The sequence below is a fragment of the Opisthocomus hoazin genome, chromosome Z, assembly GCF_030867145.1.
Source record: "Opisthocomus hoazin isolate bOpiHoa1 chromosome Z, bOpiHoa1.hap1, whole genome shotgun sequence".
NCBI lineage: Eukaryota > Metazoa > Chordata > Aves > Opisthocomiformes > Opisthocomidae > Opisthocomus > Opisthocomus hoazin.
In genome coordinates, this window is record NC_134454.1 from 75,924,066 (window position 1) to 76,500,258 (window position 576,193).

The 576,193-nt window shown below is 39.2% G+C and overlaps 5 protein-coding genes across 13 annotated transcripts; 3 read left to right on the forward strand and 2 right to left on the reverse strand.

Moving 5' to 3' along the window:
* The first annotated feature begins 34,536 nt into the window (after positions 1 to 34,536).
* GDNF (glial cell derived neurotrophic factor) lies at positions 34,537 to 52,711 on the forward strand. 2 transcript variants are annotated; one of them, XM_075411751.1, is made up of 3 exons: positions 34,537 to 34,621; positions 36,015 to 36,212; positions 52,067 to 52,711. In XM_075411751.1, exons 2-3 carry the CDS (start codon positions 36,041 to 36,043, stop codon positions 52,549 to 52,551), a joined length of 657 nt encoding a protein of 218 aa, XP_075267866.1. In that variant the 5' UTR covers positions 34,537 to 34,621; positions 36,015 to 36,040; the 3' UTR covers positions 52,552 to 52,711. The 2 variants fall into 2 exon arrangements, with proteins under 2 accessions (XP_075267866.1, XP_075267867.1); XM_075411752.1 differs by having other exon boundaries at positions 36,015 to 36,113.
* A 24,156-nt stretch (positions 52,712 to 76,867) lies between these two features.
* On the reverse strand, positions 76,868 to 212,957 carry WDR70 (WD repeat domain 70). Its single transcript, XM_075447270.1, has 18 exons — positions 212,883 to 212,957; positions 212,736 to 212,798; positions 212,453 to 212,536; positions 208,381 to 208,495; positions 204,038 to 204,242; positions 174,053 to 174,112; positions 168,570 to 168,703; positions 163,183 to 163,336; positions 161,310 to 161,386; positions 137,720 to 137,894; positions 115,953 to 116,052; positions 109,795 to 109,879; positions 108,587 to 108,725; positions 92,223 to 92,323; positions 90,016 to 90,095; positions 87,065 to 87,181; positions 86,527 to 86,689; positions 76,868 to 78,618 (listed from the first exon to the last, which is right to left on the reverse strand). Exons 1-18 carry the CDS (start codon positions 212,902 to 212,904, stop codon positions 78,534 to 78,536), a joined length of 1,959 nt encoding a protein of 652 aa, XP_075303385.1. The 5' UTR covers positions 212,905 to 212,957; the 3' UTR covers positions 76,868 to 78,533.
* A 3,115-nt stretch (positions 212,958 to 216,072) lies between these two features.
* On the forward strand, positions 216,073 to 247,716 carry NUP155 (nucleoporin 155). Of its 2 annotated transcripts, XM_075447268.1 has the most exons (35): positions 216,073 to 216,301; positions 217,589 to 217,726; positions 218,025 to 218,121; positions 219,264 to 219,334; positions 219,953 to 220,045; positions 220,876 to 221,042; positions 221,491 to 221,596; positions 222,148 to 222,221; positions 222,531 to 222,622; positions 222,752 to 222,849; positions 222,942 to 223,094; positions 224,352 to 224,452; positions 225,701 to 225,871; positions 226,963 to 227,073; positions 227,981 to 228,075; positions 229,226 to 229,314; positions 231,722 to 231,784; positions 231,868 to 232,018; positions 232,875 to 232,941; positions 233,829 to 233,947; positions 234,152 to 234,255; positions 236,129 to 236,262; positions 238,071 to 238,262; positions 238,901 to 239,039; positions 239,699 to 239,834; positions 240,267 to 240,420; positions 240,695 to 240,799; positions 240,939 to 241,093; positions 241,606 to 241,735; positions 241,997 to 242,110; positions 242,590 to 242,710; positions 243,688 to 243,798; positions 245,062 to 245,198; positions 245,917 to 246,017; positions 247,263 to 247,716. In XM_075447268.1, exons 1-35 carry the CDS (start codon positions 216,166 to 216,168, stop codon positions 247,399 to 247,401), a joined length of 4,164 nt encoding a protein of 1,387 aa, XP_075303383.1. In that variant the 5' UTR covers positions 216,073 to 216,165; the 3' UTR covers positions 247,402 to 247,716. The 2 variants fall into 2 exon arrangements, with proteins under 2 accessions (XP_075303383.1, XP_075303384.1); XM_075447269.1 differs by lacking the exons at positions 216,073 to 216,301; positions 217,589 to 217,726; positions 218,025 to 218,121 and adding an exon at positions 217,857 to 217,907.
* A 3,106-nt stretch (positions 247,717 to 250,822) lies between these two features.
* On the forward strand, positions 250,823 to 311,144 carry CPLANE1 (ciliogenesis and planar polarity effector complex subunit 1). Of its 4 annotated transcripts, XM_075410666.1 has the most exons (54): positions 250,823 to 250,980; positions 251,121 to 251,261; positions 251,783 to 251,918; positions 252,105 to 252,224; positions 253,149 to 253,375; positions 253,726 to 253,832; positions 255,561 to 255,717; positions 256,476 to 256,579; positions 256,764 to 256,946; positions 258,381 to 258,630; positions 259,598 to 259,750; positions 260,629 to 261,389; positions 263,635 to 263,819; positions 265,370 to 265,450; positions 266,316 to 266,480; positions 267,227 to 267,400; positions 271,585 to 271,813; positions 272,054 to 272,187; positions 273,822 to 274,039; positions 274,354 to 274,518; positions 275,606 to 275,744; positions 276,145 to 276,254; positions 277,434 to 277,595; positions 277,756 to 277,864; positions 278,227 to 278,536; positions 279,002 to 279,935; positions 281,136 to 281,299; positions 282,271 to 282,407; positions 282,989 to 283,071; positions 284,263 to 284,345; positions 285,754 to 285,822; positions 287,338 to 287,530; positions 288,119 to 288,352; positions 288,547 to 289,296; positions 290,128 to 290,294; positions 291,586 to 291,727; positions 292,376 to 292,489; positions 292,714 to 292,768; positions 293,877 to 293,981; positions 294,465 to 294,557; positions 295,646 to 295,758; positions 296,017 to 296,215; positions 296,508 to 296,752; positions 298,436 to 298,529; positions 300,103 to 300,264; positions 301,683 to 301,713; positions 302,875 to 303,006; positions 304,784 to 304,946; positions 306,614 to 306,675; positions 307,127 to 307,291; positions 308,067 to 308,173; positions 308,513 to 308,596; positions 310,024 to 310,193; positions 310,603 to 311,144. In XM_075410666.1, the coding sequence occupies exons 2-54, from the start codon at positions 251,181 to 251,183 to the stop codon at positions 310,741 to 310,743; spliced, it is 9,651 nt and encodes a 3,216-aa protein (XP_075266781.1). In that variant the 5' UTR covers positions 250,823 to 250,980; positions 251,121 to 251,180; the 3' UTR covers positions 310,744 to 311,144. The 4 variants fall into 4 exon arrangements, with proteins under 4 accessions (XP_075266781.1, XP_075266782.1, XP_075266783.1 ...); XM_075410667.1 differs by lacking the exon at positions 292,376 to 292,489; XM_075410668.1 differs by lacking the exon at positions 292,376 to 292,489 and having other exon boundaries at positions 291,586 to 291,715.
* Positions 311,145 to 320,088: 8,944 nt separating this feature from the next.
* On the reverse strand, positions 320,089 to 493,234 carry NIPBL (NIPBL cohesin loading factor). 4 transcript variants are annotated; one of them, XM_075411746.1, is made up of 47 exons: positions 492,867 to 493,234; positions 429,343 to 429,486; positions 426,310 to 426,475; positions 425,022 to 425,152; positions 420,496 to 420,595; positions 418,720 to 418,871; positions 417,565 to 417,725; positions 411,780 to 411,873; positions 401,791 to 402,423; positions 387,541 to 389,145; positions 373,681 to 373,863; positions 366,921 to 367,118; positions 366,670 to 366,741; positions 366,494 to 366,583; positions 365,181 to 365,284; positions 363,517 to 363,603; positions 359,610 to 359,841; positions 358,707 to 358,858; positions 357,820 to 357,900; positions 356,699 to 356,799; positions 354,749 to 354,887; positions 354,458 to 354,540; positions 353,305 to 353,437; positions 352,250 to 352,393; positions 347,416 to 347,505; positions 346,965 to 347,179; positions 346,762 to 346,864; positions 345,763 to 345,861; positions 345,515 to 345,661; positions 344,184 to 344,318; positions 342,643 to 342,741; positions 341,393 to 341,446; positions 340,094 to 340,202; positions 339,374 to 339,510; positions 337,636 to 337,776; positions 337,222 to 337,315; positions 336,958 to 337,112; positions 336,597 to 336,687; positions 331,595 to 331,768; positions 330,870 to 331,060; positions 329,978 to 330,085; positions 328,477 to 328,677; positions 327,883 to 328,029; positions 326,183 to 326,478; positions 325,689 to 325,863; positions 324,882 to 325,067; positions 320,089 to 324,320 (listed from the first exon to the last, which is right to left on the reverse strand). In XM_075411746.1, exons 2-47 carry the CDS (start codon positions 429,404 to 429,406, stop codon positions 323,955 to 323,957), a joined length of 8,418 nt encoding a protein of 2,805 aa, XP_075267861.1. In that variant the 5' UTR covers positions 429,407 to 429,486; positions 492,867 to 493,234; the 3' UTR covers positions 320,089 to 323,954. The 4 variants fall into 4 exon arrangements, with proteins under 4 accessions (XP_075267861.1, XP_075267864.1, XP_075267865.1 ...); XM_075411747.1 differs by having other exon boundaries at positions 324,241 to 324,320; positions 324,841 to 325,067; XM_075411749.1 differs by lacking the exon at positions 401,791 to 402,423.
* Between the last annotated feature and the right edge of the window lie 82,959 nt (positions 493,235 to 576,193).

Below are 576,193 nucleotides of genomic sequence, written 5' to 3' on the forward strand. Positions count from 1 at the left end.
TTTGTGCATTAGCTTATGCGAAACCAGAATTTAATACAGAGTTCTTTCATGAGTCTGCTTACACTATGGTGCAAAATACCTGGAAACTAGATGTTTTGGTTTGGCCTGGATAAATGCCAGGTTCCCACCAAAACCACTCTATCACTCCCCCTCCTCAGCTGGACAGGGGAGAGGAAACATGATGAAAGGCTCGAGGGTTGAGATAAGGACAGGGAGAGATCACTCACCAACCAATTACTGTCACGGGCAAAGCAGACTGAACCTGGGGAGAAAAGGGAGTTTAATTCATCACCAATCAAATCAGAGTAGGATAGTGAGAAATAAATCCAGATCTTAAAACACCTTCCCCCCACCCCTCCCTTCATCCTGGCCTCAGCTTCACTCCCGTTTCTCTACCTCCCCCCGCCCTGAGTGGCACAGGGGGACGGGGAATGGGGGTTACCGCCAGCTGATCACACGTTGTCTCTGCCTCTCCTTCCTGCTCAGGGGGAGGACTCCTCACACTCTTCCCCTGCTCCAGTGTGAAGACTCACTGGAGACAGTTCTCCGCAAACTTCTCCAACAAGAGTCCTTCCCACGGGCTGCAGCTCTTCACAAACTGCCCCAGCGTGGGTCCTTCCCACGGGGTGCAGTCCTTCAGGAACAGGCTGCTCCAGCGTGGGTCCCCACAGGGTCACAAACCCTGCCAGCAAACCTGCTCCAGCATGGGCTCCTCTCTTCACGGGTCTGCAGATCCTGGCAGAAGCCTGCTCCAGCACAGGGTGACCACGGGGTCACAGCCTCCTTTGGGCATCCACCTGCTCCGGCGGGGGGTCCCTTCCATGGGCTACAGGTGCAGATCTGCTCCACCGTGGACCTCCATGGACTGCAGGGCGACAACCTGCCTCACCGTGGTCTTCATCACGAGTTGCAAGGGAAGACTCTCTGCTCCGGCATCTCGAGCATCTCCTCCCCCCTGCTTCTTCACTGACCTTGGTGTCTGCAGAGTTCTCTCACGTCGTCTCACTCCTCTCTAACTGCCGTCTCACCGCACTTTTTTTTCTTCCCCTTCTTAAATGTGTTATCCCAGAGGCGCTACCACTGTCGCTGATTGGCTTGGCCTTGGCCAGCGGCGGGTCCATCTTAGAGCCGGCTGGCACTGGCTTTATCAAACATGGGGAAAGCTTCTCGTAGCGTCTCACAGAAATCACCCCTAGAGCCCCCCCACTACCAAAACCTTGCCATGCAAACCCATAACATTAGATTATCTAGAAGTCAGGTTACCAAGAAGCCTCACAGTGTGGGCAAAACCATGGGTCAGATGAATTCAGTGGCAAAATATCCACTGACGCCAGCACACACAATATTTCTCGCTGTGAATATGTCATAAATCAGGCAGGGTTTAAAGAAGAGCGGAATGAAACAATTAGCTTCTAGGTGTGATATACTACGCTTTTGTCTAAGTGACACTGATCTGAGCCTGTCCACAGCCTATGATGTTCCCCCTTCCCACAGAGCGTCGTGGCTTTTGCGGCAAACCCTTCAATGCCCAAGTCTGTGTTTTTGCACAGCCTTCCATGGGAGCTGCAGCAGAGCGCAAGGCAGGGCTGATGCTGATAAACACACCGAACAAGCATCTGCTCTGTGGAGTAAAGGGAAGGGAGAAGACATCAAAATAACAGGAAACAGTACTAAAAATTTCTTTTCTTTACAGATTTTGATGCCAAAGGAACTGAATACTGTTAGGTAAAGCAGATGGGCCCCCATGGCTGTGCTGCGTCTCTGGAGGCCTGCAAGTGTTTCCATTACTTTCTCTTCACAGAACTCAATTTCGTTTTACATTTCAGCTTCAGGAAAGAATTTCCAGTTTCCATTTTTATTTGGTTCCTGAAGTATCCCACAATTTCTTTTGGATACCAAAACCATTAAATACCACCACTGCAATTTGGAGCTCTGCCCAAGGCAGGTCAAAAAGGCTGAGTCTTTGTGCCAAGTACCAATGCTGCTGGAGCACAAAAGGTCGTTGCCGTTCTAATTTTTATCTTCAATAGAGAACATACTTGATGATCAATATTTAGTGTCCTGCTCCATGGAAGTCTCTGTTTCCAGACCTACTTTTATCGGTTAGGGCTCCAAACAGCGAAATACTCAGGCACATGCATAACTTCAAGCAACCGAGTAATCCCAGCCCTTTGGGCTGCGCTGCTGAAGTGAGTGGGAGTCTTGCCATTGACTTTTATAGGAGCATTATCGGACCGTAAGTGCTTTGCTGGTTCAAGGCCAATATTTTCTCAGACTTTAGAGGAAGCCAGATTGGGCCCGATCTCTACACAGCCTCTCCTAGAAAGACCAAAATAAAAACAAATGATACTAAGCAACAGGAATGCACATAGCAAAGAGGAAAGGGTCACTGAACACAAGAGAAGCCGAGGAAGCATTAGTCATTGAAATACCAGTACGGGAGAGAGTGGTGGCAGGTTGTTTTCTTCACGATATCCTTCAGGCCAAGTCTTACAGACAATTTGTCCATCAAGCAAACCAGCATCTGTCTGACTGAGATCCAGGCAGATAAGTAAACCTGCCGCAGAGCCAGGGCTGCAACCTTTCTCCAGCAGAAGGGACTTACGCTGCACTGGTTAGAGAATGGGCTGTGTGAAATACTGTGTGCACGGGTCATCCATTGCACACCTCTAGCAGCAGTGAGTGGGGTCAGCCACAGCTACAGCCAGAGCAGACAACGAACTGTGGCAACCTCCAGCGGCAGCGGACGGAGCATGGCCCTTCTGCTCCGTTGGTCTGTACCTGCAGCCAGAGCGCAGGGAGAGGTGGAAGCAGGAGGGGCAGCCACCACTGGGTGCTGGGCGTCTACCCTCGCACCAGGCACCCGCACGTCGCTCCCACAGAAACTCAAGCTGCAGCCCAGAAACATCCACGTCTGCCCCTGGTGGGAACAATCTTCCCTGGTGGGAGCAGCAATAGCCACGTCCTGAGCCAGCCTTGCCCTAACACCTCCACAATAGTGCTTCAGGGAAGTCATTGGTTTGATATTACAGCACTGTTTGGCTTGATATATCTCTCTTCAAACTGTTCTGTGCTATGGGACTCCCCTCACATTGAGAAATTCTTCCCGTGTTAGGAATTACGGAGACACCCATTTTGTCCAATCATTGTATATCATTTGTATGCACTCAAAGCATGATATATTCTGTGTATGACCCACTGTAAATTTCAGTGTAGCATCTACCAAATAGAGACATAACCATGGCCAGTGATCAACATAGCTCCTCTGAAACAGCTGAATCCTGCAAGCACACAGTCTCTCAGGCTCAAGACTGCTGACTGATGTTAAATTAGGAATAAAGCAACCTCTTTTTATTTTTTTCTGGTAAGCGGGGCGGGGGAGGGGGTGGTTACCCTGTTGTGACTGCTTTAGCCAGTGCCTCTTTAGGCAAAAACCATAAGTTATACACTTTGGGTCTGATTTTGATACTGCTTTAAGAGTAATCCAGTCACATGTGTTGCTACTCCTATTGAAGTGAGTATGATTATTTTTCTGGGTGAGATTTATTCTTCTAAAGCCACAAAAGCCAGACACTTGATTTTCTGCATATTTCCTTCAGTGGGATAGCCCATTCTGGAAGGACATTTATTTACTCCTCTCATTCAATTCAGCCACACAGTTAGCCAACTCTTTTAGGCATATTTATCTCTTTATGAAACACAAAACAACTACCAAATGCTCTGTTGTTTCAAGCCAATTAAAATCAATGCTCTACAGAGCATACGAACAACTCAGCTCCATGAAAGGCACATACCTTGGATTGCTAACTAGCTCTGGATAGACCAGAGAATGCATTTTAAATGACAATGTCACATGCAGCTTGTGAGTGAGTGAGAAGCTATGCCACTATGATATCTCTGGAAATAAGTGCTACTGTTTTCCCTAAGCACTTCATGACCTTGTGTGTTGATCTCAGTCCATTTTCCAGGACTGTAAATAAGAGCACTTGGAAAAGCTTTTCTGTTCACACATTTGTAGTTACGAGGGAGAAGTCCTGAATGGAAGCATGGCATCCATCAGGCAAGCACAGCAGGTGGCACAGGACAGACTGCATTAAGCAGATCCTACAACTGGGACTTCAATAGCATCTTATTATGGCAACAAGTGAATATATATTTATCAAACAACATTAAATAGAAGAAAGTTGTTCCCATGCACAGTAGTAAGCTGGCAAGTTTCCAGTCAGCAGTTTTACTGTTGGCAACACAGAGGAGTCACTTGCTGGGGTCACCAAACTGCTGGGAATCTGCAATTATTTTTATCATATTATCTGGAAGCACTTCACTGACCCAGTGAGGAACACTTCGCTGACCCAGTAAGGAACTTTGGGCACCTATATACTTCCAGAGGAACTCAGATTTGCTTGAAAGAAACTTAGACTAGCTGAGCTGAACTGCTTCATTGACAGTATTGTAAACATGTTATAAAAGTGACTCTTCCCCTTTTTCAGTTTCACAAGTGGTGATATTTTCTGCTTTCTCTGTTAGTTTCTATCCATATTGTTCTGTTCAGGGCTGTCCATGCTGAACGGCTAAGAAGCAACTAAGATTACAAAGTGGCTTTTATTAATTACAGATTTTTTCATATTGTCCATACTACCACGATAGAAAAAAGGCTGCCAGCGTAGCGTCTGGGTGCTGATCTGAACTATCTCTAATCCTAAAGGCAGAAAAGAAGCCTCAGGAAACCACAGCCACTCTATCACTTTCACACAAGGAAAAGAAAACCCTGACATGGAAAATGACATCTACAGGGTAACATATGTGCTAAACATGCTGCCAAACTGAGGAAGCACTAAGTCCTCAACACCTGTACCTATCAAAAACACTAATGCAATTATAGTGAGTGCATCGCTATTTTTAAAGAAAAACCTCCATCATTCCCACCATTTCCTGGAATCATCTTTAGTAATTTCAGCCACATAGAAAAGAAGAAAAAAATAGAAGCAGAAATAAGTAAATGGGAGACAGCCGTGATTGTTGGCAAAGTTTCTGCTGCTTTCTTCCTGTAATCTTTATGCATTACATCACCTGCACATTGTTCTCTGTATGATCAGCTATAACTCCGTATCTGCACTTGCAAGGCCTACCTACCCCACCGTGCCTTGCATCTCCCACCCAATTTTGAGAGCCCAGATGAAACACAGGAGATTGGCCCTTTCTAATGGCCCCATTTCAAAGTGACATAATATATTGCTAAATTTTCCAACAGGTACCTTCTTTATTTCACCACGTTGGTCCTCACATTTGGGAGCAGCTCCCTGAAAGCAATCACAAAACTGCCTCACTGTTCTTCATATTCCTCCTTAAAATTTTCTTTTGTGGTGATGTCCACCAAGAGCTGACAACAGCAAAGCTCTGAGACTGTGGCTTAGCACCCTCTTCCCTGTCCAGCTGCAGCCTGATTTTCTCTCCTGTCCTTTTACACTAAGACCCTTGAGACATGAGGGCTTACCTCAATGGTCACTAGAACTAAGAAATGAGGATAGCTCTTCCTTTCACAATATCCATTCCCCTTCACACAGTATTGAAGGGTTTAATTAAAAGACATTATAGCCTGTCAATGGCTTCTACGATCTCAGAAACCTCCCCAAGTACAAGAGCCAAACTCCACATTAGGGAGGAGACTTCTCATACAGGGATGAGGGCAATAAGACCAAAACCCCTCAGCTTCCAGATATGCTAAATAGCATACCAAAAAGTGGACATACTAAATCCCCAGAGCTTCATAGAACAAAAAGTTCATTGGATTTAATACTAGAATACTATTCCTTCTCATCAAACAAAAATTCAGTGGTATCACCAGGCATTACTCGCCCCCTGAAGTCGAAGAGGAGAACCTTTGCCAGGAGGACAATGAGAAATGACAAAGATAAGCCAGAGAAAAGTCTAAAAATTATGCAAAGGGAGTGGTAAAGAGAGAATGTTCAAAACAATCCTTACATGCTGCAGAACTAACGATTTTTTTCCTGTAAACATCTTCCTCTCTAATGAAGTCCTTACTGGCTAGAAACATATTGTAGCCCTGCAGTACAGCATGGAGAGATGATGGAGAATTATAAAACAGAAAAATTGCACTGAAGAAAATGCCGAATTTCAAGTAGAAGTCTAAACAGAAGTAGCTTTCCTCTGAATTTCCACTCTGATAGGGTTAAATTTTTATCATCCTGTGGCATTACTAACACTTCAGAAATGTGGCATTTCATCTCAGTAACAGGGCAGGAAAGAGGAGATTGCCAGTAACAACACTGAAGAAAGGACATGTCTTTTCTCAAATCATCCAATGTTTGGTGTTTCTGTAGGATCTCCAGCCAAAGTCACTTGTGATACTGAGGGCTTGTCCATCAATGCCATTAGGTTTCTCCATTCTCTTTTGGAAAGAAAGAGAATGATAGTCAATTTTAATCCCTGCCAAAGACATGTTTTCCTATACAGTCTTCTAAGCTGCCAAACCTTGAGCCAGACCTTTCTATAGCAACAAAGCACAGTAGGAGTTATGCCTTCTGGAAGCTTGGAAGGGCAGGAAGAGAGATATGCCAGTGTCTCTCTATTTATACCTTTAAAGCCTATGAGGAGACTGGCGGGGCATGAGGACCATGGCCAGCTAGGAATTCCTTGCAGAGCTAGTATTGCTAGATACTCTGAACCTAAGTTTCTGTGTCTAAGCTAACTGCTGCTCAGTGGAAATTACAGTTGCAACTCGTGTGTTTTGCCAGTATTTTGAGACAAATAAATTAAGACAGACTGGAAGCTAAAGGACCGTGTGTTTTGTTAATAAATGCAGACCGCATTGTATTTTCAATGACTTAGTTAAGCCACACTAAATAATCCAATAATTGCAGTATTTTAAAAAATTCAAATATTCCCTGATGAAACTACCGGAAATCTATGGAAGAGGCTACCAAGACTGCCCACAGATATGGGCAAATAGTGGAGGGCCAGCTGCATGCAATAAAGGCGCATATTTTATACTAACAAACCCAATTTACTATACAAGGAAAAAATATTTGTTTGATCAAGATCTGCATCACATCTGATAAATATTTCTTGGTACATGAAGTTTTTCCCAAATGAGTCAAACACTTACATGCAATGTTAATAATGCCCATAAATACCAAAAAAAAAAAAAAAAAAAAGAAAAGAAGAAAATTCGGATTTGTTTCTGGAAGGCAGGAGGTGGAAAAAAAAAAAAAAGGCAGTCCTTTCTGAAGATAAAAGTAACCTGTTTAAAGCATACGAGTAAGTGAAAATACATTTAATGATGAGGCAAATCTGCTTGCATTTTATTCAAATAAACCAAAATTTGCTTCTATACCTTTCAAAATGGGAACGTCTGTTAGGTAGATCACTACAAACACTGAAAAGTGTTTTTAACTCTATTTTTAGAGCATTTCTTAATTGTTCCCATGGAAAAAAATGTCCTTTCAGTACAGATTCTGAGAAACTTTCAGCAGGTTATTTCATTTCTGTTTCTCTTCTGAGCCAAGTTTTTCTCTTTTTTTCCCCCCTCTTTCTTTTCTTCTTGTTTTGTTTTTCTCTTTTTTTAACTGAAAAAGCCAAATCTCTTTCTCATGTAACACTAGTCAGTACACGTCAGGAATTAAATTGCTCTGTTCAGCCCGTATCAGATAAAACTTTGCAGCTTTGGCTGTAGCAATGCCCTCATTGATTGATTTCAATGGTTTAAACAGTTGCACAAGCCCAGAGAATTTCACACACTTTGAATGTTTCATTTTACACTATTAGCTGATACAGGATCACCTGGTTGTTTCCTTCCTTCTTTGGTTTTAGCATATCTCCATTTTTCGGGCTCATGGAAATGAGGTTAATTTGTACTTGCAGCATAGCAGTATTCTTCCAGATTCAGATATATGTTCTTTATTGGTGCAATTCAGTAATGCAGCCCAGAGTATTCATATGTAATTTTGCATGGCCCTAGTTGTGGGAGCTTGACTCAAAGAGCTGTCCAAGAGCTTCACAGCTCCTCAGAACCACTATCTCCACACCTCAAAAGCAGCCCCAGGTCTGTACCGATGCCCTCATTCTGATCTGCCCTCTGCAAAGAGGAAGGGCAGTGAAAGGCTAGTCAAAGCTGGTTTTACGTCTTCGTATTGAGAAACTTCAGAGGACTTCGAATTAATGAACATGAAGAGCCATTATCCTCATGAACAACAACACAGGAGGGAAACGGCTCTTGAAGTTTGGTCCTAATCATCCAACTGTTCCGTTATCTGCCTTTAACGTTGAAGTCCAGAAGTAGATGGTACAAATGCAAGGGGAATAACCCAGCAGCAGACAGATGGAGGCATGATCTACTCCTTATGAGAGGTCTCATTCCCATCCGTAATTGTTAGCAGAAATAATAAATAAGATGCTATTTATTACACGATGCAGCATTTTGTCAACCTAAAGCTTTTTTCTTTTCTTTTTTCTGCTTCTTCTTTGTTAGTACCTGGCCTTTACCATCTGCTGAATAGAGATATGATAGCAAACACCAGATTATCTTCACCCGTATCTGATACAGTTTCATGTCAGAATTGCTTAAAATGTTTTTCTCTGAAAGAAATGATAAATCATAGCCCTCATTTTTCCGTACACTTTCCAAGGCAATGGTTTCCAAACTGGTTTGGACCTTGCCCCGCTGTCAACTCGCAGCATTACTTGCACACCATGAATCACCGTTACTGTCAAACATCTAGCCGAACTCCTAGGAAAGCATGGCTCTGTGTGCCAGCTGTATACTGTGCCCTCAAAGGCCACCATTTGGGACACTCTTCTGCTAAGAAACAGGTTATACACGGGCCACAGTACAGTCAGAACCAAGTCTTCCCTCACCACATAAGACGGAGATCTGAGACACAAGAAAATGTCCGTCTTCCTGTAAGTCCTGTATGAAGGCCAGGGATAAATGACAGCTGAGTGTTCAGATGAGCTCAGTGATCATTTTTTATTCTGGGTGATCCTTTTTTATTTCTGGCTGAAAGTCTAGTGACAAAATGCTTTTGTTTCTGCAGAGCACAGAACAAAACATTGGAAATCATCTGGTAGAAGGAGTCCACCAAGACACCCATACAAGGGTTGAGGTGCATGGAAGACATATGAAGGGTAGATGTTTATATACCCTCCCCATACCTCCCTGTGTGGACACAGAGGAGCTCATGCAGCATGCGTACCTGTGTCACTCAGCAGGAAGACCCTGAAGGTGCTGGTCTCTCCGGGACACTCTGCCACCTCCATGAAGAACCTTCCCCTCACAGCGCTGGCCCTAACCAGCTCTGTGAGGCTGCCTCCTGCTCCTGCACCCTGTCACTTGCAGGGCTGCTTTTCCCGTACTCATGGCAGTGCCAGCAGCTCCAAGGAGCTGAACAACAAGGCCACCAATTCACTGGGTTCAGTGACCATGAGGCTCCTGGTCCCCCTCAAACACATGGGCCAGACCCTACTGTCACTGAAGGCTGGGGTTTTGTGTTTGAGTTCTGTGAAAGGAACACCGAAGCCTGCTGTCTGCTCGAGGAACTTGAACCCTTCTGACCGGGAGGGTGGAAAGAGGGATGGCTTGCGTTACTTGCCAGCTTCATTGTTGAAACCTCAAATTTTGATGCTTCCAAGCTTTGCCCAGCAAGTCATTCTCCAAACTTGAAAATTACACAAGTGCCCAAAGAGAGGACACACAGGGAGTTTCCCTCCAGCTGACTGGCTGAGGATTTTTAACTTTCTGGCCTACAGTTGGCAGAGTGTCTACCAGTTCATGTGAAGCTGTAAGTGTGTCATCAGGATACCACATGCTTTGATAATTACTGTAGCGGGTATTAAAGTTAATCCTCTGCTGTATAGATCACTTACAAAACACAATAACTGAACCAGAAATCCTTATGTGAGACAGCCATAAAATCAGCGGCTGAAAGTGCCAGCACGTCTCTGACACGTCCGGCGTAAGCTGGAACCCAAAATTCCTGCCTAGTGCAGCCAGTTAGGAATCCAACTGTCCTGTGATTATGAAATCTGAGGCATGGCAGAGCAGCTTATGTCAGATCTACTGCGTATCCATGAGTCTTAAACCAAGACTTGTGAATATAACCCATGCCCTTCCTGGCTTGTGAGAAGGGTCATGAGCAACTGGTGAAATTTCAGACTGAAATAGCCAATGCATCATTCAGAGGATCCCGCTCTTCTTCCTTTAAAGACCAGACACCCATCCCAGATGCGCTGGTCCTACCCTGCTATATTCCCAGCATGAAATCTCCTGTTCTGCAGAAAGCACAGAGAAAAAACATTCTAGGCTTTCTCAACTTTGGCTCAAGGCAGGACACAGAGCTAAAGTCACCTTTGCAAGCATGACAGAGAGGCAAAGACAACCATCCTCCTCATCCTACTGCTCTTCTTAGCTACCTCCCTGCAGCAGCTGACACATTACTGTGTTTTCACAATACTTTCACCATACAAGTGGTTGAAGTCCCAAGAACCATGCTAAGATAGTTTCAGTCTTTCCCAATAGGAGAAACTCAGTGAACTAAATAATAATGGCAAACAGCATGTCACCTCCCTTAGATCAGTATTTTCTCTGGTTTTTCCTACATCTTTGTATCAAATTACATTCAATAATAAATTTGATAACAGTCAGCACGAAGTATCAATACCAAATATCACCACCTGCTGCCACCACAGCTGTGTGGTGCTTGGACAACACTGGCTTCAAAGTGAAGAATGGCTCTAACCCAGTAACAATGCTTGAAGGTAGTTTTATCCATCCTGAGTCATTTGCAGGCATAAAATCTTTGCCTGAAGATTTCCAAGTAGCTGCCTCCCCTGTGCTGTATTCACTGTGTGCTGTGAAAGCAGTATTCATGAATAACCCTTTGTATATCCTTGGTTAGGTACAAGAACCTTCCCATACTTTCAGATGGGAACTTCAGCTTTTAAGAGACATCAAAGAGTCCAAACACCAAAGCAGCACAATATGTTAAGAGGATATCAAGCCTATCCATGCTGTAAATTGGCTCAAATCAACTCCAAAGTCTTCATCATTATCTTTGAACAATTCTCTTCACCTAGGTCCAGGATATATAAAAGGCTATCAGCTAAGGATATGTAAGGGAAATTTCCTCAAAGACCAGGACTAAAGCCCTGGGTAACTCAATACTCACTACTCTACATATAAGGCTCTTTCTCTGGTCTTACCCTTCCCTTACTTTTAAACACACAGAAATATCCACAGTTAAAAAAAAAAAATCCTTACTAAATAAGTTATTTTACAGAAATAATTTCACTTCAAGCGAAGAATAAAGAAAACATATCAGAACCCAAGAGTTCAGACACATTATGAGATTCATTGTGTACCACAAGACGAAACAGCTTTACAATAAGCTGGCCCAGAGCCACAGGAGGCAAAGGCCAACCCAGACTGTGGAGAAGGCGAGGACACAGCTGGACTGGCAGTAACTGGAGTAGCTGAAGGATGCAGTGGCCTTTGGGAGCAGACAGAGGAGGTGCAACGTCCTACTGGTGCAGCTTGCCCTGAAGTGTGTTAAGCTAACCTTCCGACAAGCATCAGTACTCATGCAGGAGCTAGTAACGAATTACACTTACAATTTCACCCTAGATTATGTACAATGGCTCATTGTGTACATCCAGCCTTACCTACCAAGGAAGAGATGTGTCCTTCCAAAAAAGATCCATGCAATATGCGCTCAAGGAGGTAGACCTCTGTTCTTAATATCACAAAAGAGATGCAATTCTCAGTTTCATATTTAAAAATGCTTTAAAATTTAGAGCATTTGGGGTTTTTTTCCTTCTATTTCATAACCAAAAAGAGGTTGGAACGGGGTTAGAATTTTCTACCAATGTTTGGTTTTGCCTAGAAGTCTTTTTAAACATGTTCCCTACCAGTGTTATTTCCACTAGCCTTTATTATTTTAATCAGGCTCATTATCCTATTCATTAGACTTGAAGTAGAGGTAATTCTCAGTGAGTTCTGAGTAACAGTGCCACTAGGACTAAATAGCTATTAATATTGTAAATCTAAATGAGCCCTAAAAACCGGTCAAACTGAGGTTAAAACCACAGCAAATAGACAAATTAGCAGGAACATTGAAATTAAATGGCCATTTTGGTTAGGTTGTCAAACTGAAATGGCAGGGAATAAATCTTCATAAATCCTTAAACAGGAGGTTAGAAGAGGTAGTTATTTAGGTAGTTACAAATCATATGAGCAAATTTTTGCCTGCAGCAGTAAAATTAAATTTCAGCTGGGCGTACATTTTAGTGCTGGAACCAAATTACTGTTTATGTCTAGATCACAATCGCAAGGCCAGCAAAGGCTTCCTCCCTAGCTAATCTGTTTCCTTCTACCTCCCCACAGAAATTATAGACTTCAACTAGGAGATCTTTGAGGGAAATGTCTAGCAGCTTGCTCTCGCAGATATTTGTGTATATGTATAGAGAGGTATACACACACAAATATATATATATAGCTGACAGCTTACTTTCTCTGGAACCCTTCACAAAATGGGACAGAAGAATTCAGTCTGAGATTTAAGCTATAGAAGTCTAAGAGATTAACCTTGGTCCTCAGGTAAGGTTTTTGCAGGAATTCGTAGGCACAGGGCAGCATTGAGCCAATTATCTTTACCAACCTTCCCAAGACAGTTGGCAGTCCCAAAAGGTCAGGCCTTCACCACACACTTTGGCCCTCAGCTGGCCTCCCCTCAGAATCTCTGTTGGAGGCTCCAGGCAGCGTGAAGCATACCTTGGATTTGGAGAAGAAGCATACAGTCCAGACAGTTCCGTATATGCTGCTGAGCCAGAAGTTTTCTTAAAATAGTACTTGTGATTACAATAAATATAATCATAGCAATAGAAAGAAACATGTGAGGTCATCTCTGAACCCTCCTTTCTGGAACAGGTGATCTGAGTATACCTTTGGCATTACCGACATCTAGTAGAGTTTCTAAGAATCTGTAAAGAGCCAAAAAGACCTCTGAAGACGAGGAGGGCACAGAGCTACAGCAGCATGAATGGATCAGAACAAGTCTGAGTCCTTGCAATCTGGCACTGCCCGCCTGAGCACTCTACCTCCCTAGCACAGGGCATGTGGGAACAGATAGTCGCTCCCATTCCCTGCTTGCAAGCTTCTCAGGAGGCTTTAAAAGATAAGTTCTCATCCTCAGCATTTTACTGTTGCTCTTCAATGGAAGGGATCTGGAAAACTAGCTGTATAATCATCGGGAGGCATTATATGTGAAGGCGTACAAAGCATCTTCATACCCAACCTCACATTTCATTCTTTTGCTTACTTCCTAACCCATCTGAAAATTATGTCCCAGAAAAAAAGTTAATAGGAAGGAAGATGTGAAAGGAGCCAGGGAAGTTTTCAGTGATACTTTGGTGGAACTGTGTAGAATCATAGAATGGTTTGGGTTGAAAGGGACTGTATAGGTTATCTCATTCCAACCTCTGTGCCATGGGCAGGGACACCTTCTACTAGACCAGTTTGCTCAAAGCCCCATCCAACCTGGCCTTGAACACTGCCAGGCAGGGGGCAGCCACAGCTTCTCTGGGCAACCTGTGCCAGTGCTTCACCACCCTCTTTATCAAAAAAATATTCTCCCCTATGTCCAATCTAAATCTACTCTCTCTCCATTTAAAACTATTGGCACTTGTCCTGTCACTACAGGCCCTGGTAGAAGGTGTCTACCTTTCTTATAAGCCCCCTGTGCTGGCTGAAGAGCCACTCAGCCACTCCGGTTTTTCCCCTGCCTATACAATACTTAGATTACATTGAGGAAGTGATTATTCTCCTCCTAGCTAGAAGTGATTATTCTCCTCCTCTCCTGCGTAGATGTGACTGTGTATGTCCTGTCCCACTCATGCACCACCCCAAAAGCCATCCAAGCTGTGATTCATATCCTGTCCCAGGGGCTGCTTTAAAAATTCCTGGCCATGCTTGCCATGGGAAGCCTGTTTGTCTTCGGGCCACGAAAAAAGTGCTGTTACCCTGTGTGTTTTTAAATGGTATCCTTGCACAGCTTTCAGAAGCAATAGCAATTGTGGAAGAGCTTTTAAGGGTAAATGACATTCACTTCATAGGAAAAATAGTTTGGCAAAAATAAGAACCAAGTGGAAAACAGATGCTAAAATTGGTTCGTCAGTTCTTCAACCGTCTATGGCTCCATTAAAAGATGTGCATAGCCGTTACGGTCAGCCACCTGCCTCGTAACACTGGGTTTCTGTATCAGTCCCACATAGCCAGCTGCACCAGGATTTTCTATCACTTGTTAAATCAGAGAGCAAACTTATCATTCTCAAGGCAAAACAGACAGTATCCTGAACTGGTCACGCGGCAAATCCACTGGTGACTGAGACCTTTTTCTCCAGCTTGTTGAAAAGTTGCAAGTTGTGGAGATTCAACAAGCTTTACTCACTTTAAATGAATTGCTCTCCACACATACTTCAACAGGCTGCTGTGGTTTTCAGGGGGATTTTTGAGTAAGCCTAGAATTTCATTACTGTATGCAGATTATTTCAGAAAAGTGAAATCACTCTTAAAAGCTAGTACAGCCTGTTAGTCTCTCTCTTCTCCAACTCTTGCTCCATTCAATTGAGTTTTGCGTACAGAGGGAAGTGACTCAGAAGACAATCATTTTCTGTGGTAACTAGTGCTGGAAAAGCATCAGTGAAATCACTACCACATCAACCAGAACTCTCTTACAACCTCCTCAAAGCAGATGCAGGCAGAGGCAAAGCACTCTACTCTGGAGGAGTTCCTGGCACAGGACTTCACAGGGGGGCTGTAGTATTGATCCCACAGTGTGAAGCCACCTATTTTGGCGAGCTTTAGTTTTACCCTTTTTATATTTTGAACGAGAAGGGAAAATACCCTGCTTACCTGTCAGTAAGCCAGAGAGAGGCACGTGCTTCATGACAGAGTCCAGGAAGGACTCTCTCGTGAAGCCATGCAGCACGTACATTTGTAGAAACGCTGTTTTACTTACATCCTTCTGCATAAATTAAATAAAATGCTATGCAAATACTTCCTACACTACCACATATATAACCGAAATGTAACTTACTGTTTGAAGATATAATTTGAGGCCTTGTACTCAGCATATATTAGAACATACAGTTCTGTATATATCATTTTCTTGATTCACAGATGAGTGACAAACTTCAGAAATGTTACTTTTAGTGAAAAAAGAAACAGACAGACAGTTTCATATTCATCTGTAGAATACAACAAGACTCACGGGAGTTTTTCAAGAATTATCAAAGAACTACATTTGCCGCATGCCCACAGTTCAGAGTTATGGGGCGGGACTGCAGTCGCTACTGGCTACCCGGTGACTGGGGTGACTGCGCTGTTTATGCCAGCAGAAGATCTTGCATTTCTTTATGGACAGATATAAGGAAGGAGTGGATGCAGTCCCTGGTGGGTCTTTGCAGACATCCAGTCGTAAGAAATGACACAACAGTCAGCAGCTAGAGCAGCTAAAGCAGATGAGGTAATAAAATCTTCAGTAGCATTGTACTTGCAAACACAGGATGCCCAGACTGGGGACACCATGAGACGAGGACTTACAGAGCTCACACAGGTCTTATCTATGTCTTTGCTTACCGAGCTATACTTGGCTGCTTAAGGAATTTGTTTATGTTGTTGTAGATTTCATGGAGTTCTCTTTTGTCTCCCAGCTCAGTTCTTTCATTGGAATTATTGGTTATCTACCATCTGTCTCTTCTCCTTTTTTTTCCTGATCTGACTGATGTGGTTATTAATAGAAAATTTCTTCATTCCGTGATGGGAATTTGCACAAGTCTACATTATTTAGTTAGTGAATTCCAGTAGCTCAAATTAAAAGGATCAAACTCTGATATTGGCTAAGCTTATGTAAGCTTGGAATAACTCCACTGATTTGAGGAGAATTTGCCGGGATTTACATTGGTATGAGTAAGATAAAAATCTGGTCCAGAGTTTCTACTTCTTCACTCACTTTAGACTTCACCAGTCACACAGCCCTGGATGCTAACAGTCTGACTAAAACTGGAGACAGGCTTTTTAACAGATGCTGGCACTCCATGGTCTTTTCCAGCTATGGAATATCAATGGTCCATCCCAGGACACTTCTGTTAACTAAAGCAATTTAAACCTCCAGCCTAAATTCCAATTAGTAACTAAACTGTTGTTAGAATTTTTTAACAAGCTCTAAATGCATGACAAAATCCAAAATCAGCAAAATACTACTTGTTTGATCTCCATTTCTCATTTGTAAACTAACAAACACAGCTATACACTGGCTGTCAATTATTGCAGTATTCTCCCCTTTGAGGGCCACTTACACAGGGATATAAAGTGGCTTTGCTGTAAATGAGAATTGGGCACTTTGTTTAGCATTTATTTTGCTGTTTATTGTCAGTAATTCTCTGCAGTGCAGTGATTTCATCTTGTGGATAAGATGCATATGGTTGTTGGTTGGCTTCTGCTATTGAGACTTTTGTTCTCTGTTGACTCTGCCCGTCTGAGGGCACGCTACCCGGGCAGCAGCACCAGGGGTACGCACCACCACCCTTGCCTTGCAGCTCACTGTCACATACAGTCTCCCCCAGAGCAGCAGCAATTTTCCTGCAGCGATGACCACAGACACCAAGCGCTTTCGTGTCGTGGATCACTATCCACAAAAGGCTTCGTAAACACCACACAATCGAATGCCGCTGAAGCCAGCGGGAGCACCATCGGGCAGTAGGTCAGCAGAGTTTGGGTGGCAGCTCACGCATCTGGCTGCATCATGCGAGGCATGCTGGCTGCGCTTTACTGGTGCATTGAGTGATAGTCCCTGTAAGAAAATGGTTTTTCTCCTTGGTGGTTTATTCAAAGCACTTTGAAATCAGTGGAAAACCCGTGACACCCTGCAATTTTTACTTCAGCTGGCTGGCACAGCCAACTTCAGAGTTTAAATCAAGAAACTTACTGTAGCTGAAACAATCTGAACCCAGATCCATCAACAGGGTAATATCATTTTTAGCTTGCTGCCTGAGGGCACATAACTGACATTTTGTATATGTAAAGTATTGGCGTTCCTCATATGCCAAAGTTTAAACCACAGAAAGAATCTTCTGGCAGATTATACCAGAAGCTCCCCAGAGGCAGTTGAAACAGCATATTATCTGTGCGTGCCTGTGTTGACTAAAAGTTACACGTGGGCTGCACTCCACCATCCAGCAAGCAGAGGCACAATGCTGGCCTTATGCCTCCAGCACTTCAGAGCTCCCAGCACCATCAGGGTCGCTTTCCCACAAGCATCAAGGGAAGAGCTGCCCTCTGCGCAACGCAGCAGGAGATCACTACAGCTCTGCAAGGTCACCACGCCGCTCCGGCCACGTGATAAAAGGAACTAGGGGTGTACAGAGATGGGAGGATACCATGTTGGGTCATCCAGGATAGTATTTTAAAGGAGTCAGGGTTGGCAAAGGGTGGAAAGTCAGTGAACCAGCTTGCACAGAAAATACCAAGAAGTCTGTTCCTAACCTCTAACACTGTTTGTTTGGTTTTTACTCCCAGACAGCCCAAGGCCTAGGAGGGTAATTTTTCATTTATACCAGTTTCTTAGGGCTGCTTGAACGAGCTCCCTTCAATCTTTAATGTTTGTTTCTCAAATCCTCACTTTACTTATAAAGCAAGCCTGCAAATAATAAAAGCTACCAGAGAGAGCAGTGTTTGTCTTTATGTTGGTGTTTATAGAAAGAGCTTGAAGGTCTGTTTGCAGTAGTAAGTTTTGTGATTTAATTATAAGAAAGCTAGCCAATGTGGTGGGTCATTTTGGCGCTTCCATTTAAAATCTCAGGAGATGAAAAGGAGCAGAAATTGTCTGTTCAGCTAAGCCTTTCTCCCCATGTTAAAATGGCAACATTTTAGTACAAATGGATTTGTGTTATTAAGACAAGAGTTTGTATTAAGTTTTTTCTGCAGCACTTACTAAGTCGTACCAAAGCCCTCACTACTGTTCTTGTGGCAAAGAAAAAAAAGTCTTAAATTTGGAGTAATTGTAATTTAGATCCATTGTAAGTTTTATTTGTATTTTCAGTCAGACTTACTGTCAAGGAAGGTTTGCCACCACATAACTCGCTCTTCTGTCCCTGGCTCACGATCACAGTCAGCCACTGCAGGTAAAGCAGTTAAGCATGTGCAAAGCTAAGCCATGCTGGATGGGCCAAAATAACTTATTTATGTCTGTGTTTTGCTCCCTTTCTGTAGTATTTACCAGATTCATGCTTCTTTGTAGAGATCTTGTTTCCAATTTTACAAGAAATTGGCACTGAGAAATTCCTACCTCACCTACCAGATTTCCATATTCTGAGCAAACACTGCAGGAGGGTGAGATAACTTCTTCTATAGGTGTACATACTCACATGCAATAATATACCTAGTTAAGACGGCCAGCTTTTTTCCTATTGTTCAGAGTTATGATTCTGTTTTCTGGCTCTTCGAGTATTACATAGCTGCTGCCCTTCCCCCGCAAACATTAAGTTCATCTTGAGGGTAGGCTCAAGTGGTTGACCTATAACAAAGTAAACACATGTAGCTCGATCACATGAGCTCAACCCATGCTTGTGTGAGGTTGCTTGATAGCCTGGGGTCTGTGAAAGCAAACGTGTAGCTGCAGCAGTGCAGGCTGCTCCAGGGGGGGAAGTTTACATGAAAGCAAAGCAGAGTTTAGATTAATATCCTCTGGTACGGAGATGTTGCAACCTTGGCCAAGATCACTTACCTCGCAGAGCTTCATTTCACAGCCTCTAGGGTGGTGAAAACTACACTGTCTGCTCACCAGAGCACTCTCCCCTGCCCATCACCAGTCTGCCCTGACACTTCCCTCTTTAGGCATTCTCCTGGGCTGTTTTCTGCTCTAGCCATTGTCTTGGCATCACCACAGCTGGGCACATCAGAGAAAGAAGAAAGAAAAATTCAAGTGGCTGACCAGAGCATCACCCCGCTTCTCACACAGTGATGGAGAGGACATCTCCCAGGGTCCAGTAGGAAGCATTCAAGTGTAGCTTTACCTTTCCCTCCAAATACATTGACTTAAGAGCAAAACCACTCACATATATCAGAAACTGTATTAGAAAGGATCCATGAGCCCCAGTAACATTTCTGTAACGAGGCTGGACATTGTCTGCCCGATGCAGCTTGGTCCTGTTCTCCAGTCCCACCACAGCCGTTCCTGCTGCACTGCCCACAAGTCCCTTCAGCCCTTGCATGACACCGCCCCCCTCAGCCATCTCTCTTCTCCCCTTCTAGCCAAGCTGCTCCCAGCATATCTTTCCCCACCCCAAGGGGACTGAAACAGAACAAATGTGGCATTTACAGACATGGAGCAGTTCTCTCCACCTGTTTGTTGTCTTACCTGTTTCCCTCTACCTGTGTCTATCTGCAGCATTTGGGCCATGTTTCAAAATTCAGCAGTTAGCTTTCATTTTTTTGGTGCTTTTAACTTGTGAAACTGAAAAAATATCTTTCCTGTCCACCATGCGAACAGCTTGAAAAGACAAATTTCAAATTGCGCCAGCATTTAACAAAGAGACAAATTTTCAGGCACCGACCCTCCCTGTCATGGGGAGCAAACCAAGCACACAAGTCACTGTCAGAACAGACAGCATGGTGTCTAAGCACACCAACCTTTGGCTGCAGATAAGGATTTACTCCAAGATAGTTGCAAATGAAGGTGCAAATTATTCACTGCAAAAGTAACTCCAAATTTCTGTGTGACAGTAATGCCATACCTGATCATGTCAGGCTAAAAGTTTGGTCCCAGGAATTCAACATGTGCGTACACTGAGTGATGACTGGACCTTCAGTAAACTCGGGAAAGGTTAGTCATTTATGTGAAATAATTATTCTCTGCATGGACAAAACAGCTTTTTTCAGCATCTAGAGTCATTAATATATGTCGTTGGTTGTCTGCAGAAGGGTTCTTTCTAGTATATGGAGTTGATCAAAACGCAGATGTGAACACTGCTCATATCTAAACAGAGCTTCTTTTTACTTTTCAATTCTCCTTCCGTTCTGCTCATTTTCACCACAATGTGAAATGATGGATTATGATATTATGATTGCTGGTGGTGTAATATTTCAAACCCACCAGAAGTTAAGATTTCAGCTCATATAAGAATCTTAGCTAATGCTTTCTTAAAACAGAGTTTTTCTGTCAGAAAAAACTTGATGTGAACCAATGACTAACCACCATACCTAATATCAAGAACTCCAGCTTCTCCAACATGCTTTCCAGGGCCAGCGTTCAAGGTCTGACTGGTAACTTTTATAAAAGCCAGTGGGTTCTCTCTTAAAACACCCCCAAAAATGTATCTTTATGCTAAATACATACACAAGGAGACAACATGGTAACAGCAGCTAGATTGTCTAGTTCATCTTTTTCCTCTTTCTTTATATAGTGCCTAGTCTAAGAGAAGCCTGGCCCACGATGAGCTCTCCCATGGACATCCTGCATAGAGAAGAGAGGTGATCAAGCCTCCCACGGCAGAAGGGCATGGCAGCCTCTCTCGTGCCCTTCAGGTGGTGTTTTATTACTGCTGTCTACAGCAGCAGTGGTGTCTTGACAGTGTTACTAAAACTGTTTTGAACTTGTTGCAAAATTAATAAACAAACTCACTGGATTGGGAGCAGTCGTATACCTCTCCTCTTCACAAAACCCATCCTGCATCTCCCATGACATTGGCCAGGCTCCCACTGATGCTTCTGTGTGTTTCTGGGAGTGGGGGACACACGCATGTGAGCATGTGTGTTATGCTGGCACTTAAATATGGATCATTCGGCAATTCATATTGTGACTGGAAACGTAACTGTTGAATTTCTAATAGTTTTGACTCAATTGAGAGCTAAAGGTCAGTTTGCATCAGGTTTCATGTTTCATGGGTAAAACTTAAGTGCTCAAAAATATGGTCTTGTGCAAATGAATGTCCTTAGTCCAGTAGATTTATTTCAGAGTGGTGATGCTTTGAAAGCCTGTAAGCACGACAGTTGCTGTCCTATAACCAAGAAAACCAAAATCCAAGTGCTATCCTGAGAGGTTTTCAGGATTTTATCACCCACAGAAAGAAGCCAAACATTCTTTTAAAGGAATTGCCCTTAAAAATAGAAAAGCTATTTTAATCAAGCTGCTGGACTGCTTTATCTCTTCACCTGTGCCTAGCAATGGAACACTTTTTTCCTTTAATAGATATGTTTTTTAAAACATCCTGATCATAACTGACCTTTGGTTTTTAAGCAGAGCACAGCGGAACAGTTTAGTCCTGCTCCTCTTCAGGTCAGTGGGAAACCTGCCACCCCTTCCAGCACAGGGCACCACAGCCTGCAACGTGCTCAGGGCTCTACGCTGCAAAACCATTCCACCCCCCACCAAAGTTCATGGACGAGGGGGGCTCTCAGCCCCTCTGAGGATCATGGCTAAGAGATGCTTTCCAAATGATCCACAATAGAATAGCTCGGCATGCAGCAGCCAGCTGACAGATGAGAGCACTGTGGGAAAGAAGCTTTCAGTTTTGATTTAAAGAGTGAAAGGACAGCAGTATCTCTGGCATCTTTGGGCAGGGACTTTCATGGATGAAGCAGCAGATGCCCAGTGTGCATAAATTTATGAACTGGTGAGACAAGCGGGCTGGTATCTGCTGGCCCTTTGGAGAGTGAAAGGTGTGACCAGATTGCACAGAGAGAGAAAGAGCTCATGTTCAAAGCCTGAAGGGCTTTGTGGAGTCAGTGGAAAGCAAACTACCTCAAAGGAAATACTGAAACTGAACGTAAGCAAAGAAGTAGGATAGTATTCACTAGCGGCTGGTGGAGCCCTGGAAGCATGTGCAAAACAAATTACAGCAATTTTTTGTGTGCAGGAAACCAACGTAAGAGGCATCACAGTTAAAAGTGGCTAGAAACAGTTTGTTGCCAGAGAAATGTGCACTGGGAAAATAAACAGTTTTTCATTAATTCATGTCAGTCTCAGGAAAACCCCATTAAAGGGTTTAAAATACTTTTTGTCATCAGCTGTGAGAGCTCTTCCTTTTTCCTTTGAATTTTATTTTGTTTGCCTTGATATTTATGTTTTATCATGATGCTTTTGTGCACAAACTACTACTTACACCTCCTAATGCAATAGCTAGGAAATGCAATGCTTAACTTTTAAAAATTATCAGAAACTGAATATAATTTAAAGACACCTAATCAAAGAAATTACTATTATATTGTAAGAAGGAGCTTCAGCCAGCTTGATTTATTACAATGTATCCAGATGAGACAAACACAGAGTTAAGAATTTCAAATGGGAGAGCTGGAGGTCCAGGAGACAAAGAGCTGATCTTTCTAAAAAGGTTAAAGTCAGAGTTCATCCCAGGAAAAACCAGCGACTCAAACATTAAATCTTCCTCCAGCAACTATGCTTCTGTGATATAGGTCCTTAAGAAATGGCACCAAACAGACAGGACAGGAAGAAAAGGAATGCGGATCCCCACGCAATTGCTGAAGATGTAACCAAGGGTAAATTTTCAGATTATCTAGTCCCTGATACAGCACAGAGAAAGACGAATAATTTTGAAACAAAGCGATGACACAAGGGCTTATGAATAACATCTAATACCACAGTGAAACGCAAAATTTTCTTGGGTGAAGCATGTAGAAGTCTAAGAGCAGAAGCCAAGAAGATGACACAATAGCCTGAGGAGTGATCCCAAAGGAGACCCTGAGAGCCATCAGGGGGGATGAAGGGGTTCAGATGAGCAAGCGCCATCAGCCAAGAAGCTGCAAGCCTTTGGGGATCCCCACAGGCAGGGCAGCAAACAACGGACCTCCCAACACACGGGAAGCCCTAGACCATGTGTAACAGTCACAGCAAACAGCACCCAGCTCCTCTGAACACTATCCCAGGCTCAGCGGGCTGTCAGTCTAAAGTCAGCCCTGATACACTCTTTGATTTTCCACATTTCAGAGGCTTCATTACAGAGTTACTCCCCATGCAGAAGTTCGAGTTAGGTCTCTTACTGAGTAAAACACCGGGAATACAGCTGCTTACTGTGTTTTACAGTAGGATTTAATTTATCATTAATGACCACAGATGACAGTAAAAGCTTACCTATTAACTGACCTTTAGATAATTTCCCAAAACCAATCAGCCATTTCAGGCATATAATTACCTTTGCAGTCATTCTCTTTTCACAGACTGGCAGCAACACAAAATCTCTTGCGTGGATTTTATTGAAGTTTCCTAGAATTGCTTGTGCCAAGTTAACTCCAAGTCTTGCAGGAAAACTGATACAGCTGTGAGGAAGCCAAGGGGGCGTGCTGCTCCCATGTGTTTCCCATTTCCTAGTGAGCGTAAGCTGCAGGAGATACACGGAGAGCAGACAGAGAAATTATGCAAAGCTTGTTTCAGCTTTGATGGTTGTATGGCCCGTTATGGGGACTGCAGCTGTTGAAAGCTGAAGGCACTTCGCTTCCCACTGCCCATATCAGACAGGCGCTGACATCCCAAGGAATCCTACCTGAGAGAATGCATGATCATTACACTGCTGTTAGCATTTGTCTTCTAAGGTATCATTGGCTTAGCAAGAATTCATCAAACCTTGTGATTCTTAAATATTTCCTGCCGTGCTCGGTGCCTGTGCCCTTGCATTTTCCCGTGCACCTGTGCTGCTTTTCCCCTGGTGCCATGCAACAAGCCAAGATCCGTGTTTCTCCTTAGGCTATATCTTCTTCTGTGAGAAGCTGCCTGCAAGCTTTTTGCTGAGAAAACCTGGCAGAATTGAGGCCAGAGGAAGCACAACAAATTCCCCTCTGGCCACTGTGCTCTGGGGAATTACAGGGGAAGGAGAATCTACATCTTACACATACTTGTGCAGTGTATGCACGCAGCAAAGGCTGGACAAGAAGAGCACCCATCCCAGCGAACTGCTCAAGGAGAGCGGACGGGAAAAATTAGGCCAGAAATATCTCAGAAATTAGGTGGACAAGCCATACTGGCAGCAGCGGCTGCAGGGAGGGAGCCAGGGGAGGGAATGGCTTTCGGGACCGCAGCGCACTGCATATCAAGTGTGTGTGCGCGTTTCCATAGGATGCAAGTGTTTATATCAGCTGGCCTAGGACACAGAGCAAATGCTCTGTGTGAAACATACACCTCTGCATGCTCCTGACGATGTGTACCCAAGCATCAGAAAACAAGTCCTCTCCCCCCTGCTCCCATCCCACAGACCTGTTCTCATCCAAGCTTGTTTTGCGGAGATGCCTTTTTTTCTGAGACTGGTCCCCTCTGGTTTCCTCTAACGTCAGTGAAGAGACACAGAGCTGCTGCTCATCTCTTAGGGAGCTGAACTGGCCTCTGGAGAGGCTGTACCCTCCACGAACTACTGAAAATTCTGTGGCAGATTGGCTTGTCGCTTGACCACCCACAGTGCCTGCCAAAAGTTAGGTGGAGGGGGCTAACCCACAGTAACTCTCTCTGTCGCTCGCTCTCAACCTCTCTCAGTGGGCTTTTCCCAAAACACGGGAATGTCAAAGGAGCAGAGGATGGTCCAAGAGCATCAGCGTCAAGGGTCTGTGTGTGTCTACTCTACTTCCCTTTCCCTGGTCCCTCCCTCTCCCAAAAAAACCCACAGAAAAAACTCATTAAAAGTTGTAGCCACCTCAGCAGAAAGTGGGGAATGTGATAAGGACTGTTGCAACTCCCATAAAGAGATGAAAAGATGTATTCAGAAGTTTCAGTAGCAAACAGTTTTGTTGGTCTGGGGCTTGTTTTTCTTTGTTTTTTGGGGCGGGGGTCAGGTGTTTGGGAGTGGAGGGTGGGTTGATTTTGGGGTTTTTTTGAATGATTGCTTCCTCTTCTGTTGCCAGCAGAGAGGTAAGTGCTGGAGCCCTGAGCAGAGAGGACCAGTGCCTGGTATCTGCACCCTGCACTCCCATGGTCAGAGGAGGGGGTGCCAGAGCTGCACGCCCGCTGGCTGCCAGCACCCAGGCACAAGCCCTTCATGGCCCTGATGAGAGCATCACTGAAGATTAAAGACTGGGTGGCAGAGCAGGAGATAGCCAGCTTTAGGCACAGAAGAGAACCTATAAAGGGAGGGGTGAGCAGCAGTGCAAGGGGCCTGGAGAGAGTGAAGCGGTGGAGGTTGCAGTACGGAAAGGTGAGCGCTGCTGTGGCCATCCTGACATGGTCGGACAAGTGTGAAGGAGCATCAGAGGAGCCAAATGTCACTGAAATTTTGACTGAGACCGGAGCCAGAATTGGGCATGTGTCCTGGGTTGTCAGAAAATGAAGACTCCTTGATTTCAGGAACAGATAGTTTGACATCTTGGGAACGCCTCTGAGCTAAAGAATCTGTTTATGTTTTGGGGTAACCTGACTTCACATTAGAAGCTACCTTGATAAAAGCCTCCCTGGATTTCTCCTCACACGCTGTACTGTTCTGACGTCTGAACCCCGCTCCTATAGCAAAGGACTGCATTTTTTTTTTCTTTAACAGACAAAGGAAGTGTCTTGCAATATAGGTTGATCCTCCTTCTAAAAGTGCAAGTTTGGCTTTAAGCACGCCAAGCAAAAAAAGAATTGATTCCTTGAACCAACAACCTTTAACAGCTCCCACCATGATATCACATGCTCTTCCTGAGGAGACCTGCCAGTTTTTCCCTGGCTCCTTTCTAAGTGTCCCAGAAGAAAAACACAAAGGGAAACATAATGAAGGAAGGCTGTGGGGAAACTCCCCTTTTACCCATTTCCAGAAAAGTGAATTCCTTGGGATCTTAGCTAATAATGATATAATCCTAACTCCTGCACAAGAGTGAATTTCTTCTTGCAAGAATAAAGAACGTCTTCTTGTTTCTGTTTCTCATTTCCATTCCCCCAACAAAACTAGAAGTTCTCAAAAACCTGATACAGTGTCTTGGAGAGTGCAGGTGAGATATTTTACGGGAAGAGTGATGTTGGGAAAGAATCTGAAAAGGGAAGGAGTAGGAATGAGGAGTTGACTCAAGGCAACAATAATTCTCCATGGGAAACAGCTTTTGCACAAGTCTGCTGGAACTATCCCTCATCCAGCAGCAGCACACTGACTCTGGAAGCAACCAGTACCTGGGGAAATTGTCACAATCAAGCCAATGGAAATATTGCTGGAGTAAGAACAGCAGATACAGTTCCCAATATTGATTTTGTATTGACTTTTCTGGACAGGAAATACTTGGAAACTGTTGTAGGTTGTTTGGGTTTTTTTACCAACAGTTATCCATGAAACCTTGTAGCATCCTGCCATCCCACGATATACAATATGATTTTTTATTATTTTTAAGAAGCTGTGTTGCAAATTATAACATTTCTGACGTTTCTTTCCAGACTAAAAATGACTGTTTGTATATTTCCTGTGAATTTGGGATTCTTTCACACCCTCCCTCACTTACTCACCTCTACACTCCTAAATGGCTGCACTCTATTTCAGTTTGCTGATTAATACCGTCTATTTTTTCACTTCGCCTGCACAAAAGCAGTGTAAATATAACTCCATGCTGAGACATTTAAAGATCCAGGAACCAATTCAGCAAGAAGCTTGCATGTGTCTAAGTATGCTAATCATCCCTGGCTCAAAGTCAATGTTTCACTTGTTTGCTGAATTGAGATGCTAAACGTAATCTTCAGAGGAACTTCCTTGAAGATCACATACATCATTGCACTTCACAGTCACTAACTGTGGAGAGCTCAGAGATGCAGGCAACAGCATGGTACAGTACCCCACGCTTTTCCTTGCTGAAGGAGACAGAGGTCTATGCACGAATTCACGATTCACGCAAAGACTTCACGAAAGTCAAAGCAAAAGTGACTGGCTCCTACTGAGTGACTTTAAAAGGAGCCTGGTATAAATAAAATGTGTCAGTTTGCATTTTTGTCCCAGATTACAGCCTCGAGTTTTCAGAACTTTTTCCCTAACTGCTGAAGAAGATATTCAGATAGGTAAGTTCACAGCTCTATTAATCATTGTTATACCTATTTTACGTGTGAGCTGTTTCCCCTGAATTTGTAACAAGCCATAAGTCTTCTGAAAGTATATTCGTGAATGCCTCTTTCTGAACACAGAAACCAAATAATGTTTCCAGTTTCAGTAATAGTGAAGTTTTCCCAATGTAAGCCAGCATGCTGAAGCGTTACAAGCTGATAGTCATCACACATTATAACTGTTTCACGTAAAAAAATTTTAAACACTGCCATAATTCCACATTCACAAGGAGAGAAGAAGTATCATTTAATTGTCTCTACATGACAAAGCACACATAAGCAAGAAGCAGAAGATTTACAGCCCAGTTGTTCTCATAACCAATCCCAATTATGATGTGTCTCTGCTCACCCTAACAGAAACATCTGCCTAACCACTCAGGCTAGGGACAACTACTGCTATCTGACATTCCAGTGGTTCACAAGCACAATGCAATTACAGCTGCAAGTCTGCCATAAGCAAACAGCTGAACACTCTGCTGAATGTATCGCAGTCATTCAAACCGCTGAGAAGCTTCTTCCTGTCCTTAGTAACAGGCTGAGAGGGATGTTCATGTGAAAGAACCGAGCCTCTGCTACATGTCTTGTAAAATTCGATGGGTTTTGGTTCGGGTTTTTTTACCTACTTGGCCTGGCAGAAGTTAAGTTTAACAAGTTAATGAATACTTCTGAATGGCCTTCCTTATGTCTTACACCAACGTCTGACAGCAGAATACAAATCCAGAAATACGGAAAAAACCCTCGGGAGGGAGAATCCAAATGGAAACGCTCGGTGCTTTTGCAAAATGTCGCTGCTTGTTCCAGTTGTCCCTCCGCATGGCTCACTCCATTTGGCTGCTTTCGGCACAGATTAGTGACCTTCAACCCTGACAAATATGTTGCCCTCATGCTTTTATGATCTCCTAATCTCTCAGAAGGTGACACATTCTGAGATTAGAGTAAATACACCAGGATCCCAGGGGCAGCATAATGCAGATGCAGCTGTGATGAATGCCAATTAAAACAGTAGCAGCATGTGGCAGCTGTTTACAACTACTTTTAATTAGCAAGTTTTAAACACTCTGTTATTAGGCTCCTCTTTGAAGTACACAACTAGAATAGGTCTCGAGTTCATAATTCCTGAGACCTTTGAGTAGCTTTCTGCTAGAGAACTACTGCATGAGAGGCTTTGGCAGAAAAGCTTGCATGACCTGCTAGTATTTCTCTGAAAAATGCCTCCTACAGGATAGAGGATCTTCAGCTATGGGGGCAATCTGGGCATAGGATACTGCCTAGATGGGCGGTTAAACACCATTTGCCCACCATGTTCCCCATCACATGGAAAACTTTACCTATAAATATACAAGTTAAACAACATAAGCAGGTGTCTACAACAAAGTTCTGCAAACATCTACCCAAAGAGATGAAAAGTGGAGGCTGCTTTTCAGCCCTGTTTGCCACATCTCAGACCAATTCTAGAAACAGGGTGTCTTCTCCCTTCTCAGGGAGGTCTGCCTGAAGCATGTGGAGACACGCTGGCTGCACCTATCCTGGGAAAACAAACACTGCCAGGGAAGCTGCCAGGCCCAGCCATCGATACTATCGCGCCGGGAGAACGGTCGCTGGCATGCTGGGGCCCATGCCGTCCCAGGCAATCCCACCCCTACACAGGTGCCAGAGTCCACAGGGACCAGGAGCCACTCCAAGGCTACGTGCGTGCAGCCACCCTCTCCAGGAGGGAGCGGGAAGGATGTGGTCAAACGGCAGCAGCTGGCCCCCAGGCTAAAGAACAGACCTTGGCGCTGGCTCACAGTAATTCTAATAAACACAGCAATTAGGGCCAGCTTTAACTAGATTCTTTGAGCAATGCAGGTAGTCAGAGCTCCTGCACAGGCTGGGCGCCCGAGCAAATCCTCATGGGCCCCTACAGGCCTGCACTGCCCAGGAGGAGATCTGTGCTGCCACATTTCCACCCCGGTTCTTGTCTAAATTCAGATGTCACCCCGTGCCCACCGGTTAAGTCACCATAATACACGTATGTGTACGCAAGGAAAGGTAGGTCCAGCATCGGACGCCAGTGCAGAGCAGAACGGCCACCCATGTCCTTGTAACACATGAATTCATACAAACCTTAACCATCTTAAATCAAAGAAGGTGAACTCAGCTCAAAACTGAGTTTCATGCAATGGCTGAATCCCACAGGGACCTCCTGCAAGTCCAGGGGTGACCGAGGGGGTTTGACATCACACGGGATCGCGCAGCTGTAGCCCACAGCACAACTGCTTCCCCAGGCGCGCAGCACCTCGGCGCATTTCCCTGGTGCTCAGGCGACGTCCAAGCGCACTCGCTTGAACACCAGCGCAATCTCCGCTGTTACTAACACCAAAGAAACGAACGCTTATAGCCTGAGCAGTCATACTGTGACGAGGAAATCATGCTTCGTATGTCAGAGGTAACTTGGGAATCACAATATGGAGCACTTGACATCTTAAGAGATCGATACATCATGTTGACACATATAAACAAAAAAAGAGACCATACTGCATAATGTCAAGCAGCTTTTTAGCTTCTTTTAAACGAGGCAACCTTTACAATGTAAAGACATGCTTTATTTAGGTCTGAATGGGTCATTTTTCTCTTTTTTTTTTCTTCTGATAGCAGAAGTCCTTTTCTTCATAAAAAAAAAAAGTTTTATCTCAAGCCGCTCCTAAAAACTTGTGCTTAAAACTTTAAAAGTTTATGATGTCTATAGAAAAATGTAATAATTTATTAAGTTTTTGTAGCTTTTGCTAGCTTTAATAGAACTATGAAAATTTTCCAGCAGCTACTTTGGTTTCCGTGAAGCAAGAGGGCACAGGGCTCTTGCTCCCTACCAAGAGACTTGCAGTGGCGGTGCAGGGAGAGGCAGGTACAGTATTTCTGTGATTAAGAACTAGCAGGTTTACTCTCCATTTAGTTCGACCATCCTATCAGTGCAGCTAAGACATCTGCATAACATTTCCTTTTGCTATGGTTCACATGAGCTAAATAATGCGTATGTTAAAAACCGGGCTTTCAGCAGCTTTTAATAGCAAGGAAAAATAAACTCCTGCAGTTTTACAGATACACAGTCTCTGTCTTGGCTTCATTACCTGAGGTTATTTAAAGAAAATTAGTGGCTTTGCACTGACAAAACCCACGCAAAGGAATAATGCATTGAGCTCATTTTATCCTGTGTATTAGGTAAAGGTTTAGTTAATGGTCTTTTAGTTAAAACACTAGGACTCCATCTCACTGCATGCTAACAGGGTAACCAAGACATCAATTTCAACACGTCCCAGTCCCTGACCTCTAATAGAGGCCCCACGTCGTATCCATTCCTCTGGCCTTTCTGCCTGCTCTGTTCGGGCTGGGAGCCGGGAACGGGTCTTGGTGCATACGGCACTGGGTGCATACGGCACTTGCATCCATCGCTCAGCTCACAACTACGCATAAATAACTACATGGCAGAGGTAGCACAACCTGAGTGGTATCGCTGGGCCAAACCAACCACTTCTTGTTGTGATGACTTCTCCTGTCCCCTTCCGGCGTACACGTATATATACACAGATGCATTTATCAGATGCCTGTGTCTTTACTGTATGCATACCACATACCCTGTTTCTTCTTAAGAGATCTTTCTGTCATTATTCCGCCCATTTAACTTCTTCATCAACGACCTGGATGAAGAGTTAGAATGTACCCTCAGCAAGTTTGCTGACGACACCAAACTGGGAGGTGTGGTAGATACACCAGAAGGCTGTGCTGCCATTCAGCGTGACCTGGATAGGCTGGAGAGCTGGGCAGAGAGGAACCTGATGAGGTTCAACAAGGGCAAGTGCAGGGTCCTGCACCTGGGGAGGAACAACCTCATGCACCAGTACAGGCTTGGGGTGGACCTGCTGGAGAGCAGCTCTGCGGAGAGGGACCTGGGTGTGCTGGTGGACGACAGGTTAACTATGAGCCAGCAGTGTGCCCTGGCTGCCAAGAAGGCCAATGGGATCCTGGGGTGCATCAAGAAGAGTGTGGCCAGCAGGACAAGGGAGGTTCTCCTTCCCCTCTACACTGCCCTGGTGAGGCCTCATCTGGAGTACTGTGTCCAGTTCTGGGCTCCCCACTTCAAGAAGGATGAAGAGCTACTGGAGAGAGTCCAGCGGAGGGCTACAAGGATGGTGAGGGGACTGGAGCATCTCCACTACGAGGAGAGGTTGAGGGAACTGGGCTTGTTCAGCCTGAAGAAGAGAAGGCTGCGAGGGGACCTTATAAATGCCTACAAATATCTGAAGGGTGGGTGTCAGGAGGATGGGGCCAAGCTCTTTTCAGTGGTGCCCAGTGACAGGACAAGGGGCAATGGGCACAAACTGAGGCACAGGAAGTTCCGTCTGAACATGAGGAAGAACTTCTTCTCTCTGAGGGTGACGGAGCACTGGAACAGGCTGCCCAGGGAGGTTGTGGAGTCTCCTTCTCTGGAGATATTCAAGACCCGCCTGGACAAGGTCCTGTGCAGCCTGCTGTAGGTGACCCTGCTTCGGCGGGGGGGTTGGACTAGATGACCCACAGAAGTCCCTTCCAACCCCTACTATTCTGTGATTCTGTGATTCTGTGATTTGTTGTCATCTGTAAAGAGGCTGCACTTCAGAAAGTTTTATTTCAGATACTGGATTGTCTGTACTGAAAAAAAGTGAAGATGACTTTTAAGTGACTACTGATGTATACTGATAATGCTGTGTCAAATTTACAACAGGAGATAACTTTTGGGGAGTATTTTACTCTGCTGCTCTTACAAGAAATCTTTTGTGCAAATTAGCCTTTCCCCAAAGGACACGGTTATGAAAATAAATAGCCTGAAATTTTAAAAAATCTAATAAAGTAATTCAGATATTATTTGAGCCGCAAATCTGTTGCTCCTGTAGAGAGGGGGCCACGTTCCCAAGGAAGGCTGCCCCCTTCATCCTCCTCATCGCAAATGCCCCGTTTGGTGGAGGATAGCTGCAAAACCCCCTCAGCAGGTGGATGAGTGCAGCAATGGAAAAGCCGTCCTGCCCAGTGGGCTGCACAAGAAGGTCCGTGGTGGTCTCTCCATCTTGTCATCTGATGGAAATTTAGAAGATGCCTCCTGCAGAAACATTTGTCCTGGCAGCCCATCCGGGTGACGTTAGCAGACCGCTCCAAAATGCCAACCAACACGTCTTAAAAACCTTCACTGCTCCGACTGTGCAGGGCACAGGGATTGCACCTCACTCCCAGTACACCCAGTGCGCTGACCATGACCCCTTTACAGACCCACAGCCCCGGGCCCGAGATCTCCTCCAGCAGCGGATGCCTGGAGGATTCTGCACCTCTCACACGGATGAAGCAGTGCGAACGAGCGTCGCTGGCCTGCACGCGCCTGAGGTCCTCTCCTGTCTCCCAGCCACGGGGTGCGGAGAGGGTGCGGGGGCTGCAGCGGGGGCTGCCGCAGGGGCTGTGCAGAAAGCCCAGGACAGGCAGCGGGAGCTGGTCCCACCGGCCTCCTGCATCTTCTCCCTGTGGGGCCCGGGCTGGCCGGGACATACACTGCGGCGGGGGGCAGAGCGGAGGGGAGAGGGGTGCAGGTACACAGCGGACCAGGCAGACCAGGAGAGGCAGAGCAGGGGAAAGGCGGCCCGCGGTGCCGGGACCGGGCGGGGGTCCCCGGGGGGTCTGACCAGGGATGGTCTGCCCGGGGGGGTTCCCCGGTGGGGGCTCTGCCCGGGGGGGTCTGGCCGGGGGTGTCAGCTCGGGGGGGTCAGCCCGGGGGTGCTCTGCTCGGGGGGTGCTCTGCCCAGGGCTGCTCTGCCCGGGGGGGGTCTGCCCGGGGACCGCTCGCCTTTCCCGGGCGGGAGGGTCGAGCCGGTGCGCCCACGTGGGAGGGCACAACCGTAGCCACGCGCGTACGCACACGCGGAGCGGGGGGGAGGAGGGGCACGGAGGCGAACCCGCAGACAGGTGGCGGCTCTCGGGGCAGCTCTGCCGCCGGCCCGGCTCCGCCGTGCCCAGCGCGGTACCCTCCGTCCCCCCAGCTCGGCGAGGCTACCGGGGGCGGGGTGGCGGCTACCGGGGGGCTGCGCTCCCCGCACCCCCCCAAAAAAGAAAAAATGTCCAAAAAGCGTATTAAAAAAAAGAGCGGGAGCAGCGGAGGGCGGTCTGCGCGGCGTCGGTGCCGCGGCGACAGGAGGAGCCCGCTCATACCTCCGGACAACCGGGCGAGCCACCCGCACCCGGCGCCGGTCTGAAAGCCGAGACCGTGCAGGGCCACCTCGCCGCGGCCTCCGGCGGGCCCAGCCGCCGCCCCCCGCCCCGGGGCTGGGGCTGCGCCGAGGGGCCCCGCCCGGAGGCACCTGCGGCCGGCGAGGGGCGAGGAGGGGGCGGCCGGTCCGCTGGTCCGGGCGGGGAGAGCGGCGCCGGGGAGGGACGCCGGTGTTGGGTTACCCCGGCACCGGGCCGCGGGTCCGGCGGGGCTCCGCGGCGGCCGCGCGGTCCCCGCGGTATGTGGGGCCGGTGACTTCAGCCGGGAGATATTCGGCGGCTCCGCGGGGTCCGGTACGGGGGGCCAGCGTCTGTTTGGGTCTGAAAGCGAATCAGCGGAGGGCGCGTCACTGCCAAAGGGCCCTATAAATCCATCTGCCGCGCCGAGCCGCCCCGGCAAAGCCCCCGCGTCCGCGCCGGCGGCTCCGCGCTCCCCCCCGGCCCGCCGGCCCCGCCGCCACCGCCGAGGGCCGCAGCGGGCGCCCGGCGGCACCGGCCCGGCCTCCCGCCGCCCTCCCGGCTTGGATCTAAGCTTTCGCCGCGACGGGACCCGCGACCCGGAGGAGGAGGAAGCCTCGCCGCTGCCGCCGGCTCCGCGAATCCCAGCGCCGGCCTCTGCTTCTCCCAGCAGGCTGAGGGGGCTGGGTTCATTTTTTTTCTTTTTTCTTTTTTTTTTTTTTTATTTTATTTTTATTTCTCCCTCCCCTCCTCGGCTGGGGTGGTTTGGTTTTGTTTTTTCTGCTTTTGTTGGTTTTTTTTTTTTCCCCCATCGTTTTTTATTTTTTATTTTTTTTTCCCTTCCCGCCGTTGCGTGCGTGTCCGAGCGGTGCGCGGCTCCCCGCGGCGCTGGACCAGCTGGCGTTACAGGAGCCCTGATGTCTTCATCTGACTCCCCGCAGTTGTTGATGGAGTGTCTTTCTCAGATTTCCAGGCAGGGTCCCAAGAGCAGCACCCAGAGCCAGCTCCCGCTGCCAAGCGGCGCTCCCCGCGGCTCGGGCCGCTCCTGCCGCTGCTGAGCGCGGCCCCGGGGCCGGGGCGGGCGGAGAACCCCGCGGACGCAGCACCTGCGGCGGGGGAGGCGGCCGGGGCTTGTGCTGCCGGCTCCCCTCTGCCCCCCGTCCAGGCTTGCCACCTTGCCTCCTCCCCTCCCCGTCCTCCATACGTCTCTCCCCCCCCTCCCCACCGCGCAGAGAGGGTCCCGGCGGGGCGGTCGGACCCCGACCTGCCCCACATGCACCGCCCGTCCGGCCGCTCGGCTCCGCGGCGTTAATGTCCATCTCGGGGCCGACGAGACCAGCTCGGAGGTGAGGGCCAGGCGGGGGCCGCGGCGGGGCGGGCGGGACGGGGCGGGCACCCTCCCCGGCGGGGCACCGGGCACCCTCCCCGGCGGGGCACCGGGCACCCTCCCCCGCGGGCACCGGGCGGCCCCGCAGCCCCCTGGGCCCGGCGAGGTGCGAAGGCAGCGGGCGGCAGCCGCGCCCCGAGCCGAGTCCCCCCGGCCGGGCTGCGCCCCCCGGTCCGGGCCCTGCCCCGTGGCTGGGCCGAAGCAGGCTGGGGGCTGCGGCCGTCACCTCCGGGTGCGGGCATCGGGTGCGTGCGGGGCGAGCCGGGGGCGAGGAGGAGAGCAGAGAGAGGGGAAGGGAAGGGAAGGGAAGGGAAGGGAAGGGAAGGGAAGGGAAGGGAAGGGAAGGGAAGGGAAGGGAAGGGAAGGGAAGGGAAGGGAAGGGAAGGGGGAGACGAGGAGGAACGGGAAAGGAGAAGCAGAAAGAAAGAGGAACGGGGAAAGAAAGAAAGAAAGGGGAAAGTAGAGGAGGAGGAAATGAAGAGAGGGAAAGGACGAGGAGGAGGGGGAAAGAAGAAAGGGGTAAACAAGAAGGGAAGGAAGGGAAGGGAAAAGGAGAGGAAAATGAAAGGGAGAAGACAGAAACAGAGAGGGAAGAGAAAAGGAAAGGGGAATGGAAAGGAAAAGGGAAATGTTGATACAAGGGGAAAGGGAAATGGGAAGAGACGGGGAAAGGGAAAGAAGAAAGAGCGAGGAGAAAGGAAGAGGACAGGCAAAGGAAAGGTGACAAGTGAAGAGGAAAGAAGAGAGGAAAGAGAAAAGGAGAGAAAAATGAAATGAAAAAGACGAAAAGCAAAGAAAAGAAGGGGAAAGCAATAGGAAAGGGGAAGAGGAAAAAAAGAAGGAAAGGGAAAACAAAAACAGGAAAGGGAAAAGGAGAGGAGAGGGGAAGAGGGGGAAAGGGAAAGGAAGTTTTGCCTGTAGCCGACAGATCCGCGCAGCCCCGGTCCGGGGACAGGTGTCCTGGCGCCACTCGGGCGCTGGAGGAGGACAGGCCCAAGGTGACCTGGCTGCTGTCACACCCCCGCGTCCCTGGGCACAGGCTGCTGGGACCCGCCCGCACGCATCCCCCAGAGCAGCTCGCTTGGGCATGGAGGGGCTGTGGGATCCTCGGGGGTCCTGCGCCTTCCTCTGTCACACCGCCCGCTCGCTGGGGAGAGCCCACCTCCCTCGCTCTTCAGAGCAAAGCGGGTGGGAGGCCGAGCCGGGCACGGGTTGTTTCCCCACAGTCTTTCCCCAGGCCTGGCCGGGGCGGACCAGGCTGATGTGGGGGGCGAGGCCGCCCGGCTTTGTCTCGGGGCAGGATGGGGGGAGCGTGGAAGCTGGGGTCTAACCCTGCCTCTCCTCTCTGCCAGGGGCCCGTGTTGGAAGGAGATCTAAGATGAAGTTATGGGATGTAGTGGCTGTCTGCGTGGTGCTGCTCAACACGGTCTCCAACTCGCCCCTGCCCGCCGGTAAGACGCCTCCCAAGGGGCCCCCTTCAGTGGTAGAGGGGCCTGAAGACCATCTCTCCCCCATCAGCCTGCCGCCTCCCTATGCTGTGCACAGTGACTGTAAGAAACATTCCCCTTCGTAGCCACCGCTGTCTGTCTTGCTAAACCTGCTCCCCTTTGCCCAGGCATCAGGGTGAGGAAAGGACCCCCTGCTTTCTGCCCCCACTGCTCCCCCCAGGCAGGGTCGCTGGCTCTGGTCTGGCTCCAGCAAATCCAAACCAAGCCATCCTCCACAGCTCGGCAATTGCAGTGGAAATGCTTCCCTTCCCTCCCACCTCCAGACCTACCTTCCTGGCAGTTATAAGATCCCCTTGGTTGAAAAACCTGGAGAGATGGGAAAGTTAGTTGTACGCAAAGGAGCTGGGAGGAGGATGAGGTACACACACCTTGCGGTGCAGGCACTGAAACTGCTCCCCTCCCGCTTCAACCTCCTCTCCCTGCTCAGACCTGCCAATGCAATTATTCACTGTCTGTAGTGGGCGCGAGTCCTGGTGGAGTTTGCGCTGTGTGGTGGGAAGCACTGTGCACATCCTGGAGTGCTGCTGAGTGTCATTAAATCCTCCTTGGATCCTGATCCTGAAATTGGCGTGTCCGCACGGAAATTTGCGGAAGAGTAGTGGTGGCGGAGTTAGGAGCTTGATGCAGGGCAATCCACATGAACCAGCTCACAGTAAGACAGCTTACAATCCAAATGACAGATAATAATAATGCCTTGCTAATAATAGGTCTCCTACAATAGCAGATACAGGATTTTCACAGCGGTATGTGCATGTTATGTTAACTCTGGTGGCTTTTTAAAGTGAGACTTAATATGACGCAGTAAGAAGTGGCAAAATACTTACTTGAATTGTGGAGATACTCACTTAGCAAAGGCAGAGACATAGCCTGGAGGTTGCTCCCTTTGCCCTTGCTCAGCCCTCTCTGTTTAGCTCATTGCAGGATGCAGACAGTATCCAGTAATTGGGATTCATTTTTATCTCCTTATCTGGAGGCATGTCCTTCCCCTGAGCCTGCTGCAGATCCAGCCGTGGGCAGCCCCGCTCTGGTTTCTCCGGGAGCAGCCGGGCTAGTGCAGTGTGGAGGCACCGAGCAGGAATCGCGTGCCGTGGCTCTACTTTGCATCCTCTCCCCAGTACCCATCTCCTCTTCCATCTGTCCCCCCACATGCACATCTATGCCCTTCCCCATTTAGTCTTCTCTCTTTCCTTTCCTTGCTTGTGTTTCCGCCCTGCTGGAATCTTTCCTGGGCTGCCGCCTCCGCCTGTCCCACCCTGGGCTCCTGCAGCTCGCAGACCAGCAGCCCCTGACGTCTTTTCAGCCCCTCTGCACAGGGAGCTTGGCCAGAAATGCTTTGTCCCAGGGCTCCAGCCCGCCAAGCCTGCAGGGCCATCACACGCAGTGATCTTCTTCTCCATGGCGAGCTGCGTGGCGGGATAGGTACCATCCTGCAAAAGGCAGTGATCAGCCTTTCAGGCGGCTGCGCTGGTCCCTTCCGCACAGGCTTGCTGTGGCGCCGGGGGCGAGAGGAGCATTAGGGGGACAGAGGCGCAGGTCAGTTTGTAGCTCTGGCAGAAGGTGCAGGGTGGGAGAGCAGTGAAGCTCCATCTTCCCAGGGTGACAGTATTTTTAGGATGCCTGCTTGTATCTTGAAACTTACTTCTGGGACTGTGGTTCCTGAAGAGCTGGTTTCTCTGCAGCAGCTGGAGGAGACAGGCAGCAGTAGTGGTCCTGTCTGTTCCTAGTGTCCAAAACCTCTCATTGTTTCCTCCTCTTTTCCTGTGGATTGGGTAAGATAGAAGTGGGAAGAAAGACGACCTGTGTTTTACCTGAGCTACGGTAGTATCAATAGGCAACCTCTTCCAGAAATCTCTGTTTCCAGGGTATAGACGCAGGCTTTGCCAAGCAGAGCTGAGTCCCAGGTTATTGACCAGGATGGTGTTTTCAGAAAGGGATGACAGTTTAGTCTCGATCTCTTAACCCTGCGGATCAAACAGATGGGCCAGGCTGAAAGGGGAAAGCAAGCAGTGCTTTTCTTCACAGCAGGAATCCAGGAAAACCCAGGGAGTTCCTGTGGTCTTTGCACGGCAGTGGTTTACACAGCACCCACGCCCGAAAGTCAGAAACTCTTCTCCGTTAAGTTGCCAAGTTGGATGAGTCAGGGGAGACCTGCAGAAAGGCAGCTGTAAGAGAGCAGTGAAATACTTTGATTCACTTTTACGTTGTTTTTAATCGATTTAAAAGTGTCTGGAGAGCCATCTGCAAGCACAGAGCCCATGAGGCTGATCCTGTCTGGGCGCATCGCTGGCCTCCCACTGCAGCAGCGCTTCGTTTGAGTCACCACCGCCAGTGGCTGTGACATACTTGTTTCTCTCCGCTCTCCTTGTGGTGGCACGCGCCCTGCAGCACACAAAAGACACAGAACGATGTACACAAGAGGAGTCGTGTCCACACCGTGTAGACTTCCTTCTCCTTTTCGAGGTTTCTCTCACAAGCAGATGGCAGTGCTCCCCAAGCACGCAGGCGCGCTTGCAGCTCCCCGGATCATCTGCTGGTGGACCTACCGCGTGTTCATATCTCTGTGAGCAGCGTTGGCCAGCAGCTTCGCCAAGGGCCTCGACAGGAGGCACTTTACATCACCCTCGCTGGCTCATCTGCGTCGGGCGGTGCGTGGGCGCTGAGAGGGACCGGGTGCTGTCTGTGTTCGGAGGGGTGCACTGCTCTACCCCAAAGTGATCCCCATGCCGGCTGGTGCAGAGTAGTGGTTGTGCTCCGAGGCGTGTGTTGCTCTTACTCTGAGGAGGTCGGGTCTCCCATATGCCACTTGCAGTGGGGGTTAGCAGGGTTGTGAGATCAAGTCCCACTCCTAAGGGCAGGCCAAACACCTTGCTGGAGCGCAGGACTGTTTTCCCAGGCCCTGGACAACTTTTTGCGTCCTCATATGGTGGGATTGCTTTCTCTGCAAAGTGCTCTGAGGTCACCTCATGTTACCCCATCCCTTTCTGATCATCTTGAAACCTTCCTTCGTTCCAGCCTACAGGCAAGATCTTAACCTCCTGGGCTGATCAGGTGTAATGTGCTGAACTTCGCTGTTCAGGGCAGTAATTAGAGATGGCAAAGGGTGTTGGCAATTGCAGTCATCTCCTGCATTTTTTAGTGGACTGGAGGCTGGAGTGAGAGTAGCCTCTGTAAATGCAGTGCGTTTGAGATGAATCCAGCGTTCATAGGTGTTTTAGGCATCAGTTTCATGGGATAGCTTATTTTACACAAAGAAGAGTACCTGTAGACTTTGTAAGGTTAGAAAAGCCTTGCTTTGTTTCCCCTCATGCTACAGTCTGCTGGGGCAAGGACACCATTATCTTAAATAACAACTGCGAACAGCACAAATATAAACCAAATTGTTATAAACTAAATACTAAGTCAGCAGCTTCAGAAGCATGACAGCGCAAGGGAGCCAAACACTTGACTTGTACGCAGTTCCCAGCAAATACATTTCATAACTGCTTGCTGCTGTGTGGCCACAATCGACACATATGTGAGGGCTGGAGTATCCTAAGACCCAGGATATCATATATCGTCTCTTGACCAAGTGAGCATCTTTAGTAAAAACTAGTGGTAAGCGTGTAGAATTAAATGAAAAATCTCACCACGGGCTTTTCCCTCCTAATAGAAGGAAAAGGTGTTTTTTTGCATTATGACGTCTGAGTTACTCTACGGCCACTGGATGGTCATTTGTTGTTGGACCTCCTTTGGTATGTTTGTTATGCTATAACACACAGCGGTATGTGTGCGTTATACGTCGGTTAAAAATTCTTCATACCCCTGGTAAGAGGTGTTTAATGTTAAGTTGCTGCATTTAGCTGCAACATTATCAAATAACATGGAAAGTATCTAGAATAAGCAGTGATATTGTAGAGCTCTTAAGGCAAAAACAGTGTTAAATTATACTTCCAGCTGAATGCATTTCCTTCCCTACAATATTTATTAGGCACATTCAGCGTTACAAACCAGAACTCTCGTGTTGCTGTCCAGGCTTTCCTGCTCAGCACACCTACGGTGTGGTGTATGCGCTTTATTCTAAGATGCCTGGAAGGTAACCTGCCCAGACACTAGAGGAGACCTGCCCGTGCACCGTAGACCCAATGCATTGCAGAGGTATCTGCCACACCGAGCAGGTGCCACGCTGCGTCATTTGATCTGTGTGTATCCAATACAGCCAGTGCATCCAGCCGGTGTCAGACTGAGTGTGCTGGTGTCCTTGGGCCAGCACATATATAGTAAAGTTTGTTTGCATGGGCACGCCCAGGTTATCTAGGCGTTTAGAAATCTTGAGCATTCAAAGTAGCCTTTTTTTTTTCATGAGCAAAATGCTAAAAAAAGAAAGAACAGGACACATCTGGGTAAATCCAGATGCCTGTAGCCCTAGAAGCTGATTTCTCTGCAGTCTCGGGTATAAATACTGAACGTACTCCTGTGAAGGGTATTCTGGGACTTGAGGAGGAAAGGAATGAAATGCAAGAGAGTATGGTTTTATTCTCATTTGAAGAGTTATCCTTTGTTTAAAGTTTTATGTCTTTGCTGCTTTTCAATTTAGGGACCTCAAAAATTTCCCAGTGGAGGTGTGGATCCTTTTAGATGTTTTGCAGGTGTGGGTTGCTAGATAACATACCTGAACGTGCTTTTGTTGGTCACCTGTCATAGGCCTCTTCAATAGATTTTGGAAGTCCCCATGTTCGGGATCTGCAGATGACAAACTGGAAAACCCTTCTTGAAAGGCTGAAGAATTCAGCTGTGTAGTGGCTATTGATGAATTGGTGGGTGAGGCATTACTTGTGCACTAGAGGAGGATCCTCAGATTGATAGGCTGTAACTTCTTTGGAAATGAGATTGTTCCTGAGTAGGACTGCATAAAGTAGGTTTAAAATATTTAAAGGTACAGAGGCTGAGGGAAGCCATTGGGGTCATCGAGTCCCATCCCCCAGAACTGCAGATGATCGGGGTGGACATCTAGTGCTAATATCCAGTCTTCATCCCACACACACAGTCAAGCAACTGCAGCTTAAAACTCGTAGTGCGTAGGCCAAACCCCGCACAGCTGCACTTGTTGTGGCTTCTCATACTTCTGAGGTAGTAAGTTAATGACAAGTGGTAAGTGAGGAATACTAAATATTACAGCACAACCACGTTCAGGATCACCAGGCATCTGAAAAAGCCACTGCCACATTAGTGCTGGTGGAGTGGTTGACGCTGCAGAAAGGTCATTTTTGAACAAAACCACCTCTAGTTTCTGATCAGGTTATATTCAGCAAGGGGAACCAAAGGAAAGATTTCAATGATTCTTTGAAATCAGTCCTGATTACAAAGAAAAGAAAGAAAATAGAAACAAAAAAGATTTATTTGAGACAGGTACAAACAAAGCATTAAGACACAAAATATACGTTACAATCTGTCTGTTTTTAAGATCAAGGATGGAAAACTAATTATGTGAGGCATTTCAAATATCAGCATTCTTTTTTGGGAGTAAAGCCACATTGCATGGCTTAGATATTTAGGCTATATGTATCGGTACAACACTTAAACTGAAACCTGCAGGTACATTTCTTTGAAGTGAGTGGGACTTGTACAAATGCTTTAATGATTATTGAACAGGAATAGTCTTCAAAAGAAGCAAACACTGCAATCAAAATACTTGTCTTCCTGCATTGGGGCCAGGCAGTGTTACAGCAGTATGCCACAACCTCTCAGGTGGCCACGTTTTTGGAGGCAAGCTGGTTGTATCCCCCTTAACGAACGAGCTACCTAGAAACATCTGGCCTACCTCTGCTCCCGTCCCAAGCATGTAAGATTTCTTTGGCAAAGCCAGCTGTTAGTCAGGAAATTTCTGACAGGGAGGTGCGGACCTAGTGTAGCTGCTGGGAAGAAGCTTCCTCTTCGGAGCACACGCCAGTGCCGTCTGGCAGGCCGTAGTCCGCACATCCCAACGTGAGACCTTCTGCAGCGGAGCACGTGGCACCTGCCCTAGAGCCAGGGACTGATTATTGTAATAATAGCATTTTCCAAATGGCAACTTTAAAACTTTTCGTATCATTCCTATTGCAAACACATTGAAATGAAGGTAGTGAAAGGCAACAGTGGAAGAACACGTATTGTTTGTAGATCAGATCAAAATCTGATCGCAGCAGAGACTACCACAGGAGGGGCATCAGCGATGGTTTTGCCCAGACGGCTCTGCTTTACTGCCTTTCAGGAAGAGACTAGGATAGGGCCCCTTCCTGCTGCTTCGCTGCCTGTGCTTGCTCCTGGGGAACAGCCCTAAAACCCAATGGGAGATGCAGTGTAAGGGCACAGGCAGCCCAGGAACGGTTGCTGTTATTTGTTGAGGAATGCTGTTCCCATTCAGTGAGCTGGCACTAAAGTGGGGCTGGGTGACCCATGTGGGGTTTTACAGAAGTCATGCGAGGGGTCGACTGGATCACTTCTTCACCAGGGATGCTAAAGAGAATTTCTTTTTATTACCAACAGTATTTCCTCCATTAAAGTCTCAGTGCCATGCACGTTAGCTGGCTGCGTGCGTTCTTGCTGACAGAGGCCGCCGGTTTCGGGTCCCACTCACACATACCTCGTTTCAGCCTCTCGCAGGGTTGGAACAGAGCCAGTATTAAGTGTAAAGCCAGGTTTTCGTGGGAAGCTGGATATTGACTCAGCATGGCGTGGGTTTGGAGGGGTACAAGGCCTTAGTGAGGAGACAACAGGCCGGTGTGTGCCTTGCCCAGGTTTGGCTCTGGCTCCATTACTGGCTTCAGGCCGGGCATTGCCACTTTTTCTTTTTTCTTTTTTACACTCTTTATGCTGTAACTTCTTCAGATGCAGAGACTTCTTCGTGGGTGCTCGAGTACCCGCACAGCCCCGCACAATATGGTCCTAGTGCAGACGGGCTCCTAGCAGCTGCTGCAGGAGCTGTCACGAAACCTCGAGGGCGACTGCCTTGAAGCTGTCTGCTCCTCAGTGCCTCAGAGCTGGTTTTTCAAAGCTCTGAATCGGAGGCAAGACCACATCCTCCTGCTGCTCCTTTGCTGGTTGACTGCCAGATGAGGCACTCCATTGCCCACTCCAAAGAGGCCGTAGGAGGGGTCCAGCCCCAGGGGCCAGCACAAAGTCAGGCAGGATCTTCTAAGCAGCCCTGCCAGGACTGGATGAAGAACAAGAAACTCTTGGGGACAGGTCAGCTCGCAAGGCAGCTTCCTTTACTTCACCCAGTTCATCTGACCTCGCTGTTTGCCCCTGCTTTCAGGGAATTCCACTAGCTTGCAGCAGTTATGGTGGTCCTGCTGGTTCTCCCCTTTCTTCTCTTGGTGGGAACCAGTTTTGTATCTGTGAGAAAGTGGGCAAAGGATACAAGGGGAGGCACTGCCAAGCATGGCAGTGTGAAAATACAAAGTACTCTGCGGATCTGCTGTTATGACCAACACATGGGAAGTGGCAGGGTTATCTAGTGAGCTACAAATGCAAAACTTGGCTGCTCCATCTGGAGCAAGCACACCAGGAAGGTTAACCCCGTGCCTTTTTCCAGCGCTACCTTATTGTACCTGACCGGTGTGAGTGGCCCCAGAGTCATCCTCCAGGTTACTTAGCTCTTTACCTTGATGAGAGACAAGTGACACCGGTGAGAGGCTCCATTTCTGAGGGCTCTCTGAGTCGGAGGGGAGGATGCAGCATGTCCTGGGAGCTGGTGAGGTAGGGCATGAGGTAGTGAACCAGAACCGTATTAAACATTTAAAGATGAGCTGACCCTGGTGTGTTTGATGCTCTGTTTCCTGAAGGACACAACCAACCGGTTTCCATTTCACTCTTAGCCCCACAGATTTTCATGCAAGGCATGAAAGCAAAGTCATGCCTCTGAGAGGTGACATTTTAATTGCTGAAGTCCCGAAAACCTTTCAGCATAACTATTTTTAACACCTGCGCTTGCTTTGATGTCTGCGTGATGGACCTTGATTTTCATGAAAAATATTTCTTTTTCAATAAAATAAATGGTTGATCTCCACCCCAGTTGATGCTTTTTTACATTGCAAACCAGAATGATGATCACATTAGTAACTTTAACCTCACTGAGGTCTCATTTCCACAAACAGGTTACTCCGAGGGTCTCCTAAAGTACATCTTTGTGGTGTGAGATGGAGGGATTCTGTTTTTAGGCAGGGCATGTCCACTGGAATAAGTACATGAAAACACTACTGCAAAGCAAGCTAAATACAAAAATAATTAATGAATAAATGGTATATGGGAGTAATCTTTGTAAGCAACAAAAAAGTAAGTATGATTTGTTGCAGTCACTGTTAGAGGCACGTTAATCATCTATTTCCCACTAGCAAATGATCTAAGAAGAAATGTCTTTGTGAGTATAACCTTGGAGGAAACTTAAAAAATAACCAGGAAAGAAAGGAAATGAAAATACTTTAGTTACCAGGGGCCCAAATTAAAGTAGCAGAACTATTTTTGAAAAAGGGCCATTTGATCCTAACGCAGAACTGGATCTGAATTTTCTAAATAATACTTACCATTATAATGAGCTGGATTAACCCCCTTGAACTTTGAAATTGTATGTTAAGCCAGAGTCTGAAAGCTGCTGTTTGAACTTCTCTAATTGAAAGACAGCTGTGCTTAAGTGAAATGTCTGGTAATTTTATTAAATGTTTGGCCTGACGTTTTGATGTAGTAGCTATGCACTGCCACAAATGCATGCGTAAAAACTACAATGTAAAAGAAAAATCTAATTGTATCATTTTTAGTATACCTTATGAAACTTCTATTACATCACTTTAGCTCAGGATATGCAAAGTGCCCTTAAGACACTACAGTGATGTGATTACATTTTACTGAGATCAGTGTGGAAAACTATTCTATAAAGTATGAACAGTTTCAAATAACTTTGAATGTCAAGTTTCATGAGATTAAAACAAAAAAGGGAAAACCCACTTACATAAATTATTATTTTGCAATTAATAGAATTTAAGGTTTTCTTATAAAACGTAATAGGCAGCGTGGTCAGAAGAGACTGTAATTAGCTTATTAAATCCATAACCAGGCACCAAAATGAGTAACTGGATTTTTTTTTTTTTTCTCAAAAGCTGAAGATCCATCTGTTCCCACTGAAATCAATTTGTGGTCAGGTACAAACTGAGGGTTTCTTGCTCTACCATGCTGGGTTACTGCCACTGTGGGGGAATATTTGGCTTATAAAATAAATCTGTTGCTAGTGAAATCAAAGGAATAGTTCTACAAAATGTAATTGTGATCACATTTGAACTGACAGAAATAAATTGTCCATTTTTTCTTAAAGGAGACTCTTTTCTTGAGAATGTGATGAGTTTGGTTTGGATATTTGTTTAGACCTATTTTATGTAGAAGTCTATCTGAACACTATGATTTATTCTTCTAAAAAGCACAGGCATCAGATCCCAGTCCTGCTGGCTCATGGTGTCTCTAATTAATTGGAAATGCAACGGCAGGCTCTGGGGGTTTTGCAGCGTTCCTAACCCAAGAGGCAGGGTCAAAACTATGGTCTGAATGTGCCCGAAAGGTTCAGAAAGCAAGCAAACAGCTTGCAAATAGCAAGCAGAAGTTGCAAATATTCTTGAGGTTTTAATTAGTATTTTAAATGAGTCTCATTTCTTTTTTTGTTTGACTCCTGGGGTTCTGGACATTTGGCGTTCACCAGCTCTGCCTCTAGCCTGGTCACCCTTCTAGATTCCCATGTGCACCAGTCCTGTGATGTTTCATTCTTTCCTTCTTTGCTTTTTTATTAATTTTCTGGTCATGTGAGAAACTCCTCACATGATCAGGGGCCCTGGTTCAGCTGGACATGGGAGACAAAGAAGATGCCCAGAGGCAGACTGGCACATGGGCCATCATCCATACCCCTCCACTCTTGACACTCCAGCACTAGAAATCTGGTTACCACCAGAGGAAAAGACTCTGCCTGTGCCTGCCTGGGTGGTCAGGCCCTTGGAATGGCACTGAAAGAGGGAGCATGGAAGGGAGCTGCAGGAGAGCAAGTGGAGCAGAAGCAGGACATGCACGGTGGCTGCAGCTCCCACAGGCACCACTGCCTGCCCCACGCTCCTGCCGGAGAGGGGTTAGGCAGAGGCAATGCAAAAATGCATGCACATGCCCACGCACAGACTGCTGTCTAGGGATTTCCCCAGGGACCGCCAAGAAACAGCTTTCAGAAAAGTGACATAAAAACCCAGCGGAACCTCATGGCTTTGCACCAGTCTTGTCAGTGTTCATGGCAGCGCAGCTGAAGTGGTGGGGCTCAGCCCATCACACTGCCCCGGTGGGGTCTGTGAGCCTGTTTCCCACGCTGTGAACAAGATACATAGAGGCCCTGTGTTCCCTGAGGGTGGATTTTACATTTCCAGGACATATGATCCTATCCCTCAGGAAACACCTGCATTGAGGTGCATCACATGTTGTGGGCTATCCCCTCCTATCCTGTCCCATCCCATCCCGTGCTGTCCCATCTCATCCTGTCCTATCCTAGGTGGCTCTGGATTTTTAAATTCTAATTCCTTCACACCCTGGAGCCTGGGACCAGGGACTACTGCTTGGAGATGTTTACTGCTTTTATTGCCATAGTATCTGAGCATTTTCTGCTGGCACTTTGTACAGTGTGACAGGCATCTGTCATGTGTTTGTTCTCTCAGCTTTCCCACCAGAAGGCAAGTGTTGTCAGTAAACTAGTTTGTTTTGAAAAAATATGTGTGTGTGATTAGATATATTTGTATGTGTGTATGTGTAAATACAATACACATATACACACACATGCAAACTGTGTGTGTTACAGGAAGAAATAATAATATGTGCTTCTCCCAGGAGTGTGAAATCCCCATGGAAAGCTCTGTCTGCTACACAGTCAAGCCAGCACAGTCCGTGCAGTACTAGAGAAGCAAAGCTGCCAGGCTGTTGTTCTTTGTTGTGAGACTATAAACGTTTTATAAACAGTGCTGGAGACAGAGGGGTAACTAAGTACCCCTCCACAGAGTGGCTTTATTCAGGTTACAGACCAGCACTCAACGCCAAGGCAGCCCCATGGCAGTGGTGTTCCCTGGCCACACAGCTCAGCGCAGCACCCCCGTCACCCCCAGCAGCACTTACCACAGTGCAGAGACCAAACAAGCACTCAGCACGTGGTGGCTGTGGTGCAGAGACGCCTCAGCATCCCTGGAGCATATCTACCAAGTGTCCGTCAGGATGGGGTGGTCCTACTGTCAGTCTTCTCCACCTTCCCTTCTGTCCAGTAGCCTTTTACTATCTTTAGTCCTTGGTCAGTGGTTATTGCTTATTCATGTGTGATGTCTGGTCGCAGCTTCCTTAGCACTTACCCCTAGTGCCTTGTTTCAACCTGTCACGCCTGGTGTTAATGCTGGCATTTCCACTTGGTTGCCCACGGTCCTACTTCGGCAGGTTTTTGCAGCATTTGTTTCGGGCTCAGGCTTCGCACCCTTGCTTCTTGCACAGCTGAATATCCCTGCTAAGTCATGACTGACACCTTGGCGTAGGCTGCTGAGTTAACTCTCAATTCACTGCTGGCTGTCAAGGTTTGCTTGAAATGCCTGTGAGCCACTCCTAGTGACTGTAGTCACGCTGATGACTATGCTTCATTAAGCAGCAGAAAATTAGCACCAAGCCACATCCGATCAGTATGAGCCCCGTTGCTTGGGTCCATAGTTCAGTGGTTGCTGGGTCCAGATGAGCTTGTTGCAGTGCTGAGAGCCCAGGCCAATGCCGCCCAGCGCACACTGGAACTTGGCTTTGTGGGACTGTGTAATAATTCGGAGTTGTACTAGCCAGAGGCTGACTGATTGTGGGGTTTGGAGGCGTTCCTCGAGCAGTGCTCAATTACGGAAGCAAACTTGTGGTACATTGGCAGTCCAGTTGGAAGCTACCAAAAAGAGCATTGTTGCGTTGATCGTGACTAGTTTGGGGCTCCACAGGCAGAGGGTGTTGTTGCTTACAGCACCTTGCAAGGACTCACTGAGGAGTCCAGTCATGCAGCTGACATGGAGTTAGCAGTATACCCACACAGCTGCGTAAGAGCAAGTGTGTTTGTAGGTGGGCAGACATGGACCAGGGTCGGTAGGTACAGCACATTTTCTCAAGGGGGGGGCTCTGTGCCTGCTATTCCCACCAGTTCCCTAGTATCACCCATATGCCTTGTGCCTCCTCCAGTGTTGTAATCTCCAAATACTGGCAGTCACTGCAGGAGTCCTCGACAGATTTGGGTATCTGCTTGGGATATTTTCCAATCCCCTTGGCTGAAGGGGAAGTGTAGCCTGGAGATAGAAAATTGGCATTCATCTTACTCAAAGTGCTGGCATCCCTCCCAGTGAGTCTCCCAAGTGGCCTGATGTTGCAATAGAGGATAAGCTGAGCATTAGACGTATCAGCCACACACACCTCATCCCAGGTTACAGCTTGGAGTGCTTCTTGCATGGTTTGTGTTAGAGCCACAGTGAAATTAGCAGGATCGGTTGTGCTGCCAGTTACCCCATTTTCTGGTTGCAGCAAGTCTGCGTGTGTAAGTAGGGCTTCTCTACGTAGATACACTGTTGGCTTGATTACTTGATCTACTTTTTTCCCTACTGCTTCCACCTTCTGCAATGTTGACACCCCATACCTGCATTAGCAGCGTGGCCTAGGGCCCTTCTGTGGTGTGTTTCCTTCACTTTAAATGTCATCAGCCACTCACAGCGCAGAAGGCTCTCAGCAACATTAGATGCCTTGGAGCAGTTAAGGTATCGATCACGCATGAAGCAGGATAGGTGGGATAGATGTCAGCGTGGGCTCTGAGCATGTTCCACAACATGGGCCTTTGCTCCTCTTTATCTGCCCTCCAGGGCATACTTGGATTGGCTTGGTCAGGACAGTGCTTGAACCCTGTAACTGTCTGATTAATATTTAACCAAAGTAGACTCCTGCATATAGGACTGTTGCATGGGTAGGTGATTTTTTCTCACCTGAATTTCAAGCAGTTTAAAAATTATGTGCCTAGTTGGGTTATTATCTCTCTTCAGGTAATCCACAGTTTTGTTTCTCCCGTCTTCAGTGGGAGACACTTACTCCCCTCACTGTACTGGCAGCATACCAGGTTTGGGATAAGTATGAGGCTGAAGGCTGCAGACAAGAATCTCCACATATAGGTTGGGTTTCCCTGTGACAAACTCACTTCCCCTTCCTGATGGCTGGCCATTGCCTGAATTTCGTTAAACCCTAGTATGCTTCCCTGACAGTTGTATTTCACTCTCCACAGCCAACATCTCATTGCATCATACTGTTGCTACAAGGGTTGGGCTAGGAGTATGTGACAGAGGTGTGGGCTGGGGTAGTCACAGTAGAATGAGAGGGGTGATTTGAAGGTGAGAGTGGAGAATGGCACAGCTGTCTCCTCTGGGTTAGAAGCTAAGAAACCTAGTTTCTGTGCAAGAAACCACCCAGTCCCACAGCAACAATTGCCTCCTGCCAAACACCTCCCTATCTGTATTTGTGCCAGGGCCAAGCTTGTCCTTCAGCAATGGGGGCCATGCCAGCTCAACGCGGGTCATCTTGCTTTACTGAGTCTAGCAAGATATCCGTCCCTTCTTGCTTTCAAGGAAGGTAGTCCACCCATCGCTTTGACCTGGACCTTGCTCAGTAGGGCAGTATTTGTACGGTGTAGGCCCACCAGCCTGTCCTGCAACAGAGCTGGGTGGTGCATCCAATGGACACATCTATCCAACCTACCCCCCTCCAGCAGGTATGGCTTATAGTGAGTTTTTTGGTACCTGCTACAGAGGTAATGACAGAGGAGTGCAAGAAGGGTGCGCTTACCACTGGTGTCACAGCAATATGGGGCTTGGTGCAGGGTCCTGTCTTGTTCAGGTCCCATATAGCTGTATAGATAGCAGCCATCCCTCCTTCATGTCTTTTGACAGTCAGTGGTCTGCGCGATGCTTGCCTTAGCATGGATATCTGTAAAATAAGGTGTAACTCACGTTTCCCAGTCCCAAACTGTACAGTTTATAGCATCTCGCTTCCCATGTGTCACCCTCATTATGTGAAGGTGCAGGATGCCTGCCTTCACTACTCTTTTACCAGTCCATACTATTTTCCTGGAGCTGTCCATGAAAAGCCATATACTTCTGATTCATCACTGTTTTGTCATGGAGCGGGGCCTCTAGGATGTGGCTGCTTCAGGAAGGGGTCCATATTCCTCCTTACATGCAGATGCACTGTGTTTCAGCAGGTTTTTGCACTAACAGAGTGAAGAACCTGTTGCCCTCATCTTCTCTCTATTTGGTGCTTCTGTTGAGGATATGAAGGTGCACGTTTGCTAGGCAATATAAGGCAGCCTCATGTCTTCCTCTCCCCTATTAAAAGATTCCCTGACACTGTGTGTGGGCTGGGTACATGCATTGCCTGGTCTCCTGTCAGAGCTTCTGTCTGTTACAGTGCTCATTAGGGAAATGTGGCACTGAGCCTTTGCCTAAGGAGCTGTTTCTGTCTCAACACCTGACCCAGTGAGAGCCTTCATGGCTCGGTGGTGGTACCAACCCCTGGCCAGGTGCACTGCATTGGGTATCGCCTTTCCCAGTGTTTGCAGTACCTGGGATATTTGTAGCAGTCCATCTGGAGGTGGAGCTTCTGTACACACAGGGCTGGATGCGTGACACTGGTCTGTTATGTGGGTGGGCAGTAAGGAGCTAAGTACAGAAAGAAGCATCCTCTTAGGTCTTACTGCAAAGGAAGTGAATCCTCAAGTCTTAATTTTTGAAACAATGAATGAGGAAAAAAACACTTTAATACTGCAATGTACTTTATGTGTTTAAGAGACCATCATTGATAATACAACATAAGGGCACTACACACGGACTTCTGACAGCCTGACCCTCCATTAAATCACTGTATTTACTACAGCAAATCACATGGAGGGATTTAGTCCATGGGAAGTTTAAAGATTTCAAAATGTGATTTTTTTTCCAAATCATGTTGAAAAGCTGAAGTCAGAGAACGTTCCAGAACACGTTCAGTTTGACCTCCTTGATGAGGTTCATTCTGCTAGTATCAAAACATTTCATTGACTTCAACATTTAAGTTACTTGAATAATTTATCACTGGTAGAGTATATATCAAGTGAAAAATGAAATAGGTATTTTAACTTCATAAGAAGAAAATGCATTAATAACATTTCCCTTGAAAATTAACATAATACTTCTATTCTGACCTATTTCTACTCAGTCTCATCAGCATCTTGTGATACAAAATACTTTCATGAGAAGTTTTTCAAAAGCTCTGATAATAATTATCCTCTAGAAGCAGTAAAAAGCAGGCATTCAGCCAGGAATAATAGCTCAGCCTGATACCCCAGGAAATTCCTCTTTCTGTCCTGGCCAAAAACCTTATTGATAGGTGGCTTTGGCAATACTAACTGCTGCTGGTGTGAAAAGAAAACAATTAACAATTATAATCACAAAATTGCTTTAATGAAATCTCATCCTTTCGCTGGTTTGCTGGGAAGAGCCTGTATAACCTCTCTACAGTAGCTTTATCCACCCGTTAACTAATATTCTTGTCATGACATGCTTTTCCTTCCCTCGATTTTGACAGGGCTTATTCAATATTGAAAGATGTGTTGGAGTGCTGCCAAGCATCGGCAGACAAGTACAGAGATGCATACATATCTCATTTATTTTTCCCCAGATGAGTTTCTGTGGTGATCTAAACCATTGCAAATTCTCCCTGACTTCTGAGGGTCCTGAGCACGCACTCTGAAGTGATGGGCAGAGCAGCTTGCATGTGTCTAATGTTTTTGAGCCACAAATGGACAAAGTTAATGGCAACTGGCAAGTGACAAAGCCTTTTCTCTCTTTCCCAAACAGCTAATATGCCAGAGGATTATCCAGATCAGTTTGATGAGGTAGTGGACTTTATTCAAGCTACCATTAAAAGACTGAGGAGGTCACCGGATAAACAGACCCCAGTTTTTTCTAGGCGGGAGAGAAACCGGCAAAACGCAGCCACGAACGTAGAGAATTCCAATAAAAAGGGAAGGAGGAATCAAAAGAGCAAAAATCGAGGATGTGTCTTAACAGAAATACATTTAAACGTGACTGACTTGGATCTGGGATACGAAACCAAAGAAGAGCTAATTTTCCGGTATTGCAGTGGATCTTGCGATGCAGCTGAGACCACGTATGACAAAATTTTAAAAAACTTAACCAGAAAGAAAAAACTAGTCACTGACAAAGTGAGGCAAGCTTGTTGCAGACCCACAGCATTTGATGATGACCTGTCCTTTCTGGATGATAACCTGGTTTACCACATACTGAAAAAACATTCCGCAAAAAGGTGTGGATGCGTCTGAGGGCTGGACGCCAGAGGCGGCGCCAGTTTTGCATTCCTGCTACGATGCAAAGAGAGGGACCAAGGTTCCTGGGGAAAGCGTCTGCTCAGAGCAGAGAAAAGAGGACCAAGAACGCAGAACGAGGGGTTGTGAGAGCCTGGGGCGGGGGCACGAGGCGGCGTAGGAGGATGGAGGCTTTTGACATCCTACGGGAAAGTAAATAAAAGCTCGGGTGGAGATGCCGACGGCTGGATGGCATGCGCGCTGCCTTTCCCATTTGACACAGTCCGCCATCAGGGAGACTCGGATCCGTGAGGAATGTGCTTAAAAACACAACCCTGCCATACCGCGCTGTGTTGTAGTTCTACCATCCGTGCCAGGGACCCGAGCTGAGAAGTGGCTTAGGAGTACCTTCACTCATCCCCTGTGCCCTCAGCTTCACTGAAAGACACATTGTGCTACTGCTCGGTGAAGGGCAGTTCCTAAGCTCTTAGGACAACTTCTAAGCTGTAATAAGATTAACTTAGTAAGTAAGATGATATTGGACAAATATCACAGTTCCCAGGCTGAAGTTCTCTAGGGCCAGTATCAATACAATACAAAACGATTCCACTTACTGGTTAACTTCAGTTATTTCTATCTCATGTTTCTTCAAAACAAGTGTAGGATTTCATTCTGCTACCTATGAAAACAAGTTGAGTTTTTAAGCACTTCTTCGTAGTATAGTGAGAGAAATAACAAGCCCGGCCTCCACAAAAGGTGTTTCTTTTGGTTTAAAAAGGACTAACATCACTTGTGTAGCTACATTTCTATTTGGTCGTTGTAAGTGAGCAGAGACTACTTGATGCAATGCATCCATTCAGAGACATGAATATACAGAAGATATTTATTGAGATTAAGTTATTGTTATTTATTACAGTTCAGTAATGTCTTCTTTCCTTATTTATTAAAGTTTCTTTTCAAAGGTGCCAAAGTAGAAGGTGCTTGGAAGATACAGAGAGAAAATGAAGTTGGGAACATCGGTCCGTGCTTTTGATCGAAAGTGTTAACTTGAATGCAAAAAATCACTTACTTTACCTTTTTTTCTTTTAAACAAAATCCTGATTGTGTTCACAAAATGTAGTGCCAAAGCCTGCAGCCCTTCCTTCTGTTCACTAATACTTTTGATAAGCACTGCAGTCGTACATGCGCAGGAGCAGCAATGTCTCCGGACAAGTGAGGGTTGCAAGACTTGGCTCAGCATTAGCAATTTGTTAGAAAAACTAATTCTAGTCATATTTTAAATGTAGCCACATTTTTTTCTCACACTTTTTGCCAGCTGACCTCATATAACTATTGACAAATGGAAAATAATCACATTTAGCCTTATAATTTCTTGTTATATTTATTTAAGCTTTTCCTTCCGTATTTCCATAGTGGAAGAGGTTAAACCCCTCTTACTAGTTAGCCCTGGATTTAATATAGCCTGCAGGTAAAAAACTGTGTTAAATAACCAAAATGTTTTGTATAATTTGCTGAAGTGTTACAGGATCATACCCACGCAGCAGAACAGTCTGAGTTTCCTTAAGATGAGGGAGGTCATACAGCAAAGGTGTTCATACCTGACCACTAATGCAAGCTGTCATTCTGGAGACTTTTTTCCCCGAAGGAGCAGCAGTGCAGGTCACTAGACATACCTGACAACCAGTGAAGCATCAACTCCCACAAAAACAACAGGAAGAAAAAAAGCCCTACAGAAAATGGTGGTCCAACCTTTTATCTAATGCATGCAGTGTCTCTCTATACTCATTTTGCCCTGGGCCCCTTGGGATGCCACAGAAAAAAAGAGTCTGGAACAGGCATAGAAAGAGGTAACAGGTGTATGAAATGTAATTCAGCCCTGACCTCCGCAGCTTTCCTGGGTGGATGGAGGGCAGCACCCGAGCTCACCTGTGAGATCCGTTCTCACATTGCCACAGGGACACCTTACCCTCCACGCTGGGCAGGGGTGGCACAGCCGATACCACCACCAGCATCAGCATGATTTGCGTGGCAAAAGCCAGCTAAGCTGAGGGTCAGATGCACTGCTGGGTGGTTGACCAGGCGCAGTGCTCAGAGGTGTGCTTTCACTTGCCTCACTTGCTGAAAACCTGCCCCAAAGCCTGTTCTGCACAGCGGCAGGAGTCTGCAACCAAAGCAAATCACTACGTTCAAAACATAAAAGGGTAAAGTTTGTGATTTTTTTTTTTTTTTTTTTTTTTTTTGACCTTACTGAAGATAGGAGTGTGCTTTGGGGATATTTACTTCACCTGCAATTTATGTCTCAGTCATTTGTGTTAATCAACCAAAGTTCTCTACAGACTTTATTTTTGTACAATATTCATTTTATAACTTTTTACAAAATAAAATTCATTTCTATTGTTACCTGGTTGTTGCTTCTGCTTGTTCCCCTTGCACCACTTCCAAGTTACAGTATTGCGCAGTTCCCAGCTCACATGGGGCGGTGCTGAAGAGCCAAGTCCTCTGCACAGGGGAGCTTTTCTCTGCTATCTCCCCAGCATCTTTAATGTGGATCAGAGATGTCTGTAGCTTCTTAGCAGAACAGAACAGCACTGGACTTCTGCAGTAAATTACTTGAAAATGCATGGTAAGCAGTGAAGCAGTGACACAGTAATCAAATTAGTGGCAGCCTTGACGACTGGTGTTACCTGAGCTGTCCCTTGCTCATGTGGGGCTGCAGTGGCTTTGTGGTGGCCTTGGCTATGCACAGCCACAATTCCTGCACTTGGAGGAGATACGCATTTTGCATTGCTAATCCAGGCATTACAGCAATTGGACTAAATTCCATCCACTTTGGCAGTCCTTTTCCCTTCATCTTTAAATAGAAAAATACAACTTGAGGAATTTTCTTTTCCGCCACCATCATGGAAAAGATGAGGGCAGGTTTTGTGGCTGTGGCCAGCAACCTTTTCTCAACTGTTTTGTGTTAAGCGCTGCAGTTCCCATCACAGAGCTGATAAATGCATGCAGACTTACAGGTTTTGACACCAGGCTCCGTACTCCTCAAAACTGCTACAGAGGGGAAGAGCGAGCATCTGAGCAGTGAGCCAGTGAGCAGGAGATCAAACGCTCTTTCTCTTAATGTACAGCATATGGATGCCTTGGTTTCATTTGTGCCGAGCGAGGCCATGCACGCAGCTGGACCACAAAGCAAAGCTTGGAAGCACTGCATTTGAAGCACATGGTGCTGAAGGCATTCCTCTTCGCATGCCACTGCCTCCTCTTCTTGCAGCAGAAGCCCATCCGCCATGCACAAAGGCTGCCGATGGCAGTCTGGTTGAAGGCACACATTAAGTTTTTGGCATGAAAATAACCTGCAGCTTCACGTTCAGCGGAGATGGTGCACTTTCCCAAGAGCTGGAGAGAGTGTCTATGTAAACCACAACTGCAAGGTGCTCTGAAGATTAATCTCTAATCTTATAGCCCAAATCTTCTGTCTCCTATTACGTCGATGGGGAAGCACAATGCCAATGTTGAAGTCTTGCTTGGCCTTGTCAAAGGCTTTGAGTGGGCCACATAATAGCTGGCAGGAGCAAGTTTGCTTGCATGGAGCTGTTTCACTCCCTGTTCCAAACCTTCCTGGCAAGGATAATACTGAAGAGAGCAGATGTGGTTTTGCCATTGCAGCCCCACACTCACCACTGCTGGGTTGGCAGCTTCAGCCTCATTTTCTGGTTCAAGTAAGGCTTGCAGTATTTCCCTGGCATCCTACACATGTTAAAGCAGCTTGAAACCTTCAGCTGGCAGGTTGCATAAAATATTTCAAAAAGGACAAAGTTTCCTTTGTCACTAGGTAGTGCCAGCGCTGGGACAGACATTATGTTGGTGCTTGAGTAGCATGGACAGCACTACCCTGTGTCTCTTCTGGAAGAAGATGTGTCCCAAGTTAGATAGATTATTTACAAGGGAGAGGATGGACCAAACCCCGTAATTGTTTACACTTACTCTATACTGAAATCAGGAGGATGTCAAGTTTTATTACTCGACATCTTGATAAGAAATTTTTTTTTTAATTTTTACATTGGGTTTTGTTCCATCAGTTAGCATTATACTGTCAGACAAGAACAGCTGATGAGACACTTGGGACAAATTATGAGCATCTAAGGAAAAAGCAGGTATTTTGCAGGAGGGCATATTTAGTGACGCAACTTGGAAGTGTGGGCCTCAGAAAGTCCCCTCCAGCAGAAGTGGTGTACATCCCGTAGGCAGTGTCACTCAGAGGCAGGGCATCAAGAGAGAAACTGTAAGAACACCAGGTCCTTCTGCAAGCTCTCCATCCGCTCCGTCCGACAGCCATCTCGTGGGTCTGGTCTCAGTGCAGGGCAGATGAACTCAGCAAAACTGTGTTTGATTTTGGGTTATTTCACCTCTGCCCGCAAAAGGGGAGAAAAGCCGAAGGCAGCCAGTGCCTCCATCTGGAACAGTGCGGGAGGAAAGCAGCAGCAGCCTTGCTCCTTGCAATCTGGATGGCTAACCAAAAATACAGAGGAAAATATCAGGATGAAGAAAACAAATGGAGCTGACACATTGTATAAATAGGTCTTCAAATGTCATGCATGGCTGGAACAAAGATGTTTTGTTCCAAAGCAAGAGGCAGCTTGAAATGGCTCAGTAATACACATTGAGACGTTTGCTTATTTGGAACAGAGCTCTTCTAATGAAAAGGTTAATTGTGTTGCAATGGAAAAGAAAAAAGGCGAAGCAGAGGCCAGGCCTGCACTCCTCACCCTAGCAAAATTTCCCACTGGCTTAAAGTGAAGATTTTCTACAGCAAACCACAGGACTGAACTACTAATGTTACAATAAATTACACAGTAGGTATGTTCAAGGGTCAATAAAAATAGTTAAACAAACCGTATATTCTAGCAGTATTAATCCCCGTGGCTTTCAGACAAGCTACAGCATCAGCTGGTGAGAGAAACACGGTGCTCAGCTCAGCCTGATGAGGGGAAGTTTCCTTGGGCAGACACTGGGCGCCGGTACTCTAGGTCAGCACTGAGATGTCTTCACTTGCTGTTGGCTTTCTCTCTCTGAAACTGTGACATTTTGTTCACTTTTCCCCAAAATGGTAACTCACAAGTGTGGAAACCTTTCTGCTTTGCAGCTGAAGAAGCAACGAAGAACATGATGGGCTTTTGGAGGCCGCAAAGTGCTGCTGTATTTACCCACAGGGCTGAACTTCCATGGGCAACTTCCCTAGGTTTTTGACAGCAATCCCAACCCTGGGCCACGGGTGCAGGTTTCCTCCCACTGCCCCAAACCTTTGGTTTCGTGTCTGCCAGCAGACTGGATGAGGAACGCTTCCTTCTCTGTCACCCCAGGGAAAATATAAACACCAGTCCCTGGATCAGAGCTGCACACCTTATCCCCAGGTGGTCCTAGCAGGTCTAAAGCCATCAAAATCCTCACCAGAGCTGCTCCATTGACCTTCACAGAGTTATTCCAGTTTCACAGGAATCTAAAGAAGTGTTTCAGAGCTGTTGATTTTCTCAGCAATATTCACACACAAAGACTGGATCCTTGTACAATCCCCCTAGTCTTTCTGTTTCAAGTTTCTCTTACTTATTTTATGTGTCCTGGGATTTCCAGAGCTTCAAGACATTTTACTGTGCTCTTACCATATTGCTAATTGCCCCTTTTTTTCTCCCTTTGCATCGGTGCTCTCCCACAGCTTTCTCTTGCTAGACTGTCTCAGCACTCCCACATTAATGTCTGGCATCACAGATTCTATAAACATGTCCAAATATTTCCTTATTTCAGGTTAACATCATTCCCCTCTGAGATGATACAAACAGCAGTCAATAGGTACTCCTTGTTAGCATTTGGTATTGTTTTTGATAGCAGTTTTAATCTGGAGATGAAAAATTCCCTTAAGCCCCGCCACAGTTTTGAGATCAACTTTGGATAACTCTGAATTTTGAAAGATACAGAGGCTCCTTTCCCGCAGGACCAGCCAGGTCCTCTAGGGGTGAGAGTGGCTGCACAACCAAGGCAAGGATGGAGATCTCCCAACACCCCATCTCTGGTAGTGGCCTCTACTGGAGGGTCACTAGTGGAAAAGGAAAAAGTAGAATAAAAAGGCAAATTGGGATTGCTATTTTCCCTGGAAACCCCACCCCAGCTCCAACAATTTGCAGTTCAGGAACTTTCTGAGCCAGATGTTTTATCAGTGTCCAACAGCCCTTGGCAGGTCTGTCTCACTGGGAAGGCACCCAACATCCTCCTCTGTGAATTTGTTCTTTCAGGCTCCCCTGCACTCTGGGACAATTTAATTCTGTGCAATGTGAGCAAGCGCTTCTCTGCTGGCACCAAACCTCCATTTCATTGATTGCCCACTCGTTCCTGTGTCCTGAGGAATTGCCAGTCCTCCTCCACCTTCACAGTCCACGTGGGTCTGTCCAGTCTGAGGAGCCCTCATATCTCTTATCATCCATGTCTTCTCTTTCTTCCAATCAGACCATGGTCCTAATGAGGGAACGATGCTCCCATCATGATGCTGGATGGGAGCAAACCCTAACTTTCCACAGAGGCACATAGATATTTTCTGTTCTGCCTTCCATTCTGTTTCCAATAATTCCTTTCGGATGCTGGATGGGGAACTCATCAGAGACATGACTTCAGAGGTAACGTTGCATCTTTTTGGGAAACCCCTTCGTTTAACACCAAACCTTTTGCTAAATATCAGGTCTGAACCTGATGAGCTCCAACTGTGTCCATCTATACAAGATATCCTGTGGCAGTCAAAAGAAGATTTTGTCATACTGATGTGAAGCCATTGTGTGCAGTTGCTGTGGAACCAGAAGGCATTGTCCCAGGGCTGGGCCACCATGCTGTACAAACAGCTACCCTTCTGTCAGAGCTGTCAATGTGTGGAGACCCCAAGTGTCCAGGTTTGAGACACTCATCTGACTCAGGAACAAATCCTGTGTCTCGTTGCTCAAGAAGTTCATTAAAGGGATCTTGTCTCCCGGGAGCTACCCAGAGGGCTGTCTAAAATCAAAAAGAATCATAGACAATGAGCTGGCCCTTCTTGAAAATGGTAATTACTGGAGGAAGGGATATGGCAGTAGCCCAGGGACAAGCAACGGTGACCAAGTGCTGCTGCAAAAAGGGGTTTCAGGGAGAATGCGAAATGTGGCACAGGCCACCCCCCCCAAACTGTGATGATCAGTGAAAAAGAGTTTCTGTCAGGCCAGGAAACATATGTCTACATGCAAAAATGTATCCAAAAGAGAAAGTTTCTGTGGCTCTCACGTGGACCGGGTGCCTACCTTGATGAAGAAATGAAGACGAGCTAAGCCACAGATGTCTGGGAGGAGCTGAAGAAAGTCCTGCAGCAGTTTTTTCTGGTGTTTATCTAGGAGGTCAAATTCTGCTAACAGCAAATCTTTTCCTATCAAGGTGTTTGGTTTCATTTCAGCTACAAGTGGAAATCTCATTTAAAAACCCAGAGCAAGTCAGTGACAACAAGGCATTTTTGCAAGGAGTATTAAAACCTCCCTTTCTGATTCTGACAACTGGTGGAACAACATTTGGAATAGTTAAAAAATGCTCTCCAAAACCTTGGAATTTGTTCCATTAAACTATTAAGAAAGACTTGGTAACACCTTAGGCTGATTTCTGAGTGTCAGTAATACGTGGCTATTGTAGGACAATGTGAGTAAGTCTCAGTAGTAGACTGTGGTTTGTACTTGACTGTATGTGAGTCTGCACATTATGTGCCAGTATGAACCAAGCAAGCACCTCTGTGTCATGATATCTCTTTGGCTAGCTGCTCTGGGGACGTGTTTTAAATCCCTTTAAATGTTTGTCTGTTCTTTTAGACTAGATGTGATATTGGCCATGTTTAGTGCAAACAAGTCTCTCATAGATCTTTCCTACATGACATTGGTGACATGATATGACATGACATGACATTTCCCTACATGACATGATTTTTTGCACAGGGTGAAATAATGCACATCCTAAAATTGTTTCCCCATCCCCACCTTCTGAAGGATAAATGGAAAACAGGAGTGCCCAGAATCAGAGTCGCAGCGATGCTATTGTGTTTAGGACAGGCAAATTCATTAAAGGTTTCCTGTATTGGTTTAACTTACCCATCTTGTGATAAACCATAAATATTCTCTGTCTTCTTTGACACTAACTACAGACTCAGAAATGTACTTTAAAATTACACTGTGTGAAGATTTTTGAGCAAATATGGTAAAGCCTCTCTTAAAAACAAAGGTAATCCCTCTGAGCCCACACGGTCTCAGTCATGTTTATTCACCTCTTCCAGTGTTAGAACTCAATAAATACTGCCACAGTTCAGCTAGGACAGCCACTAAATGTATAGTTTTATGGCTGAGTCTGCTCTCTGGTGCACATTTAATCATGCGTTTCATTGTCAGCTCCTCTCAAACTGTCAAGTGTTCCTTATGAGAGAGAGACCTGCTTTCTGTAACACACATCCCCCCTAGTCCCACTCATCATTTGGTACTATTGCCTTTCTTTTCTCTAGCCTGTTGATGACATTTATGGCTGTTTTTTCCCAAGAAATAGCGTATTTTTAAAACAGGGCCTCTTTTTTCACTTTTTAGTGCTTTGGCTCAATAATTTCTCACACTCTAGAAACGGCCCAGCTGATATCTTGATCTTTATATCCATCCCTATTCAAGAGCCGTGAGCAGCAGTGAAAACTCACTGTGAATACTGATTTTGCCTTTCCTCAGGAGGCCCCATGGAAAACCCCTTTCCTGCTCTGCTCAGTAACACAAATGCAAAAGATGCACACACCATGGTCCACGGCACCGGGCTGCTGCTCTCCGTGGCCAGACTCTGTCACCCTCCCCGAGCACAGATGTTGTGACTGTGGGCAACAAGGCCAATCAAGTGGAGAAATACAAACATTTGCCCACATGCACATCCAACAGAAGTCTACTACCAGTGGCACAACACTGTAGACTGGTGGTATGTAAATCTGTAGTGCCCTCCATTGTGCACAGGATTTACCGACACTGTGGGGCTGTCTGTGTCCACACAAAGTCTGAGAATAGAATAGAACAGACTATTTCAGTTGGAAGGGACCTACAACAATCATCTGCTCCAATGGCATGACCAATTCAGGACCGACCAAGTCAAAGCAAGTCCTCTGAGCCTCATCCAAGTAATAGCAGGTAAGGGTCAGGCGAGATAGGTGCTTCCTCAGCGATTACCAGCCTCATTTAGACCTACAGGGATTCACACAGACAACTGTTTAGCAAGTCAGACCAAGCAAATAATCTGCTTTCTTCAACTTTCATGCATTTCCACGTACAAATATTTTGAGAAGAACAGTAAAGATTGACTGTTTTTTCTATGCTTTTTCAAACTCAGCAGTTTGTTTCTCCATCAGAAGAAATCAGCTCAGCAAAATGGAAATATTCTGTGATAAGTCACCCATTCAGCTAACAATTCCTATGGCAAGAAATAAAGGGAGAGAAGCTCACCTCTCCTGTGGATACCACACAGCATGTCAGGCTGTATAGCAAAGCTGAAAAAAAGCACTCTGGCATTGCAGAGATGAAATATCCCACCAAGCCTTGAAATAAATCCTTAGGTACCCACTCCTAGAACTTCACTTCCAATACTGGGTTGTGTCCATCCTGACAAGTCCTGTGAACTTATGGGATGCTAATCAGGACGCAAATATTCACACTTTCTGGGGCATGTGAAATAAAAAACAAAGCAGAGGAAAGCCACTCCTTTCTGATAGCTAACCACTACAAAACCATCCTGCTGAAGACAGTGGAAGACAGCAACAACTTTCACATCATCTGTTTAAGAGGAGCAAAATCATTGGAAAAGAGAGTCCAGTACAGTGTTAAGTAGCACAGTTTTAATCTCATCACCCGTGTGCTTTCTGAGTGTTACCCAAAAGCCCAGCTCTGGCTCCAGGCTGACTGTGGTGCCGAGAATTGCCAAAACTGGATGAGAGTGCAGTGAGAAAGCAGAAAGGTGCTTGGACTTGGGAGGTCGAGCTGCAGTATCACTATTTCAATCCAGCTGAAGAAAACGCTCTTTTTGAAATCTTACAGAGAGCAATAAATGTGTGTTTCCTGACCTCAGCAGGGGTCTGGCTGAGAGGAGCCCATTTCAGTTGCCGAAGCCGTGTGCGTCAGCTTTGCAGATTTGCCAGTTCCCTCTGCAAGATGGCCTGCAACATGTGTACACATGGTATCTGGCAACAATAATTCAGAGAAAATGAAAAATGCTTCTCATTCATTGCAAACAAATGGGTACAGTGCAATCCCAGGCAAACTTTTCCAAAGCAGGCAGCTTTCTGGATTAAAAAAGAAGGGAATGAAAAGAGAGTGTGGGGGCCCGGGGATCCCTGACAGTAAACGTGTGGGAACAGTTACTTCAAATACATGAGTAGATACCTTGGAAAAGAGCAAGTTTCTAAACACAGTCTTTGCTTTCTGCTCTGGAAGAGCAGAGCTCTGCCCGTGGCTCACACATGCACTGCTGGAGCTACAAACCACAGCCACCATCAATGCCCTTCTCCCAGCATGGACCCTTGCTGCTCACCACCAAGTTACCCCCAGAACAATTACTTCAGGTGTTTTAAAGCCCTGTGACTCTTCAGGTCTGGGCACTCTCTAAGAAATAAACAGGCTTTCATTTACTTCCAGGTTTCTTCCTTGCAGAGGCTTTGTCTGCCAGAGCCTGTGATATCAGCACTCAAAGCCACTGGAAGAGAAAACCTGTGGAGAAACTTTAGAGGGCAGCCCCAAAGCTCGTCTAAATGGGGACGTTCCAGACAAAGGCACAGAGCTATGACAGTGAGTAAATGATGTTGTGCCTCAGAGCCACTTAGCCACATAAAATTTGAGGAAACCAACCTGGCTCTGTCTGCATCCATGCCTTTACTTGGTGGTCCTTCTTGGTCTTCTGTGATATAAAATTTGTAACTATTCAGGAAAAGGTTCAGCACCTAGTTGGAGAAATGTATGGCATATATACCATTGCCAAGTGTGTAAAAGCTACAGCATATAACATAGGTGAGCAAATAAACCACTTTAAAGAAAGATGCGATAGGACATTCAATTTGGGTTTGGATTGTATCTGCTGTGAAAGTTAAGGCGTATTACTATGTGTGGATAAAATGTAACTCTCACTTTACCTTTGACATACACATATTTATATCTATGCATCAACAGCGTATACACAACAGTTCATAAATTGTATTAGCAATAGGACCTCAATGCAAACATCACCAATTCCACAGTCAACAGTTAAAATACTAAAATCAATAGCTCATCTGATCTTTCCAACCAATCGCAAACTGATAGATTCATCACAGCAGTTCTATTATCATTGGTTTTAAAGCTATAAATGTGCTTTTCTGAAGGTTTGCAGGGAATAACAGCTGGTGGCAACTTCACCTGGGAGTCATGACAGGAGACCTTTGGTTGGGAGTTGTTTTGCTTTCCCTTGTAAAAACTCTGTTGTGTTTACTTCACTAAAGTTTAACTTGGCTATGATTTCATGACTCCTGAATTCACACTGCCCCCCGGCCAAGCCATAGAATAGCTGAAGACTCAATAAAGATGAGTGACATCATTAACCCAATACAGTAGCTATTCAGATGTACGCTGTGGTCTCCTTACATAATCACCTAATTTTAGCTGCTGGGTGAGCCACATACAGTACCACAGTGTATTATGAGCTCTGAATAACCGTGTAATATCCAGATGCTTTTTCCAAGGTTATTTCATTTTCCTGGTTTAAAATTATTTCCTTACGCAAATCTCAAGGTGTTATTTTCCCCTAAGCAAACCCTCTCTTCAAAACATGTTCAAGGCTTCTGCTGCTCCTGATCACCTTGACACATCATTAGCTGGTCATCGCAGTTGTAATGGTGCTCATGGCACTAACATATGGCACAGCACCTTGGGATTTTATAATGACTGTCCGTAAGAACAGCCCTAAGAAAACGGTAGGGTGATACACGCCTTAATTCAAGCACCAGACAGACACATGCTCAAGTAAAGGCACCCGGTTTGCTAAAAGTAGCTGTTTATCATAGTTTTACAAAATATCTATGAAAATACTTTTTAAACCAGAAATATTTTGGGGCAAGGACTTGTTTTTGCTACGTGCTATGACAGCAGCATCTGCAAGCCCTACTCCCTGCAATTAACAGCAGACGCATGCATATTTGATGCCATTTATAGGTACAAACTCCAGATACAAATTAAATTTGGTAGCTTAGACATGCCAGCAGTAGTGCTGGAAATCTCTCGGATGTTCCACTTTTGAAAAAGCAGTAAGAAAGCTGGGCTTTTGTTGCAGGAAACCCACACTCAGTTTGCACCCAGAAGCTGCGCACACCTTCCAGGTAAGCTGCATATTATGGACAATGCACATACACACTCCACAGATTGCACCACGTACAAAATCAGTCCAATGATCCTATCAGATCCAACTTACCTCTCTTCAGCTTTTTGTCTGATATTTTTACATAACTGTGCTCTAGCAATGAGATTTGTAGCTTTGAAAAACTCCCTATTTCTATAGTGTTTTTCATCAAAACGACTTCTCTAAATGAATCCATGGTGACTGTAAAAAGGGAAATATTGCTCCTGTTTTTAAAAAAGGGTAGAAAGGAGGACCCTGGCAACTACCAGTCTGTCAGCCTCCCCTCTGTGCCTGAGAAGATCACGGAACAGATCCTCCTGGGAGCTCTGCTAAGGCTCATGAAGAACAGGGAGGTGATTCAAGACAACAAGCACGGCTTCACCAAGGGCAAGTCATGCCTGACCCACCTGGTGGCCTTCTCTGATGGAATGGCTACATCAGTGGACAAGGAAAGAGCTACAGATGTCATCTATCTGGACTTCTGTAAGGCCTTTGACACGAGTTGTGTCCCTCAGGGGTCCATATTGGGACCAGCACTGTTTAGTATCTTCATCAATGACATAGTGGGATTGAGTGCACCCTCAGAAAGTTTGCAGGTGACACCAAGCTGAGGGGTGAAGGTGACATGCCTGAGGGACAGGACGCCATCCAGAGGGACCTGGACAAGCTCGAGAAGTGGGCCTGTGTGAACCTCATGAGGTTCAACGAGGCCAAGTGCAAAGTCCTGCACCTGAGTTGGGGCAACCCCCAGTATCAGTACAGGCTGGGGGATGAAGGGATTGAGAGCAGCCCTGCCAAGGACTTGGAGGTACTGGTGGGTGAAAAGCTGGACATGAGCCACCAGTGTGTGCTCACAGACCAGAAGGCCAACTGTATCCTGTGCTACATCAAGAGAAGCATGGCCAGCAGGTCGAGGGAGGGGATTCTGCCCCTCTGCTCCGCTCTGGTGAGAGCCCACCTGGAGTCCTGTGTCCAGCTCCGGAGCCCTCAGCACAGGACAGACATGGACCCGTGAGAGTGGGTCCAGAGGAGGCCACAAAAATGATCTGAGGGCTGGAGCACCTCTGCTGTGAGGAAAGGCTGAGAGAGCTGGGGCTGTTCAGCCTGGAGAAGGCTGCGGGGAGACCTTGTTGCAGCCTTCCAGTACTTAAAGGGGCTTATAAGAAAGAGGGGAACAGGCTTTTTAGCGGGCGCTGTTGTGACAGGACAAGGGGTAATGGTTTTAAACTGAAAGATGGTAGATTCAAATGAGATACAGGGAAGAAATTTTGTGCATTAAGGGTGGTGAGGTACTGGCACAGGTTGCCCAGAGAGGTGGTCGATGCCCCATCCGTGGAAACATTCAAGGCCAGGTTGGATGGGGCTCTGAGCAACCTGGTCAAGTCGAAGACGTACCTGCTTACTGCAGGGGGGGTGGACTATGTGAGCTTTAAAGTTCTCTTCCAACTCAAACCGTTCTATGATTCTATGACTTTACATACTACATCTCCGAAGTTCTGTTTGCTAATTGCTCCAAACTTCCTGTGCCTGTAGAAACCTATTGAAAACAGGATGACAGATTTCTTCATGATTACAGAAAAGAAAAGATACAAGACTATCTACAGTGTTTGTACCAAGGCACTTTATTATGTAGCATGCAGAGGGAGATTACATGTAAAAGCCAATTCATGTGTTATGATCCCCAAAACCACAGTTCTTCTAATCCCCCCCATCCCCATACTGGACATTTGACTTTCTCTCTTGGCACACTCTCCCTCGCTGCTGCCCAGAGCTGTTCTCCAGCCGGGAGAGCTGGCAGCCGGTCCCCGTCCCTTGTGTAACCAACTAGCTCACCTCGGAGATATGCTCACGTTGTGCTGGCGCAGACTCACTTCTTCCACTTTGCAGTGCTACGATCTGCAGACAGAACTCTGGCCCGGCTTTCTGTCTAGTTAAAACAAAACTAGTGTCTTTGTGACAATTTCTGGAAAAACAAACATGCTAAAACCCAAGGCAACATCCTCTCCTGGCTTAAGTAACAGCAGCTTCTTAGCACTCATTTCCATTAGCAGAGGTGCTGGCTCTTGAACTCCAGTTCACTCTGTGCTACTGGCACAATATTTTTGACGGTGGTGTTAGTAGGAGTCAAATAATTATAATTTTGGGAGCTAAATGTTAGTGCTGCAGAGGGCAACTAGCTATGTACAGCTTTGCTCTCCCAAGCACCTACTCTATGTCTTAATGATAACATGGTAATTAATAAAAATTCTCCATGTGGTAAAAACTGACTGCAAAATTCCCTGTAAAAAAAATCATATTTAATTGACAGATTAAAAACTAAACCAAAGCCAAACAGCGCAGGAACGCTGAGCAAAGCAAACGGGAATGCTGATCATGCCTTGCGACAAGGAAGACAGTCTAGCTGACCCACTCGGGTCCTGCCTGTTTGTCCAGGCATTTATAAACAGCGTAAGTGAAATAGCAAGGTTTGATTCTGCCCAGGACTGTCGGATTGCAGCCCCTGCACACATTCCTGCAGGCAGAGGGCCCTACGTTTGAAATTCCAATCGTTTTTAATTAAAACAACCCTGGCTCCCAAGCAGTACAGCGTGATTCAGTCATAAACATCACGAACGCCAAGCCTGGGTTGTGGAGAGCCAGTTACATAGCGCTGTTGGTAACTCCGTTACAGGCACAAACCCACAAAAGTTAGATTACAACCACAAGATAAGACTATTTGCCTGGTTCATAAAGATGTCTTAGACTTCCCTGCAGCAGGGAGATGCTGGTAGAGAGCATTAAAGGGACACTGAAATAGCTGAACTATATTCCTAGATCTTCCACAAATCTGACTTTGACTAACTCTCCTCATCTTGTATTTCTGTTTCTTCAATCCTGCAGTAATAGTTGTTTTTCCCATTTAGACTCTAAGAGCAGATGATACCATCTCTGATCATAAGTTTGAGAAGCACCTAACAGAATAAAAGCCTGAACTTGAACAAGAATTCTTGAAGCACAGCAATAAGGAAAGGTGGGAAGTGGGAATACTCTCTAGAATTTGATGAAGTTTTTTCCCCCCACACCCCCACCAAAAGAAAAACATTTAACAACAACTCTTCCAGAACTGTTTAAACTCTGTTGTACGCCAGAGTAGGACAGTACGCTAAAAGAAACAGAAAGATTATATACCACTGTGATACTTATCTCATTTCCAGAACTAAGGCTTCCCATTTATTTTTTTAGTGTAAACATGAGTTAAAAGCTAGTAAAAATTAACAAAAGAATCTTACAAATGGACATGTTATAGACCCTCAGCCAAAAAGATTATCACCTTGCTAACAGTGAAATCTCTCACTGCATTTGGGAACGTGACAACTGCCATCTTCATTGAATCCTTCTTCTTCTGTAATCTTTCTTGCATTAAAGGATGATTTTACAATGTTTTTGGAAAATATTATGGGATCTTTGAAAGTTGACTCCTTATTTTTGACTATGGGCTGTAATGCATGGTTGTGCATCATCTTCGTCCCTCATCTTCATCCTACAGCTGGCCTGGGGTGCCCATCTGGCAGCCCCACCACTCTCAGGTTTCCTAAAAAAGCCCCAGTGCAACAGGACCCCACAAGCCTGAGCTTCAGAGCTGAAGTTAACTAAAAATGGATGCCTCAACACTGGAGAGAATCTCACCAAGAGAACAACTTTCAGCACCATGTCAGTGTAACTCTCTCCTTTTTTTTTTTTTTTTAATTTATTTTTCTTTTTCCATTTTGCGGCTCTTTGGGCTCCTCATTGTTCCATTCTGCAAAGGGTTAATATCAGTGTTTTGCCTAAGGGTACCCCAACCCAGGTGAAGGAGACTCACGTCTCAGATTAAAATACCTACTGCAGATTATTCCACTTGTTCCTTCATTGGCTGTGCCTCTTATGGGTTACATGGCCAGCTTCAGTTTCTCTGGTCCTCTACATTTCACCCAAGATACTGCCTTAATTAAGGTGAATATCCCCCAAGATAACTGCTCATCCACACAGTTAATGCACCACTTGAGATACGTAACATGTTACTTCATAGGTATAATTCCCTGCATAGCATGTCCCCCTCAATAAAAGAAACAATATATGTACGCATACACGTGTATACAAATGGTTGTCACAACAAAGACAAAGCTGATCTCAGTTCCTTTAGCATGTGACCTGTTAGTCTGCAGGAAGATTATATCTTGAACCATCAGGTTTTGTTGTATTTTTTTTGCCAGCGTAATACAGAAAACTCCTTTCAGAATAATTTTCTAGGCAATCCTTAGCATTCAAGGATAATCTGCCTTGTGGTGGTGTCACTGCAGGGTGAGGAAGAGTCTCCTGTGGACAGGGAGCCTGCTGTGCTGGCATTGTCCAAACATCGAATTTTACAAGGATCATGGATCTGGAACTTAAGCATGAGCTGTTTAGTAAATTAACAAACCAGGAAGTATTTTCCATCTTACAACATATGGACAATTTATAATGGGCTAGCAAGGCCAATATCAGGCTTACTTTTCCATTATCATATTTCCTTTACTTATCTTTCCTTGAAATCTCTATATACTGTTTACATGCGGGGGGCGGGGGAATCAAACCGCAAAATGTTTGAAGGCTGTTTTCACAAGGGAAAAATGTGTGTCCCAACAAATCCACATTCATGAGAAATTCCAAAACAGAGCACCTGAAGCACATCTGTATGGATAACAGCATGACTAGGAAGAGATCAGCAGAATTGCTTTCCAAAATGTGAAAATTTCAAAACTAGAAAGAGGAGAGAGATAAGAAGTCTCCTGTCTTCCTGCAACTTCTCTTCAAAACTCTAGGATTGTAAGGATGCAAAGAGCCGCAATTACAAGCAGGAGAAAGCTGATAGGACACAAGATTTTAGTCTCTCAGAGAGCCAGCTAAATTTGCTAAAATGCAAATAGAAAAGAGCACTTTTAACTTGTAGCACACCTGACATCAGCATCTGGTGGTAGCAAAAGGAGACCCCTCTACGCTGTATTTACCCAGCAGCTCTTCAGACGAGAGCCACCCCAACCATTTCCGTACTTCTCGGTGGCTGTGAGACGAAGGCACTCTGCTCCCAGCCCGGGTGTCACTCAAGCTGCTCAGCCAGAAGCAATCCTTTTGGCAAAAGCTCCATGAGCATTTTTTTATCTGCCTTGTCAGAGGAAACACAGAAACACAAACTGCCATCCACCAGCTCTGGTGTAGCTGAGAGTCATCCCACCACAGAGGAAAAAACAATCTGCGTTTTGAATTATTGTTTTCCAGATGTATTATCTTGCATTTGTCAGGGTGACTCCTTGTTATTTCCTGCTTCTCTTTTTTCGGTGGTGTTTGCAGTATTCATCTGCATCGTCTGTTAATTTCATTAACATCCTGTTTAATGATCTCGAAGGGGGCAGCTTAAAATGATGATATATAAAACCGGACATAAACTCCCTATTCCTGCAGCATCCCACCGATCACCTCCCACTCATCTCTGCGCCCTGTTATTTATCATGACCTGTCTCCTCATCTTCTGCAAGAGCTCATGCTGTGTTCGTATCACACGCCATTTTCAGGTGAAAATTCCTGAGTCACTCGGCCTTAGTTTCTTAGCCTGGGATAGCTTCTCTTTTTAACTTGACTGCTACATTGTGCCTTTAAGGATTGAATTAAACTTCTCTGCATTGTTACAATAACAACACAGTTCTGCCCCAATTCTGTGATGCGCCAGTCAGCTACGGGGACATGGCTGTAGGCACTTTATTGTCACAAATTACAGTGGTATTACTGTAACAAACTGGAAACATCACATTTTCCAAAAAATGTTATAATAAATGTATGTTTTTACTGTTAACTCAGCCACTTAATTAAAATATGTATCAAGGCACACTGAAAATTTTCTATGAATAATCAAGGAGATCGTACTGGAAAATGCCATAAAAACTTAGTGCCGTTCTTGACAGCATTGCTTGCAAAGGCTGTTTTGAAGATGCTGACCTCTCTATTTGGAATATTCCTGATGCTGGCCTCTGCTTAATCAGGTAATTTCAAATGAAGAGCCAACTGCAAACTTTATACCACCTTCATCACAGAGTGACCCCCTTGCTGATGCCACAAGTCATAGTGTTAGAAAATCTGGTTTGTTTGCCAAGAGATGTCTTTTATTAGAATCACACGCAGACTCCTAAGTTTCTGAGTCCTTTGCTTGCATAACCATCGCAAACTTAGGTTTCACTGCACTAGAGAGATGCCACCAGGTGACGAGGGAAGTGAATAATACAGGAAAAGGACAATCCCCAACTGGCAAAGAATGGCTGCACTACAACCTGTGCAGTTTCTGTGGGATGAAGAAGCATGACTGTATACAATGCCACAAAAATTCCTACTACTACTACTACTACAGAAAAAGTATACATAGCAACACATTTAAAATTGTTACACCCACCACCCTTAGTAGGTGCCCCTTCTCACCCACGTGCCATCCCTCTGGGTCCTAAGCTGATGGCTCGAGTCCGAGGGGCAATGGGGCAGACGGGTGTTGTGGCAAGTTGTTGGCATCTCTAGCTTTTTGCCAGGAGATTGATGTTGATTGAGGAGGGGGAAATTTTCTTCCTCCCTACTCTAGAATCTGCATGGGATTATTTTTATACATTTTTCAAGACATACTAACCTTTTGCTCTTTCTTTGCTGCTCTGTAGTTCCATGTTATGGTCAGATTTGCTATCTATGGGCTACTTTATATTTGTCAGATACTTGTTTTTTTTCCCCTTGGCCATCCCTGAAAACAGCTTACCCAGCTGTCAAAGCTGTGTTCTCTGAATGACCAGTAAATACCACTGGCAAGTTCCTATTATCCCTAGGGCTGCTGCTATAGTCCTGTGTCCACACCTTCAAAGCTTCCACTGTCACCCTCACCCATACTCCTCTATGCTGCATTTTAATTCTAGGGTCATAAATAGTTTGACACAGAACAACCACACAGAATTACTACTTCCCAGTTACAAAGCCATGAATGATAACATGTGTTTCCCCATCATTTTACAAACCTAAGCAAAACCTTCAACAAAAGAAGCAGTGGTCACCTGCTTGTGAGACAGCAGCTAAAGAAGCTCAGAGAAAGCTGCAGGCAGTCCAAGACAAGTCCAAACCCAGGCAAGTTCCAAGGCCTCAGCGTAACACAAAACCTCGCCCTGTTCCTAGAAACAGCAACCCCGTATTAAAGAGCATCCAACAGACCCACAGAATCAAGCTAGGTAACACAGGACAGGGATGGACAAGAAACGCAGGTTTCACAGTCAGGTGCAGACTCTGTAGAAATCAAGGAGAAACAGCACAAGACTGTTTCCAGTCTAGGAACAACGGTGCCCCTGAAGATGTGAGAAACAGAGATACTGGGTGATCAGGAGCATGCCAGGAACAGAAGTACAGACAGTGCTTGAAGACAGAGACTTCCAGGGAAGAGCTCTAACAACCTCCACGTTCCCCAGCATTTGAAGACTACAGAAACCTGGACAGTGTCACGTAACACCTGCAAGCTACGTGTCATGTACACTCCTATGTTCTTAAATCAGCTGCAATGCAATCCCAGTGATCTTGACAAGCATCAGTAATGGTCTAGAAAAGTGCCTAAAGATGATGATTTTCACTAAAAGGTTCCTGAGGCCAGTGGAAAAGCAGATGGTGAACAGGGAAGCCATGGAACAAGAAACATTGCTGCTTCCATCACGCTTGGAGTTTCGGGAAATCAATGTGTGGGCAACACAATCAGCACAAGCAAGGCAACCGCAGACCTCACTGCAGTGTCACAGCTCGTGGCAGGTGTGAAGGTAGTAATTCAACCCCAGCATACATCAGACTAGACGTACACCCACAGGTGTATGGATAGCCCTACTGCTACTTCACATATCATAGAATATTATAGCAGATTACATTTTTTATTATGGAAGGACAATTAAAGTAAGTGAGAATTCAAGATCAAAACATCTAAGGCTGGAAATCTGTTCAGAATGTGGAGTATTGAAATGCTGAACACAAGGAGGTCTTGAGGTCTCCCACATCTAACACTGTTCATGTCAGAAGGATTCATGCTGGACACAAAGGGACAGAGCCATTAAAAAAATCCTGAAACCAAAGGACATGAAAGGAATCCAGCAATTTCTAGGAAAGTCAACTGTTTTTCCAAAAATTTCTGAGTACATTAACTAGAAGCTTATGAACACTTAAGAACACTAACACTGTATGAAACATTCCCCTCCCATACATATGGGAAACCTTACGGATTTGCCACTAACTGCCAACTTCAATAGTGGCTTAGCTGAGTGAACAAAGAATACATTCGTTACACCCGCTGACAACCAGAAGCTGTACAAAGTTGCAGGCACTCTGGGGCCACAAGAAAATTCAAAATAATCTGAACAAAATGTTGATACATTTTGAAAAAATGCAATGAAGTTCAGTACAAAGGACAAAATTCAATGCTTAAGACTAATACAAAACCACTAGGCAGTGAATTGGCTGGGCAGCAGCTTTGCAGAGGAGGTTCTGGAGTTTGAGGGGCATTAGGACCTGAATGTAAATCCGTAATGACAAACTGCAGAGAAAAAAGTGACTGTAACGAGACACGCAATTATTTTTCCTGTATACTTGGTAGTGCTAAAAATGTAGCTTGATCTGAAACACCAAATACATTGTGGGCAGTACACTTCAAGAAACGCGGGCAATCAGAACAAGGCAGAGAAAAGCAAATAAATGATGATATGACAGAAAACATAAACTACAATGGAAAACTGAAAGAATAAGAGGAGACAGGAGAAGATAATAAAAGTCAAGCATAATAAAAAGCTGCTGCAAAGGCAATCATCATAAACTGACTTCCACGGCTGCTGGGAACAGGATAGGAAACAGTGGGCTTAAATTGTTGCAAGAACATTTTTCTTAGAGATTATGAAATTTTTTTCTACTTAGAAGAATGATGCATTGGAAGAGATTGTTTAGGGAGGTTGTGCAGTGTCTACCATGGGAGAGTATAAAGAGCTGATCCAATAAAGATGCCTGAACTGATTCAGGTATAGCTGTAACTTCAGTCAAAGATGGACTATGTAACTTCTCAAGGACCCATCTATTCTGTTCATCTACTACAGGTATTCATCTGCTGCATCTACTATTTCATAATACAACATGAAAGGCCAGAGCCTGCAGGAATACTTCTTTGAAAGAGTAAGAAAAATTATAAGTACTAGCTCTGACATACAACAGCCCTGCGTGATAGCTAAGGTTAAAAGAAAAGGAAAAAAAAAAAGAGACTTATTGGCTAAGCTTTCTGAATCAGCCTTCTTTTGAGTCATCTCTCAGAGTACAAGATGAACATACTGTCTGATCATCAGCCATTAAAAAAATCATAAGCTATTGCCAAGGCACTCAAGCAACACATAGGTTATGGATATTCCAACAAGCTGATCTGAGCATAAGACACTGCTGCCAACGTGGGAGACTGTCAGCATGCTCCAATACGTTTGCATGTGGGATGGGAAACTTTGACAACCAAAGCAAATTTCAACCAGGATGATATGCTAGAGAGAGAAGTATCTTGCATTTCAGAGCTATCCAGACTGCAGGAAGCAATTAGATGCTGGAGTCCCAGAGGATGGATGAAGTGCATATTGTATACAAAATTGTGTTTAAATGGGATTCACCAAAAATCCTAGCAGATTTAAAAACTGATGTAATAAGATGCATCTACATTTCAACACCAGGCAAGCATAAGGACATCTCTGCTAGCCAACTATCCAACTCTTCATTTACGTGTATGCAAAAACAGTTCAACAGATGAGAAGAGCTCAGGGATCAACAACAGGGGACAGAACCTCACAAAATCCTAGCCTACTCACAGCAAACAGTCAGAACAAGCCAGGTGATTTTTAATGAGGGTAACTGTAGTGCTTTCAGTAAGTTTCCATTGCTGAGAGGCAGGCTAGGAGGACATACAGGCATGACAAGGAAACAGAAGAAGGATTTTGCAATACTATTGTGACTAACAAGCCATATCAAAATTCAAATGATTCAGTATTAGAGGAGGTTTTAAGCTATAAATGTCTGAAGCTGGACACCCCCAAAGGCATCAGAGGTCAAAGAAACTAATGGATAAAGATCTAACCAGGAGGATGGCAGTTCGGCTCAGCAATGCCACTCATTGTAAAACACTCCTGAGGATCCAGCAGAGATCAAACTGATAAGACAAAGATTCACGGTTTCTCTTCCCATAATACCTATTTTTTTATAGCCCAACAAAGAAAAGGCAGGCGTGACAAAGAACATCAAACTAGTTGTAACTAGCATGTAACTATAAGCAAGGAGCCCATGACTGGAGGCCTCTGGGCACAAATTCACAGTTCTTGCTATCAATCACAAAAAACACAGGCAAAAGTATCATCTTCAGTAAATTATAGGTCATAGCAAGTAGACTATAGAGGAACTCAAGCAATCATAAAGTACTTGCAAACAGCCAGGGGAAAAGTGCTAGGACTCAAAGACAGCATTAGCAATCTTCTCACTGGATGCTGAAGACTTAAGAAACAAGATAGGACACAGGAATAAAAAGGACAGGACAAGACAAAGGACTAAAGGGTCAAATGAAGACCTCTAATACCAACAGTAAAAACAAAACCAAGGAATCGGACTCTCGGCTGACCACTAGCTGGTGGGCTGCAATGATCTGACAGGAAAAGCCCTGGTTCTGTGTTCAGGCACACAGTACATAACAGCTGGTGTTAACTAGTCATTAGCACAAAGAACAAAAGACTATAAATTGCTAAAATTTATAATTTCTACATCTAAAAGCTGCACAGAACACACAGAGAAAAATCCAGCTTTGGATAAAGCACCATGGAAGCCATTCAGCACACCAAAATGTTAGTGATGATTGTGGCACCTCTGTAAGCAAGGCTTCTAAGGAAGCCAAACAAACAAAAAAAGCCCACTTTGCTTCAGAAATATGGAAACAAAAGCCTATCTGGACTCTGGCCACATTAACACCAAATACGGACACATGGAGGTCCAAGATTACAACTTGGCAGCTACTAAAACCTAGTTCCTTTGTGAAATTTAGAAGAAAATTAGGTTCATAAAAAATTAATACAAGTACAGTTTCTAATATTCCAGTTTGCATATAGAGTTCCATCTTTCATACCAAATATTTAATCATGTTAGTGTTTTTAGTTAGATTTTTCCCTGGACAATTCAAAGGGTTGAGTCAGAGTGTTCTGTCCCAACTATGGTCAAGCAGACTGTTCATATCTCCTTCCTGACTGTATTAACTCCTATCATTGAGCTGTTCAAGATCAAAAACTGCTTTTAAAAATGTGTTAAGATTTGCCTGTTGGTGAACATGCCTGAAAATCCAGTGGTAGGAGTATGGCAAATAAACCAAGCCAAGTGTTAAAGTATAAGTACAATTTAAGTTAGTTTTAAATCTTTTTGATACGTATCTGCACAGGCACTGTTTTAAATTCTAGACTATTAAAATAGTCATTCAAGACAATTAATCACTGGAAGTAACAATGATGAACACTTGGAGAAATTCTAACACAACTTTTGCAGGGTTCACTTATAGTACTCATTCTTCTAAGAACTAGGAAACAAGATTTAGCTGACATGAATAAATAACAAAGCGAGAAGCTCCCCTCAAGCTGAGAGAACAGCTGCAGCATCTTTCCTCATCTGCCTTTCCTTGCAGTTCTGCTCCCTAAGCCATACTGCCTCGGTGAACAACTAACAATGGAAATGATACACTGTTAAGCTTCAGCCAAAAACCAAAGACATATTAATCCTTAAAAAATCTTATTCCAGATTTTATAGAAATTCATTTGAAAATGCATCATTTTGTAGTGCATTATTTGGATGAAAAAAGACAAAAAATAGCCTTAAATGAAACAATGCCATTCAATGTTTATTTGCTGAGGGGCACATTGCACTGGGAGGTCTTTAGCAGGTTTTGTTAACAACCACTGCTCTTCACCTGGTCCTTCATTCTACATATTACAGCTGCAATTCTAAATTAAGCATTGATTTGCTATTCTATGTAGGTATGGACTAAAATCTTTTTACAAGAGACAAAGACGAGTTGTGGATTTAGTGAGGTTTCACTCTTCAAAAGACTACACTGAGTGAAAGCAGTGGAAATATTTTGTCATGGGAATGCTATGCCAATGCTCATTATACCTTTTGAAGTCAGGCTTACTTTTCCATGAAGTATAAAAATTATAATCGAAAAAGAAAGATAAGCTTGGAAAAGGAAATCATACAATGAAATAGCGATGCAGAACAATGCTATAAAAAAAAAAATCCAAGCTCTGCTATCAGGAGCACATGCTTGAGGTTAGGAAGGTGATTAAGTGCTTTGCTAAATATAGCCTTCAAATATGCCTTCAGAATCTATTAATAATTAAGAAAGCTTGATTGTTTATGATGTCTATTGTTTTCTACTCTTAGTGGAAATGCCAAGTGCTGGCTATATTGCATGTTATTATAATCACAATACTTAGCATATTATGTATTATTATGATCACAATATAAACGCCTAAAACTAACCTAGGTTCCTTTCTCCTTCCTTAAAGGACATTAGTTTTAAATCTGTCCTTCATTTTATGAAATTCAGAATTGCAATTTTGTGTTAAAACACTGAAAACTTTCAATATTCAAGGAACCACTTTATAAAGGATAGTATCACTCTTCAGAGAGCGTGAGGCAGGATATAGACAGTTCAGGCATACAACAAAGCCAACACATACAAAGACCTGGTGAGAAATACACAGTTCTGCTCTATCCTAACACTTATCAATACAAACTAATAGGAACAGGAAGCCTGAACAAAATTCTGCATCAACTGGGCAATAAACATGTTACTTTTGTTAAACCAAAATAGATAATTTTCCATTCCAAATTCACATTGTTGAAAAATAAAAGCTGTATAAAATACTACTGTGAGATACTACACATACTTAAAATTAATATCATTCAGATAGATACTAGAAAATAAAATTTTCTAAAATTCACACAGAAGTGTGAACTAAATCGGAACTTACGTGAACACATAAATGAACTAAACTGGCTTAGTCCACATTAATTATCTAAATAAAAGTGTAAACTTATCTACACTTGTAATGAAGTGGGTAATTTGTTAGTTCTTAACTAGAAAAAACAAAAAAGGAGTCTGACAAACTGTATTATTTTATTTATATACTTAAAATCATTGAACACGCATGACAGCATTTGTAAAGTTGGCAGTAATTAAAAAAAAATTTGGTAACATAATGAATTCACTAGAGCTCTATTTATAAAGAAATACTTTTCACTTAAGTCACGAAGCTAAATAACTGACAGAAAAGCGTTCTTTGCACAACACAATTCCTTATTACAAAATTCAGATATGGGATTACAATCTGGTGTAATACAACAATGCCTTTTTACACTGCAGCCAGTTTTATGAATTGAAGTAATTGTTGCTTTCAAATTTTGATCCACTACCCAAAATACAGAAATAAAAGCTGAACTTTGTTTCAAATGCTCTAAAACAATTCTTTAAACCAAATTTTTCAAATTTTACGTTTTTTCCACTCTGGCTTGTCTGTTTCATCATCTTCTGGTTCCACTTCTGCAAAAACTGTTTTCGGCTGGGTTCTAGAAAACATTAAAAAGATTAAAATAATGGTCAGACTACAATTCTTTATCAGAAACCATAATGGACATGCACTAGACAAAAATTACATCCTTTTATACTTTAAAATAGAGCATCCTAGACTTTCCCATTTTTCATTTTCAGCATAAACCTATCAACTACTCTTCTAAGAACTGAAGAAACTTGCAGCTCTGAGGCAAGGAATAAGCATAACAAACACATATCTTTTGCAAGTACTATTTCCTCATCATCTCGTAATCATTATCTGCATATTCCACGAATAAAATTAAGACAGAAGAGAGAAACAAATCAATTTAACACAATGCTAGCAAAATGGAGCCACATGTCTTCTCATTCCACGATTTTAAAAAAAGAAGCCTCCATTTTGATACACTGTAGTGTGACAGCAGGCAGTAAGTGAAAACAGAACAGCTAAGCCAGGTTTCTGGCTTAGCCTATGCATGAAAAAAACAGCTTCTCCTCTAGAGACTTTATCCAGCACTACCGTTACACAAAAAACCTAATTATCTTCATATGAGAACACAGTGTATCCTACAGTCAAGCCTGATGGTATCTATTCCTCCACTGTTTACTTGTATTTTAAATAACACTTAAACTTTATAAAAATAATTATTGATTACTTTTTAAACGAACACGGTATCAAGTAGCATTTCAATAAACTGTTTGGACATTCAGTTCCCATTTTACACTCTAATCATTGCATGGTCCCCTTTTCCAGCCGAATTCTCAGCACAATCACTGCAGAACTGAAACTACTGGATTTCTGATGCTGGCTGTGCTCAACTTCTCATTACAACAGACATGACAACTTATAAAGCGCAGCCAAGGCAGTCATCATCTCATTAATGCATTAACTAATGTTTCTACAGCAGTCTAAGGATGTGAAGCACTATTATTATAACAACTGTTATTTGGCAGACTCTACAAAATGCATAAACCTTAACAAAATTGCGTCTGCCTTACTTAATACAATAGACATAATTCAGTGTTGTCACTGACTTTGAAGAGTAACAGCAAGCCATCGGCGACTAGAAAGCAGGATTCTCCACTTGTTAAATAAGTAGCACTAAACAGATTCAAAGTCACCAAAACTAGTCAAAGACAACCTCCCTTATATAGAGGATCTTTCTATTGGCTTGCCTTCTGCTCCATCCTCCAAACCTACCATGGAGATAAGGAGTATAGTAAGATGATCAAGAGATGGTCCTACTGCAAGGCTCTATTGGCTTATGGTCCATGGGTGTGGGCAGTACATCCCATTACACCAAAGCAGACCTTGTACCCTTACTAGAAGTTAGAGGAGTCATGCTGCTCTCCATAGAAAGCAGAACTACGATTAAAAAAAAAAAATTCTGATTTAAAAATTTTATTAGAAAATACTCTACTTAATCAATCACTGAAGGAGGAGTAAAAAAAACCCAAACAAAACCAACATTCAATCCAAACCAGACACGAAGGATGAAGGCTTCATTGGCCAAAATACTGGATTTTGTTAGCTGCTGAAGAGGTGGAATGTATGGATTCTTCTTCTCGTTTTTCAAAACCTATGAATTTTGTTTAGCTCATTTTACAGTGTACTATCCTTTTACAACAATAGACAAAAGGTATTGAAATGTCATCTGGGATCACATCAGGTCAGTATTGAGATGCTTGTTAGTAAAGTACAACTAATCAAGTGTAAACCTATCAGTTCTGACCACAAAACCTACAACTGTCATAATTTTGGTTAGAAGCTTCCAACCAAGAAGAATGACATAACTTGTGAAACAACCAGCAGAACCTATGTATTATCCAGGATAGGAGGGGCACAGACAAAAGTTATAGACATCAGCTAACGTAACTATGCTACTGAGTCCAGTAAAGCTGGAAGGGGCAGGAGAAACTGTAGCATAATCTAGCAGAAACCAGCTAAAGCAAAAACATACAGAGGAAATCAAGTCTGCTTGCTATCTCATTTTTTAAAATTAGCATGAAATATCTGTAGCCTCAGCTCAGCCGAAATGTAAACTGTTCCACCTACACAAGCTACACAGTGCTAACTGGGGCACCTAGGGTGATTCATATGCCTGACCATTTTAAAAACATAAGCATAGAAAACACTGTTTTTATTATAGCATTATCAGCAGTGATCATTTAATTTAAAGACAAATTGTTCTGCTTAGTAACTACACTAGAGATTTCTAGTGTAGTAGGAGTTTGCTGTATGATTAATAGTTTTACAAAAATTATCAAAACATGTTTACTATAAAATATTTTTATGTCTGAGGGCTAAATAATAAATGCAGAAAGCTGTGTTGTTTTTCCCCATCAACTTTCTCAATTTTACCCTTAACTTTGGGGGTTGATTTCAGTTTGCTAGAGATCTGCTTGGTAGACCCCACGGGAGACTGCCATGGAGGGCAAAGTGGCTCAAGAGAGCTGGTTGATCTTTGAGGACAACCTCCTAAAAACACATTCCATGCCGTGTGCAGAAAGTGAAGTCTGGCAAAAGCCTGGTACGGATGCGTGCAGATCTCCTGACTGAGATAAACCCCAAACGTCAAAAAGGAAGAATAGAGACAGAGGAAGCAGGGACAGCTTTAGCCAAAAGGAAAAGAGGCATTATGTGAACACATAGGAACAGAGCTAGGAAAGCCAAAGCTCAGCTGGAGTTGAACTGGAAAGAACTGTGAAAGGCAACACTAAGGGCTTCTACAGCTACATTGACAGCCAAAGGAATCATAGAATCACAGAATGGTTTGGGTTGGAAGGGACCTTAAAGGTCATCTCGTTCCAATCCCCCTGCCATGGGCAGGGACACCTTCCACTAGACCAGGTTGCTCAAAGCCTCATCCAGCCTCGCCTGGAATACTTCCAGGGATCAGCAGGAATGCTAAGCAAAATGTGCTCAATGGGTCAGGTAACCCACTAATGCAAGATACGGAAAAGGTCAAGATACTCTGCACTTTTTTTGGCTGCGTTTTCTCTGAGAAGGTCTGTTCTCAGGTCTTCGAGGACCCCTACACTACCAGCAGAGTCTTTGGGAGGGAATGAGACATTACCAACAGAAGAGGAAGAGAGAGACAGGGAGTATGTAGCTCACTGGACATACAGAAATCCATGAGATCAGATGGGATGGATACAAAGGTACTAAGGGAGCTGGCAAATGTCATTGCAAGGGCACTCTATCATCTTTGAGAGGTCATGGTGACTGGGGAAGGTTCTCGATGACAACAAAAGGCAAACATCATCTTTATGCAGGGCAAAAGGAGGATCTGGGGAACTACATGATGGTCTACCTAACCTCAGCTTCTGGGAAGACTATGGAACAAATCCCCATGCAAGACATTTCCAGGCACATGAAGGACAAGAAAGTGATAGGGAACAGCCAGCATGAGTTTAGCAAGGGCATACTATGCCTGCCAACGTGATTTCTGGAACAGGCTGCCCAGAGGGGCGTTGCGGAATCTCCATCCTTGAGGATATTCAAACTTTGCTGGGCAAGTCCCTAAACAACATGAATCTCATTGGACTTGAGTGACCTGACATAAATGAACATGTTTTAAGCAGGAGGCTGGACTAGATGACCTCTAGGGGTCCCTTTCTACCTAAATTATTCTATGATCCTGTGCTGCCACATGACTATTAGCTGAAACCAGTAACTCGTACACTGACAAATGCATTCCTATTGTGGGTTATGTTAACAGGCTGCAAACAAAAATGAGAAAATAAACTAACATGATTTATTCATATTACATACTTCTCTTTATTTTGGTGGTTTTCAACATATGCAGATATGCAGACCCCTAAAAAATTTCCAGGGGCCATGCAGACTGCTTTAAAGCCACCATAATCCCTCTGATAATGGGCTATTTTTCTAAGTTACCTTTCAGGGATCCAATAAAAGTGGCTCATTGACATCTGAGGTTCATAGATGAGCAGCTAAAAAAAATATGATACAGCTAAACCAGTTGAAGATGACAACTGCATATCACAGCATGTGACTCCTGTTGCAGTAACTTTTCAAATTTGTGCTTACACTGCACTGAAACAAAGAAAAAAGAAGACTTTGAAGCATGCTTGGGAACCAGAATAATGTCATAAAGGCTACTTCCAGACTGAAAAGTGAAGGTTTTCATCAACATCAGGCCCCTTTGCACTCCTTACCTCACCAGCCAGCCTGACTCTTCCCTGAATCTCAAGGGTTTCCCTCTCAAAATTATCAATTTCTAAAAAAGATTTAGCTTAAATATTCCAACATGCGCCAACAAAATCACTGTTACAAAACATTCTGTTCAGTCCTGCTTGTTCAACTAAAGGTACTTGAGGCACTATGTGACTAACACTTCACACGCTGGTAGCGCCACTGAGAAAAAGCTCAGTGAACACAGCTACATGCTGTTGCTTCAAGTGATTCTCTTCTGCCTGTGACAAGCAGCAATGACAAAGACAGCAAGATAGGTGCAACATGACTGAACTGAAAGGTGTTTTGTAAGAACCCTGGTCCATCTTGGTGGGGAGGGAAATTTTGCCTTCACCTTCCCTTATAGCACAGAAGAGTGCTACATCTGGGCCTGATTAGGCCCTCAGCTACAATGCCTAGTAATTCCTGCTGATCCTTCAGAGGGACATCTGAAGTCATTATAGTATCTCTGTACAGCTGTGTTAAAACAAACAGCTCACAAAGAATGTAATTTTCAAACATTTACAACTGATGCCTCAAGTTCCTTTCCTGTAGTTCTTGAAATGTTCAATCTGTCCTTCCTTTCCTTTCACTCCACTGGAATGGTTCTTGCCAAGGTCTCTAACAAGCTTTTTCCTGAAAAACTTCAAGATCTTTTCTGCATCCTCATCCATTATGACTTTTCTGCTGTGTTGATCACATCTTTTTTGGCACTTTATTCACATCAGGCTTCCGTGACATGTCATCTCCTGATTCAGCATGTACTTATTATCATCCTCAGTATCCTTGTCAGCAGCATCTGTTTTTTCACCCATCCTTTTTGTCTCTTACATACTCTTCTGGCTCAAATTTCAGGAGAAACAGAAAGGTCAGGCTAGTGATAAGAAGCCTGAAAAAATTTTCAAGTGATAAATAACGCAAATGACTTATTTGGCTTGAAGAATAAATCAGGCACCTTTAACTCCAAAAAAAAAAAAAAAAAAAAGAAACATTTTTACATACAATGTATAAACTAACAGCAAAAGTCATGTTGCAGGTATTTCTTATAAGAATAATTGAAGTGAAAATACAATTAAAAAAGCATGAAATCAGTTATCTGACTTTGAATGATCTGATCAGTATGAATCAGGACCAGACTAACTCTAAACCAGTCATCACAGAGCTATGAAAATTCTGATCAGCCAGAAAAAGTGTTTCTTAAGTCTTCTCAGTCTAAAATTATTTAATAACCATCACTGAAGAAATTAAGTAACTATAGTTTCCTTAGTTGTTTTCTTAAAAATGAAAAAATCTAAGTGAATAATCATCTGTTACACAACACAAAAAGAAAAGCCTTATCAAACAAGAAATATATCAGGTAGATAGTTTTATACCATATTTACGTGAAAATTTACTACAAGAAATGCGTAAAAACTGATAGCAGAGAAATAAAGTAGTAAAAAAAATAAGCACTACTTTAAAAAATGAAATGTATTAGATGTATGTTTTTTAGGTCTCAAGACAGCATGGGATTTTAAGTATGCATCAGAATATCACCTTTCCTAACCCAACAGCTGATCTTATGCTATAGCTAAAGCAGCCGGTTTCCCTAGGTTTGCATACTGCTCGTTATTAACTCCTGATTTTAACAGGGCCACTGGAGACACAATTCAGTATTACGTGATAATTTATACCGATTACCTGTAATTTGCATATTTTATTGAATCTGCATCCGTAAGAACATCCGTAAGATGCTTTATATACAGGGTAAACATACATGCCCTGTAAAGCCAGATACAGGATATAATTAACACAGCTTTCTATATTGTCTGTGTTTTCAGGCAAACAGCTAACAAAACCTATGACTGCCATTGGTCTGCAGCTGTTAATATACACCTTCGTTTCTGAAAATTAATAACAAAACACAATTACAAAGAAAGTTTTGCATTCCAGTCAGCCAATAATAACAAGAATAATAATTTTTAAAGCACCGTTTGCACAAAGTACATCTTAAAGACAAGCTTTTAAAGCAAGGATAACGGCACTCTCACTGGCATGAGATTTATCAGCTGACAGAACCACCAAGGCAGCATGCTGTTGGCTGCAGCCCAATTCCCCCACATACGTATCACCGTCTGGTGTGTAAGTTAATAGCTGTCTGGACTTGCATCCTCCCCACTTCTCAGCCAGTTCTCTTCTTCCCCTGCAGCTACATCTTTAACAAAAATCTGTAATGAGATCTGCCCACCTGACACAGTAAGTCTTCTGTTATACAGCTATGTTTTAAAACTTTCATGTCTACTACATTGCAGGTGTCAGCGATGAAACTTAATATACAATCAATGAAGTTACTGAGACAAAAATGCACTGAGGTATCTATCTACCTAACGGAATGTAGGATTGTATTTACTTTAGAGAATGGACAGTTGTGTATCTTAAATAAAATCAGGTGCCTACACATTCAAAGTAAATTTCATCTCTAGCAAACATGAACTCTCAAACAATTAAAAATCAATATTTAGCAGGCTGGGTCACTGATGTTCTCAAACTGATTTGGAACAGCTATGCAGTTCTCTGTGTGAACATGTGGGTCAAGTCAGAAAACAAGTGTCACCACTAGAAACAGCTATGAGTTTCTAGAAAGAGGTAGTGATTGTTTCACTAAGGAGGTAAACATTAATATAGAAAGTACAGTCAGTAAAGTACTAGCAAACGTACAGCCTAGGAGATAAAACACTGGGCTGCAAACAAGAAAAAATTGTTACTGGCAGGCTGTTCCGTGCAGACTATTTAATCTCTTCAAAACCTTTTCCTTACGCATTTTGAAAATACTACTTATACTAGATAGATGATTTCCTGTAACAAAAAGATCAATGATAATAACAAAATGTGAAAATTTTAGTAATTTTTGAAGCGGTAGTTTCTGTTCATTAGTATGAAATGCATTTATATAGTATTTATTTTAGTACTATTGTGAATGTATCTATTTAATGGTTTGAACTGCATTTATTTTTAGGACAAATTCTTTAGTGGAAAGCATTCTAGAAGCACATTGCACAATCTTCATTGTTACACATACACACAAATACCACGCTCACACATACAACTTAAACTGAGTAAGTTACCATCCGTGGGATTACCGAGATTTTACTACCATAATCTTGAGGAGGCTCTTTAATTTATGTAACAACAACTGGACACATATTTCTTTACACTGAATTTTCGGTAGGAGATTTCATTGGTGCAATTTAATATTGTTATATGTTTAACACCAAGTTAATTCAAGCAGGTACTCAGGTCCTTATGCAGAAAAATTCAAATAAGAATTTATGACATTCAAGAAATCATCTAAAATATGCTGTACCACCAAGTAAATAATTTGAAGTTTTAACCTAAGAACCAGTCAGAACTTGAGGGCATATTAGCAACCTTATCATTCCAGTCTGTCAGTGGGACGGTACTTTACTAAAAGGTATATTGCAATTTCCGACATTGATTTGGAGAACATTCTAAATTCTAATCAACTTAGAAAGCTTCCAAATAGTCTCCTAAGTGGAAATTTTAAAAATGGAAATGTCAAATTTCAGCAATTTAACCTCCTGGAAACACTTGAGGCACATCCTTGGTTTACATATTCGTGGCACCAATCCAGAAAAGGCAAAGTATACCATTAAAATGTGTCTTCTATTCTTACCAAACTCCCACTGGCCTCTAGAAATATTACTTGTGATTTTAAGTGTTTCCTTACTTAGCATATGCCGGAGCCACCCAGTATGGATTCTCCTCCGCTTCCTTTGCGTGACGTAAAATAGCCTCTCGAGGGTTGCTATCATCTGTCTTATCCAGTGCGATATTCTTCACTATATATGATGACAAGGTACCTCCATGTGTTCCAACACGCCCACCACGACCTGTAGCAAAAAAAAAAAAAAAAAAAAAAAAAAAAGAATGTTTAAGAAATAAACAGAGAAACATTGTACTTCATCTGTAACAGTGATCTGATAAAAATAAGTTATTTAATACTACAGGAAAAGTCTAATTTAGACCTGCATTCACATAAGTGTTTAACTAATCATATAACTTCAACTAAGTCATTCTGATTATTAATTTATTCTAGGTAAGCATTTCAAACAAAGACCAAGGCCTTGCAGTGCTGGACACTGCCCATACACACAAAGTAGAGGCACCATCGAAAAAACTTTGAACGCAAATGTGAATGAGTGTAGAACTCAAGCATGACCGTCCCTTTGGCACACAGCAGTCTGAAATGATTATGCCTAGATTACCTGGTCCTGCTACTGGAGGTTCAGGTTTGTGAGACTTCATGGGGTCCAGCCTATCCTTCTCCAGCTGCTTCCTCGTGCTTCGCTGTCGTGGTTCACGGAACATCGGAAGTGCGTGGGCTGCAGGGTCACAGTTTGGAGAAAAAGAAATGTGAGAAACTCCATTCTCTTTTTAAGATTTTAACTACAAGGACAAGGACTGGGATTCTTCCTTGCAAGGGAAAAGGTGGCAGAAGCAGCCCCCGAGTTCTGTATCCAAGCAAGGGTTTACTGAGGTAAAGAGGGCTTCTCTCTGATGAATTTTTCAAAGATGAAAGCAGCCAGACTTTTAGGGTTCCTTCAGACAGGAGCTTTCATCTGAAATACTGTTTGCATGGTTTATGCATATTTAATCTATTCCTCTGTCATTCAGTTCTCAACATTAGCATTGTGACCAACCAGTTGCTCTTTTCTGAACTTCACATGTTTCTACAGCTTTCTAATACTCCTAAGAGCATGATAAAACCCTACATATGTTCTTGGATCTGAGAGAGAGAGGGGCGGAATCCCCTCAGTGATCCAAATCTAATGTTTCTACATATGAAGTCACGATCATGTTCTTACTTAAATTATGAGATTAATCAAGGTTGGAAGAATACCCATAACTGTGACAATCTGGCTAAATTACCAGGATTTAAAACTTATTTCCTCATAATCCTGCTACAGTATCTTCAATCACTGTAATGGTTTTGGTCCACACAGAAAAGAGACACGTTTGTCAACAACAGAGAAACACCATGTTAAGGGACATGGCTTCCTTGCAGTGAGGTTTAGCTTTCACATGCAGGTGTTGCTGCTTCCCAAAATATGGGAAATTGTGTTGGCGTCAAAAGATTCAACAACAGCAAAAAACAAAGAAACAAATCTTAAATTTAGAGACATCAGCTCTATACTGAATGAAAAAATGGAAGGCAGCATCCAGGGACCTACCAGTTTGATTTTTCAGCTTATTTCTGGAAGCCTGCTCAATTTATTAGACTGAGTGAAGTCACAGCCAGATGACACACAGTAGATCTTTGGATATAAATGTTCAGGTTTTCTTTTTGTAGATTTCATGAAGTATGACATGCCTGGGATAATTCACAGGCAAGCACTAAGCTTGATCGGTTTGCACAGAGCATCTGAGGTGACTAATGCACAGATCCAAACTTTTGCCATTTGTGGTGTCAAGGTTGCCTAAGGGAAACCCAAACTGCATATTCGTGTGTTTTGAGAGTAACACCTAATACCTCAAAACAACATTCCTGCATTTTAAATAGCCATTACAGGCAATCCTGAGACCAAATTGCAGCCAGAAGTCCGAAGTGGAAAAAAAAAGGGGGGGGAGGGGAGGGAAAGAGAGAAGAATGAGAAGAAGGAAAAAAGGGTCGTTTCACTTTGCAAAAGGACTTCTGAGAACTTCAGTTCTTTCCAGTTCTACCTGTAAGCTTAAAAGACAGACTTCTAATGTCTGAAAATTTTCCAAAATATGCAACAAACTTAGATGTTTGCAAAGCAAATCCTTACATTATTTTTATGCATTGCTTTATAAGAAGGAACCCTTATTTAGTTTCAAAATGATGTGGCAGAAACAGTTAAACAGCTAAAGTAAGTGATAACATTCTGAAAATTTGCATAATTGGGACCCAAATCTTTGAATGGTATTTATAAATGCCATCAAATATACCAGTTCTATTGGATTTTAAGCAGAGAGTTTTTTAAAATTCACAAAAGTTCTTTACAGTATAAACACTAACAGTGCACACAACGTATCTAGATAACAGACCATGTGCTGATATGGTCAAGTCTGCAGTGAGGATGGATTCAGACGGGCACCCAAAGGAGGTAAATATCTCTGATCTTCGCCAGCTGCTACTTTACCCACTGCTACCGAAAAATGGGAGCTGGACATCTGCAGCCGTAGGGTTAATTAGGAGACAGCTATGGCTGGAAAGTACCTGAGATGGGAACCCAGAACCCAAGTGCCTTGATACAGGCCTGGTTACCAGGACTGCCCAGACTTTCTCATCCTAAACCTCTTTTTTATTTATTATGTTGTCAAACAACTACCTGGTTCTACGGAAATGTTTTTAGCTATTCTAAGACCAAGACTACTGGAAAACAGAGCTGAATCCAAACACTATGGTACTGGAAGAGAATGAAGAGAAGCAGGACAGCACAACTGTGTGATTCTTCTCATTTCACATGAGGAAACACTTCATATGGCTAATGAGGAGGGCCAAAATCTCTCATTTTATCCCCTCATCCCCTTGCAAAATTTGCGCTTGGGAAAAGGCAGATCACTAAACATTTCATAGTAAAAATGACAACTATTTCTTATGCACCAGTGAGCTTTAGTATGAACATAAGGTCATATACAAGCATAACCCTGCGGGTAGAGAGATATTTAAGCTACTTGAAATCCCATACAATTCTGGGCATGTTCTAAATTTTGAAAAATCACTTGGAGTTAGTTCAAGACCTGCCTCTAATGTCTCTGATTTTGCCACTGGTATTGTTAATGTTCCCAAGTGGCAAAACACTTCCTAAACCCATCCACCCTCACCAATTTAGTTCTGCAAAACTGAAGATTTAGGAAAACTCAAAAATTCTAGAGGTGGTTTTTTTTCTTGGTTAGGGTTGAGGTGTTACCTTTTTTTAAGGCAATTGTCTTTTCAGGCTTTCAGGTACATCAGAATCTAGAAACCAACCATAATTAACAACTTTACAGAACATACACAATATATACCTTTCTGGCTGTGCAAGGCTACAAAAATGTTTACACAACGCACTAAGGTCTCACACCAATGATCAACAGTTAATGCAAGACTGCAGCTTTTTAGAGGGGAAAATATAAAGCTAAATGATCTGCAAATAATTTCAAACCTGAGAAAGAGCTAAGGATGCTGCTGTAAAGATATGTTTAAATTCCTTACGTGTTATAATGTAATCCTGTGTAAGAGTCTCTGCTTGTCTCTCTTTTCGTTTTGTTTTGACCACGCATAATTTTGCTCCCCTAGGAGGAAACACACAGCAGTTCAGTTGGTCTGTTTATATCAATCAGAAACCATTTTTTATTCAAGAACCAGTCTCAACAAAATTATATAGCACTTCAAATATTCACGAATGTGTGTATCTTTGTCTGTCCATGCACATGTGAAGGAGGGTAGAGAGATTAGTATTTCTGTTATAGAGCAGTTTATATGACATGCGGAAAGAAGGGTGGAAGATTCATTTCACACTTCATCTTTCCACAGTACTTGCAGCGTGCGCACTGAAAGCGCTCCTCTCCAAACATGGGCAATGATTTTCTCCCAGTACTCTTCCTAAGCAGTAGAGGTGGCAGTTTTCTAACCAGAGGTGTCCATAACACTGCAGCGGGAAACACTGCGTAAGTCTGGCTGCAGCAAGACTGATTTAAACTGGTGGTATTTTCCTCCTCATCAGTACCAGGAAACAAACTGGGCACAAAATGGAGCTAGGGCTCTTGTGGTCTGTGCCTCGGAGATTCAGGCTGCCCTCTGGAGAGGGGTCTAAACAGTGATGACTGACTGTTGTTCTCTAAATTGACAAAGTCCAGAAAAATAAAACTTGTTTCTGGTAATTTTGTAAACCAGATTTTATCTTCATATCCAAGTGTCCAGGTCACAGTAAGTATCCAGAAACTGTGAACTGTAACACAGTATATTTGTGGATGCCAGTGAAACAAAGATAAGAACATACAGGTGAAGAGTATCTTATTCATTCCACTCACTATAGCTGAAGTGTACATCTCCCCCCTGCTGACAGGAAGGAAGCATGCCCCAGTTCTCCAGCCAATCCAGATGGTAAAAGCAAATTAATTGCAAAAGAAGTATTTATAGACTAGTGTAGAAGACCGCTACAAACTGGTTTTGTCTCGACATTGCTACTGCCATCTCTTGCTGGCCTCTGGAAGGAAGCCGCCACAACGACCTGCAGGAAAGCACTTGCGCGCAGAGTAGCCTGTGGACGGGCAAAAACAGACTTGTCTAAGCAGGCAACACGCATGGCAGGAACTGCACGTATGCAGACCTGCTCTGCGCATGCGAAAATGCCCCTATAAAAGGGCAACACATGCTCCTCGCCGCCCTCTTGCTCTCCTCGCCGCCCTCTTGGTCTCCTCCTCACCGCCTGGCTGCTGGGCCCTACTCTCGCCGGGGCTCCACGCCTGCACAGAGACTGAGCCGACTGGACATCACTGGACATCATCGAATCGTGGTGGTAACTGATCCTCTCCCCCCCCCCCCGCACTTCTTTTCCTCGCCCGCTGGGGTTTTTCTGACTTTACCCTTTTTTTTTTCTGTCTCGTCTTCTCTGCCCCCCCCCGCTGCTGTCCCCGACAGACCTCCGATTCCCGGTTCACCGAAAATAAAGTTTACAAGGTTGCACGGCACATGACTGCATTTTGCATCTTAATCTCATCTCCTGGGATCGAATCGAAACCTCCCCGATATCGGATCGGGACAACTAGTTAAGTCCTCTTCTTTTCATTCCAGGCTAACGAGTGACCTTGTGATGAATCACTACCACCCTTCCATTAGATGTACAAACAAAATTTAAGCATGATTAGACACACAGGCAAAATCCACATGTGATAGTCTGGGGTCGCTCAGAACACTAACAGCAAGATGGGAATGTGCGTGCTTGGTTTGTCCCCTCTCTAAATGGGTCTTCCAGTATTACTTCACAGGCACTGAAGTTTGAACTAATGCTTCTATACAAAATTTTTACTTCAGGAAAAAATAAAAGACATCAAAAAAGGTGAGTAAATACAAAAAATATCCTTTCAATAACAGTACACCAGCAACCTCCAAGAAGTCAGATAAAAGTATGGTTATTCTTACTGCAGATTTCCTGCAATTAAAACACAAAAGTGTGTGTAAATTCAGGTAGAACAGCCAGCATACCGCACCATGAAAAGCCCAGAGGAAAATGCACCACTTTTCACAAACAAACTGGTTTGGGTTTTTTTTAATTTCTAGTGTTACCAAATAAGTAAAACTCTGCAAAACAAATGTTACTAAACTAGTTTATCTCATTTCTTCATATAATCACAGAACCACAAAATCAGGCTAAATTTGAGAAAAAAAAATGTTCTTAATCATTAATAATGATTACATACCGCTGGCTTTTGACAGGATCATAGTACACTTTGGCCAAACCATTTCCTGTACCAACCATGATCTGGTTCAGCTTGGGATGCCAAAGGCAACGCACCACGCTCTGAAATAAAGCAACATATTGATAGTTAGTTGCTCATTCATCTAGATCTCAGAATTAGTATTCATATTGTCAAATAGTGAATCAAAGTCATACTGTAGCAGGACCAAGGTTAAGCACATGAATGAATATGTGAATGAATAAAAGTTCCTTTACAGAGCAGAATACAATGTAAAACGAGCGACAACACACGGATGTAGGCAGAGAAGGAAGTACAAATTGGTGACAGTGTGATTACCAGTGGTTTACACAGGCTAACTGCTCCAGGCTCTTCGTGGGCTTAATGGAAATGCAAAGTTGAAGGGGGATTTGAAGGAGAACAATGAAGGGCTTCAGATATAGCAATGCAGGCCTTCACAACTTCTGCATTTTTATTTTTAATTCTTAATTCGTCCACTCTGTTCTTTACTTTATCTGTTTTTCCCTTCTTCTCACACAGTGCTGACCTTTCACTTGCTGACTGAAGAAATGGAAGAGTAGATGATTGTCACTCTTGATTCTTTCTTCCCCACAACACTCAGAAGAACGTGGTATTTGAAGCTAATGTCTCACAGCTCTGTCACCCTTCTGGTCAGCAGAGAAACTCATTTTCAGACATTAAGAGTATTGTTCTTTTATACACACAGCGTGGTTCTCCGTGTGACTTTGAATCTCCATGTGATTACTGTATTCAGTCTGATTCAGCAGGCCAGTACAGAAACTCAAGCTTGTGACTCGAGAGAGCCAAAGAAGCGGGCACCATCTACCACGAAGGACAACGCATCTTAACACAAACACAAAACCTGTAGGTGAATCTTACTAACCAGGGGGAAACAAGTATCTATTTTTGAAAGATAGTAACTCTTTAAAGGGATACTGTCCAAGACGGAAGACAAGTCCTACCAGTGTTTGTGTGTTAGCTGTGTAATAAATGTCTCCAGAGCTAGCAGAATGCATCACCCCACTAGTATTTCATTGAACAATGCTCATTTTTCTAGCCCTTTTTTACCCCAAGCTTACTAAATCTCCTTTCTCAAAAACCAGGAATAGACTCTTAAATTGAATTAATAAATCAATATTCAACCACTATCATCCACCTATCATTAAAGTATCTCTATATATACACTTTTTTTTTTTTTTACATAATACAGCACATGAAATTCACAAAATGGGAACAACTAGGGTCTTAACAAGAGAAACACAGCAAAGATAAAATATAATTAGGGGTGCAATACAACCCTATGACTTGGGTGATGAGAACCATTTAATCTGGAAGAGAATGGTTATATATCAGTTCTAGTGACTCCTGAATCCCTTCCCATTTCATGCTCCATACTATTTCTGGTTTGGTACAGATTCCATATTTTTGAATGTTACGAGGCACATAATATAAATAAATATTGAAAAAATTCCGAAGCCCATTCAGCCATCATGAATCAGAACTTCACTTTACTACCATACGATAGATGATACTCTTCTGAGCTGATTTTCTGCTGAATGTTTTTAAGAAGAAAAATTGTGTGAGATGAGTTTACATGAATGAACTGACCATTCTTTACAAGGTTCCTTTGTACAACGTCTTCATTCCACATAGATATACATGCAACATTATACCTCCCTACTTACTTACAGGTACAGCTTATTACAAGACAACTAAAGGACAACAATCCTTTTACAGGTAACTCAAGTTCAAATTAGAATTCTTGTAATGGATTACATCCATGATCCCTGCCACAAGCGACCAAAATAACCAACACACAGTTGCTAGTTAGTAGTTTGATTTAAATAAGAGATTCTTACATACTGTTACATAACGCTCAAAATGCCATGGTAACTCTAAAACACACAAAGCTAACAACAAGTATTGAAGGTCAAAGGTGTCTGGCCTTCTCTTTTATTAATATTTATTGCATGTGTTTAGCCAGCCTTTTTAAACTTTGTAGTTAATGTGGTTCTCCGCTTTCTACTGTCAAGTAAATGTATTTTATGGCATGGTAGTGGATACCAGCCAACAAAAACAAAGCCTGAGACAGTGTGGCTCAGCAGTGATGGGGATTGCTAAGTTTCTAACTTGTCAAACATCCACAGCACACTTAAAACCACCACGGCACGTGCTCCAGAGCAGGCAAAAGAAACTGCCATTAATTCCAGCCCTATAAATCTTCTGAAACCAGAAAACATCCCCAGAATATAATCTGTCAAAAGCTAAACAAACACAAGCTCTGAACGTGCAAGTAATTTTATAAATCCACTGGCATATAAACCTACTTCATAAGAAATAATAAAAACTACTTATGCCGATTTTATTTTAGAAATGGGCAATACATTAAACAAACACTGAATTCCTGAACTAGATCCTAATAATTTTTCCCAGTCACGTAATCCTAAAGAAGTAATCTAAACAACTATACAGCAAATGGATCATTGTGGACGGGGTCTTAACATTAGGACTGAGAGGAAAGCAGAATCTTTATCATACAAAAGTAATTAATTCTTAAAGAGCATTTACTCTTTGATGCCTCTAACTTTCCTACTGTTTACACTTAGAATAACTCGGGTACACATCTTCATCAGTGGAAATGCTAAACATCAAATTCCAGTTGAAACAAGGTCCTACCTCCCAGCTCTCCAGGCAAACAAGTGTGTTAATAGCAGGAGAATAAGTGTTTTCCTGGCTTGGCCACCTGCTGATACTGATTTTTACACAATTACAGGATGGTCACAGTTGGAAGAAGTCATCTAACTGAATCCTCCTTCTCCGAGCATGGTCAGCTACTACAGATAGCTACAGACACTGTCCAGTTTGGTTTTGAATCCAAGGATGGAGACTCTAGAGCATCTCTGGGCAACCTGTTTCAATGTATGACTACCTCCACCATAAAAAAAAACCCAAAACCAAAGAAAACAAAAAATCCCCCAAAACACAAACAACCCCAAAACAAAGCTCAAACCATTTTGTTACATTTAAGTGGAATCTCCTGTAACTAGTTTTGTGCCATTGCCTCTTGTCCCGTTACTGTGCACCACTGAGCTTTGCTTTATCTGCTTCACCCTCCTGCCACCCTTCGAGTGTTTGTACATAAGACTCTCCACAAGCCTTCTCTTCTCCAAGCTGAGTGATCCCAGCGCTCTCAGCCTTTCCTTCTGTGCCAGATACTACAAGCCTTAACCACCTTTGCAGTCGTTCACTGGACTTACGCCAATATGTTCTTATCTCTCTTGTACTGGGAGCTCAGCACTGGACCAAGCAGTACAGATGTGTCTCACTCGGGCAGAGCAGAGGGGAATAATGGCCTCCCTCGAACTGCTGGCAACGCTCTTTCACCTGATGCAAATGCCTATGGGCTTCTTGCTGTCACTTTCTGTCTCTGAGATAGAAAGGGGATTTGCCATTCCACAATCACCTTTTCAGAATAAAAAAAAAATTGCCCTGCAATGGAATCCAACATAAACTAGGTGGTACTTCAGGTTTAATTGCCCCTGAGACTGGAACTCAGGCTGAAAGCAATAACCTCAGCAGTTAAAAGTAAACTGTAAGCTCTCACTCCACTTACCAAGGTGGTTTCATGTTTCATAAGATAAGTAGAAGAGCAGGGAATTAAATTGCCTAACATTACTTTATGGAAACCTGGCACAAAAGACTTGACCAACCATAAGTACTGGTTGTAAGGAAATCCTGTGGATGACAGCTTCAAGATTCAGAAAACATGAACACAAGAACAACAAAAAACTTCAGGTAACCCATTCTAGATTCAAACATTCAATGCAGAAAGACATAACCTGTTTGTTAGAACATCTAAAGCTGAAACAAAACAAATCTGTGTAGATTCTGAAATTAAAAAAATTCCACATCACATCTCAGCTTCGCAAATGGAATACAATGTGTTATCATAACAAATTTGAATGACAAAATGCAGAGTGTATCATTCCATAAACATCTTCAATATTTGAAAAAAAGATTTCTGTAATAGCTGCATATTTTGGACAGTATATCTTTGGAGTATGAAGTCTTGGAAGCCTGTCATAAAAATCCTGAAAACAATTTTATCCATGGAACTGCTGTGGTCACCTTTGTGACTGTAAGATCTGAAAATACAGCACTTACAAAAGACAGTTACTAGTAACGATTTAAAAGCTGTTTGGTACTTTCACTGTTGCAAAAGCCTTAAGTTCTTCAGATGAAATCAATCTGAAAAGCCTTTGGCAATGTCTACTGCATATACACACACACTAGCCCGTATTGGGAAATACTGGGAAAAGATTGTGAAAATATTTTTGTGAAGACAGGCAGAAAAAATACTAAAAATGTTAACAGAAAGAAAAACATTCCAAATTTACCTTCTTCATTGTCACTGGGAAAGAGGTTAGAACAGATTCTGTGGGTGTTCTTGACAGTAGGCCTTTCTAATTATTTTCAAGGAACAGACTGTCTTGTAATACTGACTTAAGATGAAAGTTGATAAAAAAAATATCTACACAATTTTAAAGAGATCTTTTTTTACAATCTGGATAGAAATGTTTATTTTCTTAAACAAATACCTCATAAAATAAGAACATCTTACTGACTGTTCTTGAAACTACCCATACCTTTTTCTAAACTTGCTGTACTATTTTTTCAAATACAAAATATTAATTACCTGAACAATACATAATTTCTACTTTATTTTTAAACTAAGTATTACACTCACTTCAAACTCCCAATTCTTTTAAAATAAACTCCAGTTTTAGAAAATTTTACCTATAATAATTGAAAAGCTTAATAATATGTGGTAATCTTAAACCATAAAACTCATAAAATGCGTAGAAAGGTGGCAGGCAAAAGTGATGATATCACTATTCCCTCGTGTGCTATTCCACCTGCATTTTTTCTGAGACATGTGCAGTCCCTGCTCACGTGCAGTTCTGGGGTAGTTCATGAATCATCTCACCCCTAACAGTCTGTTCTCACCTGTGTGCTTCCCTTTATATCATATAAGCAGAGCTGTTGCTGCAGGTAAACAGTGAACTACACCAAATAATTTTTCTGTTAGGTTATTCTCCATCGGGGACAGTTCACAAGACAACTACACACATGGTCTTGCTGGTACCATGCACAGTGCTTTGACAGGATTTAATAGTAGTGCCTCTGAAAGAGACACTGAAGCATGAAACATAATTTGTAACACAGAACAGGTGAAAGAAAGTGAAGAATAACTGAAGCAGATTTCTCAGCAAGCAAAAGCAAATTACCTCAACTGAAACTGGCCAGAGCATTTCGGTAACACCCTGACAGAGTAAACAATGCAGAGGGCATTTTACAAGGTCAGCAAGAAAAGATTAAAATGATTTGTGGCACAGGAATAGAAAATTTACCCCCAAGATGAAACTACGAAGCTGGTAAGGTCGTAAAACTACAGACTGATGTCAAGGATCAAAAGAAATCTTCTGGATCTTTGCTTATAAACATGGTTCAAGACTGCAGCAGCAAAGGCAAAATTCAGCTCCCTGGCCCACATTTCAGTTTCACAGCATGGGCTGACCAGATCTAGGACAGGAAGAGCAGTCTCAGGGGGGTGAGCAGTACAGGTTGGAGGCAGGAAGGCAAGGAAAGGTTAATAAATTCTAGTAAGAGGGACTAGGCAGGGTTGGAAATGTTTCACATTGGGAAGAGGGGCTGGCAGAGATTATGGGGGCTGAGAGAAGCTTTGGAGGGGATGCACTACGGAAAACACTGATAAAGGAAATTAAGAAAAAGTCCGAGCAGATAAAGCAAGCGTTCCTAGTTCCTACATATTGTAGCATATATATAGCCTTCACATAAATGTTAGTTCTTATGCCCAAAATATTTTTCTGCCGTATTCCAGAGTCTGAGCAGTCAATCTCACTAATATCTTTTGAATCTACCAAACTGTAAGGTTGCCCGTTACGTAACAGATTAAGGAGGGTGTATATAAAAAATGTCACATGAAAGTATTATTCATCTCTATCCTCTCTTACTCTGCTGCAAGAGAGCTAGAGAAAATTAAGGTTTCTTGTATTCCTACATGAACATTTAACATGTCTGTGAGCTGAAGCGGCACAAAAGCATTGATTTCTTATTTTTCCATTTCAGTTGAAACTTCGACTGATATTCAGCAACATGTAACTACCTTTGTATGTATACAAACCTGAAGATAATAGCCCATCTTTTGTTAACAACAAGCAGAATTTTACTAAACAGACACTTATGCATATGCATATACTGATCTAATGGAATATGGAGGTCATAATTTTCTGCAAAACTGGCATGATAAGTTCCATCATTTTCCAAAAAATTCCAAGGACATATTTTTAACATAAATAGGAATCACCACACAATTCTGCAGCCCTTAGGTCATCAAGGCTATATACTCTCTGTGCTACTGCAAAATGAAAAGTAAATTAGGAAGGACATAATTTACAATGATGTTTTAATTTCTTTTGCCTCCTTCAGGAGGTCTTACTTCTTCTCAATCAGACATTGTTTTCTTTGGCAACAACCCCTTCTCCCTGAAGACAGTTAGGTTTAATCTTAAAACACCATGCATTTGTCTTTGAAAATGAACACTTCAAAGTGTATTTTCAGATAATGCATGACAGTGTATCAGCTTTTTCACGTTCATTAGTAAAGCTCCTCCTGCCATGCAGGGAAGAGGAAATAAAAACATGCTTCCATATCAGTTATGCACTGTTGGAATAAACCTTTTCACTTCTTTCTCTTCACTTCAGGTACAGCCTTTCACTCTTCTATGGTAGTTCTCGACTCTCAGCCTGTTTGTATATTTCCTCCAAAATGCCAGCACTGATTATTCAGTTATGTGGAGCTACGAGACTTTTAGGCTAAGTTCACTAAATTAATATCTGCTGCCATGCCTATCAGCAAAAACCATTTAAATGAAAGTACAGACAAACAAATATGGTAAATGGAGAAGATGCATCTATCTACTTCCAAAACTACAGAAAACTACCCCAAGAGGGTGGAGGTCTCTACTGAATGATGCTGATATACAGCTAATATTTGTACTAGCTCTGTGGTGAGTGTGCAGCCAACATCCCACTTACAAACTGGAAAAAGCAAAAGAGATTTCCTTGCAAATTACCACTAGAAAAAAATACTGCTAATTCCAGATAAATACTGAAAAAGGAAATGGAACACACTAATCCTAGGCTATCAGAGGGCTGGAACACCTCTCCTCTGAGGAAAGGCTGATAGGGTTGGGGTTGTTCAGCCTGGAGAAGAGAAGGCTGAGGGGAGACGTGATTGCAGCTTTCCAGTACCTAACAGGGGCTTACAAGAAAAATGGGAACAGGGTTTTTTAGCAGGGCCTGTTGCGATAGGACAAGGGGCAATGGTTTTAAAATAAAACAGGTTAGATATAGACTAGATATAAGAAAGAAATTTTCTTACATTGAGGGTGGTGAAACATTGGCAAAGGTTGCCCACAGAGGTGGTCGATGCCCCATCCCTGGAAACATTCCAGGCCAGATTGGACGGGGCTCTCAGCCACCTAGTCAAGTTGAAGATGTCCCTGCTCATTGCAGGGGGGTTGGACTAGATGACCTTTAAAGTTTCCTTCCAACCCAAACCATTGCATGATTCTATGATTCACACATCTCTAACTGTCAAAGCAAGTATTTACGGTGTTTTGATGTTTCCTTCACGTGATGTTTCCACTGATTTAAAAAAAGCTTGTTAAAATTTAGATAAAGTCCTATAATCCTAAGGCGAAGTTGCTGCTGTTTTGACAGTTATGTTTGGAAATCAGGTGAAAGCTAGAGAGCACAGACTTGACTCTCAGTTAGCACAATCCTTTCACAGAGTGGCAGGCTTTCCCCCTGTAAATTGCCTACAGTCATAAATCCTTAAGTCAACAGAAACAAGTGCAAAAGTAACCCGCTGTCAACTACTTTGCTATTGGCAAGGTCAGAACACAAGCGATGAAATGCCCCAGTGCTTTAGCAGGAGAGAATAAACACCAATGGAGGGAAGTGAAGATCTTAGGTGGGACTTACGTCACCAAACTTAAGATGTCTACACCTCTGATCTTTAGAGGTCTACTCTACATACCTACAAACTTTCACCTCCCTTTACAGTTAACAGAAAGAAATCAGCATTTTACAGTGCCCTTCATCTAACCTATTTTAGATACCTATTATAGGACGAGATAAAACCACAGTCTGGATGTGTTTATTTTTCTCTGTTGATTAGAAAAGGAGCCTAGGGTGACTGGATCAGCTGTACACATGTATATTTGGTCAGGTGAATCCCTGCAGCCTACAGTGGCCAAAATAACTACATAAGAAAAACAGAAAACTAACAAGGACCTATATTACAGCATGTTGTGCTACGTACATAAAACTCTCCAGTTCAGGGATAAAGGATCCCAGAAGCCAAACTAAATACTCCTAGCGCAGAAAGAACACAGCAGATACAAGCTCCTAAAACTGCCCAACAAAGCTTCTGAATCTTAGCTCGAAAGATCAGGTCTAGCTCTGGAGATAGTTAAAAACTGAATGGGGACAAACCAGAAACAAACACAATCTATGTTTGCTCTTATTGCTTACCCCTTTCCTAATTTACAATCTGATACATAATTCCTTCAGAATCTGTTTTGAAGCTATACAATAAAAAAGTGATAACAAGAGCTGCTGCTCTAAGAAAATATTTTTGGTTAGGAAAAGAAAAACTTAAACAAACCTTCTCACTTTCCTATGTGCAAGCTTTGCTTCAGTGGCCATGACGGTATGTGATGGGTTCTGTTTGAATAGTGCTGCTCGGATTTGCTGTACTTGGCTGTCCAGACAGCCAGATAAGCAGCATGTCAGCACGAAGACAGTGAACATGTAAAATGACATTCTGACCATGGTCATGGACTCTGTAAGGACAGGTCACCACAGCAGTGGCCAAATGGAGCTTTTCTGACTGAACTGAATATTTAACTGTAATTTTTACAAATTCCAACATTGCTGAAAAAGACCCCAGTCTGTCAAAATCAGTGCAAATGTGTGTGCAACTAGTTTATTCAGCACATTTGCTCTGTCTTTTCTCCTGTAAACCCCTACATATTCATGGTGAGGAACTGCTTGTGTAATGCAATCTCTTTTAAAAATGTAGGAGCTTAAAACATCATTAAGCAATACTACTTAGGAAACTTAACTGCTTATTAATCATTTTTTTGGGTTTTTTTGAGACACAGTAATTACCTTTCAAATTAACATTATCTGTTATCTAAGCCTATAGTTATATTACATTATCTTTGTACATGAGAGGGGTAAGCAATTCCAAGCATGTACTGGACTGAGGGATCAAATCTCAGTGTGCCTTCCAGTTTAGTTTTCTATAGTTCTGGAATTTGCATATTAGGTCCACCTGACTTTAGTGATATGTCTTTCCAGAAAAGAAGCGAAATTTACAAATTTATTTCAGAAAAAAACATACTTATTTCAAAGGATTTCTATGTCTTTAAATAAAACATGAAAATATTTGGATGCTAACAGCTAAAGACAGCTTCCCACTACCAAAACAACTTTCAACAATTGTCCCCCATCCCTGTTTGGCTACCACCACTTTTAAACAACTTCTGTAACAAGGAAAGATATTCAAGCAGTGCCTTTCAAGTTTTTCCATTTTATAAGGAAGGAGTAGAACCATTTAGAAACTTCAGTTACTTAGGCTGCTGTACAGGAGATACAAATCTAGTCTTTGTACAAATCTTCATGGACACGTTTGAAGTGGCCCACAGTTTTCATGGATGGAAAACTTCTCTGTAACTGCTTATGAAATACATCCCAGCAAGAATGCGTACGCTGCTGTTAAAAGAGAGGAAAATGTCTCAGAGTATACCAAAATTTTCATGCAGGAAAGGCCCATAAGCATTCTAACTTTTAGGCAGCAGAGTGGCTCCTGCCTGTCTTCAAGATCTCAAAGCTTCAAAAGGAAACACTTCATTTCCTCCCTCTCATGCCCTCATAATCTATAAAGTTCAGAAACAGGGCCAAAAGAGTCTTAAGCAAACGTTTCAGCACATTTTTCCCCAAATGTACAAAAATATATTTTCTCTTCAGCTCTATGCAACTGGAATTTAAAGGAAAAAATGAGAAACTCGATATTCTTATCTGAAGCTAATGGCAATCTTACCTGCAGAAACACTGCTATTTCTACTTAATAATCAAGGATCATTAATAATGATGGTTGACATGCAGAATGGAAAGTAAAATCAACCAATAAAGTTGGCATAGTAAGGGAAGTCTTTTACATAGATAGGTCTTTCCTTCTCTTACAGTCACCTTGATTTCTCTGCAGCAGATCTGCATGAAGCATCAGCTACATTAACTGTCTGCTCACCTCCAAGAACAACATAAACTATACCTTAAGAATCATTGAAAGATAATGCTGCTCAGAGACAACATTAATTCCCACTGCGCACACTGTATCTCTCTTCGCGGGTGTCTTAGAGCACAGTGGTGATCCAAAAAGCCAACGACTTGGCTTGCCAACGCTGGTGTATCTGGGAAAGGCTGGCCTGTCTCCTGGATGCACCCACCGACCAGAGGAAGGAAAAAAATGTAAACTGAGTAATTCATACAAAACTGCTGTGTTTTTAATTTAAAAAATATTAAATAACTGATTTAGAACTATGCCATTTCCAAATGTCAGCAAAGGTGAACAAATGCTACCAGTTTGCTTCCATTTTGTTTCTTCTTTTGAGCAAAAAGATGGTTAACACTCATATGTTGATACTATGCATGCTCTCATCCAAAAACAAGGCTGCTCACACAATAAAAATATACTAATATGATATCAAAAATCTACTTTAAACCCCAAATGCAAAAATCTTCAGGTTTGAGATTCCCCTGGAGCTCTTCCAAGGAAAAGAGCCAACTACAATAAATAAGGTGGGAGGTTAGGGAATATCTAGAATGCAGTGACCTGCTATCATTAGATTTAAAACACTCATGAGAATATAGTAGTAGAGGAAACAACACTAATGTTTTTCCCTTGTGAAACATGACTTAGAAAATGTGTGGAAACATTCAATAGAAGAGGGACCAGAAACAGATAAAATTTACAGTTTTCTATGCAGAAACCAGAAATATCCTAAAAACATTTTCAGGGGCCAATAATTTAAAGCAGGATCTCAGTATAGAACATATGGATAGCAATGTTGTATCCCTTCTCTCTCAAGGTACAGCTATATAATATATTCTTAGAAGTGAATTGAGCCACTGAACAACAATTTTCCTTTTTTGTTAAATAGAAAAAGTGACATAATCAAGGTGGCAAACTGTTCTCCTTGTAATTGCAAGGTAGGACATTTTCAAGCACTTGCTCTGTTAAAATTACAGCCACACTTTCATCGCAGTATATCACGAAACTAAGTCAAGACAACCTCCACGTAGACCCTCTACTCCCCATTACACTGAGGAAACCTGCACAGATTATTTCTCTCACATACCTCAAACCTCTAGTGACAGCTCCCCCAAAACAAAGTACATGCTGCTGCAGGGTATACAATGGGAATGACCACATTATCTTTACAGAGATAAAAGCAGAGAACAAAAATTGACAAGTTACCTCACTATGAAAGAAAACACATTCTTGTGATTCACCTTTTCTAGTAGATTTTTTTTTCTTTTGTTACTTTAATCAGCACAAAAATTTACTGGACCTTAAATATTGTATTTACTTCCTTATCGTGGACAACGTGGATTTTCCTTTCAAATAAAATAAATGGCTTAAAAAAAAAAAACCCAGAAGTAGCACAATGATCTATTCCAGAAGTTAAAAGAATTTATTCTTCTTAAATTCAAAAGCTTTAAATCTTAGTGAAATGGGCCACAGTGGAAAAGCCCTTTACTATATTACTGCACCTTATAAATAGTAAATTATATCATTTGAGGTCAAGGAAAGAAATACTGCAATCCTATATCAACTGTGCATAAAGGATGCTGGAAGTTTCATATTCCTTACTCCTCCTTTCCTTTTCACTCTTTAGTCTAAAAAGAAGCTTTATTTATAGCTCATCTCCGAAGACCTTCCTGAAACATCCCTTAGTGGTATTTTCCGAAGTATTTGACAATTTAACTTTTGCTTATATTTGAGAAACTAAGAAAATACCAAAGAATCCTCCTAACAGAAACAGGTATCCCAAAACAACCATAATTCCATGGTTTTGGATTGTTGCTTATCTACAAAAACCTTTGGAATACTTTAAAAACTCGCACATCTCATTTTATAACGTACGCAAGCTCATAATCTTGGCTCAATTTTAAATTGAAGTATTACTTACATTTTCATTTAAAACTAGCAATTTCTGTAATAGTACAACTTCTATTTTTTATTTTTCAGTGCCCACTCTTGCTTGGCAGTAACGAGGTGTACTACTACTCCTTTCCATAGTGGGAAAATCACTGCTCTATTGCTGCCAGAATCAATCTCGTCTGTAATACGGATAAATGCTGGGTGATCTGTTTGAACTAGTCAAATTAATGATAGACATGTGAGAGTGATTCAAGTGGCTATCCACAGCTATTTTAAATTAAATTGATGTTGGGGGAAATGTTGAGTATCCAGCTCTGTTTCCCATACACTAGGTATTTATAACTGGTTCCCATGAAGATCTCATACTTACATAACCAAACCAAGAATTAGGAATAAACCGTCCCTGACTTGCATCTGACAATGAAATCTCCCTTCCATTCCAGAAAGAGGGTGCAGTTACAGACATCCCAAAAGATGAGACCTCATCCTAAAGCAGCTACAGGTCTTCCTTCCTCTTATACTACCTGAGTAAAGGAAAGGGAAATGGCCTCTGAGTTTCTATGCATACACTATGTACCCCTCTTCTGGCAGTTACATTTCCTGGCATCTGTTTAGTCTCCTTATCCATCTAAATGGAGTGAAGAAACATTCTGCATGCAATTATAAATCTTTAACATGAAATAAGCCTCCAATGCTCAAACTGAGAAAGTTTAATGTAAATATTTTCTTGATATTTGAGGTGAGAGCAAAAGAACCGTTCACAGATAATACTGTCAAGATAGAAGAAACAGAGACAGAAAAACTAAGAAAAAGCTGCATGTGCATAACAGGAGTTTTTAAAACCCAGTTCTTGTAGAAAAGAGAGGAATTCTGTCCAGTGTAACATATGTAACAATGGCCACAGTACAAAGCCCTCGTAACTTCCAATCACACCTGTACACACTGAGGCAGAGTAAGGCTGACATACTGTACGCAGAGCATCAGCATCCTTATGAGAGTAGGAGAGGCAGGAGCTCCCACCTCTGAGTTTTGATCTAATCTGCAGTAAGCAAATGACCCTGCCAATAACCTGCAACATGGGTAATTTCACTCCTTGATAAACTCTTGGAACTGAAATCCACTGAACGCTATTAACTGTAAAACTCCTACATCTGCATCAAGCTATCTCTCAGTCACAGATGACCAGAGGCAGAACAGTATAGTCAGAGACGCACCATTGTGTATTCGCCCTGTTCACGCCTTCTCTTGCTGGCACACAGCTACTGGCCAGAGACACAGCCCATGTTCTGCACCACTTCTGACATTTATCTGATTGTTCCTCAAAAAATATTACTTACCCAAGTAGCTTGAGTTCTACACTAGTCCCAATGCCTACATGGCTACAGATTGCGACAAAAAAAAATCCAACATGAAATGAAAAGCAAATTAATATTCTATACCTAGCCCCAACAGCAGAGACTAATCAGACTGTCAGTCTATCAGTAAAATTACAAGGTTTCACTCCAGCAGCTCAGAAACAGTAATGGGTTTTCCCATGAAAACTTGAAAGAAAAGGTGAAAAAAGGTTTGTGTGGTATGGTGGAAAGGAATGTCAGACATAGCTTTGGTCAAACATTCCCATTAAATATTTTCCCATTATCCCCTAGGTTCATTCACAGGCCAATTGCACTGGCTGTTTACCAAAGAGGTTTGAGCTAATGTTTACGGCTCTTTAGTGTTTTTCTATTTTCTAAGCTTACCGGCATTTCCTTTAAAAATCATTGTGAAATTAAAGAAGTAACACATTAATAGCTTATGTTTTCTCTTCACAGTAGATTTTCTGTTATTCTGATTATATACATTCTACCACCAAGCTCATATACAATTGCCTCAAAACCTCTTATTATTTTTGTTTTATATTTGAAATAAATGATGAATGATGTCCTTTTTCCTTAGCAATTTGGGCTGAATACAGCTGAAGTCACTGAAATTATTTTGATGAGGTGAGACAGCAGATCAAGCTCTTTGCAGAGATAGATATTGGTGTATCTGTTCTTGTACTACACACATTGGCACAGCGTATTTCATCTATGCAATGCCTAAAAAAACAATACTAGGAACACTGAAATTACATAGATAACATACAAAAGGTAAAGAAGTATGATATTTAGTTACAGAAGACAAACTGAAATATTAGAGAACAGCACATGTTTATCCTTACACTAACTGCTATCTGCATTTTGGAGAGAGTATAAGGAAAAAATGGAAACTAGGAAAGTAGTCTGTAGAAAGCAAGTAATTACTGCACCGCTGAAAAAATGCTTTGATAAACTACACACAAGATTTTAATCTACAGTTTACAGGCCAATGATCTTTCCAACAAACAGCATGTACTGCTTATAAAATACAAAAGCCAGTTTCCTGAGAATTAATTTGTTTTTAGCATGCATTTATGCATTTACATTTCATCAAACACTGCAACTTCAGAAGAACAAGAAAAGAACATTAATGAAAAAGCCAAAAAGATACAAACATTAGAAAGATCTTGAAAAAACAGACCACTTTTATAACACCACTTACATTAATTTTTCTTCTTTTAGATTGTTTGATATGCTTAACTCTGTTTTTCTTAGATGTGTAGAGTTGAAGCTGGAAGCTAGACAGACTCACTGTAGAGGTATTATTAGTGCTGACTCACTAAAAATTATGTCATAAGATCAGCATTTGTAAGTCTCAATTCTTCACTTATTATTTCCATTATTTTCATTTGATCCATTACATTCAAAGCAGGAGAATGGCAGTCTTAAATTTTATAACTACAAATGAAGAAAAACAGCAGCACTAAAACTCTACAGACAAAAGTAATTTACTACAGTCTTAAAAAGTACCATATAAATATCAGCACCCATATACATTATAGCATAAAATTATGAACCTGCTGAGATTTGTACACATACTTAAAATTTTACTAGGTGAGTGGCCCCACTGAAGTCGCTTACTGACCCCTAGTTTTGTTTTTCCAACAATTTCCTGCTGTTGGTCCTCAGCTCCCTCTCTCTATTGCATTTTGAAGCAGAACATCAGAAAATTACCTCCCAATTCTGAGTGAACTGACAGCAAAGCAGTATTTTCTGGACGCTCCTGCAGCATTATCCACCTCAGCAGGTAAACCAGACCAGCACAAGGGGTTTTGGTCCACTGTGCTAGGAAAGACTGCTGTGCTAGGTAAAGAAAACTGCAGAAGGAGAAAACAATATCCTGAAAGAAAGCAACAAAGTTGCTATCTGACAGACTACACCAACTAATGAGACTTCAGCATACATTGCCATTCTTAAGCAACGGCAATTCTGTTTGAATTTCTCCCCCTCTTGTTTGTTATAAACTATAAGCTTACTTGTGTATATAACATGAGTGAAAGGACCTTTTTTCAACTATGATATTAAGTTTTTTCCTTCTGCACAAGGAATAGGTAGGCAGTCCAAGTCATACACAGAGTCTTCTGTATTACTGATTCACAATTTCAGGTTTTTGTATTACTGCTGAGAATGCTATTTTTGATGGAGGGATTCTTAATGATGCCTGCCTTTTTGCCACAAAATTGTTGCATTTACACAAGCTAGCGTTTATTGAAATACGTTCTATAGTAACCACAAGGCTAGTTTCAGGGACAAGTAGGAGTTTTGTCACAATACGGCATTTCATCTTGGTAACTGGTGGAGTAAACAGCATAAACACGTAAGAATTTTAGGATTTGTGCCTCACTTTCACAGGTCTAGAAAGGCTCACAGAAATCCTTCAGAAACACAACAGTAACACCAAAGCAGGGATCTCCCAGTGCTTAAACACCTTGTCCCAAGATTTTATTTTGATTTTTTCAATTGAAAGGAGAATAGCATTCATTCAGGCCACTCTGTCTCTAGTTCTTAAATATGGAGTAGAAAAATGACAGTAGTGTTAGTAGGTCATTACCTGTGTAAGGGGAAAAAATAATATGAAAATAATTTCATTCAAATTTTGAATAGTTGACAAAAGAAAACTAAAATACATACTGCATCTGTAACTTCTATTTCATACAACTTCTGGAATGTCTCCCGATAAAAGAAAAAAAGCTTCCCACTGCCACCACCTTTCTTAACAGAGGTGCCTGTGACGAGTATTTTATCATCCGGGCTGAAACAACAATCTGTCCTGTTGAAGAAAATAAATCATCACACTGGGCAAATCAACAATTAAAGTACAGGGAACTTACATGTAAATTGCACTTCTTAAAAATAATTCTTTCTATTTGTTAATCCTTTCAAGGCAAAGCTTTAAAAAAAAATCTTTTGTCAACTGTCATCTATTACTACAGTCATCACATACAGTTCACATGTACAATTACAGCTGCGCACAGAATGTGCAACATTGGCAGATCCAATAAAAATACTCCTTCACTAAAAAGTCCTTCAAACTTTTCTACATTAGAAACAAACCAAAACAACTGTTTTCAAATCTGGTTATCATCATTAAGTAAAAAAATAAATCAATCATTAAATATGTTTTTGCTGATGATACATTTCTCAATGATGCAAGGCAGTGTCTTTACAAAGTGGCCAAAAATGTTTGTCTGTCCTTTTCCTCTATGCTACAACTGCAGTCAAGATAGAGTTGCCCATGACCTGCCTTTCTAAGACCTTATTTCAAATGTATAAATTGTCCTGAGAGTTGGACTTGGGTGTGCTACAGGTATAGAAATGCAGGTAATACCAATATAAACGTTAGATACAATACTTGGCACCATGCAGTACAATATAGTATTTTAGTACCAAAGAACACAGTCATCAGCACTTCTGAAATCATAACCTGAATTCATACCATGCACCTTCATGTTATGTCTACTTTTCAATCCAGCTCTTTTTTTTTATTAATCATAGACCAAATAAGAATGATGACTACTTATATATCTCATTACACGAACATAAGGCAATGAACTGGCCTCCTCCAGGAAAGCTGCTAATCTAATTAGGCATAAGACATACGAGACTAAAAAATGGCCTACAACATGCAAAACTAGCTATAAATTATCATAAAAAATACAAGATCTTTTAAAGCAATATGAAGTCCTAAAACAGCAAAGAATCCTCATTGCACAGTCCTCCCTGTGCAGTTGTTTCTGCACAGTTCTGGACCTAGCGAGAATGGAGAACTCCACTAGACTCCCTCCCATTCAACTCAACCACTGCTATTCCTGCTCACTGGAATAAAATAGAGTACTTACATTGGAAAGAAGCTGGGCAGTCTTTCTGCTGAATTAAGAGGCTTTTTAAATTGTCTAATATCCCATATCTTTAAAGTATCATCTCCTATGAAACAAAAGGGACGAAGGTTAGCAATAAAGGATTTAAGTCAAGAAATCAGACACGTGCAGAAAATTTCATCCTCTAATTCAGACACAAAAAGAACAGAATGATGTGGTACAAGCATTCAAAATGGGGATGGTTTGGAAGTTTTTTGTCCCTAAATGGCCATGAAAGGGCAAGAACGAGAAGTTCCACCTGGTGCACTCCAGTATACCAGAAACTTCGCTTCAGCGGCTCATCTCCATTATGACAATCCCCCCTATGAAGAACCATTATCCACAGTGGATCCAGATTCCCCAAATCCTAATTTATTCTGCATTTGTGAGCATTGGTGCTTTGCTACCAGGAGTAAATTTAACTTTGAAGATATCAAAGGAAATTAAAATGTTACCATGGATGGTCTAGACCAAAAACTACACAAGTTCTATGTGTCTGATTTCTACCTGCCCTGAAAAAATGATCAGGAAGAATGGAAGGTATATGAAGTCTTCCCCCTTCTTTAGCAGGCAAATAGCAACAAACTGCAATCTCAGTACAAAGAACAGGCCCTGGAATCAGCCAGAAATCTTTGGGTAAAGGGGAGAAGGCAATCTACACTTGTCATAATGAAACCTTTTCACATCCCTCCACACCACCTTTGGCCATAAAAGCCAAAATCGAGGTTACAGCAAGACATTTATAGCAATTCTCATCTGTGTTTGACAAACGTGGTATGACTATAGGACAGTACAAGTCAGGCTGTTTATTCTTTTTCAAGAAGTTACGACATATTAACAAAGTGAGAACAGGAAAAAAGAAGAGAGATACTAGTTATTCTCAGAGAGATCTACATCTCTGCTAATAACCTCTATGGGATACATACTTCCAGCATTGGACAAGCTACAGAAATAGAGCTTTGAAGCACCTCACTTAGGCACCTAGACATCATCTCCTTGCATTTGACATCAGTGCCTCAGCACTTTCAAGGATGAAAAGAAGGACTTTCAAACACAATTCTCTTTAAAAATATCCAGAGATTAATTTTAGACAAAAAGTTAGAAAATGTTCCTGATCTAGGAAAGAAAAGGAGGCAAGTGACTGGTAATCCACAGCCTGCTTCCTTCCAAAGCAGAAACCTTGCAGGGAAGTAATTTTATCGTCTAAAAGTATTTTGTGGATTCATAGCCTTTGAGCTCAAAAGCTTAAAGGAGGCCTTGGAAACAAAATGTTTAAAAAAAAAAAAGTAATATGCTGTAACGAAAGAAACCAAGGACAGCAGTACCCTTTACAGAGAAAGCAGTAATGTGTGGCCTCGTACATCATGTATGTTTACATTAAAGACTAGGATAACTCCTTACTACAAAATATTTTTAAGAGGTGGACAACTTAAATAAATAATGTCTAGAGTAGAGTATATTTCTGTTCACTGGGAAGTTAAAAAATGACAAGAAAGAAAAATGTTGAGTCCCTATTTTGGGAATATCTGTGTTCTTATTGTTTCCCAGTAGACTCCATACCAAGCACTTCAAAGCATTTGGTCTTGTAATCTGAACCACCCCACTTCCCTCCCATCCTCAACAAAAAAAACATTTATCGGCAAGATGTTACATCTAAAGCACCAGCAGTTTATATATATATAATGTACGCAAAGGATACCATTTGGCCACTCTGCAGATCTCCTGGATAGGGACAGATCTAAGGCTAGCAGCCAAGGCTGTTCTGTTGCCAGTGTAATAAGCCTTGACATGATCTTCAAGCTGCAGTCCTGCCAGGCTTTAGCAGGACACAGGCAGACGTTTAGCTATAGCTCTTCTGTTAACAAGAAAATGTATTCTGATGGTTTACAAAATTAGAAGATTCTAGAAGGACTCCAAAAGTCATGGCTGACTTCAGATCAACACTGTCTTACACTGTGCAGAAATAGCTGGTTAAATATGTGGAAAGGAAGAAATGCTAGCAGAATGATTTGGCCAATGAAACTGTTACTATCTTTAAGAATTTGCCCAAATTCACTTTTTCTAATTAAAATTTTCTATGTTGCAAATATGATACTTGTTCCTGAGTCTAATCTGCATTTGAAGTTGTCACATCATTGTCACTAAGTTGTCACATTACTGCCACTAAGAAAACAGACCAGTAGCATCCTTCCATCGATGCTTAAGGGGCTGCTTTACAAGAGCTGTTGCAGTACTGATCTATTTCTAATTACTTCATATATGGACAAAGCTAGTTATCCTTAAACAAAAACATATGAACAGAAGTTGTGCAGTCCAGTATGAAGTATTCAAAATAGTTCACTCAGATGATTCAGCATTTTTCCTCATGCTAAACTACTCCAAAGCCTGGTAGGATTATTTAAAGCTTTTTTAGCATTTTCAGAAGCCTCTCAAACTCTGTTCTTCGCCATTTTTAATAAGGATACCAATAAATAGGTTCTACTATGATGCCATCACGTCAGACACCATTATGCCAATGGTATTGAGCATTGGATTTATCAAGCGGTAACAATTAGGTCCTAGAAAAAGTCTTTGATGATCCAGGATAGGCATTTTGCAAACAGCTTTTAGTCTAAGCAAGGTCCATGCACTGATACTACGAAGATTTTACTGTTTTGGTTTTTCTATTTCTTTTCAGATGATACTGACCAGGAAGACAAGCACATGGATGCAAATAGGCCCAAAAGAAGCAAAAGTGCTGCCAGAAACCCAAAAGCCTGACGTCAGCAACACCCTTCCAGAAGCTCCGATTTTAAAGAGGGAGTCCTGCGTTGAAAGCAAAGCTCAAAAGACAGAAATTCACAAAGATCATTGCGGAAAGCAAAGAAACAGAGGAAATGGGAATTTAAAAAAGAAAATACAGCACAGGAAAGGCATAGTATAATAAGACTTATCATGAGGGAGCACCAAAGAATATTATGTTTATAAATTCTGAGCCCTTCTGTGAAGGATTGTTCTATGTAAGTGAGCGAGGAGAGCAAGGTATATGCTTCTTCATTCTGCACTCATTCTGCAAGAGGAGCTACAACAGCTAAAGAACGACCTTCAGAGGCACCACAGGCCAGGACCACACTCACCCGAAGCCAAAGGCCTTGGTAGGGAAATCACAAATTGGGGGTTCTGCACTTACATTTGCAACAGCTCTCACCATCACCTGCATCCATACCAGTCTGGCCAAGTATTTAAGTGCATCATCCTCTCTAAACATATAGAAGTGAAGGATACTGGAAGACTTTGAGAAAGCCATTTCAGCTCCAAGTGTTTCAAACAGTTGACCATGCCTATTAAAGCTAATGAATGCACTGTTTGAAATGAACATGAGCATTTAGCTCCTGAGAAATATTACTTGACACAAAACCATTTGATTTTTAAAATGTTACTGTTTGTATTTATCATAAAGAGAGATCTATTATTACTCTACACAAAACAGAAAGTCACTGCTGCATAATCCTTGAGCATACAGGAAACTGTACTCAAAGTGTTTCAATTTTTTAAACCAACTTCAGAACTAAACGTGTTATTTTTCCTGAAGAACACTGCGAAAAGAGAAATACAGCTAAAACTAAAAAAAAAAAAAAAAAAAAAAAGAAAAAAAACCAAAAAAAACCCCACAAAAAACCCACAGAACAAGAAAACCCTAGAACATCAAAAGGGAACACACACAAAAAATATTTTCTGAGCTCAAAACAAAGCAGTATCTGCATAAGCTACCCAATAGGCTTAGATGTGAATATTCTTTCTCGGATTTAACTGCAGTGCACTTATTTTGCTACAAAAGTTTACTGATTAAGATGGCACTGAGACTGCACATTGTTCATACAACAGAAAATGAATAAACCATCAAACCAAAAGCTGTCATGAGATTCATGGAATTAATGAAGTCACTGCTTCATTAGCCATAGAGAAAATCTAACTCCATAAATTCTGTACATACGAGGAATCAAAAAGAGTTTTCTTAAATTTTTATAACAGGACCTGAATTCTAGTTCTGATGCTTACCTTTTCACTGCTGAAAAACGAAAACATTCCCCATATACTATTTTCACTGTGTTTAGAAAAAATTACTTTCATTGTTACAAGTGTGCAAAAATATCACTTTCTTAAATTTCTGTCAAGTTACTACCTAATACCCAACAAGAGTAAGACTGGGAACTCTCATGAGCAGCTCCTTAGCTTTTCATTTTCCCCTGTGCTTGCAGCTGAGCCCTGCCTCATCTCTCTCATATCCAAAGCAGAATCTACATGAGATGCAGGAGAGTCAATCAAGCTTTCAGTGAAAGTCCCCATTCCCCAAACAACTCTTTGATCCTCAGCACTTGGCAGGTGCTGGATGCACATCTGCTTTTGTTGGTGCAGATCCAAAGCAATACTTGTATTAAAGCACTAACTAATTCAAAATAAGGTATGAACCCTCCTTATTCTCTAGCATAGCGCACACAGAGCTTTTTCTTTTAAATACACTAGACAAAGGTAGTACTTTTATCCACACTGAGGGGCCAAATTTCCATAAAGTCTTACATTCTGCAAACAATCAATCAACATTTTATATAGCTTAGAGCAGAACATGGCAGATAAAACATAAGTAAGCGAAAGTCTGTTTAACACGACACAAAATCTAGAGACAGATGAGGAAGAGCAGGCAACAAAAGTACCACATGCAGCAAAATTAAGCAAAGGTCATTTATGTGATCTACAGTTATAAACATGAAACACAAGAGAAATTATGTAAATGGAAGTTTCAAGACAGGACTAGTAAATATTCCTCACATAAGTATTAACCTTGTTTGCTGTTAATATTTAAAAGCACACTGAGGTTTCTCTTTCAATATTATGAAGCATGTCTGTGTGAACTTTTCAGAGCCAACACCACTGGCAGACAGATGCAGCATTTCAGCTAGCCCAGAACAGAAAAGACACATGGTTCACCTACTTCCAAAAGAGGAGAAGTTTCTCACACAGTAAGTATCTCGTTCAGTAAGGATTAGTAAGCTTGAGAGTTTTTACCTCAACCACTTAGGACTCATTCATGATGAGTACAGTGGCAGTAGAACTCTGGATCCAGGAGTCTGAACACCAATTAGGAAACAATCGAAGTGCCCTTGGCTTGGAAGCACATCCCCTGCTTCAGAGTGTTTGCCACCTATAAATACCTGTATCCTGGTATTTTGTAAGTGTCATCCCATTCTGTCTACATACCACACTGACCAGATGTCCTGTACATATGTTAGGCATGTTAGCTGACATTAACATAGACTGTCTCTCCCTAGCCCTGTTTTTTCGGCCTTGGGGCCATGCTAATGCATACACATAGCTTCTGGTTACAGCTGGTTTCCATCCAGACAGCTCGGACTGTAGTAGACAAATCTCTGGATGAAAAGCTGTCTTAGACAGACACCATCCTATCCAATACATCTAACACTGGAATGGACGAGTCTTCAAATATATCATTGCCTTCTCAAGATTGATTCCGTTATCCAAGACTGTTTTGATATAAATTTTATCTGAAGTTTAAAAAATAAGTGTTTGTTTCCTGTTTTGTAGACCTTACAAATTTTTTTCCATTTACGTACATCTTTGCTACTCCCAGTCATCATCTCTTGATGTTTGTAACACAAATTAGATAAAAAATCCAACTAGAACATAAAAGGACATTGCATAAGAAAGCTGCTTGAGGAATTAATAGCTCCAGAACAGAGATACTGAGAGGTAGTAATCTTCCTGGATAGAACTAAGAAAACTGGTTTCATTTTATATTTACTTAAGCTAATATTTTCCTTTTTGTGTATTATTAATGCTAGTCAAGAAGAAAGATCAGGTACTGTGTAATATAACCAGCAAAGTTCTCTTAACATAATCCTTAACTGACACAAAATGTGCTTTCTGGAACACAATATTGCATGGTGTATCAAAATAAAAGATGTAAATTGTGAAACACTTCAGGCTTAAATCACTAGTAGCTGATTTCACTATCTTACAATCACCACAAACAATTACATTTAATGATGATACGACTTAAATGATTTGTTTACCAAATTGTTTCACTTAGTAAAGTTAAAATTGTCTTACACGCCACACACCAAAGGGTTCTTTCCACCACCTACCTCCCCGGCTGGCAAGGACAGTACCATCATAGGAAAATGTCAGGCATGAAGTGTCAGTGCCTGGAGCATGGGCTTGCCTGCAGTGGAACTTTGTGTGCACCTGTTTGTCAAACAAATAAAACACCAGAAAATTTGCTTATTTCAAGACAGGACGAGCATTTCTTTATAGCATTTTGTGTACTCTGCTGCTATTCCTAAATTTAAACAGAAACCCCTGCATTTTTAGCAGGTACAGAAGCTAAATATTTCTACAGCCTTTTAAAAATGTCACATGTTTCAGAATAGGTTTTCATAATCAGAGCTTGAATGCAAAATCTGACTTTTTCGTAGGTTTAATTACACAGTCCACATTTACAAGCATCAGCGCTTTTGAAAAATTCCCCACTAGTGGTGAATAAAGTTAGTTGCACCTGGTTAAGATAAAAATACATTTTAAGACAGTTCTTAACACTCCCCTAAGCAGGCTTACAGTTACAAAAAATACCAAAATACAATATACATACTTTGCAAAGGACTTAAAACAAGCATTGGAAGGATTCACTTTTGCCAAATTTATTCCCTGCCAAAATTCATGGCTTATATAATAGAACAAAGCTTAGATATTCTCAGGTTTGTGTTCCATTTAGCTGCAATAAAATTCATGTTCAGGAATGACGTATTTTTATTTTCAAGTATTTCTGTTTTGCTGATAATACTAGAGAAAGGTAGCAATTACTTACAAGTTAACCGTTTCGATCTTGCTTAGAGTTGACTTCTAATTTATTAAGTCACTATTTTGTAAAATCCCTAAAAATTCTACTAAAAAGTCAGGAACCTCATTAAATTTTAGCATTTTTGTAAAATCAAGCTTTCCTATTTCCCAATCAAAAACAAAAGTCTCAGCTAAGATACCAAGACACCTTTCATACAAGGGAAGAGAAAATTGAAGAAAAGGGAAAAGACAAACAGAGACAAAGGAATTTGAGACAGGTTGACTCCTTTTTTAACAGCTAGGAAATTATACTTCTCATTTGCCCCCTTATCCTAACATAAAACTAATTCATATAGTTGTATAATAAAGCATTCAAGAATTTAAGGTTGCCTGTGCAACTGTGTCTCTGCTTCCCATCTGTAAGATGAGGTTTAAATCATGCCATTTCTTATAACGAGGGGAAGAAGACAAATCAGTGACTAAAGTCCTTCATTTACCATACTGATGAGCAAAACAGAAAAATATGCATAGAAGCATATATTTTCAGAAGAGAGTCTGCACAGTATGCACTAAGTCAGATCTAGAATCACATGCTGAACAGTAAGAGGACAAAATACTGAGCAGCTGCTTAGTGATTACTATTCAGTCTATACATTAAAAGAGACACAGTTCTACAGCAGAAAAAAGGAGGATATGATCACAAAATGCAAACACACGGATTGAATTAAGCTTGCACAGGAATCCTCAGTTACTGTAACTTCTTATTTTTCCCTATGCACCTTACTAAGGCTCTTTTCACGGGCTATTTTGTATGAGAAAGATCCAAGCTAGTAAACTAAATAATGCTGTTTACCCTTTCAAATATTTGTTCTAAATTTGGTCCAAAAGCTAAGGAATCTTTGTGTGATGACAGTAATAATGATTGCAAGCTTATCTTGGTGTGCAGATTTAGTCAAGTTTTGAGAGGAGTCACATAAATTATTCGCTCCACAAATGACTCTTCAACAGAGAAAGAAGGGCTTCAAACAGCAAGTAAATGCTTCTTACAGTATTTGGAGACAGAATGTAACAGCCTGCATTTAGCCACAGCACTTGTTTGGAAATGACTGTCACTTCCAACCAATTGTGCACATCCTGGAGAAACTCTATGAACAGACTGCAGTTTACAACTGTATGTCTTCGGTGGGTGTGTTTATAAATACAAAGAAACATATTTTATGCATCCTGTTGCATAGAATTTTCCAAGTGTATGGTAACATATAAAGGATAAACTCTGAATTGGCTATCAGAAAATAAATCTTCTGTAATATTTGTTTAACAAACAATTAAAATGATGTATTTTCTGTCTAAGAAATACCATAGACATAGCAAAAACATCATAAATGGTTAATAATCACACCTAAAAAAAATGATAGATTACAATGTGGTATTTAGCTGTTTCAAATAAATTGGAAAAACTACATTTGGGCTCACCAACACTTCTGTACTCAACACTCCCATCCCATCTTGACAATGTCATGCTGACATACCTGTATTAAATAACAGTTTTTTCATTTTGCTGCCCAACTTAATGCAATAGTGGTTTCCTTTCATTTTGTTTTGGATACAAAACAAAATAAAGAAAAAGATTTAGTGTTCAACCAATGCCTTTTCTTGTATGTTTTACTAGCAAAAAAACCAAGCACCTAGACGGATAGATATTAAATCAGATAAGGTTTCAGGAGTTTTGTTATTTTTCTATGGTCATAGATACTGATTTTATTCAGCATGAATTTATGAATCCATTAATCAAACCTATACTATATCTTTCAGTAATTAAACAGCTCACCTTAAACACGTCACCCACTATGGAGCCTTCTCAATGAAGTGCCTACACTTGAACCAGTTCTTGCCCTTTTTCAACTGTCCCACAGAAAAAGAGAAATAGCAACATACGGATATCCAAGACTCAGACATTATTTGCCCCTTAATCAGAAAAATGAAGACAACAGAACAAATTTAGCCCAAGTCTGTCCAGCTTCGATGCCTGAGCATTTCAAGGAAAACAAGATTTGTCTGAAAGGGACAGTAAGATCGCATCAGCAGTGCCATTTGTCTTTAAAAATAAATTTGTTCAGTTTACCAATAAAAAGATTGTTTTCCTAACTTTGAGCTCTGCAAGCTTGCCCTCCATATATTATTCTGCAAAGGAATATAACCCTGAATTGTAATACTAAATCAAATATTCTAAAATGATTGAAGGTTGCTCTAAAAATGATAGAAGGTTGAACAAGAAGTTTTTACATATACTGGCAAATGTTCATTGCAGTTTTCAAAGAAAATAATGTGTTTGGCCTCTGTCCTCTTAATATTTTTAACAGATGTCTAATTTGCTAACAAAGCATTAGCAAAAAAAATTATCAGAATGTTTCTTGCTGGAAAGACATGAAACAACAGAATTAATGTACACAATTCAGAAGTTTGATTCAGGAAGGGGAGAGCATTGAAACACTAGATAAAGACGTAAAGATAATTAGGGCAAAGTGTACCTACATTACTCCCTTATTACCCCTATCTTTTTGTTGCAGAGGTGCCTGCTATTATTGAGTATTAGTCATGCGCCACATGAAATTTGACAAGTTCATCAGTCCTTAAAGTTTTTTAAAGGTTATTTCAGCAATTTCTGCAGTAACACACTACCTTCTGCAACTTGTTTGAAGGCTTTCTAGCAAATAACTGCAGAAATGTAAGCACTTTGTTTCTAGCTTTGTATTAGCACATACATTTTTCTTAAGCAATTACAGCTGACTGGACTTCTGTGCAACACACAATGACAGACAGAAAACATAAAGCACATGTGAGAAAGGAAACAGTCGCATGTATCAAAAAAACTAAGATACCAGACAAACATCGGAGTTTGCAATATTGATGCAGTCTTTATAGAGAGGATGAGAACCAGAAGATAAAAGGAAGCCAGAGAAAGGAGTGTGGGTGAGGGTTTGGGAGGGAAGATACATGACTGAAGCATCATATTTAATGAATATCCTTTGTACAAAAACCTGGGTGGATTGAAGAGGACCAATATGGGAAGTGAAGAAGACAGTGCCCACGTGAAGTGTGTATCACAACGAATGACCTACAACAGAGCCACATGGTCAGAGTTCTGTGGCACACAATTGCTCTCTGTCTCCAGAATCCTAAATAAAACATGTTCCAGGAAAAGCAGAAGATAGACCTAGTCAGTTTGTTCACCACAGAAATTCCAGCCACGTCCATGAGAAAAACAACAACATGCTTAACTAATGAAATTTTTGAGCCTTCCACATTGTTTCTAGGACACAATATTTCACAAAGCCGACACTTTCTCAAGATTATAATGCTTCACACACACCCCTTCTTGCTTTTAACAAAACAATGAATCTCCCAGCCAAGAAATTCTTCTTCGTTCTTGCTCCTAATCCATGTTCAAGATTTTTTTAAGAGCAGAGGCAACAAATTGAGGACGGCCTTGGGGAAAGTGAGATCTACAAAGACTGTTATATCAATCTTTCTCTGTATTACAGATGCTTAACAAAATTTTACTTGTTTATTAGTGTGAATACAGTCAACCATCCAACCACAATCATGTCTACAGCAAAAATACTGAGTGCACCACTAGCAATGTGCAGTCTACTCCAGTTTGCTCCAGCACAAGGAAGGTGTATTCGGAACAGGGAATCTCATCTCTAGAGATGCCTCCCACACTCGCTTACCAGCTATTCCTTCTCTTTTACATCAAGGAACGTTTCCAAAGCTCCTCTTAAGAGCTGGAAATCGGGATTTACACTGGTTTCAAATGTGAGGCAGATGGACAGAGATACCAAGGTGGGCAGAGATACCAAACAGGCAAGTCCCAAGACACGTATGGCTGTTTGAGATTTATATGGGTGATTTCACCTGACTAAGATACTATCAGCAAAATAAATTAGCAGACACTGACAATAATCAACTGCAAAAGTGGTAATTTTTAATAAACATAAAAGCCTTCCAAGACAACATATTATCATAGGTCAGTCTCAAGGTGACAAAAGCATGAGCTATAAAACTCCAAGAAGAAAAGAAACAAATCTGAAACCTCCCTTATAGTCACAACTGAGCAAAGCTGTCCGGGTCTTTGTTGAAAGTGATCCCATAAGAGGCAGCCAGCAATCTCAGAGCTGGGATTACAGCTGACAAGACAGACAGGTTCCCAGGGCACGAGCTACACTCTCCAAATGGCTGTTTCCCCATCCCCCCCCTTCGGTCATCTCTACTGAAGGAAGCGCATTGGCTTTGCTCTCAATTATAATCCAGAAAAGAAACATAACTGTACTTTCCGGGTTTAGTATATCATTTACAAATTATCAGGTCTACATATGCCAGCTGAATTCAAGAATTTCTCAGGCTTTTTTCCTGAGTAGGCAGTTGCAGACTATATCAGATGCTTTCCTTAAGTCTCTGTAAACATGATCCCTGGACTTTCAATTTATGTGACAGCTCTTCAATACCACTTCCGTGCTGTAGAAATGGACGCTGTTTCAGTAATGACCATACTGATGCAAAACAAGATTAACCTGTGAAATCTGAGGTTTGAGTGTTTACATGATTACGTTGTTACATAATTTGCTCTGCTCCATGATTTTCTAACTCAGTGACATCTACATGTATCATTAGCAGACCTGAAACACTCCTTCCCTTCTCTCAGCCCTAATTAACCAATTATGAATACAGCAACCTAACTTTATTTGCCATAACCAGGACATCTGACTGGCAATTGTATTTAACTGTCCTGCGTGTCTATTATAGTCTCATCTGTTGCACCTAAGGCCTTTTTCTGGGTGGAGGGATGATATTCTACAGGAGGCAAGTCTTTGGGATTTACTTATCTCTCACACTCAGTAGTGGTTCAATACCCTCCAATAATCTTTCACATGTATTTCGTAGAGAAGTTTTCCTAGTTATTCGCAATTACTGAACAGATAAGAGACTTGGCGCTTTTTTCTTTTTTTAATATTTTGCAGTTTTTCTTGCGCAATTGTATTGTGAAGAAAATCCCACACAACCAGAAAATAAAATAGAAAAGATAACAGCCCTGTAACTATTTGTATAGTTTATAAAATCTTCAATTCCTTGCAATGAATCATCCATTATATCACAGAACTATGAACGAAAATAAAAACACAAGTGTGAAATGCTTAGTCTGAAAAAGTTGGGCTGTTAAAGCAAAGAGCATTCTTCGAAGAGACACCATACAGCAGCGTAGCCAGTCAAGGTGAAAAACAATGTAGCATTTTGTTACTGGCAATTGATACAAAAAGTTGATTTCTAGTGAGAAAAAAAATCTCTACCATTTACACAGAAGGCACCAAGGCCAGGCACTTGGTACATTTGACGAGATGTGGCCTCAGGCACAAGGAAGCAAGCAGGATGGTTTGCCTTAGAAATGTCTCTGAAGCACTGTAGCGTGATGAGAAAGTCCTTCCTATCTGCCCATGCTTCCTTCACCACTTGGAGCATTCAATTTCTAAGAATATTGCTGACCAAAGAAATAATTTTTTCTTCTTTAAGTTAATTAATCAAGAAGGACTTTAGGAAACCATTTTAGAAAGATGGCTTCTTAACAGCATTGCTAAATATTTGCCTAATGGTTCAAAAATTAAACCACAGCTGAATGTTTGGCTGCACTGTCAAACTTTGCATTTGAGAAAATAATATATCTTGGCCACAAAACTGATAAATATTACTAATAAAAATAGCTTTTGGAAACTATTCAGTTGGCTTCCTCTGCGGACTTTTTACGCTGCATGAGAAAAACATATAAGGATGTAAAAGAAATGTTCCTTTATATCTTTTCATAATTTATCTAACCCATCCCATGCTATCCTAGCAAATTTTTGACTATCTTCCTTTTTACTATCATAAATATGGCTTCTGTAAACAAAAAAAATACAGAGCACCCTTGTTTTGCCTCTTTCAAAAATACATTAATCACTCTTTGACTTGCCCAGCTGTCCAAGTTTCCTTCACCTTCCAGAAAAGAATAAAATCTGGTCAACGTTATTCTGTAAAAGTTTCATTAAAAAATTAGTTAAGATATACTGAAACCCTACTGAAAGTCCACTGCTTGCTTCAAACTCACCTATGCCAACACCAGATGTTTTATATCAATTAATAGTAGCTTTTGCCCATTGGCAATAAATAAGCAAAAGTTACAAACAAAAAAAAAAAACAAAACAAGGAAGCTACAAAGATGTCTTTAAAAACCAACTACGACAAAGCTATTCTCACTATAATTCTATATAATTTCTCATATTCTTTCAGTCTTCAGTGCTCCCAAAGCTTAAGACCTATTTTAGTGACCTTATAGAGGAAGAGTGAATAGACTCAAATACAACTGAAAATGTACAGAAATTCACAGAAGCTAGTATTTCTGGTTCAGTAACCCTTTAGCCAAAAAATACGTAGTTTGTAGTGAGTTATCAAAGGTGGCTGTATAATAAATTAACTAACTTGTTGAAAAAAGTAGCTAAAACATATATACTCCAACAAGATAGGTGTATTTCCCCAAGAAATGAAGTCACTTTCCCCAAACTTCTTGTAACATATAGTGAGCTATTATTTCTTCTATGTTATTTGATTTTTCCAATAAAAACATGCTGAAAACAGTTACGCTGTATTTTCTCATGTTATTAACTAATTTTTTTTAAAAAAACATGGATTTGGTTTTATTTTTTCAGGTGGAAAGCCGAAGAAGGAAGAATGCTTCAGTTAAAAGGGTCTGTGGTATTTCGCCACATGAAGTATTTCAGTGATAAAATGAGCATTCTTAACTCAGAGCCTCAGTGGTTTATAAGCAATGTTGCATAAGGTGGCTGAGACTATTAGTTCAATACACTTAACATTGATTTTCAAGGAGCATACATATATGAATTTTTTTCAAAAGCCTCTAGAAAACAAAATATGCCATCATCATTCAGCAGGGTAAGTCTTTGAGAGAAGCTGGTTTTGAGAAGTTAAAGGAAATTCCTCTTCTTCTGTCACTGGTCAGCCAGGCACTTGTGGATGGTGCGCAGCCTCACATGCAAAGATATGTTGCTATTAATTCACAAGACACAGAGTTGCTAAATGCCCTCAATTTCAGTTACCTTTAACTCAGGATTTTACCTAAGTTCAGCAACTTCAGGACTAGGCCCCAGAGTTATGTGTGAGTAAAATGTAAAAGTAAGAAACTGATTGGGGGAAAAAAAAGAAAGGGAAAAAAAAAAAGGTAACTCAAGTAAACTTTATTTTCTTTTCAAGCAATATTCCTATCTCAGTTTCATTATTACTTCTTTGGCATTGCTTTTTGTCTCACAATAGCTTTATATAATTGACTAGCTAAAAAAGCAAATAAAAAAACCCTACATATTTGTAGGTGAAAAACTGGCAAAGTGGAAAAAATTTTCAAAAATTGTTTTCTGCCAACAGTTTATGATGACTGAACACTGTGCTCCACAGGGAAAAGAAATAAATTTCCACTTAGCTTCAGAATCTGTAAACCCAGAGTACAGATAACAAATCTACTGGTTTTACAAGTAAAATCTTACACTGTTAATCACTGTTTCCATGCATACAATAAACAGTTGTTGAAAGCGCTATTGACAAAATGTGGTTTTGCTCAAATACAACAAATTGCAACTGAATAGTGCCTTTGAATTCATCCTGCATTTAGCTCAGAAACAACATGCTGTCTTAAATAACTCTGGCAGTTCAGGTTTTGGGGTAACATCAACTTCAACCCTCAAAACCCCCTTAAAATCTTTCACGATTAAAGATACTTTGTAATATAAGTTAAATTTAAAACCAAGACTTCACTGCTTCCGCAAGATGAGGCTCTGGTATATTTGGATTTGATTTCTGACACTCAATACTGAAATGACTTGACAATGAATGTTTCATTTTTAAAATACAGTGTATATTTATCCATATACACTGCACAACACCCTCTCATATCAAGTTTCCAAGCTAGCCTACGGAGAAGCAATGAAGTACCTAAGCATTCTGTAGAGCGAAAAGACTTGAAATATCTCTTAGAAAAATGTCGCTTGCTGTTCTATAGTGAGATTCCTGAATATATTTCAAACATGCATCACTTTTAACATTAGTATTCTTTTCTAACAGACATTAAAAACAGATTGCTCTTTAAATATGAAATAATAGAATTCATTGGTTGGAAATAATGTCCTAATCGATATCCAAGACTCCCCCAAACAGGCTGCAGTATTTCCATACCAAATTGTCTCTGAGGAGTACAGAATCATTACAGAATTTTTTGTTCTGCAATTAGCCTTTTCCTCCACTGTTAATGTTGCTTCAAAATCCTCTTTTCTCTTCTCTCATTTCTATTTTTTTATGATATTCTGTAGTACCTCTCCTTAGCATCTCTAAAACTCTTCTCCATCCAACAAAACTGTTACTTCCATTTTCTCATCATAGCCTTCCAGTTTCATTTTGGTACAATGTATCACATTCTGGCCTGGCAAGTATTTATTTCTTCTCCATCAGCCTTGGCATCTTCAGAACACAGCAATATCCAGAAATTGCTGTTTATGAAAGCCGTATCTCAGAAATCTCATTTAGGTCATCTGCTTTTCACCAAATAGTTCCATGTTTCTTTCTCTCCATTTCTCTTTTTCACACTTCAACCTTTTCATCCAACACTGCCTTCTCCATCCTCATTCCTTGTCAATCACACTTAGATTCCTTTCTGAGTCTCAGCAGACCTATCCCTGACAAATCCAACAATCATCCATCATCCTCCTTCTCATCAGCCTTGAAAAAAAGTTCCTGTTTTCTATTCCCCTCCTCCATTGTTTTATGAGGTCCAGTATCTCCTGAACACCTTCTACGTGTTAGCTCCCTTCTTCACTGTTTCCTTTGGTGTGTGATTCTCTCCCTTTCTCTCAGTTTTACTGGCTATTCACCATCATGCAACCCCCTTCATCACTGAACTCCTCACTCTGCAATGTATTTTTAAAAATATTATTCACAACCATGACTACTGATATTTTCATGCCATTAAACTACCTTCCAAGAAAAGGTACATCATTGTCTGAACGCTGAACGTCTTTATTCATCACTTTCTGAATGTTTAACTGGCAACTTAAACTCAACGTGATGAGAGCTGTTACCAATTTTCTTAACCTGGATACTGTATCTCCTCACGTGCCCTGGAAGATCTCACCTCCTTTAACCATTCATCATAAGAAAAACGTTGTTATGTGCATTACAATGTGTCATCTCCTTTCTGTCATATATTGCAAAATACACTGTAATAAATCTAATCAATAACCTGTTGCCAGTATTATTACTTTGACGTCTTTTCCTTCTTTGTTTCCCTGATAACGGTTCTTCACTTTTAGTGTCCACTGTCACCTCATTTTTCCTTCTTTAACAGCTGTATTTTACCAGTGACTTACATATATGTTCTTCAATAATAGCAATTACGGATCATTCACTTCATCTGCAAGGACATCTGTATTTTTCTCACATAAGGAAAAACAAACTTAAAACCAACAAAACCACCACTCCCTTCTCCATAACACATATGGACACTGTACTGGGTTTGTGTGGCAAGGTTTTGGGCTGCAGGGGTGGCTTCTGTGAGAAGCTGCCAGAAGCTTCCACTGTGTCTGACAGAGCCAGTGCCAGCCAGCTCTAAGATGGACCCGCTGCTGGCCAAGGCCGAGCCCATCAGCAACAGTGGTAGAGCCTCTGTGATAGCATAGTTCAGATGGGAAAAAAAATCTGCATAATGGCATGCAGCAGTAGGAGAGAAAAGTGAGAATATGTGAGAGAAACAACTCTGCAGACACCAAGGCCAGTGCAGAAGGAGGGGAGGAGGTGCTCCAGGCACTGGAGCAGAGATTCCCATGCAGCCCATGGAACAGAGCATAGTGAGGCAGGCTGTGCCCCTGCAGCCCATGGAGGTCCACGGTGGAGCAGATCTCCACCTGCAGCTGATGGATGACCCCGCAGTGGAGCAGGGGGATGCCTGAAGAAGGCTGAGAGCCGCTGGAAGGCCAGGGCTCCTGGCCAGGACCTGTGGTCTCATGCAGAGAGGAGTCCATGCTAGAGCAGGTTTTCTGGCAGGGCTTGTGACCCTGTGGGGACCCATGCTGGAGTAGTCCATTCCTGAAGGATTGCACCCCATGGAAGGGACCCATGCTGGAGCAGCTTGTGAAGAACTGCAGCCCGTGGGAAGGACTCATGTGACCCCATGCAGGAGCAGGGGAAGAAAGTGAGGAGGAAGGAGCAGCTGAGAACATGTGATGAGCTGATCGCAGCCCTCATACCCCGTACCCCTGCGATGCCCAGGGGGAGGAGCTGAAGAAATCAGGAGTGAAGTCAAACCTGGGAAGAAGGGAGGGGTGGGGAGAAGGTGTTTTAAGATTTGGTTTTATTTCTCATTACCCTACTCTGATTTGACTGGTGATAAATTAAACTGATTTCCCAAAATGGAGTCTATTTTGCCCATGATGGCAATTGGTGAGTGATCTCTCCCTGTCCTTATCTCGACCCATGAACCTTTTGTCATATTTTTTCTCCCCTGTCCAGCAGAGGAGGGGGAGTGATGGAGCAGCTTTGGAGGGCACTTGGAATCCAGCCAAGGTTAAACCACGACAGACATACAGTGAACTATCATTTAAAAATTACCAAAAAAAGAGACAAGTAGCAACGGACTTTGCACAACGCCTTGCTTTTGTTTGTCGGTATAAACTTCTTACCAACTAGACACCAAAGGATTCATTTTCTGACATAACCAAATTCATTTCGGAAGGAGAACAATGAAAACTGATGTTTGTTTCACACGCGCAGACACACAGCAGCACACATTAGCGCAGCCCTGCCTTGCCACCTCAATGCAATAGCCAAGAAACAACAGTGACCTATCTGGAGTACAGACAATATTCCTGCACTCCCATCAACTCCTACCCAGTTTGGCACCACACTTTCACACATCAAATATCAAAATCAACCAGGCATTTGCACATTTGTGAGAAGTGACAAGCCAATGGCTGGTAATGCAATGCTTTCTGCTGACAAAAACAGGTGTCCCTACTTCTGAAAAATCACTCAGGCTCTTGAAGATGGTCTTGAATATAAGCCAGTCCGCCCATTACAGAGCTAGAACACACTACCTGAACTAGCTGTGCTTTTGCAAGCCCTGGTGAAACAGCTTCTATAAAGGCCACTGCAGTGTACTTTGGTGACCTCAAAAAGACGAGGTTTGCTTACAGGTCTCAAGCTCAGTCTGCTCTCCAAACGAGACCACAGACCTGCATACGGGTGAGGACAATGAAACAGGCTAGGGAGCCAGGACACAGTGCCTGTTGATCACAGCAGCTAACATTCACCAGGAGTTCTTAGTGTCCACAAAAAACATGGTCTATGATAACATAATGAATTGGATTTTTTTTTAATATTTCACTCTTTGTATGTGAACTGGAACAGTCCCTTTCTGATTCTGCCATCCTATCCCAACATTAACAGAATGCATTAGACCGAAAATTAAATGTACCTTAAGTTTTAGCGCTGATTACAAGCGACTGCTTTGAGCACAAAACAGTCACAAGCCAAATCTCAAAGTGATACATATACATGGTAAAAAGTGAAATAGTAACCATACAGACATTTTTTTAAAACTCTACATGTTGCTCAATCTGAATGAAAATGACATACGTTGAATTTTCTAAGAGTACTTTGTTTAAATTACTAGAGCTTAGAACTATCATATACATTCAGAAATTCTATTAAACTAGAATTTCATTACAAATTTGTGGACATACTTACACACATAGAGACACTCTGTATATGTATTTAGGCAGAATGTGTGATATATATAGGTAGAAATATTGAACTCCAAATCCAGTTCTCTATCTCATGAGAAATTTAGAACTTGGTTTGAGGAAAGCAGCTGTTCCACTGATGTATCCGATTTCAGTCTGTTTAATATCACTGCAATCATACATTAAATAAAACACAGCTGGACAATGCTCCACCTATTTCACCACCCTCTGCTAACTGTTTAGCACTAACATCTGTCGAAAACAAACTTTAGGAAACAGGAGGATCATGAAAAAAACTCTTAATTTTAACATACTTTACAATAGACGAAGCTTTACTTACTTGTAAAGAAAGCCTCACATATCTTCAACTAGTTTTTAATTATGAGATTTATACATAGAGTTATAAGAAACTTGCTCACTGAAGGCTGTCTTACAAAAAATAGAATACTACTACAAATATTTTTCACTTCATATGATTATTTTAGTTCTGTAGCCGCTGCCAAGAGATTGTGTAGTTATGCGGTTTGTATTCTCATTGATAATCACAGACACAAAAATAACTTCTTTGGTTTATAATCGTATAATGAATTTTCTACAAATGGCATGCAAACTTTTTTTAATTAAAGTTAACTAGACTTCTGAGATGTTCTTTAGAAACTAAGGGCACTCTATAGTGTATTATGGCTAATTATTTCAGCACATTTAAAATGTATCCTCACAGAAGCAAATCTTTTAATGGATGCAGCCATGAAACAATTGTTCTCTGTGCAGAAATTGCTTGTTCTTTATCAGACTACCTCCGAGTCAAGTATATGTAACCTAATGTTACATACAAAAGCTACGCTTCGCTATAATTTATCTTCCTATTTTTGCTTCTCAATTTCCAACAGATTCATGGGGAATATTTTTGTATTAAAAATACGAGCATATTTCTTTATGTCATAAAACTTAACATATTTCAAAATAAATAACTTATTCAATTGAACTAAAGATTTTTTTTTAAATACTTTTGTGTCTGTTTCTCTTTGGTATGTTTATTTTTTCTAAATTAAACAGTTATGAAAAAGATTACGCAGAAGAACTGCACAACTTTAAACTATCAGTTTCCTAGGCCAGTATCCATTTTCTGATAATGGCCAGTGACAGAAGAGTAGATGAAAATCCCACAACTCTTAAATTGCAAGAATTAGTTACCCATCTTCTACATTAGATGGCTGGAAAAGTTAGAAATTTGTAATATATTTAAAATGAGAGCAGGAAAACATAAGAAGTAAAAGTTACTGTACTATAGTAATGAGAAGAATTGGAAAGGGAAATATAAAACACATTTCAAAAGTTTAGAAATTCCAAATCATTGTTTTAATTTTGAGATTTTGCATTGTCTGAAATAACCATTAAAAAACCCCCTACTTCTAACTTCTTTTTCTGTTAAAACACCCTGAAACTAAAAAGCCAACCCAGCTAGCTCTTACTACAGAATATATTCTAAAATTTACTTCATGTTATTCTTTATGAATACGCCAAAATAGAAAGTTTTCTATAAGTTATGAAATGATGAGAGAAGTGAAGCCTGCAAGAGATACATCCAAATACGAAGCTGGAAAGGGGTGAAGGGCCCATAAATTAATCCAAGAGACAGAGTAAGCATATGCAGACAGAAAGCACCTAATCTTCACTCAGTATGCTCCACAAATCAGAACTCATTATTTCCTACCTTTTTTGTTCTTAAATAAATCCTTAAATAAAGGCTCTTCTATTTCTGTTTCATTATTTTATCTTTCCATTTCTTTAACATTATTCATGTTACATTAATAACACTACAATAATAATAAAGCCAATCATGTTGCTATAATGCCTACTCTTTTCTTCTCAAATTGTCATTTTTACATTATTTCTGTAAGCTCTACTGTTATTTTTCTAAATAGTAAATAGAAGCTAGATATATAATCCTTGTGGGATAAGCCTTTTTCTTTTAAACATACATGAATCCAAAGTAAAATCCTTTATGTTATTATCATTGCGGTGCAACAGACTTAGAAATTCAGAATTGCCTTTCATGACTATATTAGATAGTGCAAACGTTTAGTTAATTCTTAACTGTAAACTGTTTATTACATACAAGAGAAATGCACTTAGAAATACAGCAGGGTACATTTTATCTTAGCATATGATTGTCAGATTCTTTACTGCAGCTAGCTTCAGGGTATAGATAGTGATGAACAGGCTAAACCAGACATATACAAAAAGGAGTAATATATGAATCTGTTAGTATTTGCTGCTGGCAAGCTTGTGTGTGATTTCCAGTTTCTGGAGCAGAGGTCTGGCACATACACATACGGAATGAAAGGGTGGGATATTACGGATATGGAAAACTTACCTTAAGTTTGAAAGGGGAATATAGTGTATTTGGATATCTTTCATCTTGTATTTACACAAGAAATTTCCAGATGTAGCCAGACTGCCCTCTTCAAAGCATGAAGCATGTTACATACTTGGGGAAAACTGGAAGATTTCCCTGCTGTTTAGCTGTAGTAGTGCTATTCAGTAAATTTAGGAATAGCCATTGTAAATTGTTTCTATTAAATATTGACATTTCACTGGAATAATTTTAATACTGTAAAGATATCAATACAAACCCAAAGCCCTATATAAGCAAAACCAAAACAAAACATCCAAATAGACAAGTGAATATTCCATGGCCAAAATAATGAATCAAATCTAGCTGGTGTGAAAAGAGCGTAATCCTGGAATGCTGTGATGGACCAGATGCCAAAGACACACTATGATCTTTGCCTGGTAGAAGCTGTATCTAAAAAGACATGTGCACACTAGTAAAGCTTTCTAGTAGACAGACATAAGACACACATTTCAAGAATTTATTACTGAACTATGTCTTTTGCATGTCAGCATACACAAAAAGCATCCTGTAACTCTGCAAAGATCCAACAATCTCATCTTCCCAAAGAATGGGTATAAATCCCCTCAAAAGACCTTCCAATTAATGGAGAAAATATTTACAGCAAGACTCAGGGCTTACTACTAGTTTTCATTACTCTGTCTTGGCAGCATCAGCTGTAAAATCCATCAAGAACAGCAAATTAAAGTTTACAAAAAAAATTTCCAAATAAGATCTGGGCTCGGAATCCCATTCCAAAACAAAAGGGTCACTCTAGTTAGGCAAAAATAAAATCAAAAAAGTGTCTTGCATGGTCTTTTTGCATTATCTAAATCTATGCCCTGAGTTTTACAGTATTTCTTCAAAATGGCTCCAACACTTGTTAAACTTCTCATCTCTGAAAACTCTACCTTAACACTTCACACTCCACACCACAAAACTAAAGCTTACAAAAACCCTTTCAAAGCAAACAGTCCCTAAATATAGACATGTATTTATTTTACATCTATAAATCATGTAATTATTTGGAAAATACTTTTAACATGAGTATTTGTAATTAAAATGTACAGAGCTTAGATCTGCTTAACTTCAGTGCATACTGCGACATCCCACTTTTCTTCCCTTTATATTTTGAGGATAGGGTGGCTTAAGGGCATGTGGAAAACAGGTTATTGGGATTACCACTTGATCACACCACTTTTGGGGATATTCATGCGGGCACTATATTAGTACAGGGTTGGATTTCATTATTAATGTGCATTTTAAGTTCTGTAAAATCACTTGGAGTTTTAGCTAAGTAATTTAAAACTGATAAAAAACCATAAATTATTCTAGCAATTTAAAATCAAAGTAAGATTTTAACACCAGGAAAAAAGAAAACACTAGCAAAGCCACGAAAAAAGAAAAAACTAGGTTCAGCAATATCATAGTAGATGCTCACTTTTGAGCAGGAAATAGCTGAAGAATGGAGTTAAACATACTACTAGCTCTTTTATGAAACAACAAAGCAAAATAATAGAAGTTAATCACTAGCTATAAAAATCTTTCCCTGAGCACTGAATCAATTTGTGTTTAATGATAATTATGTCAAAAATCATAACGCATTACATCTTTCCTGTTCAGATTAATGCTACATAAAAAGACAAACGTGTTACAGATATCTCTGTCAATGCTCATTCTTTACTACTTACAGTGCAGCCATAGACAGCAAAATGCTTATAAAAACTACTCAAGGTTTCCAAAGAGACTTAATTTAATATAGGTAGAAAAAAATTCAGACAAGATTTTTGGTGTACAAACTGTTTTCCTAAAGGCATTTAAAAGGCATCATCACTCCTTACAAACTCTGCCTCCTCAACTTCCGTATCAATATTTCTCTATCACAGCTGCAGTGATCGACCATAAAATATGTGATGTGTGAAACTGACAAACATGATTCAGGCTACCATATGCAGAGACGTTGTTTATGCAGTCCTGGGCTCAATGAACCCAGGAAAACTGGAGGGAAAATTCACATAATAGGTAGCCTCATCAGGTGGTTTGAAAGACTAAGAAAGACTAACTAAGAAGTTTTGCTTTCTCACCCTAATAAATCCTACTTGGAATGGATGAAAAATGTCTCGATCCTTTCCTGTTTAGTGTGGAAAACGAGGGGAGCTTTTCTGCGCATTAGAGAGATTTCTATCAATTTTAACTCACAATACATTTTTAACCTACCCACCAAGTGTACTAATCGCCTTTACAAAAATGACTTCACTCTTTTTGTATCTCTGTGAATGAGATACTCCCACTGCCACATGGAAAGGCTGGGCATACAGAGTAGAGGTCTACTGATTGCAAGACACACCTCATTCTTGATACTTGCTCCAAGGATCAGCTTGTTCAGCAATACGTATTACTATCAGTGTTGCAAAAAGCTCTGAATGGGGAAAGCATAGGCAAGATGAGGAATTTGAACTTATTTGAACAGCAGGTAAATCTAGTGGTTTTCCTGCACTGTCCTGAGAACAAATAAAATTCAAGGTCCCACCTTATTTTGACCGCTAACGCTGTCCAACTCTCCATATTTGCCAGACACTTCTCCACATCTCAGAACATTTAAAATAAGAGAGTTCTAATGTGTTATGCTATGATTGACTATTTCACACTATCATTTCCACTGTTCACTGGCAGTTTGAAGGAAGTTATTTTTTATGTCCTTTGAAGCTGTTATTTTAAGCCAAGTTGACAGTGTTCATAATATTTCAAACAAGCTGACAGATTGTTCTGCTAATGTGCACTGTAAATGCAGATGTACGTGAACCTTAAAGAAAAACCATGCACTGACAAAATAACATACATGAGAAAATAACACAGATTTATGACAAAACGAAAAAATCCTCTGAGGCAGGTGATTATAATGGATCATGATCATGCTGAGGAAGTTTGGAGAATGGCAAGACAGAGCTGGAATGCATTTGGCTAACTTCTGCATTAGCAAGTTACCAGTGTCAGTGTTGTGAAGACAAAAAAAGTCTTCCTCTAAAAGTTCCAAAAGTGTTTTTACTCTCATTACATACAGCTGGAAGACCTGGAATTGCACCAAAAAAAACAGTGGAAGCAGAAAACTGAATGAAACACTCCTGGTGTGCACTACTAGTCAGAACTAAAGAAGGGAATTGATCATACCCTAAAATCACTCCCTAGGTACAACATAATTTTAAAAAAGCAGATACTGAGGTGTCTTTAAATGGCTTGGAAAAAACAACTAACTCATGACCCTAACTTACAACAAAAAGCTACTTGACTTCAGCAGGGATGATAAAACAAGGCATAGGAAAGATCTTGTTTCTTTCTTGTTTCTTTCTTGATGAAAAAAAAATATATTCAAAGAATTATTTAGTCACACCATTCTAGGCCAAGTTCTACACTACTGAGCAGCAAACACAGTGACGCCACGGTGGTGATGGGGATGCCACCAGACAACGGGTTGTTTTTTAATTTGTTTGCCCTTTTATAGACACATCAGTAGGATTTCTGTAGTCAGGTGTAAAGCTATCAAGTCATGTGTGGAGCAGAGGATAATAAACCTATAACCAACAGTCACAAACTGCAGCTACAGTGGCATGGTCCTTATGAAGCCTCAGAGGCAGAGTGGCTTCCTACCAGCACTGCAGCAGTGTGCCTGCCTCTTAGCGAGTGCCCCGTTTTCACTAGGGAAGGGCACTACCAGACCCTCCTTCCTATCAGGGTATCCACCTCTGCCCCTGTTACTGCTGTTTTCATGACCCTTCTCCTGTGGGAAAGCAGGGGCTTTACGTTTTCACTGAAGCAAAGATAGATTTCCCTCTCTCTGAAGTGGGCTCTGGGTTTGACGGGAGTTTTTACTCCCATCAAAAATCAACGTGTCTAAAAACCTTCACAGACATCAGGATAACAGGCACTATGGATATTTAGTAACATGAGTCATAATATCTGGTACGAACACCTTCCTGGACTTAGTTTGTGCTGTCACCACCATATGCAGGAACAGTGATATGGGCATCCAACAGCAGGGCTGAAATGTTGTTTGTATTTTTGCTTAAATGCAAAAAGGAATTCAGACAGTCATAACAGACCTTTATCGGATCAGCTCTGGCATGACAGTATGGTCAACTAAGTTATGGTTAACTTTAAACACTGTCCTGAATCTGTCCTCCTTCCTGCTGCGTATGTGCCAAATCCATAGTCTAAAATAATGATGGCAGAATCATTCCTAACTGATCAAGTATAATAAATTATAGCAACTATTTTCTCCTTTCAAACAGCAGTGATTGTTTCAGATTCAGTAGAGCCTTCTCAAGTTAAACACAAATGCTGTCTTAATTTTGACTTGAAACAGAGCTGTACTGTAGTACAGCAAAATCTGTGTATACAGCTCCACACTTGTTTCCACAAAGTCAAATTCTATTTGCTAGATGGGAATTAAAAAAGTTCTTTTTCAAAAATTAAAAGTTAGTATTTCTACTATTTATTTCTTCAAGCAGCTTTACTCTCACGTCCTGATTCTCCACAGCTTTACCTATTTTCCTGTCACCTACAGTTCATAGCCCCAAAACCGCACCACTTCGTCATTACTTAACATTTTCTTGTTTGCCTTTGCAAGCATCTTTGCATCCTGTCAGGCCAGTAAGTGCTTTCACCATTCCACTGCAGAAGTCATGCCCATCCTCTTTTTCTAAATCCTACTTTGAACATGTTCCTTTTCAATTTTTTTCTTATCCCTGCCCCACTCCCCAAATGTAAGAGGAAGGCTGTTTCTTTCTTTAATTATTTCATCAAGATGCCACTTGAAACACCTGATTTTAACTGCACACAGAGATTTCCAGAGGGTACCAGCAGTTTTAGATAAGAATGCCACTAAAAGAACAATTTACATTGCTCCTTTACACAAAAATCCTGCCCGTTTCTGAATGACATGAACAAAAGCAAAGACAAAAATTCTTTAGGCTTTAAAAATACAAATCCAAGGACACTACCAACTTTCCACTAGGAAATCATTTTGGTCTTGCATTGTTATACAGCGGTCACCAGTTGGAAATTGCAGAAGATGCACAGGATGTATCTTTAAATTATTCATAATCACCTTAAACTGCACTCAATCAGCATTGCAATATGTCATCTTATAGACACACTAAAGTTCAAAAGGAAAAGCACATGAAAAAGCAGACTACCAAGAGCACTATTGTTAAAACTACACCAGAAAGCTTAATATTTCAATACTGTATATGTTAAAATAAACAACATACACAGGTGATGAAAGCCAGTCTCTGAAAAATTTATTATTCTGTTAGAACAAGTTTACACTTAGGATGAATTCTCAAGCTTCATGCCATTAGGAAGTTTTACTGAGTTTATAGTGGAAATAAAAACAGAAATAAAAATAGATGACAATCCCAAAATACCAGCTGTACTTCAAATATGATCAATGGGCTTTCTTCTCCTTTTACATCTATACATTTCCTCTTGCCTCCAGCAATCAAATTTTATTCAATCTTCATGAAAAGTTTCCTGAATTGCCTGTTTTCCTTTTTGAAATCAAATGTTTTGAAAGATGAAGTTGAACAGACTAACATAACTTGTGTTACTACAGTATTATTTCCCCAAAGCCATCCTATTGGAATTGCACAGCTTTCAAAGATTTATGATGTCAGTTTGATTCAAAGATCCTGTCCCCCCGCTCCCCCCCCCATTTCCTCGGTAATCCTACTTTGGCTTCCAAAAAAATCAACCCTAATCCAATTTTCACCTCCTATGCATGCCATAAGTACTTATCCCACCGAAGTGAAAGGGACTGGGCATCAATTCTTTGGGTAAGATCTGCATAAAGGAGGTATGGATGATTATTAGGATGATTGATTTTAAAAGCAGTAAAGCTTTACCTGGTGAATTTGCACTTGATATCGCAAAATTAAACTCTTAGAATTGGACCGGTTTGTAAACTATACTACACAAAGCAATAGGGAGCACTGACTGCTCTAAGCTTTGAATTATAAAGTAATAGCAAGAATTGTGCATATTCTTTGTCAGTTAGATTCACAACTACTGGAAATTCAATTTTAAGTTCAATGAGAACAGAAGAAATTACAGAGTACATGTCATAATTTTAAAGAATTTGAAATAGTTCCCATTCTGACTCTTTCTGACCACACTGCGTTTACATAAACTGTTCAAATTTGCCTCAGTGTTAATTTTCATTTGTTGGACAATGTAACGACACTTGGCATTTAACATGCAGGATTACCTTTATCCTCATCCACCTGGATGCTATTGTCCTCTGCCTATTACTGGACGAATAACTGGTTTCAGTATGAGGTTTTATGAGTTACTGCTTAATGTATTCAATATATCAAATAAAATACAGAAGTATACATTTTTTATGACATAAGAACCAACAAGACCTTACAGCGTATTTCACAAGCATTGCATCTTAAATGAATAGTATTCTAAATATTGGTATGTGGCCAAAAAAAACCCAAAACCAAAAAAACCCCAAAACCAAAAAAACCCCAAAACCAAAAAAACCCCAAAACCAAAAAAACCCCAAAACCAAAAAAACCCCAAAACCAAAAAAAACCCAAAACCAAAAAAAACCCAAAACCAAAACACCACACACACATACTGCCAAGAGTTTCCTCTGTGTTTTGAATGGAATAGCAGCACACTAAACCATCAGTTGTAGAAGGGCAGAACAATTATTTTTTCCTATGAATTATTTACTTGTTTGGGGGAAAAAAATAAAATGTAAGTATAAAAGTACCAAAATTGATTTTATCAGCTTTAACATTCAGCACTCAATATATTAGAAGCAGATATTGTTATCAAATACTTGACTTACACTCATATTCCTATCCCAGATCTGGATGGAGCCATCTTGACAGCCAGCTGCAATAAGTTTACCGTCTCTGCTGTACGTGCAAGTTGTAGGAATCACTCGTTTACCTTGAACTGATCGTGGTTTAAATACATTTTTGTGCTTTTTTTCATTGTTAACATCCCATGTCCTCACAGTTCTAGAAAAAGGTTTAAATAAAGAGTGATTTTAGACAAAGCTGACACATATGAAATAATTCCTCAGAGTTCTGTCATAAAAGTGTTCTTCAGATACTTTACAAAGACTCATTTATGTAACACTGTTTTTTCAAATTGAGTTTTTCCCACATTATTAGCAAAATAAATACATCCTTTTTCTTTTTAATGGAAAAAGAGTATCTGCCTGGATCTCCAATGTTTCTTAGATACACAAAAACATCCAAATGAGACAGAATTAAAACACTGAGATACAGGTGGAATCTTTAAACTGTCTCAGATACAAATGTTTTCTGTCCATTTAATATGTTGAGTTCTTTCCAAATAAAAATTCAAAACTCTTCTGGCATCTAATGCAGAGAAGAGTTTCAGGATTTGGCAAAGAAAGGAAGATCATTAATTTTGAAAGAAAAAAAATCACTAAGTTCTCAAGACAACCTCATTTGTTTAGACTATACAAACATTGCCTATGATCCAACAGCAAATAATTCACTGGTCTCTAGTAAAGCAAATGCCACTTTAACAAAGGCTGCCATTTCTCCAGAACAAGACAAGACACCATAGCATAACATTAGGAACTTCCATCAGAGCTACAAGACCAGACAGGCTACAGAGCTGATGTCCTTAACTCTTGAGCTAAGACTGAGCTCTTTAATACCTTCTTTAATGTCACTTGTTTTAAGTATTTTTATTCTTTATGGAAAGATCTCCAATTTTATTAAAAAATGGGCATTGTACTGCTAACACATCTCCTAATACCATGGACAAAATTTCAGCTTATCACATCAATCATTCAGCCCATAATTTCTGACTGAATTACCAGCAACCATGAGTCAACTATAAACTATATATGCTTTATATTTTCCTTCAGACCAGTGATGGACTAGAAACATAGTGATCACTGAAGGACAGAGAGGTACTTTCACTACCCCATGCTAAGGGCCTTCATCACACAGCCTGAGTACCACACAGACTGATTTGTTCCAACATTCCCCTTTTACCCTCTATGCTCCATCAATAACTATCTGAGCATCCTGTCTCCTCTTTCAGCAGGCACTGTGATGCTTTCCCCCTTGTCTACTGTTTACACTTGAAACTTACTTGAACGTTTTTGCTAGTCTCTTTCCTTCACAGACTTCATACTGCTTAACATTCAACTCCTTCCATTCTAGCCAGAAGGAAATGTGACAAACAAGGAAGCACAGAAACGCAAACAATCTACTTTCAGGGAATATGTCTTTAAATTGGCAAAATGGCAAACAAATGCTAACTAAGGCTGCTTTTGTATTTTCTCTCCTCTTCTGCTACTGACCTTCAGTCACCATACTGTATCACAGTCAACTCAGAGAGCACTCTGTTTTTTTACAGAGTATTTTGTACCATTTAATGATTCTTCCTCCTACTCAGACACAACAAAAAAATAACTGGGATTGCATTATTGAAGTCCCATTTTCACTTCCCAACCTACTCTGGGTCCAATCTGATGTTGTGTCAAAACAAATAAAAAATTTTACCCTTGGATCAATTAGATCAGTTCCAGGAGACTCATTTTGGTCAAAAGAGCCTCTTACTAACTGTATCTCCCTAGGCCTAAGTAAGTTTAAGATGAAAGAAAAACATTGTTTTCTGCTCTATATTGCAGCATTTAGGAGAAGTATAATACTGATATCTATCTGTTGATAGGTATAACCAAGATATTTTTTAACTCCACTGAAAACAAAAGGAAAACATTTCCTGAATTAGTCTTTCTTCCACCTGAAAACTAACTGTTTAATGAAAGTTTATTCTTTAGTAAAAAAAAACATATAGGGATTTTTTTTAAACTATCCCTCCTACACATAATGTTGTTCTTTCACCACATAAAATTTTAATATACTGAATGATATGCACTGCCACATAAATGTTTGTGATCTCTCATAAATTTCTTTTCAAAGAAAACTTCCATCAAATAGGTTCCACATACAAGTTTAAATTTAACTTTTTAAATAGTGGATTCCACATCTGCAAAACAGATTTTGTAAAGTTCTTGTATTTGCCAAGAGTAATTCAAAGCAACTTAGAAAAGGATGGGAATGTTCTTTTGGAAAGGTAATGTGGATATTTTCCTGACCACTGAGAAGTTAAATGACCCATAATAAAAAACTAATTTCATTACTGGGGTATGGGGGAGGTTTTTCTGTTTGTTGGTTTTTTTTTTTCCCCCACAAATAGATTCTCTCTTTTTTTCTCTCTTTTTTCCTAATGTTCTTATGATGTTACAACAATGTCAAAATTTCTAATAAAATTAATTATTGACAATGCTGTTGTATTACACAAATTATTAAGGGTATTTATGCAGCTGCATTTCCCATTCTACAAGCATGGAAAATTTCTCTAAGTCTTGATTCAGCAAGCCACTATTCTAATACAATCTGCTGAAATTCAAAGCGTGAACCAATTCAAAATTAAAAGCCTGACCTGCCAAATTCCACTAAGCTTCTCTGTCTATCACACCTCCTCTGTTTTTACTGTACTACAAAACTCTCTTCCACAATATTGAACGTTGTAGGCATTTAACATAGCATAAATATATTAAGTCTACTCTTAATAATTAAGTGTATTCTTATCACACTTAAAATACAAAAAAAGCAACAGAATACAATACTAAAAATAAAGATCAGGCTTAATGTTGTACATCTAGTAACTATATTATAATGCTTATCTTTGTAATGTATTATAATGCCTACCTTTGTAATATAACATTGCCCAAAAAGGCTACCTTGGAAAGCTGTAACATGCCTTAAAATCATCATACAAATACTGCTGCAATGGAATTTATTGGCAGAGCACAGGATTCCAAGTCATCTTCTCAGTGATAGAAAACATCTTTTAAAGTGTTAAATTAAGCCTCTTTATAAAAAGTAACTGATCTTAAAGCAAGATTTTTTTCTTCATCTATTTTACAGCCTAAAACAACCTTACCTACACAGCAATATAACAAAGAAGCTTATATAATATGGTGAAAAATTACCTAAAACAGAATATGTAAAGACAATAGACAGATAAGAACTAGCTGAAAAGTTCTATTCAGAGGCACTTTGCACATATGGTGGTACACAACTATATCAGCAAGAAAACTTTTATTATTGTATTCTCTTTGTCCTCTTTCAGCAGAAGTATGCTATAGTCTTCTGTTGAGCACATGGGACCCAATGAAGGTTGAATCACCTGCCAGATATTGACAAAATTTGTACACACAAACAGATGGAGAAATCCAGAGAAATTTTCCATACTTGTTTGGCAGAAAAACTTCTAAATAATCTACCTATTCCCAGTATCTGAACAGAGTTAAAATAATTTAAACCAGAATACAAGAAAAGTCACATCCAAAATAAGTAAAATCATAACTACGGAAGGAACTGCCAAAAAATTGACACAACTTTATAATTTATAACAATTCTTCAGCTTCCTTCCAACCCCTACTATTCTGTGATTCTGTGATTCTCTGTTACCTAAATAATCCCCAAATGTAAAAAACAAACAGAAACTTTAACAGATAAAACATTTTGCCAGAGTAAGAAACAAACAGAAAAATCAAAATTCATTTGCATGTTATATGCAGCAAATGGGTTGAAGCAACTATAAAACTATATTTTCCCATATTTCCAAATAAAATTGGTAGCCCCTTTTTTACAGGAGAAATTACTATCATTTAGGTAATTACAGCTGAAGTATAATTATTGGGTTTTAGTGGAAATATAAATTAAAAACTAATAACAATGAATAGGAACTACTCCTATTGCCAGTGCAAATGAATTAAAAAGCAACCAACACAAAATTAAAATAACACATAAGCGTGTCTGAGAGAGTGAGCAGACATTCTGAATTACCAAGCAAAAATCCTGATGCTGGCCAATATATGCAAGATTTTAGGAAAACTAAATTAGAAACGGAGACAGCGAAGAACTGACTATGAATGAGTATTAACTGGGCTAAGGAAACAGAACTCCCTAATGGAGGTCAGGGAGAAGAGTAGACATAGAGACAGACTGGGTAAGGAGAATAACAGCAAGGATCAGAATATAACAGTCATAATATCATGCCAGATTTGGCATGAGTGCTTTCAAGTCAGCTGTGCAGTATGTTCATGAGAGGAAAACAGCAGCAGCAGCAAATATTAGCAAGTTGCAACATACGATCACTTCTGGCTGAGGAACTGGCCAACAGATGCGTGCAGATACAAACAGTTACCCACCAGCACATCCATACAACCCCTTCCAGGTTATAATGAACACACAGTTGTAAAGACACAGTAGAGTACTTGACAACAGAACCTCTTACTTACGGCATAAGAAGTCTGTTTTTATTGAAATGCAAAGCTCACAAGCTTTCCAGACTGAGTAGTGTTTGTGTTTTCGCACATTAAACCACTACTCAGGCTAGCAATACAACACTTTCTTCAAAAGGGTAAAAATGTAAGAGCAACAAACTTCGCCAAAATAAGCTAGTAATTAATACACTACAAATCTTATCAATTTAGTATTGATGCATATCATCCAAGCAGTACTCAGAGTTAGAAATTATTTGTTTAAGTTATACAGCCATCCAGTCCCTTCCTTCCTGAAGGCTATCAAAAGAAGAAAGAATCTCTTCAGTCCATACAATTAATTAGGCCCTTGACCATGCAGTGATGAACAAGAGGACATCACCTATACATGCCTTCCTTGCTTCAGTTTTTGCATTACAGGAAGAGTGCCTATGGGGAATATAAGCAGAGCTGGAGACACAGCTAATGTACAAAGCAATCCAATGTGAAAAGACTAAGTTTTCTCAATAATTTTTTAATCAGCAGATATTGTATATAAAGTTATATTGTATTTGCATATGAATTACATATCTATTCCAGCTATACCCTTGTAAGGGCCTGTCCAAAACAATGGAAAAATACCCTGTGGAATTTTGTACAAAAATTTTTTTAAAATACATTGTTGCTTCTTTCAAAACCTGAAATTTCCCGCAAAGTATTTGCAAATCAGCTCATCAAAATGACGAACACCAAAATTCCATCATTCTCAAAGACCAAGACTATAGCAGACTTATTTTGCATATCACATTGGCAGAGAGAAGGAATGACAAAATATAACACACAAAAAAAATAATCCTACAATACTAATGTTGAAATTTATCAACTACCAACAGCAGCTGTTAACTGAAAGCACAAGAAAAAGCATCCAGTCACACAAACGGGGAGATTTCGGAATAGATCATAAAAGAAATTCCAAGATTCTGCTCTAGACTTTCTTTTTCTCCCTTAACAATTCCCACTAAACTATACTGCGCAATGCAAAATTCAGACAAATACTGTGCTATCTCCAGTCTTTAACTTAAAAGACTCTCAATGCTTTAATTCAAACCAGTAAGTTTCACCTGGGACCTAAAGTTTTACAAAGCATCTTTTCCTTTCTAAAGACATTTTTCTCTATACCTTCTTCACAGATTATCAAACGACTCTCAAGCTTCAAACTACACTTGCTCTTAACATACCTAAAGAAGAATACACTTGGTTTATCATACCTGATTTGTTTTGCTAAAGGTATAGGTCTTGAAACAGTTATTCGTAAATCAAGTGTTCTTACATAATTAAAACCAGCTAGAAAACACATTATGTATAATACATCATTTTTACTAACACATGAGGATATCAGCAATCTGCTTGGAATGTAATCACTACCCTGGAAGACAGCATAACTTATTAAAATATAAATCATATACAGAAAGGTAGAAGATCAAGAGGAAAGGAATTGATAGAATATTTTGATTAAAAACAAAACAACATTACTCTATGTCTTTTCCACTAAAAGTTATTGGGAAGAAAGGCTAGTTCCAACGTAGTTACTAATGGTCAACAGAATTTTCCTCACATCAAAACAAATAGTCTGAACATAAGTAAAACAAGAGGCTTAGTGGGAGAAACTTTACAATCTCAGAAGAAAAGATGTGAAAAGAAATATTATGGGAATGAACATAGAAGTAGGGGGAAAGAAGGAATACGGAAGTGAAAAACAGATCAACTGTGGAAAAACAAAAAACGTTAACTAAGCTAACTGCTGGACAGAAAGCAGTAGTACAGCGCATGCAGGCATGCAATCAGTATGCCAGTAAGAGTCTGTACTTCTAAAGAAGAAGGACTGAGATTCCACACACAAGTTATATTTAGTGCTGATTAGAATACAGAAAAATAGAAGACATATAAAAACAGTGAATTCAGAAGACAAGATAACTGCTTAAGGGGGAAGTAACGGAGAAGAAACAAAAAACCCCCACCAAACCAAACACAGAGCTTCAAGAACCAACATACAAGAACAAACTACATAAAAGGAAAATGATATTAAGCAAAGCTTTAGATGTTATTGAGAGGAGAATGCACTGCACTGAGCACTATCTTAAATACATTAAAATTCTGTAGAAGATAAATTGGAAGGCAAATCCCTGAGGCATTTAAAAACCCACAAACATGCTACAGAACATTATTTAGATTCCCAAAAGAGTGATACAGAAAAAAGCCTCTTCAGAGTAAGAAAATGGTCTTCGAATTAAAGGCATATACTGTACTGAAAACTGCAGTTGCAGACCTTATAGGTTAATAAAAAAAAAAAAAATCATTTAGGTGTTCCAAACTGTGTGGTTGGGATGGTTTCTTCCCTGAAGAAATTTTTCTCAAGATAAACTCAAGGCAGTTACAACGGATTCAGTCTATTTGACAAAACCCCTTCTGTAGGCCAATGTGCAGTCAAAAACTAAACATGTTCATCATGCCCAAATTCCTGTAAATCTTTCTCCCTTTGTATTTCCTTATGTATTTCCCTAAAACACTGAATACTTTTGATTGCATCAGTGATGAGCATTTGGGCAACTAGACTCCATTAAGAGCAAAAAAGCTTGTTAGTTCTGAATGACTTTCTTGTTGGGATTGACAGCTAATTTGCTTTGTTTCCTGTTGACGAAATCTTCACATAGAAACCTAACTGAAGAGGTTGTTATTCTTTGCATCAGCCATTAGATTGGCAATTATGGATGTCTGCATCAAAGCACATCACTTCTAGAGTTCAAATCAGCAAAATATCTAAGCAAGTCATCAGAAAGCCATCCATAGAGTAGGTCAGAGAACCATCCCCCTACGATCTTTTCATCCAATGAGTAACAGGTTCAGCGACTTTAATAAAGTATATTGAGCTCTCTAAAGAGTCAACATGCTTCTGAATTAGTAATAAATTAGAGTCTGTTAATGTTGTGCTGTTTAAAAAAAAATGAGCACTGGTATTTTCCTGAGACTATGTAGCACTTTGCACACAAGAAGTCCTTCATTTACTATTCCAGCAATATCTAACTTCAATATTACTATTTCTATACACAACACTAGATGAATTACAGATAACGTGATTGACTTCTGAAAGCTGTGACAGTAAAAGGAGGTAGAATTTTGTGCCATTTTCCACATGGGGCAAGACGGCAACAAACTGAGATCTCATCTCCCACTTAGTAAACGTAAGAGTGGGATGTAATCAATCTCCCTGTGGGGTACATCTGATTAAGATCAAAGGGGAAGACTTCTGATAAAGAACATCTCGACAGTTCAAGTTACTGTCACCTGCATGAACTGAAATGACTCAAGAGCAGTCTTGCATGACACTGCAAAAGCAGGAAGAGTAAATCACTAGGAAAACAGAATGCTTTCTAAAAAGCTGATTAGTCATGGCTATAAAACAGTAAATGCTCATTTGGATCTCAAATACTTCTTCACCCCAATAAATAACTTAGATTGGAACTAACAGCCACAGAACTCTCCATTAAATCAGTGAAAAATCACCTGAAATTAAATTAAAGCAGCCAAGCAATTAAGAGCACTCTGAAGCAACACCTCAGGTGATCCTATATGCATAACAATTAGCTTTAACCATTTGTACTGCTGTTTTATATCTCACTCGCAGCCACTTTTCTGGAGTTCCACTAGTAACGAACTACAATCTAACAGAGGTAAGTAACAAAAGAGAGCAAACTGTAAGTCTTAAATGTATTTTGATTTTTAAATTTACAGAATCTAGTCTAAACAATGAAATGTTTGACTCCACTGTACAGGTTAACTATGCGCTTCAGGCTACAGAAAAATTTAAAATTGAGTTTTACTTTGTATTTATGTATGAAGTTACAAACTTTGTATGTTATAGTACAATCTCCATAAGAACTTACAAAAGGCTTAGAAAGATCAGGCCAAACTGCAGCACAAAGCGTTAAGTAAATACAAATTTACTTACTTATCATGTTTTCTAGAATACACACAAAAGTGTGTGACACTTCCTTTCTCCTCCCAAAAATTCAGAAAGGAGGACAGCATCTTTCGTAGAGAAAAAATACAGTTCTTACAGTCCGGTCTCCAAAGAGTCATGCTACACTTCCGTATCTGTTTGGATAACCACGCAGAGCCATCATTACTCGTCACCATGGTCTGCTCACATCATAATATTGCTGCTGCTGAAGAAGCCCCTATAATCCTTTCCCGCTTCTATGTAAGGCTAAAAAGTCTAAAGCAAAAGATTAGTGGACAAAGTAGTATTAAATTTTATTTCTGAAGATGAAAACTAAGGAACCAATGCTCCCTTTTCAGTTATGTTCTCCACATGAGGGGAAATGTTTTCATTTTGCTGAGTTGAAAATGTGTAGATTTAAAAATAGCAAATCCAGGACAAAAACAACTAAGAAAGCGTTTTTAACAATTTGGTTTTCCTTTAAAATAAAAAAAAGATGAGAGAAGTGACCTGTTTCATAGCCCAATATGATAAAAAAATCAAGCATCTCTAGAGTTCGAACAAGTTACTTTGCAGTGCTCTAGCCTTCTGTTTGCCTTAAGACCTGAAATTTCAGTCTGTTCAGAAATTTACCTTTTAGTTCACTGCATGGCCTGCTACTGTATGTGTATTTCAAACTACTGTGAAGGAACTACAGTTTCTTAATTTATGATCCATCACCACTGGGTGGATTCCCTAGCCTTCCCTGTGTGAGTTTCTCTGTCTTACACTGACAAACAGAATGAGCCTCCCCTATTTAATATATGATAAACTTGGAAGCTGTGGATAACATGGAATTCTAAATTCATCAATTCAGACAAAAAAACTGATCTAGTCTTGGAATCAATATACGAGACCAGGGGCAGAATCTTGAAATTAAATGGGATGATCAAAGCATGATGCTTAACTGAAAACCTAGTCTTCAGCAAAAGTTTGTGTTTACATGACCTGCAGTGTAAAACCCACTTGATTAATCAATTTCACTTCAACCATGCTATGTGAGAATTTTGTTCCTGTCTATGTGTGTAAACACATCTGGGTTTTAAAATTAAAACCGTTCCACAGGGTCTGGGGACAAAGCACAAGCCACACTCACTTCCACAGAGCCATGGACAATATAATAGCAAGACTTGCTCAAATAGATGAGAAAAAAGAATTGGGACAATTTAGCATGCTTTGGTCCCCTGTTTTCTCTGCATTGCGGCAAGCATTTATTATGTTTTCAATTTTTAGTTCTAAGGATAATCTGCCTGAAATTGTGTGAAACATTTAAAAATGATGCTATGCAGTAAAAACATCAACTGAAACAGCTCTCACAACTGACTGCATTTTTTATTGCAGCAGCTAACTTTTTAATCAAGAAAAACTTCAGAAAAATATTACTATAAACGTACACAGTTTATAAAGACAAAAATAGCTTTACTAACCCTTCTGTAAACATACAGCTTTCAGCAAGGGCCAGCACAGTCATTATTCAAACTCTTCTTAACCAGGCCTGCTCATCTGCTGTGCTCTCTCAATCAGCTCTGCACTGCATATATATCTACAAATAGATAAGTTAGTCCAGGAAAAGCCATCCTCACATATCTGGAGTGGACTTCACACATTTACACATGTCAAGACAAAAAAGCAAACTACTATGCCTGTACTATTACTACACACATGTGAGACAGCAGCAATTTCTTGACGAAGGCACTCTTCCATTACAAACAAGTCTCTAGAGGTGATTTTTCCAAATACTTATAATTTTGACTAATCAGGGGAGATTATCACAACAGTAACAGAATTTTCCCCCTAAACAAGCACAGTGCTCCTTCTTCCTGCAAAATACCATGCTCCTATGCCAAAAGATGAGAACTCATGCTGTTCCAGAGACAGGAGAACTAAAAAAGTCACCAGAACTTAACACAGGTGACACATGTAATTGCTAACCCCCTCATTACTGGCAACAGCTGAAAAGCTACAGCCGAAATAAAAAAAATCAAACATCAACTATGTGAAGACAGATCAGGTGGATATAAAAATGCTCCTGTGTAATTTAATTTTCATAAATGCCAGTTATGCTTTACTTTTACCTCATGCAACTCTTGAGAACTTGTTTTTAGATAATCTGCATGGTATTTCAATGTAGATATTTAAGCAGTAACTCCACAGTACACAGAGTATAAAAAATACTGGTTAAACCAGGTTCGCGTGGAAGCAAAACTATTCTACTTTAATCTTGGGACCAGGTACCAGACTATCTGTTCCTTACTCTGTGTTCACTTGTGTGTGTGGGCACAAACACCTGGTTTCTTTGAAGCCATGAAATTTTGTTACTTCATGTACCCCTAAGCTTCCTCCTGCTTTGAATTTTATGAATGTAGCACTAGTCACATACATATGATATTTAATTCTAAATATTATCTGCAACAGTTTGAGAGTGCCTTATTAAGGTTAACTTCTAATTCACAAACAGTCATTACAAGAAATAAAGCTTGTAAGGCTCACTACCTTAAAGTCTTCCTATATTATTGCACTAAATATGCATGAAATACTTTTAAGTAATGTTCCATATAATCATATGCATTTCCAAACAAAGTGGGCAGATCTTTCACATTTCTACTGCTTTTGGAAGCCTTGCAATATTCTGTAATTTCCCAAGACGTTAGACACTTCAAATTGGTAGACTGCACAACTACTTCAGCTTTCACTTGAAAGAACTACAAAGAGCTTGAAATATTAATATTAAGCAAGTTCAGACTAAAGGCTCAGAAACAAGTAAACAAATCAGCAACCTGTTAAATAGTTAATTTATTTGTATTTTCAATAAATGGATGTTAATATATATCTACTTGAAAATCTGCCTGGCATTGTCTGAGATGTTATCATCTGGCTGTTTCACTGATAAATCATTCATCTGAATGTAACCCGATGAGGACGCTCTTTAAACCAAGCCACTAACTTTGTACCAATGCAGATGAGTAATGTTCACACCACTCATTCCACCAGTTCTGTTGTACGGGTGCTAAACTTCAGCAGAGGATTAAAAAAAATGGGGTTTTGCATGTTGAACAGCTACTTTACAACTGCATGGACTGTTCCCCAAAATACCAGAACCTGTGAAAATACACTATGATGCTATTATTTTTCATGTACAGTGCTCAGGAGACTACTATCATCTAGATCCTTCTACACGTGGATCTTGGGTTTAAAAATCAGCCATTCTAGAGCCACTGAGAGAGTTGTTACTCAATGGCTAAACTTCACGTAAATAAACGTGAGCTATGTAAAATACACTAGACACCTTTCGTCTACCTGGAAAAGTTTCTAGAAGAAACCTGCCCTGGCCATAGACTGTATGAGTCTGCTCTGGTCCACTGAGGTAGTCCCTCTGCATGAAAGAGCTGGAAGCATATATTCCACAGTGTATTTCAATGGCAATTTTGATTTAATGGTCCAAAAAGACAACTATGAAAACGTGGTTTTATATTAGCACTACACTCACTCGGTGTCCTGAAAAAATTGATTAAAAAATTCCAATGGAAAAGCAGTTCGTGCTGCGGACAGACACATGCTGGCATGAAACATCAACTCATAGACAAGTAGTTAAATCTATTTTCAGAATTATTATAACTTGGATGAAAAAATAAAATAGTTTTTAAAAAAACACTCCCTGAAAAAGTTTTAAAGCCAAGTTTTAACTCAAACCAACTTTGTTTAAAGTTAAATTATTTGCTATGATTTGTAATAAACACGTTCATAGAATAATTAATTTTTAAAGCTTAAGTGTGTACTACCAAATAACAGAAGACACCTTTTTTTCTTCTCTGAAATCTTCAGTACCTGTTATTCTGCTATTCATTTAAATCACTGTGAATCACACAACAGAAAGAAGCTACAAATGAGTATAAGTAAATTATTTATTTTGAAAGGAGGAATGTATATGGTCTAGTAAGTTTATGATGACAAAAGAAGATCTGCATCTTATCTCACCAAAAGTTCAACCTCAGGAGACTGAAATGTTTGCCAGCAGGTTCTAAATCACACAGACACCAATGCGTATAGATCCTAATTGTAGATTTTAGCTTACCAGAAGTTTCCACTATGATTAATGAGCTAAACTGAAGAATATCAATCAGATGTTTTCTGTCCTAGCATACTGAAGATTTCACAAATCACAGGTCTGGAAACATTTCAAGCAGAAGATGAAAGGTTTCCAAAACCAAACTAATCCCTCTCAAGAGAAATGCATTTAATATAAAGCTTTATTAGCAAATAATGGAATGACAAACTTTGCTTAAAAATTAACATTATTGCTATGAAGGGACTGTAAAACAATCTACTTGGGAATGATTTGGAGACAGCAAGCAGGGAGAAAAATCAGGCTGAAAATCTGTGAGGAATTGTTTGATAACACTGTGAAGGCAGACTGATTTTGAAGAGACAACACGCAACTAAAAAAGAAGAAAAATCTTGTAATTAATGTGCTACAGAAATAACTATTAGATCCATTTCCCATCAGAATTTCCACATGGACAGTTCTGACATACTCAGAAGGACTTTATACAGACTTCTTCCTTGACTTACAAAGTTGAATAACTTTAACCAACATTCACAGCTCAAGCCCCAAACCCTTATTCATAAGTTACTAAGTCACCTATATGAGGATCAGAGTTTTTATCATCAAGAAGTCTGCATGTCCATTCCAATCTCAGACTTACTAACTAGTGCTTTTTGAGCTCACTGGTTTATTTAATGATTAAAAGAAAAATTCCATCCACCAATTTCTATGTGAAGGCCACAAATGTTAAAGAAATTACTGCATTCCTTCCTTAACAATCATTTCCATAGTCATGCCATCCCTCTGTTGACAAAGAAATACTTTTTCTCTCCTATTCAAACCTTGCTAACTTCCAATGACTGGATCTAGTTGTCTTCAACATTTTTAAAGAATTAATTTAAAGAAATTTCAGACTTTTTTCTCTATTTCAATATTTCTTTACTATTGCCAAGTCTCTGAATATTAAGAATAAGCTGAAGACTCCTTCAGTCTCTATTAAGCTAAGTTTCAGGATTCTTCTCTGACATTTTTTCTTTTTGCTATCTTTCAACATCCATTTTGGCTGCTCTCATTGGAACTAGACACAGAACTCAAGTGCGGTCTGAATGGAACTGGTGAAACTAAACATTAACATCATAGACTTTACCAATGTCATTAATAAAAGTTAATTCTCTGTGTGTATGGATTTTTAAAAGATGTTTCTGCTCTTCCATAGCTGCATACTAAGACCTTATATACAATTGAGCCTACGTAACTTTCAGGAAATGTGTCTAATTTTGAAAATATTCCTCTCCATGTATGACCTTACATGTTGTCTTCACTCAAGTTCACTAACCAATCTGCTTTCATTATCAAGGGCTAATACTTAGTGTTCAGGTTTTATTAGAAACAGATTCACAATTTCTCTGACAAAATATGCTTCAATTAAAATAATTTATAAAAATACTAAAGTTTTGATGCAATAGTACAATCTTATGAAAATGCATTAGAAACTTGCTGTTTTGATTACTTCAGATTACCAGTTTTAAGGTTTCTTTCTATTATCCAGTCCATCTGATATATGATAATTGTCTTACATGTGTTTACAAAAATTAATCCTTTAAAAGTCACAAACAAAACTCACTGGAATTAACAGAAAAAATTTAAACAGGTTTTGGATTGTAGTTTACTGCTTGTGACTTACTAACGGCTACTATACAAAAATTTATAAAATGTTTGATTAAATAAACAGGAGAAGTTTATCTCACAAAAATCCATACAGAATTTCCACGATGTTCTATCCCACTTCCAAAATGGGATTTATCAGCCTTAAAAAGAATTCTCTGAACTGAAAGCATTTCCAGACCAATCATCATCCAGTGAAACCATACCTTTAAAAAGACTACCAGCTGAGAAATGCAACTTTAGATTGTTCCAATTCACTTCACAAAAAACAAAAACCTCTCCACATACATCTCTTAGGCACTAAACAAGTCACTTATCAGTGGGATTTCAACTAAAACATATATTTATATAACATGAGGGTGCTGATAAGAGGAACAATTATATAAACAATGAAATTATCCGCAATTCCAAAAGTCAAAAAGCCCTAAGCAAATATTTTCCCAGAATTTTGATCTATAGGATATTAACTATCATTAGTCATTACTGCGTAACTTTAATACATAATCAGATTCGAACATTAATCACGGCAATTTAATTTTATTTTCCTAGACAGAATATCTATTTTATCTTTGTAAGCAAATGTGCCAAAATAAATTATTGTCTACCCTACTTTACTTTCTCATTATCAAACAAAAACATTTGAGTTTAGTTTACTAAGTCTATTGTATTTCCCATTATTACTAGAATAATCAGAGAAATCTGGTCATTCAAATAAGATGCTTATCTCATGAGAAAATAGTCCTTTAAACTGAGTTGTAGGTTAAAATAACCAATGAGTACTTGAGAGACAGGAATTTCATCTTCATATAATAAAAGACATAACCAGTTCTTCGTGGGAGAAAATAGGAAAGCAAACTGCCAGAGTGAAAGATACTTTTGGAACAAAGTCATCACAATGGAAGCGTCTGCTCAACAATCTGTGCGGTACCCAGAAACATGGGAAGTTTCCTATCAGTTTTAAAAACTGTATATTCCTGTCTTCTTTCCTATCTGATATCAAGCTGAGCTGATGGAAATATTAAAACTTCCAGTCTCCCATAATTTCTATCCTGCCAGATGGTACTTACCCCTCAGATTTGCTAGCGGGGCTGTTCAATAACAAGGTTATTATCTAATCCACCTCAGTCAAAGTGAGCCAAGACCAGGAAAAGTGTAACAATTATACAATTTTTCTAATCTGTGTCATTTTTACAGAAAGCGTTTAGGGAACAATTCACCCCCCAAAAAAAGCTTATCTATATAACCTAAACTGTGCACAACACAGGTGAGAAGTGAAATATTACGTATTCTGGGACAAGAGAGGCAAAGATATGCACCAAAACTACTGCCTTCCTAACTACGCAAAAAAGAACTTTCAAGTTTCTTTTCCACAATAAAAAAACTTTACCTCAGTATGACCAAAAATAAACCATTGAACAGAATTGTATTCTTTTATGTTCTAAATTAATTCTGAAACTTCACCCAAGGTGTACCATTGTCCTAGTAAAAATGTATCTCCTAAAAATCTTGAAGAAAAATTTTCAAACTTCAGAACCTCATCTTGATATGGAATATTTCACATGAATTGAATAAGTACCTGTATATACAGCTATATATACATGTGCTGGAAACAACCTGGCAAGAACTATTTTCTTCCTAGGATAGAAGTGCAAGCTATACTACACCACTGGAAAATTCAGTTATTTCACCTCAATATTATTTGCACTCCCTACCCTATAAAGCAGTATGATGCAACTAAATATAATTCAAGGTGACCTTCTTGGGGAGTAATAACATTGGACCCCAAAGCAGGTTCTAGGCTCTATAGCATGCAGCTTGTTTTAAGGAGATCTAGAAACTGCACAAAAGCACAAGCCTAAGGCTTTGCAATAAAAAAAAGATTTTTAAATGATCCCCTAGATAAAGGTGAAACATTAGTAACTGTTTTCAAGTATGCTTTGCCAACTAGTCTTCAAATTCGTGAAAACAGATGCAGTGCTGAAAGTTAGGTTCTAACAAAAATTTATACAAACATCTTGGTAGTAGCCTTGGCATTACTATCTTAATGCTTTCAGTAGTTTTCGAAGTGGCAGACTGATCAGTGTTAACTGTATTCATGACACATAAAATGTTTAACACATTGAAATATTGAGACTAATAATATTTATCCAAAAGCTTCCTTTAGTTTTGTAGGTTGTTTGGTGCTTTGAAACAAAAAAAGGGTCAGCATACATAAAAGTTACTTGTATTTCTTCAAATCCATTTCTCACAAAATCTACACATTCTACATAGCAGCAAGACAATATAACTACACTTACACTGAACTGCTTAAGTCTAGATTCTGCTATCACCTGTGTTTTCATATGCACTGCATTACTGATACTTAAAACATTCAAGAAAAGTAAAACTATGGCTTCAGTTCTCCAGTTGTCAACCAAGCTATTCCAGGCCTTACGAGAGCTCACACAAACTCCAGGGTTGTATTCACTTCCAGTGTAATCAGCTTAGGCTGAGAAGCTATCAATCTAAAGTGAGCAGACAGTATATAACCTGAAGATTAGATCCTTTAAGTCCAGGAGAAATGCTATGCAATACAAATTTCAAAGCCAGCAGAGCTGCCCTTCACAGTGCCTGGCCAAGCAGGCTGCAGATACCAAATCTCTCACTCCCAAGAACATACTACTATGGCGGGGGAGTGGATCTAAGGAGCAAGTACGTGAACTGTGGCAGGTGACATGGCTCTAGAGCTTATGGAGCACAGATCTTATCAACTGAATGAAAATTGAATCATCTGGTCTGAAGGGAGCTTGCCAGTTCAAGACAAGCAGAACGGGGTCATAGGAGGAAGAGCAACCAACTGCTCTGTGGGCAGGAAAACTGACTGCTGGCCATTTTCAGCAGTACTATTCCAGACCTTACTCAAATATCTTTTCTGTCAAGCTATGAAGCCTTTGTGCAGTTCTGGGTCTAACTAAAGGAACAGTTGTCAGAAAACAATGGTCTTGAAGGAGAAGCCATACACTGACAGCTGCCACCCACACAGACACAGAAACAAGGCAGCTAATGGAAGTGAGATGAGGCAGCAGCTATTCTAGATGTGAACCTGGTTAACAGGACTATACTTGTTAATATACAAAAACTGAAAGGTAGCTGATATAAAGCGATCATGAAACAGCACTGTTCACTAAGATGTACCAAATTTACAAAGCCCCCACAAGTAGTACAAAGGATATAACGGATGTCCTAAAGGAAAGAAAACTCTTCTAAACAGCAATGCTTGCAAACATTAGATGGAAGTTGCACAAAGCTACTTTCTACACCACTCGTTCTTCACAAATTGTATTTCGCATGCTTGAAACTACAGATCATAGTTGCAAATTTCATTGTCTGTTGTCACCTGTTGCATTAAAAAAGGTAGTTGCACTACCATTGTCTAACTGTTAACAGTTTTAAACCTGAAAAAAAGGATTTTAAGAATGCATTCACTTTTCCTTTCTGAACACTGTCTGTGGTCATCACTTCTAATTCACATCACAAGTGGCACAAATCTCTCTCTCTTTTTTTCATTAACACATCGAGAGCATTTACTAAGCAACAGAATATGATTTAAAAAACCCATTTAACACTCTATCCCACAGAGCAGAGTAGCTTCATGTTTGAAACATATATTTGACAAAAGTCTCAGGATTAATTGCACCTTCAATGCAAAATTTTATTTCTGAAGATTTGAAGCTACTTCACTGAACTACCTCCATCTATTTAATTTGAGATAGATCTGCACTGAAGCACAATTTATCCCTAAACAACTTATTACAGATGTCACTTGGTGATGGTAGCCAATATTCTAAGACCCATTTTAAAGTGTATGGACATTAACTTAACTTAATAAAGGGTGAGAGAGGGAAGACTTGTGAGAGGTATTTTCTACAGCAAACCAGCTGTTAAACAACCATAGCCCTAGCTGCAATGACAAACCACAAAGTTCAGGACTGCTAAATTTCAAGTTTAGCTGTGATTCTGCTTCTAAAAGGAAAAAATATATGAAGAGTAGGACACAGAACACCTGTTGCTGGAACTTTTAATATTACTGAGCTCTCTTGCTTATTCATATAGCACTACCTATCACATTTGTGATAAGAAAACATCCAAATAAGAAAAACAGTATTATCCGTTTCCCCTTCCTCTTTTGTTTTAACACAGAAGTCAACTGGTATTTTGGAATGATATAAACAAGGAGATAGTTATGTCTTAAAACACAGGTTATTATTTTAGGTCACTCTGCTCAGATGTATTTCCAGAAAGGAGAATAATTTTTAAAGTCTTTCTCACTTTCAAAATTTTCTTTCACTTTTAGGCAATGCATTAATGTTGGCATTTCTGTTACAATAAACTCTACTGCAGTGCTGTAGACATGCTCAACAGACTGCTCATAAATTGCCAGATCTTGCCTTAATAAGTGTATGTTCCAAATAAGGGTGAATAATGTGGTAAAGGCATTACAAAGAAGACAAAGATGTTTTTGATCACACACTGTATCTGAGCCTTAGTGAAAATTGAAGATATCGTATCTGTAAGGCAAACTTTTAACAACAGAATTACTGCAGTTCCATGGAGAAGACTATTACATTTCTCTGTCTGCCTATTCTTTCAATATAATTTTAATCTAATCACTTGAAATGTTGGAAAGCTAAAAGCAACATTACACAGTTCTGAGAATACAGGCACAACATTTAACCTAGTTAAGAAATACATTCAAATAAAGAAGTCCTTAGTTAAAGCTCTAAGTTAATTAGTGTCATTCACCCATACACTTACTGTTTATCATCAGGTTACTTACAGAACTGACAATTTTCTTACTTGCTCCTGCAACTAAAAGCTAAGAAACTCTGAACAATCTGTAAAAGCCCAACAAAACTATTATTCACCCGTAAATCAACAAAAATGAAACTATTCGTTTAAAAATTTAGTGGTTTTTTTTAAAATGCACTATCACATGAAAAAAAGAAAGTATGGTATTGCACATTTTAACAAGCCATCACCTGGAATATTTTCAAGGAAAACAAAATTAAGCAAGCTACTGTAAGTTCTATGTATTCACTAACAATCACATAAGTGGACATGAACTCACACAAGTTAACAAGAGGAGTTTTCAGACTTATTCTATAACTGCTGGGTCTAGGGTCTGGCTCATTCCAGTGTGTAAGCTGACCAGCTTCTGTTTCTGTCATATATAGGAGTCAGAAGGAACTGTGTCTTTTTCTTATGCAGTCTTATCAGAGTTCAACATTGCGTCCTTGAACAGTCATATAAAACACACTGAGACTCCCTGCTGGTAATCCGTATATCTGCAGTCTGAAGTAATAAATTTACAAATAGCCTAATAACTACAAATTAGAATACATTATAGTCAAAACCTATTCATAGGATTTTTTTTTTTTAAATGTAGAGCAAATTTGAACCATTTTGAACCAAATTTGAGCATATTGAAGTGAACAAATCACAAGAAACAGACTATCTCTCTCAGGTATGTCAAAACTGGGTAGAGGCAGGTCTCCTGCCCTGTAGAAAGACTGATTCAGGACTGGGAGACGACTTTTTTTTTTTTCAACTAGATGAAACATTCTTACCTGAAATCTCTATGTACCAAAGTCACATAGAGATATATTCGGCTTTGTCTCAACCTTTTTCTCGAGATAGACCTTACCAACAGTTAACCTATTTGCATGAAAAACACATCAACTCTAGACACAAAACCACTACAAAAGCACTGCATCTTGAAACAATCCACACGCTGCACTTCCAACAGTAACGTAGCACAAAATTCCATCTTAATTATTAACTGTCACTGAAGAATATATAAAAACATAAGAAACATCCAACTTAAATCTGACCATAGATTCATTTAGCCCTGTTTTCAGTCTTTGATCAGAGCAATAGTAATGTTGACCAAGTCTGGCCATTATGGTTTATTCCCCTCATTCCCCCTCACTATCCACAACTGTCATATGAGATGCTATGATGCCTATTGCATTTGCTATCTGTTTATGAGCCATTCTAAACATGAAATTGTCTCACCCCTTTTTAAATCTGCCTCCACAAAGTCCTGTGACAACAGATTTCAAAATATAACGGGACAGCATCCAAAACCAAGTATTTTCTTTTACTTATTCTAAACTTTACTATAGCCACTTTCAACAAATGTCTCTTAATATAAGAGATTTTGACAAACAACAGTTCGACATTCAGCTCATCTACCATCCTGAACATTTTGCAAACGTTGATCATGTCCTATCCCCGTTTAGACTTCTTCTCCCTACGATAAAGACTGGCTGTCTTTTGATCTGACCCGATAAGGCCGCTGTCTCCAAAGCTGAAGTTCTGTTACAATTGTTTTGCTTGCTTTGTATGCAACATAAACCAAGTTTTCACACAGACTCTTCAACAGTTTCGTATTTCTGTGTTTCATTAAGTGCAAATCTATGACTCAAACAAAAAAAGCCAGCTTTACAAATCAATGAAACACAGTTTTTCAACACTTAAGGATCAGTTGTAAATACTGGAATAAACATAAAAAAATAGACAGGTAGATAGATAGGCAGTTCTAACATTTAATCACATCCATAAACATCCATTCTATGCAAGTTGTAGAACAATCAGTACATAGTACAAAATTTCTGGTTTCTAGAATGCTTGGTATAAATCAAAATTTTAAACTGCTTTTACTTAAAATTTAGAAAAGCCTGTTTCCTTTAAGGACAAATCAATAACATTCTCAATTATGTCTCACTGGTATGGTCCATTTCTTTCTTTAGCTTTAAACATCTTTGTTCTGAAAGCTAAGTATTCTAATATTACTTTACTGAGCAAAATACTGTATGAAATTTCCACAATAAAGTAATCGTACAGCGGTTATGTTTCCTCATTCAAAAATCACTAGACAGTACCTCCATTTATTTAGAGCGACATTTCCACTTGAACATTCTTCAACATTATAAAAGCAATAGGAAGACCCACCACCAAAAAGAAGTCAGAAAGTCGCCTGGTACTACATAACACTAACAGAACTGCTGTCACCTACTAATGAAACATAAATTTTCAAAGGTGTGCTACTCACTTATAAACCTTTACACAACTTAATTAATGAAAACAACACTTTTATTAATTTCTTTGAATTAATTGTTTTCTAAGCTCATTAGACATTGGCATCATCGGATGACTTTCCCTACTCAGACTCCTACTTTCTCAGTTCAGCAGGCTCAACAGGAGCCAGCAGCGTGTCCGGAGAGCAAACCCCATCCCGGGGTGCATCAGGCACAGCAGCACCGGCCGGGCAAAAGAGGGGATCACCCCGCTGCAGTCAGCGTTGGTGCGGCCTCACCTCGAGTGCTGTGTGCAGTTCTGGCCCCACCGTTTAAGAAGGATGCGAAGGTCCTGGAGTGTGTCCAAAGGAGGGCAACAAGGCTGGTGAGGGGGCTGGAAGGAATGTCATGTGAGGGGTGGCTGAGGACTCTGGGCTTGCGTAGTTTGGAGAGAAGGGGGCTGAGGGGCGACCTCATTGCTCTCTGCAGCTTCCTGAGGAGGGGACGCGGGGCAGGAGCTGCTGAGCTCTTCTCCCTGGGACCCAGTGACAGGACATGTGGGAATGGTTCAAAGCTGCACCAAGGGAGGTTCAGACTGGACACTGGGAAGCATTTTTTTTACCAAGAGGGTGGTCAAACACTGGAAGAGGCTTCCCAGAGAGGTGGTCGATGCCCCAAGCCTGTCAGTGTTTGAGAGGCATTTGGACAATGCCCTTCACAACATGCTTGAACTTCTGGTCAGCCCTGAAGTGGTCAGGCAGTTGGACTAGACAACTGTTGTAGGTCCCTTCCACCTGGAACTATTCTATTCTACTCTAGTTTACAGCTCCAATCTTAAGATTAATTACTGATTAAACTCTAGAGACTTTGTAGTTTGTGTTATTATTAAATTTCACAGATGGAATACTCTCTTTAACATTTAAGTCCTGTGTTGCAAATTAAGCAATCCAAACTGTTTCTTTTCACATGACGTGCTCAAATCCTGGAAAGATCTGACTAGCATGGAACAAAATGAAATGAGATTAAAACACTTTTCCTGTAATGTCAGCTATGTAGTGTCTCTGAAAATGCAATTAAGCAGCCATTTATACTAGTGTTTATCTGGACTTTACTTACTTGACCAGACCATTTCAATTCACAGCAATTCAAGCATCAGGGATGCACTGAATCCATATTTGGTATATTAGTTAGGCATTTGCTTAGATGGGACAAAATTGGACAATCTTCATAATTTGTAATATGTTAAGTTGTTTTTCACTGTCTACAAATTATTCAACATAATTAAGAAGGTGTACTATTGTCTAACTACATTCCAAAGCGCAACGAACTTTTTAAAGTATCTCTTCTACCATTTAATAAATATTTCGACTATAGAAGTAAAATCTTTGTGTCCACAAGCTGGAAAAAAATATATAGTTGGTTTAACTTCCATGTATTTTTACAATCAAACTGCTCCATAAAGCACATTGTAGTATCTAGGGTTTTTTTCCTTCTGCCACAAGCTTATCAGAACTTGTGACTTTTCCTATGAAAATCATTTTTTCATGTACTTGTGTGTTAAACCACCAAATTGGTCCCTTTTGGGAAAAAAAACCCACGCCATTTAAAGTAATTGATAACTGGAGTCTTCTGTTTACCATGGACCACACTACAAACACATTAGTGGGGCAATTCAGTCTTCCCACTCACTGTCACTCTGGCATAAAGGAGACTGCCTATTTGAAACATCAATTCAAAAATCATTCATGATCTTACTGCTGACAGTTACAGTAACTTTATTAATTAATGCAGTTGCCACAGTGACATTTTGCCATTTGATTCTAACCACAAAGATCAAGACTGAGGCCACAAAATAATTTTTAACAGTCTCTTTGACACTTGCCAAACAACACCCATCAATATTCGATTACACAACATAAAACTTGCCACTTCCAATTGAAACAGTTTATCTTCCCAGCAAATTCAGTTACATTTGAGGAATACTCAGGAATTATTCTACTCTGACAATACGCTGGGTAAAGCTAAATTTTGTCCAAGGATTTTTTTTAAAACGTATTTAACCAACAACTTTCATGAAATATCATTAAAAGTCATTTTAAATTACAAAACTAAAATAATACAGACAGAAGACATTTGTTATCTAGAGCCAAAACAAATAAAATTTTTGCTTCCAGATGTCACCTAACATTGTCCTGAGCACTTGCTCAAGATTTAAAAGGATGACATTTAAAGCAAATTAGGGCACAATATTAAAACACAAAAGCCAAATAAGTCTCTCAAAAAACCCTGGCAAAGGTAGACCTCAATACTCACCCATCATTAGAGCATGTCAAAAATTCTTCCTTTATTTTTGGATGCCAGCAGCCTGAGTTGAGCATTGCTGTGTGACCCTAAGGAAATCAACACAAAGAGGTCTTACAAGGTTTTGTTACATGTCTTGCAAGATTTTATAAATCTTACTCCAAATCCTTCAAGTGGAATCACGTGAAAGCTGAGGGCCAAATCAGACCCTTCTGATCACAGCAATGGCTGACTGACATTACAATGATTACAGATTTTATGTACTCTAATCTGTTTCATCATTGCTTGTTTATATTTGCAAGTTATAAAAACCCTGCCATTCTTCTACTCATATTTTTTCTTTCAGAAACTAGGATGGAATCACACTTCCCCTTTTTCTCATGGGAGAACTGTAGTGCAGAGAAAGGATGGAAAAATAGGCATCAATATGGTGTCATGCAAATTGTTTCAAGTTACACAAAAATGACAGGATTAACAAGAATTACCAGGGTAATACAGTATAAATACTCTATACCAAGCTATGCTAGCCAAAGACCTTGTTGCAAAAAACTGAAGAAACAGAATTCAAGAGTCAAGACGGATTCAACCTCAGGTGAGTTTTTCACAAAGGATTAGAAGTTGCAAACTGAGTGTTCAGCCCTGTTTCTTTAGGATGGAAAAGACAGAAAGTAAGGATTTTATCCAAAGTAAGCCACTGCCCTTATGATGACTAGAAATATAAAATGTCTTTGTCCAGTTGGCTTTACTTCTTTGAAGCACACGCACATGCTCATTGACTACATTCTAAGAGAAATTTGGAAACTACTCCTGCAACACTGGAATTGCTTCAGTTTGCTTTAAGCACAAACATGGAGAGAAATACTGAAAAGTTAATGGGGCGATATAACAAATATTTTAGCATTCTGACTGCTGGACCACAATACACTGGAATTCTAGAAGTTTACAAGAGAAAGAAAACCTGAATTATTCTCAAGTAAACAAGAACTAAAGCAGATGTTACCATTTGATGGTTTTATATACATACCACTAGCCAAAAGAAATAGTCATCTGACAAGAACAGCTTTAGGCAAAACAGCGTTTAGCCTAGTCATTTGGCAATATACTTTACAAGCAATACACAAATCAACTTTATCATCAGTTTGAGCAGTAGATTTTATCATTACTTTTTAGGCTTAAGCTATTTTAAAAACTGACCTGAATTTAAATCATCTATGTAAATAGTATCACTGTCTCATATAGCTCATGGAAATACGAAGGCTAAGTCGTCAAAACCCGGTCAACTGTTGTTAGAATACTTCAAAACTTATGAATCAGCCCTTTTCTATCTGCATTTTTAACTACCATTAAAAATGCATACATTGTTGCTTTTACACTCTTGTCATACAAGTAACAACAATAACAGCCTCCAAATTCTGCCTTGAAAGAGGTACACTGTATCAGCAAAAGAATGGAGGGTAGAAGAAAGTAAGAAGCTAGACGAGATCAATGGTTTTTAATTTTTTTTTCTAAGTTTTCCATTGTTTGGACAAGGGCATGGGAAAAAGATGACAATTATTACAAGATACACTTCAAAATAGATCAATTTGCTGTAGCATCATAGAAACATTACTTCAAAGAGACGTCTTGAGGTCACCTGGGTCAACCTGCTGCTCAAAGCCAGATTAACGCCAACACCAGATCAGGTAAACCACGGCTTTGTCTAGCTGGGTCTTGAAAATCTCCATTGCTGAAGGTCGCACAACTTCCAGCATACATCTATACATTGCGGTATCACATCCCAGAGACAGGGCTTTGCATTCTTGCTTACCAACATGAGGTTTCTTGTTAAGAGCAAAAATACACGACACTGTCAGTCATCTCACATTCAAATAATTTCTGACTTTACCTTTGTGTTTGTCATATCCACAATGTATTGGTCTCCTTTTATGCATTCCATTACTGGGAAGCCATCTCTGTCAAGAACTTTTGCCTGAGAGTTACCAGATACAACGAGAATAACATCTCCTGTGCTGCTATACTGTAAAGATTTGATCTGGTGACTAAAAAGACAAAAAGAAAGAAAAACATTTCAATTAACTTCAGTTCCTGTAAGCCTACACTATTACAAGTGTCAATGGTGAGAAAATGTATTGGAGAAATAGACCCATATACGTTCTTATACCAAAAAGACGAAAAAAAAAATATCTGAGATTAATGCATGAAAGCTTTTCATTCCTCTCTCTGTGTGCACGTCACGTTTCCTTCTTCAATCACACAGCACATCAAACAATATTATTTACAAAGTTGGCACCTAAATTGTCATTTCTCGCAAACATCTTTAAGAATGCTCTTATAACTCCAAGTGAAAAATTGTATGTGTCACATTCTACTCTTCAGGGCTGAAAATTCTTTTTCATCTTCTCAAAAGCAACATGTGGATTTACAGTAACCTATAAATTACTATTAAAGGATGCTGTAGCCCTACATAAAACTCCACTGTGCATTGTACACCAGGAAAGTAGTCATATGTCAGCATTCTTGCATCTTTTTATATGTTCAGGGTTACAGTTTCATCAGAATCTTAGTAAAGTTAAATATACCATCAACCCTGGAAACACAAGAGCAGACAACAATCTGCCTAGTCTACTACATCTAAGATGATTGCTCATTTGCTATAAAGGTTTTCTTACACATGTCTTCTATTGATTGAGAAAACCTGGGAGAGAAATCATGGAAAAGTACCAAGGTGACAAAAATTCTTAACTGAAAGTGGGAAGATGGCTGATGAGCGAGAAGTCCCTTTCCAGCTTCAGCATCTTCTCTCAGCACTCTGCTTTATGAACAAAGGTCACTGGAGTTGCTGCATCTGAAGCAGGTATCCCTTTGATCCCCTACCCGGCTATACTCCATTACAAGGACTGCAAAGAATGCAAAGCATTCTACCCACTCCACACACGCCAGAATTTGTATCCTGGCGCATTAACAGAAAGTGCACCATAACATTACTTTATATTAATGCTTCAGCTCTGCAGCTAAATTAACCCTGAATTATGGACTGGAATGCATTTGCCAGCTAGACTGGGATTCCCATGGCATCCAAACTGTCCTCAAATGAGTACCTTCCTTTTGGTGATGAACATAACCATATGCATTCAAATTCTAGTAATTTCAAGAAAACTAGTTTTTAACATGATTTTGCATTAGTAAAATTAATATTCAGATGATCAACAAAACGGGGTATAAAACTCATAACAATTTAATGTTTCACATCTTCTGTGGTAGTGGCTTCATGACTGACTCAGCGGTAGCTATTATCTGCTAAATCTGTCCTCGAACTGTGAGTTACTACACAAAACACATAAAACAGTTTAATACATATTTTAAAAGTTCTGCATTGATCATAGTAATGTAAACTAAGCATAAGTTTCTCATTCAAAAATGTTTGGCAAAACTGATTCCATTATAGTTCAAAAGCCAAAAATTGCTTCAAGCACGCTATTATGTAATACAAACTGGCAGCCAAATTGGCTGAAGTATAATAAACTCTGATTTTTGGTAGAAAGGAGACACTCCAATCTGGGAATTTCCGAAACAGATCACAGGCGATGTCTGAAAAAGCACCCTGAGCCTCAAGAGCAAAAATGGATACTTGCTCAGAAGAGGGAAATGAAGGCCAGCCACATTAAGCTTAGAGGAAACTGAAAAAAAATAAAAAAGAAACCCAGCAGAAAAAAAATATCTAAAGTCTAGAAGATTCTCTGCACACAGCTGATAAACCTAGACTAAAGAATTCATCACATTCAGCTTTAGAGCAACAAGCATATCTTAGGAATTAAAAAAATTTCCTCCGTTGTACTTCCATGTGCTCTTGCCATATCACATAATTCATACAAAGCTCAGAATATTCCTGCCCAACCCAAGTACTGCATGCAGAATGAAGTACTTATCTAGTCATATTTCTCACACTCTAATGCTGAAATTGTCCAAAGAGAATACCCAACACATATCCAAAGCACAAATTCATGTTCTGTACTTTTCATTGCTGAAATGTAAGAACCAAAAACAATAATTTAAAACCTACACTAAAAGATTATTCTAGCTTGATGCATGCCTCATGCATGAAGAGGATTTGGCCACTAGATATGATCAAACAGCTTACCCAGAAGTAAAATCTGATTTCTGAGAGAACCCACAATACCTAAAGGCCCACACAGTCTTCTGACAAAAATGTTTTTCAGACACTGGAGTACTAAAATTGAAGCTATAAACACTAATACTGGGTACATCCACCAGCACCCCCAAGTCCTTCTCGGCAGAGCTGCTCTCAATCCCTCCATCCCCCAGCCTGTATCGATAGTGGGAGTTGCTGCGAACAATGTGCAGGACCTTGCACTTGGCCTTGAACCTCACGAGGTTCACACAGGCCCACTATTCGAGCTTGTCCAGGTCCCTCTGGATGGCATCCCGTCCCTCAGGCACGTTGACTGCACCCCTCAGCTTGGTGTCATCTGCAAACTTGCTGAGGGTGCAGTCGATCCCACTGTCCATATCATTGATGAAGATGTTAAACAGCAGTGGTCCCAGTACTGTTGTTAAGGCACTTCTTAACGAAAATATTTTTGGTTCTTCTTAATGTTAAAGCAAAAGTCTTGGGAAACTTACAAAAATAGTTGCCTTCAAAAGCATTACTCCAAGACATTTTGGTTCAAAGATGCCAAATGTGCATATTAATTTCTATCAGAACCTGCAGAACAGAGCTACATACGTGGGTAGAATCATGACACACAAACAATTTCTATACACGTAACACAACTTTGCCTTACCCTTGCCTTTAACACCGAGTTGTGGTTTGAAAGTACTAGGTTTTTGTCAGGCTCTTTTTTTTTCCTTTTGGTCCCAAATCCAAGGAGAAATTAACAGAGTAACCTGATATTATGCTACAAAACAGAGCCTGGACAATACAGAATTGTTCTCAGGCTTTTTTATTCTTAAAATGAAGTTAAATTTATGGCTACAGAACTGATTTTCTGCTAACACTGAAAACTTCTATAACAGAACTCCTCAGAAACCTTTGAAATTAAGGTCTGTGAATGCTAATAGTCCTTGCAATAAATTCCATAGTGAAAAAAAAATATATATACATCTGGGCATAATTCATATAATATTCCACATAGTGCTCACCAGCATGCCTCAGTGTCAGCATGAAAGAACTTTTTCTTCAGTTTGGGTCTTTTTATCAGACTGAGCAATAGTTCCAGTTTCATGTTTACAGAAAGATAGAGAAGGGGTACTTAAATATATTTTTAAAGCCCCAAATTAGTACATGAGACTTGCAGCATAGTGAAATTCTCAAACTTTTCACCAGTCAATTCTTTTTTTAGTATTATTTTATATTTAAATTTTTATGTATTTCATTTACACTTCAACATACTCAAACCACAAGAAAGTACATTTCACCAAGAACTTTCACACACTAGTACTTATGAAAGACTTATAACACACTAAATGAACTGTGTCAGGGATAACAAGCACTTTAAGCTCACATTTTACCATCATTTTTTGCCAAAAGCAGGTTACAATGTATTCGCAAGCTGTTTTCCTTGAAATGGGACATTAATGTACACTGTACTTGTGGGTTTTATACTGTATTTATGTCTTTTACAACTGTTACCAAGTACTGATAAATCTGAATGCACTCTTTGCTCAATTTGCAAATGCTTCAGTTAAAATAATCTCCTACTGTGGGAGTGAAGACTGTCAGCTTTTTCTTACTTCTCAGTTCACAGAATCACAGAATAGTAGGGGTTGGAAGGGACCTCTGCGGGTCATCTAGTCCAACCCTCCTGCCGAATCAGGGTCACCTACAGCAAGCTGCACAGGACCTTGTCCAGGCGGGTCTTGAATATCTCCAGAGAAGGAGACTCCACAACCTCCCTGGGCAGCCAGTTACGACAGAAGAGAGGAAAATACCATTTCTCTCCTGCTAACTAGCCATGTAAATGAAACTCATGCCCAGAAAGTCTGAATGTGACTTCACATTTGGAGAATTTTATTTATTTGTTTATTTCAAAGGGGCATGTTTACTACCTTATGTTTTCAAAGTAAATGTGCCATTCATCCATTCATTATAACAAGGTAAGTCTGTCAAAGAGATCAGAATTGCATAATGAATCAAAGTATACTTCTTATTTTCCTAATTTTTCACAGTTTAGAAAGTTAGTAGAATCCCTTCCTACTTTGCTCCTTTTCAGGACAACAGCCCCAACTTCTTGTCTTTCGTTCTCTAGATTCTTGGCACATCTATAATTAGTCATACACATTCTAACCTTCCAAACTGACCAAAATTCAGCTGTAGCTTTTTAAGACAATAATGATTAAAAACAAACATTCTAAGGACTACTTACTATGCATAATAAATTTCAACCCCTTTTTTAAGCATACCGAAGTATCTCGAAGTACACCACACTAGCTAGACTTTAGAAAGTATCTTGCTAGAACAACTGTGTTATTAGTTTATGAATGTGTTTATCTGAAAGTCTGCTGTGCCTGAGACATGCGCTCCTTTTGAAGGAGTTCCATATTTCAGTTCTCTGGAAGAAGTAGATGAAGTCAGTTCATTTACTTGCTGAATTACCAGTGAACAGTGCAGGTAGTACGGAACTCACTCTCTGAAAAATGCATTCTGTACTTGTTTTTAAACTTGTGTATGTGAAAAGATAAATGGAAATAAATATATAGCTTTTTTCTTTAAAAAAGACAATAGACCTAAGACTTCTTTTAATTCGCACTATGCAGCTATTCAATTATCAGTGCAATGCAAAGGACCAGAAACAGAGAATTTAATGAAAATTAGATAACTCCCCACTCAGAGATACTGGCAGCAACTACAGAGGTTCTCCAAAAAGGGGTCAACTGCTTTAGCTTTCCTCTCATCTTCATTAATTTCATATAAGCAGAATACGTACAGAAAGGGTATTCTATTAATTTCAATTACAACTATGAAAGTCAACCTGTTTCTTTGAGAGGTTCATAATCTATTTGCTGATATGCTATTAACAAGTTCCTCTGCAAATTCACCTGTAGATTTCTAAAAGAGAAAAATACGTAAATTATTGGAAAAAGCATGAAAAGACAGAAGCAGGTAAGTTCTTCAGTTCACATTCCATTTATCTCAAAAAGGTCAATGGGATACAAAAGCCTTTTAAACAAGGTATGTTACAAGGCTTATGGGCATTTTATTAGGAGCTTAACATAGGCATAGTCTTAGGTGAAAAAGGCAGTCTTCACGCTTACCATTCACAAGGCTGGAGTGACCGAAAAGCTTGGAGAGAGGCATCCATCCCAGCAAAATCCCAAAATTTAACGTCATAGTCATATCCACCAGTTATCAAACGGGCACCTGAAGGATCCAAACCCAAAGCAGAAACCTGTGCAGGAATAAAAAAGGGAAAAAAAAAAAAAAAAAAAATTAAGACCAAGCTTTATTCAAGCTTTTTATTATTTTTCTTTCTACAGTTCTTCAGGTGTCACCAAAATATAAAGTAATACTAAAGTAAAAAAAACAATTCAGTGTGTTAGTTTCTTTCTAAAATATGTCAGCTATATTTTGTTCTCAAATTTTCACTACCTTGTATAATGTCTGAGTACTTTGGAAGGGACAGGGGGAATGGAAATTACATGATCTGAATAAACCACTGAAGACAGCCGAGAAAAGTTAGTTTACAGTGTTTGCTTTCCAGTCATCTCATTGCAGAATCTGGATATGCTTCACTTCCATGAAGAAAATTGCACTCCACATTTTTCTCAAAAGCACAAATAATATTTCTAGCAAGATACTGAAATGGCATTTAACATCCAGTAGTTTAAAGATTCTGTGCTAGTTTATTCAAGACTGTTCGTGTGCATATATACATCGTTTGATTAAATTTCTCTTCCAAAAAAAAAAAGAATAAACTTGATTTAAAAAAAATCACAAACTTAAAACAAAGATACTATCTTAACTAAAAAAGCTCAAAAAAAATTAGCAAAACCCATTTGTTTTACATACAAAGCTAGCTGCTTAAAGGTACTCAGAACTTTGACGAGAGAATGCTTAATGCTCATTTCTCCCATCTGTTATCCTCAAATCAAAGGTTGATTAAAATGGGATTTTTAGTGAAAATCCTATTTTAATTCTCTATTTGAAGAACTTTATTGCAGTATTATTCAAACCGCTATATGGAAAAGTGAGAGTAACAGAAAGCATCTTACTGATTAAACATCCTTTCATTTACCTTCAAAATTATTTCTTCTCTTTTCTCCTTTGTGAAAATATTATCTACTACCTTAATTTCAAGTATTAGTATCTACTACCATGATTTCAAGATTAGTTAGACAACGTGCTAGATTAACTCTCTAAAATTGTCATCTACATGAGATACATGAGTGTTGAAAAGTGATGTTAAAAACTGTAAATGAAAAGTATTTTTTGAATCAAATAAATTTTATTCATTTAGTAATTTATTATTAAAAATATTTGATTATTTGTGTAATAATTTATTACTAATAAAAACTATTTAATTTATAAAGTAGATATAAATTTTGTGTCTTACTGAAAGTTACATCCAACCTGAAATATTAAAATCACTGAAAAAGTTTTCATAAGCAGATAAAACTCCTATGGAATTCATCCTTAGGTTTTAACCCCTAGAACATAATTTAACCTCTACTTCAATTTCAACTTAGGCAGACCATGGGTAAAACCTAGACTCTAACCAGTGGATTACTCTTAACCATTGGACAAAAACCTGGGTCATCCCACATATACAAGACAGATTATCATCAGATTCAGAAACACTCTCACAACAAAGAACACAATCTTCAATACAAGAAAATAAAGTGATAATAACAATAATAATTGAAAAAAAAAGTTCTAGGAAGTACCTGGAAAGGTATTTGAAGAACTGAGCCAGAAAATTCTGAAGGGAAAAAAAAAAAAAATTTCCTCCATCGAGAACATTCAGATTTCTAGAAAAATTGTGTGTGGGGAAAAAAACAAACAAACAAAAAACCTGTATATACAACAAAAGAAGGAAAAGCCTTAATTTCTGAGAGACAGATAACGCCTGAGAATAGTGTCATGGCTATACGCTAGCAACACTGAATTTCTCGGGGGGTGGGTGTGAGAGAATCAGACCAACTACTTTCAGATGCCACAACCTGTATTAATAATTCCATATATTGATGTATAAAATTTACACTAATTTGCATAGACAGATGCTTGTCTGTATGTATTATCTTCTTTACGTGTTTATATGAAAAGTACTGTCACTATGATGTAATGCAGACACATAGAAATACCACCAAAAAACCTTGTCTCAAAGATATACCAGTCCACTACTGGACTTTTTTTTAAAGCTTTAGCATATACACTCTTTACGGAGACTTATAAAACTTATATAAAACTGTTAAATAGTTCCCACAGAAAACACTGTTTAAAAAATGGAATTTAGTATGAGGTATTCCCTTTTCCAAGCCCCACTGAAAAGTGACCTACAGAAAATAAATGTTTCAATAAAAGCACGTTATGAATGGAATTTTTTTTCAAGTTTAAGCTGGACAATCTCTTTTGCTAAAATTAAGTTTTCCTTATATGAAAGAGTATGGGCTGCTTTTGATTTTTCTTCTTCCAGTTTCATGTAGAAAAGGTTCACTTAGCTATTCCTTATTTTATCAAAGACTCCTTTCTAGTCATCTTCTTCTTAAGGCTCATGCATGCACCTCATTGTATTTCAAACATACAGTGCCATCATATCCCCAACAGTTTGAAAAAACTACTTTCAAGAAAACCAAGATGTTGAAGAAATGATACTGCTGTTCATCAGGCAACTGATGGCTCTTTAATCTAATTGTCCTGCTTTATTTTAGAGGCAATTCACTTGCAGAAGTCTCACCTTTTAGTCAAGGTCTAAAACTTAATTCTTCTAAAGAATGCAAAGGATCATCAGATATCCTAATCAGTGCCCCCTCCCAATCTAATTTACAGAGTTACTAATAGATTCAACATTTTTCTTTTCACTTCCCTGAATCAAATGTTTAAAAGCAGTGCTTTGCTCTATCCCAAAGAATGAATTAAAGTCCACTTAGTGATTATGTCACTGTGACATATTTGATTTTCAAATGAAACAGATGGAACCTCTTACGTGATTCCAAAATTAAAAAAGCCCCTTTTACCATTTAAATGCAGATTTTTAACCCCATTTGTTTCATTCATGTTTTCTAACATGCAGAAAAAATAGGCATCTCCAGATTAATCATGCATTCAATTAATAGACTCAAGTCTATTCTAAAATAACTACCACAGGAAGGAGCAGCTGGGATATGAGATATTAGAAAGCACACTGTTCAGAATACCTCTGATTACGTATTCTTTCTCATAGCCACCTACGTATCAAAAGTGTCAGGAGAAAAAAAAAAAAAACACAACCCTGAAGTGTCATTAGGAACAGTAACTCCTATTAAACTGTATAAGCAAGGCAACTGGGAAATTAATCAGGTTTCTGGAAAGACTCTCCAGCTTGGGAAATCTTTTCTGAGGCTTTTCAGCTGCACAGGAATAGAATCACCATCAAACCCACATTCATTACACTGAAGAGGTACAGATGGGATACATAAGTTTAGCTGAAATACAGTACATTGTATGAATTTAATCAGAAGACTGTACTTCAAAACATTGGGGTGAAACACCAATAAGAAGATATGAAGTTTCTCCCATCCTTATACATGTGTAATGACACAGGTAAGTACATTCATTATTCTAAAACAAACAAGAAAAACAAAAGGCCAGTCCTTCTACAGAAGAGCTGTTTTTTTGAACGATATGTTTCATTAACTGCATCCAGTCTAATCCAACTGTGCTGTATATACCCATACTAGAATTCACCTCCGCTCTACGTGATGACGGGTGCATCATCATGCAGTCAAAACACCTCAGAAGTCTTCCAAAACTGTAACTTCCACTTTACAAAGCTTTTTAGTTAGAAATAAGATGAGCTGATGCTTTCATAAGCCATCATAAGATTTACCGGTTTAATACAGAGAAAAATAATTCAAAAAATTTTACATAATAAAGTTTGTTAGGAAATACATTCAAGAAACATACTACAGAAGCAATTATGGTCACATGTAAAATGGGAAAGAGGTCTGCACCAGCACGCAAATCCCACTATGCACAGAAATTCATATGCAAAGAAATTACTTCCACTGTGTGCACAAAAATCCGCTCTACTTTTGTTTACTGTAATACAATATCTTTTACAGGTCTTAAAAGAGAATGTTTTTCTATTTTCACTTGTTTCTTCTTACCTCTCCTCCCTCTATGTCTGTATGTCTAGCACTATGATAAAACACAAATGGGTAAGCCTTATCACCTCTCCATACTCTAAGACAGACCACAAAGTTTGATGCCAGATTAATAAATAGACACTTCTGAAAATTACTATTTCTGAAAGCTTATAAAAAAAACTTCTGATCTTTACTGTTAAGTTTAAACTCCCCAAATGTTTACTAGACGTTTGAAAGGAATTTTAAGAAATTATTAAAAATTCTATTATTAAAGTCATAAATTTTGATATTTAATGTTTTATTTTTATACATGTTACCAAGTTTAGCCTGTAAAATAATTATTCAATATTACTGAATGTTAAATTAAGTGTATAATTACATTAATTACATAAACAGAAAATTAATGCACGAGTTTTCTTTATTGGATTTTTAAGAAAAGTTATACATTTCCTTACATTGTCAAAAACCTAATGAAAAAGCATTTTTCTCAAATAATTTTTTGTTTTCCTTTGCATTCCTTTGGTCGTGTCCCCCCCCCCCCCCCAAGAAATTCACAGGAACATCCTAAGTGTGAATTCTATTAACTGTCTGACAGTGCTTTCACAGGTATATAACAACAATAAAAGAAATACTAGTATTATTTTCTCATTGAAGCCTAAGTCATGGCCCAAACTGCAGAGGACAAACAGCAGTATGATCTTCTCTAATGATGGAAGAAGAATATGGGGAAAGGATCTGGGAACACATTCAGGGCTATTCATGGCCAGAAAATAAATTCCATTCTATATAAACAGAACTTTGACCAATCAGCATATAAAAGCAGTTTAATTTGTCTTGGAAGATGATATTACTCAAAGATCAAAATACTGAGAACAAAGAAGTTATTGCTCCCAATCGGACAGTAGTTCTTCGAAAGAAAGTGAAGGAGCAATACCGGAGGTGAAACCTAAAAAAGATGCAGCCAAAGACAAGGAACAACAAGGTTTCAAGAAATCAAGAATGGTATACAAAAAGCACTCAAAGAGAATTAAAGGAGAATTAAGAAGACCTGCACTCAGTACAAAGTAGTACTAGAAACTTCAGGAGTAACATTCTCTTTGAAACCCATAACCAGTCAAAGAAAGGTCTAGATTAGACCTACATCTAGATTAGCAAGGTCTAGCCTAGAGGAGGAACTCCAACCATTGCAGAGAGTACATCTGACAAAAAGGAAGCAGAAAGTAGGACTACAATTGAGTCAAACAGAGCCACATTTGGGTTATTACAAGAAAGCGAAGAGGCAGTACTAAAACACACCTTCAATTGCAGTATGAAAAGAGCTATACTAAAATAATAAAATAAGAAAAAGAACTAGCTTCTGCAACTTTGGCTGACAATAAGTATTTCTTAACTTCTTTCATAGACCGGCTTAGTTCTAGAAAAACAAGAAGTGTTGAAAATGTGTTATCACTTACTGTTTTTGTCCCATGTTGGAGTGTGATTTCATGAGAGTCTGGAATTCTCTTGACAGGGTTCTGGGAAAAAAACAGAAAATCCACCTTTGTGAAAATCGTGCTACAACAAAAGAAAACCCAACCAAACAAAAACCCCAATACTGCAACTTAAATAAAAGAAAGGCAGGCTTCCCCAACACCAGCCATAACCTGAGGAGGAGAAATCAAGGGGAAATCAGAAACACGAGACTGATTCCAGATTTTTATTTTCATGGATATACCCCTAAAAATATGAGGAATAATTGTTAAAAAAAAAAACAAAAACGAGACTACTATAATAAAGAATAAAAACACGAAAAGATTTCCTGTTTCTCCTCTTCAGAAAACATTAAAATTCTTTTTGGTTCATAATCAGCAATACCTAACAATCTTGAATTGTGTTTTAGTCATCCACAATTCTTATACAATGTCTTTTCAAATAAAAGGACTCCATGCAGTTAAGGAAATGTACAAAAAAAATCTTGACGCTCATTAAAGGAGCTAAACTTTCTATGTGGTTTAAGATCATGGACTGGCTTCCCACTTCCACTTGTGCCATTATCTCCAGCTGCCATGAGTTTTCACAAATGCCACTGATGGCAGCCGTAAGATAGTCAATCTAATTCAAGGAATTTAATAGCAGCTTACAGATTGAAGGCAATTACAGTTTAAAACATCTAACACATCACACTAACATTTGTAACACAAATATGAAAATAGTTAATTTACACAGGAAGAAATGTACTGAAAGTACTCCAGTGATTGCGAAGTTCTGAAAATGCTCACTTGTCTGATGCCGCTTAAGCTTCATAAAACAAACATAATCTATTATTTTGATGCCTGACATCTTTGTTATAGTTTTCTGTTGGCAAAATCTGATTTTGAAATAATTTTTGAGCATGTTAGATTGTACGATATATTTCTTTCCTTAACTATCTCTTCCCTTTTTTTGTGCTTGCCACAGAAAGTCTATATAGCATCAGGTCAACTTCCTTTATATTCATTTTATCCAGCAGTTCTATCAGCTTTATTTCTCTGCTAAAACTGAAACTCTCATTATCCTTTCTTTAGCCAAACCTACCCTGCTTCTAACTTCTTGCCACTAACCACAGCTCTGATTCCCAAAACAACTGTATAATTTCATTTCATTTTCACATATACACATACAGAGATAAGCCAGCAGAAGACTCATGCCCTCTGTTTTCACATTCACAGCGCATGCACATCTTCAGTTGTCACAGGTGTTTGAAGGCTAACTCAAGTATTGACATGGAAACCATACATGCACTTGAGAAAAAAAATATTTATGGGACTGTAGTCCATGCTAAGTCTGAAAAGGTAATAGTAAAGGTTTACATATAGCTACACATGACATTGTGAAAGGTATAGCCCACGTGGCATTAAGAGACACTTCTACAGACTCAGTGGCTTAGAAGCTGAGAAGCAGGTGTAACTGAAAATCCCCAAGTGAAGCTGTGATTATGATAACGAGTTTATTGTTCAATTGACACTGTAACACACTAAGACAAAGGTATAATTATAATAGGAATTAAGTTTTCCATGCCACATCATTTCCTGCACTATAAATTGGTATTTGCTGGTTTGGGGATGTAAAAAACTGCTCAACAGCTGCTGCCTGTACTTGCTATCCAAGCACATTCCATAAAAACGGAAGTGTGTAAAGGAAACAGCTTCCAAGATTCATACTGCCATCACCCACAAGAAAAGATGTACTACTTCTGCGAACCAAAGGCTTTCACAGAAACCATCCGTTGCTGGAATGAGAAACAGCATTTTGGTCATTCTCTTCTTAATCACTGCAAAGCTGCTTATTTTGTATTCTAATCCCCTTATTGGAGTATTATAAGGCTGCTCATTTCATACACCTTACCACAAAGATAGGTATTGTTTGTCTACATTGCATCACCAGTGAAATTAAATTTGAGAAGTTATCTTAACTACTTTAAGAGTTCCTTCAATAATTCAAACAAAAAAAACCTACTAATAAACAAAATGTGCTCGAACAAACCTATTTCCTTTTAACTGGCAGCTCCTCCAGGTGACAATAATCAAATCCCTCTTTTAAGGAGAAGAATGAACTACTCACATAAATATTTTTCCTTTACGTTGCACTCGTGTTGAACAATATTCTGGCTACTTATTTTTAAGGGAGAACAACAGATAGGAATACATTCTGTCACCTGACAAATCAAACAGTCTGAAAGCTGGACATCTGGTGAGAGCCAGTGGTGCTACACCCCGCAGTGTCCAAGGGATGCCTGGCAGTTAAAGTAACTGTTTAGACTATTCAAAACAAAAAATTAAGATAATAACATCCAGGAACATAACTTGGTGTAACATCTTGAAATCAGGAAAACATTTACAAACAAACAAGGTGGCTTACCCTATTTTAGCATCTCTGAACTTCCGAAATGACTGAGAATGCTACTAATACCTCTAACCTGCTACAACAAATGCCTATGTGTATACACAAAAATCAGATGAGGCTACCACTTTTCCAGTTATTATATTCCAAAGAATAAGGAATCCCATAACATTATTTTTTCACACACTCTTCAAGGAACATATAGTTAATACATTTCCTGCCAATTTGAATATCAGGAACACATGTATATTGGAATATTACTGTAAGTCTGAAAAAGTAAAAGGTAAGAGCTCGCCCAAAGTGATCCTGCACTTCCAGGTCTTCCAGTTGTTGCTCGGATTTCAGCTGTTAAGTTTACACAAATCAATTTTAATATTTCAGTAACGCTGTTGTGGAAAATTTGTATTGTAATTAAAACAAGAAGAGATGAAATCTTTACAGGATTTTTTTTGTTAGTTTTCTTTTTTCTTTTTTAAACCATATCAGGAAAGACAATATTTTAAATTTCTCCTTCAGCATAAACAAAGGAAAACAGTTTTGGTGTTGATATATTTCCTAATATTTTTACAAAAATTCTCAATTCCCTGGCTTAGATAAGATTAATACATATTAAATATGTGAAATAGCGTATTCCAGGAGTTCACAGTTTTTCTCAAAAATGAAAGTCTTACCTTTTAAATAATATCTGCAAAGGACACAGCAAGTCAGGCATCACATCTGCAGTTTGCAGTTACTTTTTTTCAGGCAATTCCAGCCCTAGCTGACTATTAAGCTCCTGAGCCTGACAACACTCTTCTATTCACAGCGCCACTGTCCCTAAATACTGTGGATTTTTTTTTCTTGTTCCTTTTGGGAGCTCCCCTAACCTCAAGCAATACTCAGAAAATATGCCCCTAGAAACCAAAGGCTGAAACTAGGCCAAAGTCTCCAAGATCTCTTGAGAAAAATCAAAGACAAAAACCAAAAAAATCCAATGAACCAATGATGCAGGTCAAACCAGACAAGTGAGAGAATAGACACAAAAAGGAAAAATCAGTTAAAATCTTGATTTCTACATCCTACAAGATACCCTTCAACATCCTCATGATTGTGAGTATGGGCAATAATAATCACCGGGACCTGGCAGAAGACTGGAGGATACAGGAGCTGGGAGAAGAATGAGCTGGTATCTACATGATAAACTACACATTCGGCTAGGGGAGAAAGTTAGGTCCTACTGAACTAATAAAAGAATCCACTACACTGTATCAGAGAGAGGAATTTACAATTAAAAAAGACCTCAACCTTTACCTTTTGCTAGCCTAATAGATTTATCATCCAAAAGTCATTTTAGAATGATCATTAGATTATGTTCATAGGCTTAAAAGGATAAAACCAAAGACTATGAAAAACAAAATAGAAATTCCACAATGACATTTTCTGCGGATCTCACGTACACAGCAACTTTGAACTGCACTTGGTGAAAAATAAATTCATCCACTACAATCTGACCTCTCCCTCCACAAAAATACCACTACAAACTAGAAAATAGGTCCTCAAATGACTCACGTTTTCATGGCCCAACCAGAGAAGAACAGAATGATGCATTTATGCTTAGAAGTACCTCTACTGCTCTGTCTGCAGAGGTCTGTATTTCACTAAATTGAAACTATCCTGTATGAAAAAGCTTTGCAAGCTATAGGTAATCTTTCACACACCAGGCTCTTGAATGGGATCTCCTCTGGGTACCCACAAGACTACAGTTTAACAGAGGAAACAATATTGGTTTTTTTCTGTGTTTGCAATTGTCCTTAGATTCCAGTAGAGAGGAACTTACCTTGCTTGACAATTTCAAGATCGTATCTTGCCCTGAAAAAAATATGACTTTCCTTTTCTGGATAGCTCCTATGTTCTTAGAGCTCTCCCAGTACACTGACTTGCTGGAGACTTGCAGAGATTTATCTTTTGTGTGAGCAGAGCATGGTACAGCACGGAGAAAAAACATGCAAAACTACAATTGGTTAAACTAAAGGTGAGCGCTTTCCTTGTCTTGAGCAGAAGAGGTTAAAGTTGGCTTGGCTACTATTTACTTTAAATACCTTAAGTACTACACCAAAAAATCCCTTCTGCTGGAAGTAAACACAACCTGCTCTTTTGAGCCTCTGCTTCCACTTGGAAGATACTGTCTGCTCGTGGGCAGAAGTGGAGGAGGCAAGAGCTACGCTTCGCAGAGATTTCCCCATTTCTGGTGAAACTGCGGGCTTCACTGAACAAATTTAACAGAGGTAGTCTGACACAGGTGACTGCTGTCTCACTAGAAGATGGATGGAATAACTGGGTTCCTAATGGACAGCAGGAATAGCTGGTGGAAGTGGGACAAAAAAAACTAGCATCAAATGGTGACGGAATTACCTTCATCCACCTAAGAAACTGCAACAACTGAAACTTTCAGATGAAGGACTCCCTGCAGAAAACCATGTTTTAATCATCCAAATCCCAGGCCTGCAGGCAATTAAGAAAAAAATAACTATTTTCAAGCTTTTTGTTTAAATACGTCATGATCATGTTTTCTTTTAATTTTTTTTTAAAGCCGCCCCTCTTCCCCTTCAAAATGACTGTATTATGGAAAAGCAAAAGCCGCACTGCCGGGGGCTGAGGTGGGGCAAGCAGGAAAGTTGGAAAGCCTTTGAAAGGTTTCTTTTTTAAACTGCAGCGTACAGACTGACGGTGCTTAAATCTTCTTCCTGGTGACCAGACAGTAGCAATTCTCCATATCTTCCATTCTTCTCCGGCAAAGAGTTCAAATTAGTAAGCATGATTAAAAGAGTAATCAAGAGTGACAGAAGTAATTAAAAAGAGATATGTAATGTCTCCTAATGAAAATGTTCATGCTGTAAATTATGTAACATATTGAAAGAAAATGCTCTTTAAAAGAGATTTTAAGAACACGGCTCATGGGCTGACAACTCCATCAACAATCACAACAGAAAGGTTGGGATTTCTGACATGGTACAACACTACAAGCTCTTCATTTTAGACAGATAAAATACCACAGAAAACCACTGAATTGTGCAGATAAATAATGCATCAGCATCACAGCATTCAGCATCACAGCAATCCAGCCCAACAGCTGCAGTATCTAGGCACAACAATATGCTAATCTTAACAGCGGAAGGCTTTAAACTACTTTTATTTTACAAGTTACAACATAAAAGCAACTCAGGCTTGTTGCTTGCTAATTTCTGTATCAAGTGTGTTCGGTTTACAGGACCAAGTATTCTCTCTGAAACACCACCTCAAATACAACCCAAATGCTTCTCTTTCCAGGGGAAAGAAGTTACAGAAGTTCATCAAACTTCACAGGGGAACATGTGCACAACCTCCCTCTAATGCAGTTAAGTTCAGAGCTACAAACATGCAGTTTTTCCTTTCTACCTTGCATACAATTTTGAAAGACACTACATCTGTGTCAGTGAATGAAATCAAGAGATTATTTTAGTGATGACGAACAGAGAGAATAGAATCTTGTCTCATCTTCCAATACTGAGTATGAAACACCATTAGAAGAAAGATAAAAGGGTGTGGAGCGGAGTATTTCACAGATCTGGAAGAAAACATGCCTCATTACTCTCTTCAGACTGAAAAAATGTTTTAACATGTTAAGCACCCAGCTGAATTTTCCATGACAGCAGTGAAAGCTGTAGTCAGTAATAAGAGTTTAAACTGATTTTTTTCTGTTCTTTTCTAAACTCGTTTTGCAAACAAACACACACTGATGTTCACGTTTCATTCCACAAGTTACTCCTCATGCACTGATTAAAGCCATGTTCCTTGTAAAATGGGCAGGTTTTCTAAGTCACAATTTGTCATTATTTTCCTCCATACTGAAAAGAAATGTGTAAGATATACACTAAGGTTGCACAAGTGTACACTCAAGAGAAAGCTGGAGAAAAAAAAAACAACAATGTGAGAGATAGCTAAGACGCTGTTTTACAGCAACAGAAAAAGAGAAACGTTTTTAGGTTTGTAAGAGTGCATTATCCACAAACTTGCATGAAGAAGGAAGCATCCAGATTTGAAAGGACGTTTCAACAACTTTTAATTTCCTCTCTTCTAGGTGTTAGAGTTGACAGATGTATTCTGATGCAAACTTGCATGTTATTAACCTCTGTTTGGCTCAGATTCATATAATCTGAGTTTCTGAATGTGATGCATCTAAATACGGAAAACACTTACTTCGGACTTCCTATACAGCCTTCAAAGAGAGACACATAACTCCAGAAGAAGAATCAGTGTATCAAAAAACAATTATCTGGAGACCTCTCCTCTTCTTTAATTAATCAGGGAGTGCAAGGCAACTAAATTCCTAACATAGATGCCTTGATTAGGTTGGATGAATCAGGGCCTGCGTGTATGTATTATCTAAAATTTTGGCCCCATAAAGATAAAGAAAAAGGAAAACATTACGGTAAACAGGAGGATACATGCAAACACTGGTATGAATCATCTTGGCTGATATTCTCATGAAACACTCACAATATCTGTTACTTACGGAAAAACATAGATAACTGGTAACTACGTGACAAATACAGAAAACCTTCAAAATTGACAGAAACATTGTAAGGGCCCTAAAAAATGCTCTCTCTCCCAGCTATCCTTTAACTCAGGTAACACTCAAAACGGCACAGAACTTATGTCTTTAATGTGAAGTATAGGAAGACTAACAAGAGGTCATTCTTTCCTTTAGCGAGCTACAATGCATTACTCCAGGGTATATTCAGGAATTAAGGAGGTGCTTAATTAGATGAACTTCCTTTCGAATGCCTACAGGAAGTAAATTTATTTCTTCAATATGGAAATGGTACTGTGGCTAACTTCTCTCAACATCATCTAATCCACAGCCTCACAAAATTTTTTCTTATGATCTGAACCAGAGTGTTTTGTCAGGTTTAACCAGCAAGGGAAAAGACATTAGATTAAATCTTCATTCCAACACATGACTGCCTAAAAATAATAAATTTGTAATGTTATTATAGGTCAGACAGAACATATTTTATTAGATGACAGGTCAAATGGCAATTCAGAGACTGTTCCCAGAGACAGCAGGTAACATGAATTAAATCTCTTCTTACCTTTCAAGCCACTTACTGGCATGTGCCCTTCTGAACACATTCCAATGGCTTAAGAATTTACAAAAGGTATTGCAGTTAAGAGTCTCAGCATGGTTTGAAAATATCTTTTTCAGATATAAACATCATACTTCTAAAGTACAGCAAAAAGCCTGCCTGATTTGTCTCCTAGGAGACAGACTTCAGGAGGTTACTATTTTTCACCTAGATTCTAAAATCTCCTTCAGATAATTTATAAATTTATAACAAGTTCTTGATTTATGAATGCATAGTTTATATTAATATTTATTGGTAATTGTTCTCACAATGTATACCAGAGAAATTCTCTTGAGCCATTTCTAAAGTAAGTTGTAATCACTGATAAAACTGATTTAAATCTAAAATTGCCTGCAGTGGTTTAAGTTTCCTTTGCAGTTTCTGGGAGATCGATTTACCTAAGCTGAGTGATCTAGTGATATTTCAGTTATGTCACATTCTGCTCCCATAACCACCTATGTATTTCATCTTATCAACTCAATTTCAAATGTGTATATTTCATATTTGCCAGAACAGTATGCATGACTGCCATGCACCACCAAAAAGCACCCATGTTCAGTCAAGACACCGTTTTACTACAGCAATGAGACATACAGAATTTCTACTACTTACTATGTTAAGAATGAAAAAATCACTAGCATTTTCAGTCAGACACTTCCTTCATTAAGATTACTCTTTACAGCTGAATAGAGTATTTCATTTTAACATAAAGGAATACTTCTATTTACTCTGAAACAGTAAAATAGCACACACAACTATCAGCTGACAACCAGCAGAAACAAAAAGAAGCAACTAAAACCTTTGCTCTGAAAGCTCTGCTCAGCCTGGTACCTAACCACAGAATAGCTTAATTCTGAAACCATAAAGGACAAATACTTGTGAACTTTCCTTGGCGTTTAAGTGCCAAATGCTTAGTTCACATGCAAACAGGCCTCACTTGTGCATTTATAAACTTCACATCCAGCCCGACAAGAATTTCTGTACCCTACAGATTCCACGTGGGATTTCTACCACAGGGAATATGCCCTAAAAGACATGTATGAAAGAATCTAAGAACACAACATAGGATGCAGGACCAGACCGAACTTAACTTCCATTAACACACAACATTTTTCAGCTTGCTAGCCAGTTCACTTAATTATTTACATTAAATTCACCCTAAAACATCCTTTATCTAAACTATACAGACTCTTTATCATTATCACCCTTTGGCAAACTTTAGAAAAAAAAAGCATGAAGTTCTTTCACTTGACCCACCAAGACAAACAATGAAAACCAAGATTACACTAAGAATTCCAGAAGCAGTATCCTTCCTTTTAATAATTAGAACACTTTTAGGTGTTTTTCAGTCATTAAAATAGCTTTATTGTTCTCCAGAATTACTTTCTGTCTTAAAAAAATTATTTATGAACTATTTTAGAATTTAGAAACCATACGTACGCAAAATTTAACATTTTTTTCAAAAAAAATGCCTCCCCTCTATATATTGTAAAAGTCAGTGATACCATTAAGCCTTTGTAATTCATGCAGCAAAAGGCAATTTTAGCTGCATGCACTTCTACAGCAGTACATTAAAATAATATATGCAATAGAATAAGTATTACTGATTTTTTTGCAAGTTTTGTAAGCAGTGGATTTAAGTTCATCAGCAGCACTACACTGTAAATTTTAATTTTTGATTCATCAAAAATAAAAAAGCCAATGCAACCAATACTCAATATTTGGCACTGCTGCCTAACACAGACGTGGAGATTACTACAACTGAAATAAAATGCATTTTTCCTCTCCTGAAAAAAACACCTGATGTTCACTTTAAGACTGTTGGTGATCATGTTAGCATAGAATTTCATAAGCATCAGCGATATAAGTAAGAACCTCTATACCAGTATAACAGCAAGCTCATTATTGTGAATTATACATATTTTAATGACCAAAATTAAAATATTACACCATTGGTGTAGACTAATCCTTGACATTTGACTTTGTGCAATTTATTTCATTCCTGCATATCCCAGTTTCCTCACCTGAAAAATCTGCATAAATAATATCTATCATAAAAAATCTGCTACAAGGTTTTATTCAGCGATGTTGGTGAAGTTCTTCAAACTCCTCAGGGATCCTATTACTCTTAGCAAACACACCACAGTCAGCAAAACTAAACAATCACATCTCGAGAGAGTGGTCCACAGACTATACTTTTCAACAGTTCTCCAACTGTGACTGTAAAAAGGTGTTCACTCAAACTTTTACTCCAGGATCTGAAGAAAGACACAAATTTATGCATATTGGCCCACTTAGTGACAAATATTCCAGTTGTCTACAAACTTACTTATCAATTAGGATAAGGAATTAAAACTGCAGGGAGAGGGGGCAAAGAGTCATCAGCTAGCCACGCAAAGATCTACAGTCACAGGGTGAAGGTAGGGGGGGTGGGGGTTGAAAATTACAGCATGTCTAAGTTACTGCAGGAAGGAAGGACAATTTCCTATCTAGCTCCCACAGCTGGTTCCAATTCTATTACTGTTTCGATTACTAATTCTCCCATGCCACCCATAAATTACCTTCAAAACATTAACATTTAAGCTGTCTTATAGCAGCACAATTTTATGTAATGTGACATGAGAATAAATTGCTAAGTGAATTTATGCATCTGGAAAGAGGAAAAGATACATTTATATTGCACACATGTGAGGTCCATGCTTGGAAGAAACACATCTTTCTCCATGATTCACTCAGGTATATTCCTTTAACTAAAGCTTATGTCAGAACAAGGTAGTGCATTATGGCCAGACAATGTAACTCATGTTGTTAAAACTGTTGTCATACCCAATGGCACTGCAAATAACTTTCAAAACGTTCAGAGCAAACACTAAGCACTAGGTTAAAAATCACAGCCAGTGTGAATATCTTGGTTTTATTTTTAAACATAAACCCCATCATTTTTTAAAGTTGTGCCCAAGAATTATAAAACATGCTTATCTTCTATACATATATATGACGTCTTACTATAGCAATTATAAATGTTTGAGACACTTCCAGCACACCGTATCAAAAATACTCACTTCTACACATGTAATGTAGTCTGAAAATTCCAAATGACTATAAATAAACCTGATAAGACACACAACTAAATAGAGAGCCATTGATTGCTATATAGCAACTAAACAACTATTACTGCTCAGCTGTACATTATACAGGAACAGAATAAAGACCCCAACACATTTTCCAGTGGAATGACACCCACATGTCAAATCTAACACTTATAGTCGTTCCTCAAGGAGCCTGAGGTATAAAAGCATACAGAAGAAATGCTTTCACTTTTTAAGCCAGACTAAGATTAAGATCCATTGTCTAGACAATACAGAAAATTTAGCTGTGTGCATGGAGAAAGCAGGCAAAAATTCAAGATCACACCTTACCGAAATGCCTCATTTCACAGACTTTTACTGACATTATGTTAAGACCTCATATATTCTTCTTACTCCATAACTGTTAGAAAATGTAAAACATTAGATACCTCCTGTGAGAGCTTTCCTTAAATTATTCAACAGGCTTCTTGAGCTCTACAAGGAGCTGCTGCAAATACTCCATAGCATACAAAGATAACATCAGTTATCAGAAAAGTCTTCTTCCTTTTACAATCTAAAATCTAAGTTTTGATTATACGACTCAGGTTAAGTCACTATTAACCATACACACAATAAGCTTATTAATCTAAGTGAGATGGATTAATAGCAACATGCGTCTTCAACTTTGTCATAACAGACAGTTAACAATATATTTTTAACTCACACTTACACAGAACAAAGATGACAATTTCGGATGTTCAGACGATGCTCCAAAATTACTTTCTTTTGGAGTCCGTGGAAAAAGGAACTCCAGAATTCAGATCTCACATCTACTACATATCTGTTGTGAGATTTTAAATAAGACAACTGCTTGTTGTCTTAATGGGATAAAAGGTCTCATCTTGCAGGTGTGCCACAATGATACATTAAAAAGTCTCGTAGGTTCACTCATGCATTTGAGCTGCTCAGATCCTACCAAGCCAGAAACCATTGTTAATGCCTGTTATTAATATAAAATCACAGAATAATTTGAGTTGGACAGGGCATTTAAAGCCCATCTAGTTCAACCCTCCTGCAGAGAGCAGGGATGTGTTGAACTCAATCAGGTTGCTCAGATCCCCGTCCAATCTGACCTGGAATGTTTTCAAGAATGGGGCATCGACCACCTCTACCAGGCAACCTGTTCCAGTGTTTCAGCACCCTCACAGTAAAGAACTTCTTTATATCCAGTCTAAATGTACCCTTCCTTATTTTAAAATCATTGCCCCTTATCCTATTGCAACAGGGCCTGCTAAAAAGCCTGTCCTCTACTGAAAGGCCGCAATAAGGTCTCCCCGCAGCCGTCTCTTCTCTGGGCTGAACAGCCCCAACTCTCTCAGCCTTTCCTCACAGCAGAGGTGCTCCAGCCCTCAGATCATTTTTTCTGGCCTCCTCTGGCCCTGCTCCAACAGGTCCATGTCTGTCCTGTGCTGAGGGCTCCAGAGCTGGACACAGGACTCCAGGTGGGCTCTCACCAGAGCGGAGCAGAGGGGCAGAATCCCCTCCCTCACTGTGCTGCCCATGCTTCTTTTGATGCAGCCCAGGATACGGTTGGCTTCCTGGGCTGTGAGCGCACATTGCCAGCTCCTGTCAAGTTTTTCATCCACCAGTACCCTCAAGTCCTTCTCCTCAGGGCTGCTTTCAATCCCTTCATCCCCCAGCCTGTATTGATCCCGGGGGTTCAGGACCTTTCAAGTGCAGGACCTTGCACTTGGCCTTGTTGAACCTCATAAGGTTCACATAGGCCAACTTCTCCAGCTTGTCCAGGTCCCTTTGGATGGCATCCTGTCCCTCAGATAGGGTACCTTAACATATGACATAAGTCCCTTACAAGCTCATTTACAAAACAAAGTAGAAAGAAATTAAAAAAAACACATTAGGAAACAAAAAGAGCTCTGTGCATAGTGCTTGTATTACAAGTGAAATCTTGGAATTGTTGACAAAATAGACCTGTATTATTTCATATTTCCTGGCTGACTGGTTGAAGTTACCAGGGAATGCACAATTCAATAAGTACTGTTTCCATAAATAAGCAAGCTAAATAAACCCTCCAGCAGTTCTTCCCCTGTAACAAACAAGTGCTTAAACATAGATCCAACTTGCTATTCTATCAAGAGAAATGAAAGCATAACATAAGCCAAAATTGGTGTGAGAGAAGCACAGAGCTTATAAACACTTGCTGGCTTTCGACAGGAAAAGATGAAGTGGTTGGAATGAATGTATAATCCATAAAATAATGTGAATCAAACGCAGTCCAAGATTATTTGCTCAGATTTGTTCAAATTCCCTGCTATGGACATTTTCCAGACAACTAATAAGGAAGTCAAAACAAGTATTCCCAATTTTGCACAGTTCACTGGTCTTGTGCAGAATTTAACTCCCATTTCTGGAACTTGTGAAGAATTCAGGCTTACAGAATATTAACGTTGTGTTTGACATCTGCCTTGGACATGTGACCCATGAAGTGATACTATTTAGTTTTGAAACTAATGCTATCTCACATAATACCTACAGCTGCCCCGGGCTTGACTGTTTCCCAGGCAACAATTTACACGTCACCTCTTGGGAGCCACACAGAATGGAGAACAGATAAGCTAACAAAACAAATTGTTTTGCCCTGAGCTCTTCAATGACATTATTCTGTTTACAGATAAAGTGCATAATACAAACCACTTGAAGGCTTTTCTTTATGTGCCTGCTTTTTAAGTTTACCTTGCCTGCTGTATCATACATTCTCTTACTCTGGATCCTCACTTCAGCTGGCCACCACAGGTCTGAGACAGCAAAAATGGACCTCGGAGTAGAGAATGATGGCATCGTCTTGTCTTCAGGTTCCTCTTGTGAGATGCTGATAAACCTCTACAGACAGGAAGAAACTCCTCCAGGGACGCTTTATTCAGGTGAAGTCTCCCTTCACAAACCAATTACTTCAGAAACCACTATATCGGGCAATCTATTTGAAATGGGAAAACCCTGACACTGATGGTAACCTGTTCTACGCATGAACCCCCTGCCTTTGAAATTTTAGTGTAACACAGAAGTTAGAAAATAGAGAAAGCAAAAGAATTCTGCTTTGAAAACACAATGATCAGCTTGACATAAACATGTACCAGAATTACTAAAACTTCATTATTAAATCAATTATTAAATAAACTTCATGCATTCTGAAATCCTCACAGTCACTATGACAATGAGCAATTCCAGTACCATGGAACATAGGTGAGGGAACAAGCTAGCAAGAGTGAGTAAATGCATATAAATAGATTTCTGCAGTTGGTTGTGGGTATCCAGAGCTTAGAAGTATCTATTAATACTGACAGGCACAGGGTAGATACACATTGCACTGTCAAAATTTTGCACAATAAAGGGAGTGGGAGAGCTCTGGCTAAGACATTGGAATTTTTCATAAGCTTAGATATTTGCTCTGAGACGATAATTACTGTTCAAGTGACAGTCTTATTTACAAACCTGCACTTCAAGAACTCATATAACCCATAAGCTATATTGTGAACCGCATGCAATTTAAACTACCTACCCCAATGGATGCAAAACCTGAGATGACCTCCCTAGAACTTGTAATTATAACAAGGTATGGTATGTTAAGCCCAACATTTACACAGTAAGCCCTTCTCACTGTGAAAGTGCCAAGCTGGGAGATTAATGTCAAGCGTGCCTCAGAGCTGCTCCTCCACGTCTCTTCAGAAAGAACAATGACATGGAGCGAAGTCAGGCAATATACTATCAGGGGCTGTCACACAGTGCTTTTAGAAAACTTGTGAAATCTAAAGCTGGGTTGTCTTTGATGAGAGATGAGTGGTTACAGATTAAAGATAATATTATTTGTTCATCTTATTTCAAATACAAACATGCCGCACATGTGTTTGGATTCTTGTATCAGCTCCTGGCCTGCAAGATATATTTCCTAACAAAGAAAGCTTAAAGCCACCAATAATCTTTCTTTTAGACTATTTGTGCCTCAACCACTCCTGATTTTATTTTTTATCTGGAAAAAGTACAATAAGTACAAACAGCTTTGAACCAAAACCAGTTATTAGGAAGTTCTCCTGCTCAATTTAGTTCTGAAAGTGAGCCAATTACATTAGTGGTTATGCAACCATCAGAAAAAAAAACATACCTTTAAGATTCTTTCCTGCCCACATATAAATCATGTCTCAAAAGCTAAAAAAAAAAAAATTACATCACTAACTACTATTCCAAAAAGGTGAACAAACAGGAATTGCCAGAGTCAGCTCCTAAAAAACAAAAACCTTCTTACTGTACTTAGAAAGCAAGTAGGTTTGATACTTACATAACCATCAGAAGAAAACATGAGCTTTGCAATCCCACGTTTTCATTATTTTTTCTCTCCATACTTTTAAGAGTAATACTTATGAGTAATACTAACTCTTCTTCTGACACTTCCCTCCCTGACAAACAGCAGAGGATCCACAGTCTTTTCTTACTCCACTGACTTACTGCACTATTAAGTGTTTTCTCATGTTATTGATTTTTATTTGCCTATTTCACCTCTCTATCATTTAACTGCTGTGTATGATCCATATCATAACAGGTCTTCTATCATAAATCTGACCATATACAGTACTTCAAAATGCAGCTAGACAAAAAATTTTCTCCTAATCAGCCAGACAAGTTGGGTAATTTCTACAATATTCTGCCACTCATACTTGGTTGCAGAATCCATCATGAGGTTACTCCCTAAAAGTATCAGACAGTATTGTGGCTTCCATTAATCGCAACATTGTGAGACAACTCCCAAGAGGTAAACTAATACAAATTGCGTTAAACTACACAGAATTAAACTACAGCTGACAACTATTATTTTCTGACAGGATAGAACTAGTTTTCATAACTATCATGTGATTTGGGCTGATGCTCATTTGAAATAGCATTATAAATAGCACAGTTATAACTAATTTAGGTTTAGTGACATTCATTTTACTCTGGGGAGTCTGCTGAAAATGCAGTGAGTTAGTTGACTACTGCTCATTGTGCATTCAAACACTGATTGCAGTTTCTTATTGGGACTATGAGACTTCAATAAGTCACAGAAAACTACCACTGGGCCTTCTTGTAAAGTCAGTGTCTAATCAATGTATCATAATTGCCTTCCCTAAGAAAAATATTTACAGACAGCAACTGGACTAAACCTCGTACTATTTATACTATTAATTTAGAGATAATTGAAAGTATCTGCCCTTAGAATTGCAGCTGTTACATGCAGAAACTTCCTTTATTACTTTATTACGTACATGCTTGCATTATCACAATACAAACATAAACATTTATTTGATATTTTAAAAACCTATTTTTCAGAGATTCCTTTTCAGAAAGGAGAAAAATATGACACGGAGCCACCAGAGATAGGGATACAAGCAGGAAAGGGACACAGAGGATGAACAGAATGCCTGATCCCTACATGGCACCTTAAAAAGAAATATCAGCTGCGACATAGCACAGGTCTGTCACAGAGAAAACAACAAAACAAAAGCCCCAAAATAACTGACTGCCCTCACCAAAGAAACTGCTAGATAAGGCAGCTTTTAACCACAGAACAGAGGAACAACTCTGAATGACTCTGAAAAGACAGGCAAAAAATTACAAGTTAAACAAATGAAGTCATTAAACAAGTTACAGTATCACTGGCAGAAAAGAGATCCATGTCAGAATTTTTAAATTATTTTCTATCGAGATACACTGAGGTTTACTCTAGCATAGTTATTTTTAGGATTTAATTCTGGATGACAGACATAATTCTATGCACTGCAGTCAGTCACAAAATTATCGCACACTTTATGCAACACAACATTTCACCTCGTGTGTCTGCACACCCATGTATGTCATCTAAACAAGGCAGGGAAAACCCGAGGAAAAGTAAACATCTGAAGAATACACAAGTGATATTAAAAAAGCAGCTAGCACATGGGAGTTCACATCTTCTGCAGAATTTTAATATTCTCCACAGGAAAAATTAATGGGAGTCAAAAAACAATTTATTTTTTAGATGGTCTTAAGACACAGAATGCTCACAAAGACCAAGACTTAAAGAAGGGTTGTGTTGTCTTTAAAATGATTCAGCACTCTGTGTCACACCAGTCTTGTGAAATAGGTATGTGCAATTTGTAGACACAGAGGATGATTAAGACAGTTATTTTTTCTTCTGAATTTCCATACCTGGTATTTTTGGTACTCAGTAGAAAAGGTAGTAATATGTACTTAAAGAAGGAATGTCACTGAAGAATATGTTTATGTTTAAATCTAAGACAATAAGAGCAGTTACATCATGACATTTACTTTGTAAGAGAATACACTATTTATATTGAAAAAGGTTACAAATCTGGTAGCACTGAAAGCCAGCTGATCCCTACAGATGTGGCTGCGCACTGATATGTAGGTTTGCTTTCCTTGTAGAGAACAGCATGTTCCAAGACAGCTTAAGTAACAGGTTGGTCAGAAAAAGGCAGATAACTATAAATGCAGATGATGCATGGAACTTGGAAGATTACCAGCTTAAGAAAGAAATAGTAATTATCCTATGAGCTATGATTCTTCTCATCCCAATGTATATTTCAAGGTCTTTATGTGTGTGTGTGTGTGTGTGTGTGTGTGCGTGTGTGTGTGCGTGCGTTACATTGTATCTTTACCAAAACACTGAAAGATTCTAGTTTGAAAATTGTGCACTAAATTTGTGAAAGGCTTAAGAATTTTCAAGTGCCATAATTGTTGCCATACAGATGTAGTTCAAAAGTTTAAGAACTAATCACTGTTTTTCCTTTCTGCTTAGAATGATCCCAGTATGAAGAATGAGGGTTCACTTTTTCCAAAGAATTGCAAATTCATCTTGAAATCTAATGCTGACATGATTTGCTTTTAAACTGAGCCGTCTGCATCAGCCATCACCTTTACAGATAGTTTATTTTTTGAATGAAATCTGATCTTTTACTCCTAATTCAGCTCTTTCAGTCCTGTCAAACCAGCATTTTTACAAAATTTGCTTTGTGCCTGCACATGTGTAGTGCAACCGCAGTATCTGACAGCAAAGCATTTACTCAACCTGCAGTAAATATAAAGGCAGGGTTCAAAGTAGGCCCAGAGATGAAGGCTCAATAACATACAGAAATTATGTTACCCATTTTTGCTAGTTGTCTTTTGGAGACAATGACTAATAGCCAAATAAGCAGGCAATCTCTGCGTATTGTAAGAAAACTGAATTCTTTCATTACTTTCATTTCTGGTATTTCAAAACAAGCATGAACCAGCACTGTGGTATACTGAGGGGTCAAGGAGGCTTTAAGACCCTCTAATCAACTTTGACAAATGAGAAAATGCTGAATCATAGGACACAGCAGCAGAGGTATACTACTTACAGACCCGTTTTTACTATGCGTGCATTTGTCCTGCCACGAGATTTTGTTTGCTCTGAAACTCCAGAGATTTAGCATCATCACTGTCATCATAAGACCCAACATGAAGAAATATTTTTTTTTCCCCCTCTTTAAATTAAAAAGTAGTAAGTCCTATGGTTTGCCTGTACTATGTGATAGGAAGAGAACAGCTAATTCATGTAAGCTAGTAGAGGCAGACATTAATATAAAATCTGTCATAACTCATAGGACATTGCAACTCTAATAAAGGTTCTCAGCTCTTTCTGACACCTGAATTAATCTACAAATACATACCATAGAGTGACAGGGAAATATCACCTATATTATGGTATTTGTGAAATACTTGACTTAAAAAGGTATTTTCTAGCATTTCCGTGCAAACAACCATGTATTAGTGAGAACTCTAGCTTTTGCTTTCATTCCAGAGACGACATTAATTAATTAATTGAATATTTTAACTCGCCAAAACCATTTTCTCCATGACAAAAGTTTTGGTCATGCATAGAAAAATAAGTACTATTTCTAATTTCTGTAGCTCTTCCAGGATTTATTTCCTGCATTCATACTCATTATTATATGAAAAATGACCCATAGGGCCTCCGTACTGTAAAAGGGCCACCGTGACGGAGTCCAACCATTATTTCAGAAGTTGTGTTTCACTACATGAGAATGTACATGTGTTCACTGCAATGAATTCCACGCATCTAAATAATCCAAATCAAAACCTTTACATAGTACTATTTATTCTGAAAACTGGTTTCAAGCTACTTGCTAAACAGGGCTGCATAAGCTATGCAAGACAAACAGAAATTCCAGGAAGGCTGGTGTACGTCTAAGCTGGTTTCAGTGCAACTGGGTGGTGGAGAATACTGATGTTAGCTGGCAGTATTTGGGTTAAGGTTTATAAAAGAAATCACAAAAAATTTTAAGTCAAGTACTGACTGCATTTCATGTAGACAAACTCAAACCTGTGTTATCACCTACATTAACTGGTGTATAAACTGCAACGCAGACACAACAGCAGAGAATGAACAATCCCCCCCATGCCCCTGCAACCGTGCTCCCTTCACAGCTAGCCTCAGCTAGCTCAGTGCTGTCCCAAGCTGCCCAGAATGCACAGTGGTTATTTTGGGAGTCTGCCACTGCTCTCACACAGACACATAGAAGACTGCTCAGTTCCATGAGCTCCTAATTGCACACTGAGAGCACACTTTGCTGCAAAATGTCATACACCTTTATTTACTAAACACTGGTAAATTAATTGAACCTGGAAATAAAAATGGAAATCGTAAATCACCCTCTTTCTGTTAGTAGCAAACTATGTTTTGTCTCTATCTTCCTCCTCATCAATACGTAAAAGCAAACGTACAATGCTGGTAGTTCCACTGATCACAGGTACTCACTCCCACTTACAAAACTGGAAGTCCACGTTTGTAGTCCCACTGAAGTCAACCCAAGCATCGACACCGAAAAGGATCTAATCCTCCAACCTTAAACAAAGAACCTGAGCTGCATGAGACAGGTATTTATTAGCTATTTGCATTAAATCCTATTTCAGAAAACTAAACAGAAAGCTCCTTATCCCTACTGTGTACAGGCCCTGTCTGAACTTTTTTTTTTTAAATATTGGGAAGTTAAGGTTACATAATTTATCACCTTTTCGCTATTCTTGCACATGATGCTTATGATATGAAAATAACTTATGCTTTATAAATTAATGTTTTACTTGAAACCAAATGCTACATCCAACTTATCTGACTTCTCAAAATACACTCATATAAATAGGTGTAAGATCTTAAAGGCTTCTTTTTCAGTTTTCTTCTCTCTTATCTCTCATTAAGTAGGTATTCTTTGAGACATTTCAAAAAGTTTCTCTACAAAAACAACAGATGTAAAACTGGTAATTTTCAAAATTCAAATAAAAGACTTCTATTAAAATAAAAATAAATAAATAGTTTACAAAATAGCAACAAGTGCTCTCACTGGAATCCAACTTAGAGCTTCAAGTGTACTTCAAAAGTCTCAGGACTGAACCATGAAGGGGGATGGTTAACAAAAACCTGTATGAATGATTCTTTATGACTCTTTAGTTCCTTGGGAGAAAGTAAATCTTTTGGCTTATGAAAGGAAATCAGAAAAATTTTGTAATATATTTTCATAACATTTGGTTATATGAACATTTACTAATCCTCAGTTACAATGCTGCATCAAATAAACATTTATAAACAGTAGCCAAGGTAACTCAGCAAAATACTTTTCAAGATGCTAATAATTTGAAAGTAATTGTATTGAGTATTAAAACACAAAAAAGATAAGCAGGAGTAAAGGAAGGTAGTTCAGTATGATTGTTGTACGATCTGTACAGTGTTAGCATCAACTATGTATATTCCCTACATACTGCTAAGTGTCCACCTGCAAGTAAGAGATGCCACTGCAGCAGTTATAAAACATTACAAGTGGTAGTCTCACATTCCTAAAAATCCAAAGCCATCTTTTAAACAAACAGCAGACAATTCAAGAGTCAATAAAATTGCTCTCCAAGGATATCACTGGAGCAGTCTGCAGTTCCAACAGTTTAACATAAATCATCTGTTAATCAAGAATCCTGTGAAGACTTGTTTTGTTAAGGAAATGTAACTGCATGTCACTTACACTCTTCCTTCAGATATAGCCATTTTAAATTATTTAATCACCCCCACCATAAATATTTCAAATACTTGTTATCAAGCACTTTATTCTCCTCTTCATTCAAGCAAGAATTCTCTATACCTGTATTTCTCATTATTCTGTTTAAAGCATAAACAACTTTTTCAAAAAGGTAAAATTCACTTGCCAGATACAAAGAAAACCTACTATCTTCCATTTACGTATTCCACAGTGATACCAACAGTGTCAAATACAGTGCTAGTATCAGTTAACTCCCTTTCCAAATTTAGAAATATTTTATATATTTTAACACAATATGCTATTTGTTCTTCTTTATAAAAGTACATTGGAAATTCATTGCAATTGCCAACAAAATCATAACGTAAAAAGGTAGTCACCACTTTCTTTTGACTGTGTGTTTTAGGTTCTCAGAGAGTAAATTCACTTCAGTCTCTTCACCTCCAAAGATCCCAAATTCTACTGAAAGTTAATAAAGTAATATTTAGGATCAGACGTTCACATATCATGGCATGAATGAATTTTCCTAACATTTCCAAGCACATATTCTTGTTAAATACCACTATATCAAAAGTACAATCTTGTGACAGATACGCATGTAGAGTATGTGCATGTAGAGTATGTGCTGTATCCAGCGTGACCTGGATAGGCTGGAAAGTTGGGCAGAGAGGAACCTGATGAGGTTCAACAAAGGCAAATGCAGGGTCCTGCACCTGGGGAGGAACAACCTCATGCACCAGTACAGGCTTGGGGTGGACCTGCTGGAGAGCAGCTCTGCGGAGAGGGACCTGGGCGTCCTGGTGGACGACAGGTTAACCATGAGCCAGCAGTGTGCCCTGGCTGCCAAGAAAGCCAATGGGATCCTGGGATGCATCAAGAAGAGTGGGGCCAGCAGGACGAGGGAGGTTCTCCTTCCCCTCTACACTGCCCTGGTGAGGCTTCATCTAGAGTACTGTGCCCAGTTCTGGGCTCCCCAGTTCAAGAAAGATGAAGAGCTACTGGAGAGAGTCCAGCGGAGGGCTACGAGGATGATGAGGGGGCTGGAACATCTCCCCTACGAGGAGAGGTTGAGGGAACTGGGCTTGTTCAGCCTGAAGAAGAGAAGGCTGCGAGGGGACCTTATAAATGCCTACAAATATCTGAAGGGTGGGTGTCAGGAGGATGGGGCCAAGCTCTTTTCAGTGGTGCCCAGTGACAGGACAAGGGGCAATGGGCACAAACTGAGGCACAGGAAGTTCTGTCTGAACATGAGGAAGAACAACTTCCCTCTGAGGGTGATGGAGCACTGGAACAGGCTGCCCAGGGAGGTTGTGGAGTCTCCTTCTCTGGAGGTATTGAAGACCCGCCTGGACAAAGTCCTGTGCAGTTTGCTGTAGGTGACCCTGCTTCGGCAGGAGGGTTGGACTAGATGACCCACAGAGGTCCCTTCCAACCCCTACTATTCTGTGATTCTGTGATTCTGTGAAAGACTCAGAATTTTTTTTCTTAGGAAGTAGGTCACAGAGTTTTACAGCTTCGAGGATACCAATGCCTCAAACATACCTGGCAAAAATACTCAACATTTTTACTCCCCCTCCAAGGACAATAGAGGACACTAGATTCCACAAAATATTCTGGCTATACAGAAACCAAGGGTCTCAGGAGAGATGAGCATGAGGATCCCATGTTTCAAGCACAGGAGTTCTACAGCCACAGTGTACCTGCCCCAGAGAAAAGAACATTTAGCATCACTCCATAGCAGTTCCCTTTCCAAATACAGAAGTGGTATCCACAGCTCCTAAAGAAGCTTTCTACAGGCTCAATCAGGGCAGGGTGACCTGATAAACTGTCTGTAAAGGAGCTGGCAAACAGCAAAAACAGGACACAAGATGTAGTGTCATCTTGTGTAGCAGCAATAAATTACATTCTATAGCACATTTTATTTAACACTACTATAAAGTCACCTCTAGTTTTTTGACAGACACCAAATATATGCCTATGAATTTTCTCACAAAATATTTCTAGAAACAAACTCCTAGGACTAAGTATCTATCTGTAAAGGAAACATTCTAAAACTTCTCATATTCAGTCATGCTACTAATTAATTAAAATCCTTATCATGCCACCAAGAAGGCATGGTATCACACATAGCAGAGAAGTCTTGGCCTTACTATGCTCTGCAGAATTGATAAATAGAGATCTTGTAAGTGCATTCGTTTTCTCTAGGGACAACTGGTAATCATGAACTCTGGGGCACTGGGCTGGAGAGGAGCAAGTACCTCATACCTTTTTATAAAAGGCAAACATTCCCTAAGGGAATTATCCTGTGAGCTTCCTCTTGTACTTTGTCCACATGATGCACTCAGTTGTTTATGTTAAGTATTCCTTCCCTTCCGGGTTCTGACTGGTCCTCTCATATTATTACACGGAGCTTCATTACACTAAATTTAGGGAGTTGATTTTATTTTTATTAAGCTTAAAAATCCTTTCTAACTCACTTTTGAGGCAATCTTTCTCATTCTTTGCAACGCCAGTAACCACATCAATGATTCCTACCAAAAATTCCATGACTTGTTACAAGTCTCATAGAAAGAAAATACATTTTCCTGATTTTTAGAGTAGAAATACTGTCAAGATCTAAGAAGATACTATGCATATATATGACAAAAGTATTTTCCTCTTGAATGTATAGGAAGGTAACACAAAACGAAATTGAAAACAACAGTATCTGCTACCTATTTTTCATCAATGACTAGAAGTAGTTAAAAAATAATGCCTCTCATCCTCAAACCCACACTTTTCTGTCTCTATTGTGCACATAAAATTTACTTTGTTCAGCTTGCTTCACTTTTCTTCTTTGGACAAGATGCAACATCACTGGTTAAATAAGATTCAGCAGTTGCTAGGACAGAACAATCCTCAGCCTAAATGTTCTAACTCCTTAGGACAACTAAAAATTCCCATAACATTTATTTTTACACCACCATGATTTTTAGCCTGGTACCATAGCCAAATCCTAATTGAAGCAATTATGGTCTACTTAAATTCTCAATCTAAATCAGCAGGAAATGGCTTTCTTCCATTCTGAACAAATGAGCATTGCTGGTATGTCCTGTTAGACCTCTGCAAAAATTTAAAAGTGTCTCAAAACAATTCTAAAACTTGGAATGTGGCTACACTATCATTTTGGAAACATGCCCAAATCAGAGTACAGCCTTGAAGAGGCCCGAGGCTGTACTTGTTTCATGGACATAATTACAACGTGATTAGTATCCCTTTGGTACTGCAGGGAGAAACAGTTCTCCATTCCTAAGAAGATTCAACTGTAACTAAGCTCCAGACAGAAGACAAAGCCTTGCAAATCCATTTGGCGAATTCTTCCAACAACCACCTCTATACTGTTGCTTCATGTGAGGAAGTGTCACAAGATTTTAGCGCTCCATTAAGTTCTGTTAAAGATCTTAGCACATTTTCTAATGCTGTGTAGAAGAGAACATTAACAAATACACACTTTCTTACTTACGCCTTTTAATAGGTGTCATTCATTACCTTGAAAAACGCTTATGTCCTAGATTTAAAGCTATCCACCCACCAACCCTGACATTACTGCTTTGGCTAGTCTCCTGTCCCTATCCAATCAGATTTTATTTTGCTTGCACAAACACCAGATACACTTTCAGTGCATCTTGCCCAGGCAAAAAAGGTGGCAAAGACTCTATTATATCACCCTACCTCAAAATTTACCACATGAAGTACCGCCCTCATTAAGAATCTGCCCTCTGAAAAAGAAGGCCTTTTCTCTTATGAAACATCCCTGCTTGGAAGCAAAAAGATTTTCTTTCAGTTTTTCAGAAAGGCATACTTCTCAGGGTAGAAACCAAACCTGAAATGCTTCAGACTACAGGGATGTTCTGCTTCCTTCCTTCCGCTCTCAGGTTACGGCCATGGGAAAAACTGGCACTGACAATCCAACCAGGTTTTTCCATCATTAGGAGAAAAAGTACTACAGAAAAGCACTGATCACAATTCAGAAAGACAACTCTTCGTCTCATTTTCCTCACTCCTCAAATTAATGTCTTTCATACAAAAAGGAAAAATACGAGAGAAAAATATCAAAGGGAATTGATACCAAGTGTACCTATCGTCCTTAAAAAATAATTGATACAGCAGTATTCCTTACATTACCTCAAAGCAAGCACTGTAAAATATTTGCATAAGTACTTAAAAGCATATCGTGTCTTGTGAAGAATTATCACTTCTGGAATGAATGGAGGTGAACTACACTAAATTAATAAGTCATTAAATCTAAATATTTATTTGTTATTAACACAGAATTCAATCAAACACAGAAAAATGCTTTACAACAGCTACCATGAAGACTTCAGTATGTAAAATGAACTTACTTAAGTTCAGAGAAAAAAGTTAGAATCCACATACGTCACACAGCATCTATGTCTCTCCTCAAAAATTTATGTTCAGTTTGTATTACACATAAATTACAGAAATGTATAATACTCAGAAACTAACAGTGCCAATTCAAAACATTCAGCAAATAACTGCTGTTACTCATCTGCCTATAAAAAAAAAAAAAAAAGAAGGCATGAAAAATTCCCATCAAAGATAATAACCACCAGCTACTCCTTCCACCTGATGATTATTCAGTAAAATACCCAAAGTGAGCTGGGCAGCCCTGGGCCAACTCTAGACTCAGAAGATGCTAATCTCATAGCAAGCAATTTTGACATATGTCTCTGTCGACAGTCCATCATAAGAAAGCAAAAAACAACTGAACAAGCAGTGGTGGAAAAACTATGTTCCTATAATAGACAACACATCTAAAGTCATGCTTGAGAGACAATGGCAAGCTACCAGGGTGAAGCCAGTATTGTGATACATCTTATCTGTTACGCAAAGTCCAAACAAGACTTTGGATTACAGAACTGCAACTTATATAACTATAAAAGAAAAATTTGTTTCCTTCAGGGTCAAAAATACAGATACTTCTGTTTTAAAGACAGTACTTCAGCAGCAAAAAACAGTAACAAGAGAGATAGTCTCACAGTACATCTGGAAACAAAACAAAGAAATTATCCAGTGGAGCTTTCTGTTTCTCCTCTCCTAGTTCTGCCCCCATGCGTACCACAGACTGATGTACAAGCAAGAACAAGGAATCAGAGAGTTCTCATAACAGCAACACCTGCCTTCCTCGGGGCTCACAGGATCACACTGTGATCACCAATCGATCAACAGGAAATCAGAAAAGCACAGCTGCTTCCTGATTCCCTTCACAGGAAAGAAACTAACTGAGTTCATGAGCAGCGGTAAGGGGCGGCTTTAGACCCCAAAGGCCTCTGGCATCCATGCTGACAAAAAATCTTCCCAGTTATAAATTAACTGTTTAGACTGAAAACCCACAAGTCTCATATTTCTGCTGCTCTGCTTATTCTCAACCAAGTCTATTCTGGATTGTTTTGTAACTATTGTCTTAAGTTCAGACAAACTTAAATCACACCAGTCTGCAAGTTACCTTTCTGCCTGAAACTTTTCATTGGGGTCTTTTAACTCTGGTTTCTGGTAACTCCACTTTACCGAGCCAGTTGTAGCATTATTCAAATACATATACATGAAAAATTAATACCACAATCTTGCTAGAAATGAATACAATCAACCAGTAAACAAAGCACCTACTGAGAAAGACAGGTTGAAGTAAAATTAACTGTTTCTGCACATTGTTTTCCCTTTGGCATTCTAGAGAAGCTTACAGAACCAAAGCAAGAGTTTTGCTAAACAAGATACCTACTGCCCTTTGGAGAGAGATAATGAAAATAAAAAATATTCAGGTCTCAGAATCCATAAATCTGACAGGCATACAAGCAATTCCATAATTTATTTTTAAAAATCCTTATCTCATTGGCATATAACAGACATCAGGTTGAAGAAGAATCCAGTTATTTTTTCCAAAATTATTTATATGTATTGTAGGCTCCATTTTGGAGATTCCAATGCACAAAGCCCTGCTAAGGTGCAGACATCTTTCATAGAGGACCACAGAAAATAGGTACCCAGCACACTACAGCACAGAGGGATTAAAAGAAATAGCTATGTTCTGTTACTTTGCTGATAACCCCCTCTGCTCTTCATAAGCTCCCTCTACTACTAAAAGCCTTACGCTGCCTTATGGAACATATATATTGCCTCCAAAAATATACAGCTTTACCACTTCAGAGATGTTGTGCATCTTCCCGCAATTTCTCAATTATCAGATAATACTGTTCTCCCACACTGCTATGCTACATAAACGAGTGCTTAGCATTTAGTTGTTTTCTCCTACAAGACCTCACCTATTCCACAAATATGAATAAATGAAGGACTCTGCTACAGCTTGGCACTAATCTACAGTTTGAATGTGATTACATTTAGGAATCCATATAGCACTCACTGAGATGAAAGAGATGCTTATGTCAAACTGGAACTGTAGTATGTGTAGAACACTTGATTCATCTAAACCGAATAAAAATACCCAACTAAAACTACTCAGTAGAAGAGATGTCAAAGGATGCTAGCATTCCACTGATGATGCAATAAAAAAGATGCTGAATATTTAGTGTATGTCTGTAATAGCCTACTTTACCAATCTGGTGAAACTTTCTTTGATGCAACACAGTAATTTTGCCAATTCAGTATAAGTAGGCAAGACCATCGCCAAAACACACAATTGAAAGGTATATATATATTTTACTCCAGAATGAAATTACAGCAAGGTAAATATATAATGGTTTTTGCTAATCACAGAAAGTGACATCTGTAACAGACCATGAAGCCAGGTGAAAAGTTGTCCCAAATTTTAATCCAGTCTTACAACAAAATTCTGGCTAAACCACAAGCTACTTCATCAATTCTCATTTGCAAAAGAAAACTCAAGTAATTTCTGGTATGAGTTACAAGAAAAATTTAGGTATATAAGTGAAGAATCATTATTTAGCTAATCTGATAAATGTGATTTTTAAGCAAAATCCTCTATGATTTTCCAACACACGCAAAATTCTCTTCATTATTAGGAAGACCGATCTGAAGATACTCAGTTTAGAAATCAACGTAATTCGTTAAGACCCTGACAAGAAGGTATTCCACAGAAATGTAACTTCCTATTTTTGTCCCCCTAAGACAATCGCTGCCTACAGTTCTGGTGTTTCCAAATCTCCATTGTTTACAAAAATAAGTAAGGACGTAACATAGAAACAAAGCAATGAACAATAAAGTCTGTTTAGAAAAGATCGGTATGAACAGCTACAAGAAAACTCTAACGTAAAGTTTTGTGTAATACTTCAATGAAATATTAGCAGACATGGGGCTTAACCATGTTTAGTTGCCAGGGCATAACATAATTTCATAATAATTTCAAGTATACACTGTTTCATTTTAGTGTCGTATACACTGAAATGCTTTGAGCACCCTGGACAATTTATACTCTCCTAAAGATTAGAGATACCCGAAAGTACTTTATTCCCAAGCCTGGTTGTTTCTCTCTGTGTGGCTTCAATTATTCAGCTATGAGGCAGTTACAAGCTTCAGGAGTGCTGACAGCAGAGCAAAAGATTGTTTTTTTTCTAGGAAGAGAAATGGGGACAGCTAGGAAAGCTGTGATTCAGAAGGGCATTCTAATGAGACCCCAAAAAAAGAACAAAACACCTGTGAAGAACAAGCATGCACTTTTTGAAATTTACCACTTCCTAGTACGTACATGCACAAACTTAGCAGATGTTAATAGGTACTTTCAAAAGTTCTTATTCTTTGTGTAAGATATTGTGGTTTTCTTCCGAAATGACAAGCGTCTGGGTTCACCACAATCTGTGTACACACTAACACTCTGGATGGCACTGAAATAAGTTGAAAAGCATTTAGAGACAAAACGGAACAAGCCCGAACATTTCCTTCGGCATCAATAAATGTAAGCACTTTTCAAGACAGCAAATCTTGTTCTGATAATCTGTTGGAGAGATTCATGTTTGACCATATTTCTTGATAAAGCACTGAATTTTACTATGAGATTAAAATGTTCGAACAAGCAGACCTGAGATGGAAGAACAGATGAAAATTGGCGGAAACGTAGTGACTTCGATATGACGTGATCCACAGTAACTGAAGTCTGCTGAGTCTACGACAGCCTCAGGAATATGGACTCACTCTATCGTGCCATAACAGATAAAAGTTAAGAGAATTCCTGACACACATCAATAGTAAGTCATAAGCTAACTCAAGGCTTACAACGTTGTCAAGGAAAGTTGGGGATTTATCCACAGTTGGTTCCCTAAGACAGAACAAGTCATGCGTGGGGTACAGATGAGATCACAGGAGATATGGCGCTAAATTGTATAGTTTGATAATTAGAGAAATCCATAGGCAACAGTGAATCAAGCAGATCAGACAACGTAATAAAAACTGAAAAGGAATTGACAAGAAACCCTTGAGACACTTGGGAATTTGTTTTTTAGGATTAGGTTTATAACTATGTAACACGACATACAGTATTTTTCTGCTACCGAATGGTTCAAAACAGCGTAAGGCTGTTTTTACACAACTTCTGCCATTGTTTCTACAAAACAACATGGAAACCATCATACAAAATCCACTGCCACAAAATATTCAATCCAGGAAGTTTTGGAGAATGAATATCAAACCATCAAACTTTCAACTAGATTTGTCAACAGAGTATCTGTGATACCCAAGTTAGGCTGTTACAGGTTTTCTTGCTTTTAACATAGAAAAAAGAGACAATCTACAACCACTCTAACGAACTAGTCTGGCAACTACTTAGATTTAGAAAAAAATACAAACCAAAAGAAACGAACAAACATAAGCCCTCAGTTATCACAGCTTATTTTCTCAGAACAATTTTAGCACAATTGATCTCCCTAGATTCAAGCCCACCTCTGCCTCCTCTTTCTTGTAAAAAAATCTACACATGCATTGGGAAACAAACCATATAAGTTACTTATATAAAATATTTATTTATAAAGTTTTTTCATAACATGCAAACAAAAAAGAGTAAACAATATACACACACTGATCATGAATTCTCCTTGAGAATGCAAACATTGTTCTAAAATCCTGATATTTTTAAATGAAAACAATTACTTGCATTTGTTGAATAATCATTAGAAAAAACACAAAACACCTGCACTTCAAACAACAGTTATATTTCACCTGCGAATTCAATCATAAAGGAAGAGCACACTTCAAAATCAGCGTCTACTCAAAGCATTAAAACGGAACAAAATACTTACATTATCTTCCTCCTCTGTATCATCATTGTCATTATCGTCATCACTATCCTTGAAACCAGGTGGAAGTGGTGGCCCAATGAATTCATCACCTTCATCATCATCATCACTATCCTCAGCTGGACCTTGAGCAGAAGTCTGGGATTGCATGGAAGGACCAATTAACTCTTCATCTGAGCTATCTCCACTTTCACTACAGGCTGTCTCTCTGTACAGCAAAAAATTTAAAATTACTATTCCAAGAACATCGACACTTCCATAGGAATTTTCACATAAAAGATGCTAAGCACTGTTGTAAAATTGATGTAAACACTGAAATTAGCAGCAAACATAAACTAATTTTTATTAGCAGAATGTAGGTCCACCATCATCTTGGAAGCATACACAAAGCTTTAAAAAAAGGAATACCATAGTGACAGACAGTTCAAAAAACTGCACAAAATCAAACAAAGAAAAAGTTAGACGGACTGTAAAACCAACAATGTCACGTCACTAGTATGGGTCTCAATATCACTTAGAAGCCAACAGGATATATTGTTACCAAGCTTTTTCAAGATTCCGCTTGAAGCTGCAGCTTGTGTAGGTGCTCTGCACCTCTGTTGCCTGGGTGGAACTCAAAATAGTAATCACCCAGGCTCACAACCGGAGTGAGAACCCAAAGCACCGCACTTGCTTTATAACGCTGTTAAAGCGTAACAGGGAATCAGGCACTTTCAACCAAATATTTGATACTGTGACAAACCTAGATTCTAAAAGGTACATTAAATTATTTTGCTGTTGTCCATATCAGTTGTGTGAACACACTGTTTTTGGCACTAGAAAACTGTTGAAAATTTAAGTAGAGCTATTCAGGCCATGTTCATTCCGTTTATTCAAAATAAACGTGCTCCCTCTGCTGGTAGTTATCAAGGAGGCAGTATTCTAACTGGCAGAAGGTCTATAAGTGATAAGCAGAAAACTTTGCCTTTTGACCAGATATAGTGTATCACTACAGTGCTGCCTTGTACTGGAAATCAGATTTGCCGTTCAGATTCAATGAGATAACCTCAAACTGCAAGACTTGGTTTAGGAGCTTGTATTTTAAGAGCGTACACGTGAGTTTTTACGTGAGGAGACTGCATAAGGCAATTCAACAAAGAAAATAAAAAAAGACTACAGAGGTATTGGGTTTTTTTTTTAATTTAGGTCATCACTTAAAAACTATAATAAAAACACACAAGTTTAAGAACATAATAAAAGATTAAGAAAATATGTTGCAAAGTATGTAATTGTGACAGACAACGCAGCCCCACTCCGCCCCCCAAACCAGCTGTACACCCAGCAGGTAGTAGGTCACAGAGCAAATGTTTGTGTCGGATAAGCAACTAACACTATTTTAGGAAGAAATCAAAACAAACTAAAACCAACACAAATCAGGTCCTCAGATGTTACAGTGATGAGAAGGGCTTGCATGCCTGAAAGCTTATCTAATTTTTCCAACTATATTTACTAGTGTAATAAAAGATATTACCTCTCCATACAAACTTTGTTTTGCATAGTGATGAGAGACATTTAAAGACCTAGATCAGGATCTGACTATCTAAGAAATCTAACTCAAATAAAAGAGCTTCTCTTACTCTACAACAACGGGACAACCACTACCCTTTTACCAAAATGAGGCTTTTCCAGCACGTGAAGAACGGGTTGGGACCTTCAAAGTCCTTCAAGTTAGGTATCCCCAAAACTAACAACTTTACCACACTATGCGCAAAAGAGTTGTGTCAATATGCATTCCCAGACTAGCAAACCACATATCTTTCCCCCCCAGAACAATCTATTTAATATTATAGTTTTGGAATGGAACCAAATACACACTGTAGCTGCCAGTGACCAGAACGTATGTAACACAATGATTCAAGGAGTCCTTTCCAGTCCTGGAGTCCCAGATTTTCAGATCTTCCTATCGACAGACAAGAACAACACCTAGCTCCTTCCCTAATTATCTACCTTTATCATTCCCTCATTTGCTAGGAAGGACAACTCAATTAAATCAAACATTCCAGTATTTTGAGGGGCAGTGTAATCACTCTGCACATGAAATGGCCAGAATTGCAGTGCTACTTTTCATCACATTCCAAGCTTGGCAGGCACAGCTAAGTACCTGAGCTACAGCTACCAGTATCCTCTGCTGTACTGGAAGAAAATCAAACGTAAGAACATCCCAATGCAGCCAGACCAAAAGCCCATATACCCTTCTGACAGCAACTGGGAGCGGCGCTGACAGAAAGGACGAAACAAGTGGCACTTCATTCAACTTTCAACTTTCCAGTCATACTCTGCCAGAGGCTGTAAAGAAACCATCAGTTTGCCAGTCCCTTTCCCAGGATTCAGAGAAGCGTAAGGAATTTTTTTTTGCTTCCCCTTATTACCTCCTCAGTAAGTGAAACAAGCTGTAAGGGCAGAAAAAGAAAGCTGCATTTAGAGCACATAGACAGGGGAAATAACAAAAAACATTCCGAGAGTTGTGCACGTATATGGGCATATCCCCACCATGTGTTCATTCTCCTCACATCATCCACTCTATTTTCTCAGGCTTTCCTAGGTTTTTTTCTTTTTATATACCAGGAGATTCAGGTTTCATTTCACAAAGCAAATTATTATTATACTTACACATAAACACTTAAGTACCATAACTATTCTAAAAATTTCTCTACAGCAAAGTAGCTCAAAAGCAAATAGAATCAGTAGCTGTTCTTCACATCTTTTTGGAGTGACCAATTCCTTTTTAAAAGTTAAAAAATTAGTAAGAGGGCTACTATGATTACTGAAATTACTTGGAATTTTAAAAAAAGTAATATTCAGGAAAGTGTTGCCATTTTCAGAGAACAGAACATATACATTAGGTCAGTTAAAAAGAACAACTACATTTCAGATTTAAATTGTCAGTGGTAGGATTGTTCCCCTGAACTAAGGCTGAGTCACAATGGCACGTCTGCTTCACTAGCTTCCTGTTTTTAGCAGTAAGTACAAGGGTACATATCGCATTTTACAAGCAAATATAAAAGTTCCAGGAGAGCTTTTAATGCCACGCCCTCCCTTCTCAATGCTTGGTAAAAACAAAAAAAAGAAAACTTCATATCAGCAGAACTCTGGCAAGTTATCAGGGTCTACCTAATAACTTCGAATACTTCAAGGTATTTGTTGTTTTCCTTTATGCAAAGTCCCTAACAGTTTTCTTCTGTCAAGTCCATTAGCAGAATGAGATAATTAGGGAAAGGTTCTGTATCACCTGACTACTTTCCACTTTACCATCTGTTTTAATTGAGTCTTTATATTGAAGTCACCCATCTACAGCACACGATCACATTACACTTACATTCTTGTGATCCTTCATTATTTCACCAGATAGGTGTCTAAGATCATCAAAAGCGAATCAGAGCACAGATTATTTTACTCTCATGCCCAAGACACAACACAGGATCTATAGGGTAGTATATTGTGCGATCAGTAATTTCATTGAGAGTGCACCACTCATCCAAGTTTTTCATAGAGCAACAGGCAAAAAGTAAATTTTGTGACAGAAATCTGTTCAAGGTCTGAAACACTAAGTTTGTCTCTAATAACCTACCACATATAGACTCTATCAGCCCATATGATACATATATATAGGTTATTAGACTTCCATAGATACAGAAACCCCAAAATTTACAGTGCACTGATCTCTGCAATCCCTGCCATGCAACACAGTTGTGTGTTCCCATCACTTTCAGCTACTTTTAGTTTCCTGGCATTTCAGAATTCAAACTGCCAAAGCACTAGCATTTGTTGTTTGTCAACAACAAACTAATATTGGCAAGTTTGAGAGTAAATTTCAGACTGAAGTCAAAACAAAATACTTTCTCAGCCTCACCACTACTCTACACAACACGCATACAGAGTTTCTTCGCTTTCTTCTTCAGCAGGCAGGAACAAATACATTCTATCTACAGGTGGGAACAATAGCTGCTCATTAATGTGCTGACTTAATTTGCCCTAATACTTTTAAAAAATCCACAGATAACATCATTGTTATTTCTTTTAAAAGTACGCTGAACAGGATTAGGGAGGAGATTGCAAAATTAACTACTAAATATACATAACATCAGTATTTACAAATATTGACTCATCTTTAAGAACGCACATAAAAAATTTTCAAAAAAACCCCCAACAGTATTTCCACTGAAATACTTCAGATAACACAATGTTCACACAAGCTAAATGACATTCATACTCTCAAAAAAAAAAAACCAAAAAACAAGCAACCAAACCCAGCACAACTCTTCTGATAAGAAAGCTGTTACACGGAATCTCCCACCATATCTAAGTACCTTTGGGTTACTGTGGACCCAGCTCCTGTTGCACTGGATGCTGACGCTGATGAATCAGTGCACGGACTTCGAAACTCTTTTTCAGCTTGGTCTTCCTTCTCTCTTTCACGAGCCTCTGAATACGGGGAGTACATAAATGAGAAATAATCAAGACTTTCAAAAAATAATGGAATTCAAGGCTTTCTGAGGATAGTAAAACACTTCTTTTTCAGAGCTATATGAAATATTTGAAAAGGTAACAGCAAATGAAGCATTCCACCTGAATATAGATTATTTTTCCACATAAATTAAATTTCTGTTGCTACTGCTATGACCACTCAGAAAAACAAAATGTCACAAGGAAAACACCTTCCAGCTGTTAGTTTGTACACGCTATCAAACATAATTTGATCATATACGGATGTTGCTATTTCAGCATTTTCAACACTATACTAAACCAGTACGACAGAACAGAGCAGAGAGTTCTTGAAGTTTTCACAGCGTAGGGAACTAAATTAGTACACAAATATACACAGGTATATATAAGTCCACTCTAAATATGACTTTTCAAAAATAAATACAAAGAGTTGTTTGCGTTAAGAGCTCATTCCCACTTCACTTACTGAAAAAGAAACCCTGTGGAACAGTGCAACAAAATCAAAGCAAACACAACCTCCCATTTCAAAGTGTAAGAAAGAATGGTGGGATTATGACAGGGTAACATATACAGCTACTGTATTTCTAAAAGTGCTTGAGAAAGTTCAATTAGGCAGAGAAAAGATACTTTCTCTCTAAAAAAAGTTACTTTCTTTATACACAAGAAACATAGAATCATAGAATGATTTGAGTGAAAGGATGTTGTTCCAACCCCCTGGCTATGTGCAGGGACACCTTCAACTTGATCAGGTTGTTCAAAGCCCCGTCCAGCCTGCCCTTGAACACTTCCAGGGAGGGGGCCTCCACAGCATCTCTGGGCAACCTGTGCCAGGGCCTCACCACCCTCAGAGTGAAGAATTTCTTTCTTACATCTAATCTAAACCTACCCTCTTTCAGTTAAAAGCCACTACCCCTTGTCCACTATGTGTTCTTGTCCAAAGTCCCTTTCCGGCTTTCTTGTGGGCCCCTCGAGTACTGAAAGGCCACAATAAGGTCTCCCCGCAGCCTTCTCTTCTCCAGGCTGAACAGCCCCAGCTCTCTCATCCTTTCCTCACAGCAGAGATGCTCCATCCCTCGGATCATTGTTGTGGCCTCCTCTGGCCCCGCTCCAACAACAGCTCCATGTCTGTCCTGTGCTGAGGGCTCCAGAGCTGGACGTGGGACTCCAGGTGGGCTCTCACCAGAGCAGAGCAGAGGGGCAGAATCCCTTCCCCTGACCTGCTTTTTCTGATGCAGCCCACGATACAGCTGGCTTTCTGGGCTGTAAGCACACATTGCCAGGTCACATTGAGCTTCTCATCAACCAACACCCCCAAGTCCTTCTCCTCAGGGCTGCTCTCAATCCGTTTCCTACCCAGCCTGTATTTGTGCTTGGGATTGCCCTGACCCACGTGCAGGACCTTGCATTTGGCCTTGTTGAACTTCACGAGGTTTGCACAGGCCCACCTCTCAAGCCTATCAGAGTTCCTCTGGATGGCATCCCTTCCCTCCAGCGTGTTGATTGCACCACTCAGCTTGGTGCTGTCAGAAAACTTGCAGAGGGTGCACTCAATCCCACTGTTCATGTCACTGACAAACATGTTAAACAGCGCCGGTCCCAACACCACTCCCTGAGAAATGCCACTCATCACTGGTCTCCACTCAGACACTGAGCTGTTGACCACACCCTCTGAGTGCGATCATCAGTGAACTCCTCATCCACCGAGTGGTCCATCCATCAAATCCATGTCTCTCCAACTGAGAGACAAGGATATTGTGCGGAACAGTGTCAAATGCTTTGCTCAAGTCCAGGTAGTTGCTCTACCCTTATCCACCAATGCAGCAGTAACCCCATCACAGAAGGCCACCAAAACTTCACTGTCTTTTTTTTTTGCTCACTGTTTGCTAACTAAACTAAAAAGAAAAAATGTGCTTTGCAGCAAAGCTAGGAAACATTTTACTCTCAACAGAAACACAAACATCTGCAAGATACAGAACCAGGAAACATATTTTGATCTCAGTTCTTTTTATCCAGGGTAGCAGAGATGACATTTCCAAAAGTTATCGTAGGTATTCCAAAAAGCTAAAAGTAAACTGTGTATCTTAAGGAATGTGAAAATAAAGTGCTTGCCTGACACCACCCCCACAAAAAGCTGTAAAACATATACTTTTTCGATTACTATATTCTGAATACCAAAATTTGTTTCCAAGTTAAACAGCCGAATTACACACAAAACTTTATCATTTTTGGTAAAACGATCAGACTTATAAACAACAAAATGTGTTGTGCTTCCTTTACTGGTAAGAGCCTGGAAACTTGGGGAATGGAGGGGAGCAAGGAAGGGACACATTCAAGATGCAGTTCAAGATGTCTTGCCTTAAAAACATTATGTTTTCATAATCACTTACTAGATCTCCCTCCTAAACCAAAACACGGTGTTAGCAAATGATCTCTTGTGAGGAGTGATAGCTTAACCTGAACCAGTATCAAACATGAAAAGGTTTCCAGCACGGAAACACACTGTTGTGTTTAGATTCAGCCAACAGAAAAAACAAACAAACAAAAATGTCCAAATCAAGCTTTGAAATCCCTTGTATATTTGAATTTCAGAGTGTCTTAAAGTCCACAAAGCCAACGAGGCTCCACAGAGGTCCGTTCTTGTGGCGCTGCATAGAATCAAAACAATAAAAACAAGCACCATCGTATTTATCTCATTCTTTCACACAGAATTGCTTTTTTCATAAAGTGCTTCAATTCTACTAATTTCATAGACTGTGACATTTTACAGAGCAGATTAAGTGTAATCTAGTAGGATAGAAGCTGCTCAACCATGATGTGACGGCATCACATAAAAAAAAAAGCCAAAACCAAAAACAAAACCCACACATTCTGCACAAGCTGTCCAAGCAGAGGGAGCATGCACAGACATGTGGGTTAGCAAAGGGATTACTAGAACCTACATGAGTGTCTCCCAAGGACCTTCTCTGGAATGGTGTTTGACTGGACACGGGCACCAAAAGACACAATTTTCTCCATCTCTCACTCTCAAACCACCACCTTGAAAACTTACCCACTCCCAGCACAGCAGAAGAACTGAGACAAATTTGTGGGCTGCTATATAACCTGCCATTCAGTATAAAGTTGTTAACTTGTTCTCTCTAGATTACAGCTGTCTGTATCAACTTCCCTTCCAAAATAAACAAACATCTAAGTAAAAGAAAAAAAATAACTCCTGTGTTCAAATTCACCTTTTTCTTGTGTCTGTAAGCTATGCCTCACTACAGGAACCTGACACACGCACACTCCTCTTACACACTCCGACAACATGTGTAAATTGATAACTTTACTGTTCACCAAGCCCCAAGCTGTTCAGGACCATCTTCCCTGAACAAAACTGCATCTGCTCGTTGCTCTCGAGACAGCCAGTATGACGCAGAAGGTATGGAATAAGGCGCGGATAATGTCCTGGGTTTGGCCAGGACAGGGTGAATTTTCACCAGGAGCCAGGACGGGACACAGCCGGGCGGGCTGACCCCACCTGGCCAAAGAGAGCAGGGTATTCCATACCATGTGCCGTCATGCTGGGTTCCGGTGGGTGGGAGCTGGGCGGTAAAAACTCACTCACGGCTGGGGAACTCGCGGCTGGGGAGCTTGCGGCGGCAGTCGTGGAGGGCGGCTCTCTGGGTTGTGCGGTTTGTGTTGTGTATTCCCCTTATCTGTATCGTTGTTGTTGCTGTTCCCTTTCTTTGCTGTTCTGTTAAACCGCCCTTATCCCGACCCACCGGTTTCTGCCTGTTTTCTTTTCATTCTCCTCCGCACCCCGGCGGGGGGAGAGGTGGCAAAGCAGCCGTGTGGCCCTGTTGTTGCTGGCCACGGCCAAACTATAACATTAAACTTGGCACCGAAAAACCAAACGCTTTCTAAAACGCATTGGCCGACCATGCTCGCACTTCTCACCCAAGACCTTCCTGCTCCTCTCCACCGCAGTTCTTCTCGTTTGCTCAAACATGGCTTCGAGGTCGAAAGTCCGAGCTTTCTTCCCTGAAAACAAAGAAACAGAGGACTGGAAGGCGGACCCGCTCTGGCAGCGCCCGGCCGGAGGCCGACAGGCACGGCCGCGCCGCTTCCCCTCCGGCCGCCGGCCTCCCCCGGGGCTCCCCACCCAGGGTCGCCGGCCCCGCGCCCCCGCAACTCCCTCAGCCGGGCGCCCGGCACCCCCCGGCCCCGCACCGCAACGCACCGAAGCCGGAGAAGCCCATGGTGGCCGCCAGCTCCGGGTCAAGGGCCCCCAGCATCTCGGCGTCTGCGAGAAGAAGGGAAAGAAAACCGCAGGAGTCAGCCGGGGGGGCGCGGGGTGGGGGTGGGCCGGACCCCCCCCGCCGCTCACCACTGTCCGCCGCCGGCTCCATGTTGCGGCCGCCCCGGAACCACAACAGGCGCCGGCAGGAAGCGGCCGGGCGCGGCCCGAGGCCCCCGGCGACGCCCTTCCGCCACCGCCGCCCCTCCCGGCTTCGGGCGTCCGCCGCCGGCCTTGTGCCGGCCTCCCGGCGCCGCTCGGAGGGGCTCGCCGGGACCTGCGCAGGATGAGGGAACGCCTCCAGCGGGACGGGGCCCCCGAGGCCTTTCGCCTCGCCCGGGGACACCCGCGACGCCGTGATGTCCCCCTCTCGCCCGGAGCTGCCCACGGCGGTGCCGTGCGGGGCGGAACGGCCGCGTCCCTCGCCTGGGGCGCAGGGCCCTGCTCCGAGCACCCCAGGGCACGGCTGGCCCTTGGGCTGCCAGGGCACGCTGCCCGCTCGCCTCCGGCTTGCCGCCAGACCGGAGCCCCAGATCTCCTTCCTCGGGGCTGCTCCCCGGCCTCTCGCCCCGCAGTTTGTACATATAACCGGGATTTCCCCATCCCAGGTGGAGAACCTGGCACTTGCTCTTGTTAAATTTCACAGGGCTGGCGATTGCCCAGCTCTCCACATCTCTCTGTAAGGCCTCTCCAACCTCGAGGGAGTCCACAGCTCTTCCGAGTTCAGTATCATCGGCAAACCTACTTCATACACACCCGATTCCTGCATCCAGATCGCTTACAAAACCATTAAAGAGCACTGGCCCTGAAACTGAGCCCTGGGGAACCTCACCGGTGACTGGCCGCTGGATCCTTAATATCGAGCAGACACAGGGAGATCTTCCTGCTCTGCCACGTACACCCAGCGGGGCTTGGGGCTTCGCTTCAGGTTCCCCACTTGCAAAGCAGAGCAGAAGGGGATCCTTTCTCATGCAAGGAGCCTCTCACACAGACGAAGCTTTCCAGAACGGGCGCTGGACCGACCCAGGGGCAGAAACCCCGAGCAGTCAGGGCAGCAAACGTGATTTACAAACCAGACCCGTTCCCTGAAATCCAGGTTTCACCCAGCCCTGAGGCTTCCTACGCCGATTTGGGAGTCCGGCGCACGTGTATCGCTCAGCAGAGGCTCAACCATGGTGACCAAACAGCATGTGCTATGGCCACGTCAATGCATCGTCCCCAGCTCGGGAAAAACAGCAGCCACGCCGGCTCAGCACTGCGTGGAGGCGACTTTGGGCCCCCGAGCAGCGGGGCCTCTGAGGGAGCCGGCTGGTCGCAGTTCGCGCATCGCCACGTGCAAAATCCGCCTATGTTGGAGCGGCTCTGACGCAGGCACAGTGCCAGGCTGGGCTGGCAGTATAAAACACCTCTGGGCTGGCACAGGGCCCCCCCGTGCTCCCCCCGGGAGCTACAGCTGTGACCGAAAATCCAGGAATAAAACCTCGTTAACACCAATGTAGCGTTAAAGGGGAGCATTCTTTATTGCAGCGCTGGATGCACGGGGGATAATTCCACCGAACGTGCATACCTCATACACCTTCCATGCCGTTTATATAAATCAAAAATATATATATTTATTTTATTCATGCATATTCAATATTATTCTTTTTGCCGATTGGTGTAAAATTCTCTCACTTCACATTTAAAGGTATAGTTCATGAAAAATCGAGAGTGCAGACTCGAAGAGAGGTGGTCGCACCTCGGAGGCGGGCAGCCTTCGGGATGGAGGTGTGTTTTGGTATTAAAACGATATTAAAACAAGCAAAGTTCATGAGAGGATAGCACTTTGGCAAGGTTTTGAAAACCTGTTGGCACAGGGGGCCAGAGGAGCTGCTTATCAGTTCTAGAGAACCATCTCTTCCCGCTTTATCATCACGGAGCAGGGCCATGGAATCTTCACTCCGCTCCATCCTTGCCGAGTTTCAGCATTCATGCAGGGACAGGAATGACTCTCACACATTGATGCAATGCACAGTCCGTTCACTTTATTGCTCCACTTGCGTGGTTATATACAGTTTTCATATCTGCACACGCGATCACGCTTATTCGGATAGGCTACAGACATAAATCACGCGCTGTTCACGCACCCAATATTCCATTATGATTGGTAACTATGCACTAACGCTAATAGCAACAGGCCGCCTCCACATCCTTGAACACGTCTTGTTTTTGCTAACCCACATCATGTGCACTGTCGGAACTTTCTCAATTGTTATTCTTAGCTGCCCTTTCCAGCGGCCTGTTCAGTTATGCTAACTGTTTTGCTTAAGCGGCCTAGTCATGCTAACCCTCAAGCTACATCAACCCCAACATCTCCCCCCTTTTCTTTCAATAAAAAGCTAAGCTATCTTATCATTGCTTTAAAAACATTTGCTCAATTGGTGTCAGTTGCATCACAAAAATTTTCTTCACAGTTGCCTCTAGTGCCTTTTGTGCTATGCATATGATACACGGGACCAATACAAGTGGATTGAATAGATCTCACTTATGGTATTGATTCTTTCACAACGAATGCACAATGGTGTTAAGGTGCAATTCAGATAAATGCGTTGGTTACCATTAAAATCATTTTTAACTCCTGATCATGTACTTGGCTCCTTCAGCACATCCATAAGTCCTGTTTACTTCAGCATTTTTCTCTTCTGTTTATTACAGCAGTCTGCTTTTGTCCCGTTCCTCTACACATCCCCTACGGTACGTTGCAGGGAGTTGCTGTCTTAGTGGATTCCTCGCATGCTTGCTGCAGCCGTGTCCCACGCCATCATTTCTCTTGATAAAAACACAATTACTTACTTAATGGTTACTTAGAGAACAGATCCTCCGTCCTAACGTCCGGGTGGCTCGGGTTGTACCAGGAACACAGCAGCACAGCAGCACTGTTCATGCTTATGGTCAACTGATTCCATCACCTTGGCTACACAGCGAGCGCCGGCCGGAGCAGCAGGCAGGGAGCGGCCCGGGGCCACCAACACCAGCCGGGAGCCGCTGCCCTCTGCCTCTCGGGGCCCTCACAACCGACCCCGCCGGCCCCTCCGTGAGGCGCCGCGGCCCCGCGGGCGGCCATCACCGCCTGCCCGACTTCGGCAGCTCCTCTCCGGCCAGGCTGGAGACCCGACCTCGCCCGCCGCCCGCTCCGTTCCGGCAGGCGGAGCGCGCCCCGCCCCTCCCCGCAGGCGGAAGCGGAAGTCGGCCACGGCGCAGCGGAAGCGCGTTGCGCGCGCGGGGCCCGCCGGGATTTGGCGGTTGGCGGAGCGGCGGGTGGAGGGCTCGCGCCTTCCATCCGCGTGCGGACCCGTTCACCGGCCCGGGCCCCGGCTCCGCCGTTGCCGCCGCCATGCCCGCCGTCATGAGCCCCGCCGCGCCCACGGCGCAGGAGGCGCTGGAGATCGCGGGCCGCATCGTCGACCGGCAGATCCAGGACGATCGCTGCTACCCGGACCTCTCCGAGCTGCTGGCCGTCCCGGCGCCCGGTGAGCAGGGCCCTCGCAGCCGCGCCGGTGCCTCCGCCGCAGGGCGGCCATGGCCGGCCCGCGTGGCGCCTCAGCGGGCAGCCGGCCTGGCGCGACCCCCGGCCTGGGCGGCTGCCGCCCTGGAAGAGCCCCGGGGGCGGCGGCTGGCGACCCTGCCTGCTCTGGGACGGTGGCAGGGCTGAGTCTCGCGCGCCTTCAGGCTTGGGGAGGAGGAGGGGTGGGGATGTGCGGTGGACGCTTTGGGTGGAGGTTGTGGGTGTGGGGTCCCTCCACGGCAGGAGGAGCGGGCTGGAGTTGGCTCCTCGGCCCCGTCTCCCGCCGGAAAGTGAAAAAAATGGCACACGTTGTCCATTTTGTCTGTTGGCAAGTCTCTTGCAGAATGCTTTTAGGGTCACTGATGGCCCAGCGCCATCCCTAAGTTACCAGCAGCCAGAAAATCTCTTTTAAGCGCCTTTGAGCGACTTTCATTTGTCTGTAGCGGTGTGTCACACGTAGTGGTGATGTCAGATATGTCTCCTTGCAAATAATTTGTTTTGTTCCTAAAACATAAAGACAGCTTTTCCCACTTCGTTGCTGCAAAGTGTTTGGCAAAGTGGGCTGTGAAGAGGCACTCAAGCGCTATAACTGGCCTAGTTAATACATATCCAGCAGGTGTCAGGATACAAGCAGAGCATGTCTCTTTTCTGTTATGATGGGACATGATCTGCATGGCCCAAGTGTAGCTGCCCTGGCAGCATCATGGGTACACGTCACGTAAAATAATGGCTATATATGGGTATTTTAACTTCATACTGGGAGCACAGAGCAGCTTTTCTAGGTGAAGGAATACGCTTCTGACTTGTTCACAAATACTGGCATATTTAATGTCTGGCCGTGCGAAGAAAAAAGGACTGAAGAGTATCACAGTAAAAATGGGGTAGAGGGTAAGCTAGGGTTCAAGTGAGTTATCAAAAGAGTTTGTTTGCAAATCCGTTTGCTGGTTTCTGGTTTGAGGTTTAGATTTCTTGTTTATGGTGCTGCTCTTACAGAAGCCTTTGTTCACGTGTGTGTTGTGAGTAGTGATATTTATGTGCTTACAGTCTCTTCGGTATTGAGGCATTTTTTTTTACACGTAGTCTGAAGGCCTGTATTATTCAACTAAAGTAGGGAACACAATTACTTTAATTTTCATTTCACAGATTAGGAAACAATCAGGTATAGATAGAGAAAGAGAATATATGAAACCTTCTTTGTAAGTTTCTCGTTCTTTATAAGAAGTCTAATCTTTTTTATTGTGCTTAATTGCAGGTAGCCCTACTGTTTCTGGTATGTCAGATATGGATTATCCTTTGCAAGGACCGGGTCTGCTGTCAATACCTAATCTTCCAGAGATCAGCTCTGTCCGCAGAGTCCCACTTCCTCCAGAGCTAGTGGAGCAGTTTGGACGTATCCTGATGAAAAACAATATGTTAGGTTGTGTTAAGGCGTAATATTAGAAACTAACTTTTTTCTTCCACAGTTTTCTTCCCTGATCTTTCTGTCAGACTCCCAGTGATGAACTTCGGTTCCATTTGCATAGAGTTGCTGGTGGAATTAGTTTCTGTATGAAGAACTTTGAATGTTTACGGTACGTGGTTTGTGTACTACTGTATATAAAGTAGTTTGGTTTTTTTTAAATGCTCCAAAGGGCATTTTGCCTTTGCTAGCCAAAATGCATTTAGTCCTTACATCAGCAGTGCCTCAGATATGCAGTGCAATTGTATGATGGGAGTATTTCCAGAAATCAGTCGAGCTTGGCTGACCATCGACAGTGACATTTTTATGTGGAACTATGAAGACGGGTATGTAGACAACACATTCCTGTTCATATTTTATTGGTATTATACTGGAATTAAGTGGTTGCAGTAGTGGCAGATTGTTTAGTGGTAGCACAGAGAGGTGCTGTTCAGTTTAAGATATCGTGATTCCGTTTAGGTTTTACTAAAACTTTTGACTAATAAGTGTTTCAGAATTTTTAAGAGTTAGTACTGTTGCTGCCAAATCATCTAGAGACAAAAGAAAGGAAAATGCGTTTCCTTAGGGTGAGACATAGCTAATATCCTAATGTTATTGCTGTATTTATGCTGGGGCTTTGCTTGCGCTGAAAAAGCAGAAAAATAGTAATACTGATTGCCTAACTTTTCTAAGTAGGTTTAGTAAGTACTCTGATGCACGTAGAGTGGCCAACTGTTCCCACAATGGCAAGTAATACAGCACTGGTACCTTGAAGTATTGTGATCGAAGCTGTCCTGTCTAACTTATTTTGTGGCTGCGTAAAACCAAAAATAATTTCATTATATTTTCAAATGGCAGTGAGATGTTTATAATTTGCAGGTTTGCCTCTTTGTTTCCCTATATGGTAAGAACTTCTTTATATGTGTTACTCTATTTCCGAAGAAGTTTAAAGGTCATACTGTGGCTCACATAGCTCCTTTCCATACATTTACATTGTGTCACAATGTATTAAATACGTTTGCCAAATAAAACAACACTGCATAGTGTTAATCGTACAGTGCACAGGAGGAGGTCAGGAATTCTTGCTTGAGATAATTTTCATGGGAAAAGGGAAATCATGTAAGTTCCTTCCTCTTGCTATTAATCAGCATTGCAGATGCTGCATTGTGTAATTCAGAGTAGACTGTATGAATTAACAAAATCCAAAAATATAAAGTAGTGCTATTAGATTTCAGGTCTGAAACTCAGCTATACAGGTTCCAGGCAACTCAAATGCTTGGCCTGTATAGTTGTACTGTGAAAGTTCTCTGTGATTCCGTTCTGTTAGACCTGCTTTCACCCAAAGCAAAAGATGTAGATGACTTCAGAGTGTTACAATAAGTATTAAGAATTTTTGAATACACAGAATCTACTTTTCTTTACCTTCTTATTATGTGATACTATGTGACAAGTTTTATGCAGGTTTTTTTTTTTCCTTGTTTGTTGACAGGGGAGATCTGGCTTATTTTGATGGCCTTAGTGAAACCATTCTTGCAGTGGGTCTTGTGAAGCCAAAGGGAGGTAAGGAATATATGGCAGTGGCTAAACTTAGGCAATTACTGAACCTTCTGTATAAGTTTTTTTGCATATGCATATGTGAAAATCTGTGGTTTGTGTGTGTGTATATAGGTATGCACAGGATACATGGGTTTGTTTCGGTTTTAGAAACATTACGAAATCAATTACAAGCCAAAAATAATATATAGTTTAACAATCATGTACACTGATGAGCTTGCATTTTTTGCCACATGATACTCTAGCATTTGTACTGTTCATAAATTTACACATTCAAGTGATAACCTCTGTAAGATCCTGATTTCTAACCCTCCCAATTCTTTTGGTAGCTACTACTACCAAAACTAAGCTACTGCTTAGATAACTTTGAAGTCAAAGCTGAATTGGCAATGGGGCTGAATTTAAATGAAGTAAGTTCATAAGCAAAATATCATTTTAAAGATCCTATATTTCGTGAACTGCGGAGACTCCGTTCTAATTCTAGAACTTCACAGATCATTAAGTCTTAAATATGACTGTTCCCTCTGATCAGTCGATGTGTCTTTCCAATGGATAAATTGGATAGATGATTGTGATCTGAGAGGTTGGCTGCAAATTAAAATTGTGTTTTCTCTCCTTCTTTAGGTATCTTCCAGCCTCATGTACGACACTTACTTGTTCTGGCTACCCCCGTGGATATTGTCATTCTAGGGCTCAGTTGTGCCAATATACAAGCAGGTAGTTCTCTCTTCTCCCCTCATTCTCAGTTGTGCATTAACAAGTATACATGGCTATTTTATTAGTAGCCATTTAAAAAAAGAAAAAGAAAACCAAAAAACAGACCATGTACTAAGTGCCTTGCTAATTTTTAGATCATGTTGCAGACAGGGGGAAATAATTCTTATGGGATGTGCACTGGCTGGACCCTGGACTCTCTCAGGAGCATTGAGTTGTACTATTCACCTGTGTAACGTAAAAAAGAGCTTTTGAAACAGGTACTCCTGTTAATTAAACAGCGTGTTGGAGAGGGAGAGAAGGGGTGGGTGTCAAGCTTGGAACTGGTGAATACAGTTCATTGACCTGGTTGGTATTTGTATTCCAACCACAGAAACTGAGAACCCAATACCACTTTTTTATGCCATATATATATTAATAGAGAAAATTCAAGACTGTTTGGAGGAAGTGAGAGGATTACAATCTCTTGCTGTCTTTTTATACTGGCTTGATGTGAAAAAGAAAAAAAGTAGAAATCTGTGTTTTAGACTTGTCACAATTTAGAGGAGCTGACAACGTATAGAAATGAAAAACATTGCATTTCCTTACTTGGAAACTTAGAGAATTTATTGGGGGGAAAACAAACAAACATACAAACAAAAATGAAAACAGAAGATGTGTTACTCTGCACTTCACTTTGGAGAATAGCTATTCCAGAATGTGTTTAGTAATTATGAAATTTGCTGTAATTTCTCCTGTTTTCTGAAATGCTTCTTATCACAGACCGGCAATATTTATTAGAACAACTTAAAAACTGAAGAGGATTTATTCATTCATTTATGTATTTATTGAAGGTACTGGATCGCTCAATGACAGTATGTCTGGCGGGATGCAGCTGCTACCAGACCCTCTCTATTCGCTCCCTACTGACAATACTTACATTCTGGCAATAACGTCCACTGATAATGGGCGTATCTTCTTGGCTGGAAAAGATGGCTGCTTGTATGAAGTAGTATACCAGGTGACTATAGGTTTTATGCACAGATGTTGTTTCATGGTTGTGGGATCTAGGCACTGAGAGGTCAAAATCAAGTCAGCTTTGCTGTCTTTTTTCTTCTATAATTGTGTTAGGTGGCTTGGTTGCACAACAGCTCTGACGTCTTAGTGTAGATGCGTTTTCTTTGATGAAGTAGGAATTAGGCGAGGAATAGCAACACAGCTTTGGTCAACCTCAAAAATAAGATTAAAATTCTGACATTCTGCAACCGTTTTTTAAGTGATCATTGGAAGGGCAATTTTACATATTTCTTTCAATTGAATACTACATACTTTTTCAATTAAATCAATTGTGTGTAGTTAGATTTTTACTTGCTTTCATACTTCCCTGGTTAATGACTTTTTTAATATAACTACTGGTTTGGTTTTTGTTTTGTTTTTTCTTTCAACTCAGTGTTTGTTTTAAATTGCAGGCTGAAGCAGGCTGGTTTAGCCAGCGCTGTAGAAAAATTAATCATTCAAAGAGCGCGCTGTCTTTCCTTATTCCTTCTTTGCTACAGTTCACATTCTCAGAAGATGGTAAGTACTGGTGTTAATTACTTACCCAATAATGTAATGTAACCTTTTAAATAATACTACCAAGAAGTCAGCCTGAATAGTTTCCTCATGCAGATCTTTTAGTTATTGTCAATGAAACTTGCAGTAGTTGATGTTTATAAAAATCAGGTTGCTTGTTTGTTTGTCTAGTTCAGGATACAGATACCAAAGCCTGGAAAGTTTGACATTTATGATGAAAAGTTAGTGCTCTGTAGTACAAAATCAGTATGTGCTTAGTTGGATCACTGCAAATGTTAGAATCTGTAAGTAAAGAATGTCACTCTGTTTCACTGTTTAGTGAAAAATTAATATGAAATTATTGTATAAATTTTTGCACTTTTTTTTTTTTAACAGTTGTGTGAAATTGATTGCTATTTTAAATCGTTGCTGGTGGGAGTCCTGTGTGGGACTCCTGCAGCTTTTGTTAACTTACAAGTAATTAGTTTATAGATACTCTGTCTTCTGTCTTAACCTTGTTTTCACCAAATCCAGTGTTGATTTGCTGGTTCTCCTTTTTTTGCCCCCCTGCTCAGATCCTGTGGTTCAAATCGCCATTGACAACTCTCGAAATATCTTACACACCCGCTCAGAAAAAGGAGTGCTGCAAGTATGTGACTTCTGCTATTGATTGCTGGCTGTGTTGCTAATGTGTGTACAACTTTTTTAGTTTTCCTTGGTACCTGGGAATTCTCTGTAGGTATGTCAGGATATTACTCTAGTTTATCTTTTTGTAACAGAGTGTTTGCTGAAGATGTAAAATACTTTCTTCTGAGGAAAGAGTAGTGTTTTGATCTTCCCCTCAATTATATGGAAACATGAGAAAGAAGTAAAAATAGAGTTTCAGTTGCTGTTTGATAGGTGAGGCTATATTAATTAATTCAACCATAAATCACTAACCTTTATCATTGAATTGCAGGTTTACGATTTGGGACAAGATGGTCAAGGAATGACCAGGGTTACTTCTCTTTCACAAAATGCTATAGTTTCTGCTGCTGGGAGCATTGCCAGGTATATTTGTGACAATCATAATGTAAGAGTCTTCCTTTAAGGCCAATAGTTTCACACTGTATTTTTGAAGAAAGTTGTTTGGTTATTTCTTCGGATTGAGAGTACGGATTTGTTTTGTTTTGTTTTTAGAACAATAGATCGTTCTGTATTTAAGCCTATCGTTCAAATAGCAGTGATTGAAAATTTTGAATCCATAGACTGTCAACTACTCGCAATCACACATGCAGGTAAAAAGCAATGCTAATTCCTTCTATTTCAAACTGATAAGTGGCATTTGCACAGTTTAGAAAAATTGTGACCTTTTTTATCTTTTGTTCAGGCGTCCGACTGTACTTCAGTACTTCACAATTTAAGCATCCAACAGCTCGTCCCTCCACACTGACCTTGGTTCATGTCCGTTTGCCACCTGGATTTTCAGCTTCTTCTAATGTGGAGAAGCCCGCAAAGGTTCACAGAGCTCTTTATAGCAAAGGTAAGCAATGGAACATGGCTCAGATGAGAATGACTTCCCCACCCCACCCCGGATAGTCACTTTTACATTGGTTTTATGCTGGGGAGTTTGAAGCAGTGGGAATAACTAAGAACTAAGCATGACTTCTGTGTGTTAATGGGAGAGGTTTTGGAAGTGGAAGGTTGTCATATTTTTCGGGATTTAGTTCTTCTGCAATGTGCAGTGTTTGAGTAGAAAACTCTGTTCATGTGTGGAACAACCTTTTTTTCTTCGAATCTCCCCATAAAATAGATTTAATGTGTTCAAATACGCCTATATGTATCTAGTCTTGTGTGATTAGTTCTTGAAAGCAGGGGATAGAATAGTGTTCTTACCCATTTGGTGCTTCTCGTGCTCTTACCTATTCTGTGCTTCTCATGCAGAGTTTAGCATGTGCTGACTGTTGTTTGTTTTTTAACTCATGTACCTACTGATACTGTATAGGATACCAAAGAGTTGCTAGACGGTTCCAGCTTTATGTGACTTCTGATTGTAGGCTGTATTTTTAGAAGTGCTGCAGGAATGCAGGGGAAAAATGTCTCTGTGTTGCTGAAACTTTTCATCATACATACTGATTTTTATCCTTGAAGTCATTGTTGACTGAATTTAGTCTGGAGAAGAGGAGGCTGAGGGGGGACCTTATCGCTCTCTACAACTACCTGAAAGGAGGTTGTAGAGAGGCAGGTGTTGGTCTCTTCTCCCAAGTAACTAGCGATAGGACGAGAGGCAATGCGTCAAGGGAGGTTTAGATCAGAGATTAGGAAAAATATTTTTACTGGTCAGGCATTGGAACAGGCTGCCCAGGGAAGTGGTGGAGTCCCCATCCCTGGAGGTGTTAAATACGTGTAGATGTGGCACTTCGGAATGTGGTTTAGTAGGCGTGGTGGTATTGGTTGGATGGTTAGACTTCATGATCTTAGGGGTCTTTTCCAACCTATGATTCTGTGAATGTCTTTTCATCCACAGTCTGTTTAAACATCTCATTTTGGAGGCATGTTCTACTTATTTTAGGCTCATTTTTGTTTGTACCTTTTAGACTATATGGCAGATGGTGTTATAAGTGATGTTCTGAAGAACCCTATGTTGTACAAACTCAGGAGATATTATTTGTTGTTCAAATTGTATGATTAGGACTTAAAGTTTGGGGTTTTTTTACTAAATAAGGAATTAATTAATGAATTTGCATCTAATCTGTGATTATTGCTCCTAATTCAAGCTTCGTATCACTGTTCTTGCTAGGGGTCTTGCTGATGGCAGCTTCAGAAAATGAGGATAATGACATCCTGTGGTGTATCAATCATGATTCTTTCCCTTTTCAAAAACCAATGATGGAAACACAGGTACTAAAGCAAACTTTTATACAAGTTTGATGAAATTTAGATATTATTTTTTCCTTTCTGCTAACAGATACTTGAATAATACTGTGTGCAAGAAATGGGTAATTCACAGAAAACTTCCACGAGGAGTTTGGAAACACTTAGAGAGCTACTAATCAATATACTTCAAAGAAAAAGCAAATTAGTCAGTGAATGGGAACTGATCTCTTAGTAGCAATTCTTAGTTCAACCATACTTTCGAGCTTGATGAAAGCTTGTATCAAAAACGATTGCCTTGACTTCTGATTAACGTATTTGAAGATATAGTGGTCTGTAGCATGCTGCATAGCATGCGCAAGCACAGGAAGCTGTGGTCCAGAGTCTATAGTGGTGTCTGTTGATGAGGACAAAATCTGGCAAAGATCTTTTAAAATGTAGGTGCTAGAGACTTTGGATTTCTTTATTTAAACTGGTATGCCACATCTTCATTCAATTTCAGACATGATTAATCTCTTCATTATTTCACGAGGTGGGGGGGGGGTGTTCTGATTGTTTTTCCTAATTGTTATGTAAATGGATTTGTAAGAGGGCCTTGGGAGGGGGTTAGTCGCCTTATGCGTCACTTCAGGGAGAACATTCCACATATTCCATCTCAGAAGGAACTCTGAAGTCTGCTGCTGAAGTAGAGGAGTGACATGTCAACAACAGTATTATTGGAGGAGCAGTGGTAGAGTTGGAGTGAATGGAGAGACTGTACAAAAGTTTCAAAGTCAAGTTTTGATTTATCTGCTGTTTGAGTAACTTAGAAAGGAGCTTTACAGTTACTGCAGATCCCTGTGAAAGTCTTGTAAACCTTTATGATTCAGTTGCATCGTTTTTTTGATTCTTTAAGGAATAGTTTAAATTCGTTCCACCTTTGGTGCTTATTTCTGTTATGCTTAGCAGATTGTTGTTGTTTGTATTGTAGCAGCATTAAAGGATTCCACTTTGCAAGTTGTTATACATCTAAAGGCAAAACACTATCCCTGTCCTCCAAAAGAAGCAGTACATTATTCCCTGTCTACCAAAAGCAAGAGTAGAGATATAGCAGTAAATGCTGTGATAACCTTCTGTTAGACAATACAAGAACTTGCTTATTTTCTTTGCGTTTTCTTGTGTCGAGAGCAGATTCTATTCTGTGTCATTTTAAATAGTAAATAGTAAAATACCACTGTGGATGTACAAAATCCATGTCTGTTACCAAACTTTGGGTAATATCTGTCTGTTGTTCAGATGACCACTCGTGTTGATGGACACTCATGGGCTCTTTCTGCAATTGATGAAGTTAAAGTTCAGAAGATTGTAACACCGCTAAATAAAGACATTATTCCAATAACTGACTCACCTGTTGTTGTGCAGCAACACATGCTGCCACCTAAGAAGTTTGTTCTGCTTTCAGCCCAGGTGAGTATAATTTTTTTCTTAATGTAGGAAAGCAGAAAACTATAAAGTTGGAAGACTGATCTAAATGTGTGTTTGTTCATTTGAGATGTGTTTTAAGGATTATGTTCTGAAAATAAAAAGGAGTAAGGAAGAAGATTGCTGAAACCATCTGCACCGATTTTAAATTTACTCAAATCTGTTGGGCCAGCTTCTCTTGTGCAGTGTGTTAATAGTTTTTTTTGGTCTCCAGAGACCCTTGTGGATACATGTGGATACAGATCATCTGAGAAGTTCTTTTAACTTTGGTTATACTCATGAATATATGAAATTGAAACAGAAACTGGCTGTCCAGAAAATACAGTTTGAGTAAATATTGTAGGCAACTGAAATTTGAATAAATAATTTATTTGTCATAGAAGTCCCAAAATGGGGTGGGGGGGGTGGGGGGGTGAGGAGTTGAAAAGTTTTTAAAAAACAAAACCCACTAAAATAAAAAAGACGTTCGTGTCCCTACTTCTTTTTTCTGATTAAGTTTAGCAATATTTTAGGGCACTTAATACCTTAACCAATAGGCAATCTAAAAAAAAATACGTTTAAGCATTAGTGTGTTGCAACCTATAGACTCAACTTGCATTTATTGAATGGCAGCTGTTTTGTTAAAGGCACTAATCAGACCCTCTCCAATAGTTAGTGTGGGTGCAGGCAATATGGTGCAGTGTAGAGTCTTACCATGCCCTTGATACTGAATTCATCAAGTGTTTTTCTTCCAGGCAGTTTTGAGGATTTGCAAGATACATAAAGCCTTTATTTTCTCTATATACTTGCTGTATGTTTGTATTGTATGCTTGGTCTTAGGCTGAGAACAGCAAAATTAACTCAGTTTATGGAAAGTTTATAACCATGACTGTATTTTTCCTGCCTTTCCTAGACTCACTAGAGAACTTTCTGTGCATGAATGGGAAGTGGGCTTTAGACAGCATTCAGGTTATACTTTGGTCCAGTAGTGTGACGAAGGAAAATTCAGAATGTTAAAGAGAAGCATTGTGGGGAGAAAGTGTTGCATGGCCAGAGTAAAGACAGCTTTATTCTAACCTATTTTGGGTTACTCCTAGGGGAGCTTTATGTTTCATAAACTCAGACCTGTCGATCAGCTGCGGCATCTGCTTGTTAGCAATATAGGTGGGGATGGAGAAGAGATCGAAAGATTTTTCAAGTTGCATCAGGTAAGAACTTTCAACCCGTTAGGAAAAATGGAAGATATGTAATATTTATGTAAATCTAGTCACTTTCTTTAGCGTCTTTTTGTTGTTGCTATAAAGTTTTAGTTAACATTTCATTTATTGATTGAAGTATAAGGTTTTCCTTCTGTATTTTCTACATAAAACAAGATTGTGTAGTGAGAAATGACTTCTCCTTTTATGATATCTAAAAATGGAAGTGTAATTCACTTTTCTCTGAAATTCTTGTATGTCTTATACACAGAAGTATAATGCAGTTCTTGGTTTAGGGAAGAAGTTCATTTAAGAGGGGGGGAGGAAGAGTTTCTAAAATAGTTAAATTCCTGCCACCACTAGAAGTTTTTACATTTTGAATGCCAGTAGGAATGTGTATAATTGGTGTATTTTTTTCGTTTGTTTAAGGTAAATAACAAACAAGCAGGAAGGAAGCTATCATGGATTACAGTTTTAATTTGACTAGTACTGATTAGTATCTGTAGTGAATGTAATCTCTGTGCTTTGATCGGACATACTAGGTGATATTTTAACATGCCATTAGAATATGCAAACCATTCTTTGTGTACATTTTTTTTCTTCAAACACAATCTTAATTCACATTTCTGTAGAAATTACGTGAATCTTAGTCCTAATTAGGTGGCAGACATGGAGATTGTTTCCTACCAGTAATCGTCTGAGTTTGCAAAAACTGCGTGTAACAAAAACTTACCTGCTACAGTGGGATGCCTCACTGAGATTCACTTCCTGTCTGTAACTGGGAAGAGCTGATTTCCTTGCCTTCTGAATGAAATGATGCAAAAAGTATTTACTGTTTAGTTATTGAGCAATATAACTTCTGTATGTTTCTTACCAACTTGAATATAACTTGCCACACTAATAGTGTAATATGCTTTAGGAGGATCAGGCCTGTGCCACTTGCCTTATCTTGGCCTGTTCTAATGCTGCATGTGATAGAGAAGTATCTGCCTGGGCTACTCGAGCGTTCTTCAGGTACGTTTCAATTCTGTACTTTTACATCCTCTTTAGCCTGCTGGCTAAGCGAGCATTGTTTTAAAATGAGCATGAACTGCTAAACCTGGTTCAGTATGCTTTTGCACTAATTTAGGGTTCATCAATGAAGGAGCCTTCCTGTAATGGTGATTTCTGGTTAGTTCCCCTCTTGGATGCTTGTATTCTATATGTAGAGGAGGCTATTGAAAATGTAGTTTAATCTGCTTGAAATACACTTACCTGTACATTGCAGTATCCCAAGTTCTTTGAAGCCCATTGTGTACGAATATCTTTAATGGGACCAAGTCACATAGCTGGAAAAAGAGAAGATAAACTTTTTATTTTTTGTGGAGGTTTTGGGTTTGGTTTTTGTTGTTTTGGTTTGGTGGTTGTGGTTTTTTTTTTTCCTTAATACGTTGTAACTCTTCATGCTCTTCACCATTGCACCAAGGAAATCGACATTCAAATGGACATATCCTTTTCAGGGCCTGATGGCTCATGGTCATAGATGTTGATTTTTTGGGGTGGTTTTTTTTTTTTTGGTTGTTGAGTTGTGTTGTTTTTTCCATTACAAATTGAGTGAGGAAGTATGGGATACTGCATATCCTTGGCATGGTGCAGATATGTGTATTTTAATTAGCTGCCTTAAATAACTTGGTATATTTTGGGCCTCTTGGCTGTCCTCACAGGGCAAGTAGCCTGTAGGAAAAAAGGGTTTTGGTAAGATCCAGCTGTTGAGAGTGATGATAAAATGTGCAGCTTTTTGCGCTAGAGTTTGAGTGTTACATTCCCAAAAGCTTACTTGTTCTTTTCTGAAAACTTGTGCAGGTGTTAGATCAAGTCAGCTCTTCTTAGTAGACTGTGAATAGTTGCTCTTTGTTAAAACATCCACAAAAAATCCCACCTTACTTGTTACAAACTTATCTTTGCAATTTTTTGTGTTAACACTTTTCATATAACATGTATGCAGTTAGTTTTCTTTTCTTCTGCCAAAAGTATCAGTCACAAATATTTCTGAAAAGTCATGCTGGTTTTTTTATTCCCCATTTTAAAAGAACCCCAAAATTGCTGTTAATTCTCAAAGACATGCAAAATTAAATGGACTGTGTATGAAATGTGAGGAATTTTTGTCTTTGCATATAAACTTTAGATATGGTGGAGAAGCACAAATGAGATTTCCATCAGCTCTGCCTCCTCCAAGCAACGTTGGACCTATTTTGGGTTCTCCTGTTCCAGGTGGTAAGTAGCAAACATTTCAGGGTTTTGGACAGGTGTTTTTTCCTTAAATATGTTGTGTTTTGTCTGCTCACAAGTACCTGTGTTCTTTTGTCTGAAATAGTACTTCATTTTCCACTCACTGGCTAATTAATTACAGATTTTTGTCCATTTCTTGTGAGTGATTTTTGGATGTAGTGAGAGGGTGATGTGATCTGAAACTATGTCTGGGTGTTGCATAGAATCTATTAAGATTATGTGAAAAAGGTATATATTTTTTTGCTGTCAGAGCCACTTCAGCAGCCAGAGAACAATTTATCGATATTGTAGTTCAAACTTTTAATAGATTAGTTGGTTGTTGTGTGGCTATAGCAAAGTATCTTACAGTGTCATTGTCATGCCTCTGCAGATACAGTTTATGAGAAGAAGAGAAAAATTTTGATCAAGATATGAGTTAGTCGTTTGAAGTGATTTCTCCCTATAAAAGTTCTGTCTTCAACATTTGGTTTCTGCTTAGATCATCAGTGCCACCTACAAATAAGAATGTTGTGTATTCTTTCTCGTTAGAACTTGACACTTATTGGCTTGGAGGCCTTTCTGTGTTACTCAGATTCACTTAAATTTCTGCAGTTGCTTCAGGAAGTTGTCCCTTAACATGTGTTACTCAATTCCAGTTCTTAAGAGTTTTTAAAAAATAAATCCATTATGACGAATTTGGAACTCTGAATTACTGAATTAAATTAACTATTTTTATTTTAGTTGGGAACTCGTTACTTTCCAAGATCCTTTACCCTTATCTGACATGGCATTCAATTTTACACATCAGACTTAGGAAAAAAATTAGTTGCCTGAAATGCAAAGAAAGTCCATTTCAGTACCATTTTTTACATGTATCCAAATTCGTAAGCCTTGGAGAAGTATGTGCTGAACTCACATGAAGTTGTGGGAAAACAGTTGACCCTCTCTTTGAGAATCCTTAAATGGTTTTAAACAACTAAGAAGAGTGGCTATTTTTAGTGCATCAGTGACATCACTTTCCAAGCCTGATGGTGTGGAACAACAGCAATGTGGACAGGAGCGGAGGCGAGCCATGAGAATGTAAAATTAAGTATGAGTTAGAGAGGATAGCAGCTATGGGGAGAACAGGTGCTAGACGCAGACTGAGAATGCAAGTAAGGTGTGGGGAAAATGACAGGAAGCTCTGTAATCAATAAGGTGACTAGGAGTAAATGTATTTTTCCCAAGCCTAAATGTTTGGATATTTTTACTGTTTACTGTTACTGCCTCTTTGCAACCTAGTATCAAAGCACATGTTTCCATTTTGCTTCAGTGATGGGTCCAGGTGGAAGATGGCACCATTCTTCTGCTACTACTTACTCCATTTGCTCAAAGGGTAGAGAACTGTCATGTGAGATTAAGACTGATATTGTGGATGTCCGTGTGGTGGGTCAGACAGTGCTGACAGAAACACCTTGAAATTTTGCATGTGAAATTACATTACAATAATGTTAGCATTAAAATGCCACTCTATATGTCTTTTTCTCACTGTGAGGTATTCTTGTGATGCTTTTCTGCAAGTTTGTGCTTTGCTTGGCGCACAGGATGATGTGGTCTGAGAATGCATTGCCACTGTTCAGTGCAGTCCTTTGTTATCCTTTGTGCTGTTATGTGTTACCAAGTTGAGAGAACAGTAGTGAATGAAGAAAGACTGATTGTTTGATAAGAGCCGAATTTTCAGAGTGCATATTTTCTTGCCCCTTCCGTGCTATCTCTTTGTTCTGATGGTACACAGATATTTTTGTTGATGACCACGTGTTCCTCATATTTTGGGGTCTTAATTATTCAGACAATTTGCACAAAGTTTGAGTATTCACAGCTAAATCTGAGGCCATGTATAGTCTCAAACTCAATGTTCCAGGTGAACAGTGTTGCTGTAATATTTTCCCAGCTGCCCTATGTAAAGTAAGAGTAATAATATAAGTTTCTTTCAGTTGAGTGCTTTGAAGGTAAAATTGATATTCTCTGAAAATACCTGAATGACTGAAAGTGAGTGTCTTCAGAATAGGTGCCCATATCAGGAATGGGAGCACTCAGAAGGTGAAGAACAAGAAAAGGTGTATAGACAGTATTGTAGTCAATGCAACAAACACTTGGTGTGCAATAAATACCACATGAATGCTGTAAAAAAATGCTTAATAACTGTTCTTGAAAGAAGCATATCCATTTGCTTCACGTATAGAGTGTTGGGTTGGGATTAAATTAGTGCAATTTGGGATTTGACTATACATAGAAGCTGTTGGAGTGGTTCTAATTTTAAAATAGCTGATTTAACAACAACTTTGCTGCTTTTGCACTGGGATTTTATGGGGTGTGTTTTTTTTCTTATATGTTTGTTTTTAACAAAATTACCTTGATTTCTTTTCCCTTCTAGGTTCCCCCTTGACTGTTGATACTCCATATCCTAATCCTAGCTTTTTGACAACACCTGGGCAAGGTAACACCTTCTTTTCTTTTGTTTCCACTAAGTTTATTTTTATTTGCATTCAAATGAGTAATATTTACCTACTTTTACCCTAGGTTTGCAACATCTTGGTATGTCAACTCCCATATTTCCTCCTGGGAATTCCATGTCGCACCCTGGTACATCCATTAGTGGAATGATGGGTCCCGAAATAGTATTTTCTGGAAGACACAATGGCATCTGCATATACTTTGCTCGGATTATAGGGTGAGATGTTTGCGTAAAAACAGATTCTGTCACTCAATTAGTTTCACAGTTTTTCTTTCCCCTAGTGCTTGTAGGTAGTGAATTCTATCTTAATAGCATTTAAATTTGAAGTTGGTAAAGTGCATTTTTATGTTGTGTTTATGAAGTACATGTTGATATAATTCGTTCTCTTTACTGCTCTATTAATAATAGTATGTTCATTGAATGGCTAGGACAGGGAAGTTGCTTAGATATTCATCCTGCAATCAAGTTTATGTGCACAGCTCTGACAACTGCAGCATTATTTTTCAAACCTAGGAGCTGTGTGTTTCAAACTCCTACTAAAGGATGAAACAGAAATGTAGAAGGACTTACAGAATCGAAGTCCTAGCTTGAAGTCTTTTCTGTTCAGAAGCTGTATACAGAATGCTCAAGTCAGAGCAATGAAGCAAGACTAAAGGGGATTATGTTACTTGGATGTTATTAAACACCTTGAGCAAAACCAGAGCTCTTCGTATGTTGATTATCTCTCTGCATGCTGGTTGGGAAAGAAATTTTTGTTATGACACTTGTTTGCCTACACTATATTTCCAGAGAATAATATTGGCCTATATTTAAAGTATTTGAGAACATCAAACTTCATTTGATTAAAGATTTAAAATTTGAAATTTTGTTAATTATCTGTATTTATGCCATTCAGAAATGTATAATGGTAACTTTCTTTGGATGTTCAATTTTCATCCAAAATAAATCCTTATTTTAGACCTTGAAGTAAAAAGCATTACCATTTCTTCCTGAAGAAATTATACATAGAAGACTTGCAAAAGTACTTGCTTAAATTACTTGGCTTTCAACACAGTACTGTTTTGTGTTGCAGAAATATTTGGGATGGCAGTATAGTTGTGGAGAGAGTCTTCAAAAGTGGCAATCGGGAAGTTGTTGCAGTATGTAAAAGATTATTTTCTATTTTTTAAAGTTCCTTGTATTATATGTCTTAAGCCATGTTTATACTTCTGTTACCAATTATAAACGGATAAGGAAAAAAACGATTGTTGTCATTTGAATGTTTTCTTAAGTGCTGCACCCTTAACTGAGGAGTAGTTGTAGGTTTTAAATCTTTTTAAGGTACTATTTTGAATGTTACTTTTTAAGAAACCTAACTGTAATTTGATCTCTATTGTTAAATGGAACTGGCTGTTTTTCTCTCTGTTTAGTGATTGCACTTCCTTCATTTCTGCATACCTCCTCCAGACAAAGCCTAATGCTTTAGTGGGTTAGGATAAACTTTGCAGTTAAGTAAGGGCTTACAAAAATGTCCATGATTTTCCTGACTAACATCCTGGTGTTTCACTTTTTGTTCGTGATCAATTTAACAAAATCTTTTGTGATTGTCGATGTTATTAGAATGCTGAACTGAGTAATTTCAGTGATGCAAATTAACTGCTACGTAAACTTTCCTCCTCCAGTTTTAACGTAACTGGGAGGCTCTGGCAAACCTTGGCAATTATACTCTGTCTTAGCAATGCTCAATCGTTGTTTTAGTTCAGATTTAGAAATAGTAAAACAGCTGATTTGGTTATCAGAGGGGCAAAGAAAGTGGCATATTGTGCTGTATCTCTTCAGAGGACTACTGCCTCTTCACATGTGTGCACCCTCATCAATGACTGCAGTATCATAAAGTTGAGTTCTAGTGATAGCATCATTATTAGCTATTTATTTGTTGTACCCTCTTCGCGTTTGTCTTTTTAGTGGCTTTAGCTTAAAATCATAAAATTTTGGAAAGAAGTTTGTAAACTAAGCTTTTCGTAAAGAAGTCTGCTTTCATTTGCAGGTAGAAAGCAGTGTTCCGTCCCACGTGCTGGAATGTGTACTACAAGAACTAAAAGGTTTACAAGAATTTCTGGATCGAAACTCACAGTTTGCTACAGTAGGAGCCCTTGGAAACCCAAGGTATTATTCATTGTGTTATGTTTAGTAGTCGTATTGAAGGTCCAGCTCTTGAAAAACTACACCATGCATATCTACGTTGAGTTGAAGTGTATGTGCGGTCTCCAGCTTCAACTATTCAGATAATAAAAATGAGTTGTTAGATTTCATCTTTAAAAGGTTCAGCACTTGTAATCATATTAGCGTATTTTTATTTTGGAATTGCAGTTTCAGCACACCAGCCAATCTGCAACAGAGGCTCCTGGGTTTCATGCGGCCTGATGGTGGAAGTTCTCAGCAAGTCCAGCAAGAACTCCAGAGGAAATACCATGGTATGTAATTACTTTTGAACAGGAAGCATCAGGGAATGGTGCATTTGGGTGTTGCCTGTCTCACTTTTCTTGTTAAAACCTCTGAATAAAAATGCCTTTTTTCCATACAAATTTTACATTAATCAATATGCCATGCTCCATAGTAAGTTCTTCAGAAAAAGCACTATAGTTTGGAAACAAGCTTTGTTAGCACTTTGCGTTTGCTTCCATACCATATCATACTCTTCTATTAGGAGCAGTGCTTCTGCAGTGACATTTATGTGAAAAATCATTTACATAGGACTGGACTCAAGATAATGTCTATACACAGAATGAAAATTCAAATCTAGACAGAGAAACGTTCCAGCCTTTAGATTGACTGTGGCAAGAGGCTTTGTTTGTTACACGCTGTAGATGTTACTTTTCAGTTTGATATTGGAAGTTTTAACACTGCAACTACTTAAAGCACTCCACAAAGGAGCTTATCTTTCTATGAAGAGAATCTGGATTTCAGCATGATAACATCTACTGGTCTTGAGCCACTGCAAAACACAAGTTGTAGCTCTCAATTTATTAAGGTAAATAAAAATGCTTCGACTTTAAAGCACTTTTAAACTTCTCTCTCTCATATAAAAAATTGAATTTCAACTCTGTGTAGATATGTGTCCTTTTTATCCTATTTTACCCATTCAGACAATTTTGAAATATAAAAGTACAGGTTTCTTTGCACGTTTACCTGTCTTCTTTTTTCTTTTCTTCTCAACGTTCTCCATATTTCATAAGATTTTTTCATGTCCTCATTATAGTACTCAGTAGCTGCACACCCCTTTATATTTTCAGGATAGCAGTGGTCAAGCAATTTGTTTGTGAGACAAGTGAGTGTGTTGTCATATGAAAAAGAAATAGCGTAATGCAAGTTGCCAAAGTCACTGAAGTGTCCACAGAAGTTTTGTTTAGAAAAAAGAAGCCTGTCACACAGCTCATTTGGACTCATATCCTCCTATAGTGTAGCTTTTGCCCAGCGCTTGCAGGCAAATTGGGAAGTGTTGCTGATGTGTATACAGAATTGAAGATGATTGTGGTCCATGTGGGTATAATCATGGGTTTTAATTTCTACTTCTTTTTCTGTACTGCTCACTTTCAATAGTGTGAATGTAATTTTTTTATGTTTAAGTCATTATGTAGAATTTGGTAGATGTTTAATAATTTCATTTTTTATTTTTGTGCATTCCAAAGCTCATAAACCCTTTTAGATTGCTAAATGACACAATATAATAATTGCTGCCTCATTTCTGAATGACAAGCACTCAAAAGTAAACACTTAATTTGTTGCAATTGTGTTCCACCAGTGTAATAAGTATGTCCATATTATTCTTTCAGTGAATGCAATACATCTTACCAGATTTAAATGTTAGCAGTTTTCAGAGTAGTTGTTGTTCCTTTAAAGAAAGTGCAGACCAAAGCTGTAATTTTAATTGTTCTTTCTAAAAGCAAATACAGGTAATCAAACAAAAAGGGAATATGTATGGTTTTGTTTTTCTTTTATGTTTATCATAAATACATTTATAATAATTATTTATTAAAAAAAAACAAGCAAAAATTTAGGACAGATATTTAAATCCAGTAGACTCACACAAAGTCATACTTTTTTTTCAGAAAGCACTCCTCCTGTGTTGCGTAGTTTGAAATAAATGTTAACAGATGGTATTTGTTTTGGGGAAATTTTAACATGGCACTTTCCTCCAAGGAGAGCTCGACAGCATTAATCAAGAGTGGAAGAGGAAAAAAAAAATTAGAAAGTTAAGAAGATTGTTATTGGAAAACCTCCAAAAATTTACATGCTGCTTTGAACATGTAGAACAGTTACTTATTAACAATCTCTCTGCTTTTTCAGCGGAGGCACAGCTAACTGAGAAGACCTCACTTCAAGGCATCCAGCAGCTTGTTCGCAAAACGTGCCAGGCATTGGCTTTATGGAAGTTGCTGTGTGAGCACCAATTCAGTGTTGTTGTGGGTGAGCTTCAGAAGGTACGATCTGAATCATGTGATTTTATTTTGTTTGTATTTAACATCTGAATTTCTTTTGCTACCTAAATATTCCCAAAGGAGTATTACTTTAATTCATTGAGAAGCATACCATGAATTTTAAAACTCATACGGATTTTTCATTCAGGTTGCAAGTGTTTATTTTTAAGAGACTGACATGTGGTATTGACCTCATAACCCAATTTTAGCAAATTGGAGGTGTCATTAACAATAGATTTTATTTTATTTTACTGACAGTTAATAGTGAGTCTGGTTTTATAAATGACTCTGTTTTCAGGTTAAGCACGTTCTGCAAAATGTGCTGAAAAGAATAGACCAATATTGTCCAGCCAAGAGGAATTCACTCTGCATAAATGTTGGTAAAAGTTTAACAGTGGAGAGCAATAGGGTTGCAGAGTCTCAAACCCTTGCACTTTCGTGTAAGTAGGGGTCCAGAATATATCACAGAACAGCTGAATTTGGAAGGGACTTCTGGAGATTATCTGCCCCCTCTGCTCAAAGCAGAGTCAGCTAGAGCAGATTGCCCAGGACTGTGTCCAGTGAGGTTTTTAATATCTTCAAAGATGGAGACTCCACAGCCTCTCTGCGCAACCTGTTCCAGTGTTCAACCGTGTTTAGAGTAAAAAAGATCTTTCTTATGTTCAGGTGTAATTTCCTTTGCTTCAGCTTTTGACCATTGTGCCGTGTCCTGTGACTGAGCACCGCTGAGCAAAGTCTGGCTGTGCCTGCTTAACACCTTCCCATAGATATCAGTAAGATCCCACACACTACCCCCTGAGCCTTCTCTTCTCCAGGCTAAACAACCCCAGTTCTTTCAGCCTCTCCTCGTTTATAAAGAAGGCAACCTACAGAACTATGGATGCTGCTGCTACATACTCTTTGCTCGTGTTAAATTTGCATTCAGCTGTTGAAGTTGTTAATTTGAATACTAGGCATTCTGTCCTAGCACTTGATAGGAAAATAAATTCTTTGAAAAGTTGTATTCTTTGTCAATAAAAAGAACAATTGTTAAACTTTACAAATGCACAGAAGCTGGGGCTCTTCACACTGTTGCTTTGGGGAGTTAGCATGATTTCTAACATGGGCAGCTTCTCTCTGGTGTTTGGACAAGGAGTGAACTACTTGTTTAAGAAATGGAACTTTTTCCTCTGTCTTCAGTAGTTCTAGATTTTTTTGTAATAGTATTTTCACACTGTTAGTGATCATCCATAGACACTACATAGACACAACTGGCAAGTCTGTGTGAGCAAGTATTGCTAGTACTTAAAAAAAATTAATAACCTTCAATGTAATTTAGTATAAAAAAGCATAGAGAGTACGGACCCCAAATTTTTAAAATGCCTCTTTTTTATCATCTTTTTTTTTCAGCTGTGACAGTACTCAGATGGTCCCCATTATTAAAAACTGTGATATACTCATTTTATAGTGTGTGCATTCTGACAGTGCCCTGTGAAGTAAGGGAACTAATTCCATCCTTACTCGCAGAGATCTGAAACAAAAGTGACACGTAGTGAAGACGGCAGAGGAAGTCTGATTAAGAGGAGTTCTCGCTGTCCGTTGGCATCCAAGGGTGTAGTGCCTGCATTGATAGGGCTTTCTTTGTTATTTCCATTTTGCTATGAAATGGTTATTTTAAATAATGTATTTCTATGCTGCGCACTTCATTCATTGGAGCTCTGTGTGGTTTTATTTACTGGAAACAGTGAATTTTTCTGCTGTAACATTGTGATGTTTCTAAACAATATAAAGTAAAAACTTTGGTAAACTAATGCAATCCTGTTTATCTTCAGGAACTTCAAGAACATCTAAAGATTACTGCTTTCAAAGACTTGGTAATTAGAGACAGAGAGTTGACTGGAGCACTCATTGCTTCTCTCATAAACTGTTACATCAGAGATAATGCTGCTGTGGATGGCATCATTGCCCATTTGCAGGATATCTGTCCTCTTCTTTATAGCACTGATGATGCTGTGTGTTCCAAGGTAAGCACACTTCCAGATTTTACAGCACCAAAACAAGACTTTAGAACATGTTCAAATGAGAGAAGTTTGGCAGCTTGTAAATCATTATGCTCAAGTAGTTTCAGGAGCACAAGAACTAATGAAGGCAGGTCGTATGCATGTTTGTGTCTTGTAGTTGATTAATGCTGAAAATTATATGATCTGTAATTTGAAGCTTTTGCAGTTATTTGTTGTGTAAATAGCGTCTCTACTTCTAATGTGATGTCTGATAAAACTCTCTTATTGACATTGATAAAATGTGTTCTTACTCCAGTCTTTCCTCATCAGAGTCGCTTATTTTCTGTCTGTTGCCTGGTTTCATGGAATTTGTGGAAGGATGATTGTGTTTAAAAACTTCACTCTTTGAAGCTCTTCACACAAATTTGAAAAAATGTCTGGTGAGGGGAGAATGGGGAACCGGTTGGTTGTTGAAGTCTTAAGCCCTTTTCTCTACTGCTACATTCTTTCTGCTGGAAACTTAGTGTTATGAAGTGAGAGCAGAGTTCTGTAGAGAGGAGTTGAAGTTGGGGATAATAACGCATTAACCTACAATAATGTCCATGATCCGTTGATGATGTGTTTATGTGAATAATTTCCATTTTACCATCGTTTGTCTTTAGGCAAATGAACTGCTTCAGCGGTCTCGACAGGCTCAAAGCAAAATGGAAAAAGAGAAGATGCTAAGAGAGTCACTGAAAGAGTACCAGAAGATCAGCAATCAAGTAGACCTTGCTAATGTTTGTGCGCAGTATAGGCAAGGTAAGAGGCAAGCACTGATCATGTGCTAGTAAATAGTTTCTTTAGTATCCTTTCATGCCATCTTTTTTGTTTTTGTTTACTAACTTTCAATGAATTTTTATAGTGTTTTACCATGAACAGTTTCTTAATAACTCCACAATTAATATACGTCAGCCTATTCTTGTTCAAAGCCTTTCTAGATTTCATCAGCCAATCAAATACAGCACTTCTATATAAAAATATTCCCATCCACTTATTTCACATTGTGGTGTCCATTTGTTTCATATATGTGGTAAAAATATTTTTAGAAAAATTGTTGGGCTGTATGTAAGCAGAGGGTGAATGACTGTACTTTTGCAGGTAAGGTTTTATACCAAATATGCTGTTTGAAAGACGGTTCTGAATCCTGTTTTGTGCAGTAAAAGCTAGTACATAATTCAAATTTAGGTGTAGCTTTTGCAACACTCAAGATTTCAGCCTCTGTACAAATATGTAATGTCAAACTTGCATATGATCCCACAGGTTAGGAACAGGCATAAATCCTTATGTGATACAGACCAGAGTGAATAAGGTTTATTTTTTCTTGATTGCTAAAATGGGAAGTGTTTAATGTCACTTACCATTTTGTCGTAGATTTAATAAATGAATGGTGATATTTGCTGTTTTTTTTTTTTTTCTAGTGCGTTTCTATGAGGGAGTAGTAGAACTCTCTCTTACAGCTGCTGAGAAGAAAGATCCCCAAGGTCTTGGCCTTCATTTCTATAAAAATGGAGAACCAGAGGAGGATGTTGTTGGACTCCAAGCTTTTCAAGAGAGGCAAGTTTTCAGGATACCTTATTACTGTTATACGGGGTGCTTTGTTTTGAGTGACTGGAAAAGTAACTCTTTTGGGGAAGGCATGCAGGTTAATGACAAACAAGCATTTTATAAGAAGCAACACAATATAGCTGGTTTTGCCCAGCATGCCCTCCTTGATTATCATTACTATGGCACCGACTTTATCTGGAACAGAGGGTGAACGGATAGATGCAGAAAACATTGTGATCTGAACATTACAGAGATACTGGTTAGAAAGATGATTGAGAACGAGCTAGATTGTGGCAACTAGCTGACAATAATCTGTGACCTTTTTCAAATCTTAGTAAGTGTGTTTACAAAGGCATACAATAACAATATTTGAGATGAATATGTCATAGAGAGTTGCAATGAAAATTCTGAGACTTCTGTTTTCTTTTGCTCCATTTACAGATTGAACAGCTACAAGTGTATCACTGACACCCTTCAAGAGTTAGTGAATCAAAGTAAAGCTGCTCCTCAGTCTCCCAGTGTACCCAAAAAGCCAGGTCCTCCAGTGCTATCATCTGACCCCAACATGCTAAGCAATGAAGAAGCAGGGCACCATGTAAGAAACTCACAAAAAACTCATGACTGCACTCCAGAAGAAAGCATGATTTTGAAGGGGTGTAGAATTAACTTTTTTTTTTTTTAATTATGAAGTAGTTATGCGAAGTAGATAAAAGTCAGGATTTGTCATTAATTGGCTTCTTTATGTACAGAGTGTTCATAGCAATGATGACACGCAAATAACAAGAAGCTAAATATTGTCTGGTGCGTATCAGTGCTTGATGTGATGTAACCACTTCTGGAGTAGCAGCTTTGGCCTTTTCTTCCCTTAGTTTGAACAAATGCTAAAGCTGGCTCAGCGTTCAACAGATGAACTTTTCAGTATTGCACTTTACAACTGGTTGATACAAGTTGACTTGGCAGACAAACTGTTACAGGTGAGCTCATCTCTATACAACAAAATAATTTGGAGGGTTGGAGGGTTCCAGTGAACTGTTAGAGTTAATTGTAAAATGCTGATGCTTGAAAAAAGAGGAGAGAGCAAGAATATAAATGTTACCTTTATGACTTTTGCAGGTTACTGCCCCCTTTTTGGAACCCTACCTTGTGCGGATGACCAAGATTGACCAAAACAAAGTCCGTTACATGGATTTACTGTGGAGATACTTTGAAAAGAACAGAAATTTTAGTAACGCAGCCAGAGTCTTGGCTAAGTTGGCTGACCTGCACAGGTATGGACTGTGTGTGATCTGTTGCATATATTGAGGTAATTGGGGAAAAACAAAAAAAAAACTGAAATCCAAAACCTTTTGTGTAGGTATTTTAAGAAAACGACAAGGGCGAGAAGAGGCCAATGCCCAAGGATATTTGCTAAAACAATTTTAAATGAGTGGAATATATTAGCTTTTAATCCAGCCCATTATTTGAAAAAAATTATATGTTTATTTTATGTGTTACACATTTGCTTGCAATGTGTTCCCTGTTGTAAGCACCAGATATTAAGTAGTACTTTCTTACGTAGAATTTTATAACATGATAGTGTAAATGTGGAGCAGTGGATTGAGAAGGACACTAGAACAGAGCCTGCAGCAAAGATGGGGTTACATGGCTGGGTAATGTCCTGCATTATTTAGAGAAATCAGGAGAATTCACATACTAATTCCCAGAGTCTAGTTAGAATGTAACTAACCCTCAAATAATTTTATATTAAGTACCTATTTTATTTTGAATATTTGTTTTGCAGCACAGAAATTTCTCTTCAGCAGCGTCTTGAATACATTGCACGTGCTATCTTGAGTGCCAAAAGTTCCACTGCCATATCATCTGTAGCTGCAGATGGTGAATTCCTACATGAACTAGAAGAGAAAATGGAAGTAAGAAAAAGTATTAATCTGAGCTACAGATGCAAATGCATTATTTCTCTTTGTCTCCCTGGCACATGACATTTTTATTAGCAACTTTGTAGAAGCAATTTTCTGTGCTTTCTTCCCCATGTGGCAAAGTTATGCAGGTGGTAGGAGACTAAGGTGTAAGGCAGTAGTGTTTCTGCATTTAAATAAGTTAAAGTTAATTCTGGCTGTATTCTTAAGTTGTGATTAAGTTAATCCAATGTTTTATTTTTCTTTTTAAACAAGGTTGCAAGGATCCAGCTTCAAATACAAGAAACATTACAACGGCAGTATTCCCATCATTCTTCAGTGCAAGACGCAATCTCCCAGCTTGATGCTGAACTGATGGATATAACCAAGGTGATTAAAATTACTCTGTATTAAAAGTCAGTTTATCACACTGGGGGGATGGGAGGTGGAATTTTTGCAAAGAATGATACTATACTGACTAGGAGAAGCAATAGGGAACAGTTTAGCATTCCTGGTCTCAGAATGTCTGTTACTCTAGACCTTCTTTTTCTATACTTTGATATGCCTTCAATCTGTAGTACTTTAATTTCTTCCTTATCTTCTTTATATGTCTCCTAGATTTCTTCATTTATTGGGAAAACTGTTAGAAAATTAAAAGTATTAATTAAAACTTCATATAAAATTAGGGATTGTATTTAAGAAGTGAAACTAAATGTAGTAAAAAAAAAAATCATTTAGTGTGTCACAGTAGTTATTTAAGTTGCACCTTTACTAGTCTGATGTCTACCATACAAAATAAAGAAAAGCTTATTTTTAAAATTTCCTTTTTATCCTACTTGAAATGTAAAGCTTGGTAATTTTTCTTTCAGCTTTATGGAGAATTTGCTGACCCTTTTAAGCTCTCAGAGTGTAAGCTTGCAATTATACATTGTGCGGGTCATTCTGATCCTATATTGGTGCAAACCCTCTGGCAAGAAATCGTTGAAAAAGGTAGGTCTTAATGGACTATGAGTAAGTACAAAGTGGAACTGTAGGCAAATGGTACAATTAAAGCTTTTTAAGACTGACTATGTGCTGCTACTGATATGCTGTCTAAGTGAGATGCATCTTTTCTGGACTATTCTGTAATACATGTGGTAAGTGTAGTTAACTAGTAATTCATTAATGTTACTGCCTTTGGCTTGTGTGCCTAAAGGACAGAAAAGTAATATTTTTACATATATGTTGGAGTATATTGTATTTATGTCTTGAATAATCACATTCCAGATAACATTTAAGGAGTAGTTACATCCCTTCTTGTTCTTAGATGCCATTCTATGTGGATTTCAGAATACCTGTGAAATTTTGCCTGAAAATTTCACTACTGGGGAATTGTAATAAAAATGTTGAATTTATCGTGACAAAGTTTAAAGAATGTTCAGGGAGTTCAGCATTTTTATAGTGTTGACAGGACTGGAAGCGTAAGGGTTTAATCCATTTATAGAGAAGCAGAGCAGTGGGCACAGTTCTGCAAGCCTAGCCACTCAGCTGTGATGATCTGCTGCACCCTTTACCATGAGTTGTTAATTCACTCTCTTCTTGGTTTTGTTTTTTTTTTTTTCTCCTTGCATTTGGTGCTCAAGGTTGCCATTGTATAAACAACATTGACATTGATTTGAGGGAAAAGATTTGTGGTAGTGGTTTTTTTGTGGTTTTGTTGTTGTTGGGTTTGATGGTAGGGTTTTGGGAGGTTGGTTGGTTGGTTGGTTTGTTCAAAGCAGATTTGCATGGAACTTCCTAAAAATCTGAATATATATGCATACACACCAGAAAAAATTGTACTTTCACTTCTGTGTGCTGATGTTGCACTGACAATAGCATAAGGTTTTAATGTGCTAGTAGTAAATTTAAGTACCTTAGCGTAGCTGTGTATAAATGTGCAACTTTTTTTCTGAAATTCTCTCTGAATGATTTCTTCTCACTATCAGAGTTGAGCGATAGTGTGTCTCTGAGCCCCGCTGACAGGATGCAAGCGCTTAGTCTGAAGATGGTATTGCTTGGAAAGATATATGCTGGCACACCTCGTTACTTTCCTCTAGGTAAGTTGTTTAGCTTGCGTAGTAAACAAACACACTGCATGAATGGATCTCAGCTTTCTTTTTAGTCTCTTAAAAAAAGTTTTAATCTAAGAAATGTCTTATTTTTTCAATCTAAAAGGAAACCATAATGATAATTTTGTGATACATAATTACTGTAGTTATTTGTGAAATTTTTTGTTGTAGCTGAAGCAATGAATTATTTCAACTGTCAGTAGTGGTGGAGTTGATCTTGAGAGTAGCTGGGTAGTACTTCTCAGTTTTGTCCAGGAAATCAGGAACAAAAGCACTGTGATACTTGCTCATTATTACAGTGACTTTGACAAGGGATTGAGGAGAGGCAAATTACACAAAAAGTAGAAATAGGATTCCTATTGGCCTGTAATTTTGTAAGCGCTGTATAATTGTGTGATTAAAAAACCATTACAGTTTTTACAGGTGCAGTTTTTCCTAGAATTTTGCTAGGGATTTAAACAGAATTTACAGTTTTTCACCCTGAATGGGAAGTAAAGAAAGCTTAGAAGGCAGCAACAGCTATTTTTGGATGGCTGTGCAGATCGTATTTTAAAAACTAGTAAAGTTTCTTTGTAACCAAGTACAAAGTAAAAGTGCATAGTTATAATGAGATTTTAGGCAACCACATTTATCTGCTGTCTTTTGAAGTTTCTAATGCTATCTGTAGAGGCAGGTTCTAAAAACATAATTCAGGAGATTTCTGGATCCTTTTCGGAGCTTCTTCCTGCTTTTGAGATGCTCACACGTTTTGACAACTTGGTATTATATAAAAACCAGGAAAATATACTGTTCAGCAGTGAATGTTCTTTCACAATTGTGAAAGAACATTTACTGCTGAACAATATGTTGTTACTTGTTACTGACACTTCAGCATGATAAAAGATGTAGTAGTGTTGCTGGCTATTCTAGCAAACGAAATGATAGTATGTTCTTTTGTGCTGAAACAAAAGTTAATGAACTTTTCATATCAGCATAGTTTCGTGGCAGTACTGTAATAGAGTACTTAGTATGAGTAATCCCTGTCATGCATTGCTTATAGCTTAATGTCATCTTTGGAGCTAGTTACATTTTGCATATGCTTCCCTCAGTGCAGGCTGGGGGAAACTGTTGCACGTGCTTCACGTGAGAAAGGTAGCAATTTTGTGTAAGACAGAAAAGTAAACTTGGAGTAAATCACTTTGAAATGCCTTTCTTTGCTGGACTCCTATTAAGAAGTTGGAATCTGAACATCCCATTATTTTTGTCCTGCAGATTTTTTAGTGCAGTTTCTAGAGCAACAGGTCTGCACTTTGAACTGGGATGTAGGTTTTGTAACCTATACCATGCAAGAAATTGGAGTGCCATTGCCAAGACTGCTTGAAGTATATGACCAGTTGTTTAAAGCACGGGTAAGGAAAATAGCCACAAAGGTCTGTCTTTAGCAGGAAACATAAAATAATGTAAGGTGGGATATGTCAAAATATCAACTTCACAGTTTTTGTTCTCCCTTTTTACTCAAAGGCTCTACATGCTCCTTTTTTTTTCCCTGTTGATTTTACTTATTTCAATCCAAAGTATGAGGAAAATTGTTAATGATTTTATATCACCTACAGCTGATTTAGGATTAAATAGGATTAGAAGTGTTATGTTGCAGAAGGAACAGCATATCTTGACTATATTAATTTTATTTGTTTCCTATTAATGATTAAAATTTGCTGTATTACTGTGTCTCGTCTAATCTACTGATGCAATAAGCACCGAGAATAAGAAGCCGTATTTTTAACTTCTGTTTTATAGAGCAGGCTTAAAGAGAATTAAAACAAAGAGAGTTGACTTGCTTCTTTTCACCCAGATTCCTTATAACGTAAGGAAATCAGAACTTCCTAAAATCTATACTTTACAGACTGTTAGGTAATGGGAAACTGAGTTAAATGCATGTGTGTCTTGGTACTCAAAAGTCAAAATAGTGCTTAAATATAGACGTAAGTTAGATTAAGATAGAGTTCCCATTTCTGTTATGTTTTTGTTACAATTAAGAAATAATTACCACAGCTGGCAATTTGTGTGTACACACACACACACTTCTTTTTTTGCATTGTCTCCTTAATATTTTGACATCTTTTTTAGGACCCATATTGGAATAGAATGAAAAAGCCTTTACACCTTTTGGAGTGTATTCATGTATTGTTATCAGGATACGTACATGATCCAAGCAGAGTCCTTCTGAGGTAAGAAAGGCAACTATATCCTAATAAATAGTGAAAGATATGAAATATTCTAAAGCACTGCACTTCAGCAATCCCCAAAGCTTTTTCTCTTTTCTTTTGGGCAAATTTAGTGTTTCTTTCCTAGCAGTGATTATGGAAACTTTGCATTTAAAACCAGATGGTAAAAACTTGTAGCGTTGTCCCTATAAACTGTTTCAACAAAGATAATTTTCTCCACTTCACTGAAGATTCATGAGGAACTGAGAGGATGATTGTGTAAATTTTGGCAACATACTTTAAGGAGTAGTACAGAGAAATTTGAGGGAATCTGGAAGGAGTGGGGGAAAATGAGAATCAGGTGTTTTGTTAATGAAACTGTGAACTGTTTAATGAAGAAAGGCTAGAAGCACTGAGTTCTTGTATTCTGGTGAAGAGAAAGACTAAACATGGGGATAGATCTTCCCAAATTCTAAGAGTTTGGTGATGAATCGCTCTCCAAGACTAAAATTTAGCTTAGTCTGCAACAGGAAGGAATTCAGGTTTTAAACATTTCTAGCTAAAAGAATAGCTATGTACTTGAACCAGTTGCCTGCATATTATGGAATCTCTAGCTTTGGCAACTTTTGTGAATAGACCATAAACTTCACTCAGAACTATCTTGTCTCAGAAACAATGAGCAGAAATAGGTGAAGTCTTGAGAACTATTCTATCCATAAATTTTTCTGATTCTCTTCAAAATGCAATGTAAGTACCCCCTGTTCACATATACAGTTTACATCTAGCCTCACTTTATTGTTTTTTTACGATTAGCTGATATAATACTCTTAACTTCTTAGAACTTTTGTGAATGTTTTCTAATTTTAATATCTACTTAGATATTAATACCTAAATTGTTGTGATTTGATACTAGTTTTACATATTGAAATTGCTATCTAAATTAATAACTTACACATTGATTGTATTAATATCTAAAGTATTTTGAAATACTAAATATTTCACATTGCTCTTATCATGTTTTATTGTTTATATTTAATATTGGACAAATAGTAATGATTCACTTACTTCCCCATTATGCCTTAGTCACAACCATTAGATTTCAAAAATCAATTTTTCTAATAAATAGTTAAATACTTAGAAGTAGCTGACAGATGGCTTGCTGATATGTTGTTCCATTAAAACTCAAAGAACGCTCACTTTCTATTTCAGATTAATTCTAATATACGGAAACAAAAAGGAGCTCATTATTATTCTGTGTTTTCTTTACAGGCGACGATTCACAAATGTTTGCTTGGATGCTGTGAGTTGCTACCTGGTTGAACTTCAGTCTATGAGCCCAACGCTAACGGTGCAGACTACTATTGGGAATTTTAAATCGCTACAGGCTAAATTAGAACGGCTTCACTGATTGGCTAATATAGTAATGGAATTATTATCTCAGATAAAATGAACTGTGAAAAAATAGTTCAGATGCCTGCACTGAATCTCTGGAAGAACAAATCCTCAGAAAGAAATTCTGAGGAAGTTGTACTTCCTGCTGCAGTTATCAGTTATGGGGCCTGCATTCGTGCTATTCTAAAGGTATCTACAAATTGTAGAATGTAAATGTGACAAACGGAGTTTCTTTTACTACTACCAAATTTTTTAACAACAGAAAGCTTTTTTTTATACTGTTGAAATAAAATAAAATACATTGTGTGATCTTTCCCTTGACAATTAAAAATATTTGGAAAATGTTTTTCTTTATGTAACATAAAGTAATGGAGAGAAGTAGGATGTAAAGTCTTCTTGGTAGCTGTTTTACAAGTATCAAACCAAGAAATGACAACTGCAGAAGGCAAGATGATGATAAAAGCGCATGTAGGCGAGTCAGGTTCTGAATATGGTCGTACCAGCAAGCAGTGATTCAATCAGAACTCTCTGCATGAGTTTATTGGCAGGTCTTTCAATAACTAAGATAATGATTGTTTCATAACTGTAACTTTAAACGCAGCCTACCTTTGTAAATAGAAGGTTTGGGATCAAATTGCAGAGACCAGCAATCTAATTTGCATTGCAGGAGAAGGAACAGTATTAAAAGCCCATCAAATTATTTTCCTTATTCCGTTTTAATTAATATGTTGTATCTGTTAAAATAAAGAAGTCAAGAAGTGACTTCTGTCTACTTTTATTACGCGCACACAAGCACCAAATTGTGTATATCCCTTAAAAGGAGCAAGGCATGCACATCATCATGTATGCATCCTTCCTAAGATTTTAAAACCTTGTCCTACAAGGAAATTTGTTATGTCTAGGTTTTACTGCTATGCATTGTGTACATACTCAGCAACATGAATTCTATGTAACATGCACAAGAAATAACCAGTTCATGCTGGTCTTTAGTCTTTCTCAAATAACTTCTTCATGTAAGTAAATAATCAAGAGTTCGGAGAGTTTTTTGATGGAGGGGAAAGAAGCAAGTATCTTTATGCCTACAGAGAAGATTAATGTGTTTTTTCCCAGTATAATGAGTAGTTGATACACATATCATAGGTGTTCAAAAAACAGAAAAAAGAAGTATGGCTTAAGACATTTATTTACATGCAAGTTAACTATTATAACTTGATATATATCGGTATAGTATTAGAACTAGATATGTATCATCCATTTACAGCCTTTACTGCCAGATCTGATTACAATGCTCTTAAAAGTTTTGTTTAAAGTAAAGCCATTAAATTTCTTTCCTGTGAACTGCCAGGTACATTCTGATCATTTTCAGCTAAAGACTACACCCAGTGAAGTAATATGTAAATTGAAATACATCTCTTTTTTACCTCTTATAAGATCAAAATACAGCTGAAATCTTAAAACTAGCTCTTCTGTCAATGTTGAAATTTCCTCACAAAGTCTTCTGACAGAGGAATTACTGTATGCCCAGAGAAGAAGATTTGCATCTTTCATGTAAAGCATACTATCTTTAAAAATAACAAGCTATTTTCTGCTGATGGCTATGTTTCACACCAAGGATGTAATGTAGATTTACCCCAGTCTTGTTACCGCAGTTCTGTTCATACTCCATCCAGGTGATGTCCCAAGTCTTGCCTGATGTATTTTTTTATTTCTAAATTTTAATATTTGCATGAAATTATGTTCCATAGTGTAGGTAAGTAGATTTCTGCTTTCAGATCTAGAGAAATGACTGAAGAGTTGGGAACAGACACAAGTCACAGACTTGAGTTTCAGCTCTTTTTTTTGCTCCAGTTAACAGAATAAGAACACCTCTGCCAATATTATAAATGTTTCAAAATAAGGGTATTTCAAAGTGTATTAAGAGTTATCGTTGATAATTTTCAGATGATGGCAGGCAATTTCAGTGTAGACATTGCTGTTTGTTTTCATGGCACTTGCTATGCTCTCAGGTGGAGAAGGGGTAGATTCTGTTCCCAGTTTAAATTTGGAGGGATTTGGAAACCTGCAGTCAGAGGAGAGGGGTGCATGGGTGGGTTAATGCATCGAGTCAAACAAATAATGACTACTTCAGGGAAGAAGTTGACCACCTTCTCAGTGACAAAATTAATGACAATTGGAAAATTGCTGGTCTTTTTTTTTCCCTGTCCCAGTGTTACACATTCTCGATCAAGATTGCATGTCCAGAGAAGGGCAAGAAGGCTGATGAGGGGGCTAGAGTGCAAGCCTTACGAGGAGCGGCTGGGGGAACCGGGGCTGTTTAGCCTGGAGGAGGCTGAGGGGGGACCTTCTTGCTCTCTACAACTACCTGAAAGGAGGTTGTAGTGAGGCAGGTGTTGGTCTCTTCTCCCACGTAACTAGCGATAGGACGAGAGGCAGTGGCCTCAAGTTGTGTCAGGGGAGGTGGGGAGGTTTAGACGGGGTATTAGGAAAAATTTCTTTACTGAGAGAGTGGTCAGGCATTGGAACAGGCTGCACAGGGAGGTGGTGGAGTCACCATCCCTGGAGGAATTCAAAAAACGTGTAGACGTGGCACTTTGGGATATGGTTTAGCAGGCATGGTGGTGTTGGGTGGATGGTTGGACTTGATGAGCATAGAGGTCTTTTCCAACCTCTGATTCTATGATAGGGAGGGTAGGACAGGACTTGGTCTAAAGTGATCTGAGGAACAAGAGCCAGGCTGAGGGAATAGCTACTTTAAGGGAATCAAAGGCACTTCTTCAAGGTGGTAAACAAAGTGACTGTCCGCTCACCCTACTTCTAATACTTCACCTCAATTCCTGCAGTGGATAGGGAGGGTTGGTCTCTTACAGCTGCGTCTCTCTCACCCCCCCACATCTCCGACACAATTTCTCCACGTGGAACCGCGGCCGGCTTCCTCGAAGTGCAGTGCACTCCCAGCCCACCCGCCACGCCAGCAGGCTGCGAAACGGAACGGCCGAGCGCAGCCGGACGGCGGGCCCGCCCAGCGGCCCCCGGGAGGCGGCGGGCGCACCCCCAGCGCGGCGGCGCGGGCGGGCGGAGGCGGTCCCTCGGGCGGGGCCCAGCGCCGCGCCTGCGCACTGCGCTGCCCATGCCGCGCCCCGGTCTTTCGCTGGCGGCTTTCGGCGGTGGCGGCGGCTGCGGCGCGGTCCGCCTGGGGCGGGGGGGCGCCCGGGGGGTGCGGGCCCGTCAGCTCTCTGGCTCTGCTGGCGGTGGCGAGCGTCCGTCTGGGCCCGCACCGTCTCCCTTTGTCGGCGCGCTGAGGGCCGGAGTTGGCCTGGCGCGGGGGAGGCAGCGGTGGGGCTGTGGCGGGTGGCGCCTGGCGGAGGGAAGGGAGGCCCGGCCCGCGCCGCGCCGCTCCGCTCCCCGGCGGCGAGGAGGAGCGGAGGGGCGTCCCCCTCGCCGTCTGCGCCCCGGTCCGAGCTTGCAGCGAGGCGCGTTGCGCTGTGGCTCCTCTCGCTGCGGGCTGGGGAAGGCGCGGGCTCCGCGCGGCTGAAGCGCGGGCGGGCTGCGGGCTGCGCGGGTGAGGATGGCAGTGCTGGGTCGGAAACACGGGCAGGTGAGCGTCCCGTCCCTTGCTGTTCCTCAGGGAGCTGCGGCGGGGAAGGGCTCGTGTCTGCGTTCCCCCCAGGTACTCCCAGCCCCCAGATAATAAAAACTGCCTTGTTTGATTTTTTGCTTTCTTCGAATTCCCTGTAGATACGTGAAAAAGCAACTGTTTGCTTTTCTTTATAATGGTTACCTAGAGGTTTGATAAAAATGGAGATTAAGCTAGATGTTCTCATCTGTACGTGTATCAAGCAAAGAAAACCATGGCCTCGCATCTCGTGGATTGGGCAGGTAGGTGTAACGAACTTCCATTTGAATAAAACCCCCTACTCTTGGCAGAGTTTTAACCACCTAGTACTTTTCACTTCCTTTGCTGGGCGGGGGGATAAAAGCATCCTCGGGAAGTCATTTGAATGTACCCCACGTAAGAGTTACTGAAATAAATCTCATTAGGTAAAACACTACAAAGTGAGAAAACTAGTGTCTAATTTGTCGTTCTGTTGTCGTTTGTTGGCAGGTGTTTCAGTTGAGGAACTTCGAAGTCCTTTTTAATAATGATTGTAAGATTAGTTTGATAGTTTGAAACCTGTGAACCACATTCATCATCAGTGTAGGCTGGTGCTAGGTATGATGTTGTACTGTAAAGCAAATATGCCAGAGATTGAGGTTAATATGGTAGTTGCAGCTGTAACATCTTTATCTTTTTTTTAAATATTATTTTTCCCTAGTACTTTTTATCTCTTCATTATTTTGCAGGCTTACATAGAAAGTAACATTTTAAGAAAATGACATACTGTTTTTTCTTTCAACAGGAAAAAGAGGCTGTTTTTCTTCTCGATGATAAACATATAAATGAAATTAACCTGGCATCAGGGAAGACAAAGAAGAAAATCCCTCGGCTGCAGTCATTGTTGAAAAATGTAGTCGTGTTAACAACATCAAGAAATGGTTAAGTATAATATCTTGAGTATTATAACTGCTGTTATTTTAGTTGGAACAGTTTAGAAAGGTAGAATACCTAAAGGATCTGCCAGTTCTGGGTCAGCTTTAGAACTGTGGCTAAGATGTAAAGGAAGTAATTTTAGGTACTTCACAGTAGTGTCCTTCAAAACATCTCTCCTCTGATGAACACAGGTGCTTGGTTGGCAGGAGTACTTACAACAGGAGAGCTATTTCTTTGGAATAAAGATCAGGACTGCTTGAAAATTGTCCCAGCAGTCGAAGAGTCTAGGAAAGTAGTTGCAGCAGCACAAGGTAGGTTTTTTTTTCAATTAGTCTTTTAAAAAATGGAATAGAATGAAAGTGGTTTTCCTTTTGTTAATTGTTATTGCACAAATAAAGGTTATATTCTGACATCATTTTGGATTTGTATGATTTACGTGCTAGCTAAGCTCTGACAAAAGGCCTTTTTGTCACTTGAATGATGTATTTTTTTGCATTTAGTAATCTCCTGTAAATAGTAATTAATTTTTAAATATAGTAAATACTTTCTTTTTTAATGGTTAGGTTTTAACTGCAGAAAAGCGTTCCTTACTGGGTGATCAGTGCCTTTGAGCAGACTTCATCTGATGTAAAACTTATACACGTAATTTGAAGTTTATTCTGTGGGTAGGTTTTTATGAAAAATGCTAGCTGGACAGAATAATGTGAAGACACATATTTCAAACTTAAGTATCAAATATTGTTGTGTATTGAATAATCTCACTGATATCAGGTTGTAAAGTGAAGTGTTGTACAAGCAATTCTGTCATTTCAGGGAAGATCAGTGGTGCATTTGGGAGCTGGAGGTAGTAGACAGTAGAGCACTTAGGCATTTATGAATAGTTTTCATGAAAGATGGATTTCAGCAACTGTAATGGTTGGAAATAAACCAACTATTGGAAATAATGGTTGGAAATAAATGGAAATAAACTGACTCAACTGTCAACAACTGTTGAGTCTTGTGGGAAAGATAATTCATAAAATACATAAAAATGGACATCCCATCTGACATTACTGATGCCCAGGGTCTAGTATCAGTGATAAAGCTAGAAATGAAAGATACTTAAGGTGGCAGCTTGGATTTGTTGTGATAGAGGAGAAATTTCCTTTCTCTTTTCTTTTTAAATCTAAATCTAACAGAGGAGCAGAAGCTATTCTGGCATATCGTTGTGTTTGTTGTTTTTTCTTTTTCCGTAGAGTGTTCAATGAGATTGTACTTGTATGTATCTGGAGATGGCAGAAAGGCAGTACTGACTACTCCTACAGCATGTGTCTTTTTGTGGGAGAGCATGGGACATGAAAATACATCATTTTATGAGAATTCCTCTGGGCATTGGACACAAATTTTGCCTGATGAATCAGTCATGTTGCCCTCTACTGAAGAAAAAGAAGTTGGAGTGCATGCTGCTTTCATAGAAAATGAGGTAAGAAAAAAAAGCCCTAAAGCAATCATTTAATCTCTTACGTAAAGTAGAGCCACAGCAGCTACAGTGAATTTTGAGAGCGTTGCCTGCCTCTTTTTAGTGTTGTGTTAGGCTTAATCATTCAGTTTCTATTAGATTTAATGACAACATAGGAACAGCCATATCAGATTAAAGTTTGTCTGGCCCAGTAGTATTCCTGCAAGACTTTATATTTCTGAATGAGAACAGTATGTCATTTAATCTGAACTGTAATAGCTATTGATGTAAATATATAAATAATTAAAGAGAAAATTGTGTGTAACCAGATTTTTGGGTTTGTTCTGGTTTTGGTTGTGTTTTTTCTTCCACAGATACTGGGTGATTGCTGTTTGTGCTCTTTTGTGTTTTACTCTGGAGAATGTTTGGTCCTCACGTTTTTGGTTCTTCGATGGCTTGAAAATAGCTTCAAATATGTTAGGTAAGTTCAAATATATCTGAAGTTACATTACATGACTTAGGAGGAAGATTTTTATTATGAAGTGCTTTAGAGCTGGGATTCAGAGCTGCAGTTGAACACATTTACATTCATGTCCAGTTAGCTTATGGTTACGAGAGCCTATGTATGTTTGCATACATATGTTCATAGTGTGCCACATTGTATGTGCATACACAAACAGTATATGCATATATAGGATCCGTATGTGGACGTACATGGTCATTTTCAAGTATTTAAATGTGGTTAATTTAGCAGCGTTTATGTATGTATTCCATACTTTGTTATTAACTTACTCCTAAATAAAACTGAGTGTATTTGTCACTGTATGTGGGTGGATACATATACATACACATGCCTGACTACACGTGTGTGTGTGTGTTAGTGTCAGGGAGTTGTGTGCATCATGTGAATATAGTTTCCTTTTCTCATTTTTCTTGTATTACTGGTGCATACTGTGCAGCCATGAATGCCCTGAATACGTCCTTCTCTTCTTAATTATGCGTATTTGTGTATATTTTATTTGTTTTCTGTTCCCCTTTTCATCTCTTACGGCTCAACTATGTAAGAATGTGTGTGTGTTTCTTTGTCTGGGCTGGGACCATGTATTGAAATAGTTATACTGATACAACCACTTAAAAATGCAATTGGATGATAATAATGAATACATGTATAGTCTGTTCCTCTTCTTAAGTGAGATACTCTTATGTATGAGTGTAAATGGATATGTCCTCTGGGGGTATAACTTGAGTAACTTGCTAAAATTTTGCCCCACACTTGACGTGGTACAACTGCTTTTGTTAAATGATGCCGTTTTGATGCTGAGTTATTAATGATATCCTTCTTGCCCAGCATCACTCTTGGCTGAGTTTGTCAGTAGCATGGTAAGGTGTTTCTGGTAATACAAAAAATGAAACGGAGCACGACATTCCTAGTGTAGAAGTACAAGTATATACCATAGTGCTTGCAGCCTGAAATTGTAACCACGTTTCTTAGCTGTATTACTCATAATTTCTTTATGCCAACTATAGCTCAGTTTCATTACTTACTATTGTTTAAGTCCTTTTTACATGTTAATGCTTTATTTTTTTTGCCTGTTAGGAGGCGTGCTTCCAAATAGAATCTTTCTTGTGTTTGCTGTCATGTTATGAATCTTTTTTAGGATGATAGAATGCTTTGGGTTGGAAGCGACCTTTAATGATCCAACCCTCCTGTCATGAGCGGGAACAGTTTTGGAATCTCGTTGTTGGAAGATCACGTTGTTGGAAGCCCAGTGTAACCTGGGCTTGAACACTTCCAAGGAGGAGACATCCACAGCTTCTTTGTTCAGAGCAGCATACTTTTGATTTTCATTTTCGAATTCTGAGTATTGCTATGCTGGGTGATGTTACACTGTCTGAGGAAGCTGTTCCTGGCTAGAATACAAATGCATTCATTGTAGGGCATGCACCTACATTTATATACATGTTCTATACATATAGCCCAAATTCCTGTCACATAAAAATAATAATCAGTGCTCACACATAGTTTTTAAACTTGTGTAAATACAAAATGTTTTTTATTTGTAAGATGTTTGAAGAAAAATAGGGGTTTTTTCATTGTTCATGCTTCATGTGTTTTTGTCTTGCATGGTTTTTTACTATATACGAATCATCCCATTCATCATAACTGAGTAGCCTCATGATGTTGTTGTCTTTATTTTTTGACATTCAGTTCTTTGCCATACCAGATCCACTGGGTGCAACAGACTTGTGCTCTTGTTAATCTCGTTCCTCAGTGCGTGCCTGTAAAATCAAGAGGATCTTTGTTATGTGCATTTGCAAGAGATGGGCTTCTACTTGCAGTAGCTGTTAATCAAACTGATCCAAAGGTATGAATAATAGACAGTACGTCATTTAAGCTAATAATTTGGATGAAGTGGTAACAAGGATTTAATAACACATTTTTAGAAGGAATTTTTCAGCATTCTTATGAAATATGTGATTATATTCACATTGATATCCATTTTTGGAATGCAGTTGTTCAGTTAAGAAATCCCTGTAAACTCCTCAGTCATTTTTAATCTCCAAGAAGTACAATAGTAGAGAAATAAATTTCAGTTACTGCATTGTACCTGTGAAGATTCTGGAGATTCTCAGTCGGGCCTCAGCCTGACATGCATTGGAGGTTACGTTGCCACTCATAGTGTTATTCTTTCCAGCAACTCAGAGGCCGAATCTTAATGTAGGTTTTAGTGCTAATGATAACAGGGAATATGGACCAGCTTATTTAGCGTACCAGGATGGAACGATGGAGTCCTTCAAAGTTCCAGTTGTTATTCACCAACAAGACTGGAGAAGAGTGATCTTACAGTACTTTGAATATTTTAGAAAAAGTGATGTTAAAATAATTCCACTGGTATATTTTCAATATATAATCCTATGTTCTTTTTATGAATGTAGAAATAGATATAGAAACAAATACTCTGAATAGTAATAACTGTTGAAGTGCAGAGTCACGATCATGTACAGTAATGTTTCCAGTACATCAGATGTAATGCATATCTTGCTAATAGAAACTGTTTCTTTACAATAATGACATCTTGATGCAACCATTTATGTTTTCTTTACATTTACTTTCTCTTTCTAGGCAACTCAGATTTTGTTTTTGAACACATTGAATTTTGTAACTGTTTCGGGTAACCTTAAAGGTTGTAGTAGCAAGAATAGCGTGGTCCCATCCAAGTTTATCAGGTCGGTGATTGATATTGTTTCTGCTGCTGTTGTGGATTTTTTTGGTTTTGTGTCGTGATGGGGTTTTTTGTTGGTTGCAGGGGGATTTTTTTGGTTTTTATTTTTGTGGGTTTTTTTTTTAACTGTTCTATCCTTTTGATGCAGAAACTTGACAGAGAAATATATTTTTTCCTGCCCAATTTAGATCTTACTGGGTTGGCGATATGAGTTGGACTCCTGATAGTCTTTTCTTAGCTTGCATGTTAAAACGTGGATCTTTGATTTTACTGACGTGTATGGGTGAATTGCTGACCTTGATTACTTCTGGCTGCTCTGTAGAATTTGGACCAGCAGAGTTTATTCCATTTCATCCACTAATAACATACAGGTAAAAGAATTTGAAAATATTTATATGTTTTTGTCATATGATCATATCTTATTTTCTAACATTTTTTTACAATTTATATAAACTTTATCTTTCAAATTCACTCTTTTGCTTTTCATGCGTCTTCTCAATATCTGTTTCTCATTCATAGTTCTATTTCTTATAATGGGTTTGTTGTGATGAAAATGGGCATTGTGACAATGTAAGTACACATTAAGTGATCTGGTGTTTTTTAAAGTATTTGGATTTGGTAATAATTTAAAAATAGCAATGTCTTGTGAGAAGATACTAAACTTACAGAAGTACTAAAAGTGCAGATTTATTTTAATCCAATGGTATTTCTCTCCTCAGTATTTAATTTTACCTATAGAACTTTGTCTCACGTTTCCATGTCAGCTCTTATAAATAACATATTTGCATGGACAGAAGTTGGGGTACTCCAGATATAAATTTTGAAATTATGCTGCTGGATGCATGGAAGAATAGAAGGATCTCTGATAACACTTTTTAGCATAATTTGGAAGTTACAAAAAGTAACACTGTCTGAATAACTCTAGGAAACAAAACAAAATCTAAACTTCAACTTAAAAAAAAAAAAAAGTGTTAATTTTGAGTGACTAAGCTGGGTAGTGTGTAAATGTAACATCTCGTGAAAACATCCGAAGTTTTATGATACCTTCTTACACTGTCTGGTTGAAAAACCAGATATTAAAATATATTAAAATACCTTATTTACTTGTTGAATGTATGCAGCTACTTTGTTTTCAAGCAATCTAGTAACTTTTGGGCTATTAAGAAATAAAAAGAAAAACAGTAATTTTACACATTATTTCAAAGTATTATGGGGTTAATATTAGAATAAGTGCATAACGTGGCTTTCTGGAACTCTGTAAGGAGTGATTTCTTTATAGGAAAAGATTTTGTAAGACCTCTTTAGTGAGAGAAGACTTGTGTGTTGATATAAAATTTTTTTGTTGAATGTCTGAGCTGATTCTGAAATAATAAGATTCAGATCTTGAGGGACTTTTTTGCTTTCATACATGACTTTATTAGAAGCTACTTAGAATAGCATCTTCAAGCACTTATACACAATAAGAGATAGATAAAGTGTGATTCAGAAATTTAAAGTCAAATTGTGAAAAAATGCATAGAATACTTATTAATGAAATAAGAAGAGAATACTGAAAGCTGTTTTTATTTTTCTTCAAATTAAAAACGTTGCAACTGCAGCAAAATACTGGCACCTTGCAAGTATAAATAGTGTTATCCAGAGTGCTCATACTTCAAAAATTTAGACACTTCCTAGAATTCTGAATTGATTTACTGAGACAGTAGTGTGAATGGCATAAAATGTTCATAAGTTGTTTCTTCTTTACTCTGTTCATGATTATTAAATACAGTAGTTGCTCCTTATATTTTTATGTATCTTTATTTTAGCCAGCAGTACTCTTTTTGTCAAGAGTCTAGTCAGTCTCTTGGTTCTTCAGCTTCTGAAAGTGACCTTATGAGACAGAGATTCTCTGTTGCTTCACATTCAAGATTACCCTACCTCATTGTCTCTGATGGATACATGATAACAGTGCTTAGATATCCTAACAACCTTTCACCACCAGGATTTATAAGATTGCTTTTGCTTGATTCAACCCAACGACTGGAAAATATCCGTCGGAATTTGCTGAACTCCAGGGTAGGGTTATGAATTATTTTGTAGGCTTTAATTGAAAGTCTTGATGTGTTTAAAAATGTGTAGTTTTTAAACTGAGTGCCACAATTTTAGTTTCCTTTGATATTTGCATAAATTCCTTTGAATGATAAAGTTGTGTTGAGAATAATATTGATCTGGAAAACAATGAATGCACAGTTTTCTCTGAAATTTTGTTCCTTTGATATCGTGGTAACCTTTCAGTAAAATGTAGTAAAGGGGACACTGTCACTGTATTCTTTCTGGAACTGTAAGAGAAACTGGGATTTCTAGATGTATAGAGTTGATTCAGAGCATTGACAAGTATTAAGCTACTGTGACCAACTCATCCTCTCAGCTTGATGCAGAAGGATTTCTGTAAAACCTCTCTATCTTAGGCTGCTGCTGTTTTAGAGCAGTCAGCAACACTCCCAATGGTGCTGTGTGCACGTGTCCACTAGGACTTGCAGCCTGATGTGGTTGTTGACCACATAAGATGTAATGGATATTAAGTTCATATTTTTTTCATTTGCTGATGGAATACAACTTCTCTTCAAATTTAGTTTGTATTTTAGATTTTTGGAGATGTGTCTTATGATAGTATTCATGCATAAGCTACAAGAGTGGGCAAGGATTTGAGGATTTAAAGAAAGCTGTTACTAGTAAGAATACAAGAAAGCCCTGCGTAGTGGCAAACTTGTAGGATTATTTTAGGGGTCAAGCACGTTCTTTCAGCATGAAGCAACGTGAAGTTGTCTGGTGCTGAGAAAATTCTATATTACTGAAGCGTGGTCAAATGGTAGTTTGTTTCTGTGCAATGTATGCCTGCTGACCTGTTCTCCCTTTCTGTCTGGGACTCTTAAACTGAAGCTTTTTACAGAAGGGACCAATTTCCTTGTTTTGTTGAGAAAGTGTCTGGTTTGATCTTACTAGTGGTAGATAATGTGTTTTGTGTTATTGTTATTTCTTTTAGTCTAAAGGGAGACCTCTTTGTTTACGATCGCTGTTGTCTTTAAAAGCCAGTCTCTTAAAACATGCTGAGAACCAAAGTTCCGTCTTTTCCACCATTCCAAAATTCCTGGAAGAGGACACAACAGAAATGAGTGAGAAAACTGTGGATTTACTGGTACTTCATAACATTTTCCCACTTATAATTATGCAAATGATTTAATTTTAAGGTATTCTAGAGATTCTTTTCTCAAATATAGGTGTATTTGTTCTTACTAGGTATATCTAAAGTTTTTTAAATACTGGTGAAATTCTCATTTTCTTAATAGGTGTGAGGAATATGGTTTTTCTCAACTGATACTTGATTTTTATTTTCAAATATTTCTTTCAGCAGTGCATTAACTTGAAAAATGTGTACTAATCTACATATGTATCTGTTTACTGTGGTTTAATACTTTATCTTCACTTTATAAGAAAATGCAACATTACACTACAAAATGTACTTGGGCTGTAAAGCGTATTAATATGAAGTACAATATTATTATCCGTAGTAAATAAGATATTTATCCTCAACTTTAGAGAATTCTTACATCAATTCCAAAATCTGTACATGTTTGTTGGAAGAATGGCTCTGTGACTGAAGTTACTGTGCAGCCTTTTCCAACTTTGGTTTTAGGTTTGTTGTTTGAGGTTTTGGAGCTTTTGCTGAATGACTTTTATATCTTACAGGTGTCTGTCAAAAACTCTTCCTCCTACCCTGGGCTTAATAAAGGACAGGTTTTCATTTTCTGGTATAAAAACTCCTGCTGTGTTTACAGTGCAATTGTTTTGTTGGTTTTAGGTAATTTAATTTCTGTCTGCACTACTATTCCAAACAGCCACGTTTAGTCTGAGATCTAGGTGAAGCTGCTGTGAGTTTAACTTATGAGCAATTAAGCAAGTTAATTAAGCATGAAGATTTCAATTGTGAGACTAAGTGTTGATTCCTTGCAGACTATGGTCTCTCAATAGACTTAAATTAAACACTTGATTTTTCTTTTTTTTTGTGTGATTTAGGATTATGAAGAAGAATTGGATGACAAAAAGCAGTTTTGCAATAGCCCTTCCAGCTTCTGTAGCCAAAGAATCCATTCATTTTTTGGTAACGCTGATCAAGGCCACTTAGAATTTGCATCAATGTTTGATACTATCCATGCAAAAGACAATACTGAAGAGAAAGATAAGTTACCAGTGGAACTATATTCCATTCAGAAAAACCTTCTTGCCGCATGGCAAGTAGGTATTTCAAAAAATATGGAAGAGAAAGATACGTTGCTGAATTACACAGTGAACTGTGTTATCCATTTTTTCAGCATTCTTCAGTTTGTGAAATGTGCTTTGCTAAACCGGGATGCATCTTTAAAGAAGTCTATGAAGAATACTCACTGGTTACATTGTGTCGTAAAATATTTTCAGCAGTATTTAACTGTCTTGTACTGGCATTCAAGACCGAGTCTGACTGGGCATGTGGTGAAGCTGGCATTACAAACTTTAAAACTGATGCTTATACAGCAACAAGATCAGTTGTTCTCAGAAAACCTTTTGGCATGCTTTTGTCTTTCGAAAATGGTTTCTCATACTCTAAGTAGTGTGTGCATACTACAGTATGAGAGCTTTTTTACATCTCCTCATGGTAATAGCCTCGTGGAACTTGACTCCCTCACTGTGCCTATTTTCGTACTTCTTGATGAGATTACTACTCAGCAATTCAGCTCACTGAAATCTCTGCTTAGAGACCCTCCTCGAGCAGTAACCCATGATGCAAAAACAGAAAAAAGGTATGACTGATCTTTGTGTGGAGGAAAAAAATCATATACAGGACAACCAGGCAATTGGGCTCTGTCAGCATGAGTTTATGAAAGGCAGGTGCTGCTTGACTAACCTTATGTCCTCTGACAAGTGATGCACTTAATGGATGAGGGAAAGGTGGTGGATGTTGTCTACCTGGACTTTAGTAAAGTCTTTGACACCATTTACCACAGCATCCTCCTGGAGAAACTGGCAGCTCATGGCTTGGACAGGTGTGCGCTTTGCTTGGTAAAAAACTGTCTGGATGGCCAGGCCCAAAGAGTGGTGGTGAATGGAGTTAAATCCAGTTGGTAGCCGGTCACAAGTGGTATCCCCAGGGCTCAGTGTTGGGGCCAGCCTTTTTTAATATCTTGATTAGTGATCTGGATGAGGGGATTGAGTGCTCCCTCAGCAAGTTTGCAGACAACACCGAGTTGGGCAGGAGTGTTGATGTGATTGAGAGTAGGAAGGCTCTGCAGAGGGACCTGGACAGGCTGGATCAGTGGGCCAGGGCCAATTGTATGAGGCTCAACAAGGGCAAGTGGCAGGTCTTGCACTTGGGTCACAACCACCCCATGCAATGCTACAGGCCTGGGGAGGAGTGGCTGGAAAGCTGCTCAGCAGAAAAGGACCTTGGGGTGTTGGTCAACAGCTGGCTGAAGATGAGCCAGCAGCGTGCCCAGGTGGCCAAGAGGGCCAATGGCATCCTGGCTTGTGTCAGGAATAGTGTGGCCAGCAGGAACAGGGCAGTGATCTCGCCCGTGTACTCGACATGGTGCTTTGGGAAATGGTTTAGTCGTGGACGTGATAGAGCTGGGTTTATGGTTGGACTTCATGATCTTAAAAGTCCTTTCCAACCCAAATGATTTTATGGTTCTATATGATGGAACAGCAATTTTATTTTTCTCTTGTACAGTAGTTGCAACATCCTTTTGTTTCTTTTCTGTGTCACTGTCTATGGAAAAACAAGATCATCTATTAAAGCATGCATATTAGAGCTTAGACTTACGGTCACTTAACTAATTGCTGCCAGTCAGTTCAGAGATAATTGGTGGGTTAACAGCTCGCACCAGGTCTGGTAGAGCAGCATCAATCCAGGTATTGCAGCTTAAGAAGCTTTCACTGCCTCTTGCCCATTCCACTCCTTCCCATGCAGAAGTTACAAACTCTGTGGAGCCAAGAGGCTGCTCATATGCAATGTATCTGTAATGTCAACTTAGTCTGCAACGTGTGTGCTTGATTATGGATCTGGTGTCCCAGAGCAACAGGAAAAACCTTGGTGTGTGGAAACTTATAAAACTATCAGAGCTATTTCTTCTTTGAAAATATACTCCTAAACTTGAGAGAAGCTTAAACTGAAGTGTGCTATCCAACTCTTGGGAAAGTGTATTACTATCACTGGAGTATTTTTCTACTGGAGAACTGAAGTGAATCCAGGTGTGTTAATCATACAGGCAAACTGTTCCTTTCCAGAGATTTAGAACCTAAGAAGCATTATAACTCACAAGTTTAATCTTGCTACAGTAAAATGTATTTCTTCAAGAAGCTTAAAATATAGTACTGTGTTCATTGCAAATTTGATAGGCAAATTTCAATTGTCTCTGAGAAGATAATCCATGTTTTTGATTAATTGTGCTTCAGGTACTGAGCACTGTGCATATGACTGACTATTGATAATGGAAGCGGTAGTGCTAGAGAAGATGCAGTTTTGTGGAACCTTTTTCAAGTCCCTAGCAAAGTGTATTTGCTTGTATTAGCAGGCTTACTGCATATCTGAGCTAGTACATGTAATAATACTGTGCTTGGCAGCAGGGACTTGCCAGCCGTAAAAACATGCTTTGCAGTCTTTTGTTTCCCTGTCGTTGCCTTTCTGTGTTATGCTTTCAATGTGTTTTTGATCAGTCTTGTTTGTAAAGACACTGATACCTGTTTTGATGTTTAGCTAGGTTATTTAATTTCCCCATTGTTTAGATAGCAAGGGATTAATTTTGGGTGCATCTGGGTCCTTGAAGTAAATTGCTGCTTTTAAGCAAGTTCAGAAGAATCAATGTTTGTTGGTCAAAAAAAAGAAAGGCAAAAAGTGTTTCGTTCTTTTTCCCCACAAGTCAAGAAAGTAGTTATTAAAATATAATTTAGTTTTCAGATGCATAATGCAAAACGTAAGAAAATGAGAAACTGGTGTAAGTAACTTTGTTAACTTTTGATGATTTTTGTAATTTTATACTTGAACTACAGGTTGATTGTACTATGGCAATTATTGTATAAGAAAGTGGTTTGGTATCACATGCAGCTGAACAGAAAAGTGGACAAGAATGCAGAAGAAGAGTCTGTTGTCTCATCACTGTTAAGTCACATACAAGCGACCCTGCAGTCTTCAGGAGTGACTTTAGAACAACATTCGAAGATTAATTCTGTATCTGGTTCGTACTTTGGAAAGAGCTACAAATGTTAGGTAGTTGCATGGTTAACTGAATTACTAGGAAGATCAGGTCCAACTAAATGACAATCAATAACTGACCACCAGCTTTAAAATAAGTTAATAGTGGGACTTTTCTTAAAATTCTGGTGAGAACTCTCTTAAATACTTCATGTCCCAGTACACCTGTAGACTGTATTATATCTTTAGAGCTTGTTGGGCTAAATAAAAAGGCTATACTGATGTCAGTTTGAATCATGTCCTAGAAAATCTGAATTCTGATTCTGTATTATCTCCTCTGAATTAGGTGGTCATCACAATGTGTCTCTTACTGGGTTTGTATAGAAATCCTGTTCACTCCGTGTGGTCACTGTGGATATGAGCGTGTCGTGTACATGAATGTAGTCAGCCTCAACTAAGCATTCAATTTAGTATGACCTAATGTAATCGACTTAATCTATCATATTTATTTTGCAGGCAGTATATGATTGTAGCCTAATTTCTTGCACATTACTGTCCTATGCTCTATCTTCCTTTCACTTTCCACACTAATAAACCCAACTTCCCACTTATGTCTCACACCACAATATTGTTTTCTCTCCATGTTCTTGATCTCTCTCCCTTAAATGATACTTCCAGCTTTTCTTCCTACCTCACTCTGTACAATACATTAGCTCCTTCATGTCTCTTTCACTTAGCATAACAATACGTGCAACTTCCCACTCTTTCACCTATTCCAAATGTTCTGTATTTATGTTCAGTTTGCCAAATAGACATGGCACGGTCTATGGATGAGCTAGAGTAACATATATGTTGGTGGGCCAGCCAATACCTGAACTGGGTAGCTGCTGATAAGCAGGATAGAGTGGCAAATTTGTCCTTGTCTTTTCTTCTGTGGTAGCACTGTTTTTACTTTTTTTCCCTCCTTTGCCCAGGAGTTGTGCTCTTTCTGTCAGAGTATTTAGGAATTGACCAGTATATTGAAAATTGGAATAGGAAAGGAGGCGGAGAGGTGACATTTAGAGAGATGAAATGTGCAACAGTCCACAGACCTGTTGTTTGAAAGTGCTTTTACACTAATAAGAATATATGTGTTCAACTTTCTAAATAATTTTACAACTACTTTACAAAAAAAAAATCTTCCACATTGTAGGAAATATGAGAACAGGTATGAGAAAATGCTTTTCCCCATTAACAAACTATTGTGGGTTTTAAATACTGAAGTTTCTAACTACAGTTAACATTTATAACCTTGTGTTACCTAAAAAAAACCACCTAATTACTGAGAGCCCTGGAGGATTGATTATAACCTGAACTGATTTTTTCATTTAATAGTGATTTAGCAATTAAAAAAAAAGGTGGAGGGGGGTATTCAAAGTCAACTTCTCTTAGATGCTCAAAACTTAGATTTAGCTCTGAGAATAGAAATTTGCTGGAGGTTCACGTATTTTACTCTGCTTTTCATAATTCTGTAATACTGAAGTAAGTGCATGTGTGTTTGCACATGTATAACTGTGTAGAGCTTTTGATTTGTTACATATGTGACTTTTGTAGGTGAGGAGAAGTTCCTTTTAGGCTCATACAGAGAATCTGTGGACATTTGGAAAAGATCTCTTTGTGAAATCAAGGCAAAAGGTAAGGGATAAAATCTTTTTTGGGGGTTGGATGGGATAAGTTGTGTAATCATTATTTGTGACTGTCTGTTTGCCCTTCAGAAAGGGGTGAGACACATTAAAGATGCATATTTGAAATTAAGCTGGGATTTGAATAGAGACCAGTTGAAACTTGTCCAGTTTCTCCCTGAGAAAATTCGTTGCATTTATATTTTAATATTAGAGTTTGTTTGTGATTATGAAGTACTTGGTACAGAAAAGCTCTAGGCATACTTCTGAGCAAGAAAGAGACAGTGAAAAACAGATGAACAAAATTAAGTTCCTTTAGTAGCTGTAAAATTGAAGGACTTAATATTTGGGGAGTAACAAAACAAAATGATTTGTGGCAGGGTTTTATTTAGGAGTTGATTTTAAACGGATACTCCAGAGTCTCTTCCCAGGCATAATGAGAAAAATGTTTTGCTGGTTGTTATGATGAGGAATACCTCATGCAGAAAGAATTCAGGATGTTGGAAGCTTGGTGGATGTGTAACCAATTTCACTGTGGTTTAGGCATCCCTGCTTTGAAGGCTAGGCTCCCTTGAGGTCTCCGTCTTTGTCTGTGTCTTAACAATTATATGCTGTGTTGTTTTGAAACCTGCCAGATCTGTAGAAGTAAAACTGTTGTGGATGAGCATTAACTCACTAGTAACTTTGAGGTTGTAGGTGGATCATATCTGCTAAAATAGCTGCTCCTGAGTTCTGCTTCTTCTCAGAGTATATGTTTACGTAGATACGTTTCTGGAGAGGGAGGAACTAGTACTCTGAAACCTGCTATGTCTGGTTTTGTGTTCGTTGTTTCTTTTCCAACTGGGCTTTTGCCCTTTTTTTTTTCTCTTTTAATGCAGGAGGAAAAAGAACACGTTTTCTTCAGAGCAGATATTATCTTGCAATATTGTTTTGCCAGCTGTATCAATACAACCTGTGTGAGGCTCAGGGACTCTGTGATCATCTGGTAGGAGAGATTCTGAGGCGATCACAGCTCTCAGTGTGTCAGACAGAAAAATTTTCTGGTATGTTTGTATTGCATAAAAGTGTGATAAGGTATGTTGATACTTTTTGAAGAATGTAGTATCTAATTTTTGAGCCATCACACACACTTGACAGCATGCTTTTCTCTTTACACTGGACCTAAATCTGTTTTTCAGTGACTTTAAAGATCTTTTTCTGATCCTTAGATGTTCTTTCAGCTACATTTGTTGGAGTAAGTGTTTAGACAAGTTTCACTGTAGAATTAATAGTAAAAGCGTGGCCTGTTAGGTGTTCTTAGGTTCAAATCTGCTCAAGGAAAGACCTTGGATGAGAAAAATAAGGGGGAAATTATGTGATTTCCTTTTATATTGATTAACTTTTTTTTATGATACGACATTATAAAATAGTGGATTTTAGATTAGTTGCCAGTCCTAAATTGACAGTGGGAATTTTTTTTGCAGGTGCTTGAAACATTTTTTTTCTGTGAAGTCAGTGTGAAGTCTAAGTTTCCAAATTTAAGCACGCTTTTTGACTCATCACTGATGTAAATTTAGATACTAGAGGTCCATCTCTAGTCATTAAAAACCTGGTATAAAAGTCTTTTAATATTAATATAATGTGTAATTAGTGTAAAAGGTTAAGATTTGGAAGTTTTGAAAGCTTGTCAAGAAATTAAGTAAAATAATTTGCTTTTTAAAAAAAATGTATAACCCATGATTATACAATTTTAGCATTCAGATTTTAAATTATTTTCCTTATAATGTTTTGACTTCATCTGTGTTTTTAGATACCAAGTATTTTCAGCATGAACTATGGATGGTAACAGATGTTCATACTGAAACTGCTATGGCTGTGATTCGATCCATGGCACGATTCATGGCTGCTTATTTCACAAATCAGCTGCTTTACATCTTTCCGCCACACAATGTTGACATCCTGCATCCGCTTCACATCCAACAAGGTATTTTCTCTAAAAACAGCTTAATTTGCTGTACTTACACATTGAAAGAATGGTAAGAGTTATCAGTGCTGTCCATTATGCTTTAACTTGGTGATTTATAGTTTCAGCAGTTAACTGTAAGGATATTTAGTTCTTCCAGGTATTTTTGTTGAGGGGTGCGTGTGTCTGTGTGTGGGATTAATGTTTTGCATCTATTGATTATTGAAAATATTTTTTTGTATTTGAAGTTAATACTTTGATATGTGCAATTTAATCGTTACCCATGGAATAAAGTCATAGAATCATTTATGTTGGAAAAGACCTTTAAGATCGAGTCCAACCGTTAGCCCAACACTGCCAAGTCCACCACTAAACTATGTCCCTAAGCACCACATCTACACGTCTTTCAAATACCTCCAGGGATGGTGACTCCACCACTTCCCTGGGCAGCCTGCTCCAATGCTTGGTAACAGTTTCAGTGAGGAAATCTTCCCTAATATCCAATCTAAACCTCCCCTGGTGCCGTTTCCTCTTGTCCTGTAGCTTGTTACTTGGGAAAAGCGACTGACACCCAGCTGGCTGCAACCTCCTTTCAGGCAGTTATAGAGATAATGTCTCCCCTCAGACTTCTCTTCTCCAGACTAAACAACCCCAGCTACCTCATCTGCTCCTCATAATACTTGTTCTCTAGACCCTTCACCAGCCTTGTTGCTCTTCCCTGGACATGCTTGAGCGTGTACTACTTCTTGTTGTGAGATGCCCAAAACTGAACACAGTACTCGAGGTGTTGCCTCACCAGGGCCGAGTACAGGGGCACGATCACCTCCTTACTCCTGCTGGCCGCACTACTCCTGATACAAGCCAGGATACTGTTGGCCGTCTTGGCCACCTGGGCACACTGCTGGCCCATGTTCAGCCGGCTGTCGACCAGCACCCCCAGGTCCTTTTCTGCTGAGCAGCTTTCCAGCCACTCCTTCCTAAACCTGTAGCTTTGCATGGGATGCTTGTGACCCAAATGCAGGACCCAGCATTTGGCCTTGTTGAACCTTATACAGTTGGCTTGTCGATCCAGTCTGTCCAGATCCCTCTGCACAGCCTTCCTACCCTCGAGCAGATCGACACTCCTGCCCAACTTGGTGTCATCTGCAAACTTACTGAGGGAGCACTCAATCCCCTCATCCAAGATCATTCATAAAGATGTTAAACAAGACCGGAGCAAAACTGAGCCCTGGGGAACACCACTTGTGACTGGCCGCCAGCTGGATTTAACTCCATTCACTACCACTCTTTGGGCGTGGCCATCCAGCCAGTTTTTTACCCAACGAAGTGTAAGCCATGAGCAGCCAGTTTCTCCAGGAGGATGCTGTGGTAAATGGTATCGGAGGCTTTCACAGAATCACAGAATGGTAGGGGTTGGAAGGGACCTCTTTGGCTCATCTAGTCCAGCCCTCCTGCTGAAGCAGGGTTGCCTACAGCAGGCTGCACAGGACCTTGTCCAGGTGGGTCTTGAATATCTCCAGAGAAGGAGACTCCACAACATCCCTGGGCAGCCTGTGCCAGTGCTCCGTCACCCTCAGAGGGAAGAAGTTCTTCCTCATCTTCAGCTGGAACTTCCTTTGCTTCAGTTTGTGCCCGTTGCCCCTTGTCCTGTCACTGGGCACCACTGAAAAGAGTTTGGCCCCGTCCTCCTGACACCCCCCTTAAGAGGTTTATAAGCCTTCTATTCTTCAGGCTAAACAAGCCCAGCTCCCTCAGCCTTTCCTACTGAAGTCCAGGTGGACAACATCCCCAGCCTTTCCCTCATCCACTAGGCAGGTCACCTGGTCATAGAAAGAGATCAGGTTAGTCAAGTCGCACCTGCCTTTCATGAACTCCTGCTGGCTGGGCCTGATCCCCAGGTTGTCCTGCATGTGCTCTGTGATGGCACTCAAGGTTATCTGCTCCATAACCTTCCTTGGCACCAAGGTCAGACTGACAGGCCTGTAGTATCCCAGATCCTCTTTCTGCCTCTTCTTGTAGATGGGTGTCTCATTTGCTGATGTTCAGTCAGCTGGGACCTCCCCCGTTAGCCAGGACTGCTGATAAATGATGGCAAGTGCCTTGGTGTGCGCTTCCACCAGCTCCTTCAGTACCCTTGCATGGATCTCATCTGGCCCAGTAGACGTGTGTGTATCCAAGTGGTGTAGCAGATTGCTAGCCATTTCCCCTTAGATTGTGGGGGCTTCATTCTGCTCCCCATGCCTGTCTTCCAGCTCAGGGGGCTGAATACCCGAAGAACAATTGGTCTTAGTATTGAAGACTGAAGCAAAAAAGGCATTAAGTACTTCAGCCTTTCATTCATCCTGCATCACTATGTTTCCCCCCACATCCAATAAAGGATGGGGATTCTCCTTAGCCCTTCTGTTGTTGTTAAATGTATTTATAGAAACACTTGTTATTGCCTTTTACAGCAGTAGCCGTATTAAGTGCTAGCTGGGCTTTGGCTCTTCTAACTTTCTCACAGCATCCTTGTAGTCCTCCTGAGTTGCCTGCCCCTTTTTCCAAAGGTCATAAACTTTTTTTTTTTTTTTTTAATCCTGAGTTCCAGCCAGAGCTTTCTGTTCAGCCAGGCCGGTCATCTTCTCTGCCCACTTGTGTTTTGGTACATACAGGGAGGACAGCCTCCTCCTGTGCCTTTAAGATTTCTTTCTTGAAGTATGTCCAGCCTTCCTGGACTCCTTTGCCCTTCAGGACTACATCATAATGTATTGATTTTTTTTCTTGAGTTTTTAAAAAATTTTTTCCATGCTTTGAGGTTAGTGGTCTAAATCTGATATTCAGGTAACAAGATGCTGTATTATTTTCAACTAAGTTAAGCAACATAAGAATTTCACGGTTGTTGCACTACTTTTGCATAAACATGTGGCTCTGACTGACTTTGATCCTCTCAAAACTGAGAGAATAGCAAGCTGAACAAATAGCTGAATTGGATTTCTGATATGGTACAACCCAAACTGAAAAGCCAGAGGAAAGGATTTTTTGCTTATCTGACAGCCAACCTCTTGCAAGCCAAAATACTTCAGACACCATATCATCAGAACAAGTGGGAATGGCAAGTGGGTTTGTTGTTGAACCCAAGTAATACTTGTTAGTTTAAGTCCTGCTTTTCAGCATTTTTCTAAGAATTAGCATTTCTCACAGTGGGTGATTTATCTGTTTTGTGCAAGAGATTCTGTTTAAAGATTGGCCTTGTTAGGAAATTTTTTGTTTCAGAGTTCATTTTTCAAAGTGATTAAATGTCCACAGAAATGAAGAGTTATTTGGAAGTATTGTAAGTACTCTACTAGTAAGTTGATGTTATATTGCCAGATATTTCTTTACAGTATTAACTTATTTTGATTAATTAGATTTTCTGCAATGTATTTGAATACACTGACTATTTTTAATGTTTCTGTACTACAAGATGCCCTGGTATATATTTCTTCATGGTCTTTTGGATATTTTAATCAGACAACTTTCCAGATAAGGTCTACCAAAGAAGACCTTGATTTCAATACTTGAATTAGTCAAAGATCTATGTACATAGTGAGCCAATCTTGGAAAAATTGCATTGTACAAGCTGGATTAGTGGCAGTATTTCCCTAAATAATGTCATTGCTTCAACAGTAAACAAAAACTGCAAGAGAAGGAAATGACTAAGAGTTAATGTTGATCAGCACCTCTCCAGGAAAACCAGGAAGTAAAACTTGAAAAACAAATCTCAGCCTCAAGAAACAAGGAGATACTAGATGTGTCTTCAGTTTGTCCTGATAGACTCTCTTAAAATAATGTTCTGCTCTAGTACTGCTCTAGCACTGCAGCACAGTGAGTACACAGAACATGGGTACACTAGGAACGCTCTCAGAATTTGCATTTATCTTGGGTGTACCCTCTGGAATATCCTAACCATATGTAACAGTCTTTAAGAACAACCCATACGTTTTGCACATGCTTGCATATCCCACATTATTAAGCAGAAAAATAGCCTACTCTGACCTCACTATTGTGTCATAGCACGAGCTGCATCTGCCTGCTGCGGATAAACCCCATAGTGTGCCTCTCATACAATAAAGAGCAATTGTACGCTGAAATGAATCCAAAAGCAATCTGAACATAGAGATTCTAGATTATTCATCTGATAGCATGTGGATTTATTTAAACTTTAAAATGTGTTCTTTCTGTCACAGACTTATCTCCTCGTATTATTCCACTGCAACACTGTTTGGTTACCAGAGCTGTCAGGGACCAGAACCTTTCATCTGTGTGGACAGCTGAATATGCTCTTGATTTGTTACTTGTTGGTGGACTCATTCCAGAGGCTGTGTGGTTAACACACAGACTTGGGGACTGGAAACTGTCTGTTTCAATCGGTGTGGCCTACCAGCTGTACTGTCAGAACTCTGATGAATTCTCAAGGTAAACTTGAGCTTGGAATTAGTGTGCTGTATTTTGTTGTCAACTTCTTTTGCATGAAGCTTATTGTGAGAAAGCGTATAGTTTGCCTCAGAAATTCATATTCCTAGACTCCTGGTAGGTGTAAGACCTGATGTGTTAAGATGAGTTATTTTGTCTTATATATTCATGTAACAGAGTTTCATTAGATTATCTGTGGGTTTTACTATGTTATTAATGAGCAGTTTCTTGTTACACTTTCAGACTGAAAAACACAGAGTGTCACCTGCCGCTAAGCTTATCGCCAATGCAGACTTTTCAGGAAAAGTTGCAATCTTTGTTAGGACAGCCAGTTACTTCTGAAACATCAGGATGGATTAAATACAAGCAGTTTACAGGTACGTAAAATTATAAATAATTGTTACTTCACTGCATATGCTGTGTTTCATGCTGTCTTAAAAGAAATAATTACCTCATATTCTCCAGTGTTTGCGTTACTGTTGTAATGTATTCAAATACTTTAATTTCATCGGGGTTTGGGTTTTGGCTTTGGTTCTTCTGAAAATGGACTGTACTGTTGATCTTGTCTTCTGCATGCATATCAGCTGAAACCTTCTTTGACTGTGTTTGGTACTGACTTCAGTCTGGAAGAAAACTGACACTTCATCAAAAAAAAAAAAAATCCCTGAAGCAAACGCAAAAGTAGTAACAGTATGGAAAGTACCATCATACTTAGAAGTAGTTACATGAGAGTGTTTAATTTTTGCCTTTCCTTTCTGTTAAGGGGGAGGGGGTGGTGTCTTGTAGCCTGACAGCTTCGTCCCACCAGGTCCAACAGCTGGGAAGTTTGAGACTGTATTCCCCATGGACACATACACAAACATACTTACACAACACCTCTATGCAGCTGGCCACACAGATCAACCTACAGACATGCTCAGCACTTGCTCAAACAGCACCAACAATCCTATCCCATTTCCCTCTTCTGGGGGTCAGGATGAAGGTCTGCATACATGTACTTGTGGGTACAATGTGGATCCTTCCAGTAGCTGGGCTTAGGTCCAGTAACTGAGTCTCCCAGGTTGCTGGTGTCTGCATGTATGAGCCCCCAAAGTCCCAGGCCCACTCCATTTTCTGGTATCCACTCACAAATACCCACTTCCCTGCATGCACACACTGTCTACACACACACGGATTAGTGATCTGCTGTAACTCTGGTCTCTGCAGTTGCTGGCATCCCAGACACTAAAGGCTTGGTGACCTGTGGTCCCACTCCATTTGCTGGCACTTAAAATCCTATAGATAGACGCGCAGAACAGAGCATCCGTCACCCAGAAAAATAGACATGTGCTGGCAGAGCCCAACGGAGGCAAGGCTGCCACAACTCCATGCTGTACCTTTGGTTCCTTTCCTAAAGATCCCATAATGAGCCTTATGCAGTCCCAAAAAGCTCTTTCCCTGCGTCCTTCTTGACAGTAAGACCTGTCAAGATAAAAGGTACAGTAGAGAGGTAATCCCGCCACATATTTCAAGACAAGCAGGACAAGTAGAATGGAAGTAAAACGGTATAATATTATATGATTTTCAGGAAACAATTGTATGATGTGTATTAAAGGTCCTGCTGCTTCTAGATGAGGGAAAATGTAATAATATGTAAAACAGATCAATCAAATATATTTCCCTTTCCTTGCTCATCATACTCACTGATAAAAGTGTTGTTGTAGTCAACAGTACACCTAGTTTAGGCCTGCTTGGTGAGAATGATTTGCCAGAATTTTATGCCAAGCAAATTCAGGGCTGAAAAGTTCAGTTCTCTATCTAGAAGGGCAATAGCTTCCCCTTTAATGTGGCAAAAACTAAAATTAGTAATTGAAAACTATTTTCAAATGTGAGAGATCTTAGCATAAAGCAAGTAGATGCAGTGTATACATTGTAATAGACAAATGCAGATTCTGATAACGTAGCCTCATAATTTCAGAACGAAGACCACGTAATGAGTAATTTATTGTTTTCTGTGCTTAATATTTTATAGATCCTATTGAAGAGGAAGATGCAAATGTTCTTTATAATTCAGTACAGGAACTACTGAAAGCAGCTGTTATGGCAGATGCTGATATTGTCTCAGAGACATTTCAGCTTTTGATGGATTCTGCCAAGGATCTTGGCAGAAAATTGTATGGCTTGGTTCCAGAAGGGCTTTATCTTCCAGCACCACCATTATACTGTCCTCAGCCAGCTTCCCTCAGTGAAGTAAGCAATGCATGCTTACTAGAAGTTTCTTGAGTCTTTGTTTGAACGTATTTATGAAATAATCATGACCTTTATTCTGTTTCCTTTCAGGTCATTTTTCTGTCTGGCTTTTTCATGTCCATTCATTTACTTAAGTAGCACTATAGTGATAAGCAAGTATGTGTATCTTTGTGTTTTTTCCATAAAGGGTTTATGCTCTAAAGAAAAAGGGCAGCATTCTTATGAGCAGAAACAACGTTTAGGTCAGATTCCTTATTGTGCGTGTCCTTTCTAATTTGGGGGCTTGTTTTTGTTTTGGAATTTGTATTTTTCAGGAAGACTGCAGTGATATTCTTTTAAAAATTGAGAGACAAAGTCGTCAGAAAGTGTCAGGAGTTCTCCAGCGAATTATCTTGCTCTTCCGGAGTGCTCGTTGTTCCTGCCCTGCAGCACAGTGGTATACTGCACAACTGAAACGGGCAAGAAAAGTTATGCAAAAAGTAAGCATTTAACTTATTTTTTTGTAACTTGATTATCAGTTGTAAATACTGCTGATAAGCTTGCAGTTGCAATGCAGAAGCAGTCAGTCTCATCTGGACGTTGATGTCATGTTTTTTACATGTTGTCTGCTAGTTTTACACTCGATGCTCAGTTCTTTTAGGAAACCAGAACTTAAAGATTCAGGGTACATACTTCATAAAGTGTCTCCTGCATGTCTTTCTGTACCCACATGGTAATGTACAAACTAATTTCTTTCTCTGTTTGAAAGAAACGGGCTGATTTTGATTGGGAGTTGTAGCTGTTAAATGGAATTGTGTTCTAGATCGCTTAGGATAGAGTATGTAACACAGAATGTGATGCTCACTTCAGGTGAAGTGAGGATCTTAGTGCACAGGACTTACTAGATCTCGTTCTACTTATGTTCATTTTGGTTGCACAGAACCAAGTTTGGAATACATCAGTTAAAAAATTTTGTGCAAACTCAGGCTTTTCGTAGGTCATTGTTGCAGAGCCACTCAAAGAAGGTTGACTTGCTACAGAAGGGGGGGGGGTGGTGTGTGTGACTGTCTGCCATCCCTCAACCTTCCTGCAACAGAATTCATGCAGTGATCCAGATCAGGAACTGGTCTGACTGACAGATATTTCCTTCTGTTTGCTCATTGCATGGTCACATGCTTAATGCTGGCACAGGGAGGCCGTCAGAAGTACCAGCTGAAACACGAGGGAAAACTAGTCTGCCTTGGTTAACAGCAGCCTGGACTATGTTGGATTAAACTGGTTTCTTGATTGTGATCTTGGTTCTGCTTCCACTTCATTGCTCTTGTATTTCATGGTAATCAAGAGTGCCATGCAAACAAAAGCTTCTTTTTGTGCCATAGCACATACTAAACATATTCCTTTAAATGAATTTTGAGAGTACTAATTTGAAGACAGTGGAAAGCAAGCTTAAGGGAATTCTACTGAACTTAGCACTATTCTGCTAATAACTAAGAGGCTGTACATTTAGTAGTGATACATACTAAACTTTATCAGATTTTTATTTCTATTTTGATTGTTTATTTATTTCTTTATTTTTACTATCTATAGATTCGAATGAAAGGATCTCTTCCTTTGCTAAGTCCATTCCCAGAGACTTTGCATCGTTACTCCAATTTCCGCACTGTTTTCTATAGATCTACATCTTCTGGAGACCATCAGTTTGATGATATTACCTGTAAAATTTTAGGTCTGTATGCAGTAAAATAGAAAAATTTAGAACTGAGAAAAAGAACACAAGTGAGAATCCACAAGTGCAAGGAAACTCTTACTAGCTTGAGATAGTATACTGCAATGTGTGCAGGAACACGTTCGCTTTCCAGCTTTTATGTTAGTTGTCGGAACTCTTAACCTGAAAGTTGCTGTTCTGGATTGTTGTGTGTGTTATAGATCTAACAGCTGTGAAGGAACATGAACACTTAAGTAGGACTAAGAGCTCTAGCTGCAGAGCACTACTGAAAACTCGAGAATGAGTAATTTTTTTTTTTAACTACAGTTAAGATATGTTAATTCTTCTAGCTAAAAATCTCAAGCTGTTTTATTTCATTTATTTGAATGGAATCTCACTATATTGCACATTTGTGTCATAGGTTGGTTCAGAGAGCTATGTGCATTGTGTTGGATGTTTCATGTTCGTGAAAGATTATCTGACAACTGTAGGAGGTATCAAACTGCAAGGGAAAATATTACCAATTGTAAGGTAATTATTTTACTAATATAATAAAGATACATTTTAAATGCATAAAGCTATAAGAAGAACTCTAAAGGTCTGCTGTACATTTTGGTGAGAACTTCTGTTTGCTTAGTAAGACAAAATTGGCACAGAGCTATAATGTGCAGTCTTTGATGCTACAGAACAATGTTGTCTGTGTGAACTGCATCTTTCTAATAATATTTCTGTTGGGATTTTGCTTGATATTTAACTCGGATAATTAGAGATACTGCCAGAAGAGCAATAGTTTATACATTTGTTGTCTACCTGAATGTTTACTACTTTTTTTTTTTGTTAGATTAAGAGATTTGGGTTGTTTCCTGATCAAAGTGTATTTAACATGACGAAAAATGTTTTTTTGATATACATGGATTTCAAAAAGAATAATGAAAAATATTAAAATTTAATCATGTTTTCTCTACTAATACCCTCATCAATTGATGTCAGAGGTCAAGGAAGAAAAAGAAAGAAACTACTAGCATGATATTTGTCATATATTCTGTAACAGTATGGAGGTTGATTTTTGTCCTATCTAGTGTAGCAACTCAGCTGTCCTTAGCAAAGTTTGCTTCCTTTTTGAAACAAGTCCAATGTTTCTCTTCACCAGAAAAATCAGGCTTCAAATACACAGGATGGCACCATGTCAAATACTAGAATATTCTGATTTATCTGCACTTTGTGCAACAGTGACAAATGAGATAGAAGCCACTGACTGTTTCAAAATAAACTGATCCATCTTAAAAGCTTCTTGACTGGCTTAAGTAACTTGCTCCCAGAAAAGAGTTTATGATCAATTAAAGTCACAGTAAAATTATTTACTTCACCTGGTAGTTCATGGTATTTTGTCACTTACAACTATTCTAGTCAAATCCTCGAGTTCTAGTCAAATGACTGCAAACAGACTCTTCACCAGAGTGTTAATGGAATTGTTTACTAAGCTGGTTTAAAAAAAACTTACTTTTTTTTTTCATAGAAGTTATGGTCCATTACAAGCTTGTTTTGTCTCCTAGCATTGTATACTGCTATGTCCAGCAGTTAAGTTAAAGATTTTTATTTTCTGTTGTCTAGGGAAGAATCATTGCAATTTGCAGTGAATGAATAATTTAGCTGAAATACATTGTTCGTATCAATTAATGTCTTTATAATAAGGTGTTTTTTTTTCTGTAGGATCTGAAGAAGAATGAACATGATGCCTCCACAGTTGAGCATTGTCTGAACACAGTGGAGTGGGCTTGTCGAATGCTTCCTTTCTGCAGGTTCATGAATATTGAAGAATTAGTTCAAGATGTAATTCTGAGTCTGCTTGGAGAGTTGCCCCCAGTGAAAAAGGTAAAAGACATTAAAGCTAGAACAAAAGCAATACAGATATCACAAATGTTTCTTTTCCTTGTAAAAGCTACAGGTTAGACTTTCTAGTGGTGTAAGTTGTGTTGGAGGTTATACTTTACTTGTCTATTAGCTACTTTAAAGGATACTTTATTTTGTGCAGGTGGCAGAGATTTTCATAAAAGCATTTCCTAATCCGGAAGATATAAGAGTTCCACTAAGAGATAAATATCATGGACTTCAGCAGCGGTTCAGACAGAGTATTGTTCAAGGTAATGTGCATCCTTCGTCAGGAAATGTTAAACAAACTTTCTTTTTTACCCTACTTATCAGTTAACTTGTGATAATACCTTCTTTCATACCCCATGTAAAACAATTATTATAGTTTTCAGTTAGAAAACTTTGAGAGACTTTCGTGGCAAATTCTGTAGCTTCTTTCTGATATGTCTTTACTGATAACAGCATATCATGACTTCCAAGGTGATAGTATTTCTTCACTTTATCACAGTTTCTGTTGGTATTTCTGGATGGTTATAATCTATGACGATTCGAAGCTCACCTGTGTCTCAATTTGAGAGAATAATTGAAAACTGAGAAGTTTGCATGTGAAATTTCTTGGTTTTCTTTCTTTCAGTAGGTCCTGAAAGTGAAGAACTGATGTCTGTTGTTATACAGACTACCGAAAAAGTGAGAATGAAGGCCTTAAAACGTGTAATAAGGAATATAGGCCCCATAGAAGTTAATATTTGGGAGCCAGCAGAAGAAGATGCAGCAGATTATCAGGAACACTGTTACGACAGATTCTCACTAGGCACTAGTCTAAGCAGAAGCACACTTACTGATCTTGAGAATACTCAGGGGTATAGTGATGCTGACACAGCAGATACACTTTCTGATCCTTTGGTTGCTGAAGAAATGAGAGCTCAAACACCTTCGCTCCAAAGGTATGAAAAAATTGCAGGAGAAAGTTTTCTATTTAAATCAAAAAAAAAAGAAAGGAAAAAATAAGTCATCTCTTACTGTACAAGTAATCTTTTCACCAAACAGAATAATTGTCTCTTTGGGTTATTTATCAAATGAAGAATTACAAATTTACCAAATCTTAGAACTGCCAATGTTACATCAGTTACTATGTGACTAATATGTTATTGAAGTGTAAATGATTATCAGCTATGGCCGTGTTCATACATGATACTGCTGAGTTGCTGTCTATATAAAAACTATGTATTTTGCACTTGATTGATTTGCCACGTCAACATCATATTACTGTAAATTTGGGGTTGTTAGTTTTCTGTTTTTAACAGTAGAGGAAGAAAAGGACCTAGTGTTGCATTTATGTGTTTTTTTTAATGTAATGCTTCTTAAATTAGATTTTAGCGTTAACGGTACATATGTTTGTTGTCTTACAGGGATAACAAACATCAGAGACTGGGAGAAATAGATAGCAAAAACACCATGTGCAAGATAAAACCTATTAACTGGAAAGCAAAACATAAGGACAAAGTGTATGAAAAAGACACTCACAATCAATGTAATTTGCCTGTGGTTGGTGCATGGGAATTTGAACGTGATGATGATGAATATGTTATTTTTTTAGAACTCTTCTTGAGTTATGTTCTTGAGAGAGACCTGATAAAGTACAGTGACCTTGGAGTTCCGTTTCTTACTAGCTTTTCTGGACTGCTTCGAGAGCATGAATTAAACTCTCTCTTTTTTGATGTTCATACAACACTAAAACGTCGACAAGGCAAAACTAGAAACCAAAGTGTGTTTAGAGCAGGATCTTGTTATACTGTCACCCTGGCATCTTGTGATCCTGAAACAGTGTCTATCTGTAACGAAAATCAAAATATTTTGGAAAATCCAACCATTGTACCGTCCCTCGCACAGACAGCAGAACCTTCTGTGCGTAACCTAATGAAAGAGTTTAATGAAGGATTATTTGGTTTAAAACACAAGTCAATTTACAGACCTCAGAGTGACAATCAAGGAGTCACTGTTGCACCAGCAAGCCAGACCTTTCCTAACCGTACTTTCTCTAGCCTTCAAACTCAGGCAATCTCTAAATACATTTACAAAACTGTTGATGCTGTTGATACTGTACCAGGAGAGGAACTTGCTATGGAACTGACGGGTAAATTGAGCAGTATTGCAAAATTGCTTGAGTGGATGATCAGGTGGTCTGATAAAAGACTGCTCTGTGGTTCCTGTGAACAAAGTTCATTAGAAGACATTCTGCCAATGATCCATGTGAAAACATCAGCAGCTGCTGTCCTTAGTTCTTTGTGGATACTAGAACAGTTATACAGAGATGGATCACGAGAAAAGAACAGAAGAATTAAGGTAAGAAAGAGGATAGGGTAAGTGTAAATGAAATGTGTGGGTTAGTTATGCCAGTAAAGAAAATCACACACATCTGTTACTTTATAGTTCTGTTCTCAGTAAAACCTGAAATATTGATTAATAGCCTTTCCTTTCAGGATTGCTAGGAAAAGTGATACATTCCAGGAATACTGGAATTCTGTCTATACGAAGACCTTGGCTGGATATTAAAGTTCTCTTTGGAAGTCCTGTTTAAAATCTGATTTATCTAGATACCACATTATTTGAACAAATTCCTACAAGGTTGGCCACTGTGTCTAGTTTTAGACATCATCTTTTAAGAAACCCAGTATTGGAGATAGAGTGTGGAAAAACAAGAGAAAAAGTGAAGAAATAGTTTCTCTGGTGAGATTTGAATTTAGATTCATTTGTCTTTTGAGAACAGTGCAGATACAGTCTGATTGGTGTATTTAAACTTGTTAAAGATTGCTGAAGAGTGAATTTTGAATTTCTATCTAGCGCTATTACACAGAGTAGGAGAATGTGTGTTAATATAAAAGAATAGATTTTCCAGAAGAACCTGATGAGAATTGCTTTATTTTATGTTTAGAGACAACTGGATTATGTACGTTCTTTAATTAACACTACATGGAAGGCTTTGAGGGGAGAGCATTGTGGGGTTTTTTTTGAGAAGGCTTTTCTCCCAGATCGAAAGAGATTTTGTCTTGGTTTTGGTTTGTATTTTGTTTTCCGGCAAGTGCCACCTGTATTTTCCTTACAACTTGCTGCTAAAATTTTGTGCGTGCATCTAACCACATGATTATGTATGACTGTTTGCCTCTCATACCGTCTTTGGTGATAATTTTGGAGTTTTGTATTATACATGATGAAGGCCAAGTCTTGCTGTATATCTTTGTGCAGAGTGTATTTAATTGTCACATAGCATCTTTGACAATTGATGTTCAGTTGATGCTGACAAATCTCTCTTACGTTCCTTTTGGAAATTCAGAGGACTACTTCTTCACTTCGTGCAAAAAAAGTTAAAACTCAGCTTCCACAGGCAACTATAAATCCAGAATTTCTCAGCTCTATATTAGGGAAAAGGATATGGAGTTAAGCATAAACATACTATATGACATCATTGGTTTTTTTGTAAAGTATCGGGTATCTTTTTCTTAACTAGTGCATCTTCATTATCATTATTATTATTATTATTAATAGAGTCCGGATAATCAATATCTGAAAGAATTTGCACCTCTATCGGAAGCCCAGTCTAAGACAGAGAAAGCAAGCAGTATGGATGAAGGCTCTTGCATACTGTCCAGTCCTTCTTCTGATGTCCAGAGAGTACAAGCCTATGATGATCTTTGTGAAACTGATTTTGGGTAATTATTTTTTTTTAACCTAAGAACTCTAGTTCGTTGTAACTCCTCAGCATGTTGGTATGAAGAGTTCTACTGTTGTTATGTGTTATATACATGTTTAATTTTGAGTGTTAAGTCCAACTCATACATATTGTTTACAGCTGCATGAAACGGATTAAATATTCTCCATCAGCAGATGTGTATCTAGGTAGAAAAGAGTGTAGCTGTTGCATATGAAGTGAATTGTACATAGTTGTTTATTATATCACTTAGTGATATGGAAATGGAATCTAGATTTCTAATATAATTGATATCGTGGTCTTCTCAACAAATCTGGATAACTTCTGCTCTCTTTAGTGTAATTTGCTTTATGGTGAGATGAGAGTTCACAACATAATTTCTTTTTCCTTGGATCTGTAATCTAGCTGTGCTCATATGTCTGCATGTCAGAAAAATTTTTGGAAAAGGCAGTAAATATTTTATTTGTTATTGTCTTACACGGTTCTGAAGATTGAGATCCCTTAACCTGAAGTCCTTTGTGGCGTTGCTCTTCATCTGCTGTTGCACTGTAGAAACAGAGGATCTTTGGTATTAGTATTCAGAGACATTATTGTGTGGTGTCTTTGATAAGAATTTGTTTTATTCATAAAGGAAGTTTCCGTGAGGGAGATAAATGTAATCTTAAATAGATTTTGAAGTCATGGTGCAGTTTATGCCTTACATTTTTGGTAGATCATATGTGTTGATTGCATTTTTCTGGGAAACAGCTCATGTGAGAGACTGTACCATTAATGTCACTGAAAGGTCACGGCTATACCAAAAAATAATATTAATCTTGGTTTAAGTGATATTCAGAGAGAAAAACTGTATGAACATTGATTGTATCACAGCAGTGTTTATTTCACAATTATGCAATTTGAGAGGAACAGCATACTCAAACAATTCTTTTATTATTTTTATTGTTAATTACCTTTTGTAATTCCAATTACCAGAATGCCTACAAAGTCAAAATATTTTGATAAGAAGGAAATTAGTCATGGGACTTACTCTGTACCTCGAATGACTGAAGATCTTAATGAAGTGGGACCATTTGTTCAGGAGGAGTTAGATGTAATCTCAGAAAAAGAAGGTTTGTTTTTATGTTATATCCTTCTGCTATGGTCTGACATATAAAACAGTAGGAGTTTTGCCTGAATAAGACTGTATGTCCCTCTATTTACTTAATCAAAAAATGGAAATAAGTTTTCATTGTTATGTTGAAATTATTATTGTATCCATTTTATGTTATAACTAATTTTTGTATGATTGCTTTCTCAAGACTTTCTGATCAGTTTTCTACTTATGTAACTTCTTTTTGCCGTAGACATAGGACAACATGTATTAACATATTTTGTTCTCTCAGTTACTTTAATTCCAAAAATATTCATAAAACTGTGTAAAATATGATTTGAAAATTGTAAGAGCTGAGTATGCATGGTTCAAGTTTATCTTATTCCTACCATGAAAATAAGCTGCTGCTTTTTTTTTTTTTTAATTTTTAAGTGTATGCATCATCACTAATAGTAACACAAATTTTGAATTTACTGAGTCATCTCTTAACCCCTTTCTCCTCGCTAGGGAGAAAGTGGGCTGATGTGACCAGTTGACAGATATCACAGAACAGTGAGTTGTGTAGTTTTCTGATTTAAAGTAACTGTGTTTATTTTGTAGAGTTCTTTGAGGAGCCATATGAAACTCCAAAGAGCTGCAGTACCTCTATCAAGATCAAACCTGTAGAATGTCAAAGAGGAAAGGCAAGTTACCGTCTGGCATAGAAGCATCAAATTATTGTGAATACTCTTTTCAAAATACCCTGAATTCCTTCATCTGCTTAAGAAATTGAGGACCTAAGTGTTTAGGATTGGTGATTTTTTTTTTTTTCCCTGCTTAAATCAATAATAAGTCACAAGTAATTAAACAGTAGTAGAGCGAGATCTGCTGTGAGCACTTTGAATCAGTTTTCAGTTGTTTCTAAAACTGAATGTGTGTATGCCTGTATATACAATATATGTAATTATATGTATAAAATTGCATTAAATCTATATAATGTATTATACTACGTATAAATATACAAGATTATGTATGCACACGTATATGCAAAAGCAGGTAAATTAAATATAAAAGATGGTCTCGTTAATAGATCAGATTTTTTATGTGTATTTTTTTATACTAGAAAGCTGCGTTAGCAAATTTTTTTTTCTTTAATAATGTGTGCTGTCTCTGAAGTTGTCACAGGGTGATTAACTAAAGACACTACTGCTTGTTTGCATGCTTGCTTGTTTTTTAGTTATATATATAAATGTATTTATTTAGCTCCTGTCTGAAAAATCAGTCTGTATCTGCAGACAACCCTTGATTTTTCATACACCATCTTTGGTCATAAGTCTCCTTTCTTTTAAATTGGCTAAGGGCTATTATGCGGAAATGTGAATTGCAGTGCCACCAGTTTACTTGCCTGTAGTGCTCTAGATTCAGTGCTGTTAATGAGATTAGAAACAATAAATGTATGTGGTCTTCAGTTGTACAATGCATTTTACTATAGTGAATCTGTGGCATGTGTAAAATCCTGCAAATTGTTTGAATTTCTTAGTTTGTAGATAGTTTATGTACAATAGGGTTGTTTCCACATTTTCATCTTTACCTAAGAGGTGCGCAGTTAGCAGAGTATATTTCCAGGGTACTATATGGATATGAATTTGAAAATAAAAACTCATAACAATGACTTAAAAAGAAGAATACTCAGATGAATCATTAGGGTATCTCATTATTTCTGATCTGTAGATGTCCTCTTATAAGTATGTAACTTTAGTTGTTTGTGAGTCATATTTTTTCAAGTGCTGATTAATCAAAAATATTGTTGCCTTAGGCTAATAAAATAATAGTTTATTGAAGCAGAAGGGGGATATAAACATTTATAAGTTCAGATGTATCTTTTTATATTCCAGCAGGTCTCCATTTCAGATGTGGATAGTCCCCAGGAAGATCAAAATGCGGAAAAAACAAGGGAAGGAAAGGCTGAACAGAATGCGTGAGTTGTTTTAATTTCTCTTTTAACTTTGCGTAAACATCTGAAGTAGTTTATTAATTACAGTATGCAGTGGAGTCTCAGTGGGTTCTTGCTGTTGGTTATAGCAGCAAACTCATAGTTTGAAACAAAATTTCAGTCATATTCTTCTTCACATGTACAGGCATTTTACATATACAAAGTGCCACATGAGTGGCGATTTTAGTAATGATTAAATAAAAGAAGCATGGCTTATGAGAAGGTGTATTTTGTATCTTGGAAAAAGATAGAGAATAACTGGAAAAGCTTTCAGATACACAATTCCTTCTCCAGACCTGAAATAGGAGTAGTATCTTCAGGCTAAGTACAGGCGGACAGCAGTTATTCTAGGAAGTTTTAGCAGTTAATTTGTTGCACAGCATAGAAGAAAGAGAGGTTGGTGCCTAGGAAGCAGAAGGTGAGATAAAAATGGATATGGGTGATAAGCTTGTTAGTTCCTGAAAGAGGGAGGGAGGTGTTTTACACAACTTAGGACATTTTTTTGATCTTTTTGAAATATCATGTTTTAAAATATCTCTACATTTATAATACAATGTATATAAAAATATAGAAACAGTCCATAAACCTGGTTGTCACATCATCCATTTGAATACGTTACTGCTTAGTTTGATTTCTCTGATTTTTTTTCAAGGGAAGAAACTATATTCTGTTTACCATGAGGAATCTTGGTCTTTTGGGATTTTTAATTTGTTTTAATGACAGGAAAATACCAACTTATTTCTGTTACTTCAATTAGATTTCTTCTTGAATCCACCAATTTTGGAGTAGTGAAACCTTTTCCTCTGGATACATTGTGCCTGAATGTCTTAATACTTACAACATTTTATTAATGGTGATAGCATGTAAATAAATATTCCTGTGTATATATAATGTTTGTGAAACACTTTTAAATGGCTTAATTTTAGAAAGGCTTAGAATCTCTACCATTTTGAACTAATATATTTTTATTTTGAAAGAGACAAAAATAACTGCACATAAGATGCCCCTCAAGGATTTCTTAATGCTGGCTGTTCTTTTTCAACTCAGATCAACCTCTTTTTGCCTGCTGTTTGTGTTGAATAGCCAGAATCTTTTCAGCGCTTTTGTTTGAGTCAGTTTCTGATTGCTAGGGAGACAAAGCATGAATGTCAATATTTGCCAGCTCAGATTGCAGTGTAGTGCAGTAATTGATGCCATATAGATCAGTATAGCTCTGATCAGGTGGCTTTCAGGTATTTTTATCTCATACTAATTAAAATAGTTTTTCAGGAGGTGTTATATAGATATATGTATATAGACACACATACCTGTATATAAATGAATATAAAATGAAAAGAAAAAGCATAACAATTTATTACAGTATTTACAATACTCATTTTTTCTTTCTTTGTAGCATGACTGAGGTTATTACTAGCACCATTTCTCACTCGTTCTCTTTGGAACAAGATGCAGAAGTTCCCAGGTAAGACAAACCTATAATGTTTGATACAATAAAAAATGGACTATCTATTAAATTTTCAGTCTGAAGTAACATGATGTGTAGATTTGGTTACAAAATATTTGCAGGTATAGTATATTGTATCTGCAAACTCTAGCAGTAAGTAGCCTTTCCTGAAACCTTTTTGTACTGTAATCCTTGAGGATCATACACTGTTACATGTTGTCCAGAATATGACATGAATCAAACATTTTAATTCAGAGCTACTATATTTCAAGAGAGGTGGTACTTTTTGGTTCCGGACAGAATTATTTACTATAAAAGATACATTGTTACATAAAACACCTAAACAATAACATCATAATCTTATATTCATGTTTTCATACAATTATTGAAATGTACATGTTCTACAGCAACTGCTAGATACGCATAAATGCATACACAGTATTTCTATAAAGAGGGAGAATGCTGGAATTGGTAAAAGTCAATTTCAGGCTTTCACTTCTAGAACAGTCCTCTAAGAGTTCTCTGTTTAGAGGAAGATCTGAACTATGCATCCTTTGGATTCCATTTTCATGTATGTCTAGTCTCGTTTCCTTCTTTGTTTTTCATGCTAGCTTTTTCAAAAAAATCTTTTCTGAAACTTCCATGGTTTCAGACCATGCTTACACATTCTAATTGTCCTCCAGAAGATTTCCTGTGCCCCTTCACAGCTATTACATATCCGAAACCTTTTCAATATTATCAGGCATTGCTTTATGCTTCTGTTTATTAATGTGCTTGGAGACCATCCTGTTCAGTTGTGAAAATCCTCCAAAGGTTGCCTGTACCTGTAGCAATGTCAGCATTTTTCTGAAATAAGAAATGTCTTTTAGATCAATTTCTGTTGATGTAGGTAAAGTCCTTAGCTTCCTTATAACTTAATGTAAATCCTAACCCTTTGTTCTTCATGTAAGGACTTCATCTACTTAATAGACTACCTACTGAAAGATCTAATTATGTCTGTGAGAAAATTCAATATATTGTATCATCTGGTGCATGTTATTTTAATTGTTATCTGATCTGAAATTTTGATACTGGTTTTTAATTCCAAATATGTAGACACATTTAGTTGTTTAAGTGAAAGTGAATCTGCCATCTTTCTTATTTCAGCTAATAATGTCCTTCTCCATTTTCCATCAGTTGTTTGGTTTTATGACTAGCCAGGCCCTCTTTCTGTGAAATTGTTGTTTTATTCTTGTATCTCTAGTGAAGATAACATTTCAGATATCCTCATGACTAAAAAATCAGATAGGACTTATGTCTTTACTACTGTTTTAGTTTTTCATGCAGTAGATTAGGAAGAATTAGGAAAAAGATGTCATACATACTCTCTGATGAAGATTGTGCAGTGTTAGTTGTTGAATTGTTCCTGCAAATTAATTAAGCTTTAGAAAAATGAAGATATCTGTAAAATTTTCTGCACTGATTTTAGACAAGCTCATAAAAGTGTTCTGAACTATGAAAGTTTTTCATAGTTTTGTTCTTTTCCTTCTTAAGTAATACAGTGATTTCTGTAAGTGATGGTCAGCCTTCTCAGAGTGTTGTGTCAGCTATGTCAAGTGTTGCCTCCGATACTTCCATTTGTGGAAAGGAGCAAGAAGTCAAGGAAGAAGTCCCTACAAAAGAGAAACTAAACACATCTGAAACTGTCAGTCAGATGCTTCAAGATGAAATGTTTAAGTTAGTTCAGGTGAGAACATCTCATTATTGAAAATAGTGTTCACAGTAGACTGTGCTATTTAAAACAATGGCGATAATTACTGTTTTGAAGGTATTCTCTGTGTGGTTGTTTTTGAAAGAGATTTCCAGTTAGATGTAAACTACTATGATATTTTAGACTTAACTCGTGTTTTTGGCTCAAGAAAATGACTAATAGAAGAATAAAAGTTTGAGTGTGTTTTAGTTCACATAACTCAGTGTACTCCAATAGTATAGATTAGGAAAAACTGTAATAACTTTGTAGCTACACTAGGATTTCATTTTTGTTAGTACATTGAGACAATTTTTTGCAACCTTACATTTACTCAAACTTCACAAAAAGTGAAGGAATTTGTCTTGCTTTAGCATAACCTGTCTGTGGCGGGTATTTGATGTATCTTAAAAGAGACTGTGGTACAATAAACAATCATACAAATGAATCATTATTGAAACTTTGGGATGTTGTTTATTTTGTCACCTGTATTAACAGGATCAGTTACAACATAGCCTAGACATAGAATTTTTGCTAAGATTCCTGTTAAAGCTGTTTACAGTGTTAACTTTGTGTGTGTGTATCCAGCTACAGCAAATCAACTTCATGAGTTTAATGCAAATAGTGCAGTCATCGTTTGCCAGTCTGCCAAATGTGCAACAAACTTTGCAACGGCATCAATCTGTTCACCTTGAAGGAAGCCAGCCTGCACACACTGCCGAAGGCAATGGCTCTCTGAAAACACAACTGCCCAGTCAAGGCAGTTCAGATTTTCAACCGAGGAATAGTTTAGGAGATGAAAGCAACAATGGCCATGTAAAAGTAGGTATATCAAAGTGTTGTTTATGAAGACTGTTCTGTGTATCTGATATGTTATCTGTCCTGATAAATTAGGAAATGTTTTTGTAGTGACTGCTGTAGATAAAAAAGATTTATACCATTTTTGTGTGTACTTAGTGCATGGTTGCTATTTCAAGATACTTGTAAATGCTTTTTTATTTGCTTTTCTGATTTAGAATCATCTGGATGTGGATGTTCCTTTAAGGCTGTTACAAAACCATAGCAACGAAGCAGGATTTATGCCACTGTCTCAAGATTTTCATTGTTCAGTACCTACTGAACCACTTCATCTGTTAGCTCCTTCCTCAGACGTCCAGAAAACACCGAAGCTTATCCCTATTAAAAAAAATCTGAACTCCTCAAATGGATTTCCTTTGCTTAAGCTTGAATCAGGTTATCATTTCAAACCAGCATTTTTACATCCAATAGAAATGTCATCAGCTTTGGCCAGACCACCCGCAGTACCACGAGTAGCTTGGAGTTCATCAAATTCCTTATGGAGCCATCAGTCATTATACACACCAGGAAAGATTAAGTCAAAAGAAGATTTGAACATGAGTAGGTATGACCCTGAGATCCCAAAGCTAATGCATGAGGAAGAGAAAAGATGGGCAGAAACAGTGCATAAGAAACCTCCCAAACATCTGAATGTAGATCAGTATGAAGGACAGCAAGAAGTTTCACCTCGGCAGCAGTTCTCTGCAAACGTGAATGTGGACAAAGCGCTGATCACTCAGAATCTGGCTGGTATTCCACTGTTGCACTTGCAACTTGACCCAGTACCTAGACTTCCACCAGTTGCGAGGCAGCCAATCACTACTACTTTAATACCTATTAAACTTGCAACAGAGGAGACTGACTGCAGAGAAACACTACAGCACAGAGGAATGTCACTACTACATGCTAATTTAACTCAAAAAAAGAAGGTACTGGATTTTAATAATGTCTTTTCTAAGTTGTAGGGTTTTTCCAGTTTCATGGTTTCTTATTCATCAAAAAGAAGTTAATGTTTCCAGACAGTGGAATTTGGAAGTGTTCGGCACAGCTGCCAGAAGGGATCTGGAGCTAAGGTCCTTTCTTACTGGCATGTCAATAAGGCAGGCTGCAAGCTTGAAAATGTTTTTAGCGACATTAGATTGATTCCACATTCATCAACATTCAGTCCATTAATAATGAATGTAAGGAATCTAGTATGTAAAATACTGGATAATATTTATATGGTAAAAATAGTTCAGTTTTTACAGAAGTTTAAATAGAATTATTTACGGAAATACAAAGAATGCAGTAAGAAATCCTCTTTTGTAAGAGCAGAAATGGAATGCTAAAAGGCTTGGTAAGAAAACCTTATTTTGTAGACGTTGAGTACTTGATGTTGTGAAAAATGTTGTTGTGACAGTGTGTTACATGCTTGTGAATTCCAGCTGAAAAGAATGGAAGTCCTTTTCCTTGAAAGGTGCTTCTTCAGTCCTTGTCTACATTGCACAGTTCCTACCTTCATGCTCAACTACATACAATAGAAATGCAAATAGTGAAATACACTCTGTGGAGAAAATTCCTATCTTTTAGTTTACTTTCAGAAAAAAGCTTACGTATGTACACATTATTTGAGATTTTCACTTTCTCTACAAATTGCTTCAGGCTCTGTGTTTGTGTAACTAAGATCCAAACTTTTTTCATCCAGTCTGACTGGGGTTCCTCTCTCTGTTTCCTGTATCATTGTTTCATTTTTGCTTCTTTCTCTCTCTGAACACTTTCAGCCACCAAAACTCATTCCACTTCAAGATCTCATTGCATTTGAGCAACGCCACCAGCATCGTACTGTGCCCAGTACTTCCTTTGGACAAGACCAAACTGAACCTATCCATTTACTAAAAACTGATGTTGAACCGTTTGAACTAAGAGACGTGCAGAATAATAGAAAAAGGCAAGACAAACTTTTGAAGTGGGTTTTCATTTTGAAAGACTTCATTTTGAAACCTATACCTTCTAGCTTTGAAATCGGTGGGAGTTTTTACAGCAACTTTTAATAAAGGGGATTGAATGTAATTCTCTTGGAGGAGAATAAAATAGCAAATACGAATAAAGACACAGCAGAAGTAGTATAGCATTAGGGCATGAAGGGGTTGTTGCTGTTACCAGGAAGAAGATTCAAGGAGAGATGTTTTTCATACTGGTATCTGGTTTAAAGTTTTATTGTTGTCTGGCTGTTTGCTAAATACTATTTGTGAAATTCTTTGCTGCTTACACGAATCTTAATAGGCTACTGTCTTCACTGCTTATCATCACTGTCAGTGATCTTCAAGAAGTTATGCTCTTTGAGTATAATTCCAGATATAGTCTCTGTTTCTGAATCCAGAGAGTCGTTAGCAAAATTCCTGCTGAAGGGAGATTTTATTTTGTTTTGCTAGTTATGTTATTCACTACTTTTGAAATATGATTTATTCTTTATTAATTGATTGCACAAGCAGCTAAAACAGTTTGTTTAAGCTGCATGTATATTTTTGTTCGGTTCTCGTATAGTATCGACAGATTCCTGACATTTCACAGATCTGTGTTTTCCATGAAGACTTAATGACATCATTGCATCTAGAACAGAACACTCGCTTCTGATCGTGATGCTTTTAACTCTTGGAAACACAGACTCAGAGATGAGTTTTTCACTCTTCAGGTGAAAAAGAATTGATACATAAGTAACTGCAGCTGGAATTTAGAATACCTGTTTTGATACTATCAACTGAAATGCTCAAAGCTACAATTGTTGTCTTATAATCTACTTACCAGCTGTTAAAGCACATTTGCAACTTTTTAGTAAAATAGAAAGTTTCAGTGATAACAGAGATTTGTTTCTTGCTGGAGTATTTCTTATAGATTCCTTAGAGGCATTTTGTGTAGTCATTACTATTGTATTATACACAAAATATAGACATGGAATGTTATGCAGTTTGTAATATTTGATATAAATAGCTTATTAGACAATTAACAGATTTTGGTGTTGATTGTTAAGTATTTTTATGAGTTCCTTCAACAATTTTGTGTAGATTTCTGGTAGGCAAAAGCAGTACTTTGAACTGATCTGTATGCAATAGTTGTGTTTGCCTTTTCCACCTTTATTTCAATGTATATTTCTTAACAGTAATATTTCTTAGAAAACAGTGATAGGTATTTTTATTTCAGTGCAGTTCTTATTTTTTAATTTGTAATTAATATGTTGGCAGACAAAAGAGGCGTGAAAAGAAACAGATGACAGAAAAGGAGGAAAAGAAGAAACCAAGCGTGTCCTTCTGCCCAGATGACTCCATCATCAGTGTTAGTGATACAGTGACGGTTGTTGAATCAAGGACTGGGGTACAGAAAAATGTGGGTTTATTGCCTTTTTCCATTCAAGTATTAACAGAAAAGACAGAAGCAGGAAACTATAAACCAAAATAATCACGTAAATCTCTTCCAAGCTCTAGCCTAGAAACGGTATATATCTTTCATTAATATACTTGGAATTTCATGTAAACAAGAGATTTATTTTTAAGAAGTACTCCAAGGTTGCTTTTGTTTTTCTTGGGATGTAAACGTGTCTATTTTGATAGGATAATTGTCCGTATGTACATTTAAAGTAAATATATACACAAATGCTAATTGCTTAAAAAAAAAAAAAGAAAAAAAGATTGTTTAGCCTAGTAGTAATGCTAGGACAAATGACCCAGGCATTACTCTTTTCACGTGAGGCTATATCTTGACAATATAAGAGTGAGCATGGGGAGCATGAGGTCTCAGTTCTGTCTCAGTCAAGAAGCTGAGAAGAGAAAGTCTTTGTCAAGCTGGGCTTTGATTTATGCACTTCTGCTCTTCGTTTGCGTAGGCCTTTTTGATATCTTTTAACATATTTGGGGATTATCCTTGGAAGTACCAGATTTCTATCTAGAACACTACCAGATTTAAAGCTAGATTATCACCCAGAGGAGCAGGCTCTCTTTGTGGTCCATACCTTACCTTTGGAATTTCCCTGTCCAGCACAACAGCTGGAGAGCCTCACCAGATGTGGGAGATGTTAATTATGGTACAGCAGAGACAGCATATACTCAAAGAAGAATGAGGAATTTGTGTTACTGCACATCACCCCCCAAGGTACATATAGGAAAGAATGTTACACAGTCAGTAATTCCATTAAGTTGGAACGGATCAGAAGAATTAAAAAAGAGAGTAAGAAAAGTATGTTACAGTGATTTTTTTTTTCCCCTTTCGCCAAATCATTACTCAAAGGAGGTATATTGGAAAGTTAACAGCATCAAGAAAGCCTCTAACTGACATTAGAACATCTTTTAAGATAATTCTTTTTCTTCTTATATTAGGGTCAACAAGCAAAATCTACATCTTACCTTCAGGATGGTTTTCTCATTTCAATGGGCAAGTACAAGTCTTTTTAATGCTCTGGGTGCTTAAATAAAATAAGGAACACAAGTTTTATAGATTTCAAAGGAAAACTCTGTAATGAAGATGTTAAAAACTCAAATTGTGTAGTCTCTGGGCAATACAGCATAATGGCTTACAGGGTCTTTCCCCAGAAAATTAGGAAAACCTTTCAGGATGTTCAACAGATATTCGGTGTTTTTTTGAGATAGTCAGTTTTTAGGGGATTGGTGTGAAGAAAGATGCAGGCAAATTGTCAAAATTGTTGTGTCAATTATCTGTAAACTCTGAATAAATGTCCTGAAAATTATAGAAGTATTTGAAGTTTTCTTAAAAATAATTTATAATCTTGTATTTATGCTTATAAGCAATGGACTTCATTAAATAATAACAGTGTGTTGAGTGGATTTCTGTAACTGTGGTTCACTGATTTCTGTTCATGTGATTCATTAGAAGAATGCTGTAAACAGTGCTTTCAAATTCTAAATCACTTTGTTTATAAAAGATATTATTCCAATTTTATTTGCTTACATTTTCTAATCACATGAAATTTAAGGCTTTTTTAAAAGAAACTGAATGTTTACAATATTTCTAGCTTGCAAAACTAAGATGGTGCCTATAGAAAATTTGATTCTTTCTGGTACATTATTTCAGCACAATATTTAGGTCTATCAGAGGACAAAATGTAATCCATTCTCTGACATTTGGTCTTGGAGAAAAACCGGCTTGCAAAGCTCTGTGGAAACATTAATAAAGAAATAAGAGTATACATGTCATAAATATTTCCGCCCTTTTAAAATATGAAACAAATTGTTATTGTACAGCATACTAAAAAACTTACAAATTACACGTCTGAACACCCTTGATTATAATTCAACGTAACATTGTAAGTTTCAGTACAGTTGCATATTCACATAAAGCAGGTAGTACAAACTTTTCTTGAAATAATTCATGAATTATGCTCAGAGCAAGGTTAAAATTATCTGTCAGAAATGCAAAGCAAAGATCTGTTGAAGCCCTTAGTTTTGAGTTAATATCATTGCTTTCATAGATTTCTAGTTCTTGCATTATTTGTAGACACCTATTGTGTACTGTCACATCTTAGACACAATGCGGGAAGCAACTGCTACTTCAGCAGATCTCCATTACATGGCTTCTACAGGAAAAAAAACAGCAGAAACTCAAGATGCAAGTACAAATACTCACCCAGGTAAGTGCTACCTGTGTGACCTGTAGCAACCAACTATTTTTGGTATGGCGTCTTGTTAATTGTGATGTGTGATCAGTTTCCAAAATGGACTAAGTTTTTAAAGGGAAAAACAGTTTTTCGTGCTGTAACTTTCTGTTTCAAAAAGTATTAAACCAGAAGATATTGGAGTATAAATTGGCAAATATTAGTTAATTATAAATAAAAATGCTGCTAGTGCAATTATGTAAGAGTCTCCACATGCTTTCTGTAAGTCAGTTCTGTGACTTTTTCTGAAAGCTGCTTTTAACTTAGCCTGGCTTTATCTAAGTGCATTTTAGACAATGTTTCACATGTGACTGAAACTGTTTCCTTGCCTCTTCCCCCCCAACTTTGCTTTGATTGTGAGCTGGGAAATCAGAAACACACATTCAGATAATGCCGTCAGTGTCTTTGCTTTCCTTAAATTCATGCATTTTGTTTTTGTTTTTTTTTTTTCCTATCAAGTGCTCAAATCATATCAGGATGTTGGAATCAGTGCTGGAAGTGAGGTTTCTGAAGTTCAAAAAAATGAGTCAGTCATGTCCGTTCCTGGGTCAGGTGTGGCTTCAGTCTTTCTCTACTTCATTTGTTGTTTGGGAAGTCTGTAAAAATATTACAACTTTAACATGTTTTTTGTACATGAGGTAGCTTAATGCAGGATCTACATAAGAAGATGCTAATTTATCTGACTTCTTGAAACTAAATGTGAAATAATTATAGCACTTTCTATGAAAAGTTTGACTGGAACTTTTCATGGTCCAGTGTACATGTGCTTTTGTATTCCTGTATGAGGAGGTACATTTGTGGATTTTAGCTTCATTTTAGTGACACTTAATCTTGGGGGGATTGGTGTTGCATAGGATTGACCAGTGAGATGTTAAGACAGACCACAGCTCCGCACGAAATTGAGCTGTAGTAGCTCAGCTAATTGTACAGTTGTTCCGTGCATCTGCTAAGTTGTGGAACAGCCATATGCCAAGTAACAGTGTTCCAGTCTCAAGTAGGAATTTTATTCCCAGTCACCTTTTGTGTCAGTTTGTAGAACAAAAAATAGAAGGTAACTTTGATTTTGGGTGAAAGAAGATTTATTTTGTTTTGGGTATTCTCTCACCATTTTAAATATCCTTTATAAATTGCATTATGTAGAATTAAGTATCTTAAGTATTTTCCCTATGTAAGCATATTAGTTTTTCCTTTCTTTTAAAATTCAACAGTGTTGTTCCATTTGGAAGATTATTTTAGTACAGCACATGACTTCTTTGCAGATAGTGTATTGGAGGTCTTTCTAGTCAAGTAGTATAATGTACTTGGATCAAATAAAGATGCAGATTTTTATTTTTTAACTATTCAGGAGGGAACTGGAAATAAAGAACAATTTAAACTGCAGCATGTTGCTTTGATTTTAATCTTTTGAGTGCTTTTCTGCTAATTTGTCACCAAAATGGAAAATAATTTTGTAATTTATTGTTAGAAGCAATCATTAAAGAAACCTACTCAGCTACATTGTCTATCTTCATTTTTAAAAGAAATACCAATCAGAGCTTTTCTGATCATTCAGAGAATTCAGACCTGTTTCCAAATAGTTTGTCTGAAATTTTGTGGCTTTTACTGTAAATATAATACTGACTACTGTTCTTTTCTCATAGAATCATCTAGTGCCCCTGAGATACTACTACCAGACATGTATTTAAACCTGAGATTCCCCACTGAAGTGAATGAGAGACCTTTACCATCCTTTCTCTCAGATGCACCTGATTTGGTTAGTGGTCCAGTGTACATATGGTTAAAATACATTTTAAGTATGCTGTTTGTGTTACTTCCTAGATTTGGGTTCTTTACATCTGGGTGAGTTAGTTGTGTGCGGAAGGGAAGACTGTAGTTATTTTGTCTCCAAAACAAAAAGCCTTTCAACTTGAAGTAGTAAAGAGGTAAACACAGGAAATGGTTAACAATGTTCTGTAAACAATGTATGCAAAACACATACTGTATAATTCTTCACAATCTTGTTCTTGTTTAGAGTGAACATGAATATATCAGTGTGATTGACATTGAAGACAGTGACATCCTTAACAATTTGCCCACGATACCTGAGTCTGCAGAAGAGACAGCTACTGCACAGCAAAGTGAGAAGCTTGAAATTCCATCTACTACAAAACTTCATCACATGGCATCTTCTGTTACTAATGCAATTCCACCTGAGGCACCTCAGAAGAAAGGTAAGCCATTTCATTTTTAAATCATGAAAAAAAAGCTATACGCTTTTCTTGTAATACTCTTACCTTCTGCAGAAAACCTGTGGCCATTCTCCAACTCACCTCCTGCTTTTTTAGTCTTATACATCAAAACATTTATGCATTTGACTTCTTTTGTGATGATTCCTGCCTCCTAAAACATACTATTAGGTGTAGCACAGCTATGCCTAATTACTTGCAGTACTTAAAAGTTTGTGTTTCTTAAATATTTGGAGTTTACTCAGTGATATTGGTGAATTTTTTTTTTTATTTGAAGACAATCATCTGATAAATGTATCAAGCAAAGTGCGCAAGGAAGATAAGAAGTCAGATTCTACTAGAGATAGTGTAACTTGGAACATATTACATGAAGAAGACAGAACTTATCCTTCCTCAGGGCTTCCATCTGAAGTAATTGGCAAAGAATACTTTTCCACAAAGCATGAGGAAATGGATATGCGGTTACAGAAACTACAGAACATAACAGAAAATATAGAGGAGGATTTCAGAAATACCAGACTGGTGAGTTCTGACTGCTAACTCCTGTGTCTCAAACAGTTTATTTTGTACCTTCTTTCAGCTAAAGAGAAAATTTGCATTTTAGAATGATGTATTTTCATATCTGCTTAGTACATGTTGAGAGTGATCAAGAGTTATATGCAGTTCTTTCACATTTAGTGCTACATCTGTTGGCTGACAAGGTTGCTTACAATGGACCAAATGCTGGCCAGAATGGTGATGTGCCTAGTGAATGGGTCAATTTCTCTGTAACTGTGAAAATGGAATAGCACAAAAGTTCAGGCTGAGCAGGAGAACGGTTTGGCAAATATTTCTGCCATTATGCCTCTGCAGAATATTATGTGACTGTTTCTTGAACCTGTTCCTATTTGTTTCATAAAATATTTGTATTTTTAAAGTCTTCATAAATCTAAATATAAAAGTAGATGAAATGCATTTTGAACATATACTTAAGATAATCTGAATGCACTAATTCAGGAATTACTATTTTATAGGTCATGACTGGCATAATGATAAAAAGTTAAAAATTTTCAACAGACTGAAGACTTAAAACTACATCTAGTTTAATTTGCGTGAAACTTTAGGTGTGGCTGACTTTAGGTTTATGTGAAATGGGAATGCTTGGAATTATTTCTTCACATTACTTTGACTTATTTACTAAGTTTAGAGCAAACTGGGAGTGACTAATCTAAAAATGAGCCAGTAGGCTCATCTGATTTTACCTAGCTGGTAAAAAAAAATTATTTTTCTTTGCACATCTGGAAAACTAAGGCAATTTCCAGTTCCTGTAGGTGTGACTTAATACAGAATGAATTCAGTACCGTTGTGCAGTTCCACAGCATCTACTTTTTGTATAATCATTCACACTAATAGTGTCCATTGCCTGTCCTTCCATCTGTTCTCAAAAATGTAAAGACCTCCTTGTGTCATCTACACTCTACACACAATTATTACACTAAGGTAGATTATTTTATGACTAATCGTTCATCAGTGTGATTATCTAGCCAGATTTTTAAAAGCCTGTGGTGAAAAAAAATCGTCACATACTCTTTCTTTAATTCCGCATTTCACTACATTGGTGTTTTAAAACTCTGGTTATCTAGCCAAATCCTGAAGATAAACCCATTTTCTTTTTTGCCCTTATCTCAGTGCACACCAGTTGGTCATTCCTTTAACAACAATTTCTTATATATTAGAAATCAGTTTTGAGGGCTGTTCTTTGTAAGAAGAATGTTCAGTAAAATGTCTCAATCTAGGTAAGTCAGTTTTAGTTTTCCCTACTACTTTTAAACTTCAGAAAACTCCTGACTTGTGAAGAATATGGAAATACTTTTATTTCTATGGTTTTTAGATAAGATATCTTGGAAAATTTGAGCTATTTTTAAAATAAAAATAACGTGATCAATAGCAGTAAAACTGTTCACAAGAGTAATAAAGTTCATACATATTTTTCTCAGAGTAAGAGTCCAGAAGATTGAACTCTTTAGATGAAATGAATCTACTTGAGCTACTTTGGTTCCTCAACTATTTTGTTTGTTTTGAATCAACATAGTAAATTAAAATATTTATAAGATTGTGAGGAAAAAAAATGTATTTAAAGCAAACTTTGCATGAATATCTGCAGTGTAAGTCTCAGAAATACCCTGAAGAATGTATCGTTACTTAGTTTTTGGGTTTCATTTATAGCTAGTAAAAATAATAGAAGATTTTGAAATGGCTGCCAATTCAGACCTTCGTGATCGTCTTTCATTCTCTGAAGATGCTAGAATCATTGATGATGGTATGTGTTCAGTTAACAGAAGGATAGTGAATTTACTATTGAATATTAAACTTGACTGACTTTTAATTACCACTGAAATTTACTGCAGTCCCAAAAGGTGCTACTGAAATATGCTCCAAAAATCAAAAATATGAGAGACATATAAAATCAAAGGTAGAAAATCGAAATATTATGGGTACTGCTTCAACAAAAACGCATTTGAAATTATCCGTATACTTTGACCTTTTCCATAACCATAATGCAGGACGTGGGTATTGGATTTTAAAGATGATAGTATGTATTGAAGGCCAATGGGATCCTGGGGTGCATCAAGAAGAGTGTGGCCAGCAGGACAAGGGAGGTTCTCCTTCCCCTCTACACTGCCCTGGTGAGGCCTCATCTGGAGTACTGTGTCCAGTTCTGGGCTCCCCAGTTCAAGAAGGATGAAGAGCTACTGGAGAGAGTCCAGCGAAGGGCTACAAGGATGGTGAGGGGACTGGAGCATCTCCCCTACGAGGAGAGGTTGAGGGAACTGGGCTTGTTCAGCCTGAAGAAGAGAAGGCTGCGAGGGGACCTTATAAATGCCTACAAATATCTGAAGGGTGGGTGTCAGGAGGATGGGGCCAAGCTCTTTTCAGTGGTGCCCAGTGACAGGACAAGGGGCAATGGGCACAAACTGAAGCACAGGAAGTTCCGTCTGAACATGAGGAGGAACTTCTTCCCTCTGAGGGTGACGGAGCACTGGAACAGGCTGCCCAGGGAGGTTGTGGAGTCTCCTTCTCTGGAGATATTCAAGACCCGCCTGGACAAGGTCCTGTGCAGCCTGCTGTAGGTGACCCTGCTTCGGCGGGGGGGTTGGACTAGATGACCCACAGAGGTCCCTTCCAACCCCTACTATTCTGTGATTCTGTGATTCTGTATTTCTGTTGTATCATAAAATTAAAACACGGTGCTTTACGAGTGCTTCGCTTGCTGATACAAAAGGATATGAAATTTGTCCTAAGTCTTCTCTGTGTATATAAAGAAACTTTTTTCATGCATCTTTGGTGGCTATTTAGTTGTGGTATCTGCTGATTTTAATAAAGGCAGCTTACCTCAGTTTAACTATTTGCTAGAGCTGATAAATTGAATAGTTTATTGTTTATATAACAATTGACTATCTAGTACCTATTTACTTACAGCTACTGTACTGTGCCAAGGACGAGCATGCTAGGGGCACACACTTGAGGTCCATTTTGCATTCATACCAAAACATAGCCTAATCTACTTAGGAAGTTAATACAATGTCAAGTGGTAGAACAAAATCATGGCTGTGTTGTGTTTATACCTAAGAAAAGATTTAAGATGCCAGCCTCACACAGAGCAACTCATAGTTTAGGTTTTGTTCGTATGTACAAGACTGGTACATACATTACAGCTCTGGTGGTGCCCTTTCATAGGGAGACACAACTGATGTAGGTTCAGGTTGTTCTAGGTTTGACAGATACACTAAATATGCCACTAACAAATATATATGAGTGATAGTTTTTGCTTTTTGGAATTTTTTCAATTGGTCTGCACTAATTACTATATTTATTTTTTTTTACGGAATCAGAACATTATTTGAGGGGCATAATTTTTGAAGATGTGGCAGATGATGAAAAGGAGGGCTTAAACTTGGAATATCCTGTACCCAGTTATACAACATTGGAAGTACACTCTCCTGCCTCTGCAGCCCCTGCTTCTAACTTTCCCAGTCGCACAAAGTCATCTTCTGGTATAATCTTTAATGTTTATTTTTCCCTTTTTCTCCTTTTAAAAATAAGTAAACCTTTTCTTCCTGGTGTAATGCTTTCTCATTGCTGTTTTACAGAATGTTATGTAATGCCAGTGAGCTCAGAAAAGTCAGTTGTCAGTCTTTCTAGATTGCGTTGTTTACTGTGGCTTCATGGATGTGCATTCACAATGAGTTCATATTGTACATGATGGAATAGTATCAATAAGCCTTGAAAACAGTTCAGCAGTGAATTATACTTGCACTCAAATTTGCCGTTACTGAAAGACAATTAATAACTTTGGGTCTGTTTCTGAAACCCATCGCGGTGCTGATTTGTAATTATTTAATTAAGTGTATATGAATATAAATAGGTGCAGTGCCACAGAACACTCGTAGCTTCCTCCCAAGGCTGTCTTTATCATCTCAGTCGTCCTCCTATGCTGTAGAGGTGAATTCTCAATTAAATCGGAACTACATCAGCAAAATAATTTGTTTCATATAGTAACTGTGTCCTAAAACATTATTTTATGAGGTCTCATTTAATTTTGCAAACTGAGAGTTAATTGATTTTTGCAATTATGAAGACTGCAGTAGTATTAAAAGGAGGAGGAAAAATCACTATGCAAGCAACCTGTTCCCTTTGTTTAGAAACGTAGTGTCTTATTTTGTCTGCATATTGCCTGCTTTGCTTGCATTCAAGCTTCTAAAAATGATATATACTTTGTGCAGGTGAACATGCATTTGACAGTCACATTTGCAGCAGTCGATCTTGAAAGGTGTTAAAACACAGTTCTTAGATCTATGTAGAGGAGAATTGAATATCGAATGGTGTGCACACCCAGATAAATTCCATGAACAGTAATACACTTGCAGTTTTCTCTTGAAGTATAAACTTGTTACATGCAAGCTAAGAAAACTGTAGGTGATACTAAGTTGCAAATAGAATTTTTTGACAGTACGGTTTAGCTTAGGAAGGATAATAGTGCTCTTCCTTCCAAGACATCCATACTGTTCTTCAGCCTCATTTCCTGAATTCCAGGAGTTTGTAGGCTGGATTCTTCAAGTAAGTGGCAATGGTTGATTTTGCATAAAACACTGTGTAGTTAATTGGAACTGATAAGTTTAGTTGGATCATGGCAGGTAACTGACAACAGTGATCTCATCTTCCCAGCAAAACTATCCATATCAGTCAGGGAGCTGTTAATTAATGTTCTCTGAAAACTCTGTATTAACCTGGCAGTTGATGACGTGCTCTCTCACAGGTCATTAAGCCTAAGTACAATAGTCATTTATTTTTATTGTCAACTTATTCAGGTTTATATATTTCTGTATTTTATCCCACAGGCTGTTTAATGTGGGTGTTACTAGCTTGCCTACAAGCACAAAGCTTCTATTAACAAAGGCTATTTCTGTTTCAGGGTTTCATGTATGTGGAGATCTATGTGATGGGTATGTATTTAGAAATTGGTTTTATTGAAAATTTGTTTAACAAAAACGGTACTGTCGAGGTGGAACTATCACATAAAAATCTAGGCATTAATTTTCAAACTGAAAGAAAGCCTTTTTATTAGTTAATTCAGGCATTTACTCTGACTTTGGTAGCGCAGGTTAGATTTACTTCGTGCAAAAGCTGTGGAAGCATTCAAAGTTGCTTTATAGTTACAACAGAGCTGTTAATGTAGATGTTGCTATTGGCTAGTGCAAAACACTGTTTTTCAACAAGTACATGTAACTGCTGCTAGCAGTTATCTACTGAGGCCAGCTATCGCCAGAAAGTTTTTGAAGTGTTACCATATGAACAGTGTAAAGCAACAGACTGAAGATTTCAGAACTGGCACATTAAATACAATGTTCTGACATACATATTTTTTACTGTTATTTGCTGTTAGTCTTCTGGATCCAGTCGTGCAGTAGAAAACAGTAGCTTGCTTCACTTTCTTCCTGATCATTCTGGTCATTTACCCACCTTTACTGTTTTGCTTGAAGCATAGCAGTAAACTGAATGGTTTCGTTTATTTTTAAAGTATTTTAAGTGAAACTGCTTGTTTCACACTGATTCTAGCATCCCACAGCCTTATCTCAGCATGGGCAGCAGTACAAACCCTGTGGATGCTCCTGGCCCTCTGGGCTGCCAGGCACAGCCTTCTTGGGCCAGCCGTGTTCAGACACCCCGGCGGGGCTCAGGCAGTTCAGCTCTGGATGGGGCCGTATGTCTGGAGGGTTGATTCAAAGCTCTCTTTCCTGCAATACCCCTGGTGTTAGTCAGGTCTCGCTCGTTCTGTCCCATTCACATGGGGCAGCTACGTAGTTGGCTAAAGTGTACAAGGTGACAGCGAAGCTAATGTGGTGGCTGGTAACTTTTTAAAGAAAAGACAGCGCACCTGCACACAGTGTCCAGGTATTGCTTGTGTGCAGTAACGCAGTGAGAAAGAAAGGGGGGAAAAAATGAATGAGAAAGAAGGGGAAAGAGTGTGCAGTCCAAAGGCTTCTGGTAAAACAACATGAATATTCTCATTTTAAGCATAAGAGGAAGGGTTTTAGCTTGTTGTTCTTACAGGCATGTTCGACTTTAAATTAGTAACTTTTTTTTTTCCCCTGCCTGACTTTAAGCTCTTTAGAAGATCCCCTGCAAATTACAGGTCTGAGTGGTGTTACTGACATCATTAGTGATCTTGTAGTAGAAGGTGACATCTCTCCATCGGAGCTGGGCTTTACGAAAATGCAAGCTAAGAAAATTTCTAGGTAATACCATGGCTGGTTTTTATTATGTGTTAGTTAAATTATTTTAACCTCGGTTATTCTCTTCATAGCTCACGCCCTGTAAACAATGGAAGCAAGCACGTGTTTGGAGTTGATGTTAATGGGGCTAGTATTAGAACTGTTTAATAGCCACTGTTTTACTGGCCATTATTGTCAAATGTGCTACTTGTATTTTTTTCCATTTTGGTTTTAAATTTCTTCCTATTTGCTTGTTCTTTGTTCTGTCAAGTGTAGGCTGGAGCACAACTCTATATATACAACAGATTCAGTTCAACCAAGGGGACTGGAGCCTTCTAAAGCAGTTCTGAAAGACAGAATAGAAGTTTCTTGTCAGTGGCAAAGGAGCTTCCGAAGCTTCCAGTCCCAGACTCCAGCTTGTCATGGTCTCCTCCCTGGAGATTTCTACACCTTCCTGACTGTCACTTGTAAAATCAGCTGTGTTCTTTCCTGAGATGGGTTGAAATTACAACTGCTTCCTACTCCCGTTTGTGATACCAGTTGCTTACAAGGCAAAAATACAGCTGTTCAGGATGCCAGTCTGTTGCGTTGGTGCAACAGTTCACACCAGTTTAAGATACCTGTTTCGAGATGTTCTAGTGACTCATTAGAGTGAAGTGCTCTGGTTTACTTGTTCTAACATTTATTCAAATTGTAAAAGGAGCTCAGGAGCTCTATATCTATGGACAGATCTCATAATATTCTTGTGATCCTTTGAGAATGCCGAACACAGTACTGCTGACTACATCAACACATAAATGTTGCTAGCTGGAGTGTTTTACGCAATTATGTGAATACTTTCAAAATCACTGCAAATTTCAGAAATGTATTCAAGTAGTATTTAATCAAACCTGACCAAAGACCTAAAGACAATTCAGTTTCACATACTTATTTTCACATATGATTGTGAATAATTCTGATAATGACACTTCCCTTTGCCATGAAGTAAATCACTTTCAAGTGTGTCAAAGTTTTTCTAATCCTGTGAGGGCTTTAATGCTTCAATGCATAAACTAGTGCCTGCCAGTCTTGAAAATGAGAGAAGTTTCAAAATGGGCTGCAAAAAATGAGGCATTTAAAATTGAAACACTTCCTTTGGAAAATTTTGTATTTAATTTTTAGGTCAGTGCTTTTAGTTTTACAGTGGAAAAAAAATACTTATTACCCAGCTTCTTACTTTATTGACTATTGCAAGGTGAGTTAGTAAATGTTTCTGAAGAACTCTGAGGATGAAATTGTGTTAGCATTTCTTATTGGCTGTGTTTTTCTGTTGCTAGTATTCGGAGTTAGTATTTTTAAAATTAGTTTGTACAGATGGGCTTGTGAAAGGAGCTCATAGGTTGAAAGGATGGAACAAGAAGGGTGATAGTATCTCATTGGTTTTTTTATCTTTTTAGATACTTATACCATACACACTTAAAAATGAAAGATCACAGCAAAATGAGCAATGCAGTTTTTTTCTCTGCCAGTTACCCTATAAAGACAGTAACAGATGGTGCACGTTTAAAGCTTTGGTCATATTATCTGAATGCAGTTGACAAATAGAAGAAAAATTTTAGGATATGTCTTGGAAATTACTTGTGTGCCAGGATTTTATGAAGTAAAATTTTGCAGAAGGAAATTTCCCCATTGTTTATTACTTACGCTTTCAGCTGAGTCAGAATTTCAAAGGGATTGCATTTTTTTTATTATGTCATGCATCTGTCATTGTTTGCAATTTAAAGGTTGTGCTAGATTATTTTCCATTTACATCTGCTCTCAGGGCTCATGATTCTGCTGCTGGACATTCTCAAAAAACAGAAAAGAAGAAAGAGATACAAGCATGGATGAAAAGAAAGCAAAAGGAAAGAATGAGAGAGTATATGAAGAAGCTGGATGAACAAAGACAGAAAGAGCATAATCCATTCAAACTTAGGAAGAACGTGGTAAGAATAATGGGTGTCTTGAAGAGTAACCGTTATGTATTGTACAAGTGTTGATTGTTCAGGTTAGATAGTATAAACACTGTCGGTGATTTTTTTCCTGTTTTAATGTTGGGGTTTTTATACATCTAACTTTATTCTGTTGGAACTGGCCACAGTTGTGTCAGAAGCGATTGGTGAGAAAATGTGCCAGTGTTGGTCACAGGCTGCAGTAGTGGCAGTTGGCTGCAGGTGGCAATTAGTACCTGTCTCCCAGCTCCAGCTTCAGGAAGTATAGTTCCCCTGATTTTATTAGATATAGCTGCATTCACTGATAAACACTGTATTTTGTCAGGGAGTGATAACTGTAGGAGTTGTAGAGATGTGTTTACATCTCGTTTCATCTTCCCCTGCACCTCCCCAAAACTCCCAATGAATTTACAAAGAAGAGTTCAGATCCCAACATCGTTTACAAACACAATAGGATACTGAGGGCATCCGTCCTTGTCATTCATGCACACAGATGTGTGTGCAATTACAGAGGGTCAGCAGAAATGTTAGAATATGGCATATGTCTTAAGTATCTGATGACTTTTTTTGCTGGAGGCTGGTTTTAATACAGGCACAGCAAACAATCCCCTCCCTCACAGAATCTTTTAAGTTTAATTAGTAAAAACATGTTTATGGCCTGATACATCTCTACTGATGTGTACAGTGATGGAAATAACTGATGGGGGGGAAAAAAGGTGCAAAAGTAGTTCGGAAATAATTTCCCAGTCAGTAGTAATTCTTAATACCTTCAGGACCTGAAAAGACACTGCTGAGTCAGGGGAAACTCAAGGGTTGCAGATAATGAGACCTAGCAACAGCAAATACATCCCTGTACTTTTTACTCATCAGTTGAATGCAGGGTATGCTGTAAATTCTTTCATGCTGAAACTCTACTGATTTTAACTCCTAAGCAGCAAACATGTAATGCACAAAAGTTACCTGTTACTAAATAATTCAATTGTATTCACTTTTAGAAAGAGTAACAGGTCTCATCTGTGAAATACAGTATTTCCCCTGGTTTTACAGTCTTTCGAAAGAGTTGAATCTGGCTGCTCTTTCATAGATGTGTAGAGAGAAGTGATTCAGGAAAAATGGGTCCTGCTTCACTCCCTTTCCTGTGTTGCCAATCCATAAATATCTCCTTGATGTTTTTGTTACAGACTTTTCTCCTGAAATCATTGGATGGAGGGATTCTCAGCTTTTGGTGGGGTTTTTTTAGAAGAAAGCATTAAAAAATTCAAACTGCACTCTAGCAAACACAGGTCAAAGTGCAGCGTTGCTCTGTTTTTTAAATTATTGTTAGGAACATCACTGATTTTTCGGAAACTGAAGGTGAGGCCATTTGAAACTTTGAGCTTGACAGTAAACACAGCTCCTTTGGAATGTTAATATTTCAAGCATATGAGCTATGGAAGGTGTGACTGCAAGCTTTCACTGCATTTTTGGAGACTGGAAGTTTGTAAAGACAATTTTATCTGAATTTCCTGGTAGGATCATATGCTTTCATAATGTTTTTCATTCTGGAGACTGTCTTAAATGGTAACTTTCAAGTCAAATAGGTCTACATTTTGAGAGTGAGAGAGACTGGAATGACACCACAATATAGAATAAGTTAATGATTATTATTCTTTCTTGTACAGCATTGTAGTCCTACTTCAAAGGATATTAAGTTATTCCAGAAGAAGAAAGAAGAAAAAGATAAGTAAGTTGCTATAAATCTAACTTGTGGGATTCTTATTTATGTGTGAATCTTCCAGTCTTAAGGAAGAGGTAGTTTTAAAGTTTTAACTATCTTGTCTATGAAACTTCAGATATGAATGACCTTTCAACCAAAAGCGTAATTCATGTTTGCTTTACCATTTAAGAAAACTCTGAACATGTTTCGTCTTTTCACTGTATTTTTCACTTTCCAAATACCACTTTTTTCCTTTTTTTTGCCCCCAACATTGATTCATTCATTCTGTCAAACCCATTGTTAATAAATATTTTAGCTTTTTGCTAATGATCTTAAAGGGGTTAGTATGTCTTCTCTGAAATTCCAAAAATATGTTCTTCTGTTCTGGTTACCGTGTAGCCTCACAAGACTCACAAGCCAGCTGCAGTTAAATGAGTGATATCATGAGTTAATATGTAATACTGTTTTTTCGCCGTAGAGCCCTGCTGTCTGAACATCATAGTAGGAGAATATCAGAAGCACTTTCTCTGATGAACGAAATGTTATCCGAAACAGCGATGTTACCTGCAAGTGAACGTAGACCATTGTCCAGGACAAGATCACCTCAAGAGTACAGAAAAAGGCATATGGCATCTACTAAAGGGTAACGGCTTTAAGCACTAACCCTGCTCTGGTGTTTTGGTGTCTTTACCACACTTCAGATTCGTCTGCAATTTATAGCTAGTTGGTATAGGATTAGCTTGCGCGAAGCTTTATATTCTGGCAGAATCAAAGATACACTTTGTCTGGGTCAGAGGAGTCTGAAGTTCATGTACCGGTCTTGTTACAGCCACTAGCACAAATCGTGGAGGGAGCCTTAAAAATGCCGTTCAGAGCACAGGATTAGCCAACTCTAGGGCCACAGCTATAAACCATGTCCTGACCCATTCCACCAAACAGCAATTCCGCTGAACTATAGTCAGCAATCTATGTAGTGATCTGAAGATCATCTAATAGCAAGCAAGAAGCAAATAAAAACACTACGGTGCATTAATACAGACTACTTAAATTTGAGTTCAGCAAACTCTAGATTTACCCTCTTACTTTCTAATTTTTTTCATTACCTAAGAATTTTACTTGTTCTTTCTTTCACACTTTGGTACTTACTGTCTTTTGAGAAGATGATGGTATTTGAATATTACAAATTGGTAGGTGTGTTCTACTCGATGGCATTAATGTCACGTGTGTGTGTGTAATCCAGGTGTATATTGCAGTATACTTTTTCTTCTTCTCATAAAATTTTGTGTTTTCCAGAATAAAAGGAGGTACTGTGTAGTTCAGATAATCCTCTAACTTCCAGACTTAAATACTTCTGCATCTCTTTGTAATAGGTAAAGTTCCAGGATAGAGCATTGAACTGTTTTTTTCTCTTGTTGTAGAAGGCATCCAAACAGTCCTGTAGAAAGGAGCAGAACTGCTGCCAAACCCAGCTTTGGTCAAAAAATACACCACTTCATGCCAGCTCGTGGTTTAACACAGTCCAAGGGTAAGAACAGAACCTTCTTAATGAAGATACATACTGAAGATGATCTTCCAGTTACTGCTGGGTTTTGGGAGGGAGGAGCTTTAATACCTATGTAGAAAGTCAGACTTGTAATCCTGGAGGTTTCCTGTCCCGAGACTTTTGCAACTGTGTGGTCATTGGCCTGTAAATGATGAGTTACCTTTCTGTATCATCTCTTTCTAAATCTAAAGTAGCTTTGTTTGCCATTGCAGAGTACTGTGTAATCCAGGAAGCAAGCTCATAGATGAAAACTTTGAAGCATCTTTTGAATAGTTTCAATATACTGCACCTAACAGAGGAAATGCTGGTTTGTTTTTCCAGGAAATGCCTGTATACTCCTGCAGAAAAGCAGTTCCAGAGGAAGAACGAGAAATGCTGCAAACTGCACTGTTAATTATAGACACCGTAAGTTACAAAGAGCAATGACATAGTGCTGTTCAGCTACATAATACAGGGGAAAAATAAGACACAGCGGACACATTTCAGAATATATCCTGGGTAGAATATATGCAACACAGGCCTCGGATGCAGAATTAGTTTAGAAGAATAAAAACTGTCATTTTCCCCCCTCATAAAAGTCCTTTTCTAGGAACTTGTGAAATATTTTAAGCAATCACCTCTGTTTGCCTCCTGAATGGTTTTGGACAGATGGCAGTTCCAAGATTATTGAAGCAAATGTACTAGATTTCAGTGATTTCCTGAAACAGGCATTACGAAGTCATGAGGCACGGAGGACTAGAGTCTGTCTTTCAGCTGAAACGCAGAGAGAGAGAGTGAGTTAGTTAGCAGCACAGTACGCAGGTATTGTGCCTCTCCCTTACCTTTCTGTGCCACTTACTTTCTGAGCTCTTTGAAGCAGGAATTGTATTTGTTATCCCTCTGTACAGTATCTATTTAAGATGCTCTTTTCTCATAATGTTAGAGTGGAAAAATCTGACGGCACTTTCTTAAAAAAAAAAATAATCTGAATTTTAGTGATCCTTTTTCCCTATGCCTGTCTGTGTAGGTCTGGATCCACAGAATTTTTCTCACATAAATGTTTCCTCTTAATCAAATGATTTAACAGATGCAGGACTTGATTACAAGAGCAGATTTTCTGATCAGACAGAAAAAGATTGAGGAGACAGTCGGTTTGAAACTTAGGAAATGCTGTGGGTTGATTTCATTCCCCCTAACACCAGACTTATACTAGTGGCATAATAAAGATCCTGTTTGGCTAGTCAAATGCCAATTTGTTTGAGTTGGCAACGCAGGAAAGGGAGGGATGCAATAGTTAGCAGATAGGCTATTTTACTGAATCACTCACCTCTACACGCGTGGAAGGTTGTTCTCCTCCTCCTCCTCCTTCGCATACATTTTCTTTTTAAACTCTAAACACAGGTTGGTGTTTCTCTGATTTCACATCTCCTTCTTGTATCTGTTTCTCCAGTATATGCCGTCACTGCTAAGGGTTTCACTAAAGTTCCATGTCTTCTAAGAGGCACAAATCCAGGATTTATGTAGTTTTATTCCTCTATCAGATAATGTAACAATGTCCCTTTTTGGGGACTGCACTACAGGACCTGGATGCTGTAGGCACTGTGCACAGTCCTGTCCCACTTTGTTTTCTGTCCTGGGAAGACATTCCAGAGCGTGAGCCTGGAAGGGACCGGCATTTTCTCTCCATAAGCCCACACCAGTTCAAGATAACAGGGCACGCTGGTTTTACTCACGTTTACACACAGCTTCAGCTCTCAGAACTTGGAGCTTCTGTTCTTGGAGAAGTTTCAAGACATCCAGAAGAAAACAACAGGAAATGTTACAGCTCTGTGTCTGGCTTGTTTTCTCCTCAGCTGCTGAGCACAGAGTCAGCAGAACATCAGAACAAAAGCCTCCACATGTTACCACTGCAGTTCAGACAGAAAGTGTTGATGGAGAGACTGATCGAGACATAGTGAGTCCTTGGACTGTGCCCGATGATATCCAAAGAATACTCCAAGATAGTCATGACTCCTTGTTTCAGGTAGGATGTCTGCTTGTTCTAGGAATGGTTGGGTACCTGCCACTTAATGCTTGTTTACTTTTGCTTTATTTAAAACATGGTTCTCTGCTCAAAATGTGTGGGTGGGATAGATGCAGAGGGACTTAAATGATGGTGATTCAACAGAGCTACATTTTGTCTTTACAAGCAAAGTCATTCTTGTGAGCCTTGAAAACGAATGTTCTTCATAACAATTGTATAGGCATGTTGTCTGTCTGGGCAACAGATGCTTGTGGGAGTGCATTAACAGGAAAATAAATCAAAGAATAACAAGATACCTAACTTGATTCAGACATGTTTGAAAAGAGTGGGATCATTTCTGCTGACTGCGCAGAGGTCTTGTCCGTGAATGACACGCAGTGATTCAGCTCACCTTCGTTTCCTCCCGTAGGCCTCTGCACTGCATCCTGGGAGCTCCTCTCCTCTCGGCGTTACCGACACTGATGGTGTTTCTGAAAGCACGGGAAGTGTCCTCAGCAAACTGGACTGGAATGCAATTGAGGCTATGGTAGCAGATGTGGAAGACAACTGAATGAAATTTCTCAGCTGCTGCGCACTTGCAAACAGTTGCTGGCGTTTGGTTTTATTTTTTAAAAGTACCATTGTTCTGCATAAAAGGGGTTGAGGCTTTCACTGGTTTTCTTCTTCAGCAGCACAGAAACTCTCACTGCTTTTAGTCCTACCTAGATGAAGTTCAATTCCCTAACATGTAATTTGATTTCCAGTGTCTTCAAATCAACAAGAATTAAACGTAGTTGGTGAATGCAGACCAATAATCTTAAACAAGAACTTCTGGGTCAGCTACTTTGCCCCTTTCAAATATATGAAAAGTTTTATTCTATATTAAGAGCACTGCACAACTGTTTAACCTTTGTACTTGACATTTAACATCGTTATGGATGAAGTTATTTTTGTAACTTAACACGTGTGATAAACTGGTTTAATAAAAGTGAGTTTATTAGTTTCTGCTGTGAAGTGATTTATACACAGAGTGCTGTCACTGTTGTGTACCCCTGACTGTACCTGCACACGTGCACATGTGCTTCGCGCGTACTCTAAAACCCAGCTTACTTGTGCAGTAGTTTAGAGAAATCTTGGAAGATTTTGAATGATTGATGGAAAGAGGTACAAACAGTCAGGTAGCAATAAATGAAATACAGACTTTGTTAGGAAAATCAGATGCCAGTAAAAGGCACTAAGGACAAGTACTTTCTGGGGTAAAGAAAAACATCACTCTTCATCTATCTGTATAATGCTGTTCTGTTGGAGCTCTTCTAGCAGCCCCCAGATGTTTGTAGAAGAATTTCCCATATGTTCAGTGGCCATCAACTAGTTGTGATAGCCTGAACAGATGGAGCTGCGGTGACTGTTTCCCCACAGCAGCAGTTTTTATTTTTGTAGTGAAGAAATTTGAATTTTTCATGGACGTCAGAAGTGTGTTCATTTCCAGTGGTTAATTACTGCCACTCAATACTGTAATAGTTTAAAAAAAAAACCAAAACAAATTGCATGTTTCCAAGCGAAGCTGCATCTTGGCAAACATAAGGAGATACAGTCCAAAGCCTGTTACAGGGTTACACACATATCAGGATAGAACTGACCATTTCTGTAGGCTCAGCGATCAAAACCGGCTGTGTATTTTTAGCAGTCCTCAGAATCTGCACGAGCTTGTCCCACAGGAGTGGCCAGAGCGCAAAACTCGGTAATGGGAGTGACCATCTCCAAAGGAAAAGGGCAAGTACCTTCTAACAGCCGGTCCAAAGCATGAAACAGCCTCCAGTCAAAGTCTCACACTCTTTCTCCAGAGGGGCAGCAAAGAAACCATCAGTAAGGACCTTCTGTTCCGGGTGGAATAAAGTCTGAAAAATCTTCATTTAGCCAAGTACCAAAGTCTCCTTACGATCTTGGGCAGCTGTGAGAAGGAAGAGAAAGCAGTCAGGGACAAGACAGTGACTGGTAAACCTTGTCCTAAAAGGCTTGTGTCGGACTCAGCATTTGTTTTGCGTAATAGTTACAGCATCACAGTCATTAAACGTTAATGGATGTGCTGTGATGCACGAACATACTAAAAATAATAATTTAAAAAATCACTCTCCAGACAAGGTTGGAGATAACAAACGTCATTTGATAGCAGCTGAGTTCTACAGGAGACCAAGGCCACGTACCTACTCCCCTAAAGGGGCTTTATTTGTTTGTAAACAAAACTTGTTCATAAAGAATTCAGACCTTGACAGCAGATGTCTGAAGACAAAAGATTTTCAGGTGAGTTTTGTGGGGAGGAAATGCAGAAACAAGCCTTAAGAACACCATTTATAAAGAGGATGTTTGAAGGACCTTTACAGTCTCTCATCACGTATCTTCTTCCTTGGTTCTGTTTGGGGTGGTGCAGCACCCCCAGATGCAGAGGAGAGTAAGGACCATCTCTTACTGAGGTATTGCGCGAGTAAGACAGCTCATCCACTTTCTCCAAGCGATGTATCTCCTGGTGCTAAAGGAATTACAAATGCAGACGAGCAGTTAATTTTATTTTAATATTGGTGAAGGAAAACCTTTTCTTTAACTGCTTGCTGATCCATAGCATCAGAGATCACTAAGACAAGGACAGAGAGGCTGTTGGAAGACCATCCTGGCCATGAAGTCAGTGCCAAACCCATGCTGTGACGGAGCTGCGATGGAAGCAGGTGCCTGGGCAGGGCTGCACTGGCAGAGAGAGAACAGCGGTGCACGGCAGCGTGGAAAAGCACTGTGACACCGAGGAAGAGGGTGGTGGAGAGCTGCTCTTCACCCTGCTGCTCCCACAGACTCAAATTTTCTTGCACTTCGTCTTCCCTGATGATGCTTTTCTTTTTAGGGCCAGAGATGACATTTTTTAGTATGTCTTTTTCTAAGAGGAGCAGACAGTGCTTTTAGCTCTGCCAATCTCTAAATGAAATTTTGAAATACATGTAAAGAAATACCTCCAGGAGGTGTCTGCTGTCATAGAAGCTATGAGGATCAAATAACTCAAAACCCCTTAATTCCTAAAATCATTACATCCTTTCAGAAACAAATTTTAAAATACATTTTTTCTCTAGTGTCTCAGTAAAGATTTTGCATCAAAATGCAATGCCATATGTATTTACAAATCCCACCAATTTTACAGTTTAGTTGCCTTATTTTCTTTCCATGATCAAAGTCTTCTCTCGTGTAGACTTGAAATAGAAGTTAATGCTGATGTTCAAATTTGAAGGCTTAAGATTATTCACAAGCACCGAACTGATGAAACTTTAGAAAAGGAGGAAGTTGGTAAACAGCGTTTTCCTTCATTATCCAGCTCACTTTTTTCCTGCTAATTTTGCTATCTTCTTTTTTTTTTTTTTTTTTTGGCCATAGACTCTTACCTCTGTAGATCATAGAACAGAATCATAGAATGCGTTGGGTTTTGCTCCTCTGGACCTGCTCCCACACGTCCATGGCCACCAGGTTGGTCAGGCAGGGCTTGCCCTTCGTGAAGCCATGCTGGCTGTCTCGAATCACCTCCCTGTCCTCCATGTGCCTGAGCAGAGCTTCTAGGAGGATCTGTTCCATGATCTTTGCAGGTACAGAGGGGAGGCTGATAGGTCGGTAGTTCCCAGGGTCTTTCTTGCTACCCTTTTTAAAAATCAGTGCAATGTTTCCCTCTTTCCAGTCTCCAGGGTCTCACCTGACTGCCAGGACTTTTCAAATATTATGGAGAGTGGCTTGGCAACTACATCAGCCAGTTCCCTCAGGACTCTGAAATGCACCTCGTCAGGTCCCATAGTCTCACATATGTTCAGGTTCCTCAGGTGGTAACAAACCTGATCTTCTCTACCAGTGGGAGGGACTTAGCTCCTCCAGTCCCTGCCTTGAGGTCCATCCACTCAAGACGTGTGGGAAAAGAGGCTGCGAGTGAAAACTGAGGCAAAAAAAGTTGTTGAGTACCTCAGCATCCTCCTCGTCCGTCGTTACCAGTTTGCCAATCTTGCTCATCAGGATTGGTATGCTTTCTTTGACCTTCCTCTTCTGGCTGACATACCTGTAGTAGCTCTTCTTCTCATTTTTTGCATTCTTTGCCAAGTTCGGCTCCATCTGCGCCTTGGCCTTCCTGACCCCATCCCTACACAACCGGGCAGGGTCCCTATACTCTTCCCAGGATACCCGTCCCTGCTTCCACTGCCTGTGTGTTTCCTTCATGACCTTTAGTTTGACCAGCAGGTTTGTTCTCCTCTTCACCTGCTCCTTTCACAGGTTTCCTCTAGCCTCAGTTCTCTACAATTCTCCCTCTGCTACTGTCCTCCAATGAATCCTATCATTGCATATCCTGAGTCACAAAATAGCTCTCCCTTCTTCTGCCAGCCAAGAAAACAGCAATTTACTTTCTTTATCAGGTTCTTATGCAAATGTGACATTGCTGTGCTAGTTTCCCAAGCATCTGATGATTCTTTGAGGCCAGTGAGTCTCTGGAGCCATAATGATATCAGCAAGACTAAGTTCTGAGGGCGGGAAATAAACCAGAGCAAAAGTAGGAGATAAAAAAAACAGTAAACTAGAATTTATCAGAGGAAAAAGGGCAAATAGCAAGCAATTCAAATGAATTGTAAATTCTGTTGTTCATGTAATGGTCATACTCTTCCCCATCTCCCTGTGGACTTTCACCAAAAACTTAGTGTTGTGGTTTAACCCAGCAGCTGGCAACCAGGACCACCCATCTGCTCACTTGCTCCTCCCCCCCAGCAGTGGGACGGGCAGGAGAACGGACAAAGAGTAGAACTTGTGGGTTGAGATAAAGACAGTTTAATAAGACAACAAGAAAAAAAAAATGCAAAACAAGCAATACACAATACAATTTTTTCCCACTGTCTGATGACCAATTGCGCAGCCTGTCCCTGAGCAGTGATTGCGGATTTCACAGAACTTGTGGATATTGCAGAGCTTGCAGATTTCACTGAACTCACAGAAAAGATCAAACTTGCAGAAAACTTACAGAAAAAAGGGTTCCTGCCCCCCTGACCAACCCCCATTTATAAATGGAGCATGACGTCCATGGCATGGAATATTTCTCTTGGCCATCTTGGGCTCGCTTCCTGGCCGTGCTCCCTCCCAGCTGCTGCACAGCTGCTCATCAACTGAACATGGGAAACTGAAAAATGTTCTTGATTTCTTAGTGTGTCATTGTTTGTCAGCATATGATCAACACTTTTCTCGTACTAAATCCAAAACACAGCAGCTACTGGGACTCAGGGCTCAGTCTTGTTTGACATCTTTACCAACGATCTGGATGAGGGGATTGCGTGCTCCCTCAGTAAGTGCTGACACCAAGTTGGGTGGGAGTGTCGATCTGCTCGAGGGTAGGAAGGCTCTGCAGAGCTATACTCTTGCAAGTCAGTTGAACCAGTTAAACTGCATCTTTTTTTTTTTTTGAGCAATGTTGACGTAATTGGATTTCCCTCTGGTATCCCATGAGCAAATGGAGGTCAGAATTAGTAGGAACACAGCAGAATGCTGAGATGAAAGGGAACACCTCTTCCTTTTCTGACTTAGAGCAGGAAAACTAGCAAGTAAGTCTCTGAAAGGCTTGACAGAGGTAGTATACTGGCTCTGACTACAAGCTGAAAGCAAAACAGGAACACTCACTTCTGGCAAAGCCCCCAACAACAGCAGTCCAGCCCTCAGTGGGAGCAAGTATCCCATGCATCCTAGCAGAAAAACTAAGAGAGACATTGTCTGTCTGTGAAAAGGAGAGCAGAGTGCACCGCGTGGCAGCTTGCAGTTGGCTGAGCCTTGGGCTGAAGGGCTGACTCCAAATTCAGGTTTACTGTACTCAGCAAAGGTGGCATCCTTCTGTTTTCCAAGTGTCTGCTGGAGACAGACGCAGAGGGAGGGAGGGGGAAATTTCTACTAGCACACAGTCCTGTTTTCAAGAACTTCCTATTTGTCTGTGTGCTTGTTAACCAAAAGACCCTGCACAGAAGCCAAACAGAGCATGCTGTGAAACCGATCAGCTGCAGAAAGATGGACATGGATGTATCAATTAGTTAAGAAAATACATGTAGAAATACAGAGGAGGAAAATGTGGGAAACTGAATATGTATACTACATAGTATAGTATAATCTACATAGTACAGCATGAGTATGCAGTTTCATGCATGCTTAGAAGGTATTATTAGGTCTTTAATCTAATAAAAACATGAGAAATGGAGGGAAAGTATTTTAAAATGAAGGGTTGAATTTTTATAACAGCTCGAGTGGGACAAGCTACAGCAATTTTCCTTTTCCTAAACAATAGTTAACACTCCTTTGGAGTCCCACATGAATAATCATAAATTTCCTTCAGCAGTCTAGTAGTGAGACATTTCCATCTGACTGAAAGATACTGATGTTTCATGGATTTAAGCATAAGATTATTTTATTGGGTTAAATCATATATGTAGATTTAGAAACTTGAGTTTAGATATCCTTTTTATAAGAATGACTGTTTGAAACTTTTATTTCCGTGTTTTGTATTTAATTTTCATGCACTTTACATCTTAATATATACCTTTGTTCTTGGTTTCTTTGGCATCTTCAGTCAGGAAAAAAACCCCTAAACTAACTTCTTCCAGAACTCCCCCTTCCTCTCCCCCCCCAAATACTCTAAAAAACACCCACCGCCTATCAAAAAATCCCAAGGAAATAAAAGAATGAAAATAGGAAGAGGAAAAAGACAAAGCTATGAAAGTCTGAAGATACTACTTTGTCAATCTTTATTCATTAATCAGAAATCTTGATTAAGGGACTTGGAGAGTAAGAAAGAAAATGGTACTTACATGTCATTGTCTGCCTTTAGCCACACACCTTCAGCAGAAGTCTGTCCCTTTGTCAGGGCTCTGGCTGAGACATTTAAACTAAGAGACTGCTAAAGAGATGTCAAATTATGTGAAAAAAGAGTTTAAGATACACAGGGCTGGCATCTACTTTTTATTTCCAAAAGTACTGCCTCAGTAAAGACAGAGAGCTAGGCCTGTTTCACGTACAAGGAGAGGTGGCTGCATTTGGGGCTTCCTAGCTCCTCAAAGTCACGCTCGCACCTTCTGAAGATGGAAGAGGGTGTGCTCAGCTGTGCGACAAGCTACTGTAAAGATCCTACACAGGCTTCAAGACCTTGCGTGTGGCATAGGAGCATGCACATAAGCTCAGTCTGCACTACAGTTTGCAAAATTTTGTAAGAAAAAGGAACAAATGTTCATTAATACCTACTACCCACACAATAAACACAACTCTGAAACTTGCTGTTGAAAACGTATTGCAGACCTTTATGCGAGGCAGAAGAGGTAAGACTTCAAAAGACTACTCTGGTCCTCAGCTGGAATATTTTCAAATAAGATAAAATAATGGAAGGGCTTTTCTTTTTCTGATGTATAAAGAGACAACAAATAGAAGGAAGGTAAGTTCAGAAAGTACTCAAAGCTGAAAAGGGACTGCTGAGAGAAACACACGGCTTGCGCTGACCGACCACATGCACCCTGCTAAAAATATTTATTGTGTGATTTAAAGAAGTGGCCTGTTTGTGTGGGTTTCTCAGCCACCATTTAAAATTGAAGGTAGGAAAAAAAGCCACTAAGCACAGAGCATCCAGTACTGACCAGCGTTGCCCAAAGAGAAGCAGTAAGTGTGTAGAAGGGTTGTACATGGTTGGTCTGGGTGACTTGAAGGCTGAATGCAGACTTCGTGACAACTTCTGCCACCATTATTTCACATGGATTTCAATATGAAGGGAAGGGAAGGAAAGGAATCCTCTCTCTCTAGCACAGCAATGCCCTCAAAAGAAATTTGCATTCTGGTTCAGAACATAATCCTCCCCCTTCCTTGTGGTGTTTTGGTTTTAAAATACCACTGATTCTTTGAGAACATAGCAGACAGACCTGCTGAAGGAATAAATTATTTAAGGAATAAATTTCTGCCTTTCCAGAAATCTTGGACAACCAGACACAATTTTAATAAAGACATCACAGATGCTGATTTTGACAAATTGAGTTCTAAAACAATCTTTTGTTAAAATTCTGAGTGATCTGACCTGCTACTGAGCTGGTCAGAACTGAGAATTTCATACAATGTGTAACAGCTGTTGGATCTTCAGAAATCCCCACTATGTGCATCATCATTTTTTCCCAACCGGTACTTTTGGACAGCAAATAAAAATAATTGATGAGGAGCGATCCAAATCACAAGAGAACTTGGTATTACCTGACTCTGACCTGCAGGTTTGTATGTGGAGATGGAGCGGTACCGTTCAGAACTGCAAGGGTGCATCAGACAGGAGATGTTCAAGGCTGACCTGGAATTTGAAAATCCATCTCCACACAGGACTGTTCAGAATCAAGAGTTCTCATGAATCCGAAATGAATGGATTTTCTCAAGGAATCATTACACTTTGTTTGCCTCTGCTCACAGAGCATGTTTAGTCTGAGCAGGAAGCACAAACCCACTGAATTTCTCCTTTTCTGGCTTACAGGAATTCAAGTGCAGTTCAGGTTCTGTACTATTTCTGTACAAGCATAAACCTTAACAAGAGAACTAAGTATGTAAAATAAGAGATAGAAAGAAGGCTGTTTCTCAAAGAAAGCGTAAGTCTTCAGTCTGTGCTTGTGAAGTTAAAACGAGAAGCAGACAACCCCCTGCACGGTTTCTCAAAAATAATAGAACTGCTGTGACAGAGTTGGGCCGTTTCCAACAAATCTTGTAGCCCCTCTATGGCTGGGAAGAGAATTGCAAATAAGGGATAGGTTAAACAAATCCAGAAGCTATTTTGGGAGACGGGAAAAGGAGGAAGCCCATTGAAAACGAGCCAATTGACAAAAAATGTTGTTGGGGGAGTGAGGTTTACAGCCAAAGCTCGCAGCGGAATCGGCGCCCTGTGCAACACGGCTTGGTGCTCGTAACCGCACCTTCTGACAGACAGAGGCTACGCCACACACAGAGGCAGGGTCCCGTTTAATAGTCAGTCCCCTGGGGAGGTGGGGGCGGAGATCAGCTACATCACCAAGCTAGCTTTTCGGAAGCAGGACATCTGTTTTCCAAACAGAAATACGAGCCTTTCAACACAGCTGCACCAGGTACAGTGGTGGAGCAAAGCTCCATCGAAGTCAGCGCAAATTTCTTTAAATAGTCACTGACATAGTGAGAAATACTTGCCACGCTGCATCACAAACGGTAACTGGGACAGCCAGTGATTTGGTGGCCGCTTTTGCCGCTCTGGCACAGCAGAGTCCCCTCCCCGGGCGGCCCTTTGCCGACGTGGACACCAGGCCCTTGCACAACTGCCACGCCGGTGCTGGGTTGCCTGAGCGTGCGCTGCTCCGCGCAGGAGGAACTCTGCCCCCCGGCCCCCCCAAACCCAAACCAACCCTCAGGCTTTCTTGAGGAGGATTTTTTTGAGGAGGATGTTTGGAGGAGGCACTGCACAGCTTGGGTAGCTGCAAGCACTGTACACGCTTGCGTGGACGCCAATGAAAACTATTCCTTCCTGACAGAGGGAACTCCAAAACTAGCTGGGAAACCACGTCTGAGTCATGGAGAAATTAGAGATTTCTGCATGTAGTTATGTCTATGACGTAGTTATGTCTGGTGGGCTGAACACAGACTGGCAAGAATTGTCTCAGAATAATCCAAAAAAAGATTCCCTGGACGCCTTACAGGTGCCCCGGGCGTAATTTGAGCATTGTGAGCACCATGAGAAAGGGATCAACGAAGTGTATGCGCGCTCTAAGATAAAAACTTACAAGTTTCATTTTGGAAGGGTCCAGACTGAATTCTTAAAACATTTATTTTAAATAAATGAAATATGAAAATACTATGAATTTATTTGTATATAACAATAACACTTTAATATTTAGTCAAGGAACCATGAAATCTAAAAACTCACTACTTACATTAAGAACTCACCCATTACAACTCAGTACTTTAACGATAGGATGACAAACTCTGTGAGGGATATGGAAACGCTTGTATGACTACGGTGTGGCTCTTCGTTGAGTGGAAGCAAACTAGGATCTAGGACCTGTGCCTCGGGCCCTCGCTATTTCTAGGGCGTGAGACTTCAGGAGTGTTGGGCACGTAACAAAAGCCTGAGGTTCTCGTCTGAATCCAGCGTGCCCCGCACCCGCCCGGGCTGGGCGCTAAGACACGTCAGCCGCACAGCCAGGGCCCGCTCAGCCCATCCCTTCGCTACCCCCGAACACGGCGGGCGCCTGCATTCAGGCAGAACGTCCTGAGGTTTAACTGGCGCCAGACTCGGTGACAAACTTTTTCCTCATGAGCCACAGACACATTTAAGAACTGTTTCAGTGCTACAAGGTATTTCGTGTTAGAGCTAATGTTTAGCACAACCTAATTATTCCACAGTAACAATATTCTCACTAGTGACACCACAACAGCAAAACAAAGGCCAAAGTTTGACTCAGATTTTAAAATTTTAAATAGCTTTTTTAAGGGCCACACCTTGCTAAAATACTTATGCTGAGTATTGCCCATGCCTACCTTTATACATGTTACAGTTGTTAATATAAGCAATAAAGAACCTCAAAAAAATACAAAAGGGCATTACTGAATCATTTAAAAAAATACTTATTTATAATTAAAATTTTGTCAAAAACTATTGTGATCTTTTATAGCTGCAGATAATGAAAATACTCAAGAATTATTCTGCAATTTTACAGTACCGAAGTGGAAGATTAAAAATAATAATTTCATTCTTATTTATTTAGATTGTGGAAGTGTCTGTGTGTTCTTAGAAAGTACAATATGGCTAGTGTTAATTCTGAAAGCCTGACAATATTCCTTTGTTGGGTAAGCTACCGCAACAAGTTTCCACGTACAGAACCTGTACTCAAAGGGAGAAAGCACTAAGAATAAAAAAATTCAATCGTTACAGTTATGTATGTAAAAACACAGCCACACAGTGAAAAAAATACAACAAAGCTATGTCAACACAAAGGAGTAGAATTCTGCCACGGCATCAATTACTGTGCTGCAGCACTTTAAAAAAACAAAACAAAACAAAACCCATTTTTTCTTTAATGTATAAAAATCCCTATCTTGGTAGTGCTGTTGCCAGTGATGTGGCTGATGTTGGTGGAACTGCGCCTGCTGCTCAGAGGCTGCGCACTGCACCGACCACAGCTGCAGCCTCGGGCTGTCTACTCCAGACGGCTGAAAACCATCAGCTCACGCCACGCATAGCTAAAGGGAATTTGTTTCCCCAAAATAAACACGACTACCTTTTTCATTTGCAGCAAGTAATCTGAATGTTTGTGATAGGCAAAACAAAACTAGGTATTACTCTGGGTGGCACAGAAGGGGAAAATTCAACTCTTAACTAATGAGAATCTTACTCAATTTATTCGACAATCTATAATTAATTCTGTAAGTGTATATTATATTATCGCCAACAGATCCCATCAAGGAGCAGGTATGCACATCACACAATATAGCAATGGTCCAAATCCTCTCAACTAAGACAACTTTCGACTTCAGGTTTTTGTTGTTCAATTATAATTTCTTTCTGATAATTTTATTCCAACAAATACCAAGCACATTGAAATAAAAAACTTTCTTTGCCATTGGGAAAGCTAAATGACCAGGAAATACTGTGTTTATGAACAGTTAACTGTTTGCATTACTTACTAAGTCAGATGCTTTACTATAAACAGCATCAGAAATGGCTAACAGACAACCTCAGTTTAGACTGCACCTGTATTAAATTCTTGTTTTTATCATTCAGGACTTTCCTCCTGATGTATTTTTAACTCTTTCTCCTAGTAACATCTGACCTGTCACACAACACCTCTATTCTAAAGCGTGAGATTCCCACTGTCAAAGCTGGTCCTGGCCCTGAGAAATACTGTATTTCATTGTTTGTTACAAGAACGTCCTCCTTCCAGAGCTGCAGAGGAGTGACTTCTGCTGTTTCTACTTCTCCCTATTCTAACAATACCTATCTTAGCCCGAGAGGTGGCTTTTTGTACAGTGAAGAAAACACCATTAACAGTGAAAACCCAAAGGGGCCAAAAAATTTCTGTTCAGAAGAACTCCTGTGGTGAAACAGCAAAAAGGCATCTCCCATAGGAACACTTACTAACTAGATTTTGAGGAGTTATTAATCATTTCAGTTTCTTTTGTACAAGAAAATATTTTGGAATACCGTTACTATTCCTCACAAATGGAGTAACGTATGAAGAATTCTGCAAGCTAGTTTCATAAAAACAGCCTCCTACCGTAAATTAAATTTGTAAAAGAAAAGAAACATAACCAAAAGGAAGATTTACTTATTGAGGAACACCTGTTATAAAGACATTTGAAAACACAGCAGGGTTTAACGGTTCCCTGAAAAGTTCAGCTGTTTTAGATTTTTTTCTGTCTGCAAATATGCTGCTTTTCTTACTCTCTAGGAAGGCGAACTGCTTATGAAAGGCTGTGGCAATGCAGTAGAAGCAAATGCTTCTGAAAGCTTTCAATAGCATTTTTTCAATTTACAAAATGTGAAAACATCTTTCAATTAGTAAAAAAAATAGTCTAATATACAAACATTTTTTAAAAAATTCATTTGTGAAGGAATGTAGCGTAATTACCCAAACTCATACCCATTCACTCCTCAGATACTGGCAGCTATCTCCTTGACACAAACCTCTAACCCAGAGAAATGCATATGTGGCCAGTTAGCCCAAGCAGAATATAGTCATTCAGCTTTCCCCAGATTTAAACTATCATAAATTACCATTTGGACAGCATTAGAAAGAAATTGAAGCATACAAGGAATAAACTATAGTTTCTTTTTATATCAAAATGTACTCTTGAAAATGTGTTTGGCACAGTGCTAAATCATATAGTTAATACTAAATATTGCAGGATACAATAAAACCCTGGAGTTAACTTTTGTTTACACCCTTTAAGGGATAAAAATAAAAAGATACCAATTATTCAGAAGTCAGCCTATACAAACTGTATAAACAATATTTCATGTCTTGTTTTGAAAACCACTGATAGTAAATTTTACATAAAAGACTGCAAAATAATATAAATGGATTTAAACAGATTTTTACAATAAGAAATTCAAATGGAAACAGACAAGTAACAAAGAGAAGTAAAAAAATTTATTGCAGTATTCGTTCCACCAGATTTGCTGGGGATCCCTTTTCTTGTATTATTTCAGGGTGACCTAATACATCAAAATCTACATTTACAAAAACTCCTCCTGCAGATAGGTCATAGATACTGCATGCTTTTTTTTTCTTTTCTTGTCTTTTTTTTTTTTTTTTTTCTTCAACAGAATAAATTATATATCCAGGAGATTCTGCCATTTTACAGCCTGGAAAAACAATGCTTCCCTGGAAACTGGGCTAAGCTAAAGAAAGCCATCCGCTGCTAGGTTAAACTCCAAGAACACTTTATTAAGAACATTAACAGACTAATTTCCAACATTCACTTGTTTATTTTTTTTAAACAGAAAGTTTTTTTTTCAAGATATAAACAATTTTTTTGTTAAACTATAATACAGTGGGAGTAAAAATGAACTGAGAAGTTTCTGCTGCACAACAGCGAAGGAAGCTCCCACAAAAATGTTTACCAAACATTTCCTTCTTTTTTCCCGCGTCCCAGGTTCCATTCTTACTCTTCATTTAACTGATTTTTTTTTTTTGCCAGAAAGTTGGTATTTCAAGTTTTTCTGTTATTTCAATTCCTGTAAATTTGGCTGCATGTACAAATTCATTAGCTGGAAGTTCCATCCTTGGCGGCATACAGCGATCGTAAAGTCTGCACAACTTTATTAGTCAGCTTATTAGCACTCGTTAGAGCAATTTTTTTGTAAATAATGTCTGACTCTTTAATAGTGTCTACCCAAGGCACCAGTTTGCGGCCATCACGGCGCTTAGCCTCAGTCCAGGAGCCACTGTAGGAGCCTGCCATCCACTGAACACTGAAGCCATTGCTGGTTTTCTGTACTACTCTTGCAATTTGTGGTCGGTCTTTGTACTTTGGACAGCAAATAGCGATGACATCCATGACATCAACACTTTCATTCATCTGTGCTGCCAACTCCGTAGAGTCTGAATTTCGTTTTGACCTTCTCAATGACTAAAACATTGGGGGGAAAAAAGACCAAGTGTTACACAAAAGAACTTTAGTGAAATTATTGCTTTTATTGCTTTTAATCCCTTGACGCCGGGAGTTGGGATTTCCCGGCACACATTCCATTGCCGGCAATGAGACGCACCGCGACCGCCAGCGCCAAGGGGTTAACATATCCTTGTAAAACCACATACTCTTAATTTGTACCCGTGTCTTTATCTCTTATTGATATATAAAATTATATATACACATGAATCATAAAGCTACATAAAAACTTGGCAACAATAAAAAGGATAACACACAGTACATTCCAAAGGAAAATTAATAACTTTTTATACGGGATAGATCTCATTTTCTAGTTTGGTTTTTTTTATTGTCTTTTCTGTTAAACTTTCTACAAAAGTTGTATAAACGGTTAAGTAGAGAATCTCTATCTACAAAATGCTTTCTTTCATGTGGATTACATTACTTGGTGTACATTTAATATAATAGACTGACATTTATAAGCACATAAAAATCATTTTACGTAATACGCTGCGAAATACGTTGACTCCTCCTCCGCCTCACCCCTGAAGTGCCTCCTCCTCTATCCTCCCCATCACTTTCATCGTCCTCTGTCTCAGCTGCATTGTTTTTAGGGCTGCCTCCTCCAAGCAGCGAGGTAATTGCTTTGTTCCGAGCATTTGTGCTAGCTGACACCTCTCCATCTTCTTCCTCTTCATCAGGATCCAAATGTTCCATAAGGAGCTTGAACTATTAAAACAACAGATTAGTCCACATTGTTACTTTACAGATAGATGTTTATATCACATACATTAAATAAAAAACAAATGGCAAAGTAAAGAAACAGGGTAAAACCAATGGCAGACAACTTCAAACTTGAACAGCTTGTGTTTTGTTCTATAAACTTTTTACTTTCCCCTTTTTTTTTTTAGCAGATATGTAAAAGCTTTCTTCATGTGCTTCCGAAATGGCAAGTTTTCTCTAACTGGTATTTCAAGATTGGGGGAGAGGGAAGTAAATACACTAGGTCTAGTCTCTGTTCCTATGATGGAAAGAGTCAGGGATAAAGTGAACAAGTTATATGGGAGAAATATACAAGATGGACAATAGAAATTAGAAAATACTCCATAAAGATGAATATCCTTTAGTTTTAAATTAATTTTCATTGTGTTTAAACTTCTTAGAAGTCTTTGAAAGGTAGTCCTGCTAAACATCCTGAAAGGAAGTGGTGAGTTATCAGTATACTGTGAAGATTACCATGAACTTAACATTCTGAAATGTTAATCCAATACATCAGCATCTACTTTCAAGTTTACACTGTGTTACCTAGTTTAAAGAATTTCAGGTTTTCTGCAAAGCAACTTTACTTACATCTAAGTACTGTTTTACTATACTCCTCTTCACTTCTTCAGTGATCTTGGAATTAGCCATATCACTCCGCAGAAAATCCAGAGTTTGTTTTGGATGGAAATGCACTCCTGTCTTCCTGTTTATCGCTTTATCATAAACTTTTGCAGATTCAGATGGAGAATATTTCTGAATTTTACTGTTTAAAGAAAACAAAAGGGAACAGCTTTTAAGGAAACTCCGAAGCAGTTTCAAGGAAAAGCTTTTAAAATCTTCAGTGCAAGTAGTTATATTTTAATAATTCTATATAGAATAGACATCCTGGTAAGAAATGAAATCACTGCTTTTTCTAAGCTACTTTCATTACAGTCAACTTATCACATTTATGTTTTCTTCTCTTACACAAATCTATCGCTTAAACAATTAGTTACAATCAACTTTTTAAAAGAACTTCTGAACTTAATGCTTACAAAGAACTGACTAGATAACAAGATGGCCTCTTATCTAAATACCCTTACCTATCAGAGAATCCACAGAGGTTCTTTAAATGCTGTTTCAGCATCAGAAGTAATAATATGCCTTGGGAGACATTTGCAAATTCAATTAAAGGAGCTGAATTTTCTGGCAAACATTTCATCACAGCATTTATATCATTTTCTTCATCGGAATCCGAATCAGAGTCTACTCGTTTCCGTAACCTCCGAGGCTTAGAAGCTTCCTCCTCACTTTCGCTCTCACTGCCGCTGTTACTGTCACTCTCAGTCTCCTCATCTGATGAAGGTTTTCTTTCCTTTTTTTTGTCTTTCACCATAGACTGCAAGAAAGTTAACACACATTCCAAAATTAGAGTAAGTAGCATCATGTATATTTCTACAAAATCTTTCCAAAATCATTACTAGCTTAAATTAGCAAGAATTCCCTCAACACTGTTCACTGTTATTAACTTACAACTCCATAAGGAAAACGAAAATTATTTATGGCAAAAAGATGCTGAGAAATTGATCCAAAGCCTACATTTTTTACAAGATGGGTACAGAAGAAACTGAAGCAACAAGTACTCCACTGGCATGCCTAAGAGACTGTTCACGTTCATTAGCAGTGACAGCAAAATGCAGCAGAAGGCCAGATTTCTCTTCCACCTGGATATAATTTCTGTGTATCACACAGATTTCCATATCTACTTGGTACTGGTACAGACTACTCCAAGCTGGTTTTAACTCTTGTCTCTTAAAATTCTATGACACTGATTACACTGCTGACCAGAGAAACCCCCAAGCGACCCCCCAAGCGACAAGACACAGTATTAATAATTTCTACTACTTATAAGACCTATAGAATTTCATATGTGCATTATTACTGCACATAATATGATTTTTCACAGCACAGAAATATATAAAGATATCATGAGCAGGATCTCATCCTTTCTGTGCTGGGTTCTGCACACTGGTCCCTAATCTGAAGAGTGGACTGTCTTTCCAGCAAATTAAACATCTGCTTTGGTAGGGTGAGAATTCAAAGCAGTGTACTTTCCAGGTATCAACTCTGACTTGTACTTACTAGTCAGATTGGACATTCTATAAATGTGTTTGCTTCCTGACAGTTTGCACCTTCTACTGTTAAAGTTGTCCAGGAAATGAAGACACTAAAGTCTTTCAGAAGCAGAGGCCTTTTTCTTACAGGGTTGTGTATTGCCATAACAGATACTACACCATGATTCAGGTTCTTCTACGCTACCTTAAGTAAAGACATTGTGCACTCTTTTCTTGCAAGAAGCAATGTATTTAAAGTTTCTCAGGCGACACACACGCAACAACCATCAGCCACTTGACAACAAAATAAACGGACAGCTGCATTTTATTACTAAAATTATAAAAACAACCACAATAAACTAGAATTTCATGATGATTCTGGGTTCATATGCTTCCAGATGCATGCAATTAATTATCATTAAGCCATACCAGGGAATAATATAGATTTAAGATTTCAAAATTCTTCTTTTTTTTAATAATGTAAGCAACAATGTAAGGGAAGTTTTTAACCAGTGTCTACCAGATGCAGGCCAGCACAGAAAGGGTTGCTTGTTTTTAACTACTGGTTACAAAGTAATGCTATTGGTCCATATCATAATAATGGTACTGTATTCACTAAAAAAGTCGACCAAATAACAGAAGCTTATGTTGCCACCACAAAAAATATACTAAACTATAAATGCACATACCTCTTTAAATGACTGTAGTAGGTTGCTACCAGAAACTGATAGTGTAATGTCTATATGATGCATTATAAACAGTGGCTCTTCTTGTGTTTGATATGGAAAACAGGCTAGATTGTCCGCTATATACAAGAGCATATTCACCTCTGTTTTCTGGAAGTTAAAAAAAAAAAAAAAAGTATGTATAAATACACAAATATCTTAGATTTATACACTTCTCCTGTCTTCCTAACAGTCTAGTGCAAAAGCACGATCACAAATTTTATTCTGTGTAAGTCCCCAAATCCACTCTAAACAACATGTGTATACGCAAAATTTAGTCATACCTCAAGATACATGATTTCTGATCAGTTCAAACTAGGTACAGAAAGGTCCACAATGATGAAAAAGTAACAAATGCATTCTAGTATATAGGTAATATCATACAGGTAAATATCTGACATTACAAAGCAAAATTAAGAACATTAGGGAAACAAAGTTATCAATAATTATGTCAAAAATACATTTTAAAAAGAGAATATAGCTTGTAATGCTGTATTTTAATAAGCTTATAATACTACATTTTAATTTCCTTTGAAGTGAAGGAAATGTGATGCTTACTGCAGTATCATCAAAGAGGTTGAGTAAAGAAATTAGAAACGCTCGTCTGTGTTGACGGTTCCCTCGGATCATGGAGTATAGGTGTGAACACAATGCACTGGATGATTCATCGTGTCTAAAACCTCTTACAGGATCTTTTGGGCAGGTATTAATTGCCTGTTGTACCTGGTAAGACATCTTCATACCAGCCACTGCTTTCATCTGAAATGGAAATATATTTATTTTTATTTAAACCATTGTCTTCAAAGCAGTAAAACGTGTTCCTTTTAAGTGGATGGTCATCTGAAGTTTAACTTTTAAACACGCACTGAGGAGACACTATCTTTTGAGTTGGCAAACAGATTAAAACAGAACTTGTGGTAGAGACCAGAATGCCTTGTGAAGTGCTTTCATTGTAAATTCTGTTAGAAACATAGAGCTAATCTGCTTACCCACTATAGCCAGGTATTCCAATTTAAACAACTTTCAAGAATACTGAAATGTTTTCATACATGAATAGAGTATTTTACCAAATGTGTATGCTTGACGTCACTTGTAGTGAAACAAAAAATTGAGTCCATATTAGTACACTAGGACTAACAAACAGAAAATGAGAGGATTTTGCATATATCCTGTACTTTCCAGCTGAGTTTACATACTTTAAGGCTCCTGCTCTAGTTTCAGAACAAACCGAATCTCTAGTTAGGCTGTATATCCAACTCTCTGCATACCACTTCTGCTGCCTTCAGCATAGCTGTCTCTTCATCTATACACTGGCTGCCCACATAGCAAATTTAATCTGCTAGCCTTCACCTACTGGATCACATATCTGTTTGGATGCCATCAACAGTTCAATGCTCCAACTGCAGTGGAATACAAGCAGATATGAGAAGTCCCACAACGTAGTACACACACTGAACATAGACTGGGGCCTTTTGAAACAAAGAGAGGGTGCTGCAGCTCAATTTCAGATCTTAAGCAGAATTACTGGTACTATGCCACCATTCCTTAAGTCCTCACATTGCCCTCAGATCTTCCTTTCCGTAAGAACCCTTAGATCTAAACAGCTTCCTATGCTCCCTCTGCTTAGATTACAATTTGTAAAGCCTTGATACCTTAAAGTTTTAATACATATACACTATGGACTTCTACTTTTACAAGGTGTTCTCTTCCCTAGTCCACTGATACAGGAAAATCATTACTAAACATTATGAAAAATCTGTCCTTACCTCTTATCAAATAAATGCTCTTAAGTACTATTCAGTGAGGAAAATATTACTGTGAATTATAAATTAAAGGAAATTATGGACTGGAGGAGACACTTCACATTATTATATCCTTTCCATTTCTAAGAAAAGTAGTTTCCCAAAAAGGGGAAGAGTGGAGATCATCTTTACAACTGCTTATAGTTATTGTTTATTTGTTACTCTATATTCTTATTCTGCAACTGAGACATATTCAGGTGTTAAAACACTAGAGAATGTAACAGTATTTTGTAAAATGTTAAATTAGAATTACTTACGTGAATGAACCCAGCATATTTTTTGTCTATTTCCACCAACTGCTGGTCAGCTTTATTTCGCATAGAAGGCTCTGGATCTGTGCCCATAGCAATTAAGTACGGCACACACTTGAAAAATAAATGAAATGATTATTCAGAGTCATTGTACCTCCTCTTTCTTCGTCTTTGTTCTTCTGCTACACTATTCTTGTTACAGTCTGACTACTGCAGAAACTAGAATAGGAAGCTCTGCCTGAATACTTCTTGCAAGCAAATAGTACAAAACACATGAGAGACCACCATTATAAATGACAGAAGTTGTGTGAGGTTTCAGGTAGTACTTCCCTTTCTCTCAAACTCTAAAGTCAATTTACACTACAAAAAATGCCATTTAAAAAAAAAAGCCAAACAAACCAATACTTATGACTGAACACGCACAATGGCTGCATATAAAAAAATAATTACAAAAGCAGTATGTAAGCAAAGAATCATGAATATGATGACTGAAGTTCTGACATTGACTGTGGAATTCCACAGCGGTTTGAGGACATGGGGACTGAGGTGGAGGCAAGCTGACACATTTTCCATAATAAAGGATCGAATGAAGAAAACAACCTGGCATACGCCTGAAATTTGTAACAGAAATATGCTCCAATGTACATTTGTACACGCTCTTTAGGCACTGGTTGGGCTTTTACATCTTCATCCAAAAATATAAAATACAGCATTTGGAATCTCATTGGCTAAACAAAATAAAACAGATTTCCAAGTATGCTCTTTGTAAAGGTCCCTTGCTACAATAAGAAATTACTGTAACATAGCTGGAAGAGAAAAACTGGAAGTTTATGTAGCAAGTGTGAAAAACTTGGAAGACCTGAATAACAAAAACTCCCACCATAAAAGCCTACCATACCTGAACAGGATGGATGAGACCTTGGTTTAACGTCAGTGCAATGACATTTAAAGCAAAGTGGCGTACACTGGACTGGGTATGAAAGAAAGCCTCAAGGACCTGTTTGAGATACAGCTGCATGATGGAACTACTCATCCCTGAGGAAATATCACCCATTTCTTTCAGGTCTTCCTGTTTTGCTACTTTTTTCCCTGTAAAAAGGACAAAAGCAATAGCAGATTCATTACTTGATGCATGCTGGTCTTTCAGCTTTACAATACATCTGCATGTCAGCTGTCCTAAAATGGGTTTATGATCTCATGAAACCTAGAACAGTCTGATGGTAAATATACATTAAAAAACTAAAGAGACATGACTTTAATTAAAGTCTTGTTCCTCAGTAAAGGGTTTTAATTTTTAAAATTTCTTATGTTGTATTTATTATTTTCTATCTACAAATTAACCTTAGAGGAGATTTTGATAAAAAATATTACTACCATCAGTTACAGCAGTTATGCATCCCAGATTGCTTCCAGGATTTATACATCTTGAAAGTAAATAATTTACCTATTATGGATATATACACGTGCACACAATGACTTTTTGAAAATTATTCTAAGGTACTTTGGATACAATATTACTGATCAGACAACAATCTTCAGTGACTCAGTTCACATATACAGTAATTGTATGCAGGAAAGTCAGGTTTTGCATGCCTCATTAGCACAGAAGAACTCAACACTTACAGTCTCTATCTGCCTGCTGCATACGTGTATCTTCCTCCTGCAAGTAGGTCTGGAGGTTTTTTAACACCTGGATTTTTAAGTTTACTGAACAGTTCCTATCTGAAAGAATGCTGTTGTACAGAGTCTTCACTTCCTGTTCAAACATTAAACTTGGGTGTTGTATAAATGCAAATCCTAAGGGTGGAAAAAAAAAAGGAAATATTCCACGTTATTGTCATCTAGAAACTGTATTTCTGCTTTTTAAGTCTTTCTTCAAAATAGAGGTATGAAATGCATCTCGTCCCAACAGCATAGCTTGTTGTAGTCCAACCAGTACTGTTTTCTATATGGACACCATCCATAGCTTATAAGGAGTTCTGTTAGCCAAGACAGTTCTGTTAGACAAGACTCTGTTTGATGGATAAAGGTCGCGTGTTGACCCAGGGCAGCTGCACTAAGAAGAGTTCTTCAGGTCTGAAAGCACATCCAGTGTAGTGGCCTGCATCTGAAGGACTAGGAGCTCTCACAAGAACAAGGGAGGAACATTACTGAAAATTACCCGTTGTTTTTCTAATACAACTGGAGAACAACATTCTGCTGAAACTCTGAAGAGTTATTCACATGAAGGCAGAGCAAATGTGGAAAAACTGATAAATATCACAAGTATTTAAAAATAAAATCTTAAAAGAAAAAAACAAACAGCAAACAGAGTAAAATTTATACCACTTGCTGTCATTATTCATATGCCTATTAAGGTCTTCTCTTGAAAACTAAAAAACTATCTGAAGCGTGCCCAAGAACACCTCTGTTGGAAAATACACACTATAGAAATGTTTTTAGCTGCAGCCTTACCCTTGTCAAGAAACTGGTTGTTCTCAGTCTATATTTCATAAAACCTTTCTAAATTAGTGCCAGTATATACCATTTTAGATATAGATTTAGAAGTGCTGCTGACAAACTCTTACAGTAAGAGTATAATAAAAAACAATAATAGGAACATAACATTCCAACTGAAATTATATTTAACTGATTTTTTTTTATAAGACTGTTCAAGAACAGCAGACATTAAATGTATTTTCTATGACCACAGGAAACTAACATTCTGAATGAACACACAGAAAACATATGAACATAAAAGAAGCATGGGGGGGGGGGGAAATGAAAGCAAATAAAATTATGCAAAAGTAATGTATAAAAATAGCTATAACAAACAGAAGAGTGGGTCAAGTTTCTAAAACTAGCTCCACAGACACCGAAGAGACAGCATAGGTAAAGATGAAGTCCATGGCAAAACCTCAGTGTGTTTAAGACCGCATTTCAGTCTCAAAACAAGAAGCAGAGAGAAGCAGGTGAGGTGGAGGAGAAATAGGAGAAAAAGAAAAAGGAATTATGATGGTGTTTGGAGTATGTGGTATATTCGTGTACTCTATACAGGTGTTTATTGATGTTTATAACTTGACCACCTCTGAGCAAGTCCAACCCCTTTCTTCAGGTTAATTTTAAGAACGAAAAGCACGTGCATGTATGTGTAACAACCCATAACACTTTTTTTCCTTCATGAGCTTAAAGGTTTAAAACACCAGTAGTCTCAGAGAAATTCTTATTTTTCCATCCCGGGTAAGCAGCGAAGAAATCTTACTTGGCGTAAGAATTTGTCATAGGAGATGAAAAAAGGCACCTGTTGCGTTCTTTTAAGGACTGGTATCACATCTCGGGGCTGCCCTCATGCCACTTCATTCCTTTGTTTCACTCTGTTAAGAGTCTTAAGAGTAAGCACTGAACTTGGCTGAGTAAGATCTTGCCTGTTAGATACTTACTCATTTAGCTAAATTTACTAACAAAATTTTATATCCTCAACCTGTCTTGCAGGTACATGTCTGGAAGAGAAGCATAACCATAATCATTAATTATTGGATGGAATGCACCCACGAGTGCTGAGGAAGCTGGCGGATGTCATTGCTGAGCCACTCTCCATCATCTTTGAGAGGTCCTGGAGGACAGGAGAGGTGCCCGAGGACTGGAGAAAGGCAAATGTCACTCCAGTCTTCAAAAAGGGCAAGAAGGAGGACCCAGGGAACTACAGGCCGGTCAGCCTCACCTCCATCCCGGGAAAGGTGATGGAGCAGCTTATCCTGGAGGTCATCAACAAGCAAGTGGAGGAAAAGAAGGTTATCAGGAGTAGTCGGCATGGATTCACCAAGGGGAAATCATGCCTGACCAATCTGATAGCTTTCTACGATGACATGACTGGCTCGGTAGATGAAGGCAGAGCTGTGGATGCTGTCTACCTAGACTTCAGCAAGGCTTTCGACACAGTCTCCCATAATATCCTCCTAGGGAAGCTCAGGAAGTATGGGCTGGATGAGTGGTCGGTGAAGTGGATTGAGAACTGGCTGAATGGCAGAACTCAGAGGGTTGTTGTCAGCGGCGCTGAGTGTAGTTGGAGGCTGGTAACAAGTGGTGTCCCTCAGGGGTCAGTACTGGGCCCAGCCTTGTTCAACTTCTTCATCAACGACCTGGATGAAGAGTTAGAATGTACCCTCAGCAAGTTTGCTGACGACACCAAACTGGGAGGTGTGGTAGACACACCGGAAGGCTGTGCTGCCATTCAGCAAGACCTGGACAGGGTGGGAAGTTGGGCAGAGAGGAACCTGACGAGGTTCAACAAAGGCAAATGCAGGGTCCTGCACCTGGGGAGGATCAACCCCACGCATCAGTACAGGCTTGGTGTGGACCTGCTGGAAAGCAGCTCTGCGGAGAGGGACCTGGGTGTCCTGGTGGATGACAGGTCAACCATGAGCCAGCAGTGTGCCCTGGCTGCCAAGAAGGCCAATGGCATCCTGGGGTGCATTAGGAGGAGTGTGGCCAGCAGGTCGAGGGAGGTTCTCCTTCCCCTCTACTCTGCCCTGGTGAGGCCTCATCTGGAGTACTCTGTCCAGTTCTGGGCTCCCCAGTTCAAGAAAGATGAGGAGCTACTGGAGAGAGTCCAGCGGAGGGCTACAAGGATGGTGAGGGGACTGGAACATCTCTCCTACGAGGGGAGGCTGAGGGAGCTGGGCTTGTTCAGCCTGAAGAAGAGAAGGCTGAGAGGGGACCTAATAAATACTTACAAATATCTGAAGGGTAGGTGTCAGGAGGATGGGACCAAGCTCTTTTCAGTGGTGCCCAGTGACAGGACAAGGGGCAATGGGCACAAACTGAAGCACAGGAAGTTCCGTCTGAACACGAGGAAGAATTTCTTCCCTCTGAGGGTGATGGAGCACTGGAACAGGTTGCCCAGGGAGGCTGTGGAGTCTCCTTCTCTGGAGATATTCAAGACCCACAAGGTCCTCTACAGCCTGCTGTAGGTAACCCTGTTTCGGCAGGAGGCTTGGACTAGATGACCCACAGAGGTCCCTTCCAACCCCTACCATTCCGTGATTCTGTGTTTTAACTTATGGTTAAGCTTAATGCATGAACAGCAGTGACACATCTCAAAGCAAAGCTAAAACTGTTGAAATGACACACTAATAATTGCCAATAGGAAAGTACGCACTCTTGACATAATGCCTTTGCTGTGTATAAATGTTGAATTAGCTTGCTAGTCCTTTGTACCTTATTCCTGTACACAAACGTTGAATGGCTTTGACAACTTTGCTCAATTACCAGCTTGTAAGGTGGAACTCTGCATTGTCTACCACATCTCCACACATCCAACAGCTACCCTCAAAATGGAACTAGTACTTAGATGAGATCAACAGACCACTGAAACCAGTTGTCCAAGGTTTAATTAAAATAAAAGACTGATATGCTTACCAGCAGAGAAAAAAAATCTGAAAAATGCCTACCGACAGCTACCCCCATTTTCCCCCTTTCTCCAACCTGATCAGAGAGTTCAGTCTATAATTCAGAAACACTTCTGGCGAATACAACATTCTCCACATCCATATCCAAAGCAATCATGTCTATGGTTAGGAAGACAGCCACTATCCCATGTGCAATATTCTGTAGAGGACAATTAAATTGGACTGGACTACATTAAGTGTTGCGCACCTTGATGTAATGCTTAGATAAACTCCAACTAGTCCAGAAAACTGCAGCACTGCTGCTGCAACAGAGGCAACTAAAGCCACTAATCCCGCTCAGCTGTCTGAAATGGTTTCTCATAAAACACGAAATCCAGATTCAGTCTTGGTCCTCTTCCTTGGAGCCCTCCCTAGCCTGAACTGAAGCAGGATATCTAAAAAGCTACTTGAACACCAACACAGAGAGGCAAATTTTTGTGCACAGTTAAACTATACAATGCAAGCTCACATGCCTGGGAGATAACTTTCTTTGGACTGAGTCATAAACATAAACTGAACTCTTCCATAAACTAAGGCCTATGTGCCCTAACAATATTCTCTCACACGTACAGTTTTTGTCCTTCAGCAGAGAATGAAGATGATACAAGCCACTCAATGGCAGTTCATGTACTACTGCAAGTCACTGAAATACCACAGTAACGTCTTCAGATAAAGAATCTATTTACAAGTGAAATACAGACAAAATTCTTAAACAAATGGTAATATTTAGTCTATGACATCATCTCAATGCCTCACAAAATCTCACAGAGCACCCCTCAGTTCATATAAATAGCCAGAGTTCCCTTGACTACTGCAGAATACCGGCTCTTACAGTGAAACTGTTCAAAGATTTTCCAGCACTTTTTCTGCTTGTTCTTTAATGATACCTTTGTGGACAGAAAAACAAGATTTGGAGTTACAACATACTTGCATGTGGAGAAAAAATAACATCTATCTCCATTACTTTGGAATTTCGCTGCACTTTAAGACCTGGTCACACATCAAAGGACATTCTCTGTCAAAAGCATCCACTATGCTGCAGAAGTATGCAACTAGCCACCCTTTTACAACTTCTCTATAGCCAGTTGTCTAATAAAACACACAGTAAATTGTGATTTAAAATAAACTCCTTTGTCACTACACAAATACATGAATTCCTACTGATACGCAGAGTAATAAAAAATATTAATATTGCTTACCAAGGCCAATAATGGCTTTTGTCTGTACTTCTTCATCTGAATGCTTTGTAAAATACATTAGCAGTTCAAGTACTTTATCCTTAATGTTAACCTGAGCAAATTAAAACAAAAATAATAGTTATTTGAAGACGAAACAGATGTTTTTAATCTCTTATAAAATGCATAAATATTAAAAAGAAAAGGAGAAACACAATATTACTGCATGGCCTTTGCAAAACCACGTATTTAAAAACCAAAAAGCTATACTGTATGCATTATGAGAAAACACATAGCTTTGAGGGACTAGGAATAACATGCTTTTAAATTGAAGTGGAGCAATCAATATAGCTAAGACATGGAGAGTAAATACACGTTATTTTACCTTACTGTTGCCCTTAAAATCTTCCTGATCAAAATCAAAATGCCGACATAGTGCTCCAACAGTGAAAAGTGATCTAAGGAGTGCTGGTTTATTGGCAGTAACTATTGTACTGTTGGGGTCTTCTTGGTGTTGACTTTTTAATTTTGAAAGTGCACCTACAGTAAGATAAAAGTTTTAATCACATTGTTTAACGGTGGTGTATTCCTGAGAGAAGACTTGTAGACAAAACTGAAAAGTGACAAGTACCTTTGTGCTTTTACTTACCATAGTATCTATTAAAACAGGCCCATACAAATTTATAGTTCTGGGTGACCTTGTTCACAACAGCCCCAAGACAGCTCACACAATGCTGAACAACCTAGGAGCAAGAAAGAACAAATGAATTATATATTTAGAAGTTAAAACTGAGATTTTTGTGAAGTTATGTAGGAAAAAGCTATGCTGAAACAAAACTAATGAGCTAGTGGATGTAACATCCATTTCCTAGACTGCTCTGAAAACCTGCTCAAACTCATTGAAATACAGCGACAACACATACAAACTCCAGTAAACCAAGTACACTGATTTTTCATGGCTCAAAAGTTATCTTCACAGTGAAGACAGACTTTCTTTAAATCACAACCATGTATTTTATAATGTGAAATGGAATCAACTGAATAGCAACAATTAAAAGCTCACCGTCATGCCATACTTGATGATGAGTTTCATGAGGTCTTCCTCGATAGTGGCAAGAAAGGTCTCACTTGGGTGCTCCATTAGCGGCACTACAAGCTCTAAGATTTTTGCAACATTGCAGATCACCATGAAATCATTCTGGGTCTGAAACAACGTTAAACAACAGTGTTTAACGTTTCTGGCCGTGTTATCCATAAGCTAAATATTAATATGCACTGATAGTCAAAAATCCCAACTTATGTAAGATATTTGGTAAAGATCTAAAAGAATATTTATATAGTTAAGATCTGCTGTTAAATTACTTATTATTATGAAAGCTAGTTCTGTTTTCTACAGAACTTCTGGAAAAAATAGTCTGTACGACCAGAACTTCACCTCTCATCAAAGCTTTGACAGACCTGCAAGCTTTGGGTCCTGATAATTTTTTCTGAGTCCTACAATAATCTAGGAACTCTTCCTGACACGTGCATGCTAGAGAACACACGGCACCTAGAAACAGGTGTCAGCAACAAAACGAAGTTGTGCTATGACTCAATGTGCCTTAAAACAAAATGGGTAATAATGAGCACAAATGTAGAAATTAAAATTATTACTGTTTTGCATTATCATGACTGTATATGTATTGCAAGTGAGGAATCTATGGAAAATATTTATCTATTAAAGAAACATTCTGCTAGAAATTGACTATTTTTAACAAATCAAGCTCACTAAACAGGACAGGATAATTCCCAAAGGCTACCATCAAGCTATTTAACATATTCAAGCTGTCAGTGGTAATTCTACAATTCTCTCAACCCGTCTAAGCACAAAATCGATGTAACCCACTAAATGGGTTGCAGCAAGTAAACAATCAGATAATCCTTTCCTACACTTTTTGATCAAATGCAGCTCTAAAAGTCTGTTGTAAATGTGCCTAGAGATCTATCCAGGGCTGAACTCGGAAAATGCTTGGCTATACCTACAGTCTAAGCTGATAATAATTACTTCCAAGTGTACCCTGGTCAGCTGACCTAATGTAATGGATTGCTGCCACCCACCCATACTCCTCCTTGAGCCACGGCTGCATGATCCTGCCCTGCTCCTTCTGTCAGATCAGGCGTTCATCATAATGTTCACTGAGCCAACTGTGCTGATCAAAATGTCAGAAAGCACGGCAATGTTTCAGAGGAGGGGGGCCATTTTACCAGACTGAGGGGGATGGGGGTGGGTGGGTTCAGCATTATAGCTCTCTACCATTTTTGTGAGCTAAACTGATACAAAACAGTACAGCTAGGGAAGTGAGAGGTGAAGTATGGAAGAAGATGGAGCAGGACACTTTTCTTCCAGTATATTTCTTATATATTAGATCACTCTATCTTACGGAACAGTACCTTTAGTCTTAAGATTCATATGTTAAATATTAACTGCTTTTAAGTCTGTGACTATGAAACAAAACAATTTTAAAGAAATTATTTCATAACAGGTTTAAAAATGCGTCTTAGTCCTCAAGGGAAAGAGGCAGCACAGGTTTCAGTTTCATTTGGCTGAAAAACGTGCAGGTAGAGGGTAAGGAACAGCAGCTTAGAAGCTACAGAGATCGTTAAAAGGACCTAGTATCTTCAGAAGCTATGATACTCATGAAATAAAACCACATTTTAAATTTTTCTTCTCCTATCTTCAATTTCATCAAGTAGACAAGACAGTCATTCATTTCCATGCTTAATTATCTGGGGAAAAATAAAGACTGTTATTCTCTACTTACACTACATTTAGTGGTCAGGTATGGCTGCATGGTCATGGCATGTTTGACCATTAGCTGGGGCCTGATTTTGCTGAATAAGAACAAAGTGGTTATGCAAGCAACCAAGCGACCAGAATTAACACCTTTGTTGTCAGAATCTGCAAAAGATTAGAAAATACAAACAAGATATGAAGTGCAAGTAACGTCTGAGTAATGAAAAACACAAGACTTGCACATCATTTGAATATCTCTTTCACTACACCTCTTTTTAGATCAACACAAAATATTCTTATTAAAGATGGCAACATAATGTGTTAAGATTTGTATGTGATCACAAAACATGTAAAAAAAGAAGCAAAGATGCTTCAAAGACATCACTAGTTTATAAAGTACTTACTGTACACAGAACACTGGCCCAGTCAATGATTCCTCTTACAACTGTACAACATACTAACTAAAATTTGCCACACTTCTTTTGGTTTTAGTGGTCGAAAAGTTTGAACAAATTATTTCAAAAGTAGTTCTGTTATGTGGTCAGCTAGTGAAAATTAGGGAAGCTTTATTATTATTATACAGTGCTCTAAAGTTCATAATGAACTTAAAAGCAGTAATTCATTACCATCAGTTTTGTAACAGGAATTCTGTAACAGTAACTTTTCACGACAGTAATCTGAACAACCACTGTTCCAGTATCATATAAAATTCAAAAGTATTTAGCTACTGGGTTTTTAATAATATTACCTGATAAAGATTCCTCATATTTAAGAATGTGCTCAACCAAATTGTCAACAAGCTGAGTACATGCTTTCTTCACAGGTTTATATGAGGCATCCTCTTCTGACTTCAACAGCTGTAGCAGACGAAACAGAAAATGATTTATTATTAAGGGTGCATTCATTTACATGGGATACATGCTGGTTTTATAACCGTCAGTACAGATACACAAGGACTTTACACTACAAAATAATTTATTTAACTTCTCCATAAGTCACATAGTGAAGAAAAAATTAAGGGAAGTAAAAAATCAAACCAAAATGCAAGAGAAGTAAAGAAAAACTAACGGCAATAAAAACCCAGAAAAGTTCTACTGATTTTTGCACTGGGATGAAAGCTAACTTTGTGCTTAATGAAATAATGCAGAAAACAATAACGTAGTCATACTTGCCAGCAGTAACTAGCAGGAGTTATAAGGTTTTTAAAACACTTAGGAAAAAAAAGAGCAAATTCAAAAGGAACGTTGTTTTTGACACTAAGCAAAAATATCAAACAGAGATGAAACATAGTTTTATGAACATTTTAATCAATTAGCCTTCTTCCACATGACTTCAGGTACTGAAATTGTGTCCACGAAGATCCTTCAATATCGAAGAAGGATTGAGACCAGACTATAGCTTTTTCCTCAGTGCAGGCATTAAAAGGCTCTGGTTTACCTGCCTAGCTATTTTCATGGCACTCCAGGCTAAAGTAAAATAAAAAGAGTTTTTTTGCTTGACAAATAACCAGTGCATATAAGACACAGACGAGAATGATAACACAGGTTAAGAGATGTGAACAAAGCAAGGTCAATTCTTAGAACAATCAGAGTTAAATATAATGTAGGAGTAACCTATACTCTGAAGATACAATGCTTCTATAAACAGTGTAATAAATACATTGGATGTGAAAATACACTTAACTACCATTAAAAAAAAAGGTCTATATTACACTAGATGCCTCATTTCAGAATTAAATATCTTAGCTGTGGACTTCATGTTATGTCACTCATTACTGAGGAGACTATGAAATCAAAACCAAACAAACAAAACTGAGAAGTGAAGTATTTTTAAAACATATCATATGGAATGACAGAAACTAATTTCAGAGACAAGAAAATTGCACCAATGAAGATAAAGAAAACGGCCAGATGTTTAAAGGGCATGAACTGAATTTATCTACTGTAAAGCATTGCTCTTGTAGTCCCCCTTCTATGTGTTTTAGTACCAAAAGAAAGGTTAAAATTATAACAATGATTGTACCATATATTCAAAATTCATTGCTTACATTTTGAAGAAGCTGTTCAAACCAATCATACCCTGTATCTCTACAAGCTGCAACCTAGAAGTAATTTTGAGAATAAACTGGTTAATAAAAAAGGCATCTGAGGAAAAATCACTTCACACGGATGTCATCTTAAAAGACCAGTAAACATGCATAGATATCTTTTCATATGCATTCAATACAACAATTTTGTATCTATGGAGATCAGAAACTGTCTTCTGCATCGAAAAACAGTTCTCACCATTTAAGTGACTCCAGAATTTGTATCCATACAACACAAAGCCTAAACATTGTACTGGAGATTGCTGGTTCTAATGTAAAAACCAGATTTTGGTTTTATAGAACATTTTGCACAGACTAAAGCACAAATATAAGCCTGACATATTAGAAATGAACATGCGTGCGTATATACATATTTATATATATATGTATCTTCACTGGTATCATATGTCAGGAACAGCTCACAGGTGCTCCAGAGTAGAACTGGCACAACTGAGAGTTAAGCTGAAGTCAAATAGACTGACTTCTCAGTCTGGAAAAATGCACACTACACTATCATTTTGTAAAAATATTGAAAAGCAGGATGAAGCTTAAAGCCCACAATTATAAGTAATGAAGAGAGTACTTTTATTTGATATTTACATCTTGGTATAACTGATATTAAAACACCTTCTCAGCACAGTGGTTTTTCACAATACATTTTCACTACAAATTAAAGTATTTTATTTGAAACAGATTTTGTTATTTTGGAGCCAAGCTATTTAGTTTGCTGCTCCTAAAAAGTAGATAGAATTATGCAGACACTAGTTTGCCCTGAGTGAGAACATGACCCTGCATTTGTTAAAATGGCTTATTAACCTTTCAAAATAAATGTTATCAATTTTTGGAGGAAAATTTTCTTTTAAGAGACAACTCCTTAGTTAGGCTTAACTATATGCTGCTGCTAGCAATTCCTGCATAATGTTAAATATAATAGAAATTTGTTGTGTTTTAACTGAACAAGTAGTTTATACAATGTGAATATACTGTGGTCTCAGTTATCACTGCCAGCAGATTTGTGAGCATTTGAAGTTTTCTATAGCCTGTTCCACTAAATGAGTAATTTTGGCATATATTCAATGCCAGGAGATACAAAAAGAAAACTGTCTGACAATTAAATTACTGTATACTAAAAAATTACAGACAATATTTTCAAGATACTAAAAACATAATCAAATTTTGCACACAGCTTAACTAAAAACCATTTAACATACCACATCAGTGATGTTTAGTATTTTCCTTGTCATTGCTTCCTTGTCATGGTGTGGAGTTGGAGTAAACCAGAGCTTCTGGAATGTCTCATTTACTAATTTCTGAAGGAAAAAAATACAGGAGGAGAAATAAATAAATTTATGTTGGTACACAGGTATTATTTCTAATACATCCATACAATAGATTTGCTGATGATATGTGCCACTCCATAAGGAATTATTCAACCTAACTGAGACTGTTGTAGGAAATGTTATCCAAGACAGACCCAGATCTAATATTACAGGAGTTATACTGACCTCTAAGCAAGCTTCAGTAAAATGATCACTGGGAACTGATGCTACAGGAGATGGGAGTTACCACCTTCCTGCATTAATCTGCATTCCTCAGTACCACACAAGGTACCATGAGAAGCTGAGAGCTGAACACAAGATTATGATTTCTACAGCAGAACTAGCAGCAATGGTAGGTTATTTTGGAGTTTTCAAAACAGCTGTGACAAGCTGGGAAAGAGAGAGAAGCCAAGTCTCTCTACCCAAACATACACAGCATGTTTTCTTCCAATGTTTTTGGATGGAGGAATAAATAGAATAGAATGAAAATGAATAAAATGATTCCCCAATTACTCATAAGGCATATGGTTGTAAGAAGCTCTCCTCAGTCATGGAAACATAAAAAATACATTGAAAATAATGCCTCATTTTTTCTGATGTTGTTAGAAAGGTGAGGGGAAGGGGGAGAGCAAACAACGTCATCCTCCTTTCCCAGCAGCACCTCGGATGCAGCTGTTCGTCTATTTTTTGATTAACAGTTTTCTCTGAAAGCCACGTGGCATTAACGTAAGTGAAATGGTAAAAATATATGCTGCAGCGTTAAAGCTGCAGATTTCATATCCTACTGAAAATGTGATACAAAATTATTACTGGTGTGTTAATTATCCAACAATCTCAAAACGATTTTGCCAAATCAAACAGAGCCATCATTGTCAGGTTTATGATTTAACACATAATCTTAGTTTTGCCCTTCTGCATATACATTGCACAAAGAGTAGAGTATGATCACATACGTAACATTTTTGGGGGAATAACTGATTCACTGAACTTTCAGAATTAGTGCAAAATTAACACAGACGAATACTTTATAGTTTTCATATGCAGAACTTAAAAATCTGGCACATATTAATGTCAAGTATTTGATTATGACTTAAAGGTTATTCTGTTTGCAGAAAGAAGTATTCTATGCCAATTTTACTTGTTAGAAAAGAGAAGTACCAGAGGTAACATTTGCAAGAAGAAAAAGAAACTCTAGAAAATAACTTTTTAAAATCTTTTGATTGTCAGCAAGAACTTCCAGAAAACAGGATATAAAAGAAAGAAAAACAAATCAGAGAGCATTTTAGAAAGCTAAGGTATTTGCTCTCAAAAATTAAAAGTGAATAAAAGTCATAAATATTACAAAGGAACAATGCAATTTATTTTTTTTGGTCAAATTACAGAAACACTAAAATAACGATAATTAAGATCCTGAAGCGTATGTTTCATTTTACCTTAATGCCTTCTTCATCATTGACTCTCCGAATCATTTTCACACACATCTCTGTAATTTTGGGAAATGTCGGTTGTTCAATGCAGATATCCCTAAGTATCTTTATGACTCTTTTTCTGACACTGATGCCAGTATCCTGTGAAGAGAAATTCATTATACTCTTGAAAACAAATAAAAAAATGAATTAATTTATGTATTATATGAATTAATATTGGAAGACCAACCAATCTGACTTGCAAAATTTATTTAGAAAAGGCAGCTAAAATATTCTGGAGTGCATTTATACAAAAGGTCAGCATAACTTGTATCACTTTATTTGCAACAATTCTAAAGGTTCTGGCTGAGTCCCCAGAATGCTGAAATGCTTCCGCCATTTCTACCCTCCCATCTAAGAGCTCATGATGCTGCAAATGTGTAATTCCACTTCTTAATTCAACAGCTCACAAGCTAGATGGGATGATGTTTTAGTTACTCTGTTGGAACAGGCGATTCCTGCTAGATCTGGACTGTAACATTTCAAGCCTTTGGATAAAGCTTATGGATAAGATACAAGCAGCATTCTTTTAGATTTTCCAACACTTGGTCTAAGGAGACGGACGAGGAGCTTCACTTCACATTACCCTATTCAAAACCTGTTGAATCTGAATGTCAGTATGAACTGCTTTATGCATGCTCATATGCACGTGAAGCTACTTATCTTCAAAACCCTTCAGAAACATGTTTTATCATGTAACTATAGCAAATGAGTAGTATTTGACTAAAAACCTGACATGGATGGAGCTAGTGTTATCTTACAGCTAAACTAACACTATATTTTACCTGTCCACCCTGACAAAAAACACTTTTTGTACAAAAACTCGAATAAGAAGCCTCTTAAGACACTGAAATAGCATAGAAAAGCACACTAGTTTTCTCTTTTTTTTTCTTCTGGATTACAAATGGCATCTTTAGATTACTGTGTTGTAGCTCTTTCTTCATCACCCACACTACTGAACTGCCCTCAGTGACCCACATCTCAGATTTAAGACCCCTGGCAATATTCCTGATTTCACCTAATCTGTGCATTAACAATGGAATCAAAAGGAATATAATCCTGGTTCTGATGCAGTACAACTTTCTATATATGTTTACTTTTTGGTGTAACAAAGTCTCATTAGAAACAAGTGATGCATTTTACAAGATCGGGCTTAAAAGCATCATGCACCCCATTAAAACAAGAAGATATAATTTACTCTTGGGAGTATATATCCATATTATTAAACATATAAGCTCAGTTAGAAACAAATTTTCCAATGCTACTTCTTTTATCATAAATATCACAAGTCACTGTACCAATATTCTTTCAATCAACATGTCATAATACTGCTCAGCAAGCTGAGGACGACAGAGCACAAATCGGCCAAGCAGCTCCACAGCGGCTTCTCGTACACTAGTGGAGTTATCCATTAACCGTCCATGAACACCTCGTTGCATATCGAGCTGAAAAGAACAAATGAAACACAGATTCAAAATAAGAAATGAAGATTTATTTTAAGCATGACAAAAGAATGTATTTGTATGATGGGTATATCCTTCTTTACCCTGGCTAGAATACTGGGGTCTACGGCCACAACCTCAGACAAACACTTCATGGCTTTTGTTCGAACAGCAATTGCATTTTCACCGAGTACACGCAGAATCTAGTAAGAGAACAAAAACAAAGATGCAATTGCTTTGGGAAAGTAGTAAACAATGTTTAACAGGCAAAAATGCAGCAGAATGACATGCAAACAATTTAACCAAAATAAGAGTATCTGTTTAGTGAAAATTGAATATATCCTCTCACACAGTAAAAAAGTGCAGGCAAGTCATGTTCCATGTCACTGATCACTGAGTATGGATATTTACTAGGATTTGCTACATCTCTACAACGGATCCACACAGGATTTACACGTGGTCTGCATGTTCACTTTAAATCCCTTTGTTTTAAACTGTACCTTTGTCATTCAGTTGTGACTTTCACCATAGTTCTTTTAACAGGAGAGCCGGATTTGGGCACTATAATTTTAAGAATGGCTCTGTACGCAGATCAATATAAGTAACGCAACCTAAACTAGTACTGGAGTTCAAACATGTCACCATGCCAACATGTTAGTGCTCTTCTCCCAGAAAAAGCAAACAACACTGGTCAAACAGTAGCTTCCAAAGTGATAGTAACAAGCACTGCAAGCAACTGACCAAGCTGGCTTGTATTTTCAAATCAAATTAAGTTCAGTTTCCTGTTTATATTACCAAAGGAGCATGCATCTTACAGAAAGTGTGAAAATTATTTGAACATTTTGTAATAATCCTCTTACTGTGTACATATAATTATAATGAATTTGTCATACACATATACAGACAAATAAAATAATGTATGTATAATATGACATACAAAACGCATGCAAGAAAATAGAAACATAATCACTTATATCATCAATACAGAATATGAAAGCACATGGTGTTATCAACAATGAACAGGTATGACACACTATCGCAAAAGTATGTGAAATCAGAAACCAAGTGTGTTTCACTGTACTAAGACTTCTGGCACAGTTTACCTGTGTCAAATAAATATCGAAGCTCTGGGCAAACGGCCTCATAGAGGCCAAGTAGCGAACAATCAAACATGCATCTTCGTAGTCCACAGTATCGGAATTCATCCTGCAACAAATTCCATGTGTTAATTAGGACATGTTTATAAATAATTATTTAGAAAATAAAATGCATGGCCAGTAAAGAAATGAGTGACACTGAAATGTACCTTAATGTACTGAACTGAGATGGAGCAGTTTTAATGATGCTGCGAAGAAACTTCTTGCGACTTTCTGCTCTATGCATAATTTGTCCTGTGGTCTCAACATCTTTTGCATGATGAGTTCCTTCAGATGAATCCTCATCCTTCTGAGATTTAATTGCTTTCTCTGTCTCCATAGTTGTATCACGGAACCACTGAGCTATATAAAACTTCCGAGAAAACTGGGGAAATGCAGCAGGATGCACAGAAAACAAAAACAACAGATGCAGAAACAGAAAATTAACAGATCTATAATGAGATTAAGTTAATCTAATGCATCAACAATATTTTGGAAAACACAATGAACAGTATATGTTAGGGTGACAATTTAACTGAAGCACTAATATGCATAACCAAAAATATTTTTATTCAGTACACAACACTGAAATTATTTTTACACCAGAAAGCTGAAATTTACCACTAATGATGCATCAGTTTCTGTGTTCTCATCCAGATAATCTAGCAAAGCCTTTTGCAGCTGTTGAATTTCATCCTCTCCTCCTGAAACCTGTCAGAAGTAGAAAGATAGTTATAAAACAGAATATTGCACAGTGCTAATTAACATCTGAAAATCTGCATGTCCACTTATAAAATACACTGAAGTCAGTTGTTCTGATAATTGCAGAACATTAACAACTTTTTAAATAATTATGCACAAACTGCATAGAGACTGAAAGAAGTTACACTGTGGTTCTAAAGTTTAGAAAAGATTAAGAGCAGAAGACGACTGGTTTTAAAACAGACTGACTGATTTGATTAATTTTTGTTCTATGACCTTGTGAGAACACCTTCTGTCATGGAGGAAAAAAGCAGGGTTGCAATCACACACAGCAGACTGACACAAGGTTTGGCCTATAAAAGTCATCATTAGCTGTCTCACCAATATTAAATACCAGAACAGTGACATCTCAGGTGAACAAGGGATAAAAGCTAAAAAAGTAAAACAAAAATAAATACAGAACAGGTAACAGTAAAAAGGTACGGGAAACATCAAAGGAATAAAAATAACTCATCCTTTTGTAAAAATATTTGGTATAAATATTTTCAGTGCTAAAGCACCCATACAGAGAAAGTGCAGCAAGCGTGCTCATACTAGTGAAGAAGTTTCAGAGGTTGTTCCCAAACACCTCTGAGCTCCAGCACTGAAAAATCATCTCTGAGATTCAGTTAAGTTTCTATCAGTCAAAAAGCCTGAGAACAAACACACATTTTACAAAAAATGTCACCTACTGCATAAAGCCTATCTACAGGAAAGGGTAATATTAATTTTCCTGTGAAGCAATTCTAAGATGCACCAAAAGCATTACGTATGAAATATTCATCTGAAAATTAGTGCTCGTTGACTATGTACCAGATTTGTTGTATCTAAACTATATGAATGATAAAAACAGAATGTAATTTTTCCAAGAGCGTATTTAATGGGAAATATTTATATTTCCTATATGTTTATAAGACACATGGAGGAGAGGGAAGTGATTTCAGACAGCCAGCATGGCTTCACCAAGGGAAAGTCCAGCCTGACCAACCTTGTGGTCTCTATGATGGAGTGACTGCATCAGTGAACAAGGGAAAAGCAACAGATGTCATCTATCTGGACTTCTGTAAGACCTTTGACACTGTCCCTCACAACATCCTTCTCTCTAAATTGGCAAGATACAGATTTGACACATGGAGTGTTCGGTGGATGAGGAATTGGTTGGACAGCCACATCCAGAGGGTAGCGGTCAATAGCTCAATGTCCCGATGGAGATGGGTAACAAGTGGTGTCATGCAGGGGTCCATACTGGGACCAGTACTGTTTGCCGTCTTCTTCAACGACACACACAGTGAGATTGAGTGCACCCTCAGCAAGTTTGCCAATGACACCAAGCTGAGTGGCATGGCTGACATGCCAAAAGGACAGGATGCCATCCAGAGGGACCTGGACAAGCTCGAGAAGTGGGCCTATGCAAACCTTATGAGGTTCAACAAGGCCAAATGCAGGGTCCTGCACCTGGGCTGGGGCAACCCCTGCTATCAGTAAAGGCTGGGAGACAAAGAGATTGAGAGCAGCCCTGCTGAGAAAGATTTGGAGGTATTGGTGGACAAAAAGCTGAATACAAGCCACGAATGTGCACTTGCAGCCCAGAAGGCCAACTGCATCCTGGGCTGCATCACAAGCAGCGTGGCCAGCAGGTCGAGGGAGGGGATGCTGCTCCTCTGCTCCGCTCTGGTGAGACCTCACCTGGAGTCCTGCGTCCAGCTCTGGAGCCCTCAGCACAGGACAGACATGGACCTGCTGGAGTGGGTCCAGAGGAGGGTGACAAAAATGATCAGGGGGCTGGAGCACCTCTGGTGTGAGGAAAGGCTGAGAGAGTTGGAGCTGTTCAGCCTGGAGAAGAGAAGGCTCCAGGGAGACCTGATTGTGAGACCTGTACTTGAAGGGGACTTCTAGAAAAGCTGGGGACAGGCTTTTTAATAGAGCCTGTTGTGACAGGACACAGGGTAATGGTTTTAAACTAAAGGAGGGTAGATTCAAACGAGATACAGGGAAGAAATTTTTTCACAATGAGGGTGGTGAAACAGTGGAACAGGCTGCCCAGAGAAGTGGTTGATACCCCATCCCTGGACACATTTAAGCTGAGGTTTGACGAGGCTCTGAGCAACCTGATCGATTTGAAGATGTCCCTGCTCATTGCACAGGGGTTGGACTAGACGCCTTTAAAAGTTCCCTTCCAACTCTAACCATTTTATGATTCTATGTATATCTTGATCTCTTAAATATTTCTAGCCTATGCAAATTGAACAACGATCTTGTGTATGACCACAAGACAATGTACTTCTCTCCCTATACAGGTTATAGAGAATGAATCAGTACTGATGAACTCGTGCATGAGTCAGAAAGTAACTTTCTCAACATCTACAACACAGCATACAACCTAACCCATAAACCACCCTTTTTTCCTTAGTATTGCACTGAAATACACAGGTCTGTGCAGTTGCTGATGTTACCGCAGATAAGATGACTTTTTTTTTTTTTTTCCAAATGCATGAGTTCAAGAGTTCAAGACATGTCTACAATGCACATAATACCGATATAGGTTTATATATACATTAGGCACCCTAACATATGTGCAAATTCCGGCCTTCAACAAAAGTTAAATTCTGTGGATAACTGGCTGAATAAAAGGGTTGCTTGATGAACCTTAACTGCCTAACTATTTTCAAACACGTAAAAAGCCTAGAATGAACAAAGAGAAACTGTGCAGCCCACAAGACATCATACTCAATACTGATAATAAAAGTAGAAGAATAATTTCTGGCTTAAAATTCTTCAGCTACAAAACATTTTTCTTCTTCATAAATAAAAATTGTAACTTATAACCATCTTAATTTCTTTATGAACAGCACAGATTGAGAATCTTGTCACAAATACATCACATAATATAGCTTGCAAATATCAGCAAGTGGAGGAAGGTACAGTTACAAGTCCAGAACATCAGTGTATCAAGAGATTGATGAAAACTATGCATAAGTGTTCAAATTAACTTGACAATCTATGACAGATTTCTATGAAAAAAATCTACTGTTTAAAAATGTCAAAGCAGAATAGATTTTCTCCTAAATCTAATTCTACGGGTCCTGAGTCCAAACCACAGTAGAGAGTTATAAGCATTTATCAATCACTGGGGACTATCGTGGTAATGATATCAGAGCCTAGAAGGAAATATCCAACAGAGTCTAAGTATTCCACAGGAAAGAAAAATCTGTAGAGGCATAAGTTCATTTCTGAATGGAAATAATAATGTAAGTTTCTGATGACAACAGCTGAGTATGCCTACTAATGGATCTTCCTATTTTCTTGTCATCTGAACAGCAAAGTGAAGCTTAGCTGTCACGTACACATTTCCAAGTACTTATTTGTTCTGATGTTACAAATAATTTAGAAACAACACACTGTCTGTCCTGACTGATGGTATTGTATACTACACACCCTCCATAATGCATGGATGGTAATGTCTACCACCACCAATGCTAAGTTTCCTGAGTAACTGAAAAAATGCTTTTAGTACTCAGTTGCCCACAGCAATTTTATTTTCTGCAGATGCCAATGCATAGTTACTGCCTGGTCCTGTAAAAACCCCAAAACAAATAGAAAAATTCAGGTTGTCGCTCAGGTTTTTATCTTTTTAGAATATCTTTCAATACTACTATAATCTCTGGAGATAAAGAAAGAGAAAAGGATTCTTCTAAAGTATTTCCCTAAGAAGTCTAATGTGGAATTGTCGGTATCACTGCCAACAGAGGAGAATTATAACCCCTTAGCACATACAAGTATAAATGACATTAAGCCACGGACACAAAGATTTGACACTGCATGTTGCAGAATATCAACAAAGGTCATTGGAAGCATCAGCCTCATAAAATAGTAGATGAATTTTGATTCTTTATCTCAACACCTGTGAAGTACAGAAGTTTCTCCTTCAACATAAATCTGTAACAATCATAAAGTACAATAGATCTGTAGTCTTTTCAGGTAACTGAAAGGGAAATGAACTTGATATGACTACTCAACTTTAGATCATGATGAGAACAGTTAGTAGTTCAGAAAGAAATGTATAGCGTCCATAAGAAATGTTCAAGTCCATGTTTTTCAAAGCACACATAAGATCTGAGATTTTCTCATCATATTACGTACTGTATAGAGCCCAAACACATACATTGCTTTGATAACTGCTGCCACCCTTGTGGATTTGGAGCAGCATTAGCAGAAATGCAAATATATGCACTAATGAAAAGTTATATGCAAGTCCACTTCAAAAAAAAACACCACCAAAAAAAGATGACCAAACCAATACCAGCTACATCACATAAAAACTAACCTTAGCGGACTAACAGTTTAACTCTATAAAGTCTGTATATATAGAGTGCCAGAAGCTCAGTTACCACCTTGCAACAGCAAATGCACATACATATGTATTTTTAAAGCCTCTTAAAATCTAATCCAATTATTGCTCCATTATTGCCTCTGTATTGTCACAAGAAAACTGGCTTCACCACTGTGATTAACCACTTCATATGGCCAATACAGAGATGGTCCAAGGAAGACATGAGATAACGAATGTGATTCTTTTAACATGAGTATATTTGATTCTGAAATCTGAACAATGAAGACTGACTCTCCACAACACCAGTTTTTCAAACAGCTTTAAAATTTTCAAGTATTTGAATGGCTACAGCTCAATCCAGCTGGCACAGGAACTCTCACACACCTGTTTGAGGATTCTGGCTATAGATCCTCGATCCATTTTGCTCGTGACTGCATCTTTCCTCAGTCTTGCAGCTACAGTTCCAAGATAATCAAGTGATGCAACTCTTAATGCCATTTCTGTAGATTTGTTACTGAACTGGTGAACCTAGGAAAAACAGAATAAACTGTTAAAAACAAATACTTATTTATGCAGCTTGAGATTCTTCTCACAAGAGCTTGTTGACCTATATTAAAAATTCCACCTAACTTCCATGCTGCATAAAATTATGTAATTTACTATTACATCATTGATACATTACTCACTCTACATTCATGCTTCTTCCTTTATTGGGTCTCTTTGTCTACAAATATGCCTGTTAGAGTTTTTAAAAATACTTATTTTCATAAAATAAACTGGATAACTATTACAGCAGATATCCTTTGCAGTAGAATACACCTTCAGCGACATAATGCAACTTCCTCACCATTCACGCAAGTATAAAGCTACATTTTACTAGGAATAGGACCATAAAATATTCTTCCAAGAAACAGTTCAAATTACTGTGTTAATTACATTGTAATACTGAAGAACAATTCTCAAAAACCACATAAACAAAAATATACACATTCTGTAAAGTATCACAAGTAAATGCTATTATTGGTAAAAAACCAAACCACTTGTTTTCAGGTTCTGTGCTGAAGGAATAGTCCAGAGAAGATATTTAACACGAATAATTACAATTGCTAATCTGACTTTACTCCAAATGAATATCTACGCTTATTACATGCTATACAATGGCATTTTTTCATGTTGAAAATGTCATGGAATAGTAAAAGTGGACTTGCATGAGAAACTGTGTACATATGATCTTTAACAAGTTCTGTATCAACGATCCTCTAACCCAAATTTTATTATTTATATATTACGCAGTAGTGATGCACATAAGAAAATCCTTAAATGCTGCATGTGTGTCAACAATCAGAAAGTATTCCTGTAGTAGTTTCAGCTGAAATAAACAAGTCTTCATTGTAATAAGAAATAAATTAATGTAATAGTTAAAAACAAGAATCCCTTACCAATAGTCTTCCTAATAAGCTAAGTAGCAACTCTGCTGCTGGCCATTCTGGTTTATTGACTGTGGAAAGAAGATCTTGAATGAAGTTCTCAAACAGTGGCCTGTAATCTTCTTCCCCTTGTTTACTGCCACACCTGTTCAAAAGAAATGCATTTCGTAAGTGAATTTAAGAGCCTTTTAAGATTTTCTTCTAATATAAACAGAAGTAATCCTATGTTTAATCAGAAAAACAGTATCATGCAATTAAAAAAAAATCTGAAATATTAGCAGAAAATTCATTTTATTCGTTTACAGAGGAATAGTTTAAATAGTTATCACTCCAAGTTGCACTGCAAATAAAGCAGCTAATCCATAATGGTAGAATTTTGTCCCTAAGATTTTTTTTAATTTATTGCTTTGAGTCTGCATTAACATGGATGGATGAAGTAGGTAAAATTGTAAAGCTCAAGCTGGAGTGGGGTTTTTAGGAGGTGTTGTGTATATATTCCTTAAGCTTGGTTTGATTTATCTGACAGTGATAAGACATCTCAGTATTATGCTCCACGAAGGTTAAAATCAGAATGTAAAAAAATTAAATTATAACATATATGTGGCATCCCTAACTTTACTGATACCGTAAGTATGCAGAGAGGTTGCTAGATGGCTATTAAATGGCCTTTAAATAGCTTAAGAGTAGAAATCAACATGATAAAAACCTAAGGACTTCTCAGAAATCCTTCGGTTATTCAGGTATATGACATTTTTTGCCGCCTATTGAGTTACTGACATTCCTAACTTTAGTTAAATTAATGTAATTTTTAGGGTTTTTCTATCTTTGTCCTTCCGATGACTGAATGAATATAGTTTCACCACTTAAATATTTACTCAGCCTTCTCTTCCAGGCTTCAGATGAGTAACAGACCCCTAATAAAAGCATCTTACGTGAACTATCAAACAGATTCTGAAATGCATAAAGAAGTCTCTGCAGAATTTCTGTTCAATAAAAATTTTTGTCCAGACAGGTAGCTCTCTTAGGGGTCTATACAGTACACTGTTACAAATAACTTTATGAGCAGGTATTTAGCACTGCAGAGTGGTTAGGTTTGTCTTAAGGTATGACAGACTTTATTTGGAGTTGGTTTCAGCAACATGCTGAAGAATGTAACAGTACTTACTTCTTAAGGAAAATAGAAAGGAAGTTTTGTGCTGTTCTCATGGCTGTTTCATATGAGTTAGTAATAAGCACGTCCTGATCCACCTAAAATAACAACATACATTTGGCTACTATTTTAGCATACACAGAAATATGATTTCCCGATCAGCATTTCTCAGGCCTCAAATAATTACAGCAGACATAATATTACAATGTTTGATTACTAGAGCACCATAATAAAATATTCTACCTACAAACACACAAAGTCATTCCTGCACAAAAAAAAAATTACAGGTTTAAAAAAATATCTTACTTTCTTGTTTGATTCTTCCTCTGAATTAGAATCTTTTTCTGCTGATGGTAAGTGCACCACACACTGAATAAGCTGCAGAACTAGTGCTGTAACCATCTGAATATACATAGGCTCTCCATCAGTGTCACTGCTGTTTAACCTGTTAATAAGCACAGCATTAACACTAAAACTAAACAAAAAAGACAAAACAAAGCAAATTTTTTTTGGCCTAAATGATATCTTTCTAGAATTACTACCGCAGCTAGAAATCTGTGTTCTAAACATTTATCTAGTCATTTGCTTCTCTCTTATGCAGTGTAAGATTTGGTCTGACAAAACCAGTAAGTATTATTCTCAGGCGGAAGAGATGAACTGAAACAACCCACAGATGGGCTATCAGAGTATCTGTAAATTTCAGCAGCCAAAAAATCTACAGGAATATTTAATAAACCAAATGCCTACATGCTAAGGTACTTACTAATAGGCTCATTATATATAATGCCATATCCATTTCCAAAACAACACGAAAAACATACACCAAACTGTTGCCCTAATAATTTATTACTTATATATTATTTCATGTATGTGAAATGTGCTGGACTTTTAAACAACAGAAAATAGTGACCATGACCTGGACAGACTTCTACAAGAGTTACACCTATGATAATCTGCCGTAGCATAACAAACTATGAATTTCAGCATGCAAGTGTCTTCAAGTGTGTTTTAAGTGTGTACTTAAGTCAGTAAGACCAGTACACTCCACGTTTCTGAGAGTTAGTTTGGTGTTTACTACCCATACGTATATTAACACTACCTATTGCTACCCTTAATGGTATGAAAAGTTGATAATCCCTGACATCACTCTCCTCAAATTATAAAAACACTAACTGGGCACAAAACAGATTGCAATTATCATCTTTATGAAGTTATCTTTGATTACTTTTAGAGGAGAAAAACTTGTCATATCAAATTTTGTATACAGGTTCATGACTGTAGCCACAGTTAGAGATGCCCTTTAACAGCCCAGAGTTAGGACTCTACATGTAGACAGCGGAGTCCCTGTGGCCTTGAGACAGTGACTTCCTGCTGGTACTGGTCCTACTTCAAAGAGCCTATCTACCATTTATCCTCCTATTCCTACCACCTTCCTACTTGCTAGATCTCTCGGATGTCTATAACTGAAACAATATGAAATACTAGGAACAAGCGCTTATGCTAACATTAGGGTTGCTCAATTTAACTTCAAAGTTTCAGTGTATTTCTTTTCCTGGGTATTTCCTGTTCATCCATCTGGGATTGGACAAAATATTTAACTGACAATTTGTCTGTCCCTGGAAGTAAGATGTATGCAAGCAAGGAACAAAATCAACGCCAACAACAAATCTTTAGAATCATTTAAAGTATCCCAACCTCAGTTTTGATTGAACTCGAACCTATACTATTATTCTGAAGATACACTGAAAACCACCTGAAGTGCTTAAAAGGCAGTTAATATAAACAAGAGTAGCTCCCAAATGAAACTCATTCAAAGGGACATTATATTGATTTCCTTCCTGGAAAGAGTGCTCTGAGCATGCCTTTAAAGAAATTCAGCCCAAATTTTCCTATTAAGCTTTAGCGGTGAAGAAATCATGTAATTCCATACAAATAGAACCAAAGAATTTTCCAACAAAAAAACTCAGAATGCACAGTAACATTACACTCATTTACATCCTCAGTGAGACAAATAATAAGATATTTCAATTGTTTTTGCAAGCAGGCACAAATATGATGGCATAAGAAACAAGGATTATTACAAGACATTTGTCAGGCAATGCTGCTCTCCTTGTTTTGAATATCAACCTCTAATAAAGCACAGCTTGTGCAGTTGCAGATTCTTAAAGAAGTAGTTAGTACTGAAGCCTAAAATCCTACATCTACAAAACTGTAAATGCTACTGTCTACAAGTTATTAATCTATGTCAGAAATTACCTGAAGTTTCTCAAACTCCTCTTGCTAGTTGGTAGTCTCGCAAGGGAAGTGAAAATTTCCTCTAGTATTAATTGTCTATGTTTTTCATACCTGGAGAACACCTATTTAACAGTTACAGGATTGTTAGAAAATTATTTATTGTTACAAAAATATTGCTTGTTAAGTACATTGTTAAAAATTATATATAGAAACATACACTTTATATGATACTTATATTATAATTAATGCATACTCTGTTTTTAATGCATTACTTGGTTTCTTCAAAGCAAGCAGTTCTTTATAAAATACATAAAAAACTTCTTCAAATTTTTATTTAAATATTCAAATAATATAAACGTGTAATAGCTCTTAAAAATACTTTAAGTTTTAAAAATTTCTGTCAATGGTAGAATACACTGTATAGGAAAGTCAAACAGTGTAATACTAAGCTTTCAGACTCCAATACACAGCAAAACTCTGTGGGAATATAAATTAAACGAACACTGGTATGGTTGTAGAGCACATTTGAGAAACCAGTTTTACTTCATATCCTAAGCTTTAATGTTTGCCTGACATGACACATTCTTTCCATTTACAGAGTCATGATCGTACAGTTTGCCTCTCTTTTTGCTTAGGCAGAATACTGGAGTATATCATCCTTACAAAGGTGGAAAATTCCCACTTGAACAAGCACATCTGTGCTGAACTGCATTTTTCCTGAAATAATATTTTATCTGCCCCATGAATTTTTCACATAGCCACCTCTTCAGAGAAATTTATTCTATTACATGGAAATTCTATTAAATAAGAAATAAGGAAAACCACAATGTTAAGATTTCTGAAGACAAGAAAGAACAGGTAAAAGGAAGGAGTTTGTGTTTACACTTCAAATGGCGAAACCAAAATTAAGAAGTTCCTTGCTTAAGTAGGATATTTCTTCCTACAGAGTACTCAGGAAATAGGGGCAGCTCAGGTAGATTTAATACTGCTTCCAGATTATGATACCAAACTGTAAAAATATGTAAGAATAAAATTAGTTCTAAATTCCAATTCTCTACCAGAGAGAAAATACAGTCTATGTAAATGCCCTAATAACTCTCAGAAATACAGGAACATAAAACCACAAATTAAAAACTACTTACTGCAGTCACTAATTTGATAGCACATAACTGTAGTTCACTGACATTTTCTACAAAGAAAGGTGTTATTCCCATGGAGGACACCTATCAATAGAAAGAACTTCTTGTAAGTATATTTGACTAATAAACTGATAGTTACGCAGTTTCACAAGTTAGTTGTTCATTCAGCAGGTAAGGTATTCAACAAGACACAGTACTTCATAATATTTGCAAATAAAGTTATTAAAGGATATTAGAGAACAATTCCTATGAAGAGCAGCTGAGGGAACTGGGGTTGTTTAGCCTGGAGAAGACCTTATTGCTCTCTACAACTGCCTGAAAGGAGGCTGTAGTGAGGTGGGTGCTGGTCTCTTCTCCCAGGTAACTAGTGATAGGATGAGAGGAAATGGCCTCAAGTTGTGTCAGGGGAGGTTTAGTCTGGATATTAGGAAAAATTTCTTCACCGAAAAGGTTACCAAGCATGGGAACAGGCTGCCCAGGGAACTGGTGGAATCACCATCCCTGGAGGTATTTAAAAGATGTGTAGACATGGTGCTTAGGGACATGGTTTACTGGCAGAATTGGCAGGGTTAGGTTTATGGTTGGACTCCATGATTTTAAAGGTCTTTTCCAACCTAAATGATTCTATGACTCTGTATTTGAGTACAACCAGTTTAAACTTTTCTTAAGTGTACAACAAAAGCCATTAAAGATTTGAACATTAAACGCTCTTCTCCTGCAGACTACCACTACACAAGAAACTAGTCACTCTGATGTTAGTATTTCAAAAGTTTGCACTGATTTCATACTTTATGTCACTGAGACAATCATGCTTTACATTCTCTCTGTGAAAAGAAAAACAAACATTCCCTGATGTTTCTCTGATCAGAAATTCTTCTGATAAAACTTACCTGAAGAATAGTTGTATCAGTAAGAAGCTGTATCTCTAGCAACTCTGACAAGCTGCTGACAATGTCACAAACTTTGTTATACAACATCACTATAACTCTCTGCTTGTGGGTGGAACACTTTGCACGCTTTGCTTTTGAACTTAGAACACCACCTAGAAAATAAAAAATACCTTCATTAATTTTTTCAATGTTTCACATCAAATATTAGAAAATTGATCTTCCTAAAAAAGTGTCTCCAGAACAACTGCACGATTACAGCTTTCTTAAAGCAATTGCTTAGAGAAGAAAAACTATTTAGTAGTATCAACTGGAAAGCAAGAATTTCACATGATATTAGTTTTTCATAATTAATCTAAATTTTGGATGTAAGATTTTTCAAAATGTTCTTGAAGTTGGATACCCACAGGTAAAGGTATGCATGTGACAAGGAAATACTAAATGCTAAACAGTTTTCACTGAAATAAATCATTACAGACACAGAGATTATGACTTATTCCTACATGACTTACTGCTACATGTAGTAACTTAGTCCTACATATATGACTTCTTCCTACATATTGTAGCTATACACAGAAAGCTGAACTTCAGATAAACTTCTAAATGCTTCAGTCTAAATACTTTGGTTACATGTACATTACTGTAATAAACCAAGATGTTGTATGACTAAGTTATTCAGAGGATGCATTTTATGTTTAATTTTTTTTACTTTGCATTTCATCATCCTCAAATTAACACAAAGCATTTATTCAGCATGCTGGATGTGATATGGAAGAACTATCAGTATAAGAGTTGCATATAAAAATCTTCTTCCAGAAAGTGATATCACTTGCATCATCATAAGAAGATTATGTTTTGACAGTTTTTAGTGTGGAAAGATTTTTTAAAGTTTCTTAGCATACTAACCACCATGAGGATCCACTCTATATACAGGATCATACTGAGGATAGAGAGTGTTCTGCAAATGAAATTTTGTGTATTGAATAACTCTTTCTATTACGTCCTCAATATATACAGCTTTAGGCATATTTGGAGATGTCATAATATTGATAGCAGTAAGACAAGCATCAGCAGATTTTGTCACTCTTTCCATAATAAGATCTCTCCATAATCTCTCCTCATCTTCAGTGTCATTGTTCTGTAACAGGCAAGAAAAACAGGATAATGTGAATAAGAAGTAAAATTTTTATCCTTACCAAGTAAAAGATAATAACATTAACTTAATATACTTACATACATGCATGTATAAAATGTTGTATTTCCTTTTTGATACAAAAATAGTTTGTTTTAGAAATCAACTAATATTTGTTTTACTAGCAACATGTTTTTAAGATGTCTGCCTAAATTACAAGTTTTCAAAATCTCACTGTATTCTTCTGCTAGAACACAAAGCATAGGGCTGGACGGGATACACCCAAGAGTGCTGAGGGAGCTGGCAGAGGAGCTGGCCAAGCCACTCTCCATCATCTATCAGCAGTCCTACCTAACAGGGGAGGTCCCAGAGGACTGGAGGATCGCCAGTGTAACACCCATCTACAAGAAGGGCCAGAAGGAGGATCCTGGGACCTACATGCTTGTCAGCCTGACCTTGGTGCTGGGCAAGAGTATGGAGCGATTCATCCTGAGTGCACTCATCGGGCATGTGAAGGACAACCAGGGGATCAGGCCCACCCAGCATGGGTTCATGAAAGGCAGGTCCTGCTTGACCAACCTGATTTCCTTCAATGACCAGGTGACGCGCCTAGAGGATGAGGGAAAGGCTGTGGATGTTGTCTACCCACACTTTAGTAAGGCCTTTGACACTGTTCCCCACAGCATCCTCCTGGAGATACTGGCTGCTCATGGTTTGGATGGGTGTACGCTTCACTGAATAAAGAACTGGCTGAACGGTTGAGGGCAGAGAGTAGTGGTGAATGGAGTTAAATCCAGCTGGCGGCTGGTCACGAGTGGTGTCCCCCAGGAGTTTGCAGATGACACCAAGCTTGGTGGGAGTGTCAATCTGCTCGAGTGTAGGAAGGCTCTGCAGAGGGATCTGGACAGGCTGGATGGAAGGGCTGAGGCCAACTATATGAGGTTCAACAAGGCCAAGTGCCGGGTCCTGCATTTGGGTCACAACAACCCCATGCAACACTACAGGCTTGGGGAGGAGTGGCTGGAAAGCTGCCTGGCGGAAAAGGACCTTGGGATGTTGGCTGACAGCTGGCTGGACAGCAGCCAGCAGTGTGCCCAGGTGGCCAAGAAGGCCAACAGCATCCTGGCTTGTATCAGCAATAGTGTGGCCAGCAGGAGTAGGGAGGTGATCGTGCCCCTGTACTCGGCACTGGTGAGGCCGTCCCTAGAGTACTGTGTTCAGCTTTGGGCCCCTCACTACAGGAACAACATTGAGGCGCTGGCGCATGTCCAGAGAAGGGCAGCAAGGCTGGTGAAGGTCTAGAGAACAAGTTTTATGAGGAGCAGCTGAGGGAACTGGGATTGTTAAGTCTGGAGAAGAGGAGGCTGAGGGGAGACCTTATCACTCTCTATAACTAATTGAAGGGAGGCTGTAGTGAGGCGGGTGTTCATCTCTTCTCCCAGGTAACAAGTGATAGGACGAGAGGAAATGGCCTCAAGGTGCGCCAGAGGAGGTTTAGATTGGATATTAGGAAAAATTTCTTTATTGAAAGGTTGGTCAGGCCTTGGAACAGGCTGCCCAAGCAGGTGGTGGAGTAACCATGGAGGTGTTAAAAAACGTGTAGATATGGCACTTCAGGACATGATTTAGTAGGCATGGTGGTGTTGGGTTGATGATTGGAGTTCATGATCTTAGAAGTCTTTTCCAACCTTAATGATTCTACAATTCTATGAAAGAAGCTTTCTGTTTATCATTGCGAAGCACTGAGGGAAGATGGCCACATATTCTACTTAAGACTGGTGTACCTTATGCAAAATCTCAATGCATTCACCTAGTGTTTTCTTCAGTGGCCTATGCACACCAGTTGCTGCTTTCATCAGCCTGATTTTTGCCACTAGAGGGAATTCTTACACAGACTGTTACAAGTCACATGAAAGTTGTAAGTACAGGACTTTCTCTGCTTCATAGACCAACCCATCTATTATCAATGGGTTTAAAACATATTTTATCAAATACGTTCATTTAGATTTAGCACAGGGTACAGAATCACTGTATTTCTGTGTTTGTACTAGTTACAAAAACAAACTTACATGAGTTTAATTATGACCACCCAGCACTATTTAAATCTTGTAATCACATTATTTATAGCAAAATAGGGCACAATTTTTCATAGCTTCTCTGATATGGATATAGCCTACAGAGAAAAAGGATCTTTCCTGCCTGTATGACACCACAGTTCAACACTGTTGGCTTTCCTTGTAAAAATAAGGGGTTGGTGACACCATATCAACTTTTCCCCTTTAGGGTAAGACAATCTAAAACAATATCACAGTGCATTATATATAGATACATATATTTCTAAGATCAGCAGAAATTTGCAAATCAGGAGATCCCTGTGAATTTCTTGCATAGAACGTCTTTAAGTCATTTGTTCCTTACACAAATGAGGCTCAGAAAAGTCCCAAGTAGTTTTAATTCTTTTTTTCCTCATTAATCTCGGAAATAAAAAGAATGTGCAAGTGCACTCTGACTCTGAAAAAGGCAGGTAGAAGAGAGGTAGGATATCTTCACTGCACTGTAAAAGTAGTAAGCTTACTCTTCATTAGAGGCTTTCTTTGCCATAATGATTCAAATCATGTTTAATAGGTTTTAAGAAAAATCTGAAACTTGTTTGGCTAAAGATTGCTTCTTTTTTCAATAAAAGCTTTGTCTCTGAACTGCAATCATTGGAGAATTCCATTGACTTCTTATTAATCCTGAGTTTTACTATGAAAAGCTAAAAGAAAAATATCACTTTAAAAGTATTAGCATAAATAGTTAATCACAGTGAAGCAGAGGAGGTAAACCAGCACCTTCTTTTCACAAATTTTTCATATTGCTAAAGACATTCAGAACTGTATACAGAAACTCTGAAAACCCTACAAACTATCTAGAAGAAAGTATTTAGGTACAAACTGGTTTTCATTTACCAGTTCAAATTCTTCCTTTCCAATATAAATAATTACTCTCTATTTCTGCAGATCAAGGATTTTTTTTTCATAGAACTCAAGAACTCTATTCCTGCTAGAACACTGTTTTGACTAGAAAGTGTAGAAATCAGGAAATATATGAAATGTGAAATAACACGTATCAATCTTGTAACACCTCCAAATACCCACATAGATTTACGTGTATCAGGAAAAAAAACCCCTAAATTCCTGAAGTTCTTCTAAATTTGTTTACTTTGCCAACTTTAACTTTGCAGCACAAAGAACAGACCTAAACAAACTGCTTCCTCCTTTCTTAATGCTCAGGAGAAGAACACACTGTACATGAAAGCTGTAGTACCTCTTTCACTGTGCAAGGGATGTTCTACGGACATGTAGCAAAGTGGCAAAGAAATGTCCAATGGTGCAAATTATACCAGTTACCATGAATATTTCAGGATGAAACAGTAATATTTCAAATTGAAACAGAAGACAACTTAGTTGCTTCCAATATACCTGTTAGTTATCACTACAGTAAAACATACTTAGTACTGAAAAAATATAATCAATTGAATTTTACTTCAAATCTTAAAATCTGGCAATCTCAATCACATGGATATTATACCAGAAATTCCCTTCACACACACACCGTATTTGAAACTATCACTAAATAAGACTCAAGTGAAGAAAACTCTATTCTCCACAACGTTGTGAAATTATGTAATTTGAAACTCACATGGTTAAGCAACGTAGAAAGCTTTGATCCATCTTGAATATTCTTCTCCAAAATATTCAGGACTTTTACTGTTTTATCTGTTGAGAGCTAAAACAAGACAAGAAACATATCAAAAAACTGCAGGAACATAAATGCTTTCAAACTGCTGAAAAGTATGTCCATGGATGAAGGATAGGGCTTGTTTTATAATCTGAAACACTTAAATTATAAGCAGTTCCAGATAAGGATCGAATCTTTACTTCTGTGGTTTCTGACACAGCAAGATTGAGAATGCTGATAATACAACTAAGTGAAATGTATCCTAAATTACAATCAAACTGCATTTTCAATGAGCAAAATCCATAGAAACACATTTAAAGATCTGTCATTAATGTTATACAGTTATACACTTCTGCTTCTAGAAACAGAAATTTACCAAATCCAAGTATCAATCACAAATTCTAACTGACCATATAGACCTTTACTAGGAGAAAGAATCCAAATTACATGGACAAGCAGAAATAAAATTCCCCGATACTTAAGTGCTAATAAAATGTAAATGTGTTCTTAACATTAGCGTTAACTTTGAAGAACGTGCATGTTGAAAAAAATAACTCGAACTCATTTGCTGATCTTCTATAGAATTATGATTAAATAAGTTGTAGAATACATGAAACTCAAGGAGAGTTGGTTTCACTCATCTAGATACTACTGGCACTCACCTTTAGAAGCAACAAAATTCTGATTTTATGTATATATGTACGTATGTATGTGTGAAAAATAGGGAGCAAAGGTAAGGGTGAGAACTATCAGGAAAGAGAAACAGGATGACAACATGCTGCACTGGATGGCAGGGAGATGGAAGAGAAGTCAAGGGAGAACATCTAAATTTTGGATTAAAGAAAACCCTTCTGAGTGACTTTTATAGTAAGTGGCTTCACAGACACTTGATAAACATATTAAGAGGTCATGAGCAGCCAGAGTAAGAGTTTAACATTAGACTGCCCAAAGCCAAGAGTTCCAGGAAGATAATGAAAGCAACAACATTTTCTAGGTGTGTGATACCAATGGTTTGCACCATTAAAAAGTTCCCTTCAACTGAAGTTGGGAAGAGTATGGCAAAGAAGCCACAATATGCAGTCTACATAAAACGAATCTTATTATCATTTGGGTGTTAAAACTTCTAAGTTTGAGAGGCCTTTTTGGAGAGACAGAGGAAGCCGGCAATTCAGTGTGATGCTGGCTGGATGTCATAAATTTACATTGCACTGATGGCATATATCAGAAAGGGTAGAGTTTTTTTACTTTGCAGCAGGTTCTGATCTACTGTGATTGCTCAGCACTAACTGTAAGGAGCAAAGCCTACAGGCTGATGTGCTTTTGTGAAAGTAGATAAATTATTTTAGATTTTACTGCTCAGGCACGGGTATTACATATAGGCACATACTCAGCATTGACACAGATGACTATTCAACAAAAATGTCTCAGCTTCAGAGACAGTAACAGTTAAGATGTGGTAGCTTTGTAAGCAGTTCAGCTAAGTCAGCAGAAGCACAACTTCTATAGTCCACAGTATCTGTCACATGCACACCTGAAGAGGATGGAATGTTATTACAGGGGACATAAGTTTTTGCATCTTTGTCAAAATTATTTGTTCAAAAACAGTTAAGACTGTGAAGATGTACCTTGTCCATAATGCCCATTGCCTTGATTTTTGCAGATTCGCTACCCAACTCACTAAGCTGATGTTTTCCCAGTAGCAATTCCTGTGGAATCTCATCATCATCGCCTTTAAAAAAAAAAATTTAAAAATTAACAATCATATTTCTAATTAGATTTCAAAGAAATCAGTATTTCACAGCCAACATGAAAAAGCCAACTGAAGAAAAAGAACCGATTTTCCAAATAGCTAACATCTAAGAATTCCAAACAGTTAGCATCTAATAGTTCCATCTATTCAAGACTGATGATGACAACTTCTGGTTGTGTTAAAACAACAACTACTTGTTAAATCTGACTAGTTCTGAAACATCATTTAACAGCCTAATATGAAGCACCCACTTCTGAAAGTCATAAACTAAAAATTTTTAATATAGCAAACCCCATTTATTGGCGCTCTTGTGCCATCACCGTCCTTTCAGTAAAAAAAAATCTTAAATGACTGTAGTCCTAATTCTAAAGTTCAAATCTGTGGAAGGGCAATAGACGAAAAACAGATATGAAATTAAGTACTTTTGGATACATTGTGTCTTAATTGTATTTACCCTTACAAAAAACCCATGATGTTACCAGACACAGAAAGAACCAATTTAAGTCCAAGGTTGTATACGCTGTTGCTTGAAAAACTGTAGTGATTTGTTTACGATGCTCCTCCCCTTGTTCTAATCCTGTGATAAAGTTTGTAGGAAAAAAATTTACAAGCACTCTATTATCTATTTCAATAGAGAGTCACCTTGGTCAACCTGAACTACTTCCTCAGACACTCCTGCTAAGGTGGCTGAAATGGATAAGGAGCATACAGCGACTCAGAGCCTCAGCCATAAATGCATAAGGACTCTGCTGCTTTAATTGAATAATCAAGTTCTGCTGGGTCAATGGTTACAATAGATGCAAAATTATGTGCCTCAGACATTACTACAAAGAGAACCATCTCATGTCAGTGTTGTTTACAAAGGTATGTTTGACAGAAGATAACACCCTAATGACACTCCGAAGAGGTATCCTTTCCACTCCAGAGGACTACTATTTGTCTCATTATGATTTATGCCCTTTCTGGATTCTGCAGGGAGGAGGAAGGAAGATCATCTTCCTGCAGCAGCAAGTGATATTGGAAAGATAAAGGCTACCACTCAGGGTGGAAGCCATTTAAATGCCGTATGCCCTAGCATGTATCATAGGCACTTAAATACCGAAGAGGAACTTCAAAAATAGATATAAATTTTTTGTTTTCTTGCATTTCTAATTGGGGAAAGCATTTTGAAAATTTCTGTCATATTACCAAAAGCTGTAAAATCCATGTCTTCCAAATTTTCCAAAATGTTCTCTATTGAAGCAGTAAACCTTTTGAAAGTCGATGAATCCATCATTTCTGGTGGCAAAAAGAAATTGATAAATAATTATTATATATACAAAACAGAAAATACAAACTCTAGGAAATAAATCTTCTAAAATTACCTTCAGGTGTTAGTTTAGGTTCATAAGCTTTCCTTCTCTTTTGTTTTTCTTTTTTCTTCATTTTTCTAGCCACTAAGAGGATAAAGATTGAAATAAATACTTTCTTAAAAATGAACTAAAGGATTATCTACATTTCTTACACTTGTATTCAATACTGCACATAAAGATGTTTATTTTAAAATGTTTAACATACCCATTAAAAATGCACTAGTATTATGGAATAAAGTTAAATTTTTAAAATGATCAGTTACCCTCACTAAGGTTAGGGGGAGGAGAATAATCATCCATATCAGAGTCATCAGGACTGCGATTACGGTAACGGCCACTACCAGAAGTCCTCCTTCCTTCATGATAATGACTACTTCTCCTATGGTCACCAGAACTTCTTCTGTCATGTTCTTCATACTCCCAAGCTTCATCTCTATCCTTTTTATGTCTTTTACGAGAAGCTAGAAATGAAATGCGTTTTCATTATAAGTACAGAAAGTCTACTTTTAATAGCTCAAAATTAAACTTTTAAACATTTAAAAGACGTGCAAATCTGGCACACAGGGACATGGTTTAGTGGTGCACTTGGGATTATTCGGTTTATGGTTGGACTTGATGATCTGAAAGGTCTTTTCCAACCTAAATGATTCTGTGATTCTATGATTTACAAGTTAAAGACTATTGTATAGCTGTTCTGTAAAACAAGTGAACACTCTAAAACTATTACATAAAATTCTGTTACAGCATTGTTCTGATGATTTCTTTTGAATTACATGAAAACTGTGCCTGAAACCAGCAAAGACACCACCAAACATTTAAAAATACAAATTCACAGGGCATTTGTCCTTTTAAGCAAAGTAAGGGAAGTGGAACAAATCAAAGTAAGTTTCATCCTTTCACAAGAGAATTCTGAGATAATTTCTTTAGTTATCTAAATTGTTACTATTACTAGTCGTCCATATTCCATTTCAGTGATTACTTTGCCCACCCAACACAGCAAGTTCCAATGAGACTTGGAAATCTAGTTGTTTAAAGTTATTCTGTTTTGCCAAGACAACTAAAATTTTGTCTCAATACATACTGTAGAAAATTCAGCATAAAGGAGAAAGCTGGAGTCACAATTCTGGACCAAACAGCATGTCAGTACCACAGAAGGTTATTAGAATCAGTTTTCAGCCAGGACCAAAAAGCCCAGAAGAAGTGAATGTTGAAGAAACTGGGATAAATTATCTATACAGAAACAGAGATTTGGTGGAAATAAAGTGCAGGAGCGGAATGGAGAGTTCCCTGTTATTTTCAAAGCAAGCTTTGTGTGTTTTGAAGGGGAAAGGCTGCTAAGATGTAACAGAAAAAGGATATGGAGGAGGAGGTAGCTTCATGCATGAAATCAGCCAGCTCTCCATTATCTAATGTAACAGGATAACTGGATAGCAAAGAGATGTCTAACACTGACTGGCTGCGAAGATCAAAACAGTCCAAAACATCACATGCTAGACTAGTAGAGTTTGTGATTGTGAAGGTGCATGTAACAGCCCTGACATCTGTGTGTCTTTACCAAAGTCTCCTGAAATTTAGAGAGGCATGACTGTACATAGCATTGTTTCTGTGCAAAATAGCTCCAAGCATTTATACAGAACTGGAACTGAACTGACAAGTTCTTCCAACAACCTCAGTTTATTAAGAAGCATAGGAAACACACCAGGATATACCCACACCTGATACACGTACCAGGATATGTTGAATGGATGGATGGCATGAAGGAGACCAGGAGGGTAAAATCCCTCCAGCTGTAAGTGAAGACCAGGTCTGGGACCTCCTGAGGAACATAAACATACAGAAGTCCATGGGACCTGACGAGATGCATCCCAGAGTCCTGAGGGAACTGGCTGATGTAGTTGCCAAGCCACTCTCCATGATATCTGAAAAGTCATGGCAGTCAGGGGAAGTCCCCAGTGACTGGAGAAAGGGAAACATTGTGCCCCTTTTCAAAAAGGGTAGAAAGGAAGACCCTGGCAACTACCGACCTGTCAGCCTCACCTCTGTGCCTGGGAAGGTCATGGAACAGATCCTCCTAGAAGGTCTGCTCAGGCACATGGAGGACAGGGAGGTGATTCGAGACAGCCAGCATGGCTTCACCAAGGGCAAGTCCTGCCTCACCAACCTAGTGGCTTTCTATGATGGTGTAACAACAAGAATGGACAAGGGAAAACCAATGGACGTCATCTATCTGGATTTTTGTAAAGCCTTTGACACAGTCCCCCACAACATCCTTCTCTCTAAATTGGAGAGCCATGAATTTGATGGGTGGACTGTTCGGTGGATAAGGAATTGGTTGGATGGTCGCAGCCAAAGGGTAGTAGTCAACGGCTCAATGTCCAGATGGAGACCAGTGACGAGTGGGGTCCCTCAGGAGTCCGTACTGGGACCGGTGCTGTTCAATATATTTATCAATGACATGGACAGTGACATCGAGTGTACCCTCAGCAAGTTTGCAGATGACACCAAGCTGAGTAGTACGGTTGAGACACCAGAAGGACAGGATGCCATCCAGAGCGACCTGGACAAGCTGGAGAGGTGGGCCTGTGTGAACCTCATGAGGTTCAACAAGGCCAAGTGCAAGGTCCTACACCTGGGTCTGGGTAATCCCCCGTATCAATACAGGCTGGGGGATGAAAGGATCGAGAGCAGCTCTGCTGAGAGGGGCTTGGGGGTACTGATAGACGAAAGGCTGGACATGAGCCAGCAATGTGCGCTGGCAGCCCAGAAGGCCAATCGTATCCTGGGCTGCATCAAGAGAAGCATGGCCAGCAGGTGGAGAGAGATGATTCTGTCCCTCTACTCAGTTCTGGTGAGACCTCACCTGTAGTACTGCGTTCAGCTCTGGAGCCCTCAGCACAAGAAGGACATGGAACTGTTAGAGCAGGTCCAAAGGAGGGCTATAAAAATGATCCGAGGGCTGAAGCACCTCTCCTACGAGGACAGGCTGAGAGAGTTGGGCTTGTTCAGCCTGGAGAAGAGAAGGCTGCGGGGAGACCTGATTGCAGCATTTCAGTACTTAAAGGGAGCCTACAGGAAAGATGGGGACAATCTTTTTAGTAGAGACAGCAGTGACAGGACCAGGGGTAATGGTTTTAAACTAAAACAGGGTAGGTTAAGGCTGGATATAAGGAAGAAATTCTTTACAATGAGGGTGGTGACACACTGGAACGGGTTGCCCAGAGAGGTAGTGGAGGCCCCATCCCTGGAAACATTCAAGACCAGGTTGGACAGGGCTCTGAGCAACCTGATCTAGTTAGCGGTGTCCCTGCTCGCTGCGGGGGGGGTTGGACTAGATGACCTCTAGGGGTCCCTTCCGACCCAAAACTTTCTATGATTCTATGATATAGCCAACAGTCAGCCCAGGCTCAGAACGTATAATAAAGAACCCACTAAGCCTGAGGTGACACTACTGCTCTGCGCTGTGCCCTAGAGGGTTCCCACTTCTGAAAACGTAGTACAAGACCTCTGCACAGGGGTGGTTGGTCCAAGTCTTTAAGGTAGTAACTCAGTTCAGGATTTAATCTGTACTGCTTCTGGATCAGACTTGCTTCTGGAGGCAGTACAGTCATGTTGATGATGCCTGACCTACTAACACTGTCTAAGATGGCTGAGAATTAACTGCGATTGAAGAAATGGAGGGCCATCTTGGATACCTGGAGTGAGTGTATTGGAGAAGAAAGTAGGTGTTTTATGGGAAAAGACTTCACAAATCTGAACTGAGTCTTTTTCCCCCATGAGACAGTATTTTGTGGAGGCAGATGCTGAGGGAGTTGGCGGATGTCGTTGCTGAGCCACTCTCCATCATCTTTGAGAGGTCCTGGAGGACAGGAGAGGTGCCTGAGGACTGGAGAAAAGCCAGTGTCACTCCAATCTTCAAAAAGGGCAAGAAGGAGGACCCAGGGAACTACAGACCAGTCAGCCTCACCTCCACCCCTGGAAAGATGATGGAGCAGCACATTCTAGAGATCATCATCAAGCAAGTGGAGGAAAAGAAGGTTATCAGGAGTAGTCAGCATGGATTCACCAAGGGGAAATCATGCTTGGCCAATCTAATAGCTTTCTACGATGGTGTGACTGGCTGGGTGGATGAGGGGAGAGCCGTGGATGTTATCTACCTCGACTTCAGCAAGGCTTTCGACACTGTCTCCCACAACATCCTCCTCAGGAAGCTCAGGAAGTGTGGGCTGGATGAGTGGCCAGTGAGGTGGATTGAGAACTGGCTGAATGGCAGAACTCAGAGAGTTGTCATCAGCGGCACTGAGGTCTAGTTGGAGGCCTGTAACTAGTGGTGTCCCCCAGGGGTCAGTACTCAGCCAAGTCTTGTTCAACTTCTTCATCAACGACCTGGATGAAGAGTTAAGAGCGTATCCTCAGCAAGTTTGCTGATGACACAAAACTGGGAGGAGTGGTGGATACACCAGAAGGCTGTGCTGCCATTCAGCAAGACCTGGACAGGCTGGAGAGCTGGCCACAGAGGAACCTGATGAAGTTCAACAAGGGCAAGTACAGGGTCCTGCACCTGGGGAGGAACAACCCCATGCACCAGTACAGGGTCAGGGCGGACCTGCTGGAGAGCAGCTCTGTGGAGAGGGACCTGGGTGTGCTGGTGGATGACAAGTTGACCATGAGCCAGCAGTGTGTCCTGGCTGCCAAGAAGGCCAGTGGGATCCTGGGGTGCATCAAGAGGAGTGTGGCCAGCAGGTCGACTGAGGTTCTCCTTCCCCTCTACTCTGCCCTAGTGAGGCTCCATCTGGAGTACTGTGTCCAGTTCTGGGCTCCCCACTTCAAGAAAGATCAGGAGATACTGGAGAGAGTCCAGCGGAGGGCTACGAGGATGATGAGGGGACTGGAGCATCTCTCCTTTGAGGAGAGGCTGAGAGAGCTGGGCTTGTTTAGCCTGAAGAAGAGAAGGCTGAGAGGGGACCTTAGAAATGCTTATAAATATCTGAAGGGTGGGTGTCAGGAGGATGGGGCCAAGCTCTTTTCAGTGGTGCCCAGTGACAGGACAAGGGGCAACAGGTACAAACTGAAGCATAGGAAGTTCCGTCTGAACAAGAGGAAGAACTTCTCCACTTTGAGGGTGATGGAGCACTGGAACAGGTTGCCCAGGAAGGTTGTGGAGCTTCCCTCTCTGCAGATATTCAAGACCCACCTAGATGCGGCCCCATGCAGCCTGCTGTAGGTGACCCTGCTTCAGCAGGGGGGTTGGACTAGATGACCCACAGAGGTCCCTTCCAACCTCTACCATTCTGTGATTCTGTGATCTGTCTCCACAGTTTACAAATCACCAGTATCAATTTAAGCTCTGTAGGATGAATTCTGACCCCAGCTACAACTCCATGAGAAAAGTAACTTCCAATATTGCTTTTCAGCAGAATTTTAAATTGACCAGTTTATCACTGCTGCATGACAAAACAGAATGCATTACAGTTGTGCTGGCTCTGCAAGGCAAATAAGATGAACACTATCCACAATTACAATTTATTTTTAAACCAGATGTCCTTGCTGAATTGTTTAGAACGATGGCCAGATCTCATGTGGATATAATGAACCTAGAATCCCTTAAGCATGTCACCACTGTGAAAGTTTTCCTTAATTTGCTTTACTGTATACTTAAGAACTTCAACAGGCTAAAAGGTAGATTAAGGTATCTGAAATTCTTGACAATTCTCTCCATTCCCAACCAACTTCAATAATTTTGCTTCACGTATTTGTTTTTTTAATTCACTGTTCCAGATTATTAACATCATAAGCGTGTGATATGATATGGCAAACAGAGAATATAGAATCCTGAATGAGGCAAATCATCATTAATCCTTTGCCACAATCAAGACTGATTACAAATTATCTCAAGACCTCATACTCCCACTCATGGCAGCATTATTCAGTAATAATTAAAAGGAAAAACAAACAAACAAAACAATACTCTTTTCTGCTTCTTTGATACGAATCAGAGGTATCGCTATTATAATTTTTACATGTATGTGTGCATAAGTATCATGTATCTGTTGGACAAGAACTTGAAACATTAAAAAGCAAAACAAACAAATCTCTCTTTTGGACTCTAAGAGAGCATAAAAGCAAACCATCGTGTTTTACATATGTTCAGAAAGATCTTTATATACACAAAAACTGAAAGACTCTAAGCTTTGGAAAAAATCATTATAAGTAAGATGCCTTCTCAGGTTAACAGCAATAGGCACTTCTCCTGCAGCCCTGCATGGGTAACACAGCTAAGATGTTAACTCAGATTGAACCGATCCACCCCACTTTAACAGAGTTTCCTTTCAGTTCTGGCAAACTGAACTACCATAGCGACAAACTAACCACACTCTTTATTAGCAAGTAGGAAATACCTTCCTGACTTAGAGGCGTATAACAATTTTTTGATACTTAGGAACTTTACCCAATTGCACACCAAAATTCTAACTACAAGCTTCCTCTCTTCCTTTGAAAATAGTTAATTCAAGAATAGTATCATCAACAAATGGTATTTTGAGGACCCACCAAAAAGTAACTCCAGTTTTTCAAGCAATATGCCAGAGAATAATAGAAGAAAAAATAATTTAAGAAACTTCTGGGCAGTAAGATTCTCAGTTTATTATGTCAGAAAAATTCAAGAGGGAATCCTTCACTTTTCTTATCAATAAAGCTAAGAATAATTTAAAATTTGTTTATTGAAATTTTTCTTTGCATAAAAATGTTTCTAGTACAACTGAAGAAAAAAAAAATCTAGGCAGCAGCTTCCCATAAGGTAATTAGGAAAAAAAATTCAACAACTAGCTGCTTTTCACCTTGAGTGACAAATTGAAATCAGGTAATTTTTCTTTTAAGAAAAAAAAGTGTTCTTGGCCAAGTAGTTGTCAGGACAGCAAACTTGTTTTCATATGTTTTAGGGCAGCCAACTTAAAAAAAGTGTATCTCTTTGTAAAAGCAAAATATTAGATTTCTTTAGCAGTAGGAACAGAATGATGTACTACTTACATTCAAAAGCTCCTTCACTGTCATTGTCTTCGTCAGAACTGATTTCAGCATATTTTGGTTTCTCATTAACTGTGCTACGTTTGCGCTTGTTCATTTTCACGCGTTCACAAAGTGGCATGGTGGATTCAATTTCTGCCAGGAGCTCAGGAGGCAACTCCTTTAACACTGACTGATCTATGCTACCTATTAATGGAGAGTAAGAAGAGCAAATGTGAACCTGAAGATAAAAATAAGGGTCCAACACCACAGTCCTTCCTCAGGAACTGCTTACAGTATATCCACTAATAATACCACAGGTAGATACACCTGCTCTTTTTAAAGTTGCATTTATTGTCCGCACTACAATTAGAAATTAACATAATAACTTGCATACACATTTCCTTCAGTAAAATATTTTGCCAGGCATATCAATATAAACACATTCAAACTGGTGAATTTCCTTTGTAAAAAGATATCCCTGCTCTACTTCCACAAAATCTATTTGTGGAATATTTCAGTTATTCCTCTGAATTTAACAGTTTTTTTAACAGTGTAGGTAAATAAAGGATTCTTTGTGCCTTATTAAGTTTTGTTTATTATCATTCATATTATTTAGTGTACACAAGACTGTAATCTTTCCTCTTCCAGTACGTAGGGACAATCTGTGGCAGAACTCTGGGGTGTTATCGCTAAATACAGGCCAAATCATTGACAACTGAACTCCTACTAGTAGTTTTATAATGTAACACTAATTTTTGCTTGATTTTGTTACCAAGCGAAGTCAAAAGATTTTTTTTTAATATAGACAAAAAGCTAGCTGCACCACATCAGGTTTCTTTGCCAGAGAGGTAAATAGGTAGACAACATCACACCATCCTCATCACATTTTGAAACTACGACTAGACCCACATGCAGTCAGAATGAAGAAGATATGCAGTCAAAATTTTTACAACTGATACAAGGAAACCAAATTAATTTAAAAGTAGTTCTTGGGGTTTTGTTTTTTTGATGTCTTCTCTTTATTTATCAAAGAACCTATTGCACAGATTTGAAGATAACCAAACTGTTTTTTCCAACAGCAGAACAAACATCTTTGTCATAAGTGCCTCGCTCGCATTCCCAAGGCATACTATATTATTTAGAGAAGAAATCACCTGCCAATCTCTACACACACACACACACACACACACAATTCTCAAAAAAAAAAATCTTCTGGATGATAATTCACTTTTTAATTGCATTCACTATATCACTAACATAACTTCCCAAAATTTATTTCAATTTTTACACTGATATTCTATCTTCTAATCCAAGATTAGTTCTTTTTTCTTTCCCTCTTTAAACAGCTTTAATTGGAATTAGAACAACCTTAATATGACAAAATAGTTTCCACCAACAAAATTTTTAAAGTCTCATATATTACTGATTTCACATATATCTACATCCATAACTATTGCCTATAAGCAATGAAACTAATGATCAGAAAATTATTTTTCTATAATTCTCAAGTATGTTCAGCAACTCATCTCATTTAAATGCATTTTAAAAAAAGATTTAACTTAAATTATTGGGGTTTTCAAACTGAGGTAGGCAAATATCCATAAAGTAATACTGACAGCGATTGTCCCTGCTTTCCCCATGCTGTGGTCACTCTTATTTATTTGTGTTAAGTTGCCATCTTCAGACAATCACCACCTGCCAAAGTTACCTAAATTCTCAACATTGCTTTCAAAAATGCTAGAAAACATTTCACAGTGTGGTTGACCATGTTGTTGCTGTGACATGATTATTCTTTGCAGGCTTGGCACTTGATTGAAGACAGGCAGAAGTATGCAACATGGACCGATCAGTTCCTCTGTGCGTACCAACAGCTGACTGGATGACAGCCAGGTCTAACCTGGATGCTGCACAGCTGTGCACCTGAGCGGTGGTGTCCGCACACTAATACTTCATGTCTTCTTGTATGCCTCTACAGTGCCTGCAGAGACTTCGCTGACAGCCAGCCCCAGACTACAGGAAAAATCACATACACAAGTTTTAAGACAATTTCCACTAGTGAAATTGCTAGAGGGCCTGATTTTCTAACATATCTTCTCAATTTTATGCACTGTTGGTAATTTCATTTAAATCAGTGGGACTACACACATAGCATAAAGCCTACAGTAAATCTGGCCAAACAAAGGCGTTGTAAAAGTAAAGGAACAAAAGTTGCATTAAATCCCAAAACAACAAGCAAATATCATAGGCTACTACTCTTCCACTCCCTTGGATTATCTATTCTTGCTTTCCTTTTTGATTTTGTTCCCAGGGTAGAACACTACTCAATCTTTAAAAAGAAATCAATTGCCACAGTATTAATTAGACATCAATGAAAAAATAAAAATCCAGCTACCTTAAATATTTGGAAAAATAACCTTAATTCCCTCTCAAAAGTTCCAAGTTTTCTGTGTTCTCCAGTGCTAAATTCAACTAATGCTTGAATTGCACTCTCTCCTGTTACACATATTGCAGATGATAGCATAAGCATACCCTTTTTTCTTTTATTAGGGAATATGTAAAGCTTTCTTTATTCAAGTAGGGAACAGCAGAAAAGAGAACAAATAGAATTAGTGTAAAGTTCTCTATAAGTCACCTTTAAAGTTTTTGCTTCTGGCACTATGTTCCCTGGAGCAAGTCTGCCGCATGCCCAGTTTCCTTAGCTGTTGAGTATTGTAAGTAACCAAATTTTACTCACGCAATACAAAGGACTCAGGCATGACTGCACATGTATCGACAATTCTGATATACATCGAAAAGGACTCCCCACCCGTACATATTTTATATACTGTGGGACTGCAGTCGAGAGCTTGTTGACATTTATCCTACTCTATTACTTATGTCGTGTCAAGGCAACCCAATCTTCACTAGAAATATCTTACTGAATTCCTTCTTTTATACCTCCATATTTTATAACAAAGGTACTGTTTATTTGTTCAGTGTAATAAAGAAATATTTAAGAGAAGCTAGTTCACCATAAGAATCCAGTCACGTGGCAACAAACAATAGGTTATAAAACCCATGCTAATGCCTTTTCAATTCATGGGATACTTTTTAAAAAAGGATTAAAAGAATATGCAACACAATCCCCTTTGAAAGTATCTACAAAAAAACATGTATGCTCCCCTTCAGGTTTTCGATTTCTTTGATAACTTTGCTAAAACCTGGTCCTACTTCTGCGTCTCCACTGTAATCAGTCACATTTGCCTCTAGTCTGCATGGCTTTTTAAATAGCCAAGAAAAAAGGTAACTTTACTAAAAAGTTACTCCACAAGTTAATAAGAATGCCCCAATACATTAGCTTCCTGAAGAACTGTGCTCATCAACAGAATAACTCTATTTTTTGCAATGTGTGTGATCAGTGTACACAACATGCCTGAAATGGGCTACAGGCAACAGTGTTCTTCAACATCATTCACCCATATTCTCAAAGCTGCTGAAACTATTAAAACAAACCAAAAAGAGCAGAAAAGTACCATGATAACAAAATCTTTGTCTCACTGTAAAGAACCGCATGCTAATAAATTCCACATTAATGAAGTTGAAGGGCAAGTCACAGATTAGCTGTAAGAACAATTCATCTCAAAGAACTGCATACATGAACAGCCACTTTTTCTCCAGTGCTTCTCCAAATGTATGCAATGTTGTTCATGACTTACACACTAGTTGCTTGCTGGAGGAAGAACAAGTTCTTGTTTTTGCTTGATTGCCATTATCAAAAGGTTTCTTAGAGAGGGTATTCAAAAATCTTTAGCTGTTACTGAAGATCCACTGACCATCAAGATAATTGTTTTCTCATCAAGCAATTCTTGACAAGATATAATACAGTTAAAGACCAGACAGAGAATCTTAGGTAAAAATAAATTAGTCTGTAAGCCTTCTCCCATATTCTACTTCAGTCTGGAAGCTTTTCAAAGGATTTTGCCATATATAGTACAAAGATGTCTACAAATACCTAGTGGATGTAGTACTTGCCTTCTTCACACATGGCTTAAAAAAACCAAGGGAAAGGCACAGATCTGATTCAAAGTTCAGCATCGCTTTTTGTTCATAACTTGATGGGTAGCTTCTAGTTTGCAGAACAGTCCTTAACTTCAGCTAATATTTATGCATATCTCATCTTCAGAAGGATCCAAAATGGCTTTGCCTTGAATTTGCAAGCCAAACAGATCTCCCTGATCCAGGCAGATAAATGCCTTCAAGAGAGGTTGAACATGAAGAAAAAGGTAACATCACCTTGGACTTCTACTAGATCCATTAAATAGGGACAGCACAATTATTTTTTGACACAATAGTCAGTGTGCTCAGTTTCACCTGGTTTGATACAAAATCTTCAAACCAGCAGCTGTTTGAAGGGGATGATGCTTGCTGATGCTTAGGTCAGCTTTCCAGGACCAGAAAGGCCCTTCCTGCCATAAAATCAAAACCAACACTAACAAACCCTATTATCTTCTCAGTAATGATTTATCTTTGCTTTCCAAACTATTGAACACAGAGGTATAGGTTACATTTTGGTGCAATTTCCTATGAACTAACAAGCCATCAAAATTCAAATACATCTAGAAACCTAAACTCTGAATTGCTACTTCCATAACCATATGAGACAGTTAATACAGTGGTAACAACCCATATCAGTTTGCTCTTACAGTTAATTCTAAAATACTTGTGACATCAAAATAAATATTTTTGCACATACATTTATTGTGGCAAATGAAGAAGTGCTTGAAGAAAAACTGCTCTTGAGGTTCATTTCAAAACTGAGGTTTCTGTTAATGAAATCTCTTGCATAAATTAGCCTCCCATAAATATTGTCTTTTTGATTTCTGTGTGCTAATAGTTTATAATAAGCAAAACTGCAGTTAATGTAATTTCATATTTGTAATCTCTACCTACATTATGTATTTTAAAATGCAACATTTTCTAACTATCAGGCATTACATAAAAGAACACACCAGGGTCTAAGCGGGAACAGTGCCACTTGTTTGGGGTGAGGATGTGAATCTTAACTTTGCATTTCTCAGTATTTAGAAATTTAAGCTTAACCACTCCTCACATTCTCAAACTTCTACACTAATGAACTGCCAGACATCTTCAATTTGACATTAAAAATAAAAACCTACAGATTGCAGCTCAATTTTGCTGTCCTCTTGCTCCTTTTTTGCCACAGAAGACTACTGGATTCTACTTATTTTGATGATGACTAGTATATCCAGTCTTGCTGTTACTCCACAGAGGCCAAGCTCACCTTCCTTACATGTCCTCTCTGAGCTTCTGATAGTGGGTGTTCATCTCTGATGTATCACCAGCTTACTGTCTAACTTTCTCAAGTAATTTTGGGTCACTGCTATAACTACACTGCTAAAATCTCCTATGCCAGATATATCTGCAGAAAGAACAGCAGTTTCTTTTTGGATTAGCTCAACCAACCTTCAAACTCAGTGCTAAACCAAATAAAATAGACTCTTACTCCACAGCAAGAGTGCTGCTTTCTTGTGGATGTAGTCATGTCATTGTAACTACAACAGCACAGAGTCACAGCTTAATTCTACTACAACCACTCACACAGACAAGGTTGCATTTTAGACAATGAACTAAAAGAAAAAAGAGGGGATAAAAGTACTTCTCTACTTTATAAGGATGTTTGGAAAATAAACACCCTTTTAAAATAGTTAAGTACTATTACAGTACAGCAGTCAAGCACTACAGTGCAAAGGGCCACATGACTACCCGTGATTGATGAACAGCTTACCGGTTAAAGCTGAAAATTTTTGGTTATTGCTGTGCAAATTTAATGATTTCCTTTCCATCATGTTCTCCCTTAAAATGCTCTGTTATGCCCTTTACATGGGTGCACCGAGTTCTTGGTGATCCGAGTCCCCTGCCCACCAGCTTCCCACTCCCCCAAATAATTCTGTGCCCTGGAGAGTTTCCAGAACAGAAGGGGAAACAGGGAAATTGCAATCCTTTTCTCAAAGAGGAATTTAAGGTATCAGGAAGGTCCATCTGCTCATAAGACAGAAGTTCCACCTTTATCTCAATACCATATCATCAGCTGAAAAACATGCCATCAGATGAATACTGGTGAAAATAATCTGAGCAGCAGTGCATTTGTTCCAGCAGCTTTCCTCTTTCCGCTCTCATTCTCTGTCTTAAAGTTTATGGAAGGATATACAGCTACACATTATAAACAGGATACAACCCTCTATTGAGCCCCTTACCCTCAGCTTTTGACTACATGTGTTAAGGGAGAACTCGTGAGCTCAGCTCATGCCAGAAAGAGGGTGGGAGGCTGAGATGCCCTCACTACCACCCAAGGGACTGTACTCACGGGATTCTTTGCTGCAACAAATTTGGCAGGAGGAGTGAAGTAGTGTTAGGAAGAATTATGTCCTATATCTTTCCACAGAACCTGCTTGAACACATCTTTCAAAGTAATTTTTCCTGATCTGCCCCAATACTGGCACAAAGGAAAGGCTCCCAGCCTTGGGCTAAATGAAAGAAGAGGTTTAGATTCCCTGCTTATAGTCCAGTCCTTAGCTCTGGCGTTGAAAAATGGGACCCAGCCAGGCTGGTGGGTCACAGAAGAATCTGGACACAGGAACAGTGTAATTCCATAATACAGCAGAGGTCATCATTGCCCGTGGCTAAGCAGCACTGATTCAAAATGGATTTTACAATTGTACAAAATACTCTCAAAAGCAAGAAACATGTTTTGATGGAGGGAGGAGATTTCCAAAGAGCACCCTGAAAGATCCAGGCAGACTGCAGGGAATATAGACAACACACACTCTCCAAAGATGCCAAGAGAACTCACATTTACATCGGTATCAGTGATTTCTTCAAGCTATCTGATTGCTGTGGCAACTACAGCCAGAAGTTATTTTATTCCTTATTACTATTCACTGACTTTTTGTCTTTTATAAAAGTAGATAAAAGGAGGCCAGAGCAGGCTAGTTTTGCAAGATACTTCACAAAAAATATAGCAGTACTCAGAGTAAAATGGAACACGACTGGCAACTGAAATAAATGCAGTGCTGCACAACCCCCCTCACTTTTATGAATTAGTGTCAGGGGACTGTTTTTGGATTTCACTGTCATTGCTTTTGAACACATGCATTGAAATTTAAGGCAACTCAATTATCATATTAAAAAATTAAGGTGTTTTGTACAGTTGAAAAACACAGCATGTAATTTTCTGATACTATGAATGTTTGGAATCTGAAATTTATGATTGATGCATTTTTCCAGCCAAGTATTCCGATTAATTTAAAAACTGAGCCATGGGGCCTCACCTAAGATAAAAGACCTTAATTAAATGACATCAAATTACACTCCATAATTTTTCTACTCATAAAAGAAAAACCTCCTACAGAAGAAATATAATACAACCAAGATCTTTGCAGAGAATAGGCAAAACAAATGCCATGATTTACATGTGATCTGTGACTACAGGCACATCAAGATCTCCTTTTTCCTCACTCTATGATGACAACATGCTCAGCCTTTATCATTGAAAATATCACATGAAGCTACTCTTGTTTTGCTTCTTCAAAGTAACTTAATTACGTAAGCAACAACAACAGATTGCTGATGTTTTAGTTTTTAATACAAAATACTACAGGCAAGTTGCTCAAAAGACAAATAAACAGTAGGTATATTTAAGAAACCTTTATTTATTGCAAACAACAGTTTGACAATTTGAAGAACAAAAAAGGTCTCATCCTTTTCTGTTCATTGGTAATGTTCCCATGGAGCAAAAACAAATTTCAAATTTCAAGTAAACAGTTTGAATTTTCTTACACAAAACTCGTCACGTAAAACAGCTGAAAAAGTTGAGCAACAGAAAAGTTAATTTCCAAGAAGCAAATGTGAGGCTTTTCCCCATTTGTATTTTGCTAAATTTACCCTTTGTTTAGAAGAAAATTCAAACAAAAAAATTTTGAGCACATATCCCTGCACATACGCCAAGAAATAACATGCATTTTTAGATACTCAGTCACATGAACAGGTCTGCACTGCATATTGTAATTGATGTCAGACAAATTGCTGCCCCACATTTTTACGTATTGCAATGCATTGCTGCAAAAATTATTTATGGAAAATAGCCTTAGCTACTCCCAGAAGTAAGAAACCTGATCAAGCATCCATGCCCATGAACCAAAGGCAGTTTCAGACTTTCAACAGATTGCTCCGACAAATCAGGTAATAAATTTCCATCACTTGCATGTGCCAAAGTAATTTTTCGCACTCCTAAATGTGCAAACAGACAAAGCATTCTATTTCAGATGAACCCAAGTACAATGAAACTAGTGGGTTTGGTCAAGTTTATTGTTGCTGCAAAGAACTAGATGTGCTGCTCAAAGTTCACTCTTACCAGACAGAGAAAACTTCAGAACATCTATGAGAGCAAGAATCGGAATATCTACCTTAGTGGCAAAGACTAATGCAGGAACTAACTCCGGCAGCCTCCAGGCAGACCACTGCACTGAAAACGTCTGCTATTGTAGTGGTAACAGATCAACATGAGAAAGGACTCCAGTGTGCAACAGCTGAGTTCCTGCTGTCTACTGATACCAGTTTAACCACCATCTACTTCTGAAACACTAGAACCAAAAATTAAGGCCCCAGATAGTATATCTAATGCCCGTACAAATCCCAACATACTTTCTGGGATAGGACGGACACACCATACCTAAAAAATCCCTGTAAGTAGGAACAATCCATTCTGGTGCAAAGCATGATAGAGAAATGAGATCTTCCCAGGCTATTAAATATAATGGCTTATATACAGTTTGGTTTTGGCTTTTGACTAAACAATGCCTGGAATATTTTTCAAACTGTGAACCTGTTCGATCCAGAAAGGAGGAAAAACTTAATCAGGGTAAATGGACAACGTGTGTATTAAAATGGATCCTCTGCAAACCCAGCATATCTTGAAATACTTCTAATGCCACAAGGGATGGCCAGCTCCTCTTCTAGTCCAGTTAAACTGGAAACAGGTAGTCACTAGTATCTTAGAAAAGAGGAAAACCAGGAAGACTGTAGAATTCTTATGAAAGTAATGGGGTTTTTTCTAATATTCCAGTTAAATTTACAGTTTAAGAGAAGCTTTAAAGACTTCAGCTGAGAAGAATCATTATAAACTTCTTGCTGTAAAACCATGAAATACATCCTTTTTTTTTCTCTGAAATGTGGTATAATTTTCTGTAGAACTTCAGAGAATGTTACGACATGGTGCATGCACATGCAAGATGCTTAGTGGGTTATTTCTCTGGTCTTCTCACATGCAAATGCAGTTGCTACCTGGAACTCCCAGACAGTAATTTAAAGTTTCAGATTTGTGGAATTACAGGCTCTTAGAACACTAATCTTTTCAAAAGCACTACCTGTAGTAAGCAAGCTGAGTTGCAGCCTTTTCCTTTCCAAAGGAAATACATTTTTACTCCAGTTATTTCCTTGCAGCACAGTTGCTTGTCCCACTCGTTTCAGTGAGTACAACAGTGTGTCTGTTTCAGCACCAAGAGATCGTTACTTCGGAAACAAAATTGAATCAACTCTAAAATTTACTTGATGTATTAATATTCATATGCAATTTATCTCAAAGATTTGCCAATTTTAGAAGTCCTGTACATAAGGTATTGAAACAAATGTTTAAAATTGATACTCCCTTTTTGTCCACAGTTTTCAGTTGTACCAGAAAGTACTCGTGAGTAGTTCTGCTGTGCTAACTAGAAGTCTGTGAGACACATCACATGTTGTCTCACTGAACCAACACAATCTGGATACAGCTTTTCATCCTGGAAGACTCCTTTTCTTGTCAGTCCTACCTAAAAGACAAGCACCTGATTGATGACTCTGCTTCACAAGTGAGACTATTTCCAGCAATGCTAGAACTCAAAGATGGACCATCATGTTACACAAATACCAAGTTATAGTAACTATAGGCTCTCAAAAAGTCACCTGGAATTAAAAACAAAACAACACAAAATAACAAAACCCAACAAACCACAAAAGGACAGAACACAGAAAAATCTGGAAGCATTGTTTTAACTCTACCACATGAAGATGACTAGGCAGTATATTTTTTAGTTGATCCTGTAAGAATACATATGAAGAGCACCTTTGAAGAAATGGCAAATCTTCACTCAATATTCAGATCATAGCAGCAGAGAACACAGTATATTTAGGAAGACTTGTAGCAAGCAACAAAAACCTGTGTTTAGAGTTCTGTGTTGTACAGATAATGAAATCCTCTAACAAGCTACACAACAAAGCAATAGCATTCAGATCAGATTTTTTTTTTTTTAAACAACAAACTCTTTTTAGGTGATATTTGAAGACCCAAAAGGTGTTTCTGCACAACTCTTAAAAAACACGCACTCATTTGTCACAGAAGTAAAACTTGCATTACATATTTGACGCTTATTTTGGAAAAGTAATCCTTCAAACATATTATAAACCAACTCAGACATCTCCTTGCACACACAGTTACAGTTTCTCTCACTACTCATATCTGTTTCATACTTTAACAAAGGAAAATGTCTTGTTCAGAATGCAGTAACTGTGAAACTGTTAACAGCTCCCATCCCAACATAGCTGATAAGTATAGCTCCAAGAAGCAGCAGAGAAGGTATTTACTGAAGCTCTGAAAAGAAAGGACAGCAAACATGACCTCCTCGTTGCAGACACAAACTCGAAGGGAAAGGTTTCATGGATCCACCAACAACACATATTTGCATTAAAACTAGGATAAGCAGCATTCACGGATGTTAAAACCAGAAGATAAAAGTGTTACAATTCATTCTGAGCCAGACAAAACAGGACACAAAATTTCACCATAAGACCCCTTAACAAAAATAGTACAAAACATATTTTCATGACTTTCCTCTAAGTTCGAGTGAACCTCTCAGAAAAATGCTCAAAGATCAGGAGACAGAGAAAAAAGTCACTCTTCATTGCAAATGCCAAAAGAGACTGTTGGGATGATTAAATATTAACAGTCGCATACTACTGCTATCCCTCCCATTCATACGATAATTTAACAATATTTAAAACCTGTCTATAAAACTTGATTAAAATGTTACTTTGTCTTTTTGCAATACAATGCAAGGCTTATCCACATGCACAATAAAGGTACGATTTTCAAATTTAAAATTTACTGAAACAATGTAAAAAGTTGCATAGACTTCCAGTTTGCAAAGCATTTATTTTAGCTTAAAACAAGTCAATTTTACTGAGTTTTACAATGAATGAGCATTAGCTCCTTAAGACAGAATGGCTATCTAAATGGTGTTTTGAACTAGCTGAACTAATCCTATTTTAAACTGGATTTCAGATAAATCACAGCAATGATGATGTACATGACAAAGTCAGAAGACATTTCCCTGGGGTGGGATGGATGAGAAAGCAAAAACAAAGGACAAGGAATACAAGGAAGTAAAATAAGGAAAGATAAAGCAAAATACACTAAGCTACATGGAATAAGAGGGATGTGAGAAGTGGAATAATGATGCTAAAAGGCAACACTAGAAAAGATTTGCTACAATCTATTAAGAAATATAGGATGAACTACATAAAGAATGTTTATGAAAACTACATTTCCTAGTGTATTAAAATGTTTATAACTAAAAATGGCACAGAGTAAAACAGCGAACACTACCTCAATTGGTGTGAGGACATTGTGGCAATGGCATCAATATTTTCTATATCAGTAAGCTGTTCACAAATAGACTTCGGCTTATGAAGAGATACCTTTATAAATTATGAACCTTTTCAAACATTGGATTTCACCTAGTTATTTAGCATAATATATTCTAGGAATTAGGAAGTTGGGCAGAAAAAATGTAAAACTGAAAATACACAGGAAAAATCTGAAGTTCAAAGGCACTTTCTCCAAAATCTGCCTGGCTGAACACTCAAAACATGATTTGTAAAAGAAACACAGTTACAACATTATTCTTTCCATGAACACTATTCCTAGTATCACTGTAAGAACCTTATTCTAAATACAACAGCAAAAACACTGGTATCAGAGTCAAACATTTTCTTTCCTTGGAAAATATGTCCCAAGTTATTTGAGAGTATGTAAGAAATATATAACTTCAGAAAACAAAAAATACATTAAAAAACACTGCAGAAAAATTATAAACCTGACTTTAAAATGAAGGTGTTGCTCATGTGTGTGACACAGCTACCAGCATCAATGCCAATCAGGTAAAAGCCATTAAAACCTTTACACACATTACTAAAACTTTCTACAAAAATAACCACATTCAATCCAGACTAAAAAAAACATACTTCAGAAACATTTTAGAAAGCATACATGCACTGTACATGGCTCTGAGAGCTCTAAAATTACTGATTTTCTGCACATACAATTGTGTAAATTCAAAATCTATTCTTCCGAGACTAGAGCTGAATTCCACCAGGAAGTTTTCAGTATTCCCTATCAAGAACATGAAGGATTCATGTGAAATCTTTAGACTAAATAGACAATAAAGATATAATAATTTTACATCTAATTCTAGACACCTATTATTAGAAATTGAAATTTTGCCTGCTCTGAACTTCAAAGAGGGACAGGGGAAATATTCATATTTCCAGGATAAAGAGAAAACATTTAACAAGAAGGCTAATATTTTACAAATAAGTAATATATACCCTGAATTATTAAGTCTTTAAGAGTTAATACAAACAGGTTAGTAGATAGAGAACCGATGTAGCACAATAAAATTCATTATACAGATATCACATCTGTACACATGCACATATAGTTATACATTCACAAAGATGATTTCTACACAATTTCTTATCAGACCAACTATGTAAGAAAACACTCTAATCTCAAATTCATGATATACCTGGAACTGCATTCATAAATCACCCTGCATACACCTGAAATCCTCTCCCCCGTCACTTTATTTGTCTGTTCTGAGACACAACAACACTATAAACATAACTGTGTAAGAAATTTAAATACTTTAAATGCTAAACATTAAGAAAAGAACCCTGACCAGTTAGTAACATCGATTTCACAATGTAAAATTATCTACTAAAGTCTGAAACCAAAGAAGCCTAAGTTAGAACACCAAGACGAAACGCAATCTTATAAAAAAAGTGTTAAATCTGCAGAAGAGACAATGAACCAAATATCAAACCTACAAACTATTCTGAGTTATTTCCTGTCCATATTACTAATTTGAAAATGCCAGCCAATTGCTTACCAGCTCATTTCCTCTTTTGGCATACAACGGACCCTAGAGACAATAATGTCTGAATTCTCCTAAAGTCTGAACCTTTTTGTAAGCTTATTGTCACACAGCCTCAAGTGTGGAGGCTCCTCAAGAGAGTTGTATTTATAGCGTAAGAAAGGCAGATGTCAAAGCATGCCTTGGAAAACCTCACTTCAGCTCCAATTAAAAATACAAAAGAATCTCATGGTTTGTACACATAGTATTTCCCACAACTCTAGCACCATGTATTTAGTTATAGTAGTACCAGACCCTTATACAGATACACTTAAACCAGTTTAAATCATACATACAGCAGTTATGCTTCACTGGATAAATTACCAGGTTAAACTAATGTAGCTGAAGTATAGCTTAAGATGTTCCCACATTAGATACTTGCCCTGCAGTAAATAAATTGTTTCAGGTTCACTGTAGCAAGATTTCCAATAACAACAATCCCATAAACAAGTTTTGCTTTGTTCCTCAAAATTACCATATAAGCAAGCATGTAAACTAACTATCAAAAGTTTGCATTTAATTTCTAACCACAAAAGTAGCAATCTAAAAGAACAGCAGTGTGAAAGATATAATGCAATTAACATTAAAAAAATCTTACCTTTATTAGATTTGGATGACTTGTTCTTGTTAGGTTTAAAACAAGAGCCCCTTGATTTATCTTCTCTATCCTTAATAAATTTCTGCACATCATCCAAAGAAAGCTTTTGAAGGACAACTACAGGCTTAGCTCCTTTATTTAGATCTTCAACTAGCCCAATCTTCTCTACCTTGTCCTTCTGTTCACCTCTAAATTCAGTTTTCCTTGACTCCTGAGTAACATTGCCATCTTTATCACGCTTGATTTTTGGAATGACAAAATGTTTCAATGCGCCAGATCTTGCCCCCAACAAATAACTAGGAAACTCTGCTTTATTGTCAGCATGTGCTTTATTAGTATCTACTTTACTCTTATTACCATCTGTCCTTCGCTCATCCTTGCTGTTGGGTGATTTAAAACCAGGTTTATCAGGTCTTGATTTACTAGAATCTCCTTTACCTTCCTGCTTAATACGAGGGCTGTCAGGTCTTGATTTCTGATCCCCAAAAGAAAACCTTTCCCTTGATTCACCAGACTCGTGCCTATGTTTCCTTTCAAATTTCTCAGGTTTCAAACTATCAGATTTAATACCATGCTTAGAATCATGTTCATTTTTGTTTGAGGATCTCAAATATTCAGGCCTTCTAATCTTTGATGGGTCTCCTCTGTATCTCTCTGACTCCCCCCTGTCCTCAGATCTTTGTTTAAGGCTATCATGGTCACGCCTCGGTGTATCAGAAGCTGAACGCCCATCAGGCCTTTGTTTTGTTGGATCAGATCTACTTTCAGGTTTCACCCTTGAAGGATCAGATTTCACATCTAGTTTATGCCTAGGTATTTCAATTTTCTTATCCGACAATGGTTTGCTGGAATCCCTCCTATTATCATGTCTATGTTTGGGCGTTTCGGGCCTGCCTTCCATCTTCTGTTTCGGCGTTTCAGGCCGGCCTTCAATCTTCTGTTTCGGCGTTTCAGGCCGGCCTTCAATCTTCTGTTTCGGTGTTTCGGGCCTGCCTTCACTCTTCTGTTTCGGTGTTTCGGGCCTCTGTCTTATTTCCTGTTTGCCATTATTTTGTTTTCCCTCATTTTGTTTCACCTCCATTTGCCTGCTCTCATTTTGTTTAGATTCTGTCTGTCTGTTCTCATTTTGTTTCCCTTCCATTTGTCTGCTTTCATGCTTGCTTTCATATTTAGCTTCTAACTGCTTGTTCTCGTTGTGTTTACTTTCCAACCGCCTGCTCTCATTTTGCGGAAATTCCATTTGTCTGTTTTCGTATTGCTGGATATCCATCTTTTGACTCTCAAAGTCTGACTTTTTCCGAAAAATCTCAGGATGGTTTTCAGGTTTAAATTTAAGAATTCCAACAGTGTCTTCTTGGGGAACACACACAAACCCGTCGTTATACTGCTTAATTTCTTCAGGTTTTTTGATGGCATCCAAATCCTGAGTTACTGTTGCCTGAGAGTCTGCTCTTCCTGCTTGCTGCAGATCAATACTAACCATCAACGCTGGTCTCGCCCCATTTCCTGCAGAACCTGTCTCCTGAGAAGCTGCTCTATTTCCTCCAGTAGCACCTCCAGACTCTGGTGGTTTGTTTTCTTGTTTTCGCTTCTTCAGAGGCTTATCTGCAAGTTAAGCAAGAAAAAGCACAAATTATATGTATAGACTGGTGAATGTCCAAGCAAGAATGTTCATGCCCCTCCACTCCCACCTATTAATCCTCCTCAGCATGTATGTGCACACACAACAAAATCCATTGAATTTAAAAGCAGGAACAGAACTTCTCTAGCTAATATTTGTTAATGTAGTCAGATTATCAATCATTGTCAGTCTGCCAATCAGTCATTAAAAAAACCCACCCTCAAAACACATGAAATCAAAGTTCCTGTATAATTCCCAAAAGAATCATCTAATAAAGCAGCTGCAATACATAAAGACAAAAAAACCCTCCTCACACGAAAAAAAAAGCCCAAACTAATCAATTATGCTTGAAGCAAATGTCTGCAAAGAGAAAGTTAAGGTGCACCTCCACAACCACTTTTTGAGGAATACTGCTATAAAAGATTCTCTTCTGCAGATTCAGCCTGCTTCATTACACATGAACTACGCAAGGATCTGCAATGATCAAGACAGAAGTTCTCCCTACTTGGGTTGGTGCATCAGTTGGACTTCACACATATTTTAGCGAGGGACACAAGAACAATGAACAAAAATTATTAAAGTAACTCCAACATTCCATGCTTCTTTTTGAAGCAAAGATGTATACAAAGAGTTGGAGTCTACACCATAACATGTACCTATCAGGCGGGGGGCCACTACACACTTGAAAGCTTGAGTATTTTCCCCTTGCAACCATAATGCTTTTCATGGATGAAATAAAAAGTTCAGTGATAGTTTTACGTAGTGTGAAGAGCCTGACTCTGAAATAAGCCTTTCACTTTACACTAAAAAAATCACTGAGAGTACAATGCAGAAAAATAAAATGAGCCAACCACACCCCCTGTGATTTGGTAGTATTCATAGAAATGAGAAGCCCAAGGAAGTATCCAAAACAGTATGTTCTGTTCATTTAAACTACAACCTATTTACATTACCAAGATGGTACTCTTAAAATTAATTTCTGCCATGAAAACCAAAAGCCATACCTGCACTAAGATTTACATTCTCATTTCTTAACTATCAGTGTGTAATTTTTCAAAAAAAAACAATGACTTTCTTTGGAATCAGGGAATACAACTTTAAGTCTAAGGAATAACTAAACATAGGTTGGAAATTCTGTTGTAGATCTGTTGTCAAAATGTCTAGACCACAAAACTCATTTTGTGCCTAGATTTGTGGTGCCTTATCACCAGATGCAAAGAGCCAGCTCTCTTTTTGGGAACAGAACAATGAATAGTTAAGGAGGATGCAATCAAGAAATTGGGAAATAAACTCTAATCAAAAAAAAAGCCATACCACCCTCTCAAACTGTAAACCAGAATTCTGACATATGACTTCTAATTTCTTCTATATTTGTAGAAGATTCTTAGTTAGAAAAATTAAAACTTTGAAGGATCATCTCCAAAATTAACATCAGAACACACTGTCAATTCCAGTGATGTGAACTGGCTTTTCCCCCATCATTTTCATTCTCAAATCTATTCGTACATCTCTAACTTCCTAAAACTCCAACAACATGGAAAACATTTAATGGTTGGAAGACAGTAAAGACAGATACAATAAACTCCATGCAGAAACTGGTCGACTGCAAATAAGGAACTTCTCAAAGTTCAACAAAAACCTGTAGAATGCCTGTCAACTTTATGATAGACATGTGAAGCAAAATAGATTTGCCAAGTCAAAGAATCAAAGGTGCAATTTCTTAGCATGGAGATTTTTGCTTTTTCTGTACTGTGACAACTGTTGTATTCATATGAGAACTTACATAGATTAATTTCCCTACAGTGCTGATTAAAAAGAATATATTTTTTTGAAACCTACATGCAGTGACAAAAAATCTCTTTTCTCCCGTGACTAAGAGGGCTTTCACCTCACTGAGCTTCATGGTCATGAAGTAGAAGCTCCTAGACTACTAGGTTTCAAATGTGTTCGTTGCTTTCTTTTTAAACATACACGTTAATACACATACATCCACACATATCACTACTTTATTTCTAAATTAAAATTCTTTAAATTTTGAAACACAAATGGAGAAACTTCTGTTCTTAGAAAAATGTCAGTCAGCTTTTTTATTTTAACCCAGCAATGTCAGCCACACTGAAAAAACCCTGTAAAGCTCTGACGGTGGATCTAACAGTAGCCTTTAAGACATTACTGTTCTCAGTTATCTGCCCCATTTCTTTAACTGAGGTTATCGCCTGTAGCAGAAGGGAACACGCATTCAGATTTCCACAAGTGCATTTCACGGTCCAGTGCATCACCTTAAGGCACTAATGAAGATGGTTTGGCATTAACCTACCAGGCTGAACAAGTCAGTTAAGAGCCAAGGAAATGTTTCCCTTTGCTACTATAGTAGCAAGGCATATGGCCAGGAATTGTGATGCCTTAAACAGCTGTAGCTGGATCAACCAAAACTCACCTTTCAGAGCCCTCATGCTAAAGGCCCCAAGATTAAACCACCAAAACAACTCAAGTAGGACCAGTTTTCTCACTTGAACTTCTGCAACTGACCAGGCTCAAAATGCTGCTGCTCTTCATCATTGAAAACGTCAAATTGTAAGTTGAGAATATGTAAGCGGATTATCACATCACAACTTGCCATACACATTCTCTCGAAATACAGAGCTCTTCTGATGCATCTTCTTCATTTCTCTTGACAACTGAATACTGATGTTTTAGTAAGTTATTACAACCACAACCTGTTGACACCTTATCTGAGAAGAAAGGGACACCTTCAAAGTTTTCTTTTCCTAAATGGCAAGGTGACTGCGGAGAGAGTTACAGATTATTCACAGATTTCTTCATATTTCCAGTGCATCTTTCTTGATGGTGATCCTCAGAACTAGGCTTAATCATTACTGTTTTGCATCTAAGAGATTTCTGGATATGGGTCAAAAAAGCTGGCCTAAGTATATGAAAATATCAGGTTGAACTAGGGCATAAAGGTAGGATGAGTACACAGTACCACTATCTTCATCAAGTGTAATGAAAAAACTTCATTGAATGAGCACAAAAACTTTTTAAGTTGCCATGACAGCTGCACAAATCTGAAAGCTGAAAACCACCGCTGGGCTTCCAGGACTTTGTAAAATCTTAACTCACTTTGAACTATATGAGAATAATCAACAGAGAATCAGAGAGGTGAGAAGGGAGTAATTACCCTCTGAAAAAAGACATCTTCGTATCTTCTGTTCTGCAATGAAATATATGCAAAATTGCATACATCTACTATGTTAAGGCATGAGTCCAAATATCCCTTACGGTTTTGACGAACAAATGAACTTAGGAACTTTTACAACATCCATTCACATATACTTCATATCCTTCAAGGCACCAGCATCCAAGCTTCATCCACTTGAATCCATAGTTAGTATTTTTTTTTTTTTTATTATTATCAGGATCTAGGACTTTGCCAAAATATCAGACTAATGTATTTCTTTCAAATCTTGCAGAGCTAGATTCAAAGCTTGCCACAGTTCTGAACATGTAGGCTCACACACTCTTGAGACCGAAAAGTGTGATCAGCCTCTTTTTGCTTCACTCTTTGTAACAGTTTTCATAATAAAAGGAATATGTAGTAAGGCACAGAAGAGGTATCCAAGTTTGTTGTTTTCAGATTCTTTTCTTTTTAGAAACATTATTCACCCCTCCCACTCCCCCACCAAGAATGCAGATATATCCATAACATATCTACATTTTGTTCAATTCCTTGAACACATTAATGACAGTTCAGAGCACAGTCTGATCCCAGTTATTCTCTTCTGTACATATCATTTTGGCTTGGCAAATCTGCATGCATGTTCTCTTCACATTGCAACACGCTCATCAAAAGGCAGTACCTTGGTACTTAAATCAAGATCTTAAGTTACCTTCTTCTAAAAAATAGTAGAGATGTTCTGTCAAATTAAATGGGTCACTGTGGTACAAGAAACAAAACATTACCAGAAACACAAGTTTGAAATAGAAAAAAAGATTAGCTGGATTTCCAAGCGCTTATCATCTTATGAACAGTATTACTGGAGACAGGTTGTGGGCTTCATCTTTGGAAATATCTGTGTGTCAAAACAATCTTTCAGATTTAGAAATTAATGAATTACTGCGGAACCTTTGTGCAAAAAAACCACTGCACTGGAATAACCAGATACTTTCAAATACATTTGTGCTGCAACTGCGAGTCAGCGATGGTTTGAAGAATATCTGTCCTGAAAATGGATATGCTTGGAAGCTGAGCAAGTGTTAAGGACAGCTGCTGGATGAGGGCAGCTGTATTAAAGAAGCATCTCCATTCTTCCATTTAACCTGAAATCTTTCCAAAGCAGCAGCCAGAACACCACTAGTGATGAAGTCTCTGATGTTACTGCTTTCTTGCAAACCTGATGATTGCATTAAGTTCCAGATTAAACTCTTTCAACAAATTTCTAGAACTGCTTGTCCTAGCAAACTGAAATGGGGCTTTTGTAACTATCTGTGAAAAGGTACCAAGTCTGAATAATAACCATGTGCATGGTTGTTAAGCTTCATTTTAGCAGAATGGTAACACTCCACTGTATTAATACTGTTTGGTAGACTCTAAAATCCAGAGATTTCTGAACGATCTTGAATGATCTCGCAGACACAACAGATAAATTATCACCTCCCCGCTTACACCTTCTCAGGGATTCAATTGCAGGCTTCATATCCAAGATGATTAAAAGTAAATATACTCCTTTCAGACTGAAAAAGATCGATCCTCTAATGCTGAATTCTGGATGAACCATTCTGAACACTCCAGTATAAACTTTCTTTTTTTAAAGCTTAACGTTTCAGAGTTTTGTATTGCGAAGCTCTCACACTCTTCAGAGATTACTGGGATATGCCTCCACTCATTTGAAATACTACTTGCTTGAATTATTTAAATCAGCAATGAATAAATTTAACCCAGATATACCAATCTTAAGCAGTTATTACTTATTGTCAAACCTTCAATTTTTAAATAACATCAGAGATAAGTGAGACAGAGGCCAATTACAACCTTACCTTATTTAAGCTAACAGTCAAGATTAGGAATTCTCTACAGGTAACACACAATGATATGTCTAAATAACAAGTCTACATTAACTGACAACTGTTTTCTTAGTTATTTTTCACAGATCTCTTCAAAGCTGTCCAGGCACCCTGTCGTGTGTCGTCCCCCCGCAGTGTTCTGTAAACCAATCAATCTAATCTAGATACAAGGAAGGTTTAAAATTACTTTAATGGTACTGATGAATAACCTATCAATGGAGTGAACATTCAGCACTACTGAACATGAGAGTTTGCGCCCACCTGATCTCCCTCCAAAGCCGTATTTCAATAAGCAAAGAATTGAACAACTAGAGAGAACTCTTCCCATCAGTAGAAGAGCTTCCCACAGCACTAGCTCCTTCCCTGGAAGGAGAGACTCCACAAACACAAGTGAAAAATTTTGTTCTCACCACTTGCTCCCTTACAGAAGAAACTAAGAAAGTACAGTCACCAACCCGGTATAGGAAGCTTTACAGAACAGAACATAATTCCAAAGTCTCTAAAGTAGAGACCCAAGGGCTTCCAGCTGCTGCAGTTCAGAGGAAGGCACTTCTGAGATTCTGAACAGAAACAACTAATTTTTAGCTATCTATTAAAAAATTTTATCAAACTTCTGGTCACTGTGCAAAAAGGAAAGCCCATCAGGAGGGATGTCCAAACTCATTCAGGACAAAACACCAAAAAGACTACAGGAGTCTCTGACATGCCTTAGGCTGTAGCAGACTTCAGAATCTTCATTTTGGTAAATTTTTGCTTGTCTTCTTAAACATAACAATAACGTAATCAGCATAACTGAAGAATGAAATATGTTCTTATGAATTTTTCTACTTTAAGGATGTCTGCTAACTCATTATTCCCTGTCAACTATAGTAATACAAAACAAATATCATAACAAGAATTGAACTACCAAAAAGTATGATCAAGCATCTACACTTGTTTAGAGATCGGAAGCTGTAACCTAACCGCCCTGAATTTAATATTGCTTTTACAAACAATATGATTTTAATATATTTATGAGATACTTTTTTCTGACACAAATGTTGGGTTTTATCCATTGCTTTGTGAAGACTTATAGCTTTGTAAACTCAGTTGTTAAAATATCTGAGCAAAACCTGAAGTGTAATTACTGTGGAAATACAGCATCTAATTTGCAATGCAGCGTCTAATTTTGCGAGCAAAATGCAACACACTAACAGCAGACTTAATGAAAAATACCTATTTTATGTATCAGTTACAGATAAACATATACAATTAGCTTTTAATTCATTTGTATAAACAGCAAACTTCAGAAATAAGCAATAACTTTGAAATCTCCCTTCCAGATGTTGATTTTATGCTGACATCATACCTTGCAGTCAAAAATATCTTCAATTAACTAGATTTAGTAACATTTGTATTGCATTATAATGAAAAAAAGTCAGTATCTTCTTAGGTTGATGTCAGAGCGAACTTAGTGGCTATGAACTATAGAAATACTGGGTTTAAACTCTTAATAAGGTTTACTACTTATACATGCCAATTCTTTATCAAGAGAAGTGACTAACCTAGAACAAAATCACGTCATTACTAGGTAAGTAATATTACAAATACTCCCATCCACCTAACAGGTACAATGAAGGACATACACTACACGCAAGCTGTATTTAATTTTCTAATCTTAATTTATGCTACAGATGAAAACCCAAAAGACTTCTTATCAAACAGCCACGTTTTAGGTATTTTCTACACCTGCTTACAAGAGCAGGTGTCTGCGCTAACTGGACAACCTGGGATAAACGGGGAATTTGATTTCATGTTTCACAAGAGCATCAAAGTAAAGTAAACACTGTTTGATTTCATGTTACAGAAGAGCATCAAAATAAACACCATTAAAAAAAAGTCTCTACCTTTTTTTTTAATGTGTTTTTCACTGAATCAGTATTTCATTCTTTATAAAAAAATATAAAAGAAAGTTTTTCCTAGATAGATGGAAACATCGCTTCATTGTGGTTTCTCTAGACAGAAGAGGAATTTCTTCTCCTTATTTTTTCTTAAAACACATCTGAACACATATAGACCTCCCCCCCCCCCCCCCCCCCCCCAGTCTCTCATCTATAGGAACTGGAGGTTGCAAAGCTGCTTTTTCTTGGGAAAGCTATATGATGTGCCAGCTTCATCCATTACATCACACTATGAAATGAAGACCTAATGAAAGCTAGTATACACAAAATTTATGACAGCTAATTCTCACACTGTCAATCTTCTGCAAGATTACTATAGAAATGACTACACTTGTAGCTCAATTTGTAAGGAAATAAAACCCCTGTAACATAATTTTGGAAAGGAATGCTAATATACTGGTTATAATTACACATTCTGTCATTTCATTAACTGGCTACATAAAACTAGATGTAAACAAACTATTCATTCTTAACAGTGTTCTTCTATTAATTTCCTCTTTGGGGAACTTTTATGGGGAGATGGGTAATGGGGAGAAAGGGAGAGGAGCTAGGTAAGAACTTAAAAGGTAAGAGAAAAAGGTTACTTACCTATAACTGTAGTTTTGAGAGTTTTGCTCCGGCAGATTCACACGCTTGGGATGTGTGTCTCTGCTGCTATGGGCTTGGAACGAACTAAAAAAAGAAGGGCCCACAACAGGCATCCAAATGCCCCCTAACTGATCCAATTATTGGAAATAAAGTTATTACAGCTTCACTTCTTCCTAATTCAAAGAATCCACAGTAAGATTCCAAAGAAGTGGGTGAAATGGATCCTCAGAGGTAAATATATAGGGAAAAAAACCACATATACGAGTAGGTTTGTCTCATATAAAAAATGCTTCTAATATTTTTAAGTTACAAAAAATATTAGCCTCCCAATGAAATGGTTAGTGACAAATTATTTCATTACTCTTCTCACAAACTCCAGAGAACAGTGCCTTTTAGAAGTAGAACACCTTCATCTGTTAAAACAGGTGATTTATAGAAGTGTCTTTGAAGTAGCCTAAAATCTAACAGTGAGCACACAATACCATGTATGGAAGAGCTCAAACTAAAATTTAACAAATTTGAATAAAATAACAAAAATAAAGCAATTTGGAAAAGTGTCTCTGAAAAAAGATGGGTTACTTTCTGTTTTTTCAAGTAATTTTCAAGGTTATTTTCCCTTTTCCCCTTCCTAGACAACTCAGAGCTCCTTTTAACATTAACGTCTTAAATATTGCCAATTTATATTATTTGAAGTTTTTAGAAAAGCATGAGAGATGTTGAAGAATAAACCTTAAACCTGAAAATTAATTCAGTAGCAGGTCTAAATCTTGAAGAACAACAAGAACTTCACGTAATGTTCTAGCAAAGGTTTAGACTGAAAGTGAATGACTAGCTTTGAACTACTTGACCATACACATAAATAACCCACTTTTATCTGAAAAGCGGCAAAGCAGAAGTTAATGCAAAGAGCTGAGGTTACCAAAACTAAATTTCTCCCTCAGTGTCCTCCCCCCAGCCAAGGAAAAAAAGATTCCTTAGAACAGAAATTCCTGAGACACAATTTTCTAAAACTCAACAGGATTTTCTATACTTTCTTGGAGTAGTCAAATTCAGAATGTGAACAAAGCACAATTCCAGTTAAGTAAACAAAATAGGTTCAGAATATGGACCTCTGCTTGTTTCAAAAGTATTCAACAGCACCAAGCAGTACAGGAAACGTGACTACTGATGGTAATTAGGAGAGAAGAAAGTGTGCATGAAGCTTCACTACCTTTCTAAAGAAATTGTATCATCAAACTATCACAATGGACCTAAGCAGAGAATGGTTCACTTGCCATCGATTGTTGCGGAAAAAGCTAATTCTTTTCTGTATTAGCCCTCCCAAATAACTTTTTTTCCAGTTCAGATAATCTGAGTCTTGATATATAATAGCTGAATCGATCCATAGTATTACACTTCCTTTCAAAGGAGAAGATATGATCTAGTATTGATTGACAACTTGTGTCCGAAAAAGGTATACAGGCCATTGTGAGGGGGGCAATGGGAACTGAAGACCTGAGTTATGTCATGTGCCATGGATTTATTTATTTGCTCTGAGAGTATTAAACATAACAGATGTCTTAGAATGTAACTTTTGATGCCAAGTGCCTTGATCTCCAAAATCTCCAACTATGCCTTTCATTAACAGATACAGACAAATTGCAAAATTAATGAATACACAGAGACTTCCTTCACGGAAAAAGTGGGAAGAGGAGATGGACTCTTTGTCCTTCCACACAGAGGACAAGGATGAAATCAACATTTTCAAACTTTGCAAATCTCTGTCTTGATGAAAAGATCATATAATTCACTTAAGATCCAAATAGACCAAAAGGATAGAACTATAAGAACAGAGTTCTGAAAAGCACTCAGATATGAGGCAAAAGGTCTATATTATAAAATCATTCCTTATGCATATCTGACATGCATTAGGTCAGATCTGCCAGATTGTGCATTAGTGATTTTTGCACTGAGAATTCCTTTTTCAGAAAGCAAAAGCATGACAATTGGGTTCCAGAAAGATATGCCGCTTTTCAAAGAAGAAGGCACTTCTGCAAAACTCTGTGTTAGTTGCACCTCTGAAAGAGAGACTGCCTCCTCCTACTTTTAGAGACTTTGGTTGGTGGAAGCTAAGTATTTTAACAGTTTTGTTAGAATTAACGGTTTATTACAGGAAGTACTATAATTATCAAAGGGCTCCCCATTTCCCACCTGTACCAAACATGTTTATAAAAAGACCTCAGTATTAAAAAAAAAAAAGACCTTAGCATTGCCGTAGGCAAGTGTAGCAGTTGCATAATTTTTAGGAATAACGTTCCCCCTCACCCTAGATCTCTGCCTCTCCTCTGGAATAAACCATTCCACAACACTACTGGTTCCAAGCCTCAGAAACAACGTGTTATATTCAACCAAAGCCTTACTGTTAAAAAGAAAGCATCTCAAAACCTTTGATGAAGCACACTACTATAGAGATTTGATGTCTAAGAAGAGACCACTAATCTTCTATCAAAATTTGTGACTACAATTCTACTCAAAGTAATTTATCGCAGAACAATGTGTGCCTGCACAGAAAGCGTAGTAATATACATTCCCATGCCTCAATTACAAAAGCAGCAAAGGTGCTTTCATGCAGATATCAACATGTGCTAGTACCTTGATTAAGTTCTCTAGTGGGAGGCTTGTCATTATAAAGCATCACCTAGCACTATGCATTCCTGTTCTAATTAGAGGGAGTACTTGCTACAATCACACTATTTTCTTGACTTAATGTGACCTAAAGTTACAGTATATGAACTAAAATGCACAAATGCCAGGCTTTTGCATAAATACAGTAGCCAGCTTTACAAAAATGAATGACATATTTACGAGTTATTGGATATATTTCTAACAGACGTATTCCCATAGGAACAATAGAGGAAGCTTCCTTCTGCAGCCACACAAAACCAAACAGCTACAACTAGAACAATCCCAGAGTGTATCAACTTGTAGACATAGTACAAACTTACAAGCAACGGCAAGAGCATTACAGAAAAACAAGAACCATTATTTCTCCAAGGTAACTGCTTTTCAGGAAACCTGTCCCAAGACTGCTAAAAATACTTCTACTCAATACTACTCATGACTGAAACCTCAGCAGCCAAAGTGAAAAGAGCTGCTGTCTAGCATAGGGGCAACTTACCACCAGCGAATAAATGGTGATCATTTGTCCCAATATAAGGCAGCAACTCTTGCACCTGATTCATAGCAACTGCAGGAACTCAGGAAGAACCAAGACTTGCCAGAGGATGCAGATAGAAGGGAAGCATAAGGTTGGAATCCATATTTGAGAAGATGGTTATTGAGTAATGGTGAGGGGGAAAGAATACATTCTATAAACATCACTTCTTTCCCCAAAAGAAACAAATCAGAGTCTGTCCATGGCTAAGTAATTATGGTAAACAAAGTTCACAACTAATGGACAACATTTCCTGAAAGCCAGAACAAAAGAGAAAGTGTGTTTTAGTCTTGCTTTAAGTGCTTGAAGGCTGCTGTGGATCATCAAAAACAGAGTGCATTTTTCCAGATGCTTATCAGCTAAAACAAGCTGGAGATTCTACTTGAAGTGGGTGGATATAAAAGTAGTTTTTGAAGTATTATGAGACAAACCAGAAGCTCTCCGTCAATAAATTTAAAATTAGTAGAAGAGGTTTAAGCATAGTAACAAATTCCCCATTTCATTAAATTAAAACTAAAGACAGCAAAGGTGAGCACACATTTTCTCCGTATATTCACAATTTGTCCTGAAAAGACTTGATTTAGATACCATATAAGAAATACCTGAGAAGTTAAACCTTTTAGTAATTGCAACAATCACATTTACAAACATACACACACACAAGCTCTCTCTTCCTCCTTTTCCCCTCTCCCCACCGCCCCATCACCTTTAAAACCAGAAAAAAATCTTTGAATAGGGAGAAAATTTGTGCTCTCTCTGCTGGTTAAAGACGCAAACTGTATGTAAATTCAGTTGTGTCCATGCAAGTATGTCCAGAATTGACCATTTTCACCTATGAACTTCCAAAATCAGAATTTGCACCATTTTCCACTCTGAAAGATTCTTCTTGGGAGTATCTGATAAATTAGCATTACACTATAAAAGATTTTTTCTCAGAAGTTAAACACAGTGCAGAGGAAGCTTCTGAAAAACATGTTAGCCTATCACTACCTAATTTATAAAATACATCTTATCTTCAAGATTTATATGTGGGCTTTGCATCTACTTTTGAGATTTCTGAAGCCTAAGACCTTCAAAACCAGTTAACAATAGAAACAAAACAAAACAAAAAACCCCAAAGAGGATAGATTCAATGAAATCAGTTACCACACCCAGTGCAGCTACTGAAGTGTAAACATTTCAGAGGCTCATCTGGTTCTGTGCCAGAGACCACATAGATATATTGTACTTCTCTAAAGCTTGTAATGTCTACATAATAGTGAATATCCAGTTGAACAAACATTGGAGACAACATAGTAGTATATATTACTCAATTGTTACACTGCCTTTAAAAGTATAGGTGTGATTTTAATCTAACACCTCCTGCACATTAGATTCAAATGAGGATATGAACAGAAACGGGATAAAAGAGGCTTCCTGTATTTTCTTAAATTAGGCAACATAGGTGGTTAATTAATAATTCAACTACCAAAACTTATTACAAATTTTGATTTATGATACTGCTGGGATTTTAGAACCTATAAACAACACCAATTGTACTTCATTTGGTCTCAAGGTTCAAAATAAGGGTAGCTTAAAAAGAATTTTGAAACATAAGAACTTCACTTTCTATCCATTAAGACCCCAAATAAAGAATACGAGATATTAAAATACGCATATATGAGAGATTACAGTTCATTGTTGGAGGGGAATGGAGATGAATGTCGCAGAAGAACCTACACTGAGCAAACAGAATTGAACTATGTGACAATGACAGGAAGTTCTTTTATATATATATATGGGGTTTATATGCATATATATATATTTATATAATATATATAGTGTATACACACACACAATCCTTTTACCTTTATCTTGCACTTCTTTTGAAAATCGCTCCCTTTCAATAGCTGATTCACGTTCTATCCGCTCAATTTCAGCCAATGCATCCAATTCTACTTCATCATATGACGTTATAGTTCCTTGTTGCGAAACCTGTTGCTGTGTCTGTACCACAGGAGTTTGAGGTTGTTTTGCAGCAACTGAAGTGTTCTGTTGTAAAACAGGCACTTGTTGTGCCTGAAGGAAAGCTGTCTGTTCGTGCTGCGGCAAACACTGAGCAGCGTTTAGTGGGCGGTTAACATCCTGTGGAGTAACGGGTGTTTTAGAAGTCTGTCCTGGGTACTGCACATTAAAAGGAATATCACCCTCTGACACACTGCTGTTTTCCAAACCAGAAAGCATATCATCCTGCTGGTCCATATCCGAAGATCTTACACGAGAGAGTCTTAATGTAAGCTTAGTGGAGTCCTTGGAAGGAGAACTAATGATATCATACATTGCAGCTTTTTCAGTCTGGTCTTTTTCATCCTTGCCTAACTTCATTTTCTTTTGTTTCTTTTGCTTTCTTTCTGGAGAATCTAACAATATGTCTGGGGGAACATCTCTAGGTGATGAATAAGGTGGAGGCTGAGACTGTTGGATTAAAGGTTGTCTTGATCCTAGAATAATAATTCAGAAAAACTGAACAGTTATGTTGTTTCATGTTTATATAAAAACATACTAAATATAACCTACATAATTTTAATGTGTATTTCTACATATATCTGTGTTCACAAAAGGTCTAAATAAGATTGCTAGGAAGCACATCATTCCTAGATCAGATGTAAGCCAGATAGTTGTAGTGTATTTCCTAGGAATTTTAGCAGTCCATTGCAGGTAGAGAAGGGATCATTTCAGAGAAGATGGAACAAAAAAAAACCCACCACCAAACAAGAACAAATAAAAATAGTACCTGTAGGTTCAGCATATCAACTATTAGAAAATGGTTAATGAAAGCAAGTTGACTACGGAAAAAGGAAAGATCAAAAAGATTCTTAACAAGGTCCAGTGATGAAGACTTAATGATCAGTATACAGGCATTAGCCATTTCAGCCACATACTTATAATAAAAAAAAAAAAAAAATCAAAACATACACAACCTCCTTAACTTTGATTCTGACAGTTAATTTTCAACTTTTTCCTTTCCTTTTTTTTTTTTAAATTTTATTTTAGGTAAACTCATTCCAACCTCCCTCACTCATTACTATCTAGAAAGCACTAATTGTCTTAAGATATTTTTCTACCATTCCCTGCCTTCTGTCTCCTCCTTTTCTTTTAATAACATATGAATTTTTACTTCTACATGTACTCATTCCAGACTTTGAGTGTATCCAGAGAAATTTTTAAAAGAGGACATTTTTGATTAAAAACATTCTCCAATTAATCACATTTAAACATTTTGTTCCTCAAATTAAACCAGCTCCCCGTGAATGTTAGCTGACAAACAAAAAAGCTTTGAAAAACAGAGAAGCTTTTAATCCTGTCCCAATCATAATTCTGAGCTATAATTTTTTTTTTTTTTTTTTGGGGGGGGGGCGGTGTCAGAGAAAAACCTATTGGCTGGACCAACAGGGCCAGCCTGCTCTTGTTACAGCAAACGTTTATCAGATTCCATTTATCCACTGGGGAATAGTGATCTATAGAAAGCAGTGACTGAGATTATTACTAGTCATTCTGGTTCAGGTCAGTACTTCTAACAACAATCAAAAACTAATTGGAATACAGGTCCCCACGTGCTTCGTTCAAGAAACATGACTACACAAGAAAGCAGCTTTATTCTGCAGCTTAAAATTTCTACCAGGTATTTTAAGAAATATTAAGAATAATTAAGCAATGTACTGACCTGTAGGTGAAAAGAAGAATGGATGCCTCTAGGAAAGCTTCAATTCACATGAAATGTGTGCCTTTACTGATTACTTTTTTGCACAGACTGCTAAACTTATTTTCGCTCCCTACTACGTTCTATGAGAAGTCCTACAACTTCCGTATGTGGAGAGCAGGGTATGAAATGGGTTTATCTTACCCCTTCCTGACCATCAGCAACAACTCCATATTCTGCCAATAACGTCCACAATGTTGGGAAGCCCTGTTTTGACTCATCCCAATTCTCAAGACCTTTCAATACTCCACTTCCCCTCTTCAAATTATACAGCACACTCAACCACCAGTACTGAAGTCCTGGCTACACCCTATGAAGGTCTCTCACTTGCCTTTCACCACAGATTCCTATTCTCATGACGCTCCTGCCACCCATCCATTACTGTCTCTTTTGGTAATTTACAAGATTGTCTTAGTGTAATGTATAGTAAAAATCTTTAGCTACCGATTTCTTTTATGGTAATGACTACCACTCAGGAAACAGAAGCTGCATTTTTATTTCTACAAATATTAGAGGCAGCTCAAAACTTTTCAAAGAGATCTTACTGACATCTTCCTCTTGAATTATCTCTTAAATGAATACTGCTGAAGTTGTAACAATGGAATATTTACTGTTTTTCACAGTTACACTTCAGAGGACATAGATTTGATTCTCCCTTGTCCTAAACTTTTAAGTATATATGACAAGATTGTTATGATTTGGTATTAATTTGATATCTGTCTGTGCTGAAAAAGTAACACTGCAGCAAAAGACAAGGTGGTTCTTTTTATCTTTGGGTAGACTTGAGGAGGTCAGAAGGATTTCAGTGCATTCCATTGAACGTACTTAGAATCCAGTAAATGAAGAAACAAAAGTAAAGTTATTCCTCTCCTAGGCAGCACTACGAATAGGTATTTTAAAGTATCTTCCACCTGAAGGAAACTCCTGAAAGGTGTTGATAGTAAGGCCTGTAAGCTGCATTTTAAGAGTACACGTTCTGGCAATAACTTCACGTATTTCTGAGACGTCTAATGATGGTTAAGCCTCTGGCAATGAGAAGGCTTAGAAGCTACAATGCCTATATATTCAGGTGAAAAGAAACTGAAAAAGATGCAGCATTCTGGAACAGTTTCACTCTACCACAGACATTAGCAGTTTTGAACAGGTATTACATATTGAACATGTACCACATTTTGTCGTATGCTTAGACTTCAGACAAAACATCACCCATTATACAGAGAGTTGTGCCTATTACGGTTGAAGTCAGTCTGGAATATTTCCTATGGGAGAAGGGTTGAGCCATTACATGTTTGAGAACAAAGCTCTTACAAGACTTATTGATAACAGAAGAAGTGTTTTTGTGGAAAGAACACACAGACAGACAGGTATGATCTGTTTGCGGAAGCAGTCGAGATTCCAAGGTTGAGAAGGTTTGTTCTACAAAATGTTGTCAATGGAGTACATCATACGATGATCCTCAGAAATGATCTTTGGGAATGCACCAAACTTCAGAATGTTCTTTTAGAACAAAGAAATAGGTAGGCAGCTTTTGAGTCTAAATCTAGGGCTGTGCGGTGAATCAGGAGAATAAAATTTCACTTTCTGTAGTTGATCTTCCATAGTATCAGTAAAAGAACTTCATGCAATCTCTTTTTATATGGCAGGAATATGTAAAACATGTGACATAAAAGAGATTCTCCACTAATCTGGGAAGGTTATTGTATCATTACAGAACAGCAAATACTGATGATCAACCAGGTAACACCAAATGTAGCTGAGAAGCACATAGCATCAATAGGAAATAAAGCCTCTACAGAGGACAAATACGTTCATCAACAATACCTCCACAGTCTTTCATTAACAGCCATTCTGACAACCCGTGACAATCCTGGGACTGGTTCTCTACATGAATTAGTTTTCCTACTGATTCCTAGTGTAGATGGCACTGAGTATGGAAGAAGTTTTATCAACTGCTGTAGCAATTTGTAAACACCTTTTTTCTGTGACTCGACTGATTTCTTATTAAATTGTTTATAATGCAAGCAACTACAAAATGCATTGTGTTAACAATGACTTAGCCTTCTTAAAAATGTAAAGTTTCAAGATCACTTCTTGTTGTTTACCCCTGGAACGGCTTCACTTGCTCACTGTGCATCAGTAACTTGGGTAGCAAACGTGTAAGCTTCTGTCCGGGAGACTGCACACATCACTGACATCTCCATCTTATGGTTTTTGTCTGCACATTTTCTAAGCACACTGCGGTACTCGCATCTTATTTAAGCACTTGTGATACTTTCTCTGATCATCTCTGAGCCTCTTCAGAGAAAAGACCACTCGCCTTTCAAAGCTGATGCACCAAAGTCGCAACACTGATCACATTCTTTGTTGTGATCCACATGGATAAAAAACAATTATTTACATTACCAGGAACTTAGGATTCACATATTTTACGGCATTTTGAAGAATTAGCCTTCCACTTGCATAACAACAACTTCCAAAGAGTCACTGAAAACAGTATCTTCATATTCCCTTAAGTCCCTTGCAGGCAAAGGTTCTCAGATGTTGACAGAAAGTCTTTCACCCATCCTATATCCTCTTTTGTCCAAACTATCGTTCCCTATGCACAAAAGCTGGAAAAAACTGCTAGTGAACAAATGAAGGCTAATGTCTAATACTTGGTTCATAGCTCATTGGAGAGAAACTTCAGAAACATTCAAGTGTTACGCCTTTTTAAATCCACGGCAAAGTAATCCTCAAGACTCCAGGGACATTATTAAAGTGGGCACCAAATTGTTGTACAAACCTGGACACAGCATTCCAGACTTTTTACTGGAAAAGTCTTTGGAAAGAGAGGCTTTAAGGAATGTATATGTGCTACATGTGGATTATTAGACTTCACATCTGAGTAGTTCTACTGTAAATAAGTTCCTAAAGGCAGAAGCTGGAGGACAAAAGAACCAGAGAATCCATATTGCATTCATACTTATGTTTGTCTGTTGGAGAAGCTAAGAACCTGATGATGACAGAACCTGAGGAACACCTTACTGCCAAAATGCTTTAAGAGACTGCAGTACAATGTGTAAAAGGAAGTGTCTCACTTTTTACATTTAATTTGATCCTATTTACCACTTTCATATAAATGGAAAGTTTTCATGAAAATGGGATCAGACAAACCCACTCTGGAACTCTTGCTAAACAAATCTCAGAACTGGCAATAATCATCTTGAGAATTTGTGCCTGCAGCAGACTCAAAAAGGGAAAAACAGTCCCTTCAAAAGGATGGTAAAGGACTGTTGAGAGCATTACACATAGTCTGTATGATTTAAGTACATGCTAGAAGAACAATTTCACCATAAGAATTGAGAAAATAATAAGGAGGTAGTAATCCAAAATGAATTTGTTAAGAATAAGTATCATCAAATTAAAAAATTTTATTCCGCAGAGCAGTATGTCTTGTGGATTAAAGAGAACTGAGTGTCATATCTGGACCTTAGCATAGCTTTCTAAATAGCTTCTCATAACAATTTCACTAACAAGCTGAGGAATTATGATCTAGACAAAAAATACTGTAAGATTGCAGTATACCCTATTGCAAAACTCTGTTCATAGACTTACTGATTGTTCTTGATAAAAATGGATGAAGGGAGCATAGGTGAACAAGTGCAGCTTTCCAGAGCACTGTCTCAAGAATAGTAGTTTAAAATATGTCTCATTAATAACATCTCATGTAACAGAATTGGAGAGTATTTTATTAATCTAAAGATCATAACAGCTTTTGGTGCTCAGTCTTTGAGAGACAAGTCCACAACTTTTTAAAAAAATAGAATAAAAAATTACATTTTTCCTGACTAATTTGAATAACCTCTTGAAACAAAAGAAACTCATTGAGAAGCACAAACTTTTTACTCACCTAAGAAAGAGCAGCTGTAACAACATGAGAGGAAGATAGCTACGCTCTACAGAAAGACAGTGACATGTTTTAAACAACTTGCAGTATGAATCTGTATTAGCAGACACACTCTCATATACCCATCCTTCTAAGTCTTCAAATAGAGTTGTATCTACAAATTGGGACAGTACAACATCAAGACAAATGCAGACCATTTAAAGTTCAGATAAAAACATTGAAGACAATTAGAAGCTTAAAACTGATGACTTACGTACAGATGATAGAAAGAAACCTTGCTTTTCAGTCTGTAGAAGATTTTGTCAGTGCAAGACATGGTAATGTTCTTTGATATGTAAATGACTGCTATAAAAAAAGGACGTAAATTGTTTTTCCTTGCCCACTGGAAAGTAGGCACAAAGTGTCATGCTTCACTGCAACAAAAATGATTCAGGCTAAGCATTAAGAGAAGAGCTTTCTAGCACTAAGAATCTGAACAGGTGGCATGACAAGAGTGAGCAAACTCCATTACATAGAGCATAACAGTTTAAAATTCAAACTTAAAAGGACAGTATATGAGACAGACAAAGAAGAACATACATTTGGGAGGATTTTAGGGACTGATGGTATTCATTTTCCACATACTCTTTCAATAGTTCTCAGGGAAGAGTCCCATCACTTTCTCCAGAGCTTCAAATGCCTAATGAAAAACTCAGCTTTGGCTCTTTTCGCTTAGAACTACTGTATTCAGAAGCATCCTTGCATAAAAAACCTGAGACTTGAAGAAAGAGACAAGAATGAATGTTTATTTTGGCCCTGTCAGAAAAAAAATCTTTGAATAGATTTCTTCCACGTTTCTTTTGAAGGAGAGAGGGTGAGATGATAATTTTTTTTAACAAGCACCTTTGAGAGCACTGAAGACTGTACTACAGATTTGAGAAGATTCCTCATTCTTCTTGCCACCCACTGTACATTCAGAGACTACGTGTAGAGGAATGTCTCTGGACAAGTCTTATAAATCCCTAAGAACATAAAAGTAATCTTTTCAAACTATTCAGAAAAAACTCAAAATACTCATTAACAATTTCTGGAGGGAATACAATTTATTTCTGGAAAAGAGTGCAAAATTATATAGTTTCATAAGGATTGTTGCTAGTCCTTACAGATGTTTTCCCAGGAGTTTAGGAAACTATACGGAAACAGGACTGTAAATGACATGAACTCTTCTCTTTCAAAAGCAGTGAACTAAAAACATTGTGGAAAGCTTCCCTTTGCACAGATCTTTAGAAGCTGTCTTAAAACAAATAAAGATCTTTTCTGAGGTTCCAGAGCAGTGAGAAAGTAGAACAAATGGATAAAGGATTTTGATGAGTAACCTGTCTTGGGTAATGGAAACCACAGAATATTTTATGAGATCAACTAAAGGTAAACACTCCATCTGGATTCTTCATACATGAAGTCATAGAAATGAATTTTTCAAGAAAGTAGATATGGTAACAGATGATAACAGGAAAGCAGAGCCATGTTTGCATAGCTAAAAATATAAAATTTACATTAAAAAGAAAGGAAAAAGACCAGCCTAGAATTTGTGGATAAAGCATCAGCTGCTCTGGTACCTTTACTGGAGCAGAAGTGAAGCAAAAATTTCTGTAACAAAGAAATTTTACTCCACTGAGTAAGTGAATAACCAACCAAACTAACAAATGTAACTTCTGCCATTTCTCAAATATTTGCCTGATTTCCAAACAAAACTTCTTTCTCATTCAGATTCTGTCAATCAGACAGCTATGTTCAGTCTCCAAGTAATTGAAGACCGTGCAATCACATTCTGCAAGTCTCCAGAAGTCCTTGCCACTTCCATGTCAAAAGTACAGAAAAGCAGTCTGCACCCGCACCTTTGGCGATTGCCTCAAGTTTCTATGTTGTGTAAGAAAGCTTAGGATATTATAACATACTTCCTGAGATCTCTCTCTGAACTGATGACTTTTTGTCCTCCCAAACAAACAATTAAGTATTTTGCTAATTTTCTTTATCAAAGTTTGTGATCTGTCAACCAAACTTTCAAGGGCTAATGACAGTAGCAAAAAAAAGCTTAGCACAGATACTTGCTGTTTGTTCACCACTGGAAAATTTATCAGCACAGCTTTCATTCCAAAGCATAGGCCAAAACCTCACTGTCAGGGATCCCATGTTCTAAACAACACTGTAATTATCCACACCTCTTCCACAAATTTCTAAAATACAAGATTAGAGGAAGTAAATGTCTGGGAAGATTACTGCAGCATCAAGAACTGCTTCTCTCAATCAGCATTCACTAATCTTTTTAAGAAGGCAAAATGGTACCACCACTAGTAACTATTTCAGTTGCATGCTTTATCAGTATGAAAAGTAAAGCTAACATACAGATAAATATATCAAAAAGCTCCACTTCCCCTTTTTTAGCCCCTCTAACGCTGAAACATCTGAACTGTACAACCAGATTGTTGTCAAAAAGAAACTGAAAAGGCATCACTTCACAATGGGGATCTGAGACTGCCAACTGAAACAACAGCAGCTTTAGACAAAAAGTAATTCAAATATTCTTCTGGCTGAGATGTATTCATGTATCTGAACGGAAGAAGCTTAGATTCACAATATTGTTAAACTGATAAGCTCAACAAAGAGAAAAACCAACCACGTTCAGCCTTTGCCATTTACACAAGTCTTACAAGTCCTTTAGCTCAAGGTCTCCTGAAATACTGATGCTGCTGGCATGCTATACACTGGGAATCACAGAATGCTTTCGGTTGGAAGGGACCTTTAGAGGTCATCTAGCCCAACCCCCCTGCAGTAAGCAGGGACATCTTCAACCTGATCAGGTTGCTAAGAACCCCGTCCAGCCTGGCCTTGAATGTTTCCAGGGATGGGGCCTCCATTACCTCTCTGGGCAACCCATTCCAGTGTTGTTCCACTTGCCTCTCACTGGCTGCCTGAGCCACATTTCTTCTATCACCGTTTAACACAGTACACGCCTACAGAAGACGAACCACAGAGATCACTTAGCAGTCACAGGATCATAGGATAATTCAGTTTAGAAGGGACCTCAGGAGGTCTTTAGCCCATCCTCACGCTCAAAGCAGGGTAAGCAAGGCCACATCATGCAGGGCTTTACCCAGCCTGATCTTGAAAATCTGCAACGATAGGAAATGCAGATTCTCTGGGCAACCTTTTCCAATGCTTGACTGTCCCAATAGTGAAAAACTTTTTCCTTAGACCTAGTTAGAACCTCCCATTTCAATGTAAGTCCATTGTATCTCATCCTTCCTCCACAACACTGAAAAGCCTGACACAAGTCTTCCTGATAATCTCCTGATAGGTATGGGAAGGCTGCTTTGAGGTTCATCCCTGCTGAAGAGTCTTCTTACCCACGCTGCACAAGGCCAATACCTCCACCTTCTCTGGAATCTCCCCCCATCCCCTGTTCTCCCTCTCCACATAACCTCACCATCCAGAAGGACTGAATTTTGTTTCGGGACTAAAGAGAAGAAAGCACTGTTGCACCTTTCTATTGCCATGTAAATACATACGGACTGAAACAGTAAATTAGCAAGAATATGCCCCAAACCCTACCTTGCTAAGTCTCATATATCTCAGTCATTGCTTCTTAGGGATAATATTAAAAACAGAATTATGCATTCCAGATTTTAGCATTAAGAATTATTTTGAGCAGATTTTTTCTGTTCCCTCTCAACTGACGGACAGTTCACCCTATTGCTTCTCCACAGCTAAGGTTTTCAGGCTTCATTTATGCTATATGTACTGAGTTCATTGAACTGCTTTTGATTTCGTGTTTATAAAATTTCATGACTGCATTTAAAACAAACTTTGCAAGTTAAAACATTTTTGAGCTGGTTAAGAGTTCAATACTCATAACGCTGCCTTTAAACCATTTCTTATGCAGAGCAACTGAAACCATTCTTATATAGAATTTAATCCTCATATTGCAAAGGATTTTAAATCCTTCTGTCCTCCATGAATTTGAGCTTTGTTTTGAAGGATGATCAGTCAATTTTTGGACCTTCAGAAATGTCTGCCAGATCAGGGCTCAAAATAATTTTGTATCAAAAACATAATTACACACTCTCTAGTACTACTGAATACAGAAGTCAGAAGAATTAACTAAATAACTCTTTAAACTCCCTGTTCTTTAAAGCTGGGAAAAAACACATTGATGTATATGACTGCTAGACTACCTTTAAGGGTTCCATCACTTCCAGCTGGAGAGCAGACTGACTGTGGTGACCTCAAGGAAAAAGATGCAGCATTCCTTATTGAAGCATCGCCATCCTAAAGTGACAACGATAAACAATTAACATTATAAACATGAACACTTCATAAAAATAAAGACAGAAATCAGTACATATACTGATAAAATTGACTGGATAGAAAAGCATACAAGAAATCCTAGAAAACTATTTATCTACATGAAAATCTTCGTAATTTAGACTGCTATTTAGACTACTATATAGGCAATATTCCAAAGCACAATCAGCCCTAAGAAGACTCCATAACCAGAACATGAGCACAAAAATAAATCTATGTACATGTCTTCTAGCTAAATAAGCACTTTTGGTTTACGCAAAGATTCCATTTAGAACTTTTTTATTACACGCACTCATAGTAATGAGATGAAAAGCAGATACATGACCTCCACACAACACCAACCGAAAAAAATTCAGCATAAAATGTAGATTTTAAAAACAAACTCACCGTTTCTTCACTTAACCTACCCTTACAGCTTATCTAGAATGCCATCTTACTTTAACAGTTAAACAAATTAACACTTTGTATTTATGTCCTCCAGCATGCATGTACCAGGACTGAAGAAAATCTCTAGTACCCCCATCGCAGCAGCTGAGACAGTCTCGTGTAAAACACAGCTGGAGTACTCTAGGTTGTTATTTGCCTATGTCAACAGTTGGATAGGAAGCAACTCAACAGCAATACGAAGCATTTCCCCAACACAGCAAACAAGTTCAATTGCCTTGCCCATTTGCACAGAAGATCCTGCTTCAATGGAATTTGTATTACACTGTGAAGAAGTTTGTCAGAAATTATGGCTTCCAGTGTAAGGATGTCCTTGCTCTATCCTGAAGAACGCAAATGTTCGAGTTTTGCCACTCCCACGAAGCCCTCTGCTGGGCACGAGGACCCTCCTTCACTTGATGCCCTACCTAGACTTACAAAATTCCACAGAACAGCATCTCCCGTTTTTAGCACCAGTTTTTATACAATATCTGCAGGAATGTTTTGAGAAAGAACAAATCAACAACCCCCATGACTATGAAGAGACGGTTTCTATAATCACAAACAAACTGCAAAAAGTCCGTTCTTTTAAAGACAAAGTCATACAACAGAAGTCACCAAAGAAGTTCTAAGGTTTATTTAATCTGTTTCCTAACTAAATTAGTTATTTCAGTAGCTAAAGTGGCTCCTGTTGAGGTATCTGAATACACACTGTTCATTCATAATAGCTTCTTTTTTTTCAAACCTGCATTATCTCTCTGATAAATACCTTTATCCTTTTGACCAACTGCAACCCAATTAATAGAATTTTAGACGGCTCTTCTGGAATTACATTTTTACATGTCTGTATGAAAAAAAAATCACCTGCCAGTAGTAAGTTAGAAAGCTAAATTGGCACTTCAACGAGATAGAAGCCTGCATAGATGGGCAAGTACACACTCCCTCTGACAACAGCCAAACAGCCTACTTCCACATTCACAGCCATAGACTAGACGGTGTGCACACTGCACCTTGTGAAGGTGCAGTTGACACCGCTTAGGGAAAAGGAAAGAGTGTGAAATTTATGGACAGAAGGTGCTTACAGGTCTAAGAATATAAATCCACAAGAAACCAGATTTCATCAGTTTCACCAGCTATAGGCACTTAGAAAATTATTCTACCAGATTTTTTTTCCTCCCACAGCACATTGAATCTAAAACTCACGCTGTGCTATTAATTACACTTAATTTTGCACTAGTGCTTGCAAAACCAGTTGTTGGCTCATGTGAAGAAAGCCTTGTGCAAAGAAATCTAATATTCAGATTCAATGCAATAAAGAGAAACGTATTTTTAACTTATATGTTGTTATTGTAAGTCAAACTGAATTAATTTCCTGATGAGTTACTCATTTATCTACTACACTGAAATTATGAAGCTGACTTTTTTCAAACTTGACTTACATTTGACTTGTAATAAATCTCAGAAAAACCCCTCAAATATTGAAAAAAAAGCTTAGTAACTTTTTAGCATCCTCTACTCATGATTGCCAAAGACATAGACAAAGGTGAACATTTAGTAAATTAACTAAACAGACTAACTAGGTAGATGACCTTTTGGGTACACATGCCATTCCTACCGTAGCTGACAAATTTTGAGAAGTGCTCATTTACAGTTTTCCACTTCAGAGCTGCATGGTGATATGTAAGCACAAACTTATATTCTAGGAGTGCTACCAAGTTTACCAAAAAATCACCCTTAAATTGAGCGTATGTGTAGCGAGCTTTCAAGGGTGTATTTGATGATTTTGTAGAATCATATATTGTAAAAACACAGTATCTTGTAATTATTCACATTTTTAAAAGCAATAAAATTCTAAAACTAAGAAAAAAATTAAGAATAATTACAGTTTTTAAGGTTTATGATTTAATAATCCTCATTCACAACTATCGTCGCCAAAGGTCACACTGCTTCTGAAAAGCTGCAACATTATGATTAATGTAGCTTATTATTCTTACATAGATGCAAAATTTTAATTCATTCAAATTCTTCAAACTGTTTTCTGCATGATAGCTTCTAAAATAAGCTTTTAAAGCTATAATTACAAATAAAATATATGTAACACATATGCTCCTTTAAGAAAATGCGCAAAGGGATAAAACTGCAAGTTTACAATGTTTACTACTTTTTATGTTTAGTATTTCTCCAATTAAACCAACTAATGAGGGTATGCTTTATGTTTTCATAGTCTGCCCATTTTGAAAGAGTTTCATTTCTAAGTTTCATGAACTAGAATGTGGCTGCATTGCTTGGATCACAAAGTAAGGGACAAATATTTTGAAATACTTAGTCTTTAAAAATCGTGAAATAAATTAACCTCATACTAAAGTTTTCCAAAAATCCTCTCTTAAAACCAAGAGCCTCTTGATAGTGTACCTTTAACATACTTGGGGGACATCTGTACATTTAATGCCAAGAACAACTTCCTGTTTTGAAGAAATTGCACTGCTGAAGCACAGACTGAGAAAAACATCTGATGATTGTGTATTATGATAGATTCTTTCATTACAATATTCCCTTGTTTAAGATACTACTTCTTAGCTAGTATTTTTCATCAGCATAGTTGTTGCCTTTCCACAAAAAAAAAAAAAGATGAATAATAAAACCAGCAACTCTCTAGGAGTTCTACTGTACTAAACCTGGCAAGGGACTTAGGGAGCCTGGTGTTAATAGTACACTTGTTGAGTACAATACTTTATTTCTTCCACAAGCTAGTTTAGGAAGACAAGAATTGGCCATGTATTTTGTAAGCTACATAAAACACACATAGAGTCACCAAAAAAAAAAAAAAAAAAAAAAGAGCAGGCCTGCTTGCCATCAAGTTTTGATGAAAAAATAAAATTGAAATTTAAGTGTTCTCCCCTTAAGAGCTGTTAAGAGATTGTATGCCAAACATGTGAAGAAGAATCCCAGCAAGCTTCATCCACAAAATGAAGAAGAAATTGGTTAATTTTCTTCAATAATAAATTTTCTTCGCTAAGAAGAAAATTAATCAGTACCTCAAAAAATGTGGGAGAAATTTGCTTTTTTTCCTTTAAATTCAAGACTTCAGAAGGAATTTCTCCCACACAAAATAACGTCACTAAGGGAAAACTTCTTACAAAGAAATCAGACCATAAAAGCACATAATAGACCAGTAAGAAAAAATGCCCATAGGAATTCTTGCCTTTGACAGAACTACTATACTACCTAATAGGATATTCAAATGTATCAAGCCTAATTGATGGCTGCGGTGATCTTCAGAATGACAAGTTAACTATACACCTATCTAGAATCTAGTATTGTTTGCGTCAACATATTGCTACTGTAATAGAAGAGACACTCTACCATTTCTTAACCGGCAAACTCTCTCTTTGCCTCTCCCAAGTCAACAGACTGCAAGACAGGGACCAGAGGGGTAAAGTCCCTCCCACTGTAAGGGAAGACCAGGTTCGTGACCACCTGAGGAACCTGAACACACATAAGTCTATGGACCCGATATGATGCATCCCAGAGTCCTGAGGGAATTGGCTGATGTCATTGCCAAGCCACTTCCCAAGATAACTGAAAGGTCACGGCAGTCAAGTGAAGTCCCTGGTGACTGGAAGAAGGGCAACATTGTGCCCATTTTTACAAAGGGTAGGAAGGAGGACCCTGGGAACTACTGACCTATCAGCCTCCCCTCTGTACCTGCAAAGATCATGGAACAGATCCTCCTAGAAGCTCTGCTCAGGCACATGGAGGACAGGGAGGTGATTCGAGACAGCCAGCATGGCTTCACCAAGAGCAAGTCCTGCCTGACCAACCTAGTGGCTTTCTATGATGGTGTGACTACATCAGTGGACAACGGAAGAGCTATGGATGTCATCTATCTGGACTTCTGTAAGACCTTCGACACAGTCCCTCACAATATTCTTCTCTCTAAATTGGAGAGATATGGATTTGATGGGTGGGCTGTTCAGTGGATGAGGAACTGGTTGGAAGGTCGCAGCCAGAGGGTAGTGTTCAATGGCTTGATGTCCAGATGGACACCGGTGACAAGTGGTGTCACTCAAGGGTCCATACTGGGACCAGTACTGTTTAACATTTTCATCAACAACTTCACGAGATTGAGTGCACCCTCAGCAAGTTTGCCAATGACACCCAAGCTGAGTGGCATGGCTGACACGCCAGAAGGACAGGATGCCATCCAGAGAGACCTGGACGAGCTGGAGAAGCGGGCATGTGCTAACCTCATGAGGTTCCACAAGGCCATGCGCAAGGTCCTGCATTTGGGTTGGACCAATGCCTGTTATCAACACAGGCTGCGGGATGAAGGGATTGAGGAGACCAGCCCTGCCGAAAAAGACTTGCGGGTGCTGGTGGATGAAAAGCTGGGCATGAGCCAACAATGTGCGCTCGCAGCCCAGAAGGCCAACTGTATCCTGGGCTGCATCACAAGCAGCGTGGCCAGCAGGTCGAGGGAGGGGATTCTGCCCCTTTACTCCGCTCTTGTGAGACCCCATCACTCAGTCCTGATGGGGTCCTGCATCCAGCTTGGGAGTCCTCAGCACAGGAAAGACATGGAGCTGCTGGAGTGGGTCCAGAGGAGGGTGACAAAGATGGTCAGAGGGCTGGAGCACCTCTCCTATGAGGAAAGGCTGAGAGAGTTGGGGCTGTTCAGCCTGGAGAAGAGAAGGCTGCAGGGAGCCTTCCAGTACCTGAAGGGGGCCTATAGGACCGATGGGGAAAACCTTTTTAGTGAGGCCTGTTGCGATAGGACAAGGAGTAATGGCTTTAAACTAAGAGAGGGTAGATTTGGACTAGACATAAGAACGAAATTTTTTACGATAAGGCTGATGAAACACTGGAACAGATTGCCCAGAGAGATAGTGGAGGATCCATCCCCGGAAACATACAAGGTCAGGTTGGACAAGGGCTCTGAGTAATCTGGTCTAGTTGAAGATGTCCCTGCTTATTGCAGAAGGGTTGGGCTAGATGACCTCTGAAGGTCCGTTACAAACGGTTGCAAGGGAAAGAGATCTAGAAAAAATTAAATCTCATACATTAAAATTGCATGGTTGAGTGTACACATCTGACACTGAAACAGATTTTCAGTAGTTTTATACATCAACAAAAACATAGTAAAATATCTGACTTCTAAGGCAGCTAAACACATACTTGCTTTATCATAGTAGACATTTGCTTTATCATAATAAACTGATTTAGGTAACATACATCACTGCTTAGTCTGTGCACCATCTGCAGGTAGTCTTCATTTGAGCCATGTCTAGAATTATCAGCATGATGATTAGCTGAGTTTCCAGACAACTGACTTGAAACTTTATTTTCATGGAGATTCCTCATCGCAGCTGTGACAATGGGACTGGATACTGAAGCTGAAATACAAAAGATATGAGTAACTACACTGTACTAATATGTTCACACACTTGTTAACTCTTAAGTTTCAGAGAAAACACCGTAACAGTGGATATTAATGAGTTGGATGCAAGGGGTCTGGAATTTGAACAAGAATCCAACTTTCTGACTGAATCCTTGTGCCACAAAAATACCTTGAATAAAATTAGATATCTATGAGTTTAATTTTAAAACCTAAATTCCATGTACAGATTAGTCAGGTTTCTCTCCACATCTATCCTAATTACAGTCAGTATCATATTCTTACTGGCTATAGAAAACTTTGTTTTTCTATATATAATTTGTATTCTTACCTTTAGTAACTTTCAAGGTATTTGTGAGACATACAACATTACATGCAGAACAGCTATATACATTCTAAGTACAATGCTAAATTTTAAGAACAAATGAGTTAAAAGAATCCAGTGAGAATTCTACTTACCAACAAAAAACTGCCTAGATACTTTAACAGAACAAAGAAATCCATTCATTCTGAAAGTCATTTTTGCCAGTTACTGCATATATTGTGCATAATTCTAGCCAACCTGGACTTAATCTAGTTGACACTACAAAGGTTTGGTAACGCTAAATAACCTGGCAGAAGAACTTACACGTTGGCAAAAACAAGCTTTTTGCTAGTACAGATAAATGATGTCCATAGCTAACAAATAAAAGGTTTTGGTTTGTTTTGATTTTTTTCTGTTGTCGTGTCTACATGACAGCTATGCACATAGGAGAGCAATGCAATGTGAACATGTGTTTTACCTTTTCTTCTTCCCTTTTATTTTACTCTTTTTAAATCAAGTATATACTACCACTCTGTACAGTCAGAAAGGAAAGCTTCAACATACTTGTCAGCTCAAAGATTTGCATTAAGTGGGTGCTTCCTTCAAGTAAATTAGAAAGCTGTGAAACATGCACATGAAGGTAAAGCTGACATGAGACAGGAGAATAAAACAAACATCACAGACTTACCTTGCTGCATCTGAGGATGTGGTGTATAACTTGGAGGATGTGAATATGGCAAGTATCCTGCAGGACTTTGAGGAGCATATGGACTAGGCACTGGACTGTTCTGCTGTGCCAAAAATCTGTTACCAGAGCTTGTCTGTGGTGGCACAAACCGGCTAAAGATAAAATAAAAAAAGAAAGTTGTTAAAAGTTGGAAAAGCAAATTTAGAAAATTTATTATTTCTTTTGGAATATTATACATTCAGAACACTACAACTTCCTTACAATACAAAACTCCACCACAATCAAGAATCTGCCTCAAAAGCAGTATTTTAAGCTATTGATACCTTCCCAAACTCCATATTACTTGAGTCACAGCTTAGGTACTGCAATAGTAAAAGTAAAGAACAGAATAAGACATATTCATAAGACCTCCACCTAGAAAGAGGTAACAATGACACAAATATGCATTAAAGCAAGATCTGCAATTTCCAGCAGTTAGACCTAGAAGTTTGAATAAAAGTGACAGCTAAGTTTTAACTAACATCTAGGTCTTTAGGACTACCAGGAGCCATCTACTCTAAGTATGATTTTTTCAGTAAGATTTCAAAGAACTTAATCTAGCAGAACCATACTGTCAAGATATAGGAATGTGATATGCGGTTAGGTAGGACCTGATCCGAAGTCCACTGAATACAACTTATTCTTTCCCTGGCTTTATCTTAGACTGATCCTACAGATAGGAAGCCATAAAAATAACACAAGGTTGTGACAATAATACATGCACACTATAACTTACATTCTTATATAAGCTTTTCAAAATAAGAATAAACCAAAGAAATACTTCAGAAAGTACATTACACAGTTTCACAACCCTCAGTTCTAGATAGTAACTCTATGAAAGTAAACTGCCATAAAAGAAATAGCTAAGTATTCAACATAAGGATTTTAGAAGGATTTTGAGAAGACTTTGTAATATTCATTGTAATATCCACAACTCAAAAAACCTTCTTCAATATTCCTTTTAGATATCAAAGTAAAGAAACTTACTGGCTTTTGTACAGATACAGAGCATTTTATTTGCCAAAACAATTACATTAACTTGAAGTGAAATGTGAAGTAAGTTTATTTTAATAATGATATCTAGTAACTGAAGATGAAATCTGTTAAAGGCCAGTAACTGCATGCAGAACTCTTTCCTCCAGTTCAGAGTACTTTATTATATTAATAAAGGCCTGGATTATAGGCATATGCTACCTGCCAATACTCAAAAGTCTAAAAATGAAAGTTGATGAGGATGCTGCTGGAAGACTGGCCAAACTACTGGGCCTATCAACCTCTGAGAGGGCTTTTGTATAACTGTTATAGCTGTACTCCATGCTTTTACAAGCCTTTTTTCCCACCCTCCTGTCACACTGGTACTGTTATACATGCTGGAACACATTAGCCTCTTCTCTCCTGATCCTCTTGCTACCAGTCAGCCTCTGCCACAGGTAGAAAACACCTGGAGGGGTGGCAGGAGGCACAGAGGCTCCTTAAGCAGGAAAGAAATTTTGCTAAAATTATGGGAGGGGGAGAGCAAGGAGAATCATGACTAACCCTCAGAGTACAAGGCTTAATTCACTGACAAAAAAGATGTTGCTTTGCCAGCTGAAGAAACTCACCCTGCTGTCAGACAACTGCAAAATTTGTCTTGACACTGATCACTTTCCACTCACTTGAAACAAGAACTGACTCTGTCACTGTAGGACGAATTTGCAGTTCACTGCCTCTCCCACCCCATTTAAAAGAAAGAATTACCTGGAAGGGCTATGTGAGATAGTGGTTTGTTGATAATTGGAAGATGCAGGACTCCCACGCATGGAATTCTGAGAAATATTAAACTGCGGCATCATCATCCCTATTAAAAAGAAGATAGCAGTATTACTTCACACTCATTTCCTTTTCAAACAATGAAATCTTGTTTCAGAAATTAATATATACAAAGAGATTATAAACTTTACAGACATTAACATCATATACCCACAACTGTTAGAAAACAATTCTATGCAAGATATCCATTTTATATCATGATATAAAAAGGTGTTTCCTAAAGCACTGTTAATTCAGTTATAAATATTAACAGCAGTTCCTTCCTCTGTTCCTTAGAGCTTCCCAAGTCAAAACCTACTAGTAAATAGAAACATTTTATAACAGGGCATATATTCCACACACCAGGCTAGTGTGTACAGTACTTATTGTGCCAATTAGTAAAAGATTCGGAAACTTCACAAGTCAGAAGAACACAGAAAACTTATCTCCCTTTTTTGGAGCAAGTACAGCAAACAATCATCTCGGGCTGAGTGCTGCAAGATATTCTCACCGCTCCCATAATGCCTTAGTGATTCTTTTCTACCCAGGCACAAAAGCCTTCTATTCCACCTCCACGATGCTCATAAGCAATGTTATCAAAGAAAGTGCTGAAATACTTCAATTGCAAAGCAGAACCACTATCTTAAATGTAGAGTTCCATAGCCTGTAGATCCCCAGTCATGCTTTGGAAATTCAGGAGTTGTACTAGCTGGCAAGCCACCAGTAGCGACGTGCTTGAAACAAACCATTTAAGAGGCATTTGGACAATGCCCTTCATAATTTGCTCGAACTTTCGGTAAGCCCTGAAGTGGTCAGGCAGTTGGACTAGATGATCATTGTAGGTCCCTTCCAAACTAAATATTCTACTCTATCTCACACCATTATTAGGGATAATTTAAAGGAATCTTTTTTCCCTCTGTTTGACACAGGTATAAAGAATTCACTAACAACTGCATGACACTGGAAGCTGAAGTGATGCAGAAACACAAAAACTTAAATGAATTTTAAGTTTTTTTTAATGACAGAATTTAATGTCTTGCAGATAAAACTGTCAGAATTCACCTGCACACTGCGACTTGGGAAGCCACAGCAATTGATCCACAGCCATGGCTAAAAACACTCCAGTAGTACAAATATTTTAAACCAAAGGTTAGACACGAGGCTGACAGAAGTCCCCAATCCTGAGTGTTCAGGAGCTGTCAGTCCCTCACTCGCTTTGAGAAACCCTCCCCATTACCCTTTATTCTCTTCCCCTCTCCCCAGCAGAGATGTGATAATCCCCTAGGAATGCAGCCCTTACTACCTCCCGGTAGGTGTGAAGTGCTGCATTCCAAGTACATTAGCACACGAAAACTAGCCCAGAGCAGCAGTTGAAAGTTCCACGTTGTGCTAAAAAAATATTTGAGATCTCCATAGTTCAATACAGAGGACATTCCATTATCCCGACTAAGAAAAATGGACTCCTCAACTTCTGTAAAATTTGTTTAAAGGGACACTGGCTGCCTTGCACAGAGGCAAATGAGGAGGAAACTCCAGGGGTTTTGTGTTGGAGGCAGGGCCTGGCATGCCCACTGCCCACTCACCTCACTGCTGCTCTCAATGCAGCTAGGTACAGTATTTTTGTCAAACTATTAACCCTTACCGTTCATGTACAGAAAGCTGACCAGAATGTGCCCGTATGAGCAGGAACTGTACAGATGAAGTTTCATTTTATGCTTAAAGCACAGACGTCACTTTTAAAATATTTTAAAAATATATCTATTTATTTTCTCCTCCCTAAATATAAAACACTTTTTGAAGCACAGGACGTAGTAGATTTTGGTTTAGAAGAATGACAGAAACTATACAAATGAATTCATTTTTAATACCATTTTAAAAAAAACCTAGAACTTATTTTGTGATGGACAGCTGTCACTTCTCTCTCTGTTGAAAGGCGGTGGGACATGGGAGGCACAATCTAGGTAACTTAAAAGAAAAACGAAGAAAAAACACCCACCAAAACCAAAACAGAAAACAACAACCAACCAACCACAACAACAAAAACTCCAATGTTTTCAAAGTCTCCAGGCATGTAACAAGTATACCTGATAATAATGTAATGAGAAAGAAGTAAAAGTAAGTCCCAAACATTCCGTCTAAAAAGGAGCTGAAATGAGTCTGCAGTCATTAGTCAAGATTTCTAAAATGCCTCCTTGTACATTTTTACATTGTTGTCATATCACTTAAGAAGCAGATTTATGGCTCCACTGTGCATCTCCATACGCTAAATATTTAAGAATTTCTTCTAAATGAAACCTTAATTTTGAATGTTGGTAATGTTCAGGTTGGAGAAAAACATCACCCTAGCAGTAACATTACTAGAATGAGTTTCCTTAACACGCAGTCCCAGTCTTAATCATATTTTTTTTTGCTTGGAAAAAAGTGATACGCATAAATCCATTTTAGCATTCCTACTAGATGCTGAAGAATGCACTACATAAAAACACAACTCAAGGTCACAGAAAAAGTCTTGTACAATTAAACTGCATTATAGCATCATGCAGGCTTAAGCTAGGACTGTCACCAACAGGTGATTTTTCAGTATAGCTATACACTCTTACTGAAAGTATAAAGCTGCAAAGTTTTACCCTTTTACAGTCACACATGCACTTGAATTCTTGTATAAATGAAAAAAGTTATCCGAGTAATTGATGTCTCTGGAAAGAAGCATAAGATTTTAATCCCCCAAAATATACAAATTCTGATAAATAGCTTAAAGCAAATATTTAGCCCTTTCTGAACCCTAAGTGATGCTACGAATACAAACCTATTGCAATATACTATTTCAGCTGATCTTCCAACACATATCTGCTGACAGACAAAGCCAAAGTGTTGGGAGGGAAAAGAGAAAAAAATATTATGAAAACTGAAACCAAATAATTCTTAATTTTAAATAAATATTTATAAAGAAATCCACTTCATTCATACACTGCAAAATGCAAGACAGATGTAGCTGCAAGATGGCACCCAGAACTTTCTATGTCACCTGATGAAAAAGGTCTAAAATAAAATTAACATTTTGCCCTTCTACAAAGTTAGGCCTGACACTGCATGGTGATGTGACTCGGTCTGTTCAGACAACCTGGTAACAGGAAACAGTAAGAAAAATCTAAACATCTAAGTTATATGAAGACTGTTTCGACAATGGGACTGTTATCAAAAGAGAGGGAATAAGAGTTTGAACACTGGTGCTACAATACCTGAAAAGAAATATGCCAGCAACGTGGGGGGCAGGTGGGCGATGCCTGCTCAGAACACAAAGTGAAAGAAGTGTCCACATAATACATCCTTCTTCCATTATTTGTTCCACATAACTAAAAACAATTCTTGCTCTAAACTTAGTGTTGAACTACTGATCAATATGAACTTGGAAAAAAATATCAGCACAGAATTCTGTTTGTGCTTAACATATTCACAGAATTCAAAACATAGTATTTAGCTTTCTGAAGACGCCTTTATTTCCTGACAAACTGTACTGAACTGCTAGATCATCTGCTAGAACAGTTAATTTCAAAAACTATGTCTCCCTTTTGCATTGGTAAAAAATAACTTTAGTCTACAAAACTGGGGGAAAACTCTAATTCAAGCATATGCTCTTTGTGGGACCACTCTGCAAACTGACAGGACAGTCACAACTCTTACAGCTAGAAATATCATACTCTGCCACAGCTACCACTAAACACAGAATCTGGAGACTGTTTTCAGAGCTTAAATTTCAGGATATACATATCAATGAACTTGCAAATATTTAGCACATCCTTTCACATTTTCATTCCAGGAGATTTCTGCCTTCTTCCAAGGAACATTACGTGTTCAATCCTTAGCAAGTTCTTTCCAAATATTGTATGGCTTTTTACTCACTCGCCTACGTGAATGAACCTAATAATCTAATTTTATTATTCTTCCCCTCCAAAAACACCCCACATTTTCTGTCCCCTGTGGACTCCAGTAACAATTCTATCTACACCTCTACAGTGCTAGCAAAGCTTTATCCTCACACTGCGGAAACTCTGGAAATTCTCCTACTCATTTCATAGTTAGGTATTTAAAGAATATACTTCAGTTGCAAGTCTCCAGATCTACAACTACAATCTGTCCATTTAATCCTTTGCTTGGTTTCTCTCCTTCTTCATCCTTGCTATCCAGCAGTACATCTCACTACACCTCAGCAGAGAATGAGCTGTCAAAAGAGTAATATCTGGAGGGCATCCCAAACTGCTGAGATGAGGAATGGCAGGGAGGAACTGTTAAGTATGGTTCATTCGACCTTATTAGCTCTTAGAAGATGTCAAGGTACATAGCTTTATATCACTATCAAATACAAGGTAAGGCATAGGTATCATAATTGCACTCCGTATGTATTTGTGCGTAGTATCAGTCCCCTAAACTTACAGAACAACATAAAATGCAATCAATAAATAATCAAAAATCCTTACCGCTTTGTACCCCGTATCTGTTTTGCATGCTTTTCTCCCTGAAAACATTAGGATTCCTTGCCAGGATAGCCTGCAGCAAGACTGGTATATCTCCCTCTGGATCATCGCTGCCAAGGTTATCTTTCAACTCTCTGGAATTACGGAAGTAAGCAAATAAAGAGCCAAATGCATTTCAAATGATAAGAAACCATGAGTCAAGTACAAAAAACACCAAAAACAAAAAAACCCAACAAAAAATAAAACCACAAAAAAACCCACCAAAATGAAAGAAGACAATTTACTATTAAAATATAGAAAAAAACAAGTCTGCAAAGCACTGTTCCTTGCCTCTGCTTTTTTTTGTCTCTAAGGAATGGCATAAGGTGTATTCCTACTAGTCTTCAAGCTTATCTTCTGTTACTTATCACTTAATTATACATGGCTGTCAGTTTCAGACTATTATGAAAAGTTTCTTATGCCCATTTTTATATTGTGACCTTCTCCATAAAAAGAACGCTTTGGCATAATATCAAGAAAGTACTATTGTAGGAGCGAAAATAACATATGCATGAATGTATAACATTCAGGTTGCAGCCCAATGCTTTGAGAATCTTTTATTTTAAAATGGGAAACTGGCATATCTTTGACATCACAGGATTCCCTCTGAACCGTAAAAAAAATCTAATGGATTTTCTATAAATGCATCTATGCTTTCATTTATTATTTGCTTTGAGGACTTTTAAAAGTTATTTCCATTTGATGAAGCCAACTGATTGGAACATCTAGGAAAAAGACAGGGTTGTCAACCTCAAGACAGTTCAAAGAACAGCATGGGGAAAAAAAATTAACAAAAAGAGAATACACTAGCATACTTGCTGGTTCAATTCTGAAAATATTTAAGTACAATACCTAATCAGAATAGACATGGGTCTTACATGGGTATCTCAAAAAAATTTTTTGTGTAATACTAGGTATATAATTCGTCTGTGTGCATTATTAACCAAAGTGGCACACAAATGAGTACTTCACAACCCACACCACCAAGTCTATGCTACTAACTAGCAAAAATGGAATAAGCACCAGATCTATAAAATAACCCCCACAGTTATGCATAAGGGCTGTCGGATAACTATTTACGTTCTGACTGAAACATTTGACTTTATACAGCAGTCACCTATCAAGTAAGCCTAATGAAAAACCTATATCTTCTAATTTTCAGGTTCTCACAAACATCCTTCTCAATACAGTTAATTTTGATTTCATGGACTAAGGATGGTGATCTGATACAGCTGAAGTTCAAAATACATACATGTGATCTGTTGACACCTGATTGAGACTGTGGACAAGCTGTGAAACCAGATTTTCATCTCTGCAAGCCAGAAGGCAGTTCACCTCTTCAGCTATCCGTCCATTGAAAAGCAGACTTTTTGTTGTTGTAGCAGGTAAAGGTGATGGAAGAGGCAGCTGGTTCAAAACTGTTATCAGAAACCAGAAAGGAGTTCAGAATCATTTTAGTAAACACAAGTATACAAAGATGGACACCTTCACACGCTTTCATGTGGTTAAGAAACAAAACTTGACAACTACATTTGAAACACAGGCAAGATTTCTGGATTTTTTAAAAACATGAATACACATAAAGGCTGGACTCTGTTTTAAACAAAGTAATGCAGTCAGGTCCACAAGTTATATTTCTATATTACTGTAAATATTTAACTGTGCTGAGGCAAGTATTATGACTAAAAATGTACTTTTAAACATTCCACTATATGAAGTTATTTAATATGCTATAGCAGCTTGCTCTTGGAGCCAAAAGTATGGGTAAAGGAAGGAAATGCAAAATCTGTGTAGTTGCGTGCAGTACTGTAAGTGCATTTAGCATATACTTAGGAGTTTTCTACTCTGATCTTCATATTTAATTAGTGTTCCCACTTCATATGGTCAATGTAGGTTAAAAAAAAAAACTAACCAACCAAAACAACCCACCAAAAAATCCCCAATCCAGCAACCAATTTAAGTCGCTAACTAAATTCTTAGTTTATTCTTCTCTTGTTGTATTTATTTCTACGCAAGTAATTTTCTCAAGAAAAGACTACTATCATTGGTTGGTATGATCACCACATTCTGTCAATACACCTATTCACAAATCTTGGTAAAAAGATTTAATGAAAACACTCATCACAATATTTCAGTCAGATTATAAACAAGCACACTACACTTTCTGAGGGCATTCTTAGGTCTACAGACATAACGAGCAAGTGTACCATATAAGAAGCCTTGACCAGATGATTGGCAGAGCTACATGGAACAGAGGAGAGTAAGCCAGAAGAGGCCGAAAAGCTAGCTACATAGAAAAGTCACTTTTATGGGTCCACAAAAGCAAGCCGACTCTTGACTTCAAGTTCCCAGCCTGATTACAGTTCTGCGATAAAAGTTTTAACTGTACCATTAGAAATAGCTTCAGAAGAAACAACTGAATTGAAATATACTCTTTTGGCTCTTTTACTTTTTGAAATTCTTTATTTAAATAAAAAGGTGTGGGGGGAATTCCAGTATTATCCCCCCTATTTATCCTTACTGTATTTAGAAATACATAGCAATTTAAATAGAAGTGTATAATATATTAAAATAGATAGTTTTCATTACTTGAATCAGATCACCTTGAATGTGCCAGAAACTTGGAAAAATCAGCAAAATCGGCAAAACATATTTATACCAACAGTATAAATTCAGCTAGTTAACTAGCCTACTCTACCGCCTCTAGTCATCATGTCCTCCATGTTTTTAGAGCAACAGGTCTTCACAGAATCACAGAATTACAGAATAGTAGGGGTTGGAAGGGACCTCTGTGGGTCATCTAGTCCAACCCTCCTGCCGAAGCAGGGTCACCTACAGCAGGCTGCACAGGTCTTGTCCATTCCAGTTCCTTCTTGCCACACAGAGAAAAATAAAGTGAAGTAGTTACAAGCATTTCTATTTCAGTTGCTTTTGAGTTTCTAAACATCAGATAAATACGACAGATCAAGAAGCAAATGCACCTAAGACAAGGGCTAATCCCATCAAAGGTAGTTCAGTGTTTCAAGAAACTCTTGCATCAGGAGTCTGGCCAGTGACTTCTACCATTAAGTGTACCCTGACGTTCTTCAGAACCTTATGTGCAAATGCTCAATGTTGAAAAACTGCCCATAGCCTGGAAACTGACAATGTGCAAACTGATGGTCCATCATTAGACACACATAATGATACATATGCACACATCTAAATACAGAACAGCATCTTCCAATTTGATATTTCAGAATGTCAGAAGGACATGAGGAACTATTTTTTTTCCTTGAATATATCTGCTTTTTTTACTCTAGGCTGTAAAATTCAGTTGCTGGGTACATGCTTTCAGTGTCTCGTGGAAAGTCTTAAAATTTCAACAGTGTAAGAATAACAACAAGAGCTCAGAAGAAGCACCTGGGTCACTGAGTCCAATTATCCTCAGATGGACAACTGACCTATAAACTCTTTCTTGCACTTTATAAACAACATGCATCTTTGTCCCAACTGCTCTTACTGCAATGGTTGTTCTACGACCTCATGATAGTAATTACAAATCTCCTCTTAGTTTCCACTAGAAATTTATTTTTGGTCACATTATAACCATTTGGGTTTGTGCCAGTATCAGCTTTTAATGTAAATAGTTCCTCTCCTTTCCTTGCACTTTTTCTTCCTGATGTATTTCAAGACAGTACACACACCTCATCTGCTCCTTTTGTAGGCTGAACAGCTAAGAAAGAAGACTTAGAGGTTCAGCGGCTTACTTCCATTCCAGCAGCCATTCTTTGCACCTATTAATTACAGCAACTTTTTTGTATCTTGTCCAAAACTAAGGAACTAGGTTTCAAGTATATTCAGCATATTCCACAACTCTCCAGTTAGCTGAGCATCAGTCTAATCCCCTCTCTTTCTCTCTCTCTCTCCCCGTCTCTTTTCAGTGAAGATGATGAGATGTATGTTTTAGAGAAGTATTTTATAACTTCTATGTTTTTCTTTATTTGTGGGGTACCCAGATACACTACTGAATGATATTCCAAGCAAACAATGAAATCCTATATTTTGTTTCGGGTTTCCTTAAGGGTTTTTTAACCTACATTTCATGTTTAAATTAGCATGTTGTATTTGAACAGATTTTTAAAATTCACGCAATGACAAAATCAACATTTTTAATGCAAAATCAGATTTTGAGCAGATTTACCTTTAAGAACTTTTAAAATGAACCTATTGTTAATATTTTGAAAATGCAGCTATTTAACGAAGAGGTAGAAAACAGCATAGCAATGACAAGACGAGTACTTACGGTCTGTAAGACTAGCAATCCCTGCAAGAGTAGTGATGGGAACATGAGGCATATCCCCATTCATCCTGAAGTTCTGGGATAGTAGTGCCTACACCGATATTTTAGTTCAGGTGCCAGCTATCATTACTTCCCATCTCCCAAGCACTAAAAAGGGAAAAAAAAAAAACAAAAACAAAACCGAATTAAAATTCTCATTTACTTTTTTAGAATTTTAAATTCAGTAACAAAAATGAAACAGACCATGCCCTCAGCTGCATACTGAGTAAATTTTGTAAAGGGTGGGTAGAACAATGTAGATTTCAAATATCAAATGGTATTAAGCAACCAAACGGCAAGCCTCCGGTCTCAGAAGCAGATCCCTTCACCAAAAATGATGCAAGATATGGCAATCAAAATAAAATACGCTCAAGTTATACACTACCAGCCCCAAAAGTGGTAAAAAAATTTGTGTTACTTCATATTGCAGTGGACAGCACTTAACGCATAACGAGTTTAAGTAATTTGCTTCTATATTCACTTCCCAGTTTTGCAGGAGATGTTTTTCGTATAAAAAGAGGTTAGCAAAAACAAAAGGTGTTAATTTATAGACGCAAAAATCAAGAGGTAAACAAAGTGACAAATACAAAATCTTAGTATATTTTAAAACTAGTAGCTATTTCAAAAATTGATCTGAAAATATCTCTTTGATATTAAACACTATCTGGTCAAACTGCTACCAGAAACTGTATCACTCCCTCCACAAAATGAAAACGTTTAGCCACCACTGAACTACCTCATTTATTTCCTGTAAAACAGCACAGTTTATATTCAACTACTGAAAAGGAATTTGTTCACTCGGTTTTCACCCGCTATAAAGATCCAATTGTCACAAAGTCCATACTACTAAAAAAAAACCAAACCAAAAAAAAGGTCAACACAATAATTTCAACTGCAGTTCCCAACCAACAAAAATTTACAAAGATCACACATTACAATCCACTATTATACTAATCAAATGACAAAAACTGAACATGATATTTTCTGAAGACAAACAAAATAAAGGAATTTGATATATAAGTATTTACCTATTATAGACAGGCTCCTGTGTTAACAGTTTGGGAGACAGTAAAAAGACTTCTTCTGTAAGCATTTAGGCTACTGAAGACGCTGAAATAATGATTTGCTTACGTTTACATTACAAACCAACACTTTCAAGAAATACCTATATAATACATACAAACCAAAAGATCATTGTCATTTCCTCAGTAATTTTTATTTCATTCTTTCTCATTCCACACCAATGGCAATATATAGGATACCACTGCTCATAAATATGTATAGATTCCAAGCAAGACAAGGAAACCGAAAGTTGTCTTTTTCCTGCTCAAAGTTTTCATCAACCACTGAAGTCAATTTTTCAAAGTTTCCCTATCTACACACAACTGAATTCTTTGAAAAAAATACCAACACCGAGGTTAAACAGAACTGACAATGAGTTGACTTCCTTAGCTGTACCTGCTACAGTCTCATTCTCACCACTAAATTACAATTTTTTATTAAAAATACAGTGCATTACACATATAGAAATCTAGTTTAGGAAACTGCTACAGATAGATACACTGTGTGGGTTGCTGTGATCCCTTTTTATTAATCCAGAAGACTTTGAACACCCAGACCAGATTCAAAGACTACTTGATACTTGAAGTTCCTTACCCAAAACAAATACCAATATACACAGAATTTCAGTGGTTTCTCAGTTCCACAAATAAGCAATTCAAAAGAAAAGGAAAAGGAAAAGGAAAAAGAAACCTAACTTTTCCCACCATCAGTGTGCAACATCCAACGCACAGGAGTTAACACTTTTAGAATATAAGTTTTCATTGAAATGTTAGTAAGTAAAGAAATTGAGTAACACCTTTCACACATAAATTATATGTACTATAAAAAGGTCATATCTGATGATCTGTTCCCTCCTGACTAAAACTGCATCAAAACTGAGTAAGGCCATGTCACTAGTCAGCATTATTGGAAATCCTGTATGTAACAGAAACAACGAAAAAAAACCAAGAGAAAAAAATCTGTTCACTTTCCCTCCTGGTCACTTGGGAAAGCTGTAAACATCAGAGGCAGACACTACTAATGCAAGTTCCTTCCTGGTATTACTGACACAATAATTAAATTATATGAATACTCAGTGTGAAAAATTCCCCCAAACTAGACACTTAAATTAGAAACGTTCTCCACAGATACGTGGTAAGAAATCTGAACTGGTAAGATCCAGACCCGCGAGTGGAACAACTGCAGTGAGCTAGGATGGTCAGGGGAAGAGTAAACTTTCTTTGTAAGAGCAGGCTAGCAGGGGTTGGTTTCTTTAGCTAAGGAAACAAAGGACAAGAGAGGATGTCGTTGCTCCCCCTAAGGCCGTCAAAGAAGGTTACAGAGGAAGAATGCTACAGGACAATGCTAACACAACAATAAATGTGGGCATGAATGCAAGCAAGAAGAAAATCAGAACAAAGGTTCTCACCGTCAGAGCTGCCACTTTCTGGAACAGCCTTTCACTAGGTGTAGTAACACAGATAAGCAACACAATTGCTTTGAGAATTAAGAAGACCAGGTTCGAGACTGCCTAAGGAACCTGGAGGTGCACAAGTCCATGGGGCCTGAGGAGATGCATCCGCGGGTCCTGAGGGAACTGGCGGACGAAGTTGCCAAACCACTCTCCATCATATTTGAGAGGTCATGGCAGTCTGGGGATGTACCCACCAACTGAAGAAGGGGCAACATCATCCCCATTTTTAAAAAGGGAAAAAAGGAAGATCTGGGGAACTACGGGCCAGTCAGCCTCACCTCTTGTGCCTGGCAAGATGATGGAGCAGATCCTCCTTGAAACCATGCTGAGGCACATGAATAACAAGGAGGTGATTGTGGACAGCCCACACGGCTTCACCAAAGGCAAATCGTGCCTGACCAACTTGGTATCCTTCTATGATGGGGTTACAGTGTTGGTGGACAAAGGGTGGGCAACTGACATCGTCTGCCTGGACTTGTGCAAGGCATTCGACACTGTCCCACATGATGTTCTTGTCTCTAAATTGGAAGGACATGGATTGGACAGATGGACCACTCGTTGGATAAGGAACTGGCTCAATGGACACACTCATAGAGATGCAGTCAACGGCTCAACATCCAGGTGGAGACCAGTGACGAGTGGTGTGCCTCAGGGGTCGGTACTGGGGCTGGTGCTGTTTAATATCTTTGTCGGTGACATGGACAGTGGGACTGAGTGCACCCTCAGCAAGTTTGCCGACATCACCAAACTGTGTGATGTGGTTGACACGCTGGAGGGAAGGGATGTCATTCAGAGGGACCTTGACAGGCTGGGGAGGTGGGCCTGCGTGAACCACTTGAAGTTCAACAAGGCCAAGTGCAAGGTCCTGCACGTGGGTTGGGGTAATCCCAAACACAAGTACAGGCTGGGCAGACAGTGGCTCGAGGCAGCCCTGAGGAGAAGGACTTGGGGGTACTGGTGGATGAGAAGTTCAACATGAGTCGGCAATGTGCGCTTGCAGACCAGAAAGCCAACCGTATCCTGGGCTGCATCAAGAGAAACGTGGCCAGCAGGTCGAGGGACGAGATTCTGCCCCTTCATTCCACTCTTGTGAGACCCCACCTGGAGTACTGCGTCCAGCTCTGGAGCCCCCAGCATAAGAAGGGCATGGATTCGTTGGACAGGGTCCAGAGGAGGGCCACAAAGATGACCAGAGGGTGGAAGTACCTCTCCTATGAGGACAGGCTGAGGGGGTTGGGGCTGTTCAGCCTGGGGAAGAGAAGGCTCCGGGGTGACCTTAGAGCAGCCTTCCAGTACCTGAAAGGGCCTACAGGAAGGATGGAGAGGGGCTTTTCACAAGGGTGTATAGTGATAGGACAAGGGGGGATGGCTGTAAAGTAAAAGAGGGCAGATTTAGATTAGATATTAGGAAGAAACTCTTCACCATGAGGGTGGTGAAACACTGGAACAGGTTGCCCAGAGAAGCTGTGGCTGCCCCCTCCCTGGAAGTGTTCAAGGCCAGGTTGGACAGAGCTCTGAGCAACATGGTCTGGTGGAAGGTGTCCCTGCTCATGGCAGGGGCGTTGGACCCAGACGATATTTAAGGTCCCTTCCAACCCTTCCCATTTTATGATTCTATGATTCTAATTACTGTAAAAATGGATCATACACCTCTTACAGAAGGGACAGGAGGTGCTTGCCTTCACCAGCTGGGAACTATGCACAGTGAATCAAGAAGTCTGTCTCTTACAATAGGAAGTTTTTGTAAGTATGATGATGTGAGTAAACAGATGAGAGTAAACAAAAGACAAAGAGAGACTGATGGGATTAAATGATGGGATTATTTCATACAACATGAAAAAACCACACAGGACTATCTGGGTCCAAATATTACATCTGTTACGTTGAGAGCAAAATCACAACTGTTGTACAAATGGCAAACCAGGTGGGATTCAATTCCAGAACTAGAGACTGAGATCCAGTGAAACTAGAACACAAAATCGATGTCATCAAGAAAACCAGTAAACTCACTTATTTAAGGAATTTAAAATATGAAGCAGGGGAGAAAAATTGACAGCTTAAGAATAGACACATTCTTTCATACAAAACATCAGCACAGCATGCAACAATCAGTGGCTTGACTGACAGACAAGTTTTGTTGCAGGGCTTTACATTTTGTTTTGTTTTATTTTTTTTCATTCCCCAACTGTAACAAGAGTTTAAACTACTACATTGTAGCAGTTCACAATCAGTCAAGAAGAATAAACATTTTTCAGTATTCAGAAAACTTTACGTTGTCAGCTCTGTACCGTCACTATTACCAGTAGTATAGCATTTCTACCTCTAGACTGAAAAAATGAAACTTAGTCATACCACCTGAATGAAGGAAATCAAAGACCTGCTGCACTGGAAGGCTTTTAAACAATGCATCAGAGTCTAGTGTAGCAATTCAAACAGAGAAGTAGAAATACAATTTACATATATGCAAACGAGGTATTGCATATTCATTATATATGTATCTAGGCACTTGCTTCTTTATAAGAAACAACAGACATCGTAAAATCATTTCAGGGAGAAAAAAATTACAGTGCACAAAGGAAATGGTATAAAGAACTCAGTGAAAGGAAAATAGTGAAAAGGTAGCATATATTGAGAATATTATATGAAAAAGCTATCAACACAATATACAATAATTAAGTGAAGCCAAGTCAAGACAGCAAGGAAAGTAATACTTAAAAGGTTATGTTACGGATAATAAGTACACATTTAAAGTGCTACTTCCGTATGCTATCTTCTTCCTTTTTTTTTTTGTCAATTATAGATATTCTCATTTACTACAAATTAATATTCCAAAGAAAATTCCTGCCAACATCACAGAATCACAGAATGTTCGGGGTTGGAAGGGACCTCTGTGGGTCATCTAGTCCAACCCCCTGCCGAAGCAGGGTCACCTACAGCAGGATGCACAGGACCTTGTCCAGGCGGGTCTTGAATATCTCCAGAGAAGGAGAATCCACAACCTCCCTGGGCAGCCTGTTCCAGTGCTCCGTCACCCTCAGAGGGAAGAAGTTCTTCCTCATGTTCAGACGGAACTTCCTATGCTTCAGTTTGTGCCCACTGCCCCTTGTCATGTCGCTGGGCATTACTGAAAAGAGCTTGGCCCCATCCTCCTGACACCCACCCTTCAGATATTTGTAAGTATATATTAGGTTCCCTCTCAGCCTTCTCTTCTTCAGGCTAAACAAGCCCAGCTCCCTCAGCCTCTCCTCAAAGGAGAGATGCTCCAGTCCCCTCATCATCCTCGTAGCCCTCCGCTGGACTCTCTCCAGTAGCTCCTCATCTTTCTTGAACTGGGGAGCCCAGAACTGGACACAGTACTCCAGATGGAGCCTCACTAGGGCAGAGTAGAGGGGAAGGAGAACCTCCCTCGACCTGCTGGCCACACTCTTCTTAATGCACCCCAGGATCCCATTGGCCTGCTGGGCAGCCAGGGCACACTGCTGACTCATGGTCAACTTGTCATCCACCAGCACACCCAGGTCCCTCTCCACAGAGCTGCTCTCCAGCAGGTCCGCCCTGACCTTGTACTGGTGCATGGGGTTGTTCCTCCCCAGGTGCAGGACCCTGCACTTGCCCTTGCTGAACTTCATCAGGTTCCTCTGTGGCCAGCTCTCCACCCTGTCCAGGTCTTGCTGAATGGCAGCACAGCCTTCTGGTGTATCCACCACTCCTCCCAGTTTTGTGTCATCAGCAAACTTGCTGAGGGTACATTCTAACTCTTCATCCAGGTCATTGATGAAGAAGTTGAACAAGACTGGGCTGAGTACTGACTCCTGGGGGACAGCCCTAGCTGCAGGCCTCAAACTAGACTCAGCACTGCTGATGACAACCCCCTGAGTTCTGCCATTCAGTCAGTTCTCAATCCACCTTACTGACCACTCATCCAGGCCACACTTCCTGAGCTTCCTGAGGAGGATGTTGTGGGAGACAGTGTCGAAAGCCCTGCTGAAGTCGAGGTAGACAACATCCACTGCTCTCCCCTCATCTACCCAGCCAGTCATGCCATCGTAGAAAGCTATCAGATTGGCCAAGCATGATTTCCCCTTGGTGAATCCATGTTGACTACTCCTGATAACCTTCTTTTCCTCCACTTGCTTGATGATGACCTCTAGAAAGCTAAATTTAAAATGTTGTGGGTTGTTGGATTTTGGTGTTTTGCTTTGTTTTTTTTTTTTTTTTTTTTTTTAAGTAGAAAGTAAATATATGGTTGGTAAAACAGTCCATAACATGGGCATATAAAATACTGACTGTCTTCATTGGCACAGGTTTGGGCTGTGTCATGTGGATCCTCTCTACAACTCATTCTTCTATACATTCCGCGTTTCTCAGTATAGTACTGGATTAATGGCAGAGTGGAAAACTAACAGGAAAAAAAGAAATCTCTTTAGAGAGAATGGACAGGCATCGGTAAAATTAAGGGAGGAAGAGAGGATGAAAGTAAGTTGTGAATAATTTAGGTAACAAGAGAGTGATTGCCCAGTGAAAAGATAAGAGACTACAATCAGGAAAGGGGAAAAAAAAAACCCAACCCAAGCAAACAAACAAACAAAATACCCCACAAAAAATCCAAGAAAAAAGAAATGAACAGCAATTGTATTTTTTCAGGTATTGTAGCATCTGACTATTAATGAAACAATGAGTGGACTCTGACCATTGGTTACCATACAAAGGTCCAAGCTCTGCATTTATGAAACATACCTCTTGGCTGAAAAACATTCTCGTCTCCTTAACTAAAATACCAGTCCTTCCACAGCTTAGCTATGTGCATGCATGAGAATGGTGGAAAACAAAATACAGGGAAAAATCTGTTTATGTGTGTAATATACAAGCTCAGCAGTAATGTGATGGTAAGTAACCAACCTCACGATTCACAAAGTTCCTATGTATGTGTAAATGTTTCATTGCCCATACTCCAGGGTATTCTTTAACTTCTCGTATCTTTGGATTTAAAAAAATAACTTCTATATGAGTGACCTAATATATTTCGGAGAAGAATATCAGAAACAAAATTAGGTGGATTAAAATTAAATTTTAAAGAAGGTCTATTGTATTAGATCTCTATCTTTTTCTCTTTTAAATAAATAAATATTATGTTTAATATTTAGTTTAGATTATGAAATCTTTATTCCAAAATGTAAATACTGTAAAAAGTTGTTTTCATTTCTTATGAGCATCATACTGATGTAACTACAGCACCATGATCAAAGTTGATTTCTGCAGCTGCACACTCAAAGTAAACCAGCACAACTCACGTATTAGTTATTTTATAATTTAGGTGAGCAGTGGAGTTTCTTTTAAATCAGCAAACATGCTATCAGAAACTTAGGAAGCCTTGCCTCATAGCCAGATTTAAACTTTCACATTTTGAAATAAACTGTTTTTCTTGTTAGTTACCACATGAATCTTTGCTAGTTACTAGTCCATAAACTTTCCTTAAAAAAAAAAAAAAAAAATCACTTAAGGAATGAGAAAGAGAATGAATGGATATCCTCTAGCTCTCATTCTGTAAGATTACCGTGACGGAGCTACATCACACAGATCTACCCACAAGAGGGCAGACGTCTGATTTGCATTCCATCGCTACGGATTGATACGATGATAGTAATTCTGTTACAAGTTTCCAGAAGTAAATGCTTTCAATAATACTTCAGAAGCTACTAAGGAAGGAGATAAGGTTGCCAAAACACAGTCTAACACTTAGGTACCAGGGTGGCAGGGTATCTTAATAGTAATTTAGTCTCAGAAAAAGTCAGTGTTGAAGTAAACAGTAATTAATCACTGAAGCAGTTAAGGTTAAAATAGTAATGCAAGAAACTGTGAAGCTACCTGGTATTCACCTAACTTGAACAACCGAAGGAAGGTGGTGGTTACAGCATGTGGGGGAGGTGAAGAGAAAAGGGGGTGGTGATGTCAATGGTATGTCAACGGTGGTGTCAGAAATCCAGAAGATGCATTATTAACAATGAAAGCCCATGAAAACACATCAGCACTCATAAAATCAGGAAGTTCATAGCATGTACAGAGTAGTTTCACCTTCCACAATACTGGCTACAAAAATTTTGAAAATACAGATGCAGAAATCTCAGAAGCAAAAAACCCAGGTGAAATTCAGTGTACTAGCAAAATCGTATATTTGGTTCATAAAGTGATCAGCCAGCAGAATCAGTGATACTGATAAAGCAAGTGAAAAATTTAAAAGTTTGACATAAAAATTACCTAGTACAATTTCTAAACCAATATTAGCATAATGTGTTTTTCTAAAACTATTCCAATAGTAGGTGCTCAAATCACTACAAACTATAACCACCGTAAGAAAAGAACCCTTAGTGAAGAGTAATGTACTAGGCCAATTGTAGGTTGCTTTTACATATCAAGCAACCCTTAGAAAAAAATTTTAGAGCAACCAGCTTCCTTCTCTGTGGTTACTGCCATGTTCCTTCGGTCTCTACTGTTCTATTTGATAACAATGACACTGATGCCTCTCTGACCATGTACTAACAGTGGTAGTGACACCAAAGTAAATGGCAAGAGAACCCCCAGTACAGGTGGTGGAAGTATACACAGTATGAGAGGTCTGTGGATTCAAGAAAGTATCACAGAATCAGAGAATGGCAGGGGTTGGAAGTGGCCTCTGTGGGCTGAAGCAGGGTCACCTACAGCAGGCTGCACAGGACCTTGTACAGGTGGGTCTTGGATATCTCCAGAGAAGGAGAATTCACAACCTCCCTGGGCAGCCTGTTCCAGTGCTCTGCCATCCTCAAAGTAAGTTAGTTCTTCCTCGTGTTCAGATGGAACTTCCTCTGCTTCAGTTTGTGCCCGTTGCCCCTTGTCATGTCGCTGGGCACCACTGAAAAGAGTTTGGCCCCATCCTCCTGACACCCACCCTTCAGATATTTACAAGCATTTATTAGGTCCCCTCGCAGCCTTCTCTTCTTCAGGCTAAACAAGCCCAGCTCCCTCAGCCTTTTCTTGTAGGAGAGATGCTCCAGTCCTTTCATTATCTTTGTAGCCCTCCTCCGCTGGACTCTCTGCAATAGTTCCTGATCTTTCTTGAACTGAGGAGCCCAGAACTAGACGCAGTACTCCAGATGGCGCCTCACTGGGGCAGAGTAGGGGTGGAGGATGACCCCTAATGAGAAGCACGCACATCTCTACCACGGTAAACTAACACAAAGCATACATTGTGCTTTGAACCTGTAATAACTCTTCCTGGGGGAGGAGGGGAATTGACACAATTGGACCACCACAGACACACACACGCAATTGGACTAAGCCAGGTGCAGAGCGCGGATACCTATGGGTACTACGCAGCTTCCCTGATCAACACTACATGAATGCCTAGCCGGAAACACTGACCTTTGCTGTTACCTTGCAATTACAAAGGGTGAAAATTAATTAGAACACAGTTTCCTGAAAAGAAGAAATAAGTCCCCAGCAGCATTAGGACCTTTTTCTTCTTCCTTCTTTCAAGCACAGGAAACTTTTTATTAATTTGATTTTATATAAAAATTAAGAAGCACTTACAGTGTTCTGCACTTAAAAGTAACATCTCAAATACTTAATCTGGACGCCTCAGCACGAAGAACCCTTTAAAATGAGCCCATTTCAAGTCCTTCATACACAAATAAGACATTTGAGCACCAAGTAAAAGCCTATCCATTCACAACTCGACTCAAAAATTTGCAGAAAATCAAATAATATTTACGAAGTGTTGTGATGATCAAGAAGTGTAGCTTGTCTCAGCAAAAGAGAAAAATGTAAGCCTCAGAATTACTGATTTTCACGGAAAACACCCAATGCATCAATGGGGCTATGTAAATAACTAAGGATACTGTTCTACAGGAAAGTGTTATTTCCTGCTATTTCATTAGAGAACTAATGCAAAAGAGAATCTGTTTGAAGAGCCTTACTGTTAGGCAGCTCAGTTGTCTTCTTAAAACATGGGGATTAAGTTTAAGTGAATGGAACACAAAACTTGCATCTGGTTTCACAATAAGATACTACTGGCTCCTCTTCATCAGAAAAGTGATAAAAGATCAAGTCCTACTGATAATGTAGCAAAATTTAAACCAAAGAACTAGTATGTTTTAAAAAGTTAACTTGTAAAAAATACACAATATTTTTGCAGGCACAGTAACACTGATAGCTATTAGACATGCAATACCTTAGTAGGGTAGTTATGTTCATCAGTTCTGCAAAATACAGCAGCTAAAACCTCTGCCAGGCAGAATCCAGTTATTCAGGGAGTTTATTACTGCTCCTTTTGCATCTTTTTAAGCAATAAATATCCTTTTGTGAGATCTGCCTTTCATGTCAAAAGACCCTGACACTACTGAGAGCTACTAAATTCTTTTTGTCCTGCAGAAGCAAATGTAGAATTAAACCGTAAAAACCTAACTTTGCTTGGCAGCAAACATGACATCAAGCATAGCTGAGAAATTAAAACATAAAGGGAAAGCCCCAGCTACTTCAGTAGTGCATACATTTATTTCCCATCTGCATTACTTATTCTACATGAAACTTTCATTCCCACAAAGAAAGTACATCTGTAATTCTGCTCTTTTTGGTGAGCACAGCCCTTTTGCTTGCTTAGGCACACACAACGGCTGATATTAGATACAGTTCATTTTATGGAAAGAAAATAGCTGAGAGATATGTAGAAGATCATGAGCAATTACAAGGGCTCATTAGGACAGCTCTGCCAAATGGAGAACACTTTAGATTGCAACACACATCATTGTTAATAAAATAGTTGTGACAGGTATGACAGAGTAAGTAGTAGCTTGCTTTTTTCCAGCTTTTTCTGGAAAGTCTCATCTATGGTAGCTGTGGGTAGTAGTGCTGCCCTTTCATAAAAACAGTTGTGTACTTCCATATATTTACATTTACTTCTTAAAGACTATTTGTTCTTTAATTACAGGAGATCATAACCAAGCTAAAAACCTAGGGACTAAACACTGAACCCAAACTTATTTATTTCATGAGTCTTTTCCAAATTTTAATCTTGCATTTCTGTTCTTGAATTGTCTCAGATGATTCATAACCTTTATAAAACAAAACTGGGAAGAAATAAACATGTGGAGGAAGCAGCTGATTTTGCACAAGTCTTGCAGTCACACAATTTTTGCCTCTTTTTTGGCTTTGAAAAACAATTAAAATCCCTCTAAGCTTCTTTAATGCACGCTGAGAAAACAGATGCACAAGTATAACATTTCTTTATAGATCCACAATAAACACCCATGTAAAACTCTATATAAACAGATACAGTGTGTTGCATTTCACAAGCAGCTCACTGCCATTTTATACTGGAATTAATACTGACCTGTGATATGTTATTCCCTTTGTCCCAACACTCCTCTTGGTGCCCGTTTTTCAACTTAAGCTCCATGTACTTTTAAGAGAGACACAGGTGGTTGAGATTCTTTTCTTCTGGATTCTTCTTCTCCTCACCTCACCTCAACCATACAATTCCTCTATCCAAAGGCTGTCTCTACGACAGCCCTCTGTAACACACCCAGTTTCCTCCACTCACATTAAATCCACTCCCACACCTCTCAGCTGCTAGACGGGAGAGGCAGCACGTGCTGCAGCCTCTTCCACAACCGGGACGAGTATCTCCCCTATCCAATAACCAATTTTCACAAACTAAACTGTTTTGAGGCTTCCACCCTCTGTAAAGAAATTAGCTGTTGTTTTCCAAAATTATTAGACTGAAGGACTTACAGATAAACAAGTGCCATGATCTTTATGCAGAAAACAATTACATAATTCAGTGTCTTTACCAACTATGTGCAGAAACACATAAAGAGCTTTGGTCATACTGTTTTACTGTACGCACTTGCACAACTACTCGTAATGCAATTCTTTTTGTAATAATACAGCATTCACCACCCAAAATTTGTTCCATTTGGTTCACTTCACAATAGGTAATTTATATTGCTCATGCAACATATAGATAAGGTATACTGTCTCTAAGGGAAAGTACGCTAACATTTAAAAAAAAAAAAAGAACCCAAAATAATCAATGCATTTTTCATTAAGATCACTAACATCTTGCAAAAACATATTGCTTGGAGAATGAACACAAGAGCAAACGTAACATTAAATAAAATGCAGTGTTAGTGTCTAATAAATAAAATAATTGTGTAAGAGACTTCAAATATATGAAAATATTCACCTCTGGATAACTGATTCTAGTTAGTTATATTCTAAAAGTGAGGATTACACAAACATTTTGGCACGCACCATCCAACACAGCAATCCTAAAAATGTAGAGCTCCATGATTTTGTGACTACAAAAGTACGATTAGTGGGAGGAGTCCATGACTATTTCCTTTATGGCTTTTTTTTTTTTATTATCTTCCTATCCTATTTAATTACCATTCATGTTAATATTATAAATAAAGAGATTATTATCAAGTATGTAAACTAATATGACTAGTTAGCCAAGATATCACTTTTTCGCAGTTGCACACAGAGCCCAGTAACTAAAGGCTTTTCTCCATATGAACTTTACAGTCAGCTGAACTTTTGGAGCACAATGACCTCAAAGACATAGCATAAGAAACAAATGGGGACTATAGCTGGAAAAATCAACATATTCAAAGTTATTAATAAGCCCTGAAGCATACAGCACACAACATCTAGATGAACTGTGCTGTAATTAGTGTTAACTAACTAAAAGCAAATGATGACCCGTTCACCACAAACTGGGGTGTCCTGGTTTTGGTTGAAACAGAACCAATTCTCTTTCAGTGAATTTTCCTCTCATCTAAATTATTCTAAATAACTGCATTTTTATGAAGTCAGCTGCATATTTTTCAGACAGTTTTCACTCCAAAGCTGGTAACACCTAACATTTATACTTTTACTGAGCTAACAGTAGGAATGGAAGACAGAAAAGGCCCATGTCTATAATTATTACTATAGCAGCCAAGGTCACTGACAGACCTTTTAGGTTCCAGAAGTGGTGCTGTAAAGGGTCGCACTTGCAGGGAAAGGTGAACAGAAGCGGTGACCTGATACTGACCAACAAGGTATTCCATGCCATGCACCTCATACTCAGTTTAAAGCTGGGGGATCACAAGGGTCTCCCTCTCTTCGTCCATGGCCGGCTTCTGAAGAGGACCCTGCTCCTTGATCTGCCTGCATCCTGATCCAGATTCAGATCCGTGTATTCCGGAATCCAGTTCCTGTCCAATGCCGAATCCAGCCCAGGACTTCCTGGTGCTGCCTGGCAGCCGCTGGTCGGATGCTAGCCCTCCCCCTCACCCCCCCTCCCGGCCCTCCCTCATCCCAAGTCCAGGAAATTCAGTTTTGGTTTTGTATATTTTGCACTATTTCTTGTATTATTAGTAAAGCTATTTTTCTTTCCAATTTGGAAGTCTCTTTCCCTTTTCCGCCTTCTTCCCATCCCCTGAAGGAGGAGGCAGGGATTGACAGAGAGCATCTGCCACTGTTTATTGCCGCCCTGCTCTAAACAGTGGCATGGGGCTAGATGGTACGTATCATGTATCTCTCAATAGCTAGGAAAAATATTATATATATTTGGGTATGGTCTTTATAAGCCTGAGGATGGATTCATACAGTTACCTAGGAAAGTGCCCTATGTCATCCTGAACTTCTGCCGCTGTTGCCAGCTCTCCTATGTCTGCAGCACAAACACAACAGAAGTTTCTTAAGCTCACAAACCATGCTGAAAGGAGGGATGCAGTTCCAAGAAACACATTTCTCTAAAGCAGTGTCTTTTTCACCTTACTGATCATTCTCCATATCTTACCCTTGATAGCCAGTAGATGTTACAAATCTAACCCAAAGCTACCTAGGAATTGCAGCAATTGCTTTGAAAAGCTGCTCACAGGCTTCGAGTTGAGCTCACAGCTTCACTCAAGCTTAAACTTCCCAACTTTCAAATTTTCCCAATTTACCAACGTGACATCATAAACAAACATTGCATCAAGAACAGTAAGGTAAAATCTCAAAATTATGACGGCCATGCACAAAAATGCTTGGGGATTTTTAATGGTTGACCTGTCCATGTTAAACATTCACAGTTCACCTCCACTGGGTACTGCAGCAATGCAAAGAAACACAGAATAGCTGTCAACAGTGAAAGCATACTTGTAGAAGTACTAATTTGGAGCAAAACAAAAGGTAAATATTTGTGTGCATAGGACTACCATGACCCAATTCGTACAAAACAAGCACAATGAAGAATACTACTTTGAAGAAAAACTCCTTATGCGCAGAAATTCCCTGAAACACTCAGCTGATTTTTTTTTTTTTTAAACAGACTTAACTACCTCAAACCACTTCGGAAGTTTTCTTCATATTTAAGCAGAGTTCACTCCATGCAACTTTATTTTACAGTAAAATAAAAACCACAGAACTGAAGCTACTAATCCTTACAAATAATATAAACTCATATGCTTAACGTAGCTCAACTAAACCATTTTAAATTAGTTCTTCCTGTTAATTTACATTGAAAGCCTTAAGTGTCATTATATAGCCAAGGTTTGTGTAGACCCCTTGTTTCTAATTATTTGGACCAAGTCAGTCACATATCTTGATACAGTTCAGCTGAACACAGTTTTGTTTTTCCAAGAAATAGAGAAAATTGTAAGTTTCACATTGTAAATTTCTGTCATAACTTCTGGCACAAACTTATCAGTCAGAATAAAATCTGGTAGAACAAAGAAAACAGAATATTCACTATGACATTTCAAGATTGAATCATTGTCATTCTAGAGGGAGAACAATGTCTCCATACCACTGGAGACCAAGTAAAGACACTGCAGGTCATATAAAGAGATTAGAGTGTGGGTGACGAATAGTAGATTTTATTTTCACTTTAAAGAGCAAAGAAGGTTCATAATCTATGACACAAAAAGCTGAGAAACTTTCCCACTGAGGAACTATGCTAAAAATTTTCACTTCATTTGCAGACTATTTCAAAAAACACAGAACGTGGCTCTTCTATAATGGCTACCTCTTCCTTCCACAGCAATTCCAGAAGGCACAAGGCTAGAGGAGACAAAGGAGGCCAAAGAGCTTACACAACAGTCTCTGAAACTAATGTGATCACCAACAAAACAAGTTATCCTTTGCTGCCATTTTTCCCACATCCAAGACTTTTTTTTTTTTAAATTTCATGTCTTTGTGTTCTAGTCTGTTTTTGTTCAGACTCTTTAGGTCTGTGTTTCACCAGTCGTCTTTCACAAATCCCAAGGATGAGGCAGAGTCACAGAGTTAGAAAGCTGCAGCTCAGTTCCTCGGACAGGTGGGCACGCATAGATGCACGTGCTCGTGTAGAGACTGGGGAAGGAGACGGAAGAATGATTTTAGATACATGCAAACAGTAACTCCAGCTGGGATTCCCATCCTCTTACGGAATACGGCTTCTGGTGACTCAGAGGACAGTACAAAGAGAAATGAGTAAAAAGGACGACAGCTACACCTCCCAAAACTTCTATCAACATAGCTTTCAGCTGACTGAAGGCACAACACAAAATCTTTCTGCTTCCTGATCTGCCTTTCTCCTGCCCCAACTGCTTATCATTTCCCTCGTGTCCATGATTTATGTATTAATTCCATTCCTTCCTAAAACACTGTCTTCCCAGCCTTTTCAGTATGCAACACAAGGAACAGCAGAAAACAAGTCACTTTAAACTTGACAGGACTAAAAATTGCCATGAAGTTAACACTGCAACTACCTTACACTACATTGAACAATGCCTTTTAGTACCAATGAGGTATACAGTCCATGACAACAAACACCAAAGACATCATGCACACACCTTTTCCCTTTTCTCTTCCCCTCCCACCCCAGGAGGAAGAAAGGAAGGAATAGAGAACTATTGCTGTGCTGATGCATCCATGATTTTGCGTATCTCACTGTTTCTCCCACCAAAAATCACAGAATGGTTGAGGTGGGAAGTGACCTCTGGAAGTTATCTTGTCCAACCTCCTGCTCAAGCAGTGACACCAAGCTCAGGCTGCCCTGAAACTTGGTGGCGGGAGGGAGAATTAAAAAAAAATATTTAAAAATCAATGTACTCAAACTGACTACATATTTTAATTTCCTCAGCAGTAATCTTTAGCATACCTAGCACATAACTACCTGACTTGCTCTACAACAAAATATATCGAAAGAAAAATCAACCATTTAGACACCATATTTTATTAAACTGAAGAAGAAAGCATTTCACAAAATGTGAGGCTCCCTATTCAAAAGTGTAAACAACCCATTGAATAACATTATATTAACAAAATTAATATTTTCAGCCATTGCAGAGTATTCTATTTTTTTCAACCCCTCCTCCAAAAGCAGGCATTTTCTCCATTTTCTTTTTAAATAGTGAGACTTTTAGATTACAAAGGCCCAAAGAAAAGTTGCATCTAACATTTCTAATCTTGACACTGACAGTAACGAAGCAAAACTTTCCCTGAAGTTCACCACAATAACCTCTTTAGAGGTTACAATTAACACACAACCACACACCAAGAGTACATACAGGTAAAAAAAGTCATCACAAGGTAAAGGAGCATCAGTAGTCCAGAAATTACACTAAATTCAGCAAAGAATTAAGTCTACTCTTAAGTTTGCTTGTTTTCCAAAGCTATTCCATGACGTAGTTTTTACTTTGGGCTTTTAATCCTATTCGTATTATTTTGATGGAAGGTAGAAACTAAGTTACTTGCTTGAAGAGAGTTGACATGTACACTGAATAGTTGTATTTAAAAAAAAAAAACTCCTTTTACTGTAAGTAAGAAGAATAACAAACGAAAAAATCAAACCCAACAAAAACCACCAGAGGTTTTTTAAATGTATCGTGCAAAAAGAAACAGATATCCGAATACCTCCGACTGGAATGGACTTTTCAAACAAAATTAGAAATATCCATAATGACAGAGGCATTTTTTCCTATGTGACTAGTGGATGCAACAGTGTCTTCACTATTCCATTCACAGATTCATGGAACTGGAAAGGATTCAGCTTCCAGCCAGTAAGAGAAATGAAGAGCTCCAATAAGATCGAATCATTTCCAGTAAGGTGCACTGTTGGATAAAGATGAAAATCTACCTGGTTTCTAAGACTTCTCCTTTTCCAGTAACCCTTCTCTTAGATCACTAAATACAATGCCTTTGATCTGCTGATGTAATTACCACTCATCACACAGATTCCCAAGTAAAACATTTGCTTCCCAGGCCTTGAAGGAACAAAACGCCTTGGCCAATTGTGCCACGGTAACTTTTACTGCATGTGATACTCCTGAAACTTTTTTGCTGGTTTCAAAGCAATGGTCACAGCCTTTGCAACTGTTGTAGAAATGCACATGGCTGCTTGTAATGACCATCTGACTTCCCTTTACTGACTTGCCTCAATTCAATCCAGTCTTCCAGCAGGACTTCGCAAGCCAGTACCTTCTCCCAACGGAAATTATTGTTATCTGTCAGACAAAACTTGACAGTACATCATCCAAAGCTTCAATGCTGCTGAAAGTTGCATTCCAGGTTAAAAAAAAATAATCCAAAAAACAAAGCACACACCCACCCCCTTACACCCTCCAACACCACCCCCCCCCCCAACATCTTAAGATACTGGTTCTTACAAATGCCTTTACTAGACCTCATTTCCTCTTGGAAAAATGAAAGTCCTTCAGAATCACTCCTCACCACAAATTTAAAACTAGATGGAAAAAGGACTGGAATCGCCATAGCTCTTGAGCTGATTCCAAGTTCTCAGTTCAGCAGGCAATTTTGGTATCTAGCTTTCACAAACCATGCAAAAGCTCTAACACAAGTGCTATTTCAATGTGCAGGGTATTATGTGAGACATGCAGTCTTGGAAAGCTGTGAGCAGTCCATCACTCCCATAAAATTTCCATTAAGTTTGTCTGTCTCTTTTGAAGTAAATTTAGTCAGAAGGACCTCACTTTTTACCACTACATAATGGACAAATATGGTTTCTAATATTAAAGGAAAGTTAAATTCCACTTTGTATCATACAAAAATAAATTTGAGATAGTAATTTGAGGAAACTGGAAAGGTTCATACTACCAGTCTCTAAAGTGACAACTCCCTCTGTAGTTATTTAGGACATAGTTCTATTTTGAAAAGCATTTAGGAGACCTAGCTTATTGTTTTTATCCAAATCAAGAACTTACCATATCACCTGGTAGAAAAAATTAGAGGGTATAGGCACTTACAAAGCAGAATTTTTATCAAATGTTAAGCTCCAATGAAATATAATGAAACCCAAGACAAGTTTCAACACTTCTGTAGCAATGTTTTTTTCAGCATTGTTCATGAGAAAAACTTAACAACTTTCCTCAGGTTTCCTGAGTTATCAGTACTATCACTTACAACTGTATGTTTTCCTTTTACCATTAATTCATCTTCTGTTACAGTGAAATCAGGCATAAATCTAAATCCAGTTTCTTGTTATCGTATTCATTCCCTACAATGAAGTATCAATGCAGACTGCATACATATGGACCGCAGCACATGGCCTTTAAGCTCAAAGCACTGGCTTTCCTCTGTGGCACAAAGGTCTCATCACAATTTCACTAACACACCCAAGAACTTTAAAGCTGCCCCCAGTAACTTACTGCATCCTTCATGGCTTTCCAAGGAAAAATAAGAAGAATGAAAAAGACATTTTAGTTAGTAAAATTAGCACATGTGAAAGGACCTGGACAGGCTGGAGAGCTGGCCACAGAGGAACCTGATGAAGTTCAGCAAGGGCAAGTGCAGGGTCCTGCACCTGGGGAGGAACAACCCCATGCACCAGAACAGGCTCGGGGCTGACCTGCTGGAGAGCAGCTCTGCGGAGAGGCACCTGGGTGTCCTGGTGGATGACAAGTTGACCATGAGTCAGCAGTGTGCCCTGGCTGCCCAGCAGGCCAATGGGATCCTGGGGTGCATTAAGAAGAGTGTGGCCAGCAGGTCAAGGGAGGTTCTCATTCCCCTCTGCTCTGCCCTAGTGAGGCTCCATCTGGAGTACTGTGTCCAGTTCTGGGCTCCCCACTTCAAGAAAGATGAGGAGCTACTGTAGACAGTCCAGCGGAGGGCTGCGAGGATGATGAGGGGACTGGAATATCTCTCCTTTGAGGAGAGGCTGAGGGAGCTGGGCTTGTTTAGCCTGAAGAAGAGAAGGCTGAGAGGGGACCTAATAAATGCTTATAAATATCTCAAGGGTGGGTGTCAGGATGGGGCCAAACTCTTTTCAGTGGTGCCCAGCGACAGGACAAGGGGCAATGGGCACAAACTGAAGCAGAAGAAGTTCCACCTGAACATGAGGAAGAACTTCTTCACTCTGAGGGTGACGGAGCACTGGAACAGGCTGCCCAGGGAGGTTGTGGAGTCTCCTTCTCTGGAGATATTCAAGACCCACCTGGACAAGGTCCTGTGCAGCCTGCTGTAGGTGACCCTGCTTCGGCAGGGGTGTTGGACTAAATGACCCACAGAGGTCCCTTCCAACATCTGACATTCTGTGATTCTGTGACATATTTTTTAAAAATCACCACATCCCATAAAGGTTCCTATATATGCTAATAGAATACCCTTAAAAGTAAAAATGTGATAAAGTATCTAGGTAATAAATTGCCAGTTCTGAAATATATGTGGGACAAGAAGCAGATTTTGCATTTCCTGGCAGTAAAATACATGTGAAATATAAGTTACTTAAGTCAGGAAGTAATGCTATAAAAGAATTTTGTAATAGCTGGCACTTATCAGCTGTGATGATCTGCACAATGTGCGCAGTTTTTCTGTCTTAAGGGAATTATGTATGAAAAAAAAAATCACAGAATCCTATAATGATTAAGGTTGGAAGGTACACCTCTGGAGGCCATCTAGTCCAATCCCCCTCCTCAGAGCAGGGTCAGCTACAGCAGGTTGCTCAGAGCTGTGTTCTGTCAGGTTTTGAATAGCTCCGAGTATAAAGATTCCACGATCGCCCATATTCCAACGTCCATCAAACAGGTTGTCCTCTAAATGGATATATAAATTATAATACAATTTGTGCCCATTGTCTCTTGTCCTTCTGCTGGACATCACTGAGTCTGGCTCCATCACATACCTTAGCAACATATTGGTAAATTCCCACCTTCATTCTGTCAGGCTGAACAGTCCCAGCTCTCTCAGATTCTCCTCAAACACCAGATGCACCAACTCCTTAACGACATTTATGGCCCTCCACTACACTCATTTCAGTATGTCCAAGTCTTTCTTGTGCTGGGGAGCCCAGAACTGAACCCAAGCACTCCAGACATTTCTCACCATCGATGAGCGGAGCAAAAGAATCACCTCCCTTGACCTTCTGGCAATGCTGCTCTTCATGAAGCACAGGATGCTTGTCTGCCCTTATCTGCAACAGGGAACATCACTGGCTCATATTCAACTCTACCCATCAGTACCCCTACGTCCTTTCTGCCAAGCTGCTTCTCAGCTGGCTGGCCTTCAGCCTGTACTGTTGCTTGGGCTTATCCACTCCCAGGTGCAGAACTTGGCACCTCTCTGTGTTGAAGTGATGGATGTTTCTGTCTGTCCAGTTCTCCACCATATTGAGGTCCCTCTGAATAGCAGTACACTGATTTGGTGTATCAACCACTCCTTCCCATTTTGTCTGCAAACTGGCTGAAAGTGCACTGTGTCCCATCATCTAGGTCATTAATGAAGATGCTAAACAGCAGTAGCCCCAGTGCCAACATGTGGGGTAGACCACTGATGTCTGGCTTCCAGCTGCACTTTGTGCCACTGTTCACAACACTTGAAGCCCAGCAGTTCAGTCAATTTTTGATCCACCTCACCGTCCATTTATCTAGTCTGTACTTCATCGATTTGTCTACCAAGGACGTTATGGGACACAGTGCTGAAAGCCTTACTAACATCAGAAATGAACATGCCCTCATCCACACTGCTAGTCATGTCATCATAGAAGGTAATCAGGCTTATTAAGCATGATCTCCCCTCGATAAATCTATGCTGACTATCCTAATCACCTTGCTGTCCTTCATGTGTTTGGAAGTAGTTTTCAGGATTAGTTGCTGCATCACCTTCCCAGAGATCAAAGTAAGCTTGACAGGCCTTTAATGTTCCAGATTGCTCCCTCTTGCCCTTCTTGTGGATGTGGGTGACACTTGCTTTCTTTCAGTCCTCTGGTGCTCCCCCTGATCACCATGACCTTTCAAAGATTGAGAGTAGTCTCACAATGACATAGGCCAGCTCCCTCAGCACTCACAGATGTATCTCACCAGGTCCCATGGACTTGTGCATATCCAGTTTGTTTAAAAGTTCCCTAGCATGATCCTCCTCTACCAAGGGTAAGCCTTCACGGCTTTGGACTCTCCCACTGGCCTCAGTGCCTGGGCTTCCTGCAGGCCAGTCTTACCAGCTAAGACCAAGTCAAAGAAACCATTGAGTACTCCATCCTTTTTCGTGTCCTTTGTCACCAGGTCCCTATTCCAATTCAGTACTACGCCCTCATTTTGCTTAGTCTTCCTCTTGCTGCTGACGCACCTGTAGATACCTCTCTTGTTACCCAGCACATTTTCACACTGCACAGCTCCAGATGGAGTGTGGCTTCTCTAATCTCACCCTTGCATGCTCAGACAGCCCTGCACGCTCCTGCATCACCTGATCTTGCTTACACTGCTTCTACATTTCCTTTTTACATTTAAGTTTTGACAGGAGATCCTTGGTCCTCCATGCAGACCTTCTGCTACCTTTGCCTGACTTCCTGCATGTCAGGATGGACCATTTTTGAGCTGAGAGAAGGTGATCCTCGAAAAATCAACCAGGGATCCCTCTCATCTCCAGAGCTGTATCCCAAGAGATTCTTCCAAGCAGATCTCTGAACAGGCCAAGGCCTGCTCTTCTTGAGTCCATGGTTATGATCCTGTTAATTGTTGTGCTCTGCCCTCTTGGGATCCTGAACTCCACCATCTCATATCTCTGTCCCCAAGGCTGCCCTAGCTTGTATCCTCAAACAGTTGTTCTTTGTTCATAAGGATGAGGTCCGGCACAGCATCTCCAGTCAGTCACTTGTGTCAAAGTCATCAACAAACTCTAGAAGCCTCCTGAATTACTTGTGCCCTACTACAGTGTCCCTCCAGCAGATACCATGGTTGTTAAAAGTCGTCTGTAAGAACCAGGGCCTGTGAATGTGAGGATTCCTCCAGCTGTCTAAAGGCGGCCTCAGCTGGTACTTCTTGCTGACTTTTTAAATCCAAGAATTGTGTAAATGTGAAAAATACTACTACAGATGGTGCTTTTGAGTGTATAACTTACAACAGATTTCAAATTGTCACTAGAATGTCCTCTGAGAGACTTTGTAATAGAAATTGGTGATGAAGGAGAGGTAGGCAGTTCAGTTAAATCCTCAATACTACGGATAACATAAAACATCTAAATACACTTTGCCTCTAGATGCTTGGTACACTGCTAAGTCCTTTACAGAAGTATCAGGAAACTGAAAACATCTCCAGTCACAGAAAAACTGACTATCAGATTATAGATGACTATCTGAATTTCACACCATCATTAGAATCTTGACAAGAACTATAAGACAGTTTTCCACTTCTGGGCACATTTCCTTGCCAAATACAGGAGTCTATCCGAAATACAGGAGCTCCTTCAAGCAGTGTGATTAACGACAAGGATTTGGTGGCATTCATCTGACTGTTTTGAAAGGTCTGAAGATCAAAGAACAAACTGGAAAATGCAAATAATCAGGAAGAGGTCCCTCAAGGGATGCACAGTGGTCAAAACTATTTTTATATCACCAAGTCCTACTTTCAGTATCTGAAAAAGTAGTTTAACTGCCCACTGAAACATAAAACTAATAAACATGCAACTATGATACTCAGAAACCAAATTCTACAACTCATGAAGATTGAGCATTGTGGCATTCTAACTGCGAGAATTATGTAAGCATAAGAAGTACAACTACAGACAGTGTTTGGGAACATTTAAATTACATACAACTGATTTCAAACGGTTTCTTGAACAACCTGTAAGATACTTCATAACAGAAACTGGTGACCAAGCAGAGGAAGTAAAAAAAATTAGAAGTTGATTAAGGCAAAGAAAACTGAAGAAAGAGAAGTAAACGATCAGAGCGTAGCATAGACACCCATCAGGAACTCAGCAATACTTTCAAAGGCATTATCAAAATCTGCCACACATTGTTTCCTCATCTTGCTTTAACCACATCATTCAATATTACATGGCTTTCCAAAACTAGAAAACCAGCAGAACGAGTGCTGGAGATCAATATGAAAGAATAATAGAAACAAAAATCAGAAGGACTCTAAATTATTTCTATAAACTAATGATTAGGGGGTTAAAGTGAGGGAGAAATGACCTATCCTTCATTGCCAGAATCTGACAAAATTTCCCTCTCTCACAGTCCACTGCTGAAAACCACATAACCTCCCAGTCTGTCTTGAACTAGTACAAACAAATACAAACTAGGGAAGAGAGATACACAATTACAGAATGTTCAAATGCTCAAAATAAATGTTCAAAGAAAAAGAAAAAGAACAACTAGATTGAAAGTAATCCGTTTTCCTCTAATTACTGCTTCAGACTGCATTTAAGCTTTCAGCTATAAAAAAAGCACAGTTCCTAGTTCAACATACCCTGTTAAAAGAGTACATTTTTCATATATTCTGTATCAATTCACTGACAGAAATTACCCATCAGCAAAGGCTGCACCTTTACTAGGACCACCAAAAAAACATCACAAACATATAAAATCATAACAAATGTGTCTGCGAAAGTTTCTAGTGCATAGTCCATCTTAGTAAACTATAGGACACACTAATATTGTCTCCTTCTCTGAAATACTGCTTTCCATTAGGAAATAAATTAAGAAAAAGGCTAAAATAAACAAAGTTATAACCATGAGGAGAGATTCTGTGTACGTACAGAGAGGGTGTCTCTACCAGCCTTTGCAGAGGTAACTGTTTAGGTAAGAAGTGAAATGCAGCTGGGAATAACAATACGCTTACTCCATAACAAGAAGGATGGTGAACTAAAAGGGTTAAAAGCTAATAGTGCTGATTCAATTCCTTATTACACTAGAAAAGCAAATGTTATACACTACTGCAGTAAAGGAGCCAAGAACGAAGTCGTCACACAGATGCATTTAAATCTCCAAATTTTTTGTGTTCTTTCACATACTTTAAGAATTACCAGATCATAAATTCACAATTAAATGACTGCTAGGGTACAGCAATGTACTACAGCAGATTTTTAAAACTTGAAGAATAAATACACACTGAAATATTCCACCTCCAAAACAGAAACTTACTCACACCCTAAAAAACAGTAATGAAAGTCTCTCTTGAACAATCAGCTACAATAGGAACAGTTTAAACTTTCAGCTGACCAATGGCACATACAGGAATTAGAAAATGTCAGTAAGGACTTACTGGTCCACAGAATAGTTTTGGTATAGCTACTGGAACTGCTAACCACCAAACACAGGACCTTTCATAGCTGTCTAACACAATTCAGCAGCAAAAAGTAGCAAGGGCAGTGCTCTTACAATGAAGAGCTGGAAAATACGTTTAAAAACGGCAAGACATCCCCCCCAAATACTCTGCCATCCACCACCTCTGTATCCACGGTTTTATACTTGCATCCCTGACTGTTTAATATCTTGTTCTACTTATCATTCTCTGTTTTGCAGCTGAAATGGCTAAGTTTGACATAGAGCAAGGAATTTTTCCAGTAGAAGTTAATATAACAGAAGGAGGAAGTGGCAGGAAGAAATGTGCAGGAACTTCAGAAATGAACACAGTTTAATTAGAGGGAGATATGCTGCCGTCATCAATGGCATGATATACATGACATAATCTGATAAATAAATGAGATAAATCACAACCATAAGAGGTAAAGATGAAAAAATGGGTGATGGTCAGTCATTCTGCAATTCGTAAGTCTACGTATCTCTTCTCTCTCACACTAATTCTTACTGGAAAAAATATTTCACTCTCTGTTATATGACTAACTTTTTCCACTTTTCCAAAACATGTCAATAAATAGCAGCATATGTCTGCAACGGAGAAAATACACCATAGCTATCACATAAAAAACAGTCCTTAGTTTAATTAATAAAGCATATTACTAGCCTTACAGTCAAGAGTTTAGCAAAAGAAAACACAGAGGTCAATATGTTTCCTCTTAAATTTTGGTTAAAATGACAGAAAGGCATTATGATGTCTCCTGCTTAACACTACGACTTACAAACAATTCTGTCTGCATCAGTGAAGTTTCTTTAAAGTACACAATACTTTAAAAATGCAAACTTCGTATGGCAGCACTTTCTAGAAAGCATCAAGGTACTTTAAAACTATGTTTTAAAAGCAGCAGCTCTTGCTAATTCACTGTTCATGTTTTAAAAGTTGTCTCCAAGAGGCATAAAACCATGAACTTAAACTTCAAACCTCCAAGCAATTAAAACAATTTCTTCACCTATCAAACAAAGTACCTTGCTTTAAAAGCATTAATTAAAAAAAAGCCTTCCCTTTTCCCCACTAAACTAAAGTATGTTTTTGTTGGGGTTTGGGGCTGTGGTTTTGTGGGGGGGAGATGTGTGTGTGTTTGGTTTTGTTGGTATTTTTTTTAAGTAAGATCTCTCTGGTGACTTCCTTCCAAGCCAGTGATTCATGTGCTGTACTAAGATTTTTTCATTTAAAACTTCACACTGAAGTATCACTTGTTTGAGAAATTTACTACTCACCGCAAGAAAAATGTCATCATCAGTTCCTGCAACCAGAAATCCTGTGTATGCAGTCCCACTGAAATCATCATATGGTACATGATTGCACAAGATGTTATTTCACACAGGAAAGTAAGAAGGAAGGAAACAACAGGAAGGACAGACTGATCAGATGAGGGTAAAGAGGCATCAAATCCTACAAGTCTCAGGCTCTTTAAGTAACAGAAATTACTACTCTCTAGTCTCCCATCTACTCGTCTCTTATAACTGTCGAGACTTCTTCTTGGTGAATTCCTAACACCGATACCCCCTCAACCCTAGAAAGCAGAAAAAAGAAAAAAAAAAGGGGGGGGGGAAGGGGGGAATCTGTATGGTAACGCTGTCAGAATGAAACTATGAGACAAACTGAAATGGTACACAGGGTGAGTCTTGCGCAGCTTCTTCTGAGGTAGACAACCATGGTACTGTTACTGCAGGAGCTAAACTTGATGATCTGGGTGGCCCCCACCAACCCCACGTCACCCTAATTTCTTGCAGAAATTACAGGGAGTGAAAGACTTTTTTCCTTGGCTACCAAACCAGAAATACACTGTCATTATAAAACTGAACATTTTAAAGGTAACTTTAAGAACATCTCTCTGTCCTCCACCTCTGCTGAGGCACCATAAACTTCAAGCATGAAATTTATTTGTGTGCTGTATAATAAGGATTTTCCAAACATCCATGAGGGATAGGGAGAGGACTGTGAATGATGACAGCAGTCTGGCAGGACTATTCAACACAAAAGGCTATGGTGGACACAGCTATACCAGGGATTAGGGCATGTACAGAAAAGCACAAGATGCTGTGGGGCTGTGGTGCACGCTACAGGACAGCAGTAGTAATAAATACAGAGTTTCTACGTTGCATGTTAGAAATGCATGAAAACTATAATCATGCTTCTGCCCCAAAGTAAAGGGTTTTCAGCATCCTATTTAAGTGGACTGCACTACAAAACTGAACAAATATCCAGCTGGAATAAATCACTAACATGCATTTGCACGTGTAGACGTTGAGAGTTTTAGATGTTCTCTCCCTTCCACAGTATGCCTTGTGATGGAGAGGTGAAAGGCTTTATCTATACAGTAACATTCTAGCACAGTATTTAAACTGGAATATGTGGCCCATCGTATCTGTGTACTGACTACAGGAGAACACAAGCTTATACCACCACCTTGAGGTTTTATTTACACACATTTTCCACAATTTAAAAGGTTTAACTGTGCAGGAAGAGAAATTAAAAATAAAATTAAAAGAAGACTCAGTTCCTTCCTAGTGACCTGAACGCACTGTTCACACTAAGCAATTCACCCAGTATCACCTGAATAAAGGACTACATGTCTAACCTCCAACCGAAGCGTTAGGTACCTCATTTAAATCATGAAAGAAACTTTATTTCTTCTGTAGAGTTAAGAAAAAAAAAATCTAAACTACAACTAAAAATGTGAACTGTCAGACTAGGTAATATTTTAAACAGTCAAAACAAATCTATAGCAGCAAGAGAGTATGAACAGTATCTGGAATAAAAAACCTCTCTGCAACTACATGGCTGTTTCTTAGGAAATGGTTGAAAGACAGTTTCTAATATTGTTACAAGGTGAGCTTACGCCTTCTAAACCCACATCTAACAAAGAGCCTCAAATTGCCTCATCTTCACTGCCAAAGAAGATGGGTTTGGGAGCTCCCAGCATTGATTTCAGAAATGGAAAAGGGTATAAAGAGATAGTGACAGAGGATGTGCATCCACTACGGATGCACATCCTCATTGTAATTATTTTTTGTTTAGCTTCAGAAGTCAATCGGAAGGAAGTAGCATGATTTCAACATTCTTCTCTCAAAGGTGTTGAACCCCTTTGTTAGATACAGCTTCATGAAAAAAACTCCAAGTGTAGGCCACGCGAAAACACTCATTATCTAAACTATATTCAACTGAACTTTTTTCTGACCCATCAGTACAGGGAAAAACAAGGAGCTCCTTTCCAGAAGCCCCTACCATGTCACCACAAACACACTTGCACAGGTCCATGTAAGCCTATAAAAAATGTCTTAACGCATGAACACTACAACGCCCTCCAGCAGATGTTTTTTCTTCTTCGTGCCTTTACTACACATCACAGCTCTTCAAAACATCAGCATGAGTGAAAATATTCACATATACCTTCTACAGTGCTGAATCAGAAAGCTTGCTGACTGCAAGTAATTTTTAAGACTAAGACTTTATGCAAAAAGGCAAGCAAAATTCTGCAGTTTGTATTAGGCAGGAATGAAACAGCTCTCATAAAAAGAGTCTAAGATGTCTTCAACCACACATGGCAAGTTCTTATAATTTCACTTTTTATTAAAGAATAACATGACTGGAGTATCTGTACTATGAGGAAAGGCTGAAGGAGCTGGGCTTGTTTAGCCTGAAGAAGAGAAGACTGAGAGGGGACCGTAGAAATGCCTACAAATATCTCAAGGGTGGGTGTCAGAAGGATGGGGCCAAACTCCTTTCAGTAATGCCCAGCAACAGGACAAGGGGCAATGGGCACAAACTGAAGCAGAAGAAGTTCCGTCTGAACATGAGGAAGAACTTCTTCACTCTGAGGGTGACAGAGCACTGGAACAGGTTGCCCAGGGAGGTTGTGGAGTCTCCTTCTCTGGAGATATTCAAGACCCACCTGGACAAGGTCCTGTGCAGCCTGCTGTAGGTGACCCTGCTTTGGCAGGAGGGTTGGACTAGATGACCCACAGAGGTCCCTTCCAACCCCTACCATTCTGTGATTCTGTGATCACAATTACTGGCCACAGTCGAGAGGCATCCGGGCTCAGTATGCGTCCTTTGCTCTAAAAAGGGAAGCAACAATGCAAACTTCAAGACATTGAAGCCATATATAAGAAGAACATACAGAGAGCAGAAAAACTCTCTGCAGAGGCTTGTCATAAAGAGGAGAGGGGGAGAAATGTGTAAAGCAAAAAAGAAATCAAATCCACTTCAGTTTTCAGTTTTAACATCCCTACTTACTCCATTTAAAACAGTGGCTTTAGCTTAAACGGAGTAGATATTTGATTCGTGAACTATTTCAGTTTTGTCACTGTTTAACAAAATCTAATGAGAAACTTGAAAGGAAAGAGGTAACAGTAACACTTTAAAGATCCTTTGAAAAAAAACAACCCCTCCGGAATCCACTAAAATATTTTCCCACAATAACATGTAGTTTGATGAAAACATTGATCACTGATGGTTTAGAAAATAAAATTGCTCACTTTAGCAAGGCATTGGTTATATTGGCAAATAACAAAATCAAAGATCTGAAACACTGTAGAAACAGGCAACATGCATGACATCTCAGCGTTTAATACACCAAAGATCAAACAAAAGCAGAAAGCATTGTGAAACAAATGCAAAATTCCAATACCAGAAACACTAGTAAAGATAAAGAATCTCATTGAAGCACTTCACTAATGATATTGACTCAGTTATAATAACGTGCCTTTCAGAAAGAAGAATCTCTCACAGCTTAATTAATTTTACAAATTACAAGACAAAATTGTTTTGTCTCACGCTTCATATCAGCTGTTACGTAATATATATACATTCTCTAATTGCAGATAAATGCAGCTTCTCCAGTACTTCCGGTTGGAGATAGAAGGCATTTAAAAGTTTCAGTGTAACATTATTATCCTTCTGCACTCTGAAACAGAGTTAGTAACAATCATGAACAGCCAGGATCTCAGTGTAAGATTTCTTCTGAGACACTGAACCTTTTACAATAGCTTTTCCATATAACTAAAATCTTGTCTTTGAAAACTTCTACGAAATGGATCATACTTTTAATTTTTTATTATCTACTTGAGTTCAATTTCCCACCAAAGCACCGATCGATCCAGTAGCTCACCTGATAAAGAACGTCTTATAGAAGGGAAATTGTCTCCTCAGGTTTGACACTAATTGACTTACAGTAAGCTTCATTCTACATGTTTCAGGTATCAACTATCTATGGATTAACAAAATGTTAAATCCTTCCATCTTCTGAAGAGATAACACCCAGGAATCTTGTTTTAATAAATGCTTATCCTAAAAATCACAGCACTGGCTCATTCTCTGAGTATCCTAGAATGCTTTGAGTTGGAAGGGCCCTTTTAAAGGTCACCTAGCCCAACCCCACTGCAGTGAGCAGGGTAAAGCCATCAGACATAGTTTAAATGGGTAAATTCATATAATCACTTATGACAGCGTTAAAAAAAAGTCAGAATGTATTAAGTAGTCAAGATCAAAACTATGCATGATTCTCTGGCACTTCTTTTACACACCTCCTGCTGGTTTCAGTTTGATTCTACCTCAGTAAGCTGAACAAATATTAGCCCTTGCAATACTGAAGCATATGATTAGTTTTGTGGTTGTGTGGTTTTGTTTTGGCTTTGTTTGAGTTTTTTTAATCTAACTACTCAGAAATCCAGATTCGGTTTCAAATGTTAGCTACAGAGTTTCTGGATGCGAAGAACTACACTGTGAACTACTGGACTGCTGCTTTTGTACTACCTGTACAGATACTGGGATACATTACCATTTTCTTTTACCCGTGGACACAACTGAATGTTTTACAAATTATACTGTATTTTTGACATCGTTTAGCGGTACTTTGCACAATTTATAAGAAACTATAGAACCAACCAGTAACCAGCAGAGACTGATAATTTTATGTTTTTCATCTTTACCAGATTACTGAGGACTAAACAAAAAACAATTGAACTTTTAGACCCTTAATACTGGTTTTCTCATTTGATCCTCTTGCATCCTGCAGTTGCTGCGGCAACTTCTAAACTTCATCTTAATCTGCATGAAGTGACTTTTGCCACCATGTAGAATCTCCTACAAGAAATGACTCAGTTGATCATTACCTTGAGAATGTTTGCTTTAGTTTGCACATACCTCTTTCTTTTTAAAATATTTTAGTAACTTTAAACGAACTTTAAGTAAATCAGTAACATAACATTTAAAACCAGTGAATAATGTACCATTTAAAAGCAACAATTCAAGTAAACTTGGCCTAATCTCACCATCTAAACTTACACATAGTACATGCAAAAGGTATACCATCATGAATGATGACAGTCTGTATTTTTCATTTTGATAATTTCAAAACTCATAGAATCACAGAATGACTTGGGTTGGAATGGATCTTACAGACCAGATCTTTCCATCCTCCATTCCTACCCCCCCCACCGCCCCACCATGGGCAGGGACTCCTTCCACCAGACCATGTTACTCAGAGCCCCAACCAACCTGGCCTTGAACACGGCCAGGGAGAGGGCATCCACAGCTTCTCTGGGTAGCCTGTGTCAGGGTCTCACCACCCTCAGAGTAAAGAATTTATTTCTTACATCTAATCTAACCTGCCCTCTTTCAGCTCGAAGCCATCACCCCTTGTCCTATCACTGCATGCCCTTGTAAAAGGTCCCCTTCCAGCTTTCTTGTAGGCCCCTTCAGGTACTGGAAGGCTGCTATAAGGTCTCCCCAGAGCCTTAATAAAACTTTCATTTTGCTTGCTTACTATTTTAAGACCATAATGCATAGGCTACATATTTTACATATCATGAAGTTTACACCAATGCTAACTCACACAGTTCTAGTTGCCTGATCTCAAGTCAAAACCAAGGAAACTAATGCAGCTGAAAATTTTAGAAGCTATGAGGAACTGATGGTGGAAAAAAAAAACTAAACTTGCATACTTCGACCTTTTTTTTAATAAAACTGAAAATAATCGGCAACAGAAATCCTCAGTGGGTCCAAGACAGATTAAAAACTAATGAAATGACACTGTCCTGCACGACATCCTTGTCTCTAAATTGGAGAGACGTGGATTCAATGGATGGACCACTCAATGGATAAGGAATTGGCTGGATGGTTGTACTCTAAGAGTTGTGGTCAACAGCCTCATGTCCAAGTGGAGACCAGTGATGAGTGTCGCTCCTCAGGGGTCGGTATTGGGACCAGTGCTGTTTAACATCTTTGTCAATGACATGGACAGTGGGATTGAATGCACCCTCATCAACTTTGCCAATGACACTAGGCTGTGTGGTGAGGTCGACACACTGGAGGGACGGCATGCCACTGAGAGGGACTTTGACAGGCTGGAGAGGTGGGACCTTGTGAAGTTCAACAAGGCCAAGTGCAAGGTCCTGAACATGTGTCAGGGCAATCCCAAGCACAAATACAGGCTGGGGCATGAAGGGATTGAAGGGTGCCAAGAACGACTTGGGGGTGCTGGCTGATGAGAAGCTCGACATGACCTGGCAATGTGTGCTTGCAGCCCAGAAGGCCAACCGTATCCTGGGCTGCATCAAGAGAAGTGTGGCCAGCAGGTCGAGGGAGGGGATGCAGTCCCTCTGCCCTGCTCTGGTGAGACCTCACCTGGAGTCCTGCGTCCAGCTCTAGAGCCTTCAGCACAGGACAGACATGGACCTGTGGGAGTGGGTCCAGAGGAGGGTGACAAAAATGATCCGAGGGCTGGAGCACCTCTGCTTTGAGGAAAGGCTGAGAGAGTTGGGCTGTTCAGCCTGGAGAAGAGAAGGCTCCAGGGAGACCTGATTGCGGCCTCTCAGTACTCAGAGGGGGCTTATAAGAAAGACAGGGACAGGCTTTTTAGCAGGGCCTGTTGCTACAGGACAAGGGGTAATGGTTTAAAACTAAATCAGGATAGATTTAGACTGGATATAAGGAAGAAATTTTTTACAATGACGGTGGTGAAACACTGGCCCAGGTTGCCCAGAGAAGCTGTGGCTGCCCCCTCCCTGGCAGTGTTCAAGGCCAGGCTGGACGGGGCTCTGAGCAACCTGGTCTAGTGGAAGGTGTCCCTGCTCATGGTGGGGGGGATGGAAAGAGATGATCTTTAAGGTCCCTTTCAAACCAAATCCTTCTATTATTCTACGAGTTATACGTATGACCAAACCAGTTTAGAATATAAGTAAAACATACAACCTACATATATTAATGTGATCCAGAAGTGTATTTTTTACAAAATATGCAACATTGTTGCAATTTAAGTACTCTAAGATAATTAAAGGAAGATTTCAAGAACATAGTGCAGCTTTATCATGCTGGAATGGAAACACAATGCTGCATTTCCAACTCTACCCTACACAACAGCTAAACTATATATAAACCATGGATGGCACAGATGATAGTGACCGTGATGAGTATCTACCAGCGATTCTTGAACATTTTGGATGGGAGGGGAGTCACTGCTGGAGAATCCACATTTTTTTGAGTCATCTGCTCCTCTTCAAAGTCAGCTATTGTACTTCTCCATTGAACAGTCAACACATCTTTCAACCTTCACCTTACAATGACACAAAATTCATTCTTGCTCAGCCTGCATGCTGGAAGTATTTTCAACATTATGAGAACCTGAAGCACTTGATTTTTGCAAAAATCACTACACACAGAGTAAGAAAGAAAGACAGGCAAGTCAAGGCAGTTTACCTTATAAACTACCCTTTGCTACCAACAAAAACTGATAGCAGTCACTTCCACAGATGTAAATTAGCATGGAATTTTTATCATTTCAACACCCACTGAAAAATTTAATGCAAAAAAAACAACCAACCAAACATAAAAACCTTATAAAGTTCAGCAAAACTCTGCATGTAAAAAGTAACCAGAATAATGGAAACTAATGCCTGAAAAATTTGGGTCACAAATTTTACCACTTCATAAACTCAATTTTATCACAGACTAGAAAGGAGTTTTTAGGTTTTAGAAAGCAAGCATGTGAGAACTTAAAAACTGCATTTCAGCTCTGCAAAACTGTTTTCAGGTTAGGGCAGCAGAGAAATCTTTAATTCTTTTGGTTTTAAAGGGTACCTCCTGGTAACAAAGTAGCCTAAAATTGCAAGGTTTGCCCTATCAAAGTTGTTTCTTTGTATTGCCAGAACAGTTTAAAACAATCAACGTTTCAACTCGTAATCTAAGAATTTTGGCACACTCCATAGAGTACCAATATTTTGCCAGGGATGGAAAGAAGGAAGGCGTTATCATCAGAAGCTCTAGATATGACCCATAAACGCTTTCTCTGTTCCTCTCCCTATCTCCATACAGGGAGACAGAAAGAGCAAAACAAGCTGTTCCACATGCAGCAGAACTAAGCAGCACTTGCTTTACGCAGCTTTGTATCCTACATTCACACTAGCTCGAACTTCACCCTTCAACCCTTATCTATCACGTTATAGATGTACTATGTACACGGATCTACAACACCCTATTCCTAATTCAGTGCTACATGGGTGCTAGTCAGTCCTATAAAGTGAAATTATGACTGATGTTATTCTGAGATAACATGGCAGAGGAGGACTAATTAAAGATTACACAACATTCAGCCAAGACAGTCTTCATGAAGCCTGCAGTAACAAATTTTCTTAAGACTTGCACTTCTCTTCCAGATACAGCTGATACTGGCAGAGAAGGTTCGGAACTTGGTACAACTGTGTTTCCTTCTGTAGAAAATCAAACTCGGTAATTGCACAGCACTCATAATCTTAAGCAACATTTATTGATAGATAAGGAAATATCACAGAAATTGACATAAGATAGTCAGCAAGCTGAACACACCAGCAATTTGACTCAGAGATAGAGGCAACTTTTCAAATCTCTGGTTCAAAAGAACATGGCACATAGTGAAATGCTGTTCCAACCTAGCAAGTCATAAAACAAAGGTGGCATAACCAATAGTAAACTAGAATATTAAAGTAATATAATCAAAGTCTCATTTAACCTGTATTCATTTGTAGCCTTACTTCACTGATACAGTTGAATCTGCTCGTATGAACTTCTAATCTAGATTCACATGAATTTTATAAACTTCAAGAACTTCAAATATTTACCTTTCTATAACTGTTAACTTAAAAGTTGATCTTCCTAAGCAGTTTCAAATGATTTCCAACCAATTGAAAAAAAACTTATGGGAAAAAAGCACAACAGAATCAGTTGGTACTCCTAAAAGTTTTAACGCTTTTTCTACTACCAGGGACAGAAATTGTGTACTGCTGACTACAAGTGGTTCAGAGAAAATGAGTAGTACTATCTGAAACTTCCACGACATTAACATTGAGTAAAGAACAATGATACAGTCAAAAACCACAATGCTCTTCACTCTATCTAGAATCATACAATCACAGAATGGTTTGGGTCGGAAGGAACCTTTAAAGGTCATCTAGTCCAACCCCCCTGCAATAAGCAGGGGCATCTTCAACTCCTCCAGGTTGCTCAGAGCCCCGTCTCGCCTGACGTTGAATGTTTCCAGGGATGAGGCGTTTACTAAGTTCTTGAGATAGAGGAATCAGAGAAGTGTCTTCCACTCCTCAGCTGAGGAGCTCTAACCTTGCTGGGGAAAGAAGGGAAGATTCGTTAATCAAGGCCTTCACCTTTGTTACAGGGCTGCAGTCCAAGGTAGTGATGAAAGTTCTGTGTTATCTGATCTTCACAGAATATAGGTTTCTCTATCATAACCAATCCATTCTTTGGCTCCCAGCATTTGGATTAAATCACAGCAAAAGAATGGGGCTCTAAATCGGGCTAGGAAGACAGTGGGGTTTTTTTTTTTTTGCTGTCAATTCATTTGCTAGGTAATGTTGATCCAGTTGAGCTAAACTCTTGGTGCCTCAATTTTTCTCCAAATTTAAACAGAAACTGAATGGTATACCAGCTCCAAGCACTTCTGCCAAGAGATAAACAGGAAACAGAACACAAAACTCTCCAGCTTCCCTCATTCCTTCCATACACCTTTCTAAAGCCTATCAAACATGGTCATTCACAAAAGCATTCACAAACGAATGTCCCCTCTGAAAAATCACGAAGACAGACTAAAACTATTTTGGACTAGAAATAAAACAGACAAGCCTAATCCTTTGAATCAAAGAATGACGCACCTCAGCAACAGAAACAGTTCTGGTAAAGAGAACAAGCAATACAATACACATTTAGAAAATAAGCTTTCCAAGACAGGATTGTAACTACTTTTTACTGAATCACATAGCACAATCTCATTCTCATATCTCAAACAAATAGCTCCTATAACAGTATGACTACAATTCAACACCACCATTTACCACACTCATTTCAAAGAAAATGCAACATGCAAAGTAAGCAGGTCTGTTTTTGCAAGGGTCCACCTACAACTGCAGCTTCAAATCAGGTTCTTCCTTTCAGACACACCACTTCTTTAGGTTCTGCACAACTCTGCGCTAATTAGGTACGTGCACTAATCCTTCAGTGAAAACGGTTCAATCCTACAAATGTTTTTTTCACTTCCACCTTAAGATACCTGGAAACCTTAATACTATTAGCACCAATGGATTTACATATGAACAGTAAGTGATGGGGACAACTGCATCTCACCTTCTAGTCATAGCAACGACTCCACATTCCCAACAGAAGAATTAGGAACAGAAACTTTAGCTATCAATGTAAAAACACAACGTCCAGAAGACACTTTAGAAAGCCATCTGAATAAATTACATATGACATTCCTTTTCAAAGAGAGGTACAGTCTAAAACTTCCAGGAGTTGGAGGTGTAACAGTAATTCCACGACATTGAAAATAGCTAAATATAGTAGTCTTGTAAAGTAATTTTCAGGTTTTTGTAAAATCTGTTATTTACAGATTTTATCTTTTCACATTAAATATATGAGAAATTATTAAACAATTTATCACACTCCTTGCTTAAGAAATAAGGATTTCCCTGATCAGGAACTCCAGATCCTTGTAATTTATATCACATAATGTATTTCAAGCATTTAATAATTTCATCAACTATTCTTCCTTAACTAGTTAAACGTTTTGCTTTCATCATTCTTACCGGAAGACAATTCCAGTATTTCAATTTTTTTTTTTTTTTTTTTTTGCATTTTAGAGCTTCCTATCGATTTCCAGACTGAAATTATTATTACCAGTTTATGTACCCTTTTTTCTGCATCATCTTTGCCTGCAGCTCTTCTCCCTTCCAGATGTGAACCCTTCCACGATGTTTAGAGAGCTTATTTGCACCATCCCTCAGCAATTCTCTAAAGATGGAGCTGTAGAACACAAGCAGTTTACAGATCTGATAAACTTAACAGCAGGAGCATCACTTCCAAAAAAAGCAGTCACAGCTCAGAAATGGAACGAGAGAATAAAAGCTTGGGAATCACTGCATGCATAGGTGAAATATTAAGAGCACCACTCAGTAAACACTCCAAGTTAGTTGGACATGAGCCAGCTGTTGCCCAGAAGCCATGTAAACAAATTAGTTCAGACTGCTGCACTGTAAGTTATGCTGAGAGTGTCCTCTTACAAAGTAAGTTTTCACATAAAACAAATTTTCCCTATCTTCTTACTAACTGCTACATTTGATACCTTCTGATTATCTTTTTTTTTTCCGAGCACAAAAGGAACTGTGCACCAATGCAACCTCAATGCACAATTCTGATAGTTTAATACCTCTACACATACATACCTCGCCTGATAGATTCAAAAACTGCATATGCTTTTTAATAGTCTCATTTTACTGATGACTGATTAGGTATTTTGTAATAATATTAATATACACAGATGTTCCTCTGTCATATCCAGACAAAAAGTTGTCTGCTTACAGGAGAAAACCTAGTAATGAATCTCTAAACGTATCAACATTTGGCACTTAAATTTCATCCTACTTCTGTTTCTGCAGCTCTCAAAGTCATGAAATTTTTCTTGACAGGTATTCCCATCCTTCCTTGTACTATCAACTTTACATACATAAGTGATAAAATTAACTTATTTTTTTATTCACGGCTTTTTAACAAATCTGCTACTTTAGCCAGCTTGTAGATCCATCTTCAGGATTTGTATTTACTACTAACAATCTCATAATGTTTAACACTGATTTACAACAGAAGTGCACTCCTTCTTGCACTTACCCACAAAATGAGATCCTGTACCAGCACAGAACCTTTCAGTAGCCAGAAGAATAAAATATGTTCTTTAGAAAAGATGAAATTATATTCTTTAAATATCACTACTGTGAAAGAACACTGAGTTAACACTATACAACAGCCTCTGTCTACAAAAAACCTCTGTCCATAGGAACAGGAGACAAAGAATATAAATATTACAAAGAAACTGAATTTGTAATTATGATTGCTTTGAGTAACACCCTGTAGGAAACACCTCTTTGCAAGATACTTTAGTACAACCACTCCCACTCTTTCTTTCATCATTTAAACATGGAATTTTTAAAACTGAATATGCAAATACAGTAAATTAGATACAGAAATTTGAAAACACATTTTGCATTTTAAAATCTGCCTTTTAGATCAAACTTTTTGAACTAACTGAAATATTTCATCAAATCCACGCAAGGTGCCACATAACTGATCTTAGACAGGAGAATAACTTACAAGTACTGTGCTTAAATGAAACATTACATTCATGCTTGGGTTGTATTGAATACGTCATCCAAGTAAGGTTTAACTGGTGCAGTATTTTAACAATGCTTACCTTCAATAACTCTTGTTGCTACACAAGTATAGATAATGATTCTAAACAGAAGTTGTCACAAAATCATGGATCTATTTAGGCTCAGAGGGACCTCTGGACCAACCCTTTGCTCAAAGCAAGACCAAGTTAAAAGTTATGTCATGCTACTAAGAGCCTTCCCAGTCAAGTTCTGAATACTTCCAAGGATTGAGATTCACTGTGAATTTTTTCCCTGTTAAATCCAATCAGTATTTCCTTTGCTGCAACAGCAGCTGTTGCTTCTTTTGTTGTGCACTTCAGAGGAGCTTGCCTTGTCTTCTGTATCAATGCTCATTAGCTAGTTAGAGACAGCATTTCAATCCCTCTTAGCTTTCTCTTCACCAGGGTAAACAATTCCAGCTACCTCAGATTGTCTTCCTATATTTCATGCTCCAACCCCCTTACCAGACCTCTGTCGCACTCACTCCAGTTTCTCAGCATCTCTTTTTTTTTTTTTAAAATGATTGTGTCATCTACATTCTGGTTTCAGACTGATTTTGTCTTCATGGCCCACAGCATAATTTGTTGTTACAAAACTAATTTGTTTTGTAAAATTCCCCATCTTCAGGGCATTCTGAGTCCACCTTTTCATCTTGTATCTTAAACCAGCTTCCACCCCTACTCCACAATGTTACAACTGCATGACTTTGCATGGTTTTTCCTGCTCAATGTTACATATCACTTACACAGCCTCATATTACACTTCATTCCACGTCCTCCACACTGTCAATAAGGCCAGCTCCCTCTACCGTTTGCCCCTTTCACATCAATCATCAAATGCTTTGTTCTGTCTTCTGTATACAAAGTACATTTCCTAGACTCATCATAGCTCCTTTGAGTTCTCCATCCTGAAATCTCTGTTGAAGGACATCCTCCTTGAAAAGCACAGAACACCTGCTGACTGTTGTACACAAGGTACAACTTATATACCCTATTTATATAAACTTGTAAGCATAACTGTATTTACCTACTTTACGTACCCACAAATTATCCCATCTTTCCTGAGACTGAAAGGTTACTGCAACTTTTGGTTTAGAAGGCAGTCACACAGCTAAGATAATGAGCTACTCTTTCACCACTTCTGAAAACTGTTTATCACGAATGCTTTTTATTATTTTCCTGATGAATCACTGAATGAGTTTTAGTTTAGTTCAGTACAAGAACTGAGGTCATCAAGATTTCCTCTATCTATACACTATCAATATTATGGCTTAGGGCTTTTCTTCAGGCTACTGTGCATCAGCTGAGCTATGGTAACTGCACGTGACTTCCTGCAGCTTTGCAACTGATACATGGCAGAAGTATAAATATGCCTCTGTCAATATACAAAACCATTATGCTGTCATACTTTGACAGTGGAAGTTTAGTCCTAGAAAATATATGCTTTATACATCAGGAAGCTTTCTGTTTCATTTACTTTTGCATTAGCATGGTAATTTTATCAAAATATGTGTTTCATATTGTAAGTTTGGATTACAGACACTGAAGCAGGAGTCTGAATCACTCCACTGTCATTCATGTATTTTTATTTTAGATCATTCACAATATAAATTAATTTAAACAGCTTATTGTACTGTGTACATAAACAGAAAAACTGGAGCAAGAAGTAGCATGCTCAGTTGACAAAAGTTAGCCCCATGACTAAATTAAAGTATCAGGAAACAGGAATAGTAAATAGAAATTAATATACAAAACAATTAGTGCTGGATAACCTAAGAATCAGAGATGCTGAGTGAAAGTAGTAGCACTGAAGGTGCTGACATAAAGCAGAGGATAAAGTTCCATGTAACAGCTGTTTCAGTGGCTTACTGCCACTGAAAGATACTGCTCTCACAGCACTGTCTCTGATTCATTATTAATCTCAACAAGAAAGGACAATATAGTACACAAATAGGAGGGTAAGAATGAGATGACCTAATCTTCTCCTGAAAGGGGGTAGCCAGGAAAAAAAAAATAAAAAAATCTGTATTTTAAATGTATAATGCAATTAACTGCTGGATTAAGAAACAGGAGAAAGGCACTAGTCATTTCTTTATCTCCATTTGCCTCCTTCTGTGCATTTTCAACTGCTAAAGCAAAACCAAACATGGCTCCTTTCCTACTACTGTTGCTACACGCAACTTTTCAAAAATACTATTTCGCAAAAATCTTTCCACAAATTCAATTATTCTACATCTTACTGCTTTCCTTTTATCTCAGTTCTATTCATTAGCCAGGTTTCCTTCCACACTGTCCCCACTGCTTTACTCAAAGATCAAGAGAAAATATTACTACAGAAACGCCAAGAAAAACCAGGATTAATTCTGCTCCTTCTGCTCCCTCAGGAGAGGAGATGAATGCTGTAGTGTGTCAGTGTAAGTATTAGTAGAGACAGTGGTGAGAAAGTGATGTAATCCTTGAGTGCACAGATGTGCTGAATTCTTCCATCCAGTCTACCAGTATTTAAAAATTCTTAAATTTTATTCCGTCATAATGTAAACCTGAGATGTGTACCTGATCCCAGATACATACGGCAAAAAGCTACAAAGAAAAAACAATAACAATCAGAGAAAGGTCATGGGAACTTGATCATCAATGACAAAAATGGCTCTCTAATGAAAGACCTGTCTTCTCCAAGTACTACAGAGAGGATCTGGTGATCTAAAGCAGGTAATATTTTGTTTCACCTGTTGCTACAATCTTACCAAGAGTTGGTCTATATGGAAAAATTGGCCACTTCAAACACTCACATCCAAATGTCCAGTCCACTGTCAAACAGTCTACCTGTCCCACATACCTGACAAAAGCCTTCAGCTGTTCTAGTACAATCATAGCATTATCTGTACCTCTGGTAGGGTAACAATATAGTGATAAGCATCAGTATGTCAAACATCATGTTCAAGAACAATGTAAAATAAGCTGGATTTAAATTAACACCATATACTGCATCCACATCAAAATAAAGACATACAATCACCTTAACATGCACTATTCAAATAGACTTGTGACACTGAAGATTTCATATCATGCTGTTCTGCAGAATCCACAAAACTTTACCTTCTAGTGTTCTGCAACACAGCAGCGTAACAACAGGGGAAGCTCTGGCCATTTTCACAGGTACTACTACAAAAAAAAACACCTAAGATGTCACAAAGTTACTACTACTGCCGACTGCGAAGTCAGCAAAATTATCGCAATTTCTTTTTTTACACTGCACAAGAATTCACTTTTGGTGGTCTCTGGAGAACCAAACAAACTCAAACTCCAGCTGATGTTTCGCTTGCCAACAAGCCCCTAGCAGTTCATTGGAAGTTCTGGTCTACTGAATACACTGTCTGAAAACAACTCATAATTGAGGTCTAAAACATCTGTGTATATGTTAACCCTCTACGTTAACATTGTGTAGAGAGCACTCGTGAACACACAGCACACTTCAAATTTAATCCTTACTGTCCACTGAAAATGGCTCATTTTGTACAGGTTCCTACTTCAGATATTAGGGGCAAGCTCTTCTTTAACTTGAATTCTATTCAGTGGACAGCCTGACCTCCAACTCCAAATTTTGCATACAAGTCTTCAAAGCAGTAACAGCTTCTGGGTGAAACTTCAGGAACATTCTGGCAATGCCTCCAACACTGTCAGGTAATTCTCTTCAAAAAGCTTAATGACCCAAGATGATTAATGATTCACAAATAACAGCAGTAGTAAATATTGGGAAACAAGTAGCACTTTTATGAAGAGGCAAGTAAAGCCTGGGCTTGAGTGGCAATATTTATCAGAGATATTTATGGGCCCTGCAGACTTGTTCACTGGCCTGTCAAGGAGCAGAAAGTGGTCTGAGTTTTAGAAGGTGGTAGGCCAAGATGCATGACTAATATGAGATGTGGTGGACAGGGAGAGGCCCTTGTCTATTGAACTGCAGGTAGTTATATCCAGCCTTCAGCAAAAAAGTCTTACACTTGAATCCTGTGAATGAGGAATAAAGCTTGTACAACGGCATCACCCTTACACTTCTCTCGCCTTTTCATCTTTTTGGAAATTAACATCACTACATTAAACACATGATCAAATTTATTGAGAACAAGCACTTTCAAAGTCTGCAACTTCTGATATGGTTTGGTTTTGTTACTTTTATTCCCCTTGCTTACAAAGGGATAATTTTGAACACATGTGCAATCTGAAAGTTGTAGTATCAAAAGATGAAAAAATTTGGCGTTGGATGTCAGGCTGTTCACCGAATAGAGTAGAAAGCAAAGCTAAAGAAAATAGCTGGCCTCAGTTCGATGCATTACTACACTTTGTGCTAATGTAGGCATTCATGGTACTTCTTTTGTACTGTTAAGAAGACACACCAGAGGGAAAAGAGAGGTCATTTAAAAAAGGTGACCACCAGTGTACCACTGGCAGTTCCTCAGTCTCATATGATAGAGAAAGCATACTTCAGCCTTCTGTATGGGATGGAAGCTCCTGAGGTATTAATTGACCTGTAAAAAGTCGCTTAGGTTACTCAAAGTTTTGCAACACCTGTGCAAGAGAATGATTTCTGCTATTCCTTGGTCACATGGAGATTTTTGCAGAAGTAAATTTGAAAAGGATTTAAAAAACAAGGACAGTAGCTATCAGTGAACCACAAATTTGGCTTGGAAGAACAGTGCTTTAATAACTGCTTTCAGTATTTTGCTGTTACTGAATGAACTTCAAATTTTTAATACTATGACATTTTCATATGCAACATTTTTCTCTACTGTTTTTTCTTTCCTGAACAGTAAGAATCATAGGCCGTGTCAGTTTCTACACTATTCACAATCACACAAAGCTCTACGAGCAACAGAGTTCAATCTAGAATAGATCCCATGTTAGGTAGTGCCCAAGACAAAGCAAAACACCGTTATTGCAAAGAATCATAGAATCATAGGTTGGAAAAGACCTCTAAGATCATCAAATCCAAGCAACAACCCAACACCACCACTCCTACCAAACCATGTCCCAAAGTGCAACAACGACACAGTTTTTTCAAACACCTCCAGGGATGGTGACTCCACCACCTCCCTGGGCAGCTTGTTCCAATGCCTGACCACTCTTTCAGCAAAGAAATTTTTCCTAATATCCAACCTAAACCTCCCCTGATGCAACTTGAGGCCACTGCCTGTCATTCTATAGCTAGTTACCTGGGAGAAGAGACCAACACCCGCCTCACTACAGCCTCCTTTCAGGTAGTTGTAGAGAGCAATAAGGTCCCCCCTCAGCCTCCTCTTCTCCAGACTGAACAACCCCAGCTCCCTCAGCCACTCCTCATAAAACTTGTTCTCTAGACCCTTCACCAGCCTCATTGCTCTTCTCTGGACATGCGCCAGCAACTCAACGTCCTTCTGATAGTGAGGGGCCCAAAGCTGAACACAGTACTAGAGGTGCGGCCTCACCAGTGCCGAGTACAGGGGCATGATCACCTCCCTACTCCTGCTGGCCACACTATTGCTGATACAAGCCAGGATGCTGTTGGCCTTCTTGGCCACCTGGGCACACTGCTGGCTCCTGTTCAGCCAGCTGTCAGCCAACATCCCAAGGTCCTTTTCCGCCAGGCAGCTTTCCAGCCACTCCTCCCCAAGCCTGTAGTGTTGCATGGGGTTGTTGTGACCCAAGTGCAGGACCCGGCACTTGGCCTTGCTGAACCTCACACAGTTGGCCTCAGCCCATCGATCCAGTCCAGATCCCTCTGCAGAGCCTTCCTACACTCGAGCAGATCGACACTCCCGCCCAGCTTGATGTCATCTGCAAACTTACTGAGGGAGCACTCAATCCCCTCATCCAGACCATTAATGAAGATGTTAAACAAGACCAGACCCAACACTGAGCCTTAGGGGACACCACTCGTGACCGGTCGCCAGCTGAATTTAACTCCATTCACCACCACTCTCTGTGCTCGGCCATTCAGCCAGTTCTTTATCCAGCGAAGAGTACACCCATCCAAACCATGAGCAGCTAGTTTCTCCAGGAGGATGCTGTGGGGGAACAGTGTCAAAGGCCTTACAAAAGTCCAGACAGACAACATCCACAGCCTTTCCCTCATCCACTAGGTGCATCACTCGGTCACAGAAGATGTGTGTTAAGCAGCACCTGCCTTTAATGAACCCATGCTGGGTGGGCCTGATCCCTTGGTTGTGCTTCACATGCCCAGTGAGCGCACTCAGGATGAATCGCTCCATAACCTTCCCCAGCACTGAGGTCAGGCTGACAGGCCTGTAGGTCCCAGGATTCTCCTTTCAGCCCTTCTTGTAGATGGCATTGCACTGGTAATCCTCCAGTCATCTGGGACCTCCCCTGTTAGCCAGGACTGCTGATAGATGATGGAGAGTGGCTTGGCCAGCTCCTCTGCCAGCTCCCCCAGCACTGCTGGGTGGATCCCATCCGGCCCCATGGACTTGTGAATGTCCAGGTGGCATAACAGGTTGCTAGCTGCTTCCTCCTGGATTATGGGAGGTTTATTCTGCTCTCCTTCCCTACGTTCCAGCACTGGGGGCTGAGTACCCTGGGAATAACCAGTCTGATCATTAAAGACTGAGGCAAAGAGGGCATTAAGTACCTCAGCCTTTTTCTCACCCTTGGTGGCAATACTCCTCCTCGCATGCAATAAGGGATGGAGATCTTCCTTGTCCCTCTTTTTGTTGTTGATATATTTGTAAAAACATTTTTTGTTGTCCCTTACAACAGTGGCCAGCCTGAGCTCTAGCTGGGCTTTTGCCATTCTAAGTTCCTCTCTGCACGACCTAACGAGACCCCTGTGCTCCTCTTGAGTCGCCTGCCCTTTCTTCCATAAGTGGTAGACCCTCCTTTTTTTCCTGTGTCCTAGCAAGAGCTCCCTGTTCAGTCAGGCCAGTTTGTCTTGCGGCACACGGGGACAGCCTGCTCCTGTGCCTTTAAGACTTCCTCCCTGAAGAAAGCTCTTAATTATTTTTTTTTCCAGTTAATTCATAAACTTAGACCACTTGATGGTGGTTTTAAACCCTCTGAAAAGTAGTTTCGTTGCCTAGGTCAGCTAAGAAAGCTTTTCCTCGCTTTTATCAGTTCCAGCCTGCATGTTCCAGCAACTGGTGCTCTGAGAAACTGAGCAAGCATTGTAAGTCAGTCTTTGGCTATAGAAACTGAGAGAATCTTTGAGACTGCCTCAATCAAGTACCACCAACCGTTTTTGAGATCAAGGTACAGTTTGTCCAAGGTATAACCTCACACAGGAATTCAGTGAGACATCCTAAGCAAAGGGCAAATCCAAAGTTAAATTCAAAATATATGGTTAAGGCAAAGCTCAACTGACAGACTGTAAGAACACTTTCTTTAAAACTGCAAGTTTTTGTATAATTTCCAAAAAATAGTGTATTGCAATTCTAGTGGCTGACTTAAAAAAAATTTGCTTCTCACTGTCAGGATTTCCGCCCCAATGTGACCAAGATCTCTCAAGCAGTAGGCAGAGAAATGGACTTCTTAACAATTTAATATCAGTCATCCAATTTCAAGAGTCATAAGGCACATGCTGTATAAGCTGCGTAGGATATCTGACTAGACAAAGGATGCAGAAATGCTCTCTGCTGATGAGGTGCTGGAAACTTCAAAAAGTTGCAAAGCTTTGGGTTTTTTCCTTTTATACTCATACCACCTTCTACGTCATCTCATCTTGTTTACACTTGCTCTTCAAGCTAGAGACTTGAAAAGCTAAGAAATTATACCACACAGGCAACTTGAAGTACGGAGAAGAGTAACATGATTACCGTTAATATCAAGATCTGGTCTCATACTATCTATCTCAGTCGTTTAATACATTCAGCTGAATAGACAAATCCTTATGAAGTAAAAAAAAAAAAAAGTATTTCCAAGACACTGAGACATGTCCTCCACAGTTTGAGAACACAGCCTGAAAGGCAACTGACATCATACGGAAATAATCAAATATTCTGAAAGGCTATTTTTTAGGAATTGGAAGGGACATTTTTTGTTAGTAGTCACTGCTCGACTGCCTGCCAGTTGGAGATTTTTCTGCCTGGTACTCAAATTGTTTTTCAAATTATACATTTGTCAGTTCTCTTTGTATAATACAAAGACACACAGTCAGAGAGATAACATATACAGTATTAATGCTATCAAGTCCATCATAAAAATTTCTGTCCAGTAACAGTACCTAAATTAACAACTGTTTTAGTTTAGGCAAATTAAAGCTGTATTTACAGGCATGGCTGGATGAGCAATATCAAAATGTGGTTAAAGAGAAGAAACACTGTAAAACTAGAAAATTATTAGAGTATTTCAGATTCCATTAGTGGTTTTCTGAGCTAAACTCTTGCATTTGACAATCTATATGGCAACATGATTTAAAACAAACTAACACAGACCCCTACATATTCCATCTCAAACACAAAACAAGGGAAGGGGAAATACATAATTGAGAATGGATTCTTCAGTCAATATGTAATGACTGCATGCAACAGCACTATCAGAGATTTTCAAACTACTTTTTCGAGACTGTCCTTTTCACCGATGTAAATAAAACTGCAGTGTTAAGGAGGGCTCTAACCACAAAAAGGAAATAAAACTCGATAGAGAGATTGTAATCGTCAATTCTGAATAAAAGGATTTTTCCTTACTTTTCCACTTTTAGAGAGTCAGAAGATCATGGCCCTGTGTATCAACTATTTCTCACTACAACTCCACAGTTCTGAATAAACTATTTTAATAAACTAGTTTAATTTTAATAACTTTCAAAGCTCCTGCTCTACTCATGGTGGAGAAAGCATTACTGTTCAGGTAAACAAACTAACTAAAGAAAGTCACTATTCAATAATTCAGGATCGGGTGTGCATTGACTAAGCATAGTCACTCACAATAAGCTCCCATACTCTGAAAAGAGATACTAACTTCATTTCACATTATCCACAAAAGCTTGTATTAATGATCTTTATGCTCCTCAAGTACTATACTGTCAAACTTGTATAACTAAACTCCCAATTTTATAGTATAAGAAATTAGAAAATTCAGCTATAAATTTATACTTCATTGACTACCATAATTTCCCTAGCTGGCCTTGACATAATCACTGCACATACAGTATTTTTTTAAGCTTAAGGAAATTTAGATGTAGCATTCTTGAAGATGGGAAGCTGTACAACCACGCGACCACTGTCCTGTCATATGAACATGACAAAAAGCACAGAAAATGGGGTTATGGATGAAAGGTGACAAACTGAACTATAGACACCTTAACTCTCCGAGTGTTGCATTTTCTAAATTCACATCTGACAAATAGAGAATTATTGTTTGCTAAAACAGTATATAAAAAAAAAAAATCCACATTAGCATGAAGACAACTGAACCTCCTCCAAAAGTCCTAGCTATCTCCTGTAACCTCTTAGTAAACCTGCCTATTTAGCCAAATTTAAAATAATCCATGAGATCAAGGCTGTCTAAGGCTCTCTGAAGTGGACTTCAGGTGGTACAACATACCATAGAGAGAAAAAGTTCACAATAGTTCACGTTATTGCTAAAACTAAATACAAGTAAGCAAACAAGACAACATATTCATATATGCTAATCCATATTTCTTGAAAAAACAAGGAAATAAGAAGTGTATTGAAAAAAAAAGATCCACGCAGAGTTATCTGTTCTATTACACTAGAATTTTTAAGCTGTTAACATCTTCCAATCTGCCAAAACATTTCTCAGGATCTATTTTAGTAAAACACTTTGAAAATACTTTTAATCCAACCCTGCAAAACTGTAAAACAAATGATGGAATTACAGCAAATAAACAAACTTGCTGCTTCAGAAAATCCTCAGAAATCAAGCCTTCTCCCACAAGGCCACCCAACTTACCCAAGCCAAAATACGTCTGTTCATATTTTGCAAGGTAAGAAAGGGACTAAAGCCTTTTCACCTTGTTCACATCACACATTTGCAAAGCTCTCATTTGTTAATCTGTTACAACACACAAACCACAGAAAGACAGCCTCATTCACACCCCACTCAACCAACCCCTTTGGTCAATGCTCCAAAGTAAAACAGGACAAGAAAGATACTCATTTCTCCCCACCCCCAATGCGCTCTTTCATTATGTGGCTTCTTCAGTGGCTTACGAGAGTTAGTGATTAAAAAGCCAATTTCCAAACTTGGGGGGGGGGGGGGAGAGGGTGGGAAGAGGGAGAGATGAGCAAGCCTTTACTAATGAAAAAGATCACACTTTTAAACTAACATCAATGAAACGCAGAATGGCTTGTTTTGGTTTAGTTAAGCCTGTTTCCATCTTCAGTTACTGAAATATTGAAGTAGCCTTTCCAGAAAGTATATTCTAATTGTCACATATACAAGTGCTCACATACAAAAGCAAGGAGATAGTGAGATGAACAAATAAAAAACACGGAAAAAACCCTATGTAGTACAAGAGAAAAGTGCTCTTAAAATCACTTCTTCAAAGAAGTGACTGATAAAATATCAGAGAGAATAAATGCACTGCTACTTCCCTGTTCATTCTTAGATGACAAATATTTTTTCATCATTTATGTCACACCATCCAATATGAGAAAGTTGGTCATCAGCTAATGACTGAAACCGAGAAAACTGCATTTTCCCATTTGTGAACTTTATGAGCTGCAGATGCCATTTTATTGATTAAATAAAAATCCACGTGCATCTTATAAATACATCTCTAAATTCTAAACCGATAGGCTAAAATAAAACACAAGCAAGTCTTAGGCCAGGGACACAGTTCCAAGTTACTGACTGAACTGCCAAGTTGACTGCTTTATGGGCATATGGAGAAAGCCCAAGAACCACTCCATGCAGGTTAGATCAGTCCTCACAGGACCATGTCAAGACAACGCATACTCAATCCTTCCATCCTGCCTGTACGCAACCCCCGGATGTTCCGCTTATCTTCTATGTACTTTACTCTCTGGGCACTTCACTCCAAATGACGACCATCTTCTTCTCTTAAGGATCTAAAACTCAGTAATGGGCACAAACTGAAGCAGAGGAAGTTCTGTCTGAACATGAGGAAGAACTTCTTCTCTCTGAGTGTGACGGAGCACTGGAACAGGCTGCCCAGGGAGGTTGTGGAGTCTCCTTCTCTGGAGATATTCAAGACCCGCCTGGACAAGGTCCTGTGCAGCCTGCTGTAGGTGACCTGCTTCAGCAGGGGGGTTGCACTAGATGACCCACAGAGGTCCCTTCCAACCCCTACCATTCTGTGATTTTGTAACGTGGAAGAGAGGGCTAATTATAGCCCTGAATTTAATACAAAGCTTCCTACTTCAGAAATCAGGCAGTACTATTGTCCGGGCTGCTGCTAAGGCAAAGGTGAATTGTGGCCCATATGCTACAGATACATGAACAACCACAATTGACCACGCAGGTAAATCAAATTAATTAATAAATGGAAAACTAGATTACTGAGTTATGCTTATTTTTTAACAGAATTTACACAATTGCATGCTAAGTACTTTATTTTCACAACTTGCTGAACTGCAAAAATTTGCAATGAAGTATTCCTTTCTTCTAGCAAGAGGATGGATTTTTATATCAAGTCACCCTGATATGAGAAAAATACACTTATAGCTGTTTGCCTACCATAATTCACTGATGAATGAAAATGAGTATGTACAAAGTAAGATGTAAACCACATAATAACCACGCATGCTATAAATATATAGATGTAGGGCAGTATCTTTGAGTCAAAACTAAAGCTCACCTTTGCAGTCTTCCCTGAGATTCGGGTGATAACACCCACCTTTTAGAGAGGTAGCTCAGTCTTTCTAGTGTGAAACATGAACGTTATTTCACAAGTCACAGTCTCAATTTGGAAAAGATTCTCAGCTCTCTGCAGCTTTGCTATGGTAGAAGGAATAGAATCAATTTGTTTTTTTCCAAACTGGAAATTACTTTAGTACAAAGGAGACTCAGACACATCTTTATGGGAATATTCTGGCAATACAGAAGCATTAAAAATGAAACATGATACCCTTCGAGTTTCATTCACATGCCATTTGAACACATACCAGAAGCAGCTGAAATGGATCAGAACTCAACTACCTTAAACTTGTATCAAGACTGACATACATGCTAAAGTTGCAATAATGAGTAGTTAGCTCTCAGTGCTTCCTTTTACATTGGATGCCGAGGCACCTGTACAGGTAGGGACACTGTCCTTTGCTAGCTATTCATCCAGGCCATCAAACTACTGAGTTTCTGTCCTGTTTACCAGTAGTGTGATCGCTAACTTGCCACCAACCTCTGTGATAAAACATACAACTTAGAGGAGACCAGCCAAGTACCAGCAACAGGGAAAAGATCCGTTCCTGTGGCAACAGGCTGTCTACCTCCGCAAAAAAATAACTTAAACTCTACACATTTAGCTCACAGGACATGATCCAGGGACACATCTCAATTCATAATCCTTTTTTCACTTTAACAGTTGCCATGGGAGACCATAAATTAGAGCTTGCAGAACCACAAGTGGCCTTCCCAGGCTACGTGTTTGACATTATTGACTGCATACTTTGGCACACATAATAATATTTATGTCTGAGACACAAATTTAAACTGACAGTAGTATTCTGTATAGTATTAAACTGCTATCTCACATAATCCAATATTCATTTACATTTGTGTTTTCCAGGTTCACATTACAAAGACCTGGAGCTCCCCTCACTGCTAATTATTCCTACTGTTTACTCACAGCAAACATCATCTAGACCTTCTAAGACACTGGCTGTCAAGTAGGTATTTCTTGTTTCTGAAAGATTTTAAGGCAAGTTTTCAAACACGACTCTGTGCTTTTCAGTGGACAAGTATCTGAGTTATCACCCAATCACATATATAAGCCTTTACACAAGTGATTATTAAAAAAAAATAAAATCTTTCAAGTTATCTGAAGCTAATTAACATCTGCATCAACATACCACTGATGAGTATGCTTGTAAGCTACAGGAGTGTTGAATTTATTAAACTGTGTTCAGAGTTTCGAAAGTCATTGCAAAGAAATCCCAACAAGTGGGAGCCTACTACTACATCTTAGCACTCCAGACCACAACCCATCTCCACACCATCCCCCTAGAATACAAACATCTTTGACTCACAAAGATTCACAAAATGCTGAAGAATTATTATGACAAAACCCAAACTGACCACCTAAGTAAATACAACAGAATCATTAAAGCTAATGTTGGTCTTCAAGGGGTAAATCTAATCTACAAAATGATTACATATTATTTAAACAAAACCAAAACTGCTTCTTAAATTGTCTTGTGTGCACCAAGACTATTTAGCACTGTAATTACAGTGAACAAATATTTTACTGTATTTCAATACCCTAACTTTTAGGGACTAAGCTACTTAAAGTCCAGCTGAGATTCTAACTTACTTCAGGAAGCAAAAATGTCAATATGTATCAATTTCAAGTAACTATATCTGTGTAAACCCACTGAAGGCGACTCGTTCACAGAAGTACAATTTTAAAGCATTATTGGACACAACCCCATTACTGAACCTGTATGTAACTTGATTTACAGAATGTTTATTCTTCATAATCATGCGCATGAAACTAAACTGAATTCCTTCTATCAAGGTGAATGTCATTTTACTAACAAAACCTCTAAGTTCTGTACAGCAAATTTAATGTCTTTGGTTAACTGATGCTGTTTCCGTATGGTCACCTTTAAAACGGAAGTATAGCTATTTTTAAATTTTTGTTTATTTTCTTTAAAAAATGCAGTATTTCACCCATTATTACTGTCCTTCCCAAAACATTTGTTCAAATTTACATCTCTATCAGTAATTAGGCACAAGTAGGAGACCTTCAACAGTTTTGTTGAAGACAAATACTGTTCTGTCCCAAAATTCACACAGGGTTACATCGAGCATCAGCCACATTTGGGCAAGTGGATTAGCCCAGGCTCTGAAGTTATTGTGGATCAGCTGACTTCCAATAATTACGGATACACACTTAGCCTATCAAAAATGCAGATTCAACCTTCCTTAGCCAGCAATGAAACAGGGTTAAACTAAATCAGGTTACATGCACTTGCCACAGGCTACATCTATACAACTGAACATTCGCTGTAGCTGAGCATGCAACAACTTCAAATCATCAGACTTAACAAGTTATGTTGAATTCTCAGAAGTCCATCTACCGAGCTTTTCATAAGACTCATTGGCTAATTATTAATCAAGATGTGATTAAGAATTGGCTTAATCCCATGACATCATACGTCTACTTTGAGCCTAGAAAAAGGATTTGTCAGGAATAGACACAAATATTTACAGAAGAAGAGAGAATTCCTATTCTGAAGTCTATTAATTCAATATAACCACTTAACACGGCACTAAATTAAGTAGCTTTCATTATTCTTTCTCCAGGTTGCAGGCTAAGATTACAGTGTGATATGAAAACTGAAAATGTTTACCTTCCTGTACTATGATGGCTTGTTCATGTAATGATATTTAGAGAATTACAGACAAAACAGTTTTTTAACCATATAATTTTTTAAGTTGCAGTTTCTCAAGTATTTTAATGATGTTTTCCACAGTAAAAATAAAGTACCTATTTTTGTAAATAATATGACAAAACTTTACATCATGCTAGATAAAATCAGAGGCAACTACTCCAGTGAGTAAATATGCAGAGTCAGAACTCTAAATATTCTTTTTACAGTAGTGACCCTAGAGTGCACCGTGTGTTCCTATAACTTCCTAAGCTGTTAGTCACCTAAATTATCACCGGGGAAGTCCACCTACAGCTTTGCTTCAACGTATGTCAGAACTGCCACTATTTTTGCAGAACTAAGCAGCTCAACACCTGTTTTACAGCTAAGCCTGGACAAGATCTTCAGAGTAGGAAAGTCCAGTCATACACACGCTTTGAACATGCCTAACACATGAAACATTACTTCACACTGCGTACTAGCCACCATCTCCAACCCGTCACTCAAAATCTCAGCAGGACAGAGGAAGAGCACTTGCTCAGGATACCAGGCACACAGATTCTAAAATGCTCCTCAGTAGCAGGAGGTTCAAACATGCATTTGTCGCTATCCATTACAGTCTTTGACTGGCTTTAAGATTTTATGGGGTAGTGAGCATTGCCTTCTTCTCTTGTCGAAGCATTACCACATCACAATGCAAAGAAAAATAATTAGAACAGGGAAAAACCTGAAAGAAAGAATATGATTATCACATAAAGTGATTTAAACTCTCTTTCAGGAGGTAAAAATCTCTTGAATGTTTTCTTTCAACTAACCAATATGGATCACTTACTCAGCACCACAGGAGCTGTGAGTCCCATTTTGCATGCACATCTCAAACTTGTGATTGACACTCAAGGGCTGATCTGTTCAACAGCAGTATCACAACAATAAAGTCCATTTTTAATCTCACTACAATTCCTTTCTATGATGTAGAAATCAAGATTCAAAACTTCAGTTACTGCACTGTGACAGCTGGTTTACAAGGCAACGATTAAAAAGATATTATACTAAATGCATTTCTGTATGTTAAAGTTCATATTATTAAAAACATTGGAGAGATCGGACTTTAAAAAAACCTCTAGAACAGAACACCCAACACGGAAAAGTTGACATCAACAAATACTCAAACATTACTTTTTCTGTGTATAAACTCAAAGCTTTCCAGACATCTACCAGGAAATCCCACACCCCCAGGCTAAAAGATCACACTTACAAAGTCAATCAAAAGATAATAAATGCCCCTTGCACTCAAGAATTCTGACACAGTCCTTGGATTACATAATTGTGTAACTTTCCCCTCCCACCCCCATGCCCAAATCTTCCCTCAGTTTACAGGAGAGATCTGCTCTGGGAATGAATCAGAGGCTATTCACAAGGCTCTACAGTCTGTTGTAGACATGACTCTCCAACTTCAAGTGAAAATGAAAGAGAAGTATGAAGGGAAAGAGACTGCAAATCAGACAGCAGGAAACAGAAAAATGCCACGCTTGGGGACCTCGTTCTATTTCTGTTACTAATTGTAAATATTTCTGTGTTCCTTTTTCTTGCCTGTTCAGAAGCATAATTTGAAGAAGCACTGATTAGTCGTATTTGTAACCAAAATTAACAAAATCTGTTCTAATATTACCACATATGTTATGATGCAAAAAAAATCAAGTTAATTTAAAAGTCAGGTCCTACAGTTGCCCCAGTTAGACTTCCAAAGTTTTAAAGACCAGATTTTGCATCTCAGTTCCCAACTTGCATCATTACTTACTCTCCTCAAAAACATTTAAAAAATACGTACTTGTGAAGCATTTCAATATTACAACACATGCCACAGAAAAACCCATGAGGAAATTAAGAATTCTATCTCTGGAACAGGGCTTAATGATGTGAAATGATTAAGGCAAAGGGCTACACATTGAACACCAAAGAGAAATCAAAATACTTAATCATAAAAGACAGGATTGGAAGCAATCTCAAAAGTCTCTCCCTGTCCCCAAGGTAGAATCAACAATACCTAAGGCAAATCCTAGAAGACATTAATATAACCTGTTATGTTTTTCAAAAGAAAAAACCCCACCAAAATTCCATTAAGAAGGTTACATTCATTCCACACAGTCGGTGCAATAGGCATCCTGTTGTAAGAAAAAAAAGTGATGACAGACTTACACTACCACAACGCATTCACAAAGATGCCAAATGCAGACTACACAGGTAATGTGAACTACAGAAATCACTGTTGTTTGCTCTTACAAGAAGTACTCCACATTTCTGAGCTTTTTTTTAATACACAATTTCCTCCATTAAAAAAAAAAGACAAAAAAGACAATCCAAACAATGAATTCCTATGTGTGAAATAATGCTTCTTTGCCCAGCCAATCCTTGTTTCTACTTCTGTCTTCTCAAGAAATTTGTTCCTCATCCCCTCTCTGGCCTCTCCCAGTACATACTTCCCACTCATTTCTGACCTGCTTCCCTTGACTGTACACCCAATTCCAAAGTACCCTTCTGTCTCGGCTTCTTGCTAAAGCTGTTTCGTAGCTCATGCTATATATTTACCAAGGACTCATGCATCTGCCCCCCAGCTCCTTTATCCAGTCCTCACAGTTCAGTTATCATTTCCTTAGAAACTCCAAGCTTCTACCCTCCTCAGTTCCTGCCCTTCAAACTCCCATTCCCTCCCCATCCTGTGTAAGTCTGGTTCCAGTCCACCACTCTTCTGCTCCATGTGCTCACTCCTGCAGCCACCCACAAACTCAATTCTTGTCTCTTCCACATTCAAACTAATCAGCATTGTGGATAAGCCGGGAATGGACACCAGAAAACTAAGAGTCTGTACCACATCTCACTGCTTAGAACTGTACTTATTAGGAAAGTCGTGTACAGAAAATTTTTCAACATTAATGGCTACAATCAGAGAAGTCAGCTGTTTTCAGAGACTAATAACTTGCCCAACTTTTTGATAGGCTTTTGAATGGCAAAAAAAAAGCACACCCCTAATGCAAAGTCACCTCACTCAAATTTTAAACTCCTTCCCCAAAGAACGAGGGTGTTCCAATTACTTGAAGAAAAGATCAGAAATAATTTTCAAACATTTTTTTCTCAAGCATGACCCTTAGGAGTCAGTGAACTATTTTGGCTTTAAGCTTTATCAAAAGAATCAGTCAATAAAGGGCAGCCACCCAGCATGGAAGATTTTGGCCCACATTGCTGAAGTTCAGCAAAGTCTGAAGTAACATCAGTGCCTTTAAAGTGTAAGTAGCAGGAAACTGAGAGGAGTCACTAGCAGTCCTACCTATACAAAATAAGCAGGGAGCAACATGCATTCTTAAAGTTGGCCAGTAACTCTGTTAAGCAGTGTTTCAATTCCTTGTAACTGCCAAATTTTAACAGGATACACTAAAGTTTTTCTATGTTACAGGTTATGCTTCAAGATGAGTTTTTAAGGAAACTGCCAGGAAGAACCAATCGTCACTGAGCATGCTAGTAGAAGCAAATCTATTTTCCTATTATTTAAAAAAGAAATGAGAAAAAAAAAATCTAGCATCCATGTAGTAAAAAGCAATCATAGCTCCCTAGTTTGAACTAGAAATTTAACAAGCAAATCATCAGGCAGATTTTTAATTTTCCCTTCGGGGGGAGGGCGAGTGAAGTTAAACTGACTTTAAATCTCCGCAAAGCACTCCCCATGAGTTCTCACCACAGCCTTATTAGAGTCTTATCAAAATTTTCCCAGCTTTTAGACTACAAAAGTAGGTTCCAGACTATTTTTTCTGCGGGCACTAAGGTAGTTGCTATATGTAGCATCTGATGAGGGCTCTCTACATTTTCCCCCCATCCTTAATACTGTCAACTCAAACATGAGAGACAGGGGTTGCTTTATCACAGACACATGTTTACATTCAAGGAGCTTGATAAATTACATTATTTTTTTAAAAAAAGAGAGAAATAAAGGATAGTACTGTAAAACCAAGCACTATAAGAAATGTCCCTTCTGCATTATGATAGTCATTCATTAAATGATCATCTACTGTTTGCTATTCAGGGCATCTCTGCTTCATATATGGCACATGACATACATGGCATGAAACAAATCAGAGTTACAGAGTAAAAGGAGGTGCCTTCTATGGGACATTACACATTTTTGCTATTGAATTTTAATAAAACATGGTTAACAAATCCAATTGGTTAAAAAACAGTTTCCCATCCAAGGACTCTTTTGCTGGAAACTGCCTACATAAATCAACTCTTCTTTAAAAAAAAATAAAAACAAAAAAATAAAAATAACCAAACTTATTTTAACAGAAAACTTCCACCACAAATAAAGAAGAAAAAAAAAAAAAAAAAGGAAAAAAGACTGAGCTCTACTTATTCTACCTGTTCCATAATATATTCACAACTTCTGGGCCATGCCTAGAGTATACAACACAAAAAGCCATACAGGTAGTAAAAAGCTCAAGAACTCTGTCGATACAGATTAGGCATTTGGACCTGGACTTGCTACATCCCCAAAGCAACGTTCTGGCTATGACTGCACTTACTACACCTCAGAGCAGTCCTGTTTTCCTAACGGCCATATAGCAGCTGGACAACAGACTGACATCGCAATGAAATGGGCTGGCCACTAGGCTGCAGAGATCTGGGTTCAAGCACTTCACGTCAACTGCAACAATTATCAGTTTAAGAGGCAAAGTTTTATCCCTAACAGCCAATAACCAATGCTTAGGATACCCTCCAGGGTTGCTAGTTTTGGCTAGAAGTTAACAGAGTAACATTTTTGAATCTGTCTCCAATGTTGCAGGCACCCATTTAATTGCTTGCAGGATTTGGGTGTTATCTAGTTGCTGTCCCTGTTCTTCCTGAAAAACTTCAAGAGATTTTTGTTTCTTCAGAATACAGAGGGTGATTCCTTTCAATTTTTCAGGACAGAAAAATCTATTCTTGTCCAGCTGCTGGCATGATCAAGACAGCTGAAACTTAACAAATGTTTAAGGCCATCAGTGAAAACCCATTCTATACTTCTTAGGGATGCAGCATGAGAAACAATGAGCCTGATGTGTTGAAACGCAGTGCACTCACAACCACAAATAAAGTGAAAGAAAACAATGTTATGAACTTACTAAGTGCTGTAAAGAAAAAATCTGAAGACTAGAGCATGTCAAATTACACAAGATTTATAAGCACTTTTAGAACTCACTATTTTGACTCAGTTTCAGTCTTCCATCTGTAAAATGGAAATAATATTTTATAGATGTGCAAAAAAACCACAACTTTCTCTAATGTTTGTGAAGCGCAGATATTTCTTTTGATATAATTCCTACAAATTAACAAACGAAAACACTTCAGCATTCAGGAAAGATCTGGATGTATATAGCAGGTAACAAGGCAGCAGGCTGCTCACTGAATTACAAAGGAAACAAATATATAAACTAGGTTACAGCAGTATACCAGTCAGCTGGCATTTCCCATGCATTGTATGAGGCACTGAATAGGGGCTTCATGGGTAAGGGAGAATACAATAATGTAGTTAAAGGCCCTTCACATGGAGAAGTGGCTGGATTACATTTGTTTCTGAAATCTTCGTCTGTTACTTCCTTATCCGAGTCCCTTACTTTGCAGCCTAGTGTTTTTTAACACTCCAAATGCGTTGCATGTCTACACATACACACTGCTATGAAAAACAAAGTGCTTAAAATGAAACTACAGCAATAATCTGAAAAAAATTAAATATCTACCCATTTAAAGAATTTCGAGATCTGTGACTGGAAAACCAGTTAGAAGAAACGGATACTAATACTAAAGGCCATAAAAATACACTTTTCTAGAATTTCTTATAACTTTACCATGAAAAATGGTCTTCAACATTTATGGTTTTTTTAAAGTTATTTGTGTAAACCAAGTACAGTATCAACAACTGCATTCAATTTGACTGGAATTCCTTTTACTTTCTACATACATTTGGGCCAAAATCCTTTCTCCACTCCCTTTTGCTAGTGAGATTTTCCATAGTGAACAGAACGGACAGGAAGTGAGACACAAATCATAGATCCTGCACAATCTTGTCAAACGCTATTTCCTCACTCCTGGGGTGCAGCAGATGTCAATATAGAGCACTCCTCTCACACATACTTTGGGGGTCAGGATCAGCTACTAAGAAGTATTCTTGTAACACTAAGTAATTAAAAACACAAATATAGATGAACTGTATCAAAGGTTTTTAGAAGACAAATCTTTAACAATTGTCATTTCAAAAGGACTCCATTTTTTGATTATTAGAAAGGATCATTATTATACAGGGTTATTAGCAATAATACACAGGTATCACCAATTTCAAGCATTTCCTTGTAGGTATTTCTGTGCAACTGAGTGTTTGTCACTGCTGATGATTCAAAATCAGAAGCTAACCTAACCTGTAATACTTCTAATAAAGGTACATGAAAAGCAAGACTGAAAATAAGCAGTATCATATTGAAATGGCCATTTATTATCAAATATTTAATATTTCTAGTGATGTATTTTGTGACACTAAATAGCTACGCTAACACTGGATAACTCTAAAGCTATCATTACTCATGTTTTTTCCAATTAAGTATGCACATAATTGTCAAAGTGTCCATACTTTCATGAATATTATGCACCCCTCTAGAATAACTTCTAGAAAGCATAAATTTCTGCACGTGAAGACTTAAATTTCTTTCCTAGGTCTATATAGTCAGAATAGAAGTACATTTTTTCTTTCTAGTTACAGCAATTATCTACTAACTTTATGTTTCTTGTGCAATACTTATGAAATCTTAATATAAATTCAGTAACATGACTTTAATACTTTGTAACGTAATATACATATATAAGTACCATGCTTCCTGCTGAACACACAGAACTCCGCAATAGGGAACTTGTTATACCAATCCCTGGCTCAAATCAATTTACACTTTGACTATTATTCATCTAGTATCCTTCAAAATACAGTTTGTTTATACTGTAGAGGAATATACACATGAAACATTTAGGATTAAGGCTGCATTACCTTAATCATCATAAAAACACAACAAAAACCTCCATGGATCTATACCAAGGAAACTACTATCTAGTTCCTTGATTCTGCAAGAAAAGTCATATGAACATTAATGTATATGGAGTCTCAAAACATGGAATAAGGTTGCAGAGGTGTACCTGTACTGTTACTTATAATGTGGATCTGCAAAGGGTTTTAGTGATATAATTTTGCTTCTCTGATCCTGTTCTGTTTCTCCCAAATTACAAGTTAGGCACTTCAAATGTGAAGAAAATAGATTATTTAACTGGTATGCCTGTTCCTATGTCTTTATTGTTAAAAAGTATAAAAACAACTTTAAGACAGCAAAAGGGTTCAGGAAAAGTTTTTTTTGTTGGCATAACTTCAGGTAAAATGTTTAAGAAGTTGAGAGAAAAAAAAAGAAATAAAACCTGTATACAAGAAACAAATTCAAAATGTACAATATAGTTAAAAGTACAAAATAGAAGATAACAAGAAGAAAGTATTTTCCTCTTTCAGTTAAAACAATTGTTACAAGTAACATCTTGAGAATAATTAGTTTTGTATTTCTGTAACACGAATAAAATAACTGCATCCTCCTTAAGCAGCTAGCTGTTTTGACCAGTATAAACTCCTAACATTAGGGCAAAAGTAGTATGAAAGCAACATAGTCCTTCTTCACACACACACTCTTCACTGTGCCAAAAACTACAATCTAAATCAAAAATCAGTCATCTTATAAACCTTTCCACATTAAACATTTCTGTATGTAAAATGTTTTTCTGAGATAAGAGAGATATACAACTACATAAACTGTGATAAAGCAACTAATTCAGGATTAATCACATATGGCTCATAAGAATAAAACCAAAAAACTCATTACAAATCACAAGTAGACAGCATTTTAAATTTCCCTCTATAAATACTATTTTTCATACGAGAAAAGTGCATGCTTTCTGATTAAAAAAAAAAACGTGGCACCGTAAACACAAGCCTGGCAAGATAAACTTGACAGGAACTACATAACTACAGTAGCTCATTTCCTGCCCGTATCTGTTGTATTTCAAGCAAAGCTTCTTAAATGAAAAATAAGTCAGAGAAGTTCACTACTGTAAGCTTAACAAACCCATTTTGATTAAAGTGAGAGCTGTTTGAAACGGAGGACGAAAGAAACACCAGAGCTAATGTCGCTTCCTGATGATGAAAAACTACCGAAGAACTACAACTACTTCTGCACAGTCCTTTCTTTCCTGTAAAGCACAGCTACACTCGGCCTCTATGCATGATAGGGACCAAAAGAAAACAATAATTCTGCTGCCACACACTGAGATGAGGACAGTTAGAGACAACTAGTGGCTCGCTCTGCAATTCACAGAGTTTAAAAATAAAAGGCTGCTTTTTCGAAGTGTAAATGGTTCTTCTCCACGCACGTAGGCCTGAGGCCCTGTTGCAAACAGTGTCTAACAGGACCAGGCAGCACAAAGACAGGAATGGGAGATTAGTGGGAGGGAGGGAGGCCGGGATTGGGGCTCAGCAGGATCTTCAGGCTTTTTAAAATTCAAACTACTCCCTGACCAATACAAATCACGGACACGCTACTGACTACTACACGGATTTACAGCATTAAAAACACGCCTTCTACGTGACAGCTATATTAACTTCATTCTTTTAAACATGTATCAGGGCACGCGGAGGCACGATAGCACAGTTTCATTATAGGCTCTAAACATAATACACCAGAAAGTTACTCTATTAGAAACATTAACCACTTACTGTTAAAACAGATCTGGCTGAACAACTAAAAAAACCCGCTGAAAAATAGACAAATTATGTAATGTTGATAGTTGTTTGCCATTTACAAATTTCCTTTCTATATGACACATACAACTTTGTATCTTAAAATTTCCCTCAATTATGTAATTTCTGTAGGAGTATTTTTACTAGTTCACAGGGTGTCTGTTTTAAATCTGCCTCTTTTTTAGTAACACTCTCAACTCAACTAGACAGAAGTCCGAGATTTACTTTACTGTAAATTAGTTACCATTATTTACGAAGACCGGACACTTAATCAACAGTCATTTACAAAACACATTTGACCTGTTAAAATGACACCTAATTACATATTCAAACATCATGGACACAAACAGCCAATAACAACCTCAGGATCTCAAAGTGATCTGGCCTGACAAGAAAGGATAACACTTTTTAAGCACTCCTCACTTTTCACTTCATTAAATTTATGCTTGATTCTCAAATACTTTGGTTAAGATCTCGTCTTCACCTTGGTCCCTTAAATGTCACAAACGCAGCACTTTGCACATGATCCCTCTCCCGTCTTCCGTTTGTTCGAAGTATAAAATAGTATTTCTTCCGAATTTAGTACATATTCCTGTAACGTATACAGCACACTGACGCTGAGATTATGTGGAGTACCTGATACAATATGCTCGCCTATCTGTATTTCCTGGGACTGCAGGTGTCCGTGTGGTGTCAATCATCCCACAAGCGCTAGTTTTTTGCTATAAATACACTAAGTGATTAACACACTAATCAATCGCTATATTGTTTAGAGATTAAACCTCTGCACCTTATAAATCCATACGCATTCGAACTTTCTAGTGTTCAGAACGCAGTTGGTTAGCAGGAGAACGTAACAGTGAAGAGAGGTGGCATTTTGTTCCCGGGTATTTACATTGTCTCTCTTCCCCTATTCCTCCACTTACTCCTTCGCCACTTCAGAGGGCTGCCTGCGCCGGGACCTTCCCCCCTTGCCCCGGTGAAGTTGTAAATACGGCGAAGGATCAGCGCACATTTGCGGCTAATGGTATTGTTTCCTCCTCCTCCTGCTCCGCTCCCGGTTGAGGCCTGTCACTGAGAAGCCGCTTCGCCTTTCTAATCCCCGAGCTGGAGTAAAGGCGCTGGCCGGCGGGCCTGCGCTCTCCACCGGGCCTGGGCCTCCCGGCAGCCCGGGAGGAGCCAATCCCCTCCGCCAAACCCGAGCGAGCAGGAAGGGGGGCTGCGAAATAAACACCTCCGGTTGCCACTTACTCCCCTCTACCCTGGATAGCAGGTAATCCCCTCCGCTCCCGGCAGCGCTGGGCCGCCGCGGCTGGGAGGCCCGGCCCGCTGCCGGAGAGGGCAGGGAGGGGAAGGGGAGACAAGGAGGGGGGATTACCTGAGCAAATCGGCGTCTGAATCCAACGAGAATCCGAGAGAGGGAGAGAAAAATCCGCCCCCTCCCTCCTCAGAGGAGCCGCCGCCGCTGGGCCGCCGCCGCCGCCGCGGAGCAGGAGGAGGAGGGGAGATAATATAACAACAATAATCCGGGCCGGGAGGGGGGCTGGCTCCTCTTCCGTCTCCTCCTCAGTGCAGCGAACATGTAGAGCCGGGGGGTGAGCGGCCAAGACAAATCCCTTCCCCCTCAGCCCGCCTCACAACATCAACACGGGCCGGGCCGCGCCGCGCCGAACCGGTTCCGAGAGACACTCCGAGCCGCGGGCGAGAAGGGGGGCGGCCGGGGGGGCAGCGCTGCCGAGGGGCCGCCGCCGCCGCTCCCTCTGTGCGTGCGAGTGCGGAAAGGCTGGGGGGGGGGGGGGGGGGGAGCCCGGGCACGGTGAGTCGGTACCGAGCGGGGGGGTAGGGGGAAGAGGAGGAGGAGGGGGGGGAAGGATCCTGTGTGTCTCTCTCTCTCGCTCCCTCTCAGAACAAAATGCCGACCGGAAGTGCAGCTGCAGGAATGACTCCCTCCACCGGCGCCAAACACCAACAGCCTCCCCCTTCCCTCCGCTGCCTCCTCCTCGCCCGCCTGCTCCCTCGCTCAGCCAGCGCCGCTTCCGCCGCGCCGCTCCCCCCCCCCCCCACCTCTCAGCGCCGCCGCAGCTGGAGCGGCTCCCTCCGCCTCCCCTCGCCTCGCCTGGCGGCGGCGGGCACGGCGCGGCTCTCCTCCGCTTTCCCCACCCCTCCGGCTGCCGCCCGAGTTTCTCTTTCTTTTCTCTCCCCTTCTGGCGAGCGGAACGAGACCGGCGCTGACGCTCGGGCCTGCGCGGAGAGGAAGGCGGCCAGCGGCTTGTGAAGAAGTGGCCGTCGGAAAAAAAAAGCCCCGCGTTTTGGGTCGTGTTTTTGCCTGCCCCGAGGACGGTGGGGAGCAGGACCGCACAGCGCCCGCGGGCAGGAGGCGGACCCGGCGCGGCGCCCCGGCCCGAACCCCCGCGGGCGGCGGTGCCGTCCCCCGCCGGCCCTGGGACGCTACCGGAGCTGCTGCGGCCGCTCGGAGGCCGTGCGGCGGGAACCGAAGGGCCCGAGGCGGGGAGCGCGGCCGGGCGAGGGGCTGGCAGGCGGACGTGCCCGGCCGGAGCGGCCCCTGGGAAGAAGCCGTTTGGACGAGCGCGGGGGCAGACGCCGGTGTTCGGGGAAGGGTCCGTCGCTGGAGGCTGACGCCCCGCACCGCCGCCAGATTTACTGGGAGTGTTTTAACTGCGGGCTGCGGAGGAGCCTTTGGAGAAGGAGAATGCCCTGTTCTGAGATATTTCCTGGTGTTCCTCTGTGCAGGTAAAACTCTGAATAGTCATAGCACAGGATAATACCGAAGAAGCGTTTATATTCGATGAATTAATTAACGATGTCTTTTCGTACTCACGTCGTTTTGCTGCTCGGTACTTGGACGAATACCCGTCGATTTTCAGAGGAAGCCGTGGTTGTCTGTGGACTTCAGGATGCGGCCGAACAGCTGGACACAGCTGTAAATGCCCTGTGACATACAAACACACTATTTCAGCTCTGGATGGATGTTGTTTGCACAAGGGGATAATATCTCACACCAATGCACCTGAATCTTTCCAAGTCTTCGGATTTCCCGACTAATGCTCTCTCTTTAACACAGATTTAAAATGCCTCTCTCGAGCTTAAACAACTATTAAATACGTGAAGGATGAATCAGAGTTCATTTTACAACCGTACGTGTCTTTGTGTGAAAGTACAGCAATGAAGATGGCACTGGAGAATACGGGTAATTCAGCGCTGCAAATGCTAATATCCAGTGGTTACAGGCTCATCCAAGTTTAATGGAGACAGAGTAAACCAGGCTCTGGAAAAAGTGTCTTACATGCCTTTGTTCCAGATTAATATAAAAGGTCCCAAACCTATAATTGTTTATGCATTTACAACTTCAAGTTCTCTATTTGAAATAAAGGGAACTAACTGTTGTAGTAAATGAAGTGTGTTCATAAGGCTTTGCACTTAATACGGTGCAGCTCTGTAAGACAAGGGGGAAAATGTATCTTCTCTTCGTAATTAACTAAAGTTTCATGGACAACTTGCTTGGAGTTTGCATACCTGTATGTGTGTGGACATATACACCTATGAATTCACAGGAAAATGTGATTCTAAAATGACAAAGTTGGCCTAGGAACACAACTCCGATCTACTTCTGACTGACTGTTACCAATTCATGTTGATGGAGTCTTCCCATGATTTTAGTAATTTATTTATATAATGTGTTTTTTTTCCTTAATTGGTGACTTAGCGTGTAAATAAAATGTAAATACAGAAATTATCCTTTTTAAATGCCAAATATGGTTTAGCCAGTACAAACATCATGGTAAGACACAACACCTATTTGACTGCTGTTTCAGTCACAATTTTCTGGTGAGAATGTCACCGGACCATTTTTGGCTTTTAAAATCCCATTCAACTAAAATAATTTGTCAAAATGGCTATTTTGCATGTGTACTATGATGTTACTACCTGCACAAGAAAATAACTGATTTAAGCCATAGTTCTCGTAGAAGGTTGTGGTGGAACACAGATGAGCAATTCAGGATTTTTTTTTCCTTAAGGGAAATTAAGTCTTTTTTATTCCATTAGATATTACTGTAACCCACTTTTTAAAGGGAAAGATCAAATCCTTGAACTGCATTCAGGCAAGTGGTTCCTTGTTTTCCTGTTTTTTTCAAAGCTCTGCTCACAGCAATTTATTGCAGAATGGAGGCTCACCATGTTGTTAAAAAGTACTTTAGTATGCATGGGGTTCATCTCATTATGCCTGAAATGGACAGAAAAAGGGATGAATCAAGTATTTCAGCATGTTACCTGAAAACACATGAAGATACTTTAAACCTTCTTTCTGTTCCAGGCCTTAGTCATTGGGTGGAGGTAGTCCTAAACTGTATGGGAGGAGCTACGGCTATGCAGTCGCACAACCACAGCTGTGGCAGCTACAGAGCGCATACTGCAATGAACAAAGCTGGTGGCAGTGTGGAGGAGGGCAAAGCTCTCTGAACTCCCCTGATAAATCCACACCTATGTAGGCCTGAAAATGAACTGCAAGCTTCAGGGTAAAGTTTTAGAACCTAATCCTACTCCCTTCGATGTCAAGAGAGAATGTGTCTTCTGCCCTCAACAAATGGGCTCCGGTAAATCTAAGCTATGCGCACAGTCAGTTATTCTGAGACAGGTTTCTTGTTCTTCAAAGAGTATTTCAATGCAGCTTTAAAAGGCAGAAATAAAAGATCTTCATGCAGACAGTACTGGTTTTAAAATGTATTTCTCAAGCAATTTTCACGAAATACATGGTAAGTTGCAGGTACCTCTCTTGCTGCTGTTTACTGAGATCTAAGCTTTCTAGATGCAAAGACAGTATGTGTCTGTACACTGTTGAAAATAGTAAAGAGACCTCTTTGCCCTCTTCATTCTGATGTTAACTTCCCTGACACCTGCACGTTGTTATTCAGCTTCATTAACTATGGACAGCATGCACTATTACAGTGAAAATACAACTGGCACCAATGTTTTCTTAGAGGTTGCTTGTTGTAATTTGGTTTTCTTCTATAGAATGAATGAAAAATGTACTGTGCTTTTCCATTTTTGCCTCTTTAAGGGCTGCCATAGCATACAGGTACCGGTCATTTTAAGTTGTTAATGGCACACACACACATAGTTACATTTTCCCTTTCAGTAATTTATAGGTAGTATGTATTTCTGGGCAGATTTTTTAAATAGATCTGATGTGTCAGTGAAATAAAAAATAACATTATTATTGTATATTTTTTATATTTTTTCAGTAATTGAAAAGAACTTTCCTATAAAATTTTGGGAGCTCATTATCTGAATGTAGTATAGTAATACAATCATTACCTATCATCCTAAATTCAAGTACTCAAATTATTTAGAATCTGATGTTATGGCTGGACTGCAACAGCGAGTAAGAGGAATGTAATAATGAATGCTGTATGACAAGTAATATAAAGTTACGTTCTTTGCATTGACTTTAGTTCACAGGAGCAAATAATAGCACCATGTAATTAATTCACTGGGGAATATTTATTGTGAGAAGTAAGGAACCTAGATATCAGATGAGGCCTTCAGTGGTGCAGGTAAAAGAAAAAGCCAAGGAAGCCTGCAGACTGAGGTGTAAAATATTTGTATAGTTATTTGCTCTAAGCTTACAACTTCATGGTGACTACCATTTTTTTTTTCCCCTGGTAAGCCAGATGGAGGTAATATTTTTTTCCTTCTTCTAATTATTTACCATAATTTACCAACAAGAATTTAATATGACATGAAATAATACTTTTCATTTTTTCTAAGTGACAAACTCACGCGCTCTCTACCATGTTAGGAATGTGCTTCTGTTTGTATAAAGACAGAATATGAATTCTATGGCAGACAGATCTTTTAAAATGTATTCTTGTGAAAATCAGTTCTCTATGGAGGACAAATGATGGAAGACAAGCTCTAGTACTTTCATTTGAATGTTACAGTCAGTTCTTATTATGCAAGGCACTTGGGCTTCTGAATAAAGTTAAAAGACAATGTAAAATATGTAATTTAGACTATAAGACATATATAATAATAAAATGTTATATAACAGAAAAAGAGGTCAGTGATAGATTACTCTGCTGGACAAGTAGACTATCCCAGTATTGTTACATCAGGGCCGTAAGAATAGACCTAGTAACAGTTTTTTTTGTAGGGAAGATAAATGATCCACTACACATTGTCATTGAAAGAAATCTCACATCTGGCTGAAGATCTCTTTAGGGTCTTTTCTGTGGATTCACCATTGGTGAAGCAATGAAGCAAGTACCATTCCTGCTATAACTTCCTTAACTTCCCACAAATTCTTTTTCTTTATTTTTCTTCTATTTCTCTTTTTTTTTTTTAATTTGAGCATTATATAACTCTATCCTCTCAAATGTTTTGAATAGGCACTGCGAGAACAACTAACTATCATGTTTTATAAGAGAGATATAAACTTGCATGTGGGTTACATAAGAAATCCTGTGCAATTTCATACAAGAGCTGTGAGGGCCACTGTGGTTTATTTTGAGAGATAAAGATAAAAAACATTCTGGAATTTTTTTTTTTTTTTACACTTTTTCAGGTGTAAAGGTAAATCAATACAACTTCATGGGCCAGCAAGTCAACATGGACATTCATCTTCTGGCAAAGGACAGAAGTTAAAACTTGGCCTTAAGGACTGTTTTATTCAGCGCAAGCTGAAAGCCATACTTTTATGGATTAAATAAATCTGAGCACATGCTTAAAATGCCTTGCCACTCTGTTTTTAATGAACTTGCCAGTAAAAAGAAGATGTAAGACAGAGATATGATTATCTAAATCATGTATGTTAAAAAACCTTTTTGGGCTTCAGCTTTTAAAAACTGCTTGTCTGAAAGAAAGCAGAACTTTTCCATTCTTCAGACAGTGAAGTGTTAACCATCATCTCAGCCAAAAGATTTAATGGCTACATATAAACCAGGTTAAACATGCGCGGGACTATTCTCTGGCATTGAGGCTGGTAGCCACATAATGTTTCATGCCTATATTATTAAACCCTTTTGTTCTTCAAGACATGATGGTCACATGCATCTACTGCCCACTGGGCATGGTACCTGACTCACACTAACTCCCAAACTGTGCCCAGGAATTGTGTGGGAAACTGCTAGCTGACATGCTTGTAGCCTGTGCCAAGGTTTGTTCGAACACTTGAATACAGAACTTTTAGACAAATGATTTCCAATTTCTGTGAATGTTTTGTGGTGGTTTCATTTACACTACATTTTATAGACACATCTAAAGCAGTCTCCTTGGAGTGATTAGTCAAAAGGAAGGTATGAGGGAACTGTGGTTCCCCCACCTAGAGGTAAATCACGTTAATATGTCCAACTAATTCTTTACTGAAGCAATTAATCGCCTCATTTTTTATCCAAAAAATCCCACAAAAGAAAGTTGATTGAAACTTGGTTATCAAGTTAGCTATTTGTTCATGTGAAGACATTTTAGAAAGTCCTATATGGCAGCTAGAACAGCCTTCTAACCTGCAGCAGATGTCCCTTTTTCTTTCAGACATCCTGTGGCCCTTATGAAAGGATGTTACAGTGAGAACAGGAACAGAAAACATACATTGTGCAATAAAATGAAATAAATACAAGTAACTGTTGCACTCCTTTAAATTATGGCTGTTAACATCAATTTGTAATGAAAATAGCTTCTACAGTGTAATTTATTGATTTCAAGATAAGAATGAAAAAGGAGTAAGGATAAATAAAACATCATTCGGTATTTTCTGGATGCTAAGTATTCCTCTTACCACTTTGTTTTTCAAAAATTTCTTCTGTTTTGTAACTGGACACATGTTGACAATTTGCTTCTCAGTGTGGCCATTAGGAGAAACGTCAGTCCATGTACTTTGTCAGCACTTCAGAAGATGTGTGGGTGCTCCATTACTGAGTCAGAAAGCAGTATTAACTTGTCACAAATTTAATTTCTTACAGACATGCAATGCCACGCATTCTGAAGCACAAAGCCTTTTTATAATTTTTTTTTAAACTTTTGATGAGGACAATAAGTGGTCCAGAAAACTGAGATGTTGACCTCACACAGCTGCCTAGGCTTTTACAATACAATTACAAACAAATAAATGTCTCTGCCTAGGTGATGCAACTCGGTTGCAATAGGAAAAAAAAAAGACTGAAAGAAAAAGATATCTTTTAGGAATGGTTAGCATGGAATTCTCAAATAGCCATAACTTAAAAATCAAGTCAAAATGTTTTATTTATTAAAAATGGCCTTTTCCTGTGATGATGTATTTAAATTCTAGTTTTTGGTGTTTAAATTTCTGTATTTGTCCTCCCACTGTTTTAAAATACCTACACAACTTCCCGCAGGTTCCCTAAATATAATTAATCTTTGAAGAGAAGAACAGCACAGAAAATCTAGGCCTAAGAGGTATATATTTGGAGAAGTAACGGTAAGAATGAGCAGTTTTCTTAAAGTTACAGGTAAGTGGAAATTATTTACAAATCCTGACTGTAATGAAAGAACACTACTGTGCACAGCATTGTTAATTTCTGTGAGTAACTATTGAACATTTTGTAGGTTTGACAACTTTTTCTACTGTAATCCCAGTAAAGATTGCATTCCAGTGAAAGTACTCATATGAAAGATGATACAGTGACTCTCCTGAAAAGGCTGTAATCTGTATACTTGTGCTTTTGCTAGTAAGTTTTCCATGCAGGGTTCAATTCATTAAGGTGGCCTGTTATCCATAATATTGCTGTTAGATAAAACACACTACAGCTAGTTGTTATAGACAGTGCTCTTTAAAAACCACTGTAAGAAGTAGTTAAACTTTCTGGAAAAAGAACCACCTCCATAAGAACATGGGCACGTCACCACCCGAAACAAAGACACTTGTGGGTGGCATGTTTTGTTGGATATTTGAGGACACGCGTGTGTGAGAAAAAAGATGTAAAATGCCATAGAAACAGTTACAGAGAAGACCCAGAAACCCATACACAAGCCTGAGCAATCACTGGGAATGTACCTCCAAGAAAACGGAGCAAGAGAGATTCAAGGTGACTATCAAGCAAAAAGGACTTGAGACTTTGAGTGAAATTCTCCCATGGTTTCATAGGAAAAGAATGTATACACAATCTTCATGAACAGAGTGAATCAAAACATCTGATGCCATCATATATGTTTTCTTACAGACACAATGCAGTAGCCATTCAAGTCAAAGCAGGTAAGGATACATCTCCAATTTTAAAGACAGTTGCCTTCTAAATAAATTCATAAATTACAATAACCTGACAGCATTCAAAACAGGAATTTTCCCGACAAGAAAATATATACATATGCATCATAAAATATTTTTTTATACTTTCATTCACTAGATTTTCTCCTGAACTTGCTCATTACTTTCATACCTTCCATGGTTCCGTTGCTATTTCCTCTCATCACCAGACTTAAGTCAGTCTTGTGTTTACTCCAAGCTACACTACTGAACACTCTCTTCTGGTCAAATTGCTTGCTTCTCCTGCATTTCCTTGGGCAACGATTATATTTTCTCTGCCATTAGACTGTGTTTTCCCTAATATTTTGGGGAATAATTGTTGCCTTCTTACTTGCTCCCAAAGGTAGAGGCAGCATATAAAAGCCCTTACTTTCCTTCTGTTCCTATTTTGATTCTTCTTCATGGGCAAAAATAACCCAAAATACAAACCTCTACCTGTTTCTCTTAAAGAATCCACTGGCTTAAAAATATCTCTCTATAAGCAATGATCTTGCTAGTTTTGTTTTTTCTGGTTGTTTTATTTTTTCTGGTAATTGTGTTTACAGACTAGTCAAATGCTCATAGAGGTAAAAGAAGAATGTACCATGTCTTTGAGTAGATGATGAATGTAAAACTTGTTTTGGTGGGTATGCTATTTTAATACTACAGAAAAGGTATCTGTTTTGAATAATGTTTGGATAAAAAAGTCAGTTAAATAAGGGATAATCTGTTGGTAAAGAGATTAATTGTAAAACCCATGCTATGAAATGTAAATTTAAAGTATACTATAGTGTAAAAAGTACTTACATGGAAAGAGTTTCACAAAAATTGAACTTAGTTTCAGAAACTTTATTTAGACTTTAGAGTGCAAATTTTAAAATTTTTTTTTATTTAAAATATAGATGTACTGTGTTTATGACTGTCAGTGAATAACTTAACATACTGCTTTTACTATGAAAACTTGGATGTTGCCTCGTAACCTTCAGAAGTACTGAAGCTGACTGTCCAGCCTAGGGGCATGTTAAGCAGAGATGCACAGGCTACATATTTTGATGTTACCCTCATCTGAGTTTTCCTTAAGAATGCGGTTTCATGAAAAATTGGTCAGCTAAACAAGTAATAATAGAAATTTGGGGTGTTTGTTTTGTTTTTTAAAAACTAGATTCATAAAGGTACATGCAGCTTTTTCAAGTCCATTTGAGTTTTGAATGGGAAGCATGTTTTATTTTACAGTTAGTCATGATATCCTTATGATCCCCTTATTTTCTAAATATTCTCATTAATACCAGCTGGAACTGGAAAAGTGAGAATAATGCTTAGTATTCCTATATTGGGGTCACATTCATATTTTATAGCCTGTCTGTGAGGCTTTGTTTCATTATTATGAACACTGTGTTACACAGCATTCTGATGACCTACATAGTGTTATGAAGTTAGTATAAAAATGTGTAACTGTTGAACATTCAAGATCTATCAAACTCATTATCCTTAGCAGTTACTTACACCTTTTTACTCCTTCTTACTCCTTTGATAATCCTCCGTCCCAGAAATAAAACCAAATGTGTATATTTAAATTAAATTTTTTCTTACCAGGCCTCTACCAGCTTAGCCCTCTTCTAAAAGCAGTTCAGAGATGTCTATATGAGGCTTCTTTATGGCTGGTGTTCTTCACATGCAACAGACATAATTTGTCTGGTTCCCAAAAAATTTCATTCAAAATGTTATATACTGGTGCAAAAATGCCTGAAATAGAAAATTTCACATGTAATTTCAGGGTAGTTATCAATCTGTAATAATTTGGCTATAGGAATACAACTACATGTTTAGGTAGCTGTAGAGCAATAGCTAATTATTGCCCTTAGGAATATGTTTTCATCTGCAGAAATGTAAAGGACAAGTTCTTAGACCTGTGTATGTGCCAAGCAAAAAGTTATGGTACTATTAATCTAATAGGTTTCCTCCAGCATGCACACTTCCCTTTAATTGCAAAAACATACTGCAACTTTTTGTGAATTAAATGCTGGTTTTGATTATGTGCTAATGTACAGCTCAAGAAAGGTTCTGGATTGCCAGCATTGTGCACTGAAGTCCTCATTTATCCGCAAAAACAAACAGTGCAGGAACAATGGTTAAAGCAGACTTCCTAGTACTGTTTCACTGGTGCGTCCCAGAGAGACCACCATTAAATTTGTAATATAGTTCAATCTCTTGTATTTTTAGCTTGAGTATGTGGACTGTCCATATATGCCATGTTACTACAGTAATACTGCTTATGCTACTCCTCTGGTACTTAAGAATAATTGGGCAGACAAGAAACGTTCTTATTTATCATACAGAATACCACATTCAAAAAATTAATTTGGCTTTCCAAAGACCATACACCTCCAATTTACCTCATTTTATGCTACTAATTTGTTTATTCTGTGTGGTTTTTGTTTGCTTTTAAGTTTCAGAGTTTCTTAGAGGAAGTGGGCTTGACATTTTATAGTTGCCTGGGAAGCACTGCACATGCTTATGATTCTACAGAAATATTTTTAGTATGATGGAAAGCACTCTTACATTTATCACTAATAGCTGCTTTTAAACCAGCTACTTCATGAACATTTTAAGTGCCCCCAGTTTCCTTCCACATGGGTGCAAATCAAAGAACTCAGTTCCCCAATTTTCTTGAGAATTATTACAGGCATCTAAATCAAAGACGCCACAGTATGATCTCTTAATATCAAAAAGTATTTTTTGCATACAGTGACGTTTTAAATCGATCCTAAAGAACACCATCAATCTGTCTGAAGTACTCCGTAACATTGGTGCAATCGGATGTCTGGAGAAGCCCTCAGCGCCCGAGCAAGCTGCCAAGAACTGCCAGTGGTGGGTCTCAGCCACTCAGCCCCCGGTTCTCCAACACCTTCTATGAAATGGTCTAGTGGAAGGTGTCCCTGCCCCTGGCAGGGGACTGGGACGAGATGATCTTTAAGGTGCCTTCCAACCCAAACCGCTCTACGATTGTATGAAACCTGGTCGAGTTACTCGCGTTTATGCTCAGGGCTCCTGTCAGCCAAGCTTGTTTGTAACACCTCTTCTACTGAACAGCTTTTGGCTCCGTACGACAGATTATATTATCTGCACTAAAGAAAGCCACCGGACTCCCGACTGAGCGGCACCCCGGGATGCCACCGCGGTGGCCGCTTCCCGCGCCCCGGTCGCTCCAAACCCCTTCACCGCTCCCGTGCCCTCCCTTTCTTCCCTTCTCCCACTCCCTTTCAGGTAAACGAGCGCTGCTATGAGCAGCCGCTGCGCCAGCGAGGAGGAAAGCCCTGGAGATGCTGGAAGGAGAAAACAAAGTGGATCTCAAACCTCCTAAGCGCCCCAACAGCCCTAAGCACGCTACCGGGGTGCCGCCTCGCCTCCTCCCTCAAACCAGGCTGAGTGGAACTTGCCCACGCAGGAGAAAGGAGAGTGGTGCCCTCAGGATTTCACCTCAGGTTCACCTCTTTTAACTCATAGATCTGCTCCTCGTACTTAATAATGGCTGCTTATAGCTTTCCTTTTGAAATTTTGTCATTAGTTTTACAGCGAATAATTAACAATGTGTAAGTGGATTCCCCCCTCCTCCCCCCTCGCCGGGTAATGGAACAGTCCGCTGGGATCCTCAGCGCAGACGCTCAATTTTTAACTCCTTTTCTGCCAAATCCCAACCTCCCCCTGTAGAAGGTTATTTCTTTCAGAGGCTTGAATCCCGCTTCGAGCTCTGACACGCTTAAACACCACAGACAGGTCAGGGTTGTTAGAACTGTCTCATATAGACAGTGTGAAATGGGGGAAACAGCTGCCGACTCCCAAGATGGACATAAATGCCGTAACAGAAACTCATCCAACATGTTTTACTTCTTTGTCAGTGTTGTTGAAATAGGTGACAATGCTTAAATATTGATTGGGTAAACGGATTTATTCTTTCTTTTTTAACTTTTCCAGTGGAGAACTTTGTAGACCCTGCATGGTGGCTACCAGCTGCCCCAGCTCAGCTGCCTCCTCACCCCATGAGATCCTGGGTTGACCTCAGTCAGTGGAGAGCAGCTGCTCCTCTCAGGTGAGCTAAGTCACCTTTCAGAAACAACTTTTTTTTGTCTTGAGCAGTAACTGGAGACATGGAGTTGCCCTGCCCTGACACCTGGAGTCCTGAGCTGCATTTCTGAGTTTAAGCACTGAGGTGTCTGTGGTAAGACAGTACGGTTTTTAGGGCACCGTCTTTCCCAACTGCAATTGCTGGGGAATTAAAGAATATTGTAATACATGTACTTGCCTTTTAAAATAATGTAATATGAGGGGTCATTTAGATCAAATTTCTGTTTCTTCCAACTGTTCCTTCATTTCTCTATTCCCACTTCTTCTCAGCTTCAAGTGGCAATTCAATCCCTCAAAAAGCTTATCTTAAATAAAAGAGCATAAAAAAAACTATTGACTTCTTCTCAGCTCTTAGTCTCTTCAGTCTTTTGGCTGTACTGAACACTAGAAACCCCATTTCCCTTCCTTAGATTTTCTCCTGGGTTCACAGCACTGGGTCTCTGTTTTCCCAGACCTTAATAGCTGCAATTGAATGTTTTTCTTCCAGTATTTTCAATCTTTGACATCTCTTCCAGATCAGGGTTCCTTCTTCGGACCACTCTTTTTCTTTCCATTCTCTTTTTATCTCTCATTCCCGTAGGATAATGTTTTGAACCACACTGAACTGTACGGTAAGATCCATTTGCATTTTTTAGGAAGAAAGGGAGGCATATAGCTTAAAGTAATTGCAGAAGAAAATTGTTATTTTACTCGAAGTTATTAAGGTTATTAGGCATGTGTTTGTAGTGGGGAACATGCGGAAAGAGTTCTGGAGAAGAACTTCTGCAAGAAGTTCGTGTCCCCTACACTAGCACAGGAGAGGTTTTTCCAGTAGCCTCCTAAGTTAGATGAAAGGTTGTATGAGTTGTAGCTCCTAGACTGCTGTAGGCCAAGCAAGGTGAGTTACTTTTGCTGGTGTCTGACACTTCATGAATATTGGTATCATATTTCCTATAACAAACTAGGCATCAGAATATTTAAATTTATTACAGCTGTATAACTTCTTGTCTGAAAAGTGGTTTGTGCATTTGGTTCATATGTCAACATTCGGCCTAGTTTTCTAATCTAGAAAGCATACATGGTGTACAACAGCATCCCCAACCCTTAAAAGTAAAAAGAGAAGGAAACCGTTTTGCAAATCAACACCAATAAATTGCAAGATTTTGTTTAATACAATGCATATGAGAAGTGTCTGCTTCTGCTAGAGAACTTGTGCAAGTTTAAAAAAAAAAAAAGGTTAAACTAGGGTACTGTATTCACTCAGAGAATTTTGTTGTTTGCTTCTCTTCAACCAAATGCAGAGCTTTCTTTTTCGTATGAGGAAGTGCTGGGAGCACTGGGAACTTCTGAGGCTGTTGGCCTCCTGATCCCGTCTCCAACTCAGTTAGACTCCAGAAAGGACTGCTTTACTCTCACACCACAGCCTCACAGATGGCTGTGATTCTTTAGGGTTTGTGTTTGGGGCTTTTTTGCTGTTGTTGAAATCCACAGCTTGTTTTTCTTGCCTCAGAAATAAACAAAGAAATAATATAAAACCTTGTTTCTACTCTGGATTCAGTCTTTCAGAACAGCCATAAACTTTTCCTCGTAGCAGGCACCTTGGCTGTCTTTGGTTGACATTTAAGGTTTCCCATACCAGCGCTTTTTTTGCAGTGCTTTAAACTGAATGTCCCTCACACGATCTGTCAGATTCTGTCTAGTTCTCATGTCAAGAAATTCAGTATTAAGATTATATTTACAAGAAATATATTTAGGTGTGGAAATACATAGCTAGCTCAGAAAAAGAACTCTAAAGTCTATATTGACATGTGAAAAGAGAAATGACACCCTTCAACAGTCGAAATTGAGTCTGGAAGCGTGTACACTAAAATACCCCAGCCCCAGTAAAATTTTCTGAATGATTACCATGTCCCTCCAATGTCCCTGAAAATATCAATATAGCTTTTAAATTTTAGCCCTATTGGATATAAAATTTGTCCTGGAACCCAATTTTCCTTTACCGCTTTTCTTTAAAGTTGCAAAAACAGAAAGAAGTGTTAGAAGTTCTCCTCTGTTCTTTGAATCTTTACCCCAAAGACATGTTTTTCCCATAAGTGTTTTCTTCGTGCCCTTGCTTCAGGGGTTGAGCAACTTACATCCCGTTATTTCCCCAAAATAATCGGGCGAGTTTTGTGGCTCGTTGGTTCACAGGAAACTCACTGCTTGTCGTGAACGTCTACGCCGAGTAACAGCTGGGGAACGGTTTCCGATTCTTAACCTCCGAGTATGTAGCTTATGGCACTGGAACACACCGATCGATCGTTTCTGTCCGAAGGAGGCTGAAAGCGGTGACGTGCCCGGAGCTGCGGGGCTGCGTTTTCTGACGCCTCTGAACTCAGGTGCGGCCGAGCCCCCGCCGGAGGGTCAACCGGTCTCGGGGCAGGAGGAGTCAGGTAAAGCAGATCACGTGAAATCCACCCGCTGGGCCGCTCAAGGCAAGAACCTGCTTTCCACGCGGAGCTCGGCTGCGTGCCGTGCCCTTCTGCGGGCAGTGACGCCAGGCGGCCGCGGGCCCGCCTGACGCTCCCAGCCGCGGGGCCGGAGGGGCGGGGCGCCCGGCCCCTCGCCCCGCCCCGCCCCACCCCTCGCCGCGCTGCCCGGTGCGTCCCCGCTAGGTGGCGGTAGAGGAGCGGGCTGGCGGGGAGCGCTGCGCACGCCCGCGCGCGTGGCCCGTGAGAGGCCAGGGGGCGGTTAAAAGTGGTTTGAAATTAACTTCTGCTTGGTAGCAAGCGCGGTCCGTGGTAGGATTGCAAAGGAGCGTGAGCTTTATCACCTTATCCTCGCGAGAGAGGAGGTACTTGAGTCTGAACGAAGAACGCGCAAATACGTGCGGTGGTAGTGCTAACGTGCAAAGCTTACACAAAGGGACACTGTGGAGGAAGACCGGTTTGAGAAATCTGACTTTCTAAATGGCCCCGGTCATAATCTTTTTAATCGAAAAGAATGGTTTAGTTCAGCACGTAGCAATCTATCCGCCCATACAACGCAAATGATTCTGTGGAAGGCGTTAATTGTATCGGGGAGAGCAGTGTTTGGACCTGCTTTCCATACAGGAACCTGGCTATGCAAAGACAGCGGCGCGCCTTGGAGCTACGAATATATTTAGAAAGGCAGGTACTTTTATCAAAAAATGCATGATGTAAACATTAGGCATTAATCGTATGATGATTCTGTGATTAGGCAGCTGGATGTTACAGAGCTGTGGGAAAGTAACAGTACGTATGGAAAGTAACCGGTAACAATTCAAAGCCTCGCACTTCTTTCTCCCATGTGGAACTTCAGTTTCTTTAAAATAAACAGGCAAAGATCCTCTTCACTTAAGCGGTTTGTAAGTGTGGGCTGCTTGCAAAAGATTTACTCCCCAGCTCGCTCTTCCCAGTATTTTCCCTGCTGCTTCCTCAGCTCCTCTGAATGTTATCTAAGTGCTTATTGTCAAGACCTGGTGCTTCTACAAGGGTGTGGGTTATCTGAGGTGCAGGCTACACTCATGAAAATGTAACATATGGTATGCAGGAGCAGTAAATAATAAATTTAACTTGGAAAGTTTGGATTTGGGGCCAGAAAGACAGTCTTGCATCTAAGTAAATCAGCTAAGTAGAGGAGAGATCTCTAAACAGAGGCCGAAATTGAGAACTTAGGCTAGTCAAAGGGCACTGTCACCATTGTTGTCTCTGAGACAAGGACAGCATTCATAATATTTTCTAAAAAAATGAATCTGAGAAATTTCACAAGCCACTGACAGGAACATTTCAGCTGCTGTGCTGCTGTAGTTCACTGTCTCTAAAACAGGGACTCAGATTTTATTCCTGCTTTGATTTGCTCTGGTTGAAAAAGAATTCTGAATCTTGTCAACCAAATGATGGAGACATTAATTTTGCTTCCTATCCCATAAGACCTCATAAATGGCTAATATTTATGCTGCTACATCTGTGTTTATGTAGTATTTATGTTTATAATACTGTTCATGACAAGTATACACTAGATTTGTAAACTAGTTTAAGCCTGAACTGAATATTTTAATAACTAAACAAAAGGTAAATCTGAATTCAACATGTTGTACAACTTAAAAAAATTGAACCGTGGAGAGAAAGCTAGAATTAAACATATCCCACAAAGTTAGTATTTTTGTGCTATTATAATCACAATTAGGTTATCTGAAAGCCTTTTGCTTAGTTAGAAGATCAGACTTTGTAATATTCCAGTTTTTGTTGTGTTGCCTGTTAACAGAAAAGTTAAAAACATCTGAAAAGGTTCCACAGAAAATTTTATGCTTTCGGCATACAGATATCTGAAAATCAATGGGTTTGTCATTCCAAAATTAGCTACGCACACAGAATCACTGCTATTTTAATTAATATTTTCTATAGATAACACTTTGTCTGTGACTCTAAACCAGATTTTAAAAGGTTTGTTACGCATTAGTAAGATGTTTTTACAGAGAGACTAAGTTATTTGCTCAGAGTGGTTAAACAAATCAAACAATACCTTCACTCCCTACACTGAAAAATTTAAGTTGTGCTTTGCAGTTTTCCTTGTCAACATCCAGTTTTATTTTCTGAAATACTAACTGCTGAAAACATCCTGGTACAAGTTGTTGCTATTAGAAATAGGCAGGAAGTGAGACATTTTAGGAAATAAGAGATTTTCCAGTATGGATTGTTTTGCTATCAGTATGATTATTAACATCATATACCAACACATCCTGCATGAACCTTACCAGTTCAGACCTTCCTTTTGACTTTCTCCAGAGGTACCTTGATGTTATCCTTCACCCCGTCCTACTGCATCTCTTATGACTGTTAAATGTTCTCTTCACAACATTGAAATTATTATCTTGTCTTTACAGGCAGTAAAATGTCTTTTTCTAGAGAAATCTATGTTTTTCTCTGCTAGTATTGCCCTGCGTAGGACCAGATGACATGGTGGTAACATCTCCATCCTGCCTATGCTGTAGCCTCCACCGTTACAATCATAGAATCATAGAATGGTAAGGGTTTGAAGGGACAGAATCACAGAATGGTAGCGATTGGAAGGGACCTCTGTGGGTCATCTAGTCCAACCGCCCTGCCGGAGTAGGGTCACCTACAGCAGGCTGCACAGGACCTTGTCCAGGCGGGTCTTGAATATCTCCAGAGAAGGAGACTCCACAACCTCCCTGGGCAGCCTGTTCCAGTGCTCCGTCACCCTCAGAGGGAAGAAATTCTTCCTCATGTTCATATGGAACTTCTTATGCTTCAATTTGTGCCGGTGGCCCCTTGTCCTGTCGCTGAGCACCACTGAAAAGAGTTTGGCCCCATCCTCCTGACACCAACCCTTAAGATATTTATAAGCATTATAAGCATATTTATAAACCTGACTGTATACAGTGGACTATCAGTTTATTAAACTTTTGGGGACTAAATGGGTATCGAGCCTCTCAACAGAAAGCTCAGGTGGTGCACCAGCAGGTAACCTACCTTGGATACGAGCTGTCTGGAGGACAAAGAGAACTAGGAACAGAACGGAAAGAAGCCATCTGCAGGAGTCCCCTCCCTCAGACGGTGAAAGAGCTCAGGACCTTTCTGGGAATGACGTGTTGGTGCCGGTTATGGATCTATAATTATGGAATAATAGTGAGACCCTTATATGAACTTTTGAAAAACAACCCCACCCAATTGATCTGGTCCAAAGAAGCTCAAAACGCATTTCAGACACTTAAGAAAGAACTAATGAAGGCCCCGGCTCTGGGCCTGTCTGATGTTACTAAACCCTTCTGGCTGTTTTCTTATGAGAGGCAAGGCATAGCTCTGGGGGTCCTAGCTTACTGGCTGAAACCCTACAAAAGCACTGTGGCCTATTTTTCTAAACAGCTGGAAGAAGTAAGCAAAGGATGGCCAGGATGTCTGCGAGCTGTGGCAGCAGTAGTCTTGAATATTCAGGAAGCCTGAAAATTTACCTTGGGCCAAAAATCACAGTGCTGGTCTCACACACAATATCAGCTGTACAGGAACAAAAATGGAACCACCGACTTTCCCCACCCCAATTCCTACAATACCAGGCCATTCTGATTGAATCAGATGATATTAATATTGTAGTAACTAATGTTATGAACCCAGCTTCTTTTCTCAGTGGGCAAATCTCTCAACCATTGGTACATGATTGCTTAGAAACTATAGAGACTGTGTACTCCAGCAGACCAGATTTGAAAGGGGAACCCCTGGAAGATGCCCAGGACTCCTGGTTCACAGATGGAAGAAGCTTTGTCTGACAAGATATTCGAAAGGCCGAGTATGCAGTGACAACAACAAAAGAAGTAGTTGAGTCTCAATCACTACCTGCTAGAACATCAGCTCAAAAAGCTGAAATTATTGCCCTAACTAGGGCTCTGGAGTTAGCAAAAGGAAAAAAGGTAAATATATGGACAGATTCCAAATATGCTTTTGGAGTTGTCCATGCTCATGGGGCAATTTGGAAGGAGCGAGGACTACTAACTGCGCAAGGGAAGCAGATTAAATATGCTGAGGAATTCTTTCACCTACCAACAAAAGTTGCCATCATGCACTGCCGAGGACACCTGAAGGGTAACACTGACCAGGAAAGAGATAACAGGTTGGCTGACTATGAAGCTAAACAAGCGGCAGAAAAAATGCAAGAGATTTCAGCCTTAATCCCAGACAACAGAAGTAGAAACCCAATTGACCAAGAAAATACTGAGTATTCTAAAGATGATGAAGAATTAATAGAGGGATTAGGAGGACAGATTCCATCCCAGGGATGGGCCTACTCAAGTAACAGCAGAATCATAATCCCTGCTAAACAGATATGGGGGGGTGGTTAAAGAAGAACACAATAGGACACATTGGGGAGCAGACTCCCTGTGTTAATTTTTAAATCAGAAATTAATAGGGAAAAATGTGTATACTACAGTCCGACAAGTAACCCAACAGTGTGAAATATGTTTAAAAAAGTAACCCCAACACAGGTAACCAGGTACAATTAGGAAGTATTGGAAAAGAAAATGTACCAGAAGACCATTGGCAAATTGATTTCTCTGAACTTCCAAGAAAAGGAGGGTACAAGTACTTATTAGTACTTGCAGATACCTTTTCAGGTTGGCCAGAAGCATTCCCCTGTAAAACAAACAAAGCAAGGGAGGTAGCTAAGGTGTTATTAAACAATGTAATACCTCGGTTTGGGGTACCAACAATTATCTCCTCAGATAAGGGGACACATTTTTATGTAGAAGTAATGCAACAGGTCAGTAAACTATTAGAAATGGATTGACAGTTACATACGCCCTACAGACCACAAGCCAGTGGGCAAGTAGAAAAGATGAACCACATGATAAAACAACAGATAGCAAAAATATGCCAAGAAGCGAATCTATATTGGTACCAAGCATTGCCTATTGCACTACTTTGGATACGTGTAAAACCTAGGACCAAAGAAAATCTGAGCCCTTTTGAGATACTATATGGGAGACCATATCAGGCTAAATATCAAGGGGAAGATTTGAACCTGTTGGGAAATCGATATCTACAAAATTATGTTATATCCTTCGGAAAACAATTATAAAATATTAGCAAAAATGTCTTGAGTACCAGGGCTAAGGAGTTAGATCACTCGATCCATCCGTTTAGCCCTGGAGATTGGGTTTATGTTAAGAATTTTTCAGATGATCCACTGAGAGAGAAGTGAAATGGACCTTACCAGGTATTGCTGGCCACTTTCACTGCAATCAAGATTCGAGAACAACCAGCCTGGATCCGTTATTCCCCTGTGAAGAAGGCTCCTGAAGCAAGATGGACCGTCGAAAAGGCTGGCAGTTTGAAACTGCTATTACGGCGGTGACTTTGTTAAACCTCGGCTTATTAGTGAGCACTTGGAGTGAGAACTTATATTACAATGCAATTCAGATGACAGCGAAAGCCACAGGAGCTAAGGATTGTTGGGTTTGTACTGCCTTACCAAAAGGTAACATGAGACTCCCTTTATACGGGGTAGGGTCTACTCATTGGAGCTGTGACAATAATACTTGGCCCGAGTTTTGGAGAAGACACGACGGAGGATACTGTGATTACGACAACTCGACCTGCATGATTGGGCCAAGATTTGACCTACAGATATTAGATAACAACACCCAGATATTGGTCAGCAATAACAGTTGCCTATGGAAAGCAAGATCCAACACTTGTTTGTGCCGAACCCCCTTCCATACACACAAAAATTGTACTTGCAGGGACGGATGGAATGATTATTGGATCAACAAAACTACAGTAGAAGTGGGAACTTGGGATTTGAAAGGGACAGGAGTGGTATATATTGATTTTTGTAACAGAACCCAATTAGAAACCTATAGCCCCTTGAACTGGGATTATTTTAGGAATGTATCAGTCGGCTGGGTAAACCGCGGAACATTTTACAGAGCTAACCTCACAGCCACAGACGGGCCCTGTAAATATACCCAACGGGTATTGGTGGCTATGTGGTGATGGCATTAGCAGAAAGCGACTCCCTGCGGGTTGGAAGGGAATGTGTATCATAGATCTCCTAGTCAGCCAGGACCGAATATACAACCAGTCCCAAATACCTAAAGGTGTATTGAGGACATACAAAAACGATCCAAATGGGAAGACAACGCACTTGTAAGTAGGGGAACAAAATTTCATAGTTTTGTCAGATGATTTTTGCTGTGGCTAGGAGTAAGCAAACTAGAGAAAACCACAGCATACATTTCCACAGTTTTAGAGAAGATGGAATATCTAACAATACATGGAAATTTATGGAATATTTACAGACAGAAGTATCATCCCTTAGTAAAGTTGTGCTACAGAACTGCATGGCATTAGATTTATTGACCGCCAAAGAACGGGAAGTATGTATGATCATTAATACCTGTTGCTGTGCATATATCAATAAAGACAGACAGATAGAAGCAGATCTGAATATGCTCTGGGAGAAAACACGAGTGTTCCATGAAGTAGCTTTGGATGATACTTCCTTGGGGTTTCGAGATTTACGGGATAAAGTAACCTCTTGGCTCCCTAATTTGGAATGGTTAAAACAATTATTGATGGGATTAATCACCCTGATGGTTTTAGGAATACTTGTTTACATATGTCTCAAATGTTTCCTTTGGCGTTGTCAGAATTTGGTTGAGACATACAGTGACTAGAAAAGAAACAAGATTAGGCACCAAATAGAAACCGGAAAATACTTTTCCCGGACCCTTGGAATGAAAGACTGAAGAAATTTGAAAATATACCTATAAAATACAATAGTGAGGATTCATAGCTTTCTAGCTTCAAATCCTCAAAAGAAAAGGAGGGATCTGATACCTGTAAATGTAAAATTTCCACTTACCAGAGTGATTGTAATTAAACTAAACTAGATCCTTGCTGTTTTGAGAAGACGGGAAAGCTCTAAGACAAAGAGGCTTCTCAATAACACTACTTAGACAAACTCGACTTGCTATTTTGAGAAGACAGGAAAGCTCTAAGATAGAGAGGCTCCTAAATAATTCTACCCCAGACAGCTCAGCTTTGGGAGGGCAGATGTACCAAGCTACAGAGATAAAGAGGCACCAAGAGGCCAACAAGACTGGAGCAAAGCAACCTGGAAGGACACGGTATACGTAATCTTAGAACAGATTTTGTGCAGAAACAAAGGTCAAGCAGCGGACACTGTGGTGGGGAGTATAAGCCCTCATCTTGTGACCCCCAAAGACCACCCGAGGACACTAACAGACATGTGTGAAAGATATTAACATATGTTAATTAGTTCTTGCAAAAGTCATGAATATGCTAAGCATTTCTTGGAAACACAGTGAACATGTATGTTGTGATTGCATTTAACCTGAAATGACAGGGTGTTTGGCGCGCACGTTTGGACGGGAGATCCCCTGTGTGCCCGGCGCCGCAATAAAGAATACCTGCTTAATAGCCCTCTGACTATTGAGTCTTCAACTCTGGCTTTTCATGGCATCACAATGCCCCTGCCATGAGCAGGGACATCTTCCACTAGACCATGTTGCTCAGAGCTCTGTTCAACCTGGCCTTGAACACTTCCGGGGAGGGGGCAGCCACAGCTTCTCTGAGCAACCTGTTCCAGTGTTTCACCACCTTCATGGTGAAGAGTTTCTTCCTGATATCTAATCTAAATCTGCCCTCTTTTACTTTACAGCCATCCCCCCTTGTCCTATCACTACACACCCTTGTGAAAAGCCCCTCTCCATCCTTCCTGTAGGCCCCCTTCAGGTACTGGAAGGCTGCTCTAAGGTCACCCCGGAGCCTTCTCTTCCCCAGGCTGAACCGCCCTGAACCGCCCCAACTCCGTCAGCCTGTCCTCATAGGAGAGTTACTCCAGCCCTCTGGTCATCTTCGTGGCCCTCCTCTGGACGCTGTCCAACGCATCCATGCCCTTCTTATGTTGGGGGCTCCAGAGCTGGACGCAGTACTCCAGATGGGGTCTCACGAGAGCGGAATGAAGGGGCAGAATCACTTCCCTTGAACTGCTGGTCATGCTTCTCTTGATGCAGCCCAGGATATGGTTTGCTTTCTGGGCTGCAAGCACACACTGGCAGCTCATGTAGAACTTCTCATCCACCAGTACCCCCAAGTCTTTCTCCTCAGGGCTGCTCTCAAGCCACTGTCTGCCCAGCCTGTACTTGTGTTTGGGATTACCCCGACCCACGTGCAGGACCTTGCACTTGGGCTTGTTGAACTTCAAGTGGTTCACACAGGCCCACCTCCCCAGCCTGTCAAGGTCCCTCTGAATGACATCCCTTCCCTCCAGCGTGTCAACCACAGCACACAGCTTGGTGTCGTCGGCAAACTTGCTGAGGGTGCATTCAGTCCCACTGTCCATGTCACCAACATTAAACAGCACCAGCCCCAGTACCGACCCCTGAGGCACATCACTCGTCACTGGTCTCCACCTGGACGTTGAGCCATTGACTGCATCTCTTTGAGTGTGTCCATTGAGCCAGTTCCTTATCCAACAAGTGCTCCATCTGTCAAACCCATGTCCTTCCAATTTAGAGACAAGGACATCATGTGGGACAGTGTCGAATGCCTTGCACAAGTCCAGGTAGACAATGTCAGTTGCTCGCCCTTTGTCCACCAACACTGTAACCCCATCATAGAAGGATACCAAGTTGGTCAGGCACGATTTGCCCTTAGTGAAGCTGTGCTGGCTGTCCCCAATAACTTCCTTGTTATTCATGTGCCTTAGCATGGTTTCAAGGAGGATCTTCTCCATCATCTTGCCAGGCACAGAGATGAGGCTGACTGGCCCGTAGTTCCCCAGGTCTTCCTTTTTTGCCTTGTTAAAAATGGGGATGATGTTGCCCCTTCTTCAGTCAGTGGGGACCTTCCCAGACCGCCATGACCTCTCAAATACGATGGAGAGTGGTTTGGCAACTTCGTCCACCAGTTCCCTCAGTCCCCGTGGGTGCATCTCCTCATGCCCCATGGACTTGTGCACCTTCAGGTTTCTTAGGCAGTCTCAAACTTGATCTATAGAATATAGGATATGTTCTATATATAATCCTATATATAGATATATAATCCAATAGAATATAGGATTTCTAGTTAGAAACATTCAGCTTTGTGAATGAGAGCCATTTTCATGCTACAGTGATTCATGTCGTGATTTCCAACACTTTATGTGCCTTCCAGTCCTTTAGCATGAGCTTATCCTCTGTCCTTTCAATGCTTCTTGCCACTGGTGGCACTATCAACTTCTCTTCCGTTACTCCTGGAATCTGGCTCATTCATCCATTTAAGCTCAGCTAATTTGTAGTTTGCTAGGCTGAAATATGGAATCTGTTTTCTAATCCTCATTCTTGACTGTTAAAAAATCTAGTGAGTTTGTATGAAAGAGAATATACATGGTGCTGTTTGTAATAGCTACTTGTTAGTACAGAATGCCAGGAAGTTTTACTGACAAATACTAGAGTCAGAAACCAATCCCCTCGCAAAAAATAGTTTACAGTCTAGATAAACACTCAATGGATCAAGGACCAAATGAGAAAGAATGGGAGAGTAGAATAACTGAGCAGTTCAGGTCAATCCTTGTCTCGTTACGCTGTTTGTTCCCCATTTCTTTATTTTTCATTCTTTTATTTTTTTTTCTCAGATCTTTAAAAATTGAGAGTAATTTGTTTTCTTTTACTAGTTTGTGAACATTGCATTGTGAGGGGATCTGACACCTGTGAGCCTTTAAGGCCCACACAAGGATTTTAAAGAGGAAAAAATCCTCTTTTTTTCTGTTAGAGAATTTTAAATATTTGTGTAGCAAAAGAAAAACAAATACATTTACTAAGTTATTATTTTGATTTTGGAGGAGTAATCTATAGATGTTAGTACCCCAGACAAATCTTATTTCTACAGACTATTATAGTATTCAAATTTGGGAGTGCAGAAATAGTTACTTTAGTGTTCACTATGAGATTTCCGTTTTTTCTAAGAAACATAGTCTTTCCAATACGCTTTTTTAGGATTCATGGACACACCTGAATTGTGTCAGTTTCCACTAAAACAATTTAAAGCAGATGCTTTCTGATAATAGCAAGTGTCATGGGAAAGAGTAAAAACAGTTTACTATTGTCTTAAACCACCATTTAGAGTCTGTGCTATGCCCTAAATGGGTAAGACTGCAGATACTTAGGTCCATGGCCAGGACATATCCAAAGGTATTTCTCTTTAGGGTGGTTTCCATACCACGGCTCTTATGTAGTAACATCAAAATGATGAAGAAAGCTCCCCGCACAGTAAAATCTCAAGGAAGGTTAATGGTGCAAATACTGTCTGCTCTTCTGAGAAAGTGAGTTACTCAGTGGATATAGTACAGCCTCAGCTGGAGCAAAGAAGTTTAATTTGCATACTGCATGTCTGCAACGATGTACAGCCCTCAGAATTTGGAATAACAATGTGGTGTGTCTTAAACTCAGGAAAAAGTTTATTTGAAAATTGTACTGTTATATTTTAGTAGCTGCTACGGACAGTGTGAATCCTCTCTAGTCTTATCAACAAAAGAGATGAAGATAACATACTGCTGTTGAAAGATACATACATACAGACTATTGAAAGATAACATACTGCTTTAATTTCTATTTCAATGGCTAAATGCATATCCTTCTAGGGAATCTTATGGATTGAAATGTGCATTTTCAGAGATATTTCTTGCTCACATTTCTGCAACCATTTCATTTTCCTAAGTTTCCCCTGGTCTCTGAGTAAATATTGCTTCAGACGTAACAGATGTACTGTGCTATTATTGCCAAATCATATTATTTGCCTCCTAGAATGTTCATAAATGTTTCATTGAACAAGACATAAAAAGAAATACTTGAAAACGAACAATACATTAAAATAACATTCGAATTAAGGTGCACTTTCCACAAAAGCTACTTTCTAAATTATATTAGTGAAGTATCTTACTAAAACAGTTGTTAAAGGAAACCTCAAAAAGAAACAATAGGCTTAAAAGGTTTCCTTGTTGGGCTGTTAATTATCTTAAAGGAAATTAAATGAAAGTTTAAGGAGACTTTTGAAATTTTACTAGGCAGTCCATTCATTGTTGCTGATGTATTTTAAAGTTACAGGTCTATAAAATAACTTCAAAATAGTATTTTTCCTATGATAACAAAATCACAATAATATAAATGTATTTTGATACTGGGATGGGTATTTGGTGATAGGCTAATAATGACACTACTATATCTTGACATCTTCCTGGCTTTTCTGAGCTGTTGAAAAATTTTGCGTCAGAGATTTGCATCAGACATTTTCTCATTTAAAAAAAGTTCTATTACCCTTAATATTAATAATTTTTTTTATATGGGTGATTTGTTTTAATGTTATGAGTTTGCCAGGTTTAAAAAATATGCTAACATTTTGCACTGTTTGGAAACCTACTCAGTAAAGCACCCATTTGTGCAGTGAGAATAAAAACAAATCAAGCGGGTAAAAACTAACTGTCCAAGATTAATTAAATTCAATTTAATATGAATAGGACAGAGTTTATATTTTATTTACAAACCACCAAATTAAGTCATTTTTTCTAGTATGGTATACTTATGCAATAAGTATCGTAATAAAGAGCTGAAAATCCTACTACCTTCTCAAGTTTATGATCTGTTTGACCCAACAGTAACTTTAGAGGATAAGAGTCATGATTGAAATATGAATACAGAATGTTAACCCTTACTAGTAAGGACAGAGAGAAGAAGAGGAATAAAATACTAGTCCATATGTTGAGGCATACATGCTTGCTCTGAAAGGCAGAATCTGTCAGGAGATACACATGTTTAAAGTCCATAGTGGTGATAAAAGAAAAATAACAAAGATGCTTCCATGGTTAGTCAAATATAAAACATAAATCCAAGGTGATGAGGTAGATGAAATCATTTAGACTAGGCGGAACTTTGATACAAGTACACCATGTAGCAGGATGCAAAGTATGAACGAGTTCTTGGGATGTGTTGGCTGGATTTTTTATTCTGACAGTAAGAGGGAAAACAGGATGAAGTTCATCTGACATTCAAATCGTCAGTGTAGAGTTGTTTGAGAATTTGAAGGTGAAAAGCAACATTGATGGCTGTGGTAACGAAATGATAGAATTCATTATTCCTAAGAAGAAAATAAAACTACCATTAGTAAACAAAATCCCATAGGAAAGAATTCTAATGGAAAAAAGAGCTCCGGAATGCCAGCAGATACTTAGGAAAAAAGATTAAGGGCATAAATGAGAAACATTTCGAAGTGAAGAAGGCTGGAATAATAAAATGCAAAATGCAGGGCGGAGAATGGCAAATTTGTAAAGAAAGACCAGAAAGCACGAATAGCTATCCTGAGTATCTGTCAGCTCTGTTGTGCTACTGTGCAATAATCAAGCACAATTATTTAGATGATGAAATAAGAATGTCCTCAGTAAGATATATGAAGAAGTAAGATGTCCACTGTATTTGAAAATGATTAAGCCTAAACTGGAGTATTTTGTTCAGTTTTGATCACTGCATTTCAAGAAAGTTTTGGCCAACTGGAGAAAAGCTAAAAAGGATCAATGAGAATAACCTTCTGGAAAACATGACCCACCTAACAACTTTGAATGAATTCAGGCTGTCCAAAGCAAGGAAGGCTTGAGGAAGCTCTCAGAACTGTGTTCAAATATGCAAAGTATATCTGAAAATGGCAAGGGGGATGCCAGTGTTTGTTCTGGAAGGGGCAAGAAATAACAGCTCAGTTTGCAGGATGGAAGATTTACATTAAGCATTAGAGAAAAAAAGAAGCCAATATTTTCGAACTCCTGGACAGACTGTAGAATCCTTGTCACTGAAGGTTTAAGGACAGATGCTGTGAATTGTTTAGATCTTGTCTTTGGGCAAGAGAATTGGCTAAATGAGTTTCCTTTCAATTCTTTTTGATACTTAGATTTTGTATCTACTTCAAAGAATGAGGTCAGCTGTGAGAAAAAGGTGCAGAGTGGTGACAAGGTAAATAAACACAGTTCTTATCTGAATGATTGTCCTCAATGCAGCTAGAGATATACGTTGTAATTTTAAAAGCAGAAGACCTGCATTTTTAGATTGCAGCTGGAATGTAAGTTTGGAACAAAAAATATAAACACATTTTCTCTAGTAAATTTCTCTAGTAAAATGTTGACAAACATGTTTTTTTATAATAACTCATTGTATTCTGGAGCTAATGGGATTTGCACTTATATGAATGTATTTCATGTAGATCCACAGTAATATGAAAAAGGTAAAGCTAAAATTCTTTCTCAAGAAGGACTGAGTTTATCTAGTCTTTTGTTTTAAAATCTTTCAGGTTATACCTATTGTGAAATAATGTATTTCTAATGAATCTATGTTAGGCAATAGCTGCAGAGCATTGTGTGTAAAGGTGATCCCTAGCTACTGCAGTGGCTGTCTTGAGGCTGGTGTTGACTGTGGTACTATATTTAAAATATTAAGCTGTATTAAACGGAATTTGAAGTATGGAACTCCAGTCAGGAAGCTTTTTGGCCATTAACACTATGCACATTAGTGAATAATAAATTTTACTGCCTTTTAACTTGTTATTGTTTGGGTTTTTTTTCCACAGGCTACAGCAATCATAGATGATGCAAGTCTTTCTCAAGTTCAAAAAGAGTAAGGAGTTTGCTATCAAAAATTGCTTTTTGATTAATTGATTTGCTTCTGATACTTTCTTCTTTCTAATTATATTTACTTTATTATTCATGAGCTACATTTTGGATACTATAAGAATGGTGTGATAGTTGTGATGGTTTAAGGATATAAACAAAGCTGAAATTGTCAAAGGGACAGTGGAATTTAAATCCAATGGTGATGCTGATGACTTTCCTGCATAAGCATTGGAGGTATCTCCCAATTAGTCTGCTTTCTTTTCTTGTGTGCTGGGTATTCTATTTCAAATAACACATTTCAGTGTTGTCTGTGTTTTAGTTAAGGTATGTATTGTGGTTGTGGTATAGTTTTGCTCTGTGTATTTGATGCATTTTCTTGATGAATAATTCAGGGATGATAAGGGGCCTGACCTGAACTCTGATACTGTCAGTAAAAATTTCATATGCACTTAAAGAGAAATAGAGCTGGGCTCTAAAGAAGTTAACATGGCTTTTATTAGCAGCTTTTATTCCAACAAACTATTACAATTTTGCTTTTACATTGTGTAACACAGCCTTTGTATGTTTGTGATATTAGGAAACACAAAGACTATAGGGGTCATATCCAGGATGGAAATTCACTTTTTTTTCAAGTGCATGATTTTTATTTCTGCTGTTTAACATTTTCCAAAGAAGGGTAACCGTAAAGAGAAATCCAGACTAATCTGATTTTATTTCTTTGTACATTTGGTACAGGTTTTTAATGCTTACAGTGACCAGTTGAAGCTAAGTAGCGGTATTTGACTTATTTTGTATTTTACTTTTCACAAATGTAGAGGATGCATCTTGAAGAAGTACAGGAAGAAACATTTTCTAGAGAATTATGTACCTACTCCATTCCATTGCATTTTCCAAATTGAAAAAAATGGACACTGTTCTTACGTCATATTCATTCAGTTTTTAGTTGTTGCAGTAAAAACAACTGCTGCCTGTCTTCTAGAGATTTTATTACTAGCAGCTGTCCTGCTCCCTTACAGGTGTATAGGAAGGCAGATTTCCATCTTCACCCCAGCAACATTCACAGTCTCTTCTGACCAACAAGCATCTGCTCCTTTCAGGCAGCATCCATTTGCTTTCTCTCTTCTTGTCCCTGTGAATGGGAGAAAATTCTGTGACAAAAGCAATGAAGTCATTTGTTTTACTATTCTTTTCCAAATCTTTTCCCATGATGCTTCTAATAGTTATACTGTACTCGCTTTTAGCAACAGTTATATGCATCATTTTGCATAACTTTGTTGTTTAGCTGCTACTTTGTTATCCCTTTCCTTGCACCAACCTCATCTATTTAATTTCATTGTATTTGAAAGTGATACTGTAATCTTTTCAAAACACGGTAATGTCTTTATTGCTTTTCATCATTTAGGATCATGATCAAGATTGCTGGGGAAAAGAGACACCTTGTTGGTTTCAGTAGGATTTCAAATCATGCCTTACGTGACTTGAGTATCTGGTCTGAGGACTTAACTAACCATGTTCCTTTGGGGGCATCTTTGATGTTTTTTCAGTGATAAAGTTAGCAAGCTTGGGTGCACTAGCACTTAGTTAAATTTGATTCAAATTAATATGTAAATTCTAAACTGCATATAAAAAGAATTAGTTTCTCTGTAGAAAAGTGACAAACATTTAAAAGTAAACCTTGGTAAACCTTACCAGGTTTTGTTTCCCTGATTCTATTCTGTTTTTCTCAATGTCCATAGTCCCTTTCCTTTAAGGTGGTGTTTCTTTAAAAAAATGCTTTCTATGACACTATTCTATGATTAGGCCATAGTACTGGTTCAATATTCACTTAGCATCATCAAATTAATTAAAAGTACACCTTCATTAGGTTTTAAGTGTTGAAGCAACTATCTCACTTAGCTTTGGTCTGCATTGCAAAAGAGTCTCGGAGAACACTGAACCAGGACTTGCATGCCAGTGCACCTAGTGCAGTCTAACCATGGGTGGTCATTCAATTCAGAGGACCGAGGCCTGTGACACAGACAGAAAGGGCATTGGTCCTCAGCACCAATGATTTCACTGCACAAATTGACTTCTGTTGCCCTATGCTACTTGCTAACGCAGGCAGCACTTGTTTCTTTTCTTGAAGTGAATGCACTTGAAGGAATTATTACTGTTGGATGTAAGCAACTATCACAGTAGTTTATGAAAAACCATGGGCTCTTGTAATGAGAGATGAAAGGAAAACTGTAATTTAGAAAATCCATGAATCAGAAGTTGTGATATTTAATCTTACCTATTTTTTCCTTAAGCTATTAAAATTCATTTAGTGATGCTTCAGTGATGTTATACTTTGTTTGAAAGTATTATTCAAACATTTGCTCTTAATCTTTGCAATAATTCTTGCTACTTTGAGAAAAAAAGGTGTGACAGTCAATGGGGAAGAGGAGATTGGAAGGCTGTGAGCTGAGAGGAGGAAATTATTTCAGCTTCCAAATTCTTAGTGTTCCATGGGTGTATAGTCACAAGTTTGTAACTCGTGGAAGTTCAATTAATTTTCACCATATAACTTCACAGCTTTCATCACTTATTGAATCATGGAATCATAGAATAGTTTGGGTTGGAAGAGGCATTTAAGGGACTTGTAGTCCAACCCCCCTGCAATGGGCAGGGACATCTGCCTTTAGATCAGGTTGCTCAGAGTCCTGTCCAATCCGACCTTGAATGTTTCCAGGCATGGAACATTGACCATGTCTCTGGACAACCTGGTCCGGTGTTTCACCACCCTCATTGTAAAAAATTGCTTTCTTCTATCCATCCGGTCTAAATCTATCCTCTTTTAGTTTATGACCATTATCCCTTGTCCTATCACAACACGCACTTCATCACGTTCAAAATATGAATTCCACCTATATATATTAAGCTAAAGGACAGCCATTTTAAATACTGCATTTTAACATAGGAAACAAATTTCTGGTTTTGAGGACTGTATTTTTTACAGTGCTTTGAAGTGATTTTGGCATGAAAGGTAATATGGAAATGAAGATGTCATGTTTTCCTTCTGTTACTGTACTGTCACCCCAGTACACATGCACTGACATCATTGGGATTGTGGGATGGGAAAAAAAATCCCTTGAAGATAAATGATGGAATCAATGTCATGACAAATGAGGTTATGGACAGTTAATTACTCTGCATCCTCAATAATTGTTTTCCAAATGTACAAATACTACAATTTTTTAGCATAGTGAAATGCCTCCATCTATTAGCTGCTTGAAAATGTTACTTGGATGTAAGTTCAAAACAGGACAAGATTATTTTCAACTCGGGAGGAAGAAACAGAAATCTATCCACTCGTTTTAGAAAAGAAGAAAAGAAATATTCTATCTTTACTAATGGCATATTGTTCACAAAGCCCCAGGCTATTTTAGAGTATTGCAATATTACAGACTGCATAGTGGGCTTGAAAATAGAAAGTCAACCCAGCCTTAACTGCAGGAGCATTCCATGCGTTATTTTAATAATAATTTGCTCTGTGATTCTTGTCCCAGTCATTAAATCTGTCGGTCTATGGCAGTTGAGAGGTGCATTTATAATAATATATAACCTTTATTTAACATCTCTAAACCAGAAAGTACTTTTCTTGTTACGAATAGACAAGAAATAAGTTCAGTGGCCAGGAAAGTGGTCACCTTTGGGGTGAAATGTGGCAATGTAATCAGGTGAAATAACGCTCCTTAGGTATCTTTAATATGAGGATAAAGATGATTGTAGCATGCATCAAGAACTGCAGGAAGAATTTTAGTAGAAGCAATTTTACTGCTCAGGATGTGATTTAGTGAAATCACAAAAAGAAGACATCACTCTATTCTTAATGATAGTGTTTGCTTTAGGTGCAAAGTAAACAGGAATGTCAAAGAAAATACAGAAAATGTCTGCAGCAGATACGTTCCTGATAGTCCTCAATTCAAAGTCTGGCCAGCCTGATGTAATGTAGCTTCTCATGTAATCTTGTGATAAAGGTAACAGAGCGAGAGTGAAAACTTGTCTTCTTCATTCCCACTAATTTATTAAAAATATGTATATTTTTGCTTTCAGTGATGGGTGGTTCACTTGATATCTCCATATGTCATGAGAGCTCTAAATATATGCTCGTTGTACATAACTGTTCCAATGAAGTATAGCTTATTATTGTTTAATCCCTATTGTTTTTCTGGTTGCTGTATTATGAAAGTTTTTGGTAATAAATACTTCAGAAATTAAGGTTCTGATGTCTCATATGCCTGCTCTTACTCATCTGTGACCAAATATAAATGATAATTTTGAAACATCAAGTCCCCCAAAAGCCCTGTCATTCAGCATTTCCATTGTGTCCGTTTGTTTATTTATCCTTTGGACTACAACTCAAATCTGTGGATTCTTATTGCCTCCACTAATTCTGCAGTCCTTATTCATTCCATATCTATTTCCTATTGTCAACCTTGCAGTTCTTCCTTTAAAATAATCCTTAAAAAGAGCCATTCCTAAATTTTGGGAAACAAACTACTTAGCTACTTGCGGAAACTGACCGTATTTTTTTGTTTAATCCTCTTGTATTTTTGTAGAGTACTATTTTTTTTGAACCTATATAACAATCCCCTCCCCTGGCCCAATTTTTGTGTCCATCTCTTATTTTTATTCTCTCACCTGCTCTGGTCTTGTCCTCATCTCAGTGATTCTTGTACCTGTGAGAGAGGAGATGTCACTAGTGACAGTGCAGTGTCCCTCGGGAAACTAGGCTTTTGGATCTCACTTTAAAGCCTTCGGTTTGTCTTTGGCCTTTCCTTATTGTGTCATAATACTATACATACTATGAATATTACAAAACAGCAGGGAGTGGATGAAGACTATATTGTATTACAAAGTGAAATTCAATTCTTGGACACAGAGAAAGGTTACATTATCTGTTAAAAAAATCAGATTTTTTTAATTGGATATCCACTGCCAGCACTGATGTCTGATGCAAATGCCTTGGCTAATGAAGCTCTGATATTTCCTTTGTATGCTGTTTTTTTGTTTATCAATAATGTATTTTTACTGTAGTTATTTTTTTATGTTTTATAAGGAAATTACTGCAAAGAAGTTTTGAATTTTTACTGTTGGAAAGGATTAGTAGTTTTCTACTGTCTTTCTGAGAAATGGATTTCTTCAGGTCCACCTTCTGAAAAGAGAAACCACATTTTTGTTTGTAACAACAATAACATTTTATTCAAGAAACTATGATTATTCAAATATAAGCTAAAAACAGAATCCTTTTTGTGTGTTAATCACTTATTTGGGGAAAGACCCAAAATTAAGCATGAAGAAACATCACCCGCAAGACTTCACCTCTACATAACAGTTTGAGTTTTCCTATAGAGTTACTGCTTACTGGTTTTCTTGCAGGTCAGTCCGATTCCTTCCTACCCTCCCACACTGAGAAGTGCTGCACACAACCACAATAAAGCAGTGGTCTCCATTCTTACAGCAGAGTAACTAGGGAGACTCAGGTAATTAAGAATAATGCACATGAGAAGCACTTTCAGTTGGGGGCTGGGAAAAGTAAAAATTGTTCCTGAATAAGAAAAATAATAATCATGTTTATCTTCATGTAAATGTGGTTTTGCCTCTCTAAAATCAATGTCATGTTTTGATCTGGAAGTTTAGATCTATTCCCCGATTACCTGACCTTCCCACTGGTAACATACTTGTGTCAAAGATTTCCAAGGATTTAATGAACTTCAGGTAAATATCATGATGAACGATTATCTTTGAGCTAAAACTCTGTGACAGATTCTGATCCTGCTTAACACTAACCAGAATGACTAAAACTCCATGAACTTCAATGACGTAAGTCAGGTCCCTAAGGACACATTTAGGATATCATGTACTTGTTGATTATAAATATGGCTTTGTGTTTAACTCCACGGAAGACTTGCATACTCTTCTTAACTGGATATTTAATCAAGTAGAATGTTACAGATCATCACATATTTTGAGTGACAGCTGTTCTAATGTGGTAGGATGTTTCTCTTAGAGGTTCTTATAAAATAAGTGGGATAGCAAGTTTTAACTTGATATAATTTTAATATATACCTTAATATATATTGGATTGTGTTCACTATCTTTAATCTGTAAGCTAAGAAAATGACATTATTAAAAATTTTTTACAGGCAAAATTAATATTTTCTGAATAATTTAGTCCTTTGAAATAGTGATGAGAAATGGATTACCTTGCTGTTTATATTTACAATTATCAAAATCTCCCATCCAAAATTAGCAAATAACGGTGTTTCCAAAGATGCTGTAGCTGTAGTTCAGTGAAGGAAATCGTTATCAAGAATAAAAATATTCTATTTACGAGTGGCATGAAAATTTAGAAGGCAGTTAATAAGTGTTTCTTCTTGTATTTAATGATGCAGGCAGTGAAAAGATCTTCACCTTGAGAACTGAAAGAAGAAATTATCATGAGACACTTACATACTGAAATCTTGAACACAATAAACCCTATCACCAGAACAGAACATTAGCTTTCTAATTTGACAACATTCGGTAGAGTTCAGTGTTGAAGCTCCTGGTTACGGCTCCAAAAGTCATGTAATCTGTCTTAAGTGGAAATTGCTAAAGAGAGTTAAAAAGAAGGTGCCATATCTATGAAATTGCACAGAATGTAATTATGTATATTCTCAAATCAATGGCAAAATAATTACTGATGCCAACAGAAACAAAACTGAGTCAATAAATCGTGAACAGCAAAATTTGTTCATAGATTTTTTTGATCTATTTTTTAAATCTTTTATCCGGCACATGCATTTGCAAAGAAATGAAACTTATGGGAGTATGATGTACCATTAAAAAGTTATCTTCAATCTAGGGCCAAAGAAATTGGAAACAAAATAAACATGTTTTAGCCACATAATTTTCTGATGTTCTGCATTAAAAAAGTATGACAACTCTCAAAGTTCAAAGGAAGAGGTTACTTTGTATACATCTTGTAATTTTGAAGCAGAAGAAAAATACCAGTGCAGGTTATATTAGCACTAAACCAAAGTGGCAAAAGAGTAACCTGGTATTAGTCTTAGCTATGAAAAGAATAGTTTAACTTCTCAATATCAGTTGTAGTTTTGGAAAAGAACTGGAATGATGAAGTATTGTGACTTTGGGAGGGAACACAGTGTTCTCTGCCGGACTGGCTGAAATGCTTTGTGTTTATACTTTGTGCTGTAGGGGAGATATACCAGTTGATTTAACTGAACAGTTTTACAAATCAGTGGGCAAACTGTGTGAGAAAATGAAAACGTACACTTTATGATTGGTTGCCAAAGAATTACAGGTTTATTTTACTAGCTTTTGTATTTGATAAGTAATTTGATTCACTGTGTAGCAGCAGATACAACATAAAATCTGGTAAATGCCATATTTGAAACTGAAGCAGTGGAAAGATAGAGGACTTCTGGGTGTGTTTACAGCACAAATCTTACAGGTAAAATAGGCAGTGAAGCAGAAGGAGACCCAAAATTAAACAGATACAGTTTTCTGTTACTGCTTTGCATCATGCCTTATTTATGTAAGCGTATTTGCAGAATTAGTATCATTTATTGTTTCCTTTCTTTTGATTTATTCTGGCCTCGGAACACCACCCTTCTGGTACTCTTCCCTTCATTGTAATTGTATCATTACCAATTTCAGTCTGAAGCTAAATCCTACTAATTTGAACAACAGCAGACTGTTTTTCTAAGCACTCTTCTGTGGTTGCAGAACACCTGTTCTCCATTCTGCTCCTCCTCAGATATCAACTCAGTAACATCTCTTTCATCTTCATTCATAAAGAGGCAAATATTGGATGTTTCATAAACAGCGGAAAACCTACACCAGCAGTGAGAAACAGGTTGCAAAAATTAGATGTGATGCAAATTATCCTGATCTCCCTCTCCCCAATTCTGAAAAAAAGCCCACTTTGAGCTTCACTGCATAATTTTGATGGTCTAGAATTGGAATGACAACAAACTTCTGTGCTTTACTTGCTTAGATTTGTTTGCTTGCTTAGATTTGTTTTCTTATTTTTTTCTGGAGGATCTAGTGGAGTATATGGTAGGTTACACTTAGGAGTGGGACTGACACATTGAAGAGAGGCAGACAGTTAAAGCTGGAGAGCCTTTGAGAGGTCGAATTTGCTTATTTTAATCACATTATGCTAACTGTGCTGTGTATCCTGCATTGTGATATTGATGTGGAATGATGTTAGTTATTTACACCACAAAAGGGAATGTCAGTTTACCTTTCTGTTTGAGGTCTATATGTTATAAGGAAGAGTTAATTACTAGGATTATAGCAATCAACTGTGAGAATAACATTGCTTTTTGCCTTTGTCTACCTGAGAATTACATCAGATATCTGACTATTGCACATGTTGAGATGGCTTATAGCTATCATAGCGAGTCATCCTTTCGTTTGGGAGAAAGAAAGTGAAAATGGAAAGTCTGTAAGTAATGGTCACCTTCCATTTTTAAAATATTTACCATTTGTATTTACTGTTTGCCAAATACAGCCCTTTGGAGCAGCAGTTATTGCACAGAAATCAATACAGACCTTTTATTTCACAGCTGCTGAGAAGTTCCAAGCTAACTTGTTTCTTCCAAAACAGTGAAGCAAAATGTTTGAGGGGACCACAAGCTACTGCTGAAGAACCTCTCTGCATGTGGAGTCTTTTGAAACTGTCATTTCGGTTTTCTGTCCATAATTCTTCTCTTCCCCAGTTCTTACATGGTGTTATATTACCTTTCACATCTTGCTGCCCTGTTTTTGCCTTCTCCTGCAGATACTGCTGTAGACAGTGTTTGCATTCGTCATTCATTGGTGTGTGATTTGTTACTATGTCCCATTTGAACAGGGTTGAGAGTTGTTACGTAACTGTCCCAGTCAGGAATGAGGATGTGGCTTTGTAAAGCCAGTGTGTGTAATTGTATTTGCAGAGTGGTAAATCAGAGCCTGTGTTTTGCACTGGAAATGTGATAGATGTATTCTGGTGTGATGAAGTAGGGTTACACATGAGAGCAGTGAGTGCCAAGCTTCTAGAGCCTGGACCTTCACCATTTACTTTGAAGATTCAAGATACTTTTCTCTCCTAAATTGTCATTCATCACTATTCAGACTACATCTACGTACATACATAGAGCATCCAATATATGTGTACAAGTGCATTCAGTCTCATGAGAGCTAACACTGAGGTTTTACAGCTGCAAAATCTCTTGGGTGATATCTTTAAGCCAGTTTGTAAGAAAATTACTGACTTGCACAAGGAGGAATCAATCTTTTTTGGGAGCCTCTTACAGTCTCTTTGTTGTAATTGAAAAGAAGTATTTTTGGTGTTCTAAGAGAAAAAAATCTTTATTAACATTTTCAAGCTCTGGCTGTAAACATTAACGTCCAAAAATAATATTTAACTGTTTGTACAACATGCTCAATACTGAAGATGAAGGGACACTGTGTCTACATGCACATAGTGAAATTTGGGATCATATGGGATATCCTGGATTACCCATTTTAAAAGCAGATGTGCAAGAAAATCAGTGGGAGCCTCTAAGTGGAGAATATAAAAGATGTTTGTAGATTCTTCAACTAATTTCTAAATCAGTTCCCTCTAAGATTTCTTACAGCACTTATTTAATTCTTCTAAAGATGTTTGCAGAAAAAAAAAGCCTGGTATGTAATATCAAGCAAGAAAAAACCTGTAATAAGCTTTAACTATTATAAAAATGATGAGTAGGTAATAAAGTTGTGAGGAAGGTCCATCTACCCATATCCTGAAAAGAACTTTGCATTCGTTAGAAGTATTTTATCTTTCACCATTCTAAAACATGATTAATGCTTCCTTCTTATGTTTTTGTGCATGGTGTTTTTAAACACAGTCAGTCTGATTTGGCTCTGTAGTGAAATTGCATTTTTTTGGTTTTTTTTGCTCTGCAGTATTATATTAGCAATATGTATTCCTATGTTTTAGACTTCAGGAATTTGTTCAACATCACTTCTGTTTTTATAAATTCTGTTGATGATCCTTGTAGATTTCTTGTCATTGGACAAGAAGACATATCTTTTCATCACAGGTAGCAAATACTTCAAAATCGATGGATAGCTTACATGTTTTAAAGATATTTTAAAAATTATAGCAAATATTTCCAGAATTAATTGCCTGGACAAAGGCACTTTTTTTCCAAAGAAGATAGACAAAAAGAATGGGATAGCTTTAGTAAGTGTAGATGACATGCTGAAGTAAGGCTTTCAGAAAAGTGAAAAACTGTTCACTTTTTACATAGGTTTTCTTTTTGTCAAATCCCTGATCAATTAATCTGAAACTTTCCAAAAACCTCATCTTCAACATATTATGTTGCTTAGGAGTGAGGGTACGTCAGCAATTAATTTGAAATACAATATGAAGTTAACAGTACAATAACTACACTACCACCATGGTGTCTGGGGACTAAAGAATATTGTTTTGAGGCAAATAGACAATTAAAGGGTAAAGTTCTTAAATTATGAATATTCCTGCCTTTTTTTTTTCTTGGATTGTTCTTGTTTAATATTTCCTTGCATGATAGTGTCACAAAAAGTCAGAGAGTGCTGATGGAAGAACTTGCTTACAAATTTTGACAGCGAAAATGACCAGCAAACTTTAAAGATTCACTGTCTGAGATGATAAAAAGAGAGGTGTAAAAGTTGGTTAAAAGATGAGTATGTATTACACCCATGAAAAGGACACTAGTTAGCCTACCATGGATCAGATAAAGCACTCTCTCCAACAATAGGGAATAATTACCATACAAATAAAAGGCACTTATGAGCATTAATCTAGGCCACTCTAAGCAAGACTGGCCTCCCATATTTAAGGAAAATGAGTTAAATAGGATAAAATTCAAAGGTTTCTAATGATTAAGGAAATGAGTTTTCGTGGCAGCTTTCCAGTAGCAGAAATGGTAGTGAGCAACCTGTCTCCTTCGAAAGCATAGCTCAGTAAATGTGTGACAGAATATAATTAATACTGAATTTGAAATCATACTATTTCTTTAATGCCTGGACTGTGGCTGTGGTCTCTGTAAAGCTGTCATTTTTCTGTAGATGTCCCTGAGATGTACCCAGCCATATTCAGTGCTGAAGCTTTAATCTTCTTAAGCATTTATTGATGGAAATTGGTAGAGCTGAACAGGAATCTGTGCATCTGCATCTCTGAGACAAGCACAAAAGAAATCTCTTTCAAAGAATATATCTGAATTGGGGACAAAGGCAGTTTCAAAGTTGTTATATGGCAAATTTCAATAACTAGCCAAATTATCTTTGAATTTCCCTGTAACAACTTTGAAGGATGCTGCCTTTTTTGTGCATTCCAATGGGAGAAGCATTCCACAAGTCCCATGTACTCCATTAGTCTGTCAAAATGGTACTATCCTATTTTATTGCTAATTACTCTTTTTTGTTAGAGTAGGAAGACACTCTGCATATGATTTTTAAGTGATTTACTCTTCCTGGTAATTAGATGGTGTGATTAAAATATATTTTAAATTGTGTCACTGTTTCTTTTAAAGAATGGCATTTATGTTGGGGGGAGAACCTCATAAAATAATGACAACCTGCTTTGATTCATCCCTTTAGTGAATTCCTATGGTATCAAAAGGCCAATAATTTTTCTTCATTCAGAAATCACACTGTAGAAAGGAAATCTACATTTAAATAGTATACTGTAAGTTATTTGAGAATTTATAAAGATGCTTACAAGATACAGACTTTATTATCATTCTCTTAGAAAACACAGTTTACTAAGGGAACACAGTGAACTTCTTGACATTCTCAGGTGGTTTACATGGATAGGCGTTTTCCCATGAATGACTGATTTTTCTGTATATTGGAGATGAATGAAGGTATCTGTGAGGTAATCATAGCCTTTGTAATTTATTGTCACATTTATATGTTTTTCATCATTCTGCATGTGCTATGTACAAGGCATTTAATTTCTCCCTCCCCCTTCTCCTTTTGCAGTAAGGCAATATGCTTAAATTCAGAGAAGATATTACTAAAAAATTAGTTTTATCATGCTCTTACAGAAATCCTATTAAAGATATCTGTACTTGGCTTTTAGACTAAGATTTCAAGACATTGATCACCTTTGATTCAGTCACACTGTAGTGCAGGCAGCCTACAAAGTTTTAGTTGACACGAAATTTGTTGACACCTGTACTATCAGAGCAGGAGCTGGCAGTGCAGTGGAAGGAGGTATGTCAGAATTTCCTCACTCATCAAGTGACTGGAAGGCATTCTGCCAGTTAAGTAGGCCACAAAGTAAAGATGAATGGGTATCTGAGGAAAGAACTGATCCTGGTTTGGAAGACTGTTCCTGTATCTGCCACTAATTTACTACAAGGCCTGGAGTGTGTCACTCAGGGTGATATCTGTAATACTTTTGAAAGTTTCTTGTTAAGGTCCTGAGGACACCACTCTGAGGGGAATTACATAGGTCCTTGGCTGCAGAAACCTGGATGGGGGCAAAGAGCTAGCATATGCTTGTTTTCTCTTGCTCTGCTCATGATCATGTGGTCCTCCGCAAATTTGACTCCTTGCCTAATACAGTACTTTAAGAGTAACTCTGCAGGCCTTATGGGCTGCTAGAGGTCGAAGTTCTCATGTTATTACCACTTCACATCTGCAGGCCACATCTTTCAGAGGGCTCTGTGAAAGGCTGCGCCCAGCAGTCCACAACCTGCGTCTGTAAGGAGGTATAGTGCTGGCACAAAGTGGTACAACCTATGAGACTTGATGTGTAATTAATGTTTGTCTGGACTGTGCCTAGATATAGATCTCTACTGCTGCCAAAGCTCCCAGGCAATAGTATGACGATATTGGGTTGAAGCTGGACGTCTTCACATAAACTGACAAATACCAAGGGGTAATGGCTTCAGACTGAAAGAGGGTAGGTTTGTATTAGGTGTAAGAAAGAAATTCTTTGCTCTGAGGGTGGTGAGGCACTGGAACAGATTGCCCAGAGAAGCTGTGGCTGCCCCCTCCCTGGCAGTGTTCAAGGCCAGGTTAGATGGGGCTCTGAGCAACCTGGTCTAGTGCAAGGTGCTCATGTCCGTGGCAGGGGGGTAGAACGAGATGATCTATAAGGTCCCTTCCAACCCAAACCATTCTATGATTCTATGAATACAATTTTTCTCACCATCTGATGAGCAATTTGCAGCCAGTCCCCCAGCAACAATCATGGAACCCTGGAAATGCTGAATATCACTAAATTCCAAAAGAAATTTGAACTCCTGGACAAGAGAGGATTCAAACTCCCAGAAACAAGAAAGAAAACAAAGATTCCTCCCCCCCGGCCAACCACCATTCATAAACTGAGCATGACATCTATGGTATGGAATATTTCCATTGGCCAGCTTGGGCTCGCTGTCTGGCTATGCTCCCTACCATCTCCTGAACAGCTGCTCGTTAGCTGAATATGAGAAACTGGAAAAAGCCCTTGATTTCGTAGCAACAACTGAAAGATTAGTGCTGTCAACAATCTTCTCATACTAAATCCTAAACACAGCAGCTACTGAGAGGAAGATTAATTTTATCATTTTTTCCCAGTTGAAATCAGGACAGTTATGAAAAAAAAAAAAAAGAACAAAAACAAAACCACCACGAAAAGACTGCACTTCTCTTTGCTATGTTTCTATTTATGTGATTTTCTTTCAGTATTGCCCGAATAGAAAGGCATGCTGACCTGGGTCTTTCAGGGTGAAAATAAATATCAGTGAGTTCTTGATATGTGATGAACTTGATGACAATGGTGGGCTTTGTAATGATCTGCTAAGTATGAAAGAAAAGAGCTTGTCAATGAAGATGAGCAAATGCTAGACAGCACTGAATGAGATTGATCTGAGACATGCTTAGTAACAAAGGTGCAGGAGAAAGTTGAAGTGTATTGTACATGAGGAAAGGGAAGGATTATAAAAGTTGATTCATCCTTTATTTGCTAAAACTAAATGTTTCCCTCAAAATTCCTTGGACTTGCTTTACAGATCGAAGTGAATGAGGTGAGGAAGGGAAACACTGGAATAAATACTGGTTTAAAAATTAACAACAGCTGTGTATTTTGAATCTGTTTCAAAATAAATCCTGTAATCTTAATCATTGTAAGCATGTGCATAATGGAGGTTCTTTTTGTAACCTTGTCTACTTGTCTACGTTTGCAGATCACTGAGTAAAAGGTAAAAGACAGTTGAAACAGGAAAACTGATGATTGTCCCTTTGGATCTGTGGTTGCTGGGAGTTCCCTTACATTTGTGCAAGGCGCCATCTATGTTTCAGAAAATGATAATGCCGTTACATAATTGTTAAATATGAAAAGCAAGCACAGACAGGAACTTCTGAGGCATATTTTCAACTAACTACAAATAGTGAAATTAAGGAACTGCTTGAACAGGATTCTGAAGGGAATATAACTCAAGACCTCCAAGTTTTTAGAGCAGAATTTGAAAATCTTAAAAGAAAAACACAGAATGATTCAATTTGAAGATCTTAAGAGTCAGATTGTAGATAGTTGCTCAACAGAAAAATTTCCAAGCATCTGGAAGCAGAGAAATGTACTGGGGTTACTGAGATGAAATTGCTTCCTACAATGGCATTCTGTACAAAGTAGTATTCATATTTCACAGTTCCCAGGAGATTGCTGTAAGGCTGTGTTACGCTCACAAACAACTTAATTTCCATCTGATTTCGATAGACAAGTCAGAATTTTTCTGTAACAGTCAATGGTTTAGATTTATTGGTCTGGTTTCTCTAATGGATTCTTATCCCTCCTGACAATTAGACTTGGAAAACTGCTCTGTCACTGGAAGAGAGGATTCTGTGTTCTCCAGGTGTGCAGATAATTATTTATTACAGTTTATGTTTGCACTCTTCTAAACAGACACACCCGATCTCTTGTGAATGATTCAAATCTCTTGTGAATGATTCAGCAGATTAGTCTGACTTGGATGTTTCTGTGTCAGAAATGTCCTTTCAGAACTATGTCTAGAACACATTTACAGCAATGAGCTGTTCCTGACAAACGCAGGGTCATTTTTATTGTCAGGGCCTTGTTCAGAGGATTTTCTGAACACCAAAATCATCCTTTTAGTACCAAATTTTGCATTTATTTACAGTCAGTGTTTTATCTACAGATATATCAGACCCTATTGAGATACATGGTAGCCAGCAAGTTCTATTGTTGTTGGTAATGCCTCTTGTGCGTCTTTTATTTTTTAAAGATGAAAATATCATTTTCTATTTATGGGATATATATGGGATTTACACTGTAGTGAAGAAAATTCAGTGAAAGGGCATGGAGACTTTATTCTGGGCTCTGAGGTAATTTCTGCAAATACTTGTACTCACTTTTTTTTGCTACAGTAGTGTTTGATTATGGCACTTCTGCTTTTGTCATGTATGAACTTCAGAAGTGTCAGCTTAATTTTCCTTCTGATTTTTTAACTGTTTATTAGAAAATGCTAATGTTCTTGAAGAAAGTTATTCTTTGCCTGATGCCTTCCCTCTGGATACCATGACACTATGACAGCAGAGTGGGGAACCATTTCTGTGTTCTGAATATATTAAGTGCATCCTGCAGATTTTCGTGGTTAAGATGTTCAGAAAAATAGCACAATGCACATGAAGCAGCTACAGAAATAACTTTGTTTCTATAGGTGGGGCATCAACTGCTGCTTTTTAGTTTTCACAGCCATGGTGTGTTATAGTACGCGCGTATACATATCACACACTCCCTTGTCATTTTGTAAATTAAATGTTGATATATTTAAAACCTGTAAGTACATCAGCATTTATTTAAATGGTAAGTTGCTTACCACACCCACATCAACCCTCCACAGAGACAACATTTTAGTAAGCTGCTCTCAGGAGAGTTTGAAGTGAAATTTCTTCTACACAGAGTGAGGCAACATACTGTTGATCACCATCAACCAGCTGGGATATTTGCAGGTGTCATGGTTTAACCCCTATTGGCAACAAAGCACCATGCGTCCGCTTGTTCACTTCTCCCCCTCCGAGTGGGATGGGGAGCAGGATCAGAAGAAAAAAAGGCAAAACTCATGGGTTGGGATAAAATCTGTTTAACAGCAAATAAAGATAAAAATAACCATGATAATACTAATAAAAGAATATACAAAGTGAGTGATACAGAACACCCGGAACACGATGCCCAGCCCCTTCCCAAGCAACAATCCCACTTCCCTGGCCAGATCCCCCAGTTATATACTCAGCATGATGTCACCTGGTATCATCTGGGTCAGCCAGTGCCAGACTATGTCCCCTCCCAGCTTCCTGTGAAAATTAACTCTATCCCAGCCAAAACCAGTACAGCCGGTCATTTGTGATAGGAGAGGAAGGTAGTTTCATCACCAGAGTGAATAATGCAAGAAATAAAATGTAATCTTAATAAATAATCCTGTTAAGAGGAAAACTGGAAAGTGTTTAAACATCCTGTTTGATACAAGTAGGCTATTCTATAGGATTAGATCTAAGATTAATACTCATAGACAAAGCTTCCTGTGTACAATTACAAGCTTCTCATGAGTCTTAGGTGACTTTCTTTTTTGCAGATGATATCTTTTTTTTTTTCCCTCTGATGATCAGAGCAAAACGACATGTGTTTAGGAAAAAATAGGATTTTTTAGAGGCATGTCTAATGGCATTTTATTCAGTTTGTTATTTCATTTCAAAGATGCAATTTATTTTCTTTTAAAAGTTGACCTAGTTAATAATTTTCTTGTGAGTCAAAAGACAACTGGAAGTCATTTCTTTCTACTGGTTGTAATGAAGGAAAAGTACTTTTCTTAGCGAACCAAATCTTCAGGTGCTTGCTTGGAGCTAGGTTCTCTTTTACACATGAGCAGAGGAAAGAATGGGTCAGGACTTCTCACTGCCTTGGACAGCTCATGAAAATGCCAAGTAGAATTGCAGCCTTTTTGTAGATAGGGCTGTGAAGGGCTACTTTGCATTCCTGCTCTTTCCAGTGGAATGATACAGAACTTAACTCCACTGTAAACTATGTGTAACATATTAACTCTTAGTGCATCTGAAGACTATCTCAATACATGATCCATGCTAATAAAGAGTTAGTAAATATGTAGAACTGACATTGTTTTAAAGTACAATTCTTCATTCCTTACTAGCATAATAAAGATATCATGATTTTGTTGAAGTCTGAACAGGAAAATATGGACTTTAGATAGTGTAGTGCATCTGTCAGACATGTAATTAGACTATATAGTTTAAAATATTTTAGGAGCAACAGGAAAAATCCATTAGTTGTTTCAATCTGCTAGTTTTTATGAGTCCTGATAATGAAAGTGATTTTCACATTTTAAATCATCCCTTTTAGATACCGCAGTGCAAAGTTGAGAACTAGAGATTCATGAGAATAATAATACCTGCAAAAAGACACTGCAGTATTAAGTACCACATTCTGTTATGAGAATCGGACAAATTGAACTTTGAAATGTAGACTTGAGATTAGGATCAGATTTTCAGAAGAACAGTCATGTGCAGTTTGTGCATTTGGATTTTGGAGAAGAATACAAATATCTATGCGATAGTATCTTGATTATTGACACAATACTGCAAGGTCTGAATCAATGGAAACCAATGTACATATTTGACTCCGTGTACTTTAACTTATTCATGGTAGTCTGTATTAATATTTACTTTTTTGGATTAAGGCCTGTGTTACAAACAGAGCAGTCAGAAGAGAGAGTCTCTGGAGAATCAGGTTGTTAGGAGAGTAAGAGATTCCTGCAGCAAGAATGTGAAGAATGAAGTGAGAGCCCTGGAAGAAAAGACAGAGGTTGTTATGAGTTTGCAACAGGTGTAGTTGATGCCATGTCAATATCCAGCATAGATAGCTATAAGCATTATGAGTGGAAAGTGTTAAGATACTGAAAATCAGAAAAAAAAGTCTGGAAGGAGAGATCACAACATTAAGCGAAACTACTTTATATGAGAAAATACTGTATAGACGACAAGTTAATGGAAGAATAATTTAATTATGGAAGTTACTGCTTTTGTTTTGCATTCATAGTTAAAGCATTTTCTCCTGCTTTTCCTTGTATGTTCTTCTACTCTATGCTCCTTCCTGCTTTGCTGCTTCTTTTTCTTCCCATGGAACATAAAAATCATTTTCTAATTTGCGATTCCTGTGTTTTTAAGGTGTAATGTGCTTCACATAGCATCTTGTTAATATATTTACTGAAGCTTTATGTGCACTTTTATTCTAAACAGAAGAAGTAAAAAATATGTATTGGGATATGGATAAGCATATTGGACATGAATGTGAGATTCAGAAATTGTTAAGCTCTGAAGGTTCCAGATGGAAAGAATGCTGTCAGCCTGCCTGAGGGAAACTAATGGTGGAACATGAAACTAAAGAGCTGCTGTAGCCTTCCACTTCGAAACAGGAGATGCAATACAGAATCCTTTCATGAGGTTACGTGTGATGTCTGCTGCAGACTTGAAACAGAGGTATACCTGGCTGAAGAGATGATAACAGAAACTGCAGAGCTTCAAAGAGGCACCACAGTGCTTGTGTTTGTGATGATTGCACCTACCCTGCACTTTCACCGGATATGCGGAGAAAGTCTTATGCATTGCTGAGAAATACACAGGGCAGCCAAGAAGTATTTTCACCAGTTCTAATATCCTTACTTTAACTCCTTCCATCTGCAAGGTGTGAAACCAAGAACAATACAGTTCTTCTGAGGAGTCAGGTTTGTGTGGAAACGACAGTCTCTTCTCTCCTAAAAACTAGTTGCCTTTTGCAAACCAGAAGAGAAATGGCTCTTTTCCTATCAATCTGGGCAAGAGAGAGGTAAGATTTAAGGTGTATTTTGAAAGAGAGGGGGAGAATCCTTCCAAGCACTTCAGGCAATATGAGAGCGGCTGCTCAAGTTCAAAGCAGACAAAGAAAGTGCTGAAAAGAGAGTGGGCAAAGCTTCATTAATACTGAAAAATGAATGCAAATAAGTTACCTTGACCCGTAGCAAAAAAGAAATTGAATCAACTGCTTCTACAGTGTATTTTTAATTTCTGACTTGAGGTCTGAAGGGAGTGTCTTTTTGGTGGTTTTTATTTCTATAGCATAGAGCTACAAGGACCCAAACAAAGCAGCGGGTGTAACATAAATGAAAACAATATGGTGAAGAGGTATGTAAACATTTTATTTCATTGTGAAATGACTCATTCCCAACACTTCACTTAGGATATCAATCTTGTCGGTGAAGAATCAAGAAGCTGCCACACGTGCTACCTTTACAAGCATTTTATTTCATTGTGAAATGACTCATTCCCAACACTTCACTTAGCATATCAATCTTGTCGGTGAAGAATCAAGAAGCTGCCACATGTGCTACCTTTACAAGCTTGTTCCAGTGCTAGGAGTGGAGGTGTTTGGTGCGTAAGAGATTTGACACCCTTAGGGACCACAGACAGGGATGCAAAGGGTAGGAGTAAGCTCAGGTTCTAATGATTATTTACTGAAAATGACACTCTGAATTGTTGGTGCTGAAGATCTCATACTAAACAAAAACAGTACCGTGATCAGGAAGTCCCACCAGACATTGACAGGTGGGAACGGAGACCATATGAGTAATTTCTAATAAGACACACCCCTGGCACCCTGAGCTGCAGTGCAAACTAAATGCTCTCAAACTTGACTGGAGAGAACAGCTTATTGTCACGTTTTCCTACCAGTGTTGTCTCTTTCATTGTAGCTAGAGTGAGGTTATTTCAGCAACATGCAAGGATTATGGTATTGTTAGTACCTGCTACAGATTGTTTGACAAGGCAGTTGCAAAGACAGCATGGAAAGAAATGTATATTCCTTTCTTCCATAGTGACCAGGGAAGATAATCTGGAGCTGGCTGGTGGAAACTTTAAATTTTTTCTTTGCTAGCTTTATAAAAGCCATATCAGACCAAATCCTCAGTTAGTGTAAATTGGCTTAGTTCCCCTGAAATCAATTACACTATACAGAAGCCTTGGCTCCTGTATACAGATAAAGCCGAAGAGTCTGGCAGCGTTGCTTGGTTGTTTGAAGTCACTGGCTTTTGATGAGTGATATACAATATCCCCACCATCACCACCCGACCCCGGGGTGGTAAACAGTGAACCTACACATCCCATCCAGCCCCTGAAGGCACAGGCAGTGAGAGATCAGGACTGGGAGTCAGGACCTGACTAAGTGATTGTTGGAGTCATTTGCAAAGTGTTCCATGGTGTTTATTGCTTGAGCTGCTTTTTGGAATTTCTCAGATCCTTTCATCACTCTTGAGATGATTAAGCTCTGAGGAGTGGTGTAAGCTTGTCAGCTTTTATTTATATATTTCAATAGCTTTTCTTGGGTGTTTTTGTTTCTATTTCATAATTTACCTTAATAGTAATATAATCTATAATAAATGTTCATCAACTTAGTAGGATTAATTTTTAGGTGCTATTGTATTCTGTCTGAGTTCGCTAAATCATTCTGTAACTCGACTTGATATGAAACTGCTAATTTTATATAGCACAAAGAAAATTTATCACCTATGGTAGAGTACTAAGACTTCCTTATAAAACATTACAAGCTGATACTGGTGCTTTAAATCCTGCCAAGCTGTGAGTTTGCTGATTACCTCTGAAGTATAAAAAATAGAGAGACACAAGGCATGCATAACTTTAAATTCGATATTTTCTTTTTCTCTTTCCTTCTCCCCTGCAGGGAAAAAGGTTGAAAGAAATTGCCGGCATCTCAGTTAAAAACTTCTGAAGTTACAACACAAGCTGAAAAAACTTTCAATTAACTTCCTGTTCCTCTAGTTAGCTCCCAGCCGAACATTATTCTATTAGAATATGTGACTCCAGTGGCATTCAAGATGAAGGATGGAAGAATCTGGATCTTAGCTAGTTTCAAACCAAAGACATAATAAAATGAATTAGTCTGAAGGATATTACAGGGATTCTAATCCACCTATTAGAGCATGACTATTCCATCAACATTTTTTCAAAGGAAATAAATAAGAGAAAATAAGTAGCAACTAATTCACTAGGATTATAGCTATATAGAACATTTATTGCTGTAAAATGTATCACACAGGAGAAAGTTTCAGAAGCAGAGCTTGGAAATGGGCCTGTCTTCACAGAGGTGGATGTCCAACTGACCTTTAGACCTTCTAGAAGAAACTGGGGACCATTTCTTCATTAAATATAGGAGAAGAGGAAACTGTGAAAATAAACATTTTATTGTTTACTAATACTAGATTAAGAATAAACTGAATATTTGAAAAAAAATTCTCTGGAGGATCTGATGGAACAGGATGAGAATATCTGAAAAATTACTGTCTGCTATTCAGTTTGTAATAATTCAAATTATTATAAACATAGCTCTTTAATATTTGCTTTGTGTTGGCCTTAGACCTCATTCAGTACCCAAATCCTGTATACCTCTATATTCGAAAAGACATTTAACTCTGGAGGAATTAAAATAAAATATTCGTGAGTTAAGAGAGATGACATCAGCAAGCACTTTCAATTTAATTCTTCCTTTCTTGATTTAATAGAATTTTTCTATAATTACAATAGCTCTTTTATAGCATTTTCCACCCATCAATCTTAGAGGATGATGAATAAAATTATTTTCTATAATTAGTCATGTGAAAGATATGCTTAGTCAAACACAAATCACTGAGCTTAAAGTAACAGTCCCTTTGGCCTTAAAAATTCTGGGTTGTTTGTAGTTAGTTTACAAATGGAGGTACAGAGGATGGAAATAAATTAGCAGCGAGATGCAGTAAAGCAGAGCAGAGTTGACATGTCGCCTGTTTCTACATTGAACACCCTCTCAAGCTCTTGCCTAATTTAAATAGAAATCAACTACTGTAACAAAAATTATTGGCATGAGTAGGGCCTCTGAGTGACATAGGCAAAATCAGAGTATCTCCTACTTAGCAAACTAATAACTCTGAAGCAGATAAGCAGCACTTGCTACAGTCAATTGTGTCAAAGTCCACTTTGACAACATTTGATTTGCAGATCAATAACTTTGAAGACTGTAACTACTCAGAAGCTGTTGCAGGCAGTGGATCAATAGAAATGTTGTTTGCTGACAGGCTATAATATTTAGTCAGGAGATGTTTTTATCTGTTGTGCCAAAGATGGTTGCATCACTGACTTTATAAAGTCCTCAGAACTGTAACAAGCTATTCAGTCAATGACAGGCAGCTGAATCATAATTTTGGCATTGTCCATATATACTTGCATATATGCTGTACAGACTAAATAGTGTACATTTATTTGCATGCAAGTGCTCCCCAGTAGGAACTCTCTTTCCATTACTTTGTTAATTTTGACTGTGGACATCCACGCTGGTCTGTGTGACAGCTAGTAAGCATCACTCAAAACTGATTCAAAATGCTTGATGACTAAAGGGGATAGTTCAGGTTTCCCAGGTGCTCGTGATATGAAGATAGAGGTACCAAACTTCAGATTGTCAGATATGGTCAGGGTAATAAGTGGTTTTATGTGTGCAGATGTCTTTCTCTTTGTCTTTCTGCTCAGTACTGAAAATGCACAGGAGTCTTCTTTTAGTTTATTGTTATTATTATTTTAATTAAACAGCAAGTACCTAGAAGAGATAGTAGCAGTCTGCAAAAGAATGTTATGCAGAGTAATAAATGCAACACCAAGTCTGCTGGAAAATTGCACACTGAAACTTAGTTGCTCTAAGAGACGCTAAAAGCTGCGTAATTCAAGCAATTTCCACTACGTTAAAAAAAAAGTTATCAGCCTCTAATTTGAAAATATCTATGGCTAATATTTTTATAAAATGTATTTTTTTTCTTCATTTCAGGAAAGTGTATGGAAATTTAAATAAATCACACCTACATTTGCCCATTTCTAAGCTCAAAAGAGAAGATCAGTCATCCCCAAACCAGTTCCTGCCCCAGTATCTGCAAAACATGATCTCCTGAGGAACAAAAGTCTTTCACTGAGTTAAGATATCAACAAAACCTGGTAGTTAATTTAGAAAAAGCTTATATTGTAAGTGGAGATCTTTTGTGGAGGATAAATAAATAGCAGCATCCATTTTTGTCAGAGTAGGAAATTAAGTATCTTAAGGTACTATCAGACCTTAAATGTCACCTAGGTCAGTGACAGGTGATGTCTTTAGACTGTCTCTAAGACTATGTAGACAAGAACTTCAATGTGGAACCAAAGAGGAAATCATTGTAGCAGGCACAAACAGTTGGAAAATTGGTGTAACTTCTGCTCCTTATAAACCCTCACGTAGTAAACAATCAGTCTTCTCCTTTGTGGATTTACCTCTTTAGTGCCTTAAAATGCGGTAGGTGCAGAATCACCTGAAGTGGTTCAGTCTGGGTGTCAGAGGCATGGGGACCTGAGGGAACGCTGTTTTGAGAGGAGAAACCTATAAGAGATGCCAAGAGATGTGGGAACAATTAGTGCCGCTTGTGACTAAAGAAACAACTTACATCTAAGAACACTATGGATGTCAAACAGTCATAGAATCATAGAATCATTAAGGTTGGAAAAAAGCTTTAAGATCGTCACGTCCAACCATCAACCCATCACCACCATGCCTGCTAAACCATGTCCTGAAGAGCCATATCTACATGTTTTTTGAAATGTAGGATATTCTTCTGCAAACGAATAGCATCATTATAGTCTTATTTGGCCTCTACTTCATCCCTGTTGTGCCCCCTCATTCAGTCACGCTTAGCAAAGAAGTTTTCAGCTGGCTAGTTATAACCAGTCTCTATGCTTTCTGAGCAGAGCAAAGGGCCTGTATTTTACCTGGCTTGCAGCATGACCACTGAAGTTTAGGTCTGTTGCAGACTGTTCGCCGGCAGAGATGATCCACAAGCTGCCATACAGCAAATTGACTTGTGGGAGGTACTTGACTGATAAAGAGCCATCCTGCTGACTCAGTGTAGAAGTCAGACTGTTTCAGAAGCCGAATGGATAAACTGCCCCTAAGCTGTGGGCAGAAAGATTAGAAATGAAGCCGTCCTGTCACACCTGAGGTATAGTCAAGTCCAGACTAAGATCTATGATTTTTATTACTTAACTTAGCAATGAAAGCAAAAGAGGAAGGAGAGGACATGTACACCATAACCAGTGAGAGAACATTAGAAACAAGGGAAAGTGATCTTTCTGGCTAGACGGCAGCTGGAAAATGGATCCTTGTCCTTCACGTAAAAGCATTTGTATTGTCACTGTCTGTAGCTGTACCTGCAAGTAGCACAGTTGTTTATACAGTTACATTTACATGTGCTGTGAAGAATATTTTTATAGTTATTGTATTTATGTTTGTAAATTGTCGTGAGAGCAGCAATAACAGTTTGAGATGAGAACAAAAGTGAACAGTATGTTTGTTAAGAGAACAAAAGCTACTGATTTCTCTGTAAGGCTGGTCAAAAAATATGCTAATCCATCAGTTTCTGAGGTGTCTTCTGTAGGAAGAGGAAATGTAGGGCACTTGGATTTCTTTCTGAGGTTTAGTTTCTGTTAATTCTAGTCTCCTTCTGAGGACCTTGCTCTTACAACACTTCAATGTTGCTAAATAATTTGATAATAAATTTGAAATATTAGTCCAGCCAACTGATCTCACATCTATGCCTTGGAGAACTACCTTTGACATTCCTCTAAAGACAATTTCTTCCGTTGATTTTATTTTTTTCACTTTGATAGTGTGTTTTTAAAATAAGCTCTGGTTTATCCAGCCTCTGCCTTTTCTTAGTTGGCTGCACTGAATGAAATAGAGCAACATTCTTCTAGTAGCTGTGCTGGGTCAACAGCATTACAGAATCACAGAATCACAGAATCACAGAATCACAGAATGGTAGGGTTTGGAAGGGACCTCTGTGGGTCATCTAGTCCAACTCTCCTGCCGAAGCAGGGTCACCTACAGCAGGCTGTAGAGGACCTTGTCCAGGCAGGTCTTGAATATCTCCAGAGAAGGAGACTCCACAGCCTCCCTGGGCAGCCTGTTCCAGGGCTCCATCACCCTCAGAGGGAAGAAGTTCTTCCTCATGTTCAGACGGAACTTCCTGTGCTTCAGTTTGTGCCCATTGCCGCTTGTCCTGTCACTGGGCACCACTGAAAAGAGCTTGGCCCCATCCTCCTGACACCCACCCTTCAGATATTTGTAAGTATATATTAGGTCCCCTCACAGCCTTCACTTCTTCAAGCTGAACAAGCCCAGCTCCCTCAGCCTCCCCTCGTAGGAGAGATGCTCCAGTCCCCTCACCATCCTTGTAGCCCTCAGCTGGACTCTCTCCAGTAGCTCTTCATCTTTCTTGAACCGGGGACCCCAGCACTGGACACAGTACTCCAGATGAGGCCTCACTAGGGCAGTGTAGAGGGGAAGGAGAACCTCCCTCGACCTGCTGGCCACACTCCTCCTAATGCACTCCAGGATGCCATTGGCCTTCTTGGCGGCCAGGGCACGCTGCTGGCTCATGGTCAACCTGTCGTCCACCAGCACACCCAGGTCCCTCTCCACAGAGCTGCTCTCCAGGAGGTCCACACCAAGCCTGTACTGATGCATGGGGTTGTTCCTCCCCAGGTGCAGGACCCTGCATTTGCCTTTGTTGAACCTCATCATGTTCCTCTCTGCCCAACTTTCCAGCCTGTCCAGGTCACGCTGAATGGCAGCACAGCCTTCCAATGTATCTGCCACACCTCCCAGTTTGGTGTCATTGGATCAGTATCGTTGCAGCCTTATCATGTAAAGACTTAGGAGGGAAGAAAAGCGGGACTGCAAGTCCACCACAGAGAAGGTGGGGAAATTAGCAGACCTGCCAGGGTCAAAGCGGATTAGGGAATCTGAGTAACCTGGGTCTTTTCAGTCAGAGAAGGAAGAAAAGCTCAGTGAAAGAAGGTTTTTCACTAAGGAAGAGGTGCCATTTAAACAGTGAAGGCTGGGTAGTTCCGACCACATTACATAGCCAATTGTTGTGCCTGGGTAGGGAAGGGGTGGAAGCTGGTTAGTATGTAGAGGATCTATGCACTGCAGCTTGTGGAGTGCTGCTTTGCCAGAACTTTTGGAAATCGTATATTATCCTGGTCCCTTCACTGTGCTGAAATCCAGGCTTGCTCTATATCCAACCATAGAGAAGTTTCTGCTTTGGTCATGTGAACAGGGACCACAGTGCCAGGTGAGTGAATCTAATGCTTCATTCATTGTGATATTTTAAAATTAAATATCTGGGCTTTTGTAAGACTTGCCTTGTATCTCAAAACATACTAAGACGAATGTGGACTAATAGTATCTAAAGTAACCTCTTTAGACACTCACGGTGTCAAAAATAGCCTATTTAAAGTTGCATGTGACCTTAGATACTTTCCAGTGTACTAGAAAAGCAGAAATATTTCCATTACTAATGGTTGAGTGGTGGCACAAACAAGCTGTGGTAAGATAGGACATCCCAGGATGACATTGATGGGGAGAGGTAATGCAAATATACCTCTACTAGGTGTGCTTAAGATTGCAGAATTTTAATATAATATTGCTGTTCAGAATACTAGACATCATGTTCGTTATGTGGGATACATCTGTGCATGACAAACAAAAACCCAACGAGGAACAACTGAGCTTTCCTATACAACATCTCTCAGACTTACCTGCTGTCAAGAATTTATGGTGGAATTTATCTGCCTACCTTTGCCTGGTAAGAATCTTTCCCTAATACGTATTCACAGCATAGCTACACTTTGAACTTTTAATGCAAATTCATGCTGTTTGGTATTTAGGCTGCTTCTCAGCTCTGTTAACTTGTGGACTTCAGCACATACTTTTGTTTGTCCAGTGGATGTTGTCAACATGTCTGAGGGCTAACTATAATCTACATCTAATTGTCAATTTTTGTTACTTAGCGTGTCTAGAAGAAATATTTCCATTCTCCCTCCATCCTTTCCTCTTCACTGTGGGATTTAAGCAAGCACAGGTGAAAATTAAGGCTGTCATTTACAACTAAAAAGGCATATGGCTCTTGTTGACACTGTAGAAAAATGGTCATTAAAATGTTCAGAAGTGTACAATACAAAAACTGGGAAAATATATGCTGGTTGTGCAGGGGAAACACTTGCAACATGTTTGTAATAGCTTCAAAATCTCATTACTCTGAATGAGAAGCTATCTATATGAAATCCAAGGATTTGAATTAGCATATGCTGTAAGCAGGCTTGGCCACATGGCTGAAACTGATTAAAGCTCAATGCCTCTTTCTTCTGGGTTCTAAACACAAAATCTACTGAAAAACCAGCCATGGGCTACCACGCATCACAGGAGTCCTCAGGCAGCATTGATCTTAGAAATTCTAGGACCTAGGGAAAATCTCTTCCATACTTTCTCCCTGTCTCTCACTCTCGTGAACACTGTATATCCTTTCTGTTACATTTTACAGAAGTCTTTTTTCCGATTAGAGCTACATACTTCGTATATGCTATGAAGAGGAAATCTCTTGCAACTACAAAAAAATGCTGTCCTGTTATACAGTGACAGGTCTCCATTCGGTGTTCCTGAAACATATTACCATAGTGACAGGACGTGTTACTAGGAAGTTTTCCCGGTGGTTCTTAGGATGCTGACCTGAATGTTTAAACCTTAAAGGGGCCACTGGAGTGTGCATTTTCAATGATAAGTGAAAGACATTAAATAGTTCCTTGATATTAACAGGATGTTCTATAATGCTCATCAGTGAAAGCAGTTTTGTAGTAATACCCCAGCAGTTGTCCGAGGTGGTGGTCTGGTTTTCAGCTCAGGTAGCCTAGAAGCGCATATAACTCAGGGACAGAATTCAGATATTCAGAATTCAGTTGTCAAATCACAAATCTTTGCTGTGGCCCCAGACAAGATTTTCTACTAACTGTCCATGAGAGGAAGCTGGAGAGCCTTGTTCCCCCTGTAGGGAGGTTAGCCAAAAAGCTGGTTACTGTGTTTATGTCTGGGTCACAGCCTGAGGCCCTTATTCGAAATGAGTTTGTCTAAGGACTAATTAAGGGCTAAGCTGAGAAAACACTAAGATAACGAAAGCGAATGCAGCAAGAATGCTCATAGGAACACCACATTTCTTGTCCACCTTATTACAGACCAGCAAAAGAACCTGTTGTGCTGGTCACGTCTACTCTCCTAGTTTTCTACTTTAGTGCCACTGATTGACCCTTCAGAGTTATTTTAGGCACAGATGAAATTTTAAAACTGGAGAGTGTAAAATATTCCTTTAACTATGTAACTTAGGAAATAAAAACTGAAAGTAGCTTTTGTGTCTTGCTTGTTTTGTTTTGGATATAGCTTAACTCCTCAGAAACTATGTACTTAAAAAAAATGAAGTGCACGGGTTGCAAACCCTACAGGGATTATTTGTCTTCTTTAACACACTGTTATTCCATTTGGAATAAAAAATGTTCTTGACACACTCTGATAGATTTTGTGATATTAAGTTTTATAAAATCCATAATCTGGGATTTCATTTATCTAATGCTATTTCTCATTAAAAATATGAAATAATGAAATGTTTGCAAAACTAATTTGAAGAGGGGGTATCTGGTTGTTTCTACTTTATTGCAGCAATGTAAATGTGTTGGGAACATTTGTAAGAGAAGTTTCTGAGCTTGCAGGCATGTAGAGAGCAATACTACCTGAAATGACAAGTGTTACGGCTTGCTGCTGTTGTATGCTAATGAAGAGTAACAAACAGATATGCTGTTACACTGCAGAGATCAAAGCTATTATATCAGACATGTCCTGCTAGAAAATGCGTAGTTTTAGAAGGAACAGTGAGGTGGATCATTTCTCTATTCTTCCACTCTTTTCTTTAGGTAAAGTTCTGAACAGAGATGTCCATAGAGCAGGCTCATGTGACAGACTCCACACAAAGATGTCTTTGCGTAGAGGTCATTGAGTATCACTTCTTTCCAATTCCCTTTTCAATCAAATCGGTCATGATTACAACACCACAATTCTACATCATGAAGTTCTAGGGCTAGGACTGGGAGAGAGATATGAGAAGGAGGAACAGGTACAGCCAGGTTATCCAAGTTTAATTAAGCTAAATTGACAACATGGGAGAGCCTTAAAAGTGCAATTCTCAAATTCTTACTCAAATAGCGATTCGGATCGGTCCCCTGTGAGACGTGGCTTTTGTGCCAAGATTACAAGAGATTGGGAGGGTTAAGCAATACTAAGGGACTTAAACACCAACTGGTACTTCAAAGGAGTTCAAATCTGAGTTAACTGATACTTAGGGCTGCAGATACAGTATTTTCGTAGACTTAAAATACTGGTTTTGAAGAGAAGTAGCTAGGAAGGGCTCCTAGTTTAGCATTTATTTATTATAAAAACAGGATTTCAAAAATAGATCTAAGTCTTTTTAAGAATTAGGTTCCTAAGTGAAAAAGCAGCTGATGCCTTGTGTATATCTGGTCCTGCTATTTGTACTCCTGGTTCATTTATCGTCAGTTTTGTGAAGAGGTCTCGGTTTGCAGTGTAGTCCAGAGAGGTACATAAACTCAAGCTCAAGCTACCTGAGCAGTCGTACAAACTGCTATGGGACATGCATATCTCACCTCAGGTCAGCACTGTTTAGATGACAGATGATTCAGTGCCTGGGAAATTCCTAAACTTGAAGTCATAAATATACAGTGTTTGTATACGGCTCTAAGTGTTGGCTAATTTTTCTTTCCTGCTGTCCCCACAGTCTTTCTCCTATTAACATATAATCCGTCTTGGTGGCACAACTCTTTCACTACTGCAAGGCTGACTGTTGGGAAGTATTGTTCTTACAGGTGACAGAATCATGTCCATGTTTATAGCTAGTAAATCCTGTACCTTTCTAATAAGGTTTTCCATTCAGATAAGAGACCGTTTATATGGAAAGAACAGACAATGATGTAAGGTCCAGACCCCTTTTGTGAATTAATTGTCTACTGTGTGTATCTGTACTTAGCCCTAGGTGTCCAGGCTATAGGAAACGTAACATACTCCAGGAAAATTCAGTGCTTCAGATTAAGAAACTGTGAATGGTGTTAAAATTTTCTACTGCAAACAGACTTAAAAAAGTAATAAAAACCAGCTCCTGTCAAACTTGACTAATGCAAAATCGACAACACTTGGAAGGGCCATCTATTTTGCGTTCTTGTGTTCTAAGAGGATTTCAATCTACTTTCACTGTCCAACACTGCACCCCAGAGGTAAGAAAGCATTGCCAACTTTCTAAAATGAAAGAAACCAAAGCATAATGCTTCAGTGTCCTTTTGGCCTTCAGTGCTCGTTTTAAGCACCACCTAGCACAATTCTGACCTTGCATAACCACTCTGTGTATTGCTATTGAACTTCTTGGTTTTGCATTTGAGAATGACTGTACGTAGTGTGCTTTGTTCAGGACAAAAGACTTAGTTGCTGCAAGTGCCACTGCGCTACCAGTGAAACCATCACTAGCTAGTGACTGATGATTAAAAGCGAGAAAGTAGTTGGATGTGTCAGCAGTTTCTCATTACAGTGTGTCCCGCACATGGAATGATGCATCTTGGATTTATTTTGACCCTGGCCTGAGTAGTCAAATGTCAAATCATGGTGGAATTCCAGCCTGACCACATGTTTCTAAATTGCTTTCCTCCTTTTTCCCCTCCTCATCGTGTAATCTTTCATGGCAACCAAATTCTGCTGAATTGAACTGAAATCTGAAAGGAGCCTGGAGCCCAGAATATAGGTGAAGATCACCTTGGAGTTGCAGCACATTTTGCTTGGTGTGCTGGGCTTAGCCATTCGGTGACAGATGCATTCTCCAGACATGGCACTGCAGACTACTTGCAAGCCTTGCTTGAACGTGGGATTAATGTGTGCAAGTTTCGTGCAAATCTGCTGGAGCCTGGGCAGATTCTGAGTGTCAGATGACCCCTCTAGAAGCTGAATGCACCTGTGCTACCCCCACAAATGACTGGAATATACAAAGTGTGCATACTACAACTAATGGCTAAGCAGAACCTCCCGATGGATGTGAAGTCAGCTTACACATAAGACAGTTTCAGCTCACAGATGGCAACACACTAAACATAGCACATCAGCACGAAAAATGCTCCTTTGTCAGAGTAACTGAGAGCCCAGTAGGCTCTGGTTTGAGTAGAATTAGCCTCTTTTAGTGAGATGAAAATAAGTGCCATGTGAAAACAGTGCTTTTAACAAGATAAGTTGTAAACATTGTCTGGGGAGCAGATCAGGTGGTTTCAGATGTGGATTTCTGTTCCTGAATATTTGATTCATGGTGTGACCTTGGCTAAGTCAGATCCTGCCCCTTCATTTTCTCAGATGTTTTCCCACCTTTTGGAAAACACCTTCTGTAGATGGAAGATAGCATCAAAAAGCAAAGCATCAGCAGTGCTGCAATTCTGTTGCCTTCTGAGCTCTATCTCTTATGATTCTCTCTGGTGAGCAAACTTCCACAGCACAAGACTTGTAGTTATTTTCATTATCTGTCTGTCTTTCTTTTGATGGACAAGTTATTTTCTAGAAACTCTTGTCTGTCTGAACAAAACAAGCAGTTACGGTATCTGATGTTTATAAGATACAGCTAAGTTTACCAGGCTTTGGGAACCCTGCAAACCTGTGAATGGAATGTGCCTTCCACCCTCATTGGTAACATACTATTCATGTACCTTCTATGGTTCATTTTATACTGCATTCCTGCAAGTTACGGCTTCTTAAGTTTCAGCAAGGGATCCCATATGGGTCTTTGGGCCCTCTTAATTATGTTAGTGTGAAAGGTACCATACTGCAACCAGGGAGAGTTTAATTTCTGTAATAGTGTTCATATGTGGGAAAGTAGTCGGTTCTTTTTGGAACTAAACAGTCTCACTTTGAAGAACTCTGAGCGGGGCTTTTGTTCATTAGCCGGTACCCCTGTGGTTTCAGTGTAAGAAGCCTAGAACTTCCTACTCTCATATGTCTTGAGGTAACTGTCTTCCTTTCCTCTTTTGACCTGGATGATCTTAAATGGACATCAAGACTGTCTAGACACTGGTTCTGCAGAAAATCCTATTTTGTGGATTAGGGTAAATCTGTCTTTCTTCGAAGCATCCTCTTAAAACGTGCCTACAAATGGCGTTTTTTTTGTAACTCAAGTCTGACTCTTATTTAAAATCTAAAGTGGAAAGCCAGTTACTCTGCAGGCAAATGACAAGAAGTGAAAGGTCCAGTCTCAGTTTTGTAAGAATAAACATAATCTCTGAAATTGTCTACTCTTTTTTAGCTATCAGTTTCCATGTGGTTCTCTCCCCCATACCATTTTGATCAGTAATTTAATCATATCAGCTTCCGTGGATTTAAGTGAATAGCTAACTCTACAATAAACACAGTTTTGGGTTTCTTCTGCAAGGCAGTATTTGCATATACACAAATGGAAGAGATTCTGTGTGTAAATTTCTTGCCAGCATCATGCACTGTTACACCTGATTGCTGCACATCAACAGATGTTCCAAATTAACTGAAGTTTGTCCTTACAGTTAGTTGAACACCTTTCTTTGTCTCAAAATGTACTGAAAGATCATAGTTCTTTCTCCTTCTAGATCCCCAGCGTCCCACACCAACTCAGAGTACAAATTCAGTGAGGCAGGACAACAGGAATTGTTACTAATGCTCTGTTCTCTTCTTGTCCTTTTCTCCAGAATGCTTTCTTTCATGTATTCTAGTCACTCCTTGGTATTTTATCTTTGGTATGTTCATGTACAATAAAGTTTCTTGTTTTCTGTGAAAATTAGAATGATGAAATTGTTCAGTAAATGAGATAGTGTATTCTGAGTTTTGTAAAAGGGTTTTTAATACGCAGGAGATTGTAATTTACAGCCCACTGTTTTTTCCTAATGTACCTCGTAAAATAAGCCTTATTACATTGCCCTCTGGTGGTGTGAATTGGTAGTTTAAATACTTTTTATATCGTGAGGAGAACATTGCCTTGAGGAATCAAATAGAGAAAATTCAGTTAGTGCAGCAATGATATTACAGTTCAATATCAATGTGAAATTAAACAGCATTTGCTGCTCTGGTTGAATACTCCGTCATTCAACTGATAGAAATTAGTTTGGTTGGAACAATTGTAAAAAGAAGTTTGAAATAAACTGTAATCATTTTAGTGTCCTAAAACATTTCGAATACAATAGTTTGTCCTAAAAGTTTTCAAGTATGATGCTTTACAAGAGAGAATTTAATTTTAAAGACCAAGATAACAAGAACAGTCGTCCTTTCTGATAAGCACAAAAAACATGCTTGCAATAACACATGAATAGATATATTGAAAAGAGTTTTGTGCTCTTTGTATAAAGGGCTAGAAACTGCAGTAATCCATCTGTTTCAGATAGACATCTATTCTCATGCAGAACTCACTATAATTTATGACTACAAGGTCAGTGTTTTAAGTTACTTTGTTTTACCCAGATTCCTTTCTGCCCACGTGTACCTCCTAGAATGCGTTATTAAAAACAAATAATGGAGAACCAACAATAACCTGGCACATTCCTCACCAAATTGCAGTTTCTTACCATGTCATGAAGCTCACCAAATACACTAGGTTCTGCACAAATGTCTAGGAACATGCATCGCTGCCTTAAGCAGATTACCTACGTTACTTTCTGTGAGAAAACACAGTTGAATTTTCTGCTAATAATTCAATCTGTAAAATTTCATCTTGTAGTTGTGTATAAATTACTTGGCATGAGTTTACTATCAGTGTTACTGGTTCTGTTTCTGCATTAGTACACGGCTTTCAGTTGATTGCCTGCTTTATGAAAAAAAAAGAAAAAAGAATATATTCTGCCATTTTCTTCTCTGGCATAACATGCCCAAAACCTGTAGCTGAAGTAAAAGCCTCTGCTTCACTCTCTGTCTCCCTGCAAACCCACCCCCCTTTCACAAAAGAAGAGATTTCACGGTGTACGGATAAAGAGTCCTGTGTAGGACATGCTTTCTTGTCCTGTGTTAGGGCAACTAAGAGCCCCCATATGCAGATTGTGATCACGTGTGACAGGGGCAATCTTAGTTTTTGATGGGTATTGATACTTAGTGGTAACAGGCCATATTTTGACACACATTGCTTCTTTCTTGCTTATGCTATGAAAGGAGAAAGTTGTTACCGGCCACCGCGCAGAGATTCTCCCTGGACAGGCAGATGAGCCTGTCAAGCTCCTGTGTAGGATGTAGAGCTGCAATTCAGTGGCTCCCACCTCTTCACTCCTGCTGTGTTATCTGCCTGTCATGCCGTTACAGTGCCACAGTGCTCTCCCCCCCTATCCTGCTTCTGACAGGGCTGTGAGCTGTGGACCTGCTGTGCCTGGCACAGGGTACTTCACTGGGGACAGGCAGTGTGCAGGCAGTGTGCTTGCCTCCTCCTTTCCCACACAACCCTGCAGCTTGATTCACATCAGGAAAAGCTGCATCCATCACATGACATGCCGTGGCCTGCTTTGTGAGCTTGGGATGTCAGCAGTGCATTCTACAAGATCTCCACGTGTTCTTGCTGCAAGCAATGCGTGACCAATAAAGAAGCAGCATAGCATAAATTGACCACTGGCTATACCAGCTAGGTAAAAGTGGACTTTAGAAGACAAGTCAGAGACAGAAATAACTAAAATTAGCCTTAAGATTGTTCTTGGCATGTAGTCTTAGGACACAGGGAACTGAAAGTTTGTATATATGCCAATTAAGTCACATCCTCAACTGCTGGGTTTTTTTAAAATATATTATATTAAAACATCTAGAAATGTGTTGCATGTCTTATTGTTCGTGACATTTTTTAGCATTTTAGAGCATTCTTTTGCTCCAGGTAGTGGCTTATTCTTTTTCTCTGGAAAGAACAACCACAAATGGTAGTGTTTAAACGTATCTGACCATGGAACAGTTTCAAAACATCTGGCTTCTAAAATCATCCCCAAAAAGTCCACCTGGGAATGAAAGTGAAACCACTGAGACAGCCAAACAAGGCTGAAATTGATCTTAGCTCTGATAAAAAAGATACCACTACCATTTTGTAGATACTTCAGATATTGTGTACAGAACCCAGCAAGCTAGTTTTTATTTTACTAAATATAAAATTAAAATTATTGTGTCATCTAGCAGAAATCTCACAGGATTTTTTATCATTTCTCTTAAAAATACTGAAGTGTGCTGTAACACAAAGCATTATTTTTGAGGCTTTTTAAGTGATTTTTCTCTTTCACTGGCATTTATGAAAAGATATTTCCATTTTGGCTTTTAAACAACAGAAAATAGGGTGCAGCTCACAGGATCCTTGTGTCTGCGGTCAGATTGGGGTGGTGGAGAAGAGTGGACTTAGGTGTTATTCTGGGGTTTTGCCCTCCTCTTGGGTCTCTCTAGCCACCTGTTCAGTCACCACATATCTTTGAAGTGGAAATACTGTCAGTGGAGCCTCACAGCGGGTGGAGGAACAGAACATTTCCATACACTGATGGAGGACATGAGCACCAGTGCAGGACTTCTGGCCAGCTCATGGCTTCCCTTTGCAATGAGCAGTCTCAGGGACTACGGCATGATAGTCAGTAGCCGTCATCGTGCTTTCCAGAGTGCTTCCAGTGATGCCTTTAAAGGTTGAAATTCTGAAGATAATGAAAGTAGCTGTAAAATTGCCGTACATTTTTGGGAGAGAGAAAGGCAGCTCTGTCTACATTCCTTGTAATTGCTTCAGTCTTGCAAAGTAATTACTTTCTACCTGTTTCTGTTACACTGATTGATGTAGTTCCAGAGTATATCTGAGGCAGGCCGAGGAACGCAGCAGTGTTGCATCAGATGTGACTGGGAAAAAAAGTTATCCCAGTATTTGCCATAAAGCTGAGCTTTTTGGAAGACTGTCTTAAGATTGTTGGATTCATTTGGATGAAATCTGAAGATGTGTCTTTGACTCCCCAGCACCTTACAAGTGGAAAGCATTTAAACCCTTCTTGGAAAGAGCTCAACAACTGAGTAACATCATTACACAAAAAGCTCAAACATAGACGATTTGTTAGAAGTAGCAAGTGCAAAAAGTAGACCAAAATAAACAATTGTCTCATTGGTAGTGATTTCTTTTTCTTAACATTTGTCTTCTGCTATCTCTGTCCCGTTTCCTCTCCTGAACACCAGGACTATAGCAGTCATTGGGCTTAAAGGCAGCAGGGAATTTCCATTGTACCACAATTGGCTATGTTCTCACTTGCCCTCTTGTTTCTCCACTCTCCTCCCCCCACTCTTCCTTATTTTTAATGAGCTTTGCTTGGCCTGCTGAATACCCAGAGCTTCAGTAACTGTAGAGCAGTGGAGCCTCACCCTGCTCTAACCTGAGAGACAGCAGTTCCTACAAAGTTGCTGATGCCAGCTGACCTCCTTCTGACCCCTGTAGCGTGAATGTATTACCCTGTGTCTTGTGTCAGCCCAGGTGTCTCAGGATTTACCACAGAGAGATTAGTACTGCTTCTGTGTGGAGGGGTTGTAGTTGTACTGTGAGAAGTAGCAGGACCTTTTGACTGGAAAGACCAGTAACACAAGTAAGAACTGCATTCCAAATTTTCTTACACTCTTGTTTATTTGTGTGGTGCTTTGCATTAGATTTGGGTAAGAAGAGCATCAGCTACCTATGTTCAGTCCAACTACCACATTTTGGCACCAAGGAAGCGCATGTGTTTTCTTGCGCAGATGCACAAGGAAAGAACCATGTGGGCTTTTCCACATAAGACACCTTTAATGCAGTGAGTTGCACACACTGTCAACGATGCTTGCCCATTTCTGCTCCTTACACTGTGTGAACCATGCAGGCTCAGTGCCCTGAGCTTCCTTTCAGAATCAAAGAGGACCCAAGCCTCAGTGGACAATATCCGACGCAATGCAAGAAGCCTTTACTCTGTGGGGTTAATGTTCCCAGAGTTTAGTTAAAGCAGAATGACACAACAGCAGAAGCAATGAGACATGACAGGCATGAATCCTTCTGTCTGATGTAAAGCACACATTCAGGCTCAATCTGATTGGGTAGTGCAAAAGGTTATGGTCAAGAATCTTGTTTTTTATTATACTGTAACTTGTATATACATCTTTCCTCTGGGTATGTTGCATGGCTATTATTTATCCCTAGTGGAGAAGCTAAAACTGACAGTTATGAATCTGGAACACATTGTGTTGGACAACACTGTGCTCCAACATTTCACAAATATCTGTCCCTGGACATTGGAACCCACCTCTCTGTAGCATTCCTCCTATTTCCACAGATTTGTCTTTCATGTATTTTTCCTGGGAAGGATATGAGGAGTTGGAAAGAAATCTGGAGAAAGAGTATGTTGTAGACCAAAGGGATTTTGCATGCTTTTTTTTTAGACCGCCAAGCAACAGTGCTTTTTGTTGTGTCTGTTACTGTGAAATTGAGAATATAGAATAGAACAGAACAGAACAGAACAGAATTCAATTGTTCAGTTGGAAGGGGCCTACAATGATCGCCTAGTCCAACTGCCTGACCACTTCAGGGCTGACCAGAAGTTCAAGCATGTTTTTAAGGGCATCATCCAAGTGCCTCTGAAACACTGACAAGCTTGGGGCATTGACCACCTCTCTGGGAAGCCTGTTCCAGTGTTTGACCACCCTCTTGGTAAAGAAATGCTTCCCAGTGTCCAGTCTGGACCTTCCCTGGCTCAGCAGAACATAATCCTTGTTCCTCTAAAAAGGCTTTGCTTTGGAAGAAACTGTACAGTGACCCATACAGAGAAGCAGTAGTCACTCTGGAATTTGTCAATTTGTGTAAAATAAATTTCAACTTTGTTCTTTCTAGCTGCTGCCGAACTCCTTATCCTCTGCTGTGTTGAAACAGGATTGCAAGAGGCAGCAGCTTCTCCTAGCCACTTCAAGAAGCCACTACTCTGTTGTGTAGTATGATGAAAGACCAGTTTTTTAAAACCACTCTTTGGCTCTAGTAGCAGGGTTTTAGCAGTTCTCTGTTATGCTACTTCAGGGTGGGTTATCTGTGAACCTCATAAACATTGCTTTTCCAATATATGAACTTTATAACAACTACATAGGCTCAGCCTGCAGTGGAAGAAAGTTAGACGAAGTCACATTGCCTTACAATTTCTGTGCATCCAGAGCACTCAGACAGTATCCTGCAGCTCACCCGGTGTGCCGTAATGTGTGTGCCATAATGTGTTTGCCTGTGTCTACAGCAATGATGTTACTGTAACATTGACCTATATGCAAAGTATAAATTCTCTTTTCCTGCACAAAGTCTGGGCCAAGGATCTTTCTGGGAGGTCAGATGCATAACTGAAAAGCTAGGCATAGAGCTGCACAACGGTAACTGCAGATTCATTCCGGATCCAGCATGGATTTTAATCTTGTTCATGTTTTCTTTTAAGAAAGCCAGATCCCCAAGATGACAGTCTGTGTAGTTTGCAGCCCCAAGATTCTCTGCCATGTGATGCGGCCTGCAGGATCAGTCCTGTATAGAGGTTGATGAGTAGGGATGGTGCTTAGATCATTATTTGCACAAAAGAGCTGATTAAACATCTTTCAGGGCACAATACATACTGTAATCCCATGAAAATCAATAAAGGCTGGAAATGAGCTACACTCTAAGATGAACTTGGTGCTTTATATTTGCAATACTCTAAGCTCCATCAGCTCAGTTTCTGGTGATGTCAGCTGATGCTATGTCTTCAGATTATGTCTTTGTATTGACAGATCACAAACCAGCCTGAGTAATTCTGATCTACTCTCCTTTCATCCACTCGTTTCTCCTTGCTTTCTTATGAAATTAGTTGTTCACCCACTCTCACCCTAACCTCTTTATCTGTGTTCCCAAGCCGTTGCTGCTCCCCACATTTCCAGCCATCAGCATTAAGACCTCCCTGCTGTTTAACATTCCACTGAGCCAACGCAGAAGGGGGCTGCTTTTACTCTGCTTCCAGGACTTGTTGTTTCTGGGCCTAAATGAGTGATGTCTCCACCCATCTGATAACCATCCTAAAAGATAATTTGGATATCATCAACTGTTACAGCACTTCTGTCCTATGGCCATCCCTACCCTTTACCACAGCAACTACTCCATTGGCTCCATGCAGAGGTGGTTGTGTCAGTCTACCATTGTGTTGCATTTCTGCTTGGCCTAAAAAACCTCTTTTGCTCTGCTCCTGGATGAATTTTAGAGGCACTGGCAGAGTTTTATCAGGCTTTGTGCACAATTTTAACTGTAGGACATCACTGGGATCTGCCAGCTAGAGATCTGTGTGATGCAAAACAGTTGAATGCTTTGGGTGAGGCTGATTTCCATGCATGCATCATTCATAGTTTCTTAGTGTTTAGTTCTGAAGCCAGTAACAGGTTTCCATCCCCCCAGGGTGAGAGGAAGTGCTGCTGGAACCATAGACCTCACCCGGGCTATGGAGAGGTACGCCGAAGCTGTGTGTCTTGTCCCTCTGGTCATAAGACCTCCACATGTCCTGTTGGCCCTGCATGTGCTAGGGCAATGCCGGAGGCACTTTTTGTGGTGAAGAAGAGGGTTACACTGCAGTAGCTCCCTGTCTCTGCCTCTTTCATTGGTTTTGTTGCCCTATTTGCATTTTGCTTCGCACATTTTCAGATTTCACAGAGGAAGGGAGCAGAAAGGCCAGAATTAACCCTTAATTTCAGAAAGTGTTTTAAAGACGCCAACTCTTGACTGCTGTTGCCATTGTAAAAATGCATCTTCCACCTCTGTCATGCACGCCATAATCAGCACCTGCCTGTTCTGAGGTACTCCCACCAGCACTCGGCTCTCCCAGCCAGCAGTGTGGAGTGCAGCTGCCCTGCTGGGCCTGCTTACAGACATCCCTTTTTACATCTGACTCATGCCTTTCTGTGCTGGCTCAATAATTACTCTCTGAAATTAAAATGGTTCCAACCTGTGTACAGCGGACATTTCTTACTTGACATTAACATTAAATGTTGCATGCATGAATCCTGTGTAGACTGCAATGGGAGGGGTGGGGTTGTGTTTTGGCTTCCAGTTACCACATCAGATGATATGAAACTAGTAAGCAAGTAGGTGCCAGGAACAGGATTTTCACAGGCTGGCTGGAGGTGCAGTCGAAGATCTTGACAGTGTGGGAACTGTGGCTGCTAATGTGACTTGGGCACAATAGCCTATGAAGGGAAATATTTACTTGAGTGAGCTCTAAAGGCTTGGACTGAGGCAGATTTGCTGTTTCTGGCAGAAATAGATTCCTCAGGAGAATCTAGTCATTTCAAGACATCTGCTTGCAGGTTGAGACAGGGGATATTCTTAGCCTAGAGAACCCTACTCCACTTGATCTCTCCTGTTACAAATGGCCCTTACTTAAAGCAGCAAAGTAGAAGAGCTATGAAACAAGCAAACAACCTGTTCAAATAGCTAGTTGCTTACTGCTCAAGAGGACAATGAATATTTCATTGAAAATCCTAGGATCCATGCAGAAAAATCTGAGTTCCCTGTGCTAGCTTAAGAAAGGGTGCTGGTGCAACTGACACAGGGGCTGTAGCTGGCCACATTCCTTCCCAGTTTGCTGATGTGCTTAGGTAAATGCCTCATGGTGAGGAGTTGACTAGTTTCTATGGCTTTTGGAGACTTACAGGTATGTCCTGCTGGAACACCTATAAGCCTGTATAGATTGGAGCACAATATCTTATTGTCCACTCAGCACTTTGCAGGAGTTACTCCATTACTGAATCAAGATGATTCATTTCCCTTATGAAGTTACTCAAATGTGAACTGAGAAGGTCTTTGATCATGTGAGGGGAGTTGAACATAGCCTGCTGCTGGCACTGACTCTCTGACAGAAGATAAACAAACGTATTTTTGTACCTTGTTCTTTCCCATGCTGGAAAGTGTCCTGCAAAATATTATTACATTCCCTTTCTCATTTTCCCAGCCCCCCTCCCTTTTCTTCCTCTCTCTCTGCCTAATGCTAAACCTGGTTTTAATGAAGATGCTGCTGCCAGTAAAACGGTGGCTATATTTGTTTAATGAGCCTGTTCCAATGTGTCATTTAATTGCACCATCATTTCCTTTGTCAGTGCTCTGGATAACAAAGTTATTGGTATTTGACTAATTTTTCATGCTTGAATTACAATATATCGGTAAATACAATGTCAGCTCCAAAGAGGAACTACCAGCAAACTATGGGGATTTAGGGACTGTTTTTTTTTTCTCTCTCCCTAAGCAGTAATTACTGAGGTAAATGAAACTTCTGGGAACTGTTATTTCAAACTGAATTTTAACTGCTTGCTTCCTGGAAGGGAAGACATCAAGCTTACTGTCTGAGTGAAGCATAAATAAGAATAAATATGGACATGCTTAGTGAAGAACTCACAGGCAAGGCAGATAGTGGGATGTTTATACTAAATGTTAGGTCCCTCATACTTAGGTAACAAAAAATGAAGTAACTCTGGTGACTGAAACCAATGTAATTTTTTTTATCTAGGACAGGGTCATCTCCTTCCCTGAGGAGATACAGTCAAAGGGCATTTCAGGTCCATTTCCTTGTTTTACTTTCCAAAGAGGAAGTGGTTTATAGCATTATCACTGGGAAACCAGAGCACAAGACTCCAAGAGGAAAGGCTATAAGTGAAAAGCTATAACTGGCTCCTACCTTTCTGACCTATATCTGCCTCTCCTTTTCCTCCCGGGAAGGGGAAGAGGAAGGGGATGGGGAATGGGAAGTGAGGAAAAAGAGAAAGTCTGATTAAATTCCACACTGAGTTTTTCACTACACCTGAAATGAGTGGTTGTGTCACTAGGGAAGGGCAGAGTGTGACCCATAGTGATACCAAACCCAGCAATTATACTCAGTAAATGAGTGCATAAAAGCGGCTGAAAGGTCTGTTGGCTTTTTGCAAGAAAACACTTTCAAGTAGGACTGATTCTGAAATAATCTCAAGTAACAAAGACAGAGTTTACTTAGCCTTTTAAGCTTCAGAAGACAGAAGTTTTCCTCCTGTGTTGCTGTGCAAGCCCAGGCTTTTATAACCCCTTGAGACAGCATGTCACTGATTAGCACAGAACATCAGAAAGCTGGAAACTTGGAAAGCTACCTAGGAGTGGAACACACCCTCGTTATACAACCTGTGATTTCTGCAGGACAACATCCTATCCTGCTCATTTAATTTACACACAGGGCAGCAGGAGGTGAGATGAGAGCAAGTCACTGAAAGTCCTACTGCCAAAATAAGCACAGTGAGCAACAGAGGAGCAGAGGACACTAGGGGTGGGGATTGCAGCATTCTCTGAGACAGATAAACAGAGGGGTTGGTATTAATAAGGTACAGCTGCCACCAGGGGACTGTGCTCTTGCATCAGATATTCAGGCAGTTTCTTCATGTTTGTTCTGACAAGACTGAAATTCAAGCCCGTAAACTGATGCAACAGCGCTTACAGAGCTGACAGCAAGGGATTAGTTACCTCTCTGATGGAAAGGAGTGAAAGAAAAGCTCCTAAACACATAGTTTGGTCTCTGAATTAGAATACAAAGGAGGACATCCAAAATAAATCAGTGCTGCAGAAAAAGAGGTGTGACATAGACAAAACTGTATCTGCTGTCAAAATGATAAAAAGATCTTTAAAAAAAGGATAAAATCTAGAAAATGCTAGTATGTTACTAAAGCTTCTGCCTGGTAAAAGGTCTCCATGGGAAAAGCATTAGGAGTCCCTTGCAGCACAGAATGGGAGACCTTGGAGCATGGCAAGGCTCAGATTTCCCAGATAAGTTTCCGAGAGTCGTTATTCTAATGTTTTATATGCCTGTGTTTATACATTCTAATTCCTGAACATCTCTTTTGTTTAACACATATGGAATCAAGCGATCAAAATTCCTACCTTCTTTTCAACAAAATTTGATGAATTTATGGGCAGGCAAGGTTACATGACTGCTCAGCTACTTAAGAGAGAAAATCTCTAGATTTCAGTTTCAGCTTCAAGCTGTGTTTATGTTTTTGTGTTAATTGACTGTTTAATATAAATATTTAAGTGTGCATTGGAGTAGAGGCCAGAACACAGATGCATATCCAAATCACCAAACAACAGAACTGTGATATTTCTTGCTCAACATCTTAAATTCTTTTCCATTTAGTGGTACAACTTTAAGCAAAGGAAGAGACCATACTGTCCCCATCTGCCCCCATCCTGAGAGGCTTTTACTGGGCTAGTTCTTACCCCCAGGGCAGGTGCACCCTCTGCAACTGCATAATGAAATGTCTTCTGCTTTATTCAAGAATCTGTCAAGGGGAGAGCAGCCTGTGACGAGTTCTTGCAGGAAGACTGGAAGTGGAAAGTTGCACATTGACTGAAATTTCGTTTGAATATTCTTTGAGAAGTTTTGAATACTGTAGAAACTGGTAGAAATTTTATGCTGTTCATAGATGTAATGAGTCTATTAGCTGTCTTAGGTACTATTTGTAAAATACAGATTTCTCTGTTAATAATTCTTTTGAAGTAGTAATCAAAAACAGTAGGCATGAACTCCGTAGACTGATTGAAGCGACTGAAGTTTTTAAATCTGCAGGATCAGGGCTTCAGATATGTAGAGGAGAGGGAAAAATAAAATACTTCAAACGGGCGGCAGGTGTATCGATGTGACTGATACACAGTGAAACATTTGCTTTATTGGTTGGAGGCTCAGGCAGATCTTGTGTGTCTTTGTTTGTCCAGGCACATATGTCCCTGTGTACTTGTTGTACAACAAATACTCACTGTACTGGTTACCAAGTTTCACTTGTGCTTGAAGGAGCAATTGCAGGGTAACAGGGAAATTATACAGTAAATCATAATGAATGGGTTAGAATGTATAACAGTTTAAATATTATTAAATAAACTGGAGAAAGTCCCAGAAAGAACATGAAGAAATGTAAAAAGTTTGTAAAACATGCTATGAAGAGAGAGTTAGAGAACAGGTTTTGTTTAAACTGCAAGAAAGAAGACTGCAAAACAACCAGCGTCTATCGATATAGCAAGACTACTATAACGAGGTGATTGATAGTTTTCTGTTCTGGATAGGAAAAGAACAAGAAAAGGACATCATATTTTGTTGCAGAGGGGGCTTGAAGTGAACAGTAGAAGATACTTCTAACTGGAGTGGAGCACTGGGTGTGATTAACTGAAGATTTTCACAGATTTTGAGAGCAGATTGGACAAACATTTGTCAAAGATAAAGTTGGTTGTACCTGAGCTTGTCTCTGTGCAGGCATTTAAGCTGTACATACCTCTCCGAAGCCCCCATTGCTGTGATACTGGTCTGGACTGAGCTTAGTAGAGTGTGAAGACTTGGCAAAAGTCAGAAGAAAGTAAGGTGTGGGAACTAAATGAAACAGGACAAAATTCAGTGTGGATTCATGAGATGTAGATCAAGCCAAACTTACTGTACCATTTTCTTTCTAAATATAACTAATTTTCTTGACAATAACAATTTGCTAGATCTCATTTATTTGGTATTCAACATAGTGCTTGGTATGATGTCTTGAAGAAAATTATTAACTGTATAGAACTGCTCAGGAATTTGAGACACTAGTTAAAAGTGAAAAAGAAAAGTAACATTGAAGGAGGGGATATCAGTAAAGTTCTCACTTAAGACAAGTCTTAATAATTCTGTTAATGACTTTGATACAAAAAGAAGTCAAGTACTGATTGAATGCAATGAAATTCATTTGTGCAAAGTGTGAAGCCATTGCACTTCAGGACTAATAAGAATTTTTGCTATAAACTGAGAGATAATTAGTTGAAAATGTTTTAAGAATGACTTCACGTAGACAGAATGAGATGGTAGAAAAGCACTAAAAGAGATCTTGGGAAGTGTCAGTGAAGTATTTGACAAGTAGTGGGAAGAATTAAATTTTTGTGCATTCTTAAGTTCGTATGAAATTCCATTAGCATTTCTGGTTGCTCATATGCAAGTAGGGTAGGTGATCCACTGTAGAACGGGACTGCTAGCACAGTCAGGGGAGCAGAGATACATGGGTGTAGACTTCAAAAAATTTGCTCTTAGTCCATCTAAAAGAAGGCTGAGAGGGAATACTGTAACTCTACATGGTGAGTGAGAAGAGCTACTTATATGCTAGAAAACGTCTGGAATAAGAACAAATGGATATGAAAAAGTTTTATAAAAGAGGAGAAATAAAAGGAAATTCCAAACCATTGGATAGATTAACAAACAGCTTCCCAATTGTAATGACAGAGGTAAAAAGCTAAATCCTAATTGCTTTTAAAATGAAGCTTGGTAAATTCATGATAGGAAACGTGTGATTTGGTATCAATGGTAAGAGGGCAGCTGCCTCACAAGCTCTTGCTTTCTTGCCTTCCCGTCCTCCAGGAACAAACATACATATCTTCTGCGTTCGCGTCCTGCTGTGGTAACTGGGGACACAAGAACTTCCATCCTGTATCAGACCTCCAGTTCATTTCATCTGATAATTTGATTTTGGAACAACAGCAAGCCAAAGCTTCAGAGGAAGTGCAAAACTGCTAAAGAAGTCATGTGCTGTAGGGTGCCTCTTGGGGATGTTCCTCCTGCTCAGCACACAGAGACTGGTGGGTGTCCTGAGGCACAAAAATTTCTGGCCCTTTTAAAAGTTTGTGTATGAATTTATCTAATGTGAGTATGGATGTTCTCATTGTGTTTACAAACATGGAAAATTTTCTGGATTCTGATGAAAACTTCACTTCAATGTAATCTGAAGTAACTAACTGTAATGTGTGAATTTTCAGCTTCTTATTCCACGGACTGCCACTGTGCTTCTTCATTAGAAGTGAGCATAAATGGTACATATTCTTTCCACTTAATGGAGAGCTTGGACACTTAATGTCTGCTTTAGCATCACTCCAATGAGTTCTACTCCTTCTATGCGCCTTCCAGGTGGAAGGCTTTCCATTCCTCCAGTATAATTTCTCTTGCTTTGCTTGGAATGCCCTTTTGCTGTTGTGTGGATTTTGAAATTATACGGCCAAAGATGAACAGTGAGGAGTTGCTAATCAGCCCATTGGAAAAAAAACCACAACTATTTTCTGCTTTTATTCATCCTTTCTGGGTATAGACTTTTTTGATACTGTGTTTGACACCAGTAATTCTTGGGTGTCTTTCTGAACATTGTAGTTGAAAGAGATATTACATCCTAAATCAGAATAATGAAAAGTGACAAGTAGGGTACATAAAATCAAAGACTTATTTCCACGTATCACTTCTACTGAGTGCCATGTCTAAAGGTAACATGATTATTCCAGAAAATCTGTATTTTGACTTTTTTAAAAAACAGGATGATTGTGTAGCGTAATACAGTTATTTTACTGGTCGTATATCAGAGGTGTTCTTCTTCCACAGCATGCTTCTGCACATGGGAAAGACCTAAGGTGAGTGGTTCTTTTGAATATTGACTGACATCTCTATGCATTTATTTAAGTTTTTGGCTTCACATGAAAGGTAAGCAGAATTCAGATACAAATGATTATTTAAATCATTTTCAGAGGAAAATGCTAGAAAAGGCCCCAGGATCTCCATCTAAAACAGTAAAGTTTCACATGATGTTCATGCTGAGTATGTACTATCCAAACGGGAAAACTGAGGAAAAATCTGTTCAGAGATGCTGAAAATATTTCTGTTTAGGACCACTAGATGTCAGGCAGAACGAAGAATTCGCACTGCCTGATCTGGGGCAAATTTCATCCTGGTGTAAGTTTAGGAATGCACTAGGGGAAGTGAGGAGGAAACAAGCTCACAGTCCTTGGACTGGCTTTTTCTGCAGCACTGTATGTCACATTTGTCACTCAAGCTTTCTCCACACTTCTCTGTATTGTGACTGCCGCCTTTGAGAAGGTTGACGTTAGATGCTGTATGGCATTTTCTGCATAAAAACACTCTGCTGAAAGGGTCTTAAACTTCACCAATTTAGTGCAGCTTTTAGATGCAAAATTTCTAATGTTGGGGAGCTAAAAAATTCTTCTTGTCTCAACCAATTTCATGACATGAGGATAGATGGCCACTGCCCAGTCTCCGAGAAGGACTTCAAGGACCCCTCTTGCTTAACAGGCAATGTACATAAATGTGTAGAAAATGCCAGTCCTAGCTCCAGAGAGCAAGAGGCAGGAGGGAAAACTGAGTAAACAAGGAGGGAGATGAAAAAGGATAAAAATTAAATGAACAGAGATGCTGTGCTTTACAGTTAGCTGTAAATGTGTTCTGCGTTCTCTCATGTTAGCTGAAGGAATGTTTAATCTTGGCAAAAGTAGCTAATCAGGCAATGAATGATCATAGCTTGATTGAGTTACAACTGTTTACAGCCCTGACCTGTTAAGAGGAGGGAATTGTGAGTCTCACATCCCCCACGTTTGGAATGCTAGTTAGAATAGAGACATCATGTTATGTCTGGAGCCTCCAGGACTTTACTTCCAATGATATTTGTGTCTATCAGGATTTCTCCCAAATAAATGCATTAGAAGGGTTCAGAATAAACTCGTAAGTCTGATTTATGTTACAAACCTTCTGCATATTTTTTTTCAGAACTGTTTTTCAGCACAATAAAAGCTTAAAATGCTCAGTGCCGTGCAGGAGAGAGAGAAAACTTAGCAACTTCATAGTAGACCGTTTCTAAATACCATTATGCTGTGTTTTCTAAGTAGCATGCTTTTAATAAAATGCTTTCATAGATTTGCTAACCAAAGATGAAAATCCATAAACCATTTAAAATAGTAATTTGTATGAATAAAGTAATAATAATTTAATTTATTTAATAATAATAATAATTTCTGTCAACATAGTAAAGTAATTAATTATAGTTCATTTGCTTGGCCTTAAAGAAATTTTGAACTGAGATCTTCAGTGATTGACACTGACAGCACTTTCATTAACAGATGGTGAATTGCTGTACCAAGTAGCTGTTTGTCTTTATCTATTGTTTCTCTCTCCAATCAAAGGAGCAGGATGAATCTGGAAAGACATCTGCATTTTGGAGTTTTTGTTTTCGCAGTCCAAATAATTCCCCAAGTTCTTTAAGAGAATATTGCATAAAATGGCAGAAACATCACAATAACAAAAGCAGTATTTCGGGAATGCATGTACCACTGGTCATGCAGATGAGCTAGTCTCTGTGCTTCAGACTTTGAGCTCTCTCTGCATGAGTGGATTGGCTGGAAAACAGCCCAGCACAGCTGTACAGCTCTGTATCGACGCTTACCGGGCCACTCTGAAAGGAGGTTGGATTTGCTGAAATTGATTAAGGAATAGAAAAATAGGAGATGAGAAGATGTGGCATTTTGTTCACTATTTCACCTGGCCTTTCTTGCTTTGCCCAAACTACAAAATGGTACTTACTGGGAGATCTAGGGAGCAGGTCTTGTTGCTCCAGGTCTAGAAGACAGGTCTGTGCCTAGGGAAATCTTGTCAGTTTTGTAAAAGGTTAAGCAAGGGAACTTTGTAATATGCTGCAAAGGAAGGTAGCATAGCATACGCGTGAGGCAAACAGCATTACAATTGCGAACACAGAAAACAGTTCTTCCTGAAAGATATTAGCCATCAGTTGGCAGCTTCAGGGTGACTACTTTATGCAAGACGCAGAACTTCAAGGCATGAGTCAGTGAAGTGGAAGGCCAAAGAAGGAGTTGCTGGTGCCATAGGATACTTCTGAGCAGATAACAGAATGCCTGCTCTTGTGGGGCAGGTGGAAAAAAGCAAACACATAAGAAATGTCCTGCTAGGTCAGACCAATGTTCTGTTAAACCCAATATTTTCTCACAGCCCTGGGGTAGACACACTGTCTAGTGAAAGCATGTGTGAGCTACCCGCTTCTGGGGGGGAATTCCTTAGCTTCTAAAGTCGTTGTAGCAATGATGCTGGAGGATTGGTCCTTCCTTATTCCTTTTGTTATCTGCTTTTAAACCTCTTCAGGAACTTTTTGAACCTGGTGGTACTATTGCCTTACCTGTGATGCTGTCTGCTGGCATGTCCTGTGACAGCCAAGTTCCAAAGTTCATTATCCACTTTGTAAAGCTGTGTTCTCTTTTAACTAGTTTTAAAACACTCTCCCAGTAGTGTCATCAAGTTAGCTCTGTGTCTAGTGGAGTTGGATGTGGTGAACAGCAGTTCTACATTTACCTTATCCATTGCCTTATTTATTTTATTTCTTTATTTCTTCATCATAAAACCTCTTCAAGTAAGGAGTCCCAGCCTTTTTGTATCACCTTAAAAGGCAGTTGTTTTATTTCCATGTTCATTTCTCTCTCTTAATTCCTGTACCTCTGTTAATTCCTGTACACCCTCCTTGAAATGCCCTCCTGCACTGTCTACATAATTTGAGGGATGGCTGCACCAAGGCCTTTTCATAGCAGCAAAATTATATCCTCTGTTCTTCTTGTTCTGACTATCTTTGCTGATCACACCATTGTGCCTTTTATGGCCGGTGCATTGATGCAATGATTTCAGAAAACTGTCAGCGACAACTGTAAGATCCTTTTCTAGGCTCATAACTTCCAGTTTTGAATTCAACATCATGTAGAAGTGGTTCAGATTTTTTTTTCATAGGTGCACTACATTATATTTGTCTAAAGGGAAGTTTACCTGGCAGCCTTTCATCCGTTCAGTTTTGTGAGTGCCTTCTGGCATTTGGTGCCATTGGCAAGGAATTTAGCTACTTGAAAGAGCATAATGTCATCCGCACACTTAAAGAGATTTCACTGCAAACTTCCTTCTCAGGAGGATTGATAATGGTGTTCAGTAAAACTAGTCCCAGCACCAGTTGCTGGGAGAACTCACTTTGGACACTTCTCCATCCTAAGAAATGTTAGTTAAGTCCTGCCATTTGTTTCTTATCTTTTAACTAGCTTTAAATCCATAAAGGACCTATCCACCAGTCCATGGCGACTTATTTTCTGTATTAACCTTTGGCGTAGGACATTGTCAGTGGCTTTTTGAAAAATCCAAATATGTTGCATCCACTGGTTTCCTTACTAGTGTACTTCCAGAAGTCCAGCGTGTCCATGAGACAGGTTTTCTCTTTGCAGAAACTGTGTCAGCCCTTCACAACACTCTGTGTTTCTCCACGTGCTGAGTGGGTTTATGCTATTATCTTACTGTGGCAGGAAGTCAGAGTCGTTGCTCCATAGTTCCCAGTATCTCCCCCAGCACCCTTTTACCCTTCTGATACTGTCTCTCTTCTTTTCACAGCTCAGCTTCTATCTGGAGAGTGCTTTACCCACCAGACTAAAGTACACTGTGAAAAATCATGAATTGAAGGGAAAGCAGGAACAAGCAAAGCTTAAGTCTGTAGTTTATTGATTATGGCTCTGAAATAGAAAAGAAATTTTGGGTTGGCAGTAAACAAAGTCCTGCCCATGCTCCTGGAATTGTTTTCACAATTTGAATACGCTTCTCCATATTTTTAGAAGGTAATGCACTTTTTGATAGTGGTGGAGTTTCATGGTGGTTTGGTTGCTGATAAACTGTGGAAGTCCTAGTGCAGTTTGAGAAAGACATTAATTAACAGGAAAGTCAATATTTGCAGGAGTAGCTTTTGAGGGATGTTATTTTAGTAGGATTCAGTATCACAGACGTAGGATTCAGTATTACAGAGGTCAAATGTTCAAAATCATGAGTTGGGCATTTTTAAGACTGACTTAAACGCAGCAATTTGGAGCTGTTTTTCTTCGCTTTCTAGTCTTTTATGTCACATCATATTTTTAGAAAATGATGAGGACTGGAAATGTATTCTAAGACAGTGTAAGCAAAATTCTCCTAATTCTGATTCTAGGAGTTTGCAATACAATACTTAGTACTAGAAGAGTTGGCAGTATTACTGGTTTGCAAGGGAAATTCTCAGGCCCTGGACAGATGCCACAGAGCATTTCCTTCTTGCAAGCAGAGAGCAGTCACATAGCTGGTGGAGGTGGCCCTGGAAGACCTCACCTTACTCATCTGAATGCTGAAGCAGTTCAGAGATTTTGAGACAAATCATCAGCCCACCAGAAGGAAACACAAGGAAGAAAAGTGCAGTGCTCCTGCTTTGTCGGTTCTCTGAGGGGCTCGGTAACTTGTCGGCAGACTAGAGTAGTTGAGTCGATGAACTGGCCTGGGCCAGACTCTGTGTTAGGAGAAAGGAAGTTAGAAAGTTCTTCTCCTCGTCAAATATACTAGATGCTCTTTGGCTGCAGCTGACAGCCTGGATGATACTTTTTTAGTTAGAAGTCTATCAAGGGTTCCTGTAGAAAGATTAACGTTTGACCTGACTCTCGAGTCCCTTCAAAATGCGTTATGTCAATGTGCTCTTTACATGCATCAACAGGGACAAGGTCTTGCAGGTACAGATTCCAAATGTGGAAATGTGGCATTTTCATAGCACCTTGGGGGACATCTGATGACCAAGAGAAAGCCCCTTCAAAGAGAAACATTTGAGACTTGAAAAGAGATTAATACCTGTGTGAAACTCCGTTGCATTAGCAATTAGTGTTAGCAAATCAGCCCACACACCACCATTCTCCCAATATCTAAAAGAATGTTTCAAGGACCGTGGCATGCATTTTCCCCAAGACACCTTCATCTTGCCTGTGAGATGCTCAGATAAAGCACAGACAAATGAATACACACATGAAAGCATCAATTAAAGAGTGAAGGTGTTCACAGCTGAACCTCTTTCAGACTGTACGGAACAGTGGACAAGATGAATGACTACATTTTTTATGTGAATAAATCGGATTCTAATGATAGTAAAAACATTCTACAGCAGAAGCAAACATTAAGTGTTGTGCTCAACTGTTCATCAGAAGATTTAATTTTTTTAGTTGGAGGGAAAACGTTACTTGTAGGAAACGTTTGCCACACGATGGCAGCATAATCCAAAGAGACAAACATTTTGGCTGTCATCTCTGGGAAACATTTTGCAGCTTTCAGGAGGCTCCTTGTTACAGAGCCACAGTACATCTGAAAATGAAGCGCTGGCAGCATCTGAATAGCTCTTTTGCACCGTGGAGGCTAAGTGGCACCGTGGGTTAGTACCGTCCTCTTTTTCTTCTGGAGACTCAGCCTCACATCCTGGCTTAGCCTGTAAATGAAAGCAAGTTGGGTGGTCTCATCCCAGTCCCCATTTGTGCATGTCACAAAACCACCAGCAATTTGGCATGGCCAGGAGTTGTCGCCTGGGAGAGGAGCAGGAGTCAAACGGGTGAGGAGCTGCAGGTCACAAACAAGGTGAACCAGCAGATCTGTGAAGGGAGGTTTGTGTAGTACCTGCTCAGACCGAATGACAGTCACCATCTGTCATCAGTACTGATTTTATTCTGAATATATTTGCACTGTAGTTTCTTCTCTGTGTGTGAAATCCAAGTCAGGTCTTTATTTTATCCTTCTCCCTATTGCTATTCATGGGAGTTTTGCTGATGAAAGAAGCCAACAAGCTTTACAGGATTTGTCTTACTTTTATGTAAATTATGATGAATAAATTCATTTAAGTTTTGTTTTAAAGAGAGATAGTATAAATTCTTATATACGCCTTAAGCACCTACAGCACAGTAGATACTAGTACAAAGGTACTACGCACTAGAGGCAGCTCCTCAGGATTTGGATGGTGCATGAGACATGACCCGTGTGTGTGTGTCAGCTCTGTGGTATGGGCTCTCCATGATCTTGATTTCTCTGGAAACAACCCTGGTGCTAAGGCACCACTGTTGTCCCTGTTTTATTGGTCGGGAACCAACACACAAAAAGGCTGAGTCGTGTCTAGGTTTATGAAGAAGACCAAGAATACTATCGAGACCTGAATCTGTGTTTATGAAGACCTCCTGCAGTGGAGTTCTTGGAGGAGAAGCTGTTAAAATGAAGAGTAAAGCCGAGAGAGAAAAGTAGGATATATGGAGACAGGAATATGGTACTGCAGAAAATGGGAAACTGGTTGAGACACTGAAAAAACCCATGGTGCAGGAAATGAACACAAATTTATGTGCAAAAGTAATAGTAACAATGTTGGAAAAATATCAGTAAGGATTTGGTTTTTGGGTTTTTTTTCAAAAATCAGGAGTTTTAAAAAGCTCTTAAAAAGCCAGTAGTACAATGAAGAAAGAATCTAAGCAATCAGGAAAAGCAGAAAAATGTGCTTGGACTAGATGACCCACAGAGGTCCCTTCCAACCCCTACTATTCTGTGATTCTGTGATTCTGTGCAATGTCTGGAGAACGGAAGTTGTATAAAGCAAAGAAAAAGCATTAATATAAAAATTTATTGCTGAAAACCACAGTTTTGAGGCAAGTATTTGTGAAGCTGTGCCAATGTCTGTAAATACAATTGGCTTTAAAGTGAGGAGATATTATAGAAAAGTTAAAGTATTTCATTTCGACATTTCCCTACCAAAATTATTCAATGTTTATTTCTGAGTTACAGTTTATTTTAGAGCTGAGTTTGCTTTAATTTAAAATAGAGTAAAACCGATCCAAAAGTGAGGTTTCAAAAAGTGGAGAATTAAACATTTCATTATCCCTGAAAGAGATTTTTTTTTTTTTTTTAAGCAATAAAAAAAAATGTTTCGTGATGCCCTGGAAGAATTGCAATCCTGAGTTTTTCAGTCCTCTCACTGGAGTGAGAAATCAGTTATTTGCACAGCTCTAGTTGTGTAGTGAGGCAAGCTGAAGAAAAACTTTGATTAGAGATGCAAGTGCTACAGTACTAAAATATTGGTATTTTAGATACTGTTGTGTATCTTAAGAGTTATCTGAGGAGCCATGTGGGGAACGACTGGAAAGCAAAGGGCTCACCATGCAGGATTATATCATCTGACTACAGCTCTTTTTGTTATCAGAAGGAATCTTGCTGTCTCACTGATGTTGCAAGTCTGGGTTTTAAGTTTGGCATGGAGGTGTACAAATCTTTCTCCATCTTCCAGAAGTCTTTCTGCATCTTACTCCATGTTTCCAGGGTAAGCTGATTTCTTTAGAAAGATGACACAGAAATCAGGACAGGGAGTGTCTGGAGTACTGTGTCCAGTTCTGGGCTCCCCACTTCAAGAAAGATGAGGAGCTACTGGAGAGAGTCCAGCGGAGGGCTACAAGGATGGTGAGGGGACAGGAACAGCTCTCCTATGAGGAGAGGCTGAGCGAGCTGGGCTTGTTCAGCCTGAAGAAGAGAAGGCTGAGAGGGGACCTTAGAAATGCTTATAAATATCTGAAGGGTGGGTGTCAGCAGGATGGGGCCAAACTCTTTTCAGTGGTGCCCAGCGACAGGGCAAGGGGCAATGGGCACAAACTGAAGCAGAGGAAGTTCTGTCTGAACATAAGGAAGAACTTCTTCCCTCTGAGGGTCATGGAGCCCTGGAACAGGCTGCCCAGGGAGGCTGTGGATTCGCCTTCTCTGAAGATATTCAAGACCCGCCTGGACAAGTACTTTGCAGCCTGCAGTAGTTGACGCTGCTTTGGCAGGAGGGCTGGACTAGATGACCCACAGAGGTCCCTTCCAACCCCTACCATTCTGTGACTCTGTGATTCTGTGAGAGATCTATCAGTTCATCTCAGATTTTTTATGCTGTTCTGGGAAATGGTTGATCACACTGTAAGGAAGTTGGTCACACACTGTTAATCATGACTAGCACAACTAGCACACTGTTCATCACACTAGAAGCAAGATATACTCTTCAGTACCATTTCCATTGTAACTTCATTAAACAAAGCACGTGTTGCATGGTTAGTTGAAAAAAAAAAGCCCTAAATTTCTTATTGGTTGTGCCTGCATTGGAACACAAATGTCACTTGTGCAAATTCAGTCCTTCAGAAGGGAAAACAGAAATAGTTTCCTGTGCCAGTAATTGATTTTCCACATGCATGATCACTTTGCTTTATACTGGCCACACACTGTTACAGAAGCATAAATTCTTGCCTAAGAATGGCATGGCTGTTTCATACTCCAACTTCCAAATGAAAACACTGCTGAAAAATTAGGGAATACCGGAGATCTTTATTCTGCATGGAGGCAGAGAAGAGTAAGCAAGGCCACCGTGCCAGTAATATCTCCCAACTGCTACACTAATCCTCTTTCTTTAGCTCTTCCCTTCGTGATAGTAATTCTAGAAACACAAAGATACTTACCTGGACTGAGTGAATATATGTGTAGATAACTATCAAAAATTGGGAAAA

Excerpts from the sequence above, each read along its gene's own strand:
- WDR70 (XM_075447270.1), bottom strand. The coding sequence starts at position 212,904 with ATGGAGCCGGCGGCGGACAGTG. Across the intron at positions 163,337-168,569 it reads TCACTCCAGCCTTGTGAATG|TCACCAGATCAAATCTTTAC; the intron begins GTAAGCGTGAAG and ends TTGTCTTTTTAG. Across the intron at positions 116,053-137,719 it reads TCTGGGATAGGAATATGAGT|GTGCACACAAAGTTCCACTG; the intron begins GTAAGTCAAGTA and ends TTTGACAAACAG.
- NUP155 (XM_075447268.1), top strand. The coding sequence starts at position 216,166 with ATGCCCGCCGTCATGAGCCCCGCCGCGCCCACGGCGCAGGAGGCGCTG. Across the intron at positions 229,315-231,721 it reads GGGTTCTCCTGTTCCAGGTG|GTTCCCCCTTGACTGTTGAT; the intron begins GTAAGTAGCAAA and ends TTTCCCTTCTAG. Across the intron at positions 231,785-231,867 it reads TTTGACAACACCTGGGCAAG|GTTTGCAACATCTTGGTATG; the intron begins GTAACACCTTCT and ends CTTTTACCCTAG.
- NIPBL (XM_075411746.1), bottom strand. The coding sequence starts at position 429,406 with ATGAATGGGGATATGCCTCATGTTCCCATCACTACTCTTGCAGGGATT. Across the intron at positions 389,146-401,790 it reads AAAAGAAGTGCAAGATAAAG|ATAAGCCTCTGAAGAAGCGA; the intron begins GTAAAAGGATTG and ends CTTAACTTGCAG. Across the intron at positions 359,842-363,516 it reads TTTCTACGTTGCTTAACCAT|AACAATGACACTGAAGATGA; the intron begins GTGAGTTTCAAA and ends TGCCTGTTACAG.
- GDNF (XM_075411751.1), top strand. The coding sequence starts at position 36,041 with ATGAAGTTATGGGATGTAGTGGCTGTCTGCGTGGTGCTGCTCAACACG. Across the intron at positions 36,213-52,066 it reads CTATGCTGTGCACAGTGACT|CTAATATGCCAGAGGATTAT; the intron begins GTAAGAAACATT and ends TTTCCCAAACAG.
- CPLANE1 (XM_075410666.1), top strand. The coding sequence starts at position 251,181 with ATGGAGATTAAGCTAGATGTTCTCATCTGTACGTGTATCAAGCAAAGA. Across the intron at positions 277,865-278,226 it reads CAGACAGAGTATTGTTCAAG|TAGGTCCTGAAAGTGAAGAA; the intron begins GTAATGTGCATC and ends TCTTTCTTTCAG. Across the intron at positions 289,297-290,127 it reads ATTTAACTCAAAAAAAGAAG|CCACCAAAACTCATTCCACT; the intron begins GTACTGGATTTT and ends GAACACTTTCAG.